The sequence below is a fragment of the Eubalaena glacialis genome, chromosome 19, assembly GCF_028564815.1.
Source record: "Eubalaena glacialis isolate mEubGla1 chromosome 19, mEubGla1.1.hap2.+ XY, whole genome shotgun sequence".
Lineage (NCBI taxonomy): Eukaryota > Metazoa > Chordata > Mammalia > Artiodactyla > Balaenidae > Eubalaena > Eubalaena glacialis.
Window position 1 is genome coordinate 7,123,151 of NC_083734.1, and position 554,603 is coordinate 7,677,753.

General features: G+C 44.4%; 6 protein-coding genes, 1 long non-coding RNA gene and 1 other non-coding gene across 22 annotated transcripts; 6 read left to right on the top strand and 2 right to left on the bottom strand.

The window, feature by feature from the left end:
* Nucleotides 1–20,138: 20,138 nt before the first annotated feature.
* Nucleotides 20,139–32,828, bottom strand: LOC133080683 (uncharacterized). Its single transcript, XR_009698579.1, has 3 exons — nucleotides 32,688–32,828; nucleotides 20,569–20,816; nucleotides 20,139–20,192 (listed from the first exon to the last, which is right to left on the bottom strand). It is a non-coding gene; the product is annotated as an uncharacterized LOC133080683 (long non-coding RNA).
* A 33,492-nt stretch (nucleotides 32,829–66,320) lies between these two features.
* On the bottom strand, nucleotides 66,321–405,543 carry ADPRM (ADP-ribose/CDP-alcohol diphosphatase, manganese dependent). 11 transcript variants are annotated; one of them, XR_009698315.1, is made up of 7 exons: nucleotides 400,641–400,699; nucleotides 398,295–398,912; nucleotides 397,329–397,441; nucleotides 285,119–285,303; nucleotides 227,424–227,491; nucleotides 180,581–180,767; nucleotides 66,321–66,349 (listed from the first exon to the last, which is right to left on the bottom strand). XR_009698315.1 is itself a non-coding variant. In XM_061175494.1 (5 exons), exons 1-4 carry the CDS (start codon nucleotides 400,681–400,683, stop codon nucleotides 330,104–330,106), a joined length of 870 nt encoding a protein of 289 aa, XP_061031477.1. In that variant the 5' UTR covers nucleotides 400,684–400,699; the 3' UTR covers nucleotides 285,240–285,303; nucleotides 330,096–330,103. The 11 variants fall into 11 exon arrangements, 5 of the variants coding, with proteins under 5 accessions (XP_061031477.1, XP_061031474.1, XP_061031475.1 ...); XR_009698314.1 differs by lacking the exon at nucleotides 66,321–66,349 and adding an exon at nucleotides 73,458–73,526; XR_009698316.1 differs by lacking the exon at nucleotides 66,321–66,349 and adding an exon at nucleotides 132,782–132,833.
* Nucleotides 225,387–225,466, top strand: LOC133081015 (small nucleolar RNA ZL8). The gene has a single exon (XR_009698691.1). It is a non-coding gene; the product is annotated as a small nucleolar RNA ZL8 (small nucleolar RNA).
* On the top strand, nucleotides 292,440–292,847 carry PIRT (phosphoinositide interacting regulator of transient receptor potential channels). The gene has a single exon (XM_061176772.1). It carries the CDS (start codon nucleotides 292,440–292,442, stop codon nucleotides 292,845–292,847), a length of 408 nt encoding a protein of 135 aa, XP_061032755.1.
* On the top strand, nucleotides 313,129–313,368 carry TMEM238L (transmembrane protein 238 like). Its single transcript, XM_061175597.1, has one exon. The coding sequence runs from the start codon at nucleotides 313,129–313,131 to the stop codon at nucleotides 313,366–313,368; it is 240 nt and encodes a 79-aa protein (XP_061031580.1).
* Nucleotides 376,496–390,716, top strand: TMEM220 (transmembrane protein 220). 2 transcript variants are annotated; one of them, XR_009698358.1, is made up of 7 exons: nucleotides 376,496–376,861; nucleotides 377,560–377,589; nucleotides 379,516–379,576; nucleotides 381,466–381,589; nucleotides 382,902–382,961; nucleotides 389,357–389,577; nucleotides 390,201–390,716. XR_009698358.1 is itself a non-coding variant. In XM_061175742.1 (6 exons), exons 1-6 carry the CDS (start codon nucleotides 376,496–376,498, stop codon nucleotides 389,490–389,492), a joined length of 777 nt encoding a protein of 258 aa, XP_061031725.1. In that variant the 3' UTR covers nucleotides 389,493–390,716. The 2 variants fall into 2 exon arrangements, 1 of the variants encoding a protein (XP_061031725.1); XM_061175742.1 differs by having other exon boundaries at nucleotides 389,357–390,716.
* Nucleotides 405,544–405,609: 66 nt separating the features above from the next.
* LOC133079618 (protein SCO1 homolog, mitochondrial) lies at nucleotides 405,610–422,848 on the top strand. Of its 3 annotated transcripts, none has more exons than XR_009698256.1 (7): nucleotides 405,610–405,932; nucleotides 407,000–407,090; nucleotides 409,801–409,998; nucleotides 410,745–410,837; nucleotides 414,263–414,378; nucleotides 419,142–420,062; nucleotides 422,830–422,848. XR_009698256.1 is itself a non-coding variant. In XM_061175191.1 (7 exons), exons 1-7 carry the CDS (start codon nucleotides 405,648–405,650, stop codon nucleotides 419,952–419,954), a joined length of 831 nt encoding a protein of 276 aa, XP_061031174.1. In that variant the 5' UTR covers nucleotides 405,610–405,647; the 3' UTR covers nucleotides 419,955–420,089. The 3 variants fall into 3 exon arrangements, 2 of the variants coding, with proteins under 2 accessions (XP_061031174.1, XP_061031173.1); XM_061175191.1 differs by lacking the exon at nucleotides 422,830–422,848 and having other exon boundaries at nucleotides 419,142–419,181; nucleotides 419,947–420,089; XM_061175190.1 differs by lacking the exon at nucleotides 422,830–422,848 and having other exon boundaries at nucleotides 419,142–420,089.
* Nucleotides 422,849–451,759: 28,911 nt separating this feature from the next.
* LOC133079560 (myosin-3) lies at nucleotides 451,760–473,640 on the top strand. Of its 2 annotated transcripts, XM_061175095.1 has the most exons (41): nucleotides 451,760–451,934; nucleotides 452,526–452,581; nucleotides 453,219–453,430; nucleotides 455,155–455,298; nucleotides 455,745–455,901; nucleotides 456,968–456,995; nucleotides 457,360–457,468; nucleotides 458,057–458,149; nucleotides 458,848–458,911; nucleotides 458,994–459,092; nucleotides 459,937–460,040; nucleotides 460,129–460,267; nucleotides 460,692–460,810; nucleotides 460,894–461,043; nucleotides 461,758–461,928; nucleotides 462,024–462,330; nucleotides 462,446–462,516; nucleotides 463,095–463,182; nucleotides 463,257–463,374; nucleotides 463,763–463,886; nucleotides 463,975–464,111; nucleotides 464,197–464,452; nucleotides 464,646–464,888; nucleotides 464,981–465,157; nucleotides 465,267–465,412; nucleotides 465,492–465,582; nucleotides 465,979–466,368; nucleotides 466,468–466,594; nucleotides 467,668–467,786; nucleotides 467,958–468,154; nucleotides 468,522–468,705; nucleotides 469,333–469,498; nucleotides 469,786–469,910; nucleotides 470,421–470,729; nucleotides 470,847–471,050; nucleotides 471,142–471,267; nucleotides 472,160–472,330; nucleotides 472,423–472,527; nucleotides 472,691–472,786; nucleotides 472,887–473,024; nucleotides 473,541–473,640. In XM_061175095.1, exons 3-41 carry the CDS (start codon nucleotides 453,227–453,229, stop codon nucleotides 473,565–473,567), a joined length of 5,823 nt encoding a protein of 1,940 aa, XP_061031078.1. In that variant the 5' UTR covers nucleotides 451,760–451,934; nucleotides 452,526–452,581; nucleotides 453,219–453,226; the 3' UTR covers nucleotides 473,568–473,640. The 2 variants fall into 2 exon arrangements, with proteins under 2 accessions (XP_061031078.1, XP_061031079.1); XM_061175096.1 differs by lacking the exons at nucleotides 451,760–451,934; nucleotides 452,526–452,581; nucleotides 453,219–453,430; nucleotides 455,155–455,298 and adding an exon at nucleotides 455,444–455,465.
* Nucleotides 473,641–554,603: the final 80,963 nt, after the last annotated feature.

Below are 554,603 nucleotides of genomic sequence, written 5' to 3' on the forward strand. Positions count from 1 at the left end.
GGGAAAGGTGGGATCAAAGGCAGTTTTCTCAACGAGATAAGGAGCAGAATCTCGAAGTTAATACAGCAAACAAGAGGGGAAGGACACTCCCAGCAGAGGCAGCATCATTAACAAAATCCAGAAGACAGGAGGGAGTGGGGTATGTGAGCTGGGGAGACAGCAGCTGAGCATAAACTTGGAGGGAGTCTTCCAAATGAAGCTGGCAGAAGGGGGCTGTATCCCCTGCCAAAGAACCTGAACTTATTCTGCAGTTGATGGAGAACTATAGGTGGGTTTTACTCAAAGGGAAGTCAGTCAGATTTACATGTTCACTGGATCTCTAAGTCAACGGGAGTAAGGAACACTGGATGGGAGAAGAGAGATATGGAAGCCTTTCTGATAATCCAGGTAAAAGAAGATGAAGGGGTGAAGTAGGTTTCTGGTAGTTGGTGGTCAAAGGGCAGGTTCAGGACAGCATTCGTGATGGTCATGTTGAAATGCCTTTTAGAGCTCTGAGTGGTGCAATTCAGCACAAGTGTTAAGCTCAGGAGAGCAGATAAAAGTATATATCATAACATACACATATACATTTGGGAATCATAAGACCATATTTTTTACCTTCAGACTATGTGCAATTTTAAAGCCAATCCCTTCCTTTTCTCTTCCCTGAGCTTTCACCTCCCCATCATTATTCCAAAATTGGGAGCTTCCTAGCAATGGGTAGAAACATGCCTGCTTCGCGTGGGACTCTTAACAGGATTTGATCAGTGGCACTAAGTAAGGGAAATTGCTTTGGTTCCTCAGACCACCCTCACAAATATGTTCTGAACCTCTGTGCTCATAGATGGTAGCATCAACAAACTCACAGAAAATAGTAGATCTCAGAATTGAACAGGATGTTAGGGGTTATCTATTCCAACTCCTATTGAATGCAAAACACTATACATCTTATTGACACTTTGCCCTTTGTAGTTGACCAGGCTGGTTGCCCACCAACATTCATTCCCCTCCTTTCTCCTAGTTTCAGTACCTGAATTGTTGACAGTATGGAAACATCTTTCTGTTGTGGATGTGACTTATTAAAAAATGCCAGAGAAGAATCATCTTTTTCAACACCTATACCAACTTCAGAGCCCTCGTAGGCTCAGGAGACAGTGACCCAATCCCTGGCTCTAGAAGACGGATCCCAACTGGGCTGAGCCAATCATAATAATCCCATTGCCCTTGCCAGATTAGTTAAGAATGGATATGTGATCCAGCTCTGGCCAATGCTAAGTGTGGGAACTGATGGGAGATTCTGGGGAAATTTTCCTTGCTCTACTTTTTAAAGTGTTGTTTCCGTGGGGGTTATGACCATGGGGGGCTGAGTGGGTGGGGCAGGGGGGACAGAAACCAGCCATTAGTCGAAATTGATATTCAGTTTGATAGTCATCAGTGCTGCACAAGAAATATCTCTGCCCTTCCAGGCGGATTGTAGAATTGCAATTCCTGGCCCATTAGTGAGCAGGAGGGGAGAGTGACTTAGTACTACTGGTCAAAAATCCTGAGCAAAAATGGTGCATGTCATTTCTGAACCAGAGCATCCAGTTGCCACTTTAAGACATGGTAGAGCTCTCGTTTTCTCCTGGCATGGTGATCAGCAATGCTCCAGGTGGGAGTGGCTTTGTCAGCCTGGAAGTGATGTCAGTGAGGAGGCCCCACCATGGACATGTAGCCCGAGTAAAACTACACTCTTCTTAAAGCCACTGGAATTGGGTCTATTATTGCAGCGTATCTTAACCCGTCCTGACTGATACACTGAGGATGACAGAAGGAACATCATGGAGCCATTCAGGGAACTTTGCCCAAGGCTTTCACAACTCCGATCTTCCAATAATGTAAGATAATTAAGTTTCTTATGTCAAAGCCTCTTTGAATCCAGAGCTTTTCTTATGTGCAGCCAAAGGCATCCTATGGATATAGCATGTATTTTCTGTCTCCATTCTGACTTAGGGTTTCCACCTAGCTATGGTAGACAAATGATGGCCACTCCTTTTCACAAGAGGTGGCGTCTGTTTGTCTTCCCTTTGAGGCTAGGCCAGCCTTTTGACTTGCTTTGCCTGATGGCATGTGGCAGAAGTGATGCTCAGCCAGTCTGAGTCTAGCCATTAAGAGGCCTGGCGCCGTCTTCCTTTGCATTCTTGAGATCGAGCTGCTATATAAGAGGCGTGGGCTGCCTGTTATACTCAGTGATGAGTAGTGAGACCACCACGACATGGAGAGAGACCCTGGGAGACAAGATGCCACCTTTGGCATTTGATTCCCAATTGAGCTCCCAGCGGAACACAGCAAAGGATGGGACCCAAGTGAGGCCAGAAGAGGAATCATCCGTCTCAGCCCCAGACAACCCACAGAATCATGAGAAGTGACAGATTGATGTTGTTGTAGGTGTTTGAAACCATTAAGTGTTGTGATGGTTTACTACAACACAACAGCCAGCTAAGTCCATCCACAGATCACAGCACAGACACTAAACAGAAATGTATTAGGTGCAACTTCCAGCCACTAGATGTCCGAAGCTATTTTTCATGAGCTGCTGTATGAATTTGCTAGGGCTGCCATCACAAAGTACCACAAACCAGGTGGCTTGCAGAACAGAAAATGATTGTCTTGCAATTCTGGAAGCTGGAAGTCTGAAATCAAGGTGTTGGCAGGGTTGATTCCTTCTGAGTGCAGGATCTTTTCTAAGTGTCTCTCCTTGGCTTGTAGATGGCTGTCATTATGTACACGTGATGTTCTACTTTTATGCATGTTGGTCTCCACATTCCCCTCTTTTTATAAGGACACGAGTCATATTGGATTAGGGCCCACTCTAATCACTTCATTTTAATTTTATTACCTCTGTCTCCAAATAAGGTCACATTCTGAGGCCCTGGAGATGAGGACTTTAGCATATGAATTTGGGGGGTGGGAGAGGGGAGGCACAATTCAACCCATACACCTACCGCATGGAAGGGTGATGTGCTCTGTACAAAACATGATGAAAACAGATGTGCAGATGAAGAAGAAAGGAAGAGAGGTCATGTTTGCCATCTTTTATTAAAGAATTGCAGTTTAGGTCACGCTGGAAATGAGTACTCTTTTTTATACCCTTTTCAAGACTGAAGGCAATTGCTTGAGTGAAAGAAAGGAGATTCCAAATAGGCAGCACAGGAAAGGGACTGTCTTCCCCTGGCATTCCCCACCTAGAGATGGAGTTAAGGAAGTTTGCATCCCATATAATTAGAACTCTAGAATTGTGGCATTTCAGAATTTGCAAGAATTCATATCCTCTAGACACTTTCTTCTAAGCAGACCTCTGGTTGGCCAGACAAGTGAGGGCAAAAATAACCTCAAATTATCCCTGTGGCTAGCCTGGCCCAGGGTTAACTCACTTCTGCATTCATTTATTCATTCTTTATCATTTATTCTACCAATTAGCCCTTCAATAAATATTTAACGAGCACCCACTATGTGCTAGTCCAAAATACAAACAAATAAATTATGCTTTCTGACTTGAAATCTGGAATCCTACATAGGGCCTCATAGAAGTGCCTTCCCTCTACCACAAACCAGATGTGATCGACTAAATGTGTCCCCCCAGAATTCATATGTTGAAGCTCAAACACCATCCCCATGCCATGTGAGGACACAGCAGGAAGACAGCTGTCTGCAACCCAAGGAGAGAGCCCTCACCAGACACCAACTCTGCTGGCACCTTGATTTGGATCTCCACTCTCCCGAACGGAGAGAAATAAATTCCTATTGTTTCAGCCGCCCAGTTTTCGGTATCTTGTCATGGCAGCTGGAGCGAGGACACCAGAGATTAAGAGGCAAAAATAAAAAGGTTTGAGAAGACTTCAGAAATGTTTTTCCCCCGAGCTGAGTGTGCAGCAGTTCCCTAGGACACAGACTCTTTTAGTTAGGTCGTGAGCTACACTACCAGGAGGATGGCTTAGCAGATTCAAAGCACCTCGGAGACATGCTGGAAACACAGTTGAAGAGTCTAATGTGTGGGCCACATGTGAGCTCAACATCTTAACAGCTTCTTGAGAAACTCTCCTTAAGGAGCTGCTTTCCTACTGTGATCATCTAGGGCTATCAAATGTGGTTTTTTCCACGTTTGTTGTGACATTATTAGCAAAGACAGGTGAATATGCATGCACTTTTATACTTTTAAGCCCAAGACATAGAACCCTACTGTTAGAATTGGTCTAGCTATTGTGACTGTCTTAAGAATAAGGTCAGATTACAACACTAAATGATTGAGAGTTTGGGGCTTTCCCCCCTTTTAATGTATGTAAACCTCCTCTGTATCCCCAAGCACGCATTGAGTCACAGAGTAGCTCATTTCAGTTGTGTGTTTCCTGGGTAAACTTGTACCGAACATTTTCAAAGGACACATTTAGCTGGATCTATGGAATGTGATTTATCTACATAGCATTGCATCCAGTCACTCCTTATGGTAGGACAGGCTGTAACAGTGTTCTCTGCTATGACGCCCTCCTCCTGTGCCCAGAGCAGACATCACTAATCAATTAACAAACCCTTTCCTGCTGAGACCAGGCATAGCCTCAGAAAGCCCTTCCACACACAAAGCTCCAAATAGCCAGCAGAGATGAACTATAGCTGGAATTAGTACGAGAAATAAATTCTATTTGCCTAACAGCTCAGTGAGAGGCGACAGTCGTAGAGGTTCAAGCATAGTTCTGTTACTTTATGTAGATGTGGTTTTAGAATTCTGTTCCAATTATACAGCTTTATTGCCCCAAACGGAAACATTTATGAAAGGAAGGAGGTGAGAGTGTGAGGGACACCAACATCATTGGTTATTATGTGCTTTTTACTGAAAGACGTCACTGATTTACAGCTAGAAGAAATGCACACCGGGGTCAGCGCTTCCCGAGAAAAGTGATAATGAAGAGTTTGCCAAACGAATGCCAAAGATAATCATCATACAGCCTCTCTCAGATATTCATGTGCGGATTCTGTGCATTGTTATTCCATTTTCTCTTCGGTTGCAATTTATTGATATTTTATTCCAAACCACCAGGGATTAACATACAAAACTATATTTCCCTATAAAACTAGGAACCCTGTTACAAGCGCATCAGACATAGATGGCATAGGGTTCGTATCAACCTATGTTCTGTGTCAGTACAAACTGTTTTTCATACTTCTGCGTCCTACCTTTAGATCATGCCTTTTGTGTCTGTTGTGTCACATGGGTCACCTTGAATTCTGTTTCCGACTTCCGGGAAGTTAAATCTGCCATAGGCAGTAGTACCTTCAGTAGAATAGGTACATGTGATTAAAAACAACCCACTAAAAATGGTTGGTGTAGCTTTTTCCTTTAAAGGGAAAAAAAAAATTGAATTGACTAATTAGATCTAACCCACTGATCTAATCCAATTGACTGGGCACAAATTGGTCATTAATACAGACAAATGAATAAACAGCAATTCTTGATTCTGTGTCAGGATGTAGACGCTCTCTGGATGGACCATCTGTTGGGTGAGTGCCAAGCTAAGGGTGAATCACTGAATAGACGGATGCCATCATTAAAATAACTGAGGTAACTGGGCTGAAAGGACCAATTTTGTTGTTAACTCCCATCAATTTTCAAAATTACTAATTTGATCCTGGAATGACTTCTGTGGACAGAGGTCCATTCTGACATGCTCAGTCTTGATCAAGACATTGAATAACCCCATCTGCAGACATAACCAGTGTGCAGATAGGTCCTGCGGGAGCCAGGAAGCAATTAAAGGAGGGAGGGCTGGCCTGAAGATGCTTGGTGAAGGAATTTCTGGAGATAGTTGGCCAGAGAGCCTGAGAACTATTTCTTGACCTTGGCTTGAGGGTCTGATTTTCCAACTTATTTTTCAAGTCCTGGCTCGCACCTGATGGTGCCTGTTCAATTTTACCCTCATATCCCAGCTCCCAGCCCCAACTCTATCTCCTAGAAGCCCAAGCTTGGGGAGTGGAGATGAACTCCTTCCAAATCTTTCTATCCGAGGAGTCACCAGGCGCTGAAGGACAAGGTCATGGTGGCACTGGTGTGGTGATAGAGATAGCTCCTGGGTTGTAGACAGATCAAAAGAGAGAAACCGGGGCCAGGGTTATCCTGAGACAGACAACATTGGAGTTGTGTTCAGGCCTTTCAGAACGGCCACACGCTCAGTGAAATCACATGGGAGGAGTGAAGCAGAGGGTTCATTTAGAACCGGCCAGTCGGTCCAGAGAGGTTACACCGGAGAAGGAGGTCAAGGCAGCGCAGTGAATTAAACCCAGCAGACCTGGAAGACCTCAGAGCAGGAAGGGTGATGAGTCAGGGTCCATCTAGCAGTTAGGAAGAAGGATGTCCATGAGAACCGACAGGAAGGGCAAGACATTGTCACTGGGTCTAATCACAGCGACGGGTGCCCTAGCCAAGAAGTGGCTTACAAGCTTTCAGCATGAGCTGCTATCGACTCCAAAGAACGGGCTCGCCGGGGCTTGCAGGGGGAAATAGCTAGAGATGAAACTGATGCGTGGGATCAATCCCACCAGGCCAAGGGTGACCACAGTCTGTGCCCACTTGGCCTCCATGAGCCCGTTTAGGTAACCACACTCAATTTCCTGCATCACTTCCATCACAGCCCCTCTCCCAGCAACGGATTTCATAAATATGCACAACATGCTGGCTGCACAATGGTCATGATTGAAAATATCTAATTGGCCATTATTTTCATTCCTTTTCATTTTACCCTGCTTCTCCTTCTTTCAGTTCAATATCTTCTCAGGTTTTTATTTTCCATCAATACGTTCCCATTTCTGCATATAACCCCCCAAGGTAATTTTTTAACACATTTAATTTCAGGATATGCCAGTCCCTCTGAGAGATAATACATTCCAGGAGAAGAAAGAATATTTGGCAAAGAACTTGGGAATTTGGTCTTGATTCTCATCTTCAAATTGCGTATTGTCCTAGCTCAGAATTTCCTGGTTTTTCACTCTATCACCTTTATACAGATTGCACAGTGTAGGACAGTGGTTCTCAACCTGGGGGTGACGGGGAACCTCTTGAAATTATAGCAAAATAGTGTGTGCCTGCGTGCATGCATGCTATTTTTAGGAGACATTTCATCAGACAATCAAATGAATTCAGACCCCAGAAGAAAAAATGAAAACATTACGAAAGGACGAAAACTCTAAGAACTAAGTTCAGAAGACCTAAATTCCAGTCCTTGGGTTACTTTTTACTAGTTCGGTGACTAGTATGTGACCTCCTAGGGCACAGTTTCTTTTGCTGTAAAATAGAGAAGGTAATTCTGGCCTTTCATACAACACGGGATCAAATGAGACCATGGATGGTAAAGTATCGGAAACTCAGAAGTTCAATAAAAGCGTTCATTTTTCTCATGCTGCCAAATCTCTCAGTTACGCAAAAACATAAGGGCTGGATCAAAAGTCAAACCAAACCAGTTCTGGCAGCGAGGAACGTGCTGTTTTCAAAGCACATTCCTGTCCTCTAATGATATTTCAGTCTTCCCGAATTCCTCACTAGCTTTGTGTATGGATGCATGGGGAACAGAACTGTCGTGGCAGTTATCCAGTTTATTCAACCAATTATCTGAGTATTTGAACTAATGTGATTATATATTCTTGCTACACTATTTCTTTCTGGACCCTGCTCTCCCTTTTGGTGTATAAACATGCCTGAGGACACAGCCCTTGTGTGGACAGCTGCCCTTGAAGAACAACTCTTTTAAGAAGTTTCTGAAATTAGCTCTGTGTGGCAGTTGACTGTGTGATCAGCTCCAGCGACAGCCAGCTAGGAGTAAAGAATGAAAGGGTTCAACGTTTTCCCTCCAACAGAGAAGGGCTTTGACCTAAGTGGGGCCCTGGACAATTTTGGAATCTGAGACCACAGTGATGCCAGCTGGCAAATTAAACAAGGAGCGAGATCGGAAGAGGCCGCAGTGAGGACCCGGAGGGACAAGGTGACACTTTATTACCAAGAGAGTAACACCTTTTAATTGGTGAACACAACAAATAAAGAGGTGGCAGCCCCAGCTCGCTTCTGATTCGCTCACGCACAGAATGGGGTTTGAGACAACAAAATCCTTTCCTCGCTTCATTTAGAAGTTGTGATTTTGATTAGGAAACAAAAGGCCATGCAGGAGACAAAACGTGAAACAGAAGGAGGCTTCTAACTGATAAAGACTGAATTTATTAGAAAGTCCCCTGAAAGCCAGGCATAATGAAATGAAAATAACTTTATTAATTCAGCATTAAGAGGAAAATGTTAGTCAGGAAAAGAAATAACACACTTTGTAGGGTGCAGCAGGGGGGACACATGTGTTTACGAGGATTGTTTAATTTTGAATAATGCATATGTCAACTCCATGGATCCTTCCCCAAATTTGCTTCTTTCCTTCTACGGCTCAGTCATCCTACTCTGTCAACAAGCCTAGAACAAATAAATTGGAATGCTGAAAATATTGCTTTCACTTCCAAAGGGGACTACCTGAAATTATAGACATTTAGAACAGCATTAAATTTAAAAACCACAGCTTGCAACAGCCATAATTTTTTACAACGTAAGCATGGCTGTGAAGGTGCTCTTTCAGTTGGTTCTTGTGTCCATTTGACATACACACCGCCATTGGGGTTTTAGGTTGTTTGTTTCTGAACACTGCTTTACTTTTCAGCATTATAAGACCTTCTTACAAAGTTATACATTTCCTGCCCCAACCATTGACTCAGCCATTTCTCCAAAGAGACCTGGTCCCTTTTCTTGTAGAATGGTATTTCTTCTCTTTATTATTTTTAAAAAGTATCCACTTATACCACTTTCTGCCAATCCTTCCCTTGTCCCCCTAACTTCAGGAATCCAGTTCTTTCCCCCTGATTTTTTTACTATTCTTTTTAGTGCCTTCAAAAATCTGCCTTACAGATACCTCTAAGATTGAAGATTTTCATCACATTTGGAGTCCCTCTCTCTAAAATCTCTCACTCTTCTGTCATCCTTCTACTGAACATCACGGGTTCCCCTCCCTGGCACCTATAGCGCGTCAGCCGCAAGCTGGAAGGAAAAGAATCGAGAGGAATACTAAGGAAAGGAGTGAGCTCAAGCTATCTCCTTGGTGGCATATTATTTTTAATTAATGCTGCTGCCATTTCCTCACTCTCCCAGCCAAGTTAATGCAACAAGAATTGTGTTGGCATCTGCGGCAGCAAATGGAGAGGAACAGCAGTTTTCCGTCCCCCACCCCCAATCTGGGTACACTTTGGAGTAGGGCACAATTCACACGCAGATTGCCAGAACTCGGCAAGGCTACTGGTTGGAACTCGGTGGTTCCAGAAACACATGTCCTCCGTGACTGGCAGCGATGCCCGCTCTCCATCATGCTGAGGCACTTTGAAGAAGGCTCTTTGCCAAGGTGTTCCCTGCAGTCACACGGGGGGCCTGCTTACGGGGAGCACAGGGGGCAAGAAATTAGCACCCAAACACCTTGCCGTTCACGTCCAGGAAAAACAGGGATCACAGCGAGAGCCGGGTCCTCTGTCTTCACTTCAGCCCAGTCGTTCCTTCCTTGCTCCCACTCTTCAGATCACCACCCCTAAGAAAGCTGATGATTTCCTTTACCTGTGGCTCAACAAACCATTCTTGAGGGCCAATGCACCCCAGTGTCCGTGGTTCATGCTAGAGATGCAAAGGGACTCAGGATATGGCTCCCGGTCCAGTGCAGACAAGATTAGCCTGTGAACAGATCGTATCAGACAGTGCATTATCTTTAGTATATACACCAACATTCACATATTATGTTATATACATAGACTCTGTGCCTGCTATCAATTTTTTATTTGTCCAAAAATTTACTAAGCTTATTGTTTTTTATCTTTAAACTTCTCCTGGGCATATATCTGGAGAAAACCGTAATTCGAAAAGATACATGCACCCCAATATTCATTGCAGCACTATTCACAATAGCCAAGACATGGAAGCAACTTAAATGTCCATCAACAGATGAATGGATAAAGAAGATCTGGTACATATAGACAATGGAATACTACTCAGCCATAAAAAGAATGAAATAATGCCATTTGCAGCAACATGGATGGACCTAGAGATTACAAACTAAGTGAAGTAAGTCAGACAGAGAAAGACAAATATCATATGATGTCACTTATATGTGGAATCTAAAAAAATGAGACAAGTGGAAAACAAATTTATGGTTACCAAAGAGGAAAGGGGGTGGGGGAGGGATAAATTAGGAGGTTGGGATTAACATATAAACACCACTATATATACAATAGATAACCAACAAAAAGAATCTGAAAAGGAATATATATATATATATATATATATATATGTATATAAAATTGAATCACTGTGCTGTACACCTGAAACTAACATGATATGGTAAATCAACTATAATTCAATAAAAAAATGTTTTTTAATTACCAAATTTATTATTTGTTATCTTTAAATTTCCCAAATAATGTGTGAATACATTCTTCTTTAAGAAAAACGAAAACATTACAGATGAAGCTAAAGGTCTGTAACAAGCATACCTCCTCCTTCCCAAATACGAAGGCAACCGCTGTTTGGGGTTTGTTGCCTATTTTCCCAGAGAACAGGTATGTTTTTAAAAAGATACTGAAATTCAGGACAGTCTTATTCAAAACGGTACGGCTGACAATCACTGACTGCCGCATGGCTCCCCCTCTCCTCCCATTCTTTTCCACCTGTCACTTAGCCTGGGCTGGTGATAAAATTCCAGGCAATGCTTGGAATGTGGATGACCCAAGATGGCTCTTGACAGAATGGAATAATCAGGATGGAAGAGAAAGGCTGGGCCTGGGGAAAGCACGCAGATATCCCCAGTGATGAATCCAGGCTGGACCAGGGAGATGAGCAAGGGACAGCCATCACCATGAGAAGCAGGGGGCGGTGGGGAGTGCAAAACTGGAGGAAGGATCCCAGGTGGGGGAGATGTGGAGAAGGATGACCATGGTCCTCAGGCCCAGGAGGGACGGGAGAAGCAGGGCCCTGCAGGCAAAGCTGTAGTCTTTGAGCAGACCATGGTTCCAGGCACGAGTCTGCATGGTCCCAGGGGAGCGGTGTGCCTTGACCAAGACTTCCTGCCATGGACACCCTTTTATACTTTTTATTAGTAGAACCTAGACTGAGAAACACAACATCCCCAGGAGCATAGACACCCCCCACTCCTTGTCCCAATTAAAGGACCTGAGGTTTTCCTTGGCAACCCTATTCGAGGTTTTTTTGTCCTGATCTCTAAAAGCCCCAGAGGGTTCAGCAGGACAGAGAACGGGGAGGCGTGTGTATGTGTGTGTGTGTCTGTGTGTGTTGGTGGAAGAAAGTCTCCTTTTCTTGTGTAATAGGGACAAGATTTTTAAATATTAATGTGCTTTTCTCTTTTGTCCCTCTGCGTCCATGACCTGCTTCCTGATAGGCTCAAGGCATTAACCCACCTGGGGAAGAGAGGGGCCTGGTCCCATGGGGAGGAAAGGCATAGGGACTGTTTGGGGAGGGAGGCAAAGAGAAAGCTTCTGAGCTTCAAAATAGCGAGCTGGGCAAAGTAAACAGCAGGGTTGAGAGCGGGGCACTTCTGGGAAAGGACTGGTGTTCTAAATTCCCTAGTTCTCACTTAACACAGCCAGCCAGCTCCTAGAGCTTTAAGTAAAGGAAGTCTGGGCAGGTAGGAAAGAAGTTAAAGAAAAACTCACTCTTTCTGACCTGAATGGCTATGGGGAGTTGAAGCAGAGAGAAAAGAGGAAACAGGATGGGGCCAGGGACTATTAAACCAGCAACTTGATTTCCCCTTCTAGACTGGCTCTCTACAATTATAATACACAGAATTAAGGCAACACAAGGCATCGCTGCCCAGCTAGGAAGGTGGAGGCGCCGGTTGGGCTGCCAGCAGGGCTGGCTTGCTTCCCTGAAGTGCCCTTGACCCCCTGGGGTTTGGACACTGTCTCCGGAGACACGAGGCCTGCTGGGAGGAGGGTGAGGTGCCCACATGGCAGACGGTGAAGCTGGACAGGCTCGGCCAGGGGCCGGGCCGGGTGGAGGATGCAGCATCAGTAGGAGTGGAGAGGAGGCCAAGGCGGTGGGGATGGGCCTGGGTCCCAGCCCGGCCGAGAAAGAAAAAACCCCGAGATTCAGCCACAGGCATCAGCATCAAACACCTGCAGGGCTTCCGGAGACGGGATCATGCCAGGAACGTGCTGTGGGTTCCTTGGGGCAAATGGGAGTGCATCCAAGTCATGGATCCTTCCCTTTATCACAGAAGTGGGGAGGGGTGATTGCCGACCTTCTGTTGTGTTTCCTGGGCCACAAATCATGGCAGCCTTGCGGGGTGGGCTGGGCACGTCCACGTCTGTCCTCAGAGATGTCCTCTTCCTGGAATAAGAGGCGCAGAGACCTCTGGCTCTTTCCCCAGGTGTTTCCCCAGCAACCTCTCCTAACGCCTTGCCTGGCACAGGCATTTTGGACAGCTCTGTCTTTGGTGGCCGCTCCCCAGTCTGAGGGCTCTTGGTCTGGGCGACCCCACTCTGTAGGACAGCTGTGCCAGCAGCCCGGGCACTCAAAAATCTCCTGGTGGCATTGCAGGACCAGGACAGAGTGCACCTCTCTGCTTCGTAACAAGGCTCCCGCAGAGCCGCCGTGATAGTGGAGTGGAAACAGTCCTGAGATGGCTCACCAGGGGCACTGTACCCTCCCAGCCATCCTTTCAGGATTCGCCAAGCAGGCAGGATGCTTCTGCCTGAGCTAAGTTGATAATCACAGGGCATGACGGGGGAGAGCTCCACTCTTAGAGGTGGCTTCCTCCAGAGCCTTCCCAGACCCCAGGCATGGAGAAGAAGGGGCACCAAAGGCTCAGCTTTTTGCCAAAGCAAGAACCAACAGAGGCCAGTCTAGAAACAAAACGAGCACTGCCGGCTTGGGTTGCAGGCACCCACTTTTCCTGTAGAACAAGAGACAGGCTCAGACCTCAGGCTGGGGGCTCTAGTGATCTTGAATGATCCAAGACCATCCTGATTCCATATAATATTCTCTCTTCAAGAAAGGCCTTTCTCTCAACATATAATCAAATGCCATTATATGTTAATATCTCTGTAAGGCCTTTCGTCTTTTAAAAATCCCATGAGCTCAGTCTGTGTATCTTGAAACCTTCCTGTATCCACAGTTGCTGAGGCTGGGGTAGGTCAGCTGGGGTGCCTTCGGAGTCCATACTTACTTATCACATCACTTCATAAATAATTTTAATGGGAAAATGTTAGGTGCTATTCTCTTAAAAAGCAGGTTGGAAGTGAGTTCAAAGGAAGGAAAGATGCCATTGGCTTGGGGATGCCATTGGTAAGGTTTCACATGTCTTCTAAATGGTAAACACAACCAGAATAATTATATTGTGACCAATTATATCGTGCTGCCTAAATACACACAGAAATTCTTTCACTGTGGGGTCATGAAGAGGTCTTTGAACTAAAAGTGAAGGCAAGGTGCAGTGTCCTTAATCTGTAAAATGGGAAGAAAATTCTAGTCCTGGCACTTATAGTTCTCAACTTCTGTTGACACTTTCCTATAGAATGTGTTGAGAATGTGCATTTTTCAACCATCACATTGGGGTCGTATACATGTCACATTTCTTGATTTTTTTCTAAATTAAAAAAAAAAAAAACTGGTCAGTTGGATCTCATAAAAATTAACTTCTGCTCTGTGAAAGCCACTCTTAAGAAAATAAAATGACAAGCTAAAGACTGGAAGAAAATATGTGCAAAGCACATGTCTGACAAAGGAGTGGTATCTAGAATATACAGAGAAACTCAAAACTCGACAGCAAAAAGCAAAAAATCCAATTTGAAAATGGGCAAAATACATGAACAGGCATTTCACTGAAGAGGATCTACAGAAGGCAAATGAACACATTAAAAGATGTTCAGCATCATTAGCAATTAGGAAAACACAAATTAAAACCACCGTGAGATACCACTATATTCATATCAGAATAGTTAAAATTCAGAATAGTAACCACACCAAATGCTGATGAAGATGCAGAGAAACTGGGTCATCCACTGCTGGCTGGAATGTAAAATGGTACAGCCACTCTGGAAAAGTTTGGCGGTTTCTTTAAAAAGTAAACATACGATTACAAATGACCCAGCAAATGCACTCTTAGGCATTTATCCCAGAGAAATGAGAACCTATTTTCACATTAACACCTGTACATGAATGTTCATAGTAACTTACTCGTAATAGCCCCAAAATTTAAAAAACCAAATGTCCTTCAATGATAAATATTTAAGTGATGGTACATCCATATCATGAACTACTGGTCACCAATAAAAAGGAGCTAATTATTGATATGCAACAAGCTGGATGAATCTCAAGGGAATTACACTGAATATAAAAAGCCAATCTCAAAAGGTTACATACTGCATTATTCCACTGATATAGCATTTTTGTTTGAACAGCAAAATAATGGAAGCGACCTACATGCCAATTTGTTGGCAAGTTGTTAAAGAAATTATAGTACATTCATAGAGTGGAACAGTATTCAGCCATGAAAAAGTATAAGGAAGTGCTTTATATACTGATATGAAATTATCTTCATGAACAGGAAATGAAAAAAGCAATGCAGAAGAGTATGTACAATATGTTGCCATTTCTATAACAATGGGACTACATATATGCTTGTCACTGATGGTAAATGCTTAAAATTCTACAGTAAGACTACAGAAAAGACCAATAACATTGGGTTTCTTCTGGAAAGGGAAGGTTTTTACTGAGGATCAGGGGTGGAAGGGAGACTTTCTTTTTCTTTGTGCATCATTTCATAACTTGGAGGTTAAACCATGTGCATTAATTGCTTATTCAAAAATAAAATATATTTTTGGAAAAGAGAAACTCTGAAAAATATCCTTTTCTAAATATAAATGATGACCAGAGTTTTTCGAGGTCCAGAGTTTTTCACACCCCCTGCAAGTTTCTTCCTGCCCCTGCATGGCTTTCCTAGGTGATGGGCACTGCACCCGTACTGTCCACGCAGGAAGGGGAAGATTGGAGCCTTTGTTGGCGGCAGGGTGTGTGTGTGGGGGGGTGGGGGGTAGGGGGTGAGTTGGTGACTGTGGCATCAGGCGGAGCTGCATCTGAAAGAGGAAAAAGGTCTTTTCACCTAAAGTAATGCAATTAGGACACCTAGTGTCCAGTGACTTCTCTCACCAGACCTGTTCCCAGAACCATGTTGGCAAGGGAACAGAGAGAAGTTAAGAGCCCTTGCTTTATTTTTTTCCTCCTGTTTCATTTCTAACACTGAAATTACCCCTACCCGAGATGACTTCATCAAGTACATTTGTTGGTTCGCAATCTCAGGAGTTCCCCCTGTTGAAATCCCAAACTACCCCCGTACACAGAGGGCAAGGAGAGACCCAAGAAAGAGGCAGACTGCTCCACACTGGTTAATGGCAGGTTGAATAAGCAAGGAAACTTACATACAAGGCTTGTCTGGGACGAGGAGACCTCTGCACCTGCCCGCCAGAATTTTAAACGTTTATGTAGAGGCCTTAACTGGGTTCAGTCATGTACGCCGTCCAGATGGTCTTGGCAACACATGACTCTCTCAAGGCTGAGTCCTTGAAAATGGCTCCCGCTGTGGGAATGGTGGTCAGAACGTACATTCCAGGGACGGAAGGGGCGAGGAGTCTCTGATTGCCAGGGTCCAGCTTGCAGGTTCACCAGCGATCACGTCCTCTCCATGATGTCCTCCAATGGTATTTCTGAGACATCTGTTAATTTCTCCTTTACCACTGGAGTGTCTAAACAACCAGGGAAGGCTCCAAGAGGAGCACTCAAACTTCCAGGGCTGCTTTGTCCTTCCTGCAGGGCTAACCCAATTCCACGGGGGGCTCTGCAGCTCTCCTGAGGCTGGAAGCAAGAAGAATTAGAGTCCCAACCCTCGCCCAGCGTCTGGGTCTAGACCATGACATCCAGACGTGGCTAACTGCATACTGAGATGATCAAAGGCAATTCCAAACCAACAGCTTCCTTTCTTAGTCTCTATCCATTGCTCTCCTGCATGTTTCACTTTTGTACTAGACTCTGAAGCTATTTGCCCAGGAGTAGTTTGTCTCTAGTTACTCCTTCTTGAACTGTCTTCAGGGAGCTTGCTATATTTTCTGCTCTGATCTGCAAGGGAAATTCCTAAAGGCGTATTAGATCAAAGGTCACTGTGCCCACTTCCAGGGCTGCCTGGAAAGCTAGCTGGATAGACTCTTCTCTGCATCCCCCTCACATGTGTAAATCTGTGATTCAGTTTCATTATCCCGTTTTAGTCTCTGAGCAGCTATGCTGTTACTGTGGCAGAAACAAGAAACTGAAATATTCACTGATGTATTTACAGAAGATGTAATAAAATCTGGCCCCGGAGGTCAGACGGTTCGTATCCCATGGAAAGTAGTACGTGCATGGGCATCAGGATTAAATACATATATCATACTAGGGTTTCAGCTCATTTGCCTAATACATTTGAAAATGACTCAATTTATTGCAAACTAAGATTTAGGAAGCTCAGTTTACAGGTTGACAAATTAGCATTTGTCTGCACATATTTCACTATTTTGCATAATTAATTCCTCCCCATAGTACACAGGCATTTTCCTCTACAACCAAACCAGCCTATTTCTCGTTCCCTTCCTGTTAGCGTCATGTAAATGGTATTTATTCAGAAGATGCATATTCTTTTCCAAAGCATCCCTTGGAACATGACCGAGATTTTCATCCCAGTCATTATCAGCTGTTTATTACCCAGCTTCCCAAGTCTCGGTCACAAAAAAAAATTAGAAAAGGAAAAGTTGAGTCATAAAAAACAAAGAGAGTGCCGATGAAATGGATTCTCCTGATTCAGATTGACTGGGTGTATCAGCTAGCATTACGAGGACCAGAGAAGAAAAACGCTAATTAATACTGGCTTTAACAATAGAGAAGATATACTGATTCATTTGCCTGAAAAATCCACAGGTAGAGCAGCTGAATAATGTCACCAAGGGCTTTTTTTGTTTTTCACAATGTTCTCTTCAGAGTTGTCTTGTCCTAAGGCTGGCTCTCTTCTTCATTCTAGGATCGCTTTCAAGAGCTACATGGTTCCAACAAATAAAAGAGATGCCATCTTTATTCCTAGCAAATGTCCTAGGTATCACTCTAATTGGATGGCTACAGTCACATGCCCAACATTGAGCCAATCACTGTGGTCAGGCAGAACAAATGTTCTGATTGGTCAGTCATATGCTTTCTCTCTATAACTGGGGTAAAATCAGCTTCCCTAGACCAACATGCATCCCCAACCAAAATTGGGAGCTGTTAGAAAGAAAGAAGTATGGAGGCGGGGTGGGGCGAAGTAGACAAGAAAGCTACCAAAAAAAAAAATTTACTAAAGTAAAGAAAGGGAAATCTAAACTGGAGAAAAATCTGAATTTCTTTAAAAGTATTCTGTAGTGCAGTTGATTTCTTTCACATACATGCAGTAAGTCAAATGAGGCCAACAAAGTGTTGACAGGCACTCACTTGAATGAACAGACATGGCTGATTGGCAATGAGCCTCTCAATTACATATAAGCACACCAATCTTCTTTTGTTTTTTAATTTGGTACTTATATAGAGTTTGCTCTTTGAAGGCAGGCCCACCAGACGTTTTATGAAGTACAGCTCATTGTTTTGTGTTTGAAATCTTGAGATCGCTGCAGCAGGAATGGAAATGCCTGGCAGTTGAGGCCTTGAGTGGAACAGGAAAGAGGCACAGCTGCTTACTGCCCTTCTTTCTCTCTTGTAAAATTTGGCAAAGCAAGGAGTATGGAATACCCAGCTAAGAAAGTCTGTGATGCAGAATGCACAAGGACAGCAGGTCTGGATTTCCACCAGGGAAGTATTTGAGATGTTCTGGCATAGCAACCATCTTTAGCAGTGTAAACATAATATCACAATGAGTTTAAATTACTGTTCACATGGAAAACCCTTTCCCGATTGGAAATAGCAGGAAAGAGATGATACTTAGCAGGAATGACCAAGTCTTTCTACTGCAGTGGAACTTGTATAACTTCACAATCACTGACTAAGCAGAAATTTCAAGGATGCATCTGATTCTTCCCCTCCTCCTCCTCCTCCTCCTTCGCCCATGGCAGACATAACTAATCAATCACGCACCCCCTCTAAGCCTAGAAATGGCTTCACAATCTCTCTTGACAAAGTGCTCCAGGGAGCCACTACCAATTGATCAGACTTGGAAATAGAGATAAAACCTGCTTGACATAACAAATTTTAGCCTGATCCTTTCCCATTTTCATTTTCTGTGATGTTTCTCCTAAGGAGGTGATCCATTTGGGGGCTCATTTATTCCCTCGGCTGAATTGAGGGACCTATGAGTCCTCTTCTCCCTGACGTAAGCCTTCTCTCCTCATCGTTCTCAGGTACCTCTTACAGGAGCATTTCCCCAAGGATTATTTTAAAGCATACCCAATCGTCCCCAGATCACTCCTTATTTTATAATCTGTAACTGCCAGTGATTGATTGATTTGCCTATATTTGTTTTTTCTTTTTTGGTAACTGCCATACACTCCTTTCTTTGGGGTTCTTCTCTCTGCACTGAATTACAGAAAAGGATGAAGCTGCATAATACCCCTTTTTAAAAGTCCCCTCCTCATCTTAAATAAATACACCCAGCTTTTCAGGTCAAGTAAGGTTTACGTTGTATAATTTGTACCTGTTATTTCTTAGTGCTAAGTCAATGCTCCACCTGAATCAAAATTTACTAGGGTGGGGTTCTTATTAGAAATGGTATTTCTGAACCTCACTCCAAAGCCAACAAGGCAGAATTTCTAGTGATCTGATTTTTTTAGCCAATTCCCGAGGTGACTCTTAGGCCCATTAAAGTTTGAAAATAACTGCTATGGGAACCAGACAGGGGGTTGGGGAGAAATCGTGGTAAGCTTATCTAGACAGAAAGAGTCTTAATAGTTTTCAACATTGGTATCTCCTGAGCTCTATTGATTTTTAGGTGGAGCTATGTCTGATCCTTCTTAAGCTTTTACTGACTCATTTCTTGTGATTCTGCCCTGAAAGTCAGACTAGAACATAGCCAGATTAAGAGGCAGGTCAATGCAACATCTGTATGGGACATCAGTCTAAGACTGTCACTAAAACGTCACCGACAATAAGTGGAGAATACCGTATTTACAACTCAACTGCACATGAGTTGGAAGGAATATTCGGATGAGTTGCTTTGGGAGCAAAATTCCAAGAAGCTTGTCCAAATACTAATAAAAATAACAACAACAATGATAATAATAATAGTCCATGGCCTTCCAAGGAAGTTGAGTGTGGTAAACTGTAAGGCTGCATGGAATATCTGAGGTTTGGGCCAGAGCTGAATGGTCTGGATGAGAGAACAGGTGAGGGCCCAGCCTGTGGCCTTCCACCCCTGCTTCACCACCTATATAATCAATCATGTCTATAAATAAATGGACCAACAGATACTCAAATTATAACAGATTTAAAAGGTACCCCACTTGTAACCCTCCCAGGAAACCTGTCTACTCCAGGGTGGCCGGTCAGAACTGTCCAATTCTTTCATTTTCCATTTTAATCCTCGGGAAGTTTTCTCCCAGGTCCCCATCCCCGTCTCTCCAAAGTCAGCCCCTCAGACTTTAGAGACCACAGGATTCGTGCATTAAAAATAGAAACAGAAGCCAATGAAGCCCCTAAAACCTCAAATAGGAGTTATTTGCATCTCTGAAGAAACTTCTGCCGAGCTTGACAAGCAACCAGAGGTAATAGAAGTCTTCTGGCTTCACACAGAAGTCATCCCAGGCAGTTCCCTAGTACCTTTACCCGCGCCTGACGGCAGCCTTTGAACCCAGCATACAACCCATAGTGAACTTGCCTGATGTCCCTCCACCTGGAAAGATTTATCTCCTCTCCTCCACCTAATCGAGCAAGAAGTCAGTTATTTTCTGCTGCTCTGCCTTCCTCCACCAAAGAGGACAACATAAAATACAAACTCTTCAAATTCACAGAAATATTGAATACTTACCTCCATGGTTTTCAGGCCACAAAATCCTGTGTCATTTTTTTCCCTGTTGTCTGATGCTGCCCTTTATGCTGCTTCAGTGCATGTGTGAGAGGCGAGGCCAGCCTGTGACAACAGGGGAAACATAGTACTCTCCTTTGGGAATATTCATTTAACTGTGTTTTTGCATGAATTTCCCCCACATAATTATTTTTATGGGATATTAGCAGATGGTGCATTCTTCACTTGCCCAGTACTGCTAAACTATCTAAAATACATGAGCTCTTATCACTGAGTTCTATTTAGGAATTTACTAAGTTTCTGTTTCAAGATGGAAGCCTAAGCATGTGTTGCTACTTCCATATTCTTTCAAGTTTACATTGAAATTACACACACACACACACACACACACACCCTATAACAGAGCGGGGGAAAAGAAATAGATACCATCAGTAACTCTTAAATTTTGGGGACTGTCTGGAGGATACAATATAGTCTTTACCTGATTCACAGAGAAAAATGAGAAGAAACCACAGGCCAAGGCACCAGAGTTAAACATCGGTCTTCTCAGAGGAGCCCAGAGAAGGTCCACGTTAGCGTCCCCAAGTGCAAGCATGGGCCAGAGGTCATCTTCAAGGTTTTTATTGAAGAACTGCATTTTAAAGCCTATGGCAGTAGGTCCTTTTCTCTTCAAGAGAGTTGCTGGCAGTCACGGCTTTTATATTCAGGTCAAAGCCTGGAAACTGCTTTCTAGAGAAAAAGTAGTTGATCTGTTACTACAAGAAATGGGTGATCTATTATCATTGCTTTGTAACAAACCACTCTGAAATTTAATAGTTAAAAATCATTATGTAGGGGCTTCCCTGGTGGCGCAGTGGTTGAGAGTCTGCCTGCCAATGCAGGGGACACGGGTTCGAGCCCTGGTCTGGGAAGATCCCACATGCCGCGGAGCGACTAGCCCGTGAGCCACAATTGCTGAGCCTGCGCGTCTGGAGCCTGTGCTCCACAACAAGAGAGGCCGCGATAGTGAGAGGCCCGCGCACCGCGATGAAGAGTGGCCCCCGCTTGCCGCAACTAGAGAAAGCCCTCGCACAGAAACGAGGACCCAACACAGCCATAAATAAATTAAAAAAAAAAATCATTATGTATTATCATCTCTCATCTTCCTGTGGGTTGACTGGGCTCAGCTGGATGGTCTGTCTCTCGTGGGTGAGCAGGGAGATGGAGCCATCTGAAGGTTTCCTCATTCGTGTCTGGTGCCTGGCACAAGCCATCCAAGTGGCTTGGGTATCTGGGGCTTGGCCCGGTGTCTGTCTCTCCAAACAACCTCTCCACGTGGCTATCGCTGGCTTCCTCACAGCATGGTCGTCTTCTGGGAGTTGGACTTCTTACATGCCACATCTGACTTTCCCCAGAGCTCATGCTCTAAGAAACAGGAAGTGACAGCTGGCCCAGGCCCAGAACTGATTATGTCCCTTCAGTTAATATTCTACAGATCGATGTCATCATAGATCCCTACAGACTCAAGGAAAGTGGGGATCAAACTGCACCTTTCAGGGGGAGAAGTGAACAAATGACTTACATCCATCCTACCCTAGAAGAGCTCCTGGCAAGGGTGTTGGAGACTGCCAGAGAAACAGCAAAACTGAAGCACTCAAAGGCTCCATGCTCAGAGGGCTTTGCACTGACAGTTATGGGGGTCCCTACCCTGCTTTCATATTCCTGGTCCCCAAACATGAAAAGAGAGCCTGCCTATAATTATGCTTGCTGACTGAAGCCTCACATTTGGTCCTTCTATTTAAGAAAAAGGCCTGTTATGAAAGAGACATATACAACTGCTGAGGAAAGGCACACCAATTGTCTGCACATATCAAAGTAGCCTGTCATTAAAAAGAAACAAAAAAAAGCTCTTGCAAACAAAGATTGCAAGGTATCTAAAAAACTCAGAAGCATGAAAGAGAAAGAGAAGGACCATTAAACACAAACTAAATAATCCCAGAGGAGCGAAAAAAGAGATAATTCAGGAAAAACATGAGAACTATTTAAAAACATTCTGATTTCTGCCTACAGGTTTGGGCAGATACTGTAACCACAAATTAAGAGAAGTCTCTTTTGAAAAGGTACCAATCAGAGAGTAAGAAAGAATGTTCCAAAATGAAGATATTACTGCAAAAGTAAAGATTTCACTAGATAGGTTGAATAATAAATTGGACAAAGATTACGATTAGGTTTTTGATCTGGGAAGTAAAATCAAAGGAATCTCTCAGAACTGGGAGCAAAAAGATAAATAAAATATATGGGAAAAGTTAGGAAACACAAATGTCAAATCTAGGAGGCCTGACAGCAATCTAGTAGATGTCTTAGAAGGAGAGAACAGAAGCATAAGAAGATAAAACATAATTACAGACATTAAAGAAAAAAATAAAACTCCCTGAACTGAGAGTAGACGTGACTCTTAATACTGAGCATCTCCTGAGTATGGAGAAGGATAAATGAGAAAATAACTCACATATAGATGTATCGTGCTGAAGTTTCCTAACTCAAAGCATTAAGTGAATGTCCTTAAAGCTTCCAGAGAGAAAAGAGAGGTCGCGCCCAGGGAAAGATGAGCAGACTAATATGCACTTCTGAGCAGCAACATTGAGTTATGTTAGAGGAGCAATATATTCAAACTTCTAAGAAGACACTATTTTGGATCTGGAATTCTATACCCAACTAAGCTATCAATAAAATGCAGAGATTAGAAAAGAAAAGAAGATGTTTATGGCCAGACAAGGATGCAGCAAGTGTATCACCTGTATTTCTAATATGTGAAGAGATGGCTTACCAAAGTCCTCCTACAAAATGCAGAGCAACTATGGGAGGAAGGCCAGCATGAAACACACATTGTAGATGCAGCTGAGCATCATTCAGAAGTAAAGGAAGCAAGAAAGACATTAACAGACAGTACATTGGACTGGAGTGCTTGGAAATTATACAGAAAAGATGGATAAATATGATGACCCAAACTTTTAAAAGTTTACAACAACAAAAATAAGCTTGAAATATACGTAGCAAACCAGAAAAATATTTGCACCCCATATAACAAAGGACTAATATTCTTAGTATGGAAAGTGCTTTTTAAGACAATTTAAAAAATGGAATAGAAATAGAAAAATGGGCAAATATCATGAATGGGCAAGTCACAAAGGAAAGAAAGAAATGAAACCAGATAAAAGGTGACTGGGATGTAGTGAATGTTTGAGTTCTCCCCCTGAAATACACGTATTGAAATCCTAATCCCCAACATGATGGAATTAAAACGTGGGGCCTTTGGGAGGGAATGAAGTCAGGAAGGTGGACACCCATGATGGGATCTGCATCCTTAAAAAGGAGACTCCACCAACAAGGACCTACTGTATAGCACAGGGAACTATATTCAGTATTTTGTGATAAGCTATAAGGGAAAAGGATCTGAAAAAGAATATATATATATATATATATATGAATGAATCACTTTGGTATGTACTTGAAACTAACACATTATAAATCAACTATATTTTGATTAAAAAAATTATTATTAAAAAAAAGGAGACCTCAGAGAGCTCTCTCCCACTTCTTCACTAGTAAGGACACAGTGAGAAGACAGCCATCCATAAACCAGCAAGCCGGCTCTCACCAGACACCGAATCTGCCAGCACCTTGATCTTAGACTTCTCAGTCTCCAGAACTGTGAGAAGAAACATTTGTTGTTCAAGCCACCCAGTCAATGGTATTTTTGTTTAGCAGCGCAAACAGACTAAGACAGTGACAGTCTCTGGATTTCCCGCAGGGCTGCTCCTCCCTAGAAATTCGGCCTGAAAAGAATGATTCCACTCACTCCCCAGGGCTCACGTGGATGGGTGGGTCAGGAGTGCGGGGTGGGGGGATGGGGGGGAGAGTGTTGACTTTTCAAGGGAGACCATGCTTACAGGTAGAGGGCAGGGTACTTTTTTTTTTTTTAAACAGTTACCACGTGTGAAACTTCGGAGAAAGAGAAGTTAGGCTAAGGGAAATTTTTAGGGAGTTTATTCTGCTAAGTACGTATGTGTGTTTAATAATTATCACGTTTATTCCTCATTATGACCTCCTGAAAAAAAACAGCTTGCTTAGTAGTAGGACATTGGTGAGTTCTGAACAGCAATCAGCTTTATTTTTCCCATTTGTTCTCCAACCACACTCTGCCCTTTTCCTCAGCCACAACGTGGGCCTATTGTATCACTTTCTGGTTGCTTTGGGTTATCAAAATTCCATCTGGTTTAAAGCTTTACTCAAATCTCCTATTTTAAATTCATAGTCAGCTTTGAGTCCTCATCGTGGTTAGTGGGAAGGGGTCTACTCTTTCACTCTTGTCTTGCAGTGCAGGGTAGGGCCATGGTCTCCTTCTGGGTTCTCTTCTCCCTACTACGTTTCCGGGCTTCATTCCTCTAGGAAGACAGAGAAGAAGGAGAGGGACATTGGAGTTGACTTTACCTAACTGTGAAGCCACCTGGTCTCGCTGGGTCCACCTCATTCTATCTGGTGTTTTTTGGTCTCCAGAAATGTGCTGGCATCTGTGTAGATGCAGGTGAGGTTTTCTTGGGATAGTGCGCAACTTCATCATAGCCTCTGCAGTCACCCACCTCTTCCTTGTTTCCCTTTGCACCTGCCAGTGGTCCACACCCTCAGCCTCTCTCCTGATGATCTCGGGTGGCCTCGGCCTGCAGCGGCCTGAAGCAGGATTTCAGTTCCCAGAGATTGAAGTCAGGCCGCGGCAGCGAGAGCACTGAATCCTAGCCGCTAGACCAATGGCCAGTGACAAGGCCCTGGCCTGTACGGCTTTGCAGAAATGAATTCCCACAAAGATGGAAAATAGTAAACAAGTAAAGTGTTTATTAGGAGGAAAAAGAGTACGTGTGGATAGACACACGGGCGGACTCAGGGAGAGAGAGTCGCACCCTTGTGGTGGTTTGAATAACTTTTATGGGTCATTTTTTCCGGGTTTCCTTTGGCCAATCATCTTGCTTTGCCTGGTTTTGAGTCCGTATTTAGTACATCTCAGGGTCCTCCCATGTGTGCAGGCGCATCTCTTAGCCAAGATGGATTCTAGAGAAGAGGCCTATGGGTAAGTTGACATCACTTACTATGGGGTGGCGCCCCCTCCCTTTTTGACCTCCAAGGAACCTTTCTGCACATGTGTACTCGGGAAGGTCTCCTTGACTTCGAGAATGAGGAATATGTGGTCTTTTATCTCTTATCTGGACAGGGCTCAGCTTCTCCTCCCTCCTGCTGTTTTGGAGTATCTGCCCACAGGGGACGAACTGCTGCTCAGCCTGGGGCCCATCTATCTCCTGCCTTACTGACGGGTATCGCTGCGCTTGCCTGGTTGAGCTCTGAGCACGTCCTCAGGGCTTGCCTACTCTGCTAACTTAGGCAGTCCTCTGTGTGATGCCCTGGGATGGCTAAGTGCCTCTTCTCGTTCTTGGAGGTCCCTGGAGTTCCGGGGCGCAGCCCCTCCATCCTCTGGTAGGCACTCTAGACCACAGTCCCCACTGCCCGTCTGCTGAGGGCTTCTCCCGCAAGCTTCCTGCATTCAGAAATGCCCATAGAAGGGGGTGTCTGTCACTGAGCTCATATCACTCCCAGGGACATGGTCACCTTCTCCCAAGAATCGTCTCACGGTGCCCTGCTCTGAGGGTGGCATCCAGCCCGGGAGTAGCACGCCTGTCTCTCCTTCCTGCTGAGACTGGCGATCTCTCCTAGTGATGCTTTTGGAGCCCTCTTCCCCGCCTCTCAATGGGTTTTTTGGTTTTTTCGAGTAGGGAGGGAATAAGCTCCCTGCCCCCATGAGAAGAAGTAACGCTCCTCCCACCCCCCTGCACCTCCTGCACAGACACTCCTTCAAGACTCTGACCATTTTCCTGCCCATCCCTTTTTGCTACACCTCCAGCTCACAAACTTCAGTGCATGAGAGCTTCCAGCTTTGCCGGATGAATCTCCAAACCACAGGACATCACCCAGCTCCCAGGCTGGGTCCCACCTGCCAGTCCCACCTCGCAGCTACCCACTGGTTTTGCCAGGGATTTCTAAAGCAGGCTGTGGTGATGCAGAAGAGAAAAGCCACACCCGCCTCTGAAATGTCGGAATACTTTCTTGACTACGGCCATTCATACACTGAAAACGGTTTCATTCAGATTTTGTTTTAGCCTCTCTTTACATGAGAGGCTAATGCTTTACATGAGAGGCTTGAAAAGACAAGAGCATTAATTAACATATGACTTGATGGAAAAACATAAATAGAAATCAAAACAAAAGTCTAACCTTTAAAGGGTTCAAATTTAAAATCTCTGAGAAAGTGAGTGATTATTTTATTGATGTAGTTTCTCCACCAGCTCTCAAAACCTGCAGGTGTTAAATTAGCTGCACAAGAATTTCTCTCTGCTTCCGAGCCTGCGGTAGAAACATGCTAATGAGAATTAGAGGAAATTAATGGGAGAGGGTCTAGGAGGCCACAGGAGAAGTTCAGCACAGCTTCCTGTGTGGTAAATTTTCAGAAAAGCTGCTGTAATTTACCATGACCCAGGAGCTTATAAGTAAAAACAAAAAACAGGAAAACAAAAAATGTGCAAAGCTACACTCTTAACTGTTCCCTTCTCCTAACACACAATCCTAAAAAATGCTAAAGACAATGTCAGTTTCAAAAGAGCTATTGCTGGGACTTCCCTGGTGGCGCAGCAGTTAAGAATCCGCCTGCCAACGCAGGGGACACGGGTTCGAGCCTTGGTCCGGGAAGATCCCACATGCCGTGGAGCAACTAAGCCCGTTCGCCACAACTACTGAGCCTGCGCTCTAGAGCCCGCGAGCCACAACTACTGACGCCTGCATGCCTAGAGCCCGTGCTGCGCAACAAGAGAAGCCACTGCAATGAGAAGCCCATGCATCGCAATGAAGAGTAGCCTGCACTTGCTGCAACTAGAGGAAGCCCGTGCACAGCAATGAAGACCCAACACAGACAAAAATAAATAAATAAATTAATTAATTAAATTTTAAAAAAAGAGCTATTGCCAGCCCCCAGCCCCCACAAAAACAACAACAATAAAACGGGAGCACTGTGAAGCAGGACCCATACCTTAGTGTCCCCAGAACTAAACAAAAGGAGAGCAAGATCGATGTCAACAGTGATGGTGATATAATTACTATGTAAATTCTGACTCCAGCAGGAAAGATGGGGCTAATGCTACATCTTTAGCAAGCAAAAGGTTTATAGTTTATTTGGTCCAAATGTCTCATTTTACAGATAAAGAACCTGAGGCCCAAGAGGTTAAGATGGCACCTAATCTTTTTTTTTTTTAACTTTTTATTTTGTATTGGAGTACAGCCAATTAACAATGTTGTGATAGTTTCAGGTGCACAGCGGAGCAATGCGGCCATACATATACATGTATCCATTCTCCCCCAGACTCCCCTCCCATCCAGGCTGCCACATGACATTGAGCAGAGTTCCCTGTGCTATACAGTAGGTACTTGTTGGTTATCCCTTTTAAATATAGCAGTGTGTACATGTCAATCCCAAACTCCCTAACTATCCCTTCCCTCCACCCTTCCCCGCCGGTAACCATAAATTCATTCTCTAAGTCTGTGAGTCCGTTTCTGTTTTGTAAATACGTTCATGTGTATCATTTCTTTTTAGATTCTGCATACAAGTGATATCATACGATATTTCTCTTTCTCCGTCTGACTTACTTCACTCAGTATGACAGTCTCTAGGCAGGATGGGACCCAATCTTAATGGACTTGAATTCATGCCTAGATGTCAAATCTACTAAGTTATATTGATACAGACATTGACAGGGATATTAATATTAGCTCTGAAACTGGTCCACGGATGTCAATGACCAAAACAGTTGTGTAAAAAATTAATGATCAGGGACTTCCCTGGTGGTCCAGTGGTTCAGACTCCATGCTCCCAAAGCAGGGGGCCTGGGTTCGATCCCTGGTCAGGGAACTAGATCTCACGTTCATGCCACAACTAAAAGAGCCTGCACGTGGCAATGAAGATCCCGCATGCAGCAACTAAGACCCGGCGCAGCCAAATAAATAAATAAATAAATATTTTAAAAAAGAATTAATGAGCAGAAACTTCAATTAAATAGAGTTGAGAGACCAGAAGGGGGTGCTCTCAAGCCCTGTGAGGACAGCAGGGCCCAAGAGGAAGAAGAAAGACTCTTCTTTCCTGGCCAGGACTCAATGACAAGCCTTGAAAAACTCTTTGTTTACTATCACCCTCCCAACTTCCTTTCCCTTCTATAAAAGCGTTCTCCTCTCCTTGCTGTACAGGTCCTCACAGGCGGCTTGCCATGGTTGCAGACCCCGAACTGCAATTTTCTGCTGACCCTGAATAAACCCATCTTTGCTAGAGAACTATCTGGCTGTCTCTTTGTTTCAGGTCAACAGTGGTGACCTAACCTGAAGGCCAGCACTCTTTTCATTACTAGTATTCCACTAAATTTGGTCTGGCGAACATTCATTGAACAGGTACCATCCTAGGCACTGTCACTGACAAAGAATTCATGGTTTCAGCAAGGGAAGCAAATGACCGGTATTCAAACAAGTACATACAAGCCAAGATGATACATGATAAGCAAAGCTGCCACAGGAACAAAGATAAAGAAGCAATTAATTCCACTGCAGGCAAAGGAGGGTGGGGAGGCTTTCAGGAAACAATGGAGAAGAGTAGCTTTTTTGTTGTTGTTTTTTCCAGTGGAGATGAGTACCAAACTGTTCCTAAAAGACAAGGTATTCATCAAGAAAAAGTGGGATGGGAATTCCCGGGTGGTCCAGTGGTTAGGACTCCATGCTTTCACTGCCAAGGGCACAGGTTCCATCCCTGGTTGGGGAACTAAGATCCTGCAGGCCAGGCAGCATGGCAAAAAAATTTTTTTAAATTAAAAAAAGAGAAAACTGGGAAGAGTGGGAAAGCATGAACAAAAATAGAGTCCTAACACAGGGAGTCTGGGAAATGGGAAGTGAGTTCAGTTGACAGAAAGGCTGGAAACTTGGCTGGAGCTAAGCTGGATTTGTATAACTTTCGGCACCACGCTGGTGATTTTGTACTTTATTTTGGTGAATAATGGAGAGGCAGTGGAGGAGTTTTTTTTAGAATGAGTGAGATTGGATTTCTGTTTTAGAAGATGATTCTGTTGGTATTCCAAAGGATGGCTGGGAGGGTGGAGAATCTAAAGGCAGGAAGATCAACGAACCAGCAACTGAAATAGTAGAAGAGAGAAATAAATGCTTCACCAAAGCCTGCTGGTGGGGATGCAGAGGAGGGCTGGGCTCTGAGCCATGTGTCCAAAGTAGAACTGATAGGACCCTTGAGGATTGCATATGATCACTGGGCAGCTCAGACTTTCGGTGACAGCACCCATGATGCGATGTTTAAAGGAATGTTCACAGTGACGATGAAGCCGAACCCCCTTCCTCTCTGTGTTCCAGCGTTGACTGCGGGTCTGACTTTTGAACGTCAAACTTGTTTCTGCTTCTGCTTTGCCCTCTACCTGGCATGCTCAGCTCCACATTATTATAGAGTGGGATCTTCATCCTTCAGGTACTGTTAAAGGCTGGATTGTGTTCTCCCAAAATTCATGAGTTGAAGTCCTGACACCTACTGCATCAGAATGCGACCTTATTGGGAAACAGAGTCATTGCAGACGCAGTTAATTAAATTAGGATGAGGCCATACTGGGTTAGGGTGGGCCCCTAATGCAATGTGACTGGTGTCCTTATAAAAAGGGGAAATTGGGAGATAGATGTGCACACAGGGAGAATGCCATGTGAAGATGAAGGCAGAGGTCGGGGTGACACCTCTTCAAGCCAAAGAATGGCAACGCTGGCCAGCAAACCACCAGAAGATAGGAGAGAGGCATGGACCAGATTCTCCTCCATGGCCCTCAGAGGGAAACAACTCTGCCAACTTCTTGATCTTGGACTTCTGGCCCCCAGAACTGTGAGACAATACATTTCTGTTATTTAACCCTCACACCCAGTCTGTGGTACTTTGTCATGGCAGCTCCAGGAAACAAATACAAGTCTCAATTCAAACTACAACTCCTGGGCGAGGTTGACCATGCAATATAAAATAGTGCCTGCCCCCAACACATTCCTTTGTTTTATTGTTTTCACAACATTTAACATTACCTTAAGTTATCTTGTTAATGTATTTATTTATTTGTTTTTGTCTATTCCTCCCACCCAGCCACACTGTGCTCTACCATCCTTAGAATGTATGGTCCTTGACACTGGGGGATGTTTCTTGGACTTTGCTGTGTCTCCAGATTTTAGAACAATCTGGCAATAGCGGACAATCAATACATGTTTCATTGAACGGATGAATAAATAGACAAACATCAGTCGTGACATTAAAGCCAACTCGAATGTCAATTACAACTCAAGTATTCTCATTTGCCCTCCGGATAGTGCGAAATCTGGGATGTCTGTCTTCTAGGGCAGAATCATCTGGAGGCTCCTTCACTCAAATGTCTGGGCTGGGATGACTTGCAGAGCAGTGCTGCCACCAGAACACCTGCATGGGCCTCTCCAGGTGACTTGGCTTCCACACAGCAGGGCTGCCTTAGCTTAGCTGGACTTAGAAGGCAGCCTAGGACACCAAATGCGAGTGCTCCAGAGAACAAGCTAGAAAACTGCATCGCCCTTTATGTCCCAGTATAAAGTCACACAATGTTGACTTCACTGTACTCGCACTGCAAAGCAGCCATAAGCCCGTCCAGATTGAAGGAGGGAGGGGACACAGACCCCACCTCTTGAAGGCATGGAGGCAACATTATATTACAGAGGAGGATACGGGATGAGAGATATTGTGTCACAGCTATTTTGGGAAAATAAAGTTTGCCACAGATTCCAATTCAAAGCCTGATTCTTGGGTCTTACGCCAAGAGATTCTGATTTGTGCGTCTCAGTCCAAGACTGGAAAACCTTTTGGGCATCCTGGGAATGCATATTTTTAACAAGCATTTCAGGTGTTTCTGATGCTAAGATCCACAGCCCCACTGCCTAACAACCCTACTTAGGGCCTGTCGAAAGCCTCTCGACAGCTGGATTTAAATGCACAAGCCAGTTCACTGTTGTGCTCTCCCCAAGAATAGAAAATATAGAGATACAAGAAGCTGAAATGCTGGGGCTCCTAAATCCATAAAAACAAGATTTTAATATAACAATAGCTATATTGAGATAAAAAATGACTATATTGACATGTAAATTTTAAAATAGCTTTGGTGAGATATTGCAGAATGTAAAAACCTAAACCAAATGCTATGCTCTTACTAATGCAACTGTGCTCAATTCCTGCCTAATGAAATCCTCCTAGCCCTAAACTAGAAATTTACAGGAAATCCCGTTCCAATATCACAGACTTTCTTGGGGTGTACTTGTGCTTTCTGTAATTGCTGTGAGTGCTTTAAAAACCCCTCCAGTTGCCATTTTTTTAGAATAGCTACCCCAATTCTCACCTTAGCTTTTGGGTTAATACTGGTTTTCCTTGCTCATTGTTCTCTGATTCATATGCACCCCCTGTCCTTTGGACAGAGTCAAGATACCACAAACCAATATGACCTCATTGATTACAGTTCTTAGGATTATCTTGTTCTGAATTCGGGTTTTTCTGTAACAGGTTACAAACCGATCCCAAATCACTTGCAGGCCTTTTGTGAGATATTATAATGGCTTGCCTCACATAAAATTTTTGTAAGTGCTGTTAATTCCCTGAAAAGGTTTGAATCCGATTTCTTTCCAGAAAGTGTCTTTGAATTGATTACTCGCTGCCCACCTCCCACCACTCTTAATCTTGTAAACATAACCTGGATACAGCAGTGAAGCCCTTAAGATTTAGAGTGGATTCCTTGCAGTTTGGTAAGAGCGCGGGGCTGTGTACAAGCATTTCCTGACACAGGTTGTCAGGAGACTCAGAGGTAGATCCAAAGAGCTCTGTAAGATCAGAGCTAGGGAAGGAAAGGAGCCGGGTCAGTTCTGAGGCAAGTGGAGGGAGGGGGATACAGGGTCAGGAACCTGCCACACGCTAGGGGCCAGGAGAGGCAGAGCTGAGCTGATGATGGCTGTTAGCAGAAGTAAAGCAAAGCCAGGGAGAATGAGAACAGATCCAGGTAGCCAGGAAAGTCACAAGCGGTCCTTCTGTGGGTAAGAAGCCTTTGGCCTATGGGCCCCCTGTCTTTAGGAAGTAGCTGGGAAGCCCCCAACGGTACAGGGTGATTGGGACCCTGTCGCTGCTGGTGCAGGCTCAGAGCACGTGGGTGTTGGGACCCTGTCTCTGCAGAACAACCTTGGCCGGGTGTTCTTGGGCTGTCCTGGGTGACTCAACACCAGGTGGCCAGACTCACAGCCCAAATGTTTCCCTCGTCCTCCCCTTTGGCTCCCAGAACTATGGACTCAGGAAGGAGGGATCCTCATGGGTTTTTTTTGGGGGGCGGGGGGGGCATCGGTGGGGAGAGCATCCCTGAGTCACCTGCAGGATGCTGCCCTTTAGGAAGTTAATCAGGACTTCGGCTGTTTATGCTAATGATTGTCATCGTGATTACCGTAGAGATTACTTACAGCTCTGCGAGGAATACTGTCGGCGCAAATCTGTGTTGTTTTCCTCTTTATTGTGGCAGCCTTCCTCGTTTTCCTCTCTTCTTTTTGAAGAAGCCTCACCCACCTGCTTTCCACCTTCTGTTTCTCTTCTTCCATTTCCTCCTTTTCTCCGCCCTTCCCTGTTTAGAATAACCGAGTCACAGAACATTAGGGACAACGGGAAGTCAAACCAAGACCACCTCGTCAAACCTCGAGCCTTTACACCTGAGCAAACTGCATCCAGAGACAGGAGGCGACAGCTGTGGCCCGGCGGCTGGCTTGTGACAGATCCGAGCAGAATACCCAACAGTCCTGGGGCCATCCGATATTCTATTTGCTGCTTCAAACAGCTGCATCTTCCTCTTTTCCTTTTTTCTCACTGCCTGCCTTCCTCCCTCCTCTTTCTGACTCGAAGAAAGATGGGTAAGCCCCTGAGAGCTCCCAGAACAAGAAAAGCTTATGTGTCTGTAGTGAGAAGGGCTTGTAAGGGGCAAGAACTGCAGGCCAGAAACAGCCATCTGAGGTCCCTATGGGCTCCGTGCCCAAACGTGTCCCAACAGAGACCCACACCTCCCTTCCCCTCTGGCACGGAGCCCTGGAGGGGTCATTCTGACTTGCAAAGTGAAAATTGATTGCTCGGTGATGGCTCAGGCCAGGAGCCACTGAATCCCAACCGTCAGCCACTGACATTATTGCAAATAGCAACTTTTCTGCTGCAGATGAAGCTGCTGATGAAACGCTGGTTTCCAGCCGAGGGCCTCCAACTGCCTGTGAATTGTTTGCAGGCAAGCACACTGCAAGGTTGGCCCTTTCCTAGTCATTTATTTTTCCTGTCTTTGCCTAGGTCATGGTTGATGCTGGGGAGCATCCTGGGAATTCACCCCTACAGACCAGGGTCACAGAAGTCCCAGCCTCTGCCTTTCCTTCTCTGTATGGTGTACAATGAGAAACTCCTAAAATGCTCGAATTAAAAGGAAGCCCAGCAATCACCTCATGCCCTATTATTTCACAGATGATGAAATTGAGACCTAGATAAATTAGGGTCCCGCATTTAGTGACAAAGTAGAAAGCGGGGAAAGCATGGAAGGAGGGACTATATTTGTTGAACCCCTACTATGTGCCAGGCTTAAAACTTGTAATCTCATTTAATTTTCAAGTGAGGGCTTTTAAAAAGGAAGGGCGCTGGTGTTCTGCAAGGATGCAGGGCTTGAGCAATGTTACCCAGGGTAAAGCAGAGGAGCCAGTGAGAGGAAGGCTGTATGGTCTCCCTCCAAAGCCCCCGTTGATTCCTTGTTCCACAACCTGGCGAAATCTTGAAAGTGCCCTCCAGCAGATCTGCAAGTACTTAAGAGGTGGAGGAGAAAGAAAGACCTTCCCTAGGCGGGACAGGACCTCCACCCCAGCCCTGCCTGGCAACTGCTTCTGCCCTCTTGCTCTGATTCTCCTCCACACACACAGCCCACTAAGGCGTATTTACCGCAAGCCTTAGACGGACTGTCAGGCAACACTTCCTGAGATTCCTGTAGCTGTGCCCACCAGCTCAGGGGCGTCATTCAACTCCGTATCACAATTATAAATGCCTATTTGTTGCTTCCCCAGCAAAGCTGTGCTGCTAAAGATGGTGAGAGATTCACCTGGGTTTACCAAAAAGGAAATTAGTCTGGAACCATCAATATGGGTTGGGTCTACCCCAAAGCCCTTTTCAAAGACAGGAGGATTACAATGTTGGTATTTACATTCCTGCCTCTGCCTCTCCAGCAAATGGGATTCCTTGGTCATAAAAATGTTCCTATTTTTAGGTCTCTTGATTCTTTGTCTTTAGGGTTCAGTGTTAATTTTGCTTATTGTAGTCATTATTACTCTTCAGCTTTCTGTGTCTCCATGGGTCTAATACTCGCACAATTTATCAGAATCAACCCAATAATACTTATTTATGTGATTTTTTTTGGATAATGTCTGTCTCCCTCATCAAAATGTAAGTTGGGATGATGTCAAATATTTTCACCATTATACTCCAAGTCCCTGGTACAGTGCCTGGTATATAGTAGGTGCTCAGTGAACACTTTTTGAATGATTGGACAGACAAATGAGTGAATGAATGAAGTAATAATAATTTATTTTTCATCTGTCAAAATGGGAAGATGAGAAAACGACATTTTGCAATTGTTTTAGAATGAGGAATAAAATGCTTTAAAAAGTGCCCTCATTTAACTATTTGGTCTTCAATTTTGCACTCGTATTTTTTCAAGTTATATACAAGGCATCATAGTTTAGTGGAAAAAGCACTGGAGATCAGGGTACAGACTCCGAGATGCTGTTTTGGGTGCCCTATGACAAGCTTCTTCACCTCCCAGGCCCACAGTTTATCCATTTGTAAGTCAAGGGTGTTGGAGTCCAAGAGTTCCTTATTCTCTTCTAGTCTAATACTCTGAATTTTATATGAAACTGTGACCATGTTAGATCAAGAGAATGGATGCTATACACTTTCTCAGACATAACAGTAATACATTTTGCTTCTAGGCTGCACTGCCAGAATCCTGTGAAAAGGAAGAACTCAGGGCCTTGCTTATGACTGAGTTCTTGCCATTGACTTTTTGTGATTGGATGTGTTCCTTCCCTCAGTCCTCACCCATTGCCATGGGGGACAGGAAGTACTCACACCCCACATCATGTTTGCCATGCACAGGTGGTCCTGCCTCACCCACCCCTCAGACTCTTGCAGGTTTTTCTAGGGAGCCTGGTGGAGTTGATGTGTTGTAACTAGCTTGCCCTTCTGACCCCCTTACCTTATCTGTACAGACAGAGAAAGGCCTGAGTGAGTGAGAATGGGAATCGTACAAAAGTTAGAACATTGTTTCTAAACGTGTCTTCCAGGAAATGTTTGTCCAATAAGAGACTCCATCAAATGGTTACCGCTGTCAATGATGTCTGGGAAATGCAGCCTACCAGAGCCACTTCCTGGAAATTTGCCATACACCCAGCCTATTTGAGTGTCTGAGTACTGCCACAGTAAATAAACCTCTTAATCTTTATTTAATCCTGTTTTCATAATATATTTGATCACAGAAGCCTCTTTTTGCTCATCACCCTTATTCACAGCTCACAAAACTCTTCCTTGTCACCCCTTTATGGGAGACACTGAGACCCTAAAGGAAGGGAAATGGCCAAGGCTGGCCCAGCGGCTAATCTGGAAAGAAGATAAAGTTGGCTTAAAATGCACTCCTATCTCACTGTCTGGACCCCTCTCATCTCCCAGGGTCAGAGTCCGCCTTGTTGCCTCTTTCAACATCAAACCACCAGACTCTGCTCGCCACTGCCTCATTTCATCCAAACGAGGGTTGGATTAGTGGCTGCACGTGTTAACTCATGCTGTAGCCATCGGTCTGAGCAGGGGACTTAGCCACCCCCCAGGGAGACAGGATGCCACATCAAGGGACATTTAAGTCCCTATTTGTGAAAAACACTGCTGAAGAAGAGAATGTCAAACCAAAGACAAATAAGAACGTATACCTGAAAATGATGTATTTCAGAATCAAGGACAAATTATTAAGAAATAATCAGGCATTTTCAATAGAGTATAAGAAGTCATGATTTCTCTGACACATAATTAAGATATCCTTAAGGAGAGAATGGACTAAATGAAAAGAGAGCAGAATAAGACGAAAAAGGAGATGGACAAATATGGCAATGAAGGTAATATTTTAACAGCAGTCAAAGAAAAAAGTAAACTGACCCTGCAGAAAATCATATAAGTGACATAGAGATCAATGGAGAAGTTCCTCAAGAATGGAGAGGAAATTGGGGGAAAATTCCAATTAGCGAGATAATAATGAGAAAGGAGGGTGTAAAATCAGCATACAGATAATTATTATTCTTGAAGTAGAAAATAGTACAATTTAACTAGAAGCAAGAACCAAAGATACAGTAGAAGAAACTCTTCTTGAGATGAAGAAAGACCTGTGTACACATAGTGAAAGCTTCACGGCACAGTGAAAATGTGTATGTCTTGTTTTAAATACCCAGAAAAAAGAATTAGTCAAAATAATAACATACAGTCCAACTTCTTAGATGTAACCACTGTTAACATTTTGGTGTATCCTTCTGGCCTTTGTCCATTTCATAGCTTATTTGGCTACATGAGTATTTTGAAAGAGTTTTTGAAAATTCTATTATGTGAAAGAGATAAAAATAAAGACTTATGTCTCTGCTCAGACCACTAAAAAAGAATCAGTGTTTTCTTGGGGACCAGCATGGGAGGGGTGGTGGCTAGGGGAATTAGAATGAAAGATACTTGAAAATGAGGGGCCTCAGGGCTGGGGCCCTTGATCAACTACTCCTCCTCTCTTTGGGTATTTTCTTCCAAAAGAAACTCAGAAATTTTGGATTTTGTTCTAGAAAGTATGGACCCACAACCATTGATCAGTTTTGTTTATAAAAGAGAGGAAAACCACAACATCGTGGGTTACTCGGCCAGTTGTAGGATTGAATGATTTGTAATTATTCGTCGGAATGTCAGTGTCTTGATCACGTGTCTCCTTGGCTATCTTTAGGAAAAGCACTGACAGCGCCATGTGTGGAGTGGTTCAGAAATCTACTTGTCTTAAGGTAGGAGGCAGCATGGAGTGAAGTCTAAAGACCCCTTTCTGTTCTATTAGCTTGTGTCTCCATAGTGCCACTGCATCCACTTCTAGCCATTCATTCTAGTGTTTCATCACCATAATTAACATCGCTGTGTGGAAATAACAAGCATGTAGGAAACCAGGGGAGAGAGAACTCAGATACTAATGAGCACAACAATTACAATAATGATAAACTTACTGTCATTCCAACTATTGATCTTCACGTCACACAGCTGTTGATTTTGCAAACGAGTAGAAGGAAAAAATCTGCTATAATCCTACCACCCATTTAATTACTATAACTTTCAAGTGTATGTCCTTTGAAGCTTTATGCTGTCCATATGTTCAACATGATTTTGATCATATGCTATAGTTTAAATTGTATAGACTTATTATTTGAAATGCCCCCTATTTTCTGATGTGAAAAGTAGATACTCACTTTAGACAATTTTGGAAAGTACAAAAATACAATGAAGAAAATTTTAAAACAATCTGAATGTCCATCACTTAGACATAACATTGCTAGCATTGGGTGAATATCCTATAGTATTAAAAATCTTTATTGCCTTTCTTGATCATAACAGGTTTATAATCATATTGTAATAATTCAAACAACAAAAATATATAAAGTAGAAAGTGAAGTCCCTTGCTATACACCACTGATAATATAATGACCACTGATCATATATGATCACTGGTCATATAGTGATAATGACCACTGATAATAGTTTTCTGTCTATTCTCTTGGAATTTTTCCTAAGCATAGACATATGTCTATGTTTCTTTACTAATTTTTTATAAAATTGGATTATAGTATATATTCACTTCTCCAATCTTCTTTTTGTATTTAGCACCATGATATGGCAACACTATTATTTATTTCACAAAGGTTCCAATTGATTCATATTTAGGTTTCTTCCCATATTTCTGTTACCAACAAACCTGCAAGGTTTTACCTGTGTCTTTTCACACTTGCTTAAGTACCTGTGTAGAAACCATAAGGTCAAAAGGCTCACAATTTTTAAATGTTGATAAAATGTACATTTTTAATCTGAAAATATATTGCCTTCAAAGGGAGAGTTCCAGCCCCACTCTCACCAACAATGTATGAGATTGCCTGTTTGCACAATAATGAATATTTTAAAGTATTTTTAATATTTGAAAATAGGATCACTGAAGAATCTTAGTGTTATTTTAATTTGCATTGATTTCATGACTGGTGAGGCAGTGTATCTTATGTTTATGGTCATTTTCACTTATTCTGTAATTGCTATTCTTACTCTTTTCCCACTTTCTTTTGTACTGTTTCCTGTTGTCTTATTTATGTGTAGAAACACTCTATAGATGTCAACCTCAATATTAAGTTTTAAATAAACATAAAATTTCCACTCAAGTTTCTGGTCAATGAAAATATCAGCATATTGCTTTATGGATAATTTGTTTTTTGGTAGTGAAAAGTAGAGATTTTTGATTTAGTAGTTCTGGTGTGATGTGCTAAATGAGTAAATAATTTAACGAACAAATGGCATGACAAAACAATACCAGATACCATTGTAAATGATCCACAAACTTGTCAAGAATTGTGAGGTGGAAACTACGGCAAAAAAGAAAACATCCTTTCTGGAAAAATACATCTCCAAGAATGAGAGTACTTTCTAAAGAAAGCTCTGTAGAGCCAAATTTTCCCCACAGGATTCAGAATCCACCTGAATGTAAAGACTCGAATTCCTAATTCAGGAACTAGATTGAGTAAGGAAACACTTTCAAGCCCCTTTTATACTGTAACAGGATTAGTGGTGGGGGGAAGGGACAGACCCTAACCCCCTACGCACACGCGCACAAACACACACACACACACACACACACACACACACACACTGGGGCAAGGACGAGAACTCAGTGTCCCCTTAGATGCAGAACTTGAGTTTCTAACCCAGACTAAAGATATTGAAGACGGAAGAAAGGCATTTCTACTATTTTCAAGTAGACAGACTCAGCCATGGCATCACACAGGTGGTCAGCCAAGACGACTCTCAATCCCTTACGAGAAGCCCTGAGGCACAGGGAAGTTTTCTCCAGTGGTGTCAATAGGGTTGACTGCCAAACTTGGACGGCTTTTTTGCTATCTTCATAGGCATTTCAGTGAGGAAGTTAGAGCGATTGTTCAGGGCTGCCACCCAGAGCCATCTAATTTTTTGAGAGGCAGGGAGAATGAAGCTGGTGTAGGTGCCCACGTGTCTACGTAGGGAGGTGTCTGTGTGAACTTGCAATTAAAGCATAAAAAATATTCAGAAAAGCACACAACGATAGAGATCAATTAATTTCACAAACTTCACACAGCAATGTAACCATCACTCAAATCAGGAAACAGAATATCACCAGCACCCAAGAAGTCTCACTTTCCTGACTGCTAACACCATTAATGAGTTTTGCCTGTTTTTGACTTTCGTATAAATAAAATTATATATATATATAGGTTTGGCTTTCACTCAACATTAAGTTTGTGAGATGCATCTCTATTGTGCACATAGTGGTAATTTTCTCATTCTCATCACTGCATAGTATTCCATTGTGTGAATGTACTACTATTTTTTTTTAAACATCTTTATTAGAATATAACTGCTTTACAGCGTTGTGTTAGTTTCTGCTGTATAGCAAAGTGAATCAGCTATATGCTGATTTAAAAAAAAAAAAGATCAATAGACTTAGAAGAATACGCAAAACAGGTTTCCCAGTCCCAGACTAGAAAAAGATACCATGGGTCTGGACCGAACAGATAGGAGCTGAGCCATTCAGAAGGGACTGTCCATCCTATGCCTGAGGGAGCCCCATCTGTCCCCAGTACCAGAGTGGCGTGGGAGAGCTGAGTCACCACCTGAAGATCTTCCCTTCCCATTCCTGTGAGAACCAAACACCCTTGTGCCACGGAGCTGTGACAATTTCCATCTCTTTGCCATCCTGTGAGTAATTTTCAGACAGCTGCCAGAACATTGCCTGCTGACTAGGAGTGATGTCCAGCTGCATTTTGACACTCTGTACAGTCTTCCTGCACTTTGCTATGTGGACAGTCCTCTTAGAATGACCCAGGACTCTTGGAAGCTCTTTAAGATGAAGATGATGGTGGTTTAGACAAATAAAGGAATGATGGTGGTTTAGAAGCCAAACCCTATATTCTTAGTTAAAGTGGGGCTGAATTTGGACCAATCTAAGATTCATCCCTACTCTTCCCAGGAATAAAACACTCATCACATCTTCTTAGACTTCTTCATATCCCTTGAATCGTCCAATCCAAGGGATTGTGGATTTAGATGACCCTCGATAGAATATATTTTTGTTGGGCTTAATAGCATATGTTTGAAATTTAATGGTGCTCTGCCTATCGAATCAATGGGCCACATGATCATTACTGATTATGTTCTGATACTTAGTTCCTAAATCAACTCTGGCCAGGCTAGAAGCAACAGATGTCTCTGTATCTTTGGTTTCTGGTACTGAGGTTTCCATGTTAAGAAACATAATTACTTTTTTAAATGAAGAAACCAAACTTTAGAAATCCTCCCCAAACACAGCAGGTAGTGATTGGTAGTGATATGTGTCTTCAACTCCCAGATTAGGGCATATGTGGAGAAAATGAAACACAGCACATAGTTAAGTGATTAAGAACTCTGACTTTGAAGTTTGACACTTTCTACCTATAAGACATTGAATAATTCATTAACTTCTCTATCCCTCAGTTTTTGTCATTTGTGCAATGGGGATAATAAAGTTTCTATCACAAAGAGTTGTTCTGAAATTCAATGAGATGGTGTCTGTAAAGGGCTTAGAAAAGTCTGTAGCACAGAAAAAATAATCAATATATGGTGGTTATAATTCTGGAGAGTTGAGCCACACTATAACTTTCAAAACCTAAACCATCATCATTTATTCAACTGAAGCTGTGAAGGTTATCTGGCCGGAAAGCTAGAACTATGAACCACTGGGTGGCGGGACTTCCTTGCTGAGGCTAGGACAAAGGAAGGTGTGGAGAGCAGTTGGAAGACCACCCTGTGAATCAAAATCTAAAAGTGCAAGTCCAGCCCCCTCTCTTTAGAGCCACAGCAAGTCTGGGCCATGGCCAAGTGGCTCTGGACAGGAGAAGCAGTCACTGTGCTGGACCCACCGCCGCCATCTTGGAAAGCCTACAGAGGAGGTGACATAGTCCGGTGAGCATCCTGGCACTTCCCTGGGAAGAGATGAGTGACCTGGGCTTCCCTGGTGGTGCAGTGGTTGAGAATCCGCCTGCCAATGCAGGGGACACGGGTTTGAGCCCTGGTCTGGGAAGATCCCACATGCCGCGGAGCGACTGGGCCCGTGAGCCACAACTACTGAGCCTGCGCGTCTGGAGCCTGTGCTCCGCAACAAGAGAGGCCGCGATAGTGAGAGGCCCGCGCACCGCGATGAAGAGTGGCCCCCGCTCGCCGCAACTAGAGGAAGCCCACGCACAGAAACGAAGACCCAACATAGCCAAAAACAAATAAATAAATAAATTTATAAAAAAAGAGATGAGTGACCTGTGGCTGGGAGTGAGCTTCTGGCAGGCAGCAGACTGCAGAAATATAGCCTGAATAATTTCAGGCTTGTTAACACCATCTGCTATGGCCATCTACTCTTGGTCAGCTGGAGAGGACTCCTAGGTTATTGACACCACGGGGACCTTTTAGAAAGTTATTTTCCTGCTGTACAGTGATCACCACTCTATGGAAAGGACCTCCATGAAGCGATAGCCACTGTCTTCCTTGGTTAGAAGGAGGCAGTCATTTATGTGCGGCAGTTTGGGGTATGCTGCAAGGATTGCCCACCCCTTAAAGCCTTCAGTTTCCCCCAATTCCTTACCATCTAGCCACTGTACCCGCTCCTACCCGTCCTATATTTCCAAAAAGTCTGTCATTACTTTGAGTGAAAGGATAAAAATAGGGACTTAGTTCTCAGAGGTCACAGTTCAATAAGCTTCCTTGCTATTTCCTCATCTAGGAGTAGTGTACCTCTAAGCTTCTTCCTTTATGCACTCTCTCTCTTCCCCAAGCTCTTGATCATTTAGTCATTCAAAATATATTTTCTGAGTGTATCCTATATGCCAGATGCTGAAGATATGGTGGTGACCAAGACAGACGGGGCCCCTGCTCTCATGGACCATATATTCTAGAGCAAGGAGAATGAAACATGTCAGTGTATGACTAAGATCAGTTTGGATGGTGAGAGGGGCAGTGTGGAGCCGTGGATACAAGCTGGGTCTCTAGGCTATGACTGCTGAGGTTCAATTCCTGGCAACTTCACTTGTTAGTTGGGTGACCTGGGTCAGTTACTTAACCATTACAGAATGGGTCCTGATTTGTGAAATGGGGATTCTAATAGGATCCCTCTGCTATGAAGCATCGGAGTTGAGACTTAAATGTTCCCCAGGAGGCAGTCACATGAAGACGGCGTGGAACAATTTGATCAGTGGGAACAGCAAGTACAAATGTCCTGTGATGGAAACAAACAAGCTTAAGGGATTCTCGTTACTAAAGGAAGGCCTGTGTGTCTGGCATATACTGAGAAAGGGTAGAAGTGATAAAAGATGGGATCCGGCAAGGAGGCAGGCACCAGATCGTGATGATTCATAGGCCACGTTGAGAACTTTGGATTTTATTCTAATTAATTAGGCTTTAACCTCTGCCTGGAGTGATTTCTCCTCACCTGGCACCACATTTTCGAAAAAGAACGTACTGAAATCCTATTCATCTTTCAAACTCTGTTCTAATGTCACGTTTTCTATAAAGTCCCATACCCACCAGAAAAATCAGTTCCTCCCTGGCACTTTGATCATCCTATTCGCTGTGTACATGCTTGTCTCCTATATTCATTTTGAGTGCCTGAGGTCAGGGATTGAGTCCCATTCACTTCAGAATCACCTATCAAAGTGCGTGGCACAAATAAATATTCTTTGGATGACTGAGAGGATGAATGATATCAGCTTGGGTCCTTTAGTTGGATTTGCTAATTGAAAATCTGGACCCAAAAGGAACAATCTATAGCTCAGGTAGATTTAACCTGGAGCAAAAAGAGACCCTGAAAACAACAGGAAGAATGAGAGGACGCAGAAGGGAGGCGGCTTGTAATGGGACTCCGTGTACTTTGATAGAGGCCATACCTGTTTTCCTCAGTTCTAACCCTCACTCTTATGGTGTGAGCTTGGGAAATTACTCAACAAAAATTACTCAGTGAAAACCACCATGCTCCACTTATCCGGAAGGTAGACCTCTGACACCCTAACCTCTTTAATGTGGACAACACAAGACAAGACAAAAACCCAAAATGAAAACAAAACCCAATAAACCAAAAACTCAAAATAGAAGTTAAAGGAAAACAATCTTAGCCCAAAGAAGTAATCATAAAACCCAAGACCTCAGAGCAAGAGTGACTTCAGGTAATAGCCTATTTATTTCCTTTTCTTCCTTCCTTCCTCTCACCTTCTTCCCCAAATATTTACCGAGCACCTATCAATTGTCCAACACGGAGATGCTGCTGGGGCAAAAGCAGTAAACATGACAGACGTGTCCCTGTTCTCAGGGAATTTCTTTCCCTTTTCCCTCCTGCCTCACTGCCTCCCTGCCCTCCTCCTAACCTGCCTTTCTTCCTTGCATGCTTCCTTTATTTATTGTAGTAAGAAAAGGCAACAGATTCTGAAATCAAAGTTTTAGAGCTCAAATTCTGACTGTGCCAATTAGTAATTGCTCTCTCCCCCCAATTTTGAAATCACTCTGTCAAACCTTGCCCCAGGTATAAGAAGTCATTAGGAAAGCATAAAAGAGGAGGAAACCAGAGGACTGGAGATCTAGGCTGAGGTCTTGGCTCTGGTATTTTTGACCTTGGGCAGGTCACGTGACTTCTCCGTCTCTCCATCTCTAAGGGGCAACAACTGTCCTTTTCAACATTCTCTGTCTCTGGGATAAGTCAGCTAATATCCCCGCCTCCAGTGCTGGGGTATTTGATACAACTGGCAGATGCCACATCTACCAGCCTGTTACAACACCTCCAGGGAAAGAGCTTTAAAGATTTTCACACAAAAAACAGATCTTTTTCATTTCTCTGATGAAGAGACTGACTTTAAAGCCAGGAAGAGAGAACTATGTGCAATTTGATGGGATTCAGAACATCAAAGGCAGTTGAGTTGGTGTTTGGAACAATCTCTCAGGTCAAATCTAATTTTATCTGAGCTGATGTTACCAAGCTCTGGTAATTGCTCCCAGCATAACTGCCAATTCCTTGTTATAAGGCCGTGAGCACAACTGCTGCAGGGCCTCCAGTAGAGGGTCCAGCTGATGGCTTTTGTCTTTGTTGCTCTGGGGGCTGAGGCAATGGGCTAGATTTCAATCTTGGGAGCTATAGGCGGACAAAACAGAAAGGACACTGGACTTGAAGTCAGGTCCTCTGTCTTCAAATTGTGGCTCTACCACAGAGTCCCAGAGATTCTACTTCCCAAGGACTTTTCCACTTGAACTCGACACTTTTGTGTACTGGTTTCCTGAAGACTTTGTGATGGAAGAGGGATGGAGAGAAGTTTGGGGTTGTGGAGAGTGGGGTGCTACCTAGGGTGGGCAAAGTTGACAGAGGCTCAAATGGCACAATGGCTCTGCACACAGCGATTCCCCTGACTTAGAGAAAAGGTTTGAGCCTGTAAGTTAGGGGTCACTGAGAATTGCAGGAAGCTGCCGGTGTTGGGCATGGCAACATAACTGGGGAGAAAGGACCTGCAATGGTTAATTTTATGAGTCAACTTGACTGGGTCACAGGGTGACCAGACATTTGGTCAAATTTATCCTGGATGTTTCTGTGAGGGTGTTTTTGGATGAAAATAACATTTAAATAAGTAGAATGAATATAGCAGATTGCCCTCCCTAATGTTGGTGGGCCTCGTCCAATCAGTTGAATGTCTAAATAGAACAAAAAGCTGACCCTTCCCCGAGTGAGAGAGAATTCTCCTGCTTGATACACTGAACTGGGTCATCTGCTCTTCCTGGTCCTACAGCAGCCTGATGGCCTTCAGAGTTGAACTGGGACATCGGCTCTGCAGATTTTGGACTTAGTCTCCATAATTGCATGAGCAATTTTTATTATTCTTTATAATAAAACTTAAAAAATAATTTTCTATTGATTTTGATTCTGCCCGAATAACATGGGGCACTATATCTGCAGCAGAGTTTCTTACGATCAACAAGGAAAGTTGGGAAGAGAAGTTCAAATAAACACCTTCCGAGTCCAAGGCCACCACTCACTTGATCATCTGTTTTGAGTCTGGCAGACTCTATCCCCCAACCTCTTGCCAGATGTAGAAGGGAGCAGGTCTACTATTAGCCAAGTGCAGCAAAGTGGCCTCTAACTTCTGGAAGATTTCCTAATCCTTTATCCACATCTTCTTGCCCTACCTGGGTAACAAAGGCTTTTGTTTTCCCATTACAGGCATTCCTAGCCCATCATCTTAGCTCAGAAACAAGCCTGGCAGATAACCTCCCTACCTGGCAGATAACCTCTCCTCCTCTCAGGCACATCCAGATTCCACTTTAGACACTCTGTGACTTTCATCTGGTCCCTGGCTTTTTGAGCGAAACATCCACAAAGTACATGGGGATGCCCAAGGGGCTAGTTTCTGGGCTAGCTCTGGGCTATAGGCAGAAGGTATGAGCAGAAGTAATTTTATCTGCAGGGAGTAATATTTTGATATTTATGTGTGTGATTTAGTTTGATTTCTCTAACCCTCTACCTTTCTCTTCATTACTGAAGAAAAAGTTTTCCATATATACTGTTCGTAGGGTACCGATGTACAAAGTGAACAAAAGCCCTCAAATTCAGGGCTTTGGAACTTCTAATTAATCTATAGCAGATATAATAACCTTGAGAATCATACATCTTTATTTCAAGAACCAGGTGCTTGAAAAGAAAAAAAAAAGATGTCTTGAATTCTAGAAAGCTTGGTTAAAAGATCAAGAGGTGAAGCCTGGAGAGAGAGGGCAAATTTTATTCATAAACAAGAGATGACAAAGAGGAGCTTGGAGAATAGCTAAACCCCACCCAAAAAGGAGTAAGAGCGACTGAGTTATAGGAGAGAAGGCAGAAGTGTAAAAGCATCCTAGATGCAGAAAAGTCTGCACAGCAGAACAAGGCTTGGGGAGGAGTGATGACAACCCGGCGGCTACAGCGGTGAGTTTTGGAGGGTCAGGGGCAGATGTCCTAGGCTAGGGATTGCCAGCTACACCTCAGCCACCCCTACCGTGGGCATCTGCTCACACCGGGAGGGTACATGCCCCTTTCTCCATGCCCTCCGTCCCCTCCTGTGAAATCACTCTCATGTCCAGAAAGATGAGGAGGGATGAGGGATAACATTAAAATTAACTGAGCATTTATGTAAGTGAGATTAAATTTTAAACAGCAGTGAATGAATTGCCTTAAATCAGTAAGATTACATTTTCTACCATCAAGGGGGGATGAGAGTTTGAGACCTAAACCAAATCATTTTATAGATAGAGTTTTGTCTTCCCCCCCCTGATTTTTTTTTTATTACGATACTTATTCTTGTCTCTATGCTATTGATGGGAACAGCCATATTCTGCTGGGCTGCATGTGCTTGTAATCACAGCTCTCAGAGGCTAAGATCATCTTCAGGAGGGGAAGAGATCTGGTTGAAGAGATCGGATGGACTCGAGGCTGTCCTTCAGAAGCCAGCATTGTACATCCACCATTTCCCCTCTTAAGATTGCCTTTGTTCCTGTTAGCTTTATTATTATCACTAGTTACTATTATTGACCGAGAATGTACCATTTTTCAGTCACTGTGCTAAGTGCTGTGCTTAGATGCTTATACTTTCGTTTGGGTTGCATCAGACTTGGCTGAGATGGATGTTACCACCTCTAGTCTATGAATGAGTAAACTGACAAACATACAGATTAAGTGACTGCTTTTCAATTCCACAGCTTGGGGCTGGCAACACTGGGATTGAAATGCAAGTATCTCTGACTCTAAATCCCTTGCTCAAAGATGACTCGGTTATACTGAATTGAATTGAATTGATAACATGTACACTTGCCAGATCTGTCTGAAGTGTACATGTTATCAATTCAATGTACATTGTGTATTGTGTACAATGTACCAGTGTACACTGACTCCCCCGAATCAATCTAATTGTTAAAAATTGAATGAATAATTGTCATTTGTTTTGCCTGCCCATCATCTACATCTGTTTCTAGGTTTGAGAGATTTCCCACTTTGGGGTCTTGGTGGTAGAACTATTGGCAACAGCTTTAGGGGAACACCAGCGAGCAACACCTGGTACGGGCTGAGATTCAAGGGCAAAAGGGTCAGCAGCTTCATTGGTCTCCCATTCTCCCATCACCCTACAGAGCAGGACTGAGACCTGTCCAAGACCTGCTGGGCACACTATGGGGCCAAGCACCAGGAAAGGGCCCCCGCCTACCTTTTGCTCTTTCACTGTATAGGGCAAGCATGAGGGTGATTTTGCAGACCACAAATAAACATTATGGACTTGGGAACCAAATTGGAATTTAACTGGAAAACAGAGAGAATGCTCCTGTGTTCAGAGGGGGAAACAGTCTCCCAGGTCTGGGGTATCCACGTACGGCTTCCCAAAGATGTGGGAGATGCACCTTGAAGAATGACTCCATTTTATTAAGGAGATGTGAAGTGGATTATAGAACGTCAACTCCATGGAATATTATGGGATCATTAACATTATAATTAGAAAAACTGTGTAATAACTTGAAAAAACGGTATACTAGTAAGTGAGCACGGCAGAATCAAACTCTCTGCTATGATCACAACTCGGTAAACTCCATGCTTATGAGTGTGCGATGGAAAGAAAGCTGGAAGATAAAAACAAAGGATGTGTTTTTTGTGGTGCAATTCGGGGTGAATTTTCTTTTTCATTTCCATTTCCTTTGGGATTTTTTTGTTCTTGTTATCAATACAATACCATTTTGAAAGCAATGGGGGCTGGCAAGATGAGTGTTCCTAGCCAGAAAAACAACCTTGTCATAGACTTGAGACTGTGAGGGCAGTCTGTTTGTATGCTAGGGTTTCTGCAGTTGAGTTTTTTGTCTGTTGAACAGCTGTGCTCAGACAGCACCACTAGACCAGAAACCAGGACTGTTTTGATGGAATGTGCCAGACAGGCACAGACTCAGGCAAGCAACTCGCTCCTTGACTTAGTGAAAGAGACACCAGAGTCTTAGGAAGTCCTTTCTACCTGGGAGGTGCAGGAGAAAGAGGGGCTTTTGGACTCGAGTGGAAGGTGTTTGGTGTGTGAGTCTTGGTGGGAGGGTGTTTGGGGGGCTGAGAGGACGTGACCAGAGTCAACCAGCTCTGCTCTGGCGGTTTTAGCAGCAGTCACACCCTTTGTCCGGCAACATTTACCCGGCACCACTTTTTTCCAGAAAAACTGGGGAGTAGGGAGCTGCCTATCCAGCAGCCAACTAAGCTGTTTTCATTTTACGCTAATTGGCCCCAAACTGGTCAACAGGGGCATGGAGATGCGCCCTCTTCTCACATCCCATGCCCCGGTCCATGGCATCCAGCGAGAGCCCCAATATCCCAGCCGCCCTCCAGATCCAAGCAGCTCACCTGCACATGAATCACGGGCCAGCTCAGGCTGTGAGGCACTCTCATTTTTCTTACAGCGAGCAACCTGGGAAAGGTGTCCTGAAGGGTGGAAGCACACGGAAATTCAAGAGGTCTCAAGCACTGGGGCTGCCTTCGTTTTCCTGGCTCACAAATCCGAGAACGACTTGAAAGGAAGAATTGTCAGGGCTGTCTCAGATCCTTGCTTCTGTCCCCCGACGTCCCAACCTGGGATTAGAAATGACGCTGCATTCGTGGGAACTAGGTACCCCAGGTGGCTGGCTCCTGCTCTCCATCTGCTTCCTGTAACTTCCCCAAAGCCCCACCGTTAGCGCCCAGGTCGCCCGGGGTGCTCACGATCAGCCTTTTTAAGTTCCTCCGCCCTGAGCTTCTTGTTGATATCATGACCAAGGGGCCTGCTGAGGCTGCCAGGGATTTCCAGAGTGCTGCTGCCCTACACAGCAGGCTGCCCACGGGTTCAGCAGAGCTGCAGGGCCCTCAAGGCAAGTACATCCGCCCTGAGCCCCTGCTCCACTGCGTTGACCCTCAGCATGAGAGCTGGGCTGGCTTCCGCCCAGAAGCGGGGAGCAGGCCCACCAAACTCTCTGCTCTCCTTTGTCATTTGAGCCTCCAAGCAGCCTTGTGTGTGCCTGGAATAATCTAGAAGAGCAACTGCCTCTATTTTCACCTTCAATCTCTCTTTTTAGGTAGGCTTAGACATGGACCACGGAGCAGGGCGAAGGAACAGACGCCTGGACAGGTCCATATACGCTGTCACATCCTTCCCTCCCAAGAAGGTCTTCTTGTCTCGAAGACACTTTCCAAGCAGTTTATGCTAAGATATGTAAATATCACCTGCCCCACACCCAGAATGCTTGATTCTTACTCGTAATCCCCCTCTACATGTCTTCAAGTTCTCTAAATTCAGTCCTTCCTCCAAATATAGGTGCTGAACGAGAAGATGTAAGACATTACATCACAATCACCATCAAACCAATCATCATTACCCTCCTCTTCAAGGTGCGCCCCTGGGTACCACAGAGTGCAACACCCCTGATGCATGCTCTGGCCTCATTCAGCATTAGTGAAAAAGAGACCACAGGCCCTAAATCAAGTCTCTTGTGCCAAGCCTATGTCACCAAACCTAGACTTAATACCTAACTACTTGCAGTTTCAGCTTCCCCGTGGAATGTAATCTTAACCAGTCTGTCTGGGATCACCTGGTCAGAACTAGTGAGGTAACCTGCCTGGTGGACCCCTACCTTCCCCCAAAGGAAGGTGACCTTGCCTGAAACGATCCACTCTTGGCTGGAAACTTCCTTGTCCTGCGTCCCTCTGCCTATAAAAGTCTCTCATTTTGGGCAGCCCTTCAGAGCTCCTTCCTATTTGATACATGGGATGCTGCCTGATTCACGAATCACTGAATGAAGCCAATAAGATCTTTACATTTTACTGAAGTTGAAAGTTGTTTCTTAACAAAAAACAAAATTCAATTCAGTTAATTTATCTCATATTTGTCTGAGCCCACTGATACTCTGAGTTTGCTTCCTGAGCCCCTAGTGGGGTATAAGGATTGGCTGCTTTGAATAATTTCCGTGGACTCTAGGGCATAGGGGCTGTTCTAGTTGTCTGGTACCCGGCCCCCCAGTGGGGTGATTAGGGCAGGTGGATGGTGGTCTGGAGTGGAAGAGCTCCAAAAAGGAGGTGGTTGGAGAGAATGGGCCCTGGATTGGTTACTTTGCCTATGAAAGGTGCACTCAGGTGAGTTGTTTGCTATCGCTAGGAATTGGCCAGCCCTGGGAGGGGCAATCTCTCCACTGTCAGCAAGACCCCGGATGTCAAAGGGTTAGAACAAAAAGGCATGCTTCTACAAGGTGTCATACAGTTTTATTATAATGGTTGACCGTTGAACAACCTTGCATCCTAGTTCCATAGCCTAAAAGTTCCCAAAGGGATGAAAACTAATAAGAAGGCAGAGGTCCAAAGAGTAAAGACAGTCTTGAGCCACCACAGAACATCACTGGTGACTTGAAGGAGACTGAGGTCACCAAAGGGCAGCCCAGGGAGTGTGTGGATAGAGGTGGAGGCCAGCAGCACTGGCTGTAGGCCAGTGCTGGCACTAAAGGTCTGTGAACAGCAGTCTCTTATCCATTGGCCAGACTGCTGAACTGCTAACAAGAAGTGAGAAGTCCTCCAAAGGACGTGGCTTAAATCCCACTACACTCTTCCCTGAACCGCTGGTCTCAGTATCATTTGCTCTCAGTCCTTTCAAGACAAAGACTCTCTGATGTAACCTGGCTGAGTGAGACACGCTTCGATTGCTTTCCAGCTCTACAACTCGCTACCCGAGTGTCTGGTATTTAGTCACCTCTCTGCACCTCTGTTTCTTAAGCTGTAAAACAGGAATGATATCGCTGTTGTAGGCTCTTTATGAGAATTCAGTAAGATAAAGCACGTCAGGTGCCTGGTACAGAGCCTAATACGTATAGGGGCCCAAGAAATTTGGTTTCTTTTCCCTGACTTTGACAAGGCAGTGAAGGTGTTAAAAACTTTTTTAAACTATGAAATATATAGCACACAGGAAAAATTGTGCAAAAAGAAAAGATAGACAGCTCAAAATTTTATCACAAAGCTGGTACCCAAACACCCATGGACCCAACACCCAGGTAAGAAAATAACACATCATTAGCACCTCAGAAGCCCCATTCATGCCTAAGCCCAAGCGGTGCCCACACCACCCTCCTGAAAGGGAACCATTCTCCTGATGTTTATGGTTATCCCGTGTGTGTGTGTGTGTGTGTGTGTGTGTGTGTGTGTGTGTATGTATGATATATATTATATATATATGTGTATATATATATATATATATCTCTTACATCACACATGCCTATCTAAACTCTACATTTTAGTTTTAGCCACTTCTTAAACTTTGTATAAATGAATTATACAATATGCATTTTTTGTTGTTGTGTCTGCCTTTTGTTATTCAACAGTGTGTTGTCAGATAGCTTTAAACGTGTTTTCATGGAGAGATTCATGCAGCTGGTGCTTTGTTTTCCTTTCATTGCTCGGTGGTATTTCAATCGATGGATATACCGCAAGTGGTTTATCCATTTTTGCAGTTGATGCACGTTGAGTTGTTTCCAGTTTGGGGGCTATTACAAACAGTGGTGCAGCAAACATTCCTGTGCATGATTCCTGATGCATTCCTGTTAAGTATATAGTTAGAAATGGAATTGCTGAGTTACAGGGAATGCAAATCCTCAACTTTAGCAGAAAATGCCAGGTTTCAAAAGTGGTTGTACCCATTTATATTCCTTAGAAATTTAGAAACTCATTGCTCCCTGTCCTCATCTACTTGGTAGAGTCAGCCTTTCAAATTTCAGCCACAGTTCTCGTAAGTATGCAGTGGCTTTGCACTGTTGTTCTAATTCACATGTCTATGATTTCTAATGAGGCTGAGCATTTCGTGTTTGTTGGCCATTTGGATACCTTCTTTTGTACCTGTTTAAGAGCATGTTGAAGTCTCTTGCCCATTTTTCTGTTAGACTGTCTGTCTTTTCTTTGACTTATAATAGTTTTTTTTAAAAAATATTCTGGATGGAAGCCCTTTTTTGACTTTATGCAGCAAATATATTCTTCCAGTCTTTGGGTTGCCTTTTTATTTGTTTTCTTAATGGCATCTTTGAATGAGCAGAAGTTCTTAATTTTTGAAGATAGTCAAGTTAACCTTTTCCTTTGTGGTTAGCAGTGTGTGTATGTGTGTGTGTGTGTGATGTTTTATGTCACCTACCCCAAGATTATGAAGCGCTATCCTTTAGATGTTCCTTTGTTTTACTTTGAACACCTAACATATTCTAAATCCAACTGGAGTTGGTTTGGGGTATGGTATGTGTGGTAAACACCAAAATTTTCTGTCCTTTCCCTTACATTTGCACATGAATATCCAATTGTTCCAGCACAATTGGCTGAAAAGCCTACCCTTGCTTCTTTGTGGTGCCACATCTGTCATCTGTCCATTCATGCATGATTCTATTTCTAGGCTCTTATTTATTCCATTGATCTATTTGTCTATCCTTGTCTTAATTAATCTCTTATAATAATTCTTAATATCAAGTAGAGTCAGGCTCCCACCCTTCATCTCTGAAAGTGTCTTAACTTTCTTTGCCATTTGCTTTTCTAGATAAAGTTTAGGATCAGTTCCCAATTTTCCCCCCAAAATAAAACCTTGAGATTGTATTGAATCTATCAATTGATCTAGTAAGAATTGACATCTTAAAAATATTGAGTTTCAAATTTGCATGGTACATCCCTTCATTTATTTGGGTCTTCTTTAATTTCTCTTTTTGTATTTTCTGCAATGAAGTCTTTACACAACTTTTGTTAGATTGAATCCTTGGTATTTGATATTTTTGATGCTAATGTAAGGTGTATATTTTAAATTTCTTTTTCATTTTATGGCAGGTATTATTTCTAATCTCAGAGGGAAAACTCTCAATAATTTGCCATTAAATATAAATATATATAATATAAATTTAAAAGATTATATCTATATATCTTTAATCAGCTTACAGAATTTCCTTTCCACTCCTAGCTTACTAAGATTTTTGTTTTCGTTTTTTCAATTTAATGAACAAATGTTTAAATTTTCCAGATGACTTTTCTACATCTGTTATTTTCCCCTTTATTCTGTTAATGTGGTATATTACATAGATTTTTAAATGTTTACTTAAACCCTGTATTCCTGAAATAAACTCAAATACTTAATAATAATATATTATCATATATATGCTAAATATATATACATATATATGTATATATTGCCAGATTCAGCTTGCTAACATTTTCTTTAGGATTTTTACCTCTCTGCTCACAAATGAGTATTTTCTTTTCTCATAATGACCTTGTCAGGTATTTGTTAAGGTATTCTGACGTCATAAAACAAACTGGGGAGTGTCTCTCTTAATCTTTGTGCAAGATTGTCATTGCCAGGAAAGCTATTTGCTCCTACAATTGCATTTGTAGAACATTTAAAATTCTGGTTTCATTTTCTTTAAGTTATTAAAATATTCAGATTTTCTATTTCCTCCTGCGTCACTTTTTTGCATTTTATTGTCTTATATTTTTTAAATTGAAGTACAGTTGATTTATAATGTTTCAGACGCACAGCAATTACAAGATATTGAATATAGTTCCCTGTGCTGCCTCTTGGGTCACTTTTAATAAATTATATGTTTATGGATTCATCTCATCTAAAACTTAGTATGTGTTGACATAAGGCTGTTGATAATATTCTCTTATTTCCTTTCTCTGCATGATCTTTGGTGACGTGCCCTATTTTGTTCCTGACATTAGATATTCGTGCCTTCCTTTTTCTCGTGATCAATCTTACTAGACATGTGTCAATTTTATTAGGCTCCTCTTTCTGTCCAAAGTATAGCTTTACTGATCCTCTTTTGTAGGCTATCTCTGTCATAAATTTTTGCTTTTATATTTATTTTTCTTCTACGTTTCTTTAACATTTGTCATATATGCTTTTTTTTTAACATCTTTATTGGAGTATAATAGCTTTACATTGTTGTGTTAGTTGCTGCTGTATAATAAAGTGAATCAGCTATACGTATACATATATCCCCATATCCCCTCCCTCTTGCATCTCCCTCCCACCCTCCCTATCCCACCCCTCTAGGTGGTCACAAAGCACCAAGCTGATCTCCCTGTGCTATGCGGCTGCTTCCCACTAGCTAGCTATTTTACATTTGGTAGTGTATATATGTCCATGCCACTCTCTCACTTCATCTCAGCTTACCTTCCCCCTCCCTGTGTCCTCAAGTCCATTCCCTACCTCTGCGTCTTTATTCCTGTCCTGCCCCTCGGTTCTTCAGAACCATTTTTTTTTTTTTTTTTAGATTCCATATATATGTGTTAGCATACGGTATTTGTTTTTCTCTTTCTGGCTTACTTCACTCTGTATGACAGACTCTAGGTCCACCCACCTCACCACAAATAACTCAATTTCGTTTCTTTTTATGGCTGAGTAATATTCCATTGTGTATATGTGCCACATCTTCTTTATCCATTCATCTGTCGATGGACACTTAGGTTGCTTCCATGTCCTGGCTATTGTAAATAGAGCTGCAATGAACATTGTGGTACATGACTCTTTTTGAATTATGGTTTTCTCAGGGTATATGCCCAGTAGTGGGATTGCTGGGTCGTATGGTAGTTCTATTTTTAGTTTTTTAAGGAACCTCCATACTGTTCTCCATAGTGGCTGTATCAATTTACATTCCCACCAACAGTGCAAGAGGGTTCCCTTTTCTCCACACCCTCTCCAGCATTTATTGTCTGTAGATTTTTTTGATGATGGCCATTCTGACCAGTGTGAGGTGATACCTCATGGTGGTTTTGACTTGCATTTATCTAATGATTAGTGATGTTGAGCATCCTTTCATGTGTTTGTTGGCAATCTGTACATCTATTCTGGATATTTAATATAAATGGAATCATTCAATAAGAGGGGACTAGGTAATTCCCTGGTGGTCCAGTGGTTAGGACTCGGCGCTTTCATTGCAGTGGCCCAGGTTCAATCCTTGGTCAGGGAACTAAGATCCCGCAAGCCACGTGGTACGGCCAAAAGAAAAAAAAAAAAAAAATATATATATATATATATATATATATATGGACTAAAAATTCAATGGCATAAAATGTAGGTTAATGGAAATCAGTATTTTTTTCAATCTATATTGCCACTATACTGTATTGTCATATACTGTACAATACTGATTGTTCACTGCAATAAGAAAGTCCCAAATGATTAAGGCTTTCACCTATTACTGTATCCTTCCTCCAATAAAAGGTAATAAAGTTAGCCATCCCTCTCTCCAAATGGGGTTGGCCAGAGGATGAGACAACCCAAACACCAATCATGTCTTTTCCAAATTCATGTTATTGTCTAATGTGGTATTTTAGGACACACACACACACACACACACACACACCCCCAGAGCTTGAATTAAAATCCAAGGATTGCTGCACTTTTAGTTGTAGACCATACCATCTTCTCTAGCTACTTTAAGTAGGGAGGAATTTATTAAATGGTATTTAGTAACTTAGAAAATCTTTGGAAAGGCTGATAGAACAGGCTTCAGGTTAAGTTCAGGAACAATTATGGGTGAGAAACAGAGCAGAAGCAATTACCTCTGCCATGTTTACAAAGCTGTTTTACCTTTGTTTTTCTCTGTAAAATGGATGATCCACACTTTCCTCTTAACTTTGTTTCAAATCAAAGTGTCACTTGGGTGCATCCGATTGGTGGAAATTCAGTTAAGTTGCTTGCTGTTATCATGGTTGATTTTACATTATTATCCCTTTAAATCCAGCACATTCTTATCGGCTGCTTGGGGATCAACACAGAAAGCCACCACAGAGGCTTGCACTTGCCTCTAGAACTTCCTGGGGCTCCCGAATGATCCTAGGCTTCTTCTTACTGACTCCAGACCTTTCTTTTGTTGGCTCCCATCATGGCTGATCTCAATGGCTTCATACATTGACTCTCCCTCTCTGTCCAGCTCTGTTTGAATTGGTGACCTTATTTTAAACTGCCTAGTTGAGTCTTAGGACACAGTTTCCAGGGATTGTGGCTCAGTTCCATGCACCAAACCTCTGGGAAAGTTTCCTCCATCATCCAGGATACACCCAGGACTTTGAAATACTTCTCCAGACAGCCCCACACTATCCTAAATCCCTCTAACAGGGGGAGAAGGAGACACTGTACTATTATTATTGCTGTTATTAATAAGAGAGAGTGTGCTACCATAGGAAAGCTCCCAAACAAAGTGAACAGTGTCCCCTGGATTTGTGCAACATGGAGATACTGACACAGTATCCATTGGTGGGAGAGAGAAAGAACTGGAAAGGAAGCAAGTGGTTATAACAGAAAGAAGGTCAGTGGAACCTGAGATCATACACGGAGACCAACACAGTAGCTTTAAGGGTTTTGAGGCCCCTAACACACTTCTCTTGCAAGCAGCAAAATAAGAATTCGTAATTTGTGTCTCTAGGCTTGCAAGCCGCGGTCCTTTCAATGAATATCTAGGTGTGGGCGGGGAGGGGGGAGGATCATTAGACCCGCATGTTCTCAGTATTGTACCTGGAAGCGCCTTGTTCCTTTTGATCATCTTCTATTTCATGTACCGTTGAGCACACTGCATTTATGCTTACGCCTATGATCTTTTGAAGATCTAAGCTCATGAATCTCTGTAAAGGTCAAAGAAATCTCATTTAATGTTATCTCCACGTTGTGGGTGATTTTTTTTTTCACTTGATAATAAAGATTTTGTTTTTAAAAATAAGAAAAAATGTCTTTGATATCCTAACTTTGAGAATTCCTTTCAAATACATTTTCACGTGTGCAAGTATGTTTATCCATGTCAGATTATGTGACTTTGAAGTGTTTTGTGTTTGTGGGTCCCAATGTGTGCATTCATTCATGTATGTGTGTATACACATACATGTACATTATGAACTGTTGCCATGAAGTAATGACATTGGTTTCTGTAACATGAATGCTGAAATGACAAAAGGAGCACACATCTAGGGCAGTGAATCTCAACAGGGAGCAATTTTGCTCCCTGGTGCGTGCGGGAGGGGCATTTAGCGCTGTCCGCAGACATTTCTGGTTGCCAAAAATGGGGTTAGGTTGCTCCTGGCATCTAGTACACAGAGGCCAGGGATGCCGCCAAATATCCTACAGTGCACGGGGCAGCCCCCTGACCCCCGCCCCTGACAAAGAGTTATTTGTCCTGAAGTGTCAATAGTGCCAAGGTTGAGAAACTCAGTTCTAGATGCATAGTACTGAACAAATGTTTACTGGGCACCTATAATATTCAAGACTCTGTTTTAGCCTTGGTTCAGAAATAAGCATAATGCAAACATCTATTGGTATGCCCCCCATGTATTTAGTAAGGGAGTGTATCAGGCAGGGTCTCAACTGGAAACATTTGGTATGCACAGATTAAGATAAGTTGAAGAACCAGTTACAAAGGAATGAATATAGGGAGAGCATAAGGGAGAGTGTGGTGGCCTGGGCTAGTAGCCGTCAAGGTGTTATCCTCCATGGGACCTGCAGAGCTAAGGTATGGAGTGGATACTGGAAGCTGGAAGGGGATGGAGTCTTCTAGTGCAGCCACCGTGAAGGGAGGGACCTTCAGTTGAGAGAGTTAACCTTGAGATGACCTCCAAGGGAAAGAACTAGGGGACCAATTACCCCCACCTCCCTCCCACCTACTGTAAGGGCCCCCCATGGGCCAGCAGAAGCCAGAGAACAAGGGTATCTGTTGGGCTTACAGCTCAGCCCAACAGGAAGCCGGATGGAGAATAGTGAGGGAGGGGGGCGGGCACCAGGGAACGTGAAGGCAAACGAAGGTATCTGGGCAAGGACTTACTTTGTAAAGGACTCTCACTGAAAGCAGATACTGGTAAGAGCCACCAAATCAAGGGCTCTCAGCTTTCGGAGGCGTGAGGGGCTCTTTCTAGCTTGGATGAGCTCAGGGAGGCCTCAGTAAAGGATGCGGCATTTGAAAGACAGCCTTGGGAAGTGACTAGAGTAACCCGCATGTCAGCCTTTTCCCACTTGGAAAGGTCACCTTCGCCTCGTGCACGCAGGGAGGGGGACGGTTTCGGCTGCAGGGCTCCCCAGCCTCCCCAGCCTGCTCTCCTGCCCACGGATTCCAGCCCTGCCGCCGTTCCTGGAACATTCTGCTGGAAAGCATCTCCCGGCTAGGACAATTCTCCCTGGGCCTGGCCACGCACACAAGGGGGACTCTCCATTAGTCTGTTTCTTTGTTCTTCATAACACCACTATTTTACATATATATAAGCATATATATGTGTATAATACTTTCATATATATGTGTATGTGTGTATATATATATCAACTGTTATGTAGGATTGCAGTACCCAAAGAACATTTACGTAATAGAGGAGCACAGATATTTAAAACCTTAATGTGACCTTCACCCTAGTACAAGGGAAAAACGCTCAACCCAGTTGAACCCACACAGGGAACGCCCTCCTGGGCTCCCCCAGCTCCTAGCCATGCTCTCCCGTTTGGGGGTCTGTTCCTCGTTGTGAATCCTCTTCTACTCTCCCTCCTATGAGTCTTTTTAAAAAAATAATTATTTTATTTTATTTATTTGGCTGCACCGGGTCTTAGCTGCGGCACGCAGGATCTTTTTAGTTGCGGCATGCATGTGGGATCTAGTCCCCTGACCAGGGATTGAACCCAGCTCCCCTTCACTGGGAGCAAGAAGTCGTAACCATGGGACCACCAGGGACCACTCCTCTTCCCCTAGCGGCCTCTGTACGTAGTGAGTTGATGACAATCCTCCTTATTCTACTGATAACTCATTGGAAAGCTGTGGGGTTTCTTTCCAATTCGGCCTCCACCATGGGCACATCCGCCTTTCCCAAGGATAAATATTAATTATCAGAGATATTACACTCTAAACCCAGAAGGTGGAAGAGAAGTATTTTTCTTACATCCCCAATGCTTTCAAAGCCTCCTCTCTATGTGTAATGAACACCTCATATCATTTACTTTTGAACAGTGTAGGCGCGCCCACCCTTTCAAACTAGGACCCCCTAGAGCCTGCTGGAAATAAGAAGTGGGCCCATTTTCCAGCTTTATGCCTCTTAAGAACTGCCCTCATGACTACACTAAGACCTAACAGGGGCTTTGTAATTAGTTCTTGGAAGAGCGAGATTCAATTCCTAGCCAGCCAAGAGCATTCTCTTCCCCAGACTCCGAATGGAGAGAAAAAGGATGGTTTTGTTTTTCTAGTAACATAAGATTTTACACTGAGAGATGAGAGTTGGAGCATGAGGTCTGCTATTCAAGGTGGAAAGAACAGCGTGAGCATAGCACAGAGGTTGAAAATAATGCACATAACCTACGGTTTAAATGAACATTGTTTAGAAATGTGAAAGCAATGAACTGTGGGTGTCTACCTAGCAGGCACCAGATTATAGGCGATGTTTAATTATTTCCTTTAAAGATTGATTTTGTATTTTTAAAAATTACATGCTGCTGATTTAGAGAAGGATATTAACTCACTGGAATAGAATCACAAAAATCCATTTGTTTTTCCAGTTTCTGCTGCTACTTGGGTTAACTCCTCCCCCCCCCCCCCACTTTATAGTGGATTCCCTTCATGACATCATGGTTGAATTCCATAACTTTTTGGTCCGTTTGGGTTATTCTGTCAGTCTGGTTTCCTTTCTCAGACTCCGTGTTGTTTATTTTAAAATTGCTAATTTCACGGTCATTCCAAAGTCCTCTTCCACCATCCCCCAGCTCTTCCCCCAACTACAGGGGCCAAACTCAACAACAGCGGCTTAGAACAGGGAGGGTGGTACACACCAAGCTGATGTTGGGGCCCTGGGGAGGGAGAGGGGTGGAGCTTCTCCTTCCTGGCTGTCCAGTGGGAAAGTTGCTTCTTTCTGTTGGCTGCTGTTTCCTCTCTAACACTCAGTAGCCAGTAGCCATTGGTTCTGCCTGAGTGTCAAGTTTCCAAGAGAATGTTGGTTACTTCAGGGATGATGCCTGTTGGTGCTTCAGGGAGCCCTAGGCGGCCCTGCCCGCTGCACGTTTCCCTGGATTCAACTCCTAGTTGTGATGTGTTCCTCACCCTCCTCCCAGTAGCCACTCCAGACTGTCTACGCATCCCATCTTGTTTATGGGGCCACCATACCAGGTTTCAAGCTGTCTGGAGCTTTCTCCTTCACGCCTGGTCAGGAAACACACAGGTTTGCCACGTGGAATGAGGAGATCACTGGCTCCCTACTGGCATACCCTTCTGCCCTCTGCACCTCTGACAGGAGGCATCGTCTTGTCCCCTTTAGACCAAGATGATCTCCAGTCCCCAACCTAGTGGAGGGAGAGAAGGCTCAGGCACTTTCCTGAACCCCCTTGATTCTCCTGGTTGCTCTCCCTCTTAGCGTGGTGGAGAACAGGCTGGAGCTCCTTTTCACGAACGTGACACTCCTTCAAAATGCCACCTCCTCTCCCTCTCGCCTCCTTTCATGTTGCCGTTGTGTGTGAGGAGTGGGTGGGTGGTACTCTCTTTACTGAATGGCATCCTTCTACACGCCCTGAAGGAAGGGGGCTGACCACAGAGCTGGTGGTCCTAGCAAGTGAGAAGGTGGGGTACCTCGTAACAGCTGTTTTCAGCCGTGGACCTGAGTAGCCAATTGCAATAGGTGGCAACTGACAACCCCGTGTTACTGTTATGACCACCCTTCAAAGATATGCGTATCCCCTCCTACAATTTGGTTCGGATGTCAGAACTGATGATGCCACACATTCACCAAGAAGGTATGAAAAGTTTTATTACTTAGGGATTTGAGGTCTCTGGGGAGAGCAGAGCAGGACTCTTAAGTAGACCCCAAATAACTTCAGAGATGGAGGAAGGGAGCCAGGCCTGGGTTATTCGGGCAGTTACAGAATGGGGCCAGGGTGAGAGTTCTCAGGCAGGGGCAGGGGCTAGCTGGGTTTCACTCTCCTGCTGGCGCCAAGGAGGCTTTCTTATCAGTTTCCCCAGATGTGGGGTACAAGGGGTAGAGCTTAAAAATTGTCAGTCGTTGAACATAAAAAACGGGGCCCACAAGCACATGAAAAGATGCTCAACATCACTAATTATTAGAGAAATGAAATCAAAACCACAATGAGGTATCACCTCACTCCGGTCAGAATGGCCATCATCAAAAAGTCTATGAATAATAAATGCTGGAGAGGGTGTGGAGAAAAGGGAACCCTCCTCCACTGTTGGTGGGAATGTAAATTGGTGCAGCCGCTATGGAGAACAGTATGGAGGTTCTTCAAAAAACTAAAAACAGAGTTGCCATATGATTCAGCAATCCCATTCCTGGGCATATATCCAGAGAAAACTCTAATTCGAAAAGATACATGCATCCCAATGATCATGGCAGCACTATTTACAATAGCCAAGACATGGAAGTGACCTAAATGTCCATCGACAGATGAATGGATAAAGAAGATGTGGTATATATACGCACAATGAAGTACTACTCAGCCACAAAAAAAGAATGAAATACTGCCATTTGCAGCAACATGGATGGACCTAGAGATTACCATACTAAGTGAAGTAAGTCAGAAAGAGAAAGACAGGGCTTCCCTGGTGGCGCAGTGGTTGGGAGTCTGCCTGCCAATGCAGGGGACACGGGTTCGAGCCCTGGTCTGGGAAGATCCCACATGCCGCGGAGCGACTAGGCCCGTGAGCCACAACTACTGAGCCTGCGCGTCTGGAGCCTGTGCTCCGCAACAAGAGAGGCCGCGACAGTGAGAGGCCCGCGCACCGCGATGAAGAGTGGCCCCCGCTCGCCACAACTAGAGAAAGCCCTCGCTCAGAAACAAAGACCCAATACAGCCAAAAATAAATAAATAAATAAATAAATAAAAAGAAAGAACGAGAAAGACAAATATATGATATCGCTTATATGTGGAATCTAAAATATGACACACAAATGAACTTATCTACAAAACAGAAACAGACTCAGAGACATAGAAAACAATCTTATGGTTACCAAAGAGAAAAGGAGGGAGGGATAAATTAGGAGTCTGGGATTAACATATACACACTACTGTATATAAAATAGATAAACAACAAGGACCTACTATATAGCACAGGAAACTATATTCAATATATTGTAATAAACTGTAACAGAAAATAATCTGAAAAATAATATATATATATACACACATATATGAATCACTTTGGGGGAATTCCCTGGTGGTTCAGTGGTTAAGACTCTGAGCTTCCAATGCTGGGGGCCCGGCTTTGATACCTGGTTGGAGAACTAGGATCCCACAAGCTGCACTGTGCAGCCAAAAAAAAACAAACTAAAAACTGAATCACTTTGCTGTACGCCTGAAACTAACACAATATTGTAAATCAACTATACTTCAATTAAAAACGTTTGAAAAGAACGGGGCCAGATTCTTTATTACAGTTACTTAGACATTAGAGAAAACTCAGATGGCTGCTCTTCAAAGTCATCGCTGCGGAAAGCTGGTCTGGTCCTCCAAGGAGCAGAAACCAAGATGGGATTAACTGTGCAAGGGTTTTTAGGAAAAATACCTGCGGGTGAAAAAAAATAGGGAGCAGACCAGACAAGCTGGAACAGCCACCAGACTGTGACACAGAAGTTTGACCTTGAGTGAAGGACAGAAAAAGAGAAGGTTTGATGGAAATGTCCTAGGCTGCCATATCATCTGCAAAAGGATCAGCAAAGTCTGGGGATGTTTCTGTGCTGAGGTCGGCCATCCCAGGAGTCCCCGCCAGGAAGGGGTCTGCCTTCGTGCCCCTGCTGCATGCAGGTCTCAGCTGGGAGGACCCCTGGCCTTCGTGTGCCCAGGTGGCTTCCCCGGCTCTGCAGCTGGGCCCCTGTCAATTGTCCTTCCTATAGGTGGAAGACTGGGAGGCAGTCTCATGGCCACCCCATACAGACACCTAGTCCAATAATTGTTTCATCGCTAAAATCATTTTGCAGCTCCTTTTCAGGGAGATGTCTTCACGGGACAGTATAGAAGCAATGAAAGGGCAGAGAGTTTCACAGCTTTTAAAAAGACCCTTTACTCTTGACCAAAACCAGCATCGGGCAGCTAGAGTACCCCTCTTAGTACTTATCTGTGTGGATTTGGCTATTGCACATACACACACACACACACACACACACAAAGAATCTGCACTTAAATGATAAAAGTCATCATTAACGACATCCCAAGGAATATGCCACAGTATCTGAAGGCAGTATCTGAATTAAAAGGAACAATTCCAGACACCTTTTGAACAATGGTAACATCGTAAGAATAATTGTACTGCCTTCCAACGTGACTTCACTGAGGTGGACCATTCTCAGCATATATAGGATTTCGGGGACAATAGTGAAAATTAAAAATAGCTCTGCTTTATACCTTCATTTCTTCTCTGTGTGTGCACGGACAGATGGGTACGTGTGGGAATTATTCACCATGAAGCTGATGAATGGACTCTTCCAAAGCTCTGTGCTTAATTTTTTATTTTTGTTAATATTTGTACTTTTTATTAATATTAATATTTGTACTTTTATTAATATTAATATTTGTACTTTTATATTCTTTTTATTTTCAAAGGGAGATTCCCAAATTTTATAACTTTTAGGATCCACAAAGCCTTCATCCACCCCAGGAATGTGTATTTGTGTCTGCACATCCTGGCTGTGTTTGTGTGTATTCCTATGGCTTCCTTTCCCCCATCCTCACACTTGGGTGCATATGGTTCTCCAGATGGGGTAATGCTCTCCTTCACACATGTTTTTAAATGTCTTTGGATTGTTTAACAAAAAGAAGTTAAAGGGTAAAAGAGGAAAAAACCTGCTTAGACAAATCTCTGAACCAAAGTGAGGGATGGAGGAGGGACATTTTTCTTTCCCTCCCAGGGAAAGTTTCCAGTTTAGTCAAAGTTCAAGCTTCAAGTTTCCACTGTAGTCAAATTTGGGGGAAATGATCTCTTTCTTCAGGCCACTAGAGGGCACCAGTGTGCAGACAATTGTCAGGTTTGGGAGGGGTGCTGAGCTCCACGGAGCAAGAGGGAAGGTGACTCTCACATTCCCATAGCCACCGAGTCCCTTTTCCTTTTCAAAACACCTCTTCCTACACTCAGGATGTTTCTTTCTGGATCTGAATCATCCTAGTATTTCCTCCTCGCCTACCCTCCTACGAGACTACACACCCCCCTCCTCCAGATTCCTTGTTGTCGTGACCATCATCTCTGTGGATGAAGGTTAAAGGACCCCCAGCAGCATAGACCAGGGAGACCTACGGGTCCCGGAAAGAACACTGAAATTATTATCAGAAGACCTGGACTCAAGCCCCAGATCTGTCATTGGCTGTGTGATCTTGAGAAAATCACTTTACCTCTCTGAACCTCTGTGTGCTTATCCGCAAAATGGGAGGGAGAGTCCTCTAAAGTTCTTTGTGTTTCTGAGAAAAAGACTGGATATAGTTAAGCAGCCTCCTTTGAAGGCAAAAGCCTCGTTCTTTCCTGTCATGCTGAAAACCTCTCCTTCTAAAATTCTAAAACCTGCTTCCTTAGTATTCTTTATCAACTCCTGATGAATAAAATTTCAAATTAAGGACTTCTTTGGGTTTCCAGGCCAACATATAAGGAACTTGGACTTCTACTCTCCCACCCACACAACAGGAGAAAATATGAACAAACTGAAAATCAACAACTCTTCTTAGATCAATCAGAAAACTGACATCATAGGGCAAACTGCTACCCGCCCCCCCCCCCCCCCCCCCCCCCGCCAAATGGAAGAGACAGACAGGTAGACAAAGAATCACACCTTACTGGAGCTGAAGACCAGGAGAAGAAAACTCTGCAGGAACCAGTACTGGGTTCCTTTTATCTAGTTTATCACGTCAAACTTGCAACAAAAAATGACAAAGCATACTAAAAGACAAAAAACAGAACAAAACAAAAAACGACACAGGTTGAAGAGACAGGGCAAACATCAGAACCAAACTCAAGTGTGGCAGAGATGTTGGAATTAGCAGACTGGGAATTTAAAATGACTATGATTAGTATTCCAAGGGCTCTAATGGAAAAAGTAGACAACATGCAAGAACAGATTGGCAGATTGGTAATGGAAGCTGTGAGATGGAAACTCCAAGAAAGAATCAAAAGGAAAGGCTAGAGATCAAAACACCATGACAGGAATGAAGAACGCCTTTGATGGACTCATCAATAAACTGGACTCAGCTGAGGAAAGAATCAATGAGCTTGAAGACATCAATAGAAACTTCAAAAACTGAAGTTCAAAGAGGAAAAAGAATGAAAAAGATAGAACAAAATACCGAAGGGCTGCAGGACAATAACAAAAGGGGTAATGTACATGTATTAGGATTACCAAATTAAAGACTTCCTCTCTCATCTATTCATAACCACATCACTTACATAGCTACATCACTCTACCCTGCAAAACCCAGAGCTGAACTAAGAAACCATGGTTTTGCTTGTAACTCCTAACATTGCCACACCTTATTAAATTATCTCTGTTTAAACAATGAAAGACTTCCCAAGGGATGGGTGAGAATTTGAGGCAGGGGAAAGGGGCTTACCTGGTTTGTCTGTAACCTCTTTGGACACATTAAACTGGGTTTGAAGTGACTTCCATCTTCTCCCATCTTCTGCCCGAATATCCTACTCCTCAAAAGACAGCTCGTTCAAACCACTGGATTGTGACCAGTGAGCTGATATTTCTTCATGGTATCAACTGGAAAGTCATATCCCGTTTCCAATGGAGCTTTGCCTGGAGCTGGAGAAAAATTGGACCAGAGAGTTTGGAGTAGCATGTGGAGAGGTAACTTCCTTGCTGTCTCTCCAAGGTCACAGGCTTGAGGTCTGTTGACTATACTTATTTCTCCTGTTCCATCACTTTCTCTTTATTTTAATCACCTTCATTATAAATGTCCTCATAAAAGGCCTGCCACCTTCCATCCTCGTTGCTACCCTCCCCCAGTGCCATCTGCATCCTGCTTAGGATTCTTCAGTAGCATCCTTCTTGAGAGGGACATTCAAAGCCATCTATGACCTAGTGAGTGGATCTCTCGCTGCACCCCCCTGACCCTTTCCTTTCTCACCAGCCACCATGTTCGTGCAACACTGAGCTGTTTGTAGTTATCACAACCCAAGGCATCTTACTTCCTTGTCCTTACGTATGCTGCTCCCTCTGCTAGAAAGATTTCTCCCCACTCTTGGACTAGGTTATCAACATCTTGCTCTAAGATTCAGCTCAAGTGCCCCCTCCACCAGGAAGTCTTCCCTGAGAAGCCAGTCCAGGTTTCATGCCTCTCCTAGTTTCTCCCCCCATAACACAGGCAGACCTCTGCTATGCCACTTCCCTGGACTACCATCGCTTCCCTAGTCACCTTCAAGTGCCTGGAGGGCAAGAATTGTGTCCCTTTCTCTAAGCTTATTATCCAGTACAATATATGGAACATGGTTTGTTACATGCATAAAAGTATGAAATCGTTGACAGAATGTAAAAATCTCAAAAATATGTTGTGAAAAGAAGGTGAATGTGGATCATGAGGGAGAAGAAAAGAAAAAGAAGAAAAGCAAAGCAGAAAAGAAAGTAGGCAGGAAAGTTCTATGTACTGTTTTAAAAGTAATAATTGGAGGAATTAACATTTCAGTCCTGGTTTAGACTGTTAAGGAAATACAGTTTAAGAAATGCCTTTTGAAATGCATTTTTGAAAAACCTTAAAGATAAGAATCAGTAGAGCTTAAAACGAAATACGTCTTTCAAAATGCTAAATCCACTTGTCAAGCCAGAAAGCAAAGAAAACATAAAAAGGTGGAAAGCATAGAAAAAGATGACAGAACAAAGATCAAACATAGGAGTTGTATCAATAAAAGCAGATGGATCAAGCTTTTCTATTAAAAGACAAAACCAATGGGGTCAAAACCCCAAACTTGAGTATGTACTGTCTACAATTTACACACCTAAAATAAAATGATCCAAACAGACTAAGATAAAAGCATGGGACAAGACATGGCTGAAATATTAAAAAGGAAAAATATGGAAAATGGAAGTTACCATATTAATAGAAGACAAAGTAAAAAAGTCTAAGGTAAAAGACATTATATGAGACAAAGTTTTTTGTTTTACTTTTTAATTAATTTAATGTTTTAATCAAAAAAAGTTAAACATGGGCACAGTCTAAATTTTTTTTACTTCTAATAGGATATAACAAACATGTCAGGTCCTTATCCCTCATCCCCATCCAACATTCTAAAGGCAACATTTTTCAGTTCTTTTGGCTGTTTCTTATATGTAAGAAACATGTTAAAATTAATGGACATAAACAGACCTCAGTTGATCAATGATATTAGCTTCTTATATTGCCAGCAAAGGATTTTTTTATACCCATTTTACTCTGCTCTCACTCTTCTGTTGTAGTTATATCACAATTTGGAGGTTTGTCCATATCCACTATTGTATCAGTTAGGAATGTGCTTGGCTGCAAGTAACAGAAAACACACCTAGCAATGGCTTTCAGGCAGTCAAAAGCTGATGTGGTGGTTTTAAGATGTCCTTAGGGACCCAGGCTTTTTCTGTTCTCCCATTTTAGGCTCGTAGTTTTTGTCCTCATGGTCACAAGACAGCTGCTACACCTCCAATGTTGCACCTATGTTTCAGGGAAGGAAAAAAAAAGGAAGGAAGAAGGGAAGCCAGAGGAGAAAGAAAAAGAAAAAAGTTTCCTAGGAACACTTAGCTCATGTCTCATTAGCAGGCTCTGTGTCACACACCTCCAACTGCAAGGTAATCTAACATCGCAAGAATTTTTAGATAGGCACATTGCTGCCCGAACAAAATTGAGGTTTGGAATCAAGAAAGAAAGGGGTGTAGACACTGGCAAGGTAACCAACAGTGTGTGTCACAGGTGTTTTTATTGTTATCTCTATGTAAATAGTGCTAACTGCTTAACCAGTAATTGTCGTTAAGCGTTTTCTTTCTTGTACATCTTTTTGTTTTGCCTGGAGTCAGAGCTTGCCTCATTATTTTTCATTTGCTTAAGGTTTTTTTTTCCCCTTGAACTTGTGGCTAACTTTTCCCATAAATACCAAAAGCTCTGTAAGATATCTCTCAACATTATCTTCATGTGCTTAAATCCGTCAGATAATCTATCATTTCGAACCTTTTTCAGGAGACATCACTACTTGAGCCCTCCATGCTTCTGCTCCATCTCTAGGTTTGAAGCCACACTGTCAGCTGGGACATCCCTCCATCCCCTTTCCCCACTTTTCTGAGTCTTCGGTCTTTCATTTTCTTGAATTACGATCTAATTTTGTTGGAGTATATCCTTTAATTGCTTTCTGGAAGGAAAAAAAGAGAAAAAGACATATGCTAGTTTATATATATATTTTTTAGACTTTTGCATTCCTACCCTAACACTTAATTGCAAATCTTGCCAGTCTAGAATTCTAGGTTGGAATTCGTTTCTCTCCAATTTTTAAAGTCTTGGCCGCATTGCTTTTCTGAAGTCCAGTGCCATTCTGGTTACTGATTTTTGCTTGTGCCCTGTTTCCCACCCCACCTTTCATGTTTTTAGGTTCTTCCCTTTATCTCAGTATTCTAAAATTTCACTATTGTGTGTATTGATGTATTTTATCACCCACTGTGCTGAGCATCTGGTAGGAAGTAATCTGGAACCGTTTATCCTTCAGTTCTGGGACGGTTAGTTTTATTGTTCCTATAATAATATCTTCCCCTACACTGTCTTGATATTTGTTTTCAGAAACTGTGACAAAATTAGGAATTGGATTCTTTCCTTTTGTCTATTTCTTTATAATTTTAATCTAATTTCTTGAAGAATTTTCTACTTTGTTTTCCAAACTCTACTGAACTTTTCATCATGGTTTTCACATTTTTAATTTCCAAAGGCTGCTTCTGCTTCACTGATCACTGCTCCCTGCCCCCTTTATAAACAGGTTTGTTTCATAGATGCACAATATTTTACTATTTCTGAGGATACTAATTAGTTTCTTTAAAGGTTAAAGAAATTAAACTTTAAAACTCTCTGCATTATTTTCACTTCTGCTGATTTTGTTTTGATTCCTCTCTTTTGTATCAGAAGCCTTCTTCGGAGGTCTCGTGATTCTCTGCTGTTCACATTTAAGAGTGAAACACTGAATAACTAATTGAAAACTACATCCATGGAAGTTATTGACTTCACTATATGGTAAACAAGTGGCCACCTAGCTTTTCCTTTGGGAATCGAATGTCAATGTGGGTAGGTCTTTTCTTTGGCTGTGTGTAGAAGGATTTGGTTTCTCCAGCCTCCCTCCCAGAATTCTGTGGCTGATGGGAAATGTTCTCACCATTCTATGAACAGACTTTGAAACCTTATTCCCCTATGTTCAGACCTCCATCTCACCTGGCCCTACTCTATGGTCAGTGTATCTGAGTTCAAAGGCTCTCAGGTGCAATTTTTGAAAAAGTATTTTTCTCTTGCTTTATATTGGGGATAATTGCTGACTATATAGGATAGTGGTAGGCAGGGTAGGGGACATTGGATCTAACTGCTTCTTGTAAAGACTTTCAAATAACCCTCTGGTTGTCAACACTACCTCACCCCTGGTTTCTTTGGTATTTGCTTTCTCTAATTCCGAAGGTTTTCCACCTCTCAGCCAGGCAATATTCCCTGCTTCTCACCAGTTTCCCCTCTGCCATAAGTGGGATAAACCTTTCTCTCATTGCTAAGCCATTTACAAGTCATCCATTCATGCTCCCTTTTCATGTAACAATATTGTTTGGGGTTGTACAAGTCTTCTGCTTTCATCAAAGATGGAATTTGGGTTTCAGTTTCTCCTTGTTGTTTGGAATGATTTTGAAAAGAAATGAAAACCAAGCCACCTTTTCTCTATGATTTTAAAACTGGAAGCCTTATTTTGTTTTGACAAAAGTTACAACTCACAGAGAATGTGTTGCTGATAACAAACTTTTATCTGGGCAATAATGCTGCATCAAAATACATAAAAACAAAATATTTGCTATTCATGGAGAAATTGACAGAATTAGAATGGTGGTGAGGAAGTTATTATACTTCTTTAAATCTTCGACAGATCAATAGGCAAAAATAGGGAGGTTGAAGATCTGAATAATATAATTAATTCATTTGATTTAAAAGATATGTTTCACAAAAGACCCCGAATAGCCAAAGCAATCTTGAGAAAGAAAAACGGAGCTGGAGGAATCAGGCTCCCGCACTTCAGACTATACTACAAAGCTACAGTAATCAAGACAGTATGGTACTGGCACAAAAACAGAAATATAGATCAATGGAACAGGGTAGAAAGCCCAGAGATAAACCCACGCACATATGGTCACCTTATTTTTGATAAAGGAGGCAAGAATATACAATGGAGAAAAGATAGCCTCTTCAGTAAGTGGTGCTGGGAAAACTGGACAGCTACATGTAAAAGAATGAAATTAGAACACTCCCTAACACCATACACAAAAATAAGCTCAAAATGGATGAAAGACCTAAATGTAAGACCAGACACTATAAAACTCTTAGAGGAAAACATAGGCAGAACACTCTATGACATAAATCACAGCAAGTCATTTTTGACCCACCTCCTAGAGAAATGGAAATAAAAACAAAAATAAACAAATGGGACCTAATGAAACTTAAAAGCTTTTGCATAGCAAAGGAAACCATAAACAAGACAAAAAGACAACCCTCAGAATGGGAGAAAACATTTGCAAGTGAAGCAACTGACAAAGGATTAACCTCCAAAATCTACAAGCAGCTCATGCAACTCAATATCAAAAAAACAAACAACCCAATCCAAAAATGGGCAGAAGACCTAAATAGACATTTCTCCAAAGAAGATATACAGATCGCCAACAAATACATGAAAGAATGCTCAACATCACTAATCATTAGAGAAATGCAAATCAAAACTACAATGAGGTGTCACCTCACACCAGTCAGAATGGCCATCATCAAAAAATCTACAAACAATAAATGCTGGAGAGGGTGTGGAGAAAAGGGAACCCTCCTACACTGTTGGTGGGAATGTAAATTGATACAGCCACTATGGAGAACAGTATGGAGCTTCCTTAAAAAACTAAAAATAGAACTACCATATGACCCAGCAATCCCACTACTGGGCATATACCCTGAGAGAACCATAATTCAAAAAGAGACATGTACCACAATGTTCATTGCAACACTAGTTACAATAGCCAGGACATGGAAGCAACCTAAGTGTCCCTCGACAGATGAATGGATAAAGAAGATGTGGCACATATATACAATGGAATATTACTCAGCCATAAAAAGAAACGAAATTGAGTTATTTGTAGCAAGGTGGGTGGACCTAGAGACTGTCATACAGAGTGAAGTAAGTCAGAAAGAGAAAAACAAATACCGTATGCTAACACATATATATGGAATGTAAAAAAAAAAAAAAAAGGTTCTGAAGAACCTAGGGGCAGGACAGGAATAAAGACGCAGAGGTAGGGAATGGACTTGAGGACACAGGGAGGGGGAAGGGTAAGCTGGGACGAAGTGAGAGAGTGGCATGGACATATATACACAACCTAACGTAAAATAGATAGCTGGTGGGAAGCAGCCGCATAGCACAGGGAGATCAGCTTGGTGCTTTGTGACCACCTAGAGGGGTGGGATAGGGAGGGCGGGAGGGAGACGCAAGAGGGAAGAGATACGGGGATGTATGTATGTGTATAGCTGATTCACTTTGTTGTAGGGCAGAGGCTAACACACCATTGTGAAGCAATTATACTCCAATAAAGATGGTAAAAATAAAAAATCAAAACTGCCAGGAGTAAAAGAAAAGTAGCCGAGGGACTTCCCTGGCGGTCCAGTGTTTAAGACTTCACCTTACAATGCAGGGAGTGTGGGTTCCATCCCTGGTTGGGGAACTAGGATCCCACATGCCTCACAGCCAAAAAAAAAAAAACCAAAACATAAAATAGAAGCAATATTGTAACAAATTCAATTAAGACTTTAAAAATGGTCCACATCAAAAAAATCTTAAAAAAAAAAGTAGCCAAAAGAATAATTTCTTGGGGCTTCCCTGGTGGTGCAGTGGTTGGGAGTCCGCCTGCCAATGCAGAGGACACGGGTTCGAGCCCTGGTCCAGGAAGATCCCACATGCCACAGAGCAACTAAGCCCATGAGCCACAACTACTGAGCCTGTGCTCTAGAGAAACAAGAGAAGCCACCGCAATGAGAAGCCCACGCACGGCAACGAAGAGTAGCCCCCTCTCTCCGCAACTAGAGAAAGCCCGTGCACAGCAACGAAGACCCAATGCAGCCAAAAATAAATAAATAAATAAATAAAATTAAAAAAAAAAAAAGAATAATTTCTTGATTAGATTTGGAAATGGTAACATGTATGTAATATATAATGCATATATTTATAAAAGATCTACCTACAGGCATATATATTATATATATAAAATGCATACATATATGTTATATATGTGTGTATATATAATGTGCATATGGTATGTATAGATATATTAGTCTGTGTTTTAAAAAATTTGGGTATAAATTACACACAGTGCAATTTTAAAATCTTAAGCTTAATGAATTATTTTTTGTTGAGGTGTGGTTGATTTGCAATGTTGTGTTAGTTTCTGGTGTACGGCAGGGTGATTCAGTTATACATATACATATATATCTATAATTTTTCAGAGTCTTTTCCATTATAGGTTAATGGAAGATATTGAATATAGTTCCCTGTGCTATACAGTAAATAAATAAATAAATAAATAAATAAAAGATATGTTTCAAACTCTGTACTCCACAGAGAATAACAAGAAACAAAATACAAACCTCAGTGATGGATCCAAGACCACATGAGAATGTGTTTCATGATGAAGTTGGCATTTCAGATCAGTAAATAAGGGGTAGATTATTCAACAAATGGTGTTGGTAAAACTGGCAAATGATCTGGAAATAACGAGAAAGAGACTAATGACTTTGGTCTTGTAGTTATTGCTGCCAGTTCTTGGCAGGCAGTTTGACTACTGGGGCTTTCCCCAAGGAGTCCTCGTTCCCTGGTCTTTTGCATGCCACTATAGGGTACTTTCTAGGCATTCCAAAGAATAATCAGAATTAAGCCATTTGACTTCCTCTGGTGACTTAAATGGCTGTGCTATTTTGAAAGCCAAGAGGTCCTTCATACTTTGCCCCTCTTAGGTGATTGCCTTGCATGCATTTGATAGCATGGAACTGCACATTGGATTCTTCCACCATGAGTTTGGAGGGGGGCTAGTGCATGGGCTGAGAAGGTTGGGAATCCCACATTACTGAGCAAAGGTAGCATTCTATTGTCAAGCCTTCATAAAGCCCTCTAATGCTGTCTGAGGACTCTTGTGGGGCTCCTCCAGCTATTCCACTGCCTTCTGAATGCTCCCAGCTTTGAAAAGGCCTTCCAGAGAGCCTGCCTTCTTTCTGCATGCCCTCTCCCCCCATCCAGAAGGGATGTGCAAAATATTTATCAACTTTCATTGTGTCATTGGCACCATGAATGATGGAATATCCATCAGTCTAGAAACTAGGTGTAATTACCCAGCCAGACCTGTGCCTAGTAGGTGAACATCAGCTCTCTCTGTACTAGAGACAGTCCTCCTACAATTCTCCCAGGAGCATTTCCCCCAAACTTCATTTTGTTTGAGGTGTTATAGTCTCTCTTAATTTTTTCCTCCTTTATCCCTTTGAATTTATTGTATGGTTGTCACTGCCTTCTCTGACATGTCTGCCTGATAATAATTTTCACAGTTTGATTTACTATGAAAGTCTCTTGAGCCAGTACATTTCCGGAGGGGGCAGATGCCTCTACTGGCAGAATAGAGAGGGGTGTGGCCAGGCACATCTCCAGTGGTTTCCCCATTTTGGAGGCATCTTTCCCTTGCTTTTGCTAAGCTAGAGCTCTCTGCGAACAGGGCTTTCTCTCTTCCCAGTTACTCAAAATCCTCTCCCATTTGATTATACCATCATCTCTTAACCCTAAGAACCCATCGGGATGTTCTGTGTTCTGATGGCTGAAGAGCAAAGAGGATAAAGGTGAAGGATCCCACAGGAGATTTAGAGCCAAGCCCAGACGTGGCCAGTATTCTTTCTGCCCACACTTCACTGGCCAGAACTCAATAGCACGCCCTCTGACCACTGTCAGGAAGGCTGGGAAATATCATTTAACTTATTGACAGAAGGAAGAAGTGGGTTTGTGAGCATCTCATCAGTCTCTGCCTCACTATTTTCTCCATCCTGCGGGATGTGGTACATGTTCTAAATTGGTGACCAATCTGTGATAGTTCTTCTTTCCTTTTTATGTAAAGGAGCATTTCCATTGGAGTCGCCATGTTCTTCTTTTAGGCTGCTTGTCCTTAAACCTTGATATGCATTGGAATTGCCTGGAGAGGCTTGTTAAAAATGCACATTCCTGGCACCACCTCCAGGAATTCCCTTTTTCCATAAAAGTTTGGAAATAATGTCAGCCAGAACGTGGCAAAAGTTTTCAAAAGTTGCACTGGACAAAATGTTAATGGTGGTTGTCTCTGGATTATGGGTGATTTTCTTTTTCTTTCTCTTTGTACTTTCTAAGTTGTCTGATATGAACATGTGTTATTTGTATAAATAGGAAGAGGAGAGGCTAATTTGTTAAAGTTAATGGATGGACCTTTCTTGTCAAGGCACTAACGTCCTGCTTGTCCTCTTCTCCGTCTCCTCATCACGTCTCTCAGCAGCAGTTAGTACAGTGTCTCTCTTTTTAAAAAAAATCTTTAAAACAATTTTAGCAGCTTTATTGAGGTATAATTTGCACTCCATAAAATATGCCCCTTGTAAGTCGCCAATTTTTAATACATTTATAAAGCTGTGCAACCATAACCTAATTCAGATGTAGAACATTTCCATCACCTGAAAAGGTTCCTGCCTGCCCATTTGCAGTCAACCCTCACTCCCACCTCAGCCCAGGTAATCATCGATCTTCATTCTATGTAGATTTGCTTTTTCTGGGTATTTCATGTAAACGGAATCATGCAATATGTGGTCCTTTGTATCTGACATCTTTCACTTACCATAATGCTTTTGAGGTTCAGCCATGTTGCGACTTGTGTCCGTAGTTTCTTCCTTTTGATTGCCAACTAGTATTCCAGTGTATGACTACATAATATTGTGTTTCTCCATGCACCAGCTGATGGACATTTGGACTGTTTCTACTTTGGGGCTTCTATGAACATATGCCGACAAGTCTTTGTACAGATATATCGTTTTGTTTCTCTTGAGTGGATAGTTAGGAACTGAATTGACAGATCTTTTAGGTAGTTTAAATTTGACTTTTAAAGAAACTGCCGAACTCTTTTCCTAGTGGTTATGTCATTATGCATTCCCAGCAGTACTGCTTTAAGATTTCAATTTCTCCACAAGCTCTCCAACACTTGGTATATTCAGTCTTTTGGATTTTAGCTGTTTTAGTAGGTGTATAGTTGTATCTCATTGTAATTTTAATATGCATTTCCCTAATGACTAATTGTGTCGAGCAACCTTTCATGTGTTTATTAACCATTCATATACTTTCTTTGATGAATTGTCTATTTAATTATCTTGCCCATTTTTAATTGGGTTGTTTGTCTCCTTATTGAATTATAGGAGTGCTTTATATTCTGGAGATAAACCATTTTTTCAGATATGTAATTTGCCAATATTTTCTCTCATTCTGTGATTTTTTTTAACTTTCTAAACAATGTCTTTTCAGAGAAGACTTTTTAATGTTTAGTGAAATCCAATTTATTAATTTTTATCTTATGAATTATGCTTTTGATGTCCTATTTAAGAAATCTTTGCTTAACCAAAGTTATAAGATTTCTCCTGTTTTTTCTTCAAAGGCTTTTTATAGATTTGGCTCTTAAATGTAGGACTATAATCCATTTTGAATTGATTTCTGTTTATTATGTGAGATAAGGATCTAAGTTTAGCTTTTAAAAAAATATATTGATATCCAATTGTCCCAACATATTTGTTGAAAAAACCATCCTCAAAAAGAAAACACAAAACATTGTGGTAAAATATACATAGCAGAAAATTTACAATTTTGGCTAAAATTTTAAGTGCAAAATTTTCTTAGTGTAGTTTTAGTATAGTTTTTTTTTTTTTAGTGTGGTTCATTGGCATTAAGTGCATTCACATTGGGAGTTCCCTGGTGGTCCAGTGGTTAGGACTCAGTGCTTTCACTGCCATGGGCCTGGGTTTGATCCCTGGTCGGGGAACTAAGATCCCACAAGCTGCACAGTGCAGCCAAAAAATAAATTAAAAACAAAAAAAGTGCATTCACATTGTGCAACCATCACCACCATCCACCTCCAGAGCTATTTTCATCCTCCAAAACTGAAACTCTGTACTCATTAAAAACAATAACTCCCCATTTCCCCTCTCCTCCAACCCCTGGCAACCACCATTCTACTTTCTGTCTCTATGAATTTGACTATCATAGGTACCTCATATTAGTCAGACCATGCGATATTTGTCCTTTTGCGATTGACTTGTTTCACTTAGCATAATATCTTCAAGGTTCATCCACGTTGTAGCATGTGTCAGAATTTCCTTCCTTTTTATGGCTGAATAATATTTCATTGCATGTATAGCACATACTTTGTTTATCTATTCATCTGTTGATGGACACTTGGGTTGCTTCCAATTTGAGGTTATTGTGAATAATGCTGCTATGAACATAGGTGTACAAATATCTGAGCCCCTGCTTTCAATTCTTTTGAGTATATACCCAGAAATGAAATTGTTAGATCATCTGGTAATTCTATTTTTATGTTTTTGAGGAACCATTATATTGTTTTCCATCGCAGCTACATCATTTTACATTCCCATCAGCAGTGTTCCAACACATCCTCACCAACACTTGTTATTTTCCATTCTTTTTTAAATAGTAGTCATCCTGATGGACGTAATTTAAAAAACATTATTTTTGACTCCCTCCTTTTTAGAACACTTTTTCACATGGCTTTGAGAAGTCCAAATGGCTATATTTCTTACTACCTGCTGGCCATCCTTCTCAGTCTCTTTGGATGTATTCCCCTCTTCCCCCTGACCTAGCACTTTAGACTTCCTCTATGCTCCATCCTTACACCCGAAAGAATTTTTAAAATCAAAACCCATAAATACCGTATCACTTATATGTGGAATCTAAGAAATACAACAAACTAGTGAATATAATATAAAAGAAGCAGACTCACATGTTTAGAGAACAAACTAGTGGTTACCAGTGGGGCGAGGGAAGGGGGGAGGGGCAACATAGGGGTAGGGAAGTAAGAGGTACAAACTATTAGGTATAAAATAAGCTACGAGGATATATTGTACCACACGGGGAATATAGCCAATGTTTTATAATAACTATAAATGGAGTATAACCTTTAAATGTTGTGAATCATTATATTGTACACCTGTAACTTATGTAATATTGTACAGCAACTATACTTCAATAAAATAAATTAAAACCCATAATTTTAATTATGAACACATCCTGAATTTACTTGACAAACTCTCCAGTCCCAGTCTTCACCCCAAATTCTAAATTTGAATATACAGCTACCCAAACAACACATCTACTTTCATCCCTAATAAGCTGCTGAGAGTTGAAATAGCCAAAGCATATTCTTGACTTTCACCCCAATTCTGTTGGGCACCCCTGCAATAAAGGGCAACATCATTTACCCATTTGCTCAGGACACATATCTTGGATTATCTTTCACTCAGACCCTCATCCCATTCAACAGAAAATCCTTCTAACCTACTTCAAATACATCCCGAATTCAACCACATCTCACATTCTGCACCGCTGGCATCTTAGTGCATGCCACGTTAACACATCACACAGACCTGTAACATCCTCCTATTTGTGTCCCTGCCGCTCCTCTCCTCTCTTCTCCCCTGTGGGGAGAATTCCCCACACAGAAGCCAGAGCAATCCTTTGAAAACATTGACCAACCACGTCCCTCCTGCTCTCAATCCTCCAATGGCCTCCCTTGACCCAACAGCATCCAAAATCCTTACCATGGCCCTCAAGGCCTACAGGATCTCAGCTCTGGCTGCTTGTCTGGTCTCGTTTTTCACCATTCCTGCTCATGGCGTGTGGCCGCACTGGCCTCCTTGTCCTTCCTTGAACATATCAAGGCCTTGGCCCCTGCTGTTCCCTTTCCTGGCACGCTGTTTCCCTAGATATTTGCATTGCCTCCTCCATCACTTCAATCTGGTCTCTGGACACAATTCATTTCCCCAAAGAGGTTTTTCCTGATTAGCCCTTATAAATAGTCACCCTGTCCCATCCTACACTATCATTTTACTTCTGCTTTATCTTCCATCCCAGCTCTTATCATTAACTGACCCAACACTGTATAATTATGTGTCTGTTTTCTCCCAGTCTTATCCCATGACAGCACAGACACTGTCTTTTCTGTTTATTTCTCTATTCCGCAGCACCTAGAATAGTGCTTAGTCCCTGAAGATTTTATATTATCTTTTTAAAAACAAAAGGGGGGCTACCCTGGTGGCACAGTGGTTGAGAATCTGCCTGCCAATGCAGGGGACACGGGTTCGAGCCCTGGTCTGGGAAGATCCCACATGCCGCGGACCAACTGGGCCTGTGAGCCACAATTACTGAGCCTGCGCGTCTGGAGCCTGTGCTCCGCAACAAGAGAGGCTGCGATAGTGAGAGGCCCGTGCACCGCGATGAAGAGTGGCCCCCGCTTGCCGCAACTAGAGAAAGCCCTCGCACAGAAACGAAGACCCAACACAGCCATAAATAAATAAATAAATAAAATTAAAAAAAAAAAAACTAAAGGGAATTCCCTGGTGGTCCAGTGGCTAGGAATCGGCGCTTTCACTGCTGTAGCCCGGGTTCAATCCCTGGTTGGGGAACTAAGATCCCGCAAGCCGTGTGGCACGGCCAAATAAATAAATAAATATAAATTTAAAAAATAAAGAAAAAATTTGAGGCTCCCAAATAAATTTCTCTAGGAACCAGTATTAATAAAAGATTTCCCTCTTTTTGCTTAATGCAGAGCTTTTACTTTCCGGTTACATATTCAATAATAATCATACAAAATGTCAGTCTAAGCCCAGTGTCCTGACATTCTAAACTCCTTTCTCTGTTAATACTTGAAAGATCTCCCTGAGTACATCGCTTTGCTCGTTCTTCCCACTTGAAGTCATCAACAGGACAGCCCTGGTTTCCAAGCCTCTACCTTGATCTGTTCTCAGGCACAGCATCTGTGCCTTGCAGTGGGAGATGGAGAAATCCCAGGAGTGTTGCTAAATCAGGAGACTGGCTTCATTATTATGCATCCCCAGTAAATCCTAAGCATGACTTATGAGACTCCTTTTAGGATGATTAAAAGAAAGAAAGAAACTAATGAGAAGATCACACACTTCATTTGTAGCAAACATTTCAGGCAGTTTTCTTCCAAGATGTTTATAAAAGAAACCCAGGGGAGTGAAATGGGTCTCTACATCTTGATACCCTGAGTCAGAAAATTCAAGAGACCACATATTGACATCTTAGAGAAGAATGAGGGATGTCCAGGAGAGTTGAAACATAGTAATGAATGGTGTGTGGTGGATGGTAGTGTGTGTGTGTGCATGTATGTGTTGGGTGGAGAGCTGATGTTGGGGAAAGATGAGAATGAGGGTAGGCAGTGGCCAGGCAGTAAAGCATCTACTAGAATCTTCAATGGTGAACTGTTGAAGGACTTTAAGCAAGGACATGCTTTAACGAAACTTGCATTTTGGGAAGATCCCTCCAGTTGCAGCGTGGAGATAGAGGGCCATACCAGAGACATCAAAACCAGTGACAAGGCCATGGTATTTCAGGGGAGACATAAAGGTAGCAATGAGGACAGAAAGACATATATTAAAGTGGTAGAAATGACTTCATATCCTGGAATTCAAAGGCGCAGAAAGACATTTGAAAGGATTCCAACCTTCGAAGAGTAGCACATTGTCCTCCCCTGGAGAGATATGTAGAAGATGGAGAATTACAGCTTTATTTATTTATTTTTTGACTGGTTAGCTAGTGAAATTACATCTTTGTTTCAAGATTTTTAAACAATTTTTATTGGAGTACAGTTGCTTTACAATGTTGTTAGTTTCTGCTGTACAGCAAAGTGAATTGGCTATATGTACACATATTTCCCCTCCTTTTTGGATTTCCTTCCCAGTTAGGTCACCACAGAGCACTGAGTAGAGTTCCCTGTGCTATACAGTAGGTTCTCATTAGTTATCTACTTTATACACAGTAGTGTATATGTGTCAATCCCAAAATCACCATTCCTCCCACCACCACCCCTTCCCCCCTTGGTGTCCATATGTTTGTTCTCTACATCTGTGTCTCTATTTCTGCTTTGCAAATAAGATCATCTATACCAATTTTCTAGATTCCACATATATGCGTTAATATACGATATTTATTTTCTCTTTCTGGCTTACGAGAATTATAGCTTTAGATCTTTAGTTACCTCTGCAAACTCTAAGAACTTTCTCAGGGCACAAAGGTCTACTCTCTGCAGATAAGATGAGCAGAGAGTAGGTTCTCCTTAGGTTCTGATGATATGGACAGGCCTGTGTGGCCCCCTCAGGACCATGACCTATTAGAAGAGCTTTCCAGCAGGAGACAGAAAGTGGAGTTTTCCAAACCTACTCAGTAAACCTTGTTCTCACCAACTTTCCTCAACCGTAGTAATGAGGGCAGTAAGCCAGGGAGAGATGGATGCCAGGAGAATCCTTTAGGATCCTGCCAAGCAAAGCAGTGGACCAACTTTGAGATGACAAAACGTTAGATGCAGACAGGTCACTGTGCTATCAGAAGCCTGGCTGCAAGCCCACCATGGCACCTCCTCCAGAAGCATCACACAAGCCCATTCTTCTCCAGGGCCAGACCCGGGACCTTGCACGGATCTCCGTCTGAGCTGCTATTTCCTGCCAACCAATCTTTCCTAGCATGTGTCTGCTGGAATAATCTGTCCCATACCCACACGCTGGAGGCTACTGAGTTGTTTTCTTTTTAAGAGCGGAACTTCATACCAGACAGCAGCCCTATGTGATTATTCTCCATCTGCCGACTCTTCTCCACCAACCTCCAACAGATTCTTCACCTTTCTCTGCTCTGCTCTGTGTCGCATATCGCCCCAGGCTCTCTTCACCTTTCTCTGCTCTGCTCTGTGTCCCATAATCGCCCCAGGCTCTCTTTCCATATGGTTTCTGATTGGGTTCAACTGATAGGAAATTTGGGCAAGAGGCTGGAAACTGGAGGAAAGGGAGGTCAGGATACGTCTTTCCTTCATCCTCCCATCTCGGCCACTTCGACTTCGGCTTCCCTCCATGACTGCAGCCCCCCAGGTGGTCCCTCCTCTACTGTTCCAACTCCTATGGGCTCTGCAAACAAACTTCCTCCCCATGTTGGCTTCAGCCCCAGGGATGGCCACGGCTTCTCTCTTCTGCTGGTGTCTGGGTAACTCCTCATCCTTTTTTGTCTCCCAAACCCAGGCTAGCTCTCTGGGAGTGGTCTCTTCATGTATTTCTCTTCATCTGAACCATCTGCAGTGAATTCGGTTTCCTGCAGAGACTCTGACAGAGTACAGTTGAATAATCATGCTTGTCACCCGCATAGTCTGTGGTGCTTCCCGTCCTGTTGAACTTGGGCAACGTGCAAACTACAGGTTAGTACTCCAACTCATGTTGGGATTCACGTGCTTTCTTCTGGGCATCCACCTATAAAGGTTGGTCCTAATCCCTTAAAAATACACACATGCATACTTGGCGATATCTCGGTGGCTTTGCATCGTTTCTTGGCTAAAAGGACTGGCCTCAGAGTGGTCTTCATAATTTCCCTTTTGAAACTGAAATGGACTCCCCAGTCCCCTCTCAAGCCACATCTTTATTTTCCTCTACCACATGTCGAAAAGTTTAACATCCGTGGCGATGATGCAGTTCTGGTCTCTTCTAGGGTGAAGATTTAGTCTGAGATGAGCTTGGAGGTTGCACCCTAATCTGAGCTATTCAGAAAAGTGTCCCCAAATGGAACTCAGATCCCGACTGGGAACGCCCTGCCTGAGTAACTGACCGAGGTGTCTGTCTTGCTTGTGTCAACGGGGTATAGAAATCAGACCCTAACCAGTTTCCACAAGAAATTTCATCAGCCCTAACATGCCATGATTCTTACAGACTTAACTAAAGTTTCGGGGAGTCACAGAAAGCAGTAGTATCCCATTCTGCCCACATTCTGCCCCTCATTCATCTTCTTTCTTCTGCATAACTTCTTCCTCCCGATTTCTCCCCAGAGGCTCACGATTGTCCTTCCTAAAGCAGAGTAACTTCCCTCTGCTGAAGATTTAGCTCTTGTCTTAGATTGGGTTTCCTGCTTGGAGACTCTGAGACAGAGAGTTGTATGCAGGCTTTTTAGGGAGTAGCCTTGGGAGACACAAAAGAGTGAGAAAAGAAGGAGGCAGCGGGCAGGAGGAGATCGAAAGAAAGGAAAGGGGCTAAATTCCTCTCTGACAAGGAGTCAGTAGTAACTGTTGCATTATTCAAGTTGAAACTTCAGGAAATCCAGGTTTTAAGTGATTCTCAAAAGATTTAGAAGTGGCTACCGGTAGAAAGAAATAGACAGTATGGCTTCCACATGAGGCGAAGGACAGCAAATTAAAGACAACACAGATGCTCTCTAAAGATCACCTTGTTCAAACTGCAGTGCGCATGCAAATCACCTGGGATCTTTTTAAATGCAGATTCTGACTCAGTAAGTCTGGGGCAGGGCCTGAGACTCTGCATTTCTAACTAACTTCAGGCGACGCTGCTGTGGCTGACCTGCAGCCACACTTGTGGGAAGACACTGATGACGACAGTGAGATCACATACCCGCAAGCTCTGCAAACCCTGCTCAATGCACTAGACTTCTCAGAGTCCCCAGATGCACTCCGCAGTTTCCTACCTCTATGCCTTGAGTCACACTGGGTCTCCTATTGGGAATGACTTTCTGGGCACCGCCTCCACTGTCAGAATTCTACCAAGTGACCCAGGGCAAGGTCTATTCAATTCATACTTGCCCATAAAGCTTCCCTGATCCCCTAAGCTAACTGATCTCTTCTTTCGCTAGATCCTTGCCTTACGGAACTGCCCATGTTCTACCACATCTCAAGCTGTCTGTGCACAAATCTGTCCTAGTTTGCTCAGGAATGTAAGGATCTCAAGGTAGGAGTTCTGTAATCTTCAACACTGTTCACTCATAATACCAAACACAGGGCTTCACTAACACGCAATGTTCTACATCGTTAGTTGAATTAAGTTAATTGAGAAAGACTCAAGGCATTGGCGTGAAGTATATGGAAGCAGGAAAAACTTGAAGTGCCTTCTCCAGTGATAACTTTTTTGGCTACTTGATCTATTATTGCCCCTGAGGTCTCTCAGGAGAATTGGCTAATTAAGGTGGTAAATCTACAGCCAACTGATAAAAGCAGACAGTTTGTCCTGCGTGCCAACCAGTCACTGAACCCGCCAATATGCAGAATGTCAGGGGGGTTGGGTGGGGGGAGGAGCATTCTGCTGATTAACTGATTTCCCCATCTTGAAACCATTTGTTTGGCTTGATTATATATATACACAATAAATATCCGTCCACAAAGAATCAATTTCCTTAAAATTTATGAGTTATTTCTTCTATTCCCTTACTAACACATTTTCATTTTTCTCTATCCTCAGTTTCTGGGGCAAATCTAAGCCTATATTTAAAAAGAGCTGAAAAATGAAAACATATAGCCCAAGATATGAAAGTCATTCAAATGAATCCAGAGTTTATTTTAATTACATTTAATCAGACTGCTTGGGGACGGATGCTATTACATCAACTGATGACAGGGGAAAAGGCTATTTAACTTCTATTTTGTTCTTTTCTCTTCTCCATTAGGGAAATTATCTTCAAATCAGGAAGGCTAGACTAACCATGAGTATGAGATGGCTAAAGCCCCAAATAGGAAGAAAGTCCTCTAGGTATAGAGGACTCCTTATCAGACTCAGTGAATCCAAGGGGACCCGCGCCTTAGAAACTGCAGCCTCGAAACCAAAGGCATGTGCAGATGTTACTGAAGAATCAATACTTTCTCTGAAAAATTATGACGGATGAGGTAGGTGACAGAATGCCGAGAATGTGTAAACACTGACCTGGTTTTTTTTTGGAAATGGGAGAAACTGAAATCTTTAAAATAGAGATCTGCTCCCCAACAAAATCCCATAATGGATTATTTACATGTAATTCATTCCTTACATTACAATTATTTGTGAGCTGCGGTTAAAGAAATTGAAAATAATTGAGAATCAGAATAGGATCCCCTTAGAATTAGGCAAAACAAACCTCCTTTTCCTTTGAGTAGAATCCCTGGTCTGGAAAATCAAGGAACTAAAAGATCAAATATCTGTTATCTCGGGAAAAGATGTAGCGTAGATTTGATTATATTTTGGGGGCTGATAAACTCAACCAAATGCACTGTTGGTCAAGGAGCAATGTCAAAAGTCTCCAGTAACATATCACGGGGCTCTGTTTCTTACCCATTTCTGTTGAGCACATATCAAATGGGGAATTTTCGAAGGCATGTTGTAAGGTGGCCTCCCACTGCCCACTCCTGGCCTTTCCTTTTATAACTTCAAGTCATCCTTTAGTTCTTGCTTAAATATTAACTCTCTGACTGTGACCCTCCCCACGATTGCTTAAGCCCCCCATTCCTATGCTTTCATTGCATTATGCAATGTCTAGAACCTCCGGGTTTTGCAAAACCTTCTCAAGATTCCGTTTCTTTATCAAATACCTTTCATCACTTCTTCAGAATCTTTTTGCTTAGGACCGGTGGGTTTCTCAGGATGATGGACTGTCAGTGCTGACACTGAGGAGGTCCTGGGTGAATTGGGGTGAGTCTGTCACTCTAACCTGAGGAATCCTTGCCTCCTCATTTGCTGTTTTAAAAAACCAGTAAAGGTTAATAAGTCTGCAAAAATTGAAGTTTATTATTTTGTGAGTTCCTTAAATAGCTTTGTTAGGGGAAAAGGGAAAAAAGCCGTTTGCTTTATTCACCATAGGTTTCAAAACAACTCTAGGGGGCTATTACCATTCCCCAGTCCAAAATTGACCTGGGGTATACAAAATTTAAGGCATTAAGCTTTATTATCAATTTAATAGCTCTTCCTCTACAGTTAGTTTTTGCTAAAACAGCCCTGATTTTCTTAGGGTTGTAATATACCAAGCCCAGGCAAATCATGGATCAAGTCTGCTTGGAAGGTTTTGTAAAAGTTATTCCTTTGTTGATAAAAGAAATGAACCATTGGAGGAAAGGTTTTGTTTGTTTTTCTTCCACCCTGGCTTTCTCCATTTCTCCCAGCCTCTGCCTCCTTCCTTTAAAGCAGTCTTGCTGCTTGTAGCTGCATCAACCATCTCTCAACCATAAAAACAACAAGCCACATACTGGGGTTGGCAGAACAGAAAGATGGAAAGAGCCTGGGCCTTGTCAAGATGGTTGAGCAGCTGAGCCAGTCCTGGGCTTCCCACCTGTAGACTCTGTGCTCTGTGAGATAACCAAGTGTTTTTAGGCATCAGCCTCTGTAAACCAGGCATCCTGTTACTTGCAGCCAAAACTACTCCTAGCTTACAAAGCCCCCTTAACCTTACTTCTAGACCCATGCCTCAAGTAACTGCAGTGCAGAAGTTGACCTCACCAGATCTAAAAGCTTGACTCAGTCCTTCCTCAAGGCTGTTTGTTGTTTGTTTTCTTTTGTCAATAATAAGGCTATTTCAAATTCTATATTTGACCTATGCATTTGTTAAGATATTTGCTGTACAAATTGTGCATATTTATCATATTGGGAAGAAATCACTCCATAGTGATACCAGGGAAGGTATCATCAGACATGCTACTTAATGTAACAATCAGTTCCCAACAAATAATCAGTTCTTCCATGGAATAACTGGAATCCATAATGTTTAAATGTATGAAATGAAATCACAGATCCAGCCATACCAAATGTGCATTGGCAGGGGAACGTACATGTAAAGATAAGTTATATCCCACTTTTAAAGAATTAAATCAGGGCTTCCCTGATGGCACAGTGGTTAAGAATCCGCCTGCCAATGCAGGGGACACGGGTTTGAGCCCTGGTCCGGGAAGATCCCACATGCCGCAGAGCAACTAAGCCCATGTGCCACAACTACTGAGCCTGCGCTCTAGAGCTCGTGAGCCACAACTACTGAAGTCCACGTGCCACAGCTACTGAAGCCCACGCACCTAGAGCCTGTGCTCCACAACAAGAGAAGCTCCCGCAATGAGAAGCCTGCGCACCGCAACGAAGAGTAGCCCCTGCTTGCTGCAACTAGAGAAAGCCCACGCACAGCAACGAAGACCCAACGGAGCCATAAATAAATAAATAAATAGATAAATAAATAAATAAAATTAAAAAAAAAAAAAAAAAAGAATTAAATCAGAACAGACCCAAACAAGAAAAAAATACATCCTACAAACAAAGTAAACCCCCAAGGTTGACAAAGATAAGGCTTGCCAATTTATACCAACTCTTTGCAAAAAATGTTCTACGGTTCATTTTTCTGACAGTTGACATAATAAAGATTTAAAACTCTGAATAGGAGGGAGGAGGTGGTTTCCATCTGTGGTAATTACCTGATCCCGCCGATTTCAACCACCGAGACTAACTCCATGGGGCACGTATTGTTAAAATTTTTGATTTAAAAAAAAATCATTTATTATAGAATATTTCAAACCCAGGGAAGAGTGCAGAAAATAATATAACATGCATCCACGTACTCAACTGCTGATATTTGACAAGTGTTAACATTTTGCCATTTACTTTGGGTGTTTTAAAAATAAAACTTTACAGAAACTCGAAAGTATCTGTAAGTATCCCACACAATCCTGTCTCCTTATTTTTTTGATTTGTTTTTCATGGTGCCTGTCTTTGCACAATGAGACCACCTGCACATCTTATATTGAGGAAGCTGCCATAGAGAAGTCTGTCTTCAAAACACACTTTGGTTAGTAGAGTTAAGCAGAGATGCTGCTTGGCCTATGTGACACCCTTGGTTCCCTTCTAATGCCTGATAATCTACATTTTGCATAAGTGCCCAAACCATTAAGACCACATCTTTCTTCCTTGGTCTCAGCAGCCTTCCAATCGACTGTGGATCAGGCAAGTTTTAAGTGACTTATCAGATTCCTGGTAACAGTGCCTGAGGCAACCCTCAAGGCCACTTAAGATTCGGGTCACCAATGCCAGTGTGTGTGCTGGGAGGCGGGGTTCCTACAACAAGCAGTTCTCCAACACCAGTTGTGTGTTCTGCAATTCAGCCCAGTTCTGACACTGTCTACCTGGAGATGGCGTCAGATCCCACAGTTCAGCCCTACTTGAACTGTAACATGCCAAGGGCATTAGAGCTGAACCCCTGCCTCTCCCACCGCCCCCCTCTTTAGGGAATACTTATTACAGGCCTGCTTCGTGCCCGGAGCTCTGCTGATTGTAAAGGGTCCTCTGAAGGACACCTGGAGACTTTCAGGTGTAATTCAGGGATTTGGGGGGGTCTTTAAAAAATTTTTTTTTCTCTTTGATCTGATACCACTCTTGGTGGATCAATGGGGGATCGTTTGGAGAAGCACCACCACTAATACGCTAGTATAGATAGATGACAGGTAGATAGATGGACAGACTATAGAAGACAGATAGCTTTCTCTCTCTATAACTCCGTAACTCTCTCTCTTGTCTGTCTGTCTTTCTGTCTCTATAGATATACCCACACCAGAGGCATGGCATGAATCTGGTCAAATACAAGCATGAGCTGGGCCCACAAGGATGAACAGAAACCCACAGCAGTTCTTGCGGCCTCTGAGCTGGGTGGGGTGGGCGTCTGCCGATGCCGAACCCAGATCAGGGAGCTGAGCACACACCCTTGGCCCAGGAGCCAGAGACGCTGCCGGAGGGGCCAGGGAGGGAGGAGCAGCTGCGGCTGTGGCCTCCCACGGATGAGGCGAGAGGGCAGAGCAGGGACAGCAGGTGGGAGCCTCCACGTGGCTGCCGTTCCTCCTCCGCCCTGTGTGGGCTCTGTGAGCCCATCCTCAGAAACACTCGGGAAAAGGAGTTCTGGGGAATACCGTGCAGCCTCACCAAGCTGTCACGTCCCCGAGCCTCCAGGCTTGGTGAGCTACAGGGACGTATCTCTGTGACAGAGAACGGGAAGACCTGATTTTCGCAGGTAGAGGATGTTCTAATCAGATAATTGGCCCTTCTAGCTCATGTCTTTTTTCAAAACCGAAGGGCTACAGGCTCCAATTAAAGTTAGCTAACATTTCATGAGTGCTTGTTATGTGCCAGGCACTGGGCTGAGCATCTCCTATGTAACAGCCTCCTTGCTGGCCTCCCTGCTTCCACTCTCGGGCCTCTACAACCCATCCTCCACACAGTGGCTTTAAAACATCAATCGGATCATGTAACTCCACTGCTGAAATCCTCCAATGGCCTCCCTTTATGCCTGAAACAAAGTCCAGGCCGTTTCCCCTGGTGCCAGGAGCTCTGGCCCTGTCTCCTTCTGTAACCCCATCTCTTTCCGTGGAAACCCCCTCCATCCAGCCTCACCGGGTTCTCCCTGTGTCTCAGAACACGAGCCTCACTGCTAACGTTTCATTTGCTTAGATGGTTCTTCCCTGTTACCTTTCTTTTCATTTTTCAGATCCCTTTAAGAATAGGCTCTTTTTCAAGAGGAATTCCCTGATCAATGTAGAAAGGGCACACATCCCTCTTACTGTAGCCCCATCACATGCTTTCTTTTCCTGAATAGAAGTGTCACTGTCTGAAATGACATCACTCATTTCCTTGTCCTAAGTCTCCAACCCCACTAGAAGGTAAGCTTCAGAAGGATAAGAGACTTAATTGCCATTCCTTCTTATGGGACAGGGACGTTGTCCACCACCGACTGTGTCTGAATAAATATTTGTTGAATCCGTGATAAGTCTTCACAACAATACTAGAAGGTGGCAGTTTTTTGCCCTCAGTTTTACAAAGATCTGAGGAATCAGACAGATGAAGTCATTTTCTCAAGATAATCGGCTGTAAAGCGCGGAGCTGGAGTCTGAACCTCTTCCTGTCTCTTGCCTCTCAACCATTCTAAGATGAAAAGCTATTCTGAACAACAGCTCAAGTTATTCAACTATTCTAAAGTTATCAATTGTGTAGATATTCCCTAACTTTTTAATGGTTCAAAATAACTATTTCTTCTAAGAGACTCTGCTGGTCTTTTATAACCCCACCCCAACCAATACACACGCTAAACACCATTGCTCAAAGTTAGATGTTCTGGGGATGTTTTGTTGAGAGTTACTTTAGCAAAGAAGGGTGTCTGATTTGTCCTTCCTTAAATATCCTTGATTCAACTCCGTCTTTGACTTTGTTTCTCTTTCTTTTTGTATTCTGTTTTGAATGTATTCTATCTTGTATTTCAGGCTACGTTCAATCTTTCTTTATAAGGTGGGCATACAGAACATAAACAGTTAAATGTGTATTCCTGAGGGATGTACTCAAGCTGTATTATTCTGAGTAGCACTAACATTCAATGTAAGTAAAATAATGAGATAAAATTTGAGTTTCGGCATTAAGAAGTCAGAGGGTTAGCCATTAAAAGTGATGATCACAAAGACTGTAACACTGCAAAGATGCTTACAGTATGAGGTGAGGAGGAAAGATGGGTGCAACATTTTACATTCAGTACTGGTCAGAACAATTCTCAAAAGAAGACTGGAAGGAAATTAAAAATGTACTCTATTTTGTACAAATCTGAAGTACGCAGATTTGAAATGGTGTGATATACAAATATAATACCTCACTTTACAAAATCAAACTTCATGATTACTCCATTTTAAACTATTATGGAAAATCTAAAACATACACAACACAAACAGAATAAGGTAATAAACCCCCATTCACCCACCACCCAACTTCAACAACCGACTTCCGCCAGTCTGTTTCATCCCTGTCTCCACCTATTCTCCACTCTTCTTGAGCATTTATTTGTTCAATTTACATATGTTGAAATGCATAATGTATGATTTTGACATCCACGTAAGCCATTCCTATGATTCCAGAAATTTCCCTAGCATCCCCTTCTAGTTAATCTCACCCCAGCAGAGGAAACCTCTGTTTTGAAGTTTTCCACAGTAAATTCGTTTTAATTAATCTAGAACTTCATCTAAATAAAATTACAAAAACCACACTTTTTTGTATCTCACTTCTTTTGCTTCTTTGTTGCCTCCAAAATTAGCTCATCACTCTTTTCTGAAATAGGTTGTGTAAACTTGGTCTTATTTCTTCCTCAAATATTTGATGAAATTCTGTAGTGAAACCACTTGGGACCGAAGTTTTCTCCATGCTGAGGTTTTTCATAACCAGATTAGGTTTTTTTGGTAGATCAGAAGGCTGTTTTGTGTCCATTTTGATAATTTTGAGTTTTTCAAGGAACTGGCCCATTTCATCTAATCTGTCAATTTTGTTGACATAAAGCTATTCACAACATCCTCTTTTAAGCCTTTTGATAATTACACCATCTGTAACAATAATCCCACTTTCCTTCCTGATATTGATCAACTGTGTTCCTTCCCTTTTTTCCTTAATCAGTCTTGTTTGGGGTTTATCAGTTTTGCTAATCTTTTGATCAAAAGAACTAACTTTTGGCTTTGTTGATTGTTTTCCAATTTCATTGTTTTCTGCTCTTACCTCAGTTATTCCTTTCTTTCTACTTATTTTCAGTTTATTTTCCAAGTCTTTATATAATTTCTGAAAGTGGACACTTAGACAACTGATTTTTAGACCTTTCTTTGTGTCTAATATAAGCATTTACAGCAATAGATTTCCCTCCAGAAAGACCTACGAGAAGGGAAAGAGAAAGGAAAGCCAAAGTAGTAAATTCCTGGGGTGAGCAAAAGGGACCAGCACTCAGGACAGCAGTGGAAGGATGCAATTTGGGCTAGTGGTGAAATGCTTTCTTCATTACAAAAGGAAGGGAAAAGGAGAAGGTGGGTAAAAATGAACACTTACAGATTTGCTGATGGGAAGTTGAGAGCATTTTTGCCTGATGACTTACATTTTCTCAGTAAGCATGAGGGGAGACCACCAACCAAGAGTGTGTGGGAGAGGAGAGGGTGGGGAAGGTATGAGCAAAAAGGAAACTATGAAATAGTCATCTCAGGGTGTGGAGAAGAGAATATAGCAGTGAAGGGTAACACATGCATCAGGCAGAATGGAGGGCTGCCATGGGGATAACAGCTGTGATTTTTAAAGCAAAGAAGTTAACCCGGATCTGTGATTTTCTACACAAAGCTCAGCTGCTCACGTGATGGCATGGAGAAGGCAGGAATGTGGGGTTCCACCATGGCTGGAATTTACCATGTGAGCAAGACAGTGAGATGAGGGGAGAGGTCAAGGGACTGGGAATATTTGCAAAGACGTGATTATTAAACTAATGAACCATGGTTTTGTAGCTGGGCGATTAGAAAAGTGAGGATAAGATTTGAAAGTCCCCATGAAATCAAAGGATTGTAGCACTGGGGGAAACCAGAGTAAAAGACCCAGAAATGTTGATTATAGCGTTGAACTCAAAGTTCGAGTTTTGAGGGAGATACGGTTACGGGGGGTGAGAAGGACTAGGTGTGACCACAGAAGACAGCAGATGATGTAGAGTTGGAAAATATCTTTGGAGGTGATGAATCAAGGGACTGAGAGGCCAGGGTGCTGTTTGGGTCATTGCCATAGTCGTTCCTCTCATCAAGAATGTTGGCAGGAGTAGAGGGGACAGACTGTAAGACCTGACATCTTCAGTGGGTGACGGGCAGTGACTGGCAGGCTAATAGATGGCAGGAATGAGAGGCGAGAGAGAGTAAGAGAGCTGTGGAGCATGAACTTGAAATAAGAAAGCGTTTTTGTAGGAGGGAGAGGAGCAAATGGTCTGGAGGTGGCAATGGCGAATTAGGAGGACACTGAAATTACTTCCTGACCCTGAAGGCCTCAGGCTGTGAAAGAAAACTCAACTCCTGCTAGAGTGGCCTTCAGAGACACCAGGGCTTTCAGAGGGTGTCCAGCATCAGATAAGGAACATTTCAAGAGAAGACTTAAGTTAGAGGGGAGATAGCTGGTCTTAGAGTGGGTGTTCCAGAGGACACAGCGACAGGATTTAGGCAAAGCACAGGGGGGAAATATCGACCCAGATTTGGAAGTGCAAAAACCTAGGACAAGACTGGGAAAGGAAGAGGTGTGAGAGATGAGTTGAAAAGGGTGGTTAGGACCACAGCTGTCAGATACGCCCTAGAATGTCTTTTATGGAGCGTGTATTAGTTTTCCACTGCTGCTATAACAATTTACCACAAACTCAGAGCTTAAATCAACACAATTTATTACCTTATAGTTCTGGAGGTCAGAAGTACAAAATGGGTTTCAATAGACTAAAATCAAGGGGTCAGCAGGACTGAGTTCCTTCTAGAAGCTTTATGAGACAATCCATTTTCATGCCTTTTCCAGCTTCTAGACACGGCTTGCATTCCTTGGCTTGTGTCCTTTTCCTCCATCTTCAAAATCAGCCATCTCTCCTGTTCTGATTCTTCTGCCTCTCTCTTCTCCTTTTAAGGACTCTTGTAATTACACTGGGCCCACCTTGATAATCCAGGATAATCTCTTTATTTTAAGGTCATCTGATTAGCAATCTTAAGTCCCCCTGGCCTGGAATATAACATATTCAAAGGGCCCCAGGACTAGGATACGGACATCTGTTTTTTTTTTTTTTTTAAGATTTCTCTTTTTTTAAAAAAATAATTAATTAATTTATTTATTTATTTTTGGCTGCATTGGGTCTTCGTTGCTGCGTGCAGGCTTTCTCTAGTTGTGGCAAGCGGGGGCTACTCTTTGTTGCGGTGTGCGGGCTTCTCATTGCAGCGGCTTCTCTTGTTGCGGAGCACGGGCTCTAGGCGCACCGGCTTCAGAAGTTGTGGCTCGCGGGCTCTAGAGTGCAAGCTCAGTAGTTGTGGTGCATGGGCTTAGTTGCTCCACAGCATGTGGGATCTTCCCGGACCAGGGCTCGAACCTGCATTGGCAGGCGGATTCTTAACCACTGCGAGGACGTGGACATCTTTGAGGGCCCATGATTCTGCCCACCACGGTATCTTGTCCAGGATGAAAGGATTTGTGTAGCCACCTAAAGGAGCCATGCCAAGCAGAACAAGAAGTGATGGAAGCAGGGGAGGTGAGAGGGAGGCGAATCAACTACTGCTTGGTTTCCAGGGAGGGAGTCACAGTGGCCCAGGAACTGTTCCAAGACCTCAGCATCCAAGGATGGAACCATGCTGTAAAGCACTGGTTCTCAAACTTTACAAAGCATCCAAATCACCTGCAGGGCGTGTTAAAACACAGAGTGTTTCTCCGTCTCTCCATTTCTGGCTCAGTAGGTCAGAGGTGGAGCCTAAGATCTGCATTTCTAAGAAGTTCCTAGGTGATGGTGAGGCTGCTGGTCTGGGAGCTGCACTTTGAGAACCATTACCCTAATGTGCCCTTGCTTCAAAAATTCTGTGATTGAAGATAATTTGTGTGTGTGTGTGTGTGTGTGTTGTGTGTTGTATTTTTAGAGCATGGATTTCAGAACCCATCTTGAACCCCAGCTCCACCACTAATTTACCATAGAACCTGTCTATTCCTTAGTCTCCACATCTGTAAAATGGGGAGAATGACAGTACCCACTTCATGAGGAAAGTTATGAGGATCAAATGAATTAATAACGTAAAGCATGCACTAATGCCATAAAAGTGTTAGCTATTATTTAAGAACTTGATCAGCCAAAAAAGAGGAAGAACTAGAGGTCTTTAAAACAGAAGGACTTGTATTCAGGGAATTGGTTACACAGGTGTTAGAAGAGCTGGGAAGTCAAGATTAGTGACAGTGGAGGTCACTGCTACTGTAGGGGCGGGACCACAGAAGATGTTTCCAGAGCTCAGAAGCTGGGGCCATAGTGGGGGCCGTCCAGTAGGAGCAGAGTAGAGGGAAGGGTGGGAAAAGGTCTGCCAGCAAACTGTCCACTAACTTACTCATAGATCTTAGCTAGGGATAAAAAGAGAAAAAGGAAAACTCTTTCTGCAGAGTCCCCATAATCCCGGTTGTCTCATTTGTTTCATCTCAAGTGTAGTTCAGGCAATCCCCATTCATTTCCCTCTGTTGGAACGAGGAACTCAGAAACAACATTTAGAGCAGACACCAAGAGAACATCTCCTCCTACGTACAATCTGCCCTTGTGCTCAGTTCTGCACAGGAGACGTCATTAGACCTTGAACGCACACCGGAGTCCTCCTGGGGCTCTGAGACTGTGTGCTGCTGCTTCTTCCCGGGGAGAAGCCCTTGCCGCACGTGGAGGAGGCCAGAAGGTACTTGGTGAGACGCGGCACGTGGAACAAACCCAAGAACACGGAAAGAGACAGAGACAGGTTCAGGATGCGTCTGAGGCCGGGCGAATTGCAACGTCTGTCTCGTTGGTTTTCTTGAATATGCTTCAGGAAGATCATTTCTTTCCAAAGGGCTTTGCTGTATTTCATGAGCAAAGTGTCTCCTTGTGTCACTGTGATAAGTCACCATCATAGGCTGTGAGGCATCTTTTACAGAGGCCATCATTCCTGATACTAGAGGCTCATGTCGGAAAACAGGGCCACGTGAATGGCACTTGGAGAAATGAAGACATTGGCATTGAGAATGCTGTCCTTACGGGCAGCTGTCAAATCAATCTGAGTGAGCTGGGCCTGGACCTGGAATCAGGTAGACCTCAAGGTATGATCCAGACCAGACAGGAGCAGGACATCAGAGTAAGGGAAGGAGTGGGGCATGTGGGGATTTGACACATGGGTGAGCGCACACTGGATGCAGCCTGGAGAGACCCTTCCCACACTCAGCCTCCTGTGATATTGTGATTATAATAAGAAACAGATATTTTAGTCTTCACCCAAAGAATTCCTGGCACAGGGCTCCTAATAATACCCTTGGAATTTCCTAAGGGATAAGAGCCATAAAAGTGTCTTTTGTTATTTATAACAAGCCCCCTTTCAGCCAAACCAGAGTTTATGTTAATGAGGTGACTTTTTGGGGAAGCCCCTAGGGATGGGGCTGGTTGCCAGGGGAACCAACCACGTGACCAGAGGGTTGGAACTTTCAGCCTCCCGTTCCTTCCCCATCTTGACCTCCAGGGAAAGAAGAGGGGCTGGAGATTTAGTCCAGTCACCAAATAGCCAGCGATTCAATCAACCATTCCCGTGTAATGAAGCCTCCATAAAAAAATCCGAATTGAGGGGTATGAAGAGCTTCCAGGTTGATGAAGGCGTGGAGATTTGGGGAGGATGGCAAGCCCAGAGAGGGTGTGGAATCTCCACGCCCCTTCCCACACACCTTGCTCTCTGCATCTCTTCCATCTGGCTGTTCCTGACTTATATCCTTTGAAATAAACCAGTAATCTAGTAGGCAAACTGTTTTCCTGAGCTCTGTGAGCCATTCTAGCAAAGGATGGTACTTTAGGAGAGGGTTGTGGGAACCTCTGATTTATAGCCAGTTGGTGACAACCTCGACTTGTGAAGGCGTCTGAAGTAAGAGCAGTCTTCTGGGACTGAGCCTGTGAGGTCTGTGCTAACTCCAGATAGACAGCTTCTGAATTGAGTTAAATTGGTGGCAGAGGATTGGAGAACTGCTCAGTGTGGGAAAAACCTACACACCTTTGGTAACCAGAGGTATTGAGAGTCTTCTGCGAGCAGACAGAACACAGAGGATTTTTCTCTTTACGTCTCCCATGGTCAAACAGGGAGGAAGATGTAGTGATCAACCTTTGGCAGGGAGGCCAAGGACAGCGTCTTGAGATTAACAGGCAGACGATGGAAAATTCTGTTTGGCCCGTGTTTTTAGAGATCTCTGAATTTCTAACCAGAATCTCCTCTACCCTGTGATCTGTTGTGAAAGTACTTTCTTCCACTCCATAGATTCTGGAATCAACCTTATCCTTAAAGAGACCAAATAGAGAAATTCCTTGATCAGTAGTTCTTTAAATCCCATCCACGTTACATCTGCTTATCCCTCCAGGCCCTGCCTCTCTCCCTGTGATGGAGTCACTGGCTGTTACCCACTTGGAGGGTCTGAGTTTCTTGTAATTGGCCCTAGATGCCCATCATTGGCTTAGATGCCCATCACTGGCTCCTTGCGTCCTGCAACTAGACAACCCCACAGCATCCTGGACCTCCACTGCCACATGCCCTGTCTCCCTACGTGTTATCGACCCTAATTCTGAGGCTGAGCTCAGCCTTTTGATGAATGGTACCTGTGGTTTGTCCATATTCCCCACACCTCCCACTTTGAAATTGATTCCCAGGTTAAGACCTACATTTTCCCTCATGTCACTGAAGTTGTATGCCCGGCCTCTGGACTTGCCACCTTCATGTTTGTTAGGAAGATGTAACAGATATATTAGAGCTGAAGTCTGGGAAATAACAGCTCTCCCACACTCCCCTCAGGGTACCCAGTAACTGCAGGATCCACAGGCGTGCTTCCGTGCCTGGGTCTCTACCAGGTAAAAGGCATTGTTTCCCTTCAGTGTAGGGGTCCCTTCTGCCTGGGGAATGGCCAGGGTGGTCCCAGAAAGAACAGAAGTATCTCAGCAACGAGGCAGCTGGTGAACCAGCACAGAAACCCGAGCCAGGAGTGGCACACAAGCTTTTGGGTGGCTGAGTCCCCTGTGTTAGGTTTCTACGGAACTTTAAGCGAGGTGGTAAATTGACAAGATGCATGTGGAAACTGGGGAGGAGAGGGGATCCCTACCAGCTACACAAATAACTCCACAGCCCAAGAATTGGAAGACGTGAACTTGTCCCTGAATGGTTCTGTCGAAGATGTTGGCTACATCAACTAACCTCATAGAGCTATGGGTGAGACAGTAAGTGCCTGGAACAGAGTAAATGCTCCACAAATGGAAGTTATTAATAATGTGATTATTATCATCAACTCTTAGAGTACTATTCCCTTTCAGAGTATGCATGTGGAAATTGTAATAGTGATTATTATTAAGCATCTCTATAAGAACTTTCTGCTCTCTCTAGGTGACACTAGCTTCTCCCGGGTTTGGGGGTACTGAGCAAAATGTATTAGGTTTCAGATGAACCCCAGGCCCTCCTCTGGGAATAATGCTTAGAGCTATACCTCTTGCATAATTACATTTGTTGAAAAGTTGGAAGCTATGGGGTAGAGGGAAACACCATTGGGTTCAGAGCCTGAAGGTGCCTTGGAATGTGTAGGGAGTTTGAGGGATTTGGGGCAGATTAAGGGGAGGTAACACACAAGGGGCAGTAACATACAACAAGCTGTACTGGGCAGTTGCAGGAAGGGGAAACTTTTCATAGGGAGAGAGCTCAGAGGCTTAGGAGATAGGGGCTGCCATCCAGAAGGGGAGGAGGGCAAGGAACTCCGGGGTAGGGGGCAATCAAAGAGGGGGCTTGTATCTAAGGGTTGTCACTTAGCAGCAAAGTGGGGAGTCTCTGGGCCAGAGAGTTCTGAAGGGCCAGGGCAGCGTGGGGTCTTCATGGCTGGGGGCTTATCTTGTCAATTGCCAATAGATGTGGGGTGAGGTTTCCTGGAGTATGCAAAGAGGCAAGCTCTAAATGGCTAAAAATCTGCTTGTTTGGGCTATTTTTAAAACAATTGGATGTGCTGCCTGTAGGGTGCACACGTTGTCAGTGTCTTTAGGTGATGGCATGGCCACCACTGGAGTCTGGTGCCCAGTCAATACTACCACTGGGCTGCCTTGGTTCTTCCCTAGCATGCTGGGGCACAGCAGACTCTGAGCCTGCCCTCTGCTTTCCTATGCAGCTCGCGGTGGCGTGGTCTTCACAGGGATGCTGTCTCCCATCTTGCAGTCTTTCTCTGCTTGGCTCTGGGGTCCTTCTTCTTTGGCCACATTTTTCTCTCCACACACAGAAGCCTTCTTGTACACTGCCCACAACAGTACTTGTAATCGCCTCTCCTGAGGCCAACCCCATAATCTCATATCCAATTCACTGTCTTCTTATTTCTCTGTCGCCTTCACTTTACCCTTGCCCTGAGTCCGTCTTCCCCTCTCAACACAGGTCATGTCTCCAAATACGCCAGGTTGGCCACAACCCCCTTCCCGCCTATATAATCTGAACCTCCTGTTCTCTGCCTTTATTAACTTCTTTATCTGGGAGCACATCTCATTTATTATTAAATTTCATTTACACAGGAAAAAAAAAATTGGATGTGTAAAAATTTGAGTTTGGTGCCAGTGGGCTTTTGAGGAAATGGACCTCAGCCTACAGTGAAGAAATAACCTAGCGACCAACAGACAGAGGTCATCTTTGGCTGATTTATATCACAGAATGGCAAGATGATCATTTCCTGGCTGTGTCACTTTGGAAGATTTCCTTAATGTCTTTGAGGCATGGTTTCTTCATCCATGAATGGGTGGCAACTACCTTGAATATTTACTGAAAATTAAAATCAAGGATCCAAGCCCAAGAATTTAAAGCAACTTCACAGCTAGTCATTTTTGTTTGTTTGTTTGTTTGGGGCCATTTTCTTTTCACTTGAGCAAGTGAATGTCAGGTCTTCTTTTCTAGAAAGTCTTAAAATGAGAGGAATGGGGCCCTGAAATTGAACCTGTTGCCCCATCTCACCTCTTTAACCCTGACATTGAACACATCATCCTTACCCACCTGCTGCTTAAACTATGGAAAAACAGAGGATAGGGAAAAGTTGTCAAGGAGAGGAAGAGGAATACGAGAGAAAAGAGGTGGACACAAGGAGGGTCCCAGGGGCCCTTGGCACGTAAGCAAAGTCAAGGAAGGAAAATTAGCAAGACTCAAAAGCAAAACCAGGTGTGGCTCTGTCCAGCTCCCCTCTTGCTCCAGCCTCATGGATGATACACCTTGGACACAGAGGGTTGGTCCTCCTCACCTGTCACTTCCCCACCATCCCTCATCTGTCCTGCAGGGGCAGGACTTAGTGTAGAAATCTGTCCAGCTGGCTCTCTCCTGGTCTGAGGGCATCAGTAGCATTTTAATAGCGCTGCATTTCCCCTTATTCCAGGGTTTCCCAACCTCATAGCTCTTGACATTTTGGACCACATAATTCTTTGTTATGGGGGACTATTTTGTGCATTGTCAGATGTTTAGTGGCATCCCTGGCCTCTACCCACTAGGTGCCAGTAGCACCTCCCAGAGTGGTAACAACCAAAAATGTCGCTAGACATTGTCAAATGACCTCCGGGTGGAGGAGAGGGGGGCAAAAGCATGTCCAGTTGAGAACCACTGCCGCCTTATACTCTCATTTCTGTTTTTTTTTTTTTTCCTGTTTTCTTCTGGGATAAATTAAAATCCAAGAGGATGAAGTCTCCAGCCAGTAAAGCACTTTGCAGGACATCTAACATATAAGCGCTGGCTAAAGGCAACACCTCCGTGATGTTTTCTTGAAGACCCCTATTAGAAGTAAGCACTCCTTCCTGAAAATTTTTAGAGCACTTTGTCCTTTTGTCAAATTACCTTTCATATTGCACTTGTGGGAGTGAAAGCTCTGATAGTATCATCATCAATATCATTAATCTTCAAATCTCTGGAGAACCTAGTGCGGTGCTTGAAAGGCAGTCACACAGTGGTTTACTGTTTGGCCAGCACGGATTCCATTCCCAGTCCCCATTCTTGTTGGGTTTTGTTGCAAGCAGTGCTCTATCTCATTCCTCTCCGAGTCCCCAGCTCTCACACAGTCCTGGCCCAGATGCAGTGCTCTGGACCTGGTTCTTGAATCAATGTGTCTCCTTGATGCTCTGACCCACTGATGTCTGGTACCTCCAAACCTTCACAAAGTCTCCATCTGCCAGAGGAAAGCAGCTGTATCTCCCTGGAGCCAGAATCCCACCACTTCTCAAAAGTTGGCTTTGCTTTGTGGGCCAGCCAGCACCAATGATTAAAAAACATTTTTCAGCAAAATCTAGAGCCATGATATTCCCAGCCCACCAGCAGGGTTCCCTCACAACAGAGCTTTCTTCCTATTGACAGGGGAGAGAAAATGAGAATCATGGAAATTTAATATCTTTGCATTATGCAGATCTGATTTAATCAGAGATGAGGCTGAAGTGCAATAAAAACTATAGTTTCATTAAGTTTATGACTTTCACACTGTTATGTCAATTATTCTGTTTCCATGGCCACCAGCGGTAACAGCCTCAGCACGATTGTTTCCCCACAGAGATAGGAACATGAGAAAATGGTAAGAGACAGGACTGAATTTCCCACTGACAACCTTTTCTTGTGTTGTTGGTTTCTGGAAAGGAGTAAATCAAGTTGGGAGAGTCTGGAGGATTCCTTCTCAGAGGAAAGCCAGGCAAAGAATGGAAAGCCAGGAGGGAGGCCATGTCTGTCTTCTGGTTTTCATTTGTTCCAAGAAAACTCTTACAGACTCTTATCTTCCTGGAGCAATTCGACCTGGGAATATTGCCACGTGTCTAGCGGTCAAGTAGCAAAAGTGAAGGGCAAGAGCTTAGCCCATGGCTTGCCAACATGATGGGCCATCCCATTCCTTGTGTTCTTCTCAAGGATTACAACATGAAACTAAATTTCTGGAAGAGGGTGGGTAGCATTATTTAAAGGGCAGATTATATGGCTGCTACCCCTTCCACACACTGCATGGGGCATGAGGGTATAGGAAGCACCAAAGTGAAATGTTGACAAGTTGCTGGTGGGAAGTTAGCTTGTAGATCCCAACAAAACTGCCCCCATGTTGCATGACTCATGGATGTTTAGGGGGAGCGGGGAGCTCTACATGGGGAAAGGGAAGACAGTGGCTACTTTGTTAGACTTGACACTGGGCAGGCTGTGCTGGTTGCCTGCCCAATATCCATTCCCATTCTACCCTTGCTCACAGACCACTCCAGTAAGACTGCTCACCCATCACGTCCCCTTCCAGCTAGGGGCGGCCATGTGACACATTTCTGGCTGATGACAATTAAATGGGGGGTACATGGGAAAATGGCTTTTACTTTCCTGATTGTAGCAGACGATTTTTGTGCCTTCCACCACGTCTCCTCCACCCACCTCTGATTTCAGCCACAGCTGCGATGGGCAACTCCAGGCTCGCTGCCATCTCAAGGGCATGCTATGACATTTCTTAATTTTTGTGATTTAGGGATTTCTTTGAAGCCACAGACGTCTACTCAGCTCTCATCCTGGCACAGTCAGGAAGATCGGGGAGATTAATGCCTCTGGGGTTAACCCTCAAACAATCAGGGATGGCAGCCCATGGATTGATGCCACAGCCGCCTGTCCTTCAGATAGAAAAGTCTAGGAGGCATTCTGTATGCGTCTCCCACGTCCCCAAGGAGCTGAGCTCCTGAACAGCAGTAGAGCACCCTTTATTGGTTCCTCCTTCCCCGTCTCACTCTTATTATATTCAACCTTACTCTTGTTTCATGGCATTACCTGCATGCACCCAAGTCTTTATCTCAGGCTTTGCTTTTGCAGAAACCCAAACAAATACATGGAGAGACCAACCAAAACCTGACCATCATCAAAGCAGGACTCAAATCTCTCCTCCTCCACCCATTCTTCCCCTACTATCTTTGTCTTCACAGGGAACATCCTTCTGCCCTCCCTCTAAGCTTACTGTCTATGAACAGCAGTTGACCTCTCAGTGTGGAGAAAAAGGAACCCTCTTACACTGTTGGTGGGAATGTAAATTGGTACAGCCACTATGGAGAACAGTATGGACATTCCTTAAAAAACTAAAAATAGAATTACCATGTGATTCAGCAATCCTGCTCCTGGGCATATATCTGAAGAAAACCATAATCTGAAAGCATACATGCAATGTTCATTGCAGCACTATTTACAGTAGCTAAGACACGGAAGCAACCTAAATGTCCTTGACAGAGGAATGGATAAAGATGTGGTACATATATACAATGGAATATTACTCAGCCATAAAAGAGAACAAAATAATGCCATTTGCAGCAACACGGATGGACCTAGGGATTATCATACTAAGTGAAGTAAGTCAGAGAAAGACAAATATCATATGATATCACTCATATGTGGAATCTAATTTTAAAAAAAGATACAAATGAACTTATTTACAAAAGAAACAGACTTACAGATATCGAAAACAAACTTACGGTTACCAAAGGGGAAATGTGGGGGGGGAGGCATAAATCAGGAGCTTGGGATGAACACACACGCTACTATTTATAAGATAGATGACCAACAAGGACCTACTACTCTATAGCACAGGGAACTCTACTCAGTACTCTGTAATGGTCTATATGAGAAAAGAATCTAAAGAAGAATGAATATATGTATATGTATAACTGAATCACTTTGCTGTACACGTGAAACTAACACAACATTGTAAATCAACTATACTCCAATAAATAAAAATAAAATAACTCAAAAAGTTGACCTCTCAGTCACTGTGTAGAGTTGCCCACATAAGTATTTTCTCTCCAAATGAATCTAAGCTTCTCTAGGACATGGATGATCCCTTAATACTTCTAAATATCTCCTATCAGTTAGCACAGTTCTGAGCAAATGCCCACTGACACTCTATGACTAGTTCATGGATTAGATTTGTAAAGTTGTGTATTAGTTAAACCAATGGATAATAACGGGGAAAAATCTCATTTAAGGTGGGAAATAATTTGGCTTTAAGGAATTTCCTACTTACTCACATGGATATATCTAGTCTAGAAAGATGTTCAGAAACCAAGTTTTCTTATCTCTTGTTGCCCTGTCTTTAAGAACACAAAATGATGTCTCTGAATAAAGTAAGTCCATTCAGCTGAACAGAACTAGATTCTGAGATCAATATAATCTTTGACTAACTGCAGTGTATAATTGGTGCCCTGAGAATTCTTACATTATCTATTTCTTAGGTTGTTTACCCTCCAGTTTAGCTCAAGGGTGTTCCAATTGAATGATGATATTCTTTTGCCTGCAACAGCCTAATTTTCAACTTCAACTCTGGTTTCTGCTGTCAGTCCTCTCAATCACAGACTCATGCTACATTGGCTTCTTTCCTCCCCTCACATAAGTGACCCCGTTCATACTTGGTCATTGATCTCACACAGGCTTCATGTTCATAAAGACAATTTTTATTTCACTTCTGAGGCTCTGGGCAAATCCTTGAACTTCTATCCTGAGACTCATCATTAGGTTTGATGAGGAAATGATGACGATAACTTCGTACAATGCCTGGGACATAGTAAACACTCAATACAGAGTTTTCTTATTTTATCATTGTTTACCCTTTCAAGAATATCCAAATGTCTTGAACACATCAGGGACAATTTTTTTAGGAAGGCAGCATCATAGAGTGGTCAACAGTACAGCTTTGCAGAGAGGAGACCCCAGGCTCCGATCAGAATTCTGCCAGTCTCTGAGATGTCTCCCAGTGATTCTCTCCTCCTTGTAGTCATACCGTTGTGTAGGAGTTCCCTCCACTGAAACACTGCAGGCTTACGTGTCCAACAGAAGATAATAGGAGTGCCAGTGTGTGACTTCTGGGACTAGATTATAAAGACATTGACTTCCCCATCTTGTCTCTCTCTTAGATTATTCACTCTGGAGAAAATCAGCTGCAATGTTGTAAAACATTAAACTATCCCCTGAAGAAGACCCCATAGTGAAAAACTGAGGCCTCCTTCCAAAAGCCAGCACTAGCCTGCCATCCATGTGAGTGCGCCATCTTGGACACAAATCCTCCAGCCTCAGTCAGACCTTCAGATGATGTAGCCCCAGCTGACATCTTGACTGTGACCTCACAAGAGGTCCTGAGCCAGAAGTACCCATTAAGCTACTCGTGAATTCCTGACCTAGGAATTGTGTCAGATGATACATGTTTATTATTATTTTACACCTCTAAGCTTTGGGATAATTTGTTTTGGAATAATAGATAGTTAACATACTACTTATGTTGGTAGTTTGGGGGAGTTGTTTATAAGCTTTAATTTCCTTATTTGCAAAATAAGAATAATAGCGGCACTTACTCCAATGTGTTAAGAGGATGCCATGAGCTACTACATGCATAACAATTACAAAAGTGCCTTGCACACAGGAGTGCTCAGTAAGCAGTAGTACTATTATTTTTTTTTATCTTTATTGGAGTATAATTGTTTTATGATGTTGTGTTAGTTTCTGGGAGGCTCAAGAGGGAGGGGATATGGGGATATATGTATATATACAGTAGTACTATTATTGATGATAAATATTTCCTGATCCTATTGTGCCTATGGCCCTGGCTCTTGAAGTACATTAAGAAGCTGACCTCTTGTTTATAGCAAATTTTGTCTACAACAGAAGGAACGTTCATCACAAAAGACCTGCCACTAGCTGATTCAGGAATAATCTGGGCTCCAACGATCCTGGACCAAGGAACTCTGAGAAGATGTAATGTAAGCGGCAAAATGCTCAGTTGTTCTTTGTCTTGTTAATGTACCTGTAGAGTGGGTACTTGTTTAGATAACAGGTGTAGCTGAAGCCCTGTGATGGTAAATTAATCCCCTACGTATTCTACCAGATAAAAGTCTGTGGCAGCCCAGCCCAGGAGTTAAATTTCCTTTAGGATTAAAGAACTGTAGAGAGCAGAAATACCCCACAAATCTTCACTCACTTTTTAATAAAAAAGACAGTCTTTTGGTTTAATAATGGGCACAGCTAACATTTAACTCTAGGCTTCTACACGGAGCAAACCGGAAATCACAACAACATTTAAAAAAAAATACTATTTTTTTAAAATAACTTATTTTTTATTTATTTACTTTTGGTTGCACTGGGTCTTCGTTGCTGAGCGCGGGCTTTCTCTAGCTGCGGTGAGCGGGGGCTACTCTTCGTTGCAGTGCGCGGGCTTCTCACTGCGGAGGCTTCTTTTGTTGTGGAGCACGGGCTCTAGGCGCGGGGGCTTCAGTAGTTGTGGCACGCGGGCTCAGTAGTTGTAGCTCACGGGCTCTAGAGCGCAGGCTCAGTAGTTGTGGTGCATGGGTTTAGTTGCTCCGCGGCATGTGGGATCTTCCCGGACCAGGGCTCGAACCCGTGTTCCTGGCATTGGCAGGCGGGTTCTTACCACTGCGCCACCAGGGAAATCCCCACAACACTTAACCGGCATTCATTTGGAACTCCACTTTACAGGGTAAGTTGTAATTTAGCTGATTACTAAGAAGTGTTTAAAGAGCCCCCTTTGTCAACTTAGCTTGTGCAGATACCCAGCTGGCTTCTAGGTGCAGTGTGTCTGTGGCTGCCCTTCAGAAGTGCAGTGCTAATTATTTCATTAGCTCCTACCCTCAGAATTCCTTAAGAATTTAAGAGCTCCTAAGATATGTCTGGCTGCTGAAGCTCCCACCTCACCGGCTCTGTGTGGATTAGTGCTACAAAATGGAGAAGTGGACTTCTCACCTTCATCTCTATTATAAACCAAGCATCTGAGGACCCCCTCCGTATTGCTCAAATGCCCCCATCCCATCAAATTTTAACTCACTAAGATACATACACAATTTGAACACACTTGGTTTTATGCACATGTTCTGGATACACGTTATGCTACACATTCATAAGTAGCTCCTCCAGAAGTGAAGATCAGAGGCTTCCGCTCGCCATTGACTACAGTGATGCTGAGGGGGACAAGAGGTGTGGAAGAGATAAGTAAAGCCCGAAGGTTCTCGGGTCACAGAGGTGGACAGCTCATTGCAGAGAGGGAGGCTGACCTTCAAGAAGCCTAACACAGCCTGTGCTTTGGGGCTCTGTGAACCACCTACTCTCCGCTCCACCTCTTACTGTCCCGTCACAACACGTGGAAACCTGGAGATAATGAAATGCCTCTGTGCTTGTAGGAGCATCTACCATGTCATCTCCTGGTGTCAGGAGATCTGTGCTCTCGTCTTTCCTCTGTCTCTAACCAGCCAGTCATTTACCTCTGGGTTTTTGTTAGTGTTTTAATGTAGAAAAAAATGGAAACCTCTACCTGGTGCAATTTCTCAGCCTCTAGTCTGAGTCAGAGGAAGGAGAAAAGCACTCAGATTTAAATGCCACTATGTGCCAGGCTTTTTATAGATACAATTTCATTTCACCTAGATGCAAATCTGTGAGATAACTGTTTAGTCACTATTTCACAGATGAGAAAGTGAAGTCCAGGGTCCAGTCACCTGCCTGTTTCCCTCTCTCCAGATGGCACACTCACACCCTCTCTGACCACCCGAGACAAGAGCGCCTGCCACTCTCCAGGTGCCTATTTGGGGCTTTTCATAGTCTGGTACTTTAGTGCTCCCATCATACCTGTGCTTATTTCTGTCATTACGTCACAACATTTTGTAATATTCTGGCTGAATACATGTGTCTCCTACTCCTTCAGGGCAGATGCTCTTAATTACCTTTGCATGACCAGGTTTTGTACTGCCAAGCATATAGTAAGTGTTCATTAAACATTTTAAAGTAACATTTGTTTCACTGAAGCACTATTTACAATAGCCAAGACATGGAAGCAACCTAAATGTCCACTGATAGATGAATGCATAAAGAAGATGTGGTGTATATATATACAATGGAATATTAGCCATAAAAAAAAATGAAATAATGCCACTTGCAGCAACATGGATGGACCCAGAGATTACCATACTAAGTGAAATGAACCAGAAAGAGAAAGACAAATATCATATGATATCGCTTATGTATGGAATCTAAAAACAATGATACAAATGAACTTATTTACAAAACAGAAAGAGACTCACAGACATAGAAAACAAACCCAAACAAACCAAAGGGAAAAGAGGGGGAGGGATAAATTAGGAGCTTGAGACTAACATATACACACTACTACATATAAAATACATAACCAAGAAGGACCTACTGTATAGCACAGGGAACCATACTCAGTATCTTGTAATAACCTATAAGGGAAAAGGATCTGAAAAAGAATAGATATATACATATATATGTATAACTGAGTCACTTTGCTGTACACCTGAAACTAACACAACATTGTAAATCAACTCTACTTCAATGAAAAATAAACAAATAAAATTTAAAAATTAAAAAAAAATAAAGTAACATTTGTTAGGTTATGTGTGTATTTTTTAAGCCTGGAAAAATAGGAAGAAAATTTAAATGATTCTTAATCCTATCACTCAGATAACACTAGTAACCTTAAAATAATAATAAATGTATTACATGTACATTATTTTTAAAAATCCAAATAGTACCCAAAATGGAAAATAAAAGTTTCTCTTCCTCTATAAACCCCAATTCATTTCCATAAAGGAGTCAGACTAAAAATAAAAGTTCCCTTTCCTGGGTATCTTTCTAAACAATGTACATACATGCATACACGTATAAACATACATACATACATCTGTATGTATGTGTGAGTGTGTACTCTTAGTATATGCATGGTCTAGAAAAAAGTATATACAGACCTGCATTTTGCATGCTAAATACATTGATCTGTACTTTGCTTTTTCACTTCATAGTATAATTTGGAATTCTCATACCAGGTGAGAGAGAGCTACATCATGTTTTCAGCCTATGCATACCAAAGTATTTCATGATATGAATAGTCCACACTTCATTTAACCAGCCCTTGACTACTGAATGATTAGGTTGTTGGCAGCTCCACCCCAACACTCCAGTGATTTCTACAATAACCACCCTTCTCCAAGCACCTTGATATCCTTTTGTATCCCTAGCCATATCTTGGCATTGACAATGTTGATGACGCTTAAATTAGGCCCTGCAAAAATATCGACAATCTTTTGTCTAAAAGCTCGTTCTGGAAGCTGAAAAACAACCCAATGTAGTTAACAGTATTATGATTATGCAAGTCTTATTTATTGCAGAGCCAGATAGCAGTCTAGGGTTATAATTCCTTCTTTACACACGATGACAGTCTGATGTGTCACCTTGGTTAGGCTACAGTCCCCAGTTATTCAATCAAACACAAATCTAGGTGTTACTGTGAAGGTATTTTGTAGATGTGATTAACGTCCATAATCAGTTGACTTTAAGTAGAGGTTGTGTAGATAACCTGGGTGGGTCTGAATCAATCAATTGAAAGGTTAAGAGCATAACTGAAGCTCCCCTGAAGAAGAAATACCACCTGTGGACAGAAGCTTCAGTTCACACCCAGGGGGCCCAGCTGCCCTGCCTGATGGCTTGCCCTTTGGATTTTGGACTTGCCTAGCTAGCCACCATATTTGCATATCCCAATCCCTGGCAAAAAATCTCTTAATATATATCTCTTACTGGTTTTGTTTCTCTCGTTGAACCCTGACAGATACACAGGCCCAATGTCACCAATCTTACAGCACTCAATATAGGCTTATTTCAAGCATCCAGATCAAGTGGATTATCTTTTACTTCGTCAATAGCTTAAATCTATGCTTCATTTTATTTTACTCCCTATCTGGATTATGATTTTTTTAATATGTTTGCTTTTCCTAAAGTCTCATTGACTTTCTTTTCTCTTGCTGACAAAAGAAATACATACTTTCTTTACCATGTTGTTATAATCATCCAGCCACTTAATCATTCTATTGCTTGATTCCATTTTCTTTCATGAAGACATTCTTTTCGGATTTTTTTGCATATTTCTGCTTAATTTTGGCCTGCTGCACAGCTGTCATACTAGAATTTCTTTTATTTACATTTCTCCATTTCTCGTTACTTACATCTTCTTCTTTCTTGGCTTCTACTCAAGTTTTTCTGGAGTAAATACTCAGCCTCCTCAGAAAGGGACCATAGGAGGTAAATTTTAAGTTTCAGAACATTTCAGAAGGCCTTTTCCTCTCCATCTCCATTTGACTGATAGTATAACTGATTATAGAATTTAGGTTCAAAATAATTTCCCCCAAAACCTCTGCCTTCTAACATTCAGTGTTGCCATTAAGAAGTCTGCTGACTGGCTAGTTCTGGTCTCTATCTATGACTTTTTTTTTCTTTGAAGTCTTTGAGAATTGTCTCTTTACCTTTTTGTTTTGTTTTGTTTTTAATATTTATTTATTTATTTTTATTTATTTGGCTGCTCCAGGTCTTAGTTGCGGCATGCAGGATCTAGTTCCCTGACCAGGGATCTAACCTGGGCACCCTGCAATGGGAGTGTGGAGTCTTAACCACTGGACCACCAGGGAAGTCCCATCTTTACCTTCGTTTTTCTGGAATTTCACATATGTGTTGATATGGATCTTTCTGGAAATTAACATGATGTGTCAGTCTGGTTCTTTCTGGAACTTTACATGATTTGTGACAGCCTAGATCTTTCTTCATTTAGGCTAGTCTGCACTAGAAAGGCCCTCAGAATCCCCAAACACATCTCTTTACAGCCTTGGAAATGCTGTTACTTCTATGTATCAATATTATTGTCTTGCCCTCCTTCTGTTTCTCTGTAGGTTCTTTCTGGAGCTCTACTTGGAAGGCGTGTCTCTCTTTTTTTTTTTTTATAAATTTATTTATTTATTTATTTATTTTTGGCTGTGTTGGGTCTTCGTTGCTGCGCGCGGGCTTTCTCTAGTTGCTGCGAGCGGGGGCTACTCTTTGTTGCGGTGCACAGGCTCTAGGCACGTGGGCTTCATTAGTTGTGGCACGCAGGCTCAGTAGTTGTGGCTCACGGGCTCTAGAGCGCAGGCTCAGTAGTTGTGGCGCACGGGCTTAACTGCTCCGCGGCATGTGGGATCTTCCCGGACCAGGGCTCGAACCCGTGTCCCCTGCATTGGCAGGCGGATTCTCAACCACTGCGCCACCAGGGAAGCCCGGAAGGGATGTCTCTTGAATCTGCTTTATTCTCATGCTCCTTAACCTCTCACTCAGATTTTCCATGTCTTTGATGTTTTGCTCTGCGGTCTGGGAGATATCATTAATAGTTTTTCCCAGCCCTTTATTGGATTTTTAATTTTAGTCACCAGGTGTTTACTTTCCAAGAGCTTTCATATCTTTAAAAATACTATTTTTTATGATACACTTTTGTTGTCTTATGATTACAATATCTTCCCAAATGGCTATGACGTTACTAATTGGAGCTTTTTTTTTTTTTTTTTTGGTTTTCTTTTTTTTTTAAGGTTTTCTTTCTTTTAACTTATCTTGTTTTTGACACTGACTGTTCTATTTGTTCATTTTGGTCTTTCTCTTCAGTGCCGCTGTTTTTTATCATATGTTTAGTAAATGAGGGACTGGGTTAATTTTTCTAGAGAGCTGTCTATTGCTGCTATTTATATTGGTCAGTTTTCCACTGGGTCTGTTCCATGAATGGGAAGGCTAACTGGGAGTATGTAATGGGTGAAGCTTGTAAGTGAGCAGGTTACTCTAGGGTGAGCAGGTGAGAAACCATATTTTTCTAGTCCATCCATTTTCTCCATTCTCTTAGATGACTATTTCAAATATTTCCCTCTCTTCTCAAACCTCTAAGACCTCCTTCCTCATCTTACTGTTGGCTGGTGATCTTGTTTCCTGTTTCACTGAGAAAAGGGCAGCACTCAATAAAATGTTCATATGCTTTCCCCAACGTTACTTCTACATACCTATGGGTTCCTATGCCCTTGACTCCTTTTCTCCAGTTATTGTGGATGAGCTATCTATTCATCAGCTAAGACCAGCTCTTCCACTTGTGAAAATCCTGCTGGTGCTAATGTCACTATATATTTAGAATCTGACTACTTCTCACCACCCCCACTGCTACCATCCCGGTCCAAGCCACCATCATGGTTTATTTCAAGACTCCCCCCTTTTAGTTCATGGTTTCTTCCTTATCATTCAGAGCTTTTTCTCAATGCAGCAGACAACATGATGCTGTCAAAATTCAATTATAGCATGGCATTTCTTCATCAAAAAGCCTCCAGGGGCTTGCCATGTCATCGTAAAACCCCAAATCTTTACTATGCATGTATGATGTATGATGATTTAACTCTCCATCACCTCTCTGAGGTCATCCCCCACGATTTTCCCCCTCATTTACTCCAATTCAGCAGCAGTGGCCTCCAGGCTATTTCCAGAACACACCTGGCCGCCTGGTGCCTCAGAGTCTCCACCCCTGCTCTTTGCCCACATGTACAAATGGCATACACCTTCACTTCTAGATCTTTATTGAAAACTCACATTTTTTTTTTTTTTTTTTTTTTTTGTACCCCCGTATCCCCAGTGCCTAGCATCAGGCTTAGTGCAGACTACTTATGGTGTTTGCTGAATAAACGAACGAATGATCATAACCTCCTCTCCAATAAAGATCTTACTTTGGTGCATACTTATAAAGAAAGAAATTCACATGAAAAGTATAGGGCTGATTTGCAAAAATACCTGTTTTTTTTCTATTCTTCTAAAAGCAAAATTGTAATTTTAACACAATATTGCTTTTTGTTTGATGAGAAAAACAAAATTAGGTAACTTTGATTCTCTTTTTCAAATTTTTTTTTTTTTTTTGAAAACTCACATTTTTAAGACGAGTTTCTTGCATCATGTTGGGGTTTTGGATCCCCACAATCTAAATAATTTTTAATACATAAATTTATACCATTAGCTTTTATTTATATAAAAGATTTACAGGATCTTAATTCTATCTTGTTACTTTTTTTTTTCCTTGAAGTCTTCTCTTTTTTTGGGACTTCCCTTGGTGGTGCAGTGGTTAAGAATCTGTCTGCCAGTGCAGGGGACACAGGTCCGAGCCCTGGTCCGGGAAGATCCCACATGCCACGGAGCAACTAAGCCTGTGCGCCACAACTACTGAGCCCACGTGCCACAACTACTGAAGCCTGTGTGCCTAGAGCCCGTGCTCTGCAACAAGAGAAGCCACCACAATGAGAAGCCCGTGCACCGCAACAAAGAGTAGCCCCCGCTTGCAGCAGCTAGAGAAACCCCGCACGCAGCAACAAATACCCAATGCAACCATAAATAAATAAATTTATTAAAAAAAAGAGTCTGCTCTTTTTTCTGTTTTCCTATATAAGCTCTGGTTTCTTTGTTTTGAGGGTGGGTGCCATCCTTCTGGTTTTAGAGGGTTTATAGTTAGTCCTTCTATGGTCCCTGCTTGTACCTTTGTTCCCTTACATCCTCCAGTTTTCTCAGAGGGTCTTGGCTTGTGTACTTTCTCTTATGTATTTGTCTTCTGTTTTTATAAATTCTTGCTCATTCCTGGGGATAATTAGCTCCCAGCGATTAGCATCATTCCACTGTTCTGTCTGTTTTTTCCAGTCTCTGGTGGGGAGTCTTGTCCCTCCATCCTTACACACCTACACCCTGGAATGACAGCATAGCTCTCAATCTGCCTCTCCCCACATTGAGGGCAATGAGTAAAATTTGTAGGATTGCTTCATTTGTCCTTTCTTTTGCCCCCTCCCAACCTCAGGTAGTATTTCTGGAAAAAAGGACATGAGTGGAGGGCGTTCCAATCCCGTCATAATGCACCAAGCTATGCAGAATCTTGGGATCTTCCATCTTATTTCTCTGACTGGCACTTTTCAAAGGTTATGGCTTAGAGTTTCCTTTTATTGCTGATGGGAAAGTTTTTTATTTTAATTTTTTATCTATTGTATTGTTTGGTGGAGATAGAATTTATAATTTCCCCATAATGTTGCTCTTTTACCCTGGAAGAAAATGAATGTCCTTTGGAAGAAACAGTGGGGTGAAGGTGATGGGTGTGTCCTAGGTCTGTTTGCTGAGTTTGGCATCAGACCTATGATGGTGGTAGCTGCCACCAGGGGTTCATGGTGCCCATTTAGGTGACTTATCAGTCAGTTGTACTCTCTCTTAGAAGGAAAACTTTTTTCCTATAAAGATAACTCTTTATTATCAATCTGTTGAAACAAGAAAATGCTTCCCATTGCTACCTAAAACATGCAAAACTAAGAAAGTTAAGGTGGAGGCTAAATATATAGAAATAGAACTTGAACTGATTCAAGATGGTACCTGTGTCTTGGCAACTCTCAATATTTGAAAACTACTGCTTGATTGAAACCTGGCTGTCAGGTCCAGGGAGATGATCTAAGTTTTCCTTGAGGTGTCTCCAGGTTTAGGGCCTGGATGGATGCACATGGCATCTGAAGTCAAATGTCGTTATTGTAGCTTTGTATGGATAGCTTCCCACATGAGTTTTCCCAGAGTCTGTTCTAACAGACGTTTAACGTGGTGCAGCTTCCAGAGTTAAACTATTACCCCTCCTTAGACAAATCGCTAGTCTGGGATAAAATTTGGAATCTCCTTTAGCATTAACTTTCTAATTCAAAATTTTTCCTCTTCAATAAAATGATGTGTTTTTTCCCCTAAAACTCTTTACATCCCACATAAATTTACTTGGGTAATTAATTGGGGGGGTGCTGTTCCTCACCACAAATATTATTTCAGCAAAGGTTTTGTAAATGAGGGAGCCATTGAGTCCAATCATAATCTCATCCATAAAAGTTGAGGGCTGACCACTTCCTTTTTTTTTTACCATATTATTTGAATTTAACAAAAGCTTACGTTGGGCCATTTTAAAAACATTATTTGACAATGCTGACTGTATGGACTAAATGTTTGTGTCTCCGCAAAATTCATATGTTAAAGCCCTAAACCCCAATGGGAGGGTATTAGGATGTGCAGCCTTTGGGAGATAGTTAGGTTTAGCTGAGGTCATGGAGGTGGGGCCCTAATGACTGGATTAGTGCCCTCATAAGAAGAGAAAGATAACTCTCTCTCTCTCCCTCTCTCTCTCTCTCTGCACTGATATTTTAAAAACTAAAATGTGGAAGATTTATATTTATCTCTTTTTACATTTCCTACTCTTATTTAAATCTTTTCATTTACATAAATCTTAAATCTTTTTATAACTTTTTCATTGTTCCTAAGGTGAGTCTTGTTAAGTTAGAGAGCTGAGGGAGGGTCCTCAGTCTTAGACTGGGCTGGAAAACAAAAATTTGCCTAACAGCCCAAACACGGGGGATGAAATGCAGATTGGATAAGACAGATTGGATAAACCAGGTTTACTGAGAAATCGTTGTACTTCTAAGTTCCTGGTTCTGCATATCTTCACCTACTGACATTCCATCACAAAGCGTTCAAGTCATTTGCAGCCTAAAGAGCTGACTTGCCCGTCTGACTATATATTCTCTGTTGTAGTGAAGGAGAGTATAACATGTGATCCAGGCTGCATGAAGGGTGTAGAAAAAGGACACATCTAGCCTACTCAGATTTTCATCTCAGCCCTGCTGTGTGACCTTGTGTAACTTATACAATATCTCTGAGCATGGATTATTTTGACCTGTATAATGCAGAACTTTGCTCCAAAGTCCCTTCCAGCCCTTGGGTTCTAGATTTCTGGTGTATAAATGTACAGAGAGATGGGATTGGAGATGTCAGCATGTTCCAAAGGAGAGCAGGACAAAGGTGTACAGAGGAGCCTTTTCGATGCATTAATAACTAAGAAAGGAGAGAGTGATTTTGCAGCAAACAGCCCCACCTGCTCTCTACCCTGAGCCACCTGAGTCAGTTCTTGTCGCTGCCAACACATCCCAGCGGATCCCCCGAATTTCTGGGGGATGTAAGAGACGTGCATACATTCCAGCCCCTTTCTGCTGATTCTGGGATTGCACAGCAAGCTGCAGCCATTATTTTTATTGCTGATGCCGCTTCCTATCGAAACAATTTGGTGCTAATAAGCCCCTATAATAGTAAGCAATGGTTTGGCTGAATAATTGTCACTAAATACCATTCAAGGCTTTGTTGCTTCTTGGGCATATTGCTAACTATTCCGCATCTGAAATAACACCCAGAGGCCCACTGAATGCTAGTAACCAGGGTTTCTTCATGCTCCTGAAGCCTGATGCTGGGTGTGATTAGGAATGTCAAGGCTCTAATCCAGTAAACAATGGCTGCCTCATAGTCTCAACTTCTACAAAATCACAGCCTTCTGCAAGTTGTACCGGAGCTCAGACAAATCAAGGTGTCCGTCTCGTGCCAGAATTGGTGGAGGAGCTGTGGTGTGGGTGAGGGTCTCCTTGGAGCTCCCCAGGAGGGCTTCTGGGGTGAACAGAGAGGTGGTGTTTGTAGGGGGCTGGAGTGAAATCACGAGGTCTGGCGGGACCACCTCACAACTGGATTGATGCTACAGTCCCAGCAAGGAAAAGCAAGGTTGGTAATACAAGGGGAGTAAATAAATACTGGGGGCAGGGTGGAGGTGGGGAGATTAGAATATCCACATCCAGAGCAGTCTATGCAGACTTTGTTTTCACCTGATCAAGGAAGCAGGTGGTCGTGTCTTCCATCTCCTGACACAGTGCCACCCCCACCCTCAGTCTCCCTGGGGCCCCGGGAGTGTGGTGCCCACTCCTCTTCATCCTCAGGATGCTTCAATTGGCCCAAAGGCCACGCTGAGACTCACAGGGCTCTGATAACACTGGGACTCACAGGGAACTAAGGCAGGATCCTACGGAGGAGTACAGGGTCATGGAACTAACATATGCTCCTACATATGTTCTCTGGACATTTTACTTCTCGATTTACATAGTTTTTTCCTGAATGGTCTCAAATACTCCTATTACTTTATTTGCCATGTGTATGCTGACAGCTTTCAAATCTCTGTCTTTAGCCCAGCTTTCTCTCCTGAACCACAAACTCAAATACCCAAATTTCTACCCTGTGAGCAAAAGTTAAACCCAGTATTGATGATGCCACAGGAATCCTTTTACACAGAGAATGTAAACATGCATAATTTTGGAGGTTAATCTGGCCATACTACCAAATCTAAAATTAGGCATAATATTTGCACTTAACTTTCCACTTTTAGGTATCTATTCTATAAAATATTCCATTTACACGACACAACTAAAGTAATCAAAGTGGGGGTGGGGGAGGGATAAATTAGGAGTTTGGGATTAGCAGATACAAACTACTGTATATAAAATAGATAAACAACAAGGTCCTACTGTATAGCACAGGGAACTGTATTCAATATCCTGTAATAAACCATAATGGAAAAGAATATGAAAAAGAATATATATACATAACTGAATCACTATGCTGTACACCAGAAACTAATACAGCATTGTAAATCAACTATACTTCAATTAAAAATTTTTTTAAATAAACTTATTGAAGCAGAAAATAAAATGGTGGTTTCCAAGGGATTGGGGGAGGGGAGGTGTTGCTCAATGAGCATCGAGTTTCTGTTACACAAGAGGAATAAGTTCTAGAGATCTGCTATATGACATCATGCCCGTAGTTACCAATATGGTACCATGCAAGCATAAATTTCTTAAGAAGTTAGATCTTGCGTTAAGTGTTCTTACCATACCACACACGCAAATAAAAACAAAACAAAGGGACAAGGAAACTTTTGGAGGTGATAGAGATGTTTATTACCATGGTTCTTGTGATGGTATCATGGGTGTCTGCACATATCCAAATTAATCAGATTGTGTCCATTAAATATGTGCAGTTTTTTTGTATATCAATTATACCCTAAGAAAGCTGTTTAAAAAAAAAAAAAACTGGAAAAATACGCACAAAAGTGTGCAAAGATGCACGTATAAGATTATTTTTTGCAGGATTTTCTACAAAAGTGAAAAATGGGAAATAGTCAAAGTAACTACCCAAAATGGATAGGAGTCAACAAAAATTTTCCTGTTAAAGGCCAGATAATAGATGTTTTCGGCTTTGCAGGGCAGTTTTTCTCACAACTACTCTACTCTGCCCTTGTAGTGTAAAGGCAACCATAGATGAAATGTAAATGAATGGACTTGGCTGTGTTCTAATAAAACTTCATTTACAAAAAAAAAAAAAAAGAAAAGAGGTGGGCTGGAGTTTACCTGTAGGCTGCAGTTTGCTGACCCCTGATCTAAGGGTTTTCTTTCAGCCCCCGCAGACAGGGCAGGCCAAAGTGTCTGGCAGTTAATGCTACCAGGCACAACCATCATCCAATGATGGAGAGGATTTGGAGGATAAACACTCCAGGTTCCTTGCCGTTTGGAGGGGAAGCAACTTGAGATTCATGTGAGGATTGAGTCTGAGTTGCCTACAGCAGCAACTTGCCCATTAACATAACCTCAATTGGCTTTTTTCCTTTCCCTGCCTCCGTCCTCACTCCCTGAGGGGACTTTCTGAGATCGTCTCCTCAATGAACCACTTGAACTCAAATTTTTGTCTCAGAATTTGTTTCTGGGGGAAACCCAGCCCAAAATGGTGGATAAAAGAAGTGGTCCTAGGAAGCAGACCCTCAGGATGGGTTTCTGAGGTTGGATCCCTCTCCAACCATATGACAACAAGGGCCCTATTTCTACTTCTGATGTTAAGGAGGTATGGTCAAAAGCACCATCATGCGGTAGAATCACCTTTACTAGTAGTAATGATAAGGATTATAGAGTTGGGTGTTGTTTACTGCCATAGAAGCTCACGGGAAGAAAATAACAGAATCAGGTCAAACAATTATCAACTTACAGCATGGGGAGAATGCCAGAAATTATCCACAGCAATATTTAAAGGGACTCTCATCTCCTGCAAGCAGAGGGCAGACTATGCTGAAAATCAGACCCAAGACTTCATTAGAAGAGTGGCAAAATTATAAAGAGGCTGAATGCACAGCCCAGTATGTCTCCTGTGCTGATTATTGAGAACTCTGAACCACTATAGTCCTCTGAACTCCATAGGTCAACAGAAGTGGCTTTCTCCTCTTGCTAGAGGAGATCGACCTTATTACCTGGAGATCACCAACGGGGACTCATAAGGAACATGCCTTAAAAGAGTAAGCTTGTCCTTCTCAAGATCTGCCTCTGCTTTCTCTCATTGTTTCAAGACCAATAATAAGAATCAAGATTCAGCATGACTCAAGCAAGAAAGTGCTATTCCTGCTGCTTGAAGAAAGTGATTGTTTTCCAAAAGAGCTGCTGGAATGTGTACTGGAATGATTTGATAGAACATAGGTAGGTTCCAGAGGGTGTTGGACCAAAGAAGCTGACATCTAAAGGTAAGAGTAGAAAGTTTATTGATATAGAAGTATACTCTCCATTGACTGTAGACTTAACATTCTGGTGAGGATACTTGGAACTGGGGGAAAAAATGTTGGAATGGCTTCTTCTTGAAGTTTGGAAACAGTGATGTTTTACAGAAGATGAAGCAGAGATACTGGAATTGCCTTGGCATGGTTTTGAGGAAGATATCAATAGGCTTGGAGGCACGCATGCTAGAATGGATTTTTAAGGAAGACCAGACAACTCACCAGCTGACTGTGTTCCCTGGGAGGATCCAAAGAAGAGGACTTTCAGTAAAGAAATAAGGAATGTGCTAGCGTAAGGGACTCCATCCTTGGTAAGGAGCTCAGTGGTAGCTTCCTCCATAGCCCAGGGTTGATAGTTGGAGATGCTTCAGTAGAGCTAGGCTCCTTAGGACCCATGGAAATGACAGGATTCCAGAATAGCAGATGCAAGGTCGTGGCTTGTAACCATCAGAGGCATGGTGGATTTATGATCATAATGTACAGCAATGCTGGAATACCAACTAGGAGGCCTCAGACTGCAGGGCTCTGCGGCAGAGAGTAATAGACCGTGGTATTACTAGGGGCAGCTTTCTGGGGAGCCAACAAGGGTATTGCTTGGTTTATAGACCCAAACTAGACCAAGGGCAGATGATCAGAAGGCTGAAGTTGGCTGCCTAGTGAAATATAATAATCCCTCATCCAGTTTCCAGATCTGAGCCAGTTCTCAGATCCAGAATCCTGTGATTGAGAGAGATACTAGATTCTCTTGCAGAAAATCCTACAAAGACTCAGAAAGTATATATAGTACTAATTGCCCCAATCCTTCTCCAAAGGGATCTACACTGCAGAAATGGGAAATACCCATACAGTAAACACTGCACTGTGCACTGCAGAAAGTGAAGTACCCACATATTTCAGGAGCTCTTGGATCCAGGGTTTGAGCTGACACTAATACCAGAGAAACCAAAGCACCATCTTGATGACCTTGTTAAGAGTGGGTGAGTAAAAACTAGGTGATAAATGGAGTCTGGGCCCAAGTCCACTCCATAAATGCCCAACGAGTCTGCCAACCCACACTGTGATAATATTCATGGGTTCTCAGCACTTAATTGTGTTGGATATACTTAGCAGCTGGAAGAACCCTCACATTGGTTCCTGACCTGCAGAGTGAAAGCTATTACAGTAGAAAGGGCCAAGTGGATGCCCTGAAACTGCTCACCATTCCAGCCAAGATGGTAAATGAGAAGCAATAACTCATCCCAGCTGAAATGGCAGAAACTAGGGCTACACTAAGAGACTGAAAGGTTGCAGAAGTGGTTGTCCCCATATCTCCGTTTGATTCTCTGGTATGACTTCTGCAAAAACCAGACGGATCATAAAGGAGGAAGGTAAACCTGTGTAAATATAACTCACTAAACAGTAGATCCAGTTATAGCTGCTTTGTATCCTTACTGGAACAGACCTACACAAAGGGAGGCTCTTGGTGTGTAGCTATCATATTGTATAGTATTGTATTGTACTGTATTGTATTGTATTTTATCGTATCGGTATTGTATCGTATCGTATCATATTGTATTGTACTGTACTGTACTGTATTGTATCGTATCCTATCGTATTGTATCGTACTGTATTATATTGTATCGTATTGTATTGTACTGTATTGCATCAAGGGATGTTGGTGTGGACAGAAATTAGAGAGTGGACGCACTAAACCCAACACAGGGGTGGTTCTAAAATAGTGGTAGGGGAAAAACCTCCCGGCGGGCAGAGCTTAGAGCAGTACACCAGGCCATCAGAGAGCAGTGGCCTGAGAAAAGGATATATCCAGATTCCTTGGTGGTGGCAAACGTCCAATTGCACATAAAAAGAACTGCTTTATTTATTTTATTTTTGGCTGCATCAGGTCTTAGTTACGGAATCATTGCAGTGCTTGGGCTTCTCTCTAGTTGAGGCGCGTGGGCTTAGTTGCTCCGCGGCATGTGGGATCTTAGTTCTCCGACCAGGGATCGAACCCACGTCCCCTGCATTGGAAGGCGGATTCTTAACCACTGGACCACCAGGGAAGTCCCAGAAGAACTGCTTTAAAACACTGGTAATAAACACCTAGGAATTAATTTGTCTAAAAAAACACCATTCGCTATGAGATGCTTCGGAATAAATTTAAGAAGGAAGGCACATAACTTACATCTTAAAATTTACCAAATCTTACTGAAAAACATAAAACAAGATCCAAATATATAGAAATAACCATGATAATAATAATAACAACAACAACAACTAGCACTAATACAACACTTATATGGCAAATATTATAGTAAATGCTTTACTTATCGTGGTTTTGGATGGGAATACTTAAATGTCACCCAATGTCCATTTTCTCTAAATTAATGTTTAAATTTACTGTAATCTAATCAGGATCCCCACAGGCATTTTTAAATTGTATAAACTACTCTAAATTTTCATTCGACAGAATAAATTCCTGAGAACAGACAACAAACACGCAAAAGAAGCCTAGTGAGGAGAGCTGTCTTAACAGTCAATGTAATCAAATCAACATTGGCTTTTACAGAAACATACAAGTAGGTAAGCGAAACAGAATTGAGACTGAATTATATATACGTAATATATATTTACATATATAGTGATGAATGTAGTACTTTAATTTACTGGGGGGGGAATCATGGTTTATTTAATTGGTATGCTTCATGAAGTTTGGGCACAGAGAAGTCGAATGGGAGATACCTAGACAGGTCTGCCCCATGAAGGCAGATCTTTCAGTGGGTTGTTTATCCATCAGAGGGAGGGAGCAGGGAGAGAATGACCTTGAAGGCATGAAGAATGTTAACACAGTGACCATTCCCACTAATATTTGTGGACCAAAAGGTATCTCCAGGGATTGTTCAACCAGATTAGGGACTCTATCATCTGTGTGTGAGGAAAGGTCTATGGAAGGTAGAGGGGAAAACCACAAAGGCGATTGTCAGAAGGGTAAGTATGAAGTGGGTGCTAAAGTCTCGCTTCCTCCGTGAGAAGAGAAGGAAGGCTTGGCAGAGTGGCAAAACTATCCCCTCAACTTCGACCTGCACTATTTTTCTTCCTTTAACCCAGTGGCTCACACACACACAAACCGTTAGAACCAATCAATGAATTCAATAAAGTTGGCAGGATACAAACTCAACATACAAAAATCAGTTGCATTTCTACACACTAACAATAAATTATCGAAAAAGGAAATTAAGAAAAGAATCTCATTTGCAATAACTTCAAAAGAATAAAAGGCTTAGGAATAAACTTAACCAAGGAGGCAAAAGACATGTACCCTGAAAACTATGTAACACTGATGCAAGAAATTAAAGAAGACACAGACAAATGGAAAGACATCCCGTGTTCTCACAGTGGAAGGCTTACTATTGTTAAAGCGTCTAGCCTGAGCTGACTAATATATCACCTGGGTGGATAATATCAGAGCATAGAGTATGATATTATATGATTTGTGTTAATCAGCTTTCGTTTCACTTCTGGAACAACTCACACTGATTTCCCTACAGGAATGTCTTTCCCTTTCTCTCTCTCCTCCTTTCTTCTTCTCTCTGGTGGCTTTTTGGTTCCCATTTCCCCTCTACCCTGTCCCTGCTTTTGTTTATTTTCCCCTGCTGGCTTATAATCTTTATTTACTTAAGGCATCCATGAGTGACCTTTTTTACTTATTCCAGAGAAAGAGGAAGAACGGAGTCAGATGGTATGAGAGGAGCAGGGGTGGGAAGATTCGGAGGGTGAGAGGAAGAAGACATGGGCACCTGTGTGTGCCCCTGTGACAGTCATAGGCATCATGTGGGCCTCTCCTATCTCCTGAAACGTACACAAGGAATCTCAGTGAGTAGGACAGTTGCTGCTGTCGAAAAGCTGTGAGTAAATTTCCAAGGCTGGCAACGATAGGTTCTCATCTTCTAGAGAGAACATCCCAGTCGGGTAGAAGCTCCCTCAAGAGATTCTTAAGAGCTGGACCTGGCCCCTCATCACCCACCAAGAGGCCAGAAGGCATCCAAGGAGGAAGTCGAGGACGAGAATGCTATGACTTTCCTCTCTCCCTGCCATGCTTCACCTCACCCTAAATCAGCAGAGGGACGGCACCAAAGGAACTACTGGCAGAAATTGAGGTGTTCACAGATAGTAAGATTAGGATCTCATTCCAGTTGGATATTCTCTGTTCCTATGAAAAAAGGTGTGGGATTGGAGAGGGGGGAGACAACTGGAGCTCGACGGCGGATGGCGGGGTGCAGAGAGCAGTCAGCAATGGAGCGGTCGACTCACCCATCGGTCGTGGCAAGAAAGTGCTGGTTTCCCAGGGCCTGGGCTTAAGCGGTCTTGTTGTGACAAGGAAGAACAAATCTGCCTGCATCTTAGATCTGCTTCTTTTACTTTAACCTTTGTAACCTATTGCCTTTGCTTCTAGTTAAGAATGTTGCCGAGCGCCTGAAATATACAAATCTCAAGGCTCTGACTAAGGGTATCACGGTTTTCCATTCATACAGAGATAAAAAGTTGCAGAACAGAGAATAACATTTGTCTTGTTGGAGGTTTACAGGAACATCAAGAACAAAGGATTTCTACACCAGGAAGTCTGCCACAAACAACCACACCCCTCCCCTCGCCTTGCTTTTAAAAACGCTTTGCTGAAACCCTTCCGGGAGTTCAGGGTCTGGGGGGGCATGAACCATCTGTCTGCTTGCATGGCCCTGCCGTAAACCTTTCTCTGCTCCAAACTCTGACATTTCAGTATTGTTGGCACGGGGCACATGAACTTGCATTCGGTAACATCGTTACTCTGCCCCAGACGGCTACTTGACCTAAACAAAAACTTTTAGATGTCCCCAAAGGAGCAGGAGCTCAGGGAGCCCAAACTGGTCAGCCAGAGCAAATCCCCGCCTCCTGACTTCTCTCAAAGAACTCACTGCCCAGCCCCCTCCTCCCCCAGACCCAGGAGAGAACCGCCGGGAGCCGCCGAGAGGGCTGAGACACAGCTATGCGGCAGCAACCACCTTAAAACCTGTGTTTCCTCCTCTTCTCACCCTGCATGCAAATCTCAACACGCCAGGGGAGGAAGAAGAGGAATGAAGAGAAAAGTCTGCTGACTCTGCCCACGTTGAGGCCCCGGCTGAAGCCTCACCAGCTCCAGAGGAGAGAGGAGGTGAGCACAGGCTGGGATGAGATTGAAATCCTGGTGCTTCTTTACTATCAGACCATGACCAGAGACTAAGGGATCTGACAGAGACGTTCATAAGGGACACAAAGGGGATATTTGGCACAGTTTTTTGAAGGAAGTGATTGGACCGAAAAACAAATTTGTGTTGATCCCACTCCCAGCTCAAACTTGGCTCAAATTAGAGTACTAATAACGATCATGATCATTTATATTTACAGAGTGCTATGTGCCTGGGGCTGTGCCAAGCACAGAGATTGTCACCTAGCTTTGATGTGGACCCTGCCTTGAGATCACTGCAGGGACCCGCTGAGACTCAAGATTCGGAAGCAGGCAGTCCTGCCTCAAAGACCACGCTCTTCCCCAGAAGAGCCACCCCTGAGCAGGTGCGTTGCGGTTTCAGGTGGTGGCAGGTATATGAGGAAGCTGAAGTCTGGGGCCATGGGCACCTCTGGCTTGAACAGCCTCACGTCTTCATCCCAGGTGCTATAATAGAGTTATTTCTCTGGGATCCATGTGCGGAAAAAGTAGGGCGAGCATTGCTCCAGAGGAAAGGCAGGGACTGAACTCACAATTATTAAGCATCTTTTTCACATGCTGGGTACAGTGTTGGGAGGATCCTGTGTGTCATCCCTTTTGATCTTCCTAATAATCCTGGAAAAGACGAGACTAGTGCAGTAAGAATGCAGGTTCAGAGAGGTTAAGTAACTTGACCACAGCACTGTGTTTTGTGTCCCCGGGTCTTAATTTCTAAAGGTGACTGGGTGATGAAACAGAGTGGTCAATGTCATTGGAAGAAAAATTTAATGTGACTGACAGTCCCACTAAAAACAGGAGGCAAGGATCACAGCGCAGGGCCACAGAAGGAACACGAGGGTTCCTTGACATCCTCCATGAGCTGGGGAGACGGGGAAGGCAAATTAAGCCAGCTTGTGAAGACCTCCAAAGGGTGGGTTGCTGGCATTTTCCTCCTCTTATGTTCTGACTCTAATGAGGATAGGAAGTGGGAAGTCAGAACTTGCTTCCATCCCTTCACAGTTAAAGGACCGGAGAATAGTCCTAGTTAGAGAAAGACTGAACTGAGTTCCAGGAGGGTCATTAGCAGATGCTGCCTGGTATAAGTGGCAGATAAGGAAGGGCCTTTAAGTTTTCTTTTGTGATTTTAGACTTAAGTGGAAGAGGTCTGAACAGCCAGACAACATTAATTTAAAGGTGCACACGTTCACACACACACACCACTTATACACATTGAGACCACCATTCTTACCAACCCAGATCTTACATACCATGGAGGGCCAATCAAGGTAAGACCCACACTGTCTGAACCAACTGACACAGGCAGCTTGAGAATAATACGGATTTCCATCCATCTTCTCTCTTTTTGTTATCTTTTATATATTTCTTTTTGACAACTTATTTTCAACTTGTGCAGACAGCTCCTATTTGTTCTTTCCTCTATTTGCTCATTCATTTATTCTAGACACCAACTGAGTTTCTTTTTCTGTTCTAGGACTCATGTTGGAACTGAAGAGACAAAATGCAATGTTTCTCCATGATTGGGATGTGGTATTTGGGTCCAGTAATGCTCTACTTTCTGTCATGCAGGCATGACTCTAATTGGTAGATGCTGTGTTATTTGTCATGCAAATGTGATTTTACTTTGAACAGGATTTAAAATGGATGACTGAACTTTTTTTTTAATCATAAAAGCATTACACACACACACAAACACACAACTATGTTTTCTTCATCACCAAACATAGGCATTCTGCCAGACGCTGATGGGGATGGCCATCCTCCTTTGAAATTAATTAAAAACACTTATAATTAAATAAACTTTATTTGTAGCAATACTTTTTCTAATGCCAGGATTAACTTTCATGGTTTGGCTTTTTTTCCTTTCCTTTTATTTCAGCATCATATTATGCTTTGAGGTCCTGAAGTGACAGAAAAGCCAGAATATCGATGGCCAATATTTAAGAAGCACTTCATTTTCTGCCAGGCACTGCTCTAAACACTTTTCATGTATCACTTCATCTAGTCCTTACTGCTGTATAGTATAAACCTAGCGCTATACACTGTATTACCTCTGTTTAATGGATGAGGAAACTGAGGCACAGAGGGGTTAACTTGCTCGAGGCCATACAACTAGTAATTGGGCAGAGCTGAGATTCAAATGCACTGCTGCCTGGCCCCAAGAGCCCAATTCTCGGTTACAATGCTACACTGCATCACAAAGCAAAAGTCAACACTTTTGGAAATGGCAAATGGAAAGACTGAAGGGTAAACTAGCCCCCGGACAGGCAGAATTGAAAAGATTTCCGCCTAACAAGAGCAGAAAACTGAAATTAGACTAATTAGACAGATAGGGCTGAAGCTTAGTGGGAAGTTACTTTTGCTGTCAAAAGAAAATACCTCCCTCTGGCCCCGCATATGCTTACTGCAATTAAACAGAGTACCGAAACGTACGTATAAGGCTTCCAGGTTTATAAGCCTTTTACAATGATAAAATTTAGAAATCAAATAAGAACAAAATAAAGAATTAATCTCAAATTACTTACATAAATGTCATGGGCTAGGTGATGCCTTGCTGAAACTAAATTGCCATATCCAGTGTGACAGTGGTCCCAAGTGCCACAGGAAGGGCCCTCTGAACACACACACCTAGACTACCTTGTGCTATGTGACTGGTCAATCCTCCTACCCACCCTCTGCCCTAGGGCTTTGCCAAAACCTCTGTTCACACAGAGAGCCAGGGCACCACATGGCCTCACTTGCTGGGAGTGCCTCCATTTTGTATGGAAGTAAACTGTTGTTCTTTATTTAGTAACTTACACAATGAAAGAAATACTACTTATGGGGACACTGAAATTGCATTTTTCCTAAGAAAGGGAAAACTAATGCAACAAAATGAGTTTTTCTCGGGTTCTCATCAGGGTTCATTTTATTATGTTTGGCACCCAGTTTTAACAAACTTAGTTATCTGGTTTCTCAGTCTATATAGCAGAATGGAAGCAGCAAAGTAAAAGAAGGGAGAAATACTGCCATAGGCAGGAAGAGTGCAAACAGTAAGAAATGCCTGCTGAAGGCAAGAAAGAACAATATCATGGGGCCATTTAGCGTCAGCCCAAAATGCCCCAAATACAACCGGTCTCATTATAAAACAATACAATAACTGACGCTCCCAGTGATGACTGTGAGTCATAAAGGAAAGCTTAAATGGTTCCCTTCACTCTACATAAGATGTCAGAACATGTAAAATGCATTTGTAGAAGATGTTCAATGAAAACGACTGAAGTAAGAAAGGGTTTCGACGTGAAGGGCAAGCTCCCTACACTGGCCCATTCAGAACAGACCAGCTCCTGAGACATCATAATTGTGGAGGACTGTTAAAATTATAATGTCTCATCTGCACGTGCTCTCTTGTGTTAGAACGTAAGGAACTTCAGAACAGGGACTGGGGATATATTTCTGGCTTCTGTGATACCTAAAATAGCATGTCATTCATAGTGGGAACCACATGTTGTCATCATCATAATCACACTGTACTGTCCCAGGCGCCACACTTGTGAGTCCTTAGAACAAGCCTGCAGAGTGGTCCTGTGTTTAGCCCCATGGTGTGGCTCTGTGAGCGCCCACCTGGCCAGGCTGGACTACATTTCCCAGAGTCCCCTCACAGAGTGTTTCTGGTTGGGATGGGCCATGGGATTTGAGGGCAGAAGTGAAGCGGGGAGGTGGGGGGGTGGGAGTGGGGCTGCCATTTTGTTTTTACTCTTTCACATGGCACGTTGGCGTGGGGCAGCTGTGGGTCTTGCAGCTGCTCGACCTTCCCCTGGACCCTCCTTCGGGTCTGCATTTCCTGGTGTCAGGTGTGTGTTTAGCTGTGTGATGAAGGGGGACAGCTTCTCTTGCAGGACACCCGCTTCACTGAAGTTGGAGGCAGCGCGAACACGGGTTCAGGTTGGTTTTAGCGGGTTCCTCTTCATGTCCGTGGCTTCCAACTCGACCCTGTTCTTCTCTGCTTACATCTGTCTGCCTGCTCTGCAGATCTCAAGTACCAGCATTGGAAAAAAAAGGCAAGGACTTTGCAGAAGCTGTTTAGCCAGATCCCACGATTGAAAACACCAAATCCTGGATAGATAGGTAGGTAGGTAAGTAGGTAGTTAGGTAGATAAATAGATAGATAGATGATAGATAGATAGAGTGGTTCTGCTTCTCTGAGTCCTAACTGACTGATAGACCCCATTTTACAGATGAGGTAAGTCAGGCTCAGGGAGCATAAGTAACTTGTGTGGGACCACAAAGCAAGTGAAGGGGGGAAGCCAGGGTTAGAATTCAGTCTGACTCCAGCACTTCTGTTCTCACTCATTAGGCTACAGGGCCTTTCTAATAAAAATTCACTAAATGAATGAATTCAAATAAATAAAGCATCTGAAATGGTAGGAGCTTCAAAGTCAAGAATTTGTTTCCTTTCTCGAGTACCTACTTGGTGCCCAGAGAACCTGGTCCTGGCAGTGGGCAAACCAGCGGCTCTAGAATCTAGTTTATGAACTATCACCGTGGGCCTTTTCAATCCCATCTATGATTAAACAATTACCAGTCAGATCTAGCCAGAGCCGTAAGCATGGCTTTCTCCTCTTTGAAAACACTTTTAGAAGCATCCCCACAGACACAACTGTCTAGTAGAATGTGAAGGCAAAGATAAACATGCATACATTAATGTCAGAAAGGGCTCTGGGGCAGTGATTTTATTTTCCATTCAATGTGCTTCAGTTAGTGAAATACATGACTAGTCATTTCTACTTAAAATAACAATAGAGAACATTAATCCGTATTAGACATGCCGTATCTTTTGAATAGAGGCATGCAATTTGCATATACCAATGTTGCTAAACTCTAAAAAACAACTTGACATTTACTTTTATTTAGGATTTTTCAACGGAGATGTACCTCACTTATCCTACTATGGGAATTTCTAATGTCAGGGTAAATGCTCTGACCTGGACTCAGATCTCAGGTCTAATCCTGGATGTACCATTAATAGCTGTGCAACCCTGGGCAAAGCACTCCCCTTCTCTGGGCTTCGGTTGGTACATCTATGAAAGGAAGGTCTCTAAATTACATCCAGGGGCCTTTCTGACTCTTTGTAACATCTTCCAACTTGGTTGATCATTGCATTTGCCATCCAGGTATAGGACAATCAAATGAGAACTTAAAGTTTTATAACATACGTTCCTTCCAGGAAGTATGTGAAAATCAAATAAAAACAAATTGGTCATATGTAAATCCAATCCTAAAGTGATAAGAGTAATAACTCTTCACATGGACCTGATCTTCTAAGGACTGCCCCCCCACTAGGAGATCTTGCAAGATCTTTTTGATGGACAACTGAGTAAAATCCTATCTGATTAATTCTTGAACCTCAAGGAAGGCCCAGGAAGGGCAAGATATAAAAGAGATGTCTGTCTCTGTAATCTGAAGATGGGATTTCAAGTCTTTTGAGATGGTCCAACATCTGGAATTACATCAACATCTGGTTTCTTCTTGTTCATCTAATATGTGCTAGAACTGTAGGTCTTTGTAAGTAACCAAGAAAAATATGAGGCATAGTTTCTATCTGCAAGGAGCTTATGATCATGGAATTTGTATTGATGAAACAGGCTCTTAGATTTAGAAGGGGCATTAGAGAAATGGTCTAAATCAGTGGCTCTCAAACTTTAGACTGCATCAGAATCACCTGGACATCCTGCTAAAACACAGATTTCTGGGCCCTACCCTTGAGTTACTGACGAAGTAGATCTGCAGTAGTGCAAGAATTTCCATTTCTAACAAATTCCCACATGACTGCTGATACTGCTGGTTCAGGGGTCATACTTTAAGAACCACCAGGCTCGGAGGCTCCGCACCTGTACCCAAGTGCCTCTAATGGAGATTGTGAACATTCCAGCTGCTACTCTAGCTTTTACAATCTGGCCTTAAACCCTTGGAAGGTTTATAAGGAACCACCCATTGGAATATGAATAATAAAGAGTAATTTTTATTAGCACATTTCCTACAAAGGTTTATTTTCCATGGTTTGGTTCCTAAAATTTCCCATTGAGTTGAGCCAAAATTGACAAGGTTTCTAGATTGCTTTAAACATTGACTTGTTCATTTTAAGGGCCAACTTCAGTTAGGACTGAACCACTGTCTTTTCTCCCGTTGACTATTTTGAATCTGACTCAGACCATGCTTAAACACTGAGGGAGAGTTCAGTCTATGGCTGAATAGCTTTTCCCAAAGTGAACCCCAAATCCACCTCCCCATTGGTCCTGGTTCTCCCCTTTGCAACACCACGGATCAAGTCTTTACCCTCTGCTGCTTAGAAGTTGTTTCAATAACCAACGGCAGCTGTCATGTCCTCCCATAGACACATCAGTCTCTTTTCTAGGTTTATCACCTCTGGTTATGTCTTCATCTCAGCTGGGACTATATGACTTCACCTCAGCTGTTCCTGAGCTCATAGGGCTTTGGGGATAAACTAAAGCTAAGTTTTTCATCAATCCAACAATATTTACTGAGTGCTTCCTACATGCCAAGCACTATGGAAGGTTTAGCTAGAGATGAGAAAAACAGTCTCTGCCTCAATCTTCATGGGGTTCACATTCTCATGGGGAAAAATGAATATGTTGTACACTGTCCTTCTTGACCTTTTATTTCTCTCTTGCAGAATGTGTTGAATTTTTCTATAACTTTACCACATTCAGTTTCTCCCAACATTTTAGCATTATTTTACCTGGAAGTTGCAGGCTATGTAACGTGAACTCCCTCATTTATTTATTCAACACTTACCTAGTGAGATATATTGAGATTCACTGAGGAGTGTAGTGAAATGCAAGATCGCTGGAGGAATCCTTCAGGAACTTTAGAGTGTGGTGGTTGAAGTGAACTATAAAACTGTGATGGTTTTAAAACATGACCCCAAAATCCTTCAACACCCACCAGCAAGAGGTGGGCGGGGGGGGGGGTTGTCTATGCCCTCTCCCCTTGGATCTTGACAGGTGTGTGACAGGTTTGACCAAAGGAGTGCAGCGGGAGAGTTTTCTGTGCCCACCAGAGCTGTGTCATAAAAATCAATGCAACTTTCACCTCGTTCATTGGAACATGCTTGCTGGAAAGTATAAGTCCCATATAAACAGCCTGACTATCCTGAGGCTGCCATATTGTGAGGAAGTCCAGGCTACTTGTTAAATACCTGTGCAGGTATTTCAGTTGAGGTTGCCCCAGCTGAGATTGTGGTTTGTAGCCAGTGTCAACTGCCAGACATGTAAGTGAAGACAGCTCCAGATTATTCCAGCCCCCAGCTACAGAGTCTTCCCAGCTGAGTCCCCAGACATCTTGGAACAAAGACAAGTCCCTGGGGGCTGGACCCACAGAATCTGTGAGCATTAATATAAGTTGTTTTATGCCATTAAGTTTTGGATTGTTTATTATGCAGCAATAGTCAACAACAACAACAACAAAAAATACATTGGTTTTGCATTCATTGGTTCTCATCCTCGTAAACTAGGATCAGAGCTTTTCCGCATCTTCCAAATCTCTATCCCCACTCCTTTTCTACTTCCATCGGCTACCCTATAATCAACCTACCTCTCTCCATCTCCCTCTCCCCACCCCCAGTCATCTTCATCTTCAAATACACCTAGTTCTCCCTGAAAGTTGTTAGATCCTGTTGCCTCTTTCAGCCTTTGCCAGACTAGGCAGTGAATATGTCACAGGAACAGAGCAGAGAGGAAATCATGTTATAATTATCACACCTATAAGAATCTACCCACTGCAAAATGATTTCCAAGCCCCAGTGGATGACCTGCTTGTCTCAAACAGTATTTGTAAAAAACATTTCTTTGGTCCCATGGAGAAATGGCTCTGTCCTATGATCTTGAGGTAATTCAGAGACCCTGTGATTCTTACTTAATTTCCAATATTCCATCTGGGAAAATTGATATGAATTATCCCTTGTGAGGCCAGGAATCTGAACGATAACTTCCTATTCTGAGTTAGGATGCTTTCACTTCTGCACTCAGATTAAACCTATATGTTAACGCTAATATAATCTAAACTACCTTTTTTTTGCTTTTGCTTTCTGAGCATACAACACTTACAACCTTAGTGCTCAATGGAAGATGAGAAAGCTTATGTTAAAACAAGATCACCTCTAGAAAACTGCCAGCATGGTAGCTGAAACCTGAGGACCCTGCAGTTACCATGGCCGGTGAGTGAAGAAGCTATGATGCTAGAGGAAGGCAGAATCCATTATCATGAAGCGTCCCGTGAATCATTCACGGGAATGATTCCGCGAGAGAGGAGCGGTGGTAGAAATACTCACTTGCACTCACATGGTTGGAGTCCTGGTCAGAATGTGAGAGAGGGGATCCCCAAGGAAGCCTCTGGAAGGCTTGGCTGCTCAGAGAACTGTGATTCCATGAGCAGGGCAGGACCACAAAGGGTGAGATGCCTATCCCCCAACACACACAATGTCAGTGGCTGCTGATTAACCAGCATCAGTTTCAAGAGGAAAGAAAAATCACTCCAATATTGGCAGTTACAGTAACAGAGAAAATGACACCTGAGAAAAGCTTAAAGGCCAGGTGGCAAAAAACAATGTCTGCAACAGGTAAAAATTGACAACAATTTATTAGCTCTTTTTAATTTTTAATGTATTTATTTTATTTATTTATTTTTGGCTACGTTGGGTCTTTGTTGCTGCACACGGGCTTTCTCTAGTTGCGGCGAGTGGGGGCTACTCTTTGTTGCGGTGCGTGGGCTTCTCATCGCGGTGGCTTCTCTTGTTGCACAGCACGGGCTTTAGGCAGGCGGGCTTCAGCAGTTGTGGCACACGGGCTTCAGCAGTTGTGGCTCGCAGGCTCTAGAGCGCAGGCTCAGTAGTTGTGGCGCACGGGCTTAGGTGCTCCGCAGCTTGTGGGATCTTCCCAGACCAGGGCTCGAACCCATGTCCCCTGCATTGGCAGGTGGATTCTTAACCACTGCGCTACCAGGGAAGTCCCTCATTTATTAGCTCTTATGGATATAGAACCCTTATTCCTGATGGCATATAAATGCACAGGGTTTGTACCTATCTATGTACATTATTCACAAGTGTATACATAAATCAAAATTTGTCAAATTGTACACTACATGTGCAGTTTTTCATGTAATAAATATATCTCAATAAAGCCAGACACACACACACACACACACACACACACACACAAACCCCACAGATTGGAACAAAAAAATGTAACTTCTGTTTATTGGAGGTACTTTCTGCATTGAAATATGTCATTTGATAGCTCCTGAGTGTACCACTCAATTCTAGGGAAAGGTAGAATAAAATTAGCAGCTGGCCTCATCTCAGTCTTTCCTCCAAAACCCTTAGACAGGATTTTTCTTAAAGGAAAGAAATTCTTTTGTCTCTTTGACATTTGGTTGCAATATTGAAAATAAAGTATACCTAGCAGAGAGCGCTTGGCATATTCAGTTCTCCATATCTGTCAGGAAAGAAAGACAGGCATCTTGCTATAGAGTGTGATTTATAGTAAGAAGAACATGAGAAAGTGTGTTGTCTTCTTGGTAAAGTTAAAGTCCTCTTGCAATTATTGGAAAAAAGGGCTCGTTTCTGAAGAGTTGGGGACAGGAAGCGATGGTTGCAAACACCATGTCCCCGTGAGGAGTGGAAGGCAACATGTTGGGAGCTGTGGCTGTTCCGTGGTTTTACAAACCAGAAGGACCATCACAGACAAGACACACAGCACAGAAAAGAGAGCATTGGAAAACTGCAGTCCCCACATTCGTTCAAAACTGAGAGTCCAAGTAGAGCACCATGCTTTTTCTTAAACCAAAGATAAAGTACCTTAAGTTCAAAAAATGCTGTTTTTTTGGTGTGTAAGTCTCCTCATTCAATTAGTTCCTTTATAAGCACTTACTGAACTGTCTGTTGGATGTCAAGAACACAGACGGGATAATAACGATAAATAGAACACATCCTTGACAACTTAGAACTCGTATGCTCACTGGGGAGACAGAAGAATAAGCAATTAAAGGACAATTTACCAGATGGTAAAACAGAGATATGTATAAGGCACAATAGAAGAAATAACTCTAGCTGGGGAAATCCAAGAGTGCTTGGCATGAAAGAGGACCTTTGACCATTGACTCATGGATGAGTAAGAGAATACAGTATATTGCGGGGAGACCTTCAAGATGGTGGAGGAGTAAGATGTGGAGATCACCTTCCTCCCCATAAATACATCAAAAATACATCTACAGGGCTTCCCTGGTGGCGCAGTGGATAAGAATCCACCTGCCAATGCAGGGGACATGGGTTTGATCCCCGGTCCGGGAAGATCCCACATGCCGTGGAGCAACTAAGCCCGTGCGCCACAACTACTGAGCCTGCGCTCTAGAGCCTGCGAGCCACAACTACTGAAGCCCGCATGCCTAGAGCCCATGCTCTGCAACAAGAGAAGCCACCGCAGTGAGAAGCCCGTGCACTGCAATGAAGAGTAGCCACCACTCGCCACAACTAGAGAAAGCCCGCGTGCAGCAACGAAGACACAACACCGCCAAAAATAAATAAATAAATAAATAAAAATTTTAAAAATTAAAAAAAAAATACATTTATGTGGCGCAACTCCTAACAGAACACCTACTGAATGCTGGCAGAAGACCTCAGACTTCCCAAAAGGCAAGAAAATCCCTACGTACCTGGGTAGGGCAAAAGAAGACAGAAAAAACAGAGACAAAAGAATAGGGATGGGACCCGCACCTCTGGGAGGGAGCTGTGAAGGAGGAAAAGTTTCCACACACTAGGAAGCCCCTTCACTGGTGGAGATGGGGGGTGGGCGGGGGGGGGGAAAGCTTTGGAGCCACAAAGGAGCACAGCAACAGGGGTGCAGAGGGCAAAGCGGAGAGATTCCCGCACAGAGGATCGGTGCTCACCAGCACTCACCAGCCTGAGAGGCTTGTCTGCTCACCTGCTGGGGTGGGTGGGGGCTGGGAGCTGAGGCTCGGGCTTCAGAGTTCAGATCCCAGGGAGAGGACTGGGGTTGGCTGCGTGAACACAGCCTGAAGGGGGCTAGTGCGCCACAGCTAGCCGGGAGGGAGTCCAGGAAAATGTCTGGAGCTGCCTAAGAGTCAAGAGACCTTTGTTTTGGGGTGCGCGAGGAGAGGGGACTCCTTCCCAGTGTGCCCCCAGAAGGCAGAGCACCGCCTAAACGAACTCTAGAGATGGGCGTGAGCTGTGGCTATCAGCTCAAACCCCAGAGACGGGCATGAGCCACTAACACTGCTGCCTCTGCCACCAAGAATCCTGTGTGCAAGCACAGGTCACTATCCACACCCGTCCCCCCCCCCACGGGAGCCTGTGCATCATGCCACTGCCAGGGTCCTGTGATCCAGGGACAAGTTCCCCGGGAGAACACACGGCGTGCCTGAGGCTGTTGCAATGTCATGCCGGCCTCTGCTGCCTCAGGCTCGCCCCGCATTCCAATTATGACTACAGTACCCCTTCCTCCCCCACGGCCTGAGTGAGCACGAGAGCCCTAATCAGCTGCTGCCTTAACCCCCTCCTGTCTGGGCAGGGAACAGACTCCTGAGGCGACCTACACACAGAGGTGGGGCCAAAACCAAAGCTGAACCCCAGGAGCTGTGTGAACAAAGAAGAGAAAGGGAAATCTCTCCATGCAGCCTCAGGAGCAGCGGATTAAATCTCCACAGTCAACTTGATAAACCCTGCATCTGAAGAATACCTGAACAGACAACGAGTGTTCCCAAAACTGAGGCGATGGAGTTTGGGAGCAACTGTGGCCGTGGGGTTTGCTTTCTGTGTCTAATTTGTTTCTAGTTTTATGTTTATCTTAGTTAGTACTTACTGCTTATTATCATTGATGGATTTGTTTATTGGTTTGGTTTCTCTCTTCCTTATATATATATATATTTTTTTTTTTTCCTTTTCCTCTTTTAGTGAGTGTGTATGTGTATGCTTCTTTGTGTAATTTTTGTCTGTATATATTTGCTTTTACCATTTGTCCTAGGGTTCTGTTTGTTCATTTTTTTGTTTTTGTTTTTTTCTCTCTTCCTTTTCTTCTGAGCTGTGTGGCTGGCAGGGTCTTGGTGCTCTGGCCAGGTGTAGGGCCTGAGCCTCTGAGGTGGGAGGGCCGAGTCCAGGACATTGGACCACCAGAAACTTCCTGGCCCCATGTAATATCAATCGGCGAGAGCTCTCCCAGAGATCTTCGTCTCAACACTAAGACCCAGCTCCACCCAACGGCCAGCAAGCTCCAATGCTGGATGCCCCATGCCAAACAACTAGCAAGACAGGAACACAACCCCACCCATTAGCAGAGAGGCTGCTTAAAGTCAAACTAAGTGCAAAGACACTCCAAAACACACCACCGGATGCAGCCTTGCCCACCAGAAGGACAAGATACAGCCCCGCCCACCAGAACACAGGCACCAGTCCCCTCCACCAGGAAGCCTATACAGGCCACAGAACCAACCCCACCCACTGGGGACAGACACCAAAAATAATGGGAATTACGAACCTGCAGCCTGCAAAAAGCAGACCCCCAACACAGTAAGTTAAACAAAAAAGTATGCAGCAGATGAAGGAGCAAGGTAAAAACCCACCAAACCAAACAAATGAAGAGGAAATAGGCAGTCTACCTGAAAAAGAATTCAGAGTAATGATAGTAAAGATGATCCAAAATCTCAGAAATAAAATGGAGAAAATACAAGAAATTTTTAACAAGGACCTAGAGAAACTAAAGAGCAAACGAACAGTGATAAACAACACAATAAATGAAATGAAAAATACTGTAGAAGGAATCAATAGCAGAACAACTGAGCCAGAAGAACAGATAAGTGACCTGGAAGATAAAATAGTGGAAATAACTGCCGCAGAGCAGAATAAAGAAAAAAGAATGAAAAGAATTGAGGACAGTCACAGATACCTCTAGGGCAACATTAAATGCACCAACATTCAAATTATAGGGGTCCCAGAAGAAGAAGAGAAAAATAAAGGGTCTGAGAAAATATTTAAAGAGATTATAGTTGAAAACTCCCCTAACATGGGAAAGGAAATAGTCAATCAAGTCCAGGAAGCACAGAGAGTCCCATACAGGATAAATCCAAAGAGAAACACGCCAAGACACATATTAATCAAATTATCAAAAATTGAATTCAAAGAAAAAATATTAAAAGCAGCAAGGGAAAAGCAACAAATAACAGACAAGGGAAACCCCATAAGGTTAACAGCTGATCTTTCAGCAGAAACGCTGCAAGCCAGAAGGGAGTGGCAGGACATAGTTAAAGTGATGAAAGGGAAAACCCTACAACCAAGATTACTCTACCCAGCAAGGATCTCATTCAGATTCGACAGAGAAATTAAAACTTTTACAGATAAGCAAAAGATAAGAGAATTCAGCACCACCAAACCAGCTTTACAACAAATGGTAAAGGAACTTCTCTAGGCAGGAAACACAAGAGAAGGAGAAGACCTACAATAACAAACTCAAACCAATTAAGAAAATGGTAACAGGAACATACATATCGATAATTACCTTAAATGTAAATGGATTAAATGCTCCAATGAAAAGACACAGTCTTGCTGAATGGATACAAAAACAAGACCCGTATATATGTTGTCTACAGGAGACCCACTTCAGACCTAGGGACACATTCACACTGAAAGTGAGGGGATGGAAAAAGATATTCCATGCAAATGGAAATCAAAAGAAAGCTGGAGTAGCAATTCTCATATCAGACAAAGTAGACTTTAAAATGAAGACTATTACAAGAGACAAAGAAGGGCACTACATAATGATCAAGGGATCAATCCAAGAAGAAGATATAACAATTGTAAATATTTATGCACCCAACATAGGAGCACTTCAATACATAAGGCAAATGCTAACAGCCATAAAAGGGGAAATCGACAGTAACACAATAATAGTAGGGGACTTTAACACCCCACTTTCACCAATGGATAGATCACCCAAAATGAAAATAAATAGAAACACAGCTTTAAAAGACACATTAGACCAGATAGACTTAATTGATATTTATAGGATATTCCATTCAAAAAAAAACAGACTACATTTTCTTCTCAAGTGCTCATGGAACATTCTCCAGAATAGATCATGTCTTGGGTCACAAATCAAGCCTTGGTAAATTTAAGAAAACTGAAATCGTATCAAGTATCTTTTTCGACCACAACGCTATGAGACTAGATATCAATTACAGGAAAAAAACTGTAAAAATACTGACACATGGAGGCTAAACAATATGCTACTAAATAACCAAGAGATCACTGAGGAAATAAAAAAATACCTAGAAACAAATGACAATGAAAACATGGCAACCCAAAACCTACAGGATGCAGCAAAAGCAGTTCTAAGAGGGAAGTTTATAGCAATACAATCCTACCTCAAGAAAAAAGAAAAATCTCAAATAAACAACCTAAACTTACACCTAAAGCAATTAGAGAAAGAGGAAGAACAACAACAACAAAAAAAAACACCCAAAGTTAGCAGAAGGAAAGAAATCATAAAGATCAGATCAGAAATAAATGAAAAAGAAATGAAGGAAACAAAGCATAGATCAATAAAACTAAAAGCTCGTTCTTTGAGAAGATAAACAAAATTGATAAATCATTAGCCAGACTCATCAAGAAAAAAAAGAAGACTCAAATCAACAGAATTAGAAACGAAAAAGGAGAAGTAACAACTGACACTGCAGAATTACAAAGGATCATGAGAGACTACTACAAGCAACTATATGCCAAAAAAATGACAACCTGGAAGAAATGGACAAATTCTTAGAAAAGTACAAACTTCCAAGACTGAACCAGGAAGAAATAGAAAATATGAACAGACCAATCACAAGCACTGAAGTTGAAACTGTGATTAAAAATCTTCCAACAAACAAAGCCCAGGACCAGATGACTTCACAGGTGAATTCTATCAAATATTTAGAGAAGAGCTAACACCTATCCTTCTCAAACTCTTCCAAAATATAGCAGAGGGAGGAACACTCCCAAACTCATTCTAGGAGGCCACCATCACCCTGATACCAAAACCACACAAAGATGTCACACAAAAAAGAAAACTACAGGCCAGTATCACTGATGAACATAGATTCAAAAATCCTCAACACAATACTAGGAAACAGAGTCCAACAGCACATTAAAAGGATCATACAACATGATCAAGTTGGGTTTATCCCAGGAATGCAAGGATTCTGCAATATACACAAGTCAATCAATGTGTTACACCATATTAACAAACTGAAGGATAAAGACCATATGATAATCTCAATAGATGCAGAAAAAGCTTTCAACAAAATTCAACATCCATTTATGACAAAAAAAAACCTCTCCAGAAAGTGGGCATAGAGAGAATCTACCTCAACATAATAAAGGCCATATATGACAGACCCACAGCCAACATCGTTCTCAATGGTGAAAAACTGAAACCATTTCCTCTAAGATCAGGAACAAGACAAGGTTGCCCACTCTCACTGCTATTATTCAACATAGCTTTGGAAGTTTTAGCCACAGCAATCAGAGAAGAAAAAGAAATCAAAGGAATCCAAATCAGAAAAGAAGAAGTAAAACTGTCACTGTTTGCAGGTGACATGATACTATACATAGAGAATCCTAAAGATGCTACCAGAAAACTACTAGAGCTAATCAATGAATTTAGTAAAGTTGCAGGATACAAAATTAATGCACAGAAATCTCTTGCATTCCTATACACTAACGATGAAAAATCAGGAAGAGAAATTAAGGAAACACTCCCATTTACCATTGCGACAAAAATAAAATACCTAGGAATAAACCTTCCTGTATGCAGAAAACTATAAGATACTGATGAAAGAAATTAAAGGCGATACAAACAGATGGAGAGACATACCATGTTCTTGGATTGGAAGAATCAACATTGTGAAAATGACTATACTACCCAAAGCAATCTACAGATTCAGTGCAATCCCTATCAAGCTACCAATGGCATTTTTCACAGAACTAGAACAAAAAATTTTACAATTTGTATGGAGACACAAATGACCCCGAATAGCCAAAGCAATCTCGAGAAAGAAAAACGGAGCTGGAGGAATCAGGTTCCCTGACTTCAGACTATACTACAAAGCCACAGTAATCAAGACACTGTGGTACTGGCACAAAAACAGAAATATAGATCAATGCAACAGGATAGAAAGCCCAGAGATAAACCTACGCACCTATGGTCACCTTATCTCTGACAAAGGAGGCAAGAATATACAATGGAGAAAAGAGTGGTGCTGGGAAAACTGGACAGCTACATGTAAAAGAATGAAATTAGAATACTCCCTAACACCATACACAAAAATAAACTAAAAATGTATTAAAGACCTAAATGTAAGGCCAAACACTATAAAACTCTTAGAGGAAAACCTAGGCAGAACACTCTATGACATAAATCACATCAAGATCCTTTTTGACCCACCTCCTAGAGAAATGGAAATAAAAACAAAAATAAACAAATGGGACTTAATGAAACTTAAAAGCTTTTGCACAGCAAAGGAAACCATAAACAAGACGGAAAGACAACCCTCAGAATGGGAGAAAATATTTGCAAACAAAGCAACTGACAAAGGATTAATCTCCAAAATATACAAGCAGCTCATGCAGCTCAATATCAAAAAAACAAACAACCCAATCCAAAAATGGGCAGAAGACCTAAATAGACATTTCTCCAAAGAAGATATACAGATTGCCAAGAAACACATGAAACGATGCTCAACATCACTAATCATTAGAGAAATGCAAATCAAAAGTACAATGAGGTATCACATCACACCGGTCAGAATGGCCATCATCAAAAATCTACAAACAATAAATGCTGGAGAGGGTGTGGAGAAAAGGGAACCCTCTTGCACTGTTGGTGGGAATGTAAATTGATACAGCCACTATGGAGAACAGTATGGAAGTTCCTTAAAAAACTACAAATAGAACTACCATACGACCCAGCAATCCCACTACTGGGCATATACCCTGAGAAAACCATAATTCAAAAAGAGTCATGTACCACAATGTTCACTGCAGCTCTATTTACAATAGCCAGGACATGGAAGCAACCTAAGTGTCTATCGACAGATGAATGGATAAAGAAGATGTGGCACATATATACAATGGAATATTACTCAGCCATAAAAAGAAATGAAATTGAGTTATTTGTAGTGAGGTGGATGGACCTAGAGTTGGTCATACAGAGTGAAGTAAGTCAGAAAAAGAAAAACAAATACCATATGCTAACACATATATGAGGAATCTAAAAAAAAAAAATGGTTCTAAAGAACCTAGGGGCAGGACAGGCATAGAGACGCAGAGGTAGAGAATGGAATTGAGGACACAAGGAGGGGGAAAGGTAAGCTGGGACAAAGTGAAAGAGTAGCATTGATATATATACACTACCAAATGTAAAATAGATAATTAGTGGGAAGCAGCTGCATAGCACAGGGAGATCAGCTTGGTGCTCTGTGACCACCTAGAGGGGTGGGATAGGGAGGGTGGGAGGGAGGCGCAAGAGGGAGAGGATATGGGGATATATGTGTACGTATAGCTCATTCACTTTGTTATACAGCAGAAACTAGCACAACACTGTAAAGCAATTATACTCCAATAAAGATGTTAAAAAAAAAAAAAGATATATTGATATATTCCCAGCATAGGAAAGAGCACGGGGTTAACATATGGAGGCTTATGTGTGAGGTATGTGTTATGTGTGGGTTAACACAAAACAAATGAAAATGTGATGAACCCTAGGGAGTTCTGTTTGTCGAATATAACACAAGTGGTCACAGTGTTGCTGAGTGAGAAGTTTCTTCTTGATGTGGAGGGTAGCAGTACCTGAAAGAACAATGGAGAATTTCAAGGGCAACCACATGGATAGACCAAGGCGTGGGCAGTTACACCAAACAATGGGCTGGAGACTGCAACAAACACCCCGTTACCCCACAGAACAATACGGCTCATCCAGACGTGATGGACCAGGAATGGGATCATTTGACAACTAAATACCCAGCTCGGTGGCTCTATCCAGAAAAGACACTGCCTATTCATGAAATTGCCCTTCTGGTACTGTCCATAGCTGTAGGTGTCAAGTCCTCAGGCTACCCTCAAGCTTAAGACATTGAGATGAGATGATTTCAGAAGAATCTACTCATGTAGTTTGGTAAAAAAGTTCTAGACACAGACAGAAGCTTTGTTGTTCAAAGATGAAAAAATAGAAACGAAATAATATGGGACCTATGAAAAGATCCTAAACACAGATGGATAGTATAATACTTACAAAGCAATAGAAGAACAGTTTTTAAAAAGATTTACTGCAGGAAACAGACATAAATTTTAAACATTTGTCTTGTATTATCAACAATGTTAAAACAGAAGACAACACAGTGAGATCAAAAGGCAGCTGCTAAGAGGGAGTTATAAAAAGGGAACTCGATGAGGTAAGTGCAGAACTTTTAGACATGTGAAAATAGATTTTTTTAATTGCATAAAATATTTTAAAAAGACTCAGTGCAAAAAAAATCACATTAGCAATGTGGAGGACAATTCTGAGGAACTCAGAATCAAAAGGAAAAGGAAAAAATAAAAATTATAAAAGGGTTGATGCTACAAATAGATAAAAGAGAGATCCTAAATACAGTTTAATGGTGTATTCAGTGGAAGAGATAAGACAAATAGAGCAGAAGCAAATACCAATGATTAAATAAAAGAAAAACCTCCTTAAACTGAAGACCTGAGCTGCAGAGCAAAAGGCTTCAATGGATATTAGCGTTCCCACCAGATACAGATGCATCATGAACTTAAGGATGAAAAAAGATAGATGTCACAGGTGACCTACCTTCCTATTTTCTAAAGTCACACTAACTTCAAAATTATGCATTGAAACATTAATGCCAACAGTAATAGCAAAGTTATGGTGGAGAAGGGGCAAGACCAAAATATTCTTTATGCACCAGTTTTAGTTAAGATGCTTCTTATTACAAGAGACAGAAGCCCTGGGACTTCCCTGGTGGTCCAGTGGTTGAGACTTCGCCTTCCAATGCAGGGAATGTGGGTTTGATCCCTGGTTGGGGAGCTAAGATCCCACATGCCCCATGGCCAAAAAACCAAAACATAAAAAACAGAAGCAATATTGTAATAAATTCAATAAAGACTTAAAAAAAAAAAAAAAGGTCCACATCAAAAAAAAAAAAAAAAAAGAGAGACAGAAGCCCTGAGGAGGAGGAATTGTGTTTGCTGTGCTCCCTAATATTTCCCAGGACTCTCCTCAACTTGGTGATGCAGATGAGAAGATCTGTGGTGTCATGAGGTGCAAAATAGTTGGCCCTACTAATCATGTCCTCCTTCTTGAAATATTTTTCTCACTTGGCTTCTGGGAGCCATCACTCTGCTGATTTTCCTCCCACATCACTGGCTACTTTTAAATCCTCTCTGCTGGTTCCCATTTTTCTTCTTAACCTTTACAATTTGAAGTCCCCTAAGGCTAAGTCCTTGGACCGCCCTTCTCCTCCCTCCTCACTTATCCCACTCCCTGGTGATCCCGTCCACTCCTATGGCTTTTTTTTTTTTTTTAAACATCTTTATTGGAGTATAATTGCTTTACAATGGTGTGTTAGTTTCTGCTCTATAACAAAGTGAATCAGTCATACATATACATATGTTCCCACATCTCCTCCCTCCTGCATCTCCCTCCCTCCCACCCTCCCCATCCCACCCCCCCAGGCGGTCACAAAGCACAGAGCTGATCTCCCTGTGCTATGCGGTTGCTTCATACTAGCTATCTATTTTACGTTTGGTAGTGTATATATGTCCATGCCACTCTCTCACTTTGTCACATCTTACCCTTCCCCCTCCACATATCCTCAAGTCCATTCTCTAGTAGGTCTGTGTCTTTATTCCTGTCCTGCCACTAGGTTCTTCATGACCTTTTTTTTTTTTTTTTTTTTTTATCCCTTAGATTCCAACTCCTATGGCTTTAAACTTTATTTATCACCTGATGATCCCCTGGTCCGTATTTCTGGCCTCAATATCTCCCTTAGTTATCCAGTTGCTTTCTTCCCACATCTCCATTTTTGTATGACGCCTAATAAGTTTAAACGTGAATTTTTGGTTTCCCGTCATGCCCCATCCATTTTTCCTCCACTGACCTCCTCACCGCAGTTCATGGTAACGCCATTCATCCAGTTTTACTGACACCAAGAACACCCGCATCATCTAAGTGTGGCCCGTGAGCAATTACCGTCAGCTCTACCTTCAAGGTTCAGCTTGAATCCAGTCACTTCTCTGGAGACCTCTACCAGTACCATCCCGTCCAGGGTACCATTATCTTTCTTGGACCTCTGCCACGGCCTCCTGCCTGAACTCTCTGTTTCCAATTCTGCATGTTCTCAATTCTTCACCCAGGAGTCAGAGTGATCCACGTAGAACATGAACCAGACTATGGCACTCCTTGCTTTTCACCGTCCAGTGAGTCTCGACCTACTTAGATCAACTCCAGAGTCTGACTGTGACCTAAAAGTCCCTCAGCCCACCTATCCAGTCTTACCTCCTCCCGCCTCCCCATCACTCACCAGACTCAGCCACACTGGCCTCCTCTGTGTTCCTTGCGCCCTCTCACCTTCAGGCTTTCACATATGGCGCTTCTTCCTCCTGCAGGGAGGGCCTTCCACTGCTTCCTTCAGGTCTCTGCTTCAACCTCACTGCCTCAAAGCAGCCTCCTTAACCATTAAAAAAAAAACAAAACCCAGCCCCCATTACTCTTTATAACCTTACTCTGCTTTATTTTTCTTCAGAGCATATATCACTATCTGACATAATGATTTTCAGGTATTTAAATCTTTTTTAGTCTCTCCTATAAAAATAAGACATCATGAGGGCAGCGACTATGCCTGCCTCACTCGCTGCTGTATCCCCAGTGCCTGGCACCATGTCTAGCACAAAGTAGATGCTCAATAAACACTGGTTGAATAGTTGACTGACTGACTGAATGAATGGCTAGTTCTACTGTAAGAGGGTTGAGGAAAGAAAAACCCATGGGACCCAAAGAGAGTACACAGGAAAACACTGGCCATCTGAAAATGTTACATGAGTTTTGGAACAAGTTGAGAGATATTGGGGGGAGGGCAGGCTGGGGAGAAAAAAAGCAAGCTGCAATTTTTATAAAAAGGGTTTACAGTGCCCTGTTGAAAGGAAAGAGGGTAAAACAAGAACAAAGAATAAGGATATTGGGCTAAAATACTTCTTGAGACAGCAGGAACCCAGAAGTGGGAATGGTTATAATATAATCAGGAGGACATTTTAAAAGGGTAAAACACATCAAGGAAAAGCAGGGGGAGAAAGAGGAGATGGAAAAGAATAAAACTATCACTCTATCGTGTTTACAAAGAGCCGTGATATCTGTAACTGGATGCTTGTGTAAATGGTTTTGGTTTTCCTGGTGGTGGGAAAGGAACTGCAAATACTATATGTACACTATGGAAGTTCATCTTGCAATTTTTGAAAAGCCTGTGAGAAGTGAATGCAATAACAGATGTGAAAGTATAAAGTGTTCTGCAAATGAAAGGTATTGTCATGAAAAGAATAAAAAGCGACACTGCTAGGATGTGAGAGTTAACTTGGGAGAGCCTGCTTCGAATTCCAAGTAGCCCAGGATCCAGGGCCACGAGCAAACCCAGAACTCCTGTTGCTGGATAAGTGAGGTAGCCAGTGATGACTTTCCGATGTAGTTGCTGCTAGTGGGAGGTGGGCAAGGAAGAGAGAGAGACGCCCCCTGGAGAACCCTTGGCCCTTCAGAATGCTCACAGCTAATCTAGCTTAAAATATCAATACACCTTCTGTGCCGTCTCACCTGTGCAGAGGCACCCCTTTGGCAGTACTGGTTGTGAACCACGCAGGTGAACAGATACAGACAGGTGCACTCGGGGATGTGACTCAGGAAGTGTCTAACAGGCAGACAGTGTTCCTGAGCGACCAGCAGGTGACAGTGACAGTTCCTGCCAGAAGGACGGCTTCCGTCCTTCATCCGAACGCCCTCCTCCTAGGTACTAGGAGAGAGCTGTCCTTCCTGCCTTCTCCCTCAAGTTTTGGCATTGAACTCTGAAAGGCACAGGCTGCAGCCCTGCTGGAAATGTCATTGAGGGCTTTACAGCAGCGGCGAAGGCACTTCACAGAAGGGCTCTTGGAGGCCAGCTCTGAAGTCCTGCAATGCCAGCATCCACCGTCCATCCCTTGTTCATCCTGTGCATCTTTACCGTGATCTGGAGGCAGAGCTGAGCTAGAAGCACCAGTCTTGGTGCTCTCCACGCTGGAGGGAAGGGACCATCCTGTACCCATCAGAGGACACTCCCTGCCTAGGAGCAGGGCTGGGACAACCAGGGGAGGCCCAGCCTCTGCCCTTTGTTGGCATTTTCCTTCCCCTTGCGTCTTGGAAGCAGCGCCCTGGGCAGCCTCTCTGGCCGGACACGGGGTGATGCCTGCCTCCTCAGCGTCCCCTCCCACATCCTGATGCACACGCCTACATCCCCCCGCAGCTCTGGCAGGCCCAGCCTCCCAGCTGCCAGCGGAGGCTGGGACCTGGAGACCGAAGCTGCCTTCTGGAGGAACGCTGGGTGACCTCGTGTCCTCATTCAAACTCTCTGGGCCAACGTTACAGGCACAACCCTACCATATGTCACTTTCCCAAGCCCGACACATTTTCTGGACACGTTTCCAGGATGAGCAAATGAAACAGCAGTCATACCTCCACTCGGGTCCTGAGACAACATTGACAGCTTCCCCGGTCCAACTTTCCAGCCCAAGAGAAGAAGCTTCCCCCAGCTCTGCTTGGGAATGAAAACTGATGGACCCAGGAAGATGCTTTCTTTCCCCGTGTGCTAGGACTCTCCTGGAGACATGCCACCAGAAATCTCTCCAGTGCTGCAAAAACAGCCATTTTTAGACTAAAAGGGCAGATTTCATTCCTGCTGCAAAGTTTATATAGTTCTTTTAGATGCCTGGGGCAGGCAAGAGGAAGGATTAGGTTGGCAACTGCTCCTTTCTCTCAAATATCTCAGGAATTTGTAGCCTGTATCAGTCGGAATAGGTTAGGTTATGCTGCAGTAACAAAAACACCTCAAATTTCATTAGGTTCAAACAATAACATATATTGCTTGTTCACGCTGTGTGTCCACTGAAGAGGGCTCAGCTCACTGGAGTCACTTAGGAACCAGGCTAATGAGGAGCCAGTATATTAAACGTCCTGCTTTATCATGTCAGAAGGAGAAGAGATCTGGAGAGGGTCTTGTGTCAGCAGTTAAATGCTCTGGTCTAAAAGTGACACCTGTCACTTCTGTTCACAGTGCATTGGTCAGAATGATTTACTTAGATGCATCCAATCACAGGGGGTCAGGAGATACAGTCCTACCCAGCTCTGGAAGTAAAGAACTAGAAATGGCAAACAGCACTAATGGTGACCACAAAGTACACAGCGTTAGGAAGCCAGCTCCTGGGTGCTGGCACTCCAGGAAAAAGACCCCACTTGGTTCCAAGCTCAGAAGCAGGCCCTCATCTTTTGCTATTAAATTTGAAGCCAGGAGAGGCCCTGTAATGATCCTAGTGGGACGGTCAAGAGGGGAAGTGGTGGCCAGAGGGCCTTCTGTAGGAAAGATTTTGTTACCCGCTGGTGACATTTATTGAATAACACTTACTATGATGGATGGCTCCTGGAAGCATGACATTTAAATGTTTATCGATCCCATAGTACACTGGACAGTACCCAGGAGATGCTCAGAACCGGGCACACAACCAGGATGGCCAGCTGCACTGTATCAAGAGGGGTGGACAGATGCCCCAGAATCCAGCCCGCTAAGGGCACAACATCTTCCTCACCCCTGCGGACTCATGTGAAGACTTAAAGTTCAGTTCTCCCCGCATAAAGGCCAGGCTGCATCAGCCCGGAAGGACGAGTCCTGTGCCGAGCTTTTCTCTTGTCTTGCTTCAAACACACACCAAATGTTTCTTTTCTTGCTCACTTTTCAATTGTGCAATTAATGTCAGTGGTAACAGGGACAATGCCTTCTATCCAGCTCCGCCCCGGTCACTTTCCCAAGGCTGGGAGCACGTGCCAACTCCAGTCTCCCTCCATGCTCCTCCTGAGCCTCCGGAAACCAGGATCTCACTGCGAGCAAATTCTCTCTTCTTTCTAAGTGACGCCAAGGACCGAAGGAAGCCCAAACGTGAACGTAACAGTTAAATAGGTACAGTGGAGTGTGGGATCCTGAAGCCAGGCCGGTTTGGGGAGGGAAACACCAGGAGCTCTGCAGAACCAAAGCTGAGAGGGAAGGGGCGATTGAGATCTCTTGTGAGTCGGCGTGAGGCCCCTGGGCAAAGAGGCTGGAACCGGGCAAGAGCAATGCAAGGACCCAAAGGGGTCACACACAGATCAGCTGGCATCACAGGTCAGACCCCGGGAACCACGCCAAAGCCAGCCTTGCCACCTCGCAGTGGGGAAGCGCAGATAGAGGGTAGCAATGTGCCTTTCCCAAGTTCACGCAGCCAGCCGGTTATGGGCAGAATATGGGCAGAATTGGCACCCTTTGCACTGCTGCCAAGTGGGAGCGGGATGCTGTGGACCCCAGGCAGCCAAGATGCAGCCACGTCATCTCTGGGCTCAGGGAAGCGCCTGAGAGGCTAGCAGCTCCGAGGCCACTGCTCAAATTCTTTTTATTTTATTTATTTATTTATTTATTTACTGAATTTTTGCATTTCATTTTATTTTTATACAGCAGGTTCTTATTAGTTATCTATTTTATACATATTAGTGTATATATGTCCCTGCTCAAATTCTTGAGGATGCTGAAGAAAAAGGTTACAGGTGTCCCAGGGCAGGGGAGGAACAAAGGTAACATGAAGCTGTTCCCTCCATAAAGATTAATCCTACTTTGATTTCTCATTCAGGCTCTCAAGGGAGCTTCCATTGAAATGGGGTTTGACTGCTCACATATGGTTGACAATAAATAGTTAAGTCCCAAGTTTTGACCTTGAAAACCTTTACCTGGAATACTATATTTGTATAGTATGATATTATAGAACTCTTTGAGTTGTGATACACACAAGTTGAATAGGATCAGGGAGGGAAAAAGTGAATTACTGGCCAAATAACTGAAACGTCAATGACATAGCTTGATGAAGGTATCAACTCAGTCAGGACTATTTCTCTCCCCTTCTCTGTCTCTCTCAATCTCTCCCTCTCTCTCCTCTGCTTTCCTTTGTTTTTCCTTCATTCTCTTGAAGCAACAACAGAGCTGCCGACAGGACAGGATACTCATGCTCAGAACCTAACACCGCCGCAGAGAGAGAGCTGCGCTTACCCTAAGGTCCCAGAAAACATCGCATGCTTGCCTCTCCTTGGCCCAGCCTTGGACCTTTGTCCATCCCAAGCCAACAACTGTAGTCAGACAATGCAGGACAGTTGATCAGCCACCTGAATCTGGAGCTGGGTGTTGAGGGCTCAGCCTCCCTGGATGGCAGAGGACTGATTCCTGAGAAAAATAAGGCTGCCCATTCCCAGAGGGAAAACAGACGGGGAGGCAGGCAGAAACACCAGCCGTTCACTCGCAACACCCCAACACCTGCTAACCATCCGTAGAACTAGACTGTGAAACTCTGTGCTGCATCTTTCTCCCTCCCTAAGCAGCCCTGAGTTACTATTAAACGGCTGTTTAGTTTAGTTCAGTGAGTTTATTGTTGGGTCTGGAGAGGCTGAACCCAAACAAGACACCTACTGTCCCCTCCCCAGCTCCTCTTTTGTGCTCCATGGTGGTCAAAACCCAAACAAACGAAAAAGTGAGTTTCCCTCTCCGGTGATCCCCGTGCCTGCTCCCTAGGAGGGATTCTAGTCATTTTAGAAGGAGACGCAGGACCTATACTGACTACCAACTACGGGACTCAACTGAGGTTTTTAAAACTTTTGAGTTGTTTGTAAAATACAGTTGCTTTGTCCAAATCTTCTACATTCAAATTAAAATCTCTGCTTACCTACTTGTTTATAGAAACCCTAGCAAATGAGAATAACATTTAAAAAAAAAAGAAAGAAAGAAAAGAAAAGACAACAAGATAATTAAGCCTGATTGCTCCAGAGCAGGTCGGTGACAGCCCTGGAAACGTGCCAGCACTAATTGACTGGAGATATTTCCCATACAGTTAATTGCAAACGGTCATTGAAAGCCCTTGAAATTCTCGCAGGTCCCCTGAGCTGAAGTGTGGAGAAGGGATTTGGAAGTGTGAAGGAGACCGGGCTTTGGAAAGGGGACCCGCCAGGGACGTCTGGTCCTTCCCGTCCTCAAGTGCTGTTCATGTCAGTGCTGTCAAATCTCGTCACTTCTCTGGACTGTGGTCCTCTGCACTGTAAAATGGCTGCGGGTGCTGAGGATGCAGAAGTCATACCAGAGACAGAGGGACGATCAGACCTTCTCCGATCTCCCCCAACTCTGGTTAAACCTTGACCATGTGCAAGTCCTGAGCTGGAAACGGCAAGGACACAAGTCTTCAAGTCGCTCGAGCAGACCTGCAGTGGGTAACTCTAAAAATGGCAGAACGAAATGCAGAGGGCTGCTGGTAAGAGGATGCTGGCTCTGGGGGAAAGAAGGACTAACCAGGCAGGGAGCAAGGGCAAGAGGATCAAGGAATACTTAGCTGGGAAGATTCCCTCCAAGTGAGGTCTCGAAGAATAAGATTCAGGTGCACAGAGGAGGGGAAGGGAGGGGCGATCAGCCTGAACAGGGAAACAGCAGGGTGTTAAGGGAAGACTCAACACGTGAGTGAGGCTGGAACGTTCTGTCCATTGAGGGTGTGCTCTACTCTTTTGGTGCCAAGGAATGGACGCCCCATCCTGCTTATTGGCAGGACTCACATGGGACCGGGAATCTTGCAGGGACCTGGGACTCCCCAGGCTCAGCAGGCAGATGTGTTTCAGGGCACAAAGCAGCTTAGTGACCAAGTTCCTTGCAGCTCCCTCAGTGGAGATGTTTTCTGATCTCCACCTAGTGCTTGGCTGTTAATTGACTCAGCTCTGCGCTGCCTCTGGATCCCTCCCTGGGACGCTGAGCTTCAGCTGACTCCCCGTCACCCTCACAACTTCAGCGTACGCACGGCTTCTGCCTCCTCACATCTTCTGCCTCGTGAAAGCTGTGTATTGCCCTCTCTCTCTGCATTTCTTTTTCTTTTTTTTCACTTTGGCTCCCCGCAGCAATGATTTCCTACCTACATATCCAGTTGAAATCTCACAAAGGTGAACCTCATTAGCCTTGATGACAGATACCAGTTGCCAACCAGAATTTGACCATGTTTCCAGTACTGGTCAAATTGGACACGTGTGGTAGAGAACGTGGACACCTGCCAGTAACTTGCTGGAGCCATATGCCTCGACAAGCAGCTACGGGAAAGAACTTCTCAGAAGGGGTTTAGGGTGGCAGGTTAATCTTGTCTGATGCAAGAAGATATAGAGAGACAAAAACAAACTTATGGTTACCAAAGGGGAAGGGGGGAGGGATGAATTAGGAGCATGGGATTAGCAGATACACACTACTATATATAAAATAGATAACCAACAAGGTCCTACTGTCTAGCACAGGGAACTATATTTAGCATCTTGTAATAAACTATCATGGAAAAGAATCTGAAAAAGAATATATATACACAAAAATGGTATTGTGGGATTGGGGTCTGCTGTATTAACAGTTATTTACTTTAAAAATCCACTTATCTGTCAGCATTAGATTCATTAAATCAATAAATAAATACCGACTGACTATTACAGGTACTTTCATTTGTATCTACACACATTAAATATAACAGACTTTCTGGTATGTTAGCATTGCTTTAATAATTACATTTTCAAATACTAGGGGTAATCATGCTTATTACTCATCATTTACATTTATCAACATGTCTATACTTCAGTCTAAAAATAGCAGTTGCTTTACAGAGAAATTGTTAACACTGAGAACTGTACCTTGTCATTTATCCATTACATATTTTAAAAAAACCCCACAATATTCTGACATATGAGTCTATTTCAGACATACAAAATAGAACTCATCCTAGAAGCCACTTAATAAAATCCTTAGGGCAAATGAGTATATTTGAAGACCTGGTTACATCAGAAGATCATCAGTCCCTGAATATGTTCTTTTGGCAATTGAGATCATCTCCTGTTACTGATCCTCAGTTTCATGCTTCAGGGAATTTATGATAGGTTGTTTTTTGTTCAGGGCTCCCTATAATATTCTACCTGCCCTGGACTAAGGAAAGTCCCAGTTAGCGGACTACAAGGCCCTAGGACAAAAATCCCTTTTTTCCAGTAGCGTACAATTGCTATTTTTATGAATCTATCATTTTCATAGTTTTAAAAAATGTAATCTGAAGGTGTAACCTCAGGCTTTAAAGTAATGAAGATAGTAAATGAATAAATAAAATATTCTCAATACCCATCTTTGATACCTCTTCAAAAGGAAGAAATGGAACTTCAGACAGAAGAAGCCAAACTTCAATAATATAAAAAAAAAATCACTGACCAACCTAAAATAAATATTTATGGGTATCTAAATTGAATGAATCAAAGGGCAAAATCTGGGCCGTCTCTATTCTATGAAAATGATTCAGAATTTCATAAATGAAGAAGTTAGAGATAAAAAGAAAATGCAAAGCAATGTCAGACAAAAGCTAGTTCTATCTACAGGAAGGACTTTCAGGCATTTCCCTCTTCTAAGCATTCATTAATAATTTTTACTATTCATTATTAACAATCATTATCCATGTTGAATATTCAAAAAAAGAATATATATATATATATACACACACACAGAGAGAGATACACACACACACACACACACACACACATATATATACATAACTGAATCACTTTGCTGAACACCTGAAAGTAACAAAACATGGTAAATCGACTATACTTCAATTAAAAAAAAAAGATATAGGGAGACAAAAGGCAGGAAAATTGGCTTAAAGTAAGTTCATGGAAGAACTTGAATGCTAGACCAACGATCCTCAAAGTTGACCGTGTATCAGAATCACCTGGAGGGCTGCCCCCAGTTTCTGATGCAGTAGGTCTGGGTTGAGCCTGAGAAATCTCATTTCCAGCAGGTTCCCAGGTTGTGCTGATGCCACTCGTTCAGGGACCATGCTTTGAAAACCGCTGACCTACACTGATTTAGACTCCTTCCCCTGGACCTACCTGGCCTGCTGCCTGTGTGGGTATGGCCCCTGAATGAAGAATGGTTTTCACATTTTTAAATGGTTGGAGAAAAATAAAAAAAATTTTTGTGACATGAATATTATATGAAATTCAAATTTCAGTGTCCATCAATAAAGTTATATTGGAACACAGCCATGCTCATTTGCTTACGTATTGTCTACGGCTGCTTTCAGGATATAGTGGCAGAATGGAGAAGTAGCAACAGAGACCATAGGGCCCACAGAGTATTTGCTATCTGGATTTTTATAGATGAAGTTTGCCGACCCCTGCTCTGGACTAAGGGGTATGATGTTCTAAATGTACTGGCAATTTTTCTGCAGAAAAGAGATATACATAATTCTAGAAATTCTCTTGAGGAATTCTTTGACTCACTAAATGATCTGGTCCTCAAGTTTCTGCTTCCTGGGCTCAGGGTGGAGTGCCCACTCCCCGCCAGGACCATCTGTGGACAAACCATCTTAGCCCCCGATGAGAATCTACCTCTTGGAATCTGGGTCCCAGGAACTGAGTTTCTGGATGGTCAGCAGAGCTGATTCCTCCCCAAAGCACAGCTGCTCTTTATAGGCACTGGTTTAATAGATCATCATCTATTTCCTGCTTAAAATAATTACTGGGATTGTGGCCTGCTCCCTGGGCCAGTCCCAGGGGAGGGGATAAATATGAGCAGGGTGCTTCCTGGCCATCTGGGTGTTGTTACCCTGCATTCCCAGAGCAAACTTCTTGGAACCTTCTGGCTTTTACATTGACAGTCTCTGATCCGTGAGCTAACTTAAGAGATGCACAGGGGTGCGTGGCTTTCTATTCCTTCCCCTCCACCCGCTTCAACATTTGCAACACTGACTCCCCCTCCTCCTCCCCATCCTCTTCATTCTCCCTGCCCCAACCCTTAGCTTATTAAATTAAGTCCAACAATAATAATAACTAACCCTAAGTGAATGCTCATTTTGCCGTCAGGTACTGTCCTCAGCCTTGAGTGTAGGTTATCATAATTAATCCTCACAAGAAAACCATGAAGAAGACAGGATTATCACCCCTAAAAAAAATGAGGCACAGAAACGTTTAGCAACTGCTTAAAGTCAAACAGCTGGTAAGTGGAAGACTCTGGCAGTCTGATTTCAGATCCCTGCTCCTACCATTATGGGGCATTGTCCCTCAGCCATGCTATAGATTCACTGGTCCTGAGAAAAATTATCTCTAGGAGATAAAAAGAAGCTTACATCAGTCTCTACTTGAAATGTGAAAGGTAAAAATTAATAAAGCTTTTCAAGGAAAACATCTTTGTGACCTTGAGTAGACAGAGATTTTTTAAACAGGACATGAAAGAGCTAACCATAAAGAAAAAAAAAGATAAATTGGTGAATGTTAAAGTTAACAACTTCTATTTAGCAAAAGACACCATTAGAAGAGTGAAAAGATAACCTTTTTTATGGGCAAGATATTTGAATAGACTCTTCATAGAAAAGGATATTCCAATGGCCATTAAATATACAAAAAAAGTGCTTGATTTTATTAGTCATCGGGAAAATGCAAATTAAAACAGTGATGTGACACACTACACCTCCACCAGATGAAAAACAAAACTAAGCTTTTGTCTTTCAACATCTAAGCGTTGGCGAGGACGTGGACCAGCCAGAACACTCATTCGCTGCTGGTGGGAATATAAATGCAAGCATTCACTTTGGCTAACTGGCAACAGCTACTAGAGCTTAACTGAGGCATGGCCTATGACCCATCCATTCTGTTCACAAAGAAATGTGTGCATATGTTCATCCAAAGAAATCTACCAAAAAATCTCACAGCAGCACCACTTGTAATAACCCCCAAATGGAAAATACCCAAAGCATCGACCGTAGAATGGATAAATAGGGTTATATACACACAATGGAATACTACATAGCAATGATACAGTAGCATAACTACTCACAATATGGATTAATTCATCTTACCAACAATGTCGAGCAAAGGAAGACAGACACAATTCATATACAAAGAAAGATAATCTACGCTGCTGGGAGTCAGAACAGTGGTCACCCTGGTGGGGTTGGGGTGGGGGAGGTGTCAGTAACCAGAAAAGGGGGCTTAAGGGGCTCCTGGTCATGTTCTTTCTTGCTTTGGGGGCTGATTTTACAGCTATGTTCAGTTTGTGAAAATCATTGTCTGCTATTCTTATGTGCACTTTCTTGTATGTAGACTGTGTGCGCATTTCCTGTATGTATGTTGATAAAACATTTATAAAATATCTCTATTGGACATACAGGTAAACTACAGTTTGTACCTGATCCAACTGTCCTATGGTCATGACATGCTTGGATTTCCTAATGCCGTGTGTATATAGACGTGAGAACCCATTTATGGATTTCTCATTAAGTGAGAAGTTAAGCTCAGAAAAATCCCCAGTCACCTGACTTGGAGTAACAAAGATACCTATCCTGAAGGCAATTTCCAAGCACATTCCAAGCTGAGTTAAATCTCTCAAACATCTTATCTTATTCTGGTTACAGGGAGAGAGACTTCTGTAGTCTGATCCATTGCCCACATCCTGATTGTCAGCAAGCTTCCCTTCTTTATTCGGGAAGAAACTCTCTTTCTGACTGAGCTAACAGGGAGAGTATTTCCTGAGCCTTGGCTCTGCATGGTGACATCCAAACAGACATGAACTAGCATTACTTTTCACTCCCTAACGCTCATGAAGATTAGCGCCTGGAAACGAGCAAGTGTATCTGCCCTAGCAACTTGCCTTGTTGGGCTCCACAGTACTCTATGTTAAATTTGAATTGGTTGCCGATACTTAAAAATCAGATTTCACCTAAAACTCTAGGGTTTGGGCTTCTCTGGAAAAAATCAAGTGCCATCCATCTCCCTGCGGTCCGTAACCAGCCCTCTCCCTGTGGCCACCTTAGGTCCTGGGCCCTGCAGATATGAGGCTGCAACTCGCAGTGTAGAAAGTTGAAAAACTGCAACAGAAGGCTCCTGTTCTGATGGACTTTATAAGATATGACATTGGACATTGCATCAATTGGGTCAACCATTATTGATGGGTCAGGCCCTGTGTCAGGGGCAAAACCAGTTATTTAAGCATTTTGGCCTTAAGTTTCACCATCTTTAAAATAGGAGATTGAGCTAGAGATTTTGTACAGTCCCCTCCAGCTTTAAATTTCTACTCATCTGTGACTTCAGTTAACTCTGGAGAAGCGTGATGCAACTATGTCTCACGGGGAGGCCAGTCATTCCAAAATAGCATGCGGTGAGTCTGTGCAGGTGTAACCAACTCCATCATGGTCACTGGGGTCCAGCATGGCCCTTCTCCTTGAGTACTTGAGTCTAGGAAAAGAGACCTAGTAAAAGTCTCTTAGTAGTCCCGGGAAAAGAGACCATGTAAGAAAACACCCATCCTCCAGACTTCTACCTAAAGATGGCATTGCATAGTTTTATTCTAGAAGCCTCACTGAATTTCCCCATCTTTCACACCAGTATCTGGATATTGCCAACTGCCTCCACTCCAGACCTACTGAATCAAAGTCTGCATTTTAACAAGATCCTTGGGTGATTGACCTGGCATTCATGTTCCAAACAGGCTGTTTCAGAGGATCTCCTTGGTTCTAACTCTGGGTTCCTTACGAATCCATCGTTGTCCCAGCCAACAGTCAGGAGGAAAGACAGTCAGCAGTCCTGGTCTCAATCTTCCTCCACTGGCCTCAGACATCACAGATGACATTCACACTCACGTCCGTGGGGTGGGTTAGCCCAGCTCCCAGTGGCGCCACCCTTTCCTCTCCTACTCAAGAAAGCATCTTGGGATCCTAGTGAGAGGAAATGGTTGCTTCAATTTATTATAAATTTTCAAAAGGAAATCATGCACGTGCTTTCCTCCTGACACCACTACCAAACGACAAATGACTGTGACCCTCTTCACAACTGTTCACGACACACTCGTGGAGGGAGACACACAGCAGAGAAGGGCTAGCGTGTGGCCTGGGAAGGAGAGGCTGGCTCCGGGAGGGGGAGAGCAGTGCTGCCCGGTCCCCTTGCAGGCAGATGCTAATGAGCCTCACCAGCCCTTAACCTCCCTGCCAGAGGAGCAGGCCGGTAATGTGATGAGCTCTCACTATTCATTATGGGGACAACCGATGGGTCCAGAGGTACCCGCAGGCTTAACAGGGGGACTGTGCTAGGGACAGAGGGCCTGAAGAAGGGGGTCAGGGAACACAGAGAGCCCACCCCCAGGCCAGCTTCTGCCCTGCGTGTCCACTGGGCAGCTTTTGCTCACACAGGCTCTGAGGAAAGGCTGCTCAACAAGAGGGCTTGTTTCCTGCTCCCTCCCGGCTGGCATGGCAGAGCCTGCACGCTGGCCAACCGGGATGATTGCTCTGGGAGTCACTTGGACCACACCAGCAGCTCCAGGACAGGGGCTACTGGAGAGAAGAGAAAGTAGAATGAGAGTGTGGACTGGGGAGGGAGGACCAAGCTCTTCTGCTGGTCTTCACCAGAATTCCACTTTCCTCCAGGTGAGTCAGACACCCCGACACCCACCCCATGTCCTGGGTGAGTCCCTGGGTCCTGGACCAAACCACAAGGTTTGATCTGTTCCAGATCCCCATCATCAGGAAAAGAATCAGTATCCCCTCGTCACAGGTGAGGCCACCGAGGCCCCAGATGGTCAAACGATGCACCCAAGGCCACTGGACCAAGACTGTGTGGAAAAGGGAGGAACTAGACTCTGTTTACATTTCTGTCCCTCAGTCCTTCTCCACATCCACACCCTCAGTCCCACAGCAGGTCACTGGATGGCCACGAACACGACTCCTTGCACTGCCCGTGTCCTTTGGCTCCATCTGGCTCCACTTGGGGAGGGTCGCAGGGGTTAAGTCCCTGCAGGGTGCTCAGCTGGAGAAGGCAGCTCACGTCTGGATTCTAATGGAAGCGTGGGTCCTGCCAGGCCCTGAACCACAGTAGGACAGCACTTGTTGGGAGAAGCAGCGCAAACCTGGGAATCCGGACGGGGAGGAGAAGGCCGAGCAGTCTCGAGGCAGCCATCTAAATTCTGGGTGAATGTCAAAAGGGCCTGAGGAGCCTGGAAGACGCCAGGAGCACTCAGGCCTGAGATTAAAGGCAGACACAACCCCACGTGTTAGCCGGGGCAGGGCGTGTCCCGCAGGGCGCGGTGCCTGGGCAAGCCAGACTCCAAGTCCGTGAAAGCAGAGGCGCTAGGAGCAGCAACGGGTAGGACCACTGAAGCAAAATCAACGCTGTGGGTCTCTCCCCCACGTGCTTGAGGAAGGCAGGGCAGAAGAGCGCCATCTCTGGCTCGGGTAGCGCGGCCAAGGTCTCTTGGCATCTGTAACCAGGAGTCAGGGGAGGTGTCTGAGGAAGTGAGACTAGGAAAGCCAGGAAGACAGCTAGGTATGCTGACTAGAGACACAGCATCGCCAGCTTAACAGGACAGTGAGTGTAGGCTGTTGGGGGTGGTGGTGCTGGGGGAGCAGCGTGGCAGAGTCTGATGGGGACACGTTTTGTTTGCGATGGAACAGAACACCACCCTCAGTATGTAAAGTACTGAGCCAACCGGATGCTTCAAGTGCCTCATCAGAATGAAGTCGGCAAAGAGCCTAGAACTTTCTCAGCCCTGATTTTCTTGTACAGCTTTGGAATGGACTTACACAGACAGTGAATATAGGGGTGCCGTCTAAAGACTAATTTTCTCAAAGCACTCTGGTTGACAGAGTAGAAAGAAAAGAGTTTGGCTAGATTAGGGCAAATATAAATGAGTATAAATTATGTGTTGGGTGGTTTATCAGTTTGAGTGGGAGAATTAATCTATGATGTGTGTGTCTCTGGATGTGTGTGGACATATAATTCAGAAATGGCAGCGAGGCAGCATTAAGGTTGAGAAATGGCGCAATTAAGAGAGTCAAGAATCACCTCTGTGACGGCTCCTGCATCATCATTAATTCAGCCACATTACCTTCCACAAACATCGCACGAGGTCTTGTTTGCAGCTTCCAATGACTCACAGAGGAGGACCAGCTGCTGGTGGCATCGCCCTGGCTCCTCGGGGAAATTAGTGATTTTCCTATTTGACCAGCCTCTAAGTTAACTAAGTCCTGCTCAGCACAGCTGCAACCGTTTATATTGTATAATCCTGGATGAGATTGCAGGGGGAAAAAATGAGAGGGCTGTCAGCTACCCAGTGGTGGCCAAGGTTTCTGGGGTCGGGCCTGAGATGCTGCATTTTTAACAAGGTCCTGGGCGGTGCTGGTGCCAGACCGCCTCTGAGTGGTGAGGATCTAGATGCTCTGTGTCAGAAGCACTGAGGTTGCTCAGAAACTTGCAAACTCAATGTAGGTCTCAAGCCCCACCCCAGACTTCCTCAGTCGGGGTCTGCATTCGAACAAGATTCCCGTTTCCATTCGTGTTTGGCAAGTGCTGTTTTAGAGGATCTCCTTGGTTTCCTTAGAAAGATCTGTGGCATCCCTGCAATGAGATGCAAAATTGCATGTGTGCACTTGTGAGCGCTTTGGGCACAGATGGCATTCTGGTCCTTGAATCCTGCCACACATTTCTCCTTCCTTTTGGGTTTTCAACTGAAGGAGACTTAATCAAGGAAAAATAGCGAAATAGGGAACTCAATACATTAAAAAAAAAAAAAAAAGCCTGTAAATCAGAACTCATGAGCCAGCATCTGAGGCTTCCCAGGGCAGAGCTCCTCTGACGATGCGGGCCGATGCACAAGCCCGCATCGTCAGAGGAAGGATTTCCTCGTCTTACAGAAATGCTGGGTCTGTGGTGCACACCGAGCTCTCTTGCCCCATTAGCCACATGAGCAAGGACCGCCTGCCTGCCTCACCTCCCAGGTACAGCTGCAGATGCTGAAGCAGACATGAGGGTCTGGCCAGCCAGCCTGGAAAGGGAGCGGGGCCTTATACTTGACGCGCAGGGACAGGGGTAGGGGAGTGGGATCCACCTTGCCAGGAGTCAGAAGTAAAAGAAGAAAGTTATCTTGGGTCCTGTCAAGACAGTCATTAAACACACTGATATAGAAAAAGGCCATCTTTTTGTCATGATGCGTCAGAATCTATGCATTGGAGTTGATGTGTTTTGTATTAGTGTCAGCATAAAATCATGTTACAAGACTTAAGGATTCAGGGTCTCTTTATAGAATTATCACAGCTCTACATTGACCGAAAGCCACCATGCTTGTGCTTTGATTGGAAATTCCTTTGGTGTCAGTTGTTTGGAAGTTAATGATGTTTGCCACTGAAATTCACATCCATAGACGTATTATACTTCCATGGAACTTTGTTTTAAGTCACACTATGTACACAGAATTCATTTCTAGTTCTTGATAGAAGTGTACTTAATTCTCAGTATTATTCTTGACTTTTTAAGGGTTGTGCTATAATGAGAATATGTTCTATCTTACTGTTAAACTCTAACTACATATACTTTAGAATTTTCTAAGACAGTCCTTTGGATCCTGTAAATGTGAATTTTGATGTAATAACTGCTAATAAAATTATATTGAAACAGTAAAAAAAAAAAATGGGGGCCATCAGATTGGCAACTCCTCTCGCCTCTGTGAGAAGTCTGTAGGTGAGGTTGGCAGAGAGATGGAGTCCCCTCACCCAGACCTCCCCCGGATGGGTAGAGAGAGCAGAAGTCTCATTCCCTCTGGGCTGGAGAAGAAATACTCGGAGGGAAGTTCCCAGGGGACTCCGGGGAACGAGTCTATATTCCCAAAGGGATCCACACAGGAGAAAAGCTTAAAATGCTCCAATCTGGAGCCTTCCTTGGCCACCACTTGAAGCCTGGAATGAAGAGGGAGCAGCCTTGAAAGATGCCCTCAGCCAGCTGAGCCTGCTGGTGGGTCCCCAGACTGCTGAGCAGAGATGCCCAACCTGCTTGATATGGGATCAGTTGTGGGGTGGCTGCCTCCCCAAGAGCTTCCTCCCCGCAGCCCAGGGATGCTCCCAAGGTGGGGGGAAGGGTAATTACCCCCATGACATCCTCTTCCCTGCGACCCGCTGTCAGCCACCCTCACTGATGCCTGTCCCACCTCCTCCCCGCAGCGATTTCCCACGAAGCTAACGAAGCTTAAGTTTCAGGGTCCCCCACCCCTGTAGAGACCCTGTAATGCTGGGAGTCTCTGGGGGTTGCAGAATGTTCCAGGAGGAGTGGGGACACCAGGGTGTCATCTGAAAGTGTTTCTATTTAAGCTGTTCTTTTTTTTTTTGTAAATTGTCTGAAGAGATTTAAAAAAAAAAAAAAAAAAAAGGTAGCTAAGTTCCCAAGGCTCTAGAAATTTGTTTTGACTGTTTTCTCATTCTAAGTAAATATTGGTTCTTCTACCAATTTTTTTCTTCTTCTTAAAGAGGCCTCCCCAAATTATATAAACTGCAGGCCTCCATTCCTGCCCCTACACCCTACCACGCTGCAATCAAGAGAAACAAAAAACAGCCTCTCTCCACCCAAAGCTGAGAAGGTCCGCTCCAGATTCCCCTCAGCTCCATTCCTTTCCGGGAAAAGAATGACAAGAAGGATGGAAGGCCACAGTGTCCTTAAAGGGCTCCCAGCAGACGGGTTAAAATTCAGATCCTCATAGAAGCATTTCAGGTTCCCCCCACCCCCTTGAAAAATGTCTAATTAAAAACAAATTAGAAGAAACATCAGCACCAAGCCCTTCATGCTGCTCATGCTTTGAACACCTCACATTTGTTTTCTGCTCTTTGAAGCTCAAGTGTGCACCTCGTTCCCACCCCCATCAAAGTCGCCTGGAAGCCTGCTTGCTCTTCCCCGCCACTTCCTAAAGACCCATCTTCCTGTCTTGACTTCAAATCACACCTCTCTCTCCAGAGAATGGTAGAAAACAACAGGCCAGGGCTCACTCGGGGCAATGAGTAAGGGCAGTAAGCCTATGACTCCCCTGATGAACTGTCCACATCTGGGAGGGAGGGAGAAATGCCTTCAGTTGGCTATTTGAGGGAAATTCAGATGGCCCAGACTAGAGATCTATTAGAACCAGTAGTCATCATTTCTCACCTGGATTTTCACCTGGGATTGAATAATGCACTAAACTTAAGCAGAAAACCTGCATTTAAGCTCTTTATCTATCATCTGTCTATATTAGCTGTAACTAATTCACAGCACTGATGAGGAGATTAAGGGAGATTAGCACACAGGAACTCTTTATAAACTCCACGAGTCTTATATTTATAGACGCAGCATGCCTCACCATTTTGGACCTTCCTCCATGACAACAATCATTGTGGAGAGATTCTGATGTGCTATTTTGATGTGTTTTTCTCATACTTATTTCATCATTCGGCCAGCTCTAGACATTCTACAGAGTTGCCTCAGGAGACTGACAAAGTGGTTAAGTCTTTCTGTTGAGCTTTGGAACGTGAGGTCTCAGGAGGAAGGGGAGAACTGTGGGACTCCAGCGACAGATTTTGTACAGACTGGGAAAGCAAGGTTCTTCTCCATTCACCCTCAATGCCAGGCTGGGAAAGGAAAAAGAGAGAAGTAGAGTCTGGATGAGACCCAGTGGGACCAGGCAGAAAGGTTGAGGAGTCGACGTGAGGATCTTCCCAACGTTCACCCCACGTCATAGAGAAAGCTCTGAAAACTGCCAGGACTCGGGAACAACGTGGGCACCAGGTGAGACCCTGCAGACCCCCAGTCTCCATTTGCGTGAGGACAATGGAGAAACGCCATTCCTGCCCCCCATTTCTATGTCCAGCAGTGTCCAACAGATCATTGGATGACCACCCTGCAGAGGTGACACCTGCTATGCCTGCTATTTTTATTTTTGGGTTCCATCTAGCTTACCCCACGAGGAAAGCCCTCCTTTGAACATTGCAAGACACTTCTAAGGGTCTGACTCACGGGATGGGGCAGAGATATACCAGTGAGGACGGTGGGTCATGGAATGATATCCCCCTGCACCTGTGCCTCTGTCAGGCTTCACAGAATAATCTGAGATCTTTCTTGGCGTGAATACAATGGCAAGACAAGTACCACCACCCCACTTCAGCAAGATAAGGAATCATAGGAGCCCCACCACAAAGAATGGAGTCCTGGAGAAATACAAAACCCAAGGGCAGCAAGAACATGAATTGCCCTGCAAACAAAAGTGAGTGTGTTTGGAGATGCATCACTGTTCCCTGTGTTTCTCTAAAGAATGGAGGAATATTTTTTTTTTCATCTTATTCCTTTTTTTTCTCCAGACATAGCATATGGCCTGTTCTGTGATCATTCCTTATCCTATCCATTATCAACACCTCACCGCTAAGAACTCTATTCAAAATAGAAGTATTTTGGGGGTAGAGCTGATAGAACGCACCAGTAGATTGAACAGAGAAGGTAAAGGAGGGAATTCCCTGGTCGTCTAGTGGTTAGGACTTGGTGCTTTCACTGACGAGGGCCCGAGTTCAATCCCTGGTCAGGGAACTAAGATACCACAAGCTGCATAGCCAAAAACAAACAAACAAACAAACAAAAACAGAGAGAGAGAGAGAGAGAGAAGGTAAGGGAAAGGCAGGAGTCAAGAATGACTTTAAACACTTTGGCCTCAGCAACTTGGGATATAGAGGGAGGGGCAAGTATGGGTCCCTAAAAGTACAGTATGTTATTTATTAAATGAATTACTGGTTCTTTTCTGGCTCTCCTACTAAACTATATGCTTTATGAAAAAAGGGACTTAGTCTTTTTTACTTTATCTTGTTCTCTGCTGCTTAGAATATAATGCTTGGAATAATGATGACACTCAATACGCACACACTGAATGAATCAATTGTGGGAACCAAAGGTAAGTGCGATGGGAGTGGGGGAGAGAAATCGGTTTGGCATGGGGAATCACAGTTCGGTTTGGGAAATGTTCAGTTTAAGAAGCCCAGGAAATATCAGATTGAAAACATCATGTAGTTTGTTGGATATTGGAGCTTGGAGCTGAGGAAGGGGTTAAGGCTGAAGAGAAAAAGCTCAGGGTATCAGTGTCCACTTGGTATTTAGCATCATGAGACCTGATGACGTCACCTAGGATAAGGTCTCTTTGGAGATGAGAGGGAAGAGCCCTGAGGGCCCCAACATGAAGAGATCTAGGGAAGAATGAAGAGTCAGCAAAAGAGTTCATGGTTGTGTAGGGAGGAAAAAGAGGGACAGTGCTCTTTCAGGAGCCACGAGAGTAAGGGTCTTCAAGAAGGAGGGATCACACAGCTGCATCAAATTCTACAGAGAAGATGCAGAAGATGGGTGTTGCCCCTTTGTCTTCTGCTGAACTGCAAGCTCACTGAGGGCCAAGCTTTGGCTGTTGCCTTGTTCTCTGCCCTGAACAGTGCCATCCCTGCCCCTGCTGTGATAAGGAGCACCAGTGAGGCAGATGTACAGAGGCCCTACCAGGGAAACATGAGAGAGACATGGGTCCCAGCCCCCGCTGACGACACTGGGTACCTCTGATGGAGAAGCTACTCCATGCTTGGCACTGTGCTAGGAACATAACGAATTATATCCCATGTAGCACTCACACCAATTCTATATGGTACTTTACAATGTCCATTTTAGAGACTTCCCAGAGTCAGGGTGCTGGTCCATGCCAGAGACTGGGATGACCAGTATGCCTTGTGGCGTGGTGGTTAAGAAGGTAGACTTTGGATTCAGACAGACCTGCATTTAGTTCCTGGTGCTGCCTCTGTTGGGTAACATAGTCTCATCTTCCTGGGTCTCAGTTTCCTTACCTACAAAATGATCCGACGGGATGAGAAAAATCACCGTCATCCTTTGATTGTAGGTTTGTTCTTTGAGGGCACAGTGCAGAAGGAGAGGTGAGTTTCTGGGGAATTCAACCCATGCCTGACAATTAGTCAATACCCAAAGGTGTATCCTGTCTGTCACTAAACTGTCACCAAATTGTCTTCCCAAAGTCTGCTTGAAGACAGATGACTTGTTGTTACTGACACCACTCTTGGGACCAAGGGACCGAGTGCAGCCTCCTAGGTTGTTCCTCCCTCAGTGGCTGCCAGACAGTGTGTAAGCTGATGGTGTGGTGAGGGACAGATGTCATCCCTGCTGGCCTGATGCTGGGTAGTGGAGGGGGTGGCTGGAGGAGCAGCAATCAAGGGTTGTCTGCCTTTTTCTGGAAAGACTCTGAGATCAATGCATTTGTTGGGAATAATGAGCAGGAACTCTTATTATACATTTTAAGGATAAACAGTGATGTTTATTGTGGAGAAGAAGGGAACAAGGAGAGGCAAAATGCTGCCTTCTGAGCATAACCATTTCTCACAATTGCCCACAGAGCTTTCAGTTCACTGAAGGCTATCATGCACGTTTTCTCCAAGGGACAAGGCTGTGAAACAGAAGGAAATTCATCCTCTATTGCTCCAGAGAATGAATAAGGGCCAATGAGGAGAAGTCACAGGCGAGGTTAGTTTCAGCCAAGTGTCAGAGACAGAACAGCAGAGTAGCTACTGCATGAACTTTGGAGTCAACCAGCTGTATGACCTTAGGCGTGTCATTGGATGTTCTGTATCCCAATTTTCTCATCTATAAAATGGAGGTAAAGTATTTAAAGTGTTTAGCATTGTGTTAGAACATATTATCTTTGTTTTCGTTAGAATTAGGAAGAGCATTTTAATGGCGTGCTCTGACAGCTGGCAAGACAGCCAGGTCAGGGGTCCACCTCTGAGTCTGGGAAGGTTTGGATAAATGATCATCTGACAAGGAAGAAAGATCTCAGAATAGAGATGGGCCCTGTCTAACCCCAGTCTGGGCAGTGCTTCTCTGTGCAGCTCACCAACTGCAGGTCCCCTCTGAGTTTTTTTTCTAAAACAGAGCTCTTGTTTTGTTTTGCTTTGCTTGTTTCCCAGAAAAAGGGCAAAAGAGCAGGAAAATGTACCAGAAGTATAGAAGTTCTTTCACATGGATCCTCAGGGCAGCAGTTTCTGAGGTCTCTAAATGGGAAAAGAAAAGACCAGGGCGGCCATCTCCAGCATCATGCCTGCTATAGGCTGAGCAAGGAGAGGCTGCCTGGTACAGTTGCCTATAGTACTGAGTATCACAGGATTGTCTCTATGGCAACCCATGGCTAAGAGGCCCTGGCTGCCACATCACAGTTAACCTCTCCCTCACCAATGCCAGAAGACCCAGCCAACCCAATGGATGCAAAACCTTGGTCTCCACTCTTTCTCAACTAAAGTATCTGAGGAGATACTACAGCCTGTCAAAATAGTTATCTGAGGTAAAAATTGGTATATAACATTATATTAGTTTCAGGTGTACAACATAATAATTTGATATTTATATATGCTACAAAGTGATCCCCATAAGTCTAGTTACCATTCATTACCATAAATTGACCCCCTTCACCCATTTATGCCCCTCCCAACCCCCTTCTCCTCTGGTAACCAACAGTCTGTTCTCTACCCAATAATCTCTTCTCTATATCTATGAATTTTGTTTTGTTTGGTTGTTTCAATTTTTTTAGATTCTACATACAAGTGAAATCATATGGTATCTGTCTTTCTTTGTCTGATTTGTTTCACTTAGCATAATACCCTCAAGGTCCATCCATGTTGTTGTAAATGGCAGGATTTCATACCACATCTTCTTTATCCATTCATCCACCAATGGATAATTAGGTTATTTCCATAACTTGCCTATTGTAAATAATGCTGCAGTGAACACAGGGGTGTGTTTATCTTTTTGAATTACTGTTTTTATATTTTTCAGGTAATACCCAGAAGTGGAAGAGCTGGATCACATGATAGTTCTATTCTTAATTTTTTGAGGAACTTCCATACTGTTTTCCATAGTGGCTGCACCAATTTACAGTCCCACCAACAGTGTAGGAGAGTTCTCTTTTCTTTATGTTCCATTTGCAGAGAATACCTTTTTCCATCCCTTTGCTTTCAGTCTGTGTGTGTTCTTACCTCTGAAGTTGGTCTCTTGTAGGCAACGTATAGATGAATCTTGTTTGTTTGTTTTTTTTTTAATCCATTCAACCACTCTATGTCTTTTGATTGGAGAATTTAGTCCATTTACATTTAAAGTAATTATTGATAGGTATATACTTATTGCTATTGTGTTGTTTTCTGGTTGTTTTTCTAGTTCTTCTCTGTTCTTTTCTTTTTCTCTTTTTTTCTTCTCTTGTGGTTTGATAACTTTCTTTAGTGTTATCTTTAGATTCCTTTCTCGTTATCTTTTTTTTGTATCTACTATAGGTTTTTGCTTTGTGGTTACCATGAGGTTCACACATAACAGCCTATACATATACCAGTCTATTTTAAGTTGATAACTTACGTTTGAACACATCTTAAAAACTCTATATTTTTAGTCCCTCTTCCCATGCTTTACGTTTTTGATGTCATATTTTACATCTTTTTATTTTGTGTATCCCTTAACTAATTATTGTAGTTATAGATAATTTTACTTTTCTCAGGTTGAAGCTCCAGGACAAATAAATAGACCTTTTTCACAAGCAGACTGGAGTTGTGCTTCGGTCTGCTGTTTGTGCAGTGCCCAGTGTGTGGCAGTCTGCCCAGAACTGTTTTTCCAATTGTTATAGCCCCAGGAGGCCCAGGAATGCAAGCCCCTCTGGCCACCAGGGCCAGGTGATCACGGGGCATCCCCTGTCTGGTCACTCACTGGCTTTAGCAAAGCTGTGGGAGACTGCTGGGGGTGGGGCATGCCTGTAACTGTAGAGGCAGGGAAATATTATTAGACGTGGGGCACACCTGCTGTTTAACCATCTTAGATTGCCCTGCCCCCAAATCAAGAATTTCTGTTATAGCAGCAGAACCTGTTCTTTGTACGCTGAAGCACATGAAATAGGATAAATTGTCTTAAATGCTCTGGTCAAGGACAGGATGAAGAGATTGCACATTCTCCCTCCTCTTAGATGGTTCACGAGGCATTTGTGGATTCAACTCAGAACATGGATGTTGAGTGCTGAAGAGTCACTTTAAAAATCTGCTTCCATGGATGTGTGATCAGTGGTTGGAGTTAAAGTCACATCTGAAAGGAAGGTGCCCCCCGCCCCCCACTACCCTTTGCCATTATGATTGATCACAGTCCAAGCCATTAACCAAGCCATATTTATACATGAGTGGGGTCAACCGACTTGAAAACAATAAGCAATAATCAATCAATCAATCTCTCCCCTCTCCTGCCCGCCCCTCCCATGTGGCAGGATTGATGAGTGAACTCGGAGCCTGCCTGAGACTGACAAAGTCTCCTCCCTCCCACACACCTGAGCACTCATCCTTGCCATGTTGAGAGGCGCTAAGACCCCAGGACTAGGGTGCTGGCTCTGGGAGGAGATGGAAGCCCAATCTGAGTTTCAAGTTTTATCATTCAATTCTGCTCTTTCAGAGAGCTCTGCATTGGGGTGTTGGGTACAGAGGGGTTCTTTGTTCCCCAAAGAACTTCCCCTTATATGTACCTCTTTAGGGGAAGAGGTGATGGATCAGAAGATGAGAATATGGGCAGTGCAGAGACTCTTGCCCTGAACAACATCAAAACCTACTCTTGACCTAACAATATGCTGTTCTGAGATGGGTGAAGGCATCACAGAGGAGGTGGCATTGGAGCTGGGCCTTGGAGGATGGGTAGAAATCTGACAGGCAGATGAAGGTATTTATTCCTCAGGCTCCCTGAGAGGCAGGGAGGGGAGTCTGTGGGGCAAGGTTGCCCAGGAGCTTTCCTACAGCCACAAAGGCATACTCTGCTTCTTTGATGTTCTCACCATCTAATTTGAGTTGTCTAAGTGATGGATGGGCTGGGAGGGCTGTTTCTCAGCGGGTAAGGGATTCTGAGTCTGCTGGGTCAGCATGTTTTTGGCAGGCTGTCTGTCTTGATTTGTTGCTTTGAAGGACCATTGCTCAGAAAGCCTTTGTTATCAGCAGAGCCTGGGGCTGCTGGGTCATGTCTGTTTCTGTGCTCTAGCAGGCATGCCATGCCAGGCTCAAAGCTCTCTTATCTTTATTATTCAGCCTATAGTAACTCCACGCCTGGAGGAGGGATAGCTCCAGCTGACCCTTGGGCAACTCTGTCCATTCAATGTTTGGCAGGCTGGAGATTCTGAGATGGGGTGTGATCTTTGGGTTTACTGCTGGGGACTTGTTGAGTAGCTTGTGAACTCAGGTGGAGAATGAGACACTTGATAGAGATAACATAATAGCAAGTAGGATTGCCATGCATTGTATTACATCCATGCACTCAATCACTCATGCAACAAACATTCACCAAATTCCTATTTTATTCCAGGTACTGGGCACAGATAAGACATGGTGCCTATTTTCCCCAGGAATAAACCAATAAACATAGCATGTGAACATGCCATGTCAGAGGGAAGCTCAGGGGCCCTCTGGAGCATGGAGGAGGGTTTCTGTCGTAGCCTAAGATGGGGTGTGGTGTGATGAGGTCAAGGAAGACTCAACCTCTAAGCACCCAGCACACCAGATAGGACTGTCATAAGGACCCAATGACTATTTCAAGGATCCATAAACGTTGTGTAGATGGTAAAGTAAAAGAGAAGAACAGATTTTGTTTTTATTGCTATCTCTGGCTACACAGCACAATGGAATTCTTCAAACAACTGTGGTGCCTAAAGATCTGATTCAGATTGCCTGTGCCTCTAAACTCCAATATCCAGCATTTTCCCACCTCGTTTCACCTTCTCAAATGCTTTTCTCCCAACCCTCTTCTTTACCAATCCCCAAACCACATATTCCTCAATAGTACGTTTGATCTAGCTTCATATGGAAAGCTTTTCTGAGCACACTCATTGCAATGTCTCCCTCCCGCCTCCCTCACTAGACTGCAAGTGACCCTACCTGCCAACCGTGCTACTAGGAAGGACGGCAGGCTGTGAGGGAGGACTTGCTCGCATTCCTTCTGGCCTCAAGCCTCCGCAGTTCAGATGCCTGCTACAACCAACATGGCTTTCCAACGTTCTTAATGTTGTCCTCCATTTGTTTTATGAATGGAAGTCTTATCTTGCCCACTCTATTATAATCTACTCAAGGCCAGGGCCAATGCCTTTGGATGCTTTTCTGTGCTCTACATGAGCTGGCATTGTGAGAAGCACTCAGTGTTTGTCATCTCTTTATCAGGAGGCTGATAAAAATGAGGCTGTTAATTCCATCTTTGTGACTTCATTTGCAATTAAATGGATGGTGATGCCTTGGTTATGGCTTAATTAATAAGTTCAATAAACTTGAATTAAGGATCTATGATGAGTCAGACTCTGAGCTAAGCACTGGCTCAGCAGAGATTAATGGCAGGCCTCTGCTCTCAAGAAGTTCATAGTCTAGTAAGAAATGAACATGCGCAAACAGGTATTTATAATACCGAGGGTAATTGCTAGAGAATAGGTTTGTTTAAAGGACTGTGAAAACCCAAAGGAGGGAGCAAGAAACTATGCTAGCTGACATGATGGATTATCTTGGTTTTGAAGAATGCAAACAAAATTTCCGAAGAGGCAGGGGGAAGCATTCCAGGCAGAATAATAGAGGGTGCAAAGACACAGAAGCACGATGAGGCAGGAAGCTCATTTGAACAATTTGAGGACCGCAGTGTGTCTAGGACATGGGCCATATGATGGGGAATGGTGTCAGATTGTGAAAGCCCTTCTATACCAGCTCAGGAATTTAGACTTTATGTGGTACTCACAGAGAGCCAAAGGTGATTTTCACACATGGGAGTGCCATGATCCTATTTGCCTATTAAGAAGGTACTCTTTGGTACCTTTCTGCCTGGAGTGCCAGGATGGGCTACATAGTGGCCAAGAGAGGCTTCAGGATCAAATGGTTTTAGGAAGAGAAGCCAATTGCAGAGGTCAGTTTAAAAAGAAGCTCTAATTATTTTCTGACATATGAAGACTACTCTGGCATGTGAGAGAACCCACTGTAGAGGAGGGATGGAAGAGGGAAGAAATGGGGAACCGTAAACAAAGAAAGAGGGATGCTTTTACTGACTTTTTTTTTTAACATCTTTATTGGAGTATAATTGCTTTACAATTTACTGACTTTCTAAAAGGCCTTTTCTGAGATTGGTTCAAGATGGCGGAGTAGAAGGATATGCTCTCACTCTCTCTTGCGAGAACACCAGAATCACAACTAACTGCTTAACAATCATTGACAGGAAGACACTGGAACTCACCAAAAAAGATACCCCACATCCAAAGACAAAGGAGAAGCCACAGTGAGATGGTAGGAGGGGCACAATCACAATAAAATCAAATCCCATAACTGCTGGGTGGGTGACTCACAAACTGGAGAACATTATACCACAGAAGTCCACCCACTGGAGTAAAGATTCTGAGCCCCACGTCAGGCTTCCCAACCTGGGGGTCCAGCAACGGGAGGAGGAATTCCTAGAGAATCAGACTTTGAAGGCTAGTGGGATTTGATTGCAGGACTTTGACAGTACTGGGGGAAACAGAGACTCCACTCTTGGAGGGCACACACAAAATAGTGTGCGCATCGGGACCCAGGGGAAGGAGCAGTGACCCCATAGGAGACTGAATCAGACCTACCTGCTAGTGTTGGAGGGTCTCCTGCAGAGGCCAGGGGTGGCTGTGTCTCACCGTGGGGACAAGGACACTGGCAGCAGAAGTTCTGGGAAGTACTCCTTGGTGTGAGCCCTCTCAGAGTCCGCCATTAGCCCCACCAAAGAGCCGGGTAGGCTCCAGTGCTGGGTTGCCTCAGACCAAACAACCAACAGGGAGGGAACCCAGCCCCACCCATCAGAAGACAAGCGGATTAAAGTTTTACTGAGCTCTGCCCATCAGAGCAACACCCAGCTCTACCCACCACCAGTGCCTCCCATCAGGAAGCTTGCAGAAGCCTCTTAGATAGCCTCATCCACCAGAGGGCAGACAGCAGAAGCAAGAAGAACTACAATTCTGCAGCCTGTTGAACAAAAACCACATTCACAGAAAGATAGGCAAAATGAAAACGCATGGGACTTTGTACCAGATGAAGCAACAAGATAAAACCCCAGAAAAACAACTAAATGAAGTGGAGATAGGCAACTTTCCAGAAAAAGAATTCAGAATAATGATAGTGAAGAAAATCCAGGACCTCGGAAAAAGAATGGAGGCAAAGATCGAGAAGATGCAAGAAATGTTTAACAAAGACCTAGAAGAATTAAGGAACAAACACCTAGAAGAATTAAAGAACAAACAAACAGAGATGAACAATACAATAACTGAAATGAAAAATACACTAGAAGGAATCAATAGCAGAATAACTGAGGCAGAAGAACGGATAAGTGACCTAGAAGACAGAATGGTGGAATTCACTGCCGCGAAACAGAAAAAAGAAAAAAGAATGAAAAGAAATGAAGACAGCCTAAGAGACCTCTGGTACACATTAAACACAATAACATTCACATTATAGCAGTCCCAGAAGGAGAAGAGAGAGAGAAAGGACCAGAGAAAATACCTGAAGAGATTATAGTCGAAAACTTCCCTAACATGGGAAAGGAAATAGAAATTAAGAAAATGGTAATAGGAACATACATATCGATAATTACCTTAAATGTGAATGGATTAAATGCTCCAACCAAAAGACACAGGCTTGCTGAATGGATACAAAAACAAGACCCATATATATGCTGTCTAAAAGAGACCCACTTCAGACCTAGGGACACATACAGACTGAAAGTGAGGGGATGGAAAAAGATATTCCATGCAAATGGAAATCAAAAGAAAGCTAGAGTAGCAATACTCATATCAGATAAAATAGACTTTAAAGTAAAGAATGTTACAATAGACAAGGAAGGACACTACATAATGATCAAGGAATCAATCCAAGAAGAATATATAACAATTATAATTATATATGCACCCAACATAGGAGCACCTCAATACATAAGGCAACTGCTAACAGCTATAAAAGAGGAAATTGACAGTAACACAATAATAGTGGGGGACTTTAACACCTCACTTACACCAATGGACAGATCATCCAGACAGAAAATTAATAAGGACACAAGCTTTAAATGACACAAGAGAGCAGATAGATTTAATTGGTATTTATAGGACATTCCATCCAAAAACAGCAGATTACACTTTCTTCTCAAGTGCACACGGAGCATTCTCCAGGATAGATCACATCTTGGGTCACAAATCAAGCCTCAGTAAATTTAAAAAAATTGGAATCATATCAATCATCTTTTCTGACCACAACGCTATGAGATTAGAAATCAATTACAGAGAAAAAACCGTAAAAAACACAAACACATGGAGGCTAAACAATACGTTACTAAATAACCAAGAGATCACTGAAGAAATCAAAGAGGAAATCAAAAAATAACTAGAGACAAATTACAACGAAAACATGATGATCCAAAACCTATGGGATGCAGCAAAAGCAGTTCTAAGAGGGAAGTTTATAGCAATACAATCCTACCTCAAGAAACAAGAAAAATCTCAAATAAACCATCTAACCTTACACCTAAAGGAACTAGAGAAAGAAGAAAAAACAAAACCCAAACTTAGTAGAAGGAAAGACATCATAAAGATCAGAGCAGAAATAAATGAAATAGAAACAAAGAAAACAATAGCAAAGATCAATAATACTAAAAGATGGGTCTTTGAGAAGATAAACAAAATTGATAAACCTTTAGCCAGACTCATCAAGAAAAAGAGGGAGAGGACTCAAATCAATAAAATTAGAAATGAAAAAGGAGAAGTTACAACGGACACCACAGAAATACAAAGCATCCTAAGAGACTACTACAAGCAACTCTATGCCAATAAAATGGACAACCTGGAAGAAATGGACAAATTCTTACAAAAGTACAAACTTCCAGGACTGAACCAGGACGAAATAGAAAATATGAACAGACCAATCACAAGTAATGAAATTGAAACTGTGATTAAAAATCTTCCAACAGGGCTTCCCTGGTGGCGCAGTGGTTGAGAATCTGCCTGTCAATGAAGGGGACACAGGTTCGAGCCCTGGTCTGGGAATATCCCACATGCCGTGGAGCAACTAGGCCCGTGAGCCACAATTACTGAGCCTGCGCGTCTGGAGTCTGTGCTCCGCAACAAGAGAGGCCGCGATAGTGAGAGGCCCGTGCACCGCGATGAAGAGTGGCCCCCACTTTCTGCAACTAGAGAAAGCCCTTGCACAGAAACGAAGACCCAACAAAGCCATAAATAAATAAATAAATAAATAAAATTAAACAACAACAAAAAAATAGAATCAAAAGTAACTTAAAAAAAAAAAATCTTCCAACAAACAAAAGCCCAGGATCAGATGGCATCACAGATGAATTCTATCAAACATATAGAGAAGAGCTAACACCCATCCTTCTCAAACTCTTCCAAAAAATTGCAGAGGAAGGAACACTCCCAAACTCATTCTATGAGGCCACCATCACCCTGATACCAAACCAGACCAAGATACTACAAGAAAAGAAAATTACAGACCAATATCAATGACGAATATAGATACAAAAATCCTGAACAAAATACTAGCAAACAGAATCCAACAACACATTAAAAGGATCATACACCATGATCAAGTGGGATTTATCCCAGGGATGCAAGGATTCTTCAATATACGCAAATCAATGTGATACACCATATTAACAAACTGAAGAATAAAAACCATATGATCATCTCAATAGATGCAGAAAAAGCTTTTGACAAAATTCAACACCTATTTATGATAAAAACTCTCCAGAACGTGGGCAAAGAGTGAACCTACCTCAACATAATAAAGGCCAAATATGGCAAACCCACAGCAAACGTCATTCCCAATGGTGAAAAACTGAAAGTACTTCCTCTAAGATCAGGAACAAGACAAGGTTGTCCACTCTCACCAGTATTATTCAACATTGTTTTGGAAGTCCTAGCCACAGCAATCAGAGAAGAAAAAGAAATAAAAGGAATACAGATTGGAAAAGAAGAAGTAAAACTGTCACTGTTTGCAGATGACATGATACTATACATAGAGAATCCTAAAGATGCCACCAGAAAACTACTAGAGCTAATCAATGAATTTAGTAAAGTTGCAGGATACAAAATTAATGTACAGAAATCTCTCACATTCCTATACACTAACAACGAAAGATCAGAAAGAGAAATTAAGGAAACAATCCCATTCATCATTGCAAAAAAAAGAATAAAATACCTTGGAACAAACCTACCTAAGGAGGTAAAAGACCTGTACTCAGAAAACTATAAGACACTGATGAAAGAAATCAAAGATGACAGAAACAGATGGAGCGATATACCATGTTCTTGGATTGGAAGAATCAATATGGTGAAAATGACTGTACTACCCAAAGCAATCCACAGATTCAATGCAATCCCTATCAAATTACCAGTGGCATTTTTTACAGAACTAGAACAAAAAATCTTAAAATTTGTATGGAGACACAAAAGACCCCGAATAGCCAAAGCAGTCTTGAGGGGAAAAAATGGAGCTGGAGGAATCATGTTCCCTGACTTTAGACTATACCACAAAGCTACTGTAATCAAGACAATATGGTACTGGCACAAAAACAGACATATAGATAAATGGAACAGGATAGAAAGCCCAGAGATAAACCCACGCACATATGGTCAACTAATCTATGACAAAGGAGGCAAAGATATACAATGGAGAAAAGACAGTCTCCTCAATAAGTGGTGCTGGGAAAACTGGACAGCTAAATGTAAAAGAATGGAATTAGAACACCCCCTAACACCATACACAAAAATAAACTCAAAATGGATTAGAGACCTAAATGTAAGACCGGACACTATAAAACTCTTACAGGAGAACATAGGAAGAACACTCTTTGACATAAATCACAGCAAGATCTTTTTTGATCCACCTCCTAGAGTAATGGAAATAAAAACAAAAATAAACAAATGGGACCTAATGAAACTTAAAAGCTTTTGCAAAGCAAAGGAAACTACAAACAAGATGAAAAGACAACCTTCAGAATGGGAGAAAATATTTGCAAATGAATCAACCGACAAAGGATTAATCTCCAAAATATATAAACAGCTCATGCAGCTCAATATTAGAAAAACAAACAACCCAATCCAAAAATGGGCAGAAGACCTAAACAGACATTTCTCCAAAGAAGACATACAGATGGCCAAGAAGCACATGAAAAGCTGCTCAACATCACTAATTATTAGAGAAATGCAAATCAAAACTACAATGAGGTATCACCTCACACCAGTTAGAATGGGCATCATCAGAAAATCTATAAACAATAAATGCTGGAGAGGGTGTGGAGAAAAGGGAACCCTCTTGCACTGTTGGTGGGAATGTAAATTGATACAGCCACTATGGAGAACAGTATGGAGGTTCCTTAAAAAGCTAAAAATAGAACTACCATACAACCCAGCAATCCCACTACTGGGCATATACCCTGAGAAAACCATAATTCAAAAAGGCACATGCACCCCAATGTTCACTGCAGCTCTGTTTACAATAGCCAGGACATGGAAGCAACCTAAGTGCTCATCGACAGATGAATGGGTAAAGAAGATGTGGCACATATATACAATGGAATATTACTCAGCTGCTGTGGAAGCAGCCACATAGCACAGGGAGATCAGCTCGGTGCTTTGTGACCACCTAGAGGGGTGGGATAGGGAGGGTGGGAGGGAGACGCAAGAGGAAGGAGATATGGGGATATATGTATACGTAGAGCTGATATACTTTGTTATAAAGCAGAAACTAACACACCATTGTAATGCAGTTATACTCCAATAACGATGTTAAAAATAAATAAATAAATAAAAAAGAAGATGCGGTACATATATACAATGGAATATTACTCAGCCATAAAAAGGAACGAAGTTGGGTCATTTGTTGAGACGTGGATGGATCTAGAGACTGTCATACAGAGTGAAGTAAGTCAGAAAGAGAAAAACAAATATTGTATATTAACGCATATATGTGGAACCTAGAAAAATGGTACAGATGAACCGGTTTGCAGGGCAGAAATAGAGACACAGATGTAGAGAACAAATGTACGGACACCAAGGGGGGAAAGCGGCGGGGGGGGGCGGGTGGTGGTGGTGTGATGAATTGGGAGATTGGGATTGACATGTATACACTGATATGTATAAAATAGATAACTAATAAGAACCTACTGTATAAAAAATAAAATAAAATTCAAAAATTAAAAATAAATAAATAAAAGCCTTTTCTATTAAAAACTATATATATACATATATATAGACATATATATATATATATAGTAGCTAAACATGAATATCAATTAGATTAGTTACAGACACAAGGAAAAACAATTTAGAGAGTAAATGGCTAAGGACATCTTAGTGCCTTTTCCGTTAATGTGTAACTATAATGGAACATAGCATAGTTTGTCCTGGTCTTCTCCTCATCACGTGTAGAATTAATCCATAGCAAAACTTTCTTGTACCCAAACCTGAAGGTTTGTCCACAGCTGTCCAGTTGTGTCTGAAGTTTACCTCGGCAGCTTCCCTTCCATCCTGGGTATCCTTTCCCTAGCATTCCGGACAATGAGCCCTCCCCTCTGATTCTCCACTATTGCTGGAGATAAGATAGATGGTACGAAGCATGCCAAGGGACTTCACAGGGTGGCGGCACCTCATTGGGTCATCAGAATCCAAATTTTGCCAATTCATTAATTTACCATGAAAAACACAACTGCCAGAGGGAACAGTCTCTTATGTCCTCCAGACCAGCTAGCACATTTACTGTTTTGACATTTCCACAAGAAGCCAAATTACAACTTGGAAGTTGCATGGTGAGCAAGGAATCCCAATAAGGGAGGTAGATGCATGCGCAAATGATGGATGCCGCTAGGTAGAGTTGTCCGATGTCTCCATATCCCTCAAAGGAATTTTCCCACCCAGACACCCAAGCAGCACCCATCTCGCGGTGGCAATTTACCCAAGTTGTAGACAAAGCTTTTAGGAAAACTATTATCTGAGATGCTTGTGTTACTGACTGTGGAACCTGAAAAGGAGTGGGCAATACCAAGCCTCAGAATTAAATCGGATTACTTTGGTCTATAGTTCCAACAGAAATTCTTTCAACATTTAGTCAACATGTGCCTGGCATGTTCTAAGTGCCAGGCACCATGCTATAGCGATAAACAAGACAAGAACTCTGCCATCAGGAGTCTCAGAGTTCAGTAGGAAGCAGACATGTTGGCTGGCAGTTACGATGCAGGGTAGTGTTGGCTGTAACAAAGGCTTGTTCTAGATACAGTGGGAGCTCAGGACAAAGGGCCTAACCCTGCCTAAAGGTCAAGAAAACCTGCACAGAGGCCAAGGAGCTTTAAGCTGATCCTACTTCAGTATCTGACTTTCACAATGAAAGAAAATGCATTTTTATGATTATATATTACCAATAATACAATCATATAGAGAACTGCTGTTAGTCTTACGGTATGTTTCTGTTTAATTTTATACATTAAGATTTGTACATACAAATCTGGAATCGCACAGTGTCATGCTGCTGTCACTTAGCATGATGAACATGAGCTGCTCTCATGCGATATAATAAAAATACATTTAAAAAAATTACTGCTTGGTATTCTATCATCTGGATATATCATGACTTACTTAACCAAACCTTGTTGTTGAACATTTAGGTTATTTTCAATTATTTAATATTATAAATAAAACTGTAACTGAGAGGACCTTAGAGATTATGTAGTAAAATCCTCTCACTTGGCAAATGAGAGAATTGGATTCCAATGAATTTAAATGACGGGCCCCAAATCCTATAGCTAGCTAATTTACAAGTTGGGTTTGGACTCCTGATGAAACACGCTTGGGGAAGGAGGGAGGAAAGCGGGTTATCTGAGGGTTGATAAAAATGAGAGGCACTGGAAAAGCACCACGGGCAGGCAGAACCGAGGACCCCAAAGTGGAGAGGAGTGGGGAGTGCCAGGGTTTTGATGGTGCCAGGGCTCTCGTGTGAAACTCTGCCCACTCAAAGATGCTGACACCACCTCTCAGTGTGCAGCAGTGTGAGAGGGGTGGGCCTTCTCAAAGCAACTTGACAGTGTGTATCAGGAACCTTGAGAAAACCCTTGAAGAGCACGGCCCAGTAAGTCCACTCTTGGCATGTTCAGGGGTAGTCATTGAAACACTGTTTATAATACAAAAAAAAAAAGATAAACCAAATCAATAGGATAGATGGACAGAGCCTGAATATAGGCACACAACAGACTGGGTGATGCCCACCCACACTGGGGAGCGCTGTCTGCTTTACTCAGCGCATTAGACAAATGACTCAGTCCTCCTCCTGAGTTAGAAGAACCTCAGCCTTCCTCCTGTGTCTCCTCTACTCCTCACACAGGACACTCACAGCACTTCTGGTCACCAAAGATGTGCATTTCCTCCCACCAAACAATTCACAACCCCAGCGGGGTGTCCTACAATTTAACTCGATTCTGACACTACCTACCTGGAGATGGCGTCCGATCCCACAGGTGAAGGACTCTGTCCTACAAGACTGCTCCCCGCCCCACATCAGGTGCCAACTGACCACACATTAGATGTCAACCACAAGTCCAGTTTGTCACCTGGGCTTCTGACCGATTGGCTACAAATCGGAGGTTCCCACAACCCCCTCTTCAGATTCGATGAATTTACTAGAGCAGCTCACAGAACTCGGGGAAACACTTACTTACATTTACTAGTTTAACAAAGGGCATCATAAAGGACACAGATGAACAACGAGATGAAGAGACACCTAGGGCGAGGTCCGGGAGGGTCCCGGGCACAGGGCTCTGTCCCCGTAGGGCTGGGGTGCATCTCCCTCCTGGAGTGGATGTGTTTGCCAACCTGGAAGCTCCCAAACCCCCTACAAGTGGGATTTTTATGGAGGATTCCTCACACAGGCATGATCAATTATTAACTCTATTTCCGGCCCCTCTCCCCTCTCTAGAGGACGGGGCGCGGGCCCGGGGATAGGACTGAAAATCCAAGCTTCTAACCATGGATTGGACTTCCTGGTGACCAGGCCCCCATCCAGGAGCGCACCCAGCGTCACCTCAATAGAACAGAAGACGAGCCTGATAAGTGCTCTGATGACTTAGAAATTTACAAGTTTTAGGAGCCCCTGTGTCAGAGACAAGATCAAAGACAAATATGGAATAATAGATGCTCCTAGTGTTCTTATCACTTAGCAACTTACAAGGGTTTTAGGAGCTCTAAAGGGTTTAGGGCACAGAGACCAATACATATATATATACATATATATATGTTCTATTATTTTCTATTCTCTCACACAGTCTACTGAGTCAAACGCTAATCTCTTCTGGAAACACCCTCACAGACACACCCAGAAATAATGTTTAGCCAAATATCTGGGGACCTCGTGACCCAGTCAAGTTGACGCATAAAATTAACCATCACAACATTGCATGTCAGGGAAAGGTTAAGTAGATTATGGTACCTTCGCAAGAGGCTGTCGCGTTCTGTGGTGGCCTCTTTTTTCTTTCCGACGTTTGCTTTTTCTGGCTCGGCTGGGCCTCACTGCACGTCTTGCCACCAGGCTGCAGATTTCCTCGTTCATTTCAGTCTCTATCTTGGGTCTTCCAAACATGCACTGTGCTCTTTTCCCTCTGCTAGGGTAGTGGGATCTGAGGAGATAAAAGAGATAAACACATATTAAACGCACTATTTAGGTGGAAGGGCATTGCTCTTTAAGTAAAAAAATGTTAAGAGTAATAAAAACATTTATACCCCTTAATCCAGGAATCCCACTTAATGTAAGTAAATGATTAAAAACAAAACAAAACAGGAAGAGCTAAAACTAGCAATACTACCACACTGCAAAACTGATAGCAATTTAAAGTCCAGCAGTATGTAATCAGTAATTTAAAATACAGTGAGTGCATATAAGATAGTACTGGGTAGCTTAAAAAAAAAATATGTGATAAGACTTAAGATGAAACCTGGGAACATTCTTATGTTATAATGTTAAGTAAAAAGGCTGGTTACAACTGTGTAAATATTCATTAGCACAGGGGAAAAAAAAAGATCGAGAATAAAGACAAATTTTAGAAATTGTATAAGACCTGTGATATTTCATGTGATGTGTTTCCTTCAGTTCTGAAAACTTTCTCTAATGAGGTCACGTTGGTTTTGCAATTAAAAATCAAGAATACTACCACCAGCAGCCATTATAACATGGTTATTTTTGTGTATCGAGACATTGAATGAAATTCACTTGAACATGGCCATTGCATGAGTAACTGGTCCAAGGTCAAAGTCAGCAGCTGGTAAGCAGTGATGCTGGGACTCCATCCCAGGCTACCTGACTCCAGAGGCCATGCTCTTAGCTCCGCTCTGCTGCCCACTGAGTTTACATCCACCTGTAAGACCCGCTTCTGCCTTTTGGAGTCAGACCATAAAAGGGGGCTTGACTCCCCCTCTACACGCTAAGTATTCAAATATCTGAACATTGTCTTTCTACCATCCCTTCCTTAGGCGCTTCCACTAAGCCCTCAGCACACCAAGCCCTACATCTGCTCAGTCCCACCACTTCACTGCTCAACTGAGCTTCACCAAGCAGAATCTCATTTGTTTTCATATATAGGATTGTTTCACATGGGAGCCTCTGATGGCCAAGTCTCCCAAGGGTAATAAACCAGATGTATAATTCCCTGCCGCCTCTATCTCAAACCCTCCAGAGGGGATCGGAGGGTCTGGAATCATTCAGAAAGGGAGGCGAGAGCTGTTAGTGCATTAGGACAGAATTTCTCCATCTGATTTTGAAAGAAGACTGGCTTTTCATTTCCCCAGAGACTTAATATAACTACCAAGTGAGGAGGAAAAAAAAGGGGAGTAATAATTTGTAAAGTTCCCAAGCAGGAAAGGAGCCACTGCTATCTCTGCTTTCCACATCACCACTGTAAACCCTGGCACCTGAAAAAAGTGGGAGGGGTGGTTGTTCTGACTGTATAAATTGCCAAATGCTGCTGCTAAACTCTGACCTATTAGTGGGAGCCTCTCTACTAGAGCTAAGTTTATGATATCCATGGAAAGAAACAACGTGAAGGAAAACAAAAGCCGGCAACCAATCAGAACAGACACGTGGCCCATCAGAAAGGATGCTGGCTGATAGGATGCAGTGTTTATACCGACTAAATGACATCCAGCATAGACCTTCTAATGAGTAAGTGTGGTCAACATTCAAGCCAACGATGTTTACTAAAATCTTTAAATTACCACAATTTTCCCCACACAGTTAAAAAAGAAAGTGTATTTTACATCAACACAATGTTGTTTGGTTTCTCTCTCCTTTCTCCCTCCCTCCCTCCCTCCGTCTCACCTTATAGCATCCTCTCCCTTTCCCGTGTGTTCTGAAATTACATGATGGTAGATCTTTTATTTTTTCTTTTCTAAAGATCCATTGAGATAGACAATGAGCTTGCCTTTTCAATCTGGAAACGCATACACCTCAGATGTGGAAAACTCTACTGAAATATTTCTTCCAAAAATTCCTCCATCCATTTTCTCTGTCCTCTGCTATTCTTAACCCTGCCAACCGATCCCCTATATTTCTTGTTTCTTTTATCCTTTTACTCTATTTGTGAGGGAGTCTCTCAACATCATCTTCCAAAATATATGTTGAGTTTTTCATCTTCTATCATATTTTTAACTCCCCAAAACTTTTTATTTCTCACATGACATTCCTTTCTTTAAAAACAGCATCCTCGGGGCTTCCCTGGTGGCGCAGTGGTTAAGAATCTGCCTGCCAATGCAGGGGACATGGGTTCGAGCCCTGGTCTGGGAAGATCCCACATGCCGCGGAGCGACTAAGCCCGTGAGCCACAACTACTGAGCCTGCACGTCTGGAGCCTGTGCTCCGCAACGGGAGAGGCCGCGACGGTGAGAGGCCCGCGCACCGCGATGAAGAGTGGCCCCCGCTCGCCGCAACTAGAGAAAGCCCTCGCACAGAAACTAAGACCCAACACAGCCAAAAATAAAATATAAATAAATAAATAAATTTATATAAAAAAACAAACAGCATCCTGTTTCTGTTTTACTGTACAATATTTTTTCTTCTGTGTCCATAGACATTAAAAAAATGATTTTTAAGGTTCAGTTCTTCTGCCAAGGTTGTTTCTGCTTCCTCCGAGGGTCTTCTTTTCTGCTCTATCATGTCCCTCACGAAAGAGGTTTTTTCTCCAGGTCTTGGCTGCCCTCAGTACCGAGGCGCTACTAACCTAATAGGAATCTGTGTGCCTGAGTAGAGCTTTTGACTAAGGCAATCTGGTTAATGTTGTTTGGTTAAGAGATTCTCAACGATTGATTTCAGGATATCTTTCTTCTTGGTCAAGCCACGTTCCCAAGAAATGATTTTGCTATCTACTTCCCCAAAGTGTAGCCTGACTGGCAGCCTTCCACAAGCCAAGGGGAATGATCTGATCATTCAATATATATGTTTCTATTTTTTCCCCTATTTTCAGTAAGATACCCTACCCACAGCTACTCTTAGACTCTCTGAGTCCAGAATCCCTCTGGTTCAACTCTCTAAGAAGGAAACCCCTAACGTTCTTCCAGAATGTTGGATGATGTCATCTGGCAGCAGAGATTTGGGAGGGAGTCTTATCTAACTGCATCTTACACAGAACTTTGTATCTCTGATTTTCAGCTTTCACTGCATTCCCACTTTCGGATGGGTCTGACACCTCTGTTTCTGAGATTCTGGAGTTCTGCGAAGCTAACAGTCCTGGCAAATTTGCTATCACCCATTTGCTCTCTGGCTTTCAAAATTTGTGCTACTGCTATTTTCTTTCCTAATCTCTTTGTTCTTTGGGTTCCATGCCTTTTTGACCCCTGTATTTTTACTTCTGAGGGGTTTCAGGAGGGAAATGTGATTTAAAAAATACGTTCCACCTCATATATTTAACAAGAAGTCACAAGCAACAAGCCTTTATCTCTTCCTTCATGCCAACAACTTATAGGAAGGAAATGGCAGTAGTGGTAGTGGTTGCCCCTAGGGAAGGGAGACTAGGAGAGGAATGCAGACTCTTCTCTATATACCCTCTTGGACAGTTCAAATTTTCACCATGTGCAAAAATTACCTTTGCAAAACTAATTAGCCAATATAACAAAAACAAAACAAAAAAGCTTCTGTGAACATCTTTCTCTCTGTGACTAGCACACGTTAGGAAAGAGTATCGTTGTCACGGCTCATGCCATCACACAACTTGCTGCAAAGACATAACCCCAAATTGCATTATTTTATAATCTGCATAATTTATACAATTTCCTTCAACCTTGAATCAAGGTTAGAGGGAATGTTATTGATCACCAAAGGCTGTCAGTGGCTAACATCCAAGCGTGGCAGACATCTGGGTTGACATCCAAGTGTGACCTCTCTTAGTTAAGGACAAGGATCCGACCTGGCTGCAGCCACTGACCCTCCCTGACTCTGGCACACTCTGCAGTCTCCAGCAGGGCTCACAAAGTCATGATTAATTCAGTAAAAATTATATCTTCCATAACATGAGTTTTCAGTAATCAATAGGAAAAGATGTTGAACACATCTCCCTCCTACATAACACTCATAGGCCAAGAATCTATTTATACTCAGCAGATCAGTGGTTTTGTGCAACTATAATGTAAATGTCACTTGGTTTACAAGTGAGAGAATAGTAGCGGTTCCATGTGTTATCCATTGAGAACCTACAACCACAAGGAGTATCTTCTCCGGAAGGAATGCTGCCAGTAGTTTTTTCTGCTTTCTCTCTGTGAGCAGAAGATTTGTCATTACTTTTGCAACTGGTTTCACAAGATTCTCAGCAATGGTGTGACTTGTACCTGTTTTTGCTATCAGAGATGCAGCCTTGAATGATGCCTCTGTAATGTTAGCCTTTTTTTTCCCCTTTAGAAATAAGCTCCACATACACCAGACTGGAATATATTCATTTGTGCTTGTTCTTTAAACATTCAATTAATTTAGTGAAAGGCCATAGGCTTTCTTTGCAAATGACACAAAAGCTTTGATGGCTTCATACCACAATTTGTGACAGACCTTAGATGGAGCACAGGAGATTGGAATCCACTGGAGTGCCAGTGCAATAAAATCCTACTTTCAGAGAGTCACCATCATACTTCTTGTTCACCTTTTCCTTTTTCGGTGGCTTGTCCACAATTATTGAATTCATAGAGTCTTGGTTACTATTTACTTTTATGACATTATTTTGAGACCTATAGTATTTCTATTATTCTTTTCATTACTATTTTTAATAACCTTTTCTAAGAATAGCTTTAGATTTACAGAAAAGTTGTGAAGATTGTACAGGGAGTTCCCGTATACTACACACCCAATTTCCCCTATTGCCAACATCTTTTGTTGCTATGGTACATTTGGCCCAACTAATGAACCAATGTTGATTCATAATTGTTAACTAAAGTGCAAACTTTATTCAGATTTCCTTAGGTTTTGCCAGATTACATTTCGTTGTCATGTCTCCTTCGGCTCCTCTTGTTGGTGTCAAGTTTCTCAGGCTTTGCTTGTCTTTTATGACCTTGACAGTTTTAAAGAGTACCGGTCAGGTATTTTGTAAAATGTCCCTCAATTGGGGTTTGTCTGATGCGTTTCTCATAATTATACCAGGGTTATGGGTTTGGGGGAGGAAGTCCACAGAGGTAAAGTGCTATTCTCATCACACCATATCCAGAATTCATGCTATTAACGTGACATCGCCTATCACTGTGGTTGTTAACCTTGATCATCTGGCTGAGGGAGTGTTTCCAGGCGTTTCCACCGTAAAGTTACTCCTTTTCCTCCCCTTTTCCTACTGTACTCTTTAGAAGGAAGTCGCGATGCACAGCCTGTACTTAAAACGTGGGAGCTTATGTCCCATCTCCTTTTACGGAGACTATCCACATAAGTTATTTGGAATTTCTTCTGCACAAAAGATTGTCTATTCTCTCCCATTTATCTATTTCTCCAATCATTTATTTATATCAGAACGGGCTCGTGGATATTTACTTTATACTTTGAGTGATAATTCAATGTTCCTTTATTTATTTTTCACTCAAATTGTTCCAGCTTTGGCCACTGGGGGCCCTTTTATTTGGCTCCTGTCCCTTTGACATAGCCATTTCATTGTGGTTTCTTTGAGCAACTCCTCATTTTCCAGCACTGCAAGATGCTACAGGATCATCTTGTATATTTCTTGCTACAGCTAAGAAGCAGCCATTTCTTTAAGGAGGCTTTACTCCTTTTATTGGAGAATGGTATTAGAAACCAAGATATGGGCACTGAGAGTGCTCAGTGTCACTGAAGTGTCATGGCTTCCAGGCCTCCTCACCTGACAGAGGGAGGAAAAATAAGTATGTATACTAAACTATGGATATCTGCATATGTATAACTATTTTGATATGTATCCGCCTGCAAATATATTAAGCTAAACATGGTGTCTCGAACTCTAATCCAATGCCACATGGGTCATTCTGGCATGCTCCTCACGCTCGTCTGTAGTCTCCCATCCCAACAGTGGAAACCCTGGCTCCCACCAGCCACCATCCATGTATTTAAATGTTCAATTCCAGTATGCATGTGTAGTGGCTACAGCGTTGTTCATCTGTACCCCTGTGGGGAAACAAAAACTTTACCAACTAGAATACAGTGTTTATATACAATTTCTTTGCCTTTAATCTTACAGATACCACTAATCTCCAGTTACTTAAGTCAGCAGCTAGTGCCCTCACCCTACCTTCAAGCTCACTGATATGCTTATCTATTGTGTCAAGCCTACTGACGAACCCATCATTCCTGTTAGAGTGTTTTTTATTTCTAGCACTTTCCTATGATTTTTTTTTTCCCTTAAAGTTTCCAATTATAGTTGTTTCAAATTCCTTATCTGATAATTCATATCCGAGCCTGGTTTTCAGGATCACTTTGTCTATTCAGACAGTGGTTATTTCCTTTGGCTTTGTTTGAAAGCCAGACATGTTGTATCAGGTAGATAGGTCTTTAGGTTTTGTTAAGCTGGCTAGGAGGGTCGGGCTGTGTTCAGCGTTTGTTGTAGTTTTAGGTACCAGAGCCTTCAAATTCCTCTAGGGTTCTTGTTTTTTGTCTCCTCTCTTGGCTATGTACAGATGCTGCGTCTTGCACCTGTTAACTCATGGTTATGATGCTGGAGCCCTACTAATGTGGCAGTAGGGTGTAGGGGAAAGGAGAAAGGCACTATGTAATCTCCCAGTTAGATCTCAGCCTCTTAGTGGGGCTGCCCTGGGGCTGGGTCTTCACAAATATTTCTATTCCTCTTCCTATAGCAGGGCATCCCCCAGCCCCACTCCTCCCCTCCTGCCCAGTCACCTCGACTTCTTTCTTTAACCACAACATTCTGTTTCCTTAGAGCCCTATCCCGTCTTGGCTTTTCGTTTCCCTCAGGGGGCTGGAGTGGTGAGAAATTCTTTTCCCCCCAAATTTCAGAACTGTGTTCAGGCACAGTCCTTTTCCCTGGAGAGTGGGCCTTTGTGACTGAGAAGGCTCTCAGCGGGTTTTACGGTAGCTTACCTTTCCCTCCTTCTGTGAGGGTCATGAGGGATCTTTGTTGGATCTTCACCATGAGAAATCTGGCAAGATTCCCAGGAAGACCCATGAAAGTTTAGGGGAGCCCTAGGATGGTGGCCCCCATGAATCTCTCACTCTCACAGTGAGTCCACACTCAACCTCCAACAATGTGTCAAACTGATCATTTAAATATTCCTGCCAGCCTACGGCTCATAACTTCTGCTCCAAGGAAGCAGATCTCAGTTACTGTGTCTCCCAGGACATTCCTGACTCACCAGGTTTCAGGATGGCAGTTTGCCCTGAGATCTCCGCTCTTTGATGGATCCAAGGAAAGTCACTGATTTCTCCATTTGTCTATCTTTTTCTTTTTTTAAGGATGACGGTGACAATTTCCAGACTCTTGACATATTAGAGCTAAAACTGGAAGTCTCTTTATACTATTTTTATACCTCAGTGAATCACTATATGAGTCACTAATCCACTTTTGTGCACATGGGATAAACACAACATGACCACAGAAGGTAAACGTAATGAACATAAATACAGCTGTCCCTCAGGATCTGTAGGGGATTGGTTCCAGGAGCCCCCAGGATACCAAAATCTGCAGATGTTCAAATTCCTTATATGAAATGGCATAGAATTTGATGTAACCTATGCCCATCCTCCCATACACTTTAAATCATCTCTAGATTCTTCTAATACTGCATACAATGTAAATGTTACCTAAATAGTTGCTTACACGCGGCAAATTCAAGTTTTGCTTTTTGGAACTTTCTGGAATTTTTTCCAAATATTTTCGATCCGTGGTTGGTTGGATCCGCAGATGCGGAACCCACGAATACAGAAGGCCGACTGTAATCACAAATACCGTGAAGCTACAGTGGTGAGATAACTTCACTCTGTGAATGGCATTTTAGCCAAGATGGACTGAGGCATACACTCCTCGTGGTGCTTGTACAGGCTTCAAGGTTTTCATGACTTATAAAGGAACAGAATTTCTAAGAAAAATCATAAGCCACACATTTCCTTTTTGTGAAATACGTATTTTTCACAAATAAAAAGAGGTTTTTTTTCCTCGTAGTAATTTTACCACTGAAAGTGCCAAAACATCTGTGGACTGCATGATAAAAATCCTGGAAATTACACTGAGAAAGTCCTCACTGGATAGTCTTTGCAGTTTTCCCCTGAAGTGTGTTATCTTGTAAGCAAAGACAGCATTAAGGGAGACAAAGTGATGGAGAGTCAGATGTTCATATATATATATTCATTCATTTACTATATTATTATTATTAAATAGAATATATTCCATATACCCCAAGGCACAGGGGCATTGCAGCTTATTGTAATTGTGACACTCTCTGTGGCTTACTGTAGAGGAAATTCATTTGTTCAAGGGTCAAATAAGCATTCCCTTTGTCTTCAAACAGGATCACTTCTCTTTCTGGTTAAGCATCAAAAAACTATGATAATTGTCCTAATTATGGCAAACTAACTGATCATTATGGGCCCAGAAGCCACTCATCACCAGCTCTTTCTTTACCACCATTTGTAGGAATCACGTGTAATTTGAAAAAATCAGCACGTGGTCACCACCTTCATCTCCAACCTGATCACAGGAAGAAGGGTTATTTCTTTCGTTAAAACTGGGCTCAAGTGTTTTGTGAGCACAGAAGAGAAACGAAGTCCGTGGTCACTGGTCAGCACTGTGTTGGCCAACCCCTGCTCAATAGGAAAGAGGTGTTTTCAAAGCCACCCACTTTAGAAGGGTACTTTTATACACATTGATCTTGTTATAATATCAACTACTAAAAGTGGTCTCAGTGGACAGTTTGGTAATTTAATCATTGCCAAATCAAAAAAGAAAGCTTGACATCCATTGCTTTCAAATAAAAATCATCACCTTTGGCAGATTTGCCTCCTCTTATTTGGATTATCTCCAACACTTTTATTCAAAATTCCAAGAGTGATTTACCCGCGTGTAATTTACAACTAATTTATCCCAGAGGCTTGCCATAAAGCTACGTTGCTAAATATTAGACTGCTTTGGAGGAAATATATATCAGTGGTGAAAAAAAAATCAGTTTTATAAAGACTTATTATAAAGCTATGATAATTAGGACAGATGGATATTTCCATAGGATACTTGAATAGAACAATGGGACGAAACAGAAAGGCTAGAAACAAATCTACATGTGTAAGGCAATTTTATATGTAATAATCATAGATTTGTGAATTAATGAGGGATGATTATCAGTCAATAAATGGGGCTGGGTCTATTGATTTTTCACAGTTAAGAAATGAAATTGGAACCCGACTCACATCCTTCACATAGATCAGCAGAAATCAGACGATGGCAAGCGTTGGTGAGGGTGTGAAACAATAAACAGGCCCTCTAAAACACTGCAGGCAGCTTGATTTTTTTTAATTTCTATAAAAAATATTTTTTTCCAAGTAAATTTGAAGATGTGCATGCACTACTATCAGAAATTCCACTCCCAACCATCTGTCCTAGAGTGATAGTTCGCAATCTTATCAGGTCAAATGTGTTCTTTTGATAATAAATAGTTTATAACACCCTCGTTACTATCCTTATGAAATTCATAAATAATACAACTTACCTACACACATAATTTCAAGAAGTCAACATAAACCGGAGAATCAAGGCTCTGCTGTGAAGCAAACTAAATTGTGGCACGATTTTGAGTAAGTGATGGAGAATAAGAAGGGAATTTTGCTTTCCCTTGGGGGTAGAAACATTCTCCTTTGAAGGGCATTAAATCTACGAAGCAGGAAAGGTAATTCGAGAACACTACCTGATTCTTCCATTAAAGATATTTAAAAGTCATTAAAAAAAATCAACATGAAGGAATTCCCTGGCGATCCAGCGGTTAGGACTCCGTGCTTTCAATGCCGAGTGCATGGGTTCAATCCCTGCTCGGGGAACTAAGATCCCACAAGCTGCGCAGTGCAGCCAAAAATAAATAAATAAAGGATAGATTTTAAAAATCAACATGATACATAACTGTAATTTTAAAAGGAAACAGAGTATAATAAAATAATATCATTTCAATATGTAAGTACTTTATCTTTTTTTAAGAAACTGTAATTTTTTATTGTGGTAAAATATGTATAACATAAAACATACCATTTTAACTATTTTCAGTGGCACTGAGTACATTCAGACTGTGGTGCAACCATCACCACTGTCCATCTCCAGAACTTTTTCATCTTCGCAGTCTGAAACTCCATACCCATTAAACAATAATCCTCCATTCCTCCCTCCCCCAGCCCCTGCCAACCACCATTCTACTTTCTTGTCTCTATGAATTTGACTGGTGTAAGTACCGCATTTAAGTGGAACCAAACAATATTTATTCATTTGAGACTGGTTTATTTCATTTAGCATAATGTGTCAAGGTTCATCCATATTGTACATGTCAGAATTTCCTTCCTTTTTAAGTCTGAATACTATTCCATTGTATATCCATTCACCTGTTGATGGACACCCGAGTTGCTCTTCTTTTTTGGCCTTGTGAATAATGCTGTTGTGAACATGGGTGTAGAAATGTCTGTTTGAGTCCCTGCTTTCAATTCTTTTAGGTATGTACCCAGGAGTGGAATTGCTGGATTATTGGTAATTCTGTTTAATTTTTTTGAGGAACCAACATACCATTTTCTACAGTGGCTATATCATTTTACATTCCCAACAGCAATGCACAAGAGTTCCAGTTTCTCCACATTCTCACCAACACTTATTTTCTGCTTTTTTGATAACAGCCATCCTAATGGGTATGATGTGATATCTCACTGTGGTTTTGACTTGCACTTCCCTAATGATTAACGATGTTGAGCATCTTTTCATGTGCTTGTTGGTCTCTTCTTTGGAGAAGTGTCTATGCAAATGTCCTGTGCCCATTTTTAATGGGGTTGTTTGGTTATTGCTGTTGTTGAGCTGTAGGAGTTCTTTATATACCTGTATATATATTCTTACAACTATGATTTGCAATCTTATTTGATTGCAAATATTTTCCCCCTCTCCATGGGAAATACTTCAAACTAGCAGAACCATCAAAAATACAGCAGTTACTAAGGCAGACTGACAACAGGCATGTTGAATGGGCAACTTAAGTGCTACCAGGGGAATTGCTGTTGGTGACATGATTTTCCAAAATGGTGAATACTTGGTAACATTCTGAACCAAACAAAGTGTTTAAAAAACAAAACAAAACAAAACAAAACTCCACAGCAGTTACATTCTTGGAAAACTCATTAAACTATGCAAAATACCTTGTGTTTTTATGTAAATTAGGGTTATTTTCTAGATAATTATAAACTGATTTCTCACCTGAAGGTCAGGCAGGACACAGCAAAGCCACATGAGATGTAAGAGTGAGTCTTTGTTTATAAGACAGAGAAGTAATTATAAAGCCATGCATGGGAATGATACCAGTTTCAAGCATAGTGGCTATCTTTCGAGGTGGGTGTAGGCAAGAGGAGAATGAGACCAGGGAAGAGTGTGCAGGGGTATAAACTTTATTCCTAATATTTTATGTCAAAAGCTGGGCAATAGTAACATGGGAGTTTAATATATAACTTACATCCTTCATGTCTTAAATGTTTTTAAACAAAAAACAAGAAAAAAGATTCATGCAGTCTCTGCTTCCAGAGAGACCTGGTTTTGAATCCTGGCTCTGTTACTTACAAGCTGTGTAATCCTGAGTAAATCACTGAACTCCCCTAAATGTTAGTTTGCTTTTCTGTAATTGGGGATAAAAATAGAAGCTAGCACATAGGAATGCTATAGACTATTGAAATAACAGGATACATTTAAAGCTCTTAGCATACTGCCCTGTTCTAGAATAAGTGCCAAAGAATAACCTCCGTTTAAACATGCTTTAAATAGTCTCCTTGATTTTTAACAAACAATCTTATCCTACCTTCTGTCTGATCTGTGTCCAAATGCACATATCAGCTCTTAATGGAAACACTGAATAAGATGTACTCCAGTTACTAGTCAGATAACTCTCCGTTGTCCAAATCCTATCAAAATCCTATTTATGAGAATAGATATTTATGGGGGAGTGCCTGAAGGACATGCTATTCATCTATTCTCTAGAAATGATAAATTTTACCCTTGGATCAAATCACACCATCTGAGAGCTGTGTATCTGGATGGCATCATTCTGACTGTTGTCAAATTTACTTCACAGAATTGAACTTTGCTTGTTGTTCCGATATCGGCTTGCATTGAGGGATGCTGTAAGAAGCAACCCAGCAAACTTTGCTCTTCTATTTATTGCTGGGATGGAGTCCAGGATGTTATTCTCTAGATCAAAAAGTGTTTTCTTTGTGAAAACCCAAGGGAGGAAATTTTTCTCAGGTCAGCAAGATGAAAACCTTTAAGAACTGGTTTGTCTTTATCTTGTGGACAATATGGATCTTTTAACTGAGTCTATTCCTCTATTTACTTGAGTCTCCAGAAAATGTACAGCCCAATCTGTGGCCCATCTCTGGTATCTCTACAAAACCATTTGGCATACATTCCTGAGAGGTAGGTAAATGTACCTTGGGACTGTTTTCTGACCCATATTACCTCTTTGTCCCAACATTTTCAATGATTTATTTCCCATGCATTTTTGGAAGCTGTCCTCTGTTTATGAAACAAGATAGGAAGAGAGAAAATGGAAAAATGGGGCTAGAATAAAGGAAAGTGGGGGTATAAATAAGTAATAAATCAAGTAGATAAAAGTATTGTGTTGTTTATTTTTTATATTTCCCAGAGCACCTTACATTGAACTTTATGACTAGTATATGGTTAGTCAATGTTAGAGTTAAAAAAAGATAAAATCTCAGCTTCCACACCATTCTTTTTCCTGCTTGTGCATAGCTATACGTTGGGCTAGACATAAGAAAGGTTTGATTAACCCCTGAGAAGCAAAAGAGAATACTTTGATAACTTCTGAGTGATGTCTGACATTTCCTGAAGGAATGTCCTAGCCACGCCCCAAAGCTCACTGCAATGCTATCTAATTTATGAAAACACCTCCAAATTGTAAATGAATTTCCCCCCTTCTCTGAACTCCTTCAGAACCTACTGTCTTTAAGCACTCATATAACTTACCTTGAGATATAGATTAAAAAATACATAAATAATAGACAGATGACAGGTAGATATTTGGAAAGGGAAAAGATCATGCTCATTGACATTTCTTTGTATTTCTAAGCATATTAACGATCATATATTTGTTGAATAAATACTTAAATAGGTAAATGAAAATCTATTGCATTGATAGATTTTTTTTTTGACAAACTTGCATTAAAACTCAGTTCACATGCAACAATATGAATGACTCAACAGGCATTATGCTGAGTGAAAAAAAAGCCAGACTCAAAAGGCCACATACTTTTGATGCCATTTGTGTAAGATTCTTGCAAAAGCAAAACTGTAAGGATTAGCAAACAGATCAGTGGTTACCAAGAACTAGGAGTGAGATGAAGAGTTGATTACAAAAGGGCACAGGGGAGTTCGAGGCATAATGAAACTCCTATGTATCATGATTGTGTGGTAGGGGTTACATGACTGTAACTGTTTGTCAAAACACTCAGAACTCTACCCTCCTAAAGTGTGGATTTTACTGTTTGTAAATTATGCAAAAATATAAAATAATGAGGAAAAAATTTTGTTCGGCATCTGCTGAAAATACAAAGAAGGTTTTTCATTGTCATTCATCTAGCAAGTTAATCCAGTTCCCAGGCCATCTAGACATGTGTTGCCTCTCTTCTCTATGCCCACAGGAGATACTGCTAATCAATTAGGACATTTTTTTCACTCTGAAGCAAGAGAGTGACTCATGCAGAATCTTCAACAGAACGCCCCAGGCAGCCACCAACAATCTTTCAGAACTGAAATGAGATAAAACCTATTTGCTGCCTGGGACCCGTGTCATCCCAAACGGATACTATCACTTGCTTAGTTATGCCTACTCGAAAGTGCAAGTGCAATGCTTTCAAAGAGTTAACTTATTTTCAGGTGACTACCTTTGTCTTCTTTATCTTAATTTAGTGTCTATTAAAAAAACCAGGATGAATATAAATGTAGCACAGAATCAACATTTTGTAAGCTACATCCAAACATAATTTTCAGAAAATGTGTCTGCAGCCATAAAGGTAGAAGATCAAATGATCTCAGGATGTGATTGTGACACAAGGAAGGAGATTTGGGGAACGCAGGAAAGCTCTTCTTTAAGAAGTGACTTTTAATCTGAAGGCCGTAGGAAGCAGAGGGATTGGCCTAGTGGGCTGGGCGAAGACGTTCCAGGCAGAAGCCAGTGCTCAGATCTTGAAGTGGGAGAAAGTATGTAGACTTGGCCTAATGAAAGACCACCAGCGTTGTAAGAAAAATTGTCCTAGGAATAGGGCAACTCAAGCTCAGGCAGGGGAGGTGGGCAGGGACCAGGCCCCCATAGTCCACTCGGAGGATTTTAAAGGTATCCTAAAAGCACTGGAAAGCCATGAAGTCAAGTCAAATTATCTATCATTAATACTCTGGACCAACAGCCATGATGAAACTTCAAGAAAACAGAACTTTCAAGGTACTCTCTAAAATGAAGTAAAATTCAAACCTTAGCAGCATGAGCTCCCCTAGTATTTTATGCCAAACATTTGCATATTACTAGTCACACTCTCTTAATAAGGGATCTACATGTGTCTTCTCTGCTGGACCATGAGCTTCTAGCAGTCAGCGACTACATCTAATGAATTGTTATATTCCCAGGTTTTGAAGCATAGTAGGTGCTCAATAAATATTTGTTGAACTGAAATAAAGTAAACTAATATACAGCATTCCAAAGCCAGTTTAATCTATGAATTCCCTGCTATGTCCAAAAGTACTGAGAGATTCAAAGTTACAGACGCATCTGCCTAAGGATAAATAGCCTTTTTGGATCTGTCATAAATATATGCCGATTGGAGTTACACTGAGAATCTTCTGTCATGGTTCCAGCAATGTGGAGAAAAACAAAAGACAACATGGAGATAAAATTACAGGTTACAAAGGATTATTTTTGGAATTCATTCAAAAGCCACGACAGATACAGCAAAAATATAAGAACAGCCAACTAGTGGTAAAATTTCCCCTGGCTAGATCAAGGAGTCAGAAAAGGTAACAGTAGCTCAAGAGCAGAAAATAAATCAACCCAAACTTCTGAGAAAGGAAAAGGGATGGGGAGCAAGTAACTGAGTTTTACAGAGAATTTGGAGATCTTTCAAACTAAGCATTGGCAGAGAGCGAAGTGGGGTAGAAGTAGCAGCAGAAAGAAGTTACTGGCAAGGTAATTGTTACAGGTTGAATTGCGTCCCCTCAAAATTCATATTTCTTATAAAAAGGGGAAGTTGAGACACAGTGGTTTTCATGGAGGGAAGACGCCATGTGAAGAAACATAAAGAGAAGACATCCATCTACAAGCCAAGGAGCGAGGCATGGACCAGATCCTTCCCTCACAGCCCTCAGAAGGACCCAACTGGGCTGATGCCTTGATCTTGGACTTCCAGCCTCCAGAACCATGAGAAGGTAAATTTCTGTCATTTAAGCAACTCAGTTTGTGGTACTGTGTTATGACAGCCCTAGCAAAGTAACACAGTAATCAACCAGAAAAATCTTTATTTACTGGAGGACTAAAAAAGTAAAGGAAAAAAAAAAGCAGCTGCATTAGTAGATCAAGGGGATAAAAGAGGTCTCCCCAAGCTCACATTTGCATGAAATAGGTTTTTTCTGGTAGAAATTCACTCACCAGAAATTATACAAGGTTGGGGTCTGGAAGGATAATGTAGACTACTAACAATGAATGACAAGGATAGGTCTTATCATGTGCCAGGCACGGCATCGTGTGCTTTATGTAAGTTATCTGATATGATCCTTACAATCACCCCATGAGTAGGCTGAATTATTTCACAGATGAGAATACTGACTCTCAGAGTACACTCCTCCTTAAAATATCCCATTCCTTTGCTTCTAGAACACCTCACTGGTTGGTCTTCTTAGTCTCCTTTGCTGGTTCTTCGTCTTCTGTCTGACCTCTTCAGAGTGCAGAGTTCCAGGGGTCAGGTCTTGGTCCTACTGTCTTCTGTATCTGTACCCACTCACTTGTTGGGTTCTTAGAGTTCCAAGGCTTTCAAAATTCATCTATATTGAATCTCAAATTTGTATCTCCGGGAAGACCTCTCTTCCAAACTCCAAATCCACATATTCAATTGTATCCTCAGCATCTCCACTTGGACGTCTAATAGATAGCTCACACTTACCATGTCCTAAAGTGAATTGCTGATCTTCCCCCCTCAAAAAAACCTGCTTCATCTGCAAACCAATTCCCCATCTCAGCATAAGGTATCCTTCCAATTTCTCAGGCCAAAAATGTGGAGTCATCCCTGACTTGACTCTCTGAAACTCAGTATCCCATCCTCTGCTTGTGATGCTCTAGCCCAAGACAGTGACTTAGCTAATCCCCTCCCTTCCTTCAAGTCCTTGCTCAGATCGCCTGCTCAATGAGCCCACCCTGACCAGCCCTGTGTAATATGACATCTGCTCACCCTACATCCCCTAGCACTCTTGATCTCCCTTGTACTTCTGTTCTTTTCCTTTTGCTCATGGCACTTAACTTCCACCATACCTACAACTTACTCATTTAATTATTTTCACAGTCTGTCTCTGCTGGGCAGAGAGCTTCATCTGTTTTGTTCGCTGATATATCCCAAGCACGTAATACAGCAACTGGTGCCTAGGAAACATCCCATAAATAACCATACACGTTAAATGAATGAAATTATTTCTGTTTTTCAAATGAGATAGTAAACTTCAGTGTGGCTAATAAAAATGATGAACTGGAGTCCCAGATATGCTTGATTTCCAAATCTTGGTGCTTTCTATCATTGTCTTTTCTCCTCTCTTTAGATTCCATGCACCCCAAAACTGGCTACACACCAGAATGACCTGAGGAACTTTAATGAAACACTAGACCCCGCTCTGAGTTTCATTCGGTCAGAGGTGGGGGCCCACATGTCTGTGTTTTCACTCTCCTAAGTGATGTATCTGGTGAACATCCAGGCTTGTGGACCACTGCTGTAGATTCGATCCTCTCCTGTGGGCATGTTTCCCTTCCAGAATTCTTGCAGAATTAGATGGGTGTGTCTGGGAATAGTTAACTCATCAACGCAGCCACAGTTATATGGTATGGTGAAGGAACAAGCTGCCCCATATTCATCAATCTATAAAATTAGAGTCTCCCTTTTTGAACATGAAAGTCTTTTTTTAAGTAAATCATTTCAGATCCAAATCTTTCTGATATATAATGCCACTTTTAAAAAAATAGCGTGTTCAATGGATTTTAGCTTGTTTTTAATCCATGTTCTTCCTTCTTCCCAGAATGTCCCATGTTCCTGGATAATTCCCACTCATCCTTTATGACTAAGCCCAAGTAGCCCCTTTTACTGAGATCTTTTTCCCAAATCCCGCAGATTGGGTGAGGCTCCCCCCCCTCTACTCCCATGACATTTCTGTGCCTTTTTATCGTCACAACATGTTATAACAAGTGATCAACTCGTCTAGCTCCCCTACTTTACTATGGTATCATTAATAAGGACTATTTTTATTTCAAAAGACAGAAACCCACCTCTAATTGGTTTAAGGAAAAAAAGGCAATTGATTAGCTTGTGTAGTTGCAAAATTCCTGGGTAGATCTGTCACCCCTGGATCTAGGCGCTCAAATGATGCATTCAGAAATCTGACCCGTCGCAACACTCAGTCCTGTTCTCCTTTGTTCTGGCTTCATTCTCCAGCAGGCCTCCTGCCAGATGGTAGCAAGGACGGCCCTCAGAATCTCCAGGCTTCCACCCTGCCTTTTAGCAAGGCTGGCAGAAGGCAAACTCCTCAGTGTCAAGAATTCTAGCAAAAGTTCTAGGACCGACTCTCTCTGGGGCTGACTTGGGTCATGCTCCCTCCCTGAACCAATCACTGTGAACTGGAAAGAGTGAAACTGTACTCCGATTCGCCGGACCTTGCTCACCTGCCCAGCCCTGGAGCCAGGGAGTGAAATCAGTCCCTTCCTCCAAATCCCTGTGGGTAGGAAATGGGACGGGGGGAGTCCCTCAAGAGGAAATGAAAGTGTGATCATCAAAAGAAGGAGAAATAGACACAAACACCAGAGGTCCAGTACACCAGGTGCCTTGAGAGCAGGGGCCTTGCCTTCTCACTCAACCCCACTCCTTCATCTCCTAACATGGTACCAAGCAACACACGAGGCAGCTCATGTTTAATAAATCAATCAGCTGAACAAATGAATGCAGTCAGGGTTCTCATGAAAACCACCATTACCCTGTGTCATCACACACTGGATGTGGGCTTCATTACCATACGGAATATAGGCCTCTGGGACAGACACAAAGAGGCTATTTTAATTTAATTTTTTTTTTTTTTTTTTTTTTTTTGTCACAGAGACATAATACTCAGCTCCAAACAGGACTATTGGTAAAAGAACCGCCAGTCCTTTAATTAGGTATCCCTGGAGACCAGGCCCGGGAAGTTGCAGGATAACAAAGCCAACAGGAGGGGAAGTGGAAATGTCACCCTCATTAGCGGGGTTATTCACAGGAGGAAGGCCCACCCAGGGCCCTGGTGAGTGTCAGAGGGCAGGTTCCTGCCAAGAACCTGAAGTGAGAGTGGGAAACAGCAGCTGCGGGGCCTTGGAGGACCGGGGATGAGTCCAATTCAGAAGGCAGAGGGAGGGAGCCGCATCTCCGGGGCAGACCCCAGCCCACCTCCCTCCATAACCCCCCGGGGGACCCAAAGGACTTTTCTCCAAGGTGATCCTGGAATGTGCACGTTGTGGTTATTGCCTATTTATTTCCCATTTATATTAATGGACTCTTATTATGTGCAACTTCTAACAGTTGCAGACGTGAGCCCTCTACCAAGCAGAAGGGCAGATAAAGGTGGTTCTGAATCGCATTCCCTTCCCTCCCCAAAACCCTGCCAATGCTCCCCCTCCTCCCTCTGTACACATGTCCCCAACCAGCCCACACTGCCATGCCAGACTGTTGGCCCCAGGCTCCTCTAACTGCTCCCTGCCGCAAAGCAGAGGGCCTGCCTGGCCACAAAGTTGCCAGAATGTTCGGCTGAGGAATATGTGGGCTTGTAGCAGGAAGAACAGGGTCTCCACCAAAGTCCTGAGCTCGAGTCCCTGCTCTGTCACTAGCCAGCCACGGGACCTTGGGCCAGTCAGCCCAAGTCTCACCTCTCAGTTTCCCCTGTGTTAAAAAATCAAACAAAAAAACATGAAGGATTCTGTATCTATAAAGTCCCTGCCCTGGAACGAATAAAAACTGTGATAAATGAATAAAAGCCCTCACTGACAGGACCAGATCCAGATCTTTTGGGTGATCCAGTTTTCTAAGTTGTAGGAAACAGAATCCAACTCTGGCTAAGTTAGGCTCAAGGGATATTGAGGTCATATAGGATAAAAGGGAGTTGGGAAGGCCAGGCTTGAGGGTGGCAGAAACCAGAGAAGATCCAGAGCAGGGTCCATCACCACACTCGTCCCATAAAAAGAACGCCTGGCCAGGATCCTGCCACTGGGGTGCAGGGGAACAGCAGCCATTTTCAGGAGTCCTGTCTCTTTGCCAAGGAGGAATCACCTACTTGGCCTAGATTGGGTCATGGGATGGCTGGACCCTGATGACGTTTCCTTTAGACTGTATCTAACAAGGAAGAAACATTTCCTCTAAAGAAATCAGAGAACCCCTGGGAATGGAAACAGATGCCAAGCATCTAGAAGACATCAGTGAAGATGAGAGACAAAGGCTGCCTTTATAGGAGGAACTCCTCTTTCTCCATGAGTCTAGAATCCCAATAGGTCTGGACCCCATGAGCACCCACGGAGAGCCTTCAAGGTCACAGCATGCCACCTCAGCCCCCAAACAATAGGTCTACCTCTACCTACTTCCTCACTGCCCTTTGCAGTTTTTCCACAAAGACCAAGAGTCCCTTGGTCATTAACCCTCCACCAAGTAACTTCAGGAGAACCCTTCTGCATGGTTAATGAGCTTAGCTAAGCAGACATCACAGGTAATACTGTGATGGCAAGTGGTCTACCAAGTTGCACTGATAAATAATACATTCAAATGGTGGTCTCTGTTGACTAGGGACAGCCCCTCTGGAATTTGCAGTGGAGGTGTTGGGTATAAGATCAAGGACTCGGATCTGAGTCCTCACTGGGGGTCTTCTGCCCCTTAGCCCCCAAGCTGGGTAGCGGCTCTGTCCTGCCATCCCTGTGGCTCTTCCACTCTCCATCTTCCCGACCCTCTCACTCCCAAACCACCCCCCACTACCCGCCCCCTTCCACCACACACACACCCCTTCACCCTCCACAATAGTTTTTAGCCTCTCTGTTGGAACCCAGCATCAGTCTCTGAGCCTGGGCCAAGGACCTGCCTCTCTGGGCTGATGAGAACAGACACCCTCCGCCTCCCTCTCCCCACCCCCTGGTCTTTGAGGCTGCCCATGACCCCTGCAGGTTAAGCAGAGAGGAGATTAGAAATTATCTAAATCACAACAATTCCCTGGCAGCTTTTGTATGATTGCAGGCTCTGGTGAACTAAACTGTCCAGCTGGATAATTGAAGGAAACATATTTACTGAAATTCACATGCTTACGGCTATACTTAGCCCCTGGATATCAGCAAAGCTGACCTGAAAGAGAATAAAAAGCCCCTTGCAGCATTCCAAGTAATCATTCCATACAGGCCCTTTGGGGTTTAACTCTCTGGTGGCCAGAGAGAGCTTTGATTTTCCACATTCCTGGTGCCTCTCAGTGGCTGCCAGCTGCCAGCTGGGCTGCCAGGGCTCAGGCAGGATATGAAAATGAGACCCACCAATGCTGACATTCCCCTCTCACAAAAGGCTTTAGCCGAAAGGTGTCAGCATCATGGCCTTACTTTTCAGATTTCATTTTCTATTCAGGAAGTGGAGGACTTTGATCAGCTGCTGAGCTCACTCAGAGTGACAGCTGCAGTTAGTGGCAGATGGGTCTGTAGTATAAGCACCTAACACAGAAGAGCCGACCCGGGCAAGGTCACCCTGGGCTCTGCACAGCTTCACTGAGACAAGCTGGAAAAATATGAGGCTCAGGCAGAGCGTGGCACATACAAACAGATGTGCTTTCTTTTCATGTAAAGCAGGACTCACGTGGACCTTGCTTCACCAAGTTAGAGAATCACAAAAACACTCAAGGTCATCAGAACCTATCTTCTGCTAGATGTTGGCATCCTTAAAGCCTCTATGTCTAAACCAGGGTTGAATTAGGTTTTAATTCATAGACCCATCCATAATCAGTGGGGCTCCCTGGAGTTGAGGTCTGGGAAGCCATATTTAGGTTTATCAAGAAAGAATGTCATGTAATGTCAGGCAAGGGCTCTGGCGGGAGTAGTTGCAACATTTCTGCAAGGTATTTGCTCTCTCTGAGTTTAGCTGTCAGTAGTGTTGCATGATGAGACCTCTTCCTGCTAAAGGGGCCTGGTCCCTGAAGCCACTAGGATGACACATGACAGGCAGAAACCAGCCTGAACAGAGAATTGTTAAAACTGTTGGCCCCTTGGTCAGCAACTTAGAAGTAAGTAATGGGACACCTCAAGTCCAACGATCAGAAATATATCTTTTTTTTTTTTTTAACTTTGGGTTTTTATTTATTTATTTATTTATTTATTTATGGCTGTGTTGGGTCTTCGTTTCTGTGCGAGGGCTTTCTCTAGTTGCGGCAAGTGGGGGGCCACTCTTCATCGCGGTGCGCGGGCCTCTCACTATCGCGGCCTCTCTTGTTGCGGAGCACAGGCTCCAGACGCGCAGGCTCAGTGGTTGTGGCTCACGGGCCTAGTCGCTCCGCGGCATGTGGGATCTTCCCAGACCAGGGCTCGAACCCGTGTCCCCTGCATTAGCAGGCAGGTTCTCAACCACCGCGCCACCAGGGAAGCCCCCAGAAATATATCTTGACAAAGGTTTATGTAGGTCCAATGTCCCAAATTTGGAGATATATTTCCCATCCAATAATCTCATCTTCCTGGTATGGGTTTTTTAAGCACCTTGTGGCATATGATAGCACCCAACCGTAAGCGCTGGAAAAGCCTGGAGGGATCCAGAATCCTGGCACTGAGACTATTTTCTGGATCCACGCATAATCTCCCAAAACGAGCAACAAGAGACAAGACAAATGCCAAATGACACAAATCCTACTTATTAGGGGATGGTGAAAGTAAACAGTGTGACGTCAAAAGGAATGCAGGATAGAATCGCTAGATAGCCCGTCTGTATGTAAGGAAATGCAGAATTTTCACGAGCAGCGACAGGATCTAACCCACAGGACAAAGAGGAGTGAAATACTGGCCAAGGGACACTTGACTGCAGACACCCACTCCTTAATGGGCGCCCAGGGGGGCTCACCCCAGCTCAGACCCAGGGGTCCCCAAGAAGCAGCCCAGGCCCTGTGACTGGAAAGTTAGTGGATTGCTACTTGAAACTACCCCTTAACCTTTTGAGTCAGGCCTCTCAGTTGCTAGTAAAGTGCATGCTTGCATTCCTTGCAACAAAAGGGTTTGCAAAGTAAAATAGATTGCACAAATCCTATTTAAGGGAATTACAAGAACAAACTGACTTTAAGGACTTTAAAACATTAATCATTGGAATAAAGATGGATACCACCAATGACCAGTGGGTTTCAGAGAGTTTCCAAAGTGGCCTCTAGGGCCTCCACTCAGAAACACACCGTCAGCAATTAGTGGTGGTGTGTGTATCTGAAATTTGGTACAAGAAGTTAAGGGCTTTTTTAAACAGTAACTCAAGATTAGCCTACCCCCGCAACAGGGGGTTTATTCTGCTTTAAACAAGTCTAATCTACAATTAAAACCCAGATCTATAAAGCAAATAATATACTATAAAAGAATTTGCTGTGATAGTCCTATAAATAGTAAGTTTCCCCACTAAATCTAAAATTTGACTTTTTCCAAAAAAATAGGCTTAAAGACATCTTCTTGGAAAGATGTCAGTTATATAAAGTGACCCATATCTATGGGGCAGAGTTACGTCAGCAAGTCTGAGATGTTTTATAGGCTCTCTGTGGGACCAGCCCAGTGAAGACCGAGCCTGCTGGTTTCTGTGGGCAGTGGCTGCCCCTCGTTTGTACGGGGATAACAGCTCATTCTCCTGGCTGCTCACTGGAATGTGTGCGCCTCTGCAGGAGTTTTGATCCATTTATACACCCAACAAGTGTGTATTGAGCACCTACTATGCATATAATATATTCATGTAAATGTACACGAACCTATACCTGTGGCATATGGAGTGTCCAGGAAGTGAGCTCCAATTTTGGGGGACTGATAGTGGAACTTTACTAATGTTTTTGGCTGACTGGTATCAATTTCCATGTCCTAACAACACACTAATTTCCTTTTAAGGAGGCACCTCTTTCCTCCCAGATTCATCATGGAGGGCTGTAACCAGACGCCCACCCTCTTCTGGTCAGATACGGGCCGGGCCAGGCCAGACAGGCGTTCCCTTAACTGAAAGCGTTGGCAATTCCTGGACCACTGTTTGGACCAGGCTCTCTCTGCCACAGAATGGCAGCCACACTTCCGCTCTCTACCTGCCGGGATTGCTGGGGCCAACTCCTCAGCCTTCCCTCCTTCTGTGAATGTCTAATAGTCTTTCAGTATAGTCCCTCCTGTTAACATCAGCTGCAGCCACGTGCTGTTGCTTGGGACCAAATCACTGCATGTGCCGGACCCTGAACCACTACGCGCTGCTTCAAAAACTTCCTCTAGCCGAGAAGCTGAGCCTCCCCCTCCACAATGTGTGCATCTCTAGCTGCCTTAAGTCACCCGAATCAGGCCGCCTTCCCTACAGTTTTAGAGGAAAGTGTCCCTCCTCCTAGAAAACGATCCCTTCACTCGGTATGGTGATCAATTCATCCAGGTTTGCCTGGAATTCCCCCAGTTTTCCCACTGGAAGTCCCATGTTCTGGGAACTCCCTCAGTCTCAGCAAAGCAGGATGGTCGATCGCCCGAACTTAGAGCCTTTCTCCCATCTCTTTCCACGTAATAGTGGTGGAAGTTTTCCCCTCTCCAACAAATCGTTCAATCGTCTGCTCTCATTACTCCCCACTCCTCCCACTCTCTCAGAGAGATTGTGGAGTTGCTGCTAAAACTCTGCATCTCCAGCCTTAAACCTTCACCCCATCTTCTCTCCAACACCTACAAGGTATTCAAGTCGAGCTGCTCTGTGCTGCCCCTTCCAGGTTGAAGCCATCCTCTGCTCACAGACACCACTTCCCCAGGTAGGTGCGCACTGCTGCTTTGGAGGTGACACACCCAAATGGCAATGTGACAGTAAATACCAAAAATTTTAATATGCATGCCCCGTTCAGAGAAACACTCGAACATGTATACAGGAAGCAGGTACAAGTGTCTTCATTAGAGCATTATTTACAGTGGCAAAAACGGAAACTACCCAGTAGTATATCAATAGAGAGTAATGTATAAATCAACTATGGTAGATCCCGACTGTGGAATCCCATGCTGCAAATAAAAAGAACAATAACTGTCAACTCATATAGTGCTTTCTATTTTAGGCCACTGTTCTAAAGTGTAAAGAGAAAGGCCTAAAAAAATACATATCAAAACCATAACAATGTTTATCTCTAAGAAGGGAACTGGGAAGTAATCAATAATAACTGTAAAGTTTTCATGTATTACTCAGAATAATATTTGTATTTATTACTTGAGTAATAAATATTTATTTTTAAAAAAGCGATTCTCCCACTCAGTTCCCCATAGCAGCTAATATTGCCATTCTTCTTGAATCGCTCAGACTCGAATCCATCATATTAGTCTCTGACACTTGCCTTCCCTTTATTTCTTCTCTGTAACTAAAGAGTTTTCAAGCACCGTCAAATCCTTCTTGCGATCAATATCGGGGTCAATGTGCTAGAAATTGCTGTTAATAGGCAAATGTTACCTGAAAGGAATGGCAGATTAAATGTGTAAGCATGCAAATCAATAACAAATACCTTGGCTGGGATTAGTTTGTCCCGTCAGCGCGCACAGACTCAGCAATGGCATGAAGGAAACACAGTCGGTGGGAGATGGGAAGGGCAGGGGTCCCTGTCCCTGGGAATCTGATGGGGTTGGGAGGGGGCTTTGGAAGGATAAAGAAGGAAGCACTGGGGCCAAACACCTGGAGAGCGAGGGTATTCTCAGGAGGGTTTTTCAATCAGAGCACAGAGCAAATAGTGTATGACTAGAAAGGTCTTAGAAGTTGTGTCGCCTGGCCCACCAGTGGGTGCACAACTGGAAGCCAAGAGCTGTGCCTTATTTCTCGGTGTCCCTGACACTTGGCAAGGCCTGGCAAAGACAAGGGCTCAGTAAACATGGGTTGAATGGATAAAGCATACAGATGAGGGAACCAAGGTACAAGAGGTGTAGACATTGGCCTCAGCTCCCAGAGCAACAGAGGGTGGAGCCGGGAATCACCCCCAGTTCTCCCCATTCCCTGATCCAAGCCCCCCTCCCATACTGACGCACCCAGCCACTTCCCCTGGAGCTGCCAGCCTGTCTTCTACATACAAATCCTTGGCAGGCGCAAGGCACAGCCGCGCAAGTTTTTCCACGCCGCTGTCTTAAGATTCACTTGTAAAGCATGAGTGTTCTCCACGCATCTCAGTGGCCAAATACCAGGGCTGCAGCTGCTTCCCCGTGCTCCTTGCAGAGGGAAAGGGCGGTGTGCTCTGCTCTGCTTTATGAGTACAGCGTGCACAGCTTCCAGAATCCATACGACTCCCTCCGACTGCTCGCGAGGTTCCCCAAAGGCCCCAGGGTGACAGGAAATTAGAAAGTATATTCATTCAGTGAAATAAAACCGTTCCTCCCACCTTGCCTTCGGCTCTGATCTCCAGGCAGCGAGCAGAATAGAAGCTCTGTTTCTGGACCAGAGGCTCTGGCCGGGGGGCAAGAGTCACATAGACTCCCAAAGAAAATATAGTGTGTTCACCTGTTCTCCCTGTTTCTGAACCCCACCAAGTCTCTCCTTTCTGAGCCCACGGAGAGACTCCTATTCAGGAATCTTTGTCCTGTCCTAAGAAGGCCTTCCCGCTTCCTCTCAAAGCCAAATGCAATTGTTCTGCCTGGACACTGCCAGAGAAAATCTGATTTTTTCTGGAGGTAGGACCTATGTCTCTCAGCACTCAGGGTTCATCATGCAACCCACTTGCATTTTTCGTGAGGTGCAAGTGGGCACAATTTCTTAAAACCCTCCCATCAGAGACGAGCCGGAATTGCTATGTTATATTGAATTCTGAAGAACATAAATCCCCATGTGAAAGGCTCATTTCCTGCTTGGAAGAAGTGGCTTAGACCCAAAGAGTCTACTCTTTGTCCTGCAGAGAGCAGCTTCCCCTCCCAGGGACAAGAGGCTTCGAATCCTGCCCATCCTCACCTTTGTTTCAGGGCAGGGCTTGAAGCGAACAGTGGTGAAGGGGAGAAGGATCTGCTCCAGGCAGAGCCCAGCACTGCGTGAAGACGTCACCCTCTCCTGGGACCAGGTCACAACATGCAGCTCTCCGGTGCTGCCCACCGCGGCATTCACCACGCCTGCGCACCTAGAACTCCAACATCACCCCTCCTGCTTCCTCAATCCCCTCAGTCTCCACGGAGAAACTCAGCTATGGGCCAGGGAGACAGCAGGAAGAAGGCACTAAGTAAGAAATATCTGTAGCACAATGGCAGCTTGTTATTTAACAGATATAATCAATATTTGAAGAATCCCAGGCTTCAATATGAAAAGAAAGAAGGAAGGAAGGAAGGAGGGAGGGAGGGAAGGAAGGAAGGAAGGAAAGAAAGAGAGAAAGAGAAAGAAAGAAAGAGAAAGAAAGAAAGAAAGAGAAAGAAAAGAAAGAAAAAGAAAGAAATAATCTTCTTTAATTTCTAGGGCTGAGCACCCAGTCTTCCCTGGAGCAGGTAAAAAAATATAGTTCATTCAGAGTTTTTGTATTCCAATGTGATTTTTTAAAATTAAATCTAAGATCACTAACTCATTCCCAGTCTGATTTAAAATATAACAAAGCCCTTCCTCTCAGTACCTTCCTTTCATTTTCCCCAACCAACTCTAAGCTCCCTGGGGCATTGTGTGGCCACGCCAGCCACAGGTGAGCAGCAGCAGCGAGGTCATCTTTGTGACTTGCCTTATACTGGTGAGGATGAGGGGAATCGGTCAGTCTTAGTCTCCTGCAGGCTGATCCTTTCCTGGTCCTCTATCTGTGCTCTTAGCACCAACCAGAGGCCTGGCCCTGGCCACTGGAAGCCAGCAAGTTCTCCTAGGGAAGATTAATTTCCATGGGCCTCATCAGGCTAGGCCCTTGTACGATCCCTAGATGGGAAAAACTGTTTCCTTTCTATACCCACAACACTTCTGACACTAACCACCCAGAGTTAGCACAGACCCCAAGGTTAAGGGCTCAGTCCCGTAAGACTGGCCCCACTTCAGGTGCCAATCACAAGTCCAGGCCTCCCATACTCCTGAAAAGCCAGCTATAGATCAGGGGGTTGATAGTTTGCTAGAGTGGCGTACAGAACTCAGGAAAGCTCTTCATTTACTATTACCTGTTTATTGTAAAGGATGCAAACTTGGAACACCCAGACGGAAGAGATGCACAGGGCAAGGTACGGGGGAGGTGTGCGTGGAGGCCCACGCCCTCTCCATGGCAACACCCTCCCAGCACCTCCATGTGTTCAGCAACCCAGAAGGTCCCTGAACCCCTCCGTTTAAAGTTTTTATGGCAGTTCCACTACACAGGCATGATTGATCAGATCACTGGCCGGTGGTGAATAACTCAATCCCCAGCCCCTCTCCACCCCCTGGAGGTCCCAGGATGGGGCTGAAAATTCCCACCCACTAATCAGTCATTGGTTCCTCCGGGAACCAGTCTCCTCCCTCCTCCAAGGGCCACTTTATCAGCATAAACTCAGGTGTGGTTGAAAGGGCCTCATTATGAATAAGAAAAGATGTTCTTCTAAAGCTTGTCACTCAGGAAATTCCAAGGGTTTTAGGAGCTCTGTGCCAGGAACCTGGGACAAAGACCAATTCTTATTATAGCACAATCTCCACTCTCCTCCACCAAGAGATTCTGGGGCACTTTCCATCCTTTTTATCTGACTCTGGCTGCATCTACCCTGAATACCACTGCTGTGTCGCCCTGGGGTCCACCATGGTGATCTCTGGCAATCCTGACAGACTCTACTCTCGGTGACGCTTCAGACGCCTCAACTCAGGACCAAGAGAAATCTGGAGAACATTCTTCTATCACCTGTGATGAATGGGCAAATCTAAGACAAGGTCTAGGTCTTATGTGTATATCCGCCGCACAAACTGGACTCCTGGTTGAAAGTTTCAAACTAAAATGCCACTCTCCCTTATTCACAAATACTTTCTTATATGACATAGGACCAGAGGAGCAGGGTAGGCAGAGACTACCTCCAAGGTGTATTTACTGTGATGCTAAATAAGTTTAAGCTCCAATGTTCCTCACCTGTCCCTCACCCACAGGCCCCGTCTAAGTTCCTGGGAGGAACCTAGTGATATTTTTACATAGTCACTTGTTATTGTGAAATTTGCAAAAGTCAAATATTTTTAGCTCAGTTGGTTAAAATCACTGTTTCTTTCTACCCTGACTTCTCCACAACTCCTCTCATATCTGGTGGCACTGGGATGGCCATGAGTACAAGTGGGGAGACAGTTAAGGGTAAGTTGAGTTGGGACTACATTTGGGGTTTTGTGGGATATAAGTATGTGGTTTACAATCACTTCCATATACAGTAAAGTTGTTGCTAGCCATCCTGACACGGGAACGGCTTCCCTGTTGTTCACTGTGGCATCACCCAGGTCCTGACTTTGTACAGCAGGGTGCAGGGATAGAATTATGCCACCATAGGAACATGCCCTGCATCTCACAACAGACAAAGCACAAAGTACAAGGACAGTGGAGGAAAAACAAGACTTGAAATGTTTGGAGCCATAAGCAAGTCTGTGGGACATTCTCCCCATCCCATCAGATGAATAATTTTGTAAGCGGAAGATGTATTTTCCATCAGTTCTTAGTCAAGACAGAAGTCCTCTCTTATCAGAAATATAATTGGAATAAAGGAAAGTGCATTTCCTAGCAGGAGAAGATATTCTTTCTCTCAAAGCCACCCCCCACTTTAGGGGCCTGGGGGGCCCCTGCTTCCCACTGCAGTTTTCTCTCTTCTGCTCTCCTCCCTCTCTTCTCTGCTAAACTCTTCTTCCCATCCCTCCACTCTCCTTATCTAGCACAGGGTTTCTCAGCCTTGCCACTGTTAACATTTGGGGCCATAACTCATTTGACTGAAAAGTTCATGTGGAAAAATAAAACGTATAAGAATAGCAAGGACAACTCTAAAAAAGCAAAACATGACCAGGCAAAAAAAAAAAAGCCTCAATAATGAAAATAATGAAAGCACTATAGTGTTGGTCCTTGAACAGAAAGGAAGACCAAGCAATGGAAGTGGAGATCCAGCCACAGAAGAGTCAGCCTGTTGTGGAGGGAGACCTAATAGGTGGTTACACCCAACGGACAACTTTGGAATCCGGCCCCTTTACCTCGAGCTGGGTTTCTGCCCTCCTGCGGCAGGGCTTGAAGTGGGAACGGAGGCATGGAATGCTGTGAGGACCCTTGGACTGGATTGATTCTAACCCTCTCATTTTAGAGATGACACAACTGAAATTCAGAGATGGGAAGAGATGTGCTCCCTTTTCCATTGCTATTGGTGGTGAGATAACATTTCAAAGTATTAGTCAATATTCCTCTTACTGATATACACCAGACACGTGGTAGAGCCCCTCTATGGTCATGTTTTTCTTTTTCAGATTTGTCCTGGCTATTCTTATGTGTTTTATTTTTTCCACATGAACTTTTCAATCAAATGAGTTCATAAATTGATTGAGTTAGTTTCAGTTCTGATCTTGAGCGTGAAACCTGATCCCTCTTAATATGGACTTATCATCTGTAAGTTGAGATCATAATGTTCCTCTTGCAAGTTTATTGTGAGAATTCCATGAACTAATGCAGTGAAGGGTCTTGCACAGAACCTAGCACGTATTAGGTGCTCAATAAACAAAAGCCATTATGATTATTTCTTTAATGTCTAAATAAACAAAGCCAAAATCGTCAAACATGCCATTATAATTTCACCTAAAAGCAAGTCGCTTCTAAGACACAGTTTTCGCATCTGCATTGTATCTAAAAGTGGGACTTCCTGTACCATCAAATGTGGAAAAATATGATGGCCCAGTAGAAACTCTGAACTCTGGGGGAGAAACACTGAAAAACTTTCTGCAGATGTGGTTAAAATTCCAGACACAGGAGGAAGAGGCAGAAAATTGTCCATACTTTTCCTCTTATTCAGAAAAATATGAGCTAAAGCAGGAAGCTCAATTCCTATTGTTGGGAGCAGCAGGGACTATTAGGGGCTGTGTGTGCTGAATATATTTTTTGCGTATTATAAAGAGTGGCAAATTTGGCTTCATAACAGTGAGATCAAGCATAGCAAATTTACTTATATTCTTGGAGTGCATTACGGAATCACACAGCCTTTCTATGTATTTCACCCCTAGAAAAGGATTTAATAACCTCTCTGCCGCATCCTTTGTCTGAGTAAAAAGCAATGGAAAAAGGGTATGAGTGGATTTGATGAATTACAACTTGTCCTGAGCATAGGACAAGCTCATTTGGTTACTGTAGAAGCAGAAAACTGGCAACTCTTGTGAGTGAAAAGGCTGTTGTAGCTTAGGAGAAAAGGTGAGCTTGCCCTCTTGCCTAAGAAGCCTTAACAACCCTACCTGTGGGCTCCAGTGCTCACCTGGACAGATGCCCGCAAGACTGGAGAGTGGGGAATGTCCTATTTGAACAGAAGGAATAAAGACAAATGTCTGAACCTCGACTTTGAGTGACTGAAGGGCACGGGTGGGGGCCGAGCCCATTGGCAGAGCTTAACAGGTCTTTGATTCATTGGGGCTTAGAATTGGTTAGGTTATAAAAGACAGTGCTGAACCCTGAAATCTTCTCCCAGTGAAACTTAACCCACCACGATTGAAGCAGATTCACAATACCCAGCACGTCACTTTTGACCTCTCTCCAGGTGAAGATGGGGTCTAAAGTATGTGAGAGCAAATGCAGGCAGACATGAAGTATTGGCCCAGAGGGATCTTCACAGTGGTGTGCACGTGGCAGAAGCTGTTCCCCTGGGACTTCACTGCCAAAGATTGGCTGGAATTCCCATCCTGATTCTAGGTAGCAACACTGCCCTCTTTAGAGAGGGTGAGCTGTCCAAGCAGCCAGAGGTCAAGGGGGCCCAGCAGACAAGCCCAGACATCACTGCCCCGGCCCTCCCTGAGTTCGTCCATTCTGATAAAGGATACTTCAACTTATCCTACAGCTGGAAGACTCTGGGATAGAGAAAGAAATCACTGTCTCTAACACTACTGACAACGTCTCCAGATTTGCAGGAATTTTCCATTTAGGGAGGATTGGTTATTTAACTTGGTGAAGGGTTAACGGATCAGGGGGCTTGCGTCTGCCTAGATCAGTAGTTCACAGTCCTGACTATCCATCAGAAAATCCTGGGAAGCTTTTAGTAAATGTCAATGCCTGCAATGCTCCATCACCAGAGATTCTGATTTAGATGAACTGGGGCGGGGCCCAAAGCATCTGTAGCTTGTGAAAGCTCTGCAGGTACTTCCAATGCACCCTGACTGGCTAGAGGAAGGGTGGTGGAGTGCATTCAGAGGGAGAGCCAGGGAAGCATTGCTCACCACATGTGTAAACACCAGCCCAGCAGCCCCTGAACTGCAGGACCACGAAAATGTGTTTATTTTGCAGCTAATGAAGGAAAATAGACATGCCCTGAAATTTTTACTTAGAAGCCTTTGAGTGTTCCCATTTACTGAGAACCAACTATTTAAGGGTATAGCCTAAGAGTAAAGGGTGAGCAGGGAGGAAGGAAGGTCAGAGTGAAATGAAGTTCAGGGAGGAGTGTTCAACAATCAACACGCGTACCCAGCCCAGCGATCTCAGTGATGCAAAAGACAAATGGTGGGGATTTCCCTGGTGGTCCAGTGACTGGGACTCAGCGCTTCCACTGCAGGGGGCCCGGGTTCGATCCCTAGTCGGAGAACTGAGATCCCGCATGCCGCATGGCCAAAAGTAAATAAATAAATACAAATTATTGATTGAAAAAAAAAAAAAAAGACAAATGGTGCCTCCATATTTACCAAGAACCCCTCCTCGATCCCTCAGGCAGAGTGCTCTCCTATTGCCACACAGACTAGTTCAAGCAGCTTCTCCTGGTGTTCCTTCTAATCCCTTGTCCATACTTTCTTTGACTCTATCACTTCCCTTTTCTCTTTCTGAATCTGAAATGTTGTGTTCCCCTCTCCTTCAAAGTCTGAATCAACTTAGACAAATTCAGATGGGAACCACGACATTAAGTCTATTAGTAGTGAGTCACATTGTCCTTACTCCATAATAATTACCCCGCCCCCATGGAAAATACCTTCCAGTTCAACTTTAGGTCTCCTTCTCCCCCACTCTTCCCATCACACACTGCGGAGGGTGGCAGGGCATGGAGAAAAAAGGATGGACACAAGCCAGGATCCAAGAGAGAAGCAAGAAGGAAACTGAACTACACAGGCAGACTTTCTCCGTTTTTAGCGTTTGGGTATGTCGCTCTTCCTCCGCGGAGAAGAAACAGCAATGAGGTTGGAGAGAAGGATGGAAGTTTGCTTCCAGTGAGACGAGGGAGAAAATAGTTCCCTCCTACAGCAGCCCTTAGGTTCATTGCGGTTTGCCTGGAGGACTGCTTTGGGGGCAAGTGGAAGATAAGCCCACACCATCCACTGGATGAAGAGAAGGAGCAAATCGCTGAGGGCTTTGCATGAGAAGAAAAGAATATAATACTCTCCTTCCCAGGACAAAATGGCAGTCCCTTCTCTAGGTGGAAAGGGTGCATGAAACTTGCTAATAAATGGTGCCATTACTGCTTCTGGAGTTGTGGTACCCATGAGTGAGATGAAGTGGAGAGAACCCGGTCTGTGCTTTGAGTTCAGTAGCCAGAGAAACGCAGGCCCTCTGTTCATTCAGCTCCAGAAACATCCACGTTGCAGGGAGCTGCGGCAACGCTCAGCAACCATCGCCCACCGCCTTGAAGAGAAAGCCGGCTTCACAGCACCCACTGGTTGGCCACTCAGCAGGACTGCGTGACAAGTCGTTCTGCCTTTTTCTCCCCTTTTCAGAGCAGGTGTAATATTAACTAAACCCTTAATGTGATCATTTGGGGCTTGAAATGGTATGGTCATTCTTAAAGAAGTGTTTCATTTTTCTGTTCCTAAATGGCTTCTCTGGCTCAAAATCGAAACTGCCACATTACTGAAACCACTTCTTTCCAGATGGGAGGGAAATTATGGATTTTAACAGAAAGGAGACTGCCTAATTGCTCAGCAGTAAAAATACATATATAATTCTGCGCAGGCTTTCCCTTCCCCCTTTCTCTGTGTCGCTGGTATAAGAGAATGGCCTGAGCTGGTATTCAACACCCGCCCCCCCTCAAAACAAAATAGTCTTTATCATACGTTCCACAGGGCTTCACATCCGGGGTCAACTCCCACAGACCCCACCCCTACCCTGCTTCCCTCCCTCGCCCTTTCCCTCTCTTCTTTCCTTTCTTTCGTTTCCTTCCTCCCTTCCCTCCTTCCTTCCTCCCTCCCTCCCTTCCTTTCTTTCTTTTGTCCATTCAACAATACTTCTTGAACTATGTGCCAGCCACTGTGCTGAACCTCGTGATTTCACAAGGAATATTCCCCGAGCTCATGGAGTTTCTGTTTAGGGATCAGAGATTCCATTTCTCAGCAAACGCATCAACGCCTAACTGTTTTCTCTTTCTTTAAAAGAGGAGAGCAGCTTGATGTGCAGGCCTGCCCCCCAACCGAAAACAAACTGTCTCCCCCCACAAATAAAAGCAAACCCCAGTGCCCGCTCAGTCCCAGCTGATGCGTCGGCTGGTGGCGGCAGGACAGTGGGGGAGGTGTAGGGGGAGGTGAGCCACCCTCTCCGAAGCCCCTCTGGGCCCATTCTGTGTCCCTGTGACTCCAGGTGAAGTGCAGCTGGCCTTGGAGATGCGTCTTGAGGCCCTGGCCGCTGGACTCCCTGCCTCCCGGGCCAGCTGGCCCCCGCAGCAGCATGGAGCCCCAGGCCACACCAGGTGGTGTCCCCGCCACCTGCAGAGGCTGTTATGCTGACACAGGTGCCACCATCAGCCTGCACTCGGATCACAAGAAATCCTGAAGCTCATGGCAGAGCTGAGCCGGCGGTTCCTGAGTTGGTTTCTCCGTGCCCTGGAAATGTCACCGTGATTCAGTCTTCCACCATGTCCCTCATGGGGCAAGTGACCCATGAGGGTGTTAATTATGAAAAGCACCACCTTCACTCTCCCCTCGTGTCCCTCTGCTTCCGGTGACGTAGGAGCCCCTCCTCTGACAGCAGGGGTGACGCCTGGTTTCCAGGGCGTGGCGCTGAAATATGGGCCTGGGAAGGCAGCTGTGCGAGGTCTCAGACAGACACAGAGCTGGAGAGACAGCGAGGAGGCCGAGCTGGGAACGCACAGACCCAGACGTAGGCGAGCAGGAGAGCAGGATATCTGCTCACGGACCAAACCCATCTTGCAGTTGTATTTTGTTTGTCATGGACAGTGTTTCTGGAGGTTTTGACTTACATTTCAGTATTTAAAAATCAGAAGGTTCCCCTTAAAATTTGAACTCCCAGCTTCTTCTGAAAACGTAGAAGATGGGTCATATCTGAGCTGTAGCGACAGACTGGAGGAGAGCGGTCTTCTGCCCCTGCTGACGGACACAGGCTCTCAAGTTTGCCACAGTCCTCACCCAGCCCTTGCACCCACTCGAGCAATCCGCCTGGCCCCTGCTCGCACTTAGCTGCCTGTGCAATTGCACTTTTCAACTGCAGGGATTGTCCTGACTCCTTGTAATGTCGGATGCTACTAATAAGTTACTAATGGCGGTTAGAGAATCAGTGCTTACAAGTACTTTACTTTTAAAACTAATCAGAGCAGCACCAAAGTTCTCCTTGGAATAACTTTGTATTATGCTCAGTCACTTGTATTCCGATATGCTTTTGAAGGGAGCGAGGAAGTTGGACAGTTAAAGCCAGGATGTAGGGTGGGCGCAGGTGTGTCGATAGCATCTGTCTGTGTTGCAACAGGTGTGGGGTTGAGACTGACAGGTATAGAGAGCTGGTCCCATTCCTTGGATGGAGAAGGATATTCTTAACAGCCTCAGAGGGCGGCTGGAGGTGGTTGGTTGGCCTCCCATGAGACAGCACCAGGAGACCAGTGCAGCCAAACCCACCATAAGAATCCAAGATCGGAGTCCTAAGAGCTGGAGGAAGGAGGCTGCTCCGTCTCACACAGAGCCAGGTCTGCCCTTAGGTGAGTCCCACACATGGTCTGTCTGACAAGATGTGGTCCAGCTCCGGTGAGGTTAAGAAGGAAACAGGGTGAGAGCTGAGAAAGCCAAGTGGCTGCAAATTGAGGTCCTCGGGCAGATAAAGACAGAGCAAGGCCCCTGTCTGGTTGTTAGCAGCCATCAAGCCCCCAGCCATCCCGTTCACCTCACTGTCTCTCCTGCTCGGCCAGAGCTCTTTGAGAGAAGGGACAAACTTCTGTATCTCTCTACAATCATCTGCCACTCGGTCCTGTGAACATGCCTGGCTTCTAGCGAGCGTCAGATCAATATTAGCCTACTTTCCTGGCTTCATTTCCTGTAACTTTAACTCACTAAATGTCAACTAACTTTGACTGCTGGTATAAGAGAGGTCTGCTGCCCCCCTTCGCAGGAAACTCCCTGAAAGAATAGTCTAGACCCACTGGCTTCAATGCCTCTTCTCCTTTTCTCTCTTAAACCCACTCCAATTAGGCTTTGCCCCAATCATTCCAACAAAAATGTTCTGCTCAAGGTTACTGCTCAATCCAAAAGGGAACAGAGAAAGTAGGTGGTAGCTGGTAGGGAACATGGGGTCAACAGGAGGCTTTCTCATTAAGATAGAACAAATTACAGTAGGTTTGTCTACTAATGAAAATGATCCAGTAGAAAGTGGGGAGAGTGAGGCTGGAAAGAGAGGGGCCAGGTTGCTGGTGTGATGTCACAGAGTAGAGGGGAAGCGACAGGATGAATGTGCGAGGGCATGATTGGCATGTGTGAGCTCACGGGCAGGTCCTCTATACACACAGGCAAGAAGGCAGAGCATATGGTACGGATGCTGGGGAGTGAGTAGATTTGGTGGTGGGAGCCTGAGAAAACCCTCTTCCTATTGCTTTATTTTCCCAGTGAGAGAGGCAGCAAGGTCCTATCTGAGAGTGTGGATAGGTGAGGAAGTTTGGGAGATTTCGAGGTAAGAGAAGGTGTAAAATAGAATCTTGGAGAGAAGGCGAGTGAGCGACCAGGGAAATATGATAGGACTGCTGGCAGCACTAAGTTTGTAGTTATGCATCAAAACAAAAGAGATTCAGCTTTGTTGTGATTGTGGTTTTATCTAACAGTCATAGTCAGCTGATGGGTGCAGGCATAGAGCAGGGCCAGTAACACAAAGTAAAAACGACAAGGTTGTCAAGGGCACATGCAAGGGAGTAAAAATAATGTTCAACCATGGAATTTAAACCAGATGGGAGGGAAGCAGTAACATCTAAAGGGTATGAGCAGGGGAAAAGTGGTGGGATCAATGCATTGAGCGTCTCTGTGAGACTGAACGATCGCCAGAATCAGATACTATTTAGATGGAGTGGGTTGAAAAACAGGTGGTGGTCAGAGAGAGTTGTATGAAGCAGAGAGTATGGAACGTGGCAATGATTGGTCATGACAAGGCCATGAGGGTGAACTGCCAAAGGAGAGTGGAATATAAGCTTGGAGGAGGAGGGGAATTTAAGAACTAAGAGAATTACCTGAAAGTATGTGGAAATCACCAAGAATTAAGATGGGACTGGTGTTGGAGAGAGTGAAACAGCCACCCAGGACACAAAACTGTCAAGAAAAGAGAGGCGAGACCAGAGGAGCTGGCAGGGGAAAGTAGCGCTAAAGGGTTGGGACTGATGTAGCCTGACAGCAGGAGAATAAAACAGGAGGGTCTTAATGACTGTGGAAGGAAGGCTGGTCTGGAAGCAGACACGAGAAACCAGGAGGCCCAGAGGTACAAGGGAGAAGGACGAGTGAGACACAGTCATCAGTGAGAGAGCTGCAGAGGGAACTGGCCTCAGCGAGAGCCAGGTTCCCATTAGAGCAAGAAGAATGAGGGGACCCCTCCGACCCAGAAAAGATGCTGAGGATATAGAGGATTTTGCTGAGATGAACCTGGAATTCCAGAAGTTACAGTAGACAGTTTCCATGAGTCGGGGAGGGGTGGGAGATACAATCGCAGTACAGTAGCGATGTGGGACTGCTTTAGGGATTCCATGAGCCAGAGGTAAGATCGGGGAATCTGGGGCTTTGTATATGGTGGACATGAACAGAGAAAGGAAGACACGAGATTAGTGTGAAGGACTCAAGGCAGTAGTAGCGGGGCCAAAAGTGCTGGAACCCAGAGAAGTCTGGGTGTCAGGGGCTCACTCTGGATCCTGTCACCGGACAGGAGGAGGTTAGGGGAAGCTAGGTCTTACTCCAGAGTCTGAAGCCCCCTCCCCAGGCCCTGTCGATGGTTGACAGGTCTCCTGGGAAGGTGAGATCCTAGATGCCGCGCGCATGGGGCTTACTCTCAACTCCCGTTGAGGGAGAAGGTGGCCTTGCCTCATTTTCCTCGTGTGAAAAATGAGGCATAATCATAACTACTTCATGAAGTTGTTATAAAAATAATGAATGTAAAAAGTTTGGCAACATTTAAGAGGCTCTGACGGTTCTCCTTCCTCTCAATCACAGCTCCATCAAAAAAAAAGTGCTATGGGCTTCCCTGGTGGCGCAGTGGTTAAGAATCCGCCTGCCAATGCAGGGGACAAGGATTCAAGCCCTGGTCCGGGAAGACCCCACATGCTGCGGAGCAACGAAGCCCGTGAGCCACAACTACTGAGCCTGCGCTCTAGAGCCCGTGAGCCACAACTACGGACGCCCGCGTGCCTAGAGCCCGGGCTCCGCAACAAGAGAAGCCACCTCAATGAGAAGCCCACGCACCGCAACGGAGAGTAGCCCCCGCTCGCCGCAACTAGAGAGAGCACGCACGCACGCAGCAAGGAAGACCCAACGCAGCCAAAAATAAATAAATTAAAAAAAAAAAAAAGTGCTATGAAATGATGGAAGAGTCGCGTTTAGTGAGGACAACATGGAGGTGAGCGGGTCGTGTGCTAAGTGCCTACTTTTTCTAGGTACGCACTTGGAAGGCCTAACAGCTGGCTCCATCCACAACCTCCTGGTCTCCAAATGGAAGCTAATCAAATGCCCAGGTCTCTGTAATCGGTCTCTGTAGGACTGGTCTAAGAAACCACACTTTTTAACTGACATAAATTCCAACCGGTGGCTTACTAAATCTTGTTGATTGCTTGGGAAGACAGCGAGGGGCTGGAGCCTGGCTCATGGCTCTGTAATGATTGTGGCTTTTAGCCAAGTTATTAAGTGGCTGGAGAAAGCAGGTTGGATGGCAGAGGTCTGCATTCCCTCTCCACCCTCTCCCCTTCCCTGACATTTCAGCTTAAGTCACGGCATTTCCCAAAAGAGTATTAGCTCTTGCGGACAAAGGGCCCGACTGCATTAAGCAAGACAGTCTTTAGTGCACGGATCAAATTTTCATGTGCTGCGAGGGGTGCCTGGGCTCGTACTCAGAGCAGCCCACCCCTCGCTTAGAAATCTGAGAGGAGGCTGTGTGGCTTGGGCATTTTGAGAAAGAGCAAAGAAGTCACCTTCAGAAAGGACTCACTGGATCTTTGGCCTCCAGGAGCAGGGAAATTACGATGTACAAACTGCTGCACCCAGAAAGTCCCTCTTTCTGGGTCAGGAGGAAATCAATGTATCCATGGGATTTCCCCCTGAACAGAGCCAGGTTCTGTCTACTTAGCATTGATAAAATCCATACATCCATCGGGAAGTGAACAAAGGGACCAATATCGCTGGGTGTGAACTAAAGGCTAGGACTGGCTTGGACATTTTCCCGCACAGTCTATCAGGTTTGGTCTCTGCGCGAGCCTACGACACTACAGCAGTCTCACACTTCTCCTCCTGATAAACTCTGTGAGCTCATTATCTTGTCTCATCAGAGCTTTCTGGTTTATCTGGACAGAGGAAGACACGTCCAGCTCCTCTCCCGTAATTACAGTGGGTCTGATATCTAGACGTCAGCTATAAAGCATCTTGCCCACAGGGTCTCCTCTTGGGGAGTGAGCTCTATACTGCAGGAAGATTCCTCCTTTGCTGAGTGTGAGTATGTGGGAAAAAGATGAAAGTGGCACCGAGGAACGTGGATGGGACCCTGCCTGTCTGGGAGAGGGAGCCAAGGGCCCAAGCACAAAGGGGGACCCTTCTCCAAGCCCCTGCTTCTTTGTCCCAGTTGGAAGACTCTTGACCTTCAAGGGCAGAGTGGTCCCTTGTAGATAAATCCCAACTCCTCCCTTCTCATGCTGAGTCCAGCCCTTGGGGACAACTTCACAGGTCCGGAGGACAGACTGGAAGGGAGGTGATACATACGCAGGAAAATTCAGATGGAATAAGATGGAAAAGAGTTGGGACGGAATGGAGGGTGGGACTTGGTGATAAAGACTTAGTTATTTCAACTTCGCACTCTGCCCTTCTGCTTCCTTTCTGCAGGATTCTCAGTGATTTATAGCCTCACAAGGCTCCAGGAGTTAAGGGTACCGGGGACAAAAATCCAGAAGGATTAAGTCACTGAGCCCAAAAGGGAAGAGAACACAAAAAAGCTTTTAGGACAGAAGCACTGAGCAGTGGATGTCTGCTGCTGAGCAAATGCCCACCCAACTTTCTCTCATGGCAGGCGGCCTAATTTCAGAGGCAGCCTTTCTGTTCTTACAAGAGAATTAGGATTAGTAGAACAAAGACCTCCAGGGTGACCACCTGCTGACAGGAGAGAGCCTTCCAGCTGGCAGAGGAGGGATAGGGGCTGGAGGGCGTGGCAGAGCTGTGTCCTATCCGGAAGGGTTGGGGCCAAAGCCCAGAGCAGCCTGAGTCTCCGTGTGCCTGGTGCCACCACGCCAGCTCAGCCTGGAGTCGACCAGCCTGGGCGCCTTGTCACCAGGAATGCAGTGGCGATGGTGTGGCTTGCAGGTGCAGAGCTCGCCCTGCACCTGTTAGCCCAGTCCAAGCAGAGGGGAAAACCAGTAAAGCCCAGGAAAGGAGGCTCAGTGGGGAGGCAAAGGGAGAGGTCTGCGCCCTTCATTTCTGTATTTTCTGTATTCTCAGCGCTTAGCGTACAGCTGGCCTAATCACATGGATTAATCCCTAGCTCTGATGCGCTCTCTGTGTGTGAACCTGGATTAAGCCTTTGCGTATCTGAGACTCAGTTTTCGCACCTATGCAATGGGGTGGATATTTTGTGTGCGTGTGGTAAAATGCACATGGCATAATATTTGCCATTTTAACCATTTTAAAGTATACATACAATTCAGTGGCATTTAGTACACTCACAGTACTGAACAATTATCCGCACTGTCCAGAACATTTCATGGAAACCCCACTCATTAAGCAGTTACTCCCCATTCTCCCCTCCCCCAAGTCCCTGCAGCCTCTAAGCTGCCTTCTCTCTGCAGAGATTTGCCTATTCCTGATATTTCACGCAGATTTGAGTCATCCATTACGTGGCCATTCGTGCCTGGCTTCTTTCACTTAGCAGGATGTTTTCTGTTCATCGGTGCCCTTTATCATATCCTTTATAATAAACTGGTAAACGTAAATAAGTGTCTCCCTGAGTTCTGTTATCCATTCTAGCAAATTGTCAAACCTGAGGAGAGGGTCGTGGGAACCCCTGATTTATAGATGGTTGGTCAGAAGTACGAGTGACCACCTGGGACTTGCAATTGGTGTCTGACGTGGGGGACAGTCTTGTGGGACTGGGTCCTTACAGAGTCGGTACGGAGTCTGGGTAGCTGGTGTCAGAACTGTTTAATGGGAGGGGAGAACCCAGCCATTTGGTGGCAGAAGTATTCTGTGGGTAGAGAAAGGGTTTTCCTTTTAAGTAGTATATCCCACGATAAAAAATATTGTGGACGAGGGCTCAGCAATAAAGAGAACAAACTGCTAATATACACAATTACATGGGTGAGCAAAAGAAGCCAGACACAGAGGGATGGGCAGTGCAGGATTACAATGGACGGTTGCATTTATGTGAAACTCTAGACCCAGCAACACGGATCTCTGGTGACAGAAATCAGAGCGGTGATGGCTGGGAGGCACGGATTGACTGGGTGGGACACAAAGAACTCGCTGGCATGAAGAAAATGTTCTCTGTCTTGCTGGGGTGTGGGTTACATGAGTAGATACAGTTGTCGAAACCCATCAGAGTATGAGGCTAAGATCTGTGCATTCACTGTTGGTAAATTTTATCTGAGTGAAAAATAAAATGCAATGAAAAAGAAAGAATTGTGAAGAAGCACCTGATGGGGAAATATGTGACATTTCCTGGAAGAAATGTCAGATTTCTGGTTGGTTCCAAAGGACAAAGGAAGCAGAGACACTGTCAGAAGTTCTCCTGCCTGCCTGCAGAGTTTGCTTCCGCCTGTGTCCACATAAGGCTATCAGACCTCTGGAGGTTTAACCATCGCTGTCCGTGAAAGCAGGCCCTGGGAACCATCTTCCACTCATTAGCAGAAACTGAGAGGCTTATGCAAATCTGGTTCACAGGACATCAACCAGTTTCTGAAACACATCCACAAGCACCACTGTGGAATGATGGCCGGTGGCGTTCTGCTGACAAAAGTGCAAGACGTCAAGAAAGAAACTGCCAAATCTTACATCATCCGTCTAAAAAGGTGTAAAGTAAATAAATGAATACCGATAACATCAATGGGAGCAAAACTGAAGTAGACATGCACTGATTTCACATAAACTCCCCAGCAGCAGAAAAGTGAGATTAGAAAGAGCATCATTTAAAAGCCAGCGCAGGGGCTTCCCTGGTGGCGCAGTGGTTAAGAATCCGCCTGCCAATGCAGGGGACATGGGTTCGAGCCCTGGTCCGGAAAGATCCCACACGCGCAGAGCAACGACTGAGCCTGCGCTCTAGAGCCCGCGAGCCACAACTACTGAGCCCACGTGCCACAACTACTGAAGTCTGAGCGCCTGGAGCCTGTGCTCCGCAACAAGAGAAGCCGTTGCAGTGAGCAGCCCTCGGCAGCTAGAGAAGCCCACGCACAGCCACGGGACACCCAACGCAGCCAATAAATAAATAAATAAAATAAATCTATTTTTAAAAAAAGAAAAAAAATTTTAATAAATAAATAAGTAAATAAAAGCCAGCGCAAACACACCTCCGTATCCGCACATCACACCTCAGGCCTCGCACCGGGGCTGTGCAGGGAATGGTGATGCCTCATCCCTATTCTCTGACAGCTCTGAAGTGGCTTGGGAAGAGGCTGAAACAAACACCAGCTGCTCAGGCTCTGCCCCCTACCCCTTCTGTCCTCATCCTTGTGCTTTGCTCAGAAGCAGGCATCGAGATAACGATATCATGACCCTGTCTGTGAGAAAAGCTCCAATGGAAGTTATTCTTACTTTAAAAAAAGACCACTTAAATAAAAATTCAAAAGTGAATTTTTCCATAGGACACCTACTGGACTGGAGAGCTTGCTGGCTGCAAAGGCCAGAGCAGAGCCTCTGAAAACAGGCCACACGGGTGGAGGCTGGGCCTGAGCCAGAATCCCAGCCTCCTGGAGACCACCTCCCACTCTGTTCCCTGTAGGCGTCCTCGCTACATTCCGAGATGGAGCTAACATTTGCTTAATCCTGAACTATCTACACAGTTAGATAAGTAGCTGGTGCTCATAAAATATGATCTCTACTTCCAGGGCTGACTGAAAATATATATATTAGAGGAATTTCCAAGAATCCAGGCAACTTGAGCACAAACATATAATTGTATATCTCTCTCCCTCTGCATCCCATCCCTGGCCTCCCAAATCACAATCACAAGTATCAAAGAAATACCAAAGTACAGGGAAATTACACCTGGAAGGTGAGAAAGAATGTCGCCCACACACCATTCACGCCATAAGTTGTAGGCATTGAGTGAAGTGCTGTGTTGTATGTTGTAAATGTTCCGATACTCCTGCCCTATGTAGAGAAAGCCTGTGCCGCACAGATACACCTTTGAACGGATATGCTCTTCCTGGGATCCGCTAACAGACAGTGATTTTGACACCCTTTCATCCACTGGGAGCTCCCAGACAAGCAGCACACACATGTACACACAGAGTCTCTAATAATTTTTTACTGTCTCACTTTCAAAAATACATGAAAAGAATTGAAAGCAAGGACTCAAACAGATATATGTACACCCATGTTCACAGCAGCGTCATTCACAGAAGTAAAACATGGAAGCGACCCAGGTGTCCATCAGCGGATGAATGGATAAACAAAATGTGGTATAGACAGGCAACGGGTTATTATTCAGCCTTTACGAGGTATAACATTCTGACACCAGCTACAACATGGACGAACCTTAAAGTCATTATGTTAAGTGAAATAAGCCAGACGCAAGAGGACAAACATTGTACGATTCCACTTACATGAAGTACTTAGAATAGTCAAATTCATCAAAAAAAAAAAGTCAAATAATGGTTACCAGGAGCTGGGGGAGGGGGAAATAGGGAGTTACGGTTTAATAGGTACGTAATTTCAGTTTGGGATGATGGAAAAGTTCTGGAGATGGATAGTAGTGATGGTTCCCCAACAATGTAAATTTGCTTAATTTCGCTGAATTGTATACTGAAAAAAAATAGTTAAAATGGTAAATCCTACATTAAGTATATTTTGCCACCTTAAAAAGACATGGCCAGCAAAGGACAACCAGACACTTGAGAAAGGCCTCTGAAAGAAAAAGAGCAAAACAAATAAATATAAATAAGAAACCTGGATGATTCAGACACGACTGAAGGAGTAGAAGAAAAATCTGTAAATAGACTCTTTAGTGGAGTGAAAGGACATACTGCCCCTACACACTGCGTATTACAAAAAGAACAGCACACTACCCAAATGGTCATTTCAAAAACAAAGAGAAAACTTTTGAAAATCAAAACATTTGATAACAAAAATTCAATAATAGAATATAAAGTTGGGGAAACAGTCCAGAAATGGACCAAAAGATCAAGAGGTAGAAAACAGTGGAGGAAGGAAAAGAGTTTTTTTTCCAGAAAATACAATATCTAAATAATTGGACTTTCAAACAACCGGGGAAATAAAGAAAAGGAAATCATCAAAGGAAATAATAGGAAAGTACTTTTCAGAACTGAAAGCCAATAAGTGTCCAGATTGAAGGGGCCCATAAAATACTCTGCAAGATGAGTAATAAAAAGCCAAATAAGGCACACTGTTTTGAAATTTCAGAACCCCAGGGATAAAGAAAGGGTTCTAAAAATACCCAGAGGTAATGAGGACCTGATTGGAATAGAGTTTCTGAGCGTTTCTCTGAGGAGCTTTGAAACCACCTGATCTACTCTTATGCTTCTCTCCACCCTGTGTGGCAACTCCCCTGCCCACCCAGACTTTTTTTTTAAGTAAAATTGGTATATAACTACACTAAAAAATAAATTAAAAAATAAAAATACCCAGAAAGGAAAAAATAATGGGTTATATGCTAAGGAAAAGAAATCAGAAACACAACAGGCCTCTTATAAGCAACATCAGACACTGGAATATAATGGAGCAAAACCTTCAGAATTCTGGGGGAAAACTTACTGCCAGAACTTACTGCCTGGAATTTTATACCCATCTAAATCATAAATTGAATATGAGAAACAATACAGATGTTTTAAGACGTATATAAGGACTCAAAACTTTTCCTTGCCTTTCAGTCTTTCTTAGGAATCTACCAAGAATAAAAGGAAAGCGCTGAACATAACACAGGAAGTGAAGGAGTCCTAGGATAACAGCTGTGCTTTACAGTCTAATGCAGGCTCACATTCTGCAAGAAGACTTTTATGTCCCCATTTTTCTTGACAGCTAAACAGCAACCACTTGCATTATCTCATCTAATATTCTCAACGAACCCTAAAAAGAAGACATGATTTTTCAATCCACGTGGTTTAAAGGGTATATAGGCTGTAAGTCAGGAGAAGGAACAAGTTGTAAGAGGAAGATAAGAACTTCCTTTTGAGATACACTCACCCCAATATTCATAGCAGCACTATTTGCAGTAGCCAAGACACGGAAGCAACCTAAGTATCCATTGACAGATGAATGGATAAAGAAGATGTAGTACATATATACAACGGAATATTACTCAGCCATAAAAAAAAGAATGAAATAATACCATTTGCAGCAATGTGGATGGACCTAGAGATTATCATACTAAGTGAAGTAAGTCAGGCAGAGAAAGGCAAATATCATATGATATCACTTACATGTGGAATCTAAAAAATAGTACAAATAAACTTATTTACAAAACAGAAACAGAGTCACAGACATAGAAAACAAACTTACGGTTACCAAAGGGAAAGGTGGGGGAGGGATAGATTGGGAGTATGGGATTAACAGATGCACACTCCTATATATAAAATAGATAAACAACAAGGATTTACTGTACAGCACAGGGAATATATTCAATATCTTGTAATAAACTATAATGAAAAAGAATAGAAAAAAGAATATAGACATATACATATATATGTATAACCAAATCACTTTGCTGTATACCTGAAATTAACACAATATTGTAAATCAACTATACTTCAATTTTTAAAAATAAATTTAAAAAATAATAATTTTTAAAAAGAACTTCTTTTTGATACATTGAACTTGACAACAATTGGATATATGTATCTGAAGCTTAGGACAGAAGTCTGGGCTGGAGACATGAATTTCAGGAGGAAAATGAAGGTATGAGAGGGGATGAAAAAAACCTACGGAAATCAACATATTTTTAAAACAAAGAGTTGAAAATTGTAAGAGAAATGATAATGAATCAGAGAACAGATCAAAACTAATAGAATAAAAACAGTAATCAAAGATGTATCAGAAGAAAGAATCCATGACTCAAAGAAATACCAAAAGCTAGCAATGAAAAGGTTTTCTCCATGTAGCTGGAAAAATTAATGAAAAGAAACCAAGATCAAGAGTTGTCTTAGTTAAATGTGTTACATGAGAGAGAGAGAAGGAGAAGGAGGAGGAGGAGGAGGAGGAGGAGGAGGAGGAGGAAGGGAAGTTTCCAGAGACAAAATGTTGGTTATCTATTAAGGGAATCAACCTCCCTACTAGTCTCATGCTTTCAGTGAAGAGGAACTTCTGTGAGGATAACACTCCTAGCTTTTCTCTCCACCTCTACTAATTTCTTCGCATAAGAGCAGTGCTTTATCTGATATTTGCTTTTGAAAGAGGGAACTGAGCATGCCTGGCTCAGCCCCTACTGCTGTCTGGTCAAATTCATAAGCTATAAAAAGTATGCACCCTGTCTCCTTACCTGCCAAGTGGTAGGAGTCCAGCCCTCAGGTGGAGATGTGCAGGTGTACTGTGACTCTGCCCGTGATTCTGTCAAAATCAAGAGGAGAGACTGTAAGTCCCTTTGGCCACAGATCTAAAATCACTTTCTCCAATCAGCTTTAAGAAATGCAACTGACATTTCGATCTTCCTTTTCCTGTCTTCTGTGTTCTCAAGTTAATCCCCAAATTTGTAACCCAAGTTAGTCCTAATTTGGGAGGGAAAGAGGAAATAACCTAAAATACCAATGGTTACCCATAAAAGATTACCCATAACATTAAGTATGAGAAAACAACAGCAAAGTTCACAAACTGCTAGTTCTTAGGCAAAATATAACCTTGGTAAATGTTCTGTTTGGTGATTTTAGTTGGCATATACAACATTTTATATGGCCATGTAATTACGCAGGCGTAATGTTTGATTATAACACGTCTTCCTCCAAGGCTGCCTCACATTTAGGTGTCCTGCATAACCTCTGTAGAATTTGAGTTTGCTACCCCTGCAATAATGCAGTGATGACAGAATCTGAAGTTACACAGAATAGCTGTAGATCTCTAAGTACCTATATGGCTAGACCTGCAAGCCAAATGCTGACTGAAAAAGCAAGCTGCAGAATAATGCATACAGTAGGGTATCATTTATGTATGTTTAAACACAACATATTTTCTGATTTGCTGTTATGATTCATATGAAAGGTTTTTTTTTCTTCTCTCTCTAGAACTTTCTAGAATCTTTTCTATACACTCATGTTCTGCATTTCATGATGGTATGTTTATGAACATGAGAGACAAAGACACTGACCTCACTGAGCTTACACTCCAATAGGTAATAAATTACAAATAGATGAATGCACATGTCATATGACAGGACTTTGTAACTTATAAAGAATAAATAAACCATGGCAAGGGTTTCCTCCTCTTCTGGTGGTTTGTGTAGGGCAGAACCATCATATAGGGGAGGACGGGTACACTGCTGAGTGGAATTTGACAAAACTTTCAAACTGCCTTTCCAAATGGCCATGCCGATTCATAATCCCAACGGTAGGATAATCTTCCCCTCCCCCCCCGCCCCGTTTGATCAAAACACATTGTATCCATTTTCATTTCCTTGATTAAGTTGTGATTTGCCTCTTGATATTGTTTTCCTATTGGGTTGTACAGCTGATTCGTGTTTCTCCTCCACAGACCCAATTTCTGGTTCCAAGTTCATCAGTGCCCTCGTGGTGCCCCGACCACAGACCCCTTACTGGAAAGTGTCCGTGAAGCACTCCTCATGCTTGATGCAATTACCCAGGTGGTATTTCCATGCCTGCTCTGGGTCTCAGCAGGTGTCACCACTGATACCTTATTTAAGCCTCACCACATGCCGAAAGTTAAGTGATAAGTATCTTCATTGCCCAGATAAGCAAACAGACTCAAAGATAATGAATTACTTATTTCAAGGTCCCACAGCAAGTAATTGCAGGAGTCAGGATTCAAAACCATGTTTTTTAAATCTCTAAAGCTTGTGTTCATCTCCCTTAAATACTCTCATTGTCAGCCTTTGGGAGCAAAAGCTATTCTGCTACAGCATTGGCTATTTCAAAGTTCAACCTAATTTTGATTGGCACTTGGTGTAGTTCACATAAATAAAGCCTTTGCAGTTGTCAACAGATCTTCCTAGATCATTTCCTACCTCAATGCATTGCTAAAGCTGTTTGGTTCCTGAAAAGCAAGGTCTTCCTTCCGTGAAGGTTCTAGGACCACCCTCTGAATTCTAGGTCTTCAGTTGCTCTCCATACTAGTTGACAGTAGCCCAGAATATTTCCATAAAACTTCCTTCAATTGTCACTTCTTTTAAATGCTATAAAACCAGTAAAGATGTCTAGGAGGGATTTTTCTAGCTTCCAACATCATTTTCTTCTACACAAACATTTACATAAACATCAACATGTCTGAAACCAAATTACACGTCAGTTACTTAGGTCCCAGACAAACGGTGATTACTTTTAAATCATGCAAAATTTCAGATCACAGAGTTCTACAACACTGAGGTCAAAAGGAATCACAGCATCCACCCAGCCCGAGGATGGCCAATAGAATCCATAACTGGAAGTGGTGGCGAGAAAGCTGGAGTCCCATCTGGGCTCTACAGGAAGGAGTGCTGTGATCCGTTAGCAATGTCTGCCCTGGACAGCTAAGGGAGTTCCAGGCCTTTGGGGCAGCTGTTGGGAAATGCTGATCCAAAATGAACACTAAAACATCACTGAGATCAACCAGTTAAATATGATTTTTCCCACTCCCACCAAAGCAGACAGAATCCTGACACGAAAATTTTAAAAGCCCAGCTCTACTGAAACCTCTTACAACTTTCTCAGGCAGTCCCAGTGAACTTAAAATCTCAATCTAAATATCCCATGATATAGTGCCTTTTTCTCAGAAGAAGAAATTTATTTTATTATATACACGTTAAAGTGGACTAAAGAAACCCAAAGAGGAAACAAGAACACACACACACAAACAACTTTTCAGTGATTCTGCTTTGCCTTGTTGAAGTAAATTCATAAATACAATTTTTATTAGTACAAAAAAAAAAATCAGTTGCTTTTAACCTCTTCCACCTCCCCAGGCAAGTAAATACTGAAAAAAATTGTAAGGAATATTGGCTTGGAGGAGGGCCAATCAGGCCTGGGGTATCCACACATCACTATCTGGCTCTACTGTCAGACATGTGAAAAGGAATATGTGTATTATATATCTGTTTTCTCTAATCTTGTCCAAAGCATGCATTTTATGGAGGAAGAATCTGAAGCCCAGAGAGACTAAGCCATTTATCTATACACACACAACTAGTTAACGGCGGAACTAGGCTGAAAATCCATTTCTCCTGCTTGCTGGTTTAGCACTGTTAACCTACATAGTCCCACATGTAAATGACTCCCAGGTCGTCTACTTAATCACCCATCACTCACCAAATACAAGTGTAGGAGGCACAGAATTGAAACAGTACAACCTTGGGCAGCATCAAGATGCTCACAGCTGGATGGGAGGCTGGACCTGCAAACCGAGAGCTGCAGAGGACTCTCTGCCTTCCTGAGGAAGGCATTTGGAGAGCTCTGAAAATCCCCAAACTCGTCCGTACCATTGCTTTTAAACCTCTTCACTACCCCCGCCAGCAGTGACCATCAACTTCCTTTCTGAAGCTTTTTTTTTTTTAACAAAGAAACATCTTTAACACGTCACGATCATTACTATGCACAAAGCAATGGAGAACCAAAAACAATCCGAGCTCTTTCCTGCCTTGCCATCTTTGCCCTTGATGTTCCTTCCAGCAGGATGGTCCCCTCCCCCCATCTTCACATGGCGGCTCCTCTCTTCACTGCAAATCTCCCTCCTTCCTCTTTTTTTAAACTGTGGTAAAATATATGTAACACAAAACTTGCCATTTTTAAGTGTACAAATCAGTGGCATGAAGTACATTCACAGTGTTGTGTGACCTCCACCACTGCCTCTTTCCAAAACTTTTTCATCACCCCAAACAGAAACTCTGTACCCACCAAGAAACGACTCCCCACTTCCCCCTTCCTCCAGCCCCTGGTAATCTCTAGTCCACTCTCTGTCTCTACGAATTTGCCTTTTCTAAGTATTCATATAAATGGAATCATGCAATATTTACCCTTTTGTATTGGCTTATTTCATTTAGCATAACGTTTTCAAGATTCATCCACATCGTAGCGTGTATCAGAATTCCATTCCTTTTTATGGCTGAATAATATTCCATTTTATGAATACACAACATTTTGTTTATCCATCCATCCACTGATGTACACGTGGGTTGCTTCCACCTTTTGGCTGCTGTGAATAACACCGCAGTGGGCAGGGCTCCTTTCCAATGCTCACCTCTCTCTCTCACTTTCCATCACATCACCCGGCTTTATTTTCTTCATAGAACATATCACCACATGAAATTAATTGTTTTGTTTATTCTTCTTCCCTCCCCTCATCCTCCTCCCAAAGGTACAGTCCACGGGAGCAGAGAACCTTTTCATTCTCCACTTTATCGCCAACCTAGCATCATAACGTAGGGGCTGGCATATACTAGACACTCAAAAAATATCTGTCGAATGAATGAATAAAAAAGCAATAATGAAATGCATAGGTTGGGCAGTTGACCAGACTCACGAACTTGCTAACTAACTCCCGCCCCCCCCCCCCATTACAGAGCAGGTCATACAGACTCATACTTTAGCAACATGACAAACTACTCCATGCCATGGCTTTTTGGGATACGATGCCTAAAGTAGAAGTCACTAGTGTTAAATCCTCAATGCCAAATATCTACGACATTATATGGTTGAAAGTTGCTGTAACGGCAATGTGGGCAAAAAATCGAAGACACAGAAGTGCCAGTGAGTAAAAAGAAGTGGGAAGAAAAAAGGAAAGAAGCTTTGTGCAGCTTTGTGCAGCCCTGAAGAAAGGGCTGGTAACGTCCCTCTTACACCAGGAGAGAATCTCACTTAGCATAACTGGCCAGAGAGGCAGGTGGAAAAGTGGTCCAGCCTGCGGGGCTCTGGCACCACCTTCTGTTCTGGCAGCTCCCGAAGCCGTCACCTGATTTAACAGGTCTCTCTTTATCCCCAACGTTGAGGCCCACACACCTTCTCCCTGAGAGAGAATTCTTCCCACGGCTCTTTTCCCTGGGGGTTTATAGAGAATTTCAGTCCGTGCACGTTGATCCCATTACCGCTTACTACATGGCTATTTCCTGGGGCAGGGAGATAATCCAATTCTGCTCCTTCCCAGCACACAAGCGTAAAACCATAATATATAACATATTATGTCAGACACAGGCTCAGCATTCTGTCCCCCGACACCCGGAGCAAGGAAGATTTTGTGAGCAACTCTAGTCCTTGCTTCACGTGACACACAGATGCCAAGTCCTGCTCTCCCTCCGCAGAGTGCCATCGTGTCCCTGCTCCTACTCTTCCTTTCTCTCTGGACCACCCACACATCATCCTTCCTGGTTCCACTAGCAGATGCCCACTGGCCTCTTGCAGTGTTCTAGGATGTCTGTTGGGAACCAGAAATTTAAAAATGAATGAGTTAGGCCCCCATAGGGTTCCACTGGGCAGCAAAGGCAAGGACCACTTGACAGAGCAAGTAGGAACTACTTAGGCAGTGGGAAGATAGGGACCCATGGGGCAGATCTTGAAAGATAAGCAGTGTAGAAAGAAAAGGGAAAAGGATGAGGCAGAGGAAGTGTGGGCATACTTGTATATCAGGGAGAAAAGCCTGGGGTTTGGGGGGGGTGGTGGGGAGAAAGAGAGAGAGAATGAGAGAGAGCGAGAAGGAGGATATATGAGAGATGGAATTAAATTTTTTCTAGAGAAAAAAACAGGAAGCAAAGGAGTCAGCAGTTACTGCTAGAAAGGTTAACTTTGGCGATGAGTAATAACTCCTTCAAATAGAATCATGAAGGAAGCAAATATAGGTAAAAATATAGACAAATTAAGAAGACCCAGGGGCATACATGAGATAGATTGTCTCTGAGGGTCTCCATTATCTCTGTAGAGCCCCAGCTTCCCCATGAGCTGGGAATGAGGAGGTGATGGTGGGTTGGGTGGAGGGGGTGGAGGTCAGGGGCAGCCGCTGAAGAGAAAGCAAGAGAAGGTCAACTAGAGATAATTAAAAGATGAGCGAGCAGCAGTGGCGGCCCAGCAGAGGCTGAGAGGCTCATAAATGTGTAATGGAACCACTTCAGCATGGTGATGTGCTTTTTCCCAAGTATTGTCCAGCAGCCCCGGGCCAGGGAGAGTGAAAACAAGTATTTGGATTGACACAGCACTGGGGACGGAGGTGCAGCTGTGGAAGGAGGACAAGGAGATGAGCGTGAGGAGGGATGGGATGAGAGGCCCTTGAAGAGATGGGTGATTAAATCTAGCCTAAGAAGGGGAGATGGGCAAGGCCAAGAGAGGTCTGACTCTCAGCCTGCAAAATCAGGTGTCAAATATATCCAGCACGTAGCCATAAGGCTTTGTATTAGTCAAGGTGCTCTAGAGAAACAGAACCAATTCCTTATAATAAGTCTCATTAGAAGGAACTGACTCATGCAATTATGGAAGCTAAGAAGTCCTGTGACCTGCCGATTTCAAGCTGGAGCCCCAGGAAAATGGCGCTGTAGTTCCATTCCAAGTCTGAAAGCCTGAGAACTTGGAGAGCCAGGATTGTGAGTCTACGGCCACTGCCAGGAGAAGACCAATGTCTCAGTTTAAGCAGTCAGGCAGAGAGAAAAAAGGCCACCTTCCTCTGCCTTTTTCTTCTATTCAGGCCCCTGAATCAATGCCCATGGGCATTGGATGATGCCCACCCATATTGAGGAGGGCCATCGGCTTTACTGAGTCCACAGATTCAAATGCTGATCTCTTCTGGGAACATCCTCACAGGCAGAAATGATATTTAAGCAGATATCTGGGCATCCTATGGCCCAGTCAAATTGGCACATAAAGTTAACCATCACAAGCTTGATAACAGTAGCTCTTATTGTAATCCCAGGCATGTATGCACCAGGCATTAACTAAGAGCTTTACGTGTATGGTTCCATTGGGTCCTCTCTCACTTTACAGAAAAGTAACTACAGCTCAAGGAAGTTAAGTTACTCTGGACTTGACTAACCCCAAAACTCATGCTCTTACACACCTGGCCCAAAGAGGTTGTACTGCTAAATTTCTGATCATATCGTTCTGTAGGTTGAGCCGTCCCAAGTGATGAACAAGGTATAGGAGGTGGAAGTGGACGTGGATTGCTGAAGTGAATGGAAGTTGAGTCATTGCGGCTGAGGACGTCAGAGCAATCTGTGACTGGAAAGTTGAATGACTCAACAACAAGGGTCAGAGGGCCAGGAGTCAGGGACCTCAGAATCACAGGAAAATTTAACTGTCCAGAAGGGTTCATGTGAGGAAGAACCAGCCTGAAGCCAACTGGAAAAAATTTTGCAAGGGCCGTGGAAACTCTGAAATTTGGCAAGAAGTGGCATCTCTCCCTTTGAAAGGTTCCCAGTTGGGTCAGGGGCTCCCAAGACCATCCTCAGGTTCAGTGATTCACCAGAAGGACTCATAGAACTCAGGAAAGCTCTGACACTCATGATTATGGTTTATGACATGAAAGGATACAGACTCAAATTTGCAAAGGAAAGAGGTACACAGGGCAGAGTCCAGGAGAAACCAGACATGGCCTTCCAGCTGCCCTCTCTCAGTAGCGTAGCACAAACAGGACGTAATCCTCCCAGTAATGATGTGTGATAGCACCTGGGAAGTACTGCCAGCCAGGGAAGCTTACCTGAGCTTTCATGTCCAAGGTTTTTCTTGGGAGTCAGTCACCTAGGCACGCAATACCCACATGACTGACCTTAGCTACCCTGTCTTCAGCACTTCCAGAGGTCAAACTGATACAGCATGGCCCAGGGCCCCAGGCAAACAAAGGCACACATTCATTATAAATCACATTGTAGCCATAAACTAACTGGGGTAGCCCAAGGCCCCAGGTATACAAAAACACTCTTGTCAAGCAGAATACTCCGAGGACTTAGAAGATCTCTCTGGTCAAGGGCCATTCTTTCTTTGGAATGTGCAGGGTTGAAGCATCCCACGCCCTCTGGATTAACTCTTTACAGCACACCAGCACCAGAGACCAATAAACCTGATTTGTGATGTAAGACACCCATTCTGGCCCAGAACAGCACAGAGACCTCCAGGGATCAAGGATGACCCAGTCACTTGAAGGTAAACTTTGCATTTAAAGCTAGAATGTTATCCTTTGAGTTTTGGGTTCACAATGAGCTCAACCTCTGAGGCTGATCCGAGGACTTTTCTACTTTAGACCATCCTATGCTCTCTCTGATCAAGGCTCAACTCTCCCAGTTAACATTAAAAAGAAGCAAGCAAACAAACTGACAACTCTCATGCCCAACCTTGGAAAACAAGTGAAAAAGAAGTCTCTGATATGCATTAGACATCCACAAACACACTGCAATGAGGACCAAGAGATTTCCCCTCTACACTGTGTGCTGGGATCCTGTTCCCACGAGCCCTGTGGATAGAACGCTCCCAGATCCAAACACCAGGCTGAGAAAGCAACCAGGAAGCAGCTGGCGTGCTTTGGTCTAACTCTGCAGTGGGTTCACTGGACACAACTGGGTTGGCCATTCTTTTGCCTCTAGAGGGTACAGTAAGCAGCAACTATCACATTCTCCTGGGTGCACAGGCTTGTAAAGAGTTGAAATAGAGATGGAGGCAGAGATAGAGACAGAGAAAGAGATAGAAATAGAGGTTTCAGCAGACGTTTTTGCTAGCATAGCATTTCTGTCATGCACTTGCCTTCTGATATGCCTTGTTTTCATTTATGTGAGATTTTATTCTTTTTTTATTGAAGTGCAGTTGATTTACAATATTGTGTTTCACATGCACAGCAAAGTGATTCAGGGTTTTTTTTGTGGGTTTTTTTTGCAGATTTTATTCCATTATAGGTTATTGCAAGATATTGGTATGATTCCCTATGCTATACAGTACATCTTTGTTGCTTATTTATTTTATGTTTAGTGGTTTTAGTAGGGAAGAAAGTAAGCGGATCCTTTGCCCCTGGCGTTCTAGACCATGGACAGCACCCAGCTCATCCTCTTCCTGCTGTAGTCTCCTTGCAGATCTCAAATCAGACAAGTGCTCCCTGTTTATTGCACACGATGGGTAACCCTGCTGCGGAAGGATACTTCTATTCTGGAGGTAAAGCCCATGGGAGTTTTGCTGGCTACTCCTTTATCTCTACCTTCCATTGACCAACAGTGCGACTGTTCTATTCCAAATGCCTTTGAGGAAGGTTGTCACAACGGTAAAGAAGGGAAAAAATAAATAAATCCATGCTCAGCTTTCACGTTTCAAAATGAATGTTTGAACCCAAGGCAGAGGCAAAAGCCTGAGAGAGAGAGATATTGGAGTTCCAAAGCAGAGCCCATAAAAACCCAGCACAGAAAGTTTATTTCCAAAAAAGTAAGCAAGAAGAATTCATGATTGGTTAGAGCCAGTTTTACCACCATTCATATTATATTAAAATCCCCTAAAGTGAGAAAAGCGGGAAATTATGAGCGGTCCTGAGGTGGCGCTCCTGTCTTGCCCCTTTGAGGTCAAGTCTATAGGGACGGAGGAGTACCGTAAGTTCAAGAGCAGACAGAATCACAGCTTCCATGCTGAGCAGGGCCTAGGAAAGTGAACGGGGTCTCGGGACTCTCCACCTGTATCCTTCCATGGAGCCACAGGGATGGAGAACTGACTCCAGGGTCTAGCGAAATGAGCCTGACCCGTCAGGCTCCACATGGGAAGGCGAGAGACTGAATGCTTCTCATTCAATCTTTAGGGCTGGTGGGCCCTAGTGGCCCCTGGTCAGCTCGTGGAGATTCAGAGTGACCTTTATGGACCAACCACTAGGGAAAAGATGAAGGCTCAGACATCCCAAAGGAGCCTGGCAAGGATGGGCAGTGACAATCAGGGCCAATGAGAGTGAGGCCATCGTGGTAGCTGTAGAAGAGAAGACGTAATGGCCTAGAACCAAACGCCACTCCCAACTCCTGGACAGCCCTCAAGTCTCCTGGAAATTAGGTTCAATCATGGAGGAAAGAAGAAAGGGGAGAACTGTGAATGAATCGAGAAAACCTTGAATGGGTTGAGTTTGTCCTGGAATGACTGCCATTGAGTTTCCATGGACAGAGGTGTGGAACTGGAGACAGAACCCAAATTCAGTTATGGAAAAATAAGAGCCTTACCCTTTACTTTGCAAACCTGAGTTGGAGGTCTATGGAATGAACACTTACAATATTTTAAACACCTGAGAGCTCAAAGATGTGAGAACAGGTAGGTCAGTGATAACAGCAAGAGCAGCAGGCTGTATATAAAATTTTGTATATAAATTTTATATAAACGTTTAATGCTGTATATATAAATTCTAGTTTGTGCAAACCAAAATTTGGGGTACATTGTTCTGACCGTGGAACATATGTGAATGGTACCTGCCCCTGAAAGTGGGAAATGTATGTGCCTAGGTCATCTTCTTTCTCTATCAGGAATGCAGCCATCCCTGACCAGGTGACAGATAGTGTGACTGTGCATTTCAAAAGGGGAGCTATGTATGTGCCACTTCTGGGTATGTGAAGCCATCTCAGAGATGTAGACTGGGCCCCCAAATGTTGGGATGGCTGGAAAAATTCAAGGATCAAGTTCAAAGTCCTTAGTATGACAAACAAAGCTTTTCACGATGGGGCCTTGCTCCCTTGACCAGTCCCATAGTCAGGAAGACCACCAGGAGGGCTCTAAACCCACCATATTGTCTTGCCCCGGGGCCTTTGCACAAGCTTCTCCCTCTGCCTTAATGGGCCTGGCTATCTCTACATATCCTTCACGTCTCAACTTGAACTTACATCTCCCAGAAAGGCTTCCCGAATTTTCCCAAATTGATTTCATTGTCCTTCCATGAACTTCCACGGCATCCTGAGTGAACCCCAGTTGTACCACTTATCAGGCTGTATTTAACTGTCTGTTTCCCTATTTATCTCCTCCACTAGACTGTCAGCTATTTAAGGGCAAAGGCATGTCTTGATCATCATTGTATCCTGGAACCTAAAGCAGCACCAGGCCATGAGAAGGTGCTCCACAAACACCTGTTACTTGTCAAGGTTGATGACTACTGGGGAAGGAGGGATCTGGACCATTTTAGAAAACCCAAGCTGATGGGGCCACCTCCCTCGGGGAAATGGCCGCAAGCAAATAGACATCAGAGTCAGAGAGTTGTGGCCAAAGAATTTTTCTTCACTTGTTGCCCAGGGGAAATTACTGCTTTGAGCAGCAATGCTTTAAACCTGGTTCTTAAAGGAAGAGAAACCTCCGTGGGCTGGTAAGTCACATCCGCAGATGCACAGCTGCCCTCTCTCCGGTCCGTCTGTGCTTCTTCCATCAGGCAGAACATCCCCATCCTTCAGACCACCGTTCTCAGTCTGGGCTTTTGGGGGTTCATTGTGTCAGCATCCCCCGGGGTTCCCGCTCCGCTCAGGGTCTTTTCTTGTGAATGCCCTGAACAGAAATACTCTCTTTAGAACCTTCTCAGCGGAAGGCTCCATGCCAGGCACTTGCACGTAGAACGTTAGATTTAACCCTCACAAAAACATTGTGAGATGAAACCATTACCCTCAGAGGTAGAGAGGCAAAAACCGAGGAGGTTAAATAACTTGCTCAAGATCCCAGCTAGTGAGAGACAGCTGTTCTCAGGGGGAAAAAAATAACCTCTGTTACGAGACTGTTCAATTTTTTACACTGCTGTCACAAAACATGCAAAACTCCACTACCTGTTCCCAAAAGCTCTGGGTGGCAAAACACACACACACACACACACACACACACACACACACACACCTTGAAGAGTCCAGCAGGTGATAATTGGTGTTGCTACAGCATGAAAGAATAAGGGAGCTGTGAAATTCTCCACTATCCTGGGAAAGAATCAGGCACTTTTCTACTTTGATAACCACGGTTTTCTCAAGAATAAGGTAAGAGTTTAAGCCATAGTTTCCCATGCTTCTGATTTAAGTCTAAAATTTCCAGGAAGAGCAGAATATGTCAATTAGTTAGGTCTTTGCTTTTTTTTTTAAAGAGATTATGTAAGTTGTTTACTCTCACTAACAGCCAGGAAGAGTCCGAGTGCTGTTCACTGGCCTCACATCAATATTCCATGCACTCATTAATCATTCACAGATTACTTTATACTCTGCACATGCCCTCAGATGGCCCTTTACCCAGGTTGAGTAGCTCGAGTTATAAATGCCAGTGCCTGTAGGAGAAGCAGACCCGTAGCACGAATGTTACAGCCCCAAGGAGCACACGTGCAGGGGTCCTCTAGTGATGCAGAGAGCATGTGCTCTGTCTGCAGGGGGCGCCACGACTCAACTCCAGCCAACGGTTGCCATGTAGGATCCCAGAGTCCTTGTGGCTGGGTCTCCTGATTTTCCAAAAAGAGCCGGAAGTCTGGAATTTTACACGAAATTTCCTGATCACTATGAGAGCCAAACAGCATATGCCTGTGGGTAACTTTCTATCCAGGCTGCGATCCCTGGATTGCTGTCTACAGCAGTGCTGTCCCCTAGGACCCGGGACTTCGACGACCTCATCAGAGTTAACCCAAGAGCAGATAGCCGTGCAGCCACGGGGTTGATGGCAGCGGGAGGGCTTCGTGTCTGACGAAATCGTGAGCGTCGAGCCAAGGAAAATAGGAACTATCTGTCCCATAAGAAAATGACAATGCTCAACAAGTCCTTATGGCCTCAATTTTAACATCTTTGGTAATTCTGCAGCAGTAGCACCTGCTCAGGCAACGAGAGAGGCGGCTTTGGGAACATTATATGACACCTTTTATCTCAGCTGTGGGTGAGGTGAGCTACAAGTACAACTATCTACAAGCAACACAATCACAGGTACAGAGCCGTGATGAGATGCCTGGTGCAATTCAGAGGAAATCTGAGCAAGGGATTAAACAGGCTTCCAAGAGGGTAGTGTGAGGTGTTGGAAGAGGCTGGGCTGGCGGGAAAACTCACGTGTTGATCCCCAGAAGCATCTTTCGTTTCTTGAGCAAGGATGTAGAGGGGTTCTCCTCCCGCCAAGCATATGATGCTAGTCGCCAGGGACAGAGCCATGAACCACGCTAACGACGTCCACTGGCAGAAGTGAAGAGGGAGCCCCTGAGTTCTGTACTGTCCAGGCGATATCTCCCCTCACCCAGCCTTGCCTTTCCCCAGCTGACCTGCAGGAAATCCCAGGGCTCCCTGTCCCCCTCCCTTCTTACCTGAGACCCCAACAGGACTGATTCCATCTGGCTTTTGATCTCTGCTCACTTCTGCACAGGAAGCCCTAAGGCTTCCTAAACTCAACCCTCATCACCCTGCCTCTCCTCACTTAAACCTCTGTCCATCTCCTAACCTGACTACCCCTAGCTCCCCAGATCCTCTCATTGGGTCCTCTGGAACTCATGGTCCATTATCAGCAAAATCTCTATATCTTCGGTTGCATCTCTAAACATTTTCTTCACCTTTCTGTCCTAACAGAACAAGGAGCCTGTTCCAGAACAAGGAACCGAGCAGAAGATTAATTTTAAAAATAATCATACTATTAGCAAAAACTAGTATGCACACTTAACCATGTTCTAGGCACTGTTCCAAGCACTGTACCTATATCGATTCCATTAATCTTCACAACAACCCCATAATTAAAGCCATTACCACGCCTATTTTCTGATGAGGAAACTTAGGCACGGAAAGGTGAATCGATTAGCCTAAGTTCATGGAGTTAATAAGCAGGGGAGCGGGAGTACAGGATTTGAATCAAGGCAGTTGAACTCCAAAGCCTGTGCACGGAACAACTGTGATACACTGCGTCACAGAATGGTCTTTGGTAGGAGAGAAGATGCCTCCAAAAAGGGGCAATCTGGGCCACCCCAGGGAGGCAGCACTAGGACGAGTCCAAATCTGTTTGGGTCTAGAATCCACCACTAAGAAAAGCTCGAAACTCCTGCTAAGGACACGGCTTCCTCTGTCATCCTCTCAAGAAGTGGCTATTTTTTTCATTCCCATACCCCTTGTTCCACTAGGCCTTGGGGGGGGGGTCCTCCCTGCTCTCTATTCATCTTCTATACCATTGCCCCCCACCACTCTTGGTTTTGAAGGTCATACTGCCAGACTGAATATTCCACTATGCTTCCTTATTGTAGTCATCCAGAGATCCCGGGTCGTTCCCCTCATTCCTACAAGATCTGAGCACCTGCTCATTGTCAGTTCTGATCTCAGGAATTTCACTTTCCATTGAGAAAATCCTTGCAATGCCCTTGACTTGCAGTTCCACGACCTCCTCTCTTCCCATTCTAACTCATCCTAACTCGGCCACTCCCTCCTGTGGCCACACCCTAGACCTTTCCATACAGGTCATTCACTCCTCCATTATCTTAATTCTAAGGATCCTACTTTCCAACCACTGTCTCTCATCTTTAGTTTGCCAGTTCCAAAAATGATTGACCCCTGTCTGACCACCTGATCATTACCACCTTTTTACTATCCCTCAATTCCTTCATATCCTTACTTTTTTTTTTTTTTTACTCTGCTTACATTCAAATACACAATATTATCATGACTCTCTAGCATGTACTCCAAATCCTTTCTTCCTCTCTCCCTAATACTCACCTGGAAAAAACACAACCCTTATGAAATTTCACCCTAACTATTCTGAATCTTCATCCAAGCAACTGAGCTTGCTCTGAAGAGAATTTCACAGCCTCCCGCCAACTCATCTACCAACTTCAGGGCATCTGGCCCCTATAGTTTGTCTTGCCTTGAATTACCATGGATGAATGGAAAGGCTCCTCTCTAAGGCCAGCCCCTCTGTTTGAATTCCATAGCCTCATTCTCTTTTCCATACCAAAGTCATTATCAGTCAATCACCCCCTTCCCTGCATCATTGGATTTTCTCTCTCTTCTTGATCATTTCCATCAGCCATAAAAAAAAGCCTTCCTGCCCCTCCAATCCCTTCCAGCTCCCACCCCATTTCTCTGATCTCCTTAACTACAGTTGTTTCCATGTTCTCTCCTCCCCTTTTCTCTTGAACCCAATCTTCCCTGAATTACCACCCCATCACTCCACCATAGTTCTTACCCAGGTCATCAATAACTTCTAGTTTACCAAATCCAACGGTCAATTCTCGGTCTTCACCTTACGTAGCCTCAGAAACATTTGACAAAGTTTGTCCCTCCCTTTTCTCTGAAACTTTTTTATGACTTGCTTCCAGGATGCTCTTCTCTCTAGGTTTTCCTTCTACAACACTGACTGCTTCTTCTTGGTCTTCTCTCCTGGCCCCTGCCCATATCCCAGACCCCGAAACTTTGGAGCACCCTGGACTCAGCCCTCAGCTTTCTTTTATCTGTCAACCTTCCTGTCCAGGGACCTCATCCAGTCTCATGGCATTTACACTGGTGGCTTCCACAATTCTATCTCCAGCTGGACCTCTCCCCTGAATTCCAGACGTCTCAGCTCAACTCTACATCTCAGTTGGATTTCTAATAGGCACCTCAAACTCTACATGAACAAAACCCAACTCCTGATTTGTCCCCAACGTGCACAGACACAGACACACACACACATGATCTTGCACAGTTTTCAGTAATTAGTACCTCAATGCTTCCATCCAAAACCTTGAAGTCATTCCTTCCTCCTCTCTTTTCCTCACTCCCAACACTCAAACAACAAATCCTGTAGATGGTGCTGGGAAAGGAGGTCTCATGCACAGTCTTTTAACCCACACTTGGCCACAGAAGAATGAACCTTGGGCCTGGAACACTTCCTTACCAAGAGATGGAGCCCCTACACCCTGTGCCAGGCTTATCACCTTGAGCGGGAATATCTTTTCGTGTTTCATGCACAATGACTGTTCCTTTGTTCCACTTAAGCATGTACATCAACAGCCCTCAGGCATACCTCCAGCTTTCAGTATTTCAGGCAACATGGGGGAGAGGTTGGGGTCCTTCCACTGTGGCACTAGAGGGATGTGTAGGCCAGTCGCCCTGTGTCAGCTGCTTGTGGGGACCTGATAGCCATGAGGGACCGACACACACAACTGGATCTGATCTTGCTCTGTCTCTTCCCTACGTAAGTAAAGCGTTATTCCGTCCAGAGCTTGACTATGCTGTGTTTTCCTTGGCGACTCCAATACCAAGATGCAATGGGAAGAAGGGTTTAGAGTCCTCCTCTGGGACTGATAACTGGTGCCTGGTACTTTGCTCAACACTTTACCTTCAGAATATGTAGAGCATCTGCTTCTTACCACCTTAGTCCAAGCTACGCTCACCTGGATTGTGACATAGCACATCCTTGCCTCCACCTTTGCCCCCATGACAGTCTGTTCACATGGCAAACAGGAAAATACTTGAATTCTGATCAAAAGTAGCTTCCAGTCGTGCTCAGAGTAATAGCCAGGGCCACCTCTGACCCTCTCTGATTTCATTTTCCACCACTCGAGAACTGGATCATTCTGCATCAGTAACATTGGTCTCCTTGCTGTTTCTTGAATCTACCAAGCATGTTCCAGCCTCAGAGCCATTGTACTTTCTGTTCCCTTTTCCCAAAATGCTCTTCCTCCAGATACCTTCATGACATGGTCCCTCACTTTTTTCAGGCCTCTGCTTGAATGCCACCAAACCACCACATTTAGTAGTAATACCCTTTATTCCCATCCCTGGAACAAGAATGGGTATTCTAGGAGACAGGCTAGACTCAGGATAGTGGCTGGAATGTGTACAGGTGAGTTACAGTTATTTGTGGAATGAATGATTCCTGTCCCCATGGAGCTTACACCCTAGTAAGCAGACAAACATTGAATAATTGGTGACATATAAATCACATTGCTGTGAATGATAAGTACAGAATGAATTAAGGGTATATAACTAGCATGTTCAAGGTCCTATGATAAAAAGGATCATGGTTTCCAGACCCTAAGCTGTGTTAAGTCCTTAAGGATCAGATTGATGCCTTACTTACCTCTGTTTAAAAAAAGAAAAAAAAAAAAAAGTATGGCATAGACATGCCCAAATTAACTTGTCCTAGGAATTTCCATATTCTCAAGCATTCACTTAACCAGATCGTTCCACCTCTGCTTTTAGCTACATGCAAGGCAGCCTCAGGGAAGATGGTAAAAGAAAGAGGAAACCCCATGCGTCCAACCCTTTAGTACTCAGCATTTTCAACAGATGTAACCATGTCCCCATGGTACGCTCAGGCCCAGGAAAGTTTGGACAGGAAGGCCTCCAGCATCCTGTGCCTAGAATAAGCCTTCTCTATGTCACATTGAAGGTACCAATAGACACACGGAAGAAGAGGAATGGTCCCATTCCATTTGTGATATCAAAACGTCAAGACTAAGAAGTATGCACCTTATACAGTGCGGCACCTAGTGAGAGCTTGATCAAGGATGGATGGATGGATGGATGGATGGATGGGTAGATGGACAGAAGAATGGGCAGGTGGATGGAAGGATGGATAGCAAATTAAGAAGGTGACAGATGGTCTGCTTTATTTCCACACTCTGGTTCCTTGCCATGCCCTGTGGAACAAGAAGGAAAATTCAAGAAGAATCTACATCAGCCTAGTGATTAGATTCTCAATTCCCATATCTTGGAGTTGGAATACTAGGGAAAAGAACTTTTCACACTCTCTCCAAATAGCATCAGTCTCTTCTTAGACCTTAGTAATTAGGACATCATCTTGGATTGACTTCCCAAAGATTCTGGAGCTCAAAACCGGCTCATTATGCCGTTCGTCATCGTCATCACTTGGCCAAAATAAGCACTTAGGGAGCACATACTCTACGCCAGACAGGTTGATACGTGTGTAATGCAGATCATCTCATTTAATCTCACCCTCCTCCCACCTTACAAAATAAATATTTATGATTTCTATTTATACATTGGGAAACAGAGACTCACAGAAGATAAGCAAGTTGTTCAAGGTCACAGCTAAAAATCTGACAGGACCAAGATCCAAACCCAAATCTGACCCTGGCTCATTCCAAACGACCACACTACTGCCCCCACAAGCACCATCTCTGTGCCTGATGCTGTGTGTTATGCATTAAACACGTGATCTCAAGGGATCTAATCCTCATGTCAACTCTCAGCCACTTTTTCCAGATGAAAAAGCTGAGTCTCAGAGAGGTTATTTACAAATCAGCTGCTCAAAGTCATACCGTAAGCGAGTGGCACAAGTGGGTTTCACCCAGGGCTGTCTGATGTCAAATTCCTCATTTTATAAAAGAAGAAGGAGAAGAAAAGAAGACCCAAAACAAAAAAAAACAAAGGTATAGTGAAATGCTGAAGGTCAACATCACTAATTAGTAAGAAAAGTGGGACTTGAATCAACACTGTCACCCTCACAAGAGCATGGCAGTGCCCTCCGAGAAGTGTGTCCTGTGCCCACCCCTGACCCCTGCACACTGGGATGTCCCTTTGTGATGCTGCCTGGGGCTGAGCCGGGGTCCTAGTGGGCAACAACCCTTGGCCAGTCTTTCCCGAGGACAGGGCCCAAGTCAGGCAGCCATGGAGCCAGGAAAAGGTGGGCATTCTGCTCTGTTTCTGGGTCATGCTCATTCCCCATGAGATTGCAAAAAGGAAGCCACCTAAAGGCAGCATCCATCGGCCGAGCACTTGACCCAGCAGTCACTGTGTTGGCCTGCGGGATGGAGTGTAAAACATCAGCTGGATGTGAACCACATTTATCTTGTTCTCTGTGCCCCAGAGTGTGTGCAGTTTACTTTCTCACTGGAGGTGCAATTATTTAACGAGGTGCCGAAGCCTGGAGAAGATTGCACATTTTAATCAAAGCACCAAACGAGCGAGTCTAGATGACTTTCCAAAATGTATCAGAGGCGAATTTTGCACAGCAATGTCTGGGTATCAGGTAATTAAGTGAAAAGGGGAATAACTTCCCAAGGGGTGTAAACGAACACACCGAGTCAGCCTCACTTCAGTGTTATGCTGAGTAGGGAAAATGGATTTCTGAGTGGACGGCGACCCAGGACTCCTCCTTCAATGTCAAGTCTGGCTTTGTGGGGTGGAGAGCCCAAGAGCAGAGCTGCGGGGCCACGGCGCCCCCTGCAGGTTGAGAGGGGAAAAACAACCCTTGGGGAGAACCTTGTCCCACGCCCTCCAGTCAAAGGGGAGGGGGAAGCCTGCAGCCCCGAAAGGCAAAGTGAATTTCTCAAGGCCATATGACACCCAGGGGCAGAGCTAAGACCAGTCACCGGCCTTCTGAGTCCCAGTCCTGTGTCACCTCCTGTCGACTAGGCCAGTGCTACGCAGATGTCAGCTATTAATAACGAAAACAATAATAATGGCAATAACTAACACGGTGATAGCTGACATGTATGTGTGTATATGCCCTGTGCTGTGCTTCATGCCTTGTATCCATTAACTCAGTAAACTCTCCCAAGGACCTCATGGAGACACTAGGAGTATCCCCAGCTTAGAGGTGAAAAAAATACAGGCAGAAAGAATTGAAGAAACCAGCCCTGAGCTACACAAGTAGAGAGTGTCATAGGCGGGTGTTAGACACAGACCCCCTACGTGTCATCTAGCTGAGCTTGGGCCAGCCCTGAGTTCCACGGTCTCTGGGTGTCCAAATCCTTCCCCGGGTTCCTAAGGTGAGTCTGAGCCCTTCTGCCTCCAAGGCCCCGCTTCCAAATCTACCGTCTGTGTTTGGGACCACACTTATCTTGGTGAGCAACTCGGTCTTCTTCTCAGTTCCCACAAAAGCATAACAAAGACAAACGACAAAAGCAGAACAAACAAAATGCAGGATGCATTTGAGCGTGCTGTAAACTTCAGGGTCACAAACACAGAACACGTCCTGGCAATCTACCGAAAACCACTTATTAGACATTTTCTGCAAAGGCCCAGGGATTTTTTCTTTTTTTTTTACTGGTTTCTTTCAGGGGTTTCTTGCTCTTTTCTCCAATGTGTGTCTCAGCTGCGGTTTGCCGCCCCAGGTCTCATCGCCTCCCCTTACTCCACTCTCCTGTGTCCCCTTGCTCTCTCCTCCCTTGTGAGGTGAAAGCAAACAATTCGTTTCCTCGGACGTCCATGCCCCCAGGGTCTCGCCTTCTGCCCTGAGCAGCTTATCAAGATATTTTCTTGGACAGAGGCAATTTCCTTCTCTGAGAGGGATTCTGGAACTAGCTGCTAAGAAAATGCATTATTCACTGTGTGACACCAATAAATATGAGGTCTCCACTTGCATTTTTTAAGCCCACATGTATGTTTATTTGCACAGCATATGGTTTCTACATGATAATCCACCCGGGAAACCAGGTAAGTCAAATGCATTCATATATTGTTTCCTCTAAAGCTTATCCTTCCTTCACTTGCACCCCCAAGATCTCATCACAATGTAAACTTGATTCCGGCTGAGGCTGAAGGCTGTTCCCCCCCCACCCCCCGCCAACTGACCCCGACCTCTGAGCAGCAGCTCTCAGACAGCGCAGGCAGTGACAGCTCCTTGAGGGTAGAAGCCTCTTTGGTTCAATTCTGTCTCCCCAGAATCTAGCACAGAGATTGCATACAGAAGGCACTCATTCCCTCGTTCGTTCATTCATTCAGCAAACATCTGTTGAGTACCTGTTATGCTCCAGGCCCTAATCTAGGCTTTACAGATATAAGAATAATGAAGATGTCGTCCCTAAACTCAAGGATGAGTATATATTGGAGGCTCTTGAAATTTGGGGTATATGGGTTACGGTGGGAAATTGTCCTGAAATCATCCTTCGAGAAAGCAATTGTATTTTGGCGCACAGTCCTTGGTAGGTAGCTGCACTGGCCCAGCTCTCTGGCACAGAAGGGAGATGAGAAACACGGGACCGGAGCCCAGCCGCCCCAGCAAAGGCCAGCTTAGATCAGCCAACAGCCGGGTATCCCCAGAGATTTAAACAAGCCCATTCAAGATAAGCAGAACCCCTGGAAGAACCCCACCTGACTCCAGACACTTAAGGAAGAGTCACTTCCTGTGGGCGGCCACTGGGATGTTGTGATTGTTTGCCTCCTGTATTACTGCGGCAGTTGGTTAATAACTCAAAATTTTGAGGGCTTTATGAATAGCCTAAAGGTCGGCAGATCCCAAGTTGAGAACCCTTGGTCTTCTGAGGGATGCAGTGAAGGACACGGGACCTACAGCAGAGTGTATGAAGCATTACGAGGGGATAAATCTAGGTGCTTTAAGAGCACCTAACAGGGGCTTGCTTTACAGAGGAGATGACATCCAAACTGAGATCTGAAAAACAGGCAGGAGTTAGTCAACCACAGGGGGAGAGGAACAGGTCCCAGGAGTGGGAATTAGCACAAAAACCGTGAGATGAGAGAAAACGTGACCAGTTAGTCATTTTGGTGGGACCGCCAGCATTTCAGCTGAGGTGCTTCAAAAATTGAGAGAGGAGCCTCAAACACTTTGAATTTTTGAGGGACGCTGATATATTAAAAGCCAAAGATATGCTAAAAGAGGGTACAAAAATAGTGGTATAATTTAAGTATTCTTTGTGGAACAAGACAACAGTTTAACATTGGGAGGAATAGAGTTCCTATGTAGAGCCTTGTTCGGATGTAACATTAATGCCTAAACATGCCTCTCATGAATGTGAGAACTGGGCCTAGTGGCCTTCCTGCCCCCTGACCCCAACCTCGTCTAAAATAGAGGGTGCGGAGACAAAGCAGGGTTGGCGAGAGCTGAGACTCAGTAATTCCTTGTTCAACTGAATTAAAAGGATGTGAATAATTTTCAGATGTCAACAAGGAGAAGATGCACCCTGGCTCAGTGCGGATCCTCTGGAAAGGCCCCCTCATGGCTACAAACTGGAAAGCCCTCAACCCCAACTACAGGGCGTGATGCATGGGCCCCATCTTGGCCAGCTGGGTCACCAAGAGGCCCCCAGCCGTCCTGCCAGCCCTTCAGAACTGGTCCAAGTCGCTCACTGCCCCACCGCGAGGTGTAGAGGTGACGGTGGTGTCGCACCGCCACCTAGTGGTCACACCCGAGAAGTCATCTGCTCCACCCCTGGGATTGACGCTCCCACCCAGGTGGGCCTTCCCCTTGGGAAAAGTCTGCTAGTGAGTGACAGGGCTTAAAGTTTACATTTATACTATAGAGTTAATATAAAATACCTGGCACATTACGCTTATCACATAGTAACTGCAGTTATTTATATCCTCATTATTGCCTTGATGCTGTAGAAATACCTCAGTCTCTTTGAAATTAACTGGGCTGTGGGAACACGAAATTTCTTAAGACGGTTAAGAACCCAACTAGTGGTTACCAGTGAGGAGAGGGAATGGGGGAAGGGTAGGATGGGGCTGGGGATTAAGAGGTACAAACTACTATGTATAAAATAAATAAGCTACAAGGATATATTATACAACACAGGGAATATAGCCAGTATTTTATAATAACTATGAATGGAGTATAACCCTTAAAATTGTGAATGACAGTGTCGTACACCTGAAACTTATATAATATTGTACCTCAACTACGCCTCAATAGCAAGAAGAATCCATTCCCCCTTTAATATTCAATAAACACATACTAGACTTTTAACTCATGCCAGTTCTGTGCCGTGTAACTGCGACAGCGTGAAGAAGATATAAAAGTGACCAGGATGTGGTCCCCACTGCAACACGTTTCCAGTCCTGAAGGAGAGGTGGGCACGTAAACAGCCAGCTCCCACTTGCTCAACAGAGATGCAGCCGGAGACCTGGCTGTGACAGCCGCAAGTGGCAGCCATTCATTTAGACGCCCATGGTTTCCCTTCACTCTCACAATAAAATAGTGGTCCTTACCATGGTCCTGGCCCTGGCTGCCCGTCTGTGCTGTCTCTGGGCCTCTCTCCAACACTTCGGAGAGCTCCTGGCCTTGCCAGTTAATGGGAAGCCTCATGAAGTTGTGGAGCAGGTGGAAGCCCAGGGAGGGTTGGGGGCATCACTTCTGGAGTCAAGGTTCCAGCTGGATGTCCTTGGCCAAGTTGCTTAACCTCTCTCTGTCTTAATTCCCTCATCGGTGAGGAGGAGGCTGTTAATAACAGCACCTGCCTCCTGGGGTTGTTGTGAGGGTTGAATGAGTTTATATATAAGGCACTTCCTTAGTTTCTGACACGTGTTCAACCCTCCACGTTTTCATTACCAACTGTGGTCTGCAGAAACTCTCTTGACTCTTCACGAGACCTGGGTCCAATTTTAGGCACTTTCCGTGATTAACGCTGGGTCCAATCCCATTTAAAACTTCACTCTCGTCTATGATTCAGCTTCCCCCACCCAACCATTTAGGGCACTAGGAACTGGGGGTACAAAGAGGTGCCCCTGGTCACCTCCCTTCTCTCTTCTCGCCTTGAATTTTCTCCCTCATCATCCTGTGTGACCTAAATCCTAAAGGGGCTTCTCCCTGGCCTGCGGCCCGGCAGCAAGGGCAGGCGGAAAGAAGACTCCGCTCACCTTACTCACTTTTGACCCCGGGTGTGGTGTGACGGGGAGACAAGAAATATGTCTGATTCACTTTGATGTGTGTAGTGTCTGTGAGGGGAGGACCTCGGCAGAGGTGGTATCCCTAGCTACCGTGGAAAGCTGTTCGGCCTCCCTCTGTCCACCCCAACTGCATCTCAGAAGACAAAGGAGAGAGGTGCTTCACGGCCACCTCCTCAAGAGGGACAAAGGGCAAAGGCTTTGGAAGAACTACTTGGATCGCGGGATACATGCTTCCTGAAGGCGGGGTGGGAGCCAGGCTCAGGCTTCAAGAGGCTAAGGTTAAACAAAGGGGTTGCCGTGGTAGCAAACAGCACCCCAACTGAGGGTGAGACAACAAGCCCCGAGATCAGCGGTCCAGGTGGAGGCCTGGAGGGAAAAGCCAGCCAGGAACCTTCTAGGAAAAGACCCAGTCCGACTGTCAGATGGCGAGAAGTTTTTAATTGCTTTATTGAGATACAATTGACAATAAGTATCAATATTTCAATTATATCTCAATAAAACTATTTAAAATTTTTTAACACTCTCAATACACACTTATTGTCAATTGTATCCCAATAAAACTATTTTTTAAATGTTAATATTTACTGTCAATACACATTTACTGTCAATTCTGTCTCACCTATTACCACACATATTTAAAGGGTACCACCGGATATACTCACAAACCCACACTCACGGTAAGGAATGTATCCATTACCCCCAAATGTTTCCTCCTACTCCTTTGTAGTTTGTCCCTCCCACCCCACCCTGCTCCTCTATTAAAAGACAACCACTGATCTGCTTTCTGTCACTGTGAATTAGCTTGTATTTTTGCGTATTTTATACAAATGGAATCATATAGCATGTACTCTCTTTTTAGGTCTGCCTTCTTTCACTCGGCATAATTATTTTTAGATTCATCCACGCTGCTGTGTGGATCAACTGCTCAGTATTTTTTTTTTTTTTTAATTGCTGAGTGTGTACGAATGTCCCACGATTTGTTTCTTTATTCTTCTATTGATGGATGTTTGGGTTGGAGATGGCAGGAGTTTGACTAATTATCTTCTGCTCCATTATTTTTTAGAACAATTCTGCTGTCACATGTATTGTTTTATAATCAGGATGCAAGGTAATATGGAATCTAAAAAAAAAAAAAAGGTTCTGATGAACCTAGGGGCAGGACAGGAATAAAGACGCAGACGTAGAGAATAGACTTGAGGACACAGGAAGGGGTAAGGGGAAGCTGGGACGAAGTGAGAGAGTGGCATGGGCATATATACACTACCAAAGGTAAAACAGATAGCTAGTGGGAAGCAGCGGCATAGCACAGGGAGATCAGCTGGGTGCTTTGTGACCACCTAGAGGGGCGGGATAGGGAGGGTGGGAGGGAGACGCAAGAGGGAGGGGATATGGGGATATATGTATACATAGAGCTGATTCACTTTGTTATACAGCAGAAACTAACACACCATTGTAAAGCAATTATACTCCAATAAAGATGTTGAAAAAGAAATAAAAAATAAAGAGGAAGGACTGCCTGGCAGGGGTGAAGGGATCTCAGCAGAGGGGTTGGGGGGGTGCCACTGGGCGCAGAGGTGTTGAGAGGGAGAACTTGTAAGCAGGCAGCCTGAGGTGGCATCACCAGCTTCAGGGGCTGCAGTCAGATGGCTTCCGGAAGAACTCACAAGAGTGTCATGTGGAGAATGTCCTCTGTGCCACCGGACACCTCCAGTGACAACTGTCATACGAGACCTAGTCTGTCCTTCCTCTCCTCCCAGCCCACCCAGGAGGGTCCCGAATTGCTTGCTGGAGGGTCGGGGGAGGTGAGTGGGAAGAAGAGAGTCAGGACTCCCAGCGCTCTCCCCCATCATCGATTGCTGAACCCGGAACAGGCCAAAGTGACAGAAAGAGAGTCTAGAGTTTATTTATCAGACTGGATTAGGTTTTCTAGGACCTGAAAGTAACTAAAGAACTTTTTTTTTTCTTTTGTTGCCTAATAGTGACCAGAAAAGGTATTGCATTGACCCAAAGTGTTATCCAGGGGCAGAGAGCAGGTAAAAATGAGCAGAGGTGAGAAAGAGTGAAGTTGTTTTCGGCTTCAGTCTTGCGCATTCAAAAACCAGTTGCCAAAGCTCTGATTGAATTGCACCAGGAGGCTGGAATTTCTGCTCAAAGGAAGATCAAAAGGTGGGCATCCACATACACACTCAGACCTGTAAAAACAAATTTGCTAGAAGTCACCTCTTGATACCTTCGGGGACTCAACTTGAGGCCACAGGCAAAGCGTTTTGTGGAAGCTCAAGACTGTTCAGACCATGGGAAAAGGATGCAGACCATCCCTCACTGCTGATTTTCAAACCTAAAAGAGGCCAAAGTGATGGAAGAAGAGTCTAGAGTTTACATATTAGACTGGATTCAATTTTGCACATAACAGATTTTCAGTCTATAATGGAACAAAAGATCCAGACTTTTATCATCATTCCCCATCTGATGGGCCCCCTTAATGCACACGATAATCATAGCTACTTTCATGCTTGCAACGGCCCTAGGAAGTATCCCATTTTACAGATGGAGAAACTGTTGTTCATAAATGTTCACCTACCTGCCCAAGTTCATATAGATAAAAAGCAACAGAGATGGAATCAAACCCCAGTCTGTTTGACTCCAAATCCCAGAATCTTCCCACCACGTAACACTACCACACCGGGCTGTTACTGAGTGCGATGGAGAGTACGGTTAGTGTCAACATTTGAAAGGCTTTTTCTTCTGAAACGCCAGATGGGTGTCCCTAAGAGGAAAGGCCAGCAGACTGTCTACCAAGACGTCTCATAAACTGGTATTACTTACCTTGGGGAATTTCCCATGATCCTAGGTCTGATATCTGATACTTGGAAAACTACAAAATCTGAAGAGTGACCCATCTCACAGAGACATTTTAACCAAACACAGTACACTGATGTATAAAACCCCAATGCCTATTTCTTAATTCACAGGGAGAAATTACTGATGCTAAGACCTAAAAACTCAGATTCTACAGGATTAGCCCATTCTCTCCCCAGAGGCTGACTCCAAGAGAAGCCAAATCACAATTTGAGAGTCTCTGGAGCACCCAGAGCAGAACAAGGGGAAATTGATAATCCCATGCTTACGGGGACATGCTGAGGTAGCCTGGGGTCTCCATTTCACAGAGTGATGGTCTTGCCAATGGGACGAGAGACATTTAAAGCGCGTGGGCTCCACTCTCTGCCCCCGTTGAGTGAGAACTTCTGATCACTGGTTAAGGCTCCCTCTTCCCTGGAGGGTACGGCGATGGACCCTGTGGATCCTTGCCTCCAGTACTCCCATGTCTTTTTGCTTTCAGAGTTGACCAGTCCTGCCTCTGATGGACACATCCTTTCCTTATGGGAATGCATTCAATCTGGTGGGGCCTGCCCACCTGGGAACTGTGCCTTCTCCTTCAGTTGACTTTGCATATCTTTAATGTGCTGCATCGTGTTATCCCACAGCTTAACTCCCAAAGGGCAATCTTACTCCCTTCATTCCCAAATCCAGAAAAACAAAAGTCTACTGTACCCCAGGAAGGATGGCTGAGGCAAAGGTATAGAAGGTCCTTGCAGACAAGCACTACATTCTATTATTCTATACTTGACTATTAGATCTTTTAAAGGGGGAACTAGTTTTAATTAAGAGATATACAAGCATTGGGTGCAGAGAACCCAAAAAGGAAGGGATGAGTATTAACTCCCAAATGTTTAATAAGGGCCTGGGTCTATGCTCGGGGTTTCAATTAGCACAGCAATCCTAGGAAATAACTATTAGCATGCCTGTTTTATAGTTGAGAAAATTGAAACCCAGGTTAAGTAACTACTAGTTTTGGGAGAGCTGGGATTTCTACATTGGCCTGACTCTGAGAGTCCACTGGAAACAGAAGAGTCAAAGAAAATTGCTAATGTATGTGAAGATGTTTTGTGAGCCGACAATGAGGTTACATAGGTGTCGTGTCTGAAACTGAAAGGAAAAGAAAATCAGAAACAGACCATACTTCCCAATTAGCAGACTGCTTTTTCAGCGAAAACAGGAGTCGCTTTCTAGAACGTTTTGCAAAGAGTGTCTGATATCTGAACTGGCTGCATCTCCACAGGGGCATCATTTAAATCCAGCCAGATGGAGTCTTCCTGCTACACACAGGCTCAGCAGCCCTTCACTTAATTCCATCCCGAATCTCTAGGGCAAGGAGGGGAAGGCTCCCAAGCTCCTTCAAACATCAAAGGAAAAAAAATGTTTCCACCAGAAGCCCAGGACTGTGGTCACGACCGTGCCCAGACCTCACCCACCTTTGTAGACAGCGAATCCTTTAAAGGAATAAGAAGCTGCTCAAAGGGACAGGGACACAGCTTGCTGTAGGTCATGGCCGGGATGAAGTCCACTGGGAATTCTCCAGTTCCTCCCATCACTCAGGCCCTGAAAACCACTGTTCTGGCAGCTCCTCCTTGGCAACCTCCATCTTCCTGCACTTGGCTCCCAACCCTTATCATTTTATGCGGTGAGAAAAGAAAGACAGCAAGAAACCTGGGGTGGTTCCCACTTTAAGAGACAAAAAGACCCAAAATATGGGGGAGAAGAAGCAGGAAAAGATTATGGATTGTCATCATGGCGTAAGGCGCATTTCTGATTCCTGGCATGAGTGTACTTCTCCTGGCAAGACATAGTAAGCACCCCCCCGCCCCTCACTTAGAAGCATTCGTGGTGTATTCGCTTCGTGGTTCCAAGTTATCAAGATTTGGAAGGACAGGAAAAGGAAAGAAGGAAGCGTAAGGAGGAAAAGCAAGAAAATAGGCATTTATCAAGTTTAAAAAAACATATTTGATTTCACGTAATCCTCCAAACAGTACTATTATTACCTATATTTTATGGAGAAGGAAACTGAAATACAGAGAACTTAAATATAGACCTGGTAGGATGGACCCCAAGCCTGGAGGACTGGAAAGTCCGTACTCTATTCAGTAAAGCACAGATTCAGAAGATCTTTCCGTGCCCATCAGAGAAAGAAAATTTACAAGTTTACTCATTTAGCACCAAAGTTTCCTAAGCTGAAATGAGTATTTTTAAAGAATGTTATATGTCAATATTTTGTCCTTTGTCCTCATTTTGTCAAGCTACACCTGGTAGGCAGAAAGATGTCCATGCCCTAATCCCTAGAACCTGTGAATTTCTAGGTTCCATGGAAAAGAGGAACTAAGGTTACTAGTCAGCTGGCCTTGAGATGGGGAATTAGCCTGACTTATCCAGGTGGACCCAATGCAGTCACAAGAGGCCTCAGAAGTGACAGAGGGATGTAGAAGAGAGAGTCGGGGACAGAGAGATGACAACAGAAGCAGCGTCAGAAAGCTCCTATCTTGCTGGCTTTGAAGATGAAGAAAGAAGCCAGGAGACAAGGAACGTGGGCACCTCTAGAAGATAGAAAAGGACAAGGAAATGGATTCCTTCCTAGAGCCGCCAGAAGGAATACAGCCCAGCCCACCCCTTGATCTTAGCTCAGCGAGACCCACGTCAACTTGAATTTTCCAACCTTCAGAACTACAGGTAATAAAATTATATTGTTTTGCACCACTAAGTGTGGTAATCTGCTTCAGCAGCAACAGAAAACTAATACAGCACGTGGAAACCAAGTTATCACGCAAGAAGGTGCCAGCTTTCATGGTGCAGGCCACAACTCCTAGAGGCCACCTCCCGGCTCAAATCCCCCCTGACCGTGTCTGCCCGAGAGAGCCTGACTGATCATCCTCTCACTCACAGTAAGATGATCTTGCCAAGGCAAACTGAAATAGTCCAGTCTGTTGGCTAAAATTTCATCCTCGTTAGGAATGGTTTGGTTGCATATCCCTACTCACTGAAGCTTGTTAAAAAGGAATGTCATTTAGAAGGAGAGTGAGACTTAAGGAACAAGAAAAATCAGCAGATCTCTCTCTCCTCCCTTCCCCTCCCCACCGCTTTTCTACACATATCTTATTTATTCTTCTCTTCTGGCAGACACTTAGTTGCTCACCCCTCTGTTTGTACAAGGCTGCAGCATGGCCACCCCTAGGTGATGGTCTCTGTCCCAGTGACCTTCCAACCTCCCAGCTTGGTGCCCCCCACACCCAAATGATGCAGTCTCCCCATCTCTGATCCAAATGCTCAGAACACAGAGAAACTCAGAAACCAGCTCTCGTCTGCTATTGGATTGTATTCAATCCAGTAGGTATTCAATTGGAATATCAGTCTGGTATTCACTCCCGACTCTCAGTCCTGGATAGCAGGGCGGGGCTGGAGGCAAGGGCACCTGCTACAAAGGCCTGCAGCACCCGAGGCTGCGGGTTGGGCGAGATCTTTGAGAAGGCATGGGGAGTAGGGAGGAAATGATTGGCATCTTCCGTACATCTGCTAACTCTAGGGATGGCCTTATCTTTGGAAACAGAAATGCATCATTTCTGGGGGCTGAGCTGCCCTCCCCCCTGCCCAGGCCAAGTTGAGCCCCATTTGCATCTGTGACAACTTTTTCTGTTCCTTCATTCTCTGATTGACATACTGTCTTTTAATATGTTAATCTATTCAACCAAGTTACATTCAAATGTTGCTGGTCTGGGAACCATGCTGTATCTTTCCGGTGACTTTGCATATTTCACAATTTAACTCTCAAAGGAAAAGAATGATTGTCTGGTTCTTGAAAGAAGGGGCAACTCACTGTGGGCCCTGAGTTCCGATGATTATAATCATTAATCATAATAATCTGAATAACAACAAGCTTATTTAGGGTTTCAGAGTTCAGAAAATGCAGTCCCTACAATAATGTAATATGGTAGAGAAGATAAGCAGTAACATAGATCATGAAAATGAGTCTCAGAGAGTTGGAATGATTTGGGCAAGGCCCCAGAGCATTGCGGGATGCGTTGAGCTAAAGCCAATAATGACAAAGTAATGCCAGCTACTCTACATTTGCTATTTCTCATCCTCACACTCACTGGACCTTTCAGGTAAGACTTCGGCCAAAGTCCCACAGTTACAGGAGCATCTGATTTGAAAGCCTGGGCTCATCACCAAGGACCCCATCTGTGTCCCTAAATTCTTAGAAGTGCCTTAGATAAGCTCTTCCTGTCCATCCTTCAAAGCTCAGCTCAGACACCACCTCCTGCACAAAACCTGCCAAGGGGGTCCTCCTCTCTAGGGGCCAAGGCCCAGCCTGGGCCGCCAAGACAGCTGGCTTCCTGAGGAACTGGCATTTATGCTGAGACCTGAAGGACGCATGGAGCGGAGATTGAGGGCATCCCAGGCAACTGCATGGCAGGGGCAGGGACCCAAGGGAGGATGGCATGTCCAGGAACTGGAAGTTTCCTGGGGTGACTGGAGCACAGAAAGCAAAGGGGTGAGAGGCCAGAAGAAGCCTAGAAAATCCGTCAGGGCCTTTGGGCTGGCTTAGGAATCTGGGGCTGTATCCTAGTGTCACAGAGAGTCTGGGGTGGGGTTAACATGATAATGCCAGGATGTGAGCAAAAACCATTTGGCTTCAAGGAATGGAAATCAGCTCAAGGTAGCTCAAGTGAAATGGGGGAATTTCTTATAAATTCCCAGAAATTTAATGAAATCTCAGAGCGTGAATAGTTCTCAGGAAGGGCCTGGAGTCAGAATCTGGAAAACTCTTCCGGAATCCAAGAGTTAGTCTCTCTCTGTCATGTATGCCTCTCTGTGCGTCTGCTTTGTTATTTTCTCTTTCTCTGTTTGCACTTTCTCTTTCTCTGTTTCTCCAAAGACAGGGTAGACAATGGCCCTCAGGTTATAAGTTATAGTTCCAGTCATACAGAGAGGCACAACGGTGTTTATGAGTCACAATTCAAAATGCCTGGAGAAAGAATTCAACTGAGTCAGCCTGGTAAATTCAATTATTTACCCCTAATTCACTGACCTATGGGTGAGCTCCAGGAAGCTCAAGGCGTCATAATACAAATGTGCCTTCCAGGAGATGGGGCAGGTCTCGGAGAAGGGGGGACGCTGGAGCCTAGGCTCAGCAGACCTCATATGGCATCTACTATAGACATAATCAGATCTGAAATTTAGACAGATCACCATATCTGTCCTGTGGAGAAAGGATGGCAGGGGCACTCCAGTGGGATCAGAGACACCAGAAAGGTACCCCATCCAAATAAAAGAAGGTGAGGACTTTGGTCAGAGTGGTGGCTGTGGTGCTGGGGAAATGCTTGAGAGATATTGGGAGAGTTCCAACTAACAAACTGTAGAACAAACTAGCAAACAAGAGGTATTGGGGAAGTCCAACTAACAAGACAGTGATTTGTTGGACACGAGGTCTAAGGGAGAAGAATGTCAGGTGATCGTCAGGTTTATGGTTTTACCAACTGGGTGGACAGTAATGTCATTGATAAAACACGGAGGACATTGGGAGAGAAGGGGGTTGGGTGGGCACAGTTCAGAGAATGATGAATTCTGTTTGGGACAGGTGGAGTTTGGGTTGGCCTGTGTCGTATGCAAGTGAAGGTGGCCAGTGGGCTGTTGGACATATAGGTCTGGAAGAGAGGGCTGTTCTTAGGATACTGGCAGAGGGTGGTAATTAAAATGGAAGTGAAAGAAATGGCCTGGAAATCGTGGGGTTTAATAGCTGCGATGGTTGTACCCTTTTGTGCTTGCTGACTCGCAGCTGGGAGCAGTAGCCAAAGCCATACCAGCCCAGGCTTTCACAGAGAAAGAAACTGAGGTTCAACGAGAAAAGGTTTGGCTAAAAGTCCATAAGCCAGTGGCAGGAGAGCTGGCATTAGACCTCAGGTCTCTTTATTCCCAAAGCTGATGTTCGAGTCTACGTTATCACCCCTAACTTTTCCCTAGAATTGTGATGAGACACAAATACTTGTCACGAATGAGTAGAGAAATCCTGGATTTGTTCAGCAATTGTTCCGGTACAACAACGGCCATATGGTTAGAAAGAGATGCCTTCCTCCATGGAAAAGCTATACGATTTTATCATGAAATTATGTATTCTAACGAAGGCTGTTTCAAGGCTCTCCCAGCAGACAAACTCTGAAATGTTCCCAGGTGAACCCCACTGCGAGTAATCTGTTTCAAGACAAGGAGGATCCATCTCCATGACTTTTCCACACGCATAATATTCTAGGTACAAGACACGATAATTAATCGCGTGTTCTTATAAACTGGGTGACAATTACAGCGGAGGTTGCTAAGCAATCCTGAGAACGCTCCCCTTATGAGATATAGTTTTCATATTTTGTGACAATGGTCGGAAAAAGAAGCACATAATGACTCCATGTGGATGAGGCCCCTGCTAGTTATATTTTAATTATTAACCCAATTATATGGGTGAAGTAATAGGTGGTAATTTCACCTCTTCACTGCCACTTAATTTCTGCTCTTTAGAAGCCATTTAAGGGGTTTGTTCTAGAATACATCCAGCTACAACTGGGTCCCACCTCCTGGGTTCCTAACCTCGTTTCCCTGAAGCTCTAAGGCAGGAATGGGTTGGAGGGTGGTCAGGAAAAGAAGCCATGTGTCCTGGTAAACTGTGATTTGGATGCATGAGACAGCAGCGGGCAGAAGTGGCCCAGGTGGGGCCCAGCTCTGCACATAAAGCTCGGTGTGCCAAGCACCGTCTTCACGCCATGCGGCTACCTCGTTCTCAATTCCAGAAATTTGAGGGGAGGATGGAAAGGGTGAATAATCTGCTTGGTTTGGGGGGATTTTTCTGGACACCCCTCCCCACACTTAAGAGATAGGAATACGGTAAGTCCTCTACATACAAACAAGTTCCGTTCCGAGAGCATGCTCATAAGGCCAATTTGTTCATAAGTCCAACAAAGTTAGCCTAGGTACCCAACTAACACAGTCGGCTATACTGTACTATAATAGGTTTATAATACTTTTCACACAAATAATACATAAAAAAATAAAGAAAACATTTTTAATCTTACAGTACAGTACCTTGAAAAGGACAGTAGTACAGGACAACAGCTGGCACACAAGGGCTGGCATCGAGTGAACAGGCAAGAAGGGTTACTGACTGGAGGAGGGAGAGGAGGTGGGAGATGGTAGAGCTGAAGGATCGTCAGCAATAGGAGATGGAGGGCAAGCTGCAATTTCACTCATGCCTGACATTGGTGGAACGCATGTTCGCATCTTTGAAAGTTCGCAACTTGAAGGTTTATATGTAGGGGCTTACCGTATGGGTTCAAGCCTTCTGTAATTAGTATTCCTTCCCCTATTGCCTTTCTTGAGCTTTACATGGTCTTACAGAGCCACTCAATTCCCCTTAGAATGATCGTGGGATCTATTTAACTCTGATATTTCTCTGACTTACCAGTAGAAGCTAGACCTTGTGGGGAGGACAGAACATGATGGAGGAAGGAAAGATGGGAGATAATGGGGAGGATAGTGACCCAGGGAAAACACATCTCAGGATTTTTCTCGGAAGCCACATGGTCGGGAGTGTGGTCAACTTCAAAGGTGATTCAGGGAGCCATGCGGAAACCAGCCTTCAAGCCTAGACCCTGCAGCCGAGATCGGGAGGTGAAGCTTAATTCCAAACCCAATGCAGTGGAGGTGCTGAGCCACTGATGATATGGTTAGTACCTCAATCAAAGTTGGTTTTTTAAAAAATGGGACAAGAGAGACATCTGCATTTGTGACCTTTGTGAATATAAATATACATATAGGTATTTAGCAAATGTGGCTCATTCTACACTTTTTACTGTTTTGTAAACTGTGGGGTTTTTTTTCATTTAACAATATATCATGAGAAAGAAAAATGGAGCTGGAGGAATCAGGCTCCCGGACTTCAGACTATACTACAAAGTTACAGTAATCAAGACAATACGGTACTGGCACAAAAACAAAAATATAGATCAATGGAACAGGATAGAAAGCCCAGAGATAAACCCACACACATATGGTCACCTTATTTTTGATAAAGGAGGCAAGAATATACAATGGAGAAAAGACAGCCTCTTCAATAAGTGGTGCTGGGAAAACTGGACAGCTACATGTAATAGAATGAAATTAGAACACACCCTAACACCATACACACAAAAAAACTCAAAATGGATTAGAGACCTAAATGTAAGACCGGACACTATAAAACTCTTAGAGGAAAACATAGGCAGAACACTCTAGGACATACATCACAGCAAGATCCTTTTTGACCCACCTCCTAGAGAAATGGAAATAAAAACAAAAATAAACAAATGGGACCTAGTGAAACTTAAAAGCCTTTGCAAAGCAAAGGAGACCATAAGCAAGATGAAAAGACAACCCTCAGAATGGGAGAAAATATTTGCAAATGAAGTAACTGACAAAGGATTAATCTCCAAAATTTACAAGCAGCTCATGCAGCTCAATATCAAAAAAAACAAACAACCCCATCCAAAAATGGGCAGAAGACCTAAATAGACATTTCTCCAAAGAAGATATACAGATCGCCAACAAACACATGAAAGGATGCTCAACATCACTAATCATTAGAGAAATGCAAATCAAAACTACAATGAGGTATCACCTCACACCAGTCAGAATGGCCATCATCAAAAAATCTACAAACAATAAATGCTGGAGAGGGTGTGGAGAAAAGGGAACCCTCCTACACTGTTGGTGGGAATGTAAATTGATACAGCCACTATGGAGAACAGTATGGAGCTTCCTTAAAAAACTAAAAATAGAACTACCATGTGACCCAGCAATCCCACTACTGGGCATATACCCTGAGAAAACCATAATTCAAAAAGAGTCATGTACCACAATGTTCATTGCAGCTCTATTTACAATAGCCAGGACATGGAAGCAACCTAAGTGTCCATAGACAGATGAGTGGATAAAGAAGATGTGGCACGTATATACAATGGAATATTACTCAGCCATAAAAAGAAACGAAATTGAGTTATTTGTAGTGAGGTGGATGGACCTAGATAGAGTCTGTCATACAGAATGAAGTAAGTCAGAAAGAGAAAAACAAATACTGTATGCTAACACATATATATGGAATGCAAAAAAAAAAAAAGGTTCTGAAGAACCTAGGGGCAGGACAGGAATAAAGACACAGACGTAGAGAATGGACTTGAGGACATGGGGAGGGGGAAGGGTAAGCTGGGACGAAGTGAGAGAGTGGCATGGACATATATACACTACCAAATGTAAAACAGATAGCTAGTGGGAAGCAGCCGCATAACACAGGGAGATCAGCTCCGTGCTTTGTGACCACCTAGAGGGGTGGGATAGGGAGGGTGGGAGGGAGACGCAAGAGGGAGGAAATATGGGGATATATGTATACGTATAGCTGATTCACTTTGTTATAAAGCAGAAACTAACACACTATTGTAAAGCAATTATACTCCAATAAAGATGTTAAAAAATATATATATACCATGAACCTCTATATCAATATTTATTTTGTCATTTTGTCATTTAGCAGATGCATAGTCTTAAAATGTATTTCATTATATTCCATTGGTTTCAAATTTTCACTGTAAAACACAGTGTGGGGCTGAACATCCATCTTTTTCCACTGCCCCAATATGCTGCTGCAATCATACTACATTCCCATATGGGTTTGTTCTAGACTGCTCTGTGCCATCTATCCTTCATGCTGGTAATACAGCATGTTGTTTTCATTATTATAATTTTGTTATGTATTTCTCCACTTCCAAACGCCTGACTCTAATTTAAAAATTTCTAGGCTGTTCTCATAATTTTTCTATTCCAGATGCATTTTTTTCTTCAGTTTGAAAACTCCCACAAAAAATCTGGTAGGTTCCTATTGGAATTTCTTATTTATTGACTCATTTGTGTAGAATCAAGCCACTAAATAGTAGTGGGACTTCCCACCAGGAACACAGCATATTTCTGTTTATTCATATCATCCTCTGTGTCCTGAACAATTTTATACTTTTTCTTCATATCCAAAGTCTGACATCTTCTAACTGGTTAGCCCTGGTATATAAGAATGCTGTTGAATTTTTGAATGTTGCTTTTTTTTTTTTAATCTTGTTTTTTTTCTTTTGGAGTGCTTCTCTTTTTCATACTGGTTCATGTATTAATTAGGCTTTCCCAGGTTCCAAAGAAGCAATCGCTTCTGGTGATGGTGGTAAGAAGGTAAGAAACACAGAAACAGCCAAAGAGTTGGATGTTATGGAGGAAAAGAAATTAACAGAGAATTCAAAATCAAGGTCACTCATATGACCCGATTAAATGTCCTTCCCTCAACTGTAGGTTCCAGTAATCACAGCCCACACACTACCAAGGTCATGACTCAGACCCTCCCGATACAGTGAGCTTTTCCCTGCCTCAGCATTTGCTACACACAGCTTCCTCCTGGCTTTTTCTAACTTCCTCCCACTATCAACTACTAAGTTTCTCTGTGTGTTTGCATCCATACTCTCAAGGAGAGGGTGAAGTTCTTTGTTTAATCACAAGCCTCCCTGTTGAGGACCCTAGACCCAGCACTAAATGGTTATTCGGCCTTCAGATCGGCTGCCCCAAAGCCATCAGCTCTGACCACAGTACAGGAGGGCTCATACTATAGACCAGGGCTTCTCAAACAAGAAGGCACACACAAATCATCAAGGTAGCCTCTTTAATGCAGATTCCCTTGACCCCATAGACATCTTCGCTTTGGGGGAGGGGCACAGCTGGAAGAGGGCCATGGAAGGGTCCTCCAAAGAATCAATACTCAAAGCGGGGTCCAGCAGCAGCAATATCCCCTGGGAGCTTGTTAGAAATGCAAATTCTGGGCCGCACTGCACTCCTGCTGAACCAGAATTGGTGCGGGCAAGCCCAGCAACATTTGTTTCAACGTCCTCTCCAGGTGATTCTTATCATACGAAGGTCTGAGAAACAAGGTTCTAAAGCAGGGCCTCTTCCTTCCCACCCTCTTCACTGGTATATTATCAGTAAGGACTGTTTCTAGTTCACAAGACAGAAACTCATCTCATACGGGCTTAAGGGAGAAAAAGGAATGTATTAGCTTAAGTAAACGAAGAATTTGTGAGTATGTAGATTTAGCATCACTGGATCTGGGGCCAACCACAGTCCATGGACCAAACCGGCCCACTGCCCGTTTTTGTAAATAAAGTTTGATGGGAACACAACCACACACATTCTTTTAGGAATTGTCTATGGCTGCTTTTGCACTGCGACAGCAGACTTGAGTCGTTGCGACAAAGACATTAGGGTCCACAAAGCCTAAAATATTTACAGAAAAAGTTTGCTGAGCCCTACTCTTAAGCATGGGGCCCGGGACAGGGACCCCTCCTGCCCAGATGTAAGTGAATGATGGCGGTGAATGATGGACAGCCTGGGGGCTGCTATACCTTGTTCATTCAAGGGCAGGAAAGCCAGTAGTTTTAATGCTCAACCATCATGCACACATGCACACACATTTATGTATATATGTACACAAACATGTGTGTATACACTTGCACACACATATATGTATATGTATAAATAAATATTATATATTATTAAATAGATATAAAGCATCTCTTTATGCTCAATTAATTCATTGCCTAGTGCAGATTTATATAGCAATATTTGAAGCACTTTACCCACCACCCCTGAAGTGTAGATTCCTAATTAGGGTGTATGGCATACAGAAATATATATTTTGTCTCTGTCCACAGTTCCTGGCTCACAGCTGCTAAAAACCTTGGAATCTCTGGAGTGATCAGTGTCTTTTGTATGCTAATAAGATGACTGGTGGCTGGGGGCCCCTAGGCAGCTTCAGGATGGTGGCAGGTCTCTTGAAAGATCAAGACATGATTAGAGGGCTGGAACTTTCAACCCCACTCCCTGACCTCCACGGAGGGGACAGGGGCTGGAGACTGAGTTCAATCACCAATGGCCGGTGATTTAATCAATCATGTCCATGAAATGGAACATCCATAAAAACCTTGAAATGGAGAGGTTCAGAGAGCTTCAGGGTTAGTGAACACATTGAGGGGCTGGGAGGGTGGTGAGCCAGAGAGAGCGTAGAAACTCTGCTGCCCCCACTACATCCCTGTACCTCGTTCATCTCTTCCATCCAGCTGTGCCTACATTGTATCCTTTACAGTAAACTGGTCAACAGAAGTCAAGTGCTTCTGTGAGTTCTGTGACCCGTTCTAACAAATTATGAACCGGAGGAGGGAGTTGAGGGGTAATTAGTGTCAGAATCAAACTGACACCCAGTTGGGTATCCAGAGATTTGGAAAACATCTCAGAGGGGGCCTCAAACATTAACTTTAATCTACATTATCCCAGGAGTAATTACTTTGTAACTCATCTATAATACACTGTTAATTCAGAAGTTTTTGAAGATAAGTTATAGATGCTGTAACCGTAGCCACAGAACTTGTAAAAATGATCTGAAGTTGCTGGCCTTGTTGAAGTCTACACGAAGTCCTTCGTTAGGTGGGGGATTTGTGGACATTGAGGGGAGAGCCAAGTTTCACAGCAGAGTTGGTGCAGGGGGGAGCAGAGAGATCACTAGATTTAGCATTACTTCAGCAGTTCATGGAGCCAGGGCGACCGTGTGACTATAACCCACGCCCACAGCAGAAACTCGGCAAATAGCAGAAATCCTAGGGAGGACTTGGTGGAGTTTTAAAAAATATTTATTTATTTATTTACTTATTTATTAGGCCGTGCCGCCCCTTAGTTACGGCATACAGGAGCTATATTTTATTTTATTTTATTTTGAATTTTATTTTATTTATTTTTTATACAGCAGGTTCTTATTAGTTACCTATTTTATACATATTAGTGTATATATGTCAATCCCAATCGCTCAATTCATCACACCACCACCACCACCCCTGCCACTTTCCCCTCTTGTTGTCCATATGTTTGTTCCCTACATCTGTGCCTCTATTTCTGCCCTGCAAACCAGTTCATCTGTACCATTTTTCTAGGTTCCACATATATGAGTTAATATATATTTGTTTTTCTCTTTCTGACTTACTTCACTCTGTATGACTCTAGATCCATCCACGTCTCTACAAATGACTCAATTTCGTTCTTTTTTATGGCTGAGTAATATTCCATTGTATACATATACCACAACTTCTTTATCCATTCGTCTGTCAATGGGCATTTACGTTGCTTCCATGACCTGGCTATTGTAAATAGTGCTGCAATGAACATTGGGGTGCATGTGTCTTTTTGAATTATGGTTTTCTCAGGGTATATGCCCAGTAGTGAGATTGCTGGGTCCTATGGTAGTTCTATTTTTAGTTTTTTAAGGAACCTCCATACTGTTCTCCATAGTGGCTGTATCAATTTACATTCCCACCAACAGTGCAAGAGGGTTCCCTTTTCTCCACACCCTCTCCAGCATTTGTTGTTTGCAGATTTTCTGATGATGCCCATTCTAACCGGTGTGAGGTGATACCTCATTGTAGTTTTGATTTGCATTTCTCTAATAATTAGTGATGTTGAGCAGCTTTTCATGTGCTTCTTGGCCATCTGTATGTCTTCTTTGGAGAAATGTCTATTTAGGTTCTCTGCCCATTTTTGGATGGGGTTGTTTGTTTCTTTAATATTGAGCTGCATGAGCTGTTTATATATTTTGGAGATTAATCCTTTGTCCATTGATTAATTTGCAAATATTTTCTCCCATTCTGAGGGTTGTCTTTTTGTCTTGTTTGTAGTTTCCTTTGCTTTGCAAAAGCTTTTAAGTTTCATTAGGTCCCATTTGTTTATTTTTGTTTTTATTTCTATTACTCTAGGAGGTGGATCAAAAAAGATCTTGCTGTGATTTATGTCAAAGAGTGTTCTTACTATGTTTTCCTCTAAGAGTTTTATAGTGTCCGGTCTTACATTTAGGTCTCGAATCCATTTTGAGTTTATTTTTGTGTATGGTGTTAGGGAGTGTTCTAATTTCATTCTATTACATGTAGCTGTCCAGTTTTCCCAGCACCACTTATTGAAGAGGCTGTCTTTTTTCCACTGTATATCCTTGGCTCCTTTGTCATAGATTAGTTGACCAGAGGTGCGTGGTTTTATCTCTGGGCTTTCTATCCTGTTCCATTGATCTATATTTCTGTTTTTGTGCCAGAACCATATTGTCTTGGTTACTGTGGCTTTGTAGTATAGTCCGAAGTCTGATTCCTCCAGCTCTGTTTTTTTCCCTCAAGACTTGCTTCGGCTATTCGGGGTCTTCTGTGTCTCCATACAAATTTTAAGATTTTTTGTTCTAGTTCTGTAAAAAATGCCACTCGTTATTTGATAGGGATTGCATTGAATCTGTAGCTTCCTTTGGGTAGTACAGTCATTTTCACAATATTGATTCTTCCAATCCAAGAACATGGTATATCTCTCCATCTGTTTGTGTCATCTTTGATTTCTTTCATCAGTGTCTTATAGTTTTCTGAGTACAGGTCTTTTACCTCCTTAGGTAGGTTTATTCCTAGGTATTTTATTCCTTTTCTTGCAATGGTGAATGGGATTGTTTCCTTAATTTCTCTTTCTGATCTTTTGTTGTTAGTGTATAGGAATGCAAGAGATTTCTGTGCATTAATTTTATCCTGCAACTTTACCAAATTCATTGATTAGTTTCCTGGTGATGTACAGGATCTTTAGTTGAGGCATGCAAACTAGTTCTCTGACCAGGGATCAAACCTGGGCCCCCTGCATTGGGAGCACAGAGTCTTAGCCACTGGACCACTAGGGAAGTCCCCATAGGGAGGACTTTGAATTTCCTCAGGATTCTAGAAAAATCTTACCTGGATTTCAAGGAGATCTCAAGGCCATTTTAGGACTTTCAAAGGCAGTAGCTAACTAACCTGACGTTTGGAGACACTCGATCTTATACCATATTAAACAAATCAAACTCTGCCCACACTGAACATAATTTATATGCAATGATGTAAGTGCTGAGTCGTGATTTAGTAGACTTGATGATTTAATGTTACCTTAGCAAAGATTTGATGAATATTTTCTTTTTGTGTTTTTTTTAAACCTCAATTATGTCTGCAGGCCCCGATAAATCTCGCAGAGCCCTGACACAGGGGAAGGTCCTGAACGTGCATACACAATGCAGCATCCACAATGCAGTGTCCACCTGTCTGGATCGAATGGAAAGAGATAGTGTGTGAAAGTCACCAGCTTGGCAAAGACAGGGGTCAGACTCCAGAGTTCTGTCCTCTGTAGCATTAGTGGGAACAAATCAGGACAGCATAGCTATGTAAGGTCATCATTATTCTTAGGTCATCATTATTCTTAGGTCATCAGCATAGTTATGTAAGGTCATCATTACATTATTCTATGTAAGATCATCATTATTCTTTTTTTAAAATTTTTTAATTTAATTTTATTTATTTTTTTATGCAGCAGGTTCTTATTAGTCATCAATTTTATACACATCAGTGTATACATGTCAATCTCAATTGCCCATTTCAGCACACCACCATCCCCACGCCCCCGCAGCTTTCCGCCCTTGGTGTCCTTACGTTTGTTCTCTACATCTGTGTCTCAACTTCTGCCTGTAAACCGGTTCATCTGTACCATTTTTCTAGGTTCCACATATATGAGTTAATATATGATATTTGTTTTTCTCTTTCTGACTTACTTCACTCTGTATGACAGTCTCTAGATCCATCCACGTCTCAACAAATGACTCAATTTCGTTCTTTTTTATGGCTGAGTAATATTCCATTGTATATATGTACCACAACTTCTTTATCCATTCGTCTGTCGATCGGCATTTAGGTTGCTTCCATGACCTCGCTATTGTAAATAGTGCTGCAATGAACATTGGGGTGCATGTGTCCTTTTGAATTATGGTTTTCTCTGGGTATATGCCCAGTAGTGAGATGGTTGGGTCATATGGTAATTCTATTTTTAGTTTTTTAAGGAACCTCCATACTGTTCTCCATAGTGGCTGTATCAATTTACATTCCCACCAACAGTGCAAGAGGGTTCCCTTTTCTCCACACCCTCTCCAGCATTTGTTGTTTGTGGATTTTTTTGATGATGCCCATTCTAACTGTTGTGAGGTGATACCTCACTGTAGTTTTGATTTGCATTTCTCTAATAATTAGTGATGTTGAGCAGCTTTTCATGTGCTTCTTGGCCATCTGTATGTCTTCTTTGGAGAAATGTCTATTTAGGTTCTCTGCCCATTTTTGGATGGGGTTGTTTGTTTCTTTAATATTGAGCTGCATGAGCTGTTTATATATTTTGGAGATTAATCCTTTGTCCATTGATTCGTTTGCGAATATTTTCTCCCATTCTGAGGGTTGTCTTTTCGTCTTGTTTATGGTTTCCTTTGCTGTGCAAAAGCTTTGAAGTTTCATTAGGTCCCATTTGTTTATTTTTATTTCCATTACTCTAGGAGGTGGATCAAAAAAGATCTTGCTGTGATTTATGTCAAAGAGTGTTCTTCCTACGTTTTCCTCTAAGAGTTTTATAGTGTCCGGTCTTACATTTAGGTCTCGAATCCATTTTGAGTTTATTTTTGTGTATGGTGTTAGGGAGTGTTCTAATTTCATTCTATTACATGTAGCTGTCCAGTTTTCCCAGCACCACTTATTGAAGAGGCTGTCTTTTTTCCACTGTATATCCTTGGCTCCTTTGTCATAGATTAGTTGACCATAGGTGTGTGGGTTTATCTCTGGGCTTTCTATCTTGTTCCATTGATCTATGTTTCTGTTTTTGTGCCAGTACCATATTGTCTTGATTACCATAGCTTTGTAGTATAGGCAGAAGTCAGGGAGTCTGATTCCTCCAGCTCCGTTTTTTTCCCTCAAGACTGCTTTGGCTATTCGGCGTCTCTTGTGTCTCCATACAAATTTTAAGATTTTTTGTTCTAGTTCTGTAAAAAATTGCCATTGGTAATTTGATAGGGATTGCAGTGAATCTGTAGATTGCTTTGGGTAGTATAGTCATTTTCACAATATTGATTCTTCCATCCAAGAACATGGTGTATCTCTCCATCTGTTGGTATCATCTTTAATTTCTTTCATCAGTGTCTTATAGTTTTCTGCATACAGGTCTTTTGTCTCCCTAGGTAGGTTTACTCCTAGGTATTTTATTCTTTTTGTTGCAATGGTAAATGGGAGTGTTTCCTTAATTTCTCTTTCAGATTTTTCATCATTAGTGTATAGGAATGCAAGAGATTTCTGTGCATTAATTTTGTATCCTGCAACTTTACCAAATTCATTGATTAGCTCTAGTAGTTTTCTGGTGGCATCTTTAGGATTCTCTATGTCTAGTATCATGTCATCTGCAAACAGTGACAGTTTTACTTCTTCTTTTCCAATTTGTATTCGTTTTATTTCTGTTTCTTCTCTGATTGCCATGGCTAGGACTTCCAAAATTATGTTGAATAATAGTGATGAGAGTGGACATCCTTGTCTTGTTCCTGATCTTAGAGGAAATGCTTTCAGTTTTTAACCATTGAGAATGATGTTTGCTGTGGGTTTGTCATATATGGCCTTTATTATGTTGAGGTAGGTTCCCTCTGTGCCCACTTTCTGGAGGGTTTTTATCATAAATGGGTGTTGAATTTTGTCAAAAGCTTTTTCTGCATCTGTTGAGATGGTCATATAGTTTTTATTCTTCAATTTGTTAATATGGTGTACCACATTGATTGATTTGCATATATTGAAGAATCCTTGCATCCCTGGGATAAATCCCACTTGATCATGGTGTATGATCCTTTTAATGTGTTGTTGGATACTGTTTGCTAGTATTTTGTTGAGGATTTTTGCATCTATATTCATCAGTGATATTGGTCTGTAATTTTCTTTTTTTGTAGTATCTTTGTCTGGTTTTGGTATCAGGGTGATGGTGGCCTCACAGAATGAGTTTGGGAGTGTTCCTTTCTCTGCAATTTTTTGGAAGAGTTTGAGAAGGATGGGTGTTAGCTCTTCTCTAAATGTTTGATAGAATTCACCTGTGAAGCCATCTGGTCCTGGACTTTTGTTTGTTGGAAGATTTTTAATCACAGTTTCAATTGCATTACTTGTGATTGGTCTGTTCATATTTTTTGTTTCTTCCTGGTTCAGTCTTGGAAGGTTATACCTTTCTAAGAATTTGTCCATTTCTTCCAGGTTGTCTGTTTTATTGTCATAGAGTTGCTTGTAGTAGTCTCTTAGGATGCTTTGTATTTCTGCGGTGTCTGTTTTAACTTCTCCTTTTTCATTTCTAATCTTATTGATTCGAGTCCTCTCCCTCTTTTTCTTGATGAGTCTGGCTAATGGTTTATCAATTTTGTTTATCTTCTCAAAGAACCAGCTTTTAGTTTTATTGATCTTTGCTATTGTTTTCTTTGTTTCCATTTCATTTATTTCTGCTCTGATCTTCATGATTTCTTTCCTGCTGCTAACTTTGGGTTTTGTTTTTTCTTCTTTCTCTAGTTCCTTTAGGTGTAAGGTTAGATTGTTTATTTGAGATTTTTCTTGTTTCTTGAGGTAGGCTTGTATAGCTATAAACTTCCCTCTTAGAACTGCTTTTGCTGCATCCCATAGGTTTTGGATCGTCGTGTTTTCATTGTCATTTGTCTCTAGGTATTTTTTGATTTCCTCTTTGATTTCTTCAGTGATCTCTTGGTTATTTAGTAATGTATTGTTTAGCCTCCATGTTTTTGTGTTTTTTATGTTTTTTTCCCTGTAATTCATTTCTAATCTCATAGCATTGTGGTCAGAAAAGATGCTTGATATGATTCCAATTTTCTTAAATTTACTGAGGCTTGATTTGTCACCCAAGATGTGATCTATCCTGGAGAATGTTCTGTGTGCACTTGAGAAGAAAGTGTAATCTGCTGTTTTTGGATGGAGTGTCCTATAAGTAACAATTAAATCTACCTGGTCTATTGTGTCATTTAAAGCTTCTGTTTCCTTATTTATTTTCATTTTGGATGATCTGTCCGTTGGTGTAAGTGAGGTGTTAAAGTCCCCCACTATTATCGTGCTGCTGTCAATTTCCTCTTTTATAGCTGTTAGCAGTTGCCTTATGTATTGAGGTGCTCCTATGTTGGGTGAATGTATTTTTATAATTGTTATATCTTCTTGGATTGATCCCTTGATCATTATGTAGTGTCCTTCCTTGTCTCTTGTAACATTCTTTATTTTAAAGTCTATTTTATCTGATATGAGTATTGTTACTCCAGCTTTCTTTTGATTTCCATTTGCATGGAATATCTTTTTCCATCCCCTCACTTTCAGTCTGTATGTGTCCCTAGGTCTGAAGTGGGTCTCTTGTAGACAGCATATATATGGGTCTTGTTTTTATATCCATTCACAAGCCTGTGTCTTTTGGTTGAAGCATTTAATCCATTCACGTTTAAGGTAATTATCGATATGTATGTTCCTATGACCATTTTCTTAATTGTTTTGGGTTTGTTTTTGTAGGTCCTTTTCTTCTCTTGTGTTTCCCACTTAGAGAAGTTCCTTTAGCATTTGTTGTAGAGCTGGTTTGGTGGTGCTGAATTCTCTTAGCTTTTGCTTGTCTGTAAAGCTTTTGATTTCTCTATCGAATCTGAATGAGCTCCTTGCCCAGGAGAGTAATCTTGGTTGTAGGTTCTTCCCTTTCATCACTTTAAGTATATCATGCCACTCCCTTCTGGCTTGCAGAGTTTCTGCTGAGAAATCAGCTGTTAACTTTATGGGAATTCCCTTGTATGTTATTTGTCGTTTTTCCCTTGCTGCTTTCAATAATTTTTCTTTGTCTTTAATTTTTGCCAATTTGATTATTATGTGTCTCGGCGTGTTTCTCCTTCAGTTTATCCTGTATGGGACTCACTGCGCTTCCTGGACTTGGGTGTCTATTTCCTTTCCCACGTTCGGGAAGTTTTCGACTATAATCTCTTCAAATATTTTCTCAGGTCCTTTCTCTCTCTCTTCTCCTTCTGGGACCCCTATAATGTGAACGTTGTTGCGTTTAATGTTGTCCCAGAGGTCTCTTAGGCTGTCTTCATTTATTTTCATTCTTTTTTCTTTATTCTGTTCCGCAGCAATGAATTCCACCATTCTGTCTTCCAGGTCACTTATCCGTTCTTCTTCCTCAGTTATTCTGCTATTGATTCCTTCTAGTGTCATTTTCATTTCAGTTATTGTATTGTTCATCTCTGTTTGTTTGTTCTTTAATTCTTCTAGGTCTTTGTTAAACATTTCTTACATCTTCTCGATCTTTGCCTCCATTCTTTTTCCGAGGTCCTGGATCATCTTCACTATCATTATTCTGAATTCTTTTTCTGGAAGGTTGCCTATCTCCACTTCATTTAGTTGTTTTTCTGGGGTTTCATCTTGTTCCTTCATCTGGTACATAGCCCTCTGCCTTTTCATCTTGTTTGTCTTTCTGTGAATGTGGTTTTTGTTCCACAGGCTGCAGGATTGTAGTTCTTCTTGATTCTGCTGTCTGCCCTCTGGTGGATGAGGCTATCTAAGAGGCTTGTGTAAGTTTCCTGATGGGAGGGACTGGTGGTGGGTAGAGCTGACTGTTGCTCTGGTGGGCAGAGCTCAGTAAAACTTTAATCCGCTTGACTGTTGATGGGTGGGGCTGAGTTCTCTCCCTGATGGTTGTTTGGCCTGAGGCAACCCAACACTGCAGCCTACCTGGGCTCTTTGGTGGGGCTAATGACAGACTCTGGGAGGGCTCACGCCAAGGAGTACTTCCCAGAACTTCTGCTGCCAGTGTCCTTGTCCCCACGGTGAGCCACAGCCACTCCTCGCCTCTGCAGGAGACCCTGCAACACTAGCAGGTACGTCTGGTTCAGTCTCCTATGTGGTCACTGTTCCTTCCCCTGGGTCCTGATGCGCACACTACTTTGTGTGTGCCCTCCAAGGGTGGAGTCTCTGTTTCTCCCAGTCCTGTCGGAGTCCTGCAATCACATCCCGGTAGCCTTCAAAGTCTGATTCTCTAGGAATTCCTCCTCCCGTTGCTGGACCCCCAGGTTGGGAAGCCTGACGTGGGGCTCAGAACCTTCACTCCAGTGGGTGGACTTCTGTGGTATAAGTGTTCTCCAGTTTGTGAGTCACCCACCCAGCAGTTATGGGATTTGATTTTAGTGTGATTGCGCCCCTCCTACTGTCTCTTTGTGGCTTCTCCTTTGTCTTTGGATGTGGGGTATCTTTTTGGGTGAGTTCCAGTGTCTTCCTGTCGATGACTGTCCAGAAGCTAGTTGTGATTCTGGTGTTCTCACAAGAGGGAGTGAGAGCACGTCCTTCTACTCCGCCATCTTGGTTCCTCTTCCCCTCATTATTCTTATGTAAGGTCCAGGATGCTACAAACACTGGCTGAAATTGTGTAATACATTTTGAAAACCTCGCCAGGGAGGCTGGGTTGAGTCATACAGGTCCACAGAGAAATTAGTGGGAAGGACAAGAGAATTTCAGTTAAAACCAGCGACTGGCTTTGCAGGACTGGATGGGGACTTTATGGGCTAAAGAGGAAATGTCCATCCTTTGGGGTTTTAATCCATTCCCACAGTTCTCCTCAAAGTCCTCAGTGAGATTATTAGCAAAACAAGTGACCTCATTAATTAAATGGGTTAATACTCTCCCCATGCTTTCCTTAATTGCTATTCTCACTTTCAGGAGAGGCGTTCTCCAGCCAAACTGAGCACCCAGAGCCTCCAGTATCAATGCCACAAGAAGCCCAGAATGCTCGGAAAGCAATTACGAAGATCACCGCAGAGGATGTGCTGCCTAGCTGGCCTCCACCTCCAGAGGGTCCCCACCTGAGCCCAGGTCCTAAGTGCCCTGTCCCATTGGCTCTGCCCTCCAACCCAACCAGAAATCCAAGAAGGTCCCTCATCATCATCCTCTCTCTACAGAAGATATTTTAATTTGAAGACATGTTCTATTTCCATTTTATTCATTGAGTTTATATGATTTGAATACTTTTAATTCTGTTCCAAGCACAAGAGATACAGCAGTAAACGTAACAGAGCAAAATCACGGCTCCATGGGGCGTACGTTCCATTTGGTGAGTTTCTTCATACAACCTTGACTGTTGTTTGTTTGTCTGAGAAAGTGTCCCTTTTCTGTCACATGCTACCCAGCATTTACCCCTGTTGAACTTAAGGATAGGGACCTTTTCTCACTCAAATTTGTTTCTCCAATGCCTAGGACAGTAGCTGGCATAGAAGTTGCATCAATTAGGAACTGTATTTGGTTATAAGTAACAGGGACCCCCTCTTCCCCAAAATACACTGGTTTAAATCAAATAATGATTCTTTTTTTCAATTATTTAATGCAGAAGTAGGAAGTGCAGGGTATCTCGTAGTATCTCCCCAAGACCATTAACGTGTGAGCCACCCTGGAAAACAACTTAGCTTTCATAAAGTTAATTATACATTTACCATATGACTCAGGAGTCCCAATCCTCGAGAAAAGAAAACTTCTGTTAACACAAAAGCCCAGAAACGAATGTTTCTAGCAACTCTACTCATATTTGCCAAACACTAGAAACAACTCAAATGCCCTTCCGCAGGTGAATAAGAAAGTGGTACATCTACCCAATGGGAGACTACTCAGCAACGGAAAGGACAAAACGATTGATGCACGCAACAACTCTGATGGCTCTTGTAGCCAATATGCCAAGTGGTAGAAGCCAGTCTCAAAAGTTTACATACCGTATGATTCTGTTTACATGACGTTCTTGAAAAGACAAAGCTACAGAGATGGAAAACAAATCAGGGATTGCCAGAGGAAAGAGAGTCACTATAAAGGGACAGCACGAGGGAACACCTTGGGGTGAAGGAATTATTCTTTATCCTGATTATGGTGGTGGTTACACAAATCTATACATGCGTTAAAAGTTATACAACTGTGCATCCAAAAGAAAAAGCCAATTCTATTCTAGAAGGCTTTTTTAATGCAGAATCCCTGGGAAGGGTTTAACCTTCCATGTTAGCCCAGCTTGCGGTCCATTCAAGTGTACTGAATTAGGAAAAAATAAAGTTAAGTGGTTTCCTGCCTAAAAATCTTGTGTTCTCTCAAATGGGGGGTATTTACCTATGAAACACACACACTCTGTGTTGGTGGAACTTTGAGGGGTGACCGGCAGCAGACCAGAGGCCTGGGATGGACCTGGGACAAAGGGAAGTGGAGGCCGGCAGCAGCAAAGGGGGAAGGGACGAATATTTGGAGAGGGGAAATTTCCCTCTCCAAATATTTTAGAGGGAAGTGATTTCTGAAAGAGGAGGGTAAAGGACTAGATCCTTCTGTTACCTGATGGGGGGGATGTCTGTTGACAGTTGTTTATACATATTTACCTGTCTGTCTACCCCACTAGACTGTCAGCCCTCTGAGGGCAGGAACAGATCTCATTCACCTCTGAATCATCAATATGCCCAGCCTGGCACATAGCAGGTATCACCACTATTTGTTGGATTAAAAACAAAAAGAAGGAAGGAAGAAAAGGAGGGAGAGAGGGAGGGAAGGAAGAAATACACCTGATTCTTCCTTTGGTGATGAGGTCATATGAGGGAACCAACCAAGGCAGGGCAACCCCTGGGCAGACTATTACACAAGTCTACCTTAGACTTCATCAAGGCCCCACCCTAACTGCCCAAGGCACAGGAAGGCACTGCCATTTTAGCAGGAGAAACTGGGACACAGTGTAAATATTAACAGAAGAACTGTTAAACACATTAGATATAATTTCTTTGGGATCCTTTCCAGTTCCAAAATTCTAGTAATAATTAAAAAAAAAAATCCTTGGTTAGAACCCATTCTACACGTTCTAAATTGAATTCCTTATATTCACAACTGAATGCTTGGGGAATTCATAAAAGGAGAAATGGAAAACTTTATGTGTTCCTACCGTCTGTTCCCTCTGTCTCATCATCCCCTCTGATCATCACCCCCTCTCCACCTCCACCTCCACCTCGGCCACTTCCCTCCCCTCTATCATTCTTTTTTTTTTAAAGTTTTTATTTATTTATTTATTTATTTATGGCTGCGTTGGGTCCTCGTTTCTGTGCGAGGGCTTTCTCTAGTTGTGGCAAGTGGGGGTCACTCTTCATCGCGGTGCGCGGGCCTCTCACTGTCGCGGCCTCTCTTGTTGCGGAGCACAGGCTCCAGACGCACAGGCTCAGTAGTTGTGGCTCACGGGCTTAGTTGCTCCGCGGTATGTGGGATCTTCCCAGACCAGGGCTCGAACCCGTGTCCCCTGCATTGGCAGGCAGACTCTCAACCACTGCGCCACCAAGGAAGCCCCTCCATCATTCTTTTTCTGCCTCCTATATGCCCTTCAAGGCTCATCTTAGCCATAATCTCCTTCAAGAAGTCTCTGCCTTCCTTCCCAGTTACCACTCTAGACCAATCTAAGATGACCCTCCTTTGTATTCTCAAAGCACAGCACAGAAATATCTGTATTGAAGTATTTTTCTTTCTGGACTGGAATTGTTGGTTTAGTTGCCTTTCTTTTGCCACAGAAGTTGTACAGTTCATCGAGGTCACCTCTTTATTTCCAGTGCCTACCCTAAAACATGCTTGGCATATGACAGATCCACAGAAAATATTCGATGAAATGATGAATACATGAATCTTCTAAATTATTCATAAGCTAGAAAGTGGTAATTCTTTCAGATTTTGAAACTGCGGAGACTACTTTCGGGAGATGGTATTTATCGGCAAATATTGTGACGTTGACTTTTCCAACGTCAAGTTCAGTGTTAATTACCAGGCCAGAGGCCAATTGCTGGGCGAGGACTGATTGAACTTCAGATAGCAACACTACCTAACTCTCACCACTAGATGGCAGCCGCGCCCAAGGAGCAGGCGGCTCCTGCCCTCTGACCACACCCCGCCCCCCCCGCCCCCCCCACGGGCCGTCCAGGTCCAGGTCCTGCTCCTTCCGGGGGTCTCAGACCCCCCCAAAAGGAGGGTAGGTCCTGGCAGGTATTGATGACCCTGGGAACCACACCCCAAAAAGATGTTCTTTCCTGCCCTGCTCCACTCTCACTTGTTCTCGTAAATGCCACCAATCACTTCCTCCTTCGTGTCCCCGGCTCCCCTACCCCCAGCCCCAATCAGGAAATTCCCAATGCCTCCAGAGCGTTCCGATTCCCCACGCAGGACCCGACCCGGCTGCCGTCTCCACACTGTCTGCTCAATTAATACGTACTGAGAAAGAAAGGGGCATTATCTCGAGTGTCCCCCAAGGAAATACGGCATCTCGAGAACTGTCATGTAGGAGAAACAGAAGCAGGCGAGGGAGAAGACCGACAGACAGACAAGGAACAAGAGCGTCTCAAGAGACAAGAAGAGAAAAGCAAAGATGCAGGTGCTTTAGGAAATGGCCTGTGGCTTAGAGAGGGGGATGCTTGGCCAGACAGAGAGATTGGTTAGGGAGACGCTTGACTTAACCGAATTTCTCAAGAAGACCAAGGGGTCAGACCAGGAGAGACTTAGGGCCAGAGTCCTATTTTCTTGGCCAGGGCACCCCCGATGGGAAAGGAAGGAAGGCAGAGGTTAACATAGGGGGCAGGGGAGCAGGTGGAACGTGGTGGCTTCTCCCTGGGGCTGCCTGATCTAAGCAATTGCTTGGCATGATTTCCCCAGGCCCTGGAAAGCTAAAAGGCTTCTCCCGTCTTGGTGGCCTGTCCCAGCAGTACAACTGAGAAGCATACACAAAATGCAGCCCTGCCTGTGTCACGGGTCTACTTTGAGGACCCAATAGCACGAGGCAAAAGGCCTCTGTACATTGTAAGATGCCTTGTGGATGTTCACTTGGCCATTTATTCCACATTGACTGGCACCTCTTTGCCAAGGCCCTGTCCTAGGATCCCCGGCTGCAGCAGAAATCAAGACCCAGCCCTTGCAGAAAAGAGGAAAATGTTAAATGACACCATTTAAGATCTGCACTTTAGCGCAGTTTCCAATTTCCATTTCTCTTACAGGAAGTCTTCAGTTGTCTGAAGCAGCCAGCCAGGTCCGGAATGTGGGTTCTCCAACTCACACGACCTGGACTCTTCAGTAACTAAATGGTGTGAACAGAGGCGGGAGTGACTGCTATGGATGAGACGGAGCTTGGGAGTCACAGCGCGTAGGGCCGGCACTTGTGAGGACCCTGCTTTATGGAGACCTGACCATAAAAAGACGTTTCTGAGACCATCAGGGAAATGCGAGTGAATGGTATTAACATTAAGGAACGTTTACATTTCAAGTGAGATTATGATGGCATTGTGGTTACTGTTTTAAATAAGAGGAAGAAAGGAAGGAAGAAGGTCCTTATCTGTTAGAGATACACATCTCCAGTGGCAAGGATTCACTAAAGAAGAGATGTCTGAGATTTCCTTTAAAATACTTTTTAAGAAATGTAGAAGGGTGACAAATGAAAAAAAAAAAGAGCATTGGTCACCCCGTTGTACCAGGAGTGATAGCTGGTCACCCCGTGCACCATGGGTGTGTGGACCACTAGGCTAGCCGGGTGAGGGGGGCAGAGCTAAGCCGGAGCAGCTGTGAGCTACAGGATGGGGAAGGGGGGTGCCGCCAGCCATCCCCCAGGCAGGGCCTGTGCCTGCTTTCTGCCCCCTCGATACCACAACTGCAGCAGCAGCCCTGCCCCCCGGGGACACTTGGTGTCGACTGTCCAGGGTCCAAGCTGGCTTCTCAAGGCCCCTCCTCTATCCTGCTAGGGAGGGGCCTGCAGACAGCACAGCTTCTACCTGGACACTTTCTCCTGGACCCAGATCCCCCCTAATTTGCATAGGTACATATATACACTGATATCATATGCATACATACACTATATATAATATATACATTATATCTAATATATATGTAATATATTAATCATATATCATGTATTATATGATTATATAATATGTGAATATATATCATACAGAATATATCAATATGTACATATATTCATTAAGCACTTGCTATGTGCATTTTCTTATACAATTCTTACAAAAACTCTCTAAGGTAGCAATGATCACATCCACTTAAATGAAAAAAATTAAGGCTCAGGGAAGTTAAGTAATTTGTGCAAAGCCAAATATAAGAATAATAACATAGCTCACATCCCTAACTGATAGGAGTATGTGGGGGAATACGTGAATTACTGTATATATAAAGCACTTTAGACTGGTGCCCGACATGGAGGAATGCTAAATACGGATTTGTCTTACTGATGGCTGTTACTACACTGCCTGCCACGCCCTGCAGAGGGTTGGGGGAAAGCATAGAAACCTGAACTGAGGGAAAAATAAACGATCTGATTGTTTGCATTGCAAAATAATTCACCCCCGGGTTTCTTCACAAGCCAGGCCACTCAGTTTGACAGACCGATTTGCGTATGAAGGCAGAGCAAGAAACATCCTCAGAAGCCTTCAAGTCCAGTTCCCCTGGACACGCATCCCCTGAGCAGAGAAGGCTTAGCTTCCACAGGAAGCCAGAGGAAAAGCCCCCTCAGCTCGATCCCCTCCAGCAGCTCGGTGGGTGGCTGGCCCTCCGGGCCCTCTGCTTCTCTAGCCCTTTATCACCCATCAACCTCTGCAGAGCCTTCCCAGGCTGGAAACATCATGTTCATTTCACAAGCTACCAGGGATGGAAGATTCCCACTCCTGTCTTGGTCTTCGCTTCCTGGGGTCACTCCTGGGAGAGCCACCCCTACAGGACACATAGCCTCCCCTACAGGCCCCCCATGTACCGTTACCATGGCAGGGACCCCCCTTCACCCCGGAACCCCCAACCAGCCAGAAACAAGGCTTCTCATCCTTGAGTTGGTGTTAAGAATGGAGGGTCAGCCTGGCTTTCAGGATTTTAGGCAATCTTGTTGGCTTCAGGGTACAGACCCACATCTTGAGACTGGGCAACTCAACACCTCACACCCAGCTTCCAAAAGCACAATGTGATGACTGTTAATAGAGATGGAAACCCTGCCCCACCACTGCAGTGACGTTTCTCACTCGCTTCTTATCACCATGATCAGTAACATGAAAAATATAGGGGCACAGTCAGGAAAGCCGGGAGAAGCAAGGATGAACATGCTACTTTGCCCCCAGTTCAGAGACGTCTGGGCCTGGGGTGGGGTAGGACCCTATGTGCTCATCTGACCTTTGTCTGTGGGTTCCTGGTATTTTGTCACACAAAGTACCCACCCATAGGCCTTGGGAATTTCCCAGAGGTATCCCTGCCATCTTGGAACCGAGGAGGTTAAATAAGTCTACACATGCTTTCTCCAACATCCAGAACAAACAGGGCTCCCAGGTCTCATCACCAAGGCCTGCACTGGACAGAGCTAGTGTAGACCCTGGGTAATCCACTCTTTGGCAACCTGTCACCACCGCCATCACCATCACACACTCCACCATCCCCGGAACTCCAGGTCTCCCGATTTCTGAGCCTGGCTCAGGAGAAGCAGCCCTGGCCCAGACACCAGCCTCATGCACATCTCCCCGAAACTTGAAGACAGACTGCAGAGAAACTTCATTAATTTTTCACAAGATTCATCTAATAGAGGCTGAGCAGAGCTGAGCTAAAGCCCTATCACAAGTACCTCTGCCAGCGGCCCGCCAAGGGTTAACCCATTAGCCCACATCCTGTGAGCTCATCATCCCCGCTGGAGCCTGTTCCGCGGCGGGGATTCGCTGCACAGCAGCTCCTGGATGGGGCCAGGGAGGCTTCCTCAGGCTGCGATGAGAACTTGAGCAGAAGCTCATTGCCGGCTTCCTCCTGGTGCACGCTGTGTGTGAGCCCCAGGTCCCCCATCTTCCCCAGGGACGTCGAGGACAGTAAGTAAGGAGGGGACCTGTCCCTCTGCCCTTCCTTCCATTTCCCCAGAGGAACGAGCTGGTTTTAACTTTGCTTTAGAGTGTGTGTTTGGTCTGTGAACTGGAGTTAGGAGGCAGCTGTGCACGGCTGGCAAAGGGGAGGGGGCTGTGCCCTGGGAGGGCAGGGGGTGAGCCAGCCACCAGCTGGCTGGAGGGGCTGCCCTGGGAGAACTGTGGCAGGGAGGAAGGGCCGTCCTGGCTCTGCACCTGGAGGAGGGGAAGCTGTGTGCAGGTGGCTGCTTCCGCCCTGCCAGACAGCATTTGGGCTTCACCCCTCACAGCCATTGGCGGAAAGGGCTGGGCAGGGACCACCCTCCCAAACCTCGACAGAGGCAGGAACGAAAAAGCCAGACGTCGAGGTGCAAGGCCACCCTCAGATCCCGGAATGCATGGGTGGGACCTCACACCCAGACCGTCCTCCTGGGCATCCCACATCAGACCTCAGCATCTGCGGGTCCATCCCTCCCAGCTGCAGGTGTGGCAGGCAACCAGGGCAGGTGCCAGGAAAACAAGTCGCAGCATGCGGGCTGGGGCAGGCTCCATGTCGGAAAGGGGAAACGAGGCTGGCGCATATAAACATGGACAAAACAGGTAGGGCAGACGTGTGCCACGGGGACCATACCCCCAGGTGAAAGCAGACGTTATCACTTGGCTATTTTTCCACCTCGTAACCGGGCAGGGCCTGGGCGCCGGCTGCGTGACGTGAAGAGTGAGGTGAGTGGCACTGTCTAGGTGGAGTGTGACCTTTGGAGAACTTCCCTTCCTAGAAGCACTGTGGGCAGGTGACAGACAGGTGCCCTGGTGACAGCAGCAGAAGATTCAGAAACACTCTGGCCTCTGCTTTATCAGCTCAGGCACTAGGCACCACTCACCTTATCAGAGGGATGGGGTCACCAACCGAATGTCTTGTTGGGGGGAGGGCAGCCACTCGCAGTGACAGCTGGGTGAGGCATGTGGGGACTCCAGTGGGGAGAGAGCAAGACCCTCCACATCTCAGGAATTCCAAATACAAACCCATGCTTGGGGTCTTTCTCAGGAATCGTGTTATCTCTATCACTTGTGTTTCGCAACCTGCCCCTTTTCTCCCACCAGACGACCCTTCCCTCTGGGCCCACCTCCTGGCTGTGAGACACGTGCCTGCTCTCCCCTGCTTTCGGTCCTTGCAATTCCCAGAATAGTCCAGCTCCTATCAGGGAGGAAAAGCTTGGGAAGGGACAGATAACTCCAGACCCAAGCACAGTGGGGCCTCTTATGATATCAGGGTTGCCAGATACATTACAAGGATGCCAGTTACCTTTGAATTTCTCACAAACAACAAATACATTTTGGTATAAGGATGTCCTGGGCAATATTTGGAACAGTCTTATAAGAAAAACCATTTGTTGCTTATCTGAAATGCAAATTTAACTGGGCATCTTGTCATTTTATTGGCTAAATCTGGCAACCTATTAATATTGACGGTATTAAGTGAAGGGGAAGGGCAGGCTCCATCCTTGAGCAAGCAGAATGCAGTATAAAGACCAGGATTTGGGGTCAGGCAGCTCTGAGCCTCAATTTCCTCATCTGTAAAATGGGAATGATAATAAGAGTACCATCGTAGTCGAGCTACTAAAAGAGATGCTCCAGGTGAAGAAGGTGGCAGGTACCAGGCATTTTGTGCTCCATTGGGATGATGGTGGTAGTGGCTTTGTGGCCTATGTCACAGGCCTCTTGCTGCTCTGCTGGCTGCAGCTCAAGGCCCCCGGCTTCAGCCCCCACGTCCTCAGCAGCTCCACCCATCAGTGCCGGCCTAACCCCTCACCCAAAGCAGCCACCCCTGCAATTCTGTTCATGGCCAGTGCCTCCATTTCAAATATGCTCTCCATTCACTGTTCCTCCAGTTTAAAAAAAAAAAACCAAAACCTCAAAACCATCCCAAAGGGGAGCAGGATAGACTCGAACCCAGGCTCTGGAGCCAGACAGGCTCCAAAACTCCCCTTTCTAACCTGGTTCACTACTCACCTGCTGAGTAACTTTGGGCAAGTCATTTAACCTCTCTGATCCTGTTTCCTCACCTGCAAAATGAGGTACTAACTGTCCCATCCTCAGTGACTTGTCAGGAGGGTTAAAGGACACAATGCAGATAAAGCACTCAGCCTGGTTCCCAGCCCATAATAAGAATCCGAGAAATGACAGTTATTGTTGCTGTATGAAAAGCGTCGACCCTCCCCTAACGCACTGTGCGCTGCTTCTCCTTTGGAGAAGCTGCTTGGGGAACCTTGAAGACTTCAGGAAGGCCAGCCAGTGGAAGGCAACCAGACTTGGTGAGGTGTGCATCCATCAGAGACCAGGGAGGGAGGGGAAGGGGACGGGGAACAGGTCAGAGGGTCGCCCTGCTCCTCACAGCTGCCTCTCCTGCCCCCTCATTAGCCAGTCCCATCTGACCACCCCCGCTCTAAGAACAAAGGGCATACTTGACAGTTGGATGGGGAGGGACAGCAATGGCAACTTGACGCTGCCGTGCCGAACCTTCCTGCCGCAGCTCCCCTATTTATTGAATCATTTCACAAATGTTTGGCAAGTCCTAAGCCCCAGCCAGGCGCTGAGCTACCTGCTGGAGCGCATAGGTAGCTGAGGAAGCCCCAGGCCCAGCCCTGCAACTGCTGCCCCATTAAGTGGTACATTCCAGACACTCGAGAATCTACCGAAGGGAAAAGTGTTTGCTCTTTATTCTCCTGGACACTCACTGTTGCTTGCCAGCTTTCATGGTCCACACACCCCACCCAACCAGCTGTTGGCGGATGAATATATGAGTGCGTGAGAAACAGCCAGCAAGTTCCTGCTGTTCTCTCCCCTCTCATTTGAGATATCACTTTACCTTGTTTGTCAGAGACACCACTGAGCTGGGAAATGGGGACGCCTGGAGCTCCTCTTTGGAGAGGGACGTCGTCTTCTTAGTTGTGTCTGTAGCTCCGCGTCTAGCAGAGGGCAGACAGGGGGGCTGCTCGGAGCGTGTTTGCTGCAGTGTTGGGGAGAGCTGTGAGCCGAGTGCTGTGTAGCAACCTGGGGAACACAAGGTCAAGGGGCAAACGCTCAATGGATATCTGCAGACAGGGTTTTCGAATACCTGGCCAATTACAAACACACGACAGATAAGGAGACCAGCTCTAACAAGATCAAGAGACGGTCCCTTCTGTATACACTTGTTTGGCCAACCAAACCCAGTCTTTGCTCTGCCCAGGGCCTCCTGGCTCCCTGAAAGTCTGTTTTCCTTCAAGGGATGGTATCTTTCCAGAGACAAGGTGAAAATGGTGAAATTCTTGTTCTCTCTCTCTCCTCTCTCTCTCTCTCTCCCTCCATCTCCATCTCCACCTCCATCTTCATCTCCATCTCCACCTCCATCTTCATCTCCATCTCTACCTCTCATCTTCATCTCCACCTCCTTCTCCATCTCCATCTCCACCTCCATCTCTCACATCCATCTCCATCTTCATCTCCACCTCCATTTCCACCTCCCCCTCCCCCTCCATCTTCATCTCCACCGCCACTTCCATCTTCATCTCCACCTCCATCTTCATCTCCACCTCCATCTTCATCTCCCTCTCTGCCTCTCATCTTCATCTCCACCTCCATCTCTCATAACCATCTCCATCTCCACCTCCATCTCCACATCTTCCTTCATCTCCATCTTCTGTCCCCAAATCCCAATTTCTCAAAGAAGCACCTTCTCTTTCTTTCAGGATCTCCTCTTCCTCAGAATCAGCATACGGTGTTTCCCATAAGGGCCAGGTGACTCTCTCACTTCACAGATTTCCCTTTAACATCTCTGCCCTATTCTGGGGTCACTCTGCCCCTGCCCACACCCCTACTTTCCTTTTCTGGGGTAATGTGTTTCCTGCCCTCACCTCTACTCTGGATCCCCCAGTTCCATCATATGACTTCAACCATTATCAACATTCTGCTATTCTTGGTTTAACTATACTTTCACCTGCTCCCCAGCCTGACCCCCTTTATTATTATTATTACGATTTTTACAGTTATTTTTTGCAGGGTATAATTTACACACATCACAATGCACAAATCTTAGTGTACTATATTGACAAATGGGTCCCCTATGTAACCCACACCGATATCAAGAGATAGAACATTTCCATCAACCCCAGAAGGTCCCAGTTAGTTCCTCCCCACCCCTACAACCACTGTTTTGAGGTGTGTCACCTTAGCTTAGTTCCTAGAAGGTTCTAGAATGTCATATAAATGGAAACATACACTATATGTACTCTTTTATATCTGACTTCTTTCACCCGTCATGTCCATGAGACTCATCCATGCTGCGTGTGTATCAGAAGTTTGTTCCTTTTTATTGTTTAGTAGTATTCCATTGTGTGAATATACAAGATGTGTTCACCTTTTCTCCTGTTTATGGACATTGGGTTGTTTTGTGGTTTGGGCTATCATGAACAAAGCTGCTATGAATATTGTTAAACAAGTCTTTGGTGGACATAGGTTTTCATTTATCTTGGACAAAGAAATATCTAGGAGTGGAATTGCTGGTTCAAAGGGAAGGTGTATGTTTCACTTTGTAAGAAACTACTGGACCTTGTTCCAAAGCGGCTGTACCGTATTACATTCCTACCAGCAGTACACAAGAGCTCCAGTTGTTCCCCACTCTCACCAACATTTGTATTGTGAGATGTTTAAATTTTAGCCATTCTAGTGAGTGTGTGGCTGTATCTCCTTGTGGTTTTAATTTGTATTTCCTGTCGAATGTCAATCTCAAGCCCTTTTTCATGGGTTTCTTCTTCATCTATTTGTCTTCCTTTGTAAAGGGTCTGTCCAAATCATTTGCCCATTTTTAAAATTGGGCTGTTTGTGTTGTTATTAATCACATGTATTTCAGATGCAAATCTTTTGACAAACATGTATTTTGCTAAAATTTTCTCCCAGTCCATAGCTTGCCTATTCATTTTCTTCCCAGTAGCTTTTAATGAGGCAGGAGTTTTAAATTATGATGAAATCTAATTTATTGATTTTCTTTTTCTTCCTCGCTTATTGCCTTCTCTGTCCTAAGAAATTTTGCCAACCTCCAGGTCACAAAGATATTCTCCTATATTTTGTCCTAAAACTTTACGGTTTTAGCTTTTATGTTCAGGTTATGTCCATGATCCATCTCCAATTCATTTTTTGTTGATGGTATGAGGTGAAGACAAGTTTCATTTTTTTCCATATAAATATTCAGTTATTCCAGCACCATCTGTTGAAATGACTTTCTTTTCCCCATGGAACTGTTTTGGTGTATCTGTCAAAAATCAGTTGTCCTCAGTTACTGTTTGGCCTGTGGGGCTGCTTACTAGGGAAGGTGGTCTGACTTCCTGGAAGTCTTACTTACAGATTGTAGCCTGGCTTCCTGTGCCAGTTACTGTAGATAATGGGGTGGCTTCTCGGGCTGGTTGCTGCAGGTTGTGGGTCCGGGTTCTGTTCTTATACATGTCTGGTCATCGTCCATCTGTATATTCAGTGTCTCATTTATTACAAACATTTGCAAACATACATAAAAGTAGAGCTCATGATATAATGAACTTCCATATAGCCGTCACCCGGATTTTAGAACCTTTAACATTTTGTCGTATTTGAGCTGGAGTTTGGTGCTTTCATGTGAATCACGGCATCGTGACCATTCATCTCTGTACCTGGTTTCAAGATGTATCTCCATATCTACAAACACGTTTTCTTCTGTGTCCACAATATCGTCATGATACTGAATACAAATTTTAAATCCTTAGCGTCATCTAATATCCAATCCAAATTCAAACTTCCCTAAAATTATCCCAAAATGTACAACTGGTTTCTTCTAGTCAGAATCCAAATAATGAACATACTGCATTTAGTTATATTTTAAATTTTTCTTTAGCAGTCATATCATGGTATACAGCTCAAATAGTACACACCCATGTAATTGGCTGTAGCCAGATCGAGAGTCAGAGCACGATGGCACCCCGAAAGTCTCCATCACGCCCCCCTTCCAGCCACCACCCCCACTGAAGGTAACCACTGTCCTAACCTCTAATGGCATAGATGGTCTTACATGTTTTTGAACCTTCTGTAAATGGAAGAGGTGTCTGGCCTCTCTTGCCCAGTGTCACGTTTGGGGTCCTGCGTGGACAGGCGTGGGGTTTATTCTTTCCTCCTCGTGCTGTGTACTCCCAGACCAGTGCTCCCTCACCGTGCCAGCCTGTGGCCTGTCTGTCCCTAGTTCTGTGCTACAAATACGTCTCTACCCACTACCTCTGCTTCCTGACACCCCAGACGCGGCCTCCGGGGGGGAGAAGGACCCAATCTCCCTTCTCAAGTTGCTGCCCTAGGGGCTGAGCCGACAGGCAAATCTGCGTTTAGTCCAAGAGGCCCAAGCCCCGGGCCTTCCGCTGGCTCTTCTCAGCTCAGCCCCTCGGGCCCTCGGTCCTCGGCCACCTCTGAGGTGTGGGGACATTAACCGACAGTGAGTGTGCCTTTTTTAGGGTTTCCGTAACAAAGTACCACAAATGTAGCCACTGAAAACAATGGAAGTTTGTTCTCTCACAAGGGAAAAAATCAAGGTGTCCTCTGAGTTGCTCCTTCCAGAGGCTCTGAGGAGAGTCCGTCCCATCCTCTCTCCCGCCGTGCGCCCTTGTCCTGTAGGGGCATCACTTCACCATCGGCCTCCATCTTCACGTGGCCTCCCCTCTGTGTGTCACATTTCCTCTCCTTTCTCTACAAGGACGCAGGTTCTTGGACTTGTCTGTTTGAGGATGAGCTCACCTGGAGATCCTTCCCTTAATTACAGCGGCAAAGACTCTTATTCCAAAGAAGGTTACTTTCTGAGGGTCTGAGTGGACAAGTCCACCCACTGCGGGAAGTGAGGGATCCTCTGAGACAGACAAACCAAACCCGCAGGAACTGAGGACCTGGAAGCGTGCTTCTTCTCGCTGAACCAGCTCCCCAGGGCTTACGTGCTCCCCACCCCACAGAACTGCAGCATCAGGGCCACGTCCTTTGAGCACCTGCTGAGTGCCGGTGGAGGGGGGCTGCTGGGTAGAGGAGGCGTATAAACCAGCAGAGGCCCTGAGGCAGTCTGCAAATTAGGAGGGATGGGAGAGCGCCAGGGAGCAGAGGTTCTCCACCAGATTGATTCTGCTCCCAGGAGACACTTGGCAAGGTCTAGAGACATTTTTGACTATCATGACTGGAGGGGTTTGCTACTGGCATCTAGTGGGTAGAGGCCAGGGATATTACTAAATATCCCACAATGCTCAGAACAGCCTCTGCAGCAAAAAATTATTGGCTCCCAAATGTCAATAGTGCCACTGTTGAGAAACCCTGGTATCAGAAAAAGAAATCGGATCTTTTAGGACTTTAATAAAATGTTATAAAACTCGTACTGCCCCTGAGATGGTGATTTTCAGGAAACCTGGGTTCTCAGAATTTGAGTTTGATTCACCACCTATGGACCTATCCAAAATAGTTTTAGAAGTCCCTCTAAAAGCCTAACTTCTTTATTGTACAGATGAGAAAACAGGGACCGAGAAAGAAAATAACTATTGCAATAATAATAGCAACCAGAGCCATTTCTTAAACTCCTGTAACATATCACACAATGAAGTGGGGTCTTGTGAAATCTGACAGTCGCCGCTGCCCTATGAGGCAGATATGGCATTATCCTTATTCTATATATGTGACTAGTGAGTCTCAGGTGGGTTCAGACAGCGGTCCTTCTGGTGTCAAAGACCTGGATCTTTCTGTCACACCAGACCCTGCAAGTAAGCTCAGTGACGTGCTACAACCGTGAAGGAACCCAGCACGGCGTTCACTCCACAGCCAACCCCGCCTGCCCCTTGTGTTTAGAGTTGCTGCCACCTCCTGCCTGGTAGGGGCAGGGGTGGGGGGAGAAGGCATGGAGCTCAGCCTTGTTCAAGGGAGGAGAAGTGCTCTCCTTCAGTCACTGCCCAGAAGATGAACCCCCCGACCATTCACTATCCCAAGGACCCGCCCTCTTCCTAAGTAAGTCCACTAAATGAAAGGTTCCCATTCTTTGGGATTTCGTGAGGTATTACAATTTACATAGATAGATAGATAGATAGATAGATAGATAGATAGATAGATAGATACATGATAGATAAAGTAGATAGACATCTACATAGGATGACTGACTTCTCATCTTGGCCAGTACAGATACCAACAAAACCAATGATCATCTTCCCTCACAGTCATTTCATAAAATGAATATTCCAATGCCAAAATAAAAGAAGGACATAATCTCAGAGTAAAAATAGTTCTTTAAATAAATAAATGTACCATTATGAAACACTTAACATCAGTGTTATTTCTCCGTTGCAGAGTGAACCCTATACAACTACTTATCTCTGTCAGTCTTTACTCAGTGAGAGGTTATTCTACTGCAGGATGGAGCCCTAAAGTGAAAAACTCAGGCCTTGTCATAGTGGAAGGACCCTCAGGGATCATCCTGACCAGCTCGGTCTAGTACAATGAGCTTTGAGTCCAAAGACCTTGGCCTGGATTCCAACACAGCCACCTATGAAGTTGGGGGGAGGCTTGGGCCACGATCCTAAATCTCACTGGGCCTCAGCCCCTGCCCTCCTAAGAGGGGAATAAACAAGCAACCTCCTGGCAGGGCCAAAGAGCATGCGCTAGGTGCGGCCAGCAAGGCGCAGTTGGCCGCACCTCTCACTCAGCATCCAGGAAGCCATCCTCCCAGCATCTGCCATGGCTGCCTCGCACCCCAGGGGCAGCTCTCCCGGGGGCTCTCCTTCCCCACCCAGTCCGGTGATCCTCAGGCACAGCTGAGACTCGTGCCTTCCCATGAATACTCCTCCATCACAACACCCCGAACATCTGAAGGCAGCAGGCGCTTCTGCCCTGGGATTTGCTGCCAAGTGGGGGAAAGGGCCACCTGGAGAGACCATCCTACCAAAGACATCAAAACCCCACAGGAGAAACCAGGTTGCGGTAACCAACGCCAGCTCCCTGGCTAGGATTTCACCACACGCCTGGTAAGCCCTCCTCTCCCCACCGAGCCCGCAGGGGAAAAGGAGAGATCACTTTAAAAGTGATGACGTCACTTACGCAAATACTCGTCGGGATCCACAGGGCAGCAGCGGACACCTGTGAGCCCCTACTTATAAAAGCCCGTCATCGTATTTGCCAAAGCCTTCGGAAGCAGAGATCCCAATATCCTCTCTCTAGAGGAGCACACACGAATGTAAATATCCACATTCTGAAGGCGTGGTGATTCTCCAATTCCTAGTCCCCCTGGGATGCAGGGAAGGGGTCTTGTTCGGCCAAGTGGGAGCACTGCCCCAGTGGTCCAGGCCTGGGCTGCTGTGAGGGGTGAGGTGGGGGGGAGTTGAGGAAATTACTTGGAACTGAGCATTGCAGGAAGTGTGGAAGGAGAGTGCGTTCACTAAAGCACCCTTCCACATTTAGAGGTGTCTTGATAGAGGGGTAGCAGCAGGTTCCAGAGTGCTGGGCTTGGGAGCCACCAGCTTCACACACCATCTCTTTTATCCTGATACCCTGGTTTCCGAATGCAACCCCTCCCACCTCTCACCCCGTCTGGGGCGGGGAGGCGGAACCCAGTGTGACGGGGATGAGTAGCCCACCTTCCCAGGAAACTTGCTGCTGTGGAAGGAAATCCCTCCCATCCCGCTCCCCAAAGAGGGATATTAGTAAATGCTGTTTGAGTGGGGCCTGAGGTGGCCAGACCGGAAAGAAGAGGAAGAACCTGGGGTCCCGGGAGGAGGGACTGGAGGGGAAGCCAAGGACCAAGGCCGTAACTCACTCAAGATCACACAGCAAGAAAGCGGCTGAGTCTGAAAATAAGATGCCATTTCATAAATTGTAGCTTTTGCCTGTTTTTTTAAAGGCCACCACTGTTCCCTGATTTAAATAATAAGAGTGGTTGATTAGAGTGATATAATATTTATCTCTCACAAGGAAAAAAAATACCACCTTGAGTGGCTTCTTATTTATGTGGATCTCATCTGCTTTTCTTTTAGCTTCAGCACAAAAACCCTGTACTGCCCTCCACTAAGAGCCAGGCTGGAGACAGATGCTGAGAACAGGAAGGCTGTGCGAGGGTTCCTCTGGCCTTGTCCTTGCTTCTGACTGTTGCTGGTACCAGGTGCCCAGTCCCGGGAGCCGTGACCATGGAGGCTCTCCCCAAGGCCCTGGAGGTCAACGAGAAGTCTCCAGAATCCAAGGACCTGCTGCCCAGCCAGACCGCCAGCTCCCTGTGCATCAGCTCCAGAAGTGAGTCTGTCTGGGCCACCAACCCCCGGAGTAACTGGGAAATCTACCGCAAGCCCATCGTCATCATGTCCGTGGGCGGTGCCATCCTCCTCTTCGGTGTGGTCATCACCTGCTTGGCCTACACCCTGAACCTGGGTGACAAGAGCCTCAAGGTCCTTAAGATGATAGGGCCTGCCTTCCTGTCTCTGGGACTCATGATGCTGGTATGCGGGCTGGTGTGGGTGCCCATCATCAAAAAGAAACAGAAGCAGAGACAGAAGTCAGTTTTCTTCCAGAGCCTCAAGTCCTTCTTCCTGAATCGCTGATGACGGTCTCGCCCTCTGTCCTCCCCACCACCCTGCCACCTCGACCAGGAGAAGATGTGATGACCAACATCCAACATCCCCGGCCCCTTGAGAGGTGGAGTCTTCCATAAAACTGATGCAGGCAAACCCTCTTCTGGGCCCCGTGGGAAAGAGCGAGCTCGGGGCTGCGCCCTCCGTGCAGCTGGGAGGTACCGCTGGATGATCTCACTTAGTCTCTCTGTTATCACTGATGTTCCCTCAGATCCTGGCCGCGGCCATCGCCTTTCATGGCTCTCATCCCAGCCTGTGCATCCAGGTGTCACTTATCTAACGCTCTCTGCCAAGTGCTGTGCATGTTGGGAAATTCCTTGAGGTGGGCTATGCCCCGAGAAGAACCTCCTGTTTACATATCTGAGTGCCTGGACTGGATTCTGCATTTGCTTCCTTCTAGAACCCAAACTGACCAACGGAGGTCCTTCGCAGAGGGAAGGGAAGTTCTGACCATTGGGTCTGCCCGCCCCAGCTCTCTCTGTGGGCAAGATGCTGGCTTGCATTTCAAGAGATCGGACAAGTCACAAGTATCAAACATTCCAAAGAGTGAGCAGTGAAAGGTGGCCGGGGAAAGACTTTCCAGGAAGGCACATTTCCCCTAGAAATGGCCCTGGGAGTCAGCCAGTGAAGAAATGTAACGCTTAGTTGTATAGAATTTACACCAGAGGCAGTGGGGTGCGCTAGGGGGTGTCACAGACTCCCCTTGACCTTCTAACTCCTTCTCCGTCACTACTCTTCCCTCTGAACTTGACACTTAGCCAAGGACAAGCGCGTGTTGCCCTAACTCCCTCTTTCCCCCACCCCTGCCTCTACCCCGTGACTCTAGCACCGCCTGGTGGAGAGCGGCTGCAGAGGGATGCTGTAAGATTTTTCTCTCCTTCTCCCCCATCGAGAATCAAAACCAAGAAGCTCGAATTCCACATCTGAGTGTCTGTAGGTTTCCAGCGATGGAATTTTCTTTAGAAAATCCCAACTTCTGCTCTCCCTGCCCCCACTCACCAACATGCAAACCTTCAGTGAGGGCCCTGCTCTGGGCCAGGCCCCGGGGCGAGAGCAAGACAGATGGTCCCTGGGCTCATCTTCTTTATAAAGTGAGAGGCAGCCAGAGCACCAGGCGGCCAGAACACCCTGGGATGAGTACTTTCTGGGGAAACAAGGATGGGGGCAGGAACGCGGAGGGGACATCTGCCCCAGCCTTGGGAGAGGATAGAGGGCGTGCTGGAGGCTGTGCCATCCACACAGAACCAAAGGGAAGAGGAGAGCTGGCGAAGAGGGGAAAGGAAGGCACTCTAGGCGGGAATGGTGTGTGCAGAGCTGGGGCGGGAGGGGAGCGGGATAGTTAGGAAACAGCATAGCAAGCTCCCTAACCTCCCGAATGGTCACCTGAGCCCCTCTCTCGGCCTGCCTCCCCCTGCTTCCCCAAGTGCCTTAGTGCGGCTTCTCGGGGCTCATCGAGGGGCCTCCTGGGTCTGTGGAAAAGACTACAGACCTCCTGGGTCTGTGGGAGTTTCCAGGGGCCCACCACGCAGAGAGCACCCGTGAGGTTAAGTGCTCCCCAAATCTGGGGTTTCCTGCAGCATCCGGAGGCCCTTAGGTGACAGACCAGGAGGGTACCTGCAAGAAAGCCACGCTGCCCTAGGTCTGAGGCCCAGCGGAGAGCATCTGATAACGAGGGGAAGGTTTCCTCGGCCTTCTGCCCCTGAACCCGTCCCATCACTATGTCACCATGACAACCTTTCTCTCTTTCCCTCCTTCCCCCACCCACCCCCCGCTGTCTCTCTTTCTCTCTCTCTCTCCAACAGGCCTCCAGGTATCTCCATCCTTCATGGTGGTTCCATATGCAAAGTCAGAACCCCACCTTGTTCCATCTGCATCATGGGAAACTCCATGGAGGCAGGTACCCGTGACATGGGGACACCCCCTGCCCCACCCACCTAAGCAGCCAGAGTTCGGGGAGCTTCACCCAGAATGACTGTGTCTCTCATTCAGACAGCGTGGCCAGGTCCTCTAGCCCACCTGTCCCCTGCACACAGGCAGTCGGGACCAATCATGGGGGACGTTGCAAGTACTGTGTCACTAATTGTGGTCCCAGTGCCTCAAGTGACCGGGCTTACAGAGGGTTTCCTTTTCTCCGACGTGAACGCAGATTCCATGTCAGCCCTAAAATGTCACTCTCACATTCCTCGATGCTTTCTTACATGGGAGCGAACGGGGAGGACGCCCAGCTGGCTCTCTGGGAATCCACACTTCCAGGGTGTCATTTCCTCTCCCCACAAGCTTATCGAGTAGGCGCAGCTGGGGGAGGAGGGCCCAGGCTGATGCTGTACCACGCGTGTCCGGGCGGAGGGCAGTTTGGGGACGACACGACTCTAGAAAGTGTCCCAGGTCTGGACTCACCTTGGAGTCTCCAGCAATCTGGCCCGCATTCCCTGCTCCTTAACCCAGTGCTCAGCAAGAAAAAGGAGGAAAAATCCCCAAAGCATCATTCACCCCCACTGGGATCCCTCGTATGAATGTGGACCAAGGAACATGCCAGGGTCACACTGAGGGGCTTTTGCCAGAGACCATCGCCACACAGAAGCCTGAGGAATGGTTGTGCCCAGATCAGATGCCATGTTTCTGGAAAACAGCATCGCCACCACGACTCCTCCCATGCCATGGATGGGAGGTCAGGACCAGCATCCGTGCGTTCGGCTACTGGACTGTATTATCCCACCCATGGCTGTTCTGTTTGGAAGGGTTCCATTTAATCTGAGTGCTAAAAGAATTGTTCGGATGTTGAATTGTATCCTGTCTGACAGTGTCTGCTGTGTTTTCATTCTGTTCCATCAGGAATTCCAGGCTCTACCACTGATTCATCCCTCTAAAATGCCTTCCAGCCCCGGCCCCATCACCACGCGCCCTTCCTCGAAACGCGCTGTCTGGGAGAAAGGGTTTCCCAGACACGTGTGGGTTGCACGCCTGGTTCCTCAGGTGCCTCATAGGAGCCGATGGCCCCACTCTGAGATGCTGACGGGGCAGACAGAGCAGGAGCTCCTGACTCTTTCCCTCCCTACAAGCCCAGCACTGGGAGATGGAAAAAGAACCTTCCTGGATGAATCAGTGGTCCAGGGCGAGGCAGGCAGGTACCCCAGGGTCAGCCTGCCAATGTCCCCAGGAACCCAAGAGAACAAGCCCAAGAAGGGGTGGCAGTCCAGCCCCCAGGACCTCCATGGCCTCCCCCTTCCTTCCAAGCCCTTCTTCCTTCCCCTGGCCCAGCCTCTTCTGCTCCTCTAGGTCTGTAATCCTGACCCTCTCCTACTTGGCTCCCCACCTGCAGACTCCCCGTGTCCTTGACTTTCTGCTTGCTCTATCCTCAGAGGAAAAGAAAGCATCGTTCTGGATCTGGACAAGCCAGCTGTATTTTAGTCCTCCTCAGATTCCTGCAGCATTGCAGAGTCACGACGCCCCGCTCCCTCCCGTCCCCCACACCCATCACTTCATTACCATCTCCAGCCCTTAGAGATCAGAGGTCCCTGGAAAACTAAAACTCAGAGCCCCAGATGTGTCTGATACTAACTGGTGCCAGGGAATCGCCTGGGCACGAGCCCGGTGAAGCTTCTGGGCAACACCACCTTGATGCCTTAACTCACTCAATCCTTTCCAGAAGCCTGTTGGAGGCGCTGTTGTTATCATCCTCCCCATTTTACAGATGAGGTAAGTGAGACACGGGGACACTGAGCTAGGACATCAAGGCACGATGAAAGTCCAGGTGAGCTGGCTCCAGGGGCCACACGCGTGACCCCCACCCGATTCACTCTTCGAAGGTGCCGAGGGGCAGCAGAAGGCACGGGGGTCGCCGTGCCGGGCTCCGGGCTGCAAGGCGGGCACAGCAGGGGTGGAGCTAGGGTCAGTAGACAGGCCAGGGGTGGGAGCACAAAACAAGTACGGACCCAGAATGCCAGTCGGGAAAGCGGCCAGGAGCCAGGAAGAAAGGCAGGAAAGAAGCCGGCATTCTGAGCACCTCCCTAGGTGCCTGGCGTTCGCATAGCGAGTGTTCAGAGGCAGGAGTAGGGGTCTCCCCCAGCACAGGGTAGCTTTGTCGGAGCAGGTGGCCTTGGTAGAGTGAGCCTTCATCCCACAGGCCAGGCTCCTCTGCTGACCAGCAGGAGGATTTGGAACCAGCTGCCACTGGACTGAACCGACCTTGAGAATGAAGCCTAGCCAAGGATAGCAAAGCAGAAAAGTCAGAAGATCCTACAACACTGATGACAACCGGGGAGCTACTGGACTGCCCCGCACCATCTCTTACAGGACATACAAATAACATCTTATTAAGTCACTATTTTTTAGGTCTGCTACTTGCAGCCAAATAAAATTCTTATCTACACAAGTGACAAGTCTGGGGAAAGAGTTCTTTTCTTCCTCTAAGCCCGAACACTATTTGATGAGATCAGAACTGATATATTTAGAACAAAGACTATCATAAATAAGTTCCACATCAGTGCAGTGTATTTGTCCTCCAGATCCTTCAAAAGATTCTCTACGTCTCTAAGGAGAGAGAAAAGGGAGGGGTAAAGCAAGAGCGGACTGACCACGATGATGCCAGACAGGGACCTCCCTCAGACTGGGCATCGGGGTGGTGGGCGGGGAAAGACTGGGGTTCATACAGGGCACCCGTCAGGCTCTGTGACCTGTCAGGCTGTCCCACCTACTCTAAGAGCTGAGGCAGGGGTGGGTGGGAGACGCAGGAAAGGACTGATGCTATAAAACTAGAACCACTCATGGGAGGAGACACCTAGACACTCAGTTCTCTTTCTCCCAGGTTTTAATCTCCTCATTTGTCAAAATTAAAGTAACCAAAATTCACAAACAGAGGATTCTGTATTGGTTGGGAGCACAGACTCTAGAAACAGTCCACCTGGGCTCACATCCCATCTGGTATCCCAGGTCTTCGACCCTAGACAACTTACTTCCTTTCTGTGTACCTCCATCTTTGTGCATGTGTGCATGTATGTGTGTGTGTGTCCTAATTTTTTTATTCAGGTAACACTGATTTATAACATTATATTTCTATCTCTGGATACACTACAGTGTACTTAACACCAAAAATTTAAGTTTCCATCCCTCACCATACAGTTGACCTCCTTTGCCCATTTTTCTCTCCCACACGCCCCTTCCCCTCTGGTAACCACAACTGTGTTCTCTGTATCTACATGTTTGTTTTGCTTTGGTTTGGCTTGTTCATTTACTTTGTTTTTGTTTGCTTGTTTGCTTATGAGTTTTTTATATTCCACATATGAGTGTAAGCATACCATATCTGTCTTCCTCTGTCTGACTTACTTCACTCAGCATAATACCCTCAAGGTCCATCCATGTTGCTGCAAATGGCAAGACTTCATTTTTTTTACGGCTGAGTAGTATTCCATTGTATATGTACCACATTTTCTTTATCCATTCATCCAGTGATGGGCGCTTAGGCTGTCCCATATCTTGGTTATTGTAAATAATGCCTCGATGAACATGGGGGTGTAGATATTTTGGGGGTTAGTGTTTTTGTCCATACTTCTATCTTCACAACTGCAAATGGGGTTAATAAAAGTGCCTGCTTCTTCCTCAGCGTTAATTGGGATAATCCACATATGGCTTTTATGTATTAAGCCTTGAATATTAGTTATTACCAATGTTAAAGAACTACACAAGGCAGTATATTCTCCTGAATGGTTTTACATAAGGAAAGAATGCAAGTCTATACACCTAATGTGAGCTGACTGGAAAAAGAGAATTTGGGGGTGTGGGAGCTCACCATGTGCTGTGCTGTCTCGAGAATGGGGGCTTGGGGCCAGCCAACAGTTTCATTCCCACCTTTTTGACTCCTGCCTCCCCTCTGCCTCACAATCAGTCCCAATCCATCATCAAACCCTGTAATTTCTATCTCTCAAGGATGGCCGTTCATCTTGAAGCCAAGGCAGCTTCACTGTCAAGAAAAATTCATGTTCCCCCCTCATAGTGAGGAGTGAAGTAGCTGTCCCATCAGGTGCACATGTCACAGGACCCCTGGTGTCCAGGTGTGACCACATGACAGGCTCACAGGAGCAGAAGTGGCACGTGAGTCTGCTGGGCTGGGCCTTGTAGGAAGGGGGCTTTTCCTCCTGGCTCTGTAAGGAGGAGCCACTATGTGCCCAGAACCTGGGCCTGAGTCACCAACGGAAGTGGTATGGGCTGAATGTTTGTGTCTCTCCAAAATTTATATGTTGAAGCCCTAACCCTCAGTGTGATGGTATTTGGAAGCAGGGCCTTTGGCGGGTAATTGGGTTCAGATGAGGTCATGAGGGTGGAGCTCTCGTGATGGGATTATGAAAACAGGAAGAAACAGGAGCGCTCTCTCTCCACGCCCTCATACCCAGGAAAGGCCATATGAGTACACAGTGAGAAGGTGATCGTCTGCAAACCAGGAACTGAATCTGCCGGCACCTTGATCTCGGACTTCTCAGCCTCTAGAACTGTGCGGAATAAGTGTCTGTTGTTGAAGCCACCCAGTCTATGGTATTTTGTTATAGCAGCCTGAGCTGATGATGACAGTAAGGAAAAGCCCCATGAAGACCAGGGACACCACATTGGACTGGTCTATAAAGTAGAAATAAACGTCTATTTTGTTTCGCTACCAAGATGTTGGGGTTTGTCACAGCAGCTAGTATTGCCCCACTAATATACCCACTGGAGCCAGTAATCCCGTCTTTCTGACTACTGGCAAACTCGTCTCCCCCTTCTGTCTTGTTCTCCTCTAATCCATTCTGCATGCTTCACCAGGGTGATCTTTTTCCCAAATGCAAAATCTTCGCAAGCCTCTTCCTTTCATATTCTCTCTTTGCAAAGGCTGAGCGTCTGTCAGACCCTCCTCCCCACCTTGCTCCTTCGTCTCTGCTCTTTGCTCAGGGCATTCTCTCTGCCTGGAAGATTCTCCCTCTGCCCCCCTCTCAGCTTGTCTGGCTTGCTCTCACTCACTCTTCTCTTTTTTCCCAGCACATTTTCTCCTTCCGCCAAACCGCTCAGGAGCCTATATCACAATTGCCGAAGTCAAATCCAGCTTGGAAGGTAAACACTTATTTAGTAAGAAGCAGTTACGGTCATGGAAAACGTGGAGGCTTTGGCATTAAACAGACCTGAGTTTGAAATCTGAGTCCACAAGCGAATTTCCATCCTCTGTGACTTTTTGCATTTCTATCTCAGATTTCCAGTTATGTGTGAGGATGATAATTACCCCATTAGGTCCTTGTCAGGATTAAATGAGGCAAGAGAAAGTGTTAATATGGCACAATCACATATTAGGTGTTCAGTAAAAGGCAGATACTGTTATTATCTTTGTCACAGGAAGAGAGAATTTCAGGCTACAAACACAATGCAGGAATTCCCAAATCCTTGATTAGACTGGATTTATGCTTGAGCTTGTCAAGCCCTACAGAGTCTTGCAGGCGGGACTGAGGTATCTGATTTCAAACAAAGAAACACAGCATTTTGGCAACTGAGTGCAGGGCTCTCCCTGTAGCATTACTATAATTCCTAGAGAACCTTGTCCCAGACTAACACACAGGTGCACATTTTCACTTAGAATCCAGGTAAGAACCCCAAGTGAGTAACTCTGAGAACAGCTGCCAGATACTCCACGGGTGCCCGTTCACTGGGAGAGGGCAGAAGATCTCCATGTAACTGCCCTTCCTGGGGCAGAGGGCGTGCCCCCTGTCAGGCACTGTGCTGACTAATCGGACTAAAGAGCAGTGCCAAGTGTGCGTGGCCCACGGTCAAGGCCAGCGCAGCTGCTTTCAGGTCCAGCCCAACGAAAGAACGAAGGGAGCGCGGCCAGCTCCTGGCTGAGCAGAGACAGGCTGGAGTGGGTGCGGCTGCCGCTGGAGCCTGAACTGGGGGGAGGAAGGGGGCGCTGGACCAGGGAAGGGCAAGGGATGGCTCACAAAGCCCTTTGCCATATGGCCCGTGAAAGACAACATTGTCCTGTTCATCCATCCAACCAACAGCTACAGAGCAGCTCAGGAATGCTGCCCGGGCACTGGGGAGAAGGAAGTGAACAAAACAGACAAAATGTCCTGCTTTCTGGAGCCTTCCCCGGTTAGAGGCAGACGGGCCATAAAAAGGACATTATCAAATGGACAAGATGGTGCCAAAGGGTCATGAGGGCTGTGAAGTCAAGAAACAGGGGGAGGGGATAGTATGGTCACAGGAGGCTCCTCTGAGGGGGGACACTTGTGTTGAGACCTGAATGAAGAGAAGGAAGCAGCCATGTGAAGGCCTGGGGCAGAAGCTTCCAGCAGAGGGTGGGTGGTGGAGACGCCACGGCTCCTCTTCCCCACCCTCGATCTCTCCTCCCCACTGTGGTGTGACTTCCACACTGGTCCCGTCCTGAAGGACCTGGTGGGGACACCATGCCTGGAGCCTTGTTGGGGGGTGGCTTTCATCTGCCTGTCGTCTGTTACTCTGGCTGCCTCTCCATCACACACAGCGTTTCTGGCATCCTCTTCCTCACGTGCCTGTTCAGCCCCCCATCTCTCTGTGCTAGTCACCCCTCCCCCAACCACCCCACTGCCCACACCCCACCCCCAGCTTCAATCAATGTCCCCCAAATCATGCGCTGCTGAAACGCATGCCAAGCTCTGGACAACATATCCCAACCTGGATGGTCCTGGCATCTCCATCTGGATCATCCTCGCCTTGCATTCAACTAGTGTCAAAAGAAATTCCTTGCGTTTTCCTACAATGCCTCCTCCAAACCCGGTCCCACGTCCCGTGTGTCAGTGATGGGTAACACCACCAATTAATCCAGAACACTGGGCTAACCTCCCTCTCCCATACCCTCTGTGTCCGGTCTATCTCCTGAACACCTTGTGGAATCCTTCTCCTTTTCTCCATCCGCAGGGTCCCTGGGTTAGGTCACCAGCCTCCCCAGTGGTCTCCCTGCCTGCAGCCTTGTCCCACTACAATCCATTCTCCATTTATTTCAAGCAGAGCATCTTTCTAAAAGGCACTTTTGATCACGTCACCACTCGTGGCCTTGCCCCTGAGTCGTTAGCTGCTCCCATCCCATGGCAGATGGAGCTCACACTCCTCCATCCAGCACAGGCCTCCCTAGGGAGGCCCACGTCTACCCCAGCTTCTCCACATTCCTGCCACCCACCCTTCACCCCAGACCTACAAATGAGGACAACCCACTAAATCATGCCTCTGCATCTTTCCACAGGCTCCTTCTTCAGCCTGAACTATGCTGATCTCTTCTTCTGTCTAGCTGACTCCTAGCTCAAGCACCACCTCTTCCAGGAAGTCTTCCTTGCAGCACCCTGTGGTCACCTTCTGGCACGGGCCTTTCTGATTCTCTCTGCTTTACATTTAGTGCATCCTCTCGCTGAAGAGCTCTGTGGTATATAGTGCTGGTTAAATGAAGGAATGAATGGTGACAGTGTGTTCTCACAGCTGTCCTGTGTGGGAGTAATAAGGGTAGGTACTACTCTCATTTTACAAGTGAAGAAATTGAGAATCAGAGATACTCAGCCATTTGCCCAAGGTTATAAGCAACTGTGTAAGAGGGAAAATGGGCACAGGGAGAAATCCGCTCCAACCTCCACCCTCATCCCATCCCTATTCCTCATCCTCCTTCTCCAGGGTAAAAGCAGCAGTTTGGCTTGGTGAGGACAAAGCTCTCAGGACATGGGAAGAGAGACTCCACAATTCCTTGTGGGTTTAGGAGAGCAGGTCCCAGAGAACTCAGTGCAAGGCCAGGTGTTCTGAGCCTTGCCCAGGGCCTGGCACAGACGCCCAGGGAAGTTGAGGATCCACCCCTGGCAGGAAGCAGCCTGATCTGCAGACGCCACTATAGGCGGGTCTGAGCAAAGGTCCTGGTGCCCTTCTGCTTCCCACCGCTCCCTGCTCCTGTTTTTCCAACTTCCTCCTTGAGGCACTGTCTGTCTGTCCTCAGACATCATCATTGGTGGAGAGCCCTACAGCTTCTCAGAGCCCACAGCACTAGTGTAGTGTGTAAGCCACAGGACTGGACACTGGGCCCTGGGCTGAGAGGGGGCAGAATTGGGCCTGAAGCTGGATCTCTAGATCCTAATGCCAAGCACCCTCTCTGGAGGCCCAGGGCACTGAGGAGAGCCAGTTTGGACCCGGCCAAAGAGAGAAGGCCCAGCCCTTTCAAGAGATGGATGGTGCTGTCCAATATGGTAGCCACATCTGGCTACGTACAGTTAACCTTAAATTTAATAAAATTAAATATAACTAAATATTCAGTTCCTTGGCCACACTAGCCACATTTCAGATGCTCAATAGCCACAAGAGCCTACTTGCTACCATATTGAAGGAACAGATTATAAAGTATTTCCATCACTGCAGAAATTTCCACTGGACCGTGCTCGTCTATAATGACACAGTTGAGAACCCAGTGGAATTCTTCAGACTGACTATACTCCTATATTATACATATAGTATACTATATACCATATACGATACACTATATTTTATACACAGTTCCTATACTATAGTCTTCTCATTGCCTTCTTGAATTTGGAAAAATAAAATTCTTTCTCCTTTCTATTTTTTTTAATTTCAGCATTTATCTTCTTAAAAATATTTATTTATTTATTTATTTATTTATTTGGTTGCACTGGGTCTTAGTTGCAGCTCTCGGGCTCCTTAGTTGTGGCTCGCGGGCTCCTTAGTTGCGGCTCACAGGCTCCTTAGTTGCAGCTTGCTGGATCTTTAGTTGTGTCATGCGAACTCTTAGTTGCGGCATGCATGTAGGATCTTAGTTCCCTGACCAGGGATCGAACCCCATCCCCCTGCATTGGGAGCGCAGAGTCTTACCCACTGGACCACCAGGGAAGTCCCTTCAGCATTTATCTTTATTTAGCTTTTCCTTTTCCCTACTTTCTTTGGTTCATGTTGCGCTTTTTTGGGCAATTTCTTATGATACATAGCAGCTTTTAAATAAAGTTTGTAAATTAAAATATTATAAAGTTTAGTCATGCGAGATGAATACGTTCTGGAGTCTGCTGTACAAAACGTGTTGCCTACAAGTTAGCGAGATTGCATTGCACACAGAAACATTTGTTAAGGTGGATCTCCTGTCATGTGTTCTTAACCACAATTTAAAAAACCATTCATTTTTTAAAATTAATAATTTATCATTTTAATTAATTACAATGTTACTTGGCCCTTCTAAGTCCTTAAATAACTATGCTTTGGCTATTATATCTGAAATTCGGAACTTTCAGTGGGAGTTTAAATATCCCACTATAGTGGTATTTTTTTTTTCAGGTCCTCTAAGCTAAGGCATTAGTCCCCCTGCCAGGTTTCCTCCCATCTCCTCAGGCACCTGCCCTCAAGGCCAGCACCTCAGATCTGTGAGTCAGGCTCTTCTCAGGGCCCCTGGAGTTGTGATTCTTGCTCCAGACTCTCCATCATTGGCTCCCCTGCTCTAATGCATCCTGCAGGTGAGAAATTCCCAGGCCATTTTCCTCTGGCCAGGCTCAAGGTATTTGCTGACCCCCTCCGGGTCCACCTGCCTGCAGCCCCAGTGGCCATGGGCTCAGGAGGACAATAAGAAGGTGCCCTGCAGAAGGAAGGGGAAGACAAGGCCGTTCTCCCAGAGCCCTCCCGCCGCTGGGAAGATACGTTAGTGGACTTAATCTTCCAAGAGCACTCAACACAGCTGACCATTCATTTTCTTCTTGAAACACTTTCTTCCTCTGGATTCAAGACACAGCCAGCTCATGGTTTCCTGCTATCTCTGCAGGTATTCTTTTTCTCTCTCCTAGTCCATGCAGCCACGACGTGTGGGAGAGCCTCGGGATCCGTCCCAGGTCCTCCTTTCTTACTGAGCTCTGTCTCAAGGAGTCTTGAGCCATCTCATCCCTACCACCAATTTGTCGCTGAATCACAAATTCCTGTCTCCAGCCCAGAGCGAGAGCCCCCAACCAGTGTACCAAACCCATCGTGTCCCGAACTGAATTCATAACTTCTCAACCACACCTGGCCCTCTTCCTGTCTGTCCCATCTCCGGAGGCGCCCGGAGCATCCAGCTTTACAAAACAGAAGCCTCGTCTTCGACAACGACCCCTTCCTTTCCCTCATCCCCATATTGAGTCTGTCACCGTGTCCTGTTGATTCCAGTCCCTGGTTATCTCTCAAATCAATCCACTCCTTTCCATCGCCACTGTCACCAGCTTTTCCTCTTCCCTGGTCTACGGCAGCCACGCTTACTGCCTGCCATGTGCCCGTTCCCGGTCCCTCCAGTACTCTCTGGACACAGCAGCAAGTGTCCTCCTGAGAAAACGCGGGTCACACCACCTTCTGCCCAACACTCTCTGCCGGCTTCCCAGTGCTCTCGGGAGAAAGTATGAACACAGCGCCTTACTGCCTTTCCTCCTCTTGTCCCAGCCACACCGGCAGGGCCACCTGCCACCTCACAGCTTTTGCAGACTCTCCTGCTCTGCCTAGAATGCCGTCACCTCCTCGCCACCCCTCCTCACCCAGCTCGCCTGCTCAGCCTTTAGGTCTCAGCGCAAACATCACTTCCTCAGGGAAACCTGGGCCCATGCCTTCTTTGTCTCGTTCTCATAGGATGGGATCTCTCGTCCCACTGATCTCTTGTCATATTGATACATTAGTTTACATGACTCATCGACACCTGCCCTCCCCAAGCCTCTTTCCTCTCTTCCCTGTCACCACTTGAAGCTCCCTGAAGGCAGGCACTGCATTTCTCTAGCTCACTTCTAGCTGACTTTGCACCCAAAGATGTCTCAGCAGCTCAAGAGAGCTGAGCCCAGCCCCAGCGGAGCCCACGGTGGAGAGGCAATTAGACGTGGAGCCTGGAGGTGGAGGCACCCAAGCAGAGGCCGGGAGCGCGGCCCTGGGCCTGGCTGGAAGAGGAAGTGGGTCACGGACAGCCGAGCCCTGTGCAGCTTCACCCTGGAACCTGCAAACAGGCTTTGCAATTGACTGCTCCTGAGGCAGGCAAGGAAAATGGTGACAGAAGATTCTAGCACCAAACCCAGCAGATATCCTGGGGGCGATGCCTTTGGATTTATAGCTCTGATAAGTCTTACTATGTGCCCAGCACTTAATTCAGAGCTGAGTGCCAGCAAAAACAGATGGCAAAACTAAAGGGTGTGGAAAATAAAAACTAGAAGCACAGTAGACCATTTCCACTGTGTGATGAGACTTCACGGTATCATCGTGGAAGCATTTTGCTTCAGAAGGAGTTGTGGGAGCACAGCTTCCTCAGAAATAGAGAGGAAGCAAGAGATGAAAGCTATAAAGGGACACTGAATGGATCTGGGCAGAGTCGGAGGAACTCTGGGGAATCACTCTCAGCTTTCCCAATGTCTGGGAGTGCCTGGGAGTTATAAAATGAATCTAGTCATACACAGTGCGTGCTGGATTACAAGGAGAAGGCAGAGCCGTGCCCTGAGAGGGATGCCAGGCCTAGCGAGGGAGATGGAAAACTCAACAAATTACCTCCATGCATGTGCCAGGTACTATAAAAGTAACCATCCAATTAAATAAGCATCTGCATCTTACTCATTAGGATGGCTGTGATCAAAAGAACAGAAAACGGCAAGGGTGGGTGAGGATGTGGAGAGATTAGAACCCTCGTGAACTGCTGGCGGGAATGGAAAATGGTGCAGTTTCTATCGAAAGCAGTACGGAGGTTCCTCAAAAAGTTAAAGAGTTACTATATGATCCAGCAATTTCACCTTTAGGTACATACTGAGAAGACTTGAAGGAAGGAATCATACAGATATCTGTACACTCATGTTCATAGCAGCATTATTCACAATAGCCAGAGGGTGAAAGCAACGCAAGTGTCCATCGACAATGGATGGATAAACCAAATGTGGTCCATACATACAATGGAATATTATTCACTCTTAGAAAGGAAGGAAATTCTGACACATGCTACAATACCGATGAAACTTGAAGACATTGTACTAAATAAAATAAGGCAGTTACAAAGAGATAAACATAATATGATCCCACTGACATGAGGTCCCTAGAGTAATCAAATTCACAGAGACAGAAAGTAGAATGGTGGGTGCCAGGGGCTGGGGAGAGAGGAATGGGGAGTTATTGTTTCATGGGGACAGAGTTTCATTTGAAGACGATTAAGAGGTTCTGATAAGGGATGGAGGTGATGGCTGCACACAACAATGTGTGTGTACTAAATGCCACTGAGCTGTATAGTTAAAAATGGTTAAAATGATAAATATGTGTTGTGTATACTTCACTACAACTAAATAACTTTAAAAAATAATTTTTAATTAAATGGGATTAGGAATGGAACTAACCTGATTCTCCAAGGATGCTGGGGAAAGAGTTGGCATGCGGATTGGGAGCCGAAAAAGAGGGAGACGTGGTATTTGTATTTAGTGCGGACCCACCAACAGACAGGGTGCAGCCACAGCTGTTACTTTCTGAGTGAACGTAGGCGAGTCTCTCAACTGCTCTCAACTCTGGAGCAGGAACAGGGCTGCTGGGAGGACAAGCTGATGCTGAATGTGGACGGATGCCATTGTACATACAAGTGCAGCCCAAGTGCATGGAAATATGATTCTCTGCTAAATAGGGGACAACGTCATCAACCTACTGAGACCGAAGGTGATGGGCAAGGGGGAGGGGTGATACGGGACGCTCTTGAGGTCTGAGTAAGAGTGATGAATGGTTAGATTAGCCCTGTGGGGAATAAGATAGAAAGACCAGGGGAGAAAGCTAAAGGGTTTGCCAAGCAGCAGGAAGGGCTCCCTGAGCTGCATGTAGATGGAGTCTAGAGGCCCAGGAAGGACGCTCTGGGGAGCTCTCTCAACCCCCTCTGGTAGCCTAACAGGAAGAATGAACATCTCTGAAAATTGTCGGATGCTCCGAAAATAAGAGTGAATGTTTTTCTGAAAATAGTGACCCTAGGCTCCAGCCCAGGAAAAAGGAGGAATACATGAAGATTCATTGGAGATCACTGATCAGCATCAATGTTTTTCCAAATTCCAGCACTGTACCTCTAGGGCTATATGAAATGATTCTGGCTGGCACACGGGTTCATGGCATAGTCACTTTAATTCTCATCCAGTCTTTCCTATGACTTCTGGGACTAAATCTCAAATGGGTACTGTAAATCTGTCCCCTCTGAAATCTGTGCATCACAGGCCTTCATTTGAGAAAGAGAACGGGCCTCAGGTTCAGCAGCTTCAATAGACAACTGTGTCTAGTTCGGGAGTTGATGAGTCTGGTCCACTGCTTAGTTTTGTAAATAAAGTTTTATTGGAACACAATAAAACTATGACCCCTTGGCTACAATGGCAGAATTGAATCGTTGTATCAGAGACCTTATGGGCCACTAAGGCTAAAATGTTTTATATCTGGCCCATTACAGAAAAAGTTTGATGACCTCTGGGCTAGTTTAATTAGAAAGTTTGTTTTCAGTGTATATAGTCTTAAATACTTGCTGTCTGTTATAAGTAATATCAGTTTTCCACTGGTGGTGGCAATAATTAATTGAAGTTAAAATCCATTTAAAGAAAAAAATTAACATAATATTATAATATTAGCAAATTAATATAATAACACATTAACAAATTAAAATGGTGTTCTATAATGAAGAATAGAAGCAGACTGCAGTTGTGGCAGAATCCTGGGGGCAGCACACATATGAGGCTTGGTAAACACTGGGTTATGAGAGTAGGGACGGTGGAGAGATTTGCGAATGATGGAGATAAAGAGCAGCTGCAGTAGAGATGAGACTGGGGACTGGAAAGGCATTTCACGAGGCTAAGGCATCCATCAGGGGCGGAAATGTAGCCATCAAGGATGGAGGGGGGTGCTCAGCACGGACCCAGTGGGGGGCGGTGGGACAGGGAGCTGCCATCAGGCGAAGCCAAGACTGATAAAGGGAAGAGGATGATGGTGCAGGAGAGTCGGTGGCAGCTCCCTCCCAACCTGGGGTTTTCCCTACAGAAGCATCGTGGCAGAAAGGATGTAATAAAAGACATCAGTGCCAACCACACGGTAACACTTGTCTATGTCCCAGAGTGCAGGTTCTAAGCACTTTATACCTATGAACTCACTTATTCTTCACAGTAACCCTGTGAAATAAGGCATTATTTTACAATGAGGAAATCGAGGCACAGAGAGGGCAAGTGACTTTCCCAAGTTTGCACAGCTAATGAGTGGCACAGGCTCGTGTGGTTAGACCTGCTCAGCATCTGATCCCTGTCACTCAGGAGGTGACTGAGCCTTGGTCAGTCAAATAGTCAGGCCCGGAACCGTGACTCTGGGTCAGCTGAGCACCCGGCTGGCCTGTTCCTGTCTTAGTCTCAGCTTGCCCCTTAGGATCCAGGTCACGGAGAGGCCGTCATACTCATGACATCACAGGGAGATGACAGATCATGATGACTTTGCCAAGGCAGTGACAAGGTCCCAACTGCCAAGAGGAGGCAGCACCGTGTGGTGGCAGCAGGAGCACAGCCCTCTCGGAGCCACAGGGGTGGCTGCAGCCCCCAGGATCCTCAGAAGTGGAGGGGCAGAGGGGCCCTAAGAGACCAGCCCTGGGAGTCACTGGCCAGGGGTCCGGGCGTCCAGCTGTGCCCTACACACCACGTTCATGGTTCAGAAAGCATAACAGATGCCTACTGTCTTACATTTCCCCATTTTGGTAATTTTTTTCCATCATATTTATCACTCTCTGAAATGATATCATTTATGTATTGTTTAATTATTCATTATTTGTCTCCCCCCTTAGAATGTTAACTCCGATGTCAGGTTCTGTAGTTGATGCTATTCCCTGCTGCCCGACACATAGTAGGTGCTCAAAAATACTGGTCTGATTTAAATCCCACTTAGGCTCAGGCTTCTAAATGTGTTGAGGTCACTTGGGGTTACCCACTTGTGGAGGATGATGAGCTCCTCAGTGATCAGGGGGAGGGGGGCAGCCAGAGCCCAGGCAGCAAGAAGGCCCTGCGTCCTCGGCTTCTCTCCCGGGGACCCAGGGACAACCAAGGGCATCTCGGTGTCCCAGGGGCTGAAGCACTCCTCCTGGTGCCTGGTGGCATGGTGGGCCACCTTTAATAGGGTGCTAACTTTGTCATGATGTTTCTGAAACCTTGGTTTGAGAGACTAAATTTTCTATATATACCACAGCTAAAGTCAAAGGATATCCCCAAATAAACAATCCTTTTAGCTATTGTTACAGGTTGAATTGTGTCACCCCAAATTCATATGTTGAAATCCCAACCCCTAGTACCTCAGATGAGAACCTCATTTGGAAACAGGGTCATTGCAGATGAAATTCTTTAAGATGAGGTCTTACTGGAGTAGAGAGGGTCCCTAATCCAATAACAACTGGTGTCCTTATAAAAAGGGTAAATGTGGACACAGAGACATGCACACAAGGAGATGATACTTGAATATGAAGATGATGTATCTACAAGCTAAAGAATGACAAAGATGAGCAGGAAACCACCAGGAGCACAGAGAAGGGCCTGGAACAGATTCTCCCTCTGAAGGAACCCACCCTGCTGATGCCCAGATCTCCGACTTGTGGCCTCCAGAACTGGGAGGAATCAGTTTCTGTTGTTCAAGCCAGCCAGTCTGGGGTTCTCTGTCACAGCAGCCCCAGGACCCTCAAGCCCCTGTTTCCAACCATGGAAAGGCCATGCAAGCTCCCTGGGGGAGGAAGAGGGTGGCGGCATCCTTGTTAAACTGAGCCTTTCAAGTGACTGTTTCTTGTATGACCTGCCCCTGATCTAGGCCAATCTCCATCCCCCACAAACCTAGTCACCCCCCCCACTGCTCGGCCTCCCACTTTTCCAGCCTGCCCCACTCAGGGCCTGGGTCTCACCTGGCTTTCCATCACCCGTCCCGTCTCCCCCAGCTGTGTGGACATCTAGACGCCTCAACACACAGGAGATGGACGTCAGGGAACAGGAGCAGGAAGACACATCGGGCGGGGGTGGAGGGCTCCTCATAGCCTGGCCAGGCTCCTGGGTGGCCCACGGTTAGACACTCGCAAGGATGGCCGTGTAGTGTGAGAAGGAAAAGGCAGGCTGCAGGCGGAGAACAGGGTGGCCCATTTCCATAAGGAAGAGGAGCGATATTTGTGATTCTGGAGGATGAAGGCCAAGGGGAGGATGCTGCCTAGCTCTGGATACAGAAATGGTGAGTGCTTTCAATCTCCTCCCCTTTGCTCGTGAATATGTCATGGTTTTTTCAGCTGGAAACGTGTGTGTGTGTGTGTGTGTGTGTGAAAAATAGTAGAAATTAAAATTTGGAGGAGTTCCAGAACCTGAGGAACCTGTGTTCCCCTGGGATGCTGAGGGTCTGTGTTGAGTAAAGCTGACCTCAAGTGGGGTGGAGGGGAGACGACTTCACTCTTACCAGCTTCTTTTTTTTTCTTTTTTCCATTATAGGTTATTACAAGATATTGAATACAGTTCCCTGTGCTATACAGTAGGACCTTGCTGTTTATTTTATATAAAGTAGTGTGCATCTGTTAACCCCAAGCTCCTAATTTATCCCCCTCGCACCAGCTTCTCTTTGACCCAGCATTTCAGGAGTATGATAACCAACCATCCCGGTTGGCTCAGGACTCAGAGACCTCCTGGCACCCAGAAATTTTCACACTAAAATTGTTGCTCACATTTACGTATACAAGATGCTGCAGAGGAGCCCAGGAACCTGTGGACAGCCAGGCCTGGACACACCAGCCTGGCCCTGCCCAGCCATACTAGGGTTTCTCCACCTGCCCTTGCAGAGGGCATTGCGGTCCTTCAACTGTTCTTCCCAAGAAACTCTCTCTAGTTAAAGCTGGGGGCAACAGATTGGAAGACTCATGGCTTCTCCTACCCGGGGAGGTGTTCTTGTGTAGGTACCTAATCCCTTCTGAGGACAGACTGGGAAAATGATGCAAATATGGGGTGGGAGATTGGCTTTAGTGACTTCTCACTTTGAGATGCTCCAGACTAGCTAGCTCGTTTCAGTCAAGTCTTGTGTTTCAGATCCTAAAATCCGCAACTTATAAAATTCTCTCCCTCCCCAATGCTTTTTTTCTGAAAGTTTCTCTTCATCCTGCTTATTTTACACATAGGAAACTAAATTTGAACCCCTTCTCCCTAAATGTGAACCCCTTCCCATCCACAGGAGAAGGCAAAAGAAAGAGTAGAAATTATTTTTCAGTTGTGTGGGGAAACAGAGGTCCAGAGAGGTCTGGTGCCCTGTTCAAGGCCCACGGTGGACGGGGGACAGAGGAGCGCTGGCTGCGCGGCCCCGCAGAGACGGCTGAAGACCAGACCGCTGCCATGTTGTCCTCAGTTGGTGTTCACTCAGCACACCCTGGGAGTGGCCCGGTGATAAGACCTACTTCACACATAACCCCCAGGATTGCGGGCAGTGTCCCCGCGACAGAAAGCAAACATGGAGTTAGTCAGTCTGGAAAACACACGCCGCCAGAGAACCAGGTAAACGTTTCTTGACTTTTGCCAGGAGTTGCCTTCTGGTCCATGTCCAGCCCACCCAGACAGGGGCACGAGTCCCCTCCCTCCCTGGCGTCCCCTCTCTGTCCTCTCAGTCTTTTTCATTGCTGTTCCTTCCCAGGATCTGTGTTCATCCCAAAGGGCTGTGATGAGCTTTACTGTAGGAAGCTCGGGTCCTGGGGGCTTCAGAGCAGAGAATCTACAAGCTGCACCAACTTTTCCTGCTACTGATGCACTTCTTACGGCACAATTTCAAAATCTATTTACATCAACAAACTCTCTTCCACAGCTTTTACATAAAACCTCCCATCCCCACCAGGAAGAGTAGGGCAGAAGCGGGTAGGGGAGGAAGCCCCGACCCTACCACACGTCTCAGGAGCCCGGGAGGACTTGCCCAGGACTTGAGAGGCAGAACGAGGGCAGGACAGCCCCTCCCCCAGACCCACAGGTCCCAAGTCCCCAAATCCATCCAAGGGCACCCTGACTCCTCTCCTGCCACGTCACTTGGTTGGCCTCAGTGATGAGGATGTCATTCCTGAGCCATGAAACAGTTAAGAAATATCCCGCCCCACTGGCTGCCATGCTCATAAAGGGAGGTCCACGTGTACTTCCGTGTGGCTCCAGATGGGCGGCTCACTCATTTGCTCACACCCAGCGAGGAGCGAAGGCAGAGGCCAGCAGCACTGCCACCTTCCCATGCAAATCAGCCCCGGGAGTGCAGCTGGGCCCCTCCCGCTCCTGCCTCCCAGGCAATGCTCCTGGGGAGGCCTTGGGGAAGATGCCACCCTGGGCGCTGTGCTCTCTTCCTCGGCCTGGCCCTCGTGCTCGACGTTGTGGGCCTGGTCCTTTTGCTACTGGGCATCTTCGCCTCCCTCGACTTCTGGGACTTCTTGGTCTATACGGGGTCCCTGATCCTGGTTTTCAGCCTGCTCTTCTGGATCATCTGGTACTCCCTCAACATCGAGGTGACTCTTGAGAAACTGGACTTGTAGTTTGGAGGCGGGCAGAGGAGGAAGGACTCAGGCTTCCTGGCAGGTGGAGGGGCAGGGGCATGCTGCGCTCCCACCCCAAATGCCCCGCCAGGGACCAGGTGAGTGCACAGGAGACCTGCCTGGAGGGGTGGCCAGGAGGCTGGGACGAGCAGGGGGAGGCTGGAACCCTCTCAGGCTACACAGGCAAGTGGCCCAAAGACTGTCCCCCAGCTGGGGGTTCTGTCAACCTGGGCTCCGGCTGGCCAAGAGAACGTGAGGCAGGTACTTCTCCCCCGGGGGACCCTTTTCCTCATGGAAACTGGAAAGAGGGTCTCCACAGACCCCATGACTTCTGATCCACCACGAGTGGTCCTGCCATGCAGAACAGGAAGTTATCCCTTCAGCTTAAAACTTGGAGAAAGGAGCCCATCTCGATCCTCTGTTGGGGAGAATCCTTGCTGGGGAGAAAAGCCTTTGGCCCTAGAAGAGGATGGAAAGTTCCCCGATGCTGCTTATGCCTTGCCTTGTGAGCTGCTTGCTGCGGTAGGAAACAGAGCAGAACCACCCAGCATGGCCCTTCTCACTTGCTTCCTCCCTGTACCTGCCCAGGTGGGACACACGGGAGGGGGTCGGGACCTGTCTCCACGTCCCCGCTCAGTGCATCTGCCCCCCTCTCAGCAGTGCCCCCACCCCCCACCCCCAGCCAGCCAGCACCCCCCAGCCAGCCCGGGACACCGGAAGTCAAGGGACCATGGCTGACCATTTCATCCCAGCTGGGCCAGAGCTCGGCTGACCATGTGTAACCAAGGAGGCAGGTAACTGTAAGATTTTTCACATGGGCATGGAAAGCAAAAGATAGAGCTAGTCTGGCCCCCACAAGCCTGAATTAGAGATGGCCAGCTCTCCCCAGGGGACTAAAGTCGGAGTCCTGGTTGGTTTGGTCAACATCCCCTCCTCCCAGGTGGGCAGGGACCTGCACTCAGGCACAGCCAAGCACTCCACTTTGAGTGCTGCATGTGAGAGCAAAGGTCATTGCAGAGTTGGAAGGAGGAAATAATAATCGCGTCTCTTCTGGGGGATTCCACGCGACCCTTGGAAGTGAGAGACAGAGCAGCAGTTTGAAGAGGTTTCAGTAGGGGAGGCTAAACTGTCCCTGGCAGGTGAAAGGAAAGAGATGAGAAGTCAGAGCACCTGGGCCTTGCTCGGAGCAGCACCACTTGTTTGCTGGTGACATTGCACAGGAGGCATCATGCCCTGAGCTTCAGTCTTCCCGTCTGTAAAATGGGGATAATGTTACCAGCCCTTGTTGTTGCAATGGTCAAAAAGAGGTAAGGCAGGAAGAGGCTCCTTGCACATAATGTGGTTCTTACACATGCCAAGTGTTGTTACAAACATACAGCAGAGGGGAGTAAACTGACCCAGAGTCCCAGCTGGGGGTACCTTGGTGTGCCTTAAATTGGTAGTGGTGGGGGTCAGCTTGAAACTTCAAAATGTGCATCATGAAACTTCAAAGCAAGAAGGGACCCCAAACTTGTTTGCTCATTCACGAGGATGCGTCAGGCACTGTGCAAGGCAGTGCGGGTGCTGGGAAGAGTAAGACACATGAGGTCTCTACCCTCGAGGAGTTCCCGTCAGGCAAGAGACAGACATTAACCAGACAGTCTGACTAACAAGGTACGATTCAGGTGAGGACTAGGAAGAAAAGGAACACCGCTCCTTGGGAACGTTCAGTAGAGAGGCTGACCCAGAAGGTGGAGTCTTACAGAGAGAGGCAATAGCTTGAGCAAACTTCCTGGGGTAGCAGGAAATAGAAGACAGCAGGGTGATTGAAGGGCAGAGGGCAAGTGCAGGACAGGGTTAGGGCCCTGCAGTGTGGGGAGGCCAGACCAGGCAGGGCCTAAAAAACCCTCTCAAGGATTTTAGCCATTATTTTAAGAACAATAAGAAGTCAGTAAAGAGATGTAAGCAGGGGTGGGGACTTGACATAATTTGATCTCTGTTTCCAAAAGACCACCTTGGCCGCGGCACGGATGACGATGATGACAGTGATGACGATGGGCAGTTCACGCCCACTTGGGGATCTCAGTCACTTGCCTAAACAAGAAGGGGTCTCCAGGTTCAGTCTCCTCATCCTGCACATCCTCCCCTCACTGAATAGAAGGTAGTTCAATAACCCAGTAGTGAAGACCATGGGTCAAGACCCAGACTGTCTGGTTTGAATACAGTTTTGTTGCTTACTAGCTATGTGGCCTGGGGCAAGTTATGGACTAGCTATGGGCCTAGCTATGACTCCATGCCCTAGTTTCCTAATCTGTAAAATGGAGATGGTACTAATACTAGCCTCTGTTTCAGAGCTGATGCTAATAACAGCCCTGACCTCATAAGGGTGTCGCAGAGATTAATTTAACGTGCGTATAGCACCGTGTGAGTGACAACTGATAAAACAAGGGACACTCTGATAAACCTCTGTCACGACGCAGGTAGCTGGTCCATTACAGCGGGGTGGGACCTTCCTCTAGGACAGACATCCCTGAAGCATTTCGACCAATCCTTCAAGCAGCATACGGCGTTAAGACTCCTGAGTGGGTGTAAGAGTGAGGGCTGCCCCAGAACACCAGACTTCTGTCCAGGCTCAAAGAGACGTCAAAAGCTGCGGGTCCGTTGTAGCCTCCACTGAATACAATCACGCAAATATCTCCTTCACCTTTTCAGTCCCCAAACTCCAAGTTCTACAGGACCCTAGAGCCAGCTGGCCCTTTTCATTCAGCTTCATCTGGACCCTGCATCCCCGACAATGTCTGGGGCCGGCCCAGAGTGATGGGTTACAGTGGACCGGGACCCGCTGTGCAGGGGCTGCTCACTTATAGGAGCTGCTCACCACCTCCTGGATGACCTCAGGCAAGTCATTTGACGTCCCTTTAAGTAGGAGGTTTGGTCCCCAGGAGAGGTTTCATACTGTTCTCTGCAGAGGCCGCTGGGGGCTGGGGCTGGGGAGGGAGTGAGTAGGCAGGATGCCGGCAGCCCCGCCACAACCCCCCCTCCCCCAGAGCCCTGTATGAAAGTTCACACTGAACTTTCACGTAAGGCTTCATGTGAACACAAGTTCCGACGCTGAAAGATATTTCTGAAAGGCCTAGACTCAACCCCCTTACTTTGTATGACCTTTGGCCTGGGCATCATCTCCAACCATATTCATGATTTAAGGGCAGTTTGTAACTGGCTCTGCTGTTTCCCTAATTCTCAGAGTGGAGCAAAGGGAAGAACACGGGTTCCGTGAATTCACAGCCCAGCACGTCCCCCAGTCTCAGCAGGATGGTTGCTAGGACCGCCCCCCCCACCCCACCCAGAGAGAAGCAGGCCACATCCCAGGCAGGAGTCACGACAGGGCAGGGCCATCTGGTCACTAAACCTCCAAGTCCCCCCAGGAGTTTCAGGACGACTGGCTTGTTTTTATCGCTCAACTGTGTACCAAGCGATTTTATCACTTGGTCACTGTATTTCCCGAAGCTTTGTTTGCTCCACGCTCTACTGGCTGGGCATTTCTTGTAGATAAAATCTTTGCAAAGGCAGGGGGGGGCGCTTGTCCTTTAACAAGAGGGTGTGAGACTACACTCCCCCCACAAACACACACACACACACACACACCATACATACATCCACAGCCCCGCCCTCCATACACATCCCCCCACGTACATGCACCTAGATTCCCCCCATAAGCACGCCCACCGACACACACACACCCTACACGCACACCCACCTCTCCCATGACCGCCACACATCACAAACACCCAATATGCACACAGTCTATCACAGATACACTCACACACCCACACACGCCAACACTCCTCCCCTACACCTTCTACACACATCAACACCCTACACATGCGTCCCTCCCCGTGCACACACGGTCACACGCACACCCTCACATGGCCTCACACTCACATGGCCTCCACACCCCATCCGCCCTGTTCACACACAAACACGCCCTCACACCTGCCACGCGTGTACCAGAAACACACCCCACAGAAACAAACACTCCCGCTCCCCAGCAACCGAAGTCAAACGGCATGGGAGGCTCACGGCCTTGAGCCCTGGAAAGTTAACTTTTTCCAACACGCAGACTCTCCTCTCTGCCGCGGAGGGGCCAGTGGGGCTGCCGGTCGGCTCAGAGCAGAGCCAGACAGAAAGGCCTGCACCCCTGCTCGGCACAGGCTGGGGCTGCGTGGAGGGCCAGACATTCCTCTAATCCCTGGAGGAATTTTTAACCTAGAGGGAGAGGTAAAGCAAGTACACAGGGCCTCACAAAGAGTACACGGAAGGAGCGCAGTCTCACATGGGGCTCTGAAAGCCCAGATGAGGAAGAAGCCCCCCTGGCTGGGTGGGAAAGGGGGTGGTGTGTGGCTTCAGACGTCTGGGTCCTGAGCAACAAGTAAGAACGTGACAGGCAGAGCTGGCACTCGGGCAGAGCCAGAGGGAAGGACCGCAGAAAGGGAAGAATGAAAGGGTGGCCCAGAAGGGGTGAGCAGACACAGGGGACCGGGGTTAGGGGTGCTCATTGCTGAACTTGGAGGATGCTGACAGCCAGATGAGGATTCTGAAACTTGGAAAGCAAGGAGGAATTTTTGATGACTTCATGGCCTGGAGAGCAACACGGCTGGGCTCTGCTTGAGGAAGAGTAACTTGGTGTCACGTGCAGCAGGGGTAGGGGAGGAGAGGCACAGGGACGGGGGACCATTGGAAAGCAGGGGTAGTAATAAGAGAAAATGATGGCCACAGGGAGGAGGGGAGAGGGACAGAGAGAGAGCATGGTGGACAACAGACGGACGTCCTGGTGTCTCTCGGGGGGGTAGCGGTGTCAAAGGCTTCAGGAAGCACTGCCACCGTGGAACAAGGAGGTCAGGGGAAGGCAGGGGTTTGCTCAAAATGAGGTGTTTTCCTTTGCACGTGCAGAGCTGGGGGTGCAGACGGTATCAATGGGCAGAACTACCCAACTGGAGTTGAATGTGCAGACTTTCAACTCAGAAGGGGGATCAGGCGTGGAGATGGAGTTAGGGGCTGGAGACAGGACTGCGGACGAGATTGTAAAGGGTGGGAAGGAGGAGGGAAGTAAGGCAGGTCGGGAGCCCAAAGAGGATTTGGGCAGGTAGCAAAGAAGGCAAAGGAGAACACGAGACCAACGGTGAGGGGAACTGACCTTCAAACGCTGCTGAGTCGTAAAGCACGGTGTAGCCTGAGGAAGGATGATGGGACTTGGCAATGAGCCTTTATCAGTGAGGTTGGGGACAAAAACGAGACTGGTGCGCCTTGTGGAGTGGCTGCTGAGATGTATAAAGGGGCGAGCCCATATCAGTCTAAAAAGTCTTTGGCGATGAAATGGAGGGGGTAGGCCAGTAGCCTGACGGCATAGCTGGTCTGAAGTATGGTTTCTTCAGAGGAAGGGGATGCAGAAAATGGAGCAGGATGGCAAGTGGGGGGAAGGAAGCCAGCAGAGAGGAAACGAGGACGCTGAAGTTACAAATGGAGAAGGATGTCTGGCTGTGCCTGGGGTGCAGGTGGGTGGTGGGGTCCAGAGGCCAGGGAGAGCTTTGCTTGGCCTGCACGGAAGGATGGGGGAAGACAAACGGAGGTTTGGTGACTGCCTCGGTATTTATTAGGCCACTTATTTTCATGACCTCATTCAATCCTTACAGCTCTGTGGGTTAGGGGTTCAGATCCCCATTTTGCAGGTGAGGAAACTGAGTCTCAAGGTAGTTTCAGGACTAGCCCACTGTACCTATGCTGTCGAGGGCCAGCATTAGAATGCACAACTGAGTCCAGTGGACTCCCAGAACTATGCTTGTTTTGACAGATTCGAATCTCGGACTGATCCATCTCATCTTCATCTATTCAGCCCACGTCCCATCTGGTGGAGAAGCAGCAAAGCAAGCTGATGCCCTGTTTCTGCAACACATCCTGTAACAGAACCCGGGAGGAACCAGAGGCTGTGAGGTGGAAGCTTTCAAAGCATCCGCTAGGCTGCCCAGGAATGGCCACGAGTGCCCGGCTTCCGGCGGGTTCCAGGCTCCAGCAAGAGACCAGCACCCCTGCCCCGGGCCACTGACACCACTGCCGGCACCCCAGACGTTTGTGAGGGTCTGGGGAGGCCCTAATGTTCGCACAGTGGGGCTTTTATGGCAATAACCCCGCCGCTGCGGGCTTGCGCACCCAACAGGAAGTCCGTCCAAAGTCCGAATGGGATCTCCTGCTCGTCAGCTCTCTGGACAGACTGCGTGAGCCCCTGCAGGGCCCACCTCACCCACCTCTTGGTGTCGTCCAGTCGGCACGTGGTAGTGTATTTCAACATGCCGGTTGCCAAGGCAAATGCAGAGCCAGTGCTGAGTGCAGGAGGTGCCCCTCCTCGGTGCCGGACACCCGGAGCCACCAGTGCCGCCCCCGACTTGCACGACCGGGCCACGCGGGGGGGTGTTCACATTGAGCTTTTAGTCAAATGAAACCCTCCGGGCATTTTTCTGACAAGTTTCTGACGAGCATTTTCTAGACTCTGCTGTGCTGTCCTTGCGTCATTCATTTCTTGATCCTAAGAGCAGGCCTCTATTTTTATCTTAATTCAATTGCATCTAGTCCAGTGCAGCCCAACCAGAGCACCTAGCGACCTTCACAGGCCCATCAGACGTGCTCATGCCTGTCACCTGTGCTCGAGCTGCCCCACTAATTTATATGTCCCCCAGCTTAATTCTGTACTTTTTATTTATATCTCACCCTAAACGTGTATGTGTTTCTTCCAGAAGCTGCCTCAGATCTTTTGCGGTGTGAGGTAGTTACCTAAATAAAGAAGCCGATTGGCCTTTTAACACAACATAACCTATTTCTGGGTCTGCACGGTTTCATAACTACTCCCAAACTCCCGGCTTTAGGGCATCTTCTTCCCATTCGTTTTACCTGCCTCTGTGCAAATCCCGGAATTCTACATTCAGTACAGCACCTCTTGGGAAGAAATGCACAGAGCCCAGTGGATGGAGACAGTACAAAGGTTATCCTGACACCGTGGAATCTTCTGGAAGCTCTGTGCTCGGCCACCAGGCCAGCTTCTCAGAATTAGGCTGGACTCAGGAACCTGAAGAGATATCATGAGAGAACATTCTAGATAAGGCACCAGAAGAAAGATTCCCCCCCTACCCAGAAGCTTCCTTGACCGTCGTCGCTTGCAATCCTATTGATCTTCCCAGTTGGAAATTTCTCGGTGTGTCAGACCTGACTCCATACATGGAGGAAACATTTCCCTTTACTTGAAATTGTAACGTTAGCACAGGAGGGAAAGTCACATATAATCAAAATCACTGAACAATTCCTTAAGAAGACACTTGTTGGTGGCCACATAACTTCTCTTCATGAGACCGAGACAGGTTTTTATTCTAGAAGTGGAACAGGTTTCTGTTTCTTTGGCTGGGAACCAAATGGAATCGTTGGCTGTCGTTTCACAGCAGCCATGTTGTTCCAAATATGCAAATCTTGAAAATCGAGGCTCACGCTCAGCCCAGAGCACATGTTCACATCTGCGAGAGGCTGGAGGGGCTGAGGCTGGCTGAGCGGCAGCAGCAGGTTCCAGTCTCCTGCGCCCCCCTCACTAAAGGGAATCTCCCTCCTCACTTCACATCTTCCTCCTTCGCTCTTTCTTCTGCTGGTTAGTGTGCAATTTAAATGCGCGTATGAGACGGCTCTCCATAGAGGGCACTTGTTCAACTCCTAAGGTCTCCTGAGTTACAGGGTGTGCTCCTGCAGGGTGGGCACCGGACCACTGCTTTGGAGAATGCATGCAGAATAAATCTGTGATAAAAAGGAGGGGGCGAAGTGAATGCAATTCCAGCTGACGACCTGCTGGCCTTTGCATGAACCCCATGGGAGAAAAAGGAGGTCCACATAGGAGGGCTTCCTAGAATTTAGCTTCAACCACCTGGAGACCCCAGTTAAGAGCTGGAACTGAGAAGGCACACTTAGGCAACGCATGTGCAAAGTCGGGGTGTTCCCTCAGAGGCGAGGCTTGGTCCACAACTCAGTATCTGCCAGGACAGGACAGTATCTCAGGGACCCCCGACGGCACAAGCACCAACTTCAATCTCAAAGATGATGAGAGCAGCGTTCCCTCAACTGGATGCAGATCACCTGGGGATCACATAAATGCAGACTCCAATTCATTCGTCCAGGGAGGGGCCGGGGACTCTGCATTTCTAACAAGCACCCAGGCAGTACCACTGCTGCATTAAAAAAAAAGAAAGTGTCCTTAAGACAATCCGAAGAGTGAGGATCTTGAACAACCCTGTCATTTTAGAGATGGGGACACTGAAGCCTGCAGGTGAAGTGAGTTTCCCAAGTTCAAGCAGCTGCAGAGCAGCAGGTCCAGGACCAGGGCCCAGGACTCCAGGCTGCCGGTCCAGCCCTCTTCCCCGTCCCCGCCCACCCCATGAGCTGCTGACGGGTTCTTCTGAGCCCTGCTGAGCCTTGGGCAGCATGAGCGAGTGAGCAGGGCAGTGGCCGGGGCAGGTGAGGCAGCTCCCACTGCAGGCGAGTCATGAACCGGCGTGCCTCGCTTCAACCTGGCTGTGCTGTGTGCCCGTGAATGTGGTCCTGACCAGGCTTCCATGCTGCTCTGTGTCACTGCAGACTCCAGAGCCATGAGCCCATGAGCACGCATCATGCAAGGCAAGTAGGGTGGAGAGGGAGGAGGAAACAGGAGAGGCCGTGTTTCCACCAGGCAGAGCCACGTGGAACTGGGCTAGGTCTGATCTGGGCTCGTCCTCCCAGTGGGCTGGGCATGGGGAGCCTCCTACCACTCTCAGGGCCATCTCCTCGGCCCCTGCTCCTATCTGTTCTCTTGAACGAAAACTGGATTTTTTCAGTGACCTGACTCAGTCAACTCCGCCACTTACAAGCTGAGTGACGTTACAGGGGATCCTCACCTATTAGGGGATAATAATAATGACATCACACTCATAGGACCTAATGTGATTCAGCGCTGGCTTTCTGAGACTCACAACCTCCTGAATGTAAATACCTTACAGTGTATTGTTCCTCCTCTGTAGAAGTCAAAACAGAGTGCTGTGAAGTTTAGGTCATCTCCTCAGATGCCTAATGATTCCAGGACTACAGGACCTGTCATTTATAAAGCTATTTACAGTCAAGTCTGCCGCTAATAATCAAGTCTACACATCACACAACCTCATCCCCACACTTTACTGCAGAGACGACCCACCAGGACCCACAAAGCCGGGCAGGTGGAACAGTGGGTCCACCCCGGCTCTGCAGCCCACCCCCAATCAATAGCCTTAAAGCTCCTCCGATTCAACTCATCCCTTGGTGAAATTACAGTGTCGTGGAGGAGGTTGATCAGAAGCTAAGTCCTCCAAGGTGGAGGCCAGCTCGGAAATGTATTTGCATGAAGGACCAAAGAGCCCTCTGGGTAAAGACCAACCCTAAGGGAAAAGAGTCAGGCTGACAAGGGTGGCCCGGTAACAGATACTTAACACAGGCATGCTTGGCTTCCTGCATCTCCCAACAACCCTTGCTTGTTCTCAGGGAAGAAGGGCTATAAGAAGGATTAGGCCAGTTTGGGGTGAAACTGTATGAGATACCGGGGTCCATACGTTGTCACTTGGACACACCCAGCACAGACTCGGGTTGCGCTGGTTCCTGGTAGACACAATAATATCTGGCAGAAAAGTGACACAGGAGGTGCTGATAGCTGACTGGACTTGCTGGCGAGCTGAACTGGCTCTTCGAAGACCCCCAAAGTTTCTTGCCAGGGCAGACACACAAGGGGGCGAGGGGCCGGCCGGGAAAACGCAGATAACAGTAAATCACTCCTTGTCGGGGACACTTAGGTGAAAGGTGCAGACAGCTAGAAACCGCAAACCAGCCTGGGAATGGCAGGTGTCCCTGGGTGAGAAGCGCGTGTACTTCTCACTCCGACGACTAAGCGTGGCAGGCCTGGGGTAGCTGTGTCTGCCTTCCCACCACCACACGGCCTCCTCCCTTCCTTCATTCCTTCACTCAGCACAGATTCACCTCTGGCCTCACTCCTCCTGGATCCCAAAGGCTGCCCCGACGGGGAGATCCCGGCTCCCTGGTTCAAGGACAGCAGACCTTGTCCACTGTCACATGGAGTCCTGGCCAGGCTGTACCGGCCCCAGACGGCTCTATCAGCTCTGAGGGACCTCGCATCTTGGCCAGCCAGTACTGTCCCGAATCACCTGCCACTAGTGTCCCTTGCCGGCCAGGGGCTGGTTTTTTCCTCTTGTTTCTTCTGCATTTCAGTTTTCAAGAAATTTAAGTTTCCCATTGTTTCAGAAGAAAGTCAAGAGGGGGAAGCTGCTGGAGCTGCTGGAGGAAAAAGGAGAGAAGAGGCAGGAGAAAACTCTGGGAGGGGGAAAAGGGTGGAAGGCACTGAGGAAGTGAGATGGTGGAAGGAGATGAAAGGAAGGCTGGGCTGGGGAAAGGTGAGAGGAGAGCCATGGGAGAAAGAAGCTGAGACGGGAGCAAATGGGGAAGAGTGTCTCCCACAGTGTGCTTCGTGAACCAGGAGGAGCAGCTCCTCACCTGGAGCCGCGCCCTACCTGCAAATTCTGCATCTCACCCCAGACCTCCTCAGCCAGAAAATCTGGGCCTTTTAAACGTCTTCCCAGTAACGGGGATGCGCACTACAGCTTGAGAATCACTGGGCTGAATCGTTCTATTGTTTACTTAAGCAGGCATGCTGCCCCTTGATCCTGGATTCCAGTGTTTTTTTGAATTTCTGCCTGGGGCATGGTGACTCGGAAGAGTCCTAATGTGACTCTCCCTAATGTGACCCTCACACACACCACCTCTTGGCCTAATGACCTCCTGATTCCGCAGAGATGGGAAGAAACGGCTGTTAACACCCTCTTTCTCCTCCATCACTCTCACTGTACCACTGGAACCACCAGCCTCTGGCAGCTCTAGACTGTGCAGCCTTTTCCTGGAGGTTTTGGGGTCTGGACAGAACTCTAAGGCGCCCCTGATCCTGTGTTACTTCCCAACCTATTCAACATCAAGGACCGCCTTTATTATTTTTCTCCCATTTCTCCCATATTGTCTGGAAATATGTTGTCTGCCAAAGAGACTAATCATTAAGGAATAATTAATTCAGTTCCCCATGATTTATTAATCAAACACATCCATAACTCGGTATGCAAAAAGCAGAAAACAGATGTATCATGGTTTCCATTAGAGTTTTTGAAACATTTAAAACAATGTATTACAACTACCGTGAACCCCTGGGCGTCTGGGGAAGAACAGATGAAACCTGAGATTCCAGATCTCAGCTGCCAGGGTGAACAAAGGTAGTGTGAGGAAAGGGAAAACAATAAACAAAACGTTTACAGGCTCCTGTCGCTCTCCCTGCACCCAGCCCACTCAGGACTTGGCCCCTTCCAGGAACTCTATCTTCCCTCTGGTTCTGGGTTTCTCCAAAGGGCATCTCACAGACTGACCGACAAGGCCAGTCCTAACCCAGTGAGGCCCGCGGGCCAGCGGCTGCTGCCCCCGCCCCCTCCTGCCCTGCCCCCCTTACCAGACCCCACCTCTTCCTCCTGCAAACACAGGAGGTGGTTTTCAGTCTCCACCATTAAACACACCGGCGCCCCCAAAAGATGCCAGGCTAACGGGGCGGGGAGTGGGGGGGGGCACGGTCCACAGCGCGATTCTAGGTGCTAGAGAAATGACTGCTGCCATTTCTGCCTACGGAGCCCCCGTCCAGACACAAATGCGTGGGAGAGTGGAGCTGGATCCCTCGTCCCCTCCAGTGACTAAGGCTTTGCTACTGCTTTGGCTGGATGGGCCTGCCTCTCATTGCTCAGGACACCCGTCAACCAAGGCATCTCAAGGCAGAGGAGAGAAGGAACAGGACTGGGGAAGGAGCTAGGAGAGGCCTGCTGCAAACAAGAAGTTTCTCGACAACTTCTTTCTATCTTTAAAATCTGTATGAATGTTGCCATTTTATTCCACAATACATTTGTGCTTGTTCACTACTTTAAAGATGTTCCCAAATCTTCAAATACAACTGGCGTCGTTTTACCTGTGGGTTTGCTCTTCCCGGCACAAGGACACGGACCCCAGAGGGCCAAGCAGCCCAGGTGGGAAGGAATTCTCACTGCTGGCAGCAGTTCTTTCCCTTGAGGCTCCTCGGCCAGTCCTGGGTGGACGTCTGCCAGTTCCCCCGGCAGACAAGCAGGCAAGCCCAGCCGCGTCCAGGCATCCCAACTGCACACCAGGAAGCACCACTCTCGCCCAGGCTCCGTGTTTCCACCTGAGAAAGCTGAGGCCCCAGCATGCTAAGTGACTCAGCCAAGGCCACACCACCTGTCACTGACAGAGCCTGAACACGCATTTTCTGAGTCCTGCCTACTGCCCTCTCTGCCGTCCCCTTCTTCCTCTCTAGGTGAGGACAAAGGGCTGGCGGTGAGACAAGGGCCGTCTCAAGGATGAGCACCTGGTCAGCAAGCCAGGTGGACCAGACTGCATTCAAGGGAACTGCCCTGTGCCTCTCCTGTAAAACGCGAATGTTACTGCCAGCAGTACACACGCCAGAGGACTGTGTGAGACGCGCGCTGGGGAACAGACGTGAGGGCTTCGGAAAAGCATGAACAAACTGGGGGGTGGCTCTTGATCCCGTGCTAGGGAGGCTTGGCTGAGGCTTTGTTCCCTCCACACGTGTCCTTCCTCTCGGCCTGTCTGCAGCAGCCCAGCACACACATGGGCTGAAGTGTGGGAAGCTGACCCTGAAACAGTGATGGCCAGCCTGCCACATGGACCACATCCCCCCATCGCGCCTCCAAAGCCGACAGAAGGCGTCACTCAAGGCTCGTGTGACTGGGCCGCTGGGCCCGCTGTGGCCTCCACCCAGGGCCACAGGCGCCACCACCAACCCACTGAAGCTGGTTCCTGACAGGAAACCCACTCATCATTCTTATCTCCTACAGTTTATATGAGCCAGTTGTCAGCGGTCAATTACGCGGGCAAACTAAGACCAGCCACCACGAGGGATGGACACCTACAACTCACGCGCCCCACGCCCTGTGCCACAAGCGATTCAGACAGGAAAGAGCCCCGATGAACAACAAGCTTACTAATCAATGTCGTTCTGCATGAAATCTATACTACTTAATACTATAATCTATAATATTTCCACTGTCCTTCATCCCAAATCCCTCTTGGCCTACTTGACTGGGTGAAGGTCTTCATGCTTTTCATATATAACTTTTTAAATGAGTTTGGTAGATCTGGTACTGAACAGAAAAAAACAAAACAAAACAAACAACCCTGTTTCCCCATAAACCAATAAGCTTACAAAGAGAACTCAGAGAAGGTCTAGAGATGGAATTTAAAGTGTGAAAGCAAGAAAGGGTAAATGAAGAGGAGGATTGCTTGGAATGGGCAGTTAAATGCTTCCAACCTGAACCAAACAAGCCAGGGGAGTGGCCTGAGGCTGTGTGCTTGCTACTTACCTCATCCACAGACAGATCCAGCTCCGTGTTATAAACAGCTTTACACTTGAAGAGTTTGTTGAATGTGCTGGACGAGAGCAGATGGGAGGGGGTGGAAGTGCGGGAAGTAGAAAGGGAACCAGATGAGAAATTCAGAGTCCTACCCGCCCGCCCACTACCACCACACACACTTCCAATGCCCTGAATCTTGGAGGCAGGGTAAGAGTCGCACAAGAGACAGCCACAAATGGTACTCCAGCAATGGAGCTTTAATTTGGAGTGTAGTCTAGGAGTGGGCATAATATAAAACACCACAGTTTGATGGTAAACCCCCCAAAGTAGAAAGTTAATAGCTGATCTGACCCTCATGCAAAGTGTAATGCGAAGTTTCCCCTCATTCTTGCAAACACACACACACTCACACTAATACTCACACTCACCTGTGGTCCCTCTCCCCTCGCTGGTGATCCTCCACCTGTCTCTACCTTCAGCTGAGGTAAAGACAGCTTTGGACTAGAAGTCAGACCTGGGTTCTAGTTTTAACTCTGCAACTTGCTGGCCAAATGGCTTTGTCACTAAACCTCCCTTGGAGACTCCAATTTCATCTGTAAAATGGGCTCTTGTAACCACCAAGTGAGATACATACAGTAATAGCCAAAGAGGAAGGCAAAAAAGCACATGAAAAATGTTCAACATCATTATCCATTAACAGGCAAATTAAACCCACAATGAAATATCCCTACGCACATATTCAGGTAACTAAAATTTAAAAGATTGACCTCACCAAATGCTGGCAAGGATGTGGCATAACTCTAACTCTCATGCATTGCTGATGGGAATGTAAAATAGCGTAACCACTTTGGAAAACAGTTTGGCTGCTTCTTAAGTAAAACAAACATCTATCATGTGATCCAGTCATTCTAGTCCTAGGTATTTACCCAAGGGAAAGAATGTGTACATCTGTACAAAGACTTGTACACAGATGTTTATAGCAGCTTTATTTGTAATAGTCAAAATTGGAAACAACTGGGGCTTCCCTGGTGGCACAGTGATTAAGAATCCGCCTGCCGATGCAGGGGACACGGGTTCGAGCCCTGGTCCAGGAAGATCCCACATGCTGCGGAGCAACTAAGCCCGTGCGCCACAACTACTGAAGCCCGCGCGCCTAGAGCCCATGCTCCCAACAAGAGAAGCCACGGCCATGAGAAGCCCACGGACCGCAACGAAGAGTAGACCCCGCTGGCGGCAACCAGAGAAACGCCCGCGCGCAGCAACGAAGACCCAATGCGGCCAAAAATAAAATAAATAAAATAAAATAAATAAATTTATTAAAAAAGAAAAAAAATTCTATGCTAAAATTGGAAACAACTGAATATCCATCAATCCTTCAACAGGTGAGTAGATATACAAATTGTTGCATATCCATACAAGGGACTAGTACTACTCAGCAGTAATGAATTATTTTTTTATTGGAGTATAATTGCTTTACAATGTTGTGCTAGTTTCTGTTATACAATGAAGTGAATCAGCTATACGTATACCTATATCCCCTCTCTCTTGGACCTCCCTCCCACCCCATCCCCCCATCCCACTCATCTAGGTCATCACAGAGCACTGAGCTGAGCTCCCTGTGCTATACAGCAGGTTCCCGCTAGCTATCTATTTCACACATGGTAGTGTAGATATGTCAATCCTAATCTCCCAATTCGTCCCATGCTCCCCTTCCCCCACTGTGTCTACATGTCTGTTCTCTACATCTATGTCTCTATTCCTGCCCTGCAAATAGGTTCATCTGTACCATTTTTCTAGATTCCACATATATGCATTAATATACGATATTTGTTTTTCTCTTTCAGGCTTACTTCACTCTGTATGACAGACTCTAGGTCCATCCGCCATCTCTACAAATGACCCAATTTCGTTCCTTTTTATGGCTGAGTAATATTCCATTGTATATATGTACCACATCTTCTTTATCCATTCATCAGTAATGAATTATTGATACAGCCAACGACAAGGATGAATCTCTAGATGATAATGCTGAGGGAAAGAAGCCTGATGTAGGGACTTCCCTGGTGGCACAGTGGATAAGACTCTACACTCCCGATGCAGGGGGCCCAGGTTCGATCCCTGGTCAGGCAACTAGATCCCACATGCATGCCGCAACTAAGAGTTCGCATGCCACAACTAAGGAGCCTGTGTGCCGCAACTAAGGAGCTGGTGAGCCACAACTAAGGAGCCTGAGAGCTGCAACTAAGGAGCCCACCTGCCGGAACTAAGACCTGGTGCAACCAAATAATAAATAAATAAATATTTTAAAAAAAAAAAGAAGAAGAAGCCTGATGTAAAAGAGCACATATTGTATGTTTCCCTCTATATAAAACTCAAGAAAATGAAAACTAAGCTATAGGAACAGAAAACAGTTCCCTGGAGGCAGGGTGGGAGGGAAGGGAGTTGGACAGGGAGAGAGGGATTTCAAAATTTAGCACAGGGATTAAGAGAGTAGCTGCTTATTTTACTCCCCATTCCAGATTCCGTAGCAGATATTACCAACTGACCACAATGCTTTCCTGCATATACAGGCATGTACCACACCCACTGATGTTTGTCCTGAGTCCTTCTCCTTGGGTCTGCCATCAGATGACTGAGCCCTTGGGCTAGTCCGTACTTTTGGCATTCATTTCTTCATCCTCTCTGCCAAAAGGTCAAATTTATCTGCCCAAAGGCTCAGTCCAGCTTGGGAAATGTATGGGAAATATACCACTTCCCCCATCTTGCTCACCACCCCTTGCTGTAGCTGCTTTCTGTAGTCCCAGCCTCCTAGAACAAGGGCACTGCCACGGGGGCATGATGGTCACAGTTGACTGCAGGGATAACAAAATTGACATGAGGGCAAAACAGACTGTGGGGGCTGTTTCTGGGGAGACGCAGTACAACTCCTTTGGTGCGCCCCGTGATGGCAGGGATCTCTGTCCATCTGGTTCTTTGATATATTCCAAACACCTAGAACAATGGTTGGCACATAGTAGATACTCAATAAGTACTCACTGAAAGAATGAATGATAAACATTCTAAATTCTTCTTCTTTCTCTTTTTCCCATCAAAAGATCATTTGTTTTTCCATTGATTTCTAGCTGTTTTTCCACTGAGAGCAGAGATCAATCTAATATCACTTGTTCACAGCCTACTATTGCATTGCAAATGATTTCAAGTCAGAGCCTGGCAAATCTGGAGCCACTAGAGGCGTCTTACCTGAAACATTAGGTTGTAGCAGTAGCGGGAGGCAGGAGGGGTTTGAACAGAAAGTGCCAGACCTCTGGGTCCCAGGCAGGTCCACGGATGCTGCACACTGACTTCTGGGGAGAAAGATCCATAGATCTTTGAATTTCGTTAAAGAGTGTTAGTGCTGTGTTTTTGTGATTATGGGTATGACATGAAAATTAAACTACATTAGTGTTGTTCATAGATTTTGGAGAATTAAGGCAGGGAGAAAAATTTATGAAAACTCATTTTAGCTGCATAATGCTAATTACCTATTTACACGAGCTACTTACCATTAATGCATAATTACTCTATACACGAAGAAATTGCACATACATTACATCTATGTCAGATGGATTCCGAGGCTTTATTTGAAACACTGTGAAGGATTTGGTCTCCTAAATGGCTTAAACATTTGTCCGTGACTTTAAGAAGATTTGCCTCGTGCATTTCAAATCCCAGCGACATTAGGATCACTTGGGGAGGTTTTAAAAAAAAGCCAATGAAAAATAACATGATATTTGGGATTTGTTTAAAATGATCCAACACAGAAAAGGGGGTGGGGAGCAGGAAAGATGAAACAAAATTGATGAAACGTTGATAATCATTAGAGCTGACTGATGGAGGTTCATTTATACAACTACCTCTATTTTATGTATGTTTTAGAATTACCTCAATAGAAAGATATGTGGGGAATTTCTTTGCACAGCTGTGAGAGGACAGAATACACTGACGCAGACCTGGGGATACGGATGTTTCAGTTACTGGACACTTCCATCTCCATTAGCACATTTGCGTTCCCTGCCACCAAAATAATTCTTACTTGAACAATTCTCAGTGGTTCTATCTTCTAGCCATCTCTCTATCTCTCTATGTATGTATGTATGTATGTATGTATCTATCTATCTATCTAATCTATGTATCTATCTATCTATGTATCTATCTATGTATCTATGTATCTCTATCTTTATCTATCTCTCTATCTCTCTATGTATCTATCTATGTATCTATGTATCTATCTCTCTATCTATCTATCTATCTATCACTCCCTAGACCAATTCAATCAGAACGTCTGATGGAGGGGCCCCACACATATTCTAAAGTATCCAGATGACTCTAATGTGTGGCCAGGGTTGAGAACCACCAGGAAGGGAAAGTTTCTGAGGGCAAACCTCAGGTCCATTTTTTTTTAATTAAATAAGCTGCTTTGACATGTCTATGAGAGTACGGACTACACACAGGGAGGCCTGGGTGGCAATAATAATCACCACCAGTTACGAAGTTTCTCGTATGTGTCACTGGGTGAGTTCCTTTATGTACATAAACTCATGTACTCTCCACAGCTACCTTATAAAGAAGCTGAGGCCGGAAGAGGAGAAGTAATTGTCCCAGGGTCAATGGCTCCTAAGTGGCTGAGCTGGGATTCAATCCCTATCAATCAAAACTCTTTCTGCTCCAGCTTCTCTGAGTGTTGAAACAGAGGAGTTAAGAGGTCCGTGGCTCTTAAACCACCACCCATCTGTCAACCCATCCTCTGTTTATTTGTCTCCGCAGCCTCCCTGGATAGCTTATGTTCTCACTCTTCTGACCTACATTCCAGCTAAAGTGACTCCTTTCACCCTGCTTCTCCAAGTTTCCCCATGTCTGCTTACAAATGTTCAAAACCCTTACAAAATGATAGTATTCTGTTGCCCACGCCCACTTTGGGTGGATCTATAAAAATCTGTCCTAGAAACGGTTTTCCTTTACTTAAAAAACATGTTCACCATATTCCATGTGTCATGTTTATAGCCACATATTTGGTCAGGTCTCAGAGCAATGTGACAACAAACCAACAGAGCTGAGTAACCAAAATTAATTCCAAAATAACTCAAGTTCTTGATGGCATGTGTAATGTCCGTAGGTGTAAGACGTAAGGTGACTACAATATAAGGGGAAAGGGCAAAGGTACCTAATTGTGAGATGGTGTCTACATTCTACTGGAAGTGGTGCAATATTTATTCTAAGTAAACTGAGAAGACAAAAAAATAAAAGAGAACAAAGAGAAACAAATAATAAAATGGTAGCCCTAAATCCAAGACACAGATTAAAAGAGATTGTGCCAATGGATTTTTAAAAATTATTATAAGTTGCCTACAAGAAACTCACTTTAAAGATAATATTGGTATGTTAAAAGTAAATAAATGGAAAAAGATATATCATGCAAACTAACCAAAAGAAAGTTGGAGTGGCTATATTAATAACAGACAAAGCAGACTTCAGAGCAAAGAAAATTACCAGGGATAAAGAGGGACATTACGTAATTATAAGAGGGTCAATTCACCAGAAGGCAGAACAATCATAAATGTATATACACCTAATAACAGACGTAAAAACTTATGGAACTGAAAGGAGAAATAGAAATAGACTAATTCACAATTTGTTAGGAGACTTCAGCTCCTCGCTCAGTATTTGATAGAACCAGCAGAGAGAAAACCAACAAGGTTTCAACTATAAACTATATGGTTCTTCGGTCCTATCAGAACTGATAAACCATAAAACAATGGACTCTAACTGACCTTTATAGAACATTCCAGTCAACAACAGCACAATATACATTCCTTTCAAGTGCACATGGAACATTCACAAAAATGTCTATGACAGACCACATGCTGGGTCATTGAACAAATCTTAAATTTAAATGAATTGAAATCATACAATATATGTTCTCTGATTATAATGTAATTAAATTTGAAATCGATAATAGAAAGAAAAATTTCCACCCAGGGGACTGCCCTGGAGGTGCAGTGGTTAAGAATCCGCCTGCCAACGCAAGGGACAAGGGTTCGAGCCCCGGTCCGGGAAGATCCCACATGCTGCGGAGCAACTAAGCCCGTGCACCACAACTACTAAGCCTGCGAGCCACAACTACTGAGCCCATGTACCACAACGACTGAAGCCCATGCGCCTAGAGCCCGTGCTCCGCAACAAGAGAAGCCACTGCAATGAGAAGCCCACGCACCGCAGCGAAGAGTAGCTCCTGCTCGCCGCAACTAGAGAAAGCCCACACACAGCAACAAAGACCCAATGCAGCCAAAAATAAATAAATAAATTAAAATAAATAAATAAAACTAGATAGCTTAAAATATATATTAAAAAAAAATTTTCCACCCAGAAGTAGAAGAGAGAGAGAGAAAGGGCCTGAGAAAATATTTGAAGAGATAATAGCTGAAAACGTCCCTAACATGGGAAAGGAAATACTCAAGTCTAGGAAGCACAGAGAGTCCCATACAGGATAAACCCAAGGAGGAACATGCTGAGAAAAATCTCCAAACACTTGGAAATCAAACAATACACTGCTAAATAATTCATGGGCCAAACAGGAAGTCTCAAGGAAAATTAGAAAATATTTTGAAGTGAACAACAAATACAACCTATTTGTGCAATATGGCTGAAGTAAGGATTAGAGGGAAATTAATAGCTTTAAATGCTTACATTTGAAAATAAAGAATAGCTCTCATGAGCATAGATATAAAAATCCTCAATAAAATATAAGCAAGTTGAATCCAGCAATATATAAGAAGAACAAAATACCACGACCAAGTAGAGTTTATCCCAGGAATGTAAGGCAGGTTAGACAAAAAGTACTTAGACATGGCAGCAAAAGAATGATTCATTCTTAAAGATTTATAAGTTGGACTTCATCAAAATTAAAAACCAGAAAAGGTTTTTGTTTGTTTGGTTGGTTTTCTGGCAGCGAAAACTGCAAAAGATACTGTTAAACAAATGAAAAGAGAAACTACAGTCTGGGAAAAAAGATTTTCAAATCACATATCCAACAAAATTCTTGTATGCAGAATATATAAAGAATTTAATATATACAGAATTCTCAAAATTCAGTAATAAGAAAATAACCCAATTTGAAAACGGGCAAAAGAGTTGAACAGACACTTCACCAAAGTTCACCATATGATAGTAAATATGTTCAACATCAATAAGCCTGAGAAAAATGCAAATTAAAGCCACCCCAAGACACCACGACATACTTATTAGAATGACTAAAATGAAAAATGCCGACAGCACCAAGTACTAGCAAGGGTGTTGAGCAGCTGAAATGCTCATTCATTGCTGGTGGAAATGGAAAGTAGTCCAAGCCACTCTGAAAAACAGTTCGACAACTTCTTTCTTTTTTAAATTGAAATATAGTTGACTTACAATATTATGTTAGTTTCAGGTACAGCAAAGTAATTCAGTTATATATACATTTCAGATTATTTTCCATTATAGGTCATTACAAGATATTGAATATTGTTCCCTATGTTATACACTAAATCCTTGTTGATTGTCTGTTTTATATACAGTAGTGTGTATATGTTAACCCCATACTCCTAATTTATCCTCGCCACTCCCCTTCCCCTTTGGTAACCATAAGTTTGTTCTCTATGTTTGACAACTTCTTATAAAGTTAAACACACACTTACCAGATGACCCATGAATCCCACTCCTGAATATTTTCCTCAACAAAAGTGGAAAGTTATGTTCACACAAAACCATAAATCTTTATAGCAGCTCTACTCATAACTGCCCCAAACTGGAAGCCGCCCAAATGTCCTTTAAGTAGTGATTCAATAAACAAACTGTGGTACATCCACACAGTGAAATACTACTCAGCAAAAAAAGGAACATGTTACAGACACAATTTGGCTACATCTTAGAGGTATTGTGATGAGTGAAAGAAGCCAGTCTGAAAGGTTACAGACTGTGTGATTGTAGAACACGCATGAAAAGACAAATCCAGTGTGATGGAGAAGAGATCAGTGCTTAGCAGGGTTAGAGTTGGGGTGAGGGTGTGGCTTCAAAGGGATAGCTCGAGAGACGGTTTTGGGGTGATGGAACAGCTCTGTATCCTGATTGTGGTGGTGGTTATACAAATCTACTCATGGGTTAAAAGTCATAGAACTGTACTTCCCCCCACCCAGATGTCAACTTTATGTATGTTGATTTACAAAATAAAATAAATTAAAAATTCAAGTTCTTTGTGTTTTGTATTTCCCAACTCTGTCAAAGGGTCTACACTTGTGGGTCACAGCAAAACTTCTTTGAAATCTCCTTTCTCTCCCATCTATTCACACATTCCAGCTGTTTCTACACCTCCCTCACTCTACACTCGCAAACCTCCCCAGCTGGTGCTAAGGGGGATCAGGGGAATGCGAGTCTCCTCCACTCTTCAAGCTACCCCTCAGTCTTTAACATTGGCAGTAGACATGTCCAATGTCAAGTACAGTTTCACATTCCCCACTCCCAAGCATTTTGGCACCCCGAAGCTATTCCTATATGGAAATTCTGGAGCAGGCTACTGCCCCCAGACCCCCCTTCTCTCCCTTTGCTTCCCAGTCTGCATTACAAAGTTCAAAAGAATCCTTCTAGTAAGTGAGGACCTGCAGTGACAGTGGGGAGACAAAATGGGCGAGGCCAGCACCCTCCTCAGGTGACAAGGAGAAGGCAGAGTTTGGAAACTCACCTTCAAGTAGCCACACGTGCATCCAAATGAGTTCTTTGAAATGGCCAAACTGGGAAGCTGTAGACTTGATATAATCACGCTGCTGTCATGGCCCAAAACATTTCTAGAATTTTTAATAGCCTCCAAGCCAGTGTGTGCTGCACAAGGACTCCAACACTAACAATGAAAATGTGAGCCCTTTGTACGTATTAATGTATATTTTAATCCTCACAACAACTCTGTGAGGTAGGATCCCATTTTAGAGATGAGAAAAATAAGGCACAAAAGTTTAAGTAACTTGATCAAGTTTTCAGGGCTAGCAGTGGCTGTGGTAGAGGCTGGCTTGAACCCAGATGATCGAGCTCCAGAACCCATATTCTTAATGACTAAGCTAGGCCACCTACATGTACTTCAATTTCTTTATTTTGTACAAATTGTTGGATTTTTTTTACCCCAAGTTGTATCGGTCTATGTTTTCCAATTGAATTTTAGTTATTTCTAAAAAGTAACCTATCCTCCAAAGAAAATTACCTACACAGTAAACTCAAAAGAATTTGTTGCAGGCTCTGGAAGTGGCTCCCGAGAAAGTTTCCCAACTGCTTGAGTAATGGCAGACTTCCAGGATGACATATTCTACCCAAGTCCCCAGAGTAACATCTCTGGAGCTGGTAAGTTGGTTAAAAATCGCCCACCACACTCCTGTAGAGTCATAGCTCAAAGCAAGCCGGCACCTGTGTGGCAAGTGAGGTGTGCAGCTTCCAAAATCCTGCACTCCCTTCCTTCTCAAGGGTACTCAGTGAGTGTGAGACGGCACATCAAATCCTAACTGCTCTCCCTGCCTCACACGTGGGTGATTAACAACTTCTGCCCCACCCAGTTTACCCCAGACGAGGAATAATGTTTCTGCCCAATGTCTTGGGTGAGCTCAAGCTTTGGGGTAGGAGTAAGGGGGTGAGCAAAACACAACTCGGCTATCAGCCCCCCTCTCACGCCCCAGCCTTCAGCTGTGCTCACCTGGAGGCCCTGCCCACCCCCAGTCACTTGTTTCCAGGCAAAAGAATGCCTTTCAGATCCACGGCAACCCTAAAGAGACCCTCCCCCTAGGACAGGGAACACTCAAGGTAGCTGGGACGAGGTTGGAAATGGGAATAGAGGCAAGGTGGGGAAACAGCGAGGAGACCTGGAACCCAGATGGAAAAGTGTGAGTCCCCCGGGGAGCTGTTAAAATACACAGATGCCCTGGATCTCACCTCAGGCATTATGAGGTCCAAGCATTAAAACATATTAAAAGTCTCCAAGGTGATTTTAATGTGCAATCAGGGTTAAGAAGCTTCTCTAGGTCAGGGGTCAGCAAACTTTTTCCATAAAAGGCCAGATATTAAACATTCTAGGCTTTGCAGGCCACATATTATCTCATTTTCCCCTTCCCGCCTTCCTCTTCTTCCTCCTCCTTCTCCTCCTCCTCTCCATCCTTCTCCTCCTCCTCTTCCTCTCCATCCTTCTCCTTCTTCTTTCCTCCTTCTCCTCTTTCTTCTTCAACAAACCCTCTAAAAACATAAAAACTGTCCTGGCCACGGGCAGTACAAAACCAGGCAGCAGTCTGGATTTAGCCCACAGGCTGCGGCTGGCTGACCCCATCCTAGGTCAATAATTCTCAAACATTAGTCCTTGGACCAGAGATGAGGAAGCATAGTGTCCTGCTGGTAAACTGGCTCTCATAAACCAAAACCCTCACTTTGCAGCATTTGTCAATTTCCATGGTGTAAGTGCTCCCACCGTGCCCAGTCTCAGACTACCAATGTGATGTCACTGAACCAGAGTTGTGAAGAGACATGCAGAGTCTGCCAGCCAGGACCAGGCAGCTCCAGCCCATCACTTTACCGGCATCGGCTGGGAAGCTGCTTAGCAAAGCACCCCTGGAAATTCTGGCACCAAGTACGGGAAACACTGTCCTTGGTTCTATGAGGTAGTAATCTGCTGAGCCAGTCATTCAACAATGTTTATACAAGGCCCTGTACTAAGCCTTAGGGACGTCCCCACCCTCAAGGAGGCCAGAGTCTAGAAGAGACCTCACAAGCGGGCATTTATGACAACAGACTGTGATAAGTGGGTTCAGATGCTGAGACAGCACAACGGAGGGGCACCTAACCTGTTTGGGAAAATTATCCATGACTTGGAAATAAGACAAAAAGATGACTGTGTGGCCATTTAAAGCTATGCCGGAGCATTTTCTAAGAAGCCCACTGGAGGGTCACCTGACCTCTATGGGAACGTATCTTTGACAAATTCTTGATTAGGGCTCGGGCATAAAATTAGAAGTTAACGCGTATAAAACAGGTCAAGAGAGTTTTTTTTTTTTTCTGTCCAGTAAATAAGTATAGAAATAAAAACTGACACTAATACTTTCTAATTCCAGTATGATTAAGTTCTTTATATACCACAGCTAGGAAGGAAAATAAAGCGAAAAGAACAGGATCACCTTGCCTAGCTCTGGTCCCCTACATCGTGAAACCTTGGCTATTTTCCATAAACCTGCAATATCTCCCTAACAATATCCACGTACCCTTGATTTTTACTATGCTGATATCTGAAGATATGCCATGACCTTTAGGATTATGATAATGATCTGAGAAAGCTGGTGTTTTTCACCATGAAAAGGCTAATTTAAACTTGATAACCTTGGTGATTTTGCAGCTTTTTTCTTTAAATGCTCATTGTGTTTTATATTTGGCAAGCCAGCCCTTCTGAAGCCTAACTCCCTGACATCTTTGAAAGTAAACTTTTTCTTTCACTTCCTAAACACCATCATCTCTGAGTCTTTGATGGAAGATAACGCAATGGGTGACTTTTTATTGCCCTGTTGGATATTAACCAGTTTTACACTGAATTGTAAAAAGTGAATTGGTACTTTTTTTTTTTTTTTTAATTTTATTTATTTATGGCTGTGTTGGATCCTCGTCTCTGTGCGAGGGCTTCCTCTAGTTGTGGCAAGCGGGGGCCACTCTTCATCGCGGTGCTCGGGCCTCTCACCATCGCGGCCTCTCCTGCTGCGGAGCACAGGCTCCAGACGCGCAGGCTCAGCAGTTGTGGCTCACGGGCCCATCCGCTCCGCGGCATGTGGGATCCTCCCAGACCAGGGCTCGAACCCGTGTCCCCTGCATTGGCAGGCAGACTCTCAACCACTGCGCCACCAGGGAAGCCTGAATTGGTACTTTTATCTCAGCATTCTTTTTTCCACTGACTGCATAAATCCCAATTTTTCATATCTTTAGTCAACCAGCTATTTGTCTTTCTGCCGATTCCCTCATGTATCAGGTAGCTTCAGTTGTGTAACAAAACCCCAAACTGAATGGCTTCAAACAAGAGCCATTTATTCAGCTCCTGATTCTTCCTGTTGGCTGGGAAGTTCTTCTGGTCTGGGATGGCATGAGTAGACTCTACTGGACATGATTATGCACCTGTAGTTAGCTGGCAGGACACCTGGCACCTGAGTGACCTAAAACGTCCTTGCTTACGTGTCAGGGGATTGGCCAGCTAATGACCAGAGCAGGAGGGACCATTGGAACTGTGTCTCCCATCATCCAGCAGGCTAGCCTGAGCTTTTTATATAGTGGTTGCTGGATTCCAAGAGCAGCAAGTGAGGGCAAGCACCAATATGCAAGTACTTTTCGAGTTTCTGCTTATTCCTCCTTTGTTATCGTGTCATTGGTCAAAGGATGTCACAGGGTGGGAAGGTACAGATACAGGGAGGCGTGGATAAATTGGAGACCTTACTGTAACAGTTTATCACACCTCATTCATGAGTTGAATGAAAGTTTGGCACGTGCTAACAACATCGTTAGAGAATTCCGCTCTTACAGGATGAAGAGATGCCCAAGGGGAACCCTGTGAAAAGACAGGGGTCAAAAAAGTGAAGAAGCAGTGAAGGGAAGTGTGCTCCAGGCAGAGGGAATAGTATATGCAAAGTCCTAGAGGTGGGGCTGCAAAGCCTGCTCCAGAAAGCTGCACACTGTGGCTGGAACAAAAGGCAAAGCTAGTCTACCTTGATTTAAAACTTCTAGGTAGGCTATCAATGGCCAGAGCATTTTAATATGAAACTTTAACTGTTTTTGCTTCTGTTACTTATCTCTGCCTTCTGAAAAGAGCTGTATGCCCCGGAAGAAGCGAGATGGTCTTTGGTTGGTTGAGGATCAAGGTGTAATGGGCCATCATCCTCTACAATGAAACAAACAAGAACAAACAGAGGGAAGGCCTTGCCTCTGGGGAAAGGAAGGGTTACTCAGAGACTTCAAAGGAGGTTCCAGGAAGAAGGGAAGAGAAGCAGATATTAGAGGGAATTGGCAGGAAGCTGGGTGTGATTCCGGGGAATTTGCCCAAGAAGGGGGAGGGCATGCACTTGGGAAGAGCTGGGGGTGGGGAGAACCTGACAAAAGACCACTGTGAAGGGCCTTGTTGTAGAATCCAGAGGCTGCACAGGCTACCAGCCTTCACCGTCTCCACTCAAGCTATTCCTCCCGCGGTGGCCAGTGAGGACTTTGCTTTGACAGCACCCAGCAATTTCCCAGTGACCTCTCACCTTGGTCCCTATCTGAGTACCTCATCCTGGAAAACCCACTCTCTATGTCCCCCAAGCTCCCATAAGCCTAAGAAAAGGACCACTGGGGACCTGGCATGCTAGTGAGACAGTGGATTAAGGGGCATCCCCTTCCTTCTGTATCTATTTTTTAGGGTCTGATGGAGTGAAGTAAGACTGCACTGAATCAGCCAAAGAATCCCGAGCCTTCCCTGCCATGGAAGATTTCACATGAGTACACTGACCAGCTCAAACACCTAATCCCCTCCCCAGAGGCAATCATTGGGAGTTGTTTCATGTGTGTTATTCCAAAAGCTTTGTGTGTATTTACACCCATTGAGCCTTGACATCCACAGCTGTGGATTTCAGATGTGTTCTCAAACAGTTAAAGAAAGAGGGGAAAAAGCCTAAACAAACAACCTAGGTTCTTGTAAGAAAACTGGATGAAAGTCGCTGGGTTGGCTCTCTGAAAGGATTAAGTGATTTTATGCAAAGTAACCCATACGGGGTTCGGGGTGGGGTGGGGTGGGGTGGGTGGGTCAGGTTCTAAAACAGCGGGGATGAGTGATGTAGCTTCATATCCAAAGTCGCTCTTCCTTAACTGCAGGAAGAAGTGTCAGTCAGCTTCTACAATTACCGCCTTGACACCTCCATCCCGCTCTGCTGATCACAGAGAGGAAAGAAAGCTAAAGTGACTTGCAAGGAATGGGCCCCTGGGAGAAGAAAATGAGATTCTCCCCCTTAAACGCCAGAGGGGAGGGAGGAGCAGAGAAAGCCAGATTGACAGGGGAGCAGCTCAAAAGCTAATTAAGTCTTCACAGGAGCCAAGCGGGCCTCTCGCTGGTTCACTGCCAGCAAGCAAAGCTTTTCGATGTTGCTCTGAGATCTGGGCAGGCAGAGCCAACTCCAGGCCCCAGAATGAGGGCTGGTGTTACAGTTGCCAGAAATTTCAGGAAAGGAGGAAACTAAGAAGGGGCCCCTGGGCAGAATGAAGATCACCACCTAATTGTGCAAAGACAGCGTGAGAACGGCATTCAAAATCTTATCTTGAGGGCTTCCCTGGTGGCGCAGTGGTTAGGAATCCGCCTGCCAATGCAGGGGACACTGGTTCGATCCCTGGTCCTGGAAGATCCCACATGCCGCGGAGCAGCTAAGCCCGTGCGCCACAACTGCTGAGCCTGCGCTCTAGAGCCCGTGCTCCGCAGCAAGAGTAGCCACCGCAGTGAAGAGTAGCCCCCGCTCACCGCAAATTGAGAAAGCCCGCGCACAGCAACGAAGACCCAACGCAGCCAAAAATAAATAAATGAAATAAATATATTTTAAAAATCTTATCTTGATATGTAAATGATTCTGTCAGTAAATAACTGTATTGTAAGCAAAGGGGGCAAAACCCGTCCCCAAATGATACCCTCCCAGTCCACACCATGGATCAGGCACCACCTAGTGTCAGCTCCTGGAATTACAAGCACAAGCATTCAGGGATTTGGCTACCTTTTCAAAGCTCAAAGTTCACAGAGTAACCATGGTACGCGCCCACAACTTTTCTTTTACTCTGACCTTGCTGTAATTACACACCCACCTCCTGCCTCACTCTTTCGGTCTCTACAAAGGGCTAACACAAATAATGCTAATAATGTTTCCTTGCATTTGGGTGACCTTTCAGAATCTACAAAGCCCTTTCACATAAATGACCTCAGACCATGGGAAGGAGATAGGCAGGAAGGTGTAATGACCTCTGCCTTACCAAGAAAGAAAATTAAGGACCAGAAAGACAAAATAACCTGCTCAAAGTCAAAGATGATTTCACAAGGGAACCAGTGCTGAAACGCACCTCCTCACCCCACCCACACCTCCCACCACCGCTCCACTCCAAGCTCAGAGCTGTTTCCTCTGGTCTCACTACAGCCTCTTGACTCACAGCTCACAGGAGAGTAAAGCAGGGAAGCCCAGGCCTGGCTGCAACCAGAGTCACCTGTGGAGCTTCAGACACACAGCAGGGCCCAGGTTCCATGTCCGGAAATTCTGATTTAACCAGTGTGGGGTAACACTGGGGCTTCGGTATTTTATAAGGCTCTCCAGGTGAGGTAACGTGCAACTGGGATTGAAAACCACTGTGTTAAAGAAATAAAACAGCAGGAGAGAAAGCCATCATGCTTCAGTCTCAGAGAGCTTACAGCCACTAAAACACCAGACATGCCAGAGACTCCTGAATGTCACAGAGGCAGAATCCAGAGCTGCCCTTCTGATGCCCATCTCCTCAACACACATGGCTACATGCAGAGAGACACACAAGCACACAGAGATACACAGAGATACAGAGAGACACAGACACACGCGGACATACAGTGACACACAGACACAGACACACACGTATGACAACTTGACAATATATCCGGGACACGTTATGCTTTTCTGGATTAGGACTTGCCCTCCTTTCTAAATAATTCATACCCAAACCTAAACAGGGGATTCCCAGGTTCCTACAGCCCCTCCAGGATTATGGGACCCCTTTGCATTTACTGAGATCATCACAGAAATCAGACCTCAGGAAACCCCCAAACTCCAGCCCACTCCCTGCTCTCTCTGCTCAGAGAACCACAACATCCACAAAGGTCTCAGGTCAAGCTGTTCATGCCACCAGGAAGAGGCTGCCCCCAGAGCTGTCCACACAGAAAACTGGAACAACTGGATTTCTTGAACTTCAAGCGTCACTTGGGTAAGCCATGCAACATTTTTTCTGTGCTTGGTGAAGACTGGGTTAAAGTCAAGGCAACAGTAAGATACCTGCCACCCCCTGCACCTGTCCGGCCACCTTGCACACCTGCATAGAAGCCAGTGATGTTGGGGCTGGGGGTGGCTCTGTGTTCAAACGCAGCCTCCACTCCATTCCTGGGGCTAGGAGACAGCACCCCACTAAGGCTTCAGGTCCCCTGGGTGTGAGTACAGAGCACTCATTCATTCATTCAGTAAATATTTATCAAGCCCTAGCTATGTGCCAGGCTCTGGGTATATAGCAGTGAACCAACAGACAAAAAAATCCCTGCCCTCATGGAGGTTCCATTCTAGTTGGATGGACAGACAGAAAACAAGATAAAAAATAATATACACACACATTAGCTAGCATTAATGCTAGGGAAAAATGAGGTAAGAAAAGGGCAGGATGACTGTTGGAATTTCAGATGGATGAGAGAGGAGGTGACAGCTGAGTAAAGCACGAAGGCAGTGAGAGGGCGGCGTGTGGGTACCTGGGAGAAGACGAGAACAGGAGATGCAAAGGTCCCAAGGTGGCAGCAGGCCCGGGGAGCTCAAGAAACAGTAAGGAGATGAGTTCAGAAGGAAGAAAGCAAGCAGATCATTAGGGCCGTGTCTGCCTTGCAAGAGCTTTGGCTTTTACTCTGAGATGGGAGATCTACAGGAGATGAGAAAGGGGAAGTGGAAAGGGAAGAAAAACAAACGGAAGAAAAAATATAAAGAGGTCTGTCTCTGGGAGGAAAGCAAAGGGGAGAGAGCATTGAAACCCCAGTGGGCTTGCTCTTCTCTCCATGGCCACCCTGTCTCCTCTCTGCTCATCCTTCCTAGTTGACCAGATGCCTGAGCAGGCTTTGCCCATCTCCTACTGCTGCAACGTTCATCACTGCCCCAGAGGCACCTGGTTACATCCAGAGCTGGACCTGTCCCATGGGCTCAACCTTTCTACTGATGGGCTGACTCCTGTCTGACGCTGGAAGGAAGGCAAAGATCCCAGGAAGTAAAGGGGCTCAGGGGTCTTTGCTGACCCAGCTGGAGCTCCAAAGGTTGGGTTTCTCTCTGCCTGGGAGACTGGGTATGAGAGACAAGGAAGGGCTTCACCCCACACCAACCTCTTATCAGGGCGTCACCCAAGCCCCAAGGCACCCATCAGCCCCTTCTCAGGGCCAAGAGAGAGTCTGAGATCAGTAAAATTGCTCCCCATCCATCTATCTCACCCAGAATGGAAGGATAGATTTGGGGCCTGGCCCTCCTGACAGTGTCCCAGGTTTCCTGTCCTTTAATGTCCAGACCTAAACAGTTCTAAGGTCACCCAGGGCAGAATGTAGACAGGTGGGACCAACCAGTGACTGAGGGCAGCACATCCGACTGAACCAGGGGTAGAAATAGATGCTGCCTCTCAAACTGCCCCACAAAAGCTGGGTCCCCAGTAGACTAGTAGCCTGATCCCCGCTCTTTCCATAGCCCAGCACTGCAGGGGGCCAGAGCCCCACTAAAGCACTCAGTACTGCGGGGCCTCTTCTGTCCTCTGGGGAGAGGGCTTCAAGCCTCCAGCAATCCCGACACACACTACATACAAGTTCTAACTCAGAAGAATGGACACTCTGCAAGGACACATTATAGATGCACCCTGATACCTCTGTAATGATTCCAAAAGTGTGGGCTTTGGAGTTATCCCAAACGGGGATCCAATCCAGTTCTGCAGCTGTGTGTCTTTGGGAAAGCTACCTGACTACTCTGAGCCTCAGTTTCCCTAGCCTGTAAAGCATGGAAGGTACAGAACTGTTGTGAGGATGACATGATATGTTCTGTATGTACAGTGCCAGGCATCAGAGCCCTGATGTGGCAGAGCCCAGCGTGACGCTGACAATGGTGCAGGCAGTGAGACTCCTGCAGAGAGGGAGGCTGGTACCACCTGGGCATGCAGCTTTCTCCCTGGCCTTCTCTAGATCCAGCCACGAGAGCTCCTGCCCCACCCATCCCTGCCACGGCGGGGCCACACCTGTACCATGCCCAAGGCACAGCTCGCCCAGATGCAGCATCCCTAGATGAGCGCTCTGTTCTGGAAGGTCACCCTTCCACAGCAGTCCTGCGGCTGAGCCAAGGGGAGCAGAGGAGTCTAACAGGATTGGGTTAATGAGGTCATAGCCAGGGTGGCCTGCCTGTGTCTTAGATGGTTGCATTTTTCAGCTGGTGATTAAGAGGCAGGCTCCGCAGGATTCAGGCTCATTACTATGTAATTGAATCTCCTCCCAGACACCAGCTGAGGGATGGGGAAGTTAAGTACATTTCCCAAGATCAGGAAGCCAGTCAGGCTGCCATCAGAGCTCCGTGGGGACAGTGCCGGGATGCTGGGAAGTGGCAGGTCCTCTGGGGACAGTACTTGAGCAGAGAACTCTTTCTGTCAACTGGTGGCAGCTGCTCTGACCAAGGACCACAGATGAAGTGCCACCCCCTTCCTCTCAGCATCCATCCCGTACTCAGTGCTGCCCCCGGGCCTCAGGATAAAAGTGCGGGGCTCCAGAGGAATCACGGGAAGAACCTTGGAGGTGGGGTAGCTGGACTGGGGTCCTTCAGCCGAGCTGCTGGGGGGCTGGGGCTGAGAGGGGTGGGGAGGCAGCGTGACTAAGTGGTTAAGGGCGAGGCTCTAAAACCCAAGTCCACCATTTACTAGCTCAGTGACCTTGGGCAGGGTATTAACCTCTGTGTGCCTCAGTTTCCTCATCTGCAAAATGGCCATAATAAGATTACATATCTCATAGGTTTACAGCAAAGATGTAAAAAATAACAGGCATAAAACCCTGTGCAGGTGCTCGTGGCTGGTCTCTCTTGGCTTCTGGGCTCCCAGGGGCTGTGCCAGAGCACAGCTTTTCATGCCTTTCTCAGAACTCAGCAGGAAGAGATCAGCAGCATTAGGTGCACACGCCCGGGACTCCATGGGGATGTATAATAAGCCCCCACTGTATTCTAGATGCTGAGCTAGGTATCTACTTATAAAGTCTAAAGTGCACTTCACGGCATCCAAGGTAAGTATATGTTATATGGAAACAGGATCAGAGACTCAGGGAGGAAAGGGTCTCACACCCACAGCCAGCAAGTGAGGGGACCGGGGTTTGAACCCAGGTCTTCGTGACTCCACTGTTCACGTTCTTACAGAGTGCACCTTGTGATGCTTTAACTGATGGAGGTCATAAGTTCCAGGAGAGAATCAATAGGAGGGTAGTTGAAGAGGCTCTTATTCCTCCTTGTCAGGGGAGCACAGAGGTCTCAAGACAGGAAAATAAACACTATACACTGCTAATGTGTCATTCGTGACTGCACTGCTTTTCCTTCTTTATTCCTTTTTCCGTGTTGACCCAGGCATCTATGTCCTTTATAGCACTGTCTGCATCACTCTGTCTGTGGGTAGAGAATAAATTTACAGAGGCATTCCAGAGGGCTCATCACAGAGACCTTAAGGCAAGCTGTCTTTCAGGAGTGAAACTCTGGTTTGCAATGGAGTAAGTACAAAAAGCAAAAGGGATTTGCTAATTCCACTATTATTTAACAAGAGGCTTCTCAACCTCAGCACTATTGACATTTTGGGCCAGTAATTCTTTGTTGTGGGGGAATGTCCTGTGTACTGTAGAATGTTTAACAGCATCCCTGGTCTCTAGCTACTAGATGCCAGTAGCACATACACTCCTTCCCCAACAGGAGTTGTAACAACCAAAAATGTCTCCACATATTGCCAAATGTCCCCTGGGGAGGCAATAATGCCCAAGGCTGAGAACCACCAGGCTAAGTTGTAACTCTGCAGTTACAATTTATATAATATAATGCAATTTATGTAGTAGAACTCTGTAAGTTCTAGCTATGGCAATAAGATAAGAAAATTAAAGTGAGTTAGTTATAAAAGGAAGTTAGTTCACTTGCTTATGTAATATAACAAATTTCAAATGGATTAAAGAATTCAGATCTTTTAAAAATCAAAGGATTAAAAGATATAGGAGAATATTTATCTAAACATAGTCTAAATATTAACACTTTTAAATCAAAGACAGCATAAATAAAAGATAAAATTCAACGTGACAGGGCTTCCCTGGTGGTGCAGTGGTTGAGAATCTGCCTGCCAATGCAGGGGACGCGGGTTCGAGCCCTGGTCTGGGAAGATCCCACATGCCGCGGAGCAACTAGGCCCGTGAGCCACAACTGCTGAGCCTGCGCGTCTGGAGCCTATGCTCCGCAACAAGAGAGGCCGCGATAGTGAGAGGCCCGCGCACCGCGATGAAGAGTGGCCCCCGCTCGCCGCAACTAGAGAAAGCCCTTGCACGAAACGAAGACCCAACACAGCCAAAATAAATAAATAAATTAATTAATTAATTAAAAAAAAAAATTCAACGTGACACAGTCTCTCTATATATTACTATATTAACCATCTATGTTCTATGTGACATATGAAGGATTAATAATCCTACATTAAAAATAAATGTTACATATAGATAATAAAAGACCACTGCCCTTGTAGAGGAAAAACAAAAAGCAAAGAGTATGAACTGGATATGCACAAAAGAAGGAAGGTAAGTAGTCAACAAACTTTAAAATGTCTGATATTTTTTAGTAACCAAAAAAAAAAAAAAAGTAAATTAAAACAACTGCAATGTACCTTTGCATATACAATTGACAAAAATTGGTTTTAAATAGTAACATCCAGTTGTGGGGAGAATGTGCAGAACTTGGCTCTGCAGACGGGAATTTATGTGGTTTTACCTTTCCAAAGGGGAGTCTGGTGTTAAAACTGGCACATTTTTGACCCAAACATTTCACTTTCAGAAATGTATGCAGGAAAAAAATCATGATTGTGCACAAAATGCATCATCAAGATTGCTTTTCACAGTAGGAGGCAGTTGGTTGCATCAATGATGCTATATCCATAAAAGTGAATCCTGGGTAGTCTGTTAAAAGGATGTGTAGACAGTGTTTTCCAAACTGGCCTTTCCCAATTGCAAGGGGTTCCCTGAGCTGCTCCAGCAGTTGCCTCTGGTCGGGCGGCAAGAGCAGGTGAGACTGAGAGCTTCCCATTCCTATTTCAACCAGTCCGCCTCCACTTCTATCTGTTCTACATATTAGGTTTATAGAAAAGTCCCTCAAAGAATGCATTTCAGAGCTAAAAGAGTTTGCATAATGTTGTTGTAGAATAGCATCCTGGCAGAAAGGGCATGGGTTTGGGGGTCAGACAGATCTCGTTATCGTCTTTGTTCTGCCACTAAACTAGCTGTGTGATCTTGGGCAAGATACCTGATCCCTGTGCTTTGGTTTCCTCATCTGTAAAATAAGAATAATAATGGTAACTAACTTATCATCACTATTGTGAGAACTGAGATAATACATGTGAAGTGCACAGACCTCAGCACATAATATGCAGCAATGAAGGGTAGCTACTATTATATTACATATTATATGTCTAATGAGATGCAAAAATGTTCACAGATACACTGAACAAAGAAGATCATACACAGCATAATCATACACGTCAATGTATAATGGGTCACATGTGAGAAAATGTATATATAAACACTAGTGCTAATGTTTGCTGGGAGGTAGAATTACAGGTGGTTTATTTATATTTTTTTAATTAATTAATTCATCTCTTTATTTTTATTTTTGGCTGCCTTGGGTCTTCGTTGCTGTGCGCGGGCTTTCTCTAGTTGCGGTGAGCAGGGGCTACTCTTCGTTGCGGTGCGCGGGCTTCTCACTGCGGTGGCTTCTCCTGTTGCGGAGCACAGGCTCTAGGCACACAGGCTTCAGTAGTTGTGGCTCGCAGGTTCTAGAGCGCAGGCTCAGTAGCTGTGGCACACGGGCTTAGTTGCTCCGCGGCATGGGGGATCTTCCCGGACCAGGGCTCGAACCTGTGTCCTCTACATTGGCAGGCGGATTCTTAACCACTGTGCTACCAGGGAAGTCCCTACAGGTGGTTTAGAGTTATACCTTTTTGCTTCCTCTCCCAGAAAGTGCTTTTCTAGATTACCAAGACCCTGCATCTCTTTACGTGTAGGAGGGTCATCTGATATTGACTCACATTTCTTTTCACAATGTTCTGACAATCTAGACAGAGCTAGACTTCACCTTCAGCCTATTTGATAGGTAGGATTTATATCATCTTCAGGATTCACCTCATCTGCTAATTCTGGGCATTTAGGAGACGATACATTGGTGTCAAGATGTGGGGATCATTAAATCCAACTGAGAACTGTCTCACGGGAGCTAGTGGAAGGATGCTGTATATCACAGGATGCCAGCATCTCATAAGCCCCGAGGACAAGTATCTCTGAAATGGGGCAGCGGTGAGAGTGCTGATGTGCCAGCCGTTTCTCCTGCCTCTTTTGATATAAACGCTGCTGCTCGTTATGGGATGTCCTGGATATTGCAATAGGAGAGGGCAGAGCAGCAAAGAGATTTTAGAACGTGAGAAAGGGCACGGCCTACATAAAACTATCTCAGATTTATCTCTTTGAGCTGTGCTGAGGCCACATTATCTGACAGCCATCAAGAGGGCAATGAAATGGCCTAAGAATCTCCAAATCAGTGTGACCCCTCTCACGTCCACCCCAGGAACACCACAGCTACTAAGGGGAGTGTGTACGTGTGTGTTTTGCAAGGGATTAGGGGGTTGAAAGGACCCAGGTCACAGTGTCCAGGTCTTTGGCCAAGTGCTCCGGTAGAGCTCTCTGAGAGGATGCACGTGTGCTGTATCTGCACTGTCCAGTGTGGTAGCTACTGGCCATATGTGGGTAGTGAGCATTTGAAATGTGGCTCATGGGACTTTGTGAATTTTTAATGTTATTTAAGTTTGACTAATCTATATTTAAATAGCCATGTGTAGCTAGTGGCCACCTCACTGGACAGCTCAAGCATAGTGGTGAGGAACACAAAGCCTGGGTTCAGATGGCCTGGGTTTGAATTGCAGCTACTCTCACACTGACTGGATAAATTACTTAACCTCACTATACTTATCTGTAAAATGGTGTGATGCTAGCACCTAACTCTCTTCGGAGAATTACGTGAGTTGCATACAAGTAACATGAGTTGCTGTACATACTGTGTGCTCATAAGAGCTCAGGAAGTGTCATGGAAGCTCCTGTGCTGGGTTTCCTCCCTCTGCCCTTCCTGACCCACTCTCTGCTCTTTCCGCCCCACTCTGTCCTCTGGGAGATTGGCCTTCATGAGTAACATCAACAGCTTCCTTGCCCTCTGGCTTCCAGTTGGGTTCAGCCAATGAGAAGCGCTGAAAGGAAGCTGGAGGGTGGAGCAGAGAGAGGTCAGGGTGTTGACCCCCCTTCCCTCCTGCGTGGTCACCACGCTGAGTCCCTTCACTGAAGGCCACGGCCCCTATCAACCCTCTCCAGTTTCTGGTTTCAGCTCCATCTCCTCACCCCTCATGCCCACAGGTGGTACGGATTTGCTCCTGGCTGCTTCACCAACTCTCTTCACTGGTTTTTCTTCATGCTGCCCACACCTTGGGAAACAGTCCCTGTAACAAGCTCCTCTCACGATGTAATCATTTCCGGCCAGACCTGCAGGTACCGTTCTTGTTACTCCCATTGCCATCACCTCGCTGTGCCCCATCACTACCACAGGGGGTCTGCAGGTACCTCCTAGGCTTCCCCCACTGATGGGCTTTCTCTCTCTGATGGACCTCTAAGTCTTATTCACTGATCTCAGCTGGCTGTACTGTGATGTCTAGAAGTGGGAAGATGATCATCAGTGAAGAGAAAATGTGTTTTCTCTGCAAGAATCCCCACCCCCAGGGGACAATCAAATCCACTCTGCTAGCAAGCTAAAGCCAGAGAACATTCTAATTGCTGCTTTTCTGTGTTTTGCATGGGAATCGTGAGAGCCTGAATCCATTATCCCCTTTCCAGCGGGAGTAGTACTCTCCCCCACCCCACCAGCCTACCTGCTGTCACACCCTTAACCACGCCATCACCCAAGACAGGCTGCGATTAACTCTGTCTCCCCGAGGAAGAAACACAAGCTCTGTCTCTGCCGACCTCAGGCCTCACTGGCTGGAAAGATGGCCAAGGTCAGAGGTGGGCTGCTGGGTGCTCAGGGTGGGGAACAAGGATGGACTTGAAAAAGAAGAGGATGAAAGCTGGCACTGATCCGCTGTATCAGCAAATATTTACTATCTGACAGGTGCTGGAGCGCCTGTGAGGGTTTGTGCCCACCAGTGGCAAAAGAAGTCAACTCTGGTTGATTTAAGGAGAAAAGTAATTAATTGAGGGGCCATCAAGTGGGTGCCAAAATGGCCACGAACCTGGAGAACCAGGTCCTGGAAACGGGCAGCTCAGAGGGAGGCTGAGCCAAAATCATGCCAAAGAGCAGGTCACGTGGCTCCTGCCACCCGAGTCCCAGGCTCCCCAGCTCGCTTGCTGCCCCTGGGAACCAGATCTTGCAGGTGCCGCCACCCACATGCACTCTCCCCTGTCCCTGTTTCTTTGGGTCACCAGCTCCCGATTCAAATTATCAGGAGAGTGAGACTGCTTGGCTGAGTCTAGGCCACGTGCCCATGACCCCTGTGCTGGGGGCTGGGAGGGCAGTACCTGGACCTTTCGGCCTCTGTGGGGAAGTGGGTTTTGTCTCCTATCAGGACAAGATGGCTGGGAATCCCCCAAACACAGGTGGGGGCGGGGGGAGATGCTGGACAGCCGTTCCCACGGGGCGTACGTGAATGAACGGCACGGCCTGCAGCCTGGAGGAACTGACAGTCTCCAGACCAGAAACTGTCAAACATTAAGGCCAATGTGCATATGAGTCAACCGGGGTAACTAGGTAAAAACGCAGACTGGCCATACTACTCTGATTCAATCAGCCTGTGATGGGGGAACATACATGATGCGAAGGCAGGTGGTCCCCACACTGGTGCGGACGCTAAGCCAACACTGGCGCCATGACCCACGTGCTCTGAGGGCACAGAGGAGGCTCTGACCTAACACACCTAACACACGGGGATGAGCTGAGTCTTGGATTACAAGGGGGAGGGGACGCAAAGACAGGGAGGAGGACAATTCAGGCAGAGGGAATGGGGTCAGAAAAAGCACCAAAGTGAGGCCTAGCGTGGGATGTACAAAGGAACTCAAAGAAACGGAGACCAGAACCTAGAGCCAGAGAGTGGGGAGAGTGAGGCCCGGGAGATGGGCAGGGCCTGGGTCACCTAGGAGCCTTCTGTGCCATTCCCGGGGAGCTCCGCTTGTTCCTTTCAGCCAATGATTTTCAAACAGATCATGACTCACTAGTGGATGGTGAAATCAGTTTAGTGGGTCCTGGCCAGAAGTTTTAAAAGTGATATAGGATAGCAACTCAGGTAGTAATAGCTCTTGAAAATTTTGCTTCAGTTATACAAATAAGCACATTGTAAAATCAGGTGCAACGTAAAATAAATTTCTTCCTGTGGGTCAAGGTCACAGAAGTTTGAAAGCTGTGCTTGTGGTCAGAAAGGCGCTGTTTGAAGCTTTTTAAGGAGAGGAATGATACGATCAGATCTGCACTATACAAAGATGCCTCTGCTGCTGGTTGGATGGGGTAAGACCCGAGGAACGAGCCCTCGGGAGAGGGAAAGACGCTGAGGGCCTGAACTTCAGCAGTGCTCGTAGGAATGGAGAGGAGAGATACAGGCAAAACAGGTAAAGTCGGCACCAATTAGCTGGAGGCTTGGAGGAGAAGGGGGAGGGCTCCCCTGTTCCCACTGTGGGTGACCAGGAGGATGATGGGGGAAAGGCGGGGGGAGATGCAGATTTCGCTGTTCGGGGAAGCAGAGCAGGTGGACAGAACGAGCCGAGGGCCGGACACCGTGAGTCAGCAATGCCTCTGGACCTCAAGGGGCCCTCTGTCCAGCACGTAGCCTGAGACGGGGGGCACCTACCCTAACGAAGCCCATCACACATTGTCCCTGGGGTTGGAGCCTTGAGCAGAGGACACAGGACCGTTCATTCTGTAGGGCTGCCCTGGAGAGCGTCCTGTTCCTGCTCTGGAGGATCCTTCCAGAGAGCTGGTCCTTCAGTTTTCCACTAAATCAGCAAGCTTCCCGATCCCCGTCCTTCCTGATTAAATTAACCAAAGCCATTTTCTGTTGCTTACCACCACAGAACTCGGACTGATAAATAACAGCCACTCTGCTGACCTCACAACATCTGGGGATTAATGAGGTAAGGTTTCAAAGTGCGCTGCAAACTGTAAAGCGCTGGTCAGATGTAAAGAGCTAGAACTGGACAACAATACCCTCTCCCTCAGGCCCTTTGCATCTGTTAGTGTTAGGATCCCACGCATTCCCCCACTGCGAAGACTTGCTGAGACCCTCAGGGGAGGCACCGTGTGGGTTAGGCTGTAAAGAGCCCAGAGGTGAAGGCTGCGTGGCCCTGAAACCACCCACACACAGAGCAATTAACCCGAACCGCCGCAACCCACACGACCTACCAACACCCTTTGCAGGTGAGGGAGCATTTGTGATGGCTTTGGAAAAACGGATCTGGATCGAAATGGGCCAGGAGAAAGGGGCGGAGGGTGACCAGGCAGGGGGACTGGCATAAGTGACATCGCAGAAGCTGCAACTCTGCCACCCTACTCAGTCGCTGCAAGCAGCCTGGCGTTCTCGTGGTTTGTGCAACAGAAACGGGTCGGGGGAGGCTGAGGCCCTCCCTGTGAGTGTTACCAAACCGCACTTGGGTCCATTCGCCTGAGCACAGCAAAACCAATCTACTGGTACCGGGTTTCAGTGAAGGAAAATACAGCACTTACTGCAAGGCACCAAGCAAGCAGCACAGGCAGTTAACGCTCAAAAGACCAAAACTCCCCGATGGCTTTCAGGGAAGGGTTTTTAAAGGCAAGGAGAAGGAGAGGGTTGTAGGGTGCCTGATCAGCTCATGGACCTTCTCCTGATTGGTTCGTGGTGAGGTAACCAGGTGGTATCTCAGGAGTCAACGGCATCAACCTGGTTGCATCTGGTCCGGGGTCTACGTGCCGGTGGTCGGCACGCTCTGAACTTCTTCCACCTGGTGGGGGTTTTAGTATCTGCAGAACAGCTCAAGGATATAAAGGTCCTTGACTTTGTGTTACAGCTAAACAATTAATGTTTTGTTTTGCTTGACTGTCTCCCTCTGTCTCTGCATTTTCTCACTTCTCTGATTAAATTTGCTCTTTGGAACTCAGGGAAGGCCTAGGAGGCTAAAGCTTTTCTACAGACAAGAGGTGGGGGACGCAGAGAACGGTCTATCACTGGGAAGGCCCTGCAGGGTCCTGCTTAGTTTCAGGGGCAGAGGGCTCAGCTCATGGGGACATGAAGATTGGAGCAAAGATTTGATGCTGGAGCATTTAGGGATGCATCTGGGGGTTAAAAGCTGTCCTGTTAGAAGGAGGGGAACAGAGTAGATTTACCACTCACAAACAGGTCTCGTGGCATGGACATATATACACTACCAAACGTAAAATAGATAGCTAGTGGGAAGCAACCGCATAGCACAGGGAAATCAGCTCTGTGCTTTGTGACCACCTAGAGGGGTGGATAGGGAGGGTGGGAGGGAGGGAGATGCAAGAGGGAAGAGATATGGGAACATATGTATATGTATAACTGATTCACTTTGTTATAAAGCAGAAACTAACACACCATTGTAAAGCAATTATACTCCAATAAAGATGTTAAAAAACAAAAACAAAAACAAAACAGGTCTCGCTGTCTTTACTCTGACCCACCCCAGGACTAGGTTAGGTGCCTCTTCCGGGTTCCCATCACCCCTGTGCTTCCCCAGAGTAATCACTGCTTCCGTGACAGTCTCCCCAAAACCTGTCAGACTCAAGCGGGAAGGACAGTATCTTTACTGTGTCCCTCACGTGGTGCCGAGCCCTCAGCAGGCACTCCAAAAGTATCAGTGAATGCATGAATGAATGAGTGAATGCATGAATGAATGAGGGGTCCTTCCTCCTGCCAAGTAGTCCCAATGCCCCCCTTTCCACTTAAGTATCAGAACTGACTGCTGATACTACACACGGCATTGTGTGGCTTGTCAACCCCAGAAAATCTGCCGTCTCGGCTCTTTCATTGGGGGCTGCGTGCAGGGCTCTCGTTTGCCCTGGTAGATAAGCAGAGGCCAGGGCTGGTCAAAGAGAGCTGAGTACAGCTCGGTCATGAACGAGGCAGCGGTGGAAAATCCCCAGCCTGGCCCCCAGCCCGCCGGGCCTGGACGCTGTGCTGGGGGTGGGAGCTCAGAGCCCGTCCTCCTTGTCCAGCTGCAGCCTGGGGGGCCTGGACGGCAGGCAGTCCTCACCCAGGAGCCCCCGTCTGCTCCCACCCTACCTCTTTAACATGTGGTGAGTTAGGGGAGGGCACAGACCTGGGTCCTTCTAGCTCATCATGGTCCACAAGACCCCTTCAGGCTCGGAACAGGGGTTGGCAAAGCTTTTCTGTAAAGGACCAGATAGTACATATTTCAGACGTTAACAAGCCAGACGGTCTCTGTCACAACTGCTCCACTTTGCTATGATAGTAAGAAAGCAGCACACGTGACCCATCAGTGAATGGGTGGGGCTGCGTTCCAAGAAGCCCTGAGTTATACAAACAGGTGATGGGCTAGAAAGTAGGGGAGGTGGACCTGCCAAGACCTGGGCAGAAGCCACCCAACCCCCAGCCTCAGGACAAAGGGCTCTCTATGGAGCAATGGTTCTCAGTCAGGGTGACTGTGCCCGCACAGGGGACATTTGGCAACGTCTGGAGACATTTTTGGTTGTACCTGGTGGGTAGAGACCAGCGACGCTACGAAACATCCTACAATGCACAGGACGGCCTCCTCTCCCTCACAACAACAAAGAATTATCCAGCCCAGATATGAATAGTGCCGAAGTTGAGAAACTGCTCAAAAGCCGTGGTTCTCAAAGTGTGGGCAGGGTCACCTGGGAAATTGTAAGCGCTGCACATTTTCAGCCCCCTCCCGTCCCGACTGAATCAGAAATGGGATGGGATCCAGCAACTTGTATTTTAACAAGTCCCCCGTTTTCTCCTCGTCCTCACCAAGGCTTGTTACCTTTCCTCTTTCTGATAACAGCCGTGCTAATAGGTGTGAGGCGATAGCTCACTGTGGTTTTGATTTGCATTTCTCTGATGATCAGTGAAGTTGAGCACCTTTTCATGTACCTGTTGGCCATCTGTGTGTCTTTTTTGGAGAAATGTCTATTCAGGTCCTTTGCCCATTTTTAAATCGAGTTGTTTGGTATTTTTGCTATAGAATTGTGTGAGTTCCTTTTCTATTTTGGATATTAACCCCTTAGCACTTCTGGAAAGCTAATGTATAACATTGTGGCTATAGTTAACAATACTGTACTGTACACTGGAAACTTGATAAGAGGGTAGATCTTAAGCATTTTCACTACAAAAAAATAAATATAGGAAGGAGAATGGTAACTATGTGAGGTGATGCGTACATTAATTAGCTTGATTGTGTTGACTGTGGGGATAATTTCACAAGGTATACGTATCCCAAATCATCAAATCGTACACCTTAAGTGTATACAATCTTTAATCGTCAATTATACCCCAATAGAGGTAGGGCGGAAAAACAAGAGCAAACAAGCCTTCCAGGTGGTTCTGACGCTTCCAGGTGATTCTGACACTAAAACTTGAGAACCGCTGGGGGAAAGAGATCAAGAGGGGCTGAAGGAAAGGGAGGTGAGGAAGGGCAGGGTGGGCAGAGCTGGAAGCAGACACATGCCAGACTCTGCGCTGGGGAGGGGCCTCAAAGGCGGTAAGACACAGGGAATGTGACCCAGAGATGAGCATCAAGATGGGAGCACAGGGCTTCCCTGGTGGCGCAGTGGTTGAGAGTCTGCCTGCCAATGCAGGGGACACGGGTTCGAGCCCTGGTCTGGGAGGATCCCACATGCCGCGGAGCAACTGGGCCCGTGAGCCACAATTACTGAGCTTGCGCGTCTGGAGCCTGTGCTCCGCAACAAGAGAGGCCGCGATAGTGAGAGACCCGCGCACCGTGATGAAGGGTGGCCCCCACTTGCCACAACTAGAGAAGGCCCTCGCACAGAAACGAAGACCCAACACAGCCATAAATAAATAAATTAAAAAAAAAAAAAAAGGATGGGAGCACATAGAGCTGGGGGGTGGGGGGCATCCAGAGTGCCAATCCCGGACGGAGGGCTTAGGAAAGGCCTGGGAAGAGAGGGGGCTTCCAGAGGGAGGAGTAGGGAGAACAGTGTGGGCCAAGGCAGAGAGACCCTTGGGAGCGTGTTCCCTCCGGAAAACTGCAAGATGTTCCGCACATGTCGAAGAGGTGGGGGGAGTTGGACGAGGCGACAGCAGCCAGAACAGAAGGGCACTGTTGCTAGCCCAGCAGCCCACAGTGGTTCTCAGCCCTGGTGCAACCCAAGGGTCACCTGGGGAACCTTGAAAAAATACCAATGCCCAGCTCTTACTCAAGAGCCGCTGAGTCAGAAAGGGGTGGGGGAGACCCGCAGAGCATCATTAGATTTTTTAAAGCTCCTGGGTGATTCTAATGGACAGCCAGGGTTGAGAGCACCTGAGTTAGAACCGTGACTAGAGGGAAGTGGGAAGATCTTAAAGGGGAGCAATTTACACCATTATTTCATTTGATTCCCCACTACCCCGTTTTACAGACAAGAACATCGAGGCACAGAGAAACCAGGAGGCTTGCATAAAGTCACGGAGCTAGTCGGTGATGAGACCTGTATTGAGAGACGGGAGATAAAGGCCTCCGGGGCTGGCAGGCAGGGGCCAGCAGAGCTCAGTCCCCAGGGCCAGGGAGCTTAATGGTAACTCAGCCTTGACCTGCAGGAGGATGACGGAGGAAGGAACAAGAAGACTTTGGCTTATGTCCAACCAGGGAGCGGACAGAGGGCTTGGAGAGGGCTGGACTCGGTGAGGGCTGTTCCGGACTCCTCTCCCAAGCAGCACAAACTGGGCTCTGCACCTGCTCCCTCCCGGAGCCTGGTGTCTCTCTGCAGCCTGGACCCGGGCTCACTTCCCTCCTCTGGCGAGGTCCTTTCAGTTTTGCTGTGACAAATGCTGCCCCGGGTGATGACGCCTAAGGGCGGTTGGAAGCCCTTCACAGTTTGCAAAGCACTCACTGCCACAGGAAGGCCTCTGATGTGCCAGGGTCTGTGCTCAGACGGGGGTTGTACGGGGGTCAGCCTTCCAGTGTGAGAAACAGGAACATAAAGAGATAAAACAACACTGCGAGCCAAAGGTGGACCGAGATGTAACCGAAGGGCACGGATAGATCAGGGAGGGGAGCAGAGTGCAGCCAGTCTCAGGAAGCTGCTGGGAGGAAGAGCAGAGCCCCAGATGGAAGATAAGGATGAAGGGGAAGAGGGGCATCTTGGACAGTCTTATTTACTTCTCAGAGCAACTCTGAAAGGTAGAGTTGGTTATCATCTCTGTTTAATGATGAAGAAACTGAGGCTCAGAGAGGTTCAGTAACTTACCCAAGGTCACACAGCAAGGACATGACAAAGCTGAGACTCAAAGTCCTCGGGAAGGAGCCCATGCCCTTGGAGCATGGAAGTGACTAGAAATCAGGAGGGCACTCGGAGCCTGGCTTTCACCACAGGGGTCTGCATTGGAAGAGCTGACAGCCATCTATTTATGGTGGCAACCGTTAAATCTCCAGCATCCCACTCCATTCAGTGCTTCCCCACCCCTTCCCCGTCTTAATCCCTATAATTTCTCCTTTAGAGGAGGATCAGCCAACTGAGACAAACAATTATTCCAAGTTTCAAATAAACATAACCCTGGGAGGTGAGAATTCTTTTCTAAGCCTCTTCTCTGCGAGAGACTTGGCCAGGCCCACAAAGATAACCACTCTTGTGCTTCTCCCCCAGCCCATCTACCCCTGCTGATGTTCTAAGCTACAAAACGCTTCTTCCTGGGATATTCTCCCTGGGTAAATTTTCCTCCCTGGCACACTTTCTGCTAGATTTCAAGAGTAAAGCAGAGATTTTTATCTTTGTGATTTAATTAAAATGTGTTTGCTTGACGGTGAAGGAAGACGAGCCCCACCACTGTTGACACCTCTTCAAATGCCCTTTTCCAGCCCTCTGACGGATCCTCTGACGCCCAGGGCTGCCCAGCCCAAGCGGGTGGGGAATGTGGGCTCTTCCAGAAAGGTCCATCATCGGATGAATGGATAAAGAAGATGTGGCACATATATACAATGGAATATTACTCAGCCATAAAAAGAAATGAAATGGAGGTATTTGTAGTGAGGTGGATGGAGTTAGAGTCTGTCATACAGAGTGAAGTAAGTCAGAAAGAGAAAAACAAATACAGTATGCTAACACATATATATGGAATCTAAGGAAAAAAAAAAAAAGGTCATGAAGAACCTAGTGGCAAGACAGGAATGAAGACACAGACCTACTAGAGAATGGACTTGAGGATATGGGGAGGGGGAGGGGTGAGATGTGACAGGGTGAGAGAGTGGCATGGACATATATACACTACCAAATGTACAATAGATAGCTAGTGGGAAGCAGCCGCATAGCACAGGGAGATCAGCTCGGTGCTTTGTGACCACCTAGAGGGGTGGGATAGGGAGGGTGGGAGGGAGGGAGATGCAAGAGGGAAGAGATATGGGAACATATGTATATGTATAACTGATTCACTTTGTTATAAAGCAGAAAGTAACACACCATTGTAAAGCAATTATACTCCAATAAAGATGTTAAAAAAAAAAAAAAAAAAAAAAGAAAGGCACTCACCAGAGCCCCCCACGGCCTGAATCACCTCAGTACAGCCTTCCCCCTCATGGGGCCCACATGAACCAGAAAGGAGAAAGCGCTGGGTGCAACAGAAGAGCAAACCGTGCAAATACCATTTGCTCGCTGGGCGGAAGGAAATTGCCTAAGCAGGAATGGCCTCCCTAACGGGTGGCTTTGAGCTCATGGGAGAAGAAATAAGTGGGGAGAGTGAGCAGCAACCGTCTCCAGGGCCAGCCCCTCAGGAGACGAGCACAAACTCCTGGTAACAGCTGGAGATCAGGGAGATGGGCAGCTGCCTGAAACAGAGTCAGAAAGGAGATTAGCAGGCAGTGACCAAAACAGATCGCTCCTGGATTATTCTTTGTCCAAGGTGACTCGCACATCCTCACCCAGCTGCAGACCAGCCGGTCCCGGCGGTGGGGAGATACAGCGCATCAGCTGGCCTGAACGGTTGTGGTCCAGTAAGTCCCAAGTCCTCGCATCAGGAAAGCACATTGTCTAGAAAAGTGGAGGAGGGGTTTCGAGGAGATGCCAAGGCCAGCAACTCACACCTGGGTCCGAGAGCACTTGGAGGCAGCCAACTGGGCTGTGATGGACACGGGGGACCGGTCCTCCGCCCATCAAAGCCCTCTTCGTTTTTAGCGGTAGAGACATACTTGGGCGCGTTCTTCGCCTCCCTGAGCTCCACTTTCCACATCTGGAAAGTGGGACGGTTACAGCCCTTCACGGGACTGAACTGTGCCAAGGGTCTCCCACACAGGAGCTGGCAATAAAGGTCCCCGTGCCCCACCCCTTCCATCACAGACTGCCTGGTAATTCCTCCTGGGTGCTTATATTTTATGGGATATTCACATTGTTCTATAGCTTTCCTGGGAGTGTACGGTTTACGCAACCAGATAAAAAACTCCCGGAGGTCAAGGTCCATGTTTTAAACTCCATACTGTTGCACAACATATTAGACCCATGTCTCAACCAACTTGATACTTCCAGAGATGTACACAGATTAGTGGCTCGATTATTATACATAGCAGAGGCACAAAATACATGTATTGAATGAATGAGTCAGTGAATGAATGAATTTAGCCTCCATGTACTCTTCCTAAGAAGGCAGACGCAAGTCATCTCCTCCCTAAGGTCCTTTCTCAGAGCCTTTGCAACTCAGAGCTCTGAGTGACAGCCCTCCTGAAGCGGGCAGAGGCCAGTCTGCTGTCCCCCAGCAAGGAGAGCCCACAGGGAGGCCAGGAGCTCCCAGAGCAAACACGTGCACAATGGCCCACAATGATCATGCAAGACCCTTTGTATCCTGTGCTCTTTGTCCACATCCAGTGCTCCCCCGGGGCTGCCACAGGCCTGTGCCGTTGCTAGGGAACCATCTCACTGAGCTTCCAGGGAACGGAAGACCCACGGTCACCGGGGTGAGAAGACCGCGCCTGCTCCCAGCTCCCGAGACCTGTGATGGGAGCAGATTCGACCTCACCTGGACCATCACCTGTACTGAGCTATTCCTCTGGGGTCTGTCAAGTTATGGATCAGGGAAAGTTAGATGCCCAGGTCCTCCTGGAAAGACACGATGGCTGCCGGTCCCTCCCCTATGAGGAAAGCGGGCAGCGTACACTCTGTCCTGTCCAGCAGGGAAAGACGACGGTGGAGGTGGTGAGGGTGAGGCCATGCTCGTGGGGACGCTGGGAGGTGCCGGGTGGTGTCTGTTCCTTGGTGTGAAATCCCCGAGGGAAGTAGAGAAATGCTTTGCTTTTCCCTCTCTCCTTTCAGAATCACTGGAATCAGTGGTTCCCAGCCAGGAATAATTTTGCCTCTCTGCTCCCTGCAGGGACATTTGGCCGTGTCTGGAGACATTTTTGACTGTGATGACTGGGGGCTGCTACTGACACCTAGTGACTAAAGACCAGGGATGCGGCTGAAATATCCTACGATGCACAGGACAGCCCCACAACGAAGAATTAACCCGTCCTAAATGCCAGTAGTGCTGAGGCTGAGAAACCCTGAACTAAATGAATGGATGAAAGCATGTAACTAACATCCGAGTGCTATACAAATTACAGGTGTCGGTACTATGTAGGTATCTTCTGTATTGTTTTGTAGCTCTCTCTCTCTATACATATATATACAGACACATACATATCACCACAGTGGATGTGGGGCAGGGATGAGGATGAGGTGGAGAAGGGGAGGAGAAGAGAACACTTATTGAGTACCTACTATGTGCCAGGAACCAGGCTAGACTAGAGGGTACGGATTCCGTAGAAATTCAAGAATGTGGGACTGCACTCCTATTCAACCTCAGCTACGTGTGAAGGCCCTTTGCCCCTAACTGGCTTCGTACAAGAATCCAAGGAGAGAGTGGGATTACACGGTGCCAGAGAAACGGGCGAGGATGGCCTCGGGCTGAGGCGCCTGCGGTGTTTGCCACCTGACACACCGTCTGTCAACAAGTCCTGTCCTCCTTGTCTTGCCAAGCTCTGATTCTCCAGGCAGGCTCAGAGGTGGACCTCCAGGGAGTGGAGCCTCAACCAAAGAGGAGACCCTGCTGCCCCCTGGCCTCAAGGCACAGGGGGCCACCGCCCCCGTATGGGGGCTTCAGGGAAGGCGGGGAGAGGAGTCTCCTCTCACCCAAAGAGAAAACCTCCAAGCTTCACCAGACTCGGAGAAGCAAACACTCTTTCCATCCGTCCTCCCCTTCCCCACCATGAGTCTCTGCGTCTCAGGCAAAACCTGAGAGTCCTCTCCCGGGTGCTGGGAAACGTCTGTTTCCCTCCCTGAGGAGCAAAACGGGTTGCAAGCCCCTGAGGTAAAGTGGCCCCTACTCAGAACAGAGGAAACCCCTCATTCCTCTCACAGGGGTGCCAAACACCGTAGCGTTGAGGACAGGACAGAACACAAAGGAACATCTTTACAAACGATCCCACCACCAGGAATTTGATAACTATTAGTTCTTTCAATCCTCACAACAAACTATGGTGTGTGTGCTATTATTCCCATTTTAAAGATGAGGAAACTGAGGCTGAAAGCATGGAGGGGACTTGTCGCAGGTTAGGTTCCCGGGAAGCAGACTTGGAGACAAGTTCTGTGTGCAGGACAGGAACAGGACTGGGCAGCGGACGAAGCTGAGCTGCTCTGCAGTCACCCCTTGTGGGGACTTTAGGAGCTGAGCTGGCCCTCTGGCGTCGTCCCAAGTTTCATAGACGGAGCCAGGCCTTTGCACCCGACTTTGATCTCTCACTGACCTCAGACTGCCCCTGGAAGTAGCTGTGACCTTGGGCAAGGCTTTTTTGTTCAAGTGAGGCAATCCACCTCTGCAGCACGCCCCACGGCTGGAGGGAAGTGTTCCTCATCCCTAAAGAGGGGCTTGGGTGCACGTCAGCGCCCACCCCAGTCACCTTGCCCATGAAGGGCAGAGCTGGAACCATGCCCACACCCTTTCCCCTGCCACCAAGTCTACCTTCACGCCCTGATTACATGGGGGCTGAGGAGCCCCAGGAGAAGGACTCATGGAGCCTCCCCGATTGGAGGGCTAATGCATCCTGGCGCGCCCAGGGACTGCAGGGTGAGGGTGGACAGAGGAACCCAGGTGTGGGCAGGGTGCAGGCCTGGGACGGAGGACTCCGTCCTGGTCACAACAGGGGCTCCCCCTTCACACCCTCAGACCCTGCGGCCCCACTGGCCTCACTGAACTCCCTCACCCTGCAATCCCTGCAGACCCCCGCGGGCCCCATCTCACCCCTGCAAGGCCCAGAACCTAGAACTTACAGCATCATGGGATTTCAGTACTGCACAGAACCTCAGCAGCCTCCCAGGTGCTCTGCTGAGGCGCTGAGACCCAGAGAGACCCCAGTGCACACAGTGGGTCCCAACGGAGTGTGAGTAACTCACGTGGGGACACAAAGGGAGTGGAGGCAGAGGAGGGACTAGAGCCTGGGGGTCTCCCGTCAGGCACCCCGCCCACCACAGGGGCAGCCCTGCACCAGCTGGTGCCACCTCTGCACTTTGCTCCGTGTCCAGCCTCCCGTGCTTCTCGAATGGTACCAATTCTTTCCTCTGCCTGCAAGGCTCTTCCTCCTCTTAGCTCGGTGAGTTCCTGTTCATTCTTCAGATCTCTCTCCCCCAGGAAGCTTTTCTGGAACCCCCCCACACCCCCAGCCAGGCCAGGTCAGCCCACACCTCGTCCCCTTTAATTCTCTCATGGCACCCTGTACTCATGCGTCACACAAATCACTGTTGTAGCTAATCAGTCGATGTGCAATTGCCGATTCAAGGTCTGTCTCGTTAGAATATAAGCTCCACGACAGCGGAGACCAGAGCTGTCTTGTTCACGGTGAATAAATGAGCGAGGAGTACATTCGATACTGTGCTGCGCTCTTCCCCAGCTCGTTCATTTCTTAGCACAGCTGTCCTGAGTCCTTGGACACATGCCTAACGCCTCAAAGGCACTTAGTGAGACTTAATAAGCATCATCCCCTCCCCCACCTCATTCCCATCCCCTCCCCAACCCCTCGGCACCCAGTCCAAAGTCAGGCACAAGAGTGGATGACCAACAGCCGTCTGCTGATGGATGATGCCTGCCTGCCTGCCAGCTGGGCCTCCGGAACACCCCTGCCAGGAAAAGGAGTGAAGGATCCTCATGCTTCCGCACAGACTGAGGGCAGGAGCCAGGACGGCTCTGGACTGGGCCCCCAGGCAGCAAGGAGGGAATTAGCACAAATCACATTAACATGGTTCCCGGGAAGCGCTGCTGAGTTCCAGGTTGTAGTCACAGCAGCTGCCTCTTTTTAATAGGACGCTAATGCTTATTCTGAGCAATTACTCTATTTGCAATGGTTTCTTAATGTTCAGCTTCTGGAGCCCTGAGAGGAAAGGGCCTTGTGTTTCCAGTAACCAGCCCTACACCGGCAACACAGAAAGATGAGCTGCGGAAACGCCCTTCCCGGCCTAACCGGGGACCTGCTCCCGAGAGCCTGCGGAAAGGGCCGGCAGCTGGCTCCCCTGACCGGGGGCCATGCAAAGCGTGAGCCCGTACAGGCCGCGGCAGGAAGGTCTCTCTGAGCTTCCTCTACTGCTCCCTGCACAGCTTCGCAGCTGCCCAAAGCAGGTCCCTGCTAAGCTCTCTAATAGCATCCAGTCCTTCTCCCGGCATAGCACTTACCATGCTTCTCGTTTTGACTTTAATAGCATTTCCCCCTTTTGATTATTAAAACAATGAAAGTTCATTGCAAAAATAAAGCAAAATGTAAAAGAAGAAAGCAGACCGCATTGCACAGCGCCCGGAGATCAGAGCATGCTATCATATTTTGTTCTAAGCACAGGTGCATAAAGATCCATAAATATCATTTTTAAAAAACGAGGCCGATCATACCATCCACGCTGCTTCTTAACAATAGGATGAACAGGCTTTATTGTCATCGCTTATGCAACTGTCTGCCTTTCTCAGTAGGTTTTCGCCTCCGCGTGGGCGGCACCCAACTTCACCAGGTTCACTGTGCCTGCTGGACAGAGACCCCAGCACATGGCAGTCACCCCATAAACGTCAGCTGGAGAGATGGCATGTCCCTCAGGATACTCTGGGGTTGCAAGTCACCCAATTAAGTACCCAATTAAAACTGGCTAAAGCAAAAAGTCTGTATTAGCTAAAAAAAATCTGGGATGTTCAGAAATAGTTCTAGCTTCAAATGAGACTTGACCCAGTAACTCAAACCATGGCATCCAGGACCTAATCAATCTCTGCTCCATGCCTCTGTCTCTGTCTCTCTCATCTTGTGTGGTGTTAGTGGTACCCTTAGGCTCCTCCTGGTGGCCCAGATCCTCCAGGTAGACTAGACCTCATGTCCTCACACCACATGGTCCAGGAGAAGAGAGCAGATCACTTTCAATAACTGCAGCATATGTTCCAGGGGGTGGGGGTGGGGTGGGAAGGAGAGGTCACTCTCTCTTTAGCCTAAATTGGGGTACATGCCTTTCTCTGAACCCATCCCCGTGGCCAAGGGGATGCTAGAGCTGGGGTGGGGTCAACCCCAGCCAAGCCCCAAGAGTGAGAATAGAGAATAGATGAATTCACAGAGGAAACTGGGATTGTATTGAAAGGGAAGGGAGAGGAAAACACAAATGCCCACTAGAAATGAGTGACGACAGATGGATGGACACACAGGCAGGTGGAAGAATGAATCAGCTATTGAGGAAGGTAGGCAAATTATCTTCTGCTGAGATAGTTTAGAATCTAATAAAGGAAAATAAAAGGAAGGAAGGAGCAAGCCTCACTTTGCCCCAAGCTCCCAGCTCACCAACAAGGTGCAGAAACAAAATACAGTGACACCCACATCGGTCACAAATCCTTGGGATTACACTCTTCAAATATGAAGCGTTTCTCCTCTCTCTCTCTCTCTCCCTCCCTCTCTCCTCCCTCCCCTTCTCTCTCTGCATGCAGGTGTGTTTTTCTCCATCTCTTTCTCTCTTTGCCTTGCTGCTTTCTATTAGGTATTTGAACCTTATCAAACGCAGCTACTATATTAACAACAAAGCAGGCACTCAATATTTGTTGCATGATTGTAGAACTTAAAATCTCCTTTCTGATAAATGAATCCTGCTTCTTTCCATAGACTACAATGTCTTAAAACACACTTAGAATGTAATTCAATTTTTAAAAGAGCCATAACGCAGGTCTCCTCACAGAGATCAAAGGCCCCACTTCCTGCAGGTGGTACACAGGGCTGTATCTGTTTGTTTGCAGAGATAAGAAGGGCCAGTATCTAAGCTGAACTAATTTCAGAGCATGCCCAGCAGACTTCTGGTAAGTCTTTTAACCGACTCTGCTGAAATGTGTAATAGCACTGTCTTGCAGCCACCGGAAAGCTCTGTGCTCTGGGTGGTGGTATGTTAGGGTCATTTCAAAGAAATGCTCCCCAGGCAGAAACAGGGAATCAGGAGCCAAGTGAGGAAGGGGCTTTAGGCAGGAGGACATACTATTGACCAGGAAGCAGGGGCAGTCATTTCTGGGTCATGTGACACTCTAGTTCCAGGTCACCAAAACAACGTCCGACCCATACCCGTAAGGAACCTGCCCAAGGGATTAAGGATTTTTTACACTCAGCTCCCAACTTTGGGACCAGAATCGGGACCTTCCCCACAAATTGTCCTTTTTCTCCGTAAAGGACCATCATTATGGTAACGAAAATCATTCTGTGGGTGAAACAGACTCACAGACTTAGAGAACAAAATTATGGTTACCAGGCGGGAAGGGTGGGGGGAAGGGATAGTTAGGGAGTTTAGGATTGACATGTACACACTGCTATATTTTAAATGGATAACCAACGAGGACCACCTGTATAGCACAGGGAACTCAGCTCAGTGTTATGTGGCAGCCTGGATGGGAGGGGAGTTTGGGGGAGAATGGATACATGTATATGTATGGCTGAGTTGCTCCGCTGTGCACCTGAAACTATCACAACATTGTTAATCGACTATACTCCAATATAAAATAAAAAGTTAAAAAAAGAAAGAAAGAAAGTCATTCTGTGGGTGCATTTTCCAGGCCAGCACAGAGCTGGGCGTCTCTTCACTTGTTCATTCATCCTACAGTTCTTTACTGGCAAACTACTGTGTGCCAGGCTCTGTTTTAGGTGTTGGGGATACAGTGATGGGTAAAATACATAAAGCCTATGTTCTCACTGGGCTCACATTCAAGTAGGAAGAGACAGGTCATTTAAAAATGAGTAAATAAATACAGAATATCAAGCAATGAGAAGTGCTTAGAAGAAAAAGAAAGCAGAATAAAGGGATAGAAAGTGAAGAAGGATGCCATTTCTGATAGAGTAGTACAATCTTTAGGATAGGATGCAATTTGAGAGAATCCTAAAGGAAGTGAGAGATCAATCCATAGGAGAGGGAAGGACAGTCCAAGCGGAGGAAATAGCAACGAGAAAGGTGACAGCTGATTGACTTGTTGGAGGAACAGCCTGGAAGTCCGTAGGCATGGTGCAGGATGAGCGAAGGGGAGAGGGTAAAACACGAGACCAGGGAGGTCAAGGGCCATGTAGGAGGATGCAGACATGGGCCTTTATTCTGGTGTCATTGGAGAGTTTTGAGATGGGGAGAATCTTGATATTTTTTTAAAGAATGGTTCTAGCTACTGTGGGGAAAATAGAGTTTAGGACAAGGGCGGAAGCTGAGGCATCAGTGAGGCTGCACATGCAATCATCCAGGTGAGAGACACTAGTGACGACCCCGAGGGTGGAGAGGAGGATGGATTTCAGAAGCGGAAGCAATAGGATTCGTTGCTGAATTAAGTATAGGAGAGAAAAATAAGCCGAGGATGACTCCAAGGAGTCTGGCTTGAACAACTGGGAGAACTGGTGGTGCCATTTCCAAACTGAAGACTCAAGGGAGGAGCCCGTGGGGAGGGATGGAGGATTTGGCTTCAGACGGGTTATCGCACGTCGGGGCTGGGCGCAGAGAGAGCAGAGAGGGCTGAAGACAGAGCCGGGGGTAGCTCGATGTGTGACGGGGAAGATGAGGACCAGGCAAAGGAGGCTGAGAAAGAGTGGCCAGGAAGGTTGAGAGGGACCTAAGAGAGACAGGTGTCCCCTGCCCGAGGGAAACGAGTATTTCAAGAAGGGCCTGATCAGCCATGTCCAAAGCTGCTGGTAAACGGAGCAATGAAAAACCGGGGATAGACTTTGGAATTGACAAGACAGGCCAGGAGAGGCTAAGTAATGCGCCCAGGGCCACATAATTAGTGAGTGGTGGGGACAGGATTGGCACGCGGAGGTATCCGTTCTACCATCAAAGTCATCACACCCCAGCCATCCAGGCTCCTCAATCCGCGGCCCCTGAGAAGGCAGCCTTGAATTTATTGCCAACGGGATAGTGTCAGCATGCAGTCCTTCTAGAAAGTAGCTTGATCCGGTTCAAAACATGAGCCTGGCATTTCATTTTCATTGTTTTTACTCCTAAAACTTACTAGACTTTCTCTCAGCTTAGCTTTAAGATGACATCTTAAAAATGTCATTGTCTCTAACTGGACCACAGGTGAGCAAGTTTTGAGGGCCAACTCTGCCACCCTTGATGACCAGGAGAGGAAGTGGCTGCTGTCTGTACTTCAGTCTCAGTTCTATAGCCACTCTAGCCCGAGGAGAATCCCACCCGCAGCCTCCTCTTCCAGGTCCTGCCAAAAGTCGGTCCCACCTGGTCCCAACTTTCCCCGCCCCTTCTCTGTGCCTCCTTGCTTATCATTCCCTTGAAACTAATGCAAAATGACAAGGATTAATTGTCTATTCCTGCATCTTTGGATTGTCTTATCGATTCCAGCAAACATTAGCTACTTTTGAAATACATTTTTTCAGCTTATGTTATTTTTTTTGACAGCTCATTATGAAAATTTTCAAACACAGAGCAAAGTTGAAAGTATTGTGCAGTGACCACCCATATACCACCACCTAGAGTCTACACTGAACATTTTTTCTACTTGCTTTATCCCACATCTATCCATCTATTCATCCCTCTGTCCATTATCAATTGATCTTATTTTTTGACACATTTTGAAGTAAGAGGCAGACATTAGTACACTCCACCTCTAAACACTTTGGTGTGTATATCATTAACTAGAGTTCAATATTTGCTTGAGGTTTTGTTTTTTTTTAGATGAAGTTTGCAAACGGAGAAGTTAACACATCTCATGCATACATATGCTGAATTTGGACAAACGCACACACACCTGGGTAACTGAAACCTATACTGAGATACAAAACATCACCATCAGCCCAGAACGTTCCCTCGTGCCCTTTCCCAGTCGGTTCCCACCCCCACCCCAGAGGCAACCGCTGATCTGATGTTTTTCACCATAGATGACTTTGATTTTTCCAGAATTTCACATAAATAGAATCCTAGAGCATGTACTCTCTGTGTCTGGCCTGTTTAGCTCAGCATAACGTTTTTGCAATTCATCAGCGCAATAGCGTGTTATTGGTAGTCCTTTTCCCTTTCTTGCTACTCGTATTCCATTAATGACTATCACAGATTGTTTATCCATCTTCCTGCTGATTGCAATGATTATTTTAATAAAGGAAATTATCCTTTAATGAATTTCTAGTTAGGATGTTAAGAATCCACTCATCATCTGAAGCAGACTGGGTCTGAGTCATGGCTGTGAAGAGCCTTGTCTGTGAAATCAGAAAGCTCTGGTTTCCACGTTCAGCTCCAGCTGTTCTAACTGGGAGCCCTCAGGTCAGTTACCGAGCCACACTGGGCCCTACTTCTCACATCTGAACACTGGAAATAAAAATATCTAAAGGAAGTGAGATGCTTCCTAGGATTAGAGCCGTGTGTTCACTCCTGTGCTCACTCATGTACAGTAGTAGTTAACGAGTGCCTGCTATTCTGACTTCGCTAAGCGCTGGGAAAACGACAGGAAACAAAAACAGGCCCAGACCTCATGGTGCTTTCAGTCTGGTGGGCAACACAGATACCAAACAACTAACTGCGTAATTAATTGTTTAAGTGCCACTGTTATCGGTGCTGCAGGGGGAGCTGTGACAGTTGCTGAGGGCACGTGACAGGGTCGCTCAAGGCGCTGAGAGTGGTGTACGAGCCAGAGAGAGGCGGGCAGCGGGGAGCCTTCCAGGCGGGAACTGCCCACTGGAGGAGCCGAGGAAGGCTGTGTGCAGGAGGTGCTGCGCGTGGCAGGGGTGGGGAAGGAGGGGGACGGGGCGTGCATGGAGGCCGACAGGCCGCGCTTCGTGGTCCGTGTTCCAAGTGTAGGGCTTTACCCTCAGAGCCATCGGCAGCCAGGGCGGCGGGGCTGTCGGCGTCACACAAGACTGTTCACTGTTGCATCCCTCATGCTCAGAGCTGCCTGCGTCAATTTGAGGAAGGGATGGGGAGGCGGGCCTGCAAGCAGAAGTTTGAGAGGCGTCTTATGCGGAGCCCGAGTGCGAGGAAGCTCAGAGCCTGCTGGGGCTGCTCGGGGGCTGAAGCAGCAGAAACACATCTTCTCCCAGTCCTGGAGATGGGAGTCCAAGATGGAGGTGCCACCAGGGTTGGTCTCTGGGAGGTCTCTCTTCCTGGCTCGTAGGCGGCAGCTTTCCGCCCTGTCCTCACACGGCCACTGTGACCACTGTGCGTGCACAGAGAGAGCGAGATCTCTGACATCTCTTCCTCTTCTTAAAGGGACCCCAGTCCCATGAGATTAGGGCCCCACCCTTATGACTCTATTTATGACCTCATTTAACCGTAACGATCTCCTTAAAAGCCGTTTCTCCCAAGGCAGTCACACTGGGGGTTAGAGCTTCAATACATGAAGGGCGGGGGGCAATTCAGTCCACAGCAGGGTGGGTGCTGGGAAACCAGTCAGGAGGTTAGGGCAGAAATGCCATCGGCCTGGACTAGCTGTTGGCAATGAAGGTGAAGGGACCCTGGGCAGAAGAGTCTACCAGAACCAGTGGTGGACCAAATGAGGAGGGAGGGGAAGGAAGGTGTCAAGGGTAACTCCTAGGCTCCTGTGAGTGCAGTGAGCTGAATGGTGGCCCCCAAAAAGGCCCATCCACGTCCCACCCCCTGGAGTCTGTGGATGTGACTTTTTAGAAAAAGGGTCCTGCAGATATAACTGATGATCTCGAGATGAGAGGATCCTGCGTTCCCCAGGTGAGCCCAAGTCCAAGGACAAGTCTCCTTATAAGAGACAGAGGGGAGAAGACAGACACCGAGGAGGCAAGGTGAAGGGGCAGAGCCTGGAGTAACGCAGCCACAAGGGGCCCCCAAAGCTGGAAGAGGCAAGAAAGGACACACTCCCTGCTGACACTCGACTTTGAACGTCTCATCTCCAGAACTGTGAGAGAATAAATGTCTGTGGTGTTAAGCCACCAGTTTGGTGATCATTTGCTAAGGCAGCTGTATGCAAGAAACGCAAAGAGTCACTGAAAAGGGGACGATGCCACTCATGGAGGGAGGGAAGCCTGAGGGGCGGGCCCTGTGTGATAGAGGAAGACGATGAGTTTAGGGTCAGAAATGCACAATTTGTGGTGACTGTAAGATGTTGAAAGGGCAGCAGCCAGGCTCACAGTAAATACTCAATAATTGATAGCTATTGTCATTATTATTGACTTTTGGAACGCTCCGATATTAGAAGTGATGGCTCTCTTTAAGCATATCTGATTTTCCTGGAATCCTGGGATGGCAAACAGTTTGAAGCTCTGCCAGGACACAGCAAAGCTCAGCTCCAGGTCAGCAACACCCCTGCTGGGACCCACGTTATTTCCTGGTACAAAGTTCTGTTTGTACCTCTTCACCTCAGGCTGATACCAACATCACACCCACCCAGAAAGGCTACATCACAGCCATGCAGGCGGAGCCGAGGGGAGCACGGCCGGCCCACTGTGCCCTCCTCCCGGCAGAGTTGTTGGAAGCAGAAGCCCGCCACCTTGTGGACACCCACAGTTCTCAGCCTGGTCCAAACTCAGAGAGTCAGGATTGGAGAAGAAGGGGGCTGCAAAGACACTCACCTTTTCCTACCTCCGAATACAGCTTCATCTAATCAGCCTCTAAAAGTCAAGGTTTGGGTGGAAAATCCCTCTGGTCTTGAAAATAGCTAAGAGATAAGCAAGCTGGCATCAAAGCAGGCCCTGAAGGACTGCCCCTCCAGCCTGTGTCTATGGATGACCCCTTAAGGCCTCCCTCTCCCAGCTCTGGTTAGGAGCAGCTACTCAGTGAAATGCTTCTCTCTCGCAGGTGGGAGAGCTTTGGGCCTACCTTGCTCGCTGCTTCCAGAAACCCATAGGAGGCCTCTCCGTGGACTTGGAGAAGCCCAATTCTGACTCGCAGGTCAGAGAGCTGGGGTCTTTCTCAACCAGTGTATTTAAAAGCTAGTCTATGCCTCAGTTTCTTCATCCATTCAATGGGGGTAATAATAGTATCTACCTAATTGATCTGTTGTGGACATGAAATGAGTTAATCTAGACAAAGCACTTAGACTATTGCCTAACCCAGCAGGCCCAATACCTGTTAACTAGTACACACCCCCCGCCCCCATCAAACCCAACTTTCAGCAATATTCTTACAACGCCTCAGGGCATCCCCACTCACTGTTGGATGCCACTGGCATCCAGGTGTGCCAGGTACTGTGGGAGGGGAATAAAAATAGGTAAGGTATAGTCCTTTTCTCCTGCCGTTTGTGGGATAGTCCAGGAGTGTGGACAACACACGTACACATGTAACAATCAGTGCAAGGGAAAAACTAAGAAGTGCTACAAAAGCAAGAAAAGCCAAGCGTAAAAAGAAGCAGGAGAGGAGGACTCTCATCCCCACATGGGGAGATAAACTACTAACAAGCGCTGACCTTCCAGGGAAACCGCACGGAGCAAGGGCAACAGGGAGGAGGGGTCCCTACATGGGCAGGTGCCAAGATGAGGCCACCTCCTCCTGCAGCCAGTTCTCAGCCATGAGGCCCAAACTCTTAACTATGTCCCCGCACACAGCCCTGTGGTTCTACCCCAACAAGGTGGCTCATCCGTGCTGCATCGCGTCTTTCCTGGTCTCCTGCAGGGACCTCAGAGCCAAGCCCCCTGCTGCTCTGGGCTCTCCCAACACTCAGGATAAGCCAACCTCCTGAGGCGGCACCTCTCCAGCCTCCTCTGTGTCCACCCATGCCCATGCCGGCCCTGGAGAGCTCAGGGCCAGCATCACCGCATTCACCCCTTCATCTTTCAGGCCACGCCCAAAAGTCACCTCCCCAGACAGTTTCTCGAAGCCCCTGATAGAGGTCCGATTCCCCTCGTTGACACATCTCCCCGAGCGGCCCTGGCTTTTCCTTCACAGCTCGAACTGCTGGGACCACCTGACTGTTTGGGTGATTCCTGTGAGGTCTGTAAGCTCCACAGAGCAAGGCCTGTATCTCTTCTGTTCACGGTCACATAATCAGTTATCAGCTCAGTGCCTGAACGTAGTAAGGCCTGTATAAATGTTCAGTGAACAGATGAAATAAATGACTCAATGAGTGCTTCACTCATTGAGGGACACGGTGATGAAGGGAAACACACATGGAGGGTGCCCTGAACCAGTACACATTCTCCTACTGGAGGTGTAAGGGGACGGCCAGGATTTCGAGGAACGTTGTTTGAGCCAGGTATCTTTCAGTGTCAATCGATATGAGTAAACTCAGGGCTTTCATGATATGGTCTACGTTTTGCTAACAGGAGAAACCTGAGTCCTTCACGGAGACCAGATGGGTTTGGCAGAAGCAAATCAATCCCTGCCCTGGTGAGGTGCGTGTCTGAGTTCAGAGCAGCCAGTACAGCCCAGGCAGAGTCCCTCTGCTGTCCTATTCCAAACCCCTCCCCACCCCAGCTCCTCCCCATCACAGAACCAGCAGCCTATGAGAGGGGGAACCTTGCTGAGCCGGGGGGTGGATGGGCAACATCGGGCACGGGGCGGGACTCTCATTCCAGCACCCCTGTCCCCAAACGCATCGCCCGGTGGCCATCACCAACGCCCACGCTCAAGCAAGCACCTCTAGTTCCAAGTGCTCAGAGGACAGACGTCCGCTTGCCGCCCAGGCACTGGCGGGTTCTGGTGGAGAAGCGAGTCCCCCTTGCCGGGCGCCAGTGGCTCTGACTGCTCTCATGACGCTGCCACCGACCTGGCAGCCCGGGAGCAGCCTGGCAGGATGAAGGTCCCGCGTGCCGCCCTTTTGGCAGGGGGAGGCCAGCGTCGACAGGCCCCCGCTCCCTTCCAAACCTCCTCATCCCTGCAGCGTGTGACGCCGCAGTTAAAAAGGGAAATGGAGTGACTTCTCAAGCAGAGCTCTCTGCGATACTGGATTCACTTAAACTTATTTCTCATGACTTTTCAGGCTGAGCCTATGTTTGCAAAATCTGGACAATCATGCAGCGGGAGGATTTAGAGGATTTCGAACATCGGCTTAGCTACTGAATCGTGATTTTACAAGTCATCATTCTATGTTGTGAGTGACAAAAACCCGACTCACACAGGCTTGTGTGTGAGGAAGGGACTGAGATGGCTCACAAAGCCGAAGGGTGGTGAGGCCGTGCCCAGCGGTCGGTGGGGCTGGACCCAGAGCCTCACTCACGCGATGTTACCAGGTTCCTGCCTTCTTTCTCTCTGAGCTCTGCTTCCTCTACCTGAGCTCACCCTCAGAAAAGCCTTCTCCTGGCAGCTCCAGCTTACATGCTACCAGTTCAACACCCTCAGCAAAAAGAAAGCTTCTCTTTAATGGTCCAGCTAAGGTTACCGGATTTAGCAAATATTTAGGACACACTTATACTAAAAAATTATTCCTTGTTGATCTGAAGTTCAAATGTAACTAGGCATCCTGTATTTTATCTGGCAACCCTCCCTCCAGCACAGGACTGAATCTGGGCAACCTGCATCACATGCCATCCCAGACCCAATCGCTGTGGTCAGGGGGATGGGCTACGCCAACCGGCAGGCCACGGTCACCTGCCCATCTCTGGAAAGGCGCCAGCACGCCAGCCCTCCTGGTATACATGCCCTGACAGTGGGAGCAGGGTCCTTCCCCAGTAACTGGGATGGTGATCCTATAAGAAGGGGAATGAACCCTGCGCCAGCAGAAACAACACATGTCCACACAGTGACCACGAATGCCCCAGACAACACTGAAAAATATAAACTGCAGGGTAGTTGTACAGCACACAACAGTTTACAAAGCATTTTCATACCACTCTCTCCTTGCCACCCACACCTCCGTTTGGTTGGCAATGATCACTTCCTGTATTACTTTGCTAGAACTGCCATAACAAAGTACCACAGACTGGGGGACTGAAGCAACAAACACCTATTTTCTGACCATAATTCCGGAGGCTGGGAGGGCAAGATCAGGGCATCAGCAGGGTTGGTGTCTCCTGAGGCCTCTCTCCTCGGCTTGCAGACGGTGGTCTTCTCACTGTGTCCTCACGTGGTCTTTCCTCTGTATACGTCTGTGTGTAAATCTCTTCTCGGACACCAGTCATATTGGATAAGGGCCCACCCATATGACCTCATTTTAACTTAATTATCTCTTTAAAGACCCCATTTCCAAACTTTCCCGGAGAGCGTACAGCAAGTCCCTTTCATGGTCCCTGCACCAAGCACGGGGCCAGGCATCCAGCAGACAACGTTCCTGAAATAAGCATTATTTGAAAGGAATGAAACAGAGAAAGAAAAAAAAAAAAATTCCTAAAGAGTTTTAGGAGATTTTAGCGGAAAGGAGAGGAGCACCGGAGAACAGGCTCGTGATGTGAAGTGATAAAGACTCTTTAGAACAGCAAAAATGATGAGGCCTATGGATGTGTAAATGAGCCCCGGGAGGAACTAATCAGAAGGGTAAATTACAAAACAGAAAAAGACCGTAAAACAAGCGAGGAGAGAAAAGGGAATATTTCAAGTGTCTTTGGTTCATAAGAAATTCATGAGCAACGCGTGTGGAGAATTTGTTGGTTTTGGTGGTGGGAAAGAATTGTAAATATGTATAATATGTAAATACCTCTGATAATAAAAGCCCATGAAGATAAACGAGGCTGTCTTAAGAAAAGCTGTGAGCTGTATGAGATGCTAATGTAACTGTCGTCACTCTAAGAAATTACCATAATGCTTACAGGGCTTTGAAAGTTTCTGAGCTTTGGAAAGAAATGCATAAACACTAACCAGAAAGCGCGCACGTGTACGCATACACACGCATACACACACACACACACACACAACACGCCTCTATTTTTCTTTCCTTCTTTCTTCCCTCCCTCCCTCCCCTTTAATTTCCTCTAATTTTTTTTAAATGTGAAGAAGGCAGCTTTAGTGAAAACTGGCATTGGAGTTGCACCTCTCTGGGTTCAAATGCGACTTCCTGCCCCCAAGGACGATCTGTGCGACGCTGACCCAGCCTCCCAAGCGCTCTGTGACTCACTCTCCGAGTCTGAGAAATGGGCAGATACCTACGGCTCTCTACGTTTGAGGAGGAGCGAATGGGGCCCCACAGAAAGGCCCGACCGGCGCCCCTCCCACCCGGGCGCGCGCCGGCCAGTGGCCCCGGGACCGGACGACCGAGGGCCTTCCGGGGAGTGGGCCGGGCGGAAGGAGGGGCCGCGGCGGGGACCGCGCCGCCCGACCATGGCGCCTGCGGCCGGGCGCGGGGCGCCGGGCCTGTGGCGCGCCTGCAACTGGCTCATGGGCGCCTTCTTCGCGCTGGCGGCCTTCGTGCAGGTCAGCGCCCCAGGCCGGGCGGCGGGCGGCGGGCGGCGGGACCCCGGGCTCCGAGCTCCGCCCCAGGCCCCGTGCGGTGTAGGCCGAGCGGCCGGCGGGGTCGCAGGAGCCGGCCCTGTACGGGGAGGGCTGGAGTCAGGGTTGGTGATACGGGAACCCGCACTCCGGCTCCAGCTGAGACAGGTGTGATCATATGGTCGCGTTTGCTCACATGCTGGAAGGAACTGGTTCGGCGCGTGTCCCTTTGCAGGGACCTGAGCAGAAGCGGCCCTGGCACCTTTCTAAAAAGGCAGCCTGGGGGCGAGGCTGAGCTCACGGCCTAGGAGAGGAAGCAGAGCAAAACCCTTGGCAGCTAATTATCCCGCCAAGCCTGCTTGGGGCCCCTTTGTGATAGCTTTCCTCACTCCTTGAGACTGGAGGGCCTTTAAGATACCCATTCTGGGCTTGGCTCGCCCTTTGCGGGGCCCCCTGTGCCCTTCTTTACAAAGAGGTAGGTGTGGCTGTGTGTTCAAACCAGGCGCTGGGTTCAGCCGGAAGCCCCTTCCTCACCACCATCGGCTACACTGTGTCTTACTCCTCCTTGCATCCTCGGTCCCTACTGCAGCGTTTAGAAAATGACCGAAATGAATAAAGAGCAGACCAAATACTGGAATGGAACACGACAGCATGTCGCTAATGCTGATGTTTTGGCATTCCAGGTGAATGATCCAGATGCAGAAGTGTGGATGGTGAGTAGGAGCTGCCTTCCCACGTCTGAAAGAATTGGGGAACTGCGTGAAACACGCAGGTTCATCTGTTTGCCCTCCTCCCTGCTTCGTCTACTTAAAAACTTAGAAATCAAATCCTTAGTAAGTGCTTTTTCCTAAAATATGAGAAGGATCAGATTGAGGAGTCAGAATTTTCCAGAGATATAGGTGCCTTTCAGCAGTATTCCCTTTGAATAAAATGGGCCAACTGAGGACACTTTTCTGAAGACACAGAGTAGACCTCTCAAGGTTAAGTGAACCAGTCCTCATGAATTTCTACCCAGAAACTCCAACAAACATTTGACAAGAAAATGGCAGGCTTGAGGTATGTGGTTCTGCTAATTCAGTGAGTTACATTCATAAAAAGTAATTAAAGCCCATAAAACCTACAGTATACATTGAACCAATGCTCTGATTGAACCATTTAGAGGAGGGGAAGTTCATTCCACACATTTTTGGAAATATCTAAATTTCGGTTCTTTCAAATACAGATATACAATACTGTACAATATCACCGATGAGATGATTTTAGGCTTTGGAATAATGTTGACTGTGTATAGAGTAACAACAAGTGAAAGCATTTGGAATTATATTATATATAATGTAATATACATTATATATATATGGTTATAAATATAACCACATTCTGATATTCTTACTATCCAGACTCACATGCCCCTGCCTCTTCCTCAGCACCATGATCCATATCCTTAGTTCCAAATGTTATTTCTCCTGCAGTTCCAAACATCCAGCTTAATGCTGAATTTCCAAACGACTGCTAGATCTGTCCACCTGTATGTCACAGTGGCTCCTCAGATACACACAAGGTCCTACCCAGCATCTTTCCCTCCAATGCCCACTCTTCCTTCTGACTCACCATTTCTCTTATCAGCAGTCATTCTGAGTCATCCTTGCTCAAAACCTCAGCCATCTCTAACATCTCTGTTTCTTACCATTGTCTTTGAGATCCCCTCAGAAAACAAAGAACAAAAGCAATTCAAAACAATGTAGGTCTAATTGCTTATCCTGTTTTCATAGTGACAGCAAATCACTTAAAATGTTCAGCTCTGACAACTTCCTTATAAACTAAAGGTTTCTAACTAAGCATCACAGTTGATGTTAAGCAGCTACATTTCTGGGGAGGCCCCATGCTTCTTATAAACTTACCACCCCCTACTTGCCCTCTGCCCACACCACACAAGCAATAGGTTTTTCCAGAGTCTGCCTGCTTGCCGTGAATGAGGCTTGAAAATAGGGCCTCTTCAGGGCCAGCCTTCCCAACTCCAAACCAACTTACAACAGTTTCCAAAATGAAGAGCCTGATCTTATTGGGCACATCTGGTCCGTACACTGTTAGTAAACTTTATGTGGTCTCACTCGCAGAGATGGAATATGGGGCTGGATGGTCCATGGAGCTAGACCCAGCAGGGCCGTGTGGCTAATTATGGCTGCTCCTGCCCTGCTTTTCTAAGAGCATTTTTTGAAAAGTAGGGAAAGGCCATTTAGGCATGGATGTTGCTTGGGAGAGATTAGGAGGTCACTGTGTCTTGAGACCAAAACTCTGCTCAATGCTAGAGCTTGAAGATGAAGAAGTCTTTCCTGGAATAGCCTACAGTCTAGGAGGAAGGCATATAGAATTACAACCTGACATGGTAAATGCCATAAAGCAGAGGTCACCACTTCCTCAGCTGCTACTGAAAGCTAGAGGTAAGTCACGGAGTGTGGTGGCCACTGCTGTCATCTTTCTTTACTCCCTACACACCTCTGAACATCTCCTATACTGGGCATCCTTCTTTTTTTTTTTTTTTCTTCTCTTTTTGGGCATCCTTTTTTTTTTTTTAATTTTTTTTTTTCCTCTTTTTGGGCATCCTTCTTAACCCATATAATTTCCTCTTTTTCTGCTAACAGGTTGTGTATACAATTCCTGCCGGTCTGACCCTGCTTGTTGGACTTAACCCTCTTGTCACAGGTATGAACCTTGGATTCTGAATGGAGATACAGCAAATCTGATTTCCTTTCAATGACGAGAGTCTATCTGCCAACCCCCAGGAGAAAACTGGAGCTCTCCATGTCTTTCTTCTCCCTTCTGATCATAAGAGGAGGTGAATTCTAATCTAGATCGTCCTCACCCATCTTCAGGAAAACTTGATAAGGACGTGCCATACTAAGACAGTCTTTATCAATTTGGTACCCAGGATCTCATACTGATGTGGTACAGTAGTTATGCCGTTTAGCCCCTGAGAGAGAAGGGCTTCAGTCACTGCGTTGATTTCTTAAGCCACCAAGCTAATGGAAGATGGGCAACAATCAAACTGCTAACCTTGTCTCCATACTTAGTGGTGATCATTGTCTATTATGTACTTACTCTATACAATTCTTCTCCCAGTACCACTCCCATTCATCATTTTCTGATTTTGAATTCATTCAACGCCTATGTATCTGAACTGCTACTTTTGTAGAGAAACTGTCTATAATGTCTATAACAAATCTTTAGATTTTTCACTGATACATGTTGCTCTCCCTAATCTCCTTATGTACCATCACAGTAACTCCAGCAATTTCTTGCACACTTTTATATATGTTTCCTCCATCTAGGCTGTAAGCCCCTTGAAAGGATCATGTCTAACCCATCTTTGCCCAAGTCTAGCTTAAACATGGCCAGGAATATGGCAGGTACCTAATGTTTGTTGAGTCAGTGAATGGCTCTAACACAGAGGCTTTATCATATATTTGTTTTGTAACCTGCTCCTTGGATTCCTTACATGTATATCCCAGGTGAGTATATACATAAAAAATTCACTTAAAATAGCGGTTTGTATTGCCCACAGGCCACCTACCTCAATTAGGGGCAAAACGTAGCTGCTTCACCTTTTATGGCCCTAAAAACTCAGTAAACCTTAGTTGGACAGTTTCATTCTATGAAAGTGTCTTAGAGCAGAAAAAAAAATTTTTTTTACATTGTTTACTAACATTCTCTTATTAATGGGGAATATTAGTCCGGCAGGTTATTTGTCACTTTCTTTAAATCAGCTTCTACTAGTGGGGCTTGAAAATTCTCAGGGCCTTAGAATAAAGACGGATGATTCCCACCTGGGTGGGGAAAACTCCCATCCCCCAGATGCTCGGGCTCCTTGTACAAGGCCCCTAGATCTCTGTTTACATCTTCAAGGTATATCAGTTAGGACTCCATTAGTTGCAAGCAAGGAAAAAACTCAACTCAAGCGGCCTATAAGATGAAGGGAGATGTACTGGGATCCTTTACTGAAAAGTCTGGGATGGTGCTGGCTTCAGGCACTGGTGACGGCTCAGAACTTAAATTTGTCTGCAGTCTTAGTTCCACATCTACTGCACTTCAGCCCTGGGCTCCACGTGGTAGCCCTGCCACACAAAGGTCACAGCTTCACCACGCTGGGTCCAATAGAATCTAGAAGCCACTTCCCTGATAGCTCCACAAAAGCTCAGAATGGAGTTGTTGGCCCTGATTCATTATCTGTTCATCCTGAGACAAATCACTGTCACTGAGGGGATGGAATACATTGATTGACCTCGCTAAGGTCCAGTTGTCTGGGACACATAGACCAGGAGTGTGGGAAGGGTGGATCCCCAGAAAAAATAAGAGTCGTCATCATAGGAAGGGGAGATGCTGGACAATCAAAATAATAAATGTCCACTTAAGTTTATAAATACTGTTTTAACCTCTGTTTTAACCTTTTGATTTGAGAGCAAATCAAAACAAAAAAACCCCAGCCTTTTCTGAATGCTTTACTTGAAGGCAGATTATGGCAAAGCAATACAAAGAGATCATTTTTCTCTGAGATGTGATTCCACGATTAACAGCACCAGGATATCTGTTTTTAGGTAACTTTATTTGGAAGAGTATCTCTGCAATACACATATTCTTCTGTATCGTGTGGGCTGTTGGCTTGGCATACAACCTCTTGCTTCATACAAAACAGAACATCTTACATGAGGAAGAAGGCAGGTGAGCAGTGATTTTTTTGCTCTTTGGAAGGGGTGGGGAAGAACTGAGAAATCTGTTCCTTTACACCTTATCTGTGCATGATGATGATTTAATTCCCCCAACACCATAAGGAGCAGGGAAGCTATTATCTCCTTTATAAGCTGAAGAAACTGAGGAAATGATAGAGCCAGGATTAAAGCCAGCACTGCCTACCAAACCTGTGATCACTACTACACGTTGCATTATATTATCGTCAGGCAGTTGGACCCTGACCCCCTTGTAACGAGCAAGGATTGCATACAGTAACATTCAGTCAAGTCTAATGAGGTGAAAACTCCATCAGCCTTCGGATTCAGTCCTGGTTCAAGCCAGAATCTTATTTACAAGTGTGATCAGCCCCATCAGAGGTCAACCTCTGCCAGCCTTGCCCTTATATATCTTATGTCCTCTCCTCCTTTTGTCACTACCATTGGCTCTTGTTTGATCACCTCTTCCTTTGCTTCCTCCCACCCTTGACTCCCTGGTCTCACGAATAGCCCCCCTCCTTTCCTTTCTATCCCACTGGTAACATCTGCCAACACCAAAATTGAGAGACCTGTAGCTTAAGTCCTACTGGTGAGGTGCTGCTACATTATAGGCCCTAATCTTTGGAAAACTAGATCAGGTTGGGTCAGTTGATGGGAATGTAGACCAAATGGTTTGAATCACCTCCACCAACCTGAAGCCCATGAGGCGCAGTGAAATCAAAGTGGGGGCTTCCGGTGGTATTTGGCCAAATACGATTATTTTCTACGCTATGTAAAAGATACAACCTTTTAACACATATTTCTAGAAGCATATACCCACCCCAAAATCATTAGACTCATACTACAAGTCATTCCACTCCACTAAGACGTGACTCAATCTCCTGCAATCTGTGCTTAAATTACTGATTTGAGCTCAACCTGCCTAACAGTGACCCCTCTAAAACAATGTGAAAAGAGTGCCTCATCAAATCTGGGATTGTCTTCTTGGTTGTGGTATTCCTCCCCGTGACATGAAGTAGGTGATTTATATATGTTTTTATTTGTTTTTTGTTGTTGTTTCTCTTTTCACCTATAAATTGGGGAACAGTCATGAAGTTCATATCTGCCTCATAAGATGAAATTTATTTTCATATAGGGCTCTAAAAGGTCTGGAAAAAGTAATTTATGAGTCATGGTTAGACTTGAAAATATTTTGTAGATGCTATATATCTTGGAGGAAGTCATCAGACAGTCAGCAGAATCAAGTGTCAGGGAGAAAATGACCCTTCGCAGCCACTTCAAAGTATGAAATCTATGCTGTTTTACAGGGAGCTCTTTGGTCTGGTGATTATCACAGCGTGGCTGACCCTGTGCCACAGTGCATCAAAGTAAGTTTTCAGCTTGGCTGTTAAAATCGGATGCATTTAAGGTTGGTCAGATCAGGTAGGTAAGTGAGAATATTGACACAATTGTAAACAGGAATCTTTTGAGAGAAATCTTTCCTTTTCGCAAGGGAAGCTAACAAGAGTCGGTTCAGTGTTTCATGATCATTCATACTTTATGAATACCACAGTTTCCTGTGTCATCACAGGTAGTTGCCAGTCTATTCTCCAGAGAGAAGGAAAGTGATCTCAAAAGGATGCTTGGATATTTAGGGAAAAGTGAATAGCAAAATATAAAACTGTGGGTACATGTAAGTGAATATTAACTTTATAAAACAACAATAGAAAAATAAAAAATACATGACAACTGTAGCATATAAGTTGGAAGGGGATAAATGGAGCTAAAGTGTTCTAAGGTCCTTGAATTATCTGGGAAGGGTAAAAGTATCAATTTATATTAGATTTTGATAAGTCAAGAATTCATGTGGTAATCCTTAGGGTAACCACTGAAAGAAAAGGAGTACAGAAGGCAGGAAAGGAGAAGAGAAAAAGAACAGATGGGGAAAATAAGAAGCAGATGTTAAGACAGAGAATTAAACTCAAATATATGAGAAACTACATTAAATGTAATTGTTCCAAATATTCCAATAAAGATTTTCAAAATGGATAAAAGATTAAAAACTAAACACTGCTTACAAAAGAGAACACAAATATACAGAAACAGAAAGACTGAAAGTCAAAAGATAGAAAAAACATACTATACAAACACCAACAAAACAGAAGCCAGTATAGATACTTTAATTTTAAAAAGTAGATTTTAAGGTCAGCATTAGAAAAAAGGAGGACTTTTTGGTAATTAAAAAAAATTCTGCTTTAATTTTTTATTTTGAAATATTCAAACACATTCAAAAGCAGAGAGACTAATATCATGAATCAGATGTACTCATCACCCAGCTCCAACAACTATCATTACATATCCAATCTTGTATCATCTATCACTGTCCTGATTATTTTGAAATAAATCTCAAACATCATATTGTTTTATGTTTTATATATTTCAGTATGTATCTCTAAAAGATAAGCACTTAAAAAATAACCACTCTACCATCATCACACACACAAAATAAAACAGTAATTCCTCAGTATTATGAGTTTTCCAGCCAATGTTTATATTTTCACAATTGTATTATAAATGCTTGTTCCTCTGTGCTTCATATTTCCTATAAATTGGTGGTAAGATCTAGAAGCTTGGCCAGATTCTGGTTGTCTTCTTCTTCTCCTCCTTCTCCTTCTTCTTATCATCATCATCACTAAGCAAGACTACTTCATGGGTGGTGTTATGTACTTCCATCATAATGTGCATAACCTAGCTGTTTCTCTGTAATGTTAATATAAAATCTTTGATGATCACTGCCTAAATCCACTAACTCATTTGAGTTGCAAAATGGTCATAATCTAATTATACCATTCCTTGATTATTATCTGGAAAACTTCCACTTATCAATTCTTGGACTACTCAGACACAGATCATAAGAGGAAAAGGAGCTGACTCTCTTAATTTACCAGTTTTCAGAATAATGAGTTTTTCTTGCCTGGGCACCTTCCAAAAGTGACCAATGAGTTTTGTTTAAGAGTACCATTATAAAGTCATGGATTTCAACATATTTGATGTTTTTCAGTCCATGGCAGTTGCTTAAACTGTCCCATCTTTGACCAGGGGCGCTTATTCAGGTTGGCACCAGAACTCTGTTTGACACGACCCTAGTAAACTTTGATTGCTTCCTTGCTTTCTGGTATGACAAAATGTTCCAAGCTAAGGTTGTACATTTTATGCCCCAGACCTGGGAATCAACCATTTTTCCAAAAAGCCCTCATTACTTTCAGTAGGTAATAATGGTATTTAGAGGTCACATTCTGGGCACAAATAGTGCTCACTGCCAGTGGGTTGAGTTGGGTTCTTTTAGTGGGCAGAACTAGGAAAATTCACATATATGTGCATAGGTATGTATACATATGTATGTGTGTCATAAATATATATGTATATATATGTGTGTGTATTACATATATAAAGATATATATATATATTTTTTTTTTTTACATATATAGTTAAAGATAAAATCCCTTATGAGTTCATATCGATCCTAGAATTCAAATTCAGGAGCACAAGTTTTCATCTGACCTTATGAGCAATCTTAAATCTATATTTACTTTTAATCATGTCAAAAAATCTCTAGTCTCAGTGACCTCAACATAACTCATCTGACTCATCCCACAATACAAACACAATCTCAGAATAACAATATAATTACTGAAAATAGGTATTTTGTGTTGCTGTTTCTAGGGAACATCTCTCTAAGGGATGTACATTCAAATTACTTGGAATAGTTACTCTGTGTGCTAATCCCACCAAGTGAATAGACAGTTAAGTTCATTTATTTCATTTTACTTTCAATTTCTAGGGATACTTTATTAAAAATATATTAATTTTGTTTTTTTTTCAACTTTATGGTTTATCCTTCCATGGTTTCTTTTTTTTTTTTTAAAGTATTTATTTATTTATTTATTTATTTATGGCTGTGTTGGGTCTTCCTTTCTGTGCGTGGGCTTTCTCTAGTTGTGGCAAGCGGGGGCCACTCTTCATCGCGGTGCGCGGGCCTCTCACTATCACGGCCTCTCTTGTTGCGGAGCACAGGCTCCAGACGCGCAGGGTCAGTAATTGTGGCTCACGGGCCCAGCTGCTCCGCGGCACGTGGGATCTTCCCAGACCAGGGCTCGAACCCGTGTCCCCTGCATTGGCAGGCAGATTCTCAACCACTGCGCCACCAGGGAAGCCCCCCATGGTTTCTTAATGGAGCAAATATGTACATTCATTGGTATTCCTGCTTGTCTTAGATAAGTGGTAGCACATTATACACAACTGTATTCTTGATTTCCCCTTACTACATCCTGGAGATCACCCTGTGGTATATAAAGACTTTCCTTATTCTGCTGATAGGTCCACAGTATATTCATCCAGTCCTCTACTGTTCAGGTTGTATCCAATCTTTTGCGATTCAAAATAGTGCCAACAAAGTGTATTGTCAAATTTTTGAATTTTTACTAATTGGATAGTTGAGAAATGGGTAGTTTTCATTTGTATTTCTCTTATTAGGAGCAAAGGTAAGCATATTTTCATATGATTAAGAGCCATTTGCATTTCTTTTTCTATAAATATTTGGTTCATCTCTGAGAGTATAGGTTTAACCAATTTCTAAGGTTGCTGGTCTTCTCTACTTTTAGAAGCTCTTTACATACTAGGGCTATTAACCCTCTGTCTGTGATATAAGCTGAAAAATTTATTTTGCAGTTTCTTATTGTCCTTTTACTTTGCTTATGCAAAGTACACTTTGCCATGAAAAAAAAAATTTTTTTTTAATGTGACCAAATTTATCGGTCCATTCCCTTATTGCTTCTGGATCTGGAGTCATAGTTAGGAAAACTTTCCTTCCTCTCAGGTTGTAAGTAACTTACCTAAGTTTTCTTCTAATACATGTATGGTTTCATTTTTACATTTAAATCTTTGACTGATTTAGAGTTTATCCTAGTGTAACAGCAAAAAGAACGGATCCAATATTATCTTTTTCCTTTTTGGCTCTCTGGTGATCTCAACACCACTTATTAAAAAGCATACATAACTAATAACATAGCCTCAAAATAGATAAAATAAAAATTGACGGAATGAAAAAGAAAAACTAAAAAATTTACAATCATTTTGGGAGACTTTAATACACTTCTTTCAGTTACTAATAGAACAAGAAGATTTAAAAAATCAATAAAGATATAGAAAATTTGAGCTACACAATAAGAAACTTGACCTAAAGGACATATATAGAATACCAGCACCAAGAATGGCAGAATTCACATTTTTTTTCAAGTAAACGTTGAATATTTGCAAAAAGACTTTATGTTGAGCCATGAAGTAAGTTCCAACAAATTTCAAAGAACTGAAATCTTATGGAGTATGTTCTTTGACCACAGTGCAATTAAGCTAGAAATCATTCACAAAAATAATAATCAGACAACCACTGTATGTTTGGAAATTAGGAAATATATTTCCAAATAACATTTGGAACACATCACAATGAAAATCAGAAAATATTTTGAACTGAATGATAAGGAGACAACTACATATTAAAATCTGTGGGATGTGGCTAAAAAGCATGCTTAGAGGGAAATTTTTAGCATTAAATACATATATTAAAACAAAACAAAACAAAACAAAAACTAGGCAGGCTGAAAGTCAATGAGCTAAGCTTCAAAGAAGTTAGGAACTCTCCAGTTCAAGAAGTTAGTAAAAGAACAGTAAATTAAGCCCAAAGAAACAAGAAAATAAATATAAAAGCAGAAACCAATGAAATGAAAAAATCAACATTAAAAAATAAAGGAGTAAGAGGGCCAAATATTCATTCTCTGAAATGATTAATAACACTGATAAACCCTGGCAAGACTAAAAAGGGAAAAATAATTAGAGTGAGAGCAAGGAAAGGAAGGCACAAATAACTAATCTCAGGGATGAAAAAGAGAAAGTTATTACCCATGTAACAGATACTGCAAAAATCGTAAGAGGATAGTATGAACAACTTTTTCCCAATAAATTTGAAAATGTAGATGAAATGGACAAATTCCTTTAAAGATACAATTTACCAGAACTGACACAAGAAGAAATACTCAGAACGGTCTCATAACTATTAAAGAAATTGAGTATATAATATAAATTTTTCCTAAAAGAAAACTCTAGACCAAATGGCATAACTGCAGAATTCTACCATTTAACATTTAAGGAAGGAATAATGCCAACCTTCAACAAACTCTTCCAGAGAACAGAAAAAGAAGAAACATTTTCCAGTTTATTTTATGAGGGCAGAAAAATCTGGACACCAAAAGTTGACAAGAACATTACCCACCCCCCACCAAAAAAAAAAAAAAAAAAGAAAGAAAAAAGAAATTACACAGCAATCTCACTCATGACCACAGATGGAAAAACCCTAAACAAAACATTAGCAAAAAACAAAAACAAAAACATTAGCAAATCAAGTCCTGCAATTCATGACCCAACCACCAAGTTGTGTTTATTCTAGGAATACAGTTAGTTTAACATTTAAAACCAACCAGTGTTTTTCACCACATTAACAGAATGAAAGAAGAAAATAAACTATCTTCTCAGTCTATACAAAAAGAGCATTTGATAAAATTCAACATCCATTCATGATAAAAGCTCATAAAAATTGATTTAGAAAGGAACTTACCCTGTTAAAGGGTATCTATACCACAGCATGATACTTAATGGTGAGCAGCTGAAAACTTTTCCTGAGATCAGGAATGAGAAGTAGCCACTGTTGCCACTTCTACTCAACACTGTTCTAGCTCTTGTCCTAGCCAGTACAATAAGGTGAGAAAAAGAAATAAAAGCCCCCAAGGATTGGAAAGGCAAAAGTAACATTTCCTTATTCACAGATGACAAAATCACATATGTAGAAAATTTCTAAAAATCTAAAAAGTTATTCAAATAAGTGAGTTTAGCATGATGGCTGGATACTAGGTCAATATACTAAAATCGACTGTATTTTTATCAGCAAGTAACAGAAAATGATAAAAACAAAAAGTTACCATTTATAGTATCAAAAAATCAACTCCCCAGGAATAAATCTAGCAGAGATATGCAAAATCTCTGCATACAAAACTATAAAAACTATAAAACATTATGGGAGAAATTAAAGACCTCAATATTAAAATAAAGAACACCTAAATAATTATCCTATGGCAGTATAAGACAAACCCATACTGGCAAAATAAATGAATGAAACAAAATAGAATCTAGAAACAGATCCATATATATATATATATATATATGTATATGGCCTTTACTTAGGACAATGGTGGCACTCCAGGGTAGCAAAGGAAGGCAATCTTTTCAATAAATAGTGCTGGAGCAATTGAATATCCATATGGAAAAAAGTGAAAACCCCTACACCTTAAAACTTCCATAAAAATCAATTCTAGGTGGATTATAGATCTAATGTGAAAAGCAAAACAATAAAACTTTTAGAGAAGATAATCTAGTATCCTTAAGACCTTGGGGAAGAAAAGTTTTCTTAAACAGGACACAAAAATCATTGCGTAAAGATCCATTTTAACATTGCTTCATCAATGACCTTCAACTGAGGTCACTGACACGCAGAATTATATTTCTTATATAATTCTTATATGAAATATAAGAATTATATTTCAATTTAAAAAATTAAAAAGACCGTACAAAAATGTAATGATGTGTTTTACTAAAATCAATCTTCATATTTGTTACCAAAGCAATTCATAATTTTTATTGGATTTTTATTTATAATAATTTTTGTGTGTCTTTATAGGAATCCAGTTGGTGGAAGAATTCAGTTGGCTATTGCTATCACAGTTGCTCTTTTCCCATTTATCTCATGGGTCTATGTATATATAAACAAGGAGATGCGGTCCTCCTGGCCAACTCACTGCAAGACAGTAATTTAAATGAAGAATCCTGTTCTTAAAATGAGAGTTTTCAATTTTTGTAAACATGATCGTAACGTGCCAGTTCCCTAGGAATTTATTTCAGGTAATTTGAGTTAATAATAGAGATGATTTTTTTAAAAAAAAATCCCAAGTTAGGCTGCCTACAACACAGGACTGGAAGGGACTAGTGAGAGGAGTCTGGCATTCTGGTGTGTCACAGTGTAGTAGAAAAGGCAAAACAAAAGTTAAGAAATATGAATTCTAACTCAGCTACGTCACTATCCATATGACTTGGGCAAATGTATAAACATTTGGATAATTGGATATCCCGTGGATAATTCTTTATCTATAAAATAGGGTTACTACCAGACCTCCTACTTATTTATATAGTTGCAAGGTTTATCAGCGAGATAATGTGACAGCATTCAAAATATAAAGAGCTGACAAAGGGCTGCAACTGATAACAGAGGGAAGCAGGGTTTGGATAATGATAGAAAGAGTTCAAGAGAGGGCTGTACCCCTGAACTAACCTCAGTATACTGAACTGGTACAGTGCCGTGAATTAAATGAGGACTCCAGATGAACCAAGTGAACAAGCATGTCTTGGAAAGAAAGTTAGCTAGAATAAAGGAATGTGGGACCAAAAAGAAGGAGAGAGAGAATATTAATTACATTTTAAATGAAAAATAAGACCAAAATCTATACACATATTTTTAATGTCAAAAGTAGCCCTGGTTTGGGGGCTTCCCTGGTGGCGCAGTGGTTGAGAATCTGCCTGCTAATGCAGGGGACACGGGTTCGAGCCCTGGTCTGGGAAGATCCCACATGCCGCGGAGCAACTAGGCCCGTGAGCCACAGCTGCTGAGCCTGCGCGTCTGGAGCCTGTGCTCCGCAACAAGAGAGGCCGCGATAGTGAGAGGCCCGCGCACCGCGATGAAGAGTGGTCCCCGCTCGCCGCAACTAGAGAAAGTCCTCGCACAGAAACGAAGACCCAACACAGCCAAAAATAAATAAATAAATAAATAAAAACATGTCAATTCATTAAAAAAAAAGTAGCCCTGGAGAGAAGACCATTTCAGAGCTGTACAGTCTGGTGGCCACTAGCTGCATGTTGTATTGAGCGCTTGAAATGTACACTGAAGAAATTTGAATTTTTTCATTTTTATTTAAAAACATCAATTCAGTTATGAGAAAACTTATAAGTGTGTTTGGAACACTTGTTTTAAGTATGTTTGGAACAACTTGGATATGTGAATCTACTTCTTCAACTGCAAATTTTATATCTAAATACGGACCAAGTATTTCCAATGAAAATTTAGTGTCCAAATGGACAGATTATAAGTATAAAACACACACTACATTTTACAGACGTAGTATAAAAAAGAATGTAAAGTATTTTTATATTGATTACATGTTAAAACAATATGTTAGATGTATTGGGGTAAATAAAATACATAATTAAAATTAATTTTATCTATTTCTATTTACTTTTTAAAATGTGACTGCTAAAATATTTCAAATTACTTATGTGGCTCACATTATATTTCTGTTGGTCAGTGCTGTCTTAGAGCATCTGGATGGCAACTCTTTTACATATGCTAGCATCAAACTCCATAGTGAAGACAGTTTCATGAGATTTAGGAAATATTTGACTCAAAAAGTATTAGAGTGAAAATGAGTCTGGTAGTTTGCCTATTTTTATAGCCTTTAATACGCTATTAAGTATTCTATAAATATTTGTTAAAGGAGATAGGCATGTTTTTTGTTTTACATAATGGCCACTGGATAGTCAGAAATTCTCTATCAAGATTTAGAGGGTAAAGGAAAAAAAATCTAGTTGATATTAAAGCAATTAAAGTAAAATTTATTTTAAGGGTCAGTGAAATACAAATAAAGGATTTCAGTTTTCTGGTATATTTATGGTTTTTATACCTCCGTTAGTATAACTATTAGACGTGAAGAAACAGATTTATTTCCAAATTCTATATAGGACCTACCCATCCTCCAAGTAATGCTTGATTCTGTGCTTAAAAGACTGTAATGTTTCAATTTTTTTAAAAAGTAATGTCCAAAATACACTTTCATCATATTTGCATCTCCCATATAACACTATGAATTTTGTGAATATACACAGTTCCTTTCGCATCTCCAGAAGCACGTAAAAGGCAGTAACTTGGTAAAGTACTGCCTTTTGAAGAGTATTACTGAAATTGCTTTTCAACTCTATTTTTCAATTGAATTTAAGTATTATTAGTAAGTTTAATAGTTCTATGGTCAAAATCTCTGTCTTCCCACCCTCACAATCTTTTTTCTCCCCATTGTCATTCTCCTATATCAGCCTCTCATTATCCACTGCCTGGAATTGACACAGATTTCCTCACACATTCCCCAGCTCAGACACCGGAGTGTTCCTCACTGCCTGACAAGTTTAGTTCTAACTCTGGCTCACCACTCAGGGCTCTTCACCACGTAGCCCTAGCTTGTCCTTTCCCGCTTTACCGCCTGCCATCCCCCAGCGCCGTTTGGTGAATGCTCATAGCATTATTTGCAGTTCCTGAACTCAGCATATCCTATGACGCTACGCTGTTCTGTCTACATGAAATGCACCCACACACCTATTTAAACCATTTTTCTTCCTTCTTCAAGTCATCCCTGTTCCCTTCAAACAAAATTAAATCCCTCCTCCATGTTGCCACTGTCCTTTCTTCATACATTTGTATGCAGGGCTGTTTCTCTCTCTCACTTGTGCAAAGTCGGTGAAGGCAGGGAGCGCATTAAAGTCACGGCAGTAGGCTGAATAATGACCCTCAAAGGTATCCAGGCCCTAATCCCCAGAACCTTTGAATGTTACCTTACATCACAAAATAGACTTCCCAGATGTGATTAAGGATCTTGAGATCGGAAGATTATCCTGGATTATCTGGGTGGGCCCTCAATGTAATTACAATATAAGAGGGAGGCACAGGGATATTTGACTACAGACGGAAGAGGAGAAAGGCATTGTGACAACAAAGCAGCAAGAGACTGGAAAAAGCTGCATTGCTAGCTTTGCAGATGGAGGAAGGGGCCATGAGCCAAGACATGCAAGAGATGCAGCTCTAGAAGCTGGAAAAGGCAAGGAAACCGATTCTGCCCCCGAGAGAGCATGGCCCTGATAACACCTTGATCTCAGCCCAGTGAAGACGATTTCAGACTTATGACCTCCAGAACTGTAAGAGAACAAGTGTATGTTGTTTAAGCCACCAAGTTTGTGCTAATTTGTTACAGCAGCCAGCGGAAACTGATATGCCTCTGTAGCCCCACGGTGCTTCGGTACTCAGCAGACACACTTATGTTGACTAGTACTGGTTTTTTGGTCTTCCTGTTTTTCAGGCCCTGAATCAAACTTTTTCTACACTTGAACAGTCCCCATTTGCCACTGAGTAAGTGTTTCTGCAAATAAGTCTTAGAATATATGACAGCTCAGTTAAACATGCCCCGTTTGTCTATAAAGGGAGTCAAGGGTAAATTCATTTACCTACGATAGTCTCATATAGCACCAGCTGGGGGCCCAAACAGACATGCTGGCAGGCACACAGCTGCACTGGCACTTGGTCCTGCTTTGGCTGAACTCACAAGAGGTTCACAAGGGAGACCACACGTTCACCTGTGTGAATGGGGGTGCTATTCGTTCACCTGTGAAGTAACTGGTGATGTTTCTGGCTTACGAAACAGGAGTATAAACCTATAAAAGTACAAATATGATGGGTACTCTGAGCAAACAATGTCTAAAGCTCATTCACACAGCTGGGTAAATGGAAAAAGTTTACCTGAGCTTATTTTATTTCTTTTTTATTATGAATTTTAACTTACATAGCTAATACAGTGAATGAATACATTCTCCTTGTAAAAAGTAAAAAAACCTCAGGTAAGGCTAAATAGAGTCTGTTTGGAGGACTGTATCCCCCCCACCTCAGTCTCCTCCCTGGTTTATTCATGCTACTTTCATTCATTTCCTTTCCAATTTTCAACACGGGATATATTATCCAAAAATGACATTTCAGAATATCTTATGAGCTAACACACATTGAAGTCAGTTATGGCTATTTGTTATGCAAACGGAATACTAAACAATGAGACTCAGGATTTGGGGAGAGGAAGGCGGAACAAAACCACAAAACCAAGTCAGTCTCTTTCTATAAAAGTAAACAAATAAAATCAGACTAAAAATGGAAAGCTTTTTCCTTCTTGTAATTCATAATTCTGTCTGGAACTCTGCCCCTCCCTTTCAACATCATTTTGTCAGGATAGACATGAACTGTGCCAAAAGCCTGGCTGTCTGGAGCCGTTTCAATAACCCCTTCTATGTTGACGTGGTGCACACCAAAAGGATCCTCAGAGTAGCCACCATCGTGAGTGTGACCGGCGAAGAAACACACCACACACTTGTGAGACCAAATGACTGCCAGGGCGTCTCTGTAATTCCAGGCCAGGCACACACTGTCAGAGGCCTCGGGATAAATGGGAAGATGGCCTGTTAGTTAAAGAGAAAAGAGTTATGAGCCAATTAAGAAATACCTCTTTCACCAAAAAAAGGCTAAAAACTAGTACTCAGGATAAAGAAAATGTGTATTGCTACTCATATGGACCGAGACCAGAGAGAATCCACATACATGAAAAACTAGATAATCTAGAGCCACGTCTCTGGAGCATAAAGAAGGGCGAGACAGTTTGCATCCAAGGGGAGAGAGGCTGCTGTATAGGCAGAAACCCTGAGATCTATGGCCTACAAAGTCTCAAGATGCACAAACACCACCACGGGAGACTGAGGGCATCCCGGGCAGGGCGGTCCGTAAAGGCAGCCAGAGATCAGGCAGATGCTGCACTGGATCCAGTCTCACTGATTTCCCTAAGAGTATGAGTGTTATACACACAGAAAGAGCTACTCCCAAGTAAAACAGTTCAGGGATGGACCAATGGATTATATGTATATGTCATTTATATAAACACTCAATGTTTTATAAAGAACTGACTTATGCTACTTGAAATACCTCCATGAGATCAACGTGGCCATAGCCATTTTACAGATGAGAAAACTAAGTTAAAGCAGGGAACATTCATACTAGCTTCCACCGGAGATACAGCCAAGAGAATTTCAAATTCTTGATCTCAAGGCACCTATGAGGCCACATCAACATCAGGTCACGGTTTCACCCCAACGTACAGGTACAACAGCTCACTGATCTTTGATTCTTCCCATTAAATCACTTTCCTTTTTTCTCTATTACTGTTTATTTTTATCCTGAAATTTTATTCTGAATATTTTTATTCTGCTTAATATCTATTAGTTTATAATACAAGTAAAAACAGGGGAGGTAACAGAGCACGCGCGCGTGCGCACACACACGCACGCACACACACACACAACCACTCTTCAAGCTGTGATAAGGGCCGAGCGTCCCAGGAGGCTGGGTGACTCTGCAGACCCAGACGCCACGCTGGACTCGCCGGACACAATGAGCCGCTCCTCCTCTCTGAAATACTTGGCTTCCAGAACATCGCTGTCCCCCTAGTTTTCTCCCACCCTCAGCGGCTTCTGATCTTCACTCTGCTGCTTCCTCACTTCCCCAGTGTGCCGTCAGGAGTGCCCGGGTGCTTGGTCCTCAGGCTTCACTACTCCGTCTATACCCAATGGCTTGGTGATCTCTTAGTAATTTACAGTTTTAAATACTATCTGTATTCTTTCAACTTCCACGTTTATATATCTGGCCCAAACTTCTATTCTGAATTTCCGACTCATATGTCCCTACTGCTTACTCAGCATCTCTCCTGATGTCTAACAGGCATCTGAAACTTAACATTTTCAAACCTGAACTCCTGAACTCTTCACCCAAAACCCCTCCTACTGCAGTGTTCCATATCTCAGCTAATAGCAATTCTATCCTTCCAACTGCATGGCCAAAACTTGAGTAGGCCAAATACCTCTGAGAAGCCAAAATGAAAGTGAGGAAGCAAACAGAAACAAAAGAAAATGTCTGGGCTTCCCTGGTGGCGCAGTGGTTGAGAATCTGCCTGCCAATGCAGGGGACGCGGGTTCGAGCCTGGTCTGGGAAGATCCCACATGCCGCGGAGCAACTAGGCCCGTGAGCCACAATTACTGAGCCTGCGCGTCTGGAGCCTGTGCTCCGCAACGAGAGAGGCCGCCATAGTGAGGGGCCCGAGCACCGCGATGAAGGGTGGCCCCCACTCGCCGCAACTAGAGAAAGCCCTCGCACAGAAACGGAGACCCAACACAGCCAAAAATAAATAAATAAATAAGAAGAAAAGAAAATGTCTATTAGCCATTTTAAACTTTGCTAAAGAAAACCCGAGGCACTCAGTTGTTCATCCAGTGTCTGAGCTTAGAGCAAAATGGAAGAAATGTACGAGATGCTAACGCAGACAGGTGCACTGACAGAAGTGCAAAGAAACGGGAAGAATACGGTACGGAGGGAGAGACGACGAAAGGGGACTCCAGTCTCAGGAGCTCTATGACTTGACCTACGTAGTTTAATCTCTTTGGGTTCAGTTTCCTTATCTTTAAAATTAAGAGGTTTGACTATATGATCTCGAGGTCCCTTTTAGCTCCAGTATTCTCTACAATAACAGGTACATTTTGGCAGTCAAAACTAAAAAGCAGAGACAAGAAGTATCCCATTTTGGAAACCACTTATTACAGAGCCAAACAGTGTCACATCATGCCTATAACCCCTGAGGGCATCTTATAATTTTCTAAGCCTTGAATGACATTTGGTATTCTAGAAATACCCCTACTCCATCTCATATCTTTACCACATCAGTGAAAGATAAATAAGTAAAAACTGATTAATAGAAACATAATGGGTTTTTTATGGCCACACCGAGTGGCTTGCAGGATCTTATTTCTCCCACCAGGGATCGAACCCGGGCCTCGGCAGTGAAAGCGCCGAGTCCTAATCACTGGACTGCCAGGGAAGTTCCTGAAATATAATTTTATATTACCAACTATCTGAATAGCCTGTCATTTTCAAAGGGATTTCATGTTCATAAGTTCATTTGATACAATACTGAGAAAACTGCAGTTTGCACATTCAACATTTGTCCAGAGTTACACAGGTCATAGAAACAAGAGCTAGAATGGCATGCCGTCCCTGTGACCCTCAGTCCTATCTTCTCATCCATCAGGCCACATCGATTTTAAACGAGAGAACTAATCTCAGCCCCCAAACCAAGTACACCAGCCATACGGCAAATCCAAATTCAGTTCTTCGTGTGTGTGTGTGCGCGCACACACGCTCACATACACACACGTCTATTTTAAGCACCTCCAGGTTCCAATAACCTCTAATGGCAGTATGTCTGTGAAAAATAATTCTAAACGAAAACAACACATTTTATTTCCTTGCAATCATGTGGTGGACACAGTTACAGACCTGCCAGATGAGCCTCTCACACTCGTCCCGTGACACCAGCTTTGCTTTCACCTCGTCAGCAGAGGTCACTGCACTCACAGGTAGGTCTCCTGAGGCTGGGATTTGGTCTGGGGCCTGGATGGAGTTTTTCACTTATATATATTACTACACAAATTGAACCCATTTGGGAAAATACTACTTTTAAACTTAAAGGGCCAACTCACAGGCTCTAATATAGAGCAAGATGTTTTATTTTACAATTCTTTCCTGACTCAAGCTTAAATGTTAATTTCACATTCAGATTGTTTCTCAATAAAAAATTTTAAACTAAGCTTTCATTTTATAACAATATCACAATACTAAATATTGTTAGTATGTTTTAAAACCTAACTAGACCCATTCTCTAAAATGCTAGTGTAATCAAATCATTTAAATACTTACTCACAATCACCACCTTTTCTTGGTTTCTGTCAGAGAATGTAAGAACTTCATTCAGCCAGTTCAGCTGTTCTTGGCTGAATCCTCCATTAAACTGGACAAACTGGGGCTCAGCAAGTCCTGAAACAAATTTAGTAATTTAGACCCATCAAATGTCGATTTTCCCTCATTTGGGCATTCAAACTTAGCTAACATGGGGACACTTGTACTTTTCTTTAGGAACATTTGGCAGCAATTGACTTAAAATAGGAAACCATAACAATTTAGAGCAATGTAAATCACACTGTATCTTACTCCTAATCTCAATTCTCCTCTGCTTACTTCCCCAGCTTCCCGTTACACTGAATATAAAACAGACTGTCTTCTATGTCCACTGAGCCACTATAAAATCACCTTTCACCCCATGGGCCCTTCTGTGCTCCTCAGTAACAGTGTCTTACACTGCTTTGCGCCTCTGCATTGGTTTTTGTCTTGAGTGCTCTGCCCCACCCGCTCTTCCCAAGGATGACTCCTTCACGTCACTTAGCTGAAATGCTTTTCTCCTTAGAGAGGCTATTTCTGGCCACCTGACTAAAATGGTACCCCTAGTCCTTTTCTATAATATTGTACTTTATTTTCTTGGTGGCACCGATCACTTATTTCTGTTGCATTTATTATCTGTCCCGTCCACTTTCTTCTTGTTTCCTCCACTCCATCCATAAAAAAGTGGGACTGTCAGTATTGCCTATGCCTCTGAATCGCTGTCCTAGAAAAAGTACCCAGCCAGATCATCAGGCACTCAGATATCTGTTAAATAAATGAATCTTGAACCAAATGCCACCAATCCATGTGCCATGAGGCGTGTGAGAAATCCTGACCCTGAACAACAGGACAATATACTTTTACCTTAATCGTCCATCTTCCTGCTGAATAAAAGGTAGCTGAAGAATTTAAAGACAATGTATTAGATTCTCAGCTCAAAGGAATAATTCACCTTGAGGACTATTCAATTCCGTATTTGGATTGTGCTCCCTCAGTATCTTCAGACACTGCTGGTATTTTGGAGAAGACTGATCCACGCCCAAGACACTCATGTCATAAGCATCGAGTAAAATGAACCGGAATTTAGGGAATGGTACAAAATGATAAGCGTAATAATTCTCTGAAGGCACAGTCTCAGGATGATGGGCAATCTGGTCCTCCAGAAACTTTGTGTTAAGTTTGGAGTTTGTTAAATAGTCTCTGCTGAAGTTATAGAATTCATGATTTCCCCACGTGTGATGAACTGGGACTTTCAGCCTTTGGAATGTGTTCATGATGAGTTCTAGTGACTTTTCTGATGCTTTATATTGTGCATTATATCCATCGATGATGTCTCCAAGCTGAAGTACACAACTGGGTGGGCTGCTTTCTTTATTCCAGTGTTCAATAGCACCCTGTAAGTGAAGAAGACTGTGTCTGTAGTATCTCCGTCTGCTTCCTTGGAAATTATAGCCATCTTCCAAATCAGCATATTGAATATCTGCTATAACTCCAAAGGAGAAAAGAAGTTCTGAACTCTCACTGAGGGGTCCAGGTTCGGGCTTAGCATCCATAATCTCCAAACAGTTTTCTAAATTAAGTAAGGAAAGTGAAAAAGATAGTTATAAACATCTAATTTTCTAACTGGACTGAAGAAAATGGTAAAATGAATATTAAACTTAATAGTCAATCCACTAGGTAGCTTGGTACAGAGAAAAGTGCATGGGCTTTAGAGTCTGATGGTCTTAGGTCCAAATTACCAAGTCCTCAAAATGCTTCAGTTTTCTCATCTGTAAAATAGATGATAACCTCTATTCTGCAGAAGAACAGCAATTTACAAAAGGGTATTATCTTATTCATGAACAGGCATTCTAGTTCTAGTAAAGTCAAATTCAAATCTGGTATAATTTGTGATTTTTAATAAATATACACTAGTTTTAAACAAACACACACACACACCCCTTCTTCCACAAACACCAAAATAATTCTATCAAAAGCTCAAGATTTTTTTTGGGGGGGGGAGTTGTATATTACACTCATTCATTGTACTTTATACATTAGTTCCCACTAGGAGTGTATTATGTTAGGCTAGATCTTTTCTCTTTGTTGATGCGTAGGTCACCTCAAATAATTTTCTCATATTTTATATATGCAACAACAGAGAGAGGAAAAAAAGATGAGAGGATTAATTTAAACAAAAAAATCCAGCACAAAAACTATGACACTGATATGACTATTTTCATTTCTGTGAGTAGTGATTCCTGGTTCTTCAAAAGTTGGATTCAACTTTGTACCAGCTTTTTAAAACCTGAATACACATTCCCCTTCTCTCTAACCAAAACAGGAAATATGTATTCTTTTTTTCTTATACATGATCTCTGCCCTGCCTCAGTGGACCACAAGTGCTAGGGATTTAGACTTGAAAAAGCTATTACTTTATTAGATTGTTTACAATCTAAATTTATAATCATTTGTAATCTCTTAAAAGTGCCAAGAACACTAAGGATTAAAATAAAAATCAAAGGCTAGGACCCTAAATTATCAACTATTTTTGTTATAAAAACTACAGTAATAAATTGTGTTGTGGTGTCTAGGTTATTAAAACCTAGTTGTTTCTAAAAATTCATTTGTAGTTTCTAAAATTACTTTCAGACTCCTGGTCTCCAGTCATTTGCTGAATATTCCTACTGAGTTCTTTTTAACCTTCTACAGACATGTGAAATCCTGTCAGAGTGCTCCTGTGAGGTGGAGGTGACAACTCCACAATCAGCAATAAGGGCCAGATTTCTATTTGACACTTTTGAGAATTAAGGGTCTCTTTTTGGTCTAAAACTGTTTGTCACTAATGACACACCTTCTATGTGATCTACCCAATTATGAGCTAGATTCCTTCCTTAATCTGGTTGGGTAGAATGAGCCCCAAAACAGGTAAAACAACTAGAAAAAGCGATGGAAACCCTGAAAAATTCCTTGGTGTTCTTATACTTTTTTGTTGTTGTTGTTCATTTCTTCCTGCAGTCCCATCTGAAAACCCCACTAAATACCAACTCACTTAATATGTACGAGGGATAGTATAGATGAGATAATCTGATTTGAAAGGTGAGATACAATTAAAATAAATACAAAACTCATTTAAGCTGAAAACCCCTAGTCTTTTAAGGCTTCAAATATTTGGGATTCCAAGTACAGATTAATAAGAGAATCAAACCAGAAGATAATTTAGCAAGTGTTATCATTGGAACGTTATCACCAGAGTTTAAGAGAAAATCGTTTCTGGGAATGCTTTTATCCCCTGCTAAACAAGCTTGTTAGTTTTTACCTTTAAACTCAGCGCCTTTAGGGTAACAATATGTACTGTACATCTTCTAGAGGGTATTTGGTCCCAATTAATTTGATCTTGTCCAGTAGACACCTGTCACTGCCGACCCAGCATTCATTTCCTGTTCTGGTCACAGCATCCCAATGTCTGTTTAGGCACCTACCCACTCTCACTCTCAGTCTGTGTAGTTTAACCTCAACCTCCTGGCTGGGGAGGGGCAGACCCAGGACCCAGGCCTGGCCTCTAAAAGCCCAGTTTCCCTCTGGTCAGTTGGGGGTCAATAAGCATCAGCCCTGGGACTTTCACTGGAACTACTAGCAAAACTACTGGAACTACTTCTGCTAAAACTGATAACTAAGACTGGAGCTGCTAGGGAAAAGTTAACTGAGAAGAAACCCAACCTAGAAGGAAGCAATGTGACCGATGGAAGGAAGTCAAGTCCTGGAAACACTAGGTGAACACTTGGATCCACCTGTCCCTGCTAGAACTACTCTTGGTCATTTAGTTCTATCAGCCAACAAAATCTCCTCTGAGTAAAGCCAAAGTGAATTGGCTTTAAGGTTTCTGTCATGCGATACCAAAAGCCCTATCAGATGCACCTTCCACTGGAACACAGTTTAGTTTAGGGAAACTCCAGGGTATCTGAAGATTTGCCAGCTTTTTAAAGAAAGTTAAGTAATGTGAAGAGAACCAGCAAGGGCCACATACTTCAAAGCAGTAATGTGTTCTAGGGTAGAAAAGAGATTCAAAATGCTCATTACATATAGCTTTTAAAGATAAGGCTAAGGATAGAAAAAAATATGCATTTTATTAAACACAGAAATTATTTTGTAAAACAGAAACTTAAATTTATACCGTGATCTGTTAGTGAAAAGATAAGAGATAAGGGAGGACAAGACCACATTCACGGAAAGACAATTGGAATCAACAGTGAGTGAGTCAGGGCAGAAAAGAACCAAGTGGGCCGGGAATTGACTCTTCTGGCTCATTTAGAGTCTTTTGTTTTATGGTTCAGGGAGATGCCAGGGAGCTCAGAAAGACTGATCCTGGTGGACAGAGAGATCAAAAACTCAAAGACACCTCCAGTGGGGAGACTTAGAAAATTAACAAGCATTCCAGTGCCATAGAACTCTTTCAAAATACTCCCCATCCTTCACCAAATACACACAAACAAGTAGATGAGTAGAGAGTAACTGTTAAAGCTAAAATGGGTACATGAGGTTTATTCTCTCTACTTTTATGCATGTTTTTAAATGTCTATAATATGAAGTTTTTTAAAAGCATTCTAAAGTTTAGGGAAAAATAAAGTCTGGAAGAATTAGAAGATCTAAGAAAATAATTTGCTTTTGAAAAGAAAGCAAAATAGCAAGTTTTTAGTGAACTTGGTTCTGGAAGTTTTGCCTGCACCATTTATATACGCTAAGTTATCTAAGTTTTAGTTAAGAGGTATTATGATGAACTGCTGGAAGCTGTGAAGCTGAAAACCTAGAACTGATTGCAGTTCCAGTTTCTTAGAGCAAAATAACCCTCATCACTTGTTGTGAGATTCAACTGAGTTCTAACGCACAGTGGTCTACTTTGTAAATCATAAAGCACTCTATACGTGTTAAGAAAATTATTTTTTAATTATATGTCTGCCTAGTGAACCTCAAGATAAATGAAACTACCCCAACTTTTTATAGACCAGGATAATGTAGAAAACTTCACAAGATTTCCTCAAAAAAAGTCCTACAAAAATTCATGGTGCAGGATAAGCAGTCAGCATTCTGCAAAAACCACCTTAGGCACCAATGATTTTCAAGAATAGAAGGAAATGCCCAGGGATGCTTACTTGCTGAAAACTTGCTACAAGATGATATAAAAAACTTCTATGATAATTAAGACTGGCAGAAGGCTGAAGGTCCTTGTAGAAAGCCCTCAAGAATCTATGGTGAGGTTGTGAAGAAAGACAGCCCTTCAAACTACTGTCAAAGGAAAAAAATGTGACAAGTCTAGATTTTACTAAGGAAAGACTGTTAAGGGGAACTACTGCAATAAAAAGATGCTCAATGCCTAAGCCAGAAGCATCTCAGGGAAGGGATGCGTGAGCCAAGTTTTTATACATAGACCCACATGGGCTAGGTAGCTGTGGAAAAAGAAGGGGGGGGGGGATAGCCTTGAAACTCACTGTGCTAGATACAGCAGTAACAGGCAAGGTGAGGCAGGAAATGTTTGTGGCTAGACACGCGGGGCGGAGATCTGCACCTGAGACGAAGCAAGTGAACTACAGGGCCGGGAAGTTAGGCCTAGCTGTCCTAGTCAAACAGCCTAAGGTTATATCAAGCACAAAATTTGATCAGCCTTGTCACTATTGATAGAACAAATATCAGATGATAATATCTACATCCTGTCTCGTTCAAGGAAAGTATCTAAATTGGGAAAAAAAAGAAAAAAAACTCGTTTGTGATCTTGGTGGTTTAAGAGGAGTAATAAAAGTGTGTCAACCAAAAAACAATGCAGGAGGCTACAAGTAAGAAATGAGTTTATTTGGGGTCTTAAGAACTGCAATTCGGGAGACACAGATTCAGGTAAAACTGAGAGTGTTCTGGGGAAGAGAAAGAGTCAGGGGCTCATAAATACGAAAAGCCACAGAGTTAGTTGCCTGTTGAGAACTGTGATCGACTCTGACACAAGTCAAGAAATACCTGTCTTTAAGGAATCACGAATTATTCCAGGCTACGGGTCCACTAGGTATCGTGAGTTTCCAGCACATTCCAGCAATGAAGTTCTGGATGACTTCATTAGGACAATAAACGGTCAAAGGTCAGATTCCATCCAGGCTGAGACATGCCTAAGTCACACATCCTCAAGGGCCTCCCGGCTCCATTTCAGTGAGCTCTCTTAGCAGTACCAACACCATTCTGATTTTCCTCTCACAAGTGGCAGGTTTACACTAGACAGTGTTTTAGGTATCTTTTAACACTAAAGTTTTACAGGTGCATGAAGTCAGGTTCAGAGGTGTTAGCAATTCATCCAATGTACAGCTATAAAACACCTACTTTCAGCCAGGAACTGTTTTAGAAGCTAGTATTTTATTTAACATTATAAATTTAATATGAAGAAGTTGTATAAAAATGCTTTGGTAAACAAATAAAGGGTCCAGCTATTAAAAGAATCACTCTGGCAAATAAAAGTTAACAGACCAGCTGAAAAAAACCCCTGAATTCAATTTTAATGTATCTGACGGCTGTCTGATCAATTAACCTACAACTGAGCAAAGAGGTGAACAATAATTTTACACACTCACTGCCTGAATAAGCAGGGTACTTTTGTGTCTTTTTGTCAATTTGAGGACTACCTTCTTCCTGCAGAAACAAACACAGAGAAATAAGGCGGGGAGGGGGGGAGAAGATCTGAAGCATGGGCAAGTTCAAGACAGAAAAATCAGTTTGATTAAAAATGATTTGAAGTGCTGAACATTTACTTTGAGCCGATATTCCAGAGAATTCCAGCTCAATTCAGGAATCAAGAAACACAGGTAGGACTTCCCTGATGGCACAGTGGTTAAGAATCCGCCTGTCAATGCAGGGGATGCGGGTTCGAGCCCTGGTCCAGGAAGATCCCACATGCCGCGGAGCAACTAACCCCGTGTGCGACGACTACTGAGTCTGCGCTCTAGAGCCCGGGAGCCACAACTACTGAAGCCCTCGAGCCACAACTATGGAAGCCCGCGCGCCTAGAGCCCGTGCTCTGCAACAAGAGAAGCCACTGCAAAGAGAAGCCGGCGTACCGCAACGAAGAGTAGCCCCCGCTCTCCGCAACTAGAGGAAGCCCGCGCGCAGCAACGAAGACCCAACACAGCCATAAATAAATAAATAAATAAATAATATCTACGTTTAAAAAAAAAAAAAAAAGAAAGAAAGAAACACAGGTAATTACAGACTACTACAAACCTCCTGGTGGGCGAGCAGAGGAGCACACTGGCTGATGACGCCAGTTCACAAAAAATACCCCGCCCCGGGGCCACCATCACCAGGCACCGGACGCTTCTGCTCAGCCGAAGCCCTGAAAAAGGCCCCGCGGGAGTGGGATCCAAAGTTAAGGACGTTAGAAGGCTTTTTTTTTTTCTTTCTCCTTTTTCTGTATTTTGCACATCTGCCACGGAGGCGGGGAGGAGAGAGATTAAGACTGCAGATGCTAAGACAAAAACAAAGGCAAGACAGAATGAACGCGAGTTAAACTTTCGCAAGGAATGAAAAGTCAACCTACGAACGCTCTCCGCCTCGTTAACAGGGGGCTTATGTAAATACAGGCTTGTAGAAATCCTAGGGCTCAGGGAGCCCAAGTCAAGGGCTGGGACACGACGCAGGAGAGACACCACTCCGTACGGTGCCGGTATTTCTATTCAGGTTCCTTATACCCTGGGAATATAAGTCCCAGGCAGTTCAGTCATACTTGACTAGTCTTTGTCACCCTAACCGCTCAAATATCCTAATCAGCAAATGTGTTTAAAAAGTCGCACATTATTTCAAGCGCAATGGGTCCGCTTCTACGTTAGGGGTGCAAAGCGGTCAACGACCGGCCTCCAGGCTGGGGACGGGGGCTGCCCGGTCCCGGCCGTCTCCGGACGCCGTTTTCTCTTTTCCGAGGCTGGGGGCACCCGGTGGGGGAGGAGAGGCTGCGGTCGCCGAAGCCCCGGGCCCCTGAGCTGCACTCAGGCCTCCCGGCCCAGCTCCCGCCGCGCAGCCAGGTCCCCGACGCGGCCCCCTCCTCCGGGCCCTGCCAGCTCCCGAGGGCCCTGCCGCCCGCCCGCGTAGGCCTAGCCCAGCCCGGCCCGCCCCGCCTCCAGCCGCGAGGAACCACCTACCGCGCGCCGACTCCGCGGCGAAGGGCTCCCAGACTACCGGCTAGGCTACCGCGTCACCATCCAGCGCAGCGGAAAGAGTAGCTCTCCCTCCCTTTCGGAGGAAGCGGAAACGGTACCGGAAGTCGAGGGGCGGGGCAAAGGAGGCGCGGTCTCTCGATCTCATGGCGGGGTTGTTGCGTGCGCCCGGCAGGATAATGCGGCTTCCAGGTGGCAAACTTTGGTTTCTCTTGCCTCGCGGCCTCGGGGTTTGGGGCCCCGGGGAGGGGACCGCGAAGGTCATGCTGGGGCAGCTCCGCGCGCCGCCAGAGGAGGCGTGGCGGGCCTCGGGGCTCGCTGGCAGCTGCCTGCGGTGCCGGCTCCTCAGCACGGCGAGGCCGCCCCCGCCCGGGTCGTCAGGACCGGAGCCGAAGGGCGGCGGAGACCCCACGCGCCCCTCGCAGCCCCGGGTGAGTGCACACCTGGAGCCCTGCCTTTGCTCGCCAGTCAACCCTGCGCGCCCTTCCCATCCCACTTGGTCATAACCCCAGAAACCACTCGGCCTCAAGTTGTCCTCCACTCCGCCGGTTGACCTCCCTGGGTCACAGAATCTCATCCCGCATTTCCCTCCGGTTTGCACGGACCCTCAGCGGTAAAGAGAACCTCAGAACCGACACCCTCTCCACGTGGTTAGATACCCGGGCTTGGATTTTAGTTAGCTTTTGCGCCAAGAAAATAAGTTTCAGGTGTTCTAAGCGGGGGGTGGGTCTCAACCTTAAGTTTCCCATGATTGAAGCGTCAGAGCATTTTTATTATTTATCACTTGGCTTTCCCTTCGGAGGCCTGATGTGTATATGCCGAAATTGAGCACATGTGGGCCGTAGTGGCGTGCTGGATATGCCTTTTTTCTTTGGTTTCTCCCGGGTTCTAGTTCTGACCCCCAAAGAACTTAAGAGCCACTAGGCTCTAGTGATGGGCAAGAGAAGTGGTCTTCGGAGCTGGGGGAAGGTTAATGAGTTATTTTATCTTGGGACTTGGAAAAAGTACAAAGAAATAATGATGCAGTTTGCAAGACGTTCCACTTTTAGCTGTCTTCTACTTTGGCTTTGTTACTTTTGGAAGCCAGAGTTAGGTTAACCTCCTAAATTTATTTGGTTTATTTCTGTGTATTCTCAATATCAGCACAAACAGGTGATTAACTGGTTTTTAAATCAGCAGTTGGGATCTGGGTCACACTTGGTAACAATCTTGGTGCTTGATTGAGACTTGGGTCTTTTTTTCCACATGAAAAGAAATCGACTTAGGGAACCTTCCCTTGGAAAGAAGTGCCTTTGTAATTGTGTTAGGAGCCCAGATGCAACTGCATCCCCAGAAACTTTCAGTATTTTCTCATCCCAAAGTAACGTGAAACATGCTGTCCATTTAACAAGATCGAGACCTGTGTGTAGGTATCTTAAAAACTACTGTAATAAATTTAGTGTGATTAAATGTTTGCATCTTTCTACTATTTTTATTTTTGAAATCTCTGCCCCAGTAGCCTGTTTCCTGGAAGTCCTTAGCCATCACATTTGCTATTGGAGGAGTTTTACTGGCTGGGATGAAGTATTTCAAGAAAGAAAAGACAGAGAGTAAGTAGATATCATCTGGTCAGCGCTGAATAAAATCCTTCCTGGCTGTGGACTGGCATCTTTTTGTCACTGTTGTTTTTAAGCTTTTTATCTAGAAATAATTTTAGGTTTACAGAAGAGTTGTAAAAATGACAGAGTTTCCATGTATCTTTCACCTTTCTTCTCCTAATGTTAATATCTTGTATAACTATGGCTAATTTATCAAAAGTAAGAAATTAAAGTTCATACAGTACTGTTCAGTAAACTACAAACTTTATTTGGATCTCACCTGTTTTTCCACTGTCTTATCTGTTCAGGGCACCACTGTCTAACCATGTGAAAAGACTTATTGTGGACAGATCTGGATGTAGATAGTAACAAGTCCAGAGGGCGCAAAGATGACTAAGGTGCAGTCCAGCCACTGAGGCGCCCATGACAGTGAAACAGACACAGAAGTGAAGGATTCTCTAGATAAGGTTCTGCCAGGCCAGAGGGAGTTTCACGGCAAGGAACTGCTCTGGACTAACACTCGGAGTGTTTAGAAACTGTTTACAGGAACTTTATATTTTAGTGAATATTTCAGGACTTTTAAGATTTGTTTTAGAAGTTTCCAGTAAATCTTTAAAGTATCAGTTACTCTGTTTTGATTCTTTAGAGAGTCTCTTTTGATGACGTTATACAAAGGATAATGTTTACATCTGGGAGTGAAAATTCATAGGCTTTAGAACTTTAGGAATATAAGATCCATATTGATATACAGGTATATTTCTTTTGTGTAACAAGCAGTGTTTTATTGATATGATTTTCATATTTTAATAAGCAGTTAAGTTCCTTCAATTTCAAAATGAAACAAACCTGACAAACTAGGAAAGTAATGGTAGAGACGATTGTAGAAAAAGCCAAGCTTCTTTTGACTTTAGTTTGGAATTTCACCTTCAGTTAATAATTTTGTTTTATAAAAACTTGTATTATGAAACAGTATTAAAAGTGTGCCTAAGTTGTTTGAGAATATTTGCTGACATGATGCCTCATCATCTCCAAATACTTTATTGTGTATTTTCTACAAACAAGGACATTCTCCAACATAACCACAATGCAGCCATCAGAGTCAGAAAATTAACATCAATATGTTACACCGTTCAATCTTCAGACCTCATTCAAGTTGTGCAACTGATGCCCTCCTTTTATTTACTTTATTTTATTTAATTTATTTTTAATTTTTTTGGCTGTGCCTTGTGGCATGCGGGATCTTAGTTCCCCATCCAGGGATTGAACCCGTGCCCCCCACAGTAGAAGCACAGAGTCGTAACCACTGGACTGCCAGGAAAGTCCCAACTGATGCCCTCCTTTTATAGCAGAAAGATTCAGTTCAGAACCACACCTCATACCTAGTTTTTTCTTTGGTCTCCTTCAGTTTGTAACAGTTTTTCAGCCTTTACCCGACTCTCATGACCTTGACAGCTTGGAAGATTACAGGCCAGTTATTTTGTAGACTGTCCCTTCGTTTGGGTTTTTTGATGTTTCCTCATGGTTAGATTCAGGACGCTGTGTTCTCATTGCATTTGGTCAGGTGTCATGATTTCAGTTTGTCCCATTACTGATTTAAGTTCAGTTTGATCACTTGATTAAGGTGGTGTCTGTCAGGCTTCTCTACTGAAAATGTAATTAATGTGTGTTTTGTGATGTACATTTACACATGTAAATATTATGTATTTATACATGTAAATATTCTGTTCCCCATCAAACTCTCAATTCATTTATTTATATCAGTGTGATTCATGATTTCCTAGCAAGCCAGTGAGTTGTGATCCATTATTCTCTTTGGTTTGACGCTCACATTGTCCCAGGTTGGTCAGTGGGAGCCCCTTCGACACAGGCTTCTGTTTCCTTTTGACATGCCTCCTATGTGCTTTGGGTTCGAACTTAATTCTGACACAAAAGGATGTTCTAGGTTCGTGTACTTTCTCTGCCCCAGTCCTGGTATCAGCCGTTTCTCTAAAAAGTCTCATTTCCTTTTAGTGGAGGATGATATTAGAAGTCAGGATATGAGCTCATTGCTCTTGGGGTGTATCCGCCCCTGGGTCCTTTCAGTGGACAGAGCTAGGAGAGAGATGTGCTTATTTACATCTATACTTATTTCTGTATCTATATATATTGAAACTATAAGTTTGTATTGTACCTCCCATTTCTTTCCAGTACTTCAGCGTTCATTCTAGTTTTCTCTCCTTCCATTGTTCTAACTCCCTTTTCATTTGTAGCTCTTTAATGTATTTACTTATTTGGTCAAGCCCCTGTATGTAACTGAGTTTCCATTACTGCTGTCCTCTCCCCATGCAGCTGCCCTCCTCAGCACACTCAGGCTCAGACACCCGCTGCCAGGCCACCCACCTCGCCCACTTGGGCTCAGACATTCTGCTCTGCTGTGCCCTCACCCCCATCGTGGCCACACCTAATGGCTAAGGACTGAATTGTTCTGGAAGAGGAAGAAAATCGTTTTACCACTTTCTTTTCTTGTAGTCCTTACTATATACAATAGCGTTTGATTTTATTTTATTGTTTTATGCTTATTTCTCTTAAAAGATTTTTTAAGTTTCTTGAAAACTGAGGCTATTTTTTCCACATTTTGTGCCCTCAGTCAGTAGTATAGAATGAACCATAGATCAGGCATTTGAGTACCTGTGGTTAGATTGACTTTTTTTTCCCCTTCGGTGTGTGTTCGTGTGTGTTTAAGAGCTGGAGAAGGAACGGCAGCGAAGCATCGGAAAGCCTTTACTTGGGGGCCCATTTTCCCTCACAACTCATACTGGCGAGCCCAAAACTGATAAGGACTACCTGGGTCAATGGGTATTGATTTATTTTGGTTTCACTCATTGCCCTGATATCTGTCCAGAAGAACTGGAAAAAATGATTCAAGTTGTGGATGAAATAGGTAAGAAAGCCATCTCTTCCTATAAAAAAGTATGTGTTTACTTGATGTCCCTAATGTTACTATGCTTTTCACATTCTTATATTATTACTGTTAGGTGGAGGGTTGTAATTATTCAGTTTGTGAGAACATAAAATCTTAGTGTTAGGCTTGTTAGTGGCTGTGATTCCCATGACCTTATTCTTTACCAAAGGAAGCTTGTTTTGACGCTAAATGTTAGGTTGCTTAAAAATGTTGGTGTGGTCTGGGTCTCCCTTAACTCTGCTTTGTGCCCCTTTCTTTTTGTAGCCTTTCATCACTGACATTGCCATTGCTTTTTCCCTGGTGACTGATGGTTAGACTAGGAAATCTGTGGTATGGTCTGTGATGTACGTCCTTCTTAAAATGAATTGTTCCAGGATATTCAGTCCTTATTAATAGTTTCTTTGCCCTTGAGAAATGGTGGGTGGGGCAGGGGAATCCTACAAACATTGCATTGGATTAAGAGACAGGAATCACACGTGATGTGATCCTGAGTAACAGCATGTGTTCAGGGGTGCAGGTATTTGATAGGATATCTATCTGATTGCACCACAGATGTGTATATATCTGCCTTTCCTGGAGGCTGTCCCATCCCCTTCCCCATCCGTGTTAGATGTCCCTCTGTGTTGCCTTAACACCTTGCTGTAGCACTCCCTACACGCTACTGTAATTGCTGTTTGTCTTTTCCCTTAGAATGTGAATACTGATTAATGAGAACTTTCTTTCAGATAGTATTCCAACTCTGCCAGATTTAACTCCACTTTTCATCACTATTGACCCGGAGAGGGACACAAAAGAAGCCATCGCAAATTATGTAAAAGGTGTGTTTTATTCACAATACTTTACATCTGTTTAGCTCTTAAAGTTTTTGAAAGATCAGCTTATTCAGACCTTGGAATGCTTTGTAAGATACGGGGGACATATGGTACTGTCACCAGTTTTACAGGTGGATGAAAAGAGGCTCAGAATTGTGACTGTGGCCGGTAAGTAAATAAATAAGAGGCCTCTCAGTTCCTGGTGCAGGGCTCTTTATTTTGTCACAGAGGAAAGATTGAACTTGGCCTTCATATATCAACAAAGTAAAGAGACCCTTGAATTGAGGGGACACATTGCTTCTGATTCCAGCTCAGTACCTCACTCTTCCCTTTGTAAAATTAGGACAGACAGACATTCTGGGAGTATGTTCATTGGGAGATTAAAGAAAAATTATTAAATATAAGCACATTTTGAATTCATAGTGTATATTTTATAAATCTAAAATATTAATGATAAAGACATTTATAACCATTTTAAGGAAGAATTTCAATTTAAACATCTCAACATGCACTTAAAAGCTATTAGAAGGTACTTTTAAAGACTATAAATTATGGTAGAATTAAGGATGAATATTTAGGTTCTTATGAGCTTGGGTAATTTCTCTGAATTCAAGTTTCTTCAGCTAAAAAAAGTGATGAGAATAAAAATCTGATCAGACAGGTTTTGTTGTTGTTGTACTAGTGTGTGGAACATGCGTGCTTAAAAATCAGGAATTTCCATTTTAATTATGGTGGAATTGATTTAAGCTACTGGTCAGAAGGACATGAATAGTTTTCTATTTATTTTTATTGTATGATACCTTCTAATGCATATCCACTAAAACTTTGAGTTATTTTAAAATGTGTCTTATGTAAGACCTGCTGTATATTTTATTATTTAACTCATGTATTGAGAGATAGTTGACATATAAAAAGAGTACATACTTAAAGTGCACAGTGTGGTACCTTTTGACACGTGTGTGCACCTGGGAAACCATCACCGCAGTCAGAGTGAACATATCCATCACCCCCAGCAGCTTCCATGTGCCCTTGCTAATTCCTCCTTCATGTCCCTCCTCTGCACCCACCTCCTGTCTCCAGGCAACCACTGATCTGCTTTCCATCAATATAGATTAGTTTGCATTTTTAGAAGTTTATGTAAATGGAATTATACAGTATATGCTCTTTCTTTTTAATGACTTCCTTCAGTGTAATTATGTTGAGATTCATCCATGTTGTAGCGTGTGTCAATAGTTCATTCATTTTTATCGCTGAGTAGTATCCCATTGATGGACATTGGAGTTATTTCCAGTCTTTGGCTATTACAAATAAAGCTGCTGAGCACTCATGTACACGTACGTCTTTGTGTGGACACATGCTTTCATTTCTCTTGAGTAAATACCTGGGAGTGGAGTGGCTGGGTCATATGATAGGTGAATGTTTAACTTTTTAAGAAACTGACAAACTTTTTTCCAAAGTGGTGGTACATTTTTACACTCCCACTGGCAGTGTATGAGAGCTCCAGCTCCTCCACATCCTCGCACACTTACTAGGGTCAGTCTTTTTAATTTTAGCCACTTCAGTAGATGCTTAGTAATATCTCATTGTGGTTTTATTAATGCATTTCCCTTAATAACTTTTAACATTAAGCATCTTTTCATGCCGTTATTTGCCATCTGTATGTCTTCTTTGGTAAAGCGTCTCCACATCTTTTACCCATTTTTATGGGGCTGTTTATTTTTACTTATTTATTTATTGTTTATAGTCCTGATACAAGTCTTTTATCAGGTGTATGATTTACAAATATTTCCTCCCGGTCTGTGGCTTGTCATGTCAGCCATGGCTTTTGAAGAGCAGTTTCCATTTTGATGAAGTTCAGTTTATTAGCTTGTTCTTTCATAGATAATTTTTTGGTTTCATATGTGAGAGATCTTTGCCTAACCCAAGGTTACAAAGGTTTGTTTTCTCGTTGAAGTTTTAGAGTTTTTATTATATACAAGCAGAATTTATGTCCACAGTTTACAGGTATGTCAGAAATTTGAGCAATAGCATCGTTACTTTCTAAAGCAGTAAAAAGCAGGTATAACTCATTGGGTGATAAATGATCTCCAATTTAAATGTGTGTCATATTGGCAATTGTTTATTATCACATATTAACCAAACCTTAGATAATCCCCAAATGAGTAGACATTTGAGTTGCCGTACCTAATGGAAATACCAAAACCTTACGGTAATATTCTTCATCAGCAGGTACATACAGTGATTGATGATGTGATCATTTCTAGTTGCATTTGGGAGGGATTTTTAAATATTTAAGTTGGTATTTAGAAAATTACTGCAATTTCAACAATTTTTTGAAAAGGTTAGGATGTGCAACTAATTCAGGCTTCACTCACCTTCTCTTCATTTAGTCAGAGCGTAGGGAAGAAGAACAAGCTACCTTGCTTTTTCAGTATCTGAGCAGTTTTTCAATTTAGAATGAATTAGTCCAGAGAATAAAAATAGGCTTCCTCTACCTTTGGAAGAAGGTACTGCTGTTAAATGTTGGACTTGGCCCAGTAGTCTGATGAATCCAGGTGTTTTAAGTGACTTCCCCAGCTTACTTACATAAATTCCAAAAACTTAATAGCAAATGCATGCTGTGAGATTATGCGTTAGAAAATGAGATACAGGTATTTTGATCTGGTATGAACTAATTGTCAGCAGACTTTTTTCTCATATGATACAATGGAAAACTGTTGTGCTTAATTCATGATAATATCTTTAAACTTCAGCATATCTCAGAACTACACCTAAATATTTAAGAACCACTAAATTAACAAAAATTGTGTTTCAAATAATTAGAATATATTCCCTCCAGCTCTTTACTAGTCATGAAAGGATTTGACTTATATATTACCAAAAACCAACTTTTGGTTTCATTGCTCTTCTTTATTAATAGCCTGTTTTAAGTTTCATTGATTTCTGCTCTAATTCTCTTCTTCCGCATACTCTGGATTTAATTTGCTCTTTTCCTAGATCCTAAGGTGGAAACTTATATTATTGATGTTAGATCTTCTTTTCTACTATATGGATTCAATAAGTTGTGTTTCCATTTTTATTTTATTCAAGATATTTTTTTAATTTCTCTTGAGATTTCTTCTTTGGCCCATGTGTTATTTAGAAGTGTGTTTAATTTCCATGCGTTAGGGGATTTTCCGGATATCTTTCTGCCATTGATTTCTAGTTTAATTCCAGTGTAATCTATCTTGGTGAATGTGACATATATTACAGAGGAGAATTTTCATTTGTTCTATGCGAATTTGTTTTTCTTTGAAACATGAAGAAATGTTTAGGGACTCACAGGAAGAAAGTGGCAGTAGGGCTGCTGTATAACTGATACTGTTTTTTGAAGTGTAGGGATGGTTGTTTTGCTTGATTCTTTTTCACTGTCTTTCTCATTTTTTATTTAGAATTTTCTCCCAAACTGATTGGCTTAACTGGCACAAAAGAAGAGATCGATCAAATGGCCAGAGCATTCAGAGTGTATTACAGCCCTGGCCCCAAGGACGAAGATGAGGACTACATAGTAAGCAAATGCACAGCTTTCAACACCTGGACAGGCTTCCAGGTCCCAGACATTCATATAGCTTTCCGTGACGACTGGCTTTAAAAATGAAATTAAAACGAAAGATAATCTGAGATCATAGCAAATTCCTTAATAATTAGGGGTGTTTGAAAGGATAGAAGAAGTATATACATTTTTTGAAGGATGATTGTTTAATTTATATTCATTGTTCTTAGAGTTTAATTGCCTGCTTTTCTAGTGGCACATAAAATTATAGGGCAATATAAAATCAGGGATATCTTAGATTCAATAGAATATAATATAATCATTTGGAGCAAAGCTCATTTTAGTTGATAAACATTGTATTGGTTCTCTCTGCCCTCAATGAAGAGGTATAAGAAACATACTCCTTTTGAAAAGTAGTGTTAGGCTGTAGGGAACTGCGTTTTTGGGTTGAGTGAGTAAGAATTCTGAAAAGCAAGAGAAAAGAGAGCCATAGGCAGCTAGACTTCCCATAAGATTTCTTTTCATACCAACTATGCGTTTGCATAATTTTGTGTTTAGTTGCGTTTGCAGCTATTATGCTCTACATAATTAGGTACTTAATAAAGTTTTTTTAATGATGAAGAACAAATTCTATCAGGTTGTTCTTCTGTAGCTCTTACATTAAAGAGCCGTCTTCACGTTCATCGGCACTGCCCAGGAGTCCTGGGTCACCTTGTTCCTCTTCCCGTCAGTGGTTTCACAGTGAAGCATAAGCGCCACCCCTACGCACCCAGTTTCCTTCTCAATGTGGACGTTTTTCCCTATCACATGAAGAGTTGACATTGTATCTTAGTATTATTTCAGGTTTTTTCCTCAGTTGTCATGCTCTAGTTTCTCTATAGTATTGGTTAGACAAAGTGATTAATCATAAGAGCCTTTCCAGCCGCAGAGCTGGTTTTGTAGAAAGAAAGATGGTCAGGATCCTGAGTCGTTGCTCTTCCAGCAACGCCATGGCCAGCTCCCAAGAGTGACATGCAGAGGGGACATCCCACTGTGGTGCTTTGTCTCTACGGCCCACTGTGATTTCCTCACCACTTTTGAACCTGGAGCACATGTGCCCCTGTAGCTTTTTTTTTTTTTTTTAATATTTTATTTATTTATTTATTTGGTTGTGCTGGGTCTTAGTTGTGGCAGGCGGGCTTCTTAGTTGTGGCTTGCGAACTTTTAGTGGCGGCATGCGTGTGGGATCTAGTTCCCTGACCAGGGATCGAACCCAGGCCCCATGCACTGGGAGCACAGAGTCCCAACCACTGCGCCCTCAGGGAAGTCCCAGCACTGTAGCCTTTGGCCTAAATTAAAAGCACGTTTCTGGTCCCTTTGCCTTAGGCCCACACAGTAATCTTATTTTCTAGTTCTGGTGCCTCATAGACTTAGGGAAACTTGGGTTCATGGGAGAAAAAGACAAGAAAAGTGAGCATTTTCTTCTGACACCCTAAGTTTAAGGAAAGTAGAGGGACCCTACTGTGGCTTCCTCTTGTCACGCCAGCAGCATGAGAAGAATGAGAGGAGAGCAGAAAGGAAGCTGTGGAGAAACAAGAGCTTTTCAGGGTTCTTTACTCTTCCTATGAAAGAGAGCTGTATTGACTGGTTTTGAGGTTTGACCTGTGATGGTAGTGGGAGCAGTTGAGCTAGTCCGTCTGACTTCCAGTGCTGAATAGTTTTATTAAATTGTTTACATACGTACAGTTGTAAACTAGGTAACACCCTTTAGTCTTGTTGCTTATAGCTCATAATTCTAGAGTTAAAATAAATTTTACAGATTAGAGCAAACAACTTATAAAACTCAAGTAAAACATTCAGTGAACGTAATAAGAGATACTTGGCTGAAACCGAAGCGCTGCTCACAGCAGGACTGTGATCTGAGACACCCACCTCTATAGTCAGCCGCCCCTCGTGGTTTTTCACTTAAATTACTTTGAAACCTTTCATTGTGTAGCCTACCTGTACTGGGTGTTCTTGACTTAGTAAGAAGGCATCTTTTTCTTGTCTGACCGTAACCAGTATACAGCGAGGTGCCAGGGAGCTCGTAAACATAAATAAGGTTTGGGCACTCTAAGGTAGCCATGCAGATAATCCAGAATATGGATATTAAGTTTTTTAGTCTTAAAAATCAAGATGTAAATATGTACGTCTTATGGAGATTCTTGGATCCTCTAGAACCCATCCCAGACCCCATTTTGACAAATAAATACTGGTCTACTGCCATAAGAATGTGACGTTTGATAAGAATCAGTGAGTTCACTGCTGTACATTTGCCAAATCAACCAGTAGGGGGAGACACTCTCCAGCTTCTTGGGTTTTTCCTTAGTATGACTTCTGTCCCTTGAGGTTACAGATTTTCATCCGCAAGACGGTATGGGAAACTTCTCAAGATTTAAGGACATGTAGGGAATGAGGGAGTACCTTAAAGGTTGAGATATAAAGGAATGAAGTTTTCTTAATCTCGATAGCAACAGAGGTGAGCTTCTGGCTTTGAATACGAGTGGCATCCTCTGACCCATAGTATATGTAACCCAGGTTACAAACGTTTAGGATTCCACTGAAAGCTAAATGTGCACATCATTGCGTTATATGTATAGTATTACATTATTTTCTAAATATTAATTAGGAAATACTTTTGCAAAAGAATACAAATAGCTTTCACACCTAAGAAAAGATGTTCAGTTTTATTCACAATAAAAGAAATGTGAATTGTATAATGTGATGCCATTTTTCACCTGTTAGATCAGAAAGGCCAAAGATATTGTCAAAATCTAATTTAGGAAAAGAGAAAATGCTGTAGTGTTGGAGTGAAATTGGACCAGCTGGCACTTTCATGCATTGTTGATGGGAATTAAACTGATACGCCCTCGTAAGAAGGCTGTTTGTCAGTATCATCAGCCTTTAAAGTGGAATAGTTTTTAGGTTAGAGACCCCATTTTTTGGAATTTGTCCTACAGAGATAACCTGTAGCATTGTTTGTAAAAAAGACTGAAAACCAAGCAACCATTCTTTAAAAGGCTACTATATATGTACTGATACAGAACAACGCCCAGTATATTGCTAAGTGAGAAAACAAGTATAGTGTGTTGTTAATTCTGTCTAAAAAGAAATAGGTGGTTATCGACACTAATAGACGCAGAGGGTTTCTCTGGAAGAATAACAGCAGGAACTGGTGGTAGTGGTGCCCTCTGAGGAGAACTGAGGGACTCTGGGAGTCTGGAAGGAGTGGAAGACTTCATTGTATACATTTACTGTGTATTCTTTCATTCTTATTTACATATGATTTGCTGTGCCCACAACCCAAGTGAACACTGAGACGTGACCACTGACAAGTTTGACAGTTTGTGTAGAACAATATTTTTATTATGTATTAGAAAGTAGTTTATGTGAAGAACACTCATAAAATAAGCCCAACACACGCTGAAATTCTGGTTTTTTAAGGGGGAGAGAGAATAGAAAGAATAGGAAAGAGGAAGAAATGGGGAGAAAGAGAGGTGTAAGCTGTGGAGTAGGGCTTTAAGAGACACCTGGAGACCTGGTTCTGACTGTAACAGACAATTGGAGAAACGCGGGTTCCCTGTCCTCCCGCAGTGAATACTCGCAGCCCCCTCGAGATCGCCAGCTGTCTGAGCCCTCTGGGTCTGCATTCTTTCCTTATGTGAATAAGCAAGTGGCTCTTTCCATTTACTCTCTCTTTATGAATGTGTGTGTATAAAAGCACGATAACCTAACAGACACATCATGTGTGTCTGGGTATATGTGGGGTGTCTCCAGCTTGGTATGTATGATCGCATTCCTGTCTTTCTTTTTGTCTTGCCAAACAGCAATCAAGCCTGGAATAAATTCCAAGGATTCTAAGTGCCAAGTCTTCAACTCATTTAAAATTGGATTTGTGGAAGCATATAACTAAAAAAAATTGATGGCTAGTCTAAACTTTAGGTGGAGCTAGGAACACTTTAAGAACTTTGCCATGAAAGTGGATAATGGATTTAAGGTAACTCCTTGGGGGTGTAGCACTTACGGCTCCTGAGGAACTTCTGGGTGATGTGCTTCAGGTAGGATTGTTCAGCGTAGTAACATTTCTTAGGGGAGGACAACACTCGTTTTCATGTTTCCATCTGAGTCACTAATAGGAGGACTAAATACTGTATTAGAATTTATATATTATATATTTAGTGGTTACTTTTCTGTTTTTGTTTGTAATATAACATAGTAAGCAGAATTTAGCCTGTTGAATGATAACCAGTTCTTCCTAAAACATAAAAGAATATACCCAAGAACTTAATAAAGAAAGTATTTTTCACCAACACTTTTAATCCCGTGTGGTTATCTCTTTATAACATGGTTAAGGGGTCAGATGAAATATTTTGCTCATAAATGTAGACTCTTCCCAAGCAGGCCTTGCTGTTCCACAAGCATTGGCTGTTTAATGAAGGCTGGCAGTGGCCATTTCTTAGAAGTGCGTTCTTTTCTCAGAAATTGTGTGGATGAGTGTGTTAAGGACTGAACCAAAAGAATTCCAAGTTCTAGCTGACGTGTCAGGCAACAGTCGGCACGTTTCTGGAAAGATTTTAGATAATTCCTCGCTGTGTACTTAGTATAATAGACTTAGGCCTGTTCCATAAGTAATAGATGCTACAAAGGTTGCTTAACTAGTAATGTGAAGTCTCTTATCCTGCAGCATTTATTCAGTAAAATAAGCAGCTTATTTTGGTGAACTTTTTGTCATCCTCTCCTTCCCCCCCTTTTCTCTGCAGGTGGATCATACAATCATAATGTACTTGATTGGACCAGATGGTGAGTTTCTAGATTATTTTGGCCAGAACAAGAAGAATGCAGAAATAGCTGGTTCGATTGCTGCGCACATGAGGGAACACAGGAAAAAGAGCTAGCCAAAGCAGTGCGGCCGTGCGCTATTCTGCTAAAGAGGAAGGAAGCTTTGTCTCCCATAGGGGCCGATACTTATATGTATATACATGCAGCCTACAGAATGGCCTTCATACCAGGAGAACACCTAAATTTTGGGCAGGGCATGCTACTCTTGGGTTCAGCAAGGATGGATTCTTGGAACTGTAAAGATTACAACCAGAAGTCTCCCAAATGGTCGCCTTGAGACCAGAGGACCAAGTTTCCGTGAAGCCAGCAGAATGGACCTCAGGGAAGGACACAGCCGGAAAAGACGCAGCCATGGGGTCTCTCCACGTGAGCAGGGCCCTCTGATCAGCGTGGCTGCCTCTCCAGTGTCTTGGACTCTTGCTCTGTCAGGTTGTAGTGAATTTCCAGGAAGAGCGTAACTTCCATAGTGACCTTGCTTTCCTCTTTGAGTTCTTGGTGGCTGATAACAATCAAATTAGGCTCTCTGACATGCACAGTTAATCTTTATGCTTGAAAGCATTAGTGTAGTCTTGCTTGTTAATGAAAATCACTGTCAGGTTTGCATTGTGTTCTCCTGTCAGCAGGTGCTGATTTTACTAGTGGAGAGAAAATCTGTTGTTTGGGGCAGACCATTAGATCAGATTCCCTAGGGATCTTTCATGTGTTTTTTTTTTTTTTTTTTTTTAGCTGAATGATGTGCCAGGCTTTCAGGGACCTGCCAAATGGGTATAAGAGGATACAAATCATGAGTGTGTACAGAGTACCTTCCTGCCTGTACTGGATTGCACTTGTCTGAAATAAAGGTGTGCTCAGTTTTGCAGCTTGGACAACCGTGGCCTTTCTCGTGGGTGCAGAGATGGCAGCTTATAGCTCTCTGGGCTGAGGCCCCCCCCAGACTCGAGGGGGCGGGTAGGTGGGTGCTTGTTAAAGTGCAGGTTCCCGGGCCCAGGGCTGGGTTCGCTGAGCTGAGGAAGGATGCAAAGACCTGCGTTCACACCTGCCACCCCAGGTGCCTCCGATGCGGTGGCTGGGGGACTGGGGCCTCGAGAGACTGTTTTGAGGGTGGAGGTGGGCAGGTTTGGATCTGGGTGAGTTAGGTGCGTCATCTTCTGGTGCATCCATCCACAAAGTGCTAGGCAGACAGCCATTCAGGAAGATGCTGGCTTTTGTTTCTGAATTTAACTTCCCGGCTGTCTGGACTTGACCGTTTATCACCATTCTCCACCTGAAGCTGCTGCAAAGCCTCTGAAAGTCTCAGCAAACCGTAACAGGTGTGGCGCCTCATCAGACATGGGCTTTCCTTGCACATCAGTTCTGTGCTCTGTGCACGTGACACGGCGCTATCTTTTGGTTTTTAAATTCTCAATACTTATGTTAAAACCTACTATAGATATTTATGTCAAGGCATGTGAAAAAGAAAAGTCATAAACTCTGTAGTGGTTATGGGCTGAACTTTCCCCCAGATTCATGTGTTCGTTGAAGTCCTAACCCAGTGGAGACAGTCTCTAAAAGGGTGATAAAGTTAAAATGAGGCCTTTAGGGAAGGCCCTCATCCAACATGCCTGGTGTTCTTATAAGAAGAGATTGGGACACAGGCAGAGAGGAGACCACGTGAAGACACAGAGAGGCCTCCAGAAACAAGCCCTGCCGACCCGTTGATCTGGGACGTCTAGCCGCCAGAACTGCTGAGACAATAAACATCTGTGGTTCAAGCCCCGGTGCTGTGGTACTCTGTGACAGCGCCCTAGCGAACTCATACAGTGCCATTCTCCTTTCAGGTTCCCTTACTAAAAAAATACCAAGATTTAGTTTATATAAACTTCAACTCAGGAGTACTTGGTTTGGAATGACTTTCCTAGGAACCTTGTCAAGAAGGTGAGGAACTTAATAAAAGACTACTCTCATGTAACAAAGATCTTAAGTATCTAAAATGCCAGACATTTAAAAAGATGGTCTGTTTTAAGCCACAGAACATTTGTGTGGATCACTTTGCAGCAGCTTGTGCCGGAGAAAATTCAGTCTTCATTCTCAGCTGTTGCAGGTTAGAGCTTGTGTCATGATCCAGAAAAGGAACAGAAGCTTTTGAAGAAAGCTTTTATTTGCTCTTCATTCCAGTGTCAAGTTTAAAGGCTTAGAAGCAGGGAAAGGCACCTCAGATGACAAATCTCTCTACTTATGAGCGGACAATCCCAGAGATTAAGGTGCTGGCTTCACTCCTGAATCTAGATTAGAACTTGGGTCCCAATTTCTAGTCAGGTCCCTGCCTGTCCCAGTGCTGTGGGGCGCTCATGGGGACCTTGTGAATCCAGACAAAACGGGGGCACTGTGTACCCATGGGGCAACCTTTCCATTGTGAATCTCGGGAAATTAAAATCAAGGCTGCCTCTCAGCAAAGTGCCACTTGCAGACCTTGACCTGGGTGGGTTATGGTGTTTTTGCTGGACTCTTCAGTGGAATTAATATTTTAAGAAATGGCATTTATTTGAAAATTATAAGAATGCTGTCCATGCAGCAGGCCCGGAAGTACTTTCTGCATCTGGCTGTCTGTGAGGTAGCTGATACCTCAGGTGTAAGAGCCGAGACTCACTGAATACCAGTAGAAAGCCCGTGTGGGTTGGACAGCTAATGTGAACCCAGTAAATGGTTTGAAATTGTGAATGCATCTGCATGAGAGATTGTAAAATATCTCATTGGTTTTTTTTTCTTTTTTTTTTTAATCTCATTGTTTTTAAATACAAGGTTAAATTAAAATTTTCAAATCACCAATAGTGCTCTAAAGAAGTGTTTTATTTTGCGTATAGCACAATTTAAATTGTGTGTGTGTGAGAGAGCTACCCTTTCAAAGAGCAGTCACACAAGCATTTTTCATCCATTTAGCTGATACATTTTACTCGTAGTTCTGAGTTACATTACTCTGTAAAGATATGGGTGGTTATTCCTATTTATTAATGAGGTACAATTAATAACCTCTAGCCACGTGTTCCTTAATACCCTCTTTAGAACTTAGGTATTTTCTATTCATTTAAGGATGTACTTTAAAGTTTATTTGTCTTTCCATGATTATAACATAAAAATTTGGAATATACAGAAAAGTTGAAGAAATTTTTAAACCACCATTGTTCCACCACCAGGAAACTATTTGGATGCATTTCCTTTGGATCTTCAACATTAATCTTTTATTGTAGTGGAAATCCACCAATGTGTTCCTTTAAAAAATTAGACATGGCAGGTCAAGCTCAGGTCTCTAACCAGCACTCCCCCACCTTCCTCATAGGCAACTGCTGTTTAGTATTGGGTGGGTATCATTCCAGAGTATTAAGGACCCACTCAGGCTGTGTTCTCAGGCTCCAGTTATGAACACTTAAACTAGCACGGTGCTGTTCAGTTTTTATGTAGCTGTTATTTTTGTTATATTTTGTATAATTGTATTATTGAACTTGAAGGTAGCCCGAAATAGCCCCCTCTTGCCAAGGTTAGGTAGTGGATTAACTAGAGGGAAAAAAAAAAACCAGTTTTCAGGGCAAACTTCAGGTGTCCCCTCACCATTGTTGATTGATGGCATCATTTCAGGTGTGTTGGTGGAGAGACTTCATTCTCTGGGAATGGTGACGTGGAATTGGGGACCACACGGCCAGTAACCTTCAGAGCTGGCCAGACTCAGGCTCCTCCCCTGCAGGTATGGCTGGTGTGCAGCGCCTGCACGCAGCCTGTCCGTCCATCGTGCGTTGCTCCTCAGGAGTTCATTGCCCTGAAACCAGCCTGGTTTCAATGCGACGATGCTAAGGTAACCTCTCGAAGCCTTACTTTTCTTACCTGTAACCTGGGGCTATAATAGCACTGGTGTGGTAAGGTCGGTGTGAGGGTTAGGGAAGCCGTGTAGAACACCAGCACACGCTCAGGAAATGATGGCTGATGTCATTTTTGGTCCTGATGAGGGCAGTGATTTGAGGCTTGCTTAACAGGTGGTGTCAGCAAGTGGGTTTGATTATAAGTGTTTTCTACCCTGCCTCCACCCCCCTGCTCCCCACACTCGAGCCTGCCTTGCAGTATCCTAATTCCTGGAACTTCCCCATCTCCTGTCCCCCCCACCCCATACGTACCTGAGCCTGGAGCTGTTTGGTCACATTGCCTTAATGAACTCTTCACACCTGTTTTCTTAAATGGTATTCAAGTATAGAAAAAAAAGTTTCTGGGAAAAACCATCAGGTTGAAACCAGAAGTTTTGGGGCGTTTGGTCCTGACAGGAACAGCAGGGCATGAGTACAGGGTCAGAGCAGCTTCTTCCTCAGAAGTGGGGTGGGCGCAGGGGCCTGTTAGTCTTCAAGCAGCTCTGAGTCTTCCAGGGAGGAGGGCAGTCCTCCAAGTTCTGGAATGTGATGCTCAGGACAGCGGGTTGTCGGAGGGCTGCTGGCTGCAGCGAGGGCTTCGACCGCAGGTGCAGCTGCTCTGTCAGATTGTGGCTGTTCCTATCAAGGATTTCTGGCTTTAACAATGGAGTGGCACTCCCACTTAGACCTAAGGGGCCAGTTGCTGTGTCTGGCTGCTCAGATTTTCCTGGGGCCTAGTTTCTGCCAGTCTGGGCCAAGTTGGTTTAATTCTGTGCCATCTCTGCCTGTGCTCGGCTCGCAGGGTGGTGCTTACTTGCCTTCGAGGGTCCAACAACAGGTCATGAGCGAGCATTTCTCCTCCTCTGGCCCCAGGACACCCAGCTGTGCCCAGCAGCCTGTTCGTCTGTTCCTTCAGTATTTATCGCGCATCTGCCACGTGCCAGGACTGTTCTCTGTGCTGGGAGACAGGAGGGAACTCTCCTAGCTGGGGGAGCTCGTCTTTAGTATGGCAGACAGACCATCAACAGATAAATGCATAAAGTGGTATCAGATAATTGTATACTGGGGAAGAAAAATAAAAGAAGGTAAGGGCTTGGAGAGTAACGAGGATGGGTATTAGTGTGACTGGTCATGGAAGGGCTCTTTCAGGAGGTGACCATTTGGAAACTGGGAGTGAGCCATGTGAGTGTCTGGGGGGAAGCCCCTGACCCCAGAGTGAGCATGGGACGCTCAAGAAGAGCAAGGAGGCCAGCGTGACAGTGGCCGGTGAATCAGGGAGGGCAGGAGGCTGGAGAAGGGGCCGGAAGCCACATTAATTGGGCGCTGGAGTCCACGGCAGGGACTCTGGCTCTATTTTGAGCGTTGGGGAGGCCCTGGAAGGGCCGAGGGCAGAGCTTCATCTGACCCATCCGCCAGGCGCCCACCGTGACCGTTGCTTTGATTCACGTTAGGAGTCTGAGGGCGCTAATGTTGCCCCTCCTAGGGGGTCTTAAAAGTCACTCACTTTGTGTCATACTTCAGGAGAACATCTCTGTGGATATTTAATTGAAGGAAAACTTGAGTTTTCTTTTTCCTTTTTATTGTGGGAAATTTTAAACATACTCAAAGAGTGGCCTAGTTTAGTGAACTTGATACGCCCGTCACCGAGCTTCAGTAACTCTCAATGCGCTGGCCTTGTTTCTTCTACACCTCCGCCCATTCCCACCCCACCCAGTCCCGCGTGTGTGCACATCTGTAAAAGGTACCAACTCAGTCTTTTAAAAACAACCACAATCTCATTATCACACCAAAAAATATTTATTTTTGCTCAATATCACTGAATATCCAGTCAGTGAAAAGTCAAGTTTGTAAATTGGGTCCTTTGCTTTCAGGGAGCCGCAATACCTCATCGTGGAGGGGTGTCCTGCCCGCCTCGCACGTGTGACTGTGTTTGTGCCCGGTCAAGGAGGACACAGGGCTTACCACTCCCACTCACGGGGGAGGCAGTACTCAGGTCGGCCTCTTACCCAACCAAACTTGGGTCCCCTCGCCCACACGCAGTAAAGCCAATGCACTGACATTGGGTGTGGGTGTGGGTGTGGGTGTGGGTGAAGTGCAGCGTTTATCACAGGGCACCGAGCAAGGAGTCCAGGTAGCTAGTGCTGGAAAGGCCCAAACTCACCCGACGGCCTTCGGGGAAAGGTTTTTAAAGACAGGGTGAGGGAGGGGCATTGTGGGGTGCGTGATCAGCTCGTGGACACTCTTCTGATTGGTCAGTGGCGAGGTAATCGAGAGTCAGCACCGTCAACCTGGTTCCAGCTGGTCTGAAGTCTACGTGCTTGTGAGCAGCACGCAGTCAACTTCGTCCACCTGGCGGGAGTTTCAGTATCTGCAAAGCAGCTCAAAGGAAATGGCTCAGAATATTATCTACAGCCCTTGAGGAGGAACTAAAGGTCCCTGACTTTAATAGCTAAACTCTTCTTATTTTGTCTAACTTGACTCTTTTCCTTTCATCTGTATTTTCTTACTTCTCTGATTAATTTTTCTCTTTGGAACTCAGGGAAGGCCTAGGAGGCTAAAACTCTCCTGCGGACGAGAGGCTGGTGGAGGATATGGGCGGGGGGAGGGGGTCTGTTCTGGGAAGGCCCCACAGGGTCCTGCTCGGGTACAGGACCAGGTTAGAAAGACCAACTCACTTGTCTTGGATTTTTTATTTGTAGAACAGGGATAACTGAGGATGAGATGAGATGCTGTGAGAACAGGGAATACTAATCTACAGTGGCGATGAGAACAGTGCTCACCTGCGGCAGGAGGTGGGCGGTTACTATGAGAAGCGCAGGGGTCCTTCCGGCGCCGTGGAGACGCTCTGTGGCTGGATCTGGGCGATGACTTGCGTAGCTCAGGAGGTGTTAAGTATAAACTTCGGGTGTTTGCATTTGATTGTCTGTAGTCTATAACTCAAAAAACAAAACAAAACAAAACAACTGAGGAGGGGAAGAAGAGTTCCCACGAAGGGCACTTGAAAGAAAACAGTGCGATGTGGAGAAGGCATCGGCCATCACTCAGCAACTCACTGCAGCTTGGACGCGGGAACGCGAGCTACCAGCTCCCCAGGTTGCAGGTGAGAACCGGCTGAAAGGAGCCTCTCGGAGAGCTCTGACAGAGCGGAGGCGGGATGGGGCCGGGGGTCACGCAGGCGGTCAGATGAGGGCTCCTCAGCCCCACTCAGCAGCTCTGGTGACTCGAGCTGGAGGATGAGGCTAACACGGGCCCGGCTCAGAGAGGCAGAGCAGTTTGCTCAGCGGCCATGGGGGCGCTTTCTGGGGCCCAGGACGCCGAGCGGGGAACGAACTGGAGAGGAGAGCAGGCAGTTTCCCCTCGGGCTGCAGGTAGCAGCACTGGGTCACTGTCAGCTGCGGGGCTGGTGACTCGTGTGCCCGCCGAGTCCCTTTTTATGGACCAAGCCTAGGCGCTGCCCTTACACATGAGCCGTGTGAAGTACTCCTTGAGGGGGTGGTCCTCAGCTGGGGGCCCCCTATCCAGTCTCCACTGGGATGATGCAGAGGTACGGGGCCAAGCTGAACTGTGTAGATGGTACGAGACCCTCCCAGTCTCGAGAGCCCTGGGCTCTGCATCTGCTGGGTGCCGAGGTGTCTCGGATGACCTTGAGGTGGTTGTGTCATCACGGTATTAGACGTGGCAGAGACCATCCCGTACGTCCTCGCTGTGTAGGAGAGGAAGGGCTGAGGGGGACCTGTCTGCAAGTATGCAGCAAAGCTAACCCTAGACCTCCCTCTACAGCCTTGATGCCCAGAAGTGGTCCCTGGACCAGCAGGATCACCTGAGAGCTGACTAGAAACGCAGAACCAGGCTCCATCCAGGTGTCCTGAGTCAGAATCTGTAGTTTAACAAGATCCCCACGTGATTCTTATGCACATTAAGGTTTGAGGACCACTGCTCTGCAGCACGTTGGCTTCCCCCCGCCCCCCCAATACCACGGAGCCTACTAATTTTCTCCCAATAGAAAAGAGAGAAAGTTAAGAATAATGAAGTAATTCATCTTCCCCTGACCAGGAAGCTCTTTAATTAATTTTGCTTCCTTGAAACACATAATTTGAAAGCATCTCTCAAGTAAACAAATTCCATTTTCTGGTAATTATTTGATCACTCCATTGAAAATTTTTAATCAAAGACATATATTATTCCCTCTCAGAACTTATGTTCAGCATAGGATACCAAGGGTTTCTCCACTGAGTTGCTATAATTCCAGCAAAAAGGAGAAATAGGCTGTTTGGTTAGCCTGTGAGGCTTTATCAAGGCTAAATGCAGTATTTCCATTTGAGCATTTTCAAATACTGAATTGAAACCAGATTGAGGACCATTTGACTTTCACCCTGCCCTCGCACAGTCAGGCTGATGAGAACAGCCGATGTAATTAAATGAAGCTGAGGGAGGCTAAATCTGCCCGTCTCCTGGTCAGCTCAGATGCCAGAAAGGCTATCAGTTACAGAAGAGAGTGGGGCTACAGAGCCCTGAGAGAATCAACTTCCACCCTTAACAGGGACAGGCATGAAGGGTATAATTTAGTTTATACATACACACCTCAATAAACTTAAAAAATTTGCAGGGGGGCTTCCCTGGTGGCGCAGTGGTTGAGAATCTGCCTGCCAATGCAGGGCACACAGGTTCGAGCCCTGGTCTGGGAAGATCCCACATGCCGCGGAGCAACTGGGCCCGTGAGCCACAACTACTGAGCCTGCGCGTCTGGAGCCTGTGCTCCGCAACAAGAGAGTCCACGATAGTGAGAGGCCCGCACACCGCGATGAAGAGTGGCTCCCGCTTGCCACAACTAGAGAAAGCCCTCGCACGGAAACGAAGACCCAACACAGCCATAAATAAATAAACAAATAAATAAAAATTTAAGGAAGAAAAAAAAAATTTGCAGGGGCATTTTTTGGGAGCTCAACAAAAAAGATTCTGAAATTAATCTGGAAAAATAAATGTGCAAAATAGTTCAAGGAAAGATACAGGAAAGTAAGGGAAGACAGTAAAAATAATAGCAAGGAGAAAAGACTTGTCTTACTGTTACTAAAATATATTACAAAGCCATAATGATTTGTTAAAGTGTAGTGCTTACCTAGCATTCAACAGGTGGATCAAGTCACAAATGAAAGTACGGAAACAGATACATGGCTTATAAAACTTGACTGCGTGACAAAGGTAGTATATTGTACTGGTGGTGATTACTAAAAATTAATACTGGAACTTAATGAACTTAACAAAATGAAGACAGAGATTCTAATGCTACATCCTCCTTTAAAATGAACATGCCGGAGGGCAGCAGCCCACTCACCGGGTCTCTGGTGGGCAGTGCAGTCTACTGCACCACACGGTCAAACCCTCCGCAGCCCGGAGCCTGCCTGTTCGCAGCTGGACCGGTCAGAGCCAGCTCTGGAACACGGACAGAAGAAGGCTGTGCCCATCAGCAACAGGAGCTGAATGAAGCAAGAAGGTCGTGACGAGGAGGGGCCGGAGCCGGGCCAGCGCAGCCACCACGAGCCGGGTGCAAACCGCTCAGCAAAGGAGGCCTGTGGGTAGAGCAAGAAGCTGGCGGGCAGAGACAAGTGGGGCCTCAGAGTCAACAACTTGACACGCCTCCTCCAGCGCACGCATATTTACTTACTTGCACATTGTCTACGTGTACTACTGCACAAACATTTGGCAAGTGGTTGTCAGGGGTAGCATGCGGGGAAAAAAGCAGACATCTGAAAGGATGAGATAACAAATAAATGATATTATTAGCCCAGGTGATGGATACCTGAGTATTTGTTTTATTATTCTATAAACTGAACACGTATTTTTGTACATCTTATGTACATTGGTTCTAGTTTCCTATAAAAACTGTAAACGTAGATGTACTCAAGTAGGAGGGCTGATGTTTTCTTCCCACACTCCAATGTGGTGTGTGCTCCTGAGTCTGGAGACCAGTGCTTTAGGCTTCCTGGGCTTCCCGGATTTTGATGTCACCTACATCCACTCTAACAATACCCGCCCTCCCCATCCCACCTCCTTTCTGTGGAGGTTCTGCATGAGATTCTGTTTTTTGCAACCATAAAATGCAGACTAAAATAGTAGAGAAAGCTTTTGTAAACATGATACTAAAGGCAAAAAGCATAGAGTAAGTCATTGCTAGGCCTGATCAAGATCATAGAGTTACTATCACTAATATATAAGGAATGTTTACAAATCCATAAGGAAATAGAAGATGAACACCCCAAGATAGAGTGGGGCAAAGGACATAAAGAGTTCGGAAAAGAATATCAAATAGTTAACAGCCATACATACAAAAAAAAAAAATTACTAGTGATCAGATAATACAAATTAAAACGGTGGAATTTTTGTCTCACATAGAACTGGTGGGCTATACAGTGTGGCAGCCTTTCTGGACAGCAGTTTGTCAACGTAGAGCCAAGCCCACTGTTCCATCTTTATGCATTTTATCCCCAAAAAGAGCGGTAGGTTTGCACGAAGGTTTGTTCACCGCAACATTTTTGTGATAATAAATAATGGAAATAGTAGACAATGGAAAGCAACCTATTTGCCCAACTGTGGGGATAAATAAACCGTGGTACATTTATGAGTGGAGTGCCACGGAACCTTGAAAATGGAGGAGCTGATTTATGTTTAATGATATGGAAAGTTGTCCAATATATGCTTTAAGTGAATAAGCTGCAAAAGTTTGATCTCATTTTTTGTATAAACACAAAAAAATACACACCAAAATGTTATTACTAATGATGGTATGTTTATGAATGATTTTTTTTAATATACACTCTTTTTATTAAAACATTGAAAAGCTTCATACACACTAAAATTCACTGGTTTTAAAGCACGTCCTGTAAGTTATGACAAATGCAAAGCACTGTGTAACCACGACCGCAATTAAAAGACGAAACTGTTACATCAGTACCACCCCGCCCCCCGTCAAATTCTCTCAGACTCCCTTTGTTGTCACCCCCCACCCCGCATTCGGCACAGGCAACCACTGCTCTCTCCTCTGACCCTATAGTTCTGCCTTCTCCGAACTGATGTCACGCAAATGGAATCACACCGAATGGAGGCCTTTGGCCTGGCTTCCTTCACTTGGCACACACAGTGGAGGTCACCCATGTAGCTGCGAGCCCGGGGAGCTTGTTCCGTTGGTTTGCTGACTAGGTTTCCATTATCTGGAGGAAGCAGTTTGAGTCTCCATTCCCCCTTGAGGGTCACCTGGGTTCTTTACAGTTTGGGGCAATTACCAAAAAAGCTACTAAAAGCATTTGCGAAAGTGTTTTTGTTTTTTGTTTGTTTTTGTGAACACTGGTTTTCTTTTTTCTTTTAATTTAATTTTATTGTTTTATACAGCAGGTTCTTATTAGTTATCCATTTTATACATATTAGTGTATACATGTCAATCCCAATCTCCCAATTCATCACAACAACAACACCCACCTCTGCCACTTTTGCCCCGTGGTGTCCATACGTTTGTTCTCTACATCTGTGTCTCAATTTCTGCCCTGCAAACCGATTCATCTGTACCATTTTTCTAGATTCCACATATATGCGTTAATATACGATATTTATTTTTCTCTTTCTGACTTACTTCACTCTGTATGACAGTCTCTAGATCTAGCCACGTCTCTACAAATGACCCAATTTTGTTCCTTTTTATGGCTGAATAATATTCCATTATATATATGTACCACATCTTCTTTATCCATTCGTCTGTCAATGGGCATTTAGGTTGCTTCCATGACCTGGCTATTGTAAATAGTGCTGCAATGAACATCAGGGTGCATGTGTCCTTTTGAATTACGGTTTTCTCTGGGTATATGCCCAGTAGTGGGATTGCTGGGTCATATGGTAATTCGATTCTTAGTTTTGTTTGTTTTAATTAATTAATTAATTAATTAATTAATTTGTGGCTGTGTTGGGTCTTCGTTTCTGTGCGAGGGCTTTCTCTAGTTGTGGCAAGCGCGGGCCACTCTTCATCGTGGTGCGCGGGCCTCTCACTATCACGGCCTCTCTTGTTGCGGCGCAGAGGCTCCAGATGCGCAGGCTCAGTAATTGTGGCTCACAGGCCCAGCTGCTCCGCGGCATGTGGGATCTTCCCAAACCAGGGCTCGAACCCGTGTCCCCTGCATTGGCAGGCAGACTCTCAACCACTGCGCCACCAGGGAAGCCCCGATTCTTAGTTTTTTAAGGAACCTCCATACTGTTCTCCATAGTGGCTGTATCAATTTACATTCCCACCAACAGTGCAAGAGGGTTCCCTTTTCTCCACACCCTCTCCAGCATTTGTTGTTTGTAGATTTTCTGATGATGCCCATTCTAAGTGGTGTGAGGTAATACCTCATTGTACTTTTGATTTGCATTTCTCTAATAATTAGTGATGTTGAGCAGCTTTTCATGTGCTTCTTGGCCATCTCTATGTCTTCTTTGGAGAAATGTCTATTTAGGTCTTCTGCCCATTTTTGGACTGGGTTGTTTGTTTTTTTAATATTGAGCTGCATGAGCTGTTTATATATTTTGGAGATTAATCCTTTGTCTGTTGATTCGTTTGCAAATATTTTCTCCCATTCTGAGGGTTGTCTTTTCATCTTGTTTGTAGTTTCCTTTGCTTTGCAAAAAGGTTTTAACTTTCATTAGGTCCCATTTGTTTATTTTTGTTTTTATTTCCATTACTCTAGGAGGTGGATCAAAAAAGATCTTGTTGTGATTTATGTCAAAGAGTGTTCTTCCTATGTTTTCCTCTAAGAGCTTTATGGTGTCCCGTCTTACATTTAGGTCTCTAATCCATTTTGAGTTTATTTTTGTGTATGGTGTTAGGGAGTGTTCTAATTTCATTCTTTTACATGTAGCTGTCCAGTTTTCCCAGCACCACTTATTGAAGAGACTGTCTTTTCTCCATTGTATATCCTTGCCTCCTTTGTCATAGATTACTTGACCATAGGTGCGTGGGTTTATCTCTGGGCTTTCTGTCATGTTCCATTGATCTGTATCTCTCTTTTTGTGCCAGTACCATATTGTCTTGATTACTGTAGCTTTGTAGTATAGTCTGAAGTCAGGGAGTCTGATTCCTCCAGCTCCGTTTTTTTCCCTCAAGGCTGCTTTGGCTATTTGGGGTCTTTTGTGTCTCCATACAAATTTTAAGATTTTTTGTTCTAGTTCTGTAAAAAATGCCATTGGTAATTTGATAGGGATTGCAGTGAATGTGTAGATTGCTTTGGGTAGTATAGTCATTTTCACAACATTGATTCTTCAAATCCAAGAACATGGTATATCTCTCCATCTGTTGGTATCATCTTTAATTTCTTTCATCAGTATCTTACAGTTTTCTGCATACAGGTCTTTTGTCTCCCTAGGTATTTTACTGTTTTTGTTGCAATGATAAATGGGAGTGTATCCTTAATTTCTCTTTCAGATTTTTCATCATTAGTGTATAGGAATGCAAGAGATTTCTGTGCATTAATTTTGTATCCTGCAACTTTACCAAGTTCATTGATTAGCTCTAGTAGTTTTCTGGGGGCATCTTTAGGACTCTCTACATATACTATCATGTCATCTGCAAACAGTGACAGTTTTACTTCTTCTTTTCCAATTTGTATTCTTTTTATTTCTTTTTCTTCTCTGATTGCCGTGGCTAGGACTTCCAAAACTATGTTGAATAACAGTGGTGAGAGTGGACATCCTTGTCTTGTTCCTGATCTTAGAGGAAATGCTTTCAGTTTTTCACCATTGAGAATGATGTTGGCTGTGGGTTTGTCATATTTGGCCTCTATTATGTTGAGGTAGGTTCCCTCTATGCCCACTTTCTGGAGAGGTTTTATCATAAATGGGTGTTGAATTTTGTCAAAAGCTTTTTCTGCATCTATTGAGATGGTCATATAGTTTTTATTCTTCAATTTGTTAATATGGTGTATCACACTGATTGATTTGCATATATTGAAGAATCCTTGCATCCCTGGGATAAATCCCACTTGATCATGGTGTATGATCCTTTTAATGTGTTGTTGGATTCTGTTTGCTAGTATTTTGTTGAGGATTTTTGCATCTATATTCATCAGTGATATTGGTCTGTAATTTTCTTTTTTTGTAGTATCTTTGTCTGGTTTTGGTATCAGGGTGACGGTGACCTCATAGAATGAGTTTGGGAGTGTTCCTTCCTCTGCAATTTTTTGGAAGAGTTTGAGAAAGATAGGTGTTAGCTCTTCTCTAAATGTTTGATAGAATTCACCTGTGAAACCATCTGGTCCTGCACTTTTGTTTGTTGGAAGATTTTTAATCACAGTTTCAATTTCATTACTTGTGATTGGTCTGTTCATATTTTCTATTTCTTCCTGGTTCAGTCTTGGAAGGTTATACCTTTCTAAGAATTTGTCCATTTCTTCCAGGGTGTCCATTTTATTGGCATAGAGTTGCTTGTAGTAGTCTCTTAGGATGCTTTGTATTTCTGCTGTTCTGTTGTAACTTCTCCTTTTTCATTTCTAATTTTATTGATTTGAGTCCTCTTCCTCTTTTTCTTGATGAGTCTGGCTAATGGTTTATCAATTTTGTTTATCTTCTCAAAGAACCAGCTTTTAGTTTTATTGATCTTTGCTATTGTTTTCTTTGTTTCTATTTCATTTATTTCTGCTCTGATCTTTATGATTTCTTTCCTCTGTTAACTTTGGGTTTTGTTTGTTTTTCTTTCTCTAGTTACTTTAGGTGTAAGGTTAGATTGTTTATTTGAGATTTTTCTTGTTTCTTGAGGTAGGCTTGTATTGCTATAAACTTCCCTCTGAGAACTGCTTTCGCTGCATCCCATAGGTTTTGGATCGTCATGTGTTCATTGTCATTTGTCTCTAGGTATTTTTTGATTTCCTCTTTGATTTCTTCAGTGATCTCGGTTATTTAGTAACATATTGTTTAGCCTCCATGTGTTTGTGGGTTTTTTGTTTTTTTAATTAATTTATTTATTTTTGGGTGTGTTGGGTCTTTGTTTCTGTGCGAGGGCTTTCTCTAGTTGCGGCAAGAGTGGGGGCCACTCTTCATCGCGGTGTGCGGGCCTCTCACTGTCACGGCCTCTCTTGTTGCGGAGCACAGGCTCCAGTCGCGCAGGCTCAGTAGTTGTGGCTCACGGGCCCAGTTGCTCTGCGGCATGTGGGATCTTCCCAGACCAGGGCTCGAACCCGTGTCCCCTGCATTGGCAGGCAGATTCTCAACCACTGCACCACCAGGGAAGCCCGTGTTTGTGTTTTTTACGGTTTTTTCCCCTGTAATTGATTTCTAATCTCATAGCGTTGTGGTCAGAAAAGATGCTTTTCTTAAATTTACTGAGGCTTGATTTGTGACCCAAGATGTGATCTATCCTGGAGAATGTTTCGTGTGCACTTGAGAAGAAAGTGTAATCTGCTGTTTTTGGATGGAATGTCCTATAAATATCAATTAAATCTATCTGGTCTATTGTGTCATTTAAAGCTTATGTTTCCTTAATAATTTTCTGTTTGGATGATCTGTCCATTGGTGTAAGTGGGGTGTTAAAGTCCCCCACTGTTTTTTTGTACTGTCGATTTCCTCTTTTACAGGTGTTAGCAGTTGCCTTATGTATTGAGGTGCTCCTATGTTGGGTGCATATATATTTGTAATTGTTATATCTTCTTCTTGGATTGATCCCTTGATCATTATGTAGTGTCCTTCCTTGTCTCTTGTAACATTCTTTATTTTAAAGTCTATTTTATCTGATATGAGTATTGCTACTCCAGCTTTCTTTTGATTTCCATTTGCATGGAGTATCTTTTTCCATCCCCTCACTTTCAGTGTGAATGTGTCCCTAGGTCTGAAGTGGGTCTCTTGTAGACAGCATATATATGGGTCTTGTTTTTGTATCCATTCAGCAAGCCTGTGTCTTTTGGTTGGAGCATTTAATCCATTCACGTTTAAGGTAATTATCGATATGTATGTTCCTATGACCATTTTCTTAATTGTTTTGGGTTTGTTTTTGTAGGTCCTTTTCTTCTCTTGTGTTTCCCACTTAGAGAAGTTCCTTTAGCATTTGTTGTAGAGCTGGTTTGGTGGTGCTGAATTCTCTTAGCTTTTGCTTGTCTGTAAAGCTTTTGATTTCTCCATCGAATCTGAATGAGATCCTTGCCAGGTAGAGTAATCTTGGTTGTAGGTTCTTCCCTTTCGTCACTTTAAGTATATCATGCTACTCCTTCTGGCTTGTAGAGTTTCTGCCGAGAAATCAGCTGTTAACCTTATGGGAGTTCCCGTGTATGTTATTTGTCATTTTTCCCTTGCTGCTTTCAATAATTTTTCTTTGTCTTTAATTTTTGCCAATTTGATTACTATGTGTCTTGGTGTGTTTCTCCTTGGGTTTATCCTGTATGGGACTTGCTGCGCTTCCTGGACTTGGGTGGCTATTTCCTTTCCCACCTTAGGGAAGTTTTTGACTATAATCTCTTCAAATATTTTCTCGGGTCCTTTCTCTCTCTCTTCTCCTTCTGGAACCCCTATAATTCAAATGTTGTTGCGATTAATGTTGTCCCAGAGGTCTCTTAGGCTGTCTTCATTTCTTTTCATTCTTTTTTCTTTATTCTGTTCCGCAGCAGTCACCATTCTGTCTTCCCGGACACTTATCCGTTCTTCTGCCTCAGTTATTCTGCGATTGATTCCTTCTAGTGTAGTTTTCATTTCAGTTATTGTATTGTTCATCTCTGTTTGTTTGTTCTTTAATTCTTCTAGGTCTTTGTTAATCATTTCTTGCATCTTCTCAATCTTTGCCTCCATTCTTATTCCAAGGTCCTGGATCATCTTCACTATCATTATTCTGAATTCTTTTTCTGGAAGGTTGCCTATCTCCACTTCATTTAGTTGTTTTTCTGGGGTTTTATCTTGTTCCTTCATCTGGTGCATAGCCCTCTGCCTTTTCATTTTGTCTGTCTTTCTGTGAATGTGGTTTTTGTTCCACAGGCTGCAGGATTGTATTTCTTCTTGCTTCTGCTGTTTGTTCTCTGGTGGATGAGGCTCTCTAAGAGGATTGAGCAAGTTTCCTGATGGGAGGGACTGGTGGTGGGTAGAGCTGGGTGTTGCTCTGGTGGGCAGAGCTCAGTAAAACTTTAATCCACTTGTCTGCTGATGGGTGGGGCTGGGTTCCCTCTCTGTTGGTTGGCTGGCCTGAGGTGACCCAACACTGGAGCCTACGTGGGCTCTTTGGTGGGGCTAATGGCGGACTCTGGGAGGGCTCATGCCAATGAGTACTTCCCAGAATTTCTGCTGCCAGTGTCCTAGTCCTCATGGTGAGCCACAGCCCCCCGGCCCCCGCCTCTGCAGGAGACCCTCCAACACTAGCAGGTAGGTCTGGTTCAGTCTTCCCTGGGGTCACTGCTCCTTCCCCTGGGTCCTGATGCGCACACTACTTTGTGTACGCCCTCCAAGAGTGGAGTCCCTGTTTCCCCCAGTCCTGTCTAAGTCCTGCAATCAAATCCCAGTAGCCTTCAAAGTCTGATTCTCTAGGAATTCCTCCTCCCGTTGTCGGACTGCCAGGTTGGGAAGCCTGACGTGGGGCTCAGAACCTTCACTCCAGTGGGTGGACTTCTGTGATATAAGTGTTCTCCAGTTTGTGAGTCACCCACCCAGCAGTTATGGGATTTGATATTGTGATTGCGCCCCTCCTACCGTCTCATTGTGGCTTCTCCTTTGTCTGTGGATGTGGGGTATCTTTTTTGGTGAGTTCCAGTGTCTTCCTGTCGATGATTGTTCAGCAGTTAGTTGTGATACCGGTGCTCTCGCAAGAGGGAGTGAGAGCACGTCCTTCTGCTCCGCCGTCTTGAACCAATCTCATCATGAATGATGTTTATTTTCTTATTTTTGAGGATTGATTTTCTAAACCTGCCTATACAAACACATGTTAATTTTGTAATAAGAAAGAGTCATTATTAGGAAGACTCTCCTAGTATCAGGAAAACAAATAGTTTATCCCCACATCGATTTTGGTCAAACAGCAGTTGCTCCCTGAGATGCACGGCTAAGAAGGAGGAGGAAGTGGTGACCAGGCTCCCATGGTGTGTGCCCTGCTCGGTGACAACTCTGGGGATCCTGGGAAGACGCAGTAGCTACCTTGCTCTAGCCCGAGACGTGGAGGTGCTGGGCTTTATCGCTGTTGCCTTGTGTGTTTGACTTGACTGGGGAGAGACATGGCCGGGATCAAGCTCCAGGTGCCCGCCTGGGCAAGTCTAGGGAGGAAGGGCTCTTGGTATCATGCCGTTGTGGACATTCACCCTGCACTTTGCACGTGGAAACGGACGGCCTAGCCGCCTCCCGCACCCACATACATGCTTGGAGGATAAAGACAATGCACGTCTCTCCTGTGCCTTAAATCATAGAATCAAAAGATCGTCGAGCTGAAGAGGACATAAGGGATCATTTTTTTTGAAAAAATTCCATTTTTTTACAGAAGAGAAAACTGAGGCCCAAAGATTCAAGACACTTTAATTTGCATAGGGGAAATGTTATTTCTCCCATAATCCTGAAGGATACCGTCAGGGCCCTTGGAACAGTAGGACAGCTTGGTGCACCAGACTCAGAGCAAGGAAACCATGGTCCTCCCACACCCCTCTTACATTGGCCAGTATTCCTCACTGAGTCACAGTTTCCACATCAGTTAAGTGGGGATCATTCCACCTGCTCTGCCAACCCCCTGGGATTGTTGTGAGGCTCACATGAGACGAGGAACAAATGGGGAAAACATTTGCAATATACATGAGAGATTACTAAAATCTCTGAGACATGAAAGTTCTTAAAATAGAAAAAGATTAACTTCTCAAGAGGAAAAGGACGAAGGACACGATGACTATTTATAGAACAACAAATGACCGGCAGCAACAAGATGAGATTCAGCCTCATTCATAATAAAAGCAAAGTAAAGCATGAGTGAGTTACCTTGTTCACCTATAAAACTGGCACCAGCGAGTGATGAGACCTAGAGTTGGCAAAGATGTGGGGAAATAAGCCCTTACCGAGGGGGAGGAGGGATAGTAAATGGATATAACCCTTCAGATTAATATGGTTGTATGTACCAAAAGCATTAGATTCTGTAATCCTATTTCTGGAAGTTTATCCTAAGGAAATAATTGGATAAATGTTCAAAGAGACAAGGAAGTTCCTCACTATGATATTTTTAAAGATGGGACTTATTAATTACGGTACCTCTGCATAACAGGATTGTGTGGCCCCATAAAAAATGATGATGTAAATCTGAAGTCCCTGACATGGAAGTATATCCACAACCTGTCAAGTAAAAACAAAGTTGATTACAATTACATTTCTGCATGATAGGATTTTGTTTTTACAGTGAGCATGTATTGCTTTAATAAAAATATGTAAAAATCGCCCCTTTTTATTTTGAAAAGACAAATATGAATAGGCATATTAAAATGCTTGGAAGTAATATATAATATTAGTGACTGCTAGCTCTGAGTGGGAGATTATGATTTGCCTTTATCTTATATTTCCTATAATTTAAATTTTTATATGAATATTAATTTTATAATCAGAAGAAAATCTTGGAGAAGGCAACATTTCCCCACAAGGTGTGGTTACCAAATCATTTCTAAAGTAACTCTTTACTCACTGTCATTCCCAGTTTCCTGAAGAGCCACAATTGGCTTTCCTAGAGTTGACTGTTCTGCTAGAGGGATGATCCTTTTTCTGGACTCATGTTTTCGGCAGAGCCCCCAGCCCCTGCCCATCCCAGTGATGGGAAAAGCCATGGCGCTTTCGCGCTTTGGGAAGAGAAATGTAGTGAGGCAAGAGAGGCGCCTTACCCTTCGCGAGGAGCGTGCTTGGCACCAGCGGACCTCGGGGAGCGGTGACGTCAGGTGTACGGGAATGGATGAGGTTACCCACAAGTGACGTGGTGACAGGAGGGTCGTGGCAGGGGACAGTTGACATTTGCTGCCGGAGGGCAGGGCAGTGGCCCTTACAGCCCCACCTGGAGGGAGCGTAAGGGACAGGTGTGCGTGGGGTGAGAGTGCCATGGAATGGAGGGAGTGTTATTTGCCGAGGCACCTGGTGCGAGACGTCTTGAAACTGTCTGGTAAGGAAACGTTTACTGACCCTATTTGAGGGGACCTAGGCCCCAGAAGGGCTTGTGTCCAGGTCTGAGACATTGAGAAAGCTCCTCGGCACGGCCAAGAGAAGAGGAACTTAGGCTCCCTGGTTGGAGGGTGGTGAGGGGAATCTGGAAGCAGAGGGGGAGTAACATGGAGGAAGGTGATGCCCTGCCCTTCCCCTCCCATCCTCGTAAGATTCCCACAAACCGTGGAACGCTCAGTGTGGCTGGGTATCTTGTGGAAAGCAGGCAAGGACTGGAGTTTTGCATTGAAGCCTACAGGTGCGTAAACTAAGGTGGCACTGATGTGCCTCGCCTGGCTCCTTCCTGAGCTCCCTGCATTTCCCCTTTTAGCACCAACCACAAAGGTCAAAGGTATGGAATTCATCAGTTAGTTGCACAGTCTATGTTTCACATCCGTTCGGTTCACCACTTGGCTCCCACTGCCTGGCACAGGCCTGAGCACATCTGCAGGGGCCCCTGTTTTGGGTGAGGGGGGTAAAGAGTGTTAACCGACCTGGAGTCTGGAGGCCGTGGTGACTGGACGAGCGGGGACAGGCCCACTTCTCAGCCGAGACCACCGTGGGCAGACGGCAGTTGTAGACCAGAGGCCCCTCTCCCATCCCCCCAGGATGAAACAGAAGAGGTCCCCCTCTCTGAGTCCAGGGCAGGTTTGAGGATATAGGAAGAAGGGGCAACAGGCAGAGTCCTGAGTTGACTATTTACCAAACGACACTAAAAAATTCTGGAAGCCGCTCAGTTACTATGCAGTAACAAATGTAGTTTTCTCCTCTTTAGTGGAAGTGGAGGTTTGAAACGAAGATAAAATCTGTTAAAGAGAAATAATGGCAATTACATCTTTTCTTTCTCCTGTAGTCTGGGAAGTCGGTACCTGCTTCACAAGGGCAGTCTTGCAGGCGAACAGCATTGGCCAAGGGCTGCCACAAAGTGGGTGTGCCCGGCGTCCACATCCCTCCCACCCACGTTACTGTGAGGGTAGAATAAATATTGTGGCACATCGCAGCCCAGTTCATCCTTTTTAGGGCACGTTGGTGTGTCCTCCTGATGAGAATGGTAAAATCAGAGAAAGGAGGGACCCAAAGGGACCTAGGAGATCAGAGAGATCCATTTCTCAGATGAGGAGACTGAGGCCTGGTGAAGGGAAAAGATGAGCCAAAGTCTCAGGTCAAGGCCTCCCGACTCGCTCCCTCTTACCCCCTGCCCCCTCGGAGTGCGGCAGACACCACTTCTGGCCCTGGCAGCTCAAATGTTTGGCAGAAACTGCTTGCGTTCTTTTTTCTGCCCCCTGTACCTCCCCTCCCCCTCCCCTGCCCATGTTAGAGTCTAGTCACAATGTTGGGGACAACCCTGCCACCTGCTTTTCCCCAAGGCCTCTGGGTTCCCTCAGGGAAGGTGTCTACCTCCTAAGGAAGGGGCTGGTCAGTTAGGGGCGAGGACGCCCCAGCCCTCCTAGATTTGGGAATAAGGTCTCTTAAGTGTGGAGTCGCATAGCGTCAGGGTCGGAAGGAACTGAAGGGATGGTCTAACAGTAGTTCCTAATCAGGGGCCTTCCTCAAAATGACCTGGAGAGCCTTTGGAAAGCCCACACACCCAAGTCTAGCCCCCAGAGATTCTGACTTCACGGGGTTTGGGTTAGGAAACGTCATCTAGTTCAATGACTTTAATTTACGAGAAGTGTCTGAGCATCGCTGGCCCCGAGGCTTCAGCTTCAGTCACTGCTATTTGAGATTCTCCTTAATGCTCGTTCCCTCCAGAACCACCCCCCACACACCCACCCCCCCAGCCCTGCTAACTGCGTCCTGTTCCTGCCCTTTTCAGTCACTACTTGGGGAGTATCTGTGCGCTCTCAAATCCATCTCTTCACTACAGAATTCTATCGTTCTTTTTTTTTTTTGCCCACACCCCCTGGAACTCTGAATGGTTAGTTCTCAGCTGCGGGTGTACATAAGTATCCGGGGTGCACTAGATGGGAGAGCCTCACAGATGGCACCCAAACCTAGAGATTCCATTGGTCTGGGGCAGGGGCGGTACTAGGCCCTTTTTTTTTTTTTTCATTCTCCCCCCAGCTTTTTATTTGAACATTTTCAAACCTACTGAACACAGATTTACCCTTTCCCTAGGGTCACCTATTGTTACATTTTGCTGTATTTGCTTATCTGTGTGTATACATTTCGTTTTTTTTTTTTGGCTATACCATTTGAAATTAATTGTATAAGATGTTATCTCCCTAAATATTTCAGTATGAAACATCTAGAAATAAGGTCAATTTTCTACATAGCTACAATTCCATTTTTACACCTAAGAAAAATAACAGTAATTCTGTCCTTGATTTGTCCCCTTTTCAGGTTTGTTCTTTCTTGTTTTCCTCCCTTCTGTTCTCTTTTCCAGTCTAGGATCTAACCAAGGTTCATGTGTTCCATTTGGTTCTATCTTTGTCATCTCTTTTCACCTAAAACATTTTTTAAAAATAACATTGATTCATTTTGAACTATCTAGGCCAGTTTTCTTACAGAATGTCCTACATTCTAGATTTGACTGATGGCTTCTTCATGGTGTCACTGACTTGTTCTTCTCTCTACTTTCTGAGGTTGTGGACAGGGGCTTGAATAGACACAGGTTAAACATCTGGCAAGACTATTTCCCAGGGAATGTTGTGTAGTGCATCCTGCATCATCCTTGTTAGGATGGCAGGCTGTCCATTATTGGTGGTGCTGTTTCCTCACCTGGTTAAAATAGTGAATATCTTCCTCCCTAAAACCCTTTCACCCAGTGGTTTTAGCGTCGTTGATGATCCTTGCCTGGATCATTGATTATATCAGGGGTGGCAAAATGATAATGTTCATTTTCTCATTCTGTCTACACTTATTAGTGGCGTTCTTCTATAAAGAGGAAGAGCTTTCCTTCCTCGCTGCCCCACCCCCCGACCCTGTCTCACCTTAGGACTCACAGATTATTTCTTATTCAATGTGTTGATATTTAAATACAGTCATTCTTTCAGATGCTCAAATTGATTCAGATAAACAGGTCCAGTTCAAATTAACATTATGGGGTTTTTCTAACCTTCTTTTATTTTATACTTGTGTCTTTTTTTTTCTCTTAGAGTGAAAATCTTGGTTCTTGTAAGATGAATATATTTATTTATTTGCACTATCTAAAAATATATGAGTTGTTTCACATTTTAATCCAGATTACAACTAATAATTAACCTACTGGGAAAGGTTCCCAATTTCTTTGTACTTCTCTCTCCTCTTTGAATACATCTCATGAAGAATGTACAGGCTACTTTTCAAAATTCACAAGAATTAACTCTTTTCTAAGTGTCGTTATATTATTAATTTGATATGCATTAGGTTTATTTGTGCTTTTTTAAATTTAATTTTAGGAATTGCTTTTTTCCTTCCTTTTTCTTAAAATTTATTTTTGAATAAGCCATTTACATGGGTCAAAAGTCAAAACCATGTAAGAAGGCATTCACTCTCTATGGGGAACCATTTGCTTAGTTTCTGGTTTACCTTTCTTATGTTTCTTTTTTCAAAAATGAGCAAATATGTATAGATATTCTTATATCTTCTTTCTTACACGGAAGTTAGCATTCTGTATACACTGTTCTGGGCTTTTCTTTTTTCACAATGTATCCTAGAAATGACTCCATCTCAGCTTTTAGAGATCATTCTAATTCTTTTTCATGGCAGGCTCACCATATAGCCACATATTCTGTCATGGGGGTAGAGCATAATGTATTCAATAAGTTTTCTACTGCTCAATACTTGGGGTACTTTCAATCTTTTGCTATTATGATAGTGCCACTATAAATAACCTGGCACTTACAACGTTTTAGTATTTGTGGACTTACATCTTAGGGGTTGACTCCTAGAAGTGGTTTTGCTGGGTCAAAGGGAAATTGCATATTTAGTTAGTTTTTTTCTAAATTCCCCTCCATAGCAGTTGCTATGCAATTTTTCACCCACTAGAAAACTATGAGAGTGTGTATTTCATCACAGCTTGCCAACAGAATGTTTTGCCCAGCATTTGGATTTGTTCCATTCTAATTAGTGAGAAAGTGTGGTTTCAATATGCATTTCTCTTAAAATAATGATGAGCATTTTTTCACATGTTTAAAGACCACCTGTGTATCTTTTTGTGTGAGTTTTCTGCTTGTTTATTTGCCACTTGTTTCCACTGAGGGTTTTTTTTAAAATCCTTCTCAATGTTTAAGAATTATTTATATATTAAAGACATTGGCCCTTTGTGATGCAAATTACAGATATTTTCTCCCAATTTGCCATTTTGTCTTTTGCTCTTTTTTTTTTTTTTTTTTTTGCCATGAAGTTCTTTTTAATTGCTATGATGTTGTCTTAATTTTTTTACAGTTCTGAATTTTGAGTCATAGTTGGCCTCTCCCGCTCCCAGATTGGAAAGGAATTCACCCATGTTTTCTTTTAGTACTTGTTTCATTTCTTTACATTTGGGCCTGATACATTTGTTATTTAATGTGTGGTATGTGTGTGGTATGAGGCATGGATCCAAATTTATCTTTTTCCAAATGGCCATCCAGTTGTCACTATACCACTTATTAGAGTCTATCTTTGCCCTGATGACTTGAGATGTCCCCTTCATTTTGAATCAAATTTCCATATGTATTTGGGCCTTTTCCTGGCCTTTCTAGTATGTTCCTTTGGTGAGTCTGTCTCTTCATGCATCAGTACAACATCCTGCATTATGTAGACTTTATTGTGTATGTTTTAATATCTGGTAGGATGTCCTGCCTGTGACTTTCCTTTTTTCTGGGTTTTCTTTATTGTGCATGCATGAAATTTAGAATTAACTATTTAGCTCCAGAAAAAAAAAGTTGGTATTTTTATTGAGATTACATTAAATTCATATATTAATCTGGGTATAATTGGCATCTTTATGATGTTAAATCATCCTATCCAATAGCAAGGAAAACCTATGTTTTTGTCTTTCAGTATTATTTTAAGGTTTTGCACATATCTTAAGTTTATTCTTTAGTATTTTATCTTATTTGTTGCTAATGGAGTCTTTTCTTCCATAGGAGGTCATATCTTTCAGTTGGTTATGCAAATTTTTTTCAACAGCCCCTCGGGTGATTCTAAGGTACAGCCAGATCTGAAAAGCACAATTTTATTTTTTTATTGAGGTATAGTTGATTTATTGTGTTAGTTTCAGATGTATAGCAAAGTGATTCAGATATACACACACCTATATATATATATATACTTTTCCAGATTCTTTTCCATTATAGGTTATTACAAGATATTGAATATAGTTCCCTGTACTATACTGTAGGACCTTGTTGTTTATCTATTTTATATAGAGTGATGTGTATCTGTTCATCCCAGACGCCTAATTTATCCCTCCCCACCCTTCACTTTTGGTAATCATAAGTTTGTTTTCTATGTATGTGAGTCTTTTTCTGTTTTGTCAATAAGTTCATTGGTATTATCATTTTTTTAGATTCCACACATAAGTGATATATGATATTTGTCTTTATCTGACTTACTTCACTTAGTATGATAATCTCTAGGTCCATCCATTTTGATGCAAATGGCATTATTTCATTCTTTTCTATGGCTAATGGTCCATTGTGCATATATATACCACATCTTTATTCATTCATCTGTCTTTGGACATTTAGGTTGCTTCCATGTCTTGGCTATTGTAAATAGTGCTGCTATGAACGTTGGGGAGCATGCATCTTTTTGAACAAGAGTTTCTGTCTTTTCTGGATATATGTCCAGAAGTGGGATTGCTGGATCATATGGTAACTCTATTTTTAGTTTTTTAAGGAACCTCCATACTGTTCTCCATAGTGGCTGCACCAATTTACATTCCTACCAACAGTGTAAGAGGGTTCCCTTTTCTCCACACCCTCTCCAGCATTTGTTATTTGAAGACTTTTTGATGATGGCGGTTCTGACTGGTGCAAGGTGATACCTTATTGTAGTTCTGATTTGCATTTCTCTAATAGTTAGTGATGTTGAGCATCTTTTCATGTGCCTGTTGGCCATCTTCGTGTCTTCTTTGGAGAAATGTCTATTTAGCTTTTCTGCCTGTTTTTTGATTGGGTGGGTTGTTTGTTTGGTTTTTTATTTTTGGCTGCATTGGGTCTTCGTTGCTGCACGCAGGCTTTCTCGAGTTGCAGGGAGTGGAGGCTGCTCTTCATTGTGGTGTGCGGGCTTCTCATTGCGGTGGCTTCTCTCATTGAGGAGCACGGGCTCTAGGCACGTGGGCTCAGTAGTTGTGGCACACGGGCTCAGTAGTTGTGGCTCTCGGGCTCTAGAGCACAGGCTCAGTAGTGTGGCGCACGGGCTTAGTTGCTCCACAGCATGTGGGATCTTCCCGGACCAGGGATCGAACCCGTGTCCCCTGCACTGGCAGGCAGATTCTTAACCACTGCCCCCCAAGGAAGTCCCCGGTTGTTTGTTTTCTTGATATTGAGCTGTATGAGCTGTTTGTATATTTTGGACATTAAGCTCTTGTCAGTTGCATTGTTTGCAAATATTTTCTCCCAATCTGTAGATTGTATTTTTGTTTATGGTTTCCTTTGCTGTGCAAAAGCTTATAAGTTTGATTAGGTCCCATTTGTTTATTTTTGCTTTTATTTCTTTTGCCTTGGGAGACTGACCTAAGAAAACATGGCTACAGTTTATGTCAGAATGTTTTGCCTATGTTCTCTTCTAGGAATTTTATGGTGTCATGTCTTATATTTAAGTCTTTAAGCCATTCTGAGTTTATTTTTGTATATGGTGTGAGGCAGTGTTCTAACTTCATTGATTTACATGTGGCTGTCCAGCTTTCCCAGCATCACTTGCTGAAGAGACTGTCTTTTCTCCATTACGTATTCTTGCCTCCTTTGTTGAAGATTAATCGACTCTAGGTACGTGGGTTTATTTCTGGGCTCTCTGTTCTGTTCTATTGATCCAAATGTCTGTTTTTGTGCCAATATCACACTGTTTTGATTACTGTAGCTTTGTAGTATTGTCTGAAGTCTGGGAGGGTTATGCCTCCAGCTTTGTTTTTTTTTTCCTCAGGATTTCCTTGGCAATTCTGGATCTTTTGTGGTTCCATATAAATTAGGATTATTTGTTCTAGTTCTGTGAAAAATGTCATGGGTAATTTGATAGGGATCACAATAAATCCATAGATTGCTTTGGGTAGTATGGCCATTTTAACAATATTAATTCTTCTAATCCAAGAGCATGGGATAGCTTTTCATTTCTTTGAATCATCTTCAGTTTCCTTTATTAATGTTTTATAGTTCTCAGCGTATAAGTCTTTCACCTCCTTGGTCAGGTTTATTCCCAGGTATTTTTTTTTTTGGATGAAATTTTAAAAGGGATTGTTTTTTCACGTTCTCTTTCTGATATTTCATTGTTAGTGTAAAGAAATGCAACAGATTTCTGTATGTTAATCTTGTATTCTGCTACCTTGCTGAATTCGTTTATCAGTTCTAATAGTTTTCTGTGGAGTCTCTAGGGTTTTCTACATAGAGTTACCATGTCATCTTTATGTTTTACCTCTTCCCTTCCAATTTGGATACCTTTTATTTCTTTTTCTTGTCTAATTGCTGTAGCTAGGACTTCCAATACTATGTTAAATAGAAGTGGTCAGAGTGGGCATCCTTGTCTTGTTCCAGATTTTAGCAGGAAGGCTTTCAGCTTTTCACTATTGAGTATTATGTTGGCTGTGGGTTTGTCATAAATAGTTTTTATTATGTTGAGATTTGTTCCCTCTATAACCACTTTGGTGAGAGTTTTTATCATGAATGGATGTTGAATTTTATCAAATGCTTTTTCTGCATCTATTGAGATGATCATGTGGCTTTTGTCTTTTTTTTTTTTTTGGTTGACATGGTGTATCACATTGATTTGTGTATATTGAGCCATCCTTGCGACCCTAGGATGAATCCAACTTTATCATGGTGCGTGATCACTTCTATGTGTTGTTGGATTCAGTTTGCTAATATTTTGTTGAGGATTTTTGCGTCTATTTTCATCAAAGAATTGTCCTGTAATTTTCTTTTTTGGTAGTGTCTTTGTCTGGTTTTGTATCAGGGTGATGGTGGCTTCATAAAATGACTTTGGGAGGGTTCCCTCCTCTTCAGTCTTCTGGAAGAGTTTGAGAAGGATCGATATAAGTTCTTCCTTGTATGTTTGGTAGAATTCCCCAGTGAAGCCATACAGTCCTAGACTTTTGTTTGCAGGGAGTTTTTTAAATTACAGATTCTATTTCACTTCTGGTGGTTGGTTTGTTCAATTTCTTCTTGATTCGGTTTTGGCAGCCTGTATGTTTCTAGAAACTTACCCATTTCTAGGTTGTCCAATTTGTTGGCATATAATTGTTCATAGTATTCTCTTACTTTTTTTTTTTTTTTTTTGTATTTCTGCCGTATTGGTCGTTATTTCTCCTCTTTATTATTTTGTTTATTTGGGTCATTTCTCTCTAAAAGCACGACTTTAAATGAAAATTCAGTGTTATCCTTCAATTTAAAGGTTATGGCTTAAATATTAATCAACTACCACACCTCAAATTGGCCACCTTTCTTCCAAGTTCTCTATTATTATGGAGCCATTTGTTCTCTACTTCCTCCCAGTGGTGACCTCCTGGTGATCTTTGATTTTTACCTTCCACATCCACATGCACCTGGTGGACTAGTTTGCTTGCCTTCTTCTCCGTGGCATTGTTCAGATACATGCGTTATTCTTCGTTCCTGTCCTCAAATACCCTGGCAAAGCCCTGGGTCATGCCTGCTGTTTATAAACTCCTTTCCTTGGAATGCCCGTCTTCTCCTGTCCCTCTCAAAGCATTCTTCCCTGCTTCAATCATGTTGCTCCAAGCTCCCAACCACACGGGCCCATCAATCTTCTGAATCATCTGCAGACTTAGGACAGCAGCCGCAGCTGCCCCATCTCAGGTATGGGACTCATCTCTTCTTTGCCAGCGACTGTCTCTCAAACCTTCTCTCACTCTCATCTTTAGTCTTCTCCTCTGACTCTCTGTGTGGAATCCTCCCTTTTCCTGGTCACCTTTTAGCACCAGCTGTCCCTTTCACTCACAGATTGAGGTTTGACCTTTTTAAAACGTTTGCTCTGATTGACTTCACAAACTTCTGGCTCAGGTCATAATTCTGGAAGCATCCATTCTCGAACTCCTCTCATACGATTAGCGAGGTGGTTGGTAGCATGGCTTTGACGTCAAATCCAACTGCATTATAATCCTGGATGTTCAGTGCTGCACTTTGTACTTATCTAGAGGTTTGACATTGTTCATAGTGGAAAGTTGGGGAAAGTAGGTGTTTGTCGAATTGAATTAAAGGAGAGTTATGGGCCCTCTCGGCTTTATTTATTACCTGGGGCTCTGGACACTGGTTCAGGACCTCCACCCTTCACCTCACTGGCAGGGAATGGTCTTAGCTCAGAATAACCAAGTTCCCTGCTTCCACTGACACCAAATCCCCCTCAAGCGGGATGTGGAGAGGGCACTTGATCCTGGAGGCATCTGCTCCTGAGGCTGACTTCGTGCTCTGCCAGGGCGCTGTCCTGAGGGGCTCCATGTCCACGTGTGGGTCAGACATCAAACAGAAGTAGAGGAAAGTAGCTTAGGAGGAAGCTGCCGGCTCTGACGAGGGGACTCGGCCGCTCTCCAAATAGCGCCTCCGGAGCTGCCTGCATTCTTGAGACACTATACTTTTTCTTCCAGCGCATCCAGGAATAAACGCAGCTCTCTGTCCAGGCTGTGGGGATTAGTTCTCGCTGGGTGATGGCTGAAAGAACAAGGGCTCCTCCTGTTCCCATAAAGCTGGCTAATAATACACTGCTAAGTCATCTGTCCCCCTGCTGATCAGAGGAGGAATTCCACACCAGCCGAGGGTCCAGTTAGCCCTGAAAGCTGCCTATTTAAGCACCAAGAGGTCTTCTTCTTTAAGATTTCTCCCTCTTTGGATGGAAATCTTTTAAAAACACACACACACACACACACACACACATATATATGCCCCTTCTCCCTCCTCATATCGATAAAACAAATATCCAATATGATCTACTCAGTGTCATCAAGATAACCAGTCGTACTGTGTGTAACACATGGAAGCCTTCAGACAGGGAAGAAAACTTCAAATCTACAGTGTGCTATAAACACAGCACTGGGCAGGGCGTGCCTGACATTTTAATATCCTATCAAATGCACATAACTAGTCTGTGAGGCAGCTATATCATCCCCATTTTACAGATGAGAAAACAGAGGCTCAGAGAAGTTCGGCACGATGCCTGCCATCACACAGTAAATGAGGGCAAGCGGTGGGATTCACACCCAGGCCCGTCTGACTCCAAAGCTCCACAACCCGCAGCTGCTGCTGCTGCACGTGCAGTTCTTCCCTCCTACAGATGATTTTCCAGACGGCCGTACTTTTTGATTCCTGGTATCTAGTTTTAAAACTTTTCTCTGTGGCAGTTATTGTTGTCATTTCTGTCCTCAGAGTTTCTTCTGGAGAGCGGAGCTCCCTGCCTAGCTCTGATCCTCCTCCTCTGGCCTTGGGCAAGCTTCCTACCCCTCCTGCCTTCCAGCTCCTCCTATGCAAAAGCAGGCTGACCAGCAAACGACCTCTGAGATCCCCCAGCTGAACACTCTATACCTGCAGGAGGAAGAAGCGTGATGGAAAGAAGGACGACAGGCTGCGTGATTTGGAAAAGCTGGGGTGGAAGGCTGTCGGCATTTCAGAGCTGGGGCTGGGCTCAGTAATGTGACCTGGGGCTGTTCTACAACGAACTCAGAGAAGACCTGTATGGAAAACATCCTTTCAGCTTCCTGGAGGTGGGTATGGATATGGTTATACAGAGAGATGGGTAAACTGGTGACAACAGAAGGTAAAGAGCAAACTGACCCTTTTTCCGTTGCCCACAAAGCCCCTCCCAGCCGTAACTCTAGGTGTTTAAGAAGGAACTGCCAGCACCTCTCCTGTCCCGTGGCCACCCTGCTACGTCACCGCCCAAGGTGTGGTCAGGGCCCCTCGCACTGTCCCTCAGCCCCATGGGGCTTGCTAACGCCTCTGCTCCCACAGGTGACATGTACCTGTCCTGACCAGGCCTCCAAGGAGATGCCTGGCCAATGGCACAGAGACTTGGACTGATGTCACTGGGCAGGCAGGACAGGACCTCAGGCAGACCGCTCCCCTTCAGATGCACCCTTTAGGAGGGCCGGGCTCTCTTCTTGGATGAGGAGGGGCTCTAGGGATGGGGGTTTCAGTCCCAGCTGGAGCAAGGAGGTGGCGTGGGGGTGTGTGACAGGCAGCAAGCCCACAGCAGGCTGCTGGGGCAAGCGAGCGGGTTCCGTACTTCCTGACTCCCCCGCTGGTGGCCACTCACCTGCCTGGCCTTCACAGAGCAGGCACGTCATAAATGTGCGCTTTGATCTAAAATCCCCTAAATGTCAAAAACGATTGAGTCACCGTTTATCCTAGAAACCATTAAGGGTAAAGGCTGCATCTTCCGTTTCTTGTGTACCTTCTTGAAGTGCTCTGCATTGGGGCCAGCATACAGTGGGTGCTTAATTAATGTCCCTGCATCTTGGGGACCACAGTCCTGCTCCCCTTGCCCTACCCACACCTCTTCGAGTGGCCTCCGTATCCACGCCTGGTGTGGGTGCGTTGGGAGGGGCAGCTCTTATTCTCAAGTGGGAACTGCTGACACTCTTTAAAATTAATGACCATAGGATGCCCGCTGGCCACCCTCCCAAAGATTTGTCAGGAAAAATAGGGAAAAAAAAACAGACATAAAGTAGAAGGGGAAGAAGCTTCATTCTTCTCCGGAAGCTTCATTTTTCCAACCCTGACTTAGAAACAACCACACTTGTTAGACACCTCCCTCCCATCACCCCCCGTTTCTCTGCAGGCCATGCCATCCCCCTACCCCCCACCCAGGCCAGCAGCTGGTCTTTCCTAATTGGTAACATATCTCAATAACAGCAGGTCCTTAAAGCAGCTGTTGCTGTGGATACTGTCTGGCCGGGTAGCTCCCCCATCATTAATTTACTTGTTGGTCTTACTGGCACTTAAGAAAGGATTAAGTTAATAATGATACTAATGAGATAGAAAGTTACACAGTGAAAGGAAGAGGAGGAAGGGGATCGTTGTTGTTTCTGGCACGAGTTTTACAATCGCACAACCCTGTGTTGTGACAAAAGTCTTGCTCAAAACTCCAAGAGGATTGTAATTGTTTTGTCCTTGGCTTCCTCCCTTTTCCCACAGGACAAGATTTCTAAGTACCCGCTGCCCAGGGCTGCACACTGATTTCTGAGCCCGTGGCGCCTGCAGGATGGAGTTAGGCAGGAGCCCCAGCGAGGCTGTCCCATCACACTGAGTGAAGACACCCCGGCCCCAAGTTCAAAGGAAGGCATCTCAAACTTGCAGCTTTCTCCAGTGGGAAAACGGTTATGGATCCTGCTCATTTCTATATATACCTCTCCCTTGGCAACGACAAAAAAAGAGTGAGGAAGGAGCTGGTGCTCAGCTTGTGGTGTCGGTCATTCTCTTTCCAAATATAGAGAAGGAATGAGCGGTGGCGTTAGCGGGGGGTATAAAAGCCCGCGGGCAGCAGCCCCTCTGTAGCTGCTCTGTGGGTGGAGGAGAGTTGCAGTGCCCGTCGCTGGCTCTTTTCCGAGTGCGGCTTGGAGGACGCCACCTGGTGCGGGCCTGCCTGGCTTTGGTAAGGTTAGTTAGAGGCGGAGCTGGGCCTCGGGCCCCAACGCCCACCCCGCTGCCTGCAGCTCCCGCGTCCTCCTGCCCGCTCTCCCCTCGACGCTCCGTGGGCCGCGGCCTGTCACCGCGGCCTGCCCTTCGCCTCTGATCTGTGCAGAGGCCAGCGGGGTCGCCGCCTCCCCTGCCCTCACCTTCTCCACCTGCGCTGCGTGCCTGGCGGGTGTCCGGCGGCCAATTTGAGATTTCTCCCTGTTCACAGAAGACAGGGGGCCTGATCCTGGCTTGGAACCACTGGCCTTTTTAACAGGGATTCTGTCCTTCCTGCCCAGTTCTGAATGGGAGGCACTGCAGACTGAGGAGGGTGCCGTGCTGGGCTGGTAGGAGCCAGGTTTGGGGCGGTTGGGGGCTTTTCCTACCTCCGTGGCTCACCTGTGGTTCATGTCCCATCTGCTCCTCCAGCTTGTCTCTGGGGTAAGGCTCTTTCTAAGTTATTAGTCCTTTATCCTTATTTGGTTAGTTCATCAGGACCCGATTCAGAACCGACCCAGACACCAGACACTCCCGTGTCCTGAGCTTGCTTTCTGCGTATTTATTGCAGGTCTGATTTCCCACGACTGCTGTTGTCCGCTGTCCTCCCGTGGGTGTGACCCTCAGGTGAGGAAGCAGGTCGGGTCCCTTGGCTCAGAAGTCTCCAGGGTACCAATTCCTCCCACCTCCGATGGCCTGGAGGGTGAGAGCCCTGTAGAGCTTAGACCAGGACAGGTTAGGCTGGAGCAGAGCGGAGAGGAGGCAGCACCTGGGGAGATGCTCTGAGTAGATGCTGATGTCAGATGCTGCTTCTATTCTCAAAACAGAACCAAAGGAAGCAAAAGCCGGTTTCCTCCTGTGAGGAGGTAGCCACCTTGAGTCAAAAAGGTCCCCAAATTCCTCAGCTATTTGCCATTTAGCACACTCTCTTTGAAGAATGGTGTTTATTTCTGATGGTGTTTATTTTTAAATCTTCCCTCAGCAACACCTGGGTTTTTGCAGAAGAGGAAAGTGAGTCCCGAGAACTGCACCCGCCTCTAGGGTCCCTTTGCCCATCCGAGCCCCGGCTAATGGGGGAGCTTGGATTGCATACGCTCCGTGCCCTTTGCACAGAGTAGCTGCTCAATAAATATGTGTGCATTTGATTTTCCTGGGGGTCGATGGAGGGCAGCCTTGCTCCCGGGGCTCCGCCTTGAAGGGCTCCCTCGGGGGCAGGGCTGGAGCCTGGGGGCAGCAGGGCTCACCTGGTGGGTTCGCCTTCCAGCTGACACCATGAGCAGCGACACCGAAATGGAAGTGTTCGGCATAGCCGCTCCCTTCCTCCGGAAGTCAGAAAAGGAGAGGATCGAGGCTCAGAACCAGCCTTTTGATGCCAAAACCTACTGCTTTGTGGTCGACTCGAAGGAAGAATACACCAAGGGGAAAATTAAGAGTACCCAGGATGGGAAGGTCACGGTGGAAACCGAAGACAACAGGGTAAGCCCCGTCCACACCCTCTGCAGGCCGGCCAGGCCTCTGTCTGCTCCCCATGGCTGCCCAGTCTGTGCGTCCGGTCCATACCTGGCCATCTCCAGACGTGGCTCTGGCACCGGAATGCCTCACCTGGCATCACCGCCTTAGCGTCCCAGGTGTCCTCGGAGGAAGCAGAGTGAATACTGGCCTCAGGTTGCACGGTGGGAGAACCACCTGGTTGTGGCTGGCCAAAACAATCCATGTTCGGGTGCTTTTGTTAATGTTTGTGTCACTCTAGGTCAGAGGGGACCAGCCCTGTGCATCCCAGGGGTGTGGAGTTGGGAGTCCAACAGTAGGAGGACCTCTGTTAGAACACTCTCCTTTGGTAGCCTAGGTTTCCCCCTAATTCTTCTAGCAATAGCCATCTAACTAAGGAAGTAAGGAAAGCGAATAAAGGATCCTAGTGGACCACAAGCTCGATGTGACGTAGCAGCCTTCCCATATCATGAAGGCAATGAGCAGTGTAGCCCACTACATTCTGGCCCAGGTACTGTGGGCATGCTGGGAGGAATTCTGGACTTCACTACTCTCTGGAATCTAGACCAGAAGAATCTGGAAATGTTCTAAGAAAAGTTAAAAAAAAAAAAAAAAAGGCGGGGAGGGATCCAAAAGAGAAGTGTAAAGGAAATAGCGTCATTGGGTTGGATGTGAAGGAAAAAGGCACTGAAATTGTCCTGTGATGCTTGCAAGCACTGAAGCTCCAGATAGCAGCTCTCAGTACATTTCAGATGATGGAGTTAAGAACGGGCTTATGAAGGCACACGGAAACACGGAAGGTAGACCTGATGAATGACAACCTAAGACCTCTAGACCCTCACAGGGAGGGCTGATGGCATGGATGGTTTAAGTGAATCTCTACTTAAAGGCAGGTTTCCCACCGCCTTGCCCAGAGGCGAGATGGGGAAAATGACCATCTTCAAAGGAGGTCTCAGACAGGAAGGAGGTGAGGGCAGAGCAGGGGAGAGGAAGCTGAGCTCCACGCCCACTATGCCAGGGTCCTCCAGCCCCGCTGGGCACTGGGGCAGGGGGCTTCTCCTCTCAAGGGGAGCACAAAGGCTGGAACCACCGCTCTGCCTCGTGGTTCCTTCTCCTGGCTTGTAACACTCCAGCCCCAGAAAGGGAGCGGGGCTGGTTCTCTTTCACAAGCAAGGGCCAGAGGGGGTGAACGGGCAAGATGCAGGGTGGGGGCTTGGCAGCTGCTTTTGGAGAGCTCAGAATGCCGGCTAACTCTGGGCACCGGCCTGGTGACCCAAGGCCACCGGCCTCCTCTTCGGTACCTGCCTCAGGAACACCAGTGGACCTCCGTGTTCCCTGAGTAGACAGCAGAAACCCATGAGCTGCTGGAGCTGGGTTTCGGCCCAGCCGGCATCACGGAGCTGAGAGGTTCCCGCTGGCACCCGCGCCTGCGTCATCCCCGCATCCACCCACAGAGACCCTCTTCTCATTTCTGTCATCCTTCCCTCACCTCAGGCCCATCGGAGATGGAAAAAAAAAAAGCCCAAGTAACAGAAACAAATCCCATTCCGTCACCACCACTGCAAGCCGCCCCCAGCCCCGTCTCCCCTCCCTGTCAAATAGGCGTTTTCTCCAGCGCCTGTTTCTTCTGATGTGGGTGTGGGAGACAGGTAGCTGCAGGGGCAAAATGCACAAGAGAAGGCCAGGTGTGCACTGTACCCCTTCCCTTTCAGACCCTGGTGGTGAAGCCAGAGGACGTGTACGCGATGAACCCCCCCAAGTTCGACCGGATCGAGGACATGGCAATGCTGACGCACCTGAATGAACCGGCCGTGCTGTACAACCTCAAGGACCGCTACACCTCCTGGATGATCTACGTCAGTGCCCGCGTTGGCTGGGTTCCCGGGACCTCTGACGGGGTGGGGTGGGGCTGAGCTGCTTGTGGGGGGATGGGCTCTAGAAGGACTGGTGCTGACTGAGCTGCTCAGCAAAAGAGGGGGAGTGAAAAGGAGAAAGGGCAACGAGAGTGATGCAAGATGAGAAGGTGAGAGATGAACGGGGCGGGAGGAGAGCAGCTGGAAGGAGGGGGCGGGCAGGCGAGGTGGGTCCGAGGCTGGGGTCCTGGCGCCAGCACCCACCAGCGGCAGGAGGTCAGTTACAACCCTCTGGAGTCTCAGCTGCCTCATCTATAAAGAGAAGTCGTATCTTGCCTCCTTTACAAGTTTCTTGTAAAGAAAAGTGAAGTAACAAAAAGGCAGAGGGTTTTATGTGTACAGGCACACACCCATGTATACATACATATATATTTTTTACGCTCCCCCAGACCTACTCGGGCCTCTTCTGTGTCACCGTCAACCCCTACAAGTGGCTGCCGGTGTACAACCCGGAGGTGGTGGAGGGCTACCGGGGCAAAAAGCGCCAGGAGGCCCCGCCCCACATCTTCTCCATCTCTGACAACGCCTATCAGTTCATGCTCACAGGTAGGTTTCCAAGGAGGAAGCCTAGAGGCGGGGGGGAGGGCTCAGGGAAGCTGCCACGCGATCCTGCACCGCGCCGTCCAGAGTGCAGCCTCCACACAAAGGACAGGAAGGTAGAGGTGCTTAAAAAAGACGAAAGAGGCCACATATTTTAGGGCCTTGCAGGCCCTGGTGAGAAGTTTGGATTTAGTGCAAGCATGGGTTACCTCATACGAAACTGACATTTCTGTGGGCCCCAAACAAAGACTGACAATTTCATATGGTTCAGCCTAATCCAGTGAGAAGCCCGCGGCTGGTTGTGAGCGGGGGCTTAACCTCTCTGAGCCTCATTCTCAAAGAGGAGTCTCTTCAAGCTCCCACCTAGGACCAAATAGGATATTAGCGGGAAAGGGAACTGTGCAGTGAACTCTGACTGCTGGAGACATGGCGGAAAACTGGGACGCTCTTCTTATTTTTGTTAAAAATTTTTTTCTTGGACTATAGTTGATTTACAGTGTTGTGTTAGTTTCTGGTGTACAGCAAAATGATTCAGTTATATATATATATTCTTTTTCAGATTCTTTTCCACTATGGTTTATTATAGGATACTGAATATAGCTCCCTGTGCTGTACAGTAGGACCTTGTTGTTTATTTTATATACAGTCGTTTGCATCTGCTAATCCCAAACTCCTAATTTATCCCTCCCCCACCCCGTTTCCCCTTCGGTAACCATAGGTTTGTTTTCTACCTATGTGAGTCTGTTTCTGTTTTGTACATAAGTTCATTTGTGTCACATAATCACACACAGGTGATATCATATGGCATTGGTCTTTGTCTGTCTGACTTACTTCTCACTTAGTATGATAATCTCTAGGTCCATCCATGTTGCTGCAAATTACACTATTTCATTCTTTTTTATGGCTGAGTAGTATTCCTGTGTGTGTGTGTGTGTGTGTGTGTGTGTGTGTATATACACACACACACACACCCCCCACACCTTCTTTACCCATTCCTCTGTCAATGGACATTTAGGTTGAGGAAGCTCTTTTTATATTGCTATCAACTCTATTTTATTTTTCCCTTTGGCAGATCGTGAAAACCAGTCTATTCTGATCACGTAAGTATCCAAGGTGTAGAGTGTTTTCATAGCTGTGGCCCTTTGTCCCCAATGCAGAAGGGGAAGATGCCACTTGCTCTGTTTTGTTAATGAGAAAGTACCGAGAACGAAGTCTGTGATGCAAAGATGTGGGGCTGGGCGTTGGGGAGAGATGGGCAGGAAGGCCTGTGAGGCCTCAGGAAGCTAGAGCTCCCCATCCAGCCCGCTCAGCCGTGCCGTTCTCCCCCGGGGCCCCTGCCTCTCCGAGTGGTCTCACATTTGTTGGGAGGTGTGTGTCTGCTGTGGCTCAGGTGACATCTTAGGGGGCCAATTTACACTCACGGGACTTGTTTCTCTGTCTCTCTCTTTCGACTGCTCTGAATAGCGGAGAATCCGGGGCAGGAAAGACTGTGAACACCAAAAGGGTCATCCAGTACTTTGCAACAATTGCAGCGACTGGAGACCTTGCCAAGAAGAAGGACTCCAAAATGAGGGTATGGAGAGGAGAAAGGCTTGCTCTGCTTCCACTGCCAACCTTTGTCTTAACTTCAGAACGAGGGGGCACAGGGAGGCGACACCCCACCTCCGCAAGGAAGGGAGAGCAGGCCAGGATTTAAAGTCTCGCAGGACAGCCAGTTCTCCTAGACGACCCAGCGTGTGGTTGATGTTACAGGACCAGATCCTGTGATCGCCTAGAAAACCTAAGCCTAAGCCTCCACTAAGAAAAGTCAGTTTGGGAGCAGCTCACATACACCAGAATCACACATACCAATTGGAGAGAACTGTAGTGTCTACTTGCCTTTCAAAACAAATATAACAGTATGAAATGAACACCGATAACCTAACTACCTGGAGAATCAAGGAACTGAAGGGTTAAATTAGGAGGTTTAGGTCAAGACACCCAGCTTGAGCCAAATCTAACAGAATGGCAAGAGTGAGGCGTGCTGATGGTTTGGTTGGGCCCCAGGTTGGAAAGCAGGGCAGGGAGGATCTGGCGACCCGGGGCTGCAGGAGCAAAGGCAGCAGGGGCCGCGGAGCTCACTGTTGCGTGTGGCTCTTCCCGCCCTGACTCCCTGCTCCAGGGGACTCTGGAAGACCAGATCATCAGCGCCAACCCGCTGCTGGAGGCCTTCGGGAACGCCAAGACTGTGAGGAACGACAACTCGTCCCGCTTTGTGAGTCTGCACCGGCTCAAGCTGGGATCTCCTCTGAGGCCCGCAAGTAGGCGAGGGCCCTGCTTCCGGGAGGCTGCAGTCCTGGGGGTGGACCGCGAAAGAAGGAAACAAATCAACAAGACAGTCTGGGACAAGGATTCCTTGGTAGACAGTGCAGTAAAGAGGGCATGTGGTAGTGTAACTGTGGGCCGGGTCTCCTTTAGACAGGGCTGGCAGGGAAGCCCTCTTGGTGGGGGGGCTGGCCTGTGAACCCCAAGATCCACAGGACGAGGACAGGGGACCTCAGCGGGTCCGAGGGGCTGCAGCGAGGCAGGCACCGTGAGGGGAGGTGGGGAGCGGTGGTAGGGAGGGACCTGGAGCCTCGGAGTCTGTAGGCCAGGAGAAGGGGTTTGGGTTTCATTCAGGAAGCTACTGAGGGATCCTTTAAGAGGGAAGTGATATGGTGTGATTTGCATCTTGAACAGAATCTCTCTTACTTTGTTGACCATCTTGGGGGTGGGAGGGTGGGGGAGTGGTGTTTGGAGGCAGTGTGGAACAAGGGGATGGAGAAAGGAGACACAGCCAACCGGAAAGAGGAGAGGGAGAGGAGGACATGCGTCACTTCAAATTACCAGGGAATAAGGTTCCCGTTCACATTCCCCAGGAGATGGGTAGGAACACCTGGAGTCACGGTACACCTGGTCTCCCTTCCCCCACAGGGCAAGTTCATCCGAATCCATTTTGGTACCACGGGCAAGCTGGCCTCTGCAGATATTGAAACCTGTAAGTAGATCCCTGGGATGAGATGATGTCTCGGGACATCAGGGGAGCAGTTTGGAAAACAGTCCTGTGTTTGTGTTCCTAGATCTGCTGGAAAAATCGAGAGTAACCTTCCAGCTGAAGGCTGAGAGGAGCTACCACATCTTCTACCAGATTCTTTCCAACAAGAAGCCCGAGCTCATAGGTGAGGACGTCCCCAGAGGGGCTGGTCTGAGGCATTTCGGCTTTTGGGTGCGTGGACCAAAGAGAGTTGTGTGTATGCACAGGTGACTCGGCAGCCAGCAGAGGAAGCTTGTTTTAGAAATGGGATGCGGCTGTTTTGACAGTGGCATGCCAATTTGAAAAACGCAATCCAATGGACAGTAAAAGACTGAGGCACAATTGCCTTCAACTCCGGTTTATAGAAACTGGCTGAATGACCAAGCATTTAGTGGTCCTCTAGCGCCCCCCTGGTGTTCTGGCACAGAAACCAACATTTCACCAAATGCTGTGAGGCCAACGCAAAATCAGACGAACAACCAGCTGGTGGATATGCACCCTGCCCTTCGTCCCGCACCAGCAGGGGCCTCGTGCCCTTCTTTGCTCCCTGGCTGTGTTTGCTCAGCCTTCTGGGCCCAAGCCTGGAAATAGGCTGCAGCTTTTCAGCAGGTTTTGGAAAAGACTATGATTCTACCACATGATCTGTGCTTCCCTCCCCATGGCTCTGTCCTGGCCCACACTCGGCCAGTTTTCCCGATTAACCTTTCCCAACCGACATGGATCTGTGCCCTTTGCACGCAAAGCAAGAGAATTTAAATATTCTGTCTGTGGTTCTTACCCTACATGGCCTGGGCGGGCTGCAGAGTCTTCCCTGGACTTTATATTCAGCCACAGCCTGAGTATCGAGAGACTGTTTAAGAGATTTCTAACTCTACACTCAGCCTGGGCCCCAGCAGCAAAAGTCTCAGCTGAGGACACAGAAGCTGAAAGCCCCTAGTGGATGTTTTCTTTGCATCCATGTGACCTCCTCTAAATGGTCATCATTGCAGAGCTGCTGCTTATTACAACCAACCCTTATGACTACCCGTTCATCAGCCAGGGTGAGATCCTGGTGGCCAGCATTGACGATGCCGAGGAGCTGCTGGCTACGGATGTAAGCAGACAGGGGAGAAAGGGGTGGGCGCGGGGCTCCTCCTCCATCATTGGGGTCAACCGGCTGACGTGCTGTCCTCCGATGCCAGAGTGCCATTGACATCCTGGGATTCACCCCAGAGGAGAAATCTGGACTCTACAAGCTGACAGGCGCCGTGATGCACTACGGGAACATGAAGTTCAAGCAGAAGCAACGGGAGGAGCAGGCAGAGCCCGACGGAACTGAAGGTACCACGTCACCGCGTCGGCCGTGCGCCAGGGCTGGGGGCGTCCAGCTGAGATCACTCGGGGCCTCTTTTGAAAGCGCTTACTCCTTCTTCTGCCTAGAGAGGTGAACCTCTTCGGGGCTCAGATGCCTACAGGCACGGTTACTGCCCCGTCTGCTGAATCACTAGAATGGTCCTGCTTCAGACACAGTAAGGAGTGACCAGGGTTTTCTGGAACCCAGTGCCGCCTTTTCATAAAATCTATCATATTCTCTGAGTGACTCAGCTCCCACTGGCCATAGGTAAGCAGTTTAGAGACACGGAACGTAAACACACAAAGATGGGCTGAGCTGAGCGTGGAAACATCCGGATGATTTTCAGAGTGGTTCTTCCACTTTGCCAAGCATCAGGGGTTTCCCTTGTAATCAGCCTTCTTTTCCTGCCAGTGGCTGACAAGACAGCCTATCTGATGGGCCTGAACTCTTCGGACCTCCTGAAAGCTTTGTGCTTCCCCAGAGTGAAAGTTGGGAATGAGTATGTTACCAAGGGCCAGACTGTGGACCAGGTAAGTGGCTGCCGCAGGTTGGGAAAGGACGCAGCACCCGACGGCCGCTGCCTCCAGACTCACTGGCTGGTCCCTCCGCACAGGTGCACCATGCCGTGAACGCCCTCTCCAAATCCGTCTATGAGAAGCTGTTCCTGTGGATGGTCACCCGCATCAACCAGCAGCTGGACACCAAACTGCCAAGACAGCACTTCATTGGCGTCCTGGACATCGCGGGCTTTGAGATCTTTGAGGTTTGTGTTATACTCATTTGGCTTTGTGTTGGGGGCTGGTTTTTGTGATCCTATAGGCAAGATGTCAAGGCAGCCCACACGTCATCCAGTATCACATCTTGGAGGAAAACTAGATGGAGGTTGGATCAGGTAGAAGAGAACGTGGAAGGGTTTGTATTATTTTAAGAGGGAGGAAGGCTTGTGTCAAGTGGAATTTTAAAGACATCCTCAAATGGATAAAAGAAAAAAAAAAATCAAATGCAATTACTGACAATAGGGAGAGCCAGAAACAGAGAAGAAGTTGACAATAAGCCAACCATGTGATATTTTACATAAATATCCTACTGGCTCTGGGTTAGAAGCATATAGCCATTCATCAAAGCATATATTTGATGTCTGCCAGGTATAAGACTTGCAGGTGAAAAAAAGATGAGCTTGTGGTTTGTAGAGGACAACAAGAAGTATGTAAGGCACACAGAAGACCAACTACAGATAAGGCAGACCGTGGCCAGCGCCCAGGAGAGGCCCAGACCGTGGACTCAGGAGAAGCATCTTCCAGCTGGAGATCAGAGAAGACTCCAAGGACATGTGATCTCAGCTGAGCCCAAGAATGTGCCCATACCTGAAAGCATAAATGAGCTGGCGAGAGCCCGAGACCATGAGGAGGAAGGCTGATGGGTCTTTGGTTTTGAAAGAAGTCTAACTTTTCATGTGAACATTATGTTTTGGTGTTAGTATAACAGCCTGGAGCAGCTGTGCATCAACTTCACCAACGAGAAACTGCAGCAGTTTTTCAACCACCACATGTTCGTGCTGGAGCAGGAGGAGTACAAGAAGGAGGGCATCGAGTGGACGTTCATCGACTTCGGGATGGACCTGGCCGCCTGCATTGAGCTCATCGAGAAGGTACCTGCTGTGTGCACTCAGTAACCGCCCCTCGCCGGCCTGCTGCTTGACACTGCAGCTCATACTTACCCCATATGCACTCTGCCTTGGTCCAGCCGATGGGCATCTTCTCCATCCTGGAAGAGGAGTGCATGTTCCCCAAGGCCACAGACACTTCCTTCAAGAACAAACTGTATGACCAGCACCTGGGCAAGTCCAGCAACTTCCAGAAGCCCAAGGTGGTCAAGGGCAGGGCCGAGGCCCACTTCTCGCTGATCCACTACGCGGGCACCGTGGACTACAGCGTCTCGGGCTGGCTGGAGAAGAACAAGGACCCCCTGAACGAGACGGTGGTCGGCCTGTACCAGAAGTCCTCCAACAGGCTCCTGGCACACCTCTACGCCACCTTCGCCACGGCAGACGGTAACAGACTGCGCGGGGGGCCTTGGACCCACACTTTTTCACTCCACTCAGCCCACAGGACTGGAACAGCTCTGTAGGTCTGCTAACAGCACATGCCATCTTTTCTTTCTTTCAGCTGACAGCGGAAAGAAGAAAGTTGCCAAGAAAAAGGGTTCTTCCTTCCAAACCGTCTCTGCCCTTTTCAGGGTAAGGAAGATACCAATTTATTTGCTTGTAATTGGTTTAAGTCATCTCAAAATGAGCAAGGTAGAGATGCTAAACTTGATTTACTCAAGGATAGTGATGTGGTCTTAATCTGGTTACTGCCACTTAGGGAGGGTGAGTGGCAGTGTGATGATATACAGATGAGGTCTAATAAATGGAGGACCAGAACTGAACTAGCACTTTAAACGGCATCAGCTGGGCGTGCTGGCTGGCCCGGGAGGCGAGTCCTCAGTACAAACTTTCCGACTTGCCTGAAGGACACAGGCAGTAGCATGTCAGGTGCCCAGTGGAGCTGGATACTTCTCTTGAGTTGATTTCAGAGGGCATTTTGTACTTGGTTAGTCTCTGGTGGTTCACTGTGAAGCAAAAGTCTGTTATATCAGTTATTTGCCTACACTTCTAGCCAAAGGATTATTAAAAGAAAGAGTTAAATAATATCTTTATTCCTTAGAATTTATGATAAATTTAAAATACATATCTTATTTTTTGGTTACAATGTATCTCCGTGTTTGTAAAAGCCTATCGGAGGCTCACTATCAAATTTAATCTTTTTCTTTTAGGAAAACCTGAACAAGCTGATGTCAAATTTAAGAACAACCCACCCTCACTTTGTGCGCTGTATAATTCCCAACGAAACCAAAACCCCAGGTAAGACACCCGCTGGCTCTGAAGGTGGCACTCAGGTTCTGTGTGAAGCTGACGTTTGTTGCTTCTCTTCTCAGGGGCCATGGAGCACAGCCTTGTCCTGCACCAGCTGCGCTGTAACGGTGTTCTGGAGGGTATCCGCATCTGCAGGAAGGGGTTCCCGAACAGGATTCTCTATGGGGATTTTAAACAAAGGTGTGTAATAAAAATGTTCTACTTGCTTCTTGAGAAGATGTGTAAATGCTGGAACTTGAGAGGGAGAAATACTGGTATGAAAAGACCCGTTTCAAAAGAACAGCTATGGACTCCGTGTAGAATGATTAACCTACCACTCGGCCAAGGTATACAGTTTTCTCCCACATTTTCTCAGGAGCTTATCTGATATACAACACATCAGAAAAACACCTGGCCTAAGAGTCAGTAGGCCTAGATTCTAGGCCACTATCTGGCCTGTGACCAAGAGCAAGCTTCCATCCCTCTCTGGACCTTGGCCTTCTTGCCTCTTGGAAGAGAGGCCTGAACTGGTTTCCAAAGTTCATGTCTTTGCTAATAGTCTACGATGTTTCTGTGTCCACAACGGCAGATACCGAGTGCTGAATGCCAGCGCCATCCCTGAGGGGCAGTTCATCGACAGCAAGAAGGCATGTGAAAAGCTGCTGGCATCCATCGACATTGACCACACTCAGTACAAGTTTGGACACACCAAGGTACTGCATCAGCTCTGACAGATGTTGGCGTGTGGTCCCCGTTAGACTTCTCCAGAAAACTGACTCAAGTCATCCTTCTCCCCTCAAGGTGTTCTTCAAGGCTGGCTTGCTGGGAACCCTGGAGGAAATGCGGGATGACCGCCTGGCCAAGCTGATCACCCGGACGCAAGCCGTGTGCAGAGGGTTCCTCATGCGTGTGGAATTCCAGAAGATGGTGCAGAGAAGGTCGAGCGGGGTCTGTGCTCAGACCTGAGCTCTTCGGGAGGAGTGGGGAGTCTCTCTTAGAAAAAAACTGATGTCTTGTTTTTAGGGAGTCCATCTTCTGCATCCAGTACAACATCCGAGCCTTCATGAACGTCAAGCACTGGCCCTGGATGAAACTCTTCTTCAAGATCAAGCCCCTGCTGAAGAGTGCGGAGACGGAGAAGGAGATGGCCACCATGAAGGAAGAGTTCCAGAAAACTAAAGATGAACTCGCCAAGTCAGAGGCAAAAAGGAAGGAATTGGAGGAAAAATTGGTGACTCTAGTACAAGAGAAGAATGACCTGCAGCTCCAAGTACAAGCTGTAGGTGTTTAGGAATTTTTTTAAAACTTTCCTTCTAGATTTGATTATTTAAGAAAACGATTTTTGGTGGGAGTTTTGCTTTTTAGTTGCGATGCTTCATAAAGGACTCCATATATAACAAAATACTGGAATGTCACAAATCTTATCTTTTAACCATTAAAGGAAATCGTGATTTTTTTTTTTTTTTTTTAAGGAAAGTGAAAACTTGTTGGATGCAGAGGAAAGATGTGATCAACTGATCAAAGCCAAGCTCCAGCTGGAGGCAAAGATCAAGGAGGTGACTGAGAGAGCTGAGGATGAGGAAGAGATCAATGCTGAGCTGACGGCCAAGAAAAGGAAACTGGAGGACGAATGTTCGGAACTGAAGAAAGACATAGATGACCTTGAGCTGACACTGGCCAAGGTTGAGAAGGAGAAACATGCCACAGAGAACAAGGTGGTACACTCTTTGTGGGCCCTTCCAGCTTGATGTGGTCAATGCAAACCCGACTTGATCTCTTCTTATAATTGCCTGTGGCTTCTTCTTAGGTTAAAAACCTTACTGAGGAACTCGCTGGTTTGGATGAAACCATTGCAAAGTTAACCAGGGAGAAGAAAGCCCTCCAGGAGGCCCACCAGCAGACCCTGGATGACCTCCAAGCTGAAGAGGACAAAGTCAGTTCTTTGAGCAAAATCAAGAGTAAACTGGAACAGCAGGTGGATGATGTGAGTAAAGGATGCTAACCGGGAGGCCTGGGCTTCGGGGTAGGAAGAGCCCCCGAGAATCCTCTGGTGCAAAGCATTTGTTCTCAAAAGGAAATGGTGCCTTTTGCAGCTGGAAAGCTCCCTAGAACAAGAAAAGAAGCTTCGTGTAGACCTGGAAAGGAACAAAAGGAAGCTTGAGGGAGACTTGAAGCTTGCCCACGAGTCCATATTGGATCTGGAGAATGACAAGCAACAGCTGGATGAAAGGCTCAAGAAGTGCGCCCCGAAACCAGCAAGTTCAGATTTCCAGTTCCCGGGTATTTGGTCTTCACACGTTCCGCATTTCCCTTCACAGGAAGGATTTCGAGTACAGTCAACTGCAAAGCAAAGTGGAAGATGAGCAGACTCTGGGCCTGCAGTTTCAGAAGAAAATCAAAGAGCTACAGGTAGGAGGCGTTTGGGACTTTTCTTTCACATGTGGTCACGTACAGTGGGTGGGGGGGTGTCTATTGCACGTCATTAGAGCAAAGCGGGCAGGACCGTGGGTCTCCTTTCTGCTAGGCTGACACAGTAGTGATGAACAGTTTTTCCGTAATTGTAGACAAAGCACATAATTGAAGTATTTCAAGGCCACATGCAGTTGGAATGGACTATATCCTGGGTGGCCGCTGCAGGGGTAATGCCTGTGTTGAGGCAGGAAAAACTCATGTCAGAGGAAATTCGCAGCATTGGTATCGTTCCGGGAGCAGTCCAAGAGCTGGTTTGTCTAATGGGAGGGGAAACTAGCCTGGTGTTGACACTGGAAGTCAAGAGTGTCGTGGGACGGCCTGCCCTCCTCACAGGCCCGCACCGAGGAGCTGGAGGAGGAGATCGAGGCGGAGCGGGCCTCCCGCGCCAAAGCAGAGAAGCAGCGCTCTGACCTCTCCCGGGAGCTGGAGGAGATCAGCGAGCGGCTGGAGGAGGCGGGGGGCGTCACATCCACCCAGATAGAGCTCAACAAGAAGCGGGAGGCCGAGTTCCTGAAGCTGCGCCGGGACCTGGAGGAGGCCACCCTGCAGCACGAGGCCACGGCGGCCGCGCTCAGGAAGAAGCACGCGGACAGTGTGGCCGAGCTGGGGGAGCAGATTGACAACCTGCAGAGGGTCAAGCAGAAGCTGGAGAAGGAGAAGAGCGAGTTCAAGCTGGAGCTCGACGACCTCGGCAGCAACGTGGAGAGCGTGTCCAAGTCCAAGGTGCGGGGTGGGGGGGCGCCTCATCCTCAGGTGAGGGGGACCCTGCGTCCTTCCCACCTGAGCACTGACTCAGCTTCCTCCCCCTTCTCAACCCTGCAGGCGAATCTGGAAAAAATCTGCCGCACTCTGGAGGATCAGTTAAGCGAGGCCAGGGGCAAGAACGAGGAAAGTCAGAGGAGCCTGAGTGAACTGACCACACAGAAGTCACGTCTGCAGACGGAGGCCGGTGAGCGACGGGAAAGGGCAGGGGCGGTGCCTCCTGGACACCCACAGAGGGCAGCTGGTCAGAACGAAAGGCAGGGTTTGTTTGGGGGAGGATTTCTAGGGAAGCAGATTTTCAGGAGAGAGGCAATCAGAATACCCCACGAAAGCGCCGTTTAGAATGTCCCAAAGGAGGAGAGCACTGAGAGTTCAGTAAGCATGAGAGAGGCGTGTACTGGAATGAGGAGGGACTCAGAACACCGCCTGCTTCGAGCGCTTTCAAAATTAACGTAACCCTGCCTCGAAAAGCACCTAGAGGGCACAAATGGGACTAGGAACCAAGCCCCATGGCTCTTCTACTTCTCGCTGCACATTACTGCAGATTCGTTGTCTGCAGTGGAGCGTTTTAAACAGTAAAGAAAGAAACACGGCCAACTTGTGTAGGCTCTTGGTGTGTGATTAAAATATAGGGGAACATTATCCGGGACTTTCACCTAGAAAACATGGCTCCCCCAGCGCTGGTCCTCCAGCCCATCATCACAGGTGAACCAGTCCTTTGTAGCAGCTCGACCAAGACAGTGACAGAAAGAAGTTCAGGGACCACTTCTACCATGATCTTGGGAGTTCACCCCTGGAGTCCGAAGGCCTCTCCCCCACCTTCTTCTTCTCTTACCTCGACATAAGCATATAAACCAGAACCACCGTAGCCACCCAAAAATCCAACTTCAAACTCCTAAAGCTAGAAGTCCTAAGGAACGCAGCTAAGAGATGCAGTATTTCCCCCAGTGACAAATCAGCAAACAGCTGGAAGCACCAGCCACTGAAAGGTCTGATGAGAGTGTTTAGGTGGTGAGGTCTTGGTTTACAATTATTCTTAAGTTTTATTGACAAAAGTTACTCCATGCTTCTGGAAGTTTACAACAGTATCTTACCAGGGTGTGCTTTCAGTTTCCTCTTCATGGACACATCCCTTCACCGCCAAGAAAGGACCGCACCTTATAATTTCCTCTCTCCCCAGATCTCAGCACAGTGCCTTACATACAGTAGGAACCTGGTGAGTGAGTGAATGAAATGAAAATATTTTCCTTCTGGACACAGGTGAGCTGAGTCGTCAACTGGAAGAAAAGGAGAGCATAGTATCACAACTTTCCAGAAGCAAGCAAGCATTTACCCAGCAAGTAGAAGAGCTCAAGAGGCAATTAGAGGAAGAGAGCAAGGTACGTCACCGGCGGGAGTGCTCCCTGACCTAGTCTCCCAGTACCGCCTGCAGAAACAGAAGGCAACTTTACGCATAGGTGATGACAGCGGGAACACACTTGGATTGCATCATGCACACGGCACTAAAATAGTCATCCACTGGGGCCTCTCCTCTGTCCTGACTTTTGCAGGCCAAGAGCGCCCTGGCCCACGCCCTGCAGTCCTCCCGCCACGACTGTGACCTGCTGCGGGAACAGTATGAGGAGGAGCAGGAAGCCAAGGCCGAGCTGCAGAGGGCGCTGTCCAAGGCCAACAGCGAGGTGGCCCAGTGGAGGACCAAGTACGAGACGGACGCCATCCAGCGCACAGAGGAGCTGGAGGAGGCCAAGTACACAACTCTATTTGTCTTCAGAAGAAACAGAACTCCTAGATGATCGAGTGACAGAAGGCACCGACTTTAGAACTACTCGGGAGTGAATTTGTTACGATGTTTCCCCATCTTTTATGTCTTTTAAGGCAGTTCTGTGCCAGTAGAGGGACCTGGTGTTAGCACATTTCATTGAGACAAACGACTTTGACCTTGGTTAGAGAAAAGGCAGGCTATTGATCACTGATTTTTAGCAGACAGGAAGTTCTCCTGGGCTTATGAAAGGAAATCGGCGTTTGAATCACATAAATGAGTGATTCCAACTTGATGAACAGTGATGTTCAGGAGGATTGAAACTTAAAGCATCTGCTTCTCTTTCATCTTCCAGGAAAAAACTTGCTCAGCGCCTTCAGGATTCCGAGGAGCAGGTTGAGGCAGTGAATGCTAAGTGCGCCTCCCTGGAGAAGACCAAGCAGAGGCTGCAAGCAGAGGTGGAGGACCTGATGGTCGACGTGGACAGAGCCAACTCCCTGGCCGCCGCGCTGGACAAGAAGCAGAGGAACTTTGACAAGGTGCGGGGCGAGCGCCCTGCCGGCTGAGCACCGCGACGCAGGGGCACCTGCTGGCGCCTGACTCCGCCCCCGTAGCAGGGTGACCTCGGGCAAGCCCCTGAAACAGAGTGGGAGTGGGATGCAGCTGGAGGTCCCTTTCAAACACTGTCAGTGGAAACGAGCCACCGCCTCCAGTGTTGTCCAGTCCCGAGCGTTTTTGTTCCCCAACACGGCTCGTCTGTCTGGGGGGCTGATGTGGGAATCCAACTCGGGTCCCACTGCGAGGCTTTGTGGCAGCTTCCCCTTCAGTATGACAGGTAAGGTTGATTTGAAACAAAGTTTTAATGAAATATTTAGAAGTGCAGGGCCATTTTCATATTGGGAAAAGGGCAATTCGGCCCAGCTAATTCCTTCTCAAAGGATCCACTTGCTTTTTATAGAGGGCAGTGGTTACTGACCAGTGACTGATCTTGAGTCAATTTATGCAACGAAATCTTGGTTAGTCAACAGTCAGGAACAAGGGGCTAGGCAAGCGACTTGGCAGAGGCGGCCCCAATTCTCAGAGCGCTCACCCTCACGGGTGTACTCAGATAGAAACTAGAGGAGGGCAGCTCGTGAACAGAGGCGCCTTCCTCCCCGGTGCTGCAGGTGCTCGCCGAATGGAAGACCAAGTGTGAGGAGAGCCAGGCGGAGCTGGAGGCGTCTCTGAAGGAGTCCCGCTCCCTGAGTACTGAGCTCTTCAAGCTGAAAAATGCCTATGAAGAAGCCTTAGATCAACTTGAAACTGTGAAACGGGAAAATAAGAATTTAGAGCGTAAGCAATTTGTCTGAAATCCTGCTTCATGCTATTGCCAGAGCGTGGGGCTGGAGGGCCGTGACTGCAGGACCCAAACCCCTACGCGAGAGTCCGTTACTGCACACACAGGAAGCGTTCAGATCCGAGGGGTTGTTTCTGAGTCTCTCTATATACAGTATCTTATCTCTAGGAAACAACGTCCTTAGAACTGTGATAAACTAGTTAAAAGCATTCGGTTGGTGCTTACTCTGCCTGGAAAACTGCACAGAGAACGTTCCAAGGCAACCAAACCTCTTTCTTTGCAGAGGAGATAGCAGATCTCACAGAACAAATCGCTGAAAACGGTAAAACCATCCATGAACTGGAGAAATCAAGAAAGCAGGTCGAGCTGGAAAAGGCTGATATCCAGCTGGCTCTTGAGGAGGCAGAGGTGAGCAGAACGCCGGCGAGGCACTGGCCTGGAGCAGATGCTGTGATGGTGGGGCTCCAGCTTGGGAGGCCAGCCGGCCCCGATCTGGGTCTGTAAAGTCACGGTCCTAATGCCGGCTCCTTTCCTATCAAATTGCATGGACTAATACCCGTGAATACCTGTGAATTATCTTGAACTTACTGGAGAAAATCATTACATTAAAATAGGTCTAAAAATGAGATTTTACAAAAATCTTAGATGAATTTAAAATATCTATAAAGTGCCTTAAGCGCCTAAGAAATGGGATGATTTAAATGTTATTGTTTGATAGTATAATAAAAACAAAGTGCAATGAAACATTCTATTTCTGCACTGAAGGTAAGTTAGGGATTTTTTTTTAAAAAGATAGTTTTGAATATTGTAGAGTTAGAATTACAAACATTCTATTGGAGTTTTTTTGCCCCAAAGAGTAGTGTAGCAGGCTCTAGCCCATCACTGGTACTATTTCTGTCTTGTTCTTGTTCTTCAAAGGCCGCTCTTGAGCATGAAGAGGCCAAGATCCTCCGAATCCAGCTGGAACTCTCACAAGTGAAATCAGAAATCGATAGAAAGGTGGCCGAGAAAGACGAAGAGATCGAGCAGCTGAAGAGGAACTACCAGAGGGCAGTAGAGACGATGCAGAGCGCCCTGGACGCCGAGGTGCGGAGCCGGAACGAGGCCATCAGGATCAAGAAGAAGATGGAGGGGGACCTGAACGAAATCGAGATCCAGCTGAGCCACGCCAACCGCCAGGCCGCAGAGACCCTCAAACACCTCCGGAGCGTCCAGGGGCAGCTGAAGGTTTGCGAGCTCCCTGGTGGGAAGCCTCTCCCACCCTCAGACACGCACAGCTGTCGGCTGGACTCATGGTCCTCAGGCCTCAACTTCAGCCGGACGTTTCTGTTACTGTCTGGCCAGGATACCCAGCTCCACCTGGATGATGCTGTCCGGGGCCAAGAGGACCTGAAGGAGCAGCTGGCGATGGTGGAGCGCAGAGCCAACCTGCTGCAGGCCGAGATCGAGGAGCTGCGGGCCACCCTGGAGCAGACGGAGAGGAGCAGGAAGATGGCAGAGCAGGAGCTCCTGGACGCCAGCGAGCGCGTCCAGCTCCTGCACACCCAGGTCAGGAGAGGGGAGGGGAGGGGAGGGGAGGCGGGGGGGGGGGGAACCTGCGCTCGGACACGCCTGGGTAACTCCACTCCTCCCGCCCCAGAACACCAGTCTCATCCACACCAAGAAGAAGCTGGAGACAGACCTCATGCAGCTCCAGAGTGAGGTTGAGGATGCCAGCAGGGACGCGAGGAATGCTGAAGAGAAAGCGAAGAAGGCCATCACGGACGTGAGGCTCCTCCCTGCCCTGCGTGGCTGGCAGGATTGCATTTCCTCAAAGCCCCCTTCCTCTCCAACCCATTAGACAGGGTGGGGCCTTCCCAGGGCACATGTGGTGTGAGTTCTGCTCCAGAAGCGCTCCCCACCTCCCCGGGAACTCAGCATGTCTCCTCCCGCACATTTAAATGGTGGACATAAGAAATGATGGAGTATGGATAAAAAAAGACCGGAAGGGATTATATTCGTTTCTTATGCCCTTGGAGAGGTATGCTCTTCTTTCCTTCAACGTATGACTGATTCCAAATATAAAAATGAGACCCTCAGATGTCAGGATCCCACCAAATGTCACCTCACAGGAAGCTGGCTTCCCTCCCACCAGCACCCAGCCTTCCTGCTCCAGAGGCCTTGGTTCTGGGCTTCTGGCCCCCACAGCGCCACCTGCTGCTCGATGGAGGGCACAACCTCGTGACGATTCCTCCCTGCTTGCTCAGGCACCCCCAGCTCCCTAGAGGCCTTCCTTTAGCCTCATTACCCCACACCCGTGATGCTAGGTTATGAACTCAGAATTCTCTAAGTCACGGGTTGGTGATAATGGTGATAAGGAAAGAAGGAATTTCCTTGGAGTTGGGGAGGTCCCAAGGAGGCCAGTTTAAGAAAGGGAGGAAGCTATTTCCCATCCAGCCCTTGAAGGTTTCCCTTCTCAGCTTGTTACGTGCCTGGTGCAGCTCTTCTCAGATCCCGCGGTGGAGCTGTGGGCTCAGTCATCCCGTTCCCTACTGTCCTTTGTCATCAGCATGGCTCTGGTCCTCCGGGTACCCAGATTTCGACAGCCCCAAGCACTTGACCTTGGTCTGAGCGGGACCAAGGGTCTGAGCATCTGAGCGGGATGGTGTGCTTTCCAGGCGGCCATGATGGCCGAGGAGCTGAAGAAGGAGCAGGACACCAGCGCCCACCTGGAGCGGATGAAGAAGAACCTGGAGCAGACGGTGAAGGACCTGCAGCGCCGCCTGGACGAGGCTGAGCAGCTGGCCCTGAAGGGCGGCAAGAAGCAGATGCAGAAGCTGGAGGCGCGGGTACGTGCAGGGCAGACCCCCGCCTCCGCAGAGCCTTCCGGCCTCTCCCGTGCGCGCTCCAGCCCCAGGCTAACTGACTCACGTTCCCCCAGATCCGAGAGCTCGAGTGTGAGCTTGAAGCGGAGCAGAAGAAGAACGCCGAGTCTGTCAAGGGCCTGAGGAAGCATGAGCGGCGGGTCAAGGAGTTAACGTACCAGGCAAGCGCACAGAAACCCCACGGCCATGTCCTCTGTGCCGTGCGAACAGCCCCCCGGGAACTCTCTCCAGACAGCAGGGAGAAATCCTTCAGCCCCAGAGAACTGGGGCCTCTTGCATCCCGCCGGCCCCTGGCTGAGTACCGCCCCACGTTCTCTCTCTCAGTGCGAAGAGGACCGGAAGAACGTGCTGAGACTACAGGATCTGGTGGACAAGCTTCAAGTGAAGGTCAAGTCCTACAAGAGGCAGGCCGAGGAGGCTGTAAGTCAGCGGGACCCCAGCGCGGCGCCGGGCCTGCTTCTCCCTGTGAGCCCCAGGGAGGCGCTCGCTGATCGTACCCGCCCCGGCTCTTTGCTTTTAGGATGAACAAGCCAACGCTCATCTCACCAAGTTCCGAAAAGCTCAGCATGAGCTGGAGGAGGCTGAAGAACGGGCCGATATTGCTGAATCTCAAGTCAATAAGCTGCGCGCGAAGACCAGAGACTTCACCTCCAGCCGGGTAGGTGGTCCCGCGGCACTGGGTGGGGAGGGCGATGCGGCGGGAGGTGTGGCTCCCGGGGAGGAACCCGCCGTGATGGACGGGACCTTGGAGAACCTTCGACTTTAGAACTGGTCAGTCTCGGGCTCAGGAAGGGAAAGGATTTGCTTAAAGCCACGTAGCTGCGTAGAGCCCGGCTAAACCCAGGTCTGTGAGTCCCAGTAGCACACCGTCCTGACAAGCGGCGAGCGGTTCCTGCGTGGGTTCGGGCGCCCTCTGCCGGCCGGCCGCCGTCTCTGCGCTCACTGTAGGCGTAGGTTCCTAGATCCCTGGGCTGTTCTGAGGACCAGGCTCTCAGGCTGTGGGGTGACGGCCGCCACGTCTGCACTCGTGTATCTGCCTGCGATCCAAGGAATATCCCGTGTCCCGCTGAGGAGACAGACAAGCAAGCAACCCCAGATGCTCGCTGGGAGGGGGAGTGGCCGGAAATGCGGCTCTGCCATCTGACAGAACTCAAAATGCCCACTTTCTCCCCAGATGGTGGTCCATGAGAGTGAAGAGTGAGTGATCCTACGCGGGAACAGGACAGAAAATATGCGAAATATGTATTTTCATGGTTCCTGACCCTTATACTTAATTTCCATGTGATTGCTTTTCACATGCAATAAATTTTGCTTTGTTTTCAATTTGGGGCTGTGTCATTCTATTTGTTTTCTCTTCCCGGTGTGGAAATGGTTCATTGGTGGTATTTATGCCCGATGTTGAAATCTCGGTATGCAGATGGCTTGATAAAGTCATTTGGCCTATTTTCAGGTGCATGTATGTGGGGACAGGGAGAGATTGCTTTTGGTTTAAATTTGAGATTAGGGCAGAAATAAAAAGTACTCACTCCTAGGTTAACCACTGCTTTGGTGGGAGGAGGGGGAGATTGTCCAAAGAGTCATCTCCCACTATGACATGAGGGAAACAAACACGAAGGTTTGGTTCAGGAAAGCCCCGTCTCAGGTTGAATAGGGTTTTAAGGCAGAGGCCAGAGTCCCCCTACATCTTCTCAGGGAACTACCCTGGAAGCTCGTAAAAGTTTGTCAGGCAGCGCTCCACACAAGCGCTGTGCTAACTACTAGGAATATACAAATGAGTAAAATAGCGTCTGGTCACTCCAAGAACGCGGGGTAAATCTACCACTGAGGTGCTGAGAAAACTGGACAGCTACATGTAAAAGAATGAAATTAGAACACTCCCTAACAAACACCATACACAAAAATAATAAACTCAAAATGGATTAAAGACCTAAATGTAAGGCCAGACACAATAAAACTCTTAGAGGAAAACATAGGCAGAACACTCTATGACCTAAATCACAGCAAGATCCTTTTTGACCCACCTCCTAGAGAAATGGAAATAAAAACAAAAATAAATGGGACCTAATGAAACTTAAAAGCTTTTGCACAGCAAAGGAAACCATAAGCAAGACGAAAAGACAACCCTCAGAATGGGAGAAAATATTTGCAAACGAAGCAACTGACAGAGGATTAATCTCCAAAATCTACAAGCAGCTCATGCAGCTCAGTATTAAAAAAAAAAACCCAATCCAAAAATGGGCAGAAGACCCAAATAGACATTTCTCCAAAGAAGATATACAGATTGCCAACGAACACATGAAAGGATGCTCAACATCACTAATCATTAGAGAAATGCAAATCAAAACTACGATGAGGTATATCACCTCACACCGGTCAGAATGGCCATCATCAAAAAATCTACAAACAATAAATGCTGGAGAGGGTGTGGAGAAAAGGGAACCTTCTTGCACTGTTTGTTGGTGGGAGTGTAAATTGATACAGCCACTATGGAGAACAGTATGGAGGTTCCTTAAAAAACTAAAAATAGAATTACCATATGACCCAGAAATCCCACTACTGGGCATATACCCTGAGAAAACCATAATTCAAAAAGAGTCATGTGCCACAATGTTCATTGCAGCTCTATTTACAATAGCCAGGACATGGAAGCAACCTAAGTGTCCATCGACAGATGAATGGATAAAGAAGATGTGGCACATATATACAATGAAATACTAGTCAGCCATAAAAGGAAACGAAATTGAGTTATTTGTAGTGAGGTGGATGGACCTAGAGTCTGTCATACAGAGTGAAGTAAGTCAGAGAGAGAAAAACAAATACCGTACGCTAACGCATATATATGGAATCTAAAAAAAACAAAAAACAAAAAAAACGGTTCTGAAGAACCTAGGGGCAGGACAGGAATAAAGATGCAGACGTAGAGAATGGACTTGAGGACACGGGGAGGGGGAAGGGTAAGCTAGGACGAAGTGAGAGAGTGGCATGGGCATATATATACACTACCAAATGTAAAATAGATAGTGGGAAGCAGCCGCATAGCACAGGGAGATCAGCTCAGTGCTTTGTGACCACCTAGAGGGGGGGATAGGGAGGGTGGGATAGGGAGACGCAAGAGGGAGGGGATATGGGGATATACGTATGCATATAGCTGATTCACTTTGTTATACAGCAGAAACTAACACACCATTATAAAGCAATTATACTCCAATAAAGATGTTAAAAAAATTAAAAAATTAAAAAAAAAGTCTACCACTGAGTTCTTGGCTCAGTCTGCACTGTTTCAAAGCCGCGCAACAGAAAATCTCACCCCTTATCCAGGGTAAACCTGTCTTTAGTATAAGGGAAAATACAGCAGGAAGTCAGAAAACTACCTGGACGACCTACTACCGGAAACAGCATCTTCAAATGTAGAATCATTTGTTCATCGTTATCAGAAATAGTTGTCAAGTTCCCTTCTTTATCTGATTCTAGGTGATTAGATGACCCAGTTTGACTCAGGAGGAGTTAAAGGCCCAGGGGAGTTCAGCGCCTCCTGGGATTTGTCATTCTACAGAAAGAAGGCCACTATGGATGTCAGCTTTGGCCTATCAGTGATTTCAGATAATTTTACGTCAAAGACCACATCTCTTTGATGTGCTTTCAATGCTTTCTGGCAACAATGTGACTAGAAAGCTCGTGTCTTCCTGGTGGGGGCTGTTACTGAGAGGAAATCACAGCAGTGAGAACAAGCCTGGTCCCGACCCTGGCCTGAGGCTGGGCCCAGAGGGCTGCAGTTGCTCTGAGCCTCTCAGTCTGTACAAGGACAGCTATCGGCTGCCTTCTGGGGAAAGTGGGGGATAGAAAAAGAAAATGAAGCTTCTCATTACAGAGGTATTCAAACTGGTAGATGAAGAATGAATGAAAGACCTGGCATGTCACCACTGTAATATGAATTATGAACCCCTGATGAATTATGGCTACTAGCGTCACAAAAATAAGACAACCGGACATGACACGCCTCCTGACAGAAGTATATACACCACCGCCCAGGAAGAATTCCTGCCAGCAATCTAACAGGGGTCTGATCAAGACCCTAAATGTGTCCACCAACTTACAGGAAGAGCAGAAACAGATGCAAGATACAACCAATAAACTCCAGGATACGAGGAACTCAACTGAACACAACATCTAGTTTTTTCAATAAATAAATTGCAAGGAAAAATACATTAAAGAAATGGAAGGGGGACTATAGATTAAAGGAGTCTTAGACCTACCCGCCAATTGCTCTGCTTGGACCTTGTTAGGATACACACATGTATATCCCATCTGGTAAAATTCGAATACTGACCGGATATTCGATGATGATATGGGATTATTGTTCATTTTCAAGGTAATACTGTGATTATGTTTTCTAAAATAGTCCTTATCTTTAAAAAGTACATAATAAAATACACATAAGAGGGACTTCCCTGGTGGCACAATGGTTAAGACTCCGAGCTCCCAATGCAGGGGCCCGGGGTTCAATCCCTGCTCAGGGAACTAGATCCCACATGCATGCCACAACTAAGGAGCCCACCTGCCACAACTAATGAGCCCAAGTGCCACAACTAAGGAGCTGGTGCTGCCTGCAACTAAGGAACCCGCTTCCCACAACTAAGGAGCCTGCCTGCTGCAACTAAGACCTGGCGCAACCAAATAAATAAATATTTTAAAAAAAATTACAGATAAGAAAGGAAGAAAGAAAGAAAAAAAGAAGGCAGGTAAGCAGGAACGGCCACCTTTGCAGTGAACTTGTTTCATAGAATTTCAGACCAAGGATTGAAAAAAAGAGGTCCCTGATGCATTTTATGCAGAACTGGGCCACAAACTTGAAAACCTCTGAGACTGTAGGACCTGACACGTCCACACACTGGCAAAGTGCAATATTTCCCATGAAGGTGAAGAGGAGGAGATGGGTTCTGGAAGCAATCCATAACTATCTCTTTTAGGCTCTGATTTTGTGAAGGATAAAATGGAAAAATTCATTTTCTGTGAGTTAATATTGTGACCAACTGTGCCAGTGTTCATTTATTCCACGAAGAAAAGGATGCCCATGAGTATAGAAAATGTAAGCCCTGTTACTGTGGAGAGAAAGAAAAGCACGAATCTCATTCCAAATAAGGCCCTACCGTGCCCCACGCGTGGGAGCAGGTGTGTCTGGGAACGGAGAGGAGGAGGGTGGACTCAGCCCCTGTCCCTGAACTCCTTCCCCGGGCTCTCAGCACCGCATACTGACTCAGTGATGACAAGACAGGACTCGCCCCGCCCTTGCTTTACAGATGAAGAAACGGAACCACAGAGTAGCTTGCTCGAGGTCAAGATGGCAGAGCTGGGATTCTCTCTAGATCCCAAGACTCCTTTACATTACAAAGTGCCGCCTACCTGAGCAGCTGGGAAACAGATGCAAGAAATATAATAGCTTGAGGAGGTGGGCTCAGGGGTGAGGGTCCATCAGAACTGGATGGATAAACTCACAGTGTACATGTTTTTCCTTTTGACTGTTGACTATTTCCGTTAACTTCCTCCAGGCCTCCACTATAGCCCTTCTCTTGACCACCAACCCAGCCCACCCCGTCTTCGGAGACTCTCCCCTCAGACAGGCCAAGTTCAGTAGGAACTTGGGTGACTTAGCTCATTTGCAATATCTCCTGGTCCTTTTGCACATGAATCCCAAAACAGGATGGCAAAAAAGGGTGAAGGTGCCCCCTTCCGGATAAGTTCTTTGGGTGGAATCCCACTACCTCCAGATTAAGGGCCAGTTCAAGTTACTTTTCCTTTTTCTAAATAGACTCACTTTTCTCTTCTATTATATTTTTCCTGGTACTTGGACATAGAATTTATTTTTTCCCCTGTAATTCTTACACTATCCAGAAAACTCTTCCTGGATTCTTTACTGAGCCTCAAATCTCTTGGCAGTAGATTTCTATTTTTTATTACTTTTATAATTTTTTAATCATACAAAAAATATGTGCTCAACACAGGATTTAAAAAACGTATCTGTCAATCTAAAGAGACCGCGGGCTAGGACTCCTTTATTTGGAAGTGATGAGATCTTGATTTACGATTTGCAGAGGGCCCCCTTCTTAACAACATGCAAGGGATTCAGCTTCTAATAAGAGCAACGTGTCCTCACGGGGGGCAAATGGCTGCAGCGTGCAGCCTCCTCCTGCTGGGGAGGGCAGCCTTCCCTTTCTCCACGCCTGGTCCCCGCGACAGCTGAGAGCTTTAATAAAGCAAAGTGTGCCTGGGAATGTGGGCTGAGGAAGCTGCCCAGAACACAGAGGCCTATTTCCACCCCTCCCAATAATCCCACTGCTAAAAACATCTGAGGCTGAGAGGTCCCGAGGCTGCTTGCTGGGGCTGAGCCGTGATCCGGTTACACTGAGCAAGGCCGAGACATTCCGGAGGCCCTTGTGCCCACAGTTGCAGCAGCTGGGGCCCAGGAGGGCACCGATTATTTTTAGCTAAGATGTTTCATGCTTTCCATGGCAGCAAGGGGCAAGAAGCCTGGGCATTTGGCGGCCTTCTCCATGTTTTATCAACTTAGAGGTGGCCCTGAGGAGCCCTGAGGAGGTCCAGGGAGCAGATGATAGTCACCCTTAGGCCACCTTCATCAAGAAACTGACACCAGCTTGTGGAGAGAAGGAGCATCTCAGATAAAGAAATTGGACCATTGTCATCAGCAGAGGGTTACTCGGTGACCCAGAGACACACAAATAAATGAGACGGAACCTTGCACCGCAAGGACCGTCAAGGAGATATAAGTATTCAAATAATGATGATGGAAAACAAATCAAAACAAAACACAGAGGTATGGGAGACTGAGGAAGGTGACCAGGTGACATGCTTTCATAATCAGAGACCAAAAGAAAGTCAATCCCTTTAGCAGTGAGTACAGTGCTCTGTACACAGCAGGTACTCAATGCATGTGCTGAACTGAATTCCTAGTAAGAAGGGAAAAGAGGTGGGGGACTCTGTGTGCCTGGGGAGAACCAGTTCTTCTGATTTTCTGCTTCTCCTGTCACTAATAAAGACAATAATAACCCAGAAGCCGGTCTTTACCAATCTGTCGGCAATCCTAACCATACACTTGAATTTCTTGGCTTCCTGAAATGACGGGTGTGGGCACGGCTATCTGTAGCTCACACTGGCTCAGAAGCCTGGAGAGAGAGTCAAGTACCCCCGAGGAGGCCCAGGGGGGCGAGGTGCTGCTGTGTGAAGACCGCGCCCGGTGCGGAGCCGGCATCGCCCCACGCTTTGCCGCTACCCGTCTCAGGTCTGCGGTCTCACACACTGACTCATTCACCTGTCGTTTACCAGCTGCCTACTACGTGCCCAGGAACAGGAAAGGGGCGGACAGAAGTCTCCAAGAAAGCCAGACCAGGAAAAGGGAGAGAGGCCTCCTGCTCTGAGGTCCCAAGTCTGGCGGCACAAACATTTCCAAATACGGCGCAGCCTCAGCGTGGGGCGGGATTAGCATCGCGGCAGCTGCACCTATTTTGGGCCTGGGGGTCTCTGTCCCCTGGGCAACAGGTGTGGAGACGTGAGGAACAAGGCATTTACGTGGGCTTATTTTGGGGGCTTCCTGGCCTCATGCCCAGGGGTCAGAGCCAGCCTTTCACATAAGGGTCCTCAGCTAGAAACCCAACACCTCCTTCTGTCTCCCTAGGGGCCCACTGGCCTGTCTCCCCTTCACCCCCAGGCTTGCTTGAGACGCCCACCAAGCGGAGTCAAGTCAGGGAGGCAGAGAGAAGTCGGACCCTTCTCGCCACCCACCCCAGTGCTCATGTCCTGGTGCCCAGCGGTGGGGATGAGGGGAACGTGCCTGGGACCAGACACCATTTAGGCTCTGTCCTAAAATGTGCTCTCCAGATCATTCCCACACCAGCCCATGAGGCAGCGAAGACGGGGTGGTCCCTTTTGGAAAGGAGACTAAAGGACACTAGTTTTTCTCTGTTTAAGTGACTTGCCTTCAGTCCCACAGTAAATCCAGACCACAGAGGGTCTTAGGTGTAGTGTCATGAGTGACCAATAGACATACACTGAGTCAGTGTGACGTGGCCACAATCAACCACCCAGGGCCAAGAGCGTGCAGCCCACGGGGCCCATTCTCGCCTTTTGAGTGGTCCTGAGGGACGCGGCAGCACAGGCGCTGGGAGGTCCCCCGGGAGGACCAGCTGGTCCTGATACAATCGGAGGGGCCTTGAATACAGTGTCTTCTGCCACCTGCTTCCCCCGCTTCGTCCGTGTCTCCCTAGGGAGGGGTCAGAGTGGCAGCACCAACGGGGCTGCCCCCAAGCCTACAATCGGTCCTGTCAGCCATGAGGGACCCCCAAACTTCTGGACCCCAAACAGCTCTACAGCTGGGATTCGAATTCCCAACTCTGGTCCCAGGGACATTTCCGCTGCCTGAGTGGCTCGGTGCTGACGCTCAGTTCACGCTCGCTCGACCTGCCCTGCCTTGTAATCCTGAGCAGTCTACTGCCTTCATTTCATCCTCTGAAATATGGGGTTAAAGATGAACACGGGCCGTTTTTGTGGCTCGAGCCATCTCTGTAAGGAAATATTAAGAGTAGTTCCATGTTTTAAATCATCCTGAGCTCCTGAGATAAAAAGACAGTTTGAATATTAATCATTACAGCAAAGGAAGAAGCAATTTTGTCTCTTCCTGCCTTTCATGGTTGCATGGAAACCCCTCCTGGGTTTTGAAGGCTGGTGATGTGAAGATGTGGGATCTGAGGTTCACTCAGGTTACAAGTCATCTGGCCAAAAGATAGGGTTCAAGACAACCAAAGTCACAGCCAAGTCCATGCAAATTACTCGATAGGGCTTCGTCCTCCCGAGTCCTCCTATTTGAAACACAACTCCAACCTGTCACTGCTCTGCCCAGACGCCATCAGTGTTCCCCTCTGCCTACCGGCTGAGCACACACACCCTGCCTGTGCCCCACGTGCCCGCAAACGTGCTCCTCCCGCCCGGCCACCTCCCCCAGGGCCGCCTCCACGTGTTGGAATCCTAACCTATCTCGGGCCCTCTTGGTCCTCTGCACCCACCAGCGGTCATGACCTGAGACCTGGCACACATTTCCGGGGGCATGTTTTTATTCCCTCTACTCTCCCTAAGGAGGAGTTGGGACTTCCTGTCTTCCTCATCTTTGTATCACAGTTCCTATCCCAATACCTTGTATTTCAAACACACACACACATACACACACACAGAGCTTCGTCACTGGAAGTACTAGGATGAGAACTAGGAGTAAGGAAATTCTAGTTCCAGTCTGTTTTTTCTTTTAACATCTTTATTGGAGTATAATTGCTTTACAATGGTGTGTTAGTTTCTGCTGTATAACAAAGTGAATCAGCTATACATATACATATATCCCCATATCCCCTCCCTCTTGCGTCTCCCTCCCACCCTCCCTATCCCACCCCTCTAGGTGGTCACAAAGCACCGAGTTGATCTCCCTGTGTGATGCAGCTGCTTCCCACTAGCTGTCTATTTTACATTTGGTAGTGTGTATATGTCAGTACTACTCTCTCACTTCATCTCAGCTTACCCTTCCCCCTCCCTGTGTCCTCAAGTCCACTCCCTACCTCTGCGTCTTTATTCCTGCCCTGCCCCTAGGTTCTTCAGAACCTTTTTTTTTTTTTTTTAGATTCCATATATATGCGTTAGCATACGATATTTGTGTTTCTCTTTCTGACTTACTTCACTCTGTATGACAGACTCTAGGTCCATCCACCTCACTACAGATAACTCAATTTTGTTTCTTTTTATGGCTGAGTAATATTCCATTGTATATATGTGCCACATCTTCTTTATCCATTCATCCGATGATGGACACCTAGGTTGCTTCCATGTCCTGGCTATTGTAAACAGAGCTGCAATGAATATTTTGGTACATGACTCTTTCTGAATTATGGTTTTCTCAGGGTATATGCCCAGTAGTGGGATTTCTGGGTCATATGGTAGTTCTATTTTTAGTTTTTTAAGGAACCTCCATACTGTTCTCCATAGTGGCTGTATCAATTTACATTTCCACCAACAGTGCAAGAGGATCCCCTTTTCTCCACACCCTCTCCAGCATTTATTGTTTGTAGATTTTTTGATGATGGCCATTCTGACCGGTGTGAGGTGATATACCTCATCGTAGTTTTGATTTGCATTTCTCTAATGATTAGTGATGTTGAGCATCCTTTCATGTGTTTCTTGGCAATCTGTATATCTTCTTTGGAAAAATGTCTATTTAGATCTTCTGCCCATTTTTGGATTGAGTTGTTTGTTTTTTTGATATTGAGCTGCATGAGCTGCTTGTAGATTTTGGAGATTAATCCTCTGTCAGTTGCTTTGTTTGCAAATATTTTCTCCCATTCTGAGGGTTGTCTTTTCATCTTGTTTATGGTTTCCTTTGCTGTGCAAAAGTTTTGAAGTTTCATTAGGTCCCATTTGTTTATTTTTGTTTTTATTTCCATTACTCTAGGAGGTGGGTCAAAAAGGATCTTGCTGTGATTTATGTCAAAGAGTGTTCTTCCTATGTTTTCCTCTAAGAGTTTTATTGTGTCTGGCCTTACATTTAGATCTTTAATCCATTTTGAGTTTATTTGTGTGTATGGTGTTAGGGAGTGTTCTAAGTTCATTCTTTTACATGTAGTTGTCCAGTTTTCCCAGCACCACTTACTGAAGAGGCTGTCTTTTCTCCATTGTATATTCTTGCCTGCTTTATCAAAGATAAGGTGACCATAGGTGCGTGGGTTTATCTCTGGGCTTTCTATCCTGTTCCATTGATCTATATTTCTGTTTTTGTGCCAGTCTTGATACTGTCTTGATTACTGTAGCTTTGTAGTGCAGTCTGAAGTCAGGGAGCCCGATTCCTCCAGCTCCGTTTTCTCAAGATTGCTTTGGCTGTTCAGGGTCTTTTGTGTTTCCATACAAATTGTGCAATTTTTTGTTCTAGTTCTGTGAAAAATGCCATTGGTAGTTTGATAGGGATTGCACTGAATCTGTAGATTGCTTTGGGTAGTATGAGTTCCAGTCTTAATGTTGCTTCCAGTTTCTTTCATCATCTTGGTCAGCTCACTCTCCAGGTTTCGGGTCCTTACCCGGAAAACGAACGATCTGAACGACCCCAAGTTTCCTAACCGAGGTGGACATCAGGCTGCCTGGTGTACTTTTTAAAACACACAGAATTTAGAGTTCTGCCTGGAGAGTCTGATTCAGTAGGTTGGGCTAGAGCCTGGGGATCTGCATTTAAGCCTCCCCTGTTCATTCTAATGATCTCCCTAAAGGTAAACTCTTAAAGCAGCTATTTTAAAATTCAGATTCCTGGTGCTGTGTAATGGGAATACCCTCCCCTAGGGGTACCCAGCACGGAAGAACTAACAGCATCTCAGCAACACTGCCTCACACTTCCCCACCTCCTGGTCCATCTGTTCCCATGCCCCCGGCTGACCCGCTTCCACTGCCACCAGTGCAAGTCCCCAAGCCATGTCTTCCACATGCGTGACAAGCCCTCTTGTGGACAGCATCTGGGTATCTCTAGTGCTCTACCTGGAGTCCCCGCTAGGTGGCACCACTGCTCTGCCGGCCACCACAGTCCCCAGCAGGACTAAAGACCTAAAGTTCTCCAGGGGCCAAAGCTGATGGGTGGCTCTGGCAAAGTGCAGGTGGAAAGTGGGAGAAGACTCCCCCTCTGCCCTTTGCCTGCCCTTCGGTAGAGAGCCCAGAGCAAAGCCGTGCCACAGTGGAACCAAGACAAAAGAAAACCCACTAATCCCATCCCGTCTTAATTTAAAATGTTGCTATTTTGTTCATCATGCATTCTTTTGCATTAATTTTGATTTTTAAAATATTGCATTGAAATATTATTAATCTTATTAATGATCGAGTCTTTTGTTGCCTCCTTAAACTGTGCACTCACTCGCCTCACCCTAGTGCCAGCCTGGGCCAGAGCAGCATGCTTTATGCCTCAGTATCCTGAGGCGCTATGGAAATAGCTGCATCTGCTGCTATGGACGGAGGGCGCCTTCTCTGTGGATCCCGACGCCAGGCTGGGGCAGATCCCAGGGCAGACGCCGGGGTCAGTTCACCGTCATGGCAGGAGCCCAGTTCCTCCCAGGCTAAGGTCTGCCTCAGGAGGCACCTCAAACTCCCTGTGAATCCACTTCTGCCAAGTCCCCACAGAGTCCTGAATCCCAGAAATGCCACCGCCTGGCCACAAGCCAAAGCCCCTGCTACTGGAGAAGACCAGTCTCCAGCCCCCAGACCTGCCTTCTAGAGGGTTCCCTGCCCTCTGCATGGCCTGGCTGAATTCATTCCCTGCCCTCTGCATGGCCTGGCTTGAATTCATTCCCTGAGGGAATCAAATGCCTATCACTCCCTCCTGGGCACTGTGTGGGCTCTTGTTTCCTCTCTCCCTCTTGTTTTGGGGCGGGGGGATCTTTTTATTTTCTCTCCCTTAATGAGCTCTATTCTTTATAGCTTCTGGGGACACCTCTTCTCATGGGCACCCAGGCACCCCCTGCAGAGTACAGTGAAAGCACAGAATGTGAAACAAACTGGCCATTGAAGCCACAGAAATGGCAGAGTCAAAGCACTCAGTCACTCCCTCTAGAACTACCTGGGAGCTCTAAAAGTCCCCAGACCCAGGCCACACCCAAAAGCAATTAAATCACACTCTGGGGGCGCAGTCCTTCTCCCCTCTCCCACCTCTCACCCTCCAGGCATCAGGAGTCTGTAAGCCCTCCCAGGTGAGAAGATACCAAGCCCAGGGTGAGAACCCATGCATGGAGCAGGCTGGGCCCCTACTGAGCCTAGGCTGCCACCTACAGGCGAGAACGCGCACTGCTGCCCAGTGGTAAGAGGGCAGATGGGAGGGGCAGACAGACAGCAGAGGCTTTAGGACTGAGAGCCCACCTTCTAATGAGTCTCCCCTGCCCCACCAATGAGTCTCCTGTATAAACTTCCCAGAGGCCTCCAGTCAAAGCCCTTGCAGAGGTGTCTCACCTCCAAGAGCCACCATTTTCACGCGTGGGGCAGCCCCTACAGGTTAGCAACGTGCTTTGACATGCAGCTGAAACCTGCCTTGAGAACTCTGCTCCCCTGGCCCTGGGTCTGCACCCTGGAGACACACACAGAATAAACCTACCCCCCCCCCCCACCCCCCCGGCTCTTCAGGGGTCATAAAACAGCTGCCAAACTCCTTTGGATCCCTGCCTCTCAAGGTGAAAGAGCCCCATTACTTTTCCTACCCCTCCTTCCTGGCTGTCCTTGTCTGGATTTGCTAGACTGGCAACATCCCTTCATCACGGGACACCCAGAATTCAGTCTAAATTTAAAAATATATAGAGAGAAGTAATACATATTCATTATAAAAATATGTTAGGGCTTCTCTGGTGGCGCAGTGGTTGAGAATCTGCCTGCCAATGCAGGGGACACGGGTTCGTGCCCCGGTCCGGGAGGATCCCACATGCCACGGAGCAACTAGGCCCGTGAGCCACAATTACTGAGCCTGCGCGTCTGGAGCCTGTGCTCCGCAACGGGAGAGGCCGCGATAGTGAAAGGCCCGCGCACCGCAATGAAGAGTGGCCCCCACTTGCCGCAACTGGAGAAAGCCCTCGCACAGAAACGAAGGCCCAACACAGCCAAAAATAAATAAATAAAGGAGTTCCTTTAAAAAAAAAAAAATGTTAGCTAAACGTAAAATACAAGTGCCCCCAGCCACTCCATTCCCCTCTCATTCCTGTGCTGGGGGCAGGGCGGGGGTGGGGGGTGGGGTGTGGGGGGTGTGGCTACCATTGTTCAGAGGTTGGAAGCACCCAGAACTGAAGGTCATATACTTGCAGCAAGAGTGAGACCTCCTCTTTAGCCTCAGTTTACTCATCTGTAACATGTGAATAATTAGAGCACCCTTCCTAGAGATTACAAACTAGTATGACACAAGTAAAGGGCCGAGCACAATGCCTGTAAACACATACTAAGTGTTTACTAAGTGGGAGCTCTTAAGGGCTAACCGAATTATCTCAGACCATTGGTGGAACCAGACAGGCATGAAGTACATTATTTCTCCTGATTATTATACTCACATCACAGCGGGATTGGGTTCATGTAGGTTAGTAAAATAAGTGCCAAAGCCCAAATGCTGAGAGCATCCACTCAGAGGTTGTAAATAAAAGAGGCTCCCAAAGGAATCTTTTTAAGCCAGTGTGTGTTTGATGGCGTTTACTACCAGAGGGCAGTGCTGGGTGACTTATGGAGGGATTGCTTCGTGGTCCGTCAAATGCTAACCCACCAAGCACAGCGGCCTGGGGAGTGCCTGGATTCTGCTTCTCTTGGGTTGAGCCGGCGTGTCCTCTCTGTCCAGGTCTGAGATCAGCAGGGTACCCTGCTATCAGATCATCCAGAGCTGGATGCACCCAGACTCCGTTCTGGTGGCCACCCCACAATTCAGGGTCACCTCAGTGCTTTCAAGCTCGGATTCTGTTCTTCCCACACTAGGGCTTAACACGCACATTTACTTCTCCCCATTTGCTCATCTGCACCCCTGGCAGATCAGTCCTAAATTACAGCATTTCCCACCGAACCTAGCCTGAAGATATTTCTCAGCATCTCCTGTCAGAAAGTCGCTACCAACTGCTCAGACTTGACACCTGAGACTCGGTCATTGAGCAGATATTTCCTGAGTCTGCTCTGTGCCAGGCACTCTTCTACTTGTCATCCTTTCCCTGCCCAAGCCAGGCCCGATGAAAGGTTGGTTTCCCTGACATAGACTGAATTTTCTTGGGTCTCCAGATTCACTGTGACTCAGAACTGCTGTCAGCAAGGGTGCCCCAAACTTCTGGGCTTATCCTGACAATGAGCAAAAGATAAGAAGCCACGAAATCTCAAATTCCTGTGACATACTCCTGGTCAGACTGTCATGCTCCTCTGGCTAAATTCAGAATGGTGACAACTCCCTCCCTGCCACCCTGACTCAAGCCCCAAACAGCCCTGTAAGAGTCTGACCCAGACCAGAAACAGTGCCCCAAGTTAAACTCCCCCTCCTCACGCCACCCTACCGAAAGATAAAGAAAATACTTACAGAGACTCTACTGCCCAGGACAGTTCAGATGTCAAATATCCTCTCTCCCTGTCAAACATGCAAATGCTCTTGGACTTGGCAGACATTTGCCCCGTTGACTTAGGGGCTGCTCTGCCCCACCCTGCCTGGAGGTTTGCATTCAAGAATGTTTTGATTATGCATGCTCTTAAGGGAAATAAAGGAAGGTGTTCTTTTACAATTAGGCAATTTTAGAGAAAGGGAAGTGGATAAAGTCCTTGACCTGAGGGCTACAGACTATTTGAAGAAAAGGGAGAGGAAAGATACAAGGAACCAAAGGATTTAACACCGCTGAAACCAGAGAGATCATAAAATACTTGTGGGGGATTTACTGCTAAGGTGGAATTTAGCTGACTGAATGATACAAGATGCTCAAGATAGCAGTGAAAGGAGGGAAGATGTCAGCCTGTTTAATCACTCCAGGAGAAGGAGAGAAACACACCAAAGAGGTTCACACTGGAGTTAAGTTATAAGCCTGGGTCAAGAGAAGGCATGAGACTTTGGGTCTCATCTAGTTTTAGGTACTAATGGTCCAACTTTGCAAAAATGGGAGAATCAGAAATGATGGTTAAAACAAGAGTTAAAAGTCAAAAGACAAGGTATTCAAGAAGTCGCCTAATGGCCTGGGCAACACAGAGAGTCATGTACATCTTAATGGACCATGGAATGCAAAGGCAAGCAGCCTCCCTGCCTTGGTATTTCTTGAGGTCATCATAAGCATAGTGTCAATAACAATAAGCCTAAATTATCAGGAAAAGGTAAAATACTGTTAACTCTGCTCAGTTTAAGAGGACAGGAACAAAAGACCACATATTATATGATTTCATTTATGTGAAATGCCCAATAGGCAAATCCATAGAGACAGAACTAGATTAGCAGGAGCTTAATGGGTATGGAGTTTCTTTCTGGGGTGTTGAAATGTTCTAAAATTAGACTGTGGTGATGGTTGCACATCTCTGTGAATATGCTAAATAACACTGAACTTTTAACGTTCAGTGAATGTTGTGGTATATGAAATGTATCTCAATAAAGCTGTTTAAAAAGAGTATAGGAAGGTATGTAATACAACTTATAAATATTCCATTAGTAATTGCTCCAAACTTCAACAATATAAAGGAATTAGAACCGTTTACCAGGAGAATTCACAGTGTGGAAAATTTCATTCTCAGGCAATGCTGGAAAAATGAGGTGTTTCTATATAGGCAACAGAATTGAATTCAGTAAAGAGATTGGAGAAAGAAAGTACAAAATATACCCTCTAAGAGGATTAAGACTCTTAGAGGAGGGACTCAGGAGATCATACGATCATTCAGATACAATGTCTTATTTAATGAATAAAGAAGTCTAAAATAGGACAAAACGTTAAAAATAAAAAATGATATCTCTTCCTACCCCAGTTCATCAGTACTCTTCCCTGAAGTAATCACTGCTTCCAGTTTCTTATCTATCCTTCCGTAAATGTTCTATTCACGTGCAAGTACCTACACACACACACACCCCCCACACCACACACGCACACCCTATAGTGCGATTAGACTGTGAGTGCAGGAAGAAAAATGGAAATTAATTTTAAGAAAGAGCTTCCTTAATACAAGAGCAAGTCCTTAAAGTTACTCTACCATGTCTGTATGGTGGAAGCACTTGCTTTTATTCAAGCACACTAAAAACCAGGGGCGGCCACTGTTGGAGCCTGACAGATATGTGTCTGAAATCCAGGATTGGCAACTGACCGGCATGTGAGTGACTCTGAGTGACACTCACACAGCTCATCAAACTGAAACCGAGCAGGACCCTGCGGGGCCTTCCCAGGGACAGACTCCCCCATGTCCCCCACCTCTTGTTTGTAGAAAAGCTTTAGCCTCCTAGGCCTTCCCTGAGTCCGAAAGAATAAATTTAATCAGAGAAGTGAAAAGAGCAGAAACGAAGGAAAGCAGTCAAGCAAGACAAAACAATAATAGTTTAGCCATATAACAAAGCCAAGGATCTTTAGTTCCTCCTCAAGGGCTGTAGATAACATCCTGAGCCGTGTCCCTGAGCTGTTTTGCAGATACTGAAACCCCCACCAGGTGGAAGAAGTTCACTGCGTGCCGACCACCAGCACGTAGACCCCAGACCAGCTGCAACCAGAAGACTGAGATTCCCAAAACATCTTCCTGTTACCTCATCATCAACCGATCAGAGAATTATGCACAAGCCGGTCACACACCTGCAACCCTCTCCCCCACACTGTCTTTAAAAACCCTTCCGTGAAAGCCTTCAGGGAGTTCGGGTCTTTTGAGCATGAGCTGCCTGTTCTCCTTGCTCGGCACCCTGTACTTTCCTTCAGCACAACCCAGTGTCAGTAGATTGGCTTTGCTGCACGTCAGGAGAGCAGACCCAAGTTCTTTTCAGTAACAGAATCAAAGGCAAACAAACATGTGTAAACATACCCAGAGTTCAGTCTGGACCTGCAGCAGCATGTTTCAGCACCTATGAACACAAATACATCTTTATTCTTCTGGTCTTAGGTTTATCTGGAAGCTCCCAAATTATACTATTGGTGGTGGGAGAGGGAGGTGGCATGTAGGGGACCATGGCTGACACACATGTATGGAAGCTCACATTTCTGTGAGAAAATGAAGCCTTGGCATGAGGCACAGGGAAGGTGGCTAATTCTGCATATTGAGGCCAAATGGTGGTACTACAGCAATCAAGAACATCACAGCAACATGACTATTGGGTACATTTGTAGGGAAAAGGCAAAATGATCAGAAAGCTCAGTGTAAAGGCTGGCCTACAATCAACTATCACCTGAAATATTGGTCTAGCAGGTAATATGCAGCTTAGCACAGTAACAAGGCTATTGCCTTATAATATGGCATCAAGATACAAGGAGGACTGGCCAGGTTGCAAAGTTCCCTTGAAGACTCTTCACCCTCAAAAGTATTTTTAGTCGTGGTAATTGTAGAAGGTGGATGAAGCACTGCAGTCCTCAAACTAAGACAGCTCTCAAAACGTAAGGTCAGCAGATGCCACCCCCGTAAGTCAAGCCTGCGAGAAGGACGGGATTAGCTGTCTCAGGACAGCTTTCCAGAAGTAACCTGTCTTGCAGAGTGATCTGAGCAACCTTATTGAGGAGATTAGAGAGCCTGTCCCAAGTATGTCATGAGCAAGCAGCCCAACTCAACGCAAAACAATCCGACCCTCAGGAGACGGTGTTGTGGTAACGAACGAGTGTAAACGGCGGGGTGGGGGGTCTGCGTGAGTATTCGAAAAGGGAAAATAGAAGAAGAAAACCTATCAGTGTGTCACCAGCAGGTCCAACAGGCACTCTGATTCTGGATGATTGATCCTGACCCTTTACATAAAAATAGCCTTAAAGAAATGGAGGCCAGGCCGTTGGATCATCAGAACTGGATAGAAAAGGCACATAAGAAGGTCCAACTTTTGTTCTGTGCTCACCAAGTAACCTTCTGATCCCATTCACCAGGAAGAGACCACACTGGGACAAAGACCGGTTCCACTTCTTGGATCCAGGAGAGATCCCTTGAGAAACTGATAAACTGGAATTCTGGTACAAAAATCATCTCTTGTGAGTTTGGTTACTCATCTCTGACCATGTGATTAATCCTAGATGCCCTGATAAAGTCACGTTCCTGAACTTCAATTTGTCATTCCTTCATACAACATCTACTAACCACCTCCTCCACACCAAGTGCTGTGGTAGGAACTGGTGAAACCCAGAGAAAGGAAAGAAAAGAAAGCAGCATTGCCCTGCTCTCAGGGACCTTCCAGCCCAGTGGTGACCCAGGCCTGGACAGCGGTTAAAAATCACACTTGTTGTGGCTGAGCCTGAGGGGACAATGAGCGCCCTCTACTGTTACTGAATCAGCACTTACTTTGCATTTATTTTCGATCCGTGGGATCAGAAAATCAATTAATCCTAGACCTGGGAGGAACCTCATACATCATCATATCTAGTGGGTCTCAGTCTTGCCTGCCTACAACTACCTGGAGAACCTCATAGACAACACTGAGCTAGAGATGTTAACTGAGTGGGTCTGGAGAGGACGCCAGGATCAGTGCTCAAAAAATCTGCCCAGGGGATTCAAAGGTAAAGACCGGGCTGAGAATCACAAATTAGTCCAACCCCCATATTTTCCTGCTGGGTAAAAAGAGACTCAAAGAACTGAAGAGACAGGCCCAAATCAACACGCACACGAGTGTGATGCCCATGGAAATCCAGGGGCTTACAGCCCTTACTCCAGACTATTATTTGGCCAGGCGATGTCTCTTAAATCTAGTTACCTGTGTATGCTCTCTCTGCATAGTATTTGCGACAGACACATGCACTTTTATGTACTTAATATTTTTCTTTAAAACTAACGATTTTTAAATTTAAATGCTTATTTTAGCCTTGTCCTCAGCAATAAAATTTGTGAAATATGCCTGGAAATTAATAATTATAATGCAACATATTTAGCCATAGGCCACCTGGGTCCACGCTGCAGCACACCTAGGGCAGGTGGCACTCTTTGGGACCCAGAGGGCTGAGGTATTGGCAGCACTGGGAAGCCTCGGGAAGGTCTGGAACAGGTGCTGTACACCTTCACAGCAGGTGCTCACACGGGGTGGGGGCTGAAGAAACCTCAGGTGAGCAAAGGTACCAGGCAGCAGCTGGTCCTCGTGGGTCTGTCAGCCCTTGGTGCACTCAGATTGGGAGGCCTGATTCATGACAGGGTTGGTATGAGGCAGGAAGGGGGCAACGACCAGAGGATTTATTTTACCTCTCCTGGAAAGGCCACAGGTCACTTGGAACCAACAGGCTATTAAAATGAAGCTGCCTATCCATCACCTGGAATCTGCTGATGCCCACACTCTGAAATTGATCTAGAAGGAGGGGAAAATACCATCATGGGATGCCAGTCAAGTAACAGCACAGGGCCATCCTTCAGTCTGGTTCATAACAACTCAGGATTTTAAATTCATCATCCTACTTACCAAGACTTATCTTCTTTTTGAATAAGCTCATTGATCTTGGTGTCTTGTTTAATATATTCCTAATTGATGTGCAATAGTCTGGGAGAAAAGAAAGAAAAAGTAACTTATTCACCAGTCTCCTCTTTAGTTCAGCTTCAGGATGAGTTAGTTATTTGAGGTTTTTGTTTTTTTGTTTTTGGGGGGTTTTGTTGGCCACATGGCTTGTGGGATCTTAGCTCCCTGACCAGGGATTGAACCCAGGCCCTCGGCAGTGAGACAGCGTGGAGTCCTAACCACTGGACCACCAGGGAATTCCCAGTTCTTTTAGTTCTGACCGACATATTGTTCATAATCAGGACTTTGATAAAAAGCTTTCCCAGTTTTCAAATTTGGGAGAGAAGTGGTGAATGGAAGTGGAGAATTCATCCTCAGCTGAGATGAGATGACCCAGAATCATTATTAAAACCAACCTTCCAGAAGAAAACCTAAGACTTTGCACATTTCTCTCTTTGTCTCTCCCTCTTAAATTCTGAAAGGTGTTTCAAGGACACATCGGTTCCACTGCTAGGATAACCCAGGGATGCACTCCGATTCAAGTGCACAAGAAGACACAGACAAGGATGTTCATTGCAGCATTTTTTACAATGGGAAAAATCAGAAATGTCTTGAATCAATAAGAAAATGGATAAATAAATTGCAGTAGTCATACAATGGAATAGCTATACAGCAATGAAAGTGAAGGAACCATATATTAACTTGGACAAATCTGAAAAAAAAGTTGATGAAAAACAGCAAAAAGTAATTATGTATACAGCACCAAAACATTTTGGTTTAATTTTAAAATATAAAATAATGGTGCATATTGTTTATGGATACACACACAAAATAAAAGTTTAAAACACTGGACAGGAAGATACAGACCAACTTCAGGGAAATAGCTGCTGCTGAGATGAAGGCAAAGGATAAATAACTATAGTATTTTTTTATTATTATTATTATTACTGTAATTTTTTTTTGGCTGCATTGGGTCTTCGTTGCTGTGCACAGGCTTTCTCTAATTGTGGCGAGCAGGGGCTACTCTTCGCTATGGTTCGCGTGCTTCTCATTGCGGTGGCTTCTCTTGCTGCAGGGCACGGTCTCTAGGTGTGCGGGCTTCAGTAGTTGTGGCACACGGGCTCAGTAGTTGTGGCTCTCGGGCTCTAGAGCGCAGGCTCAGTAGTTGTGGCACACGGGCTTAGCTGCTCCATGGCATGAGGGACCTTCCCAGACCAGGGATCTAACTCGTGTCCCCGGCACTGGCAGGCAGATTCCCAACCACTACACCAGCAGGGAAGTCCCTACTGTAATTATTTTTAAGGATCTGAAGCAAATATGGAAAGACATTTGTTAAATCTAAATGATGGATCATGGATATTTGTTATTTTCCAGACTTTTCTGTCAGCTTGAAATGTCATAGTTGAGAAAAAGTTATTTAAGCTATTGAAGCTCTGAAGTAAATGCACACATATGAATTCATACAGTGAACATTTGCTCATGACAGAAAGGCCTATATGGCCCATATAAGGGACAAATGCCAAACTCAACTTTTGTCAGGGGGGCTGACATATAAAATTGGCAGAAAGGGGCCTCCCTGGTGGTGCAGTGGTTAAGAATCCGCCTGCCAATGCAGGGGACACGAGTTCGAGCCCTGGTCCGGGAAGATCCCACATGCCGCGGAGCAACTAAGTCTGTGCGCCACAATTACTGAACCTGCGCTCTAGAGCCCGAGAGCCACAACTGCTGAGCCCACGTGCCACAACTACTGAAGCCCCCACATCTAGATCCTGTGCTCCGCAACGAGAGAAGCCACCGCAATGAGAAGCCCGCGCACCGCAACAAAGAGTAGCCCCTGCTTGCCGCAACTAAAGAAAGCCCGCGCGCAGCAACGAAGACCCAACGCAGCCAAAAATAAATAAAGTAAATAAATTTATAAAAAAAAAAAAATTGGCTGAAAGGATTTGCTAAATAGTTAAGAAAATACCATTTAATTAACAAAATGTTATACAGTTAAAAAGAGTGAGTGAATTAAAAGGTTTTCACTTAATGAAGCAGGCTTTTAAAAAAAAAACACATGGCAAAATTTTAAAAATTATTTTGAGTTTACTTTAAAAAAAAATGACAAAAGTAATATACACTCATTTTAACAGGTCGACCGATATACAGACAGTTTAAAAAGTTGGTAAGTCCCATCTCTTTTTCCAATTCCACCTCCGTCTCACACATTAACCAAGGTTAAAATTTTGATTTATCGCCCCTTTCTCTATAAAATCTTACAAATTATTTTGTGAATTTTTTCAAACCAATTCAATGTTTATAATGGGAAATAATTAATTTTTATCACTGCCAATGCCATCCATAATCATTTTAGAAGAATACAGGAAGTGCAAAAGAGCAGAAATGAGGTAAAATAAAAACATTGAAATGGGTGTGCATTTTAACTCACTGCTTGAAAAAATCTTAATACATCTTTAAATTCTGAATCAAAGGTTTAGGACAAACTCCACTTGCCAGCTCAAAATGGCCAGCTTCGTTTACAATAGTCGCTTGCCATGAGGGGACCTTAATGATGACGGCCAGAGCGGTTTCCACTTCAGGCGTGATTTGGGTTGGTAAACCACCAATCATACCCTCAGGTTCAAGGCAGGGCACCACCCTTGTCCCCCGAAGTCCAGCAGGGGGTGTGACAAGAGGACGTTTCACTCTCCTCCCCCAGGCTGCTGGACCGCCATGGCTCAGCCGGCCCTGCTTCCCTCCTTCCTCGCTCCCACCCTCTTGTCACTGCCCTTCTTTCTCCTCTGTCCTCCTTTCCACCAGCTCCCTTGCCCTACTCCTTCCCTTTCTCCAACTGCCCAAGTGTCCATGTCACTCACGTCTTGGGTAACTGGAGCCCTTCAGCTGTCTGGGTCCTTGTTTGGAAGGACATCTCAGCGTTGCCCGGGGCTCCAGAGGCAGCCAACTTCCCACAAAGTTTCATGTAAGTGCAGGAGGCTGACTTAGATTTCCTTGTAAGAACTTTACAAGAGCAATTAAAATAAGTTATCTTAGGTGCTGAAAAAAACTCTGCAGAATTGCTCCAGTCCATTTCTGAGCCTTCTATTTCAAAATAAAACTTTCCCCTTTCACAGTTTTGGGGCCTCATCATGGAGCCCTGGAGGATGGGCAGGAAAAAGCTTCAAGGAAAAGATTCAAAGATACAATTCTCTCTCCAGGAAGAGGAAGGCCCAGAGACACTGTGAGATGGTAGACACAGATTTAGGAAACAGGGGAAAAGTATGGACATTTTAGGTAAGAACAATCATTAACCTCTGTTGGTGATGAGCTTCAGAGATTGGGGGTGGGACTTGCCTGGGTAAGTGGAAGGTCCTTTCTCTTCTCTCTCTTTCCTTCCTTCCATAATATCTTTCTTTCTTTTCTACTTCTACTCAATCTTAAATGTTCTTCTCCAAAACGGGTTATCTGAAAATAGATTGGCATCACCAGCCTTGCCCCAAATGACTGGAATAGGCTTTCCTGGGACAATTTCTGGGGTAAAAAGTCAACAACTCCTATAGAAGGTATAACACCAAGAGTGAACCCTAAAGTAAACTATGGAATCTGGGTGATAATGACATGTCACTGTAGGTTCACTGACTGTCACAAAGGTACCCTCTAGTGGGGTGGCTGTGTGTGTTTGAGGGGTAGGGAGTATAGGGGCATTCTCTGTGCTTTCTGCCCAATTTGCTATGAACATAAAATTGCTCCAAAAAAAAGTCTATTAAAAAATTGTTTAAGGTAACAATCACTGCCAGGAAGCAGAAACGCATCCCGTACCCCACTGTACAACACAGCTAATTAAACAAACAAAGAAGAAAGGGGAGAGAAACACGGGTTTTCAAGAGAGTCCCCAGGGTCTAATATCCGCAGGCACCTAGTAATCGTGTAGGGTCAAGGAGCCTTGGAGGGAGGACACATTCCCTTGCTTGGTGCCAGGCACCCTTGGCATTATCATTTTACACAGGGAGAGGCAAGAATGTCTTCATAATCCAAGGCTTGGGCTCCCCCTCCTTGATCCCCACAGGGAGAGAAATCTGAGGACAGAATGAGCCTGCTCAGTGTCGTCCTGACACTGCAAGTCTGGCTGAGAGATGGGGCCGAAGCTGTAAATCCCCGTGGGGCTCTTCTCAGAAACCAAGTGGTGGGGTCATCTAACTTCAATTGATCTACCCGACCCCAGGCTTCTGTACTGACCCGATCGAGGAAACGTTATCATCAATCATATGTTACTCACCAGGTAGTATATTAATCTTGGATTATCATGAACTCAACATTTGCTGAGTACACACAGTGCCCCAGTCAACGACATTTGTTGACCGTGTCACATATATTCTCTAACTCGCTCCTTATGTTCCTTGTTAAGAAGGTGCTTCTCTTACCCCCCTTTTACAGATAATGAAACTGAGGTTCAGGGAGCGTTAACAGTTTTCTAAAACCACAGTTATAGTGAGTTTTGGAGCCAAGAAGAAAAAAAACTCGTCTGACACACACCAAAGCCCATGCTCTTACCTCTTCAATCCTGCTCTCTGGGTCTCAGTAATATTATGGGTAAAAATGTGTGGGAGATCCCTTCAGGTTTTACTAGCAGTTTACCTGTTTCATAGTGTCCAGAACTGGACTAAGTGAAGACCCTTTGTCTTTCGCCTCTACATGGTAGATCCAGTGCTACCATGTTTCTGTCTAAGGTCAAACTGTACCCCAGGCATTGTCCTCTTAGATAGTAATTGTGAGGTGGTAAAAGGGACCCTGCCATTCTATCCTGTCTCTTCTCCCCACCCTCATCAGTTATATATTAGTATACATACAATATGAAACTCTGACCACTATACCAGGTCAGTGTTGGACCTGACATTTCAAGTTGAATGGTGAAAACAACTAGGTTGTGGGCTGAGAAATACTCAGCCCAGGTCATCTGTTGCTGTGCAAAAATAAAGCTGAGCCCTGAGTTTAGCTTGGTTCGTGAATCACAGGATAGGCTGTGAGCCTACAGATGGCCTCTGCACTTGTATTCAGGTCTGGCTGGCCATCGGCAGTGGTCATAGCAGCAGAATGGGTTTGCAAATAGGAGTGGGCTAAGAATTTTTTCTAAAAAATATCACTCCAAAGGTACCTACTGTTGCTGTTTAGAAAACATTTGACCCCTTGGTAGGGTGAACTGGTGTGTCTTGATATACTGGAAGAAGAGCATCAAAGTGCTTCACCCACTTCCCTATTTGAACAAGTGGCCACTATTTCTACTATTTTATAATCTTATACAATAATACTGAAAAGTAGGACACTGAAAGAATAAATTACACTTAGCATTTCAAAGATGTTTAGAGCAGTTTACACTCCTTACCCTTATACTGAATGCTGACGTAGGCCTATAGTTTCAACTGTTGTGGTTGCTACTGTTGTTTGAGAGAGACGGTATCAGGGAGGCTCATTATTAACAAAGCTTCTGATTATATTCTTTATTAGACCAGATGCTCTTGGAAACTGATCTTACTACAGTATTGCTTCTATGAATGGATGGTCTCCTCAATATGCTAAAAACAACACTCCACTAGGGATTACTTTGAATGACTGTAGCAGAGGCTTCTCCTTGAGAGAATGCAAGACAAGGGCCGAAAGGAGCCTTGGAATGACTACAACAATAAACTGAGCAGCATGGAAGGTAAGAGTGCCCTGCTAGCATGACGGAATGCTTTATCCACATTCCAAAATCTTAAAAGAGGTGCCAGCTTTGGAATCCTACAGGGGCGAGTGCAGGGACTGGTCACAGCACATTCCCACTGCCGCTGGGGTAAAGCTTCATATATGGTGACTTCTGGCTGCGCACCGGCTGAGCCATACTGTAGGAATCGCCTGAATTTATTGAGCAGCTTCCAAAAGTCCCAAACATTTGGTAGATGAGATCTCACTCATGTGGGCAATGTTCTTCCAAAAAGGATGTGAGTGCCCTGTTCTTATTTCACCGAGTGCACAGTGACACTAAACCACCCAGCCATCTTTAGCTAAAGGGAGATGGCTCAGCACGGACCCACATTTAGGAGTGAAGGAGATCTTTGGTCCATTCTGGCTTTGATGCAAAGTTGCCATCAGACCAGAGATAAGTCATTCAGTTACTCAATGAGCAGCCATCCATTCCTCCATCAGTTTGAGTGTGTGGTATGTGCCAATTGCTGTCCTGGTCATGGAAAGTGAGACAGGTGTGGAATCTACCCTCATGGAGATGACAGTCTAGCAGCTGATCGCCTTACTATGTGCTAGATGCTGTAGGGAAATGCAGTCCTCTTATAAAAGTCCTTTTTTTAAAAGGAAACCTATGATCACCCACATGCTAAGCTCATTCCTGCCTCAAGGCCTTGGCACCTACTGTTCCTTCAACCTAACTCTCTTTCTCTGATTCTTGCATGGCTGGTACCTTTGATCACGCAGACTTCAACTCAAATGCTTTCTCCTCACAGAAACCCTCCCAACCATCTTACCGAACAACACACATTTGTCAAGCAGCAGCTACAACACAACAAACATTCCACAGAGAAAAGTCCCTTGTGAGCAGAAAAGAGGAAGTTTTGTAAACACTCAAAGGAGAATGAGAATGGTCATCTGGGTTCATCTGCAAACGCTCTCTGAAAAACTTAGATTGGGATCTGGGTCACGATGAATAAAGAAAAGATAGACGTGTCTGGGGCCATATGAGGGAGGGTCAGAAGGGCATGAGCAAAGACTCAGAAGCAGGAAGGGGTTTTTTAAAGAGTGGCTGGCTGCGCTCTAGAGCCCACGAGCCACAACTACTGAAGCCCATGCTCCGCAACAAGAGAAGCCACCACAAAGAGAAGCCCGCGCACCGCAACGAAGCGTAGCCCCTGCTCACCGCAACTAGAGAAAGCCCGCGCGCAGCAACAAAGACCCAATGCAGCCAAAAAAAAAAAGTAAATTTAAAAAAGAAAAAGAAAAACAAACAAACAAGCAAACTCACTCATATAAAAAGAGATCAGGGGCTTCCCTGGTGGTGCAGTGGTTGAGAATCTGCCTGCCAATGCAGGGGACACGGGTTCGAGCCCTGGTCTGGGAAGATCCCACATGCCGCGGAGCGACTAGGCCCGTGAGCCACAACTACTGAGCCTGCGCATCCGGAGCCTGTGCTCCGCAACAAGAGAGGCCGCGATAGTGAGAGGCCCACGCACTGCGATGAAGAGTGGCCCCCGCTCGCCGCAACTAGAGAAAGCCCTTGCACAGAAACGAAGACCCAACACAGCCAAAAATAAATAAATAAATAAATAAATAAAAATTAAAAAAAAAAAAAAGAAAAGAAAAAGCGATCAATTTGTGGTTCCCAGAGGCAGAGGTTGGAGGAAGGGGCAATTGGATGAAGGCAGTCAAAAGGCACAAACTTCCAGGTATAAGATAAATAAGTACTAGAGATGTAAAGTACAACATGATAAACATAATTCATGCTGCTGTATGTTATATATGAAAGTTGTTAAGAGAGCAAATCCTAAGAGTTCTCCACAAGAAAAAGAATTTTTTTCTGTTTATTTCATTTTGCATCTATATGAGATGATGTTCACTAAACTTATTGTGATAATCACTCCATGATGTATATAAATCAAATCATTATGCTGTACGCCTTAAACTTATACAGTACTGTATGTCAATTATATCTCAATAAAAGTGGAAGAAAAAATAAAGCAAAAAAAAAAAAAAAAAAGAGTGGCTGGACCCAAGAGTTCATGGAAGCAAGCAGGGAGCCTGAGAAGACAGGTCAGACCAGCCCATGGAGAGGCTTCAATGCCAGGTGCAGAAAGCATTCTCCAAGAAGAGAAGGGACTCAAGAATATTCAGCTGCATCCCTACTGAATAAAGCCCACAGTGCGTTGCTGTTGTTGTTGTTGTCGTTTTAAAGGAGTGACCTTTAAAAAGTCACATTTCTTAGAGAAGTCTACACCGTGTTTAGGCCTCTTGTTTCCTACTTAGAATGCAAGTAAATCAATGAGAAGCTAAGGAAAGGATGAATAAATCCAGCCACAGCCGGCTTCTCCAGGGCTCTCCCAAACCTGCTGCGGTGTGTGGAGCGGTAGGGATCTGCGCTGGGCAAAGAGAATGTTCAAAGTGCTTCCCCAGAGAACCCATGTGGAAGGCATTCATGGTAAAGGCACGCACAGCACATTTAGGGTCAGACTCAGTACATAAGGACTCTAAACCTACCGGCAGCTCCTGGACTTAACAAGAAGTAGGAGACCAGGGAGCTTTCTTATCTGAGAACTGACTCTGCCATTTAACACAGTTTAAAGGACACTAAAAAAAGGGCAAATAAAAACCTTCTTTCTGAGAGGAACCAAGATGGCGGAGTACAAGGACGTGCTCTCACTCCCTCTTGCGAGAACACCAGAATCACAACTAGCTTCTGGACAATCAATGACAGGAAGACACTGGAACTCACCAAAAAAGATAACCCACATACAAAGACAAAGGAGAAGCCACAATGAGATGGTAGGAGGGGCGCAATCACAGTAAAATCAAATCCCATAACTGCTGGGTGGGTGACTCACAGACTGGAGAACACTTACACCACAGAAGTCCACCACTGGAGTGAAGGTTCTGAGACCCACATCAGGCTTCCCAACCTGGGGGTCCGGCAACGGGAGGAGGAATTCCCAGAGAATCAGACATTGAAGCCTAGTGGGAATTGACTGCAGGACTTCGACAAGACTGGGAGAAACAGAGACCCCACTCTTGCAGGGCACACACAAAGTAGTGTGCGCAGCGGGACCCAGGGGAAGCAGTGACCCCAGGGGAGACTGAACCAGACGTACCTGCTAGTGTTGGAGGGTCTCCTGCAGAGGCGGGGGCGGGGGGGCTGTGGCTCACCGTGGGGACAAGGACACTGAAAGCAGAAGTTCTGGGAAGTACTCCTTGGCGTGAGCCCTCCCAGAGTCTGTCATTAGCCCCACCAAAGAGCCCAGGTACGTTCCAGTGTTGGGTTGCCTCAGGCCAAACAACCAACAGGGAGGGAACCCAGCCCCACCCATCAACAGTCAAGTGGATTGAAGTTTTACTGAGCTCTGCCCACCAAAGCAACAGTAAGCTCCACCCACCACCAGTCCCGCCCATCAAGCCTCTTAGATAGCCTCATCCACCAGAGGGCAGAGAGCAGAAGCAAGAAGAACTACAATCCTGCAGCCTGTGGAACAAAACCACAGTCACAGAAAGATAGACTAGATGAAAAGGCAGAGGGCTATGTACCAGACGAAGGAACAAGATAAAACCCCAGAAAAACAACTAAATGAAGTGGAGATAGGCAACCTTCCAGAAAAAGAATTCAGAATAATGATAGTGAAGATGATCCAGGACCTCGGAAAAAGAATGGAGGCAAAGATCGAGAAGATGCAAGAAATGTTTAATAAAGACCTAGAAGAATTAAAGAACAAACAAACAGAGATGAACAATACAATAACTGAAATGAAAACTACACTAGAAGGAATCAATAGCAGAATAACTGAGGCAGAAGAACAGATAAGTGACCTAGAAGACGGAATGGTGGAATTCACTGCTGCGGAACAGAATAAAGAAAAAAGAATGAGAAGAAATGAAGACAGCCTAAGAGACCTCTGGGACAACATTAAATGCAACAACATTCGCATTATAGGGGTCCCAGAAGGAGAAGAGAGAGAGAAGGGACCAGAGAAAATATCTGAAGAGATTATAGTCGAAAACTTCCCTAACATGGGAAAGGAAATAGCCACCTAAGTCCAGGAAGAGCAGCGAGTCCCATACAGGATAAACCCAAGGAGAAACACGCCGAGACACATAGTAATCAAATTGGCAAAAATTAAAGACAAAGAAAAATTATTGAAAGCAGCAAGGGAAAAACGACAAATAACATACAAGGGAACGCCCATAAGGTTAACAGCTGATTTCTCAGCAGAAACTCTGCAAGCCAGAAGGGAGTGGCATGATATACTTAAAGTGATGAAAGGGAAGAACCTACAACCAAGATTACTCTACCTGGCAATGATCTCATTCAGATTCGATGGAAAAATCAAAAGCTTTACAGACAAGCAAAAGCTAAGAGAATTCAGCACCACCAAACCAGCTCTACAACAAATGCTAAAGGAACTTCTCTAAGTGGGAAACACAAGAGAAGAAAAGGACCTACAAAAACAAACCCAAAACAGTTAAGAAAATGGTCATAGGAACATACATATTGATAATTACCTTAAACGTGAATGGATTAAATGCTCCAACCAAAAGACACAGGCTTGCTGAATGGATACAAAAGCAAGACCCATATATATGCTGTCTACAAGAGACCCACTTCAGACCTAGGGACACATACAGACTGAAAGTGAGGGGATGGAAAAAGATATTCCATGCAAATGCAAATCAAAAGAAAGCTGGAGTAGCAATACTCATATCAGATAAAATAGACTTTAAAATAAAGAATGTTACAAGAGACAAGGAAGGACACTACATAATGATCAAGGGATCAGTCCAAGAAGAAGATATAACAATTATAAATATATATGCACCCAACATAGGAGCACCTCAATACATAAGGCAACTGCTAACAGCTATAAAAGAGGAAATCGACAGTAACACAAAAATAGTGGGGGACTTTAACACCTCACTTACACCAATGGACAGATCATCCAAACAGAAAATTATTAAGGAAACAGAAGCTTTAAATGATACAATAGACCAGATAGATTTAATTGATTTTTATAGGACATTCCATCCCAAAACAGCAGATTACACTTTCTTCTCAAGTGCGCACAGAACATTCTCCAGGATAGATCACATCTTGGGTCACAAATCAAGCCTCAGTAAATTTAAGAAAATTGAGATCATATCAAGCATCTTTTCTGACCACAATGCTATGAGATTAGAAATCAATTACAGGGAAAAAAACGTAAAAAACACAAACAAATGGAGGCTAAACAATACGTTACTAAATAACCAAGAGATCACTGAAGAAATCAAAGAGGAAATCAAAAAATACCTAGAGACAAATGACAATGAAAACACGACGATCCAAAACCTATGGGATGCAGCGAAAGCAGTTCTAAGAGGGAAGTTTATAGCAATACAAGCCTACCTCAAGAAACAAGAAAAATCTCAAATAAACAATCTAACCTTACACTTAAAGGAACTAGAGAAAGAAGAACAAACAAAACCCAAAGTTAGCAGCAGGAAAGAAATCATAAAGATCAGAGCAGAAATAAATGAAATAGAAACAAAGAAAACAATAGCAAAGATCAATAAAACTAATAGCTGGTTCTTTGAGAAGATAAACAAAATTGATAAACCATTAGCCAGACTCATCAAGAAAAAGAGGGAGAGGACTCAAATCAATAAAATTAGAAATGAAAAAGGAGAAGTTACAATAGACACTGCAGAAATACAAAGCATCCTAAGAGACTACTACAAGCAACTCTATGCCAATAAAATGGACAACCTGGAAGAAATGGACAAATTCTTAGAAAGGTATAACCTTCCAAGACTGAACCAGGAAGAAATAGAAAATATGAACAGACCAATCACAAGTAATGAAATTGATACTGTGATTAAAAATCTTCCAACAAACAAAAGTCCAGGACCAGATGGCTTCACAGGTGAATTCTATCAAACATTTAGAGAAGAGCTAACACCCATCCTTCTCAAAATTGCAGAGGAAGGAACACTCCCAAACTCATTCTATGAGGCCACCATCCCCCTGATACCAAAACCAGACAAAGATACTACAAAAAAAGAAAATTACAGACCAATATCACTGATGAATATAGATGCAAAAATCCTCAACAAAATACTAGCAAACAGAATCCAACAACACATTAAAAGGATCATACACCATGATCAAGTGGGATTTATCCCAGGGATGCAAGGATTCTTCAATATACGCAAATCAATCAATGTGATACACCATATTAACAAATTGAAGAATAAAAACTATATGACCATCTCAATAGATGCAGAAAAAGCTTTTGACAAAATTCAACACCCATTTATGATAAAAACTCTCCAGAAAGTGGGCACAGAGGGAACCTACCTCAACATAATAAAGGCCATATATGACAAACCCACAGCCAACATCATTCTCAATGGTGAAAAACTGAAAGCATTTCCTCTAAGATCAGGAACAAGACAAGGATGTCCACTCTCACCACTATTATTCAACATAGTTTTGGAAGTCCTAGCCACGGCAATCAGAGAAGAAAAAAAAAATAAAAAGAATACAGATTGGAAAAGAAGAAGTAAAACTGTCACTGTTTGCAGATGACATGATACTATACATAGAGAATCCTAAAAATGCCACCAGAAAACTACTAGAGCTAATCAATGAATTTAGTAAAGTTGCAGAATACAAAATTAATGCACAGAAATCTCTTGCATTCCTATACACTAATGATGAAAAATCTGAAAGAGAAATTATGGAAACACTCCCATTTGCCATTGCAACATAAAGAATAAAATACCTAGGAATAAACCTACCTAGGGAAACAAAAGACCTGTATGCAGAAAACTATAAGACACTGATGAAAGAAATTAAAGATGATACCAACAGATGGAGAGATATATCATGTTCTTGGATTGGAAGAATCAATATTGTGAAAATGACTATACTACCCAAAGCAAGCTACAGATTCAATGCAATCCCTATCAAATTACCAATGGCGTTTTTTACAGAACTAGAACAAAAAACCTTAAAATTTGTATGGAGACACAAAAGACCCCGAATAGCCAAAGCAGTCTTGAGGGAACAAAACGGAGCTGGGGGAATCAGACTCCCTGACTTCAGACTATACTACAAAGCTACAGTAATCAAGACAATATGGTACTGGCACAGAAACAGAAACATAGATCAATGGGACAAGATAGAAAGCCCAGAGATAAACCCACACACCTATGGTCAACTAATCTATGACAAAGGAGGCAAAGATAAACAATGGAGAAAAGACAGTCTCCTCAATAAGTTGTGCTGGGAAAACTGGACAGCTACAGGTAAAAGAATGAAATTAGGACACTCCCTAACACCATACACACAAATAAACTCAAAATGGATTCGAGACCTAAATGTAAGGCTGGACACTATAAAACTCTTAGAGGAAAACATAGGAAGAACACCCTTTGACATAAATCACAGCAAGATCTTTTTTGATCCACCTCCTAGAGTAATGGAAATAAAAACAAAAATAAACAAATGGGACCTAATGAAACTTCAAAGCTTTTGCACAGCAAAGGAAACCATAAATAAGATGAAAAGACAACCCTCAGAATGGGAGAAAATATTGGCAAATGAATCAACGGACAAAGGATTAATCTCCATAATATATAAACAGCTCATGCAGTTCAATATTAAAGAAACAAACAACCCAATCCAAAAATGGGCAGAAGACCTAAATAGACATTTCTCCAAAGAAGACATAGAGATGGCCAAGAAGCACATGAAAAGCTACTCAACATCACTAATTATTAGAGAAATGCAAATCAAAACTACAATGAGGTATCACCTCACACCACTTAGAATGGGCATCATCAGAAAATCTACAAACAACAAATGCTGGAGAGGGTGTAGAGAAAAGGGAACCCTCTTGCACAATGTAAATTGATACAGCCACTACGGAGAACAGTATGGAGGTTCCTTAACAAACTAAAAATAGAATTACCATATGATCCAGCAATCCCACTACTGGGCATATACCCAGAGAAAACCATAATTCAAAAAGACACATGCACCCCAATGTTCACTGCAGCACTATTTACAATAGCCAGGTCATGGAAGCAATCTAAATGCCCATCGACAGACGAATGGATAAAGAAGATGTGGTACACATATACAATGGAATATTACTCAGCCATAAAAAAGAATGAAATTGAGTCATTTGTTGAGATGTGGATGGATCTAGAGACTGTCATACAGAGTGAAGTAAGTCAGAAAGAGAAAAACAAATATCATATATTAACACATGTATGTGGAACCTAGAAAAATGGTACAGATGAACCGGTTTGCAGGGCAGAAGTTGAGACACAGATGTAGAGAACAAACGTATGGACACCACAGGGGCAAAACCGCAGTGGGGTGGGGATGGTGGTGTGCTGAATTGGGCGATAGGGATTGACATGTATACAGTGATGTGTATAAAATTGATGACTAATAAGAACCTGCAGTATAAACAAACAAACAAACAAACAAACAACTAATATTAAACTTTCTTTGGGTTATTTGTATGGAAATATGTTAATATAAATGTTTCAGACATTACATGAAATTTCTAAAAATCTTATATGTTCTGGTATAATGTTATAAGTCATAATTCTAGTTATTACTTGAAAATGTATATCTCAGGGACTTCCCTGGTGGCGCAGTGGTTAAGAATCCACCTGCCAATGCAGGGGACACCGTTCGAGCCCTGGTCCGGGAAGATCCCACATGCCACGGAGCAACTAAGCCCATGCACCACAACTACTGAGCCTGTGCTCTAGAGTCCGCGAGCCACAACTACTGAGGCCGTGCGCCACAACTACTGAAGCCCGCGCGCCTAGAGCCCATGCTCCGCAACAAGAGAAGCCACCGCAATGCGAAGCCTGCGCACCGCAACGAAGAGTAACCCCTGCTCGCCGCAACCAGAGAAAGTCCGCACGCAGCAACGAAGACCCAATGCAGCCAAAAATAAATAAATTAATTAATTTAAAAAAATGTATATCTCAGAAATAACTAAAAAAAAAAAAAAAACCTTCCTTCTGCAACCATTTTGAAATAGTGGAAGGAAAACTGATTAAAATTTTAGAAAGAGTGAAAAGATACCCTTTTCCTGACCCTTTCTCCTTTAAAAGCATTGAAGCAAAAAACAATATCCATTTTTACAGGCAAGTGGAAAACACTGTAAAAGGGTCTGTGTGCATGTAATGGCAGAATGACACGGCAGGACTTATAAAAAGAACCTGATGATCTAAAAGAGCAAATGCAGAGCACTTGAAGCTTCCCTGACACAGATCAGCTTGTCTGTGGCTCGGCAAACCATATGCTATATCCACTCACTCCTCAAGGATCACCTGCTCCTTTCCAAGTATTAAGACGTCAGCGAAAATCTACCTTCTGGGGAAATTTAATCTGCTGAAGAAGGGCTGCTGACACTCATAAAAATAGCTGTCAGACGTTATGACTCCTCTGGGAAACGGATGCCAAAGAGGGGTCATGCAGCCCAGAGCAGAAAGCAAAGTAGGATCCTCAAAGATCATGCAGGCCAGAAACCCTCAGCCTGAGGTCCAGAAGGCCTGAGTGGTCTATGAGTGGGCTTCAGGGTATCTAGAAATTCCCTGAAATTAAACAAAAACTTTTGTACCTTTGTGGAAGTTAGGGGGAAAACTTTCATCAAATTCTCAGAAGTCATGACCAAAAAAGATTAAGAACCCCAAATTAGTATATTATTGCCACAGATATATTTTTCACTCTCAAAAATTGTTTTTCATTGGTCAAGAAACATTTGCATACATAAATCTTAGAAGAAATTTTCTTTTTAATAAATTATTTTATTTATTTATTTTTGGCTGTGTTGGGTCTTCATTGCTGCGCGCGGGCTTTCTCTAGTTTCAGCGAGCAGGGGCTTCTCATTGCGGTGGCTTCTCTTGTTGCAGACCACGGGCTCTAGGTGCGCGGGCTTCAGTAGTTGTGGTATGCAGTCTCAGTAGTTGTGGCTCACGGGCTCTAGAGTGCAGGCTCAGTAGTTGTGGCGCACAGGCTTAGTTGCTCCATGGCATGTGGGATCTTCCAGGACCAGGGCTCAAACCCGTGTCCCCTGCACTGGCAGGCCATTCTTAACCACTGTGCCACCACGGAAGCCCAGAAATTTTAAAATTACAGATAAGTTGGAAGTCTCTTTCACACTTCCATTCTAGATCTGTTCCCCTTACTTTTGCCCCCTACGGAGGAAATAATTGTCCTACTTTTCTATGCACTTTCGTAATTATGCACTCACAGAGAAGATTTAGAGCATGTGGGTGTGTTTTTCCTAACTTAAATGGTACCATATTTTATATATATTTCTGCAACTTGCCTTTGTGTTCCACAATGTCTCAGGGTGAGTTCCACATGTGTACATACAGAGCCACCCCATTCTTTTTACCTGCTGCATAGTATTCCACAGTAGCTGTGCTGGGGTACTTAGACATTCCTCTACTGATGAACGTTTAAGTTGTTTCCAGCTTTCTCCCATTGCCAGCAACAGCACTATGAATGTCTTTGTATGTGTCTATTTATGCACTGATTCAAGTGTTTCTCTAGCAGAGAGGCTGGGAAGAGGAATTGCTTGGTCGTGAGATACGCATATTTTAAGTTTTAAATTCAACTGCCAACCCCCCTCCGAAATATGTTATATTGGTTTATGCTTCTAGTGGAATACGAGAATATGTTTCCTGGCTCCTACTGCCACACTAGATTTTTATCAATCTTTTAAATTTTTACTAATCTGAAAGACAAAATGTGTATCTCCTTGTTGTTTTCATTTCTACTTCCCTAATTGTGAGGTTGAGTGCTTTTTCATTTGTTTATTCACTATACGTATTTCCTTTTCAGTGAACTGTCTGTTGCAAGAGCAGTGGTTCTCACATCTTACTATACATCAGAATCATCCAGAGGGTTTAAAACACGATTGCCCCACCCCAGAGTTTCTGATTCAGTGAGTCTGGGGTGGGGCCTGTGAATGTGCATTTCTAAGATGTTCCCAGGTGATGCTAATGCTGCTGGTCTGGGGACCAGACTTTAAAATCATCAAACTAGAGAAACTGCCTGGGCCTTGTACTTCTCTTTTGTTCAGTCTCAACCCTGGTTGCATATTAGAATCATCTGGAAAGCTTTATAAAAGTCCTGGCTCCTGAGTCCCACTCCAGACTACTTAGGTTAGAATGGTCTCCCCATCTGTTTTTTCTTTTTTTGTTGTTGTTTTTTTAAAAAATTATTTATTTATTTGTTTGTTTATTTATTTATTTATTGGCCATACCACGCAGCTTGCGGATGCTCCCTGACCAGGGATCGAACCTGGGCCTCGGCCGTGTAAGCCTGGAGTCCTAACCTTTAGGCCACCAGGGAACTCGCCCATCTGTATTTTTTAAAGATTGCCAGGCAGGTCTGATGTTCAGCCAGGAGTGAGGACCACTGCTGGCTGACACTAGTGCTCTGAAGGAGGACAAGGTCCTTCATTCTATTTCTCCGCAAAGAGCATAGATCCTAGTGATACAATGCTTTGCCTGAGGCCGTCTCAAAACGTTCTTGCCCTGTGTGGCAGTGAACTCTAAGGGGTTCCAGAAAGGAAAAGAGAAAGATCTCTTTGGGTGGGATGATCAGGAAACCCATCAAAGACTTTGAAGGAAAAGCAGAGTGTTGCTAGGTAGAGGGGACAGAAGTGTTTCTGCTAAGTACGGAGTGAGCAACGGCAAAGTCACTGAAGTACTGAGCAATGAGTAGACCAGATGGATGACCTGCGACATTCATGAAGGGGGTGGTAAGAAGCAGAGCTGGGAAGGCAGAGCATGGGAGTGGCTTATGCAGGGCCTTGAAGACCGGGGAGGGAGTCTGAGTGATTGGATTTTTGGTAGGAGTTGCTTTGTTTCCTGAAATCGAAGAGAAAAATGATTAAACTGTATTGTTTTCATTTTATTATTTGTTTTTAAAATGTTTTAATTTAGTTTTTTGATGGGCATAATTATAGGGCACAAAATACAAAAGGTATTGCAGTAAAAAGTCTCCTCCCATCAGTGTCCCCCAGCTGCCTGGCTTTGCTTTCTGGAGCACTCACTCAGTGCTACTAGCTGCTTTGCCTATCCTTCAAGTGAACATATATATATACATGCAGTTCATTCTCATCATTCGTGGTAGTTATGTACTATAAAGTTGCTGCTGTGAACACTGAATTAGTGAATACTGAATGATTGCTCCCAGGGGAAATACAGGGTTTTGTTCCTGCAAGCTTCTGGTCACACTTTCATCAACTGATCAATACATAGCATTGTTTTATGTGTGTTTTTGTTTAAAGACACCTTATCTAATATACACTGTTGATTCATTAACCTTGAAATCACAGCTAAATGCTCTACAACTGATGCCTGAAGGAAGCTTATCTAACATACATATTTTCTCCATAAGGCACATCACAGCCTTCTTGCACTTTGGAAAATGACACAGAATGCTATCATTATGCTTGGGGGCCATTTTAAACAGCAAAATCACCAACAAAGTCGTAAAAATGCAAAAACTATGTCACCAAATAGACCCTGAAAAAGACACTTACTTACAGTATGAGCTGAAGCAAGAAAGCAGGGCATCACCTTGCTCTCCTCCCTCGGCTGAGAATGTGCAAGTTTGGTGACTCAAATTTTTCACCACCCTGAGCATGTCCACAAATGACCACAAAAGTTCATGAGTACTGATTTGGGGGGTAGGGTACAAATAAATTTTAGCAACTGGGCAAACTAGCAAATATAGAATCATCAAAAAATGAGGACCAACCGTACATACCATCCATTAGAGGGATGTAATTTTTCCCTATTTTCACGCAAATGATGAAAGCCACAATTTAAAAAGATGGTAAGTGCGGTGAGGGTGAAGCGATGCGGTTGGGAGCAGTCTTCGAGGCACAGAGCTCTAGGAAGGAAGACAATGACATCAGCGTTCACAGCTGGGGCACCAGGAGGCTTGGCCATACAACCAGGATGGGAGGATGGGGCAGTGGTGGTCACAGAGTCTCCTTCCACACAAGCAGCTTGGGAAGGAGTGGGAGTGGGATCTCGGAGAAATGAAAACCAAGATGGGTCTTGGGCAGATGGCAGGCAAGGAGCAAAAGCAGCAGGCAGGTAAATAAAGTAGGGAGTAGCTGTGAACCTGGAAGAACTGGAGGGGTCTGGGGTGGAACAAAGGGACTAGAGGGATGATCTTTGTGACCCAACTAACATCTAAGAAGAAAGCCAGGGCTGGTGAGAAGACAACAGAAGAAACTGCCTCTGAGCCGTCGCTTACGTGAATTCCAGTGGCCAGGGCAGCTCTGTTTTAAGAAGGCCAAAGTCCTAGAGGCCATTTTAGGGGCTGTTGCTATTACCAGCCGACCCTACAGCTCTGTCAAAGGGAGGATATTTGGACTGGACATAGAATCTTAGAGTCGGGGAGGATTTTAGAATAATGATTGGGTTCAATTCTAATCCAACACTGTGCTCTTTCTACAGCACCCCTGACAGGAGAGCTTTGCTTAAAAACAGCTGGGAATGAGTTAGCTTTCTGACTTTATCTCCCTGTGGAGACTGAATATTTGTACACCCTCCAAAATTCTTATGTTGAAAACTAATCCCCTTGTGATAAAACGTGATAGTATTTGGAGGAAGGGCCTTTGGGAGGTGAGTAGGTCATGAGGGTGGAACCCTCATGAATGGGATTAGTGCCCTAATAAGAGAGACCCCAGAGAGCTTTCTCACCCCTTCTGCCATGTGAGGCCACAGAGAGAAGACAACTGTCTATGAGCCAGGAAATGGGTTCTCACCAGACACTGAATCTGCTGGTGATTTGATCTTGGACCTCTAGCCTCCAGAGCTATGAGAAATAAATTTCTGTTGTCTATAAGCCACCTGTTTATGGTATTTTGTTATAGCAGCCTGAACTAAGAAATTATAAGGGTTACCAGGAGTCCAGGGCTATGGTCAAGGAGGACGAGACCAAGGGTTACCATGCTTGTAAAGCTCTGAAAGAGTCACCATTCTGCTCTTGAGAATCACTTGCTCTGCATATCCAAGCAATGCCCTGACCTGGTTTACAGCTGTCTCCCAGAATCTCCAAATTCCAAAGGCTGTAGCGGTTCCCACAGATCTCCTGCAAGAAACTGCTATACAAACTATACCTGCATGTCAAACGTAGAAAGAACATCCATGAACGCTGATGTTATCAGATTGCAAGCCTATTAGCTAAGTGATCTCATCCTCCGAATTCAACCTTCCAGATATTTCCGGGAACTATGCAGAAGCCTCACTGTCTGATACACTGTGGCTATGATCTCAGCAGAACTCTTAAGAACAGACACTACCTTTGTTGTGAATATTTACCTTGGCATAGAGCAGTGGTTCTCAACTGGGGGCGATTTTGCCCCCCAGGGGACATTTGGAAACGGCTGGGGACATTTTTGGCTGTCACACCTCAGAAGAGGGTAAATGCTACTGGTATCTAGTGGGAGAAAGGCCAGGGACGCTGCTGAACGTACTACAGTGCACACACGGGTGTGCCTCCACAACAAAGAGTGACCGTGTCAACAGTGCAGAGGCTGAGAAACCCTGGAGTACGGAGATCAAAGTTGCTTTCTTTATTCCGCCTTAGCATCTTGTTCAAAATATACTTAAGATATTGAAATGTATTTCAAGTGTTACTTCAAGTCAATCTGCTGACAACCCATCAAACGCATGACTTCCAGCTCAGGGTTTGATATGTGATTGACAATCAAAAATTCAGACATAAGAATTAATTTTAGAGATTCATACTCCCTATTATACTGTATAGTATTTCATTTTTGAGGCTTGCACTGCTGACTCAATAGATTTCCTTATTTTACCACTGTGTCCTCAAAATTGTCATTTAACAATGACACTGAATGAAGTTGACTTCAGCTTATTTGATGTAATCTGCAATTTCATAGGCTATCCCTCTGCCCCAAAGCCCTGCAGAGACAAGACTGGCTCCTACTCTTACATGTTTAATCTCAGGACAGCTTCAGGTGGATAAGTAAAAGGGTATAAGGTATACATTAATATGTGTATATAAGAAACAGTATGTTAGGAGATAAAACCATTGTAGAAAACCCCATTCTTATTTTCTCATGAGACTCCAGAATTTGGGGAATGATTTTCTGTGCCCTAAATGTGAACTGGGTGAACATCCTACTATGCATCCTGGACATTGGGCTAGGAAGCACACTTTACTGTGCATGTGAATCACCTGGGGACCTTGCTAAATGCAGATTCTGATTCAGCAGGGCCAAAAGCATGTCTAACAAGCTCCCAGGTGATGTGGATACTGCTGGTCTGTGGACCACCTTTGAGTAGCACCAGAATATAGAGGATTCTAAGTAGCACTTTAATAGAATCTATCACTATTTAAAAGCCACAAGATCATCACTTCTAGTATTTAGAAATTATTTCTATGGGCTTCCCTGGTGGCGCAGTGGTTAAGAATCCGCCTGCCAATGCAGGGGACACAGGTTCGAGCCCTGGTCCGGGAAGATCCCACATGCCACGGAGCAACTAAGCCCGGGCGCTGCAACTACTGAGCCTGCGCTCTAGAGCCCGTGAGCCACAACTACTGAGCCTGAGTGCCACAACTACTGAAGCCCATGTGCCTAGAGCCCGTGCTAGGCAACAAAAGAAGCCACCGCAATGAGAGGTCCGTGCACCGCAATGAAGCTCACCGCAACCAGAGAAAAGCCCGCGCGCAGCAACGAAGACCCAACACAGCCAAAAATAAAACAAATAAAATAAAAATAAATAAATTTACAAAAAAAAAAAAAAGAAAATAAATTATTTCTATTCACTCACTTCCTTCATTATGCAATGAGATCGAAATCTTTGGGTCTTTGCTACTTTGAGGGTCTAGAAAAAGGGAACTTTTATATCAACTGAAAAGTAATAGAGAATGGTTGTAGATAATCATTAGGCACCTACTTTGACTTGAAAGATGGTCCTTGTTCAAAATTAATGTCAAATATTTACTCTTTAAGATATACTATTCATAGAGAAAGAGATCAGATTTGTGGTTACCAGAGGCAGGGGAGGGGGAAATGAATGAAGGTGGTCAAAAACTACAAATTCCAGTTATAAGATAAATAAGTACTAGGGATGTAAGGTACAACATGATGAATAAAATTAACACTGCAGTGTGTTATATGTGAAATTTGTTAGCAGAGCAAATCCTAAGAGTTCTCATCACAAGGAAAAATTTCTTTTTCTTTTTTTTGTCTCTATATGAGAGGATGGATGTTCACTAAAGTTACTGTGGTAACCTCTTCATGGTGTACGTAAGTCAAGTCATTATACTGTGCACCTAAAACTTATACAATGCTGTATGTCAATTATATCTCAGTAAAACTGGAAGGAAAAAAAAAGAAGATGCAATAGCATTCTATAGCTGAACAGTGAAAGCCCACTGGATCAAGAATCAGTAGAACCAGGTACCAATCCTGTCGCTGGAGAGTCAGGAAGCCTCTATAGATCCCAACGTGACATGTGTGAGGTCCTTCTACATAGTGAAAGACCACAACTTCAATGTAAAGAAAACTTATTATTATTATTTAAACTATGCATATACCTTGTATATGCTTTTATATGTATGATATGCTTCATATTACTAACAATTATTTAAACAGTTAAATGGTGTCACTGTTGGTAAGTTAGAAGTTGATGTTCTGTTTTTAGGTTAATATCTTATTTAATCTGTATATAGGGCCAGTCACAATTTCCTAAAGAACAAGGATGTTGATGTCTGCCAAATAAGCACCTCATGGCATGAACCCCTAAAGAGGCTTTTAATTACCAGTATAAATATATATATTAAAAATAAGGCAAATTGTGTGCTTGTAAATGTAGAATACAAATCATAATCTGATGGAGACATGGAATCAAAGATTTCATAGTAGAACTGAAAGGAATTCCAGCCTTTCCTTAGTAGTTATACCTCTGTGGGGTCCCAAGGTAGTATATAGATCAGTCTGACACCCAGAATTTTTGGAAACTTTTCTTGCAATATGACACTGCTGACATCCTGGGAACAGGCGATGGACGTCTCAAGTACACACTGAAGGAGTAAATTTCGACGGAGGCTTATATAGGTTATGAGGCAGCTCGTCATTGCACAAGCCATTCCCAGTGATATCTTCTCCCATCACCACAGCAGACCACTAGCTACAACAAAGAGCAGGGGTGCTAGAAGAGAAAGAGATGCGGAGCGTGCAAATGCAGCCCCCCCCCCTTCCTGGTTTGGAAGTGCTCATCTTTGGGTTCCTATATGATGACTCTCTTCTTGAATTCTTGGTACCCTGTTGCTTGTGGCTCCTGCCTTTGAGCACGGAGAGGTCTCATCTCTCCAGTACGCAGCATTAGGCAACTATCACAGTTCAATGAAGGTTAAGAATTGCAACTCTCTTTCCCCAGTCACAACAGGGAGCCTATTATTAGAGGAAACCCTGGGTGTTAGTATGATGAAAACACTACCCAGGAGACTACAGGGAAAGGGAACACGGACAAAGGTGAGCTTGAAACGGTGGCAGAACTCAGACCTCCACCCCTTTAACTGGAAGCCAGGATAGGCCATTGCATTTCCACTGGAGAATTCCTCATTGGATGCTTCTTGCCATCAGGCAAGTTTTGCTTGGGGTGGGGGGTGGTGCAGCTAGGAAAGAGCTAAATTTGTCCATCCTTATGATCATACTTGAGGTACTCACGCTCAAACAGATATTATTGAAAACTACCGAGTCCTAACCATATGTGGAATGCCTTGGTACAGCTGCTTTTAGTTAAAACTAAGGGTGATGGTGGGTAGAAGAAGAGGATAAATGTTGATCACATGGCCACTTTAAGAAGTCACACAGAAACGAAAGAGTCATAAACCACTGGGAAGTGACTTCTTTCCTATCATTGTGAGATTAAAAACATTCACGCTTCTCTGTGAGTTTCATGTCAAAAAGAAACTGATTTACCCAACTGACTTGAAAACTTATGTCCACACAAAAGCCTGCACATAAATGTTTATAAGAGCTGTATGAAATCACCAAAAACTGGAAGCAGCCAAATTGTCTTTCAATAGTGAATGGATAAACAAACTGTGTGGTACATCCATGAAATGGAATAATATTGAGTGATAAAAACAAATGAGCTATCAAACCACAAAGACATGAAGGAACCTTAAATGCATATTGCTATGTGAAAAAAAAAAGTTCGAAAAGGCTACATACTGTAAGATTCCAATTACGTATATGGAATTCTGTAAAAGGCAAAACTATAGAAAAAGTAAAAAGATCAGTGGTTGCCAGGAGCTCAGGGAAAGGGAGAATCATGAATAGGTGAATCACAGGGGATGTTTAAGCCAGTGAAACAATTCTTTTTTTCCCACAGTATCTGTTATATACTTTTTTTTTTTAGTTTTACTTCAAGAGTTTTTATTTACAGTTATTACAAAATATTAGCTATATTCCCTGTGCTGCATAATACATCCTTGTAGCCTATTTTACACCCAATAGTTTGTATGTCCCACTCTCCCACCTCTATATTGGCCCCCCTCCCCACTGGTAACCACTAGTTTGTTCTCTGTATCTGTGACTCTGCTTCTTTTTTGTTATAGTCACTGGTTTGTTGCATTTTTTAGATTCATATAAGTGATATCATACAATATTTGTCTTTCTCTGTCTGACTTATTCAGTGAAACTATTCTTTATGATACTCTACTTGTTCGACATTATGCATTTGTCAGAACCCATAGAACTTATAGCACAAAGAGTGAACTTTGCTGTATGCAATTTGAAAAAACACATTTAGGAGGTCAGGGGATCCCAGTAAGGAATGCAGACTCTAAGAGACTATAACTATATTTCAAATGTATGAAACAATCTCACTGAAGGGAGTCAGGCTAAAAAATGCTGACCTAAGTAACTTGGAAATGAATGGAGTCTACAAGACCAAAAGCAAAAGGACCCGAACATAAGCACAGTGCTCTAGCTGATACAATTGTTTCATGGGGGTACAGGGTGATAATTCTGATACTGCTATACATGTATATGGAAGTTGAACAATTAGGTAAATGGCCAATGTTGGAAGCCAGGTTTCTCCGCTTGGACTGACAGTTTACAGATAAGCAAAGGAAGCAGGCTAGAATGAGCCCTGTGGTAAAGTTCATCAGGATGAACTCATGTTTAGCTCAATAGTTGGATGGTTACATAGATATGTGTATATGCACAGGTTAGTAGTTACACATATATTTCTTTGCTCTCTCAGCTGCAAAGGCCTAAAAGAAATGACACCCTAATAGCAACAAGCACACCTTAAGCCTACATATTTGATTCTAATACCATTCTCCAATAAAAGGAACCAGGACTTAGCGGGGAAAGAGCAGAATGAAGAATTAGGAGAGAAATACAGAATGAGCCTGGAGCATCTCGTGGTGCTAAAAAGTAAGGAAGTGATAAAACAAACAAATAAAACACACACACACACACTACACCCACACACATATACAATAATGGGAATATGTCAAAGGTACACAGAAGACAACTAAAAGAGCTCCCAATGGCCAAATTTGGAACAATATGACCAAAAGGAAAGTATAATTGGATTATAACTCAAGGTGTAAAATAAGTATCTATGAATCTATACTGATATAAATAGATGATTGATTAAATTAATAAAGGGGGAGAAGAGGCAAATTTCCTAAGCAGAAGAATTCCAAGTAAATTATATAGATACTCTGCCCTCAAGAAGGGGGAGTATAACTGCCCACTCCTTGAGTGTGGGTTGCCCGTGGTGACTTCTTTCCAAAGAATACAGCACAGAAAGGGAAAAAAGGAGTAAGTTTAGAGTGAAGAACCTGGCTAATACTATCTAAGTCAGGTGATCAAAGTCAATGTTCACAGAAAATGGCATTCTACCTCTGTGATCGTAATCCCCAAACCAATAACCCACCTAATCATAGGAAAACACCAGACACTAGAGGACTATCCTATAAAACACCAGAACAGTACTCCTCAAAACTGTCAAGGTCATCAAAAGCAAGGGAAGTCTGAGAAACTGCCACAGCCAAGAGGAGCCTGAAGAGTCATGGGCAACTCAATGAAATGTGGTGTGCTGGATGGGATCTTGGAACAGGAAAGGAATATTAAGTGAAAAAATAAAATCCGTTAGATATTTTAAAGACATAAAAAGTTGGGGGGGGGAAGAAAAAAAAAAAGGAACTGTTACCATAGAATAAACTGACAATGGGGCCTTCGGCTCCATTTATATGAGTCCAAATTTCCAATACATTTCTTCACATTCCTCCTTTAGTCCATTAGAAAGGTGTAGAGATGGAAGCAGGATTTAGCTAATTGTAAGCAGTGAAGTGGCTAATCTCCTTCAATCCTGTCTCCCCAAACGAGAAGGCTGTAGAAGGCAATACCATGGTCCTAACAGGCCTAGAGCTGCCAATCCAAAGCTGTATTCTTCTAAGTTTCTAAGTCGGATTACATGAGAGTCATATGAGTCTCAGTGGCCACGATAGGCTGCCAAGACTGGCTTATCCACTGCAGTGAGGGTGCTGAGGGAGTGCATTTGTAAACCCAGCACCCAGCATCTCAGCAAGTTTTATGATGATGTCAAGTTTCCACATTTTCAGCAATTCTTTTGAAATAAGTCCTTAAATTTTCTCATGAACACGCAAAGGAAAACAAGCGGCAGTTTTATTTTCTGTAACATGTATCTTTAACCAACAGGTGTGGCTATATTTATTAGGCTTTATGATTTCTTCTATAAAGGACTTGGGAGTGTGGCCCTATAAATTTCAAATTCCTGTAAGAGTATATCCCCAGGTGTTTTATTGAAATGGACAGAATAGAAAATAAAAATGAACATGAGGCAAAGAACTAAAATAGCAAAGGGGAAGGAAATCATGCTTTCCAACCTTTCAAAATAAGTAACAATTAGGTTCATGGCAGGATTTTTAAGTCTCTTACATTATTAATTCAGGAAAAGAACATTTTAAATTATTTTCTTTTCACTAAGTATGTATCTTCATTAAAAAACAAAATTCAACCAAGTAAATTTAAAGATCTAATTGGCTTTATTCAAGAGTCCTGAATAGGGTAGCATCCCATCTAACAAAGAGAAGGGTACTCCAGGAGCTGTACAAAATGGAAGCCTTTTATAGGCAGAAGGAAGGAGGGACAAAGAGATTAAAGGCAAGGTCATCTTCCTTTAGGGGAAGGCAGGGGGTCTTCTCTAGCAGATTACCTCACTAGTGTTGATCAGGAAATTCCAGGTTGACTGGTTTAAAATTCTACTCCTGGCTGAAACTGCAATTATTATCGGTTAGGTATTGTCTTGGTGGGGCTTAGCGTGACTCCATTTGGGGCCTGATGCTTCTTTTTAACACTTCAAACTCCTTGACACGAAACTTCATCATGCTCATTGCAAAAATATATTCTTTTGAAATATTTTGTCTCATTTAAGGAGTGAACTTTGCTGAGTTTGTGTTAAAACTAACAAGGAATCAAGTAAAATGTTTTTAAATGGAACAGCTGGCAATTTCTTTGCTATTCAGTTTTCGAGCATAGTTAAAGCCACCTGTGGCCATAAGCATCTTGTTTGTGGAACACTCTGAATGGTGAACAGTGTTTGCATGGCTCTTCAATGGTTCTTTCCCTGTCTACAACCCCAGGGGTTGTCACCGGCATTTGAGATGAAGCCTAAATCACTACTAAACAAAACCCTCTACTCTTCAAGGCTAGAGTAGTGTAAAATAGTCACACCTCCTGCAATTACAACTGGAAAAGTCCAAGGATCCAATTGTGAAATGCCCTGGGAACTAGAGAGCGCTCTTTGGGCATTTATAACAGGTATCTTTAAACTCATTTTAAAACTCATCCATCATTCCTTCAGTCACTTAAAAAAAATTACAAGCACCTATTATGTTCCGGGTACTGTTTTAAGGGTTGGAGGGGAAAAAGACAAAAATATATCCCTTCACAGAGGTAAGAACACATATAAACTTATCTTATACTTTTTAACACTGATTAGTATTTCATTGAATGGGTATTCATGACATAATCATTCAGTCTGCCATTGATGGGTATATAGGTTTTTTCCACCTTTTTTTTTTTTTCTGTTACAAACATTGCTACAGTGAGTCTTGGGTGTGTATATATCGATGCACCTGTATGACTAAGCATACAAGTTAAATTTCTAGAAGCAGAACTGCTTGGCCAAAGGATTTGTGCATTTTAAGTGTTAATAGATGCTCCCAAGTTGCCCTCTTAGAGATACCGCCCCAGTTTACACCACCAGCAACACGAGTTGAGAACCCCTCACCACAGGCATATTTAAAAGGCAGAAAAATGGGCCACAGAGGACTAGAGCTGCACCGAGACCAGCAAGATCACCTAATCCAACCCCTCAGCACATGAAAATGCTTTTTCTGGGTGAGCAACCACCCTGTTTATTTCAAGGTTGCTCTGTGACAAATGTATCCCCAGCTCAAATTTACAAGTTCCAGATGAAGGTGGCTTGTCTTTCAACACAAGTCATCTTTCATTGGGTTGATCATGAGCCTCCCAAGGGCAACATGCTACTTAGCACTCTGGGCTCTGGACGTGCCTGGGCATCGTAAAGCCCCAGAAGAAATAAGACAGATGGTATTTCATTATTAGCAGACATATTTCATGTCTTATATTGAGGCATTTCTCCCGCATATGAACATATTTCATTCTTTCAGGGAGGTAACAGTGGGGACATTTCATATTTTAATTCTTTGGCTAAACACTTTTATTTTGAGGAATGGATTAATAAAGAGGAAACCTCTGCATAAGGCATGGTTATTTCTATTAAGGTAGGTGTCTGACGTAATTATTACTAGATGTTAGCAAAATATTTAATACCAATATTCTTACGTGCTACTTCTGGAACACTTGACAAATGAAAAGATTTCTTTAAGCTGATCAAAAAAAAAAAATAGACTCACTTTGCTTTGGATGAGATAGAGTCCCTTAATTTTTCTTAATAGAGTAAATGTTTATTCACAAGTCAGGAAGTCAAGCTCTTGCCTTTCCCGAAGCTCAGTAAACTGACAGATGCTCCGTATCCAAGTACCCTTCTAGATATTCTAGCTTTCCATGGGAGCTATTTCAAGGCCATAATTCTACAGGCAGGTAGAATGCTGGTGAGTGCGCTGGAAACTAATTTCTCTGCCCCCTTCCCCCTTTTCTCTCTGCCCTGCCATCCTTGGCTTCAGCTCCCCTTCCATCCCTCCTTCTACAGTATCATGAGGTCTTCTCTCATATTCCAGGGAACACCTCTCATCTTACTTCACTCTCTCTAATTTTGTCCCATCCTCCCCCTCCCCTTTCCACCCTCCAAGCCCTACTCTCCCACCACCAGTGTCCTCGCTCCTAAAACCTGCACTGGTCCTCGATTCCTACAGCCTCCCCCCTCTAACTTCTCACCCTGCTGCCTTAACTCCTCCCTCTGTATTTTACTTGGTCTCCAATCACCAGTCACCCTCACACTCTTCCATTAACAGGAGCACATTTGTGACTTTCTTGACCTCAACTTGTCAGTTACCTACAATTCTGAGCTTCCAAATCACTGTTTTTGTTTCACAGAGTGTTGATACAATCCCACTATTACTGTGGGCGCAAACTTTCCCCCTTGAAAGGCTGTATTTTCAGTAGTCCATTTTGACAGAAAGTGGCAGAGTGTCAAGGATCATCTATTACATTTCAATTACTTTAAGTGGAAATTTAAATGAAGCCAAAAAGTCATAAACCTAAAGTGTTGAATTTAAACCACATTGGGAAGGAAAAAGGAAAAGCTAGTGGTAACTACCCTTGATAGAAAAAACTCATTTTTTTGAGAATCAAAGAGCAAGGTCTTCCCAATTTCCAAGTTCCTTTCTTATATTCAAGTTCCTTTCTTATCAAAAGTTAAACGCTTAGAAAGTCACAGCTACTGGCATAGGTATTTCTTGAGAAGTAGAAATTGTAACCATGGTGACCATACTGCAATGAGATAGTTACTTAAGTAACTTAAGTAAACATATCACATATTCACAAATGGTGCAGTTGCTATGGAAAACAGTATGGAGGTTCCTCAAAAAATGAAGTCAGGACCTCAAAGATGTATTTACACTCGCATGTTCATTGCAGTGTTATTCACAATAGCCAAGATGTAGAAACAACCTAAATGTACATCAATGGATAAATGGATAAAGAAAATGTGTTTTATTCATACAACGGAATATTAGTCAGCCTTAAAAAAGAAGGAAACTGTGACACATACTACAACGTGGATAAACCTTGAGGACATAATGCTGAGTGAAATAAGTCGCAAAAGGATAAATACTGCATGATTCCTCTTGTATGATGAACCTAAAGTAGTCAAACTCATACAAGCAGAAAGCAAAATGGTGGTTGCCAGGGGGCTGCGAGGAGGGGGATATGGGGAGTTACTATTCAACAGGTACAACGTTTCAGTCATGCAAGATGAATACGTTCTAGAGATCTGCTGTACACCATCGTGTCTATAGCTAACAGTACTGTATTGTACACTGAAAAAATTATTAAGAGGCTACCCTCATGTTAAATGTTCTAACTACCAAAAACGAAAAAAAACTGACACTCACCAGACTTCTTTGGCTATTGCTGAAAGTCAAACAAACAAATGTCAATGTTTGCTATTTTTCTGATAACTAGATGTGCTAGGATGAAGATGTGCACTTATGAATAAATGTATGTATACAAACAGCTGGCCTAGCCCCAGGAGCCAGTGCACCGTTAGAGGAAAGGGTGCACTGGCTCCTGGGGCTAGGCCAGTCCCAGTAGAGGCCAGGCAGGGTTAAGGGAGCCCAGGACACTGGGGAAGTGTCCTGTCTACCTCAGTTTGGCCATATGGTCCCCTGGTTTAACAAAGACTTCAGCAGAAACAACTCCCATGACCTTTCAGCCTCCTATCTCTTCCCTTCCAATCCTGCCCTTTCCCATTCCAACCCTCAACTGCTTTTTCTACCCTACCCCAGAAAAAAAGAAAAAAACTATAAAACTGTAGCTATCCACTGATGTTTTAAAAGACAGGTACCATACCCATAAGCACACGCCCCACCCTCCATTTACATAAGCATACATATGCTGACTGGAATGAATGAAGATAGATGGATATCAGATCTGCATAGATACAAAACAAAAAAGGAAAGAATTAGAACAATGAAAATGAATATATTGATGCTCTATAAAAATATAAAACTAGATACTGGGAACTAGATACTATTGACATTATTACTAGTATAAAATGAGGTGAAAAGAAAACTGGTTTCTCCAATAATAATCACCTTTAGAAAATAATCACCTTACAAAGCTATTAACAGGTACACTTCGCTCACAGAGCACATTTATAAAGCAGTATCCTAAATCAAATTATTAAGGTCGAGTCCCTACTTTTTGGCCAACATTTTGCTTCTTTGCTCATTCATCATTACTTAATAAAAACTCACTTCCTCTACGTCTCACCAATCTACCAGTTCATTTGACAGATTCTGCTGATGTACCAAAAGAAGAAAATTATGTCTATGAGCAATGCAGATTATTGCTTAAAGATGTGGTTTTTAGGAGCAAAGCGTTTCTGAAATCAGAGTTTTCCAGCAGTGAAATACTCACAGAACCAAGTTAACAGTTTACTCTAAAACTGCCATTATGTTATTTCAAAGGCAGCCTACTCCTATTTGTTTTCTGTTCTCGTAGCCTCAGGTCTAAGCTAAGTTTAAACACTTACAGATTAACACAGAGAAGGGGATGTGGGGTGCAGGTGATGTTCTGTTTTTACCTGGATGCTCACCACCTGGTGTATTCAGTTTGTAAAATTTCATCAAGCTATAATCTTATGATATGTTTATTTTTTTGTATCTGTGTTATACTTCAATATAAATTATATACAAATACAATATAATACAAATATACAAAAGTTATGTACACAAATACAAAAGTTTTGTATTTGTATTATATTGAGTTTTTAAAAGTAAACATGCTATCTTCATATAAAGATACAGGAGACCTAGACAGCTCCATGGATATGATTTACCAGCAGCCTATCTGGTCAAACTATTGTAATGGAGGTTGCTGCTTTTTTTTTGGCCGCGTGGCGCAGCATGCAGGATCTTAGTTCCCTGACCAGGGATCGAAGCCGTGCCCACCCCTGCAGTGGAAGCGTGGAGTCCTAACCACTGGACTGCCAGGGAATTCCCATGGTTGCTGCTTGAAACCAAGAAAGGGTAAGTTCAGGAACCCAATCTTATGCCCCGGAAGCCCATTTTTATTTGTGGGGGCATGTCCAAGCATAATAAACAACAATATCTTTTTTCCCCCAGCTTTATTGAGATACAATTGGCATATAACATTGTGTAAGTTTAAGGTATACAATGTGTTGATTTGTTACATTTATGTACCCTAAAATGATTACTTCCATAACCTTAGCTAACCTCTCCATCCTGTCACATAATTACCATTTCTTTTCTGTGGGGAGAACATACAAAATCTACTCCCTTAGCAATTTTCAAGTAGATGATACAGAATCATTAACTATAATCTGTACATTAGATCCCCAGAACTTATTCATCTTAAAACTGGAAGTTTAGACCCTTTGAAGAATATCCATTTAATAATAATCCAACAGCTGGGTTTTGCTCTCATGTTGCATGGGGGTAGGGCTATGGCTAGACCTTGCAGAAGAAAACTGCTCTGTTACCACAGCAATCCCCAGGAGACTATTCTCAGCCATAACCACCAGCTGTGCCCATCCAGCTATCACGCAGTTCAAGTTCACGGACGTCAGAGTTAGTTGCTACAACCTATTTACAAAGCCACACACCTGCTGTCTCTCTCTGTCTAAATCCCTTCCCTTCCCCTCCTCCCCCAGGATACCTCAACTGGACCTCTAGACCCCATTTCACCACTGGTTCTTCCCTTCTGCCTTCAAACAAGCACATATACCCATATTGACTCTACTGACATTTTAAAATAAAATTGTTAATTCATTCTTTTATGTGTACTCAACAGAATCTAAATACAATGGCAAGTGGTTTCCAACATCTAAAATGGATGAATGAGCTCTTCTGTAACATGCCAAATTTTCCACTGTTCTTTTTATCACTTAAAAATTGTATTTCTATCCTATTTCTTCCCCAGAATTTGATCACAATGTAATGTTCTTTTTGCTATTATTAAGTAAACTATTATTCATCTGTGTAATAAAATATGTCTATTATTTGAGATTTGTTGTGACTGTAAGATTTTTCTGCATTGCTATTACTACAATTATTGTTAGTAAAAATTTGATCAAAAAATCTAAATATGTGAAAGGTTTTGATAAATAATGACCAAACATAAATAGTAAAGGTGTATTGGAAAGGTATTTTTTAATGAGATGGATGTGGCTTTTTTATATTTTAATGAGTTCATAAGTCCATGGATAAGTATTACTAATTTTGAGAAATAGTTTCAAGAATTAAATCTTTTGTTATTTTTTTTCTTTTTATGCAAGTGCTGAAGCTTCATTCATATAAACAGAAGAAAAGGAATTTCATCATAGAAATTAATATTTTATTATTATGTGCACAAGTTATATGCCTAAAATCACACAGTGGTCTATAAAAAACTATTTTTAACAATTGGTTAGTAGGTCAGTTAGAGTTTTTCTTTGATTTTGTTGGAAACAAAGACTTGGAAATCACATGTCCTGCTAATAGGCGTGTTTCCCAGTTAGACTCATTTACTCTCTCAATTTTGGGGAATTATACCAAAAAGGCTTTACCTAGATAGCAAGTGACTATTAATTATACTAGTTATTCTTTCTCTGAAAGATACTTTATTTAAACCTGATATACCCAGAAACGGTGTGGAAAATAGTGCTAATTTCAATAAACCATTACCAATATATTTTTAAAATAAAATATTTATCACATGCCTTAAATTTATTTCATAGAAACCTTGAAACAGCAGATTTTACTCACTGAATTTATAGGAAATGTCTGTCATATAATCATGTTGCTTCCTGAGCCAAGGTCATGAGTTCCTCTGGGCACTTAAGGTCATAGTGAATTCACCAGATTCCCCCTTTTCCCACACAAGCTGTAGGTCACTCTTCCTCCACAAGGTCCCTCTATTAAAGAAAATATTTGTAAAAGGGGCCCAACCCCTTTTCCCCACGCCGTCTCCACCATTTCCCACTGACGGACCTGAAATGTGTCCTTTTAAATCCTTTTTGCGATTGGCACGGTCACTCCACTCTCATGCGTTAATCTTTCCTTAGACCCTCTCAACTGTTCCACCTTCTGATTGAATCGAATCGAATCTACCTTCTAAAATCTAATATTTTAGATCCTATGACCACTGTACTTATCTAATTAGAGCTGACTGACCTTTTAAGCATTTTTCCCCCAAAGGGGAATCCTTGATGAATTACACTTCTTTTGAATATCTGATCTTTACAAGAAGCTCTAAGTTTGGGTTCCACACATTTAAGAGTTTGTATTATCAGATTAATCAGTAGGAAGAATTAATTATGGGGCTGCCCTGGCAGTCCAGTGGCCCAGACTTCCAGTGTAGGGGGCTCAGGTTTGATCCCTGGTTGGGGAACTAAGATCCCACATGCTGTGCGGTGCAGCCAAAAATAGTAATAATAATAATAATAATTGTCCCACTGTTTTCAATAGAACATAAGGGAGAGAAGGAATCATTTTCTTCACATATACAAAGACCATTCAGTCATGAACAATTTAACTAAGAGGAAAACATTAACTTGGGTTTGAAATACGTCATTTCTCTCATTCCTGAAACACAAAGGCCTAGTTCCCTGAGATCAAAACTCAGAATGCCATTTTTCTTGATATTGGTCTATTTTATCTTCCATCTTTGTCACCTACATGGGCTTTTTGTTGTTGTTGCTTGTTTTTTATCAAAGCACCAGCCCGTAGACTAATATGAAGCTTCAAATTCCTATACTGTCTCTAATCTCAACATAAACCTAAGATTTCAAAGGGTGAGTCAGGGCTTCCCTAGCTCTTGATTTTATTAGTTTTGATTGCCAAAGATTAGCCAGAGGAAGATTACTGTGAAATTTCCTTCGAAGGTCAACCCATTTCTTGGGTGACCTGCTCAAAAGAAGACATACGGATCATTCAAATCCAATAGCTCCCAGAGGAAAGAACTTTTCCATAAAATAGCCTGGTTTTTCAGCAACTATCACACGAACTTTTCCAAGGGAGTAAACCCAATTTACTAAGAATTCTGACAATTTTGAAGGAACAGTTGCCAATGATATAAACTGACATAACTGGACATAAAAGAATGCCTTCTGAAAGTTATCAGATATGCATACAGATGGTTGAGGTACACAGGTGAGAAGATGACAAGGTGATAGAAAAGTGCTGTAATAGTAATCCTGACAAATAGGAAAAATTCTTGAATTCATTCCCCACCCCAGCTAAGGTCTAAATTTTGCTCCTATGACACAATACATTATTTCACAAAATAATAATTTTTAAAATTTTTATAAAAAGCAGAATGATCTCTCGAATCAACAAATGTGCTGCATCTGAATTCCCAGGTTCATACTGACTGCCAAGGGGAGTGCTCTGAGCGCCTCTGAGCTAGCACTAGACTGTAACTGAGTCAGATATTGCAATGCAAGACTTTCCTTGGTAAGACAGGTATAAGTAGTTACTGGGCTTTCAAGCTATGGATTTAGGTACCAAAGATGAATCAGGAAATGAAGAACATAAACTTTAAAATTCTGCAACTAGGAACCAGAGGAACGGTGACATTTGTTGCTAGTAATTGGCAGTTTTACCAAAAAGAAGGTGAAGATGATGATCTCAGTTTTAACGTGAGATGGGTATCCTGGCAAAGTCTACACATAACTGGGAGTCCAGGAAGGAAGAGGAGGTAGAGTGGACACAAGTTTTTTGTCTGCCCTGAATCTCTTTAGGCAACTAACCCTCCCCCATTCCTAATCCCCATGATTCAGAAACTAACTCAACTCCCAGGATTCAGGAGTCCACCATCCCCTTGGTCACAAGTGACTGGGGTAGGGATAGGGTTGCCAAGTTTAGCAAATAAAAATATACAATGCTCACTTAAGTCTGAATTTCAGAAAAATAAAAGATTAATCGTTTGGTAGAAGCATGTCTCAAATATTGCAGAGGACTTTTAAAATACTTTTTAAATGATTCTTTGTTCATCTGAAATTAAGTTTTAACTGAGAGTCCTATATTTTATCTGGTAACCTTACTTAAGGAAGAAAAGGTGACATGAGCCAGCCAATCAAAATTGGTACTGGGACTCCTGGGCAAAGGTTTTCTTTTTCCTCCGAGCTCTCTAACCAGAAGGACAATAAAAAGCTAGCACTGGAGGGAGGGGCAAGATGGCGGAAGAGTAAGACGCGGAGATCACCTTCCTTCCCACAGATACAGTAGAAATACATCTACACGTAGAACTGCTCCTACAGAACACCCACTGAACGCTGGCAGGAGACGTCAGACCTCCCAAAAGGGAACAGACGCCCTCAGGCGACCTACATGCAGAGGCGGGTCCAAATCCAAAGCTGAACCCCGGGAGCTGTGCGAACAAAGTAGAGAAAGGGAAATCTCTCCCAGCAGCCTCAGAAGCAGCGGATTAAAGCTCCACAAACAACTTGATGTGCCTGCATCTGTTGAATACCTGAATAGACAACGAATCATCCCAAATTTAGGAGGTGGACTTTGGGAGCAGGATATATTAATTTTTCCCCTTTTCCTTTTTTTGTGAGTGTATATGTGTATGCTTCTGGGTGAGATTTTGTCTGTATAGCTTTGCTCTCACCGTTAGTCCTAGGGTTAGGTCCGTCTGTTTTTTTTTTTTTTTTTTTTTTAACTTAAAAATTTTTTTCCCTAATAAATGTTTTCTTAATAATTTTTCCTTATTTTCTATTTTTAAAAAATTAAAAAAAATTTTTTTAAAGTTTTTTCGTATTTTTTATTTTAAAAAATTAAAAATTTTTTTCTTAATAAATTTTTTCTTAATAATTTTTTCTTACTTTTTATTATAAAAAATTAATAAATCTATTTTTAAAAATTAAAAAAATTTTTTTTCTTAATAAATTTATTCTTAATAATTTTTTTCTTATTTTTTATTATAATAGCTTTATTTTATTTTATTTTATCCTCTTTCTTTCTTTCTTTCTATTTTTTTCTCCCTTTTATTCTGAGCCGTGTGGATGAAAGGCTCTTGGTGCTCCAGCCAGACATCAGGGCTGTGCCTCTGAGGTGGAAGAGCCAACTTCAGGACACTGGTCCACAAGAGACCTCCCCGCTCCACGTAATACCAAATGGCAGAAATCTCTCAGAGATCTCCATCTCAACATCAAGACCCAGCTTCACTCAACGACCAGCAAGCTACATTGCTGGACACCCTATGCCAAACAACTAGCAAGACAGGAACACAGCCCCATCCATTAACAGAGAGGCTGCCTAAAATCATAATAAGGCCACAGACACCCCAAAACACACCACCAGACGTGGACGTGCCCTCCAGAAAGACAAGATCCAGCCTCATCCACCAGAACACAGGCACTAGTTCCCTCGACCAGGAAATCTACACAACCCACTGAACCAACCTTAGCCACTGGGGACAGATACCAAAAACAACGGGAACTACGAACCTGCAGCCTGTGAAAAGGAGACCCCAAACACAGTAAGATAAGCAAAATGTGAAGACAGAAAAACACACAGCAGATGAAGGAGCAGGGTCAAAACACACCAGACCTAACAAATGAAATAGGCAGTCTACCTGAAAAAGAATTCAGGATAATGATAGTAAGGATGATCCAAAATCTTGGAAATAGAATAGACAAAATGCAAGAAACATATAACAAGGACGTAGAAGAACTAAAGAGGAACCAAGCAACGATGAAAAGCACAATAAATGAAATTAAAAATACTCTAGATGGGATCAATAGCAGAATAACTGAGGCAGAAGAACGGATAAGTGACCTGGAAGATAAAATGGTGGAAATAACTACTGCAGAGCAGAATAAAGAAAAAAGAATGAAAAGAACTGAGGACAGTCTCAGAGACCTCTGGGACAACATTAAACGCACCAACATTCGAACTATAGGGGTCCCAGAAGAAGAAGAGAAAAAGAAAGGGACTGAGAAAATATTTGAAGAGATTATAGTTGAAAACTTCCCTAATATGGGAAAGGAAATAGTTAATCAAGTCCTGGAAGCACAGAGAGTCCCATACAGGATAAATCCAAGGAGAAACACACCAAGACACATATTAATCAAACTATCAAAAATTAAATATAAAGAAAACATATTAAAAGCAGCAAGGGAAAAACAACAAATAACACACAAGGGCATCCCCATAAGGTTAACAGCTGATCTTTCAGCAGAAACTCTGCAAGCCAGAAGGGAGTGGCAGGATATACTTAAAGTGATGAAGGAGAAAAACCTACAACCAAGATTACTCTACCCAGCAAGCATCTCATTCAGATTTGATGGAGAAATGAAAACCTTTACAGACAAGCAAAAGCTGAGAGAGTTCAGCACCACCAAACCAGCTTTACAACAAATGCTAAAGGAACTTCTCTAGGCAAGAAACACAAGAGAAGGAAAACACCTACAATAACAAACCCAAAACATTTAAGAAAATGGGAATAGGAACATACATATCGATAATTACCTTAAATGTAAATGGATTAAATGCTCCCACCAAAAGACACAGACTGGCTGAATGGATACAAAAACAAGACCCATATATATGCTGTCTACAAGAGACCCACTTCAGACCTAGAGACACATACAGACTGAAAGTGAGGGGATGGAAAAAGATATTCCATGCAAATGGAAATCAAAAGAAAGCTGGAGTAGCAATTCTCATATCAGACAAAATAGACTTTAAAATAAAGACTATTACAAGAGACAAAGAAGGACACTATATAATGATCAAGGGATCGATCTAAGAGGAAGGTATAACAATTGTAAATATTTATGCACCCAACATAGGAACACCTCAATACATAAGGCAAATACTAACAGCCATAAAAGGGGAAATCGACAGCAACACAATCATAGTAGGGGACTTTAACACCCCACTTTCACCAATGGACAGATCATCCAAAATGAAAATAAATAAGGAAACACAAGCTTTAAATGATACATTAAACAAGATGGACTTAATTGATATTTATAGGACATTCCACCCAAAAACAACAGAATACACATTTTTCTCAAGTGCTCATGGAACATTCTCCAGGATAGATCATATCTTGGGTCACAAATCAAGCCTTGGTAAATTTTAAAAAATTGAAATCGTATCAAGTATCTTTTCCGACCACAACGCTATGAGACTAGATATCAATTACAGGAAAAGATCTGTAAAAAATACAAACACATGGAGGCTACACAATACACTACTTAATAACGAAGTGATCACTGAAGAAATCAAAGGGGAAATCAAAAAATACCTAGAAACAAATGACAATGGAGACACGACGACCCAAAACCTATGGGATGCAGCAAAAGCAGTTCTAAGAGGGAAGTTTATAGCAATACAAGCCTACATCAAGAAACAGGAAACATCTCGAATAAACAACCTAACCTTGCACCTAAAACAATTAGAGAAAGAAGAACAAAAAAACCCCAAAGCTAGCAGAAGGAAAGAAATCATAAAGATCAGATCAGAAATAAATGAAAAAGAAATGAAGGAAACAATAGCAAAAATCAATGAAACTAAAAGCTGGTTCTTTGAGAAGATAAACAAAATTGATAAACCATTAGCCAGACTCATCAAGAGAAAAAGGGAGAAGACTCAAATCAATAGAATTAGAAATGAAAAAGGAGAAGTAACCACTGACACTGCAGAAATACAAACGATCATGAGAGATTACTACAAGCAACTCTATGCCAATAAAATGGACAACCTGGAAGAAATGGACAGATTCTTAGAAATGCACAACCTGCCGAGACGGAACCAGGAAGAAATAGAAAATATGAACAGACCAATCACAAGCACGGAAATTGAAACTGTGATTAAAAATCTTCCAACACACAAAAGCCCAGGACCAGATGGCTTCACAGGCGAATTCTATCAAACATTTAGAGAAGAGCTAACACCTATCCTTCTCAAACTCTTCCAAAATACTGCAGAGGGAGGAACACTCCCCAACTCATTCTACGAGGCCACCATCACCCTGATACCAAAACCAGACAAAGATGTCACAAAGAAAGAAAACTACAGGCCAATATCACTGATGAACATAGATGCAAAAATCCTCAACAAAATACTAGCAAACAGAATCCAACAGCACATTAAAAGGATTATACACCATGATCAAGTGGGGTTTATTCCAGGAATGCAAGGATTCTTCAATATACGCAAATCAATCAACGTGATACATCATATTAACAAATTGAAGGAGAAAAACCATATGATCATCTCAATAGATGCAGAGAAAGCTTTCGACAAAATTCAACACCCATTTATGATAAAAGCCCTGCAGAAAGTAGGCATAGAGGGAACTTTCCTCAACATAATAAAGGCCATATATGACAAACCCACAGCCAACATTGTCCTCAATGGTGAAAAACTGAAACCATTTCCACTAAGATCAGGAACAACACAAGGTTGCCCACTCTCACCACTATTATTCAACATAGTTTTGGAAGTGTTAGCCACAGCAATCAGAGAAGAAAAAGAAATAAAAGGAATCCAAATCGGAAAAGAAGAAGTAAAGCTGTCACTGTTTGCAGATGACATGATACTATACATAGAGAATCCTAAAGATGCTACTAGAAAACTACTAGAGCTAATCAATGAATTTGGTAAAGTAGCAGGATACAAAATTAATGCACAGAAATCTCTTGCATTCCTATATACTAATGATGAAAAATCTGAAAGTGAAATTAAGAAAACACTCCCGTTTACCATTGCAACAAAAAGAATAAAATATCTAGGAATAAACCTACCTAAGGAGACAAAAGACCTGTATGCAGAAAATTATAGGACACTGATGAAAGAAATTAAAGATGATACAAATAGATGGAGAGATATACCATGTTCTTGGATTGGAAGAATCAACATTGTGAAAACGACTCTGCTACCCAAAGCAATCTACAGATTCAATGCAATCCCTATCAAACTACCATTGGCATTTTTCACAGAACTAGAACAAAAAATTTCACAATTTGTATGGAAACACAAAAGACCCCGAATAGCCAAAGCAATCTTGAGAATGAAAAATGGAGCTGGAGGAATCAGGCTCCCTGACTTCAGACTATATTACAAACCTACAGTAATCAAGACAGTTTGGTACTGGCACCAAAACAGAAATATAGATCAATGGAACAGGATAGAAAGCCCAGAGATAAGCCCACGCACATATGGTCACCTTATCTTTGATAAAGGAGGCAAGCATATACAGTGGAGAAAAGACAGCCTCTTCAATAAGTGGTGCTGGGAAAATTGGACAGGTACATGTAAAAGTATGAAATTAGAACACTCCCTGACACCATACACAAAAATAAACTCAAAATGGATTAAAGACCTAAGTGTAAGGCCAGACACTATCAAACTCTTAGAGGAAAACATAGGCAGAACACTCTATGACATAAATCACAGCAAGATCCTTTCTGACCCAGCTCCTAGAGAAATGGAAATAAAAACACAAATAAACAAATGGGACCTAATGAAACTTAAAAGCTTTTGCACAGCAAAGGAAACCATAAACAAGACCAAAAGACAACCCTCAGAATGGGAGAAAATATTTGCAAATGAAGCAACTGACAAAGGATTAATCTCCAAGATTTACAAGCAGCTCATGCAGCTCAATAACAAAAAAACAAACAACCCAATCCAAAAATGGGCAGAAGACCTAAATAGACATTTCTCCAAAGAAGATATACAGATTGCCAACAGACACATGAAAGAATGCTCAACATCATTAATCATTAGAGAAATGCAAATCAAAACTACAATGAGGTATCACCTCACACCGGTCAGAATGGCCATCATCAAAAAATCTAGAAACAATAAATGCTGGAGAGGGTGTGGAGAAAAGGGAACACTCTTGCACTGTTGGTGGGAATGCAAATTGATACAGCCACTATGGAGAACAGTATGGAGGTTCCTTAAAAAACTAAAAATAGAACTACCATATGACCCAGCAATTCCACTACTGGGCATATACCCTGAGAAAACCATAATTCAGAAAGAGTCATGTACCAAAATATTCATTGCAGCTCTGTTTACAATAGCCAGGACATGGAAGCAACCTAGGTGTCCATCATCGGATGAATGGATAAAGAAGATGTGGCACATATATACAATGGAATATTACTCAGCCATAAAAAGAAATGAAATGGAGGTATTTGTAATGAGGTGGATGGAGTTAGAGTCCGTCATACAGAGTGAAGTAAGTCAGAAAGAGAAAAAGAAATACAGTATGCTAACACATATATATGGAACCTAAGGAAAAAAAAAAAAGGTCATGAAGAATCTGGTGGCAAAACGGGAATAAAGACACAGACCTACTAGAGAATGGACTTGAGGATATGGGGAGGGGGAGGGGTGAGATGTGACAGGGTGAGAGAGTGGCATGGACATATATACACTACCAAATGTAAAATAGATAGCTAGTGGGAAGCAGCCGCATAGCACAGGGAGATCAGCTCGGTGCTTTGTGACCACCTAGAGGGGTGGGATAGGGAGGGTGGGAGGGAGGGAGATGCAAGAGGGAAGAGATATGGGAACATATGTATATGTATAACTGATTCACTTTGTTATAAAGCAGAAAGTAACACACCATTGTAAAGCAATTATACTTCAATAAAGATGTTTAAAAAATAAATAAATTAATTAATTAATTAAAAAAAAAAAAAAAAAAAAGCTAGCACTGTCTCTGGCTACATTTCCCACCACAGAGTGGGAGACTGTCTAGGTATGAAGCCAATACAGAGAAAAGCATAGCCAAGAAAGCAAGAAAAAGGGACATTCCTGGAGGCATCATTTGAATCCCAAAACTGACCCATGCCTGAAGTCAGATTCACTCCCTTCAATTTCTGAATAATACAGACCAACACATTTTTTTTGTTTGTTGGCATAAATTAATGCCAAATTAGATTTGCATTTCTTCTATAACTTGACAGCTAAGAGTCCCAAATGAACAAGGCTGGAGGTTTTTACAGGCATCTATGTTGATGGGACCTGCCAGTTACGGCAGGTTCTTGAACTGAAGGACCCCCTTGAGCTTCTAGATCTGGGATAGTCACATTTTGGGAAGCTTATGGTTGATCTTGTTATAGCAGGAAAACTACATGTTCAGGCAGGCTTCTTGTGAATTTCATGGCCCTTTTATCCCTGAGCATCTGTTTCTCCTCCCTGACTTTATAGCCCTGCTCTGTCTTGACCTCCAGCTTTTGGAGACTTGCCGGCTTCCAACTTCTGACCTGGCTTTGATTTGCTCTTTCATCTTGACCTTCTGCCTCAGTATTCTCTGCATATAAACTGTCTTTTCAACTTGCTTCAGATTCCTCTATTTTTTTCCTTGGTTCTCCTTATCCTGTATCATTGCTGTTTTTTATAAATCCGCCATTGCCCATAATCTGATTCTGTGAAGAACACTAGCCCTAATTCAGGGACAGAAAAAGATTCTAGAGGTCCAAGCACTGAAAAAATTAAATGTCCCTTCTATATAATTCAAGATAAAAGGGGAAATAGAGGCCACCTAATACAAGTCTACTCCTTTTTAAGAAGTTTTGTTTTGTTTTATTTTAAAGATCTTTATTTTATTGTGGTTTTTTTTTTTTTTTTTTTCTTTTTCTTGGCCGTGTCGCACAGCTTGTGGGATCTTAGTTCCCCGATCAGGGATTGAACCTGGGCCATGGCAGTGAGCACACTGAGTCTTAACCACTGAACCGCCAAGGAATTCCCAAGAAGTATTTTTAAAGGAAGGATTCACACAGAACTTTTTGAATCCCAGTCTTTACAAGCTGGGCAGCATTGAGCAAGTTACTGAATCTTTCTATGTTCCAGGATCATAGAGCAAAAGTGAAGAAAATAATTCTCCCCCTGCATAGTGAGGATGAGGGGAAATATTGGCCATGAAGAGCCTACTCTCTGGTAGCCATTCAGTAAATGTTAGTTTGACTTCAGTTTCACAACTTGCTTCAGCTCTAATGGTTTTCCTTCATTTAAGTGACTGTTCCTTGCAAAATGTATAGATGAGAAAGAACTCAATACCCAGAAGAGATTAAGAATTTCTACAATTCGTTAAGAAAATACCAAATCACTCAATTTTAAAAAACAGATGAAAGAGCTGAATGAGAACTTCCCAAGAGAAGATATCCAAGTGGTCAAGAAGCACGTGAAAATACACTCAACTTCATTAGCCATCAGGGAAATGCAAATTAAAACCACAATGAGATACTTCTTTACACCTACTATTTAGTTAAAATTTAAAAGACTAACAATTTCTAGTGTTTGGGGGATATGGAGAAATTGGAGCTCTTATACCTTGCAGGTAAGAGTATAAAAAGGTAAAACCACTTTGAAAAGCTGTTTGGTACTTTATTATGAAGTTAAACATACACCACCCTACAATCTAGTAATTCCACTCTAGGTATTTACACAAAAGAAATAAAAATTCAACTCTGTACAGAGATTTGTAGACATATGCTCATAGAAGCTTTTACTATAATAGTAAAAAAAAAAAAAAAAAAAAAAAAGGAGACAACCCAAATGTCCATCAACAGAATAGATAAGCAACTATTATATTTTTACAAAGATGGATAAATCTCAAAAACATTATGCTGAATTAAGAAGCCAGACACAAGAGTACAAACTGAAGGATTCCATTTATACTAAGTTCCAGAACAAACAAAACTAATTTGTGGTGAAAAAAGAAATCAGAAAGTGGCCACCTTTGTGACTGGGACTGACTGGGAAGGCACACAAGGAAACTTTCTGAGATGGTGATAAAGTGTTACATCTTAATCTCCATGTTAGTTACATAGGTGAAATTCCATTGATCCAATTATGCCTCAATTTTTATAAAGTTTAAATACTATCATATAAAACTCAAAATTTACTTGTGTAAATCTTAAGTACCATATTTCATCAATACTAAGATACATTTCCCCACATTTCAACATTTCTGAAGTCAGGATGTGCCAGACTCAATGGCACAGCATAGTTTATTGGCAGCACGTTTTCTTTCCTAGAAATATATAAAACAATGGTACACCTTAGATTCATTGAAAATTGGTAGCTTCTTTCTAATTTTTTTTTTTTATTTTGTGAAACTCTTGCTAAAGTCATCAAAATCAAACTTTTCTTACAGACTCACTACTTTGGTGAGTCTTTGGTGCACATACTTACTTTAGTCTATTCAGTAATCTAGAAATGTCCCAATTTTATGTCCTATGGAATGACATTCTTTAAATGTCACCTACTTCTTCAAGTAGTTTGAGGACAAATTACAGTGGTTGCCTGGCTCCAGCCCCATGCGGCTCCAGCCTCCACTAATAGACTCAGCCATGTCCCAGCCTGAAGGCCTCATCAAGCCAAGGGCAGTAACACATGATCATGGCCATGGCTCAGCAAGCTCAGCTACTCCTGCTGCCAACTCCACTCTGTCATCGTCCAGTCCTAATGACTAGTTTCACAGAATGGAGAGAGGTACCAAGTGAAATTTTTCTCTTCCCAAATTAGTGTGAAAGACACTGTATGATGGTGTACTTAACAACTATGCCCCTCCTTATTATTCCACATAATCCTCTATTACAGAGGTTGGAAAGCCAAACGCTTGCTTTTCCAACTTTCTTTGTTACTTGTGGTAGCCACGTGACATAGTTCTGGCCAATGAAACACATTCGGAAGTGTGCTGGTGCAAGTGAGGGAAGGAGGGGTCTGGGAAAGTTGATTTCTTGCTACTCTGCCTCCCAGTGTCTGGCCTTGAATTTTGATGTGATGGCTGAAGCCAGAGAAGCTCTCTTGCAACTGTTAAACAGCAAGATAAAGAACCACACGCCAAGGAGGGCAGAGTGGGAAAACAGAAACAGCTTCAAAGTTATAGTTACATTTTTAAGAAATGTTAATGATATTGTGGCTATTTTTCTAGAAGTCCTTATCTTTTAGTGATCCATACTGAAATATTTATACATTAATACTGTGATGTCTATAACTTGCTTCAAAATAGCCCAGTGGGGGCTGCTGGGAAAGTGAGTGTAGGTATAGATGAAACAAGATCAATCATAAATAGATAACTATTGAAGACAGACATACATGCATCTTCTCTCTACTTCTGTGTATGTTTCAAATTCTCCATTATAAAAGGACTGAAAGATTTGGCAGACACTACTTCTGTGATCAAGTTCAACACTATCAGTTGACAATCACAAGGCTAACATCACCAGGGATTAATCATGTTGATATCATGTACCCCCCGATCTGATGCAGTGAGAAGGGCACTCCACCTCAGTGGTATCGCCCCCCCAAACCAACAATTCCAGGCTAAGTATGAGAAAACACCAGCCAAACCATATAGAGGAACATTCTGCAAACTGACTAGTACTCTTCAAAAGGTGTCAAGGCCATGAAAAACAAGTGAAGACTTAGAAAGAGACAAGAGGATCCTAAGGAGACATGAAGCCTAAATGCAATGTGGTACCCTGGATTGGATTCTGGAACAGGACTAACACATTACTGGGAAAACTGACGAAATTCCAAATTCCAAAAAAGCCTGTAGTTTAGTTAATAGTAATGTACCTATTTCTTACTTTTGACAAATGTTCTTTAGTTATACGAGACATTCATGTTATGAGAAACTGGGGGAAGCGTATACGAGAACTCTTCGTACTTTCTTTGTGATTTTCCCGTGAATCTAAAATTATCCCAAAGTAAAAGGTTTATTTTTAAAAAAGTCTAAAGGAGTTTGGAGTCCCAATGGTATTACTGAAGCAGTGAACCAACACCAGCAATGGCCTACCTCCAGATTTCTTGTTATGTGAGAAAAAGGAAACACATTTTAAAAAGTAAATGTCACTTAACTAGTCTGTTACTTGAGCTGAATAAATATGAACTGATAAAATGTGTTTATTGTTTGTCTGATGCGATTAGCTCTTGAACCCCACAGCTGAGAACAATGGCATTAAGTACCTCACAGCAACTGGGGCCAGTTCCTGACCCTCAGCGATGGCCAGCATCTGTCATTTCAGCAGAATTCACAGGACCAACATCCAACTCCACTCCCATCCCTAGTTTACATAAGGCAAGGACAGGAAGTGAGAGGGAAGGAGTTGTCTCTGGGAACCTGCCTAAAGAAAACAACTAGTAAGACCCTTTATTAAGTAGTTATGACACAAGATCAACACACAAAAAACAACAGCTTTCTTTTCAACTACATTCATCAACTATAAATGAATTAGTAAATATAATGGAAAACAAATCTCACTCAAGTAGCAACAAAAACTCCAAAATATCTAGGAATAAAACTACTAAAAATGAGCAAGATGCATATGAATAAAACTATAAAACTTCATAGGACATAAAAGACTTGAACCATTTAAAAAACACTATCATGTTCCTGGATATAAAGATGCTACATTGTAACGATCTCAGTGCTTCCTAAATTAATCTATAAATTAAATACATTGCCAATCAAAGTTCCAGTGTAAAACCTAAATCATATACACTACACAAAAAGGATTTGTATCCAGAATATATAAAGAACTCTCAAAACTCAACAGTAAGGGGAAAAAAACCCATTTTTAAAATGAGCAGAAGATTTGAACACTTTCACCAAAGAGGATATGAGGATGGCCAATACGCACAAGAAAAGATGTTCAACATCATTAATCATTAGAGAAATGCAAACTAAAACCATGATGAGATACCACTACACATTGATCAGAATGACTAAAATAAAAAGTACTGACAACACCAACTGCTGACGAGGATACGGAAGAACTTGTACTCTCATACATCGCTGGTGGGTATGCAAAATAGGACTGCCGCTGGGGAAAAGAGTTTGGCAGTTTTTACAATTAAACATAAACTCAGCATGCAACCCAGCACTCCCACATCTTGGTATTTAGCCAAGAAAAGTGAAAATTTATGTTCACACAAAAATCTGTACATGAATGTCTAAGATAGCTCTCTTTATAGTGTCCCCAAACTGCAAACAACCTAAATGTCCTTCAGCAGAGGAGAATGAGTAAGCTGGGGTACATCCATGCCATGGAATAGTACTTAACAATAACTCAGGAACTTGGGTGAATCTCAAAGGCCCTATGCTGAGTGAGAGATCAGTCTCAGAAGGCTACATTCTATATGATTCCATGTATATAACATCCTCAAAAAGACAAAATTATAGTGACAGAGAACAGACAGTGGTTGTCAGGGGCTATGGCTGGAGAAGGGTCTGACAATAAAAGGACTGATAAAACTGTTCTGTATTCTGGCTGTGGTGGTGCCTACACAAGTCTACACACATGTCAACACTCACAGAACTGTACATTCCCCCCAAAGTTAGTTCTACTATATGTTAATTTTTAAAATTTTCCAATGTAATTTTTAAAATGGAACTTGAGAAGCTAACACCAAAGCTCAGCCAGAAGAAAAAAATGAACAAGGATAATGAAAACATTTTGAGAACAGTGTTTGAAGACCTGCCCCACCAGATTTGAAAACTTCCTATAAGATTATCCTCACTGTATGACATGGAAAGTATGGTTGGTACAGACAAATAGATCTGTAGAAAGACAAATAAATCACCAGAGGAGTCAGCAGCAGGTATATGTGCAAATTTAGCTCAGGACAAATTTAACCTCTTAGACCAACAGGAACAAGACGGTATATTCAATAAATGGTTGGGAATGAATGGATATCTATTTCTTTCAAAGTACAGTTACATCACATTATGTATTAAAATAAAATTTAGCTACATTAAATAACTAATTGTATAAAACAAGATTACAAATGTTCTTCAGAAATCTGTGTGTGTATGTGTGTGTGTGTGTGTGTGTGTGTGTGTACAAGAATGTCTGCTGGGAGCATCATCTGTAACAGCAAAGAGAAACAGTGAGAAAGAAGACAAAGAAAGAAATATCCATCAGAAGTTAAACGATATACATTCATACTATGGAATAGGTGTATTGACATATACTCTGATATGAAAAGGTTTGGAAAACGTAGAGCAAAATGTACAGGAAGATGTCTTTATATGGAAGCTGCACATCAACTGGTCTGGAGGGCATGCCCCAGCTAACGGGGACAGAAGGGACAGAGGGGAGGAGGTGGCTCACTTTTACTCTGCATCCTTCATTTTAAAAAGTTTATCACTACATAGAGCAATGTATTATTTACTGTTAAAAAAACTAACTTCACCAGCACGTAGCTGCAGGAGGAAAGAGGTCTGAGAGAAGAGCCTTGGAAGTCTGGAGGCAGGCTCATCAAGTCTGCGAGAGGCTGTCACAAGAGACGGGACGTTTGTGCCAAGTGACAGCCAGATCCTTCCTGGCCAGCAGGGCTTTTTGTTCAGGCCAGACCTGTCCCTTGGCCATCCAGGGCCCAGTTCCCCCAGTAAGAAGTAGTTGTCAAGGAATAAGAAGACTCTTCTTGCGAAGATCCAGGGTTAGTAAGTGTTTACTAATTTGCATTTCCCAATACTTTTCACAAGAAAAAGAAAAGCAAGAGAAAGAAAACCAAGGTAGTGTTAAACTGTGAAAAGAATGCTCTATCTTGTGCTCTTAAAGATGAGGACCAGTCATATTCAGTGTTACTAACTGAGGTTTAGAGAGTGAGTAGCAAGTTCTAGACCCACAGAAATCCCTTGATGAGCACCTCCCAAGGGGTTTATAAAAGCAAACCATTAAAGAACATTGGCAGAAATAACTTACACGTGTATATTTAATAGTTTACATATATGTAATATGTATGTATACATGTATATACATAGATACATACGCATGCACACATACGTACATATAGTGTTATACAGTGTTTTGCCATTTACAAAACCCTCTGCACACAACTTTGTATGTGACCCTTAAAGAAGGACAGGTGTTATTATCCTGACTTGACAGATGAGAAACTAGAAGCTTGAAGAGCTTCATGATCTGACAGTTCTCTCACCAGGTCTCACAGCCGTCCCAGGTGGGTGCCCCGGCATAGGTGAGGCACCTGCACCACCAGAAGATGCACCTCACAGAACACACCAGCGGGGACTTTGCAGCTTCTTTGGAAAAACACACAGAAAGGTCCATCTCACCTCAGCAATGGAAAGAAACAGTTTGAAAAACATGGCTCTGAAAAATGCTATTTAGTGATTATATAACACATATATTTATGCAGACACATAAAAACTCCCTTTGGTAGAATTACTGAAGCCTCAAATAATAAGACTAGAACTTGAAATTACTTCAACAGAATAAACAATAATACTCTCAAGGTAAATTCAGCCCTGCCTTGTGTTTTAAACTTATTCTCAGTCACTTATGTGTAAAACACCTTGCTTCAGGAGGGAATTCCTTTAGCTGCCCTCCTAATCTTAAAGTCCTTTAATATTGCTGGAGTAAACTGGAGTCATATTTGGAAGTCATGGTGAGTTTAATTATCACAAGGCCATTGAGTAAAATTTCCTCTTATGACACAGTTTACCACTTGAAGCGAGCTAAATCAGCTTTCTACAAACAATGACAAGAAAAACTTTTTTAGTTTTTTTAAATTGAAGTATAGTTGATTTACAACATTGAGTTAGTTTCTGGTGTACAGCAGAGTGATTCAGATATATATATATTAATTTTTTCAGATTCTTTTCCATTATAGGTTATTACAAGATACTGAGTATAGTTGCCTGTGCTATACAGTAGGTCCCTGTTGTTTATTTTATAGATAGTAGTGTGTATCTGCTAATCCCAAAATCCTAATTTATCCCTCCCTCCCCACCCTTTCCCCTTTGGTAACCATAAGTTTGTTTTCTATGTCTGTGAGTCTGTTTCTGTTTTGTAAGTAAGTTCATTTGTATCATTTTTTTAGATTCCACACATAAGTGATATCATATGATATTTGTCTTTCTCTGTCTGACTTACTTCACTTAGTATGATCATCTCTAGGTCCATCCATGTTGCTGCAAATGGCATAATTTCATTCTTTTTTATGGCTAACATTCCATTGTATATATAATTCTTTTTGAATTAGAGTTTTCATCTTTTCCAGATATATGACCAGGAGGGGGATTGCTAGATCATATGGTAGCTCTATTTTTAGTTTTTTAAGGAACCTCCATACTGTTCTCCACAGCGGCTGCACCAAGAAAAAACATTTTTGTAATGTATATAGTTTCTTATAAAAACATTCATAGCTTCACAATTATGAGTCAAAGATCCTTGGAACTAGCAAAACACACTTTTAAATATTACAGGAAATCTCTTTGCTCATCTTAATAAAGAGACTTAGAGAGAAATTAAACTTCAGCGGGACAATGCAGAGGGACTACTGATTTATCTTAAATCTTATGTAAATATGTGCTAATCTTTTTCTTCTGACAGCATGTGATGACCAGGTGAGAGCTCACTTTCTCACAGCCCCCCATCCCCTTCAAGTTTTTGTTTAAAACTGCTACCCAGGGTCTGTAGTTTCTGTCTTCAGTTATAATTTCTAGTTAGGGTTGAATTTAAGAAGACAAAGCTTAAAATGTTCTGTTTCCATAACCGCTAATAATTACCATGCATTGTGCTAAGAACCTTATCTGCATTATGTCCTTTAGTCCTCACAGTATTACAGTGAAGGAAGCAACAGAAACTGTCACAAGTTAAGTAAATGTGGTCAAGGCCACATGGCAGTAAATTTCAGAACCAAGACTTGAACGTCGCAGAGCCATGTGAATCCAGAGCTTAGTGAAAATAAAGACCCAAATGTGGGATCTAACACTTGAAAAGTGGTAACTCACACATTTAACTTTGTATTTTCTTTATAAGCATTTCACTAAAGAAATAGTTATTGTGTCCACCAGGCTCCAGGAAACACCCTAACTGCTGGTCAGATACAGTGGTGGATGAGATTCTTGGAGCTTACATTCTAGTGTAAAGACACTAGACAATAAACTCACAAACAAGTGAACAGATAAATAAAAAAAGAAATACACTGGATAAGGGCTCTGTCGAGCACTAATGAGGATGAGGAGGATGAGGAGGGACTCTAGTTGTATTCCTGCCCCACCTTCTCTCCTGGGTTTGAGCTCTTGGAGAGTAGGAATACATTTCAGATTTCCCTGATTGGTCTTAAACAACGATTTGCACATAGTAGGATCAACACACCAGTGACACACTATTTAAAGAGCAAAGTATAGTCTCTGACAACCTTTTATTTGAATGTAAATGACACCCCTTTGTAGCTTTAGTTTATTCTACCTATATCTGAAGGTGGAATGCAGAAGGATTTTCCTCCTTCATTCTATAGGGTACAAGAGCTCATATCATACTCACTGTTGTCAGAAAGATCAGAAAACCCCAGAGAGTTTGAAACGAGCAGGACCCTATGGGGCCTTCCTGGGGAAAACCCCCCACCCTCTGTCCCTCACCTTTTGTTTGTAGAAAACCTTTAGCCTCCTAGGCCTTCCCTGAGTTCCAGAGAGCAAATTTAATCAGAGAAGTGACAAAATGCAAAAACAAAGGAAAGCAGTCAAGTAAGACAAAACAATAATAGTTTAGCCATAAAACAAAGTCAGGGAATCTTAGTTCCTCCTCAAAGGGCTATAGATAAAATCCTGAGCCGTATACTTGGGTTGTTTTTACAGAAACCGAACTCCCACCAGATGAAAACTGCTGACCACTAGCACACAGACCTCAGAAAGGTTGGAACCAGAAGGTTGCTTGAGACTCCTGAAACATCACCCTGTTACCTCACCATCAACCAATGAGAGAATTGTGCATGAGCTGATCACACACCTGCGACCCCCTCCTTCACACTGTCTTTAAAAACCCTTTCCTGAAAGTCATCAGGGAGTTCAGGTCTTTGAGCATGAGCTGCGCATCCTCCTGGCTCGGCGCCTGCAATAAGTACTGCCCTTACCTTCATCACAGTCCGGTGTCAGAAGAGTGGCTTTGTTGCACGTCAGGCGATGGACCCAGTTTGGTTTGGTAACAAGCTCAACGTGGCAAGTTCTCCTGATAGAAAAAAAATAATGCAAAATTTAATTTAACTTGCTGAACACTTTTACTTTTTAAGTCTTGTTTCTCAAAATTCTCCCACAACTTATATCAGTAGCTAGAACTATTAGATGAGCCACAAGTGCATCATTTATTAAACAGTTGATGCTGCCCTGCAATAAATGGCAGGGAGAGAATATTCATCTTCCAAAAGGCTTGCTCCACCTAATTTCTATAAAAGTCCCCAGACAATAAGACATACAGCTGTTCATTACTTAATTAGTGGGTTTCAAAAACATCACATTTCTTTCTTTTATTTGACAAATAATTTTGAGTCCTGACCATATGCCAGGCACTGAGACAGGTACTGGAGAAAGAATGGTGAGCAAAACTAAACCGCACCCTTCACCTCATGGAGTTTACTGAATAATGGTACTTGTTTTCATACAGTTTCCTGAATTCCACCCCATACTTGCTGAATCAGAATCCCTAGGGTGGTGATTCTCAAGCTTTAGTGCAAATCAAAATCAGACTGCTGTCCCCTCCACCTCCAGAGTTTCTGATTCAGGAGGTTTGGGGTAGGGTTCAAAAATTTGCATTTCTAACAAATTTCCAGGTGATGCTGATGCTGCTGGTCTGGGGACCACACTTTGACAACCACTGGCCTAGGGCATAGGACCCAAGCATCTGCACATAATTCTGATGTGTGCCCAGGTTTGAGAACCACTGGAGTACATCTGCCCATCACCAGGTTGGTTGCCGCTGATGAAGGAATTTCAAAAGAAGCACAAGTCCGGTCCCTGCTTCCAAGAAACCTACACTGAGATGGGAGAGATAAAACACAAAGTCGAATTTTATGAACAGCTGCAGTGCCTTGCTGGGTGTTATTGTTATATTTACACAAAAACTCCAGAAATGTGTGTTCTCAGTAGAGGTTGGAATGGGTGAAAAAATCTGCTGGGTCTTGAAAACTAAGTGGTGTTTGGATAGGTAGTCAGAAATTGGCAAGTTAATCATGGAAAATTAACTTAGAGCCCATTTCCTTCAAATATGGTGACAAACCCCACTACCAGTAGCAGTACCTGTGACTTTGTCACCAAAAGAATTTACAGATATTTTCATATCATACTTCAGTGGTTGTAGATATTTCAAAATATTGTTTATAGACATCACCACTTTGAAATTATAACAGTTAACAGATCTGCCTCTAGATCTAATATGAAATGCAAATATATTTGCTTCTTTTAGCAACACAGCTTTCAAACTATTTTGATAACTATTTCAGTATAACTTCAGTATAAGTTTCTTTCAAAATTTTACGTATTTCACTGTATGCATTTAAAAACATTCTGAGAAGGGGTCTATGGCATAAAAATAGGTGAAGACAGCATTAGCAAGGCTTGGTGGCTGTGAGAATAGAGTACACACAGAAGACAGGGAAGCAGGGTGTGGAGCTGGGGATAAAAGTAAACTAAGTTTGGACTGGTTGGGTGAGGGCTTAAAAGCCAAGGAGAGAATCCATAAGGTATGGCGGATTGGTTGTCATTAAGACACGTAATCGTCGGCCTCAGTTCTGACTGAACAGCTGCCCTGGGGCTTCTCAAACTTTAGTACAGATAAGAATCCAAGGAGAGTTTATGAAAATATGGATTCCTGGGCCCCACCTGCAGAGATTCTGATTCAGTAGGTCTCGGGGTGGGGGGGCCCAAGTCTGCATTTCTAATTAGCTCCCAGGTGACTCTGACCACATACAGCGGTCTGTTCACACAGACTCCACTTTGATTACCTCTGATGTAATTAATGACATACACACAGAAAAATCAAGCTCAGGAACAGCTATGTGTTGTGTAAATACTTTCTGCCATTAGCAGTATGGTGCAAGTACAAAGTGGGAAAGAAAAAAAGTCCCATAGCTAAATAAGTATATGAAAAACTTAGAACAATAAAGTCAGACTTATGCTAAGAGCCTTCATCCATGCCAATGTGCACAGTTACTCTTCAGGAGAAGGACATGGAGGGCAGCGTGTCCCAAGTTTACGTGACCACAAAATCCCTTTCTCTTCAGTCGTGCTGGACTAAGGACATATTTTGAGTAAAGCTGGTCTATGGTACCTTTGGAAGAACCTCCCCACAATACCAGAGATTGTTAAAAGCAGTCTAGGGGCTTCCCTGGTGGCGCAGTGGTTGAGAATCTGCCTGCCAATGCAGGGGACACGGGTTCGAGCCCGGGGTCTGGGAAGATCCCACATGCCGCGGAGCAACTAGGCCCGTGAGCCACAATTACTGAGCCTGCGCGTCTGGAGCCTGTGCTCCGCGACAAAAGAGGCCGCGATAGTGAGAGGCCCGCGCACCGCGATGAAGAGTGGCCCCCGCTCGCCGCAACTAGAGAAAGCCCTTGCACAGAAACGAAGACCCAACACAGCCATAAATAAATAAATAAATAAAAATTAAAAAAAAAAAAAAAGCAGTCTGCAGATAAAGAATTTTTGTTCATAAGCCTTTGCCCACGGGTCCTGAGTAGCTCAACAAAAATCACAAGATTCAATTGAAGACAGTTCCTAGCAGCTCAATTTCCTTATTTCACCTAAATCATTGATTTTCCGAATGCTAAGTTAGAATCATTTGTTCTAGTAAGACCTCAGGGGAGAAGGCCTATCTAAACACCCAGCTACCCTGTGATGAGTCTTGAACAGCTGTCATTCCTGCCTTTTTCCTGACTGCACAGGGCACTTTTTATTAAGCACTTGCATGCATGCTGGGTACATGTAAACACACAATACACCCACGTGTGTACACACACAGGCATCCAATCTTCAATCCATTGTTTCTTCACATAATTTTTACTTTCAGGATTGTTCAAGATTGGCCAGCTAACACTTTCCATGAGGATATGATGTATCTTGGGGGTTTCAATGGTTATTTTTATTCTTATTGCTCAATGGGGAAAAATACAGAACATGAGGCTTCAGTCTCCCACGGGGCAATCAAAACAGAGCAAATGCCTGTGTTCATTGACAGTTTATAAAAGGGACAAAGAATGAGAAAATCCACTCAAACATCTGCCGTCAACTTTTTCAGATAGGCCAGAAGAACAACTGGGTCTCCTCCACAGTATTTGGTCTCTCAATGCTTGGCCTTTGGCTGCATTCCTTTTGAAGTATGCTTCCCGAGTCCTGCCAAATGCCAGCTTCTGCACAAGACTAGTGCTTTGGATGACATTATCATCCTTTCCTTCAAATAAAAAAACCTTCCTCGAGACCTAAAAATACTCCTTACTTAGCCTTGGAGCTCAGCCTTGTTTTCGTCAACGCCTGTCCACTGGCCCAGCTGCTCAACCGGGACAAGCCAAAAGCAAACAAAAAGCAGCAGTTTTGAGGAAGCTGAATCACATTAGGTTCTCCTTGAAATGTCCAGTTCACAGAAAGAGCAGAAATCTTTCCTCCTCTGACCATGAGAATTCCATTCCCACCCCAAACTCACGCTCTTTTTTAAATTTTCTTTTTTGGGGATTTTTTTTTTTTTTTTTTTTTTGAGGGGGATGATCTTGGTAGGACAGAATAAAAATTATTTTGATTGAGCTTTTTTCCTTGCAACTGGTACAAAGGAAAACAAGATTGGGTTAATTGAATATTTTTTCCATTCCTAAAAACTGACTTTAAAAATCTTTTCACAGTCAAATAAAATAAAACTTTCTCAGAGAAACATTGGGTAGATTTTACCTTAAACCATGTGTGAGATGATTTTAGTACTCAATCGTACAGCATTCTAAATTCATGGAGTATTGTTTTGGTTAATAGCCCCATACTTGGGGGACTAAATATCTATTTTATTCAAGTCAAACTCTTGTGTCTAGCCTTCAAGGCCCCTTGCCGTCACATGCCGTGAGTGGGTTTGGGAAGACAGCGTAGGAGCTGAGTAGTCGTCACAGCTGTTTCCAGCTCTTAGAGGCCTCAGTGGGCGGAAGGACCGTCCATGGTCAAGGGAGAGGGTGAGGAGTTAGGTGTCCTGACAGTATAAGCAAGCATGGTCCAGGGAGGAAGAGAGCAAGGGCAGATCAAGGGCAGAAGAGGAGCCCAACAGTGAAAGGCTATTGTGGTGAGTATGGATATGGGGGATGGAAAACCAACCACAGTGCAGAACTGAATGAAAAATAAGGAAACGGGGTGGCAGGGGATCATTGGTCTGGGGACAAAGGCAGGAAGCTCCTGCAGCAGGTGCTCTGGTCAGCCTCGTTTACGGTTTGGGAAAAAGACATTTCATTCTGAATGGGTTAGTCACAGACACAGCTTCTGACACATCTAGTCTCAGTTTGTCTCCCTCGACGTCTCCCTTACACATCTGTTCGGCTGTCATCAGACAAGACAGCTCCCTCTTCCTCAGACAGACTTCAGGCTTCCCCTCTTCCCGCCTTTGTTCTTTCTGTTTCCGTTCTGGCCCCCAGAATTTCTTTCTTCCTGGATCTCCACCTGTCAAATCCTACCCACTCCTTCCTGGACCATCTCAGATGTCAATTCTATGAAGCCTTCCCTCATTCCTCTACCAGATCCCATCCCTGCACTAAAGAAATGTGTGTGTACTGTTACAGTCAGTGCACTAACTTCCAGGTGACTGAGAGAACAGGGGAGCAAAGGGTTGGGGGCAAGGACTATTCCATCCCATCTCCTCTGGGGGTGCACACTTAAAACTGTCTGCATTCCAGAACACCTACTGGTAAATTTATATGAGTATATCATCTTACCTTCCCCAGAATGTTGTAAGATGTCTGGTGAAGGCTAGCAGTTTACTAACTTACATCCTAATAGTCCACCCAAAGGAGTTAGAGCAGTTCTAGAATGAACAGCAATCAGAGTTACATATATTAGGCATTAAAAGCAATGGAGAGTGGAGCAGGAAATCTTGATCTGAGCTCCACTCTGCTTAGGCAAGCCATTTCACCTACCCTCTGAATCGTGGTTCTTCAAATACAAAATGAGGAGAGTTTATCTGCCCCATCCACATGCCAGAGCTTTGAAAGACAAAAGTAAGATAATGTCCATAAGATGTTTACAGGCTGTAAAATGCTATGAACATAGTGGCATTACCAAAATAATGTTCATTTATTTTTAATCATTTGACTAACACGAATTGATGTCTACTATTTGATAAACAGGAGAACAATTGATACCCAAACATATTTATTACACCTCTTAATTGCATAATTAAATTAACCTGATACAAGTTGGTAAGTGAATGTTGAGATGTGCAGAAGTGAATACATTTTTCTCTAATTCCACCATTAAGAAATGATCTTGACTTTCATTCATTCTTTTGTTGTTCTTTTTCCAAACTTCTAGAATGTCCATATACCTATATTACTTTTGTCATTAGGAAAACAAACAAACATTGGTTTAGTCTTAAGGGAGTTAGTTATTCTTCTCTGAAATTTCTCCACGAAGGGTCACCAAACTTCCTTATCCACACACAGATTACATGCTCTGTGCTGGTGGAACTGCTGGGTGTCAGGCACCAAATATAGCCCACCTTCTTCTCTGCTAAGCGCTTAATAGGATGCTTTACATACAAGCCTTTGGATTCCTGCGTTTTAGCACAGCACAGTTCCCGCAACTTCCTGAACAATTCTACCCACCAATGCTCACAGATACAAACCTTCCCTCTCCCACACCTATTTTAAATTAGGACTAAGTAATGTATTATTTCAAAACTCAATCCGCAACTACTAAAAAGAGCCATGTAATACATGACAAAACCAAATTATAAACGGCTTTTGAATGATCCTCACCATCTCTCTCAATAACTTTGAATTATGAGCACTCCCATAGGCCTCTTGATAGCCATTTTCTTTTTTCTTTATAAAGCAAATTCTCAGGGAATTCTATGACTAGACACTTGGAAGTGCAGATTTCTACTGATGGGACTTTACACATGTGGGTTGCTAGTACAAAGGGACCAATCTGAACCAGAAAGCCAACACATTCCTAGAAAACAACCTCAACGTCCACAGTTTTCAACATGCTGATTGATGGAGTCTAGTCTACAGAAAAGAGACAGAAGTGGCCACTGAACACTTACCTCGTGGATCTCAACTCCTCTGTCTCTTATCTCTTTAATTCTGTGGTCGCACTTCTTTCAATTACATCCGTTCTTTGTTACATTTTTTAGAGGGATCCTCTTTTGACAAATCATCACTTTTTATTTCTAAAGCAATTAAACATGCACCCAGCACAAAAATTCAAAAGGTATGAAAGGTATAGTGTGAAACCTCAGTCTCCCTTCGACACTGCTACCAAACGTTAATTTCTCCTCCCCCAGGAAAGCACCAGTTAACCAGTTTCTTGAGCATTCTTTCTTTTCATTTCTACCACCAACTCTCTAGACTGGACTCTCATTTCTTCACAACTATCTTAATGTAACAGTTTGTCTCTTTCCAGGCCAAACTACCCTTCCTCTAGCAGGTAGGATAACTGCAAAAAATGTCTGGGTAAGTCCTGAGCTGGATTTTGATTATACATGAGATATATGAATGATACAAAAGAGAGGCGGACATTCCATGGTGGCAGCGGGGAGCTTACCTAAGAGCCTGGCATATAGGAATGCTCTGAAAATGTTTACTGGGTAGCTGAAATAATCGATGAAACAAGCATGTCTTGTTTCATACATGAATCAGAAAGGAAACTACTTCACTGCAACAGAGAGTTCACAATAAGAAGTAACAAAAGATGGGGGCATAGAAATCACAATTGTTAATATCTATGGAATTAATAATGGGTGCCAGACACTGTTCTAAGTTTTAAGGCTTTGTATTATTTATTCTTCAAACACCTTTATGAGGTATCACTTCATTATCCATTTTATAGATCAGGAAATGGAGTCTACCGGGGAGGTTTAGTAAATACCCAAGGATACCCAGCTTGTGTGTGTTCAAGTCAAATCCAGATTCCAATTTGTTGCTGGGAACAAGAATGATTAAGTTAAAGAAACTTGGAACATCGGGAATTTGTAAGCTGGAATCGGGGGGCACTTTCTATATGTTTGCACCATTCTAGGTGTTGATGAAGATCAAACAGATGCCTAAAATATGGCTCCTTCCCTGCAAATAACTTGTACACTGTACTTTTAAACCTGCAATCACATTGTTTAGAAGGTGACCCAAGCTACTTCATTATGCTTTTTTAGTCTCCCAGCTAGATTATAACCTTCTGAAGACAGTCAGTGGCTGCCATTCCCTTTGGACCTTCTTTAAATATTCACTCTTGAATTCCTTCTATTCCTGAGTTGTCACTATTCCTAAATGTGACACATATCCCAAGGGGTAAGCAACAGAAAGTCAAAAGCTCCTGACTCATTAGAACACTGGCCAAAATACTGGTGAAATCAAGAAAAATTCCAGAAGAATATGTGTGTCTTTGACTTGTTTGCAGAATGGAAAAGCAGATTATCCTGGCTGACATATTCCCTAAGCCCTAGTTCCCAGAGAACATCTACCAGGGACAAGTCATGAGCCACATAGCGAAGGGAACAATTAGAAGTATTTCTCAACCAACGGCAATGAGGCTTTGCATTTTCTTGTTTACATTAAAATATATATGTTAGACACTTCTGTGAGTAAATATGGTATTTGCCAAAGGAGTTTACAAACCGAGGAAGCAGAATATATAACCATGACATGACTTAAAAGTGGAGGGCATTTTGTAAAGAACATAACACAGGAAATATTTAATAAAGCATAGAGAAAATGCCCACAGGCATCAGGAATAGAACAAGACATATCAAAATATTGGTCTGAGCAGTAAAAAAGGCTGCTTAGTATGGGGAAATAGAACCACAGCTCACCTCAAAGCAGAGCTGCCAGCCAGTGAATCTTAGCATCAAAAAGGTTACCGATGTGCCATGAAATGTTGATCCCATCAGTCACAGGGTGGCTGATGCGCAGAGAGGCCAGTGCCTTGGGAGGCGCTCTCTAGCTGTGAGAAGTTAGCCAGGGGTTCCTCAGAGGGTAGCCTGGGCTGAGTTAAGAGTTTGACAGCGTACTCTACAATCCTCAAAGCAGGCAAGCACAGTGGTGGCATTAACCATGTGCTGAGTGGAACCAAGAAGGCATGTACTTCAGAAGCCAGCTGAGAGTGTGATGCTGCCAACTGTAGGCAAGAGACCCTTGGAGTTTCTGGGAGGGCTGATGTTCCAGGATGCCTGGAACAAGGCATGCAGCCAGAGCGCAGTCAGCCCACGCAGGCGTATAGGAAGGCCAAGTGCATTGTCTTGGTGGAAACAGCTCAGAGTGGTAGCTCCAAATTTTGGACTTTGACTCTATCAGACACTTCTGTGTAGTTGTGGTCGATGTGCCCTTTCAGTAGTGACCAACCTAGATGCAGGATGACTCCTCGAACGCATGGACGTTTTAAAGATTAGGGCTTCATCATCTTTTGAAGTATTTGATATAAAAAAGAGTTCAAGTGGATTCAAAATTTATTCTCATTATCCTACAAATTTCAGCATTATATTTGTCAATGAAGGAAAAAGAAGAACTATAAATTTTTAAAATACAATTTCAACAGTTGTAAAAATTATATATATGGTTTTACGTTTTTATAGCCTTCTTGGGCAAAGTTTCTCCACAATGGTAATTATCAAGAATGCACATACTCTATGCCCTCATTTAAAAATTTCTGATCAGGAAACGTGTCATTACTTCAAGTACAAAGTCAGATATAAACAAGTTTTGTTCATGGCACCTAGCTGAAATTTCTCCTGAAAAGATTAAAAAAAGAAAATTGGAAGTTTTAGACACATTCAGTATTTAATATATTCCTTAATGCTATGTATATTATATTTATGTTACATAAATAAATATAAAGACATGTTCTCACCACGGCCTTTATTTATATACATAACCAAATCACGCCCATGTTTTTCTAGCACGCTACACGAAGGTTATCATTTTTTTCCCCAGTGTGCTGACGTGAAAAATATTGAAAAGTACTCCCTAAAAGCACCTTTAAATATTCAGCCTTTCTTTTTGCAGGCAAGTCAAATGAGTAGTGGACAGGGCATGGTGTGCTGTGTAAGGACCAGCCTGGGCAAAAGCAAAACAGTGAGAGAGGAAGGGTGTTCCCAAAACTACAAGAATATGGGAAGGGAGGACTTTCTTTTTAAATCACTCAAGGCACATAGCTTAATTTTGCAGGGCTG

Bases quoted from the DNA above. Each gene is read 5' to 3' on its own strand.
- PIRT (XM_061176772.1), top strand. From the start codon at position 292,440: ATGGAGGCTCTCCCCAAGGCCCTGGAGGTCAACGAGAAGTCTCCAGAA.
- TMEM238L (XM_061175597.1), top strand. From the start codon at position 313,129: ATGCTCCTGGGGAGGCCTTGGGGAAGATGCCACCCTGGGCGCTGTGCT.
- TMEM220 (XM_061175742.1), top strand. From the start codon at position 376,496: ATGCGACTTCCTGCCCCCAAGGACGATCTGTGCGACGCTGACCCAGCC. The intron at 376,862-377,559 runs GTCAGCGCCCCA...TTGGCATTCCAG, and splicing joins CGCTGGCGGCCTTCGTGCAG to GTGAATGATCCAGATGCAGA. The intron at 379,577-381,465 runs GTATGAACCTTG...ATCTGTTTTTAG, and splicing joins ACTTAACCCTCTTGTCACAG to GTAACTTTATTTGGAAGAGT.
- ADPRM (XM_061175490.1), bottom strand. From the start codon at position 400,683: ATGTACAGTACATATTGTTACCCTAAAGGCGCTGAGTTTAAAG. The intron at 398,913-400,640 runs GTAAAAACTAAC...TACTTAATTTAG, and splicing joins TAAAGGCGCTGAGTTTAAAG to AAAACTGTTTGGAGATTATG. The intron at 397,442-398,294 runs GTGAATTATTCC...AATTTGTTTCAG, and splicing joins GGAATTGAATAGTCCTCAAG to GACTTGCTGAGCCCCAGTTT.
- LOC133079618 (XM_061175190.1), top strand. From the start codon at position 405,648: ATGGCGGGGTTGTTGCGTGCGCCCGGCAGGATAATGCGGCTTCCAGGT. The intron at 410,838-414,262 runs GTGTGTTTTATT...TTTTTTATTTAG, and splicing joins CATCGCAAATTATGTAAAAG to AATTTTCTCCCAAACTGATT. The intron at 414,379-419,141 runs GTAAGCAAATGC...TTTTCTCTGCAG, and splicing joins ACGAAGATGAGGACTACATA to GTGGATCATACAATCATAAT.
- LOC133079560 (XM_061175095.1), top strand. From the start codon at position 453,227: ATGAGCAGCGACACCGAAATGGAAGTGTTCGGCATAGCCGCTCCCTTC. The intron at 459,093-459,936 runs GTGAGGACGTCC...TCATCATTGCAG, and splicing joins CAAGAAGCCCGAGCTCATAG to AGCTGCTGCTTATTACAACC. The intron at 463,183-463,256 runs GTAAGACACCCG...TTCTCTTCTCAG, and splicing joins CAACGAAACCAAAACCCCAG to GGGCCATGGAGCACAGCCTT.